Source organism: Lepidochelys olivacea (assembly GCF_965140295.1).
Source record: "Lepidochelys olivacea isolate rLepOli2 genome assembly, chromosome: 22".
Taxonomy (NCBI): domain Eukaryota; kingdom Metazoa; phylum Chordata; order Testudines; family Cheloniidae; genus Lepidochelys; species Lepidochelys olivacea.
In genome coordinates, this window is record NC_140432.1 from 16899274 (window position 1) to 17475989 (window position 576716).

Consider the following 576716-nt stretch of genomic DNA (forward strand, 5'->3'; position numbering starts at 1 on the left):
ACTCAACAGAAAGGGCTCAAGATGAAGCATTTTACATCATCAGTGACACTCCTATTTAAATAAATGCCGGTCATTGCTGCCCATGACTTATTATAGCTCTGAACTCTGGAGGGCATCAGCTGCCTATCCCACATGTGAAGAGGATTCCAGCCATTCCCATAAACACCAACCCCCTCCCTATCTAATCTAATCTATCTATCATTATACTGTGCCCACCATTAAGGTACCTGAGTACTGGATGTGTCCTATCCATTTGCAATGGGCTCCAAGATTCTCATGATCACTTCAGAATGTTGCTTTAAAAAAACGGATGGATGTTTAATTGCTTTGATTGTGTCTAGGATTCTTTAAAACAGGTTCAGCTCTCTCTTACCACAGGGTAAATCCAGAGTGACTCCAGTGGATTTACAGCTGTGCAAACTGAGAACAGGGTTTGATCTCCTGCCTCCCCCTGTGGCTGCAGACTCACTATGGCAGCAACTCCTGTCGCAGACTCACTATGATGCTGGGAACTTGGAGTAGCCGATGCCAAAGAATTGAGGGGCTTTTCCAAGGGCAGCTGGTTCAGTCAGTGGGGCCCATTTGACCCAGAACCTACCAGTACATTGCTCATGCAGCAGCTTTTGCAGCCAATAAGAAACCCAAGAAAACAGAATGGCCCCAGTTATTTCTTGTTTGGAGAGCGTTTAACTCACAAAGTCATAGGAGCCAAGATCTTGGAGACCATCCAGTCTACACACCTCCCCTCCCTGCCGCTCTTTCCCTGCCAGTCCCTCTCCTGAAGGCAGGATTATTTCTTATCATCCATCTAAACGTACTTTCACTGATCTCCAAGGTTCATTTAGTACCTGTCAGGGCAGCAGCTGGGGGAATTTGCAGAGCCATTCTTGACTTACGCTAAACTTCTCAAAGACAGCTGCACCGGAGGGGAGGCAGCAAGAAGCGGCTCTCTGACATTCTTCAGCGCTGCAGAGGCCCAGACGCCCCAACTCTGCCCCTAGCACAAACACATTGTTACAGGGAACTCTAAAGGCTGGAATTAGAGTTACGGGCACTTGTGCTGTGGCATCTTTTGCACTAAAGAAGCTGCTCAAGAGCTTGTTTTCAGGCCATTAGTGTATTCAGAGAGTTGGAACTTTTGGAATAATTATTTTAGGATAAAAATTAAGCTGTATAAACCATGTCCTCTTAAGTCCCTTTAATACAAATAAATAATAATTTCTTGGTAGATGAGTAGCACCAAGTGACCACAGTTGAGTTCAGGGTCTTTTGTGCTCGGTGTTGTATACAAAGAGTATGAGAAATTCCCTATCCCAAACAACTAACAATTTAAATAGACAAAAAAGGCTACAGGTGGGGAAGGGAAACTGAGGCACAAAGCAAGCCAATGACTTGCCTAAGGTCAGCCAGTTGCACAATCAGCAGTAGAACCCACATCTCCTGAGTCCCACCCAGCGCAGCATTTCCCGAATCAAAACACTTCACTTAGGTTTGTTGAACTGAATAACTATGCTTCATTTTGAGCCAGTTAAACATTGAACTGCATCTACTTATGGTGCTAGGGTGCTTCATTCCTCCCTATCGGCCAGGTTCCATGACCAGACTACATCTCCCATTATGCATAGCAGTCATCATGAGTCTCCCATGATGCACCACACAGCTTTGATACCCCTTTCCACCTCTGAGGTTGAAAATCCTGTACCATGCTGCGTAGTAGCAGCACATGTGCACCCTAGTTCTGGTCTGTTGTGCATGCAACATCTCATGCCATTAGACTGTTAACTCATCAGGGCAGGGACTTACTTTCATGCTGTATTTTGTTTGTTTGTTTTGGTTATGTATGTTTTACCAGCTGGGAAGCACTCTGCACAGCCCTGCTGTTGTGCTGATAATCTATAATAAATGACAATCAAATCATGAATACATTGCTGGTAACAACTATGCAGACCTGCTCAATCAGCTGTGATTTGAAGTTGCTTTGTGTGAGTGAGAGAGACCTAGGGGAAAGAATATTGGCAAAGGACCATTTCATTCAGATTTTCTATTTGGTCCCATTCGTACAAGCTTTTGCATTTCCCATTGGCACACATTTCTTTCCTATCAGCGTATGAGGAATGTAACAGCAAAAGGAACAATTTTCAGCTGCTCTGACTAATTATGTATACTGTAATTCTGTCAGACTCCAGGTAAACGCTCTCTATTCATTGACATGCTATTTTAACATGAAAGCACCTTTACCCTGTTCTCAACCAGTCAGGCTGATAAACATTTTGATTACAGGTTTTTAGAGTTACCTTGGAATTTATTTTTGTTCTATCTTCAGCAATAATATACATTTTAAAGATTAACTGTTCATCAGGAGCATAGAGAGGAAGGATGATTTTATGATTAAGGTGCTGGATGAATACTCCAGCAATCTGAGTTTCATTCTTGTATGACCTTGGGCAAGTCACTTAGGGCCAGACTTTGAAAAGAATTCAGCACCCACAACTGGGGACAGACTTTCAGAAGAGCTAAGTGCATTGGATGCCCTTAGTCTCTCTGGGTATGTCTATACTGGAGAGTTAACCTGGAGGCTCTTACTTGGGTGTTAGCCTAACCCTTGCCCATCCACACACAAAACCCTCATACCTGAGCTTAATGGTACTTTGAACCTGGACCAGCTGGCTCAGCTGGGGATGTGGGTTAGAGCCCAGGGGCCACTTTCTCTCAGACTGGTAACCCACCCACTTTGTAGTGAAGACGCAGGCTAAATCACTCAACAGCTGATAGTCCTCTAACGCCTTCCCACAATGCCTTCAGTGTCCCCAAAAGGACAAACAAGTTCTCCCCTAAGTCACTGGAAAAGAATCGCATGGGATGTGCCCCCAGAAGTCCTAGCGACACACATCGGGGAGCGGAGCTCCAGTGAAGACACGGTAACTTGGTCAGGGCTTTGCAGCATGACTACTCACACCCAGGGCTAGGCTAACCTGTGTGCCAGTCACCCGGGCTAACTGTGCAGTGAAGACGTGGTCTCAGTGTCTCAAGTTCCCACCTGTCTCATGGGGATAACCACACTTCCTTTGTTTGCCCTGTCCGTTTAGACTGCCACTGCTTTGGGGAAGGGACTGTCTCTCTCCATAGGTTTGCACAGTGCCTAGCAGAATGTGGCTTCATTCTCAGGCCACTAGGCATTTCTGGGATAGAAATAAATGGCATCAAATAGGAGAAGAGAAGATTTCCCACCAGATGTTGTGTATGTCCTCACAACTTGCTTCACAATTACCAGATGTTATAAAGAGAAAAGAAATTAGAACATCTAGGATGATATTCACCTGCTAACCTGGACATGCTCTGTTCATATCTGGAGCCAATGCCATGGTTTGTGCTCTATTCCATGTACTGCATTAAAAACATCCCTCCCTCCTGGCTCCGACTGAGTTATCAGATGACTGATCAGATACTTTGGGAATGTTTGCTGTTCAGTGATATGGGAATCACAACTGCCACCCACTCTGGGACTCCAACATGCTGGACTATATATGGGTCCAGGTGAGGAACTGCTCCTTCTCTGCGGAATGCCATGGGATTGCAAAAAGGGGGCCCTGCACAACCAAAGCCTGGAAGTTAATTGTGAGCGAGGAGCCAGTGGACACGAGAGAGAGACCACAGCAGAGCAGTTTTACCTCCCAGGGGTCTGACGAATGGCCAATAGCCCTGTCTCCTTCAAGCTCCACTTAGGAGAAGTGGTTGATGGATTTTGCTTGGTTGTTAAAAGTGAAACTGAAGACAAATCCCAAAGCATTGAACAGAAGTGACCCAGAAGGAGGCCCAGGTTCTCTCTAGCAAAGATCTGGCCGAAAGGCAAAGCCACTGATGTCCCAACATCAGTGCGACGTGGTTGGGTCCCATCTGTTGTTCTCCTTGGGCTATGTTACAAAAAGCATTGGACTCTGACCTCCACCAAGTGCAGAGCCAACTCCCAGGAACTGCTGTGCGAAATGGGCACATCCGAGTAATTTCAAAGTTGGACAGCTCGGGCTCTGGAGGCTCCCACGCCCCTTCCATCAGATCTCAGTCTCACGACAGCCTTCACTCCACGGGGGAAGGGGGAAGCCTCAGTGCTGTCTTTTAAACAGTTTAAACTACCTGCCCTTTTCCTTTCTAATAAGAGCTGCCATGTTGAACAGGGATCAAATTATTTTCCACCAGTCTCTTCTCTGATGCAGTCGGAGAATTTCAGTCTCTCTCTCTCTCTCTCACACACAGAGCCATTCCCAGACTGAGGATACCCACGCACGCACACACACACACACATGGGCCAATGATCCTGATGTGAAGGAGAATCAAAATTCCACCGGGGTGCAGCTAAATGGAATGGCAGAGTCACGGGTTTGTTCAGTCCTGACAGTGCAGCATGGCTGAGATGGGGAATTTCCCCCCAAGTCCATGAGCAGAAGGACATAACGGAGCAGGATGAACTGTGCTGTCTCCTTCTAGGGTTTATCCTAACTTCACAAGAGATGGGATGCTAAACTTGATGTCGCGGCCCCATTGCAACGTGCCTAATTCCATTCTGCCTCCCAACATTTTCCTGTCAGTACAGAACTCTTCTTCCCTTCCTGACTTACACCTGTGAATGGCGTTGCTGAGTGCTGTTGAACAGCTGTTAAAACACTCCAGAGCTGACTGCAAATTTGTGGTGGGCAAAGTGGAATTTGTTTATACAGTCTGTGAAGCCCTTTGAGATCCTGTAGACACGCATGCAAGTCATTAGCATTGGCATCCAGGAAAATACAGCCCACATTTGAGGGGAAAGTCCACGGGGAATTTTTTTTTGTAGACGTGTGTGTGTGTGTTGCTGAATAACAGCTTGGTGCTGATATTTTGTGTGGGCACAGTGGCCTCAGAACCAGTGAGTGACATTCTAGTGACGCTACTTCACCGGAGTCCATGGAGTCGCACACAGCTGCTTGTATTGGAAATTCCACACAGAGCAACTGAAAATCTCACCTCTCTTGTTAATGTGTCTGGCACTCTTACAATTGCGTACCCAAGGCCAGGGTTCTTACAGTGAGTACACACGTGAGCAGCCAGCCTGGCGCCCGTTTAATACCCACATGCCTTTGTCACTGTGTCTGTTCAGCGACTGAACATCGCAGAGACAACGATGGTTGCTCATGGCAGCAATTGCTGACAGTCTCCGAACTCTGCCAGCAAAACCCCACAAACCGTCTGGGATTGCTGATATTTGATGAACTCAAGCAGCATCCTGGTCTCTGTCGCTGAAACTCTCTGGAAAGGCAACGTTCAGAGCACAGCCCTTCCCACCTGCTGCCTCTTCACTGTGTGCCCCTAGAAAACTCAACCTGGGGCTATCGACTGTGCCACCTCCAGTAAGCTGCCAGCTCCTCGCTTTCCGTTCACCGCTGATCAGCAAAAGGAGACAAAGTCAAACATCCCCTTCCTGCATTACAGCTGTGGGCACCACGTGGATATTGTCCTGGCCTCCTAGCTCTCTGCATTTTTTATTCTTGGTGAGCCAGGAAGTGGCAATCAGCATGAGCCACTGCTACCATACATATCACTTAATGATGCTGCTTCCTGATGAAACATAAGACCCAGACCCCTGGTGGTCACTGAAGATCAGCCAGCACTCCTTGCAAGATCTGGGGTATTACCCCAGTCTCCTGGCCAAAGTCAGACTATATATCTCACTGAACTGCCCCATCATGTCAGCTGGATAAATTATTCCTCATGTCTCCCTGTGAAGCTATTGCAGTGTTGCTGGTCCATAATAACTTGTTTCGATAGGCAGGCACTCCATAACTCCCACACCCATAGCATCTGAGCACCTCATAAACAATCATGAGCTTATCCATACAACCCTTCTTGGTGGCAGAGAAGCATCAAGCATTATTTTTTACCTGAGATACCTGAGGCACAGGGAGATTAAGTGACTTGCCTGAGGTCACACAGGGAGTCTGTAGCAGAAACAAGAACTGAATGCAGACCTCCTGAATCCCTGTCCAGGGCCTTAATCTCCAAACCGTTCTACTGACAATGTGTGGCACCCCAGCGGTGGCTGCACTTCAGTGGTCTGAGATGTGATCCCATCCCAGAGGATTCCATAATTTACTGGGGGAAAGTGTTTTAAAAGTGTCAGAGTGTGTCCTTGTCCTGTACAGTTACTGCTGCATGAATCTACACACTAACTTCAGTGCCAGGCTGTTTGCAAACAGAGGGATGTATGGTCCCCTGACACTGGGCTGGGGATAATACACGCCTGCCAGGAAGGATAGAAAACAGTTCCCCTGATTGTGCCGGAGCCCAGTTTTTCAGGATCCAGAAGGGCCAACATTGTTCTTCTGCAGTTATGGTGGCTGATTGTACAGGGCATAAGTCACTGTGGCATTCTGAATCACTTGTACCTGGAGCAGCACAGTTTGTGCTTTCCCCAGGCTGGACAGCCAGCATTTGAGCCTTTTGTTTGCTTTTCAGCCAAACTTGTTGCTCACCCAGGACAGGCTGTGCTCCCTCTCTGGATATATTTGCAGAGCTTGATGTGAGGAAGGGTGGTGGGGGATCTCATTAAAAGCCAGTTAGGTGCTTTTTTTTTTGAAGCGACAGATTTAAACCCTATGCTATTACCAGGCATTGTGTGAGACTCATCAGAGCCTATTCGGAGAGAGAGAGGCTCTCATTTTCCTTCTGCGCGTAGAGATTAGCTCCCCAGATGCTGTGTCCTGATTTAGAAGAGCAGTTTTAAAATTTGTGAATTGCTCTTTGCAAGATCAAGAGCTTTCAGGAGATTAGTTCTGGAGGGAAGGGACCCAGGAATCCAGAAACACATCAGGCAGATAGAATCATAGAGTATCAGGGTTGGAAGGAACCTCAGGAGGTCATCTAGTCCAATCCCCTGCTCAGAGCAGGACCAATCCCCCATAGTTGCCCCAGATCCCTAAATGGCCCCCTCAAGGATTGAACTCACAACCCTGGGTTTAGCAGGCCAATGCTCAAACCACTGAGCTATCCCTCCCCCTATGCAATGGTATAGGAGCTTAGAATGACAGGAAGAGTGCCACAAGTGTGTGCCTAGGGGGAAGTTCACCACTCTCAAGTGTCACCAACTCTAGTGATTTCATCACAAGCGTAGTGATATGTGGTGTTTTCATAAAGCCCCTACTCCTGGAGTTAGGTGATTATCTGAGAATCTCAGCTTTTATTTAAAAAAAGGAAGGGAAGCTTCTAGTCCTCGTGGCTGTGGAGAAAAGCCGGAAAATGTGCCAAGACTCAGAAAGCAGAAGGCAGATTAACAGAGCCCCACACGGATTCCCTTTAAAAATCTCAGCAACGAGGAAACCACTGATGCTGAGATGCAGCAGTTCGGAAGCTGGAGGGGATGGAGGAACCTGCATCCCACTGCAGGGGAGAGAGAGGTGAAGGCCTTTCCCACCTGAGGATCTGAGATGTATTATGAGTCAGTGCCCCTCACTATGCCAGCTCCTCCCTGAGACCCCAGTGCTGTCTGCTTTCACTGCCCCCACCAGCTTTCAGCAAGGCCTCATCTCCCCCTTTCACGATCTTTGAGCTCCTCCCCTAACAATCTTCATTCTCTTCTTGCCCTTTGCCTCTGATACACCATCACCCAGCTCCCTTTGCAGCTACTGCACCGCCCCTGTTGGAGCTAACCTACCCGTGGGGTATTTTGCAAGCATTATGCTAATGCTGCACCTCCCATGAGACATCCATCTGCACAATGCTAATGCTGGGGACCAGGCATGGCTCCATGCATACATTATAATCTCCTTCTGGCTGGAGTTCTGCTGTTCTGTTCAGATTTTATTGGGGTGATTAGGTGGGGGTTATAATTAAACTTGGAGAAATTCAAACATGTGCTGCTTCGTTGAGGACACCACATGCTGGCGCATCTCGCCCTTGCAGAGAATGCACTGGAAACTAAAATATCTGGGAAACATGTTCGGCCTGATTTTTATTTCCTTCATTGTATTAGATAAATTAGGACTCAGACATTAAATAGCAAAAAGCAATTATGTGAATGGAAGTCTCCAGCCATCTTGTGACTTAACTGCCCTCAAATATGTTCCACTGAAGCTAAGGGTCTAATTAAATGCGTTAGAAGCCAGGAAACCACACACCAACTCCCACCTCTGCTCACCCCCTTGCCCTGGGGTCTGCAGCCCTTAGAGTATTTGGGGCTGCTCTCCTTCTGCAGACACTTGCAATAAAGGTCTCTTTTTGGATCTGATAGACCATCCCAATCCCACATTGCACCAGGGGTAGGTGGGTTGCTAGTGTGGTGTTCAGTAATCGTCCTCTTCATTTATATGACTTAAAAACAGCAATCTTAGACTTGCAAGTCTAGGCTAGTGATCCAATTGATTGCCTCTGGTGCAGAGGAGTGGATGGCAGAGAGACCACCAGGATATGATTGTTTGGGACACTGGTTCAGTGATTGCTCAGTGCTTAAGATGCTTGCATGAGATCTGCTTAATTTTCTCCAGTTCCAACTGGCTGCACCTAATGAGAGCTTCAAGCACCCAGTCCAGAAAGCTCTGCCCTTAAAGGCACAGTCCTCAATACCACCGCTAGGGGATGCATTGCACGGGAGGTGTAGCCTTTTGTCTAAACCAACAGGCGTTCTAATAAGACCTGCTCTATATTCAGGAATAGCTATGGTTCAACAATCAGTGTAGCTGTTCTGGAACTCAGATAAGGGCAAACTGGGGTTTGCACTGACTGAGTGAATCAGAATTAAATTGGTTGGTGTAAACCCTTGGTTCACCCTAGTCTATGCTCTCTCGGATCCTGCACTGAATTCCCTGCTTGCCCTCTCCTGTACCCACATGCAGACCCACTGAAATCAGTGGGGTCCAGCTCAGTGCAGGATTGAGGCCTGAAGGATCATCATCAGTGCAGCTTTGGGATGGTGGCTACTCCCCAAGTGTAGACAAGGCCTCTGCAGGTATGTCTACCCATCAGCTAGACACCAGTGGCTGGCCTGTGCCAGCTGACTTGGGGGTGCGGGGTTCAGGCCGTGGGGCTGTTTCATTGCAGTGTAGATGTCTGGGTTCAAGCTGGAGCCTGGGCTCTAGAACCCAGTGAGGTGGGAGGGTCCCAGAGCTCAGGCTGCAGCCTGAGCCTGGAAGTCTACACAGCAATGAAACAGCCTGGCAGCATGAGCCCTGTATTCCCAAATCAGCTGGCACAGGCCAGCCGCGAGTTTTTCTTTGCTGCTGAAACATACCCTGGTTGTCTCAGACAGGAGCAGCCACTTTCTAGTCATGTTTGCTGGAGCTTGCCTCCTTGTATCTGATGTTAATGGCACAGATACAGATGTTTAAATAAATAATGAAACCCAGAGAGTCCTTTTTATTAAAAAAAAAAAAAGAAAAAGAAAAGTAATAATGGAATTTGTGTCTGGATTCTGCTGCTTTCCCTGTCAATCTCTACACACAAGGCAGCTCAATTTAAACAAACACAATTGCTGGCGCTTTGCCCCTGCGGCAGGCAGGAGCCCTCTGGGATCCTGCGAAACAAGAAAGTTTGGAAAGAGCTAAATGGCAGTCTGCAGACAGCTCCTAAAGCCGTCAGCCTGTAAAAGCCTTGCCCGTTGCAATGGGAAATGGCCACAGCATTGCTACAAAGCCAGTGTGTACCACAACAGGAATGCTGCATTCTGGACTCCATTAGGTTAAAATGGAGTGAGAGAAATTAGTTGTTTCTCTTTGGGAGAGAAATTCTCCAGGCAATCAAGCTCTTGGAGTGAATCTCAGACAGACCTAGATGGGGACTGTGTGGGAAGAATGGCTGTTCTGAACCCCTGCAATGATTGGGCTTGTGGATCCTGCCAATTCCTAGGTAGAAAGTGTATGTGTCTTTGGGTGCATTCATGTGTATAGAATGTGGTTCTGTGTGTGAGCATGGGCACATGGGTGTGAATTTGCATAGGAAATCTGTGTGGTTCCCCTAATGAAACCAACATGATTAGAAAAGCATGATTATCCCCAACCACTTGTTCTTCTATCCCCAAAACCACAGACTCCCCTACTGAGGATGGCCTCATTGAGATGGTTCTGTTCAATCTCAGCTTACTTCTTCACGGAGGAAAGTGGAGAGTGATGTCTTAAAAAGAGTGCAAGATTGCATTGTCAGCTTCTCACTGGGTTAATTTTATAGGTCCAGATCCTCAGTGGATGTAAATCAGCATAGCAACAAATGGAGCTGGTCCACGGCATCATCGTTACTGTGAGTTTCACAAACCCCTCTGACTTTTAAATAGGAATTGGGGAAAATATTTGAAAACCCACCATTGAAGGTAACAACTTTTGGATTGTCCTGAAGGACTGAAGTTTTATTGCTTCCAAGATGACAGGACCTTCAAGCTACCACCATCATATTACTTTTCAAACAGCACAAACATTGGTTCATAAATTCGAAGAACCATCTGGGATGATCTCCTGCTGAGCACAGGCCAGAGAATTTCTCCCAGTGATTCCGCCATCTACTTGCCTGTCTCCTCACTGGTTCTCACTGAGTGAAATTTTCCATCCTTTAGTGTCATCCTTAGTTGACAATCATAGCTTTGCTTGTTCTTAATTACGGTACGTGCCATGTTACAGCCGGCTTGGCAGTGTTTAATCACAGTACACCTAACAGCTTTGCTCATGGTGCAAGGAGAAAGACAACACAAAGCAAGTACAAGAGATGAAGTGTCCAGTTACAGCGCACAGGGCATAGAAGCCAAGGGACAAGGCTTTTCTGACGCCATGTCACTTCCGCTGTGTAAATACCCACCTGCCATCACTGTGCCTGTTGCAATGTTGGAAAGATGCATGGAGAGGGCCAGTGTTGCTGAAGGGGCGGAGTGTGTCAGATTTCTGGTTCCATAAAGGAGCTCAATGGTTTCTTACAGCCATCTTAAATGAAGGGCAGCAGTTACACCCACCAGCTTCAGTGGTGTTTCCCTCAGCTCACAACAGTCTGCACAGCGCCTAGTGCAATGGGGCCCTGATCTTGGCTGGGGCCTCTAAGCACCACTATTGTTCAAATAACAATTGAGTCCTGCCCCTCAAACACTGCAGCCTTGCTCCTTGCAGTCTAGTTTCCAGCCCATTGCTTAATTCATGCTACTTCTTAACAGTCTCAGGAGACAGGGACTTCCATCACCTCCTTTCATCCAAGGGCACTTGCTGAAAAGAATAAGGGTGAGCCCGGCCAATATTCCTTTTGTTGTTAAAACAGGTTCCAGTGTCCCGAGCTCTTTGTGAGCTAAAGCTGAGCAGGAGGAGGCTGCAAGGTTTTCATACCAGTTGCTGCACAGGTGGCTCAGCCTCACTCCCTGTTCTGCAAAGTGCTTTGGGTGTGAAATGCTAGAGCAATGTATGTTCTGTCTCTCCCACTCTGTTTGTACTGGTAATCTGCAGGGACCAGAGTTATCTGTCTGCCTTAGGAATGTCTGACCCACCAGTTCCCATCAAGGGAACCTATGGGTAACACACTGGCTATTTTCAAAGCACTCATCCAGATAAATAATTGAAAAGCCTTATGGGCTGTATGGCACAGAGAGGTTTACTAGGGAAAACATCATCAGCTGTTGCCACTTGGGTTTCAGCAGCAAAGCTAACCTGACTTCATCACCAGTTGATTATAATATAGCTTCCTCCTCTGCCTTAGCATAGTTATTGATCACTGAAAGCCCCCCCCCCCCCCCCCGGCCCGAGAACGGTGACTCATTGTGCTAAGTGGTGTACACACACTTCGTAAGAGACAGTGCCTGACACAGAGATCTTGTGAGCTAAATAGAAAAGACGGACAAAGGGTGGGAGAAAGGAAGTATCATCAGCCCCTTTTACAGAAGGGTCACGGGGTCACATAGAGGTTAAGGCCGGGAATTTCAAGAGTTCAGCTCCCACAATTAGAACATGATTTCCCAGAGAGCTCCACTCCCAGTTAAGTGCCAGAATCAATGGCCAGTTTTTCGAAAAAGCATGTTTGTCCCAGGTGTTGCCGCTGAGCACTTTTGAAAGCTGGCTCCAGTCGCGGTGCTGAGGGCTTCATACTCCAGACCTGAAGCCTTTGGAAAATGTCTTGTGTCAGGACACGCAGGTCGTCTGTGTCAGAGGCAAGAATTGAACCTTCCTCTCCTGAGACCCAGGCCAGGGCTTGTCCTCGTGACCAACTTTCCCCTCCACAGGCTGCATAGACAGGGCTATGGAACATTTGACACCACAGATGCAGTGTCTAATTTATCTCCTTAAGGATGCTGGTTTCCTCAGTGCCTTCTGTGCTTTGTTCATTCCACCAGCAACTAGCCTCTGTTTCCTCCCTTGTGTCTTTGGCCCCTGAAGAAAACATTTTGCTTCAGTCTTAATGGTTAATGGTTCTGGGGACTAGAAGTAAATTAATGGGCTGGTCACTGCTTTTACAAGGGGAAGATTAAACAAGGTAAGATTTGCTTAGTGCTCAGAGACACTTCAGACCAGTCTAATAGCTTCTTCTTATCCCACACAGCCTGCTGGTGCTGCCTCTTAGTGACAATTACAGTCTCCTCGATGGAGTTAAAAATGATTCAGGGACCAGAGAAAGCACTTTTGAGGTGTCTGATGAAAATCAATGAAGTTGACCCACAGTACTGATTAAATTCATTGCGATTTTCCAGCAAGCTGTCTGGCTCGTGAATTACAATCAAGGATGGATCTTAAATCTCCCGCTCTGTTTGCTTTTTACTTAGGCCAGTTTGTTGCTTTGCTGTTTTCCTTCCTTCCCAGCCAGGGAAGGGGTGGAAGAGAGAATTTCCTCTAAAGCATGTCACAGCTTCAGACATTCTTTTCCTCCCCTTCCCCTCCTCCCCTGGCAGTAGAGCCACAGTCTCCTGCCATTTTTCCGGTGCCAGTATCCCCTGTGGAGAGACTATGTCTTACATTGCTCTCAAGCAGCACCCCATCTGTCCAGCTCAGAAGACATGAACTTGAAGATGGAGATGGGGTAAATTTGTCTATTAATATTTGTAAGAGGACTCAACTGAGATCAGGGCCCCATTGCGCTAGGTGCTCTACAGATACATAGTAAGAGATAGTCCTTGCTCCCCAAGAACTTACACTCTGAATAGACAAAGTAGCCAAGAAGGATTATTATCCCCATTTTACAGATGCAGGACCGAGTCATAGAAAGATTAAATAACTTGCCCAAGGTCACACAGGAAGTATGTGGCAGAACTAGGTACCAAACTGTAAAATGCCCGTACCACCAAACCAGCCATTTCTGACTTCATCTCTCTTTGCTTTGGGGTTTTTAATTGAATGTTGGTGCTTGTGAAAGGTTGTTAATTAGCTCCTTTCGGAGCCTGTCTCCACACTTATGGACTTTCCTATTTCAATGCTTTTTGCTTATTATTTCAGATTGAGCAGGGGAAAGCTGATGTAATTGTCATGCAGGTTAAGTATTGTGATGTCAACAGACTTTGCAATTACAGAATGTTAACGGGACAAGTGGGTCTAAATAGCCAATGTGGGAGATGACTTAGATGTAATTAATTGCTTCAGTGGAAGCCTCACTTCTAGAGTGAGTTTTTTGCTATCAAGGTGTGTTCATACAGGGCTCTTGTCATAATGAGTGCAATGCACATAGGTTCTGCCCTCCTAGGTTCCTCTGCTCTCATTGCAATGGGTTGAGAAGGCTCCAGCAGATAATAAAGTACAATGATTAACAATGACCTAGAGTGAAGGATGATGGAGGGAAACAGATGAGCTTCCCAATCACACTGAAGATAAAGCAGTCAGATGAAATCAAAGAAAACCAGAGGAGGAATACAATGAAAATACAGATCCCTGGTTCCAGAGACTGTGCCAGGAAACTTGGGAGGAGCTGACCTAGATTTGGTCATTGAGAAACTGTCGGGGCAATGGAACAAAAACATAGAAGGTAAAAACCAAAACAAACCAAAACCTCAGCAAAACTTTTTCAGTAGCAAAGGGGTTTTTTGCTAGTGATTAAGGTTTTCCTGGAGATAATTGTATTTTCAGGAAAATGGTTAATGAACTAGATAAGCAACAATGGGAGGAATCACAAAGCCATTAAGCATCCAGCTGTAATATGCAAATCTGCTTCATGGTCATGAAATGAAATGCTTTTATGAGGTCATTTTATCTCACCGCACCCCAGAGTGCTGTGTGACTAATACTTTGGGCTAGATCCACGGTATAGATCCATTGATGCCGATTGACCCCAGATGAGGATCTTAGCCTGTGAACTTAATTTCACTGGGAAAGAATTAGAAAAACTCAGCGTATGGTCCCATATTGTTTAAGGCATCCTCCATGCACAGCATCATGAAATGCTACCGAGAGAGTGAACGGTGAAGGAAGAGGAAAGGAAAGATATGAGGGGAATTTTAACAAGGGAGAAGGGAGTGAGGTACACAGAGATGGGGCAGCTGAAGTGCAGGCTTTGTGGAGAATTTTGGTGAGAGGACAGAGAGAGGTAGTGTGTGTTGTTGAATGGTGGACCTGGACTTCACTAGCAAATAGCAGCAAAATGTCTGTGTCCAGCTGGTGTGGAGTTATGAGGTTTAGTCTCTCACCAGTGAAGATTTACATGGATAATTGGCACAATGGGACCTGATCATCTTTTATTGGTGCCAGTAGGTGCTAATCCAACAATAATAACTTGGGATTCATTTACCTTGATGGAAGAAGACTTCCCTAAAGTAAGGGAACCTTACTTTTGGGCCTTAGGAACATGGGAGTTGCTAGTGTGGGTCAGACTTGGGTTACAGCTAGACCAGTATCCTGCCTCTAACTATGGCTGTAACCAGTTACTTCAGAGGAAGATGCAAGAAATCCTGCAGCAAAGGGATAACCTGCTTGCAGGGGAAGTTTCCTCCTGATTCCTATTAGTTAGGAGACTGACTTATGCCCTGAAGCAGGAAGGTCAATAGCCCTAAAACATCAGAGTCTTGCAAAAGATAGTTATGATATACACAGTGGGACACATGCAAGCTCTGGCAAATATGTTTTAGGCAGTGCAGAAGGAACATATTAAACTACGTGAATCACCATAAGAAGCCACCCTCTCTTCCCCATAATTTTCTCAGCACAGCTAAATATATACATCAGATAGAGAAAGATCTTGCTTCAGGCCAGAGCCCCTCCGATCCTTCACTTCACTTCATGAAAGAACTGGTGTTTCCTGTCACCAACAGTGAAACACAGAGCAAGCGGCATAAATTCTAAGACCCCCGAAACAAAACGCAGCAGATACAATCAATAAAGGCCTGGACTTTTTCATGAAAGCCACTTGCTTATTTCCATAAAGCCTTCCTCCCGAGGGAATATCATCCTTCAGAAATGCAGGATGGATGACTGCCTCATGTGAACCTGCTTCTCATTCTCAATCCACATCCCGCTGGAGAGGATGCAACAAGGTAACCCTGGGATTTCAGGGTATCATGTGCCTGGTACAGCGTGTAATTATAGTCAGTAATGGAGGACAAATGACCTGCTTTGGTACGTCCTGATGAAGCCGCTTTTTATCATTTGTTTCATGCACCCTGAGATTGTAGAACATGGCTTGTAACTAAGCAGCTAAAACGAGTGGAACCTTGGGGTCACTTCCGGGGGATCCCTGCAGGCAGCCCTGTTCACCGTTTATATGCTCAGATGCTATGGTTCTGGCAAGCCATATAGACAACCAGAGAGATGACTGATAGACAGACAGACAAACAGAAAAGTTTACATACAAAGGAATTTTCCCGTGGGATTCTTCTGGCAAAGGGCGACGGGTGAGCTGCCTTTTCTGAGCATCGGGGAAATTGCAGTAGAGGGATTTTCCCCTATGCAGAAATTGGCAAAGCCTGTCTGGGGGGGAGCTGCGCCACTGGAACTGAGCACCGCTGGGTAACATGCGACAGGAAACACCACCAAGATGACTCTCCTCTCTTGACTCAGCGCTAATCCATTGTTAATGATGGAGCCCTTTGTTTCCACTACACTCTCCTGTTGCTTCTACCTAGAGGGAGTCGGGAAGAGAAGGGGATTGGAGGAGAGCAGAGTTCCTTATCCTCTCCCCGACTTGGATAATTAGCAAGTGTTGTTGAAAAAAAGGACAATTTTGGGGAAAAAAATATTGGGGGGGGTGGATTTCTGATTTTAAAAACTTGCTAGTTTTCATGGGAAAAAAAAGACATTAAAACAAATTTGACCACCTCTATTGGGTGAATTTTACACGCCTGGAATGTAAGGCAGGGGGTGGTAGTGAGTGTGTTACAGGTCTCTCTCTGTGCCTGATCTGCAGAGGATGTGACGTATTAGAGCCCCAGCTGGGGGGAAGCGGGGTGGGGGTGGGGGTGGGGAAGAGGGCGCTTGGCTCTTTAGCTATAGCAGCTCATGCTTTCCCCTCTAGAGATGCCTGGTGTGTTGGCCAGGACGGCAGCCACCATATTTGCAGACATGTATTTGGTGGACACTGGGGACTAACCGCGAGCGTCCTTTCCCAGGTGAAATCCTGCCCATCTATGGCCTTTTTGTCACAAGGCCAGAGGCACTGGGCTGAACTGCTTTGTGCTTGGGTTACATGACAGGGAGAAAGCTTCTCACGTGGTCACAGTTTCCTGTAGCTGCCTGGCAAGAACATGCTCACAGGCCCTGAGGTTAGGGCCTGGCTTGCCAATGTGAATTTTCAGGTAATTCCTACATTTGGGAGTCGACGCTTCATCTTGGAAACACAAAAATGCCCTCTAACTCTGGGGCATCTACTGACCCCAGTTCTAATTAGACTCAAACAAGACAAACAACCTGATGTAGTTTTGAGATGCACATGTCACCACATGGCCTGGGTCTCAGAATCTTTCTGTTTGGAGCCTGAGGATATCCCCAGGAATAGACACAATGCTGTTTCTCTCTCCTTTTTCTCAAGGTGCATCTCACGCACAAAACACATTAAGATTCAGACTCTAGGTCTAATAACTGATCCATCAGTTTTGGAAGCTAAACTGTCAGACTGTATCTATATCTAAAGCAGGGCCTAGTACTCTGAAGTCTGGATTCACTATACCCAATAGACAGGCTTAACTCTAAGCAATCATTTCAATGCTGAGATTAGACGCTGCCCAGAAAAATCAGCATTCTGTGTGTAGCTAGGTATCACCTTTCTCAGAGACACTGTAACAAAGAGAAACTCACTGTGTCTCCTGGCACGGTCCATGGTCTGATTTATAGGATTCTAAATTGTCTTGTCAACTACAACAGGAACAAAGCACCTTATAAACTGCATGTAAGAGCCGCCTGCAAACTGATCCTCAGATGAAGCAGCTTTAATAAGCGGAGGTTATTTCTGGTTTGCTTTTGAAATAGAATCAGACTTTTCTGTAGGTTAATTCTTGGCTGTGCCAACAGTCTTGTATGTCTCCTCAGCCCTGCACATGCTTCACTCTCACACCCGCAATTTATGTTCAGTGGGAGTTGGGCACCTGAAATCCTTTGCAACCTTTTGTGAAGCTCAGCTGTATTATTATCAATGTGACAAAAGGGCCTAGAGGCCCCGACCAAGATCAGGGGCCCATTGTGCTAGGTGCTGTACAAAACATACAGAAAGAGACATCTGTTTGGATGGTAAGCTTTTCAGGACAAGGGCTAAGACAGACAAAGGGTGGGAGAGGAAATGACTTGTCCAAGGTCTCACAGGTGATCAGTGGCTTAGCTGGGAACAGAATCAGATTTCCTGAGGAAACTTGGGAGCCACTGAACCACACTGCCTGAAGTCTGTTTGTTTCACACAGCCTCTGAACAACTCTCAGATGGTAAGGACCCTTTGTTATTCCCCCAAAGTCAGCCAGATTCAGAAGGGGTGCCCTAGAGGTGAAAGGCTCTGTCTTCTATCCCCCACTCCCCAGAGCCAGCCAGTTCCCTGGATCAGGTGTTTTAACTGAGCTCCGGGCTCATTCCCATTAGCAGAGCATGAGGCAGGGTTGTTTCGTGCATCCACAGGAAAAAACAGGCGGTTTATTTCTCTGTGACTCATTTTTTAAACGTGCTTTGTTGTAGCTGTAGCAAAAGGTAGCAGGAGTACTGGGGAACCAACAATTAAGTAACAAACAGAAAGGAAAAGTGTATGCTGTGCATGTTTGTCCTTGCCTGCTGTATGGTTTGGAAATGGTGGGTCTTAGGGAGATGGGAGAAAAGACGATACAGATAGCAGCAAATAATATACTGAGGAGAATGGCAGTGGAGGGTAGACAGAGGGAGATGCAGCTATGTGGAGTGGGTAGAAGAAATTAGGGGGAAGATGAATTTGGGATTCTTAGTAATAGATAAGCTGGAGAGCACGTTTGAGATGGGCCGGATATGTGGTAAGAATGGGAGAATGATCAGCAAAGATACAGTTGATACATGCAAAGGGCAGGAGGGGAAACAAAGAGGGGAAGTGACTAGCCCAAGATCACACAGAGCCAAGATCTCTGGTATCGCAGTCCAGCGATCTGTCTACTAGACCGTACTGCCTCTGCAACAGAGCAGCTGGACAAACCTGTGTCATTTCTGCATCATGGCTATTTACATTCAAAGGCAGCAAACCAGTAGGAATGGACATGCCCTGGTGACACAGCCAATGCGCATCCTTCCTCAGGCTGTACATGCGAGCACTGTCATAGAATAATCCTTTAGGATTGGCTACCTGTGTGAATGTTGCTATTTACAGTATTCTCAAGCTGGTTTAGGATCAGCAGAATTTCACCAATGGATTCGCAGCCTGCAGGACTTACAGCATCCTTAGTCTCCCCCAAGGGCAGTGTTTATGGATCAATATCTGGGGGGAAAGCCAATAACCCAGAGAAAGAGTTGTGTTTTCAATAAGAATTTCATGTTTCTTTCAAAAAGAAAAGGAGGACTTGTGGCACCTTAGAGACTAACAAATTTATTTGAGCATAAGCTTTCGTGAGCTACAGCTCACTTCATCGGATGCATTCCTTACAGTTTTTGGTCAGGTTTCTCTGCCTCAGTGGGCTCTGATCATCCTTGCACTGTGAGCACCTAGCCAGCTAATCACAAGTAGGCAAAAGAGCCAGGCTAACAATACATCACGTGGGACAAGCAACAGCCTGCAGACCTGGATAGTAGGATTCTGCAGCACAGTCTAGGGATGGGCAAACCCACGTGGTTAAAATAAGCATATAATAGTAATATGCTGTGCATTAGCCAACACTCCCAGATGAATTCAGCCTCACAACCCACCTGGTGAGATTATTTCCCACATTTTACAGATTGGGAAACTAAGGCACAGAGAGGGGAAGTGACTTGGTGAGGGTCAGGAGTGAATCAATGGTGGATCTTGAAATAGAAGCCCTAGTCTACTGCTCATTCTATTAGACCATGGACATGAACTGTGGTCTCTTCCGCAAATCAAACCAGGAACCTTCTTTAAGATGCTCAAAGGTTTAATATAATATTTTCCCCTAAAGGAACAATTTTCATGCACTTCTGTACTCGCTTGCCGCAGTTGGGACTTGGAGTGGAAACAGCAAAATTAAATGACCAAGGCTATTTAGAAGCCAGTTGGAAGCAGGAATCACTGAGTATCTGATCTCAGTAGAGTCCAAGCGCATATCCGACCAAAAAAGTGCTCATAAGTGGCTGTGCTGTTCACCCCGTCCCACTCGCTGGATAAGCTGGGAGGAAAAGGCAGCTCTTGTGGGTATTTTGGAACCCACCCATTGTTAGCTACAACCTCTGCTACTTCTATTTACACCTAGTCCAAAGAGACAAAGAACCAAATTTTAGCAATAGTCTCCAGCCACTCTGTGCAAGCCAGTAGAGGGCAATTCCCCTTTCACAGAGCTCATCCAGACACTGGTGGATTTTCCATTTCTATTGGGTTGCTCACAGCAGCTGAATTAAGAACTGCAGGTTATGAGCCTCTGAGAGTGTGCTGAGTTCAATGGAGAAGCAGCTGACCCCAGTTAGCAGGGAGAGCTGCCTTCAAGGACAGACACAGAAAGACTTTGCTATAGTGTAGAAAAGGTTACATTAATTACCTTGAATGCTGGAGATAATTTAATACTGGCACACAAGACTGTTGTAACAGGCAGTGCAGCCTTTAATATGCTGTCTGGGCAGAGAGCTGTAGGATGTGGGACGCAAGTGATTACTAATGCAATGCTACAATCTTCCTTCTCCCAGGTTACATAATCACAGCTGAAAGTAGACTTAACATTCTTTCCACAGATGCTTCCCTCTCTCATGGCTTTCAGCTCTGCTTGAACTCTGCATTTCACTTGGTTTAGGAGCACACAGTAGCAGCCAGAGAAACCAATCCAGTTCAGAGCAGGACTCTGCAAGGCACCGTACAAACCCATAGGAAGTGTTTGTCCCCAAGATCTAGGAAAGCTGTCATCATAACACTGGGCTGTGTGTTACACAGGCGGTCAGGTGAGAAGATCACAGTGGTCCCTGCTGGCCTTGGATGCTATGAATCCCTTACATTGAATGGAACCTTCCTCCAGTAGACAGTCCTCTTGCGGAACCACTTGCGGCGTGAGAGACAGTAGACCCCATGTCGTAAGGGTATCAGAATCCGGGTGGGAATTCTGACCTATTGGAGTCAATGCAAGTTTTGCTGCTGACTTCAGTGGAGCCAGGATTTCACCTCTGGCCCCAGTGATTAGTTTTTTAGGAGCTAAACTAATGACACGGGATAATCAGGGAAAGAAACAGGAAACATGGCAGTATACTCATTGCAATAACTGGCTGTGATTCACTGCTCCCTGGCTCCAGCTTTACGCCGCTGTAACTCGATGAAATCGATGGCGTTACAGTGGCATGAAGGTGGAGAAGTGGGCCAGCTATTCTACCCTGAGAGGAGAAAGGTCAGGTGCTCTGTTCATTAAGCTCTTGGGCTTGGGTTTTTGTTTGATTCTCGGCTACATCCTAGCTCTGGAAAAGACTTTTTCTGTGCCTGGCGGAGAGGCCTCGAAGCAGTTGCGTATGTGTTATGCACTTCTGACATCCTTCGCTGGGAAATCAGAACATATTAACTACAAATCTGTGCTGCACAATGTTTGTTCGCTTTAATAAATGATGCCAGTGAATAAATAGATGCTAAATTACATCCTGGTCTGGCCAGAACTTTTATCTTGCCTTTCAGGACTGAGTAATATTAATGATAGCCTGCCTCAGATCCCCTAAGGGAGAGCTGGCAAATGGCTGCTTCAGCCAACTGTGACTCTCCTAGCTCTCTTTTGAGTTTTCATTTGATCAATGCCCAATAAATCTGTAATCTCCTGAATGTGTACATCTGTGTTTAATGTATCCAGGGAGTGCTCTAATTGGGTGCAGAGCTAGTTGATCCCATGGCAGCAGACGTGGTAACCTGCCTTTCCAACGCCACGCCGGTGGCAAATAGCATTTTTGTTCTTACAGCTTCTTGGTGCCATTATAAACAAAGGCCCCGATTCAGGAAAGTGCTTAAATCCCAGTGACTGCAGTGGGACATAGGCACATGCTGTCTTTAACAGGGATGTTTTCCTGCATCAGGGCCAACATTCCAAAGGTGCAGCAGGTGGGGCTGCTATAAAGTTAGGCTGGTGATTTCATTGTACACTGTAATTCTCAGGGGAGTATTTACTGCTTTGACAGTGCTGGACATATACCTGGTGCTACCCAACACGTGAACTGTGAGCAATCTCTTCCTGGCCAAGCCCCAGTGGAGCTAAGAGTCTAATGGCAGCGTGAATACAAAATGGGAGAAGACACAGAAAGCTGCCTGACTGTACTAGGTTTCAGTTTCCTGTTCATTATTGGTCCACAGGAAAGGAACATACTCAAGGTGCAATCTGGCCAGGATGCTGAATAGCCCAGTGGGCATTAAAGGTGTCCTGTAAAGGAAGACGTGAAATAAAATGGGGAAAACTTTGAAAGTGGTATATAGGCCTCGGGCTGTCCCCTCTGCACTAAAGGAGATTTCACTCCTGCAGCACACTCCAAAAAGCTGCCCTTTAAAAGAAAAGTGGTGCAAAGAACTTAAATAATCCTCTAAACAGAGCACGTCCTGGTCTTCCTATCTCACTGCTGGTTATGGATGATACTATGAGGTTTAATGAATCTTGATGATGATTGGCTACCCCATCTCCATTTCAAGGCTCTTTGCCTGCATCGGGTTTGGTGCTTATGAAATGATCATCCTCCATAGATCATCAGCAGGGTTTGAAGCCTGGCCCTTCAAGGTCGCTGCTGAGATCTGTACCACATGTGTAGGAGCAGTCACCTCAATTGGCGGTAGTAGTAGGCTTTTAACCTCTTTGTGGACCAACCACTAGGAAGGGGCATGGCACACATGCTGCTAGTGTGGGTAACACAAAGAAACCAGGCTGGTTAGCACAGTGTGAAGGAAGGAAGGAAGAAGATAGATCGATCAATCTGCTTTCCCTGGTTAATGTTCCGTCACTCTTGACCAAAATTATCTCAACCTTGGATGATGGATGAATCAAACCATTTTATCAGCAACTAATTTACTCCCTTCCACCTCTTAATTTGAAGCAATACTTGTTCTGGATAAAATGGATTAACTGGCCATAGTTTCAGATAAACAGGAGATAAACAGTTGCTCAAAGAAGTGAGATTTACTGTTTGTGTCTAGTTAATAATACAATTTACTCTCCTTGTGGATTATTTTCTGCAATGGGGCATTGCCTGCATTGAGAAGAATAGATTTTATTATTTTATAGATTTTAAAGGTGATTTATATGTTTGCTTTGTTACAATAAACTTGGTTTAATAAAATGAAAATTGTTCTTAATGCCTTACATTAATTACAGTCATTTTTGTTGCCCCTCTGTAACTCTGCTGCATTTCCATGGCAACCCATCTTACCAAAGTGAACATGTACAATCAGTGTTTCCTTGGGTCTTTTGAAACATTTACTTTCTTCAAGTCATCTGTTGCCCTCTTCTCCCAATGAAGGAGCTCAGAATGGCAACAGTGGCCCAGAGCTCACTAGGATGAAGGTCAAACTCCATCTGAATCTGGAGACAGAGTGAATGGGAGGAAGGATGGTCTTTAAGGTTAAGGCAGAGGCTGGCGAAGGCCTGAGTGCTAATCCTGACTTGCCACATGACCTTGAGTGAGTCACTTCCCTTCTCTGTGCCTCAGTTTCCCCAGTTGTAGAACAGGGGTAACAATATTGTTCTGCCTTACAGAGGTGGGGTTGGGAGGGTTCATTCATGTTTTCAAAGTGCTTTGAGATCCTCCAGTGAAAGGGAAAAAAACAGTTCAGCTCCACTCTTTTGATAAGGGTTTGATTCTGTCTGATATCGACTGCCCTCAATCTCCCTCGCCGAAGGCAACGGAATGCGGGGTTCTCAGCACCTGGGCAGCCCGAGCCCTAAAAAGAGGAGCGGTCACCAGTGACATCATTCTCCAAAGCCCCTCACTCACAGGGGCCTTGTGCTTCCAGTTGGGCTGGGGATGCTGTGAGAACAGCCCTGGCTGGACGGCAGCATTTCCACACCTGCTCCTGACTGGAGCCGAGACGTGCAGACACAGCTGCCAAAACGGGTGGGGGAGCCTCTAGTGTCTGAACTTCTCCAAGCCTAGGTGGAAAGGCTGGGTATAGGGGTCGGATGGGGATCAGCTCTTATTTGAGCGGGGCTGGGCTGCCCAGCCTTAAATCAAACCCAGAAGGATCCCACCAGCCCCATGAGGACAGGATGAACAGCAGCAATGGTCACATTTCTTCAGCATTCTGCACTAAGCAAACCAATGGCGACTCGAAGGTGGGCTTGGACTGAGAGACTCTGCTGGGTGTGTTTGTTCCTTGAATTGCAATCTGCGCCATTTCTGTTTGAATTACAACCTGGCTTGGCCAGATCTTTGATTTTTCCTCTCAGGAGTGTGTAATATTAATTGCTGCCTGCAACAATTCCCGTCAGGGAGAACGGGTAGCACAGTGCAAACAATAGCAGGACAGACTCACACCTGGTGTGAAACAGGGTCACTCCGCTGCCTTCAATGGAGCTCTGCAGATTGATACCAGCTAATAGGCTATAATATTATACTGCTGCAGTTGACTGTGGCTCATGTCTCTCATTTGACCAATACCCAAGAAACTTGCTATCTCCTGAACCTACAGATCTCTGTTTAGTGCATTGAAGGAGAGAGCTAATTAGACTGGGAGCTAGGTGGACCCCCTGCAGGTGACTTTGAATCCTGCATTTTCTTCATCATGCGGTGATGTGTTGCATCGCAGGAGGAGGATTCCAACTCATTCAGGGGCACACTGAGTGTTTATTTGTGTTTCCCTCATTTGTCACTTGAGAGGCAGTTTGCCTGGACTAAGGCAACAGGCGAAGGCAATGGGACAGACACGGAGTGCATGGAGCAAAATGGGTGCATTGCCATAAGGGGATGAGATATAAGGAGCAGTCACCCAGTACAGCTCCTGGTATAGGTCCTGGCAGCTTTGTGGACCATGGGAAATCCTCTGACTCTTGAGATACCCAGCGAGGAATCATACTATAACTCAGCTCTCAGCATTTCTGTATTCCATTCTCCTGGCAGCCTGGAGTTTTATTCTAGTGGCTCCCACACCTGCTTTTCTAGTTGTGGCTTCCAGAGAAGTCACACTTACCCTGAGAGAAGCAGCAGGCAAATGAGAAAGAATTTCCTGCTGTAAATAGAGGTGTGCATAATACTGGGAGATGGGGACAGGCATAGCAGGTGCTGAGATGTAGATTACTGTGCTTGGGAAAGGCATGTGCCAAGCAGGGCTCCCTGTGGCTGGGACAGGCTGATCATGCACTGCAATACCTATCACTAGTATGAGTATGTGGGCCAAGTAGTGCCATGCATGTGGGATTACCCTATGGCTGAGAGGGCCAGCCAGGTAGCAGCAGCTCACTTGTCATGTACTGGGATGCAGAAAGCCTGCAGCTGAGATGGGTAGGAAGCCAGGCACATCTTGCAACATACACCACCTGGCTAATGAAAGCTTGAAAATAAAGGTTACAGACTCTCTTAGTTCTGAGGAAGCCTTGTGGTCCGTGTTGTACCAGAGGTCAGACTAGATGATCACAACGGGCCCTTCCGGCCCTGGAATCTATGAATGTATGTCTGGATAACAGGCTCATCCCTCCCCTCCCCTGGAGACCAGTTCCCTTCCAGCTCATTTTGTAGGACAGGAGTGCAAAACACCGGGTGGCAATGCTAACTTCAGGGCCTTCCTTCAAATGCCAGCAGATGTCACTCTCCGACCGAACTGCACTCACAGCCCCAGCAGCTAATCCCTCAGTGGGAGGCAGCTTGCCTCTATCTCAGTGGGTGCCCAGACCTCAACCTCCTGGAACAGACAAGTGATGGGTGCCCTGGCTTAAAATAGGACAGGGGATGCTGAGTAATGAAAGAGACAGTAACAAGCAGAGGATGGTCTGCGGAGCCCCAGAGATCAAAGTTCTATGGTGACAATGGAACCAGCAAAGGATCTCTGATGAAGCCAGGGACACAGGGCATGTTTGCAGGTGCTGAGCCAGAAAATGCAGTGTCCAGACACATGGATGACAAACCCCACTCCGCCCTTCCCTCCAGTTCCCCAGGAGAACTGTGTTCTGTTCCCAGCTCTTCCGCACACTTCGTGTGTGACCCTGGGAAAATCCCTCAGGGCCAGGTTTTTCAAAAGTGTCTGGAGCTGCTAGGTGCTGGAAAAGCTGGTCCCAATTTTGGGTGTTGAGCACTTGAAAATCTAGCTCTTACTCTCTCTGTGCTTCAGTTCCCCACCTGTAAAAAGCAGACAATCAATCCTCCTTTATCCCATTCCATCTGCCTCATCTGTGTCAATTAAAAGATCTTCAAGGCAGGGAATTGTTTCTTACCCTGTGTTTGCAGCACCTCACACAATGGAGCCCACACCTTGGCTGGAGCATCTAGATATATTGGTAAAACCAACAAGAAGAATTTGGTGGATACCTTGGGAAGAGAGGACACTAGAGGTCTTCAAGAGACAGAACAGGATGGTTGTTGCTTGTGGCTGAGACTCGTGGGCATGACAGGATTTGCACTCACAAGCACGACAGTGAGAAGTGATGGCAAAGACCTCCTTGCCTCCATCTGCTCTGAGAGTCGAGTGGGCTGCGAGGTTTGTCTGACATGCGTAACTTACAGACTGGCTGCAGCAATGCCACCAACTCAGTTGGCTTTGAAAAGTTGATAAAGAAGGAAAGAAATGTTGTTGTTATTTTGGATGCTTCTCTAATGTTTTAGGCAGGAGCCTTAAAGAGATGGACCTTAAATTAATAAGCTGGAAAGAATTGAACAGAATAAAATGTTGTTTTCTGCATCTGCCTTATTGAACTTCTCTGCTCTCATTCAGCACTGGTGAGGGCAGCAGAGGAAGCTGTAATATAAGCTGCAGCAAAGGGGAGGAAGGCTGCTCTATTGATTCGGGTGCTAGCCTGAAACTTCAGAGACTTGAATTCATTTCCCTGCTCTGCCACATACTTCCCGGGTGACCTTGGGCAAATCACTTGGGGGAACTGAGGCACAGAGACACTATCTGTACAATGGGGATAACAGCATTGCTCTGGCTCACAGGAGTGTTGTGAGGCTAAATATGTTAAAGGGGGTGAGAGGCTCAGCTATTATGTTAATGGGGCCAGGTAAGAAACTAAGATAGACGGGGCTCAAGACATCAGTGTGTCATCTGTCCCAACTCATCTAAGTCTCCATTTCAGTGTGATTTTGACTCCTCTTAAGCTCATGGCATATGTGGTTTGCAAGGTGGGTGGGTAGGAACTGTGACCTTATGACCAAATGGCATTTTGGAGTGTCGACCTGCTAGCATAAACTCAGTGATCAGATCTCATTTGTTTCTATACTTTCACTTATTTACTCTGGATACACCGGGTTTCTCAAATCAGTAACTCCATTAGCTGGGAGAATATTTTTTGCTTCCCTTCCTGATTATTTGGTTCCTCTTCATGATACCCAGCACCTTGGCTACTGGGGAAACTAAATGAGAACACAGGACAGCAAACCAACGAGCAATTGCTTTGGTGGCTTGTGAGGAACTCTTTGCAGCAGAGTATATATTTTCCCAATGATTAGCCAGCGCATGCATTTTTCTGTAACGTTCCTAATTCCATTCGCCCTGGCACCGGTAATTATCTTTGCCTTCTCCAGAAAGTCCCCTACATCTGGTACAGTGACACCTCCCCTCACTAGCTGGGCTTCCCAAGCTCCCATTCTATATGGACGGCAAAGAGTCCTGTGGCACCTTATAGATGAACAGACGTACTGGAGCATGAGCTTTCATGGGTGAATACCCACTTCATCAGATGCATGTGCACGAAGTGGGTGTTCACCCACGAAAGCTTATGCTCCAATACGTCTGTTAGTCTATAAGGTGCCACAGGACTTTTTGCCGCTTTTACAGGTCCAGACTAACATGGCGACCCCTCTGAAGCATTCTATATGGAGTGGTTTATATTCCAGCAAATGGGCTTTCCCTTGGCTAGCTGCTCCCTGTGGGCTTTATAGGTACTCTGGTCCCAGGCCGTGGAGCACCTTGAAGATAAGGACCGAGACCTCGAACTTGACTCGATATTTTAGGGGAAGTCAGTGTAGAGCATAGAGGACAGGTTTAATGAGTTCGCGGTAGCCCGTGCACGGGAACTAAGCCTTTCATTGGCCAGCTCATATCCTAAGCTCCTTGTGCTGAGAAAAGGCACAGGCCGGCAATGCCCATGCCCTGGCGACTCCCCCCTGCTACCGGTTATTGCACTTCCATCCATTTGGGCTTCTTGAGCACAACAGAGTCTCTTAGAGCTTTGAGGATGGCAAATGTCTCAGCCCCTCTGTCATCCAATTGGGAATGGTATAGAGAAACTGGGCCCTGCGGCCTGATCCAGCGAGAAACTGGACTGCTTGGATGGGTTCTTCTGACTGTTTATAGACTGTGAGATTTGGAGACGGGTATGATATAAGCTAGAAGAAATCAAAGAAACAAGCGAAATAAATAAAGAACATCCCAGCTGTCGTCAGACGTCACTGGTGTGGTGCTCTGCACTGTCCAATGTTGATAACAGTCGGCTGCATGTGTGTGTTCCCTTTGTGTGGTGCCCCGGCTCTGCAGATCACTGACACAGCAGACCCCAAGCGAACCCCCAACAACCTCAGACTCCGATCAGGTACGAAGGCACCTGGCCAGGTTTATTGCCAAACGAAACACAGTCTCTAGCTCCCTGGATCAGATGTCTACAGTTCTGCTAGTACATATGTGCTCCCTGACAATGGACCAGCTCAGTCAGTGGAGGGACTTACCCCTGGCTCCTAGCCCAGACAAAGACAACCCTTCATGGGTACATTTTTATACACAGGTACAAACAAGTTACACATCAGTCCTGATGTATAGAGGTGCAACCCCTCTACGTGTTAGGGCTCCGCCTCTCACTCACATCTGACCTGCCAATGGCCTAGAGCTCAGCTGCTTTCTGTAAAGGTTTTGAAAGGCTCTTGCTACAAGTACAGCTGCTGCAAATGAATAGCTTTGGGAGCAAGACCACACAGGCAGAAGGTGGGGCTTTTTTGGGTCATTTGAAAGCAGGGTTGCAGAGTCAGTTGATTTGTGCATGTGTCACTGGGGCAGCAGGGCCAGTGCCTGAAATCAGTGCCATTTTCAGGCCTCCCTGGGTGGGGAAGATGGAATCAGTCAAAAAGACATTTGCTTTTCTTTTTTTTTAAATCCTTTGGCGGACCTGGCAGAGAGCTGAGGATTCCCTCTCGGTGGGAGGTATCTTGGCTCTGTTCTGACCCTAACAATGCACACTAACAAATTGGCACGTGCTTGGTTTGTCTTTTGGCTCTGCTCATCTCTGAAGATATTCATCGTTGCCTTGGAAACGGACTCATCAAAGAACCCTGTTGAGAATATTATTTCTTAAAGGGAGTTTCATACTAATGGAAGATGCTGGAGCGACAGCGTCAGAGCCGGGATTCCTGTGCATATCTAAAAGCTTTCCCCCGTATGCATATCACCCCGCTGCAGTGTGCACCACTCCTAAACTGCAGTGACCATCTCTGAGTCTTCATGACCCATTTAAGATCTAATTGCAGGCCAATGGCAAGACTCCCATAGGCTTCAGTGGGAGAAGATCAGGCCCTTAGTTCTTGGCTTCTTAGAGTGTCAATAGCACGAGCCAACTGAAAAAGGTCAGGAGAAAACTTCCCTTGGGGTAGGTTATTCCACCACTGCATGGTTTCTTGCACTTTCCTTTGAAGCAGTTGGCCACTGTCAGAGACAGAAGACTTGACTAGCTTGGCCACAGGTCTGATGTAGTCTGGCAAATCCTGTATTCCTAGCTGCATAAGAGAGGATGCATTACACTCTTTGTAATATGAATGTCTCTAGTTCTGGCTTATCAAGGCTTCTTCTTTTTTTTTTGAAATGAATAAAGAGCCACCCACTGGAAACTGAGTCCTCTTTGCAAAGCCCAGGCTGGAAAGGGTTTTGTTGCTGCAAAAGCAGGTTATTTTTAAAGCGACCGTAATACCATAGGATTTCAGCCTCAAATGCTCTGCAACTTGTGCCGTGGTAATATTCACAAGGCATAAATCATTTACACTAACATCCTGATAGGTTGCTTGCCTCGCTACATTTAGAAAAAGAAAAAGCTTGCAGAGAATGTAAAGACAGCAGATTCCCTGCAAAGAAGTCAACTGTTTCTGGCACCATTATAATTTAAAAACAAATGGATACAGCATAATTGCAAATGTCTGGATTGTTTCCCCTTGACAAGAATCATCTAAAAGGCCTGCCTGGCTGGGCTTGGCATAATAGGATGGGATGTTTCTTTTGCCAAGTTGCTTCTGCAAATATTCTGAGTGTTATTTTGCATCGTAAATCTTCTGCTTTTTATTGCTGGGTATAAATCTCACAGGGTGCTTTTATGATTCTGTCTCCAGACCTTTAAAGTCTAGATTTTATCACCATTAGAGAGGGGTTGGAGGCATCCCTAAGAGTTTGGCACTGACAGAGATACAGGCAGCATGAACTGCAGTCACCCTGTGTCCAGATTCCCTAGGGAGTTTCATGGGACTTTGGAATAGATGCTCCATTGGAGAAAAATTGGTTCTTTGCCCGTGGAATTTGAATGGACAAAGAGCAATTGCCAATGTTCATTTCCTGTTGGAACTGCTGATGCCTCCTCCTCTTCTTTCCTTCATGACACTCGGATTCAGTTTGCACGCCATACGGGTGCCAATTACAGGGTCAGTATTTTAAAAATGAGTCTGTCTACAGGGGGAAATTCACCCAGTTTGAAAACTGGTGTGGCTAAATCAATTGTAAAATCAATTTTAGAAGGCCGGGAGGTTACTAGATCATGGTCTGTAAGGAAAAACCTATCTGATACTGGTGTGTGTGTCTGTGTTTCCAGACATTTCTAGTTTCACCTTGGATCTTGTTCTGCCTCTCATGGACCAATGAATGAACCATGGGAATGGCTTACCTAGGGATGTGGCAAATTCTCTAGCACCTGGCGTTTTTTAATCACAATGGGATGTTTTTCTAGAAGATACCTTGCTGGCTCAGCCATAACGTATTGGGCTCAGTGACTGGCCTGTGCGACGCAGGGGGTCCTAGATCATTATGGACCTAAACTCTATGAAGACACAAAGTGTAGGCAGCTTATGGTGACCTGACTTCTTGTTACTGAACTGGTTTCAAGACCAAGCACACCTCCCCAGTGCAGAGGGGCCCTGTAAAAGCTGGAGAAGGTGATGCCCGCTGTCAGCTGGGCCCTCTTTAGAGGATGGCAGAAGGGTGACTGTGACAGGGTGCTAAGCAGAAAACTGCTTAGCCAACCCTCTGTCACTCCAAAGCTCCAATTAAGGGAGGTGAACTGGAGCTGGGTAAACCACCTGGCCCTGATTGGGGAAGCTGGAACAGCTGCTGCCTCATCAGGCTGGGGTTGGATAAGAGCCCCGGGGGGAAGCTGGAAAGAGGGAAGCTGCAGTAGAGGAAAGGCAGTGAGGGGAAGCAGAGAGAGGTAGCTTGCCCCCTCTTTCCTGCCAGTGGATTGCACGAAGGGGACTATGTGTATGGTGGAAAGGTGGTAGGAGCACAGCCTGTAAATAAAAGCACCAGGTGGACACTGCACCTAAAGGTCTCTGTGTGACTTTCTCAGCCCAGCGGGGGCAGGAGCCAAGGGGAGCCCTGCAGGAACGCTGTTACAGTGACCAAGGCAGCAAAGGCTTCGTCCAAACTATGTGGAAGAGGAAATGTCAGATAATCAGATGCCTGGATATCGCAGATCCGGGGTGGGGGTTCTCTGCTCAGTTTCCCCATCCAGGTTCCTCCTTTGGAACCTTTGACCTGCACTCCCAATCCTATTTCTCTCTCTTTATATTTTGGTTCCAAGTAGTCAGTTGCTCCCTGGTCCCGTGGCCAGTCCCTCATCTCAGGGAGAGGGTCTTTAGTTCTTCGTGTGCTCCGCTCACCATTCCAGGATATCAAATAGGCTGGTGACTTTCATTCCCTGAGTCCTTCCCAGAGAGGTGGGTGTTGCCAGAGATTCTCCTCTCAGTGTCCCCCCGCCCCGATGCCTTGTTTTGACCCTTTTGCCTGCAACCCCATCCCTGTTTTTTCATTTTTTCCAACTGTACTTAGTTGCTGTCTGGACTCCTGCATCCCTCCTTTTAACTGAGGAGGGCGGGCCTTTCTTTTAACCCACAACTCAGATAGGCTGGTGCCTTTCATCAGCACAAAATTCTGTTTCAAGAGGAAGGGGAGAAAAAATAATCAGAAAACCAAGATGGAAATGCCTTGAAGTAAGTGCATTTAAGATGTAAACTGAAAAGAAGCCATTTAATGATGCATGTATCTTGCTGCTTGAGACACATCTCCTTATAGGGATCGTCACATCTCCTTTAAAGCAGTTTAGAGTAACACTGATGACATGCCTGGCCCAATCACTGCCCTTTGGGGAGATTCCAATTTCAGTCCCACAGTCCAGCTCTCTCATTCTCGCTCCCTTTCCCTCGCTGTCAGCATTTCAGCTGTGGGGCCCCCTCTACTAATGCACGCTTAGATGCTTTCTGGTGATGTCATTCATCATTCATCACAAGTTGCCCACAGTAACAGGCTTGTTAATTTGATTATGCAAATTTCCTGTGAGTTACCAGAGCTACTGAAACAGCAAAAAATGCATCAGAATTTAATTCAAAAAATATTCTCGTCATAACATAAGATTCATTTGCTTGCAACTTTCTCCTTGATCTGAAAAACTTTGGAAGCCGTTTGTTTCCTCAACTTTACCAGACAATGTTCACTTCCACACCAGCTGGAGAGTGACCAGGAGAAGGAAACCTTTATGTTTAAGAGCCTTATTGTTTATTAATGGATGTAATTAAATGGATCTCACTGAAAAGAAAGTGGCATAAAGTCTGAGAGTATGTTCATGTGGCCCATTTACTTGTCTAAATACTGCACTCAAATTAATAAAGGGATTGATATAGACAATGGCTAATGTCTGGAAATTGCACTTGGGGTGATAACGAAGACATGACGGTTGTTGCTAATAACTGTAAATCTTAATCCTGCTTTTGTTATAGTATAGATGAAAATAACTAGCCCAGACATTTCTGATAGGCAGCCTCTGTGCAGGTGTGCTAGGAAGGCATATCGAGTGCCCTGTGCTAGAACTATGGTGATAGACATTTTGGAAATACCTAAGATAGACAGATAGAGAGACAGTGCAGGATTGTGCGTCCCAAGGAAAAGCTGAGACAGCCACAGACAGCCACAGGAACCAGCTGGATTCCTGTCCTCCTAGATTAAAATAAAAGCACTGTGCATGGGAGCAAAACCATTGAGTGTAATGAGTACATGTAGCATTACGTGGCTTTATAAGATTTAGAAATTAGAAGTAGAGAGCACTTGCTTAGGTCCCATACAGTCCATCCTTTGAATAGTGATGGGCTGTTGCCTACCTTATATTCTCTAGGACTCTGTCCTGTCTGGCTTTAAAACTCCAAAGGGATAGGATTTCAGCTTCATGTTGGGAGGTTATTTCACATTGTGATAGATCTTGCTTTCAGGAAGCTTTTCATTATATCCACTCTAAACTACCTCTCTCTCACTTCTATCCTGCTATTCCTAGGTTTCAGAGTAACTGTGACATCATAATAAAAAAGGCTGACAAAGGAGGTGCTCAGGCATTGGCTCCCTGACAGCAGGATTGTCTGGCTATGTAGACTCCCTCCTCAGGCCCTACGCTCCTGAGGAAACTCTATTACTAGCAGGAGAGTGGGGTGGGGGGAGAGAAAACCTTTTGTAGTGGTAAACACCCATTTTTTCATGCTTTGTGTGTATAAAAAGATCTTCTATACTTTCCACAGTATGCATCCGATGAAGTGAGCTGTAGCTCACGAAAGCTTATGCTCAAATAAATTGGTTAGTCTCTAAGGTGCCACAAGTACTCCTTTTCTTTCTGCTATTCCTAGTTATACAGAGGAATTGCCAGGTTAGATTAGACCATTCTTGTTTGGGATGGTGGCCAGCACCAGCTGCTTCAGAAGATGTAAGAAACCCTGCAGGAGAAACCTGCCAATAGAGGAAATTTTATTCTAGCCCAATCCATTAGAGACTGTTTAATGCTCTGTGGCCTAATGGACTGAGTCCTGGACTGGGGCTCAGGAGACTTGGATTCTATTCCTGGCTCTGCCATTGGTCTACTGGGTGTCCTTGGGGAAATCACGTCCCCTTTCTGTGCCTCAGTTTCCCCATCTGTAAAAATGGGATAATGGTACCATCCCCTCCTTTTAAAAATGTTTTGAGATGTGCTGATGAAAATGCTACAGAAGAGTGAGGTATTATTATTAATATTGTGGCCTGAAGCAGTGAGTTTATGCCCGTTATAACATTTTCCTGTCCTGTCTAATGGAATGGTGGATTTTCTCATTATCCATAAAAATCTCTTATTCTTTTTTGACTCCTACCACACGCTCAGCCTTAGTGGCATCCGGTGGAAATGTGTTCCACAGGCTAGCTTGGCACTGTATCAACAAGTATTTCTTTTTAGCAGTTTTAAATTGCCTGTCAATTTTATTGTATGCCCCCTAGTTCCTGCGTTAGGCGAAAGGGTAGAGGAAAGGTCCTGGTCCTTCATAATAGCTCTGTCATGTCTCCTTTACCTCTCTTCAACTCCTTGTGTCTAACACTCATTCCCAAGAGTCTCTTTTTGCCAGCTCACCTTCTGCTTTCAGGATCCTGTTGTATGGTCCAGCTGGTCTGGCCGCCTCCTTGCTGTGTATACCAGACTAGTAGGTTTGCACTATTCTATTGCATTATGCTCTGTGATATAGGAGGTCAGATGATTACAATGGTCCCTTCTAGCCTTACAATCTATGCATCTATTGAATGGCAACCCCAAAGGTAAGCAAACGGTGAAACCGAAGCTAAGGGATGAACACAGCGAAGGTGGGAGCAAAGGGTTAACGCCGAATGGGGAGTTAAGGCTGCAAATCACCTTACAAGTAGGAGCTGTGGAGGGCTCTGCTCTGGGGTTTTAGGAGCACTGGGCGTGGTTCCAGGAATTTGCTTAGCTCAGAAATGCTATGCAATTCACATAGCCTGTCTTTTCTGCACCATCTCCTCGGAAGGCAATTTCCTGCATCAAGCCTGAAAGACAATCACAGCATCTTTCTCTCTCTCTGTGATTCTGAGCATCGGAGAGGGAATTAAGCTTTAGAAATGGATGAGCCTTCAGAGCTGAGGCACCCAAGAGCTCAGGAAAAGAGGAAGAAATATATTCTGCGGCAAAAGATAAGAGAAGGTGGTAATCGCACAGCAGACTGAGGTGCAGTGGGGGCAGGCTTCAGCACCCAGAGCCTTGCTGACATGCCATAGGGGGCAATGAAAGGTCATTGAGCACTCCTAGGCATTCAGAAATCTGCTGCTGCCTGACTCTGCTGTTGCCCCCATGGGGGTTTCCAAATTGCTTTAAGATCCTGGGATAAAACAGTGCTATGGAAGGACAAAGCATGGTTGTAATGGGCCCAGCTGACCTGCTGGGGGACCGAAGGGAGGAAGCCCACCCTGGGAAGGGAAGGAGAGTTGCATGGAAGAGAGAGACGGGTTCTGTGGGGTGGGTTAAGAGCAGCATGATGCCCCTGGGTTGTGAGCCATTCATAGGGACAGGCTGGGAGACAGCTCCAAGGCCTGCAGGAAGCTGGATCTGTCCACCCCTCCCCAGGGATGGAAATTCTGCAGAGACTTGGCCCTCTGGGAGTGAGGCCTAGATATTTATCTGGCTTTCACAGAGCCAGGGCAGGTCTGAGACATGCCACATTGTCCCCATGGCAGCTGCAGCTCAGCAGCCATTAGGAGACTCTCTTTCTCCAAGTATCTCAAAGTAGCTGGTGTAACTGCTGGGTGTAGACAGGCCTGGCCACCGTTGGTGCTGGTTTTCAAAGCCCTAGTGCTCACAGCAGCTTTGCCTGTCTAGATGGGGCTTTGCACCGATGCAGCTGTCAGGATGGGGGCAAATCCTGGGATGGACAAGGCCTATGTGCCTTCAGCTAGAAAAATAAAGATATCACATGTGTGAAAGCAAAGCCAAACAGATCCCAAAGGACAGGCAAACCTAGACCATCCCTGACAGGTGTTTGCCCAACCCGCTCTTAAAAGCCTCCAGTAATGGGATTTCCTTAACCTTCCTTAGAAGTCTATTCCAGAACTTAACCACCCTTAGAGTTAGAATTTTTTTCCTAATATCTAACCTAAATTCCCCTTCCTGTAGATTAAGCTCATTACTACTTGTCCTCCTTTCAGCAGACACAGAGAACAATTGATCCTCATCTTCTTTCTAACAGCCCTTAACATATTTGAAGACTATCGTCAGGTTTCCCCTCAGTTTTCTTTCCTCAAGGCTAAACATGTCCAGTTTTTTAACCTTTCCTCATTGGTCAGGTTTGCTAAACTTTGATAATTTTTGTTGTTCTCCTTTGGACTCTGTCCAATCTGTTCACATCTTTCTTTAAATGTGGCCCCCCAAACTGAACACAATACTTCATCTGAGGCCACACCAATGCTAAGCAGAGCAGGACAATGACACTCCTTTTAATATGTCCCAGAATTATATTAGCCTTTTCTGCCACTGCATAACACTTTTGACTCTAGTTCAATTTGTGATCTATTAGAACTCCCGGATCCTTTCCAGCGGTATTACTGCCTAACCAGTTATTCCCCATTTTGTAGTTGTGTACTTGATTTTTTCCTCCTTAAGTGAAGCACTTTGCACTTGTCTTAACTGAATTTCATCTTGTTGAATTCAGACCAATTCTCCAATTTGTCCAGATCATTTTGAATTCTAGTCCTATCCTCCAAAGTACTTGCAACCCCTCCCAATTTAGGTCATCTGCAGATTTTATAAGCATAGTCTCCACTCCATTATCCACATCGTTAATGAAAATGTTGAATAGTACCAGAACCAGGATATACTCCTGTGGGGCCCCACTACATACATCCTCCCAGTTTGAGAGCAAACCTTTGATAACTACTCTTTGAATATGGGTTTTTAGTCAGTTGTGCACCCAGCTTATAGTAATTTCATCAAGACCACATTTCCCTAGTTTGCTTATGAGAATGTCAGGTGGGAGTGGGACTGTGTCAAAAGCCTTATTAAAATGAAGATATATCATGTCCACTGCTTCCCTGCTATCCACTAGGCGCGTAATCCTGTCGAAGGAAATTAGGTTGGTTTGGCATGATTTGTTCTTGGCAAATCCATGTTGGCTATTACTTATCACTTTAGTATCCTCTGCCTGGGTGCTTAAAAATTTATTGTTTAATAATTTGTTCCATTATATTTCCAAGTATCAAAGTTAACCTGACTGGTCTATAATTCCCTGGGTTCTCTTTGTTCCCCTTTATAAAGATAGGTACTGTATTTTCTCTTCTCCAGTCCTCTGGACTTCACAAGTTCTTGAAGATAATCGCCAGTGGTTCTGAGATTCCTTCAGCCAGTTTCTTAAGTTACTGTAGGGTAAATTTCATCAGGGTCTGCTGACTTGAACACATATAACTTATCTAAATATTCTTAAGCCTGTTCTTCCCCTGTTCTGGTTTGTGTTCCTTCCCCCCTTGTTGTTAATATTAATTGTGTTAAGCATCTGCTCACAATTAACCTTCCTAGTGAAGAGGGAAGCAAGATAGGCATTAAACACCTCAGCCTGCTTGGTATAATTTGTTATTAGTTTTCCTTCCCTGCTGAGTGGTCAACATGTGAATGGAACTACCTTGGAGATACAATGAAGGCCCAAGACTGTACCATTAACTTTTAATGGCAGCTGGACAAGTGGAGTTTTGGGTGTGATTGGACAATTACCTGTTTGGCCAGAACCCCTCTCCTACCTTTTTCTGTTTTGGATAGAATGTTAGAGGAATAGAAGAGAAGGTCTTTGCCCTGAGGCACTTATAGGCTACACTTGACATCTGTCTGTCCATCAATTCTTATCATGGAGGACATAACCAGTGATGACAAGAAGCAAGGGATGGGAGGGGAAGGACAATAGTTACATCTAATAAAGCTCAGGGGATTTGTTTTGCTCTGCTGTTTATTTAAGAGCATTTCCACAAGGGCAGCCCCCCAAAGAGCCCAGGAAAGAGATGGAAGTTCTGGTTGATAAAAGGAAGGGTCCAGCCAAGCACTCCAGGTTACAGAGGTAATTTCTAGCAAGGGCTTATGTAGCATTAACTTGTTTTACTCTGACAACCTGATTAATCCGTTGTATTGTGACAGTGTGCTGTGTGCCGCAATGCTGCCTCATGGGGGAAGCTGTCACCAAAAATACTTTATCGTTTTCCTATTTTCCGTCTACAAATCAACAGCAGGGAAAAAAAAATCCAGAGGACAGCTCAGCAACATGAGAAGTGGTGATAATTAAAATGCATTCCAGTGGAATTAGACAGCATTCAGTGCTGTCACGCTATTAGAAGGTATTGCACTCAGAGAAAGAAACAACCAGGCTGTGCTCTTTGTCAGTAATTATGCATCTTCCTTCAAGAAGCCCAGCTCTGCACCTGTGTAAAGTTCACTACAGGACCTAATGGTTATTGGCTCAGGCACTCTTTGTGGGCTGCCTGCACTTCTTCCCCGCTGGCTTGCAATGAATGGCACCTCTGCTGTGAGCTGATCATTGCTGGCAGCCCTATTAGGATTTGCCTCAGTAGTTTGCAGATAATAGAGGAAAGTAAAAGTTCCTGTTTTATAATGTTGGACCCAGCAGAATCTGTGTAAAAGGAGTTGATTCCATTTATGAGGTAGTTTCCATTGGGGTTCAGTGCCACATTCCGCTCCACTGAAATCAACGGGAGGGTTGCAATAGGGTAACCTGATGGTTGGGAGTCTGGGGGTGGGGGCGGTGGGGAGGGTGGAGGCAGGGCATTAAGAGGTTGTTTCAGAGAATCCTAAAAATGTAGGGCTGGAAGGGACCTCAAGAGATCATCCAGTTCAGCTCCTCCAACCCCCCTGCATGCAGCGGCAAGATTAAGCATACCCAGGCCATGGGGAAGTTTGTTTTCCTTTTCATGGGAATAATATATTTAACACTTTAAAAATAATATTTTGGTCCCCAAAACATGGTACAATATCCATTAAAATCCACTCACTAAAATCATAGAAACTGGTCAACATGAATCTATACAATAAAACCTTGAACCTGGCATGGACTCACTCATTGTGGGACCATGGGGAGTGGAGTGGGGAGTAGATGGCCAAAATGATAATGCTACTGGGACTGGTTATAACAAACTATAAAGTGACCATGACAACATGAGCACTAAGGTTGCTGAGGGAAGGGGAGTCAGTTGTATGGGAGAACATGAAAAATGATTGTAACCAGCCTTTTCCTGTATCACATTTGTATGTAATTGCATCTATGTTGCTTTCTCTTGCCCAGATTTGGAGCTGCTCTGTAATAAATGATGAATATGATACATCCTGTCTGTCTGATTGCTGTGAGGATGTATCCACTGCAGTAGGGAAAAGGATACATTTCAAAGGTTTACTGGTCTAGGAAGAGAGGGGGAGCGAACCCCTACATTATCCTTCACCTGAGGAGACAAGGAAAACCAGTGCCTTAGACTCTGGGGATCCTGACTAAAAGCTGGTCAGCATTGCTAGAAACAGAAGATTGGTGAGGAAATTACCTTGTACAAAGGCTGTAGCTTGTTAAGTCTTAGCTGTTAGAAAGCCTATTTTTACTTTTGTTTGTAACTCTTTCTACCTTTATTCCTTCTCCTTGGTATCACTTCACCTATGTCCTTTTCTTAATAAACTTGTTCTGTTTTTACTATAAACCAACTTGGTGCTGTGTTTGAAGAGATGGGTATATTTACCCCAGTAGAGTTAATAAACTGTAATGTAATGATTCTCTTTAAAAGAACAGCAAACTTATGATCTCCTCTGAATGCACAGTGGTAAGGGCTGTACACATTTCAGAGAAACATTTCCGAGGAGCGTGTGGGCTGGAGTTCACAGATTGCCTGGAAGCTAACAAGATCTCAGCTGTGAGAGCCTGGAGGAGGTTTCTGGTGAACAGGACAGGCTGTTGGGGCAGGGAGCTGACACACAGTCTAATCTCCAGCAAAGCTCACTCTTGCTGAGGCAGAGAGGTAACAGTGCCTCACAGCTCTGGGTATCCCCAGCAGAGTGTTACAGAGTCTTGATGAGAAATTCTATTTCACAACGACTTGCCAGTTGGAGCATCTGAATTGGCTGTGAACTCCCTAGTGAGCCTCTTCTCTCTGTCTGTGGGAGGCAAATGCATTCCTGTTCACTGACGGAGATCAGAGGGGAAGAATCTAAGAGCACAGGTCCTTGGGGATGTAATGAGGGGCTTGTGTGAGGACATTTGACTGGCATCATAGGCTTCCAAACTGTGAGTGAATGTCAAATAGGAGTGAAAGAAATTCACGTTTCCTTTGCATTTTGTTGCATTCTGTCAAAACATTTCCAGCATCCTGTCTTCTGACAGGTACTCTGCATCGTCAGACAGGATGTACATTGATTTATGAGTCAAGACCATTGGAAGGGACAGGAACTGGAATGGGAGCCAGTCATGAGGCTACAGGGAGTCAGTTATGAGTCTACCTGAGCACGACTGTGATGGATGTGAATGGGAGAACAGAAAGGACTAAGTTGCTCTGGATCTGATTGGGATGCCAGGCTGGAGCCAGTCAATCTGGATTCAATTCCTGACTCCGCTGCAAATGTCCAGTGGAACCTTGGGTAAATCACTTGGTCTCGCTGTGCCTCAGTTTCCCATTTGTAAAACAGGGTTAATAATCCTTATTTTGTCTATTTAGATTTTAAACTCTTGAGGGCCAGGACTGTCCCTTGCCATGTGTATGTACAGCACCGAGCACACTGGGGCCCTGATCTTGGTGGGGGCCTCTAGGCATTCCTATGATAAGAGAGTGATTTCTTAAGAAGTGCTTCCTTCTGGCCCATACATTTCTAGCTATGGGGCTTGATGATGATAAACCTAAGGACCTGTTTACAGGAGCTGTGAAGTTTTTGTGATCTTGAGAATGAAAGCACAAAGACTTCTAAGGCAGAGAGAGCCAGTTGGATGGGAGAAAAGGAAAAATAATTACAATAGTCATTTCCCTGTGTCACATTTATATCTAATCGCATCTGTATCGTTTCCTCCCGCACAGCGTGAATATTTGTGCCAGAGCTGACTGTGATCTCTGACAGTCTGAAAAGCGCCATCCTTAATTTACAGACGGGGGGGGGGGGGGGGGGAAATGAAAGAAAAACAAACAGAACAGTTTTGAGGGATTCCAGAGTGTGAATGCATGTGTCAGCGTCTGGTTTATTTGCTCATTTCCCCACAGCATTGGAGCATGTTTCATTATCTATCATCAAGTAGGGACAAGTCTCCTTCACCCCCCCGGGGACTCCATCACATGTCAAACCCAGGAGAGTTTTCCCCGGGTTCATTCTGCCTGAGCTTTGTTATTAGACAAGAAAATTGCAAAGAAGAAGAAAACCAGGAAGGGAAGCTGCTGTCGCTTGGACACACGATTATGTTGATCAAATACACTCGGTGCTGAATAGCCTTTAGTATATTAAACGTATTGATCTCTCCTGTCTCAAGGGAGAGGGAAATGCCAGCAGCAGTAGTTCCATTCTGTAATACTGAAGACAGGGGAATGCTTAAAGGCCTGGTTTTTCAGTTCTCCTTTGTTTAACTCAAAAGGAATGTTGCTTGGATTAAGATTATTAGATTGAGTCCCAGCTCTGCAAACATGTGGCATGCATGGCAGGGGAGTGATCAATATCTAGGTTTCCATCGGCTGTTTCTATTGGGTTTACTGTTTGCTCTAGAAAAGGCGGCTACATACTATGGGCTTGGGTTGTGATTTCCAGCTCTTGTAGACATACCTGGGCTAAACTGGATGAGAGTTAATGTGCTAAAAATATTAGTGTAGCCCTGGTAGCCTGGATCCCCGGGGTACATACTCAACATGGCTGGCCTATGCCACTGCTTGCCTTGCCCAGATGTTGATCACTCCCCCTGCTCAGGGCTGAGGGCCGGTCAGAACAAACCAGTGGGTGGAAGAAGTGGAGTTAAAAATAGAAAATGTGGAAGGAGAAGAGACTGAAGAAGGAAGGAAAGAATAGGCTGTATGTATGTTAGACGCACACTGAGGCAAACACAGTGAGAATGGATAATAAGGGTTTGTCTACCCTGCAGTTAACCCCCCCTCAGCTGGCCCCTGCCCAGCGGGCTGGGCTGTGGGGCTGTAAAATTGCTATGTAAGTGTTCAGGCTCAGGCTGGAGCATAGGCTCAGGGCTGAGGGTATGTCCCAGAGCCCAGGCTCCTGCTCGAGCATCTACACCACAAGTTTATAGGCCCTCACCCTGCCCTGCAAGCCTGAGTCAGCTGACGCAAGCCAACTGTGGGTGGTTAACTGTAGACATACCCACAGAGACATGTAGAGAGGGACAACTGGAAAGAGAGAAACTTAGCTAGATGAAAACACTGGAGATGGGCTTGAGGCAGGAAATTCAGCTCCAGAGCCCACGAGCCCTCCAAAGCCTGGGCTCATCTCTGAGGTCCTGATCCAGCAAAGCACTAGCCTGTGTTCATCCCATTCTCCCCCATTCCATACCTGCCTTGCTTTCCCAGTGCCAGCTGTCCATATCAGACACAAACTCACAGGCCAGACCCACAGCTGTTGTAAATTGGTGTTGCTCCACCCAAGTCAGTGCTGTGCTAATGTATCCCAGCTGAGATTCTGCCCCTGGGTGGCATATTTATTTCAGAGATGAAAGAGTGTGAATATTACACAAATAAAAACAAATTAGGCAAAACATGTCAGCTTCAGAGACAGAGCTAAACTGATTCTGCAGCCACAGAATATATTTACTCTTGCATTGGGGAAGCTGATTCTTCTGACAGTCTAAAGAGAATGTTTCTCCTTTCACGGTAGCTGCCTGTGTCTTTTGATGATTATTTCCAGGTATCTTGGCTGTGTGATCATAACAGCCTCCATTCCTGAAGTCACACTCGGTTTCAGTTTCACATTAGGTGTCAGTTTGGGATGATGAGAGATTTCCATACACTCCCTTCTTGGCATGAAAGCGTCACGGCTTAAAGTTTCAGCGGCATCAGGGATGTGTCAGTGCGAGGCCACAATGCAGGGAGATGATTGACATGTGGGTTTGGGAATATCCTTAAGGGGTCTTAGGCGTCCATATGTGGGGAATGAAAAGTAAAAGGAAATCCATCCCATCACCCCTCAGAGGTGCTGGAACTACGGGTGCTGCCACATCCCCTAGCTTGAAGTGGATTCCATCATGTACAGGGTTTACAGTTTGGTTCAATGGCTCTCAGCCCCCACCACTATGAAAATTGCTCCACCCCCTGTCACCCTGCCTCGTGGCTTTCCTGAGTGACACAGACATGCCACGCTCAGAAAAAAATTCTAGGTGCATGGGTGAAGTGAAATAAGGCATGTTGTGCCATCAAGCTGGCTAAGGCACCTGGACAGGGGGAGAGGGGGTGCAGAGGTGGAAGGAGAGGATCAGGGAAAAATTAAAGAGAGGTCGCATGATTCAATGGATAAGACACTGGATCTGGTTCTATCCCCCGTTTCTGCCACTAAATTACTGGATGACTTTCGACAAGTCCTTTGACCTCTGTAGACCTATGCTTCCCCTCCCACAGTGTGTCTGTCTTGGCTATTTAGAGTGTAAGCTGTTTGGTGCAGGGACTGATCTTTACTCTGTGTGTGTGTGTATACAGCTCCTAGCATAGTGTAGCCCTGATCTCGGTTGCAGCCTCTAAGTGCTATTCATAAAACTAAAATAAATAGATGAATAAGCCCCAAACTAATAAAACACTTATATCTGACAGTTCACCTATATGTTGTGCATGTCTCATCTATTTAGACTGAGTTCTTTGGGGCTGGGACTTCATATGTGCTTGGAACAAGAGGGTCCTAGCCATGACTGGGACCTTTGGAAGCTACTGTAATACAAATAATAAATAACGCACTATTGGTTTACAGTTATTTCCAGGTGGAACCCCTCAGCCATCCCACCAGCTCCATTCAGCAGTTTCCATTGGGTCGGTCAGTGATGGATACTGTAATTTGAACATAAAAAGTACCAGTGTCGGTGTGCGTTGGGTTAAACCTTGTTGGGATGGGTTGGCCATAACGGCAGGCTTTCATTTGGGATGGATGTAAAGACGTGAGTAAAATAATAGCCCAAAACATAGGCATATATCTCCATTCAAAACAAAGGCAAATGCAAGGCTGCCCCGAAATGTGAAAGGTCTGAGTGGAGGGGTTTGCTGGGCATTGTTGGTTCAGAGCTGTGTGCAGGTGGGGTGGGGTGGGTGTGGTAAGAGGCAGGAGACAGCACCGAGAGACACGCAGTCTGGACAAACAATGCGTGACCCTGAGAGAAGCCTAGAGAGGGGGTTGTTGGATCTGGTGCTGGCTAAAGAGGGTTGGGGCTGTGAGCAAGAAACTGGCTCACCCTGCGTTCAGGGAAACAGGACTTAGTAAATTCTCTGTCAAGAAGCAAGATTGCATGAAAGAAAATACCCGACTTGATCATCAACTTCTTCTCTTAACTGGAGCAACCTACAACACCTCAAATTTAGGTGGCTGCTCAGGACAGAAGGGGTAACAGTGCAGATAAACGGCCATAAAGAAAGGGGGATTTCCTCAACTCTACACCCTAGATTTTTCTGACCTTGGAGAATGTCACAAAATGCCTGACTCATTTTTTCTTCTGAGCTCTCAGGAAATTCAAGATGAAATTCAAGTCGAGGTTGACCAAAAAGGATTTTCATTAAAAGAAAGAAAGAAAAAAAAGGCCTCTGGGGGGGAAAAAAAAATCTGTCCTGATTGAGGTAAATACCCAGGCAGGATGTGGAGAATGAAAGATGACTCCCTCTTACTCTAGCTGTGTCTGATTTAACTGGAAATGAAACTTCAGCCTACATACCTCCTTCCCCCCCCCGCCCCAAACCACTAATGCGTCTAAAGCTGTGAGGTGGGGATAGAGTATGTGTTAAATCAATTCCTCCAAGCTGTATGCATGCCAAAAATCAGGAAGAAGATAAAAACAACTCACATTCTGGAGTCATTTTTGCTAAGCAGGTTACTGAGCACTTTTGCTTTGAGGGAGAGCCAGGAAATTACCAGATTTTCCCCAAATCTGGGGGAGGGGAGAGCACTGGCAATGGAAATAGACTCCCCCAAGGACAGGCAGGATCCTCTGTTCAGTTCCCCATTTTCCAGTGTCAGCCCCAAAGAATGGAAGCGCCCACCAGAAAGACAAAACTGAAGAGTTGGAGAGATTGGGGGAGGGAAAGTGCAATGAACAAGCAAAGCGATGATTGCAATCATAACGTTGGATTAGCAGGTTTAGGCCAACGAAGCCACATTTATTATTGTATTAATGTAGAAGCTCTTGAGAGCAGGACTCCATTATGTTAGATGCTGTACATAAAAATAGTAAGTTACAGCTTTTGGCCTCACGAGCTTGCAGTCTAAATAGACTAAGGCTGGAAGGGGAAACAGAGGCAGAGAGAGGCTAAGGTCACATGACAGGTCAGTGGCAGAGCTAGGGATAGGACCCAGGTCTCCTGACTCCCAGTCCAGTGCCCTGGTTGTGGGACCCCCACAGCCTATTACCCGAATCCTGGTTGCACCCATGGTGTGCTACGCTGCATGACATGACACAGCCCCTATCCCAAAGAACAGGGAAGGCCTGGAAGGAAGGTTAAGGAGTTCAGTTTCAGGGCGTAGGACTGGCCAAGATGCAGGAGTGGATTGAAGGAGTGAGGTGGGAGGGATTTGGGCATTATCAGCATAGAGATGGTGAGTGGGTGAGAACACCCAGGATAGGCAGATGTAGCGGGACAAGCGTGAGCCCCGGGGAAGAATGGAAACAGGAGGCCAAAGATGCAACAGAGCAACTAAAGTCACCAGTGCCGGTGTGGGACATTTAGGAAGTATTTGCTAATGGTTCATTCTCATGAATCAGTTATTGTTAGTTTGCTTTAATGTGTTAATTAGACACACACCCTGCACAGCACACAGAGTGCATCATTAAGGAGCTGGAGTTGTCACAGTGCATAAGTTTGCAAGACAACATTGCCAGATTCTTTTGCAGCCCTTTCTCCTGTTTGGTGCCTCCCTGACTCTGATACCAAAAGTCAGTACTCTGTCATTGGACCAGCCCCAGTGCCAACTGGTGCGTGCATATTCAGACCCACTTAATTGATTCAGGCTTGTGGGGAGAGTTATCAAAGAGGACGCTTCCAGCAGTAACCTTCGCAAAACTTTTGAAGAGAGCAGCTCTCACTCCCTTCTCTTCTAAAGGAAATTGTTCCAAAACTCAAGTATGAAAAAGTAATTACATTCTTTCTTTTCATGTCTCCCTGCTTAATCACATCTGGACAAGCTGGAGATTAGCCAGAGCTGAGACACTGGAATGATTTAAAAATGAAAGAGGCAATAACCACAACTTGAGCTAGCTGTTTTGATTACCCCTTATGAACAGCCCCCATGAAGCCCCTCTTGATCTGTAGACAGGAGACCAATGTTTTTAAAGGTTTCAGAGTAACAGCCATGTTAAAGAAATGGCTTTCACTATCTGAGAGCAGAACCACCATTAATTCAAAGGTTGGGTATGGTGATGGACTGGTCAAGGGAGAAAAATACAACTACGTGAGAAACAGGGGGATAGGGGCTTTGGGTTTCTTTTGTATAACAGTTTTGCTCTGTATTTATTTTATATTTATATATATGTTTTCCTCTTAACCCCAGCCTCCCTGCTGCTCCCAGCCTGCTAGAACTGCCTCAGACCACCCCCTTCCCAACTGCTTTCAGGCATCAGAGACAGAGAGAGAGAGATCACCTACATAACAAGCAAGGCTTCTACACTCACTCAGCTCTCATTTTGCAAGCTACTTCCTTAGCAGGAGCCTTCATTTATACAGGTAGAATAGGTGATGAGTTAATAAGCTTCAGCTGCTGAGTAAGGGGGAGTTGGAGTCATTATTTCCCTCTAGGCAAAGGAGGCAAATGACACTCTCTCTCTCTCAGGGGGTAAAGAGATGCATTAATTTGGTTTATAGGGAAGGCATGTAGCAGTGATGTGGGGATGATACTTTACCAGCCCCTCAGCTGATGTAAATTGGAGTAGCTCCCCTGATTTCAGTGGAACAACACTAATTTGCACCAGCTGAGAATCTGCTCTCTGTGTTCTGTTTTTCTCTTTAGAAAGGTAGGTTGCCTAAGCAGAGTTTTCCCCAGCACTAATGCCTGGTGTGTGCTACCTTGATGTTGCCTTGTCTCTGGAAAGTCTTTCAGTTTAAATATTTAATTAGAGAATAATGTGAAGGAAAGAGGAAGAGAAAACAGATGGAATACATAGCACAGAAGTAGGGCATGAAATCAAGTGATCTCTTGCTACAAGAGCACATAAGGATTTGCAGTAGTGTCAGGAATCTCAAAGGAAATTTATCTGCCATTGCGAGATTACAGAAATGATTTGAGCTTCCTGGAGTGATAACTGCAAAAAGAAAAAGGAGGACTTGTGGCACCTTAGAGACTAACAAATTTGAGTGTAAGCTTTTGTGAGCTATAGCTTACTTCATCGGATGCATGCAGTGGAAAATACAGTGGTGAGATTTTATACATACAGAGAACATGAAACAATGGGTGTTACCATACACACTGAATGAGAGTGATCAGGTAAGGTGACATTACCAGCAGAAGAGAAAAAACCTTTTGTTTTAATAGTGATAATCAAGGTAGACCATTTCCAGCAGTTGACAAGAACGTGTGAGGAACGGGGCGGGGGAAGGAGGAGAAAACATAGGGAAATAGATTTACTTTGTGTAATTACACATCCACTCCCAGTCTCTATTCAAACCTAATATAATGGTGTCCAGTTTGTAAATTAAATTCCAATTCAGCAGTCTCTCGGAGTCTGTTTTTGAAGTTTTTTTTGTTGAAGAATTGCAACTTTCAGGTCTGTAATTGAGTGACCAAAGAGAATGAAGTGTTCTCCAACTGGTTTTTGAATGTTATAATTCTTGATGTCTGATTTGTGTCCATTTATTCTTTTACGTAGAGACTGTCCGGTTTGACCCATGTACATGGCAGAGGGGCATTGCTGGCACATGATGGCATAGATCACATTGGTAGATGTGCAGGTGAATGAGCCTCTGATAGTGTGGCTGATGTGATTAGGCCCTATGATGGTGTCCCCTGAATAGATATGTGGACACAGTTGGCAAAATGGGCTTTGTTGCAAGGATAGGTTCCTGGGTTAGTGGTTCTGTTGTGTGGTTGCTGGCGAGTACTTGCTTCAGGTTGGGGGGCTGTCTGTAAGCAAGGACTGGCCTGTTTCCCAAGATCTGTGAGAGTGATGGGTTGTCCTTCAGGATAGGTTGTAGATCCTTGATGATGTGCCTGAGAAGTTTTAGGTGGGGGCGGAAGGTGATGGCTAGTGGCGTTCTGTTATTTTCTTTGTTGGGCCTGTCCTGTAGTAGGTAACTTCTGGGTACTCTTCTGGCTCTGTCAATCTGTTTCTTCACTTCAGCAGGTGGGTAGTGTAGTTGTAAGAACGCTTGATAGAGATCTTGTAGGTGTTTGTCTCTGTCTGAGGGGTTGGAGCAAATGCGGTTGTATCGTAGCAGCCACACGTGGTAATTAGGTGTCTTAGTTCTGTCAGGTTTACACATTGTGGGTACTTCTGCAGAGAGCAAGTGAAAGTCCATGCACCCAGTGACTTACGTCTCATGTAAGGTTTCAAAATAGGACTTAACTGGGGCATAGGCCCACTCTACCCTGCGTGGTAACAAAAGCAAACAAGTAGCTAGGCACATAGGCTGTGCAGGGTACCACATACGTTATACATCATTCTACTTAACCAGAAGGACTCTACAAATCTACCCCTCTAAACAGATCCCTGGATTAGTGGCAGTGACCCCTTTCCTTCCCCTGGGTAATGCCATAATTGGAGTGAGAGGTTAGTTAATCAGCTGTTACTATCTCCATCTTGGGGTCTAACACAGGAGAAGGTGGAAACTCAACAGCAAAACTCCCTTGTGTTCTCTCTTTGGGGGACACATGCAGATTTTTCTCAAACTAAGCCAGACATTTGGTTTTTGATGGGAAAAGCTGGTCAGAAACAGACCCAGTGGGCTCTGGTCAGCACCACTGACCAGGCCATTAAAAGTCCGGTTGGTGTGGGGCTGGCAGGCTTCCTCCCTGGCTCCTGGGAGCAGCAACATGTCCCTCAGATGTAGGTGCAGCCAGGGGGGCTCTGCATGCTGCCCCCATCCACAGGTGCTGCCCCTGCAGCTCCCATTGGCCAGCTGGCTGCCCCTATGCTTAGGAGCTGAGGGACATGTTGCCACTTCTGGGGAGCCTGCCCCCCCCAGGTAAGTGCTGCCCAGAGCCCACACCCCAAACCTCTCCTGCACGCCAACCCCCTACCCCAGCCCTGAGCCCCCCTCCCACACCCAGACTCCCTCCCAGAGCCTGCACCCCAACTCCCTGCCCCAGCCTGGAGCCCTCTTGTGCACCCTGAACCCCTCATTTCTAGCCCCACTCTGGAACCTGCACCCCCCAGCCCAGAGTCAGTACCCCCTTCCACACCCCTGCCTCACCCTAAAGCTCCCTCCCACACTCTGAACTCCTTGGCTCCAGCACCTAGCCCAGAGCTCCCTCCTGCACCCAAACCCCTCATCCCCAGCCCCACCCAAGAGCCCATTCCCCAACCCCAGCCTGGAGCCCCCTCCCACACTCTGAGCCCCTCATTTCTGGCCCCACCCTGGTGCCTGAATCCCCAGCTGGAGCCCTCACCCCCTCCTGTACCCCAACCACCTGCCCCAGCCCAGTGAAAATGAGTGAGGGTGGGGGAGAGTGAGTGGCAGAGGGAGGGGTGAAATGGAGTGAGTGGGGGCAGGGCCTCAGAGAAGGGTCAGGGTCTTGGAGAAGGGGCGGGACAAGGGTGTTCAGTTTTGTGTGATTTAGAAAGTTGGCAACTCTACAGACCATCGAAGGACAAGAGAGTGGAGATGCTCCTGCCCCATTTCGTGTCTGTAGCAAGAAACTTGGAACAGGTCCACTTCTCTGCATGAGTGGCAAAGAGCTGTGCCTTAGTTCTGTAATCACAGCAATCCCTTGCTTAGCCACAGAGTGTTAGGGTACCTAGTGAGGGGGCCTGTTGCGGTTATTTTGGTAACCTGGCTGAGCGGGTCTGTGCTAGTGCACTGAAATGGGAGTCAAAAGACCTGCGTTCTAGTCTTAGTCCCTTCCTGTGACTCAGTTTCCCCACGTGAAGATAATGCTACTTAGCCCTTTTCACCCATCCACCTGAAGACACTTGACGAAGGAGGGTAAGTAGCATTATTTACTACCTGGAACTGGAAGGAGAACACCAACTCATATTACACAGCCCAGTGAGCAGCATTCCCATTGTTCCCTTGTGCTTCCCCATCAACACGTATCTATCTGCTGTCTCGTCTTATACTTTGTCAGCTCTTTGAAGCAGGGACCACCTTTGTGTTCTGTGTTTGTACAGCACTTGCACAATGGGGTGCTGGGGAATCTAGGCATTACCACAATACAAATAGCAGGCAGATGGCAGCAAGTTTTTATTAATTACTGAGCTTAGCTGGATTTGAACCAGTGAACTAGATGGGAAAGACTATTGCCTATTCTTGATCCCTGGAGCCAGCTCAAACTCAACTAAACATTTGTTACAAGCATCTATAACCCAATACACAAGGCCATGAAAGCCTTCCCAATGGCCTTGTAGAAAAGCACTGCCCATTATGGCCATTAGTGTGCAGAACAGCAAAGAGAAAACTGCTTCTATTGAGATTGAAAGTTGTGTCTTTCTCCTCATAACTTTGCATTGTAATCCAGGGCTCTTTTTCAAGCCTCTCCAAGTGTCAGAGTCCCTGGTGCAGTGACTGATGAGACATCTGCTCTATGATGTGCCATAACAAACAATTCATTACTGCAAAATGGACTTACAATCATTAGCCCAGGAGCTCTAAGTTTAATGTTGCATTCTGCAGGCTCACAAATCCTGCTTGGCATCAGGGATTATACATCACATTTTATATCAATGGTGAAACCTGAACTTAAAAGACAATGGATATTTAACTTGTTTAGCAATTTAAGTGACATATTTACTCTTCATGAATAAGACAGTTTAGGAGACAAACACTAAAGCACCCAGGCTCATTAGACATTAGTGCACAGAGCCGCATTGCCCAAGGAAATCATTCTCCTCTGCAATGGATCTGCCCTTGTGCTCACATCTGAAATTTGAACATCACTAAGTAGGTGGTTGCTTTCTGTAGGCCTGGAGCTGAGAGGGTCCCCCTGGTAGGGCCACTAGTCTTCAGCCTTTATCAGCCTCTGGGAGCAGAGGCACCTAACTCAGCTTTGTGGATTGCAGTGCTGTGAGGCTCAGCATTGCAATGCTTAAGTCCTTTTGTGGATCCCACCCTCCATCACTCTCCCTCAGAAGCATGCCTAGGGAAGAGGAAACTAAGAACAGGAGAGATTCGTGTTTCCTCCTTGGTTTTACTGCTTCCTCACCTGGTATTCTAGAGGAAGAGGAGCAGCCCTACCCTGGTCACTGTGATGCTGAGGGTCACGGTGGGGCATGAGATGGAGGGATGTTTTGAAGTTCAAGTGAAAGATGGGGATTCTCTTGCCTCTGCTGTCAGGTTTTTTTTTTGGGGGGGGGAGGGTATATGGGGGTCAAAGGCTCTTGGTCCACTTACCTGTGTGAGCGGCTGGGTGAGGAAAACTCTAGGACAGCAGCTCTCAACCTTTTCAGTTGACTGTACTACTTTCAGGAGTCCTATTTGTCTTGCGTACCCCCAAGTTACACCTCACTTTGAAACTACTTGCTTATAAAGTCAGACATAAAATACAGATGTGTCCTAGCACATTACTGACAAGTTGCTTACGTTCTGATTTTTACCATATTATAAAATCAATTGGAATATAAATGTTGTACTTCCATTTCAGTGTATAGTACATAAAGCTGTGTAAACAAGTCATTGTCTGTATTAAATTTGCAAGTGCTTTTTCTGTAGCCTGTTGTAAACCTAGGCAAATATCTAGAGGAGTTGATGTACCCCCTGGAAGACCTCTGGGTACCCAGGGGTGCATGTACCCCCGGTTGAGAGCCACTGCTCTAGACACAGGGTAGGAGGGAGTCACTAATCAGCTGAGGGTTTGCTGCTCTCTCCACTGCTTCATATCATTCCTCTCAAGGTGATGGTCAGACTACACTGGGTGCTGTTGCCCCTGCTCCTTCCTCCCCCCCTCCCTGAGATGGGCCAGGCTTGGGAAAGACAAGCCGAGAAGCAGAATTCCTTGAATCCTCTGAAGCCTGTCACTCAGATGCCCTCTGTGGGCTTCACCCTTGTGAAACAAACAAAAACAAACCCACAAACAAAAACACAACCCAACAACGTTCCTCCCTGCATTATGGGAACATCCCCACCTGGCAGTAATTCAGCATGGGACGTATGTCTCTTGAATGCACAGGGAGGTGCCTTAAAGAGCTAATAAGATATAAACCATCATGCTTCAGGGCAAAAGTGAGAGGGTCAGGAGGAAATTTCCCCTAAGGCCAGGTTATCCCATAACTATAGGGATTCTAACTCTTTCCTCTGAAGCAGCTGCTACTGGACAGTGTCACAGAGAGGATACTCTGAGTTATTTCTATATCCCCCGTTACTGTAGTTTCCGAGCACCTCACAATCTTTAATGTATTTATCCTACCAATGCCCCTGTGTGAAAGGGAAGGACCATTATCCACACATTCAGAGGAGTCACTGAGGCACAGAGAGACCAAGTGACTTGTCCAAGGTCACACGGGAGTCTGAAGCTGACCTAGCAACTCAACTCTGGTCTGCTAATGCCCAGACTAGCGTCCTCACCAAGACCAGACTAGATGGGCCCTGCTCTGGCAACGTGCCTAAGGAAACGTCCCCAGTGACATGGGGGCGAGACCACTATCCCCAAAGAGGCAGAGCTTCTGCTGCAGGAGTTTCGCCCTGACTCAAAACCTTGAGCAGAAGGAAACCTATCAGAGGAACAGAACTGACGGCTGCTGGGCTTCCCAGCCGGAGCCTGTGCCTGAATCTGCTGTTCATGCCCGCGCGGCCTCTTCTGCTGCACCTACCCACTTGGTGTCTTCAAATGGCGGGAGGTCAGAGGGCTGCCTGTGGGGGAGGATTTCACAGTTCTGCCAGATGCCAGCTCCCTCCTTGAACGGAGCCTGCAGCCAGTGGGTGAGGCGGGAGCACGGGGGTAAGAACTTGCTTTGGGGCTGTGGAGAGAACCTCCCGCTGTCCGGCGGGAAAACGCCTCAGATTCCGAGAGCGCCTCGAAAGTTCCAAGGGAGCAGGCTGAGGTGAGTGAGGAGACAGAGAAACAAGAGCCCTGGAGACCAGCCCTCACAGCGGGAAACTGCCCCACGCCCTACAGGCAGGGAGATGGTCAGATTCAGCAATGCTCATGGAGGTGGCAACAGCAGACTGGCCACCCTGCCTAGTCCTGTCCTGAGCGGAGAGCAAACAGGAATGAAGTAAAGCTAGAGCTGCTCTCTTTGTGCTCCCAAGGCAGGGCTGGCCTTGGGCCTTTGATGAACAACTGCAGTTTCCTAGCTCTGTGTTCTGTAACTTTCCTGTTCACCTGTTTCACCTTCCTGTTCGGTTCGTCACCGGGGTAGGGTGTGAGGGGCCAGTGACACAATGAAATTACTCACTCCCACCCACCTGCTGTCTCCCTGTCCTTCCACTCATGTTAATGGAATCTCTCATCCCCTTTGTTGATTAACTAGTCACTGCTTCTCCTACTGCCAAGAGTCGGTATGTAGGGCACGTGCTCAAAGACTCCCCTTGTCCTTATCTTGAGAAGGACACTTGCAGAAACAGTGGCATGTGAAACTGAGCCACTGTACTCAAGTATTATATACCAGGAAAAGTAGTAGGAGTTATCTGGCTCCAGGACACACCCACACATGTGTGCTCTCTCAGGAAATCAGTCCATTATGGCTGACCTGTAAAACTCTGATGTGAAGAAGCATCTTTGAGCTGCATTAGTTATATAGAGCTTTATTTTGTGCCCATCATCAGGGCCTGTGAGTGTATAGCTACACACTTGAAACAACAAAACAAATTGCGCTGTTTAAAAAAGGCAGCTGTATCCACTAGCCATTCAGCTGCTCAGATCTTAAAATCCCCCCCAGTCTCCTGAAAGCGCTTTGGGTCTTGGGTGTGCTGTGTTATCTCTAAAGGTCAACATTAGAGCTGGTTGGGAAAGGTCTCCCCCATCCCCAAAGAACTATTACAGTGAAACTAAAAATAGGTTTGTTATGGTTTAACATTTTCTGACTTTTTTTTTTGGTCAGAAAACTAAACTGACTCTACCCCCCCAGTTTTTGGCTGAAATGTTTCAGTTTTGGTCACTGAAAATGGAAGAATATTTGGGTTTTATTTTTTTGGAACAAACCTGAATGTAGGTTCTGTGAAAGTTTCTGTTTTACCTCCTCTCCCCCCCCCCCCCAAAAAAAACCCAAAAAACCCAACAAATTTTCCATTTGAAAAAACCCAAAACATGTTGATGGCAATTTTTCCACCAGCTCTACTCATGAAACCCTTTGCCAACAAACAAGGATCGCTGAGAAGAGCTGATTTTTGAGGTGGTTTGTGTTAATTAGAAGGAAATTGCTTCCCCCCCCCCCGGTACCACCTAAGAAGTCTGGTGTTTGCAGAATTTCAAAGTGACAGGTGGATGTATTTACTGATCACATCTTGTTTTTTGAAATAAGGTGTAACAGGTTGCAGACTCACCACTGCCGGCACCTCCTGCTAGTTGCTCTGGGAATTAGCTCCATTCTAGCCATGGTGTCCTGCACGTTGCCTGCTCTGCTGTACTGTCTGGGACTCACATCGCTCCCTGGCTTGTGACATCCTCTTCTGGACACAACCCACCGGCTGAGCCCCACTCGGTTCTCTCTGCTTCCGGGGGCATCAACAGTCCTTGGTCTGCACCTGCCCTTGTGGCCAACTGCAGCTCCAAAAAGTCTAGCCCCTTGCCTCCAGGGCAAGGGGCAGTCTGTATCGGGACACACACCTCCACAGCCAGGTACAGTGTGACCAGGGAGGACCCAGGCCTGCCCACTACTCTGGGTCCCAGCCCAGGGACCCTCCAGCAGCAGCCATGTCTTGCCCTCCTTCTCTCCCCTCTACTGCTCACACTCCCTGGGCCACTTCCCCTTTGTCCCTTGCACCTTCTCAGCCCTTTCTTTCAGGGCCCTCAGCCTGGCAGATATCAGGCTAGAGCTTTCCCTCTGTTCCCCAGATCTGCCCAGCACTGCTCTAGCCTGGGTGCTCTATCTACAAGAAGCCAGTCCTTCTCCTTTGCTTGTCAGGAAGAGACTACTATCACTACTGCTTTGCAGCCTTTATATAGGGCCCTGATTGGCCGCCTTTCTGCCCTTCTCTGATTGGCCGGGAACTGCACAGCAGCTCCAAGGGCTGCTATTAACCCTTTGCCAGCCAGTGAGGAGCAGCTGCCCCGTCACAAAGGCCCTACTTGAATTGCGGGATGATTGTCAAAAAATTGCACCTGACTTGTGGAAAATTGTGGAAAAGTAATAATGGACCTTATTATTTGTGGTAAGAAAGTTGATTATTACTTTTCCGTGATTTTCCTCTGTCGACTGCCCAGGGCTGAGAATGGGGTCTGGGGCTCCCACTGTCAAAACTGTGGTGGAAGTCTAATATTGTGGAATCCATAATTTCCACAATTTAGCAAGTTAAGTAGGGTTTTATTTATACAATAATTGTTGGTTTCCGTGGCTGTGACCATTGTCCTCGCTTGACATGCAGGCAAGTAGCCTCACATTCTGGTTTTAGACTTTTCAGAATTAGATGAGTTCTGTGTAGAGCTGGGTGGAAAATGGTTTTCTCATCTCATGAAAATGTTCAAGATTTTGAAAATTTTTCCCTCTTTCGAAGTGGGATGAAAAAAATCAAAAATTTTTGCAAATCAAAAATCTGGAAAAAAATCAGTTTAGGCCAATCAAAAGGTTTTGTTTGGATAATTTCAAAATGTTTTGGTTTGATTTTGACCTTTTTTGATTTTTACATTTTTTTTTACCATATAGAGTTTAAATTTGAGAATGAAAAGTCCCATGGAATCCAAAAAATGGAACTTTTTCATTCTGAAAATGTTGAAACAAAATGTTTTGACAACTTCAGAACTTTTTTTCCCAAGTCTAGAAATTTGTCGATGGGGACCCTTTCCTATGAAATGTTTCAGTGTTGAGGAATCTTTATTTTCCAACGAATACATGTTTTGTTGAAAAATTCACAACCAGCTTTAGCTCTGTTCCCCAAAAGTCACTATTGCTGGCAAGTGGCACCTGCCACCTGTTCCCTGGGGTAACATGCAGAACGTCCCACTTAGACCCTTAATTGCAACCTACATAATGCCTAGATCTCATGCTGGGCCACTGCTCATGGTTGAGCTTCACTCTACATGAACAAAACTGCCACTATTCACATTAACAGGCAGCTCAGTGCTGCAGACCAGCTGTTTCTTATGGTCTCCTGCTTGGTGCATGTACATCCTGCTCTGAGTCAGTTGAAAAGCATCAGTTTGCTTGTGTCACTAGAATGGCTCTGCTTGGAAGGGGCCGCATGATATTTTCTGAACCCAAGCACATCGGAGTGCTCTAATATAATCACAGTCTTTGTGCGTTACTCTAAGATCTGAACTAATCTGTGTCATCATGAGATATAGTCACTCTTGAGCTTTAGCAGCTATGATTTAATGTTAAGATGGGAACTGGAGGCACTAAACAACAGGCTGTAACTCGGTGTTAATATGGCACATTCCTTGCAAGTATAGAAAATTATAGTTAAACTCCTCACGTCAGGCAAAATAAATATATTCCCATGGGACTTAGCTCCAAACTATGTAATGGAGGGTTGTTCCAGGCCATCTCTTAACATAGAATTAGCATGATCATAGTCTAGAGTTGCTCCTCTGTGAGATATCAAACTGATGTTCTCCAAAGCCACATTGATGGACCTCCAGATAAATGAGCAAGAGGGTAATTAACCACTGGAACAATGTACCAAGATTACTGGTGGATTCTCCATCACTGGCAATTTAAAAATCAGGTCTGGATGTCCCTTCTGACCTTAGAACCTATGAATAGGAGGATGAGACATTGCAATATTGCAGTGAAGCAACAACGGTGCCAGAGAAGGTCTAGGCCTTCGCATCCAATAGTAGGCTATGCTGTTAGGGAAGCAGGCTGGTTTTCTGGTTAGGGCACCGGAATGGAATTCAGGAGAGCTAGTGTCAATTTCCCTGCAACAAACTTGCTGTGTGACCATGGGCGAGTCACTTAAACCCTCTGTGCCTTAGTTTCTCCATCTGTAAAGTGATGATTTGATTTCCCTACCTTATAGAGCACGGAGATGTTGTGATGCTAAATTCATAAATGTTTGTGAGTGGCTCTGTGATGGGGGCTGAAAAATAGACCGGCCCTGTTTTAGGCACTCTGACTGCCATTGGAAGTCAAAGATCTGCACACTTCAAAAGTGAAATATGTACTTACAATCACTCTGTAGCTTCACTAGTGGGAAGGTCTGTACATATTCTGGTGACAACTGCTCTGAATGACCTAGTGTCTGAGGCAAAAGATCTTGCTGTTGAATTCATTAAGGTTTTAATATATAGCGCCGGTCACTGTTAATAAGAATGTCAAGTACAAGGAATTAACTTGGCATTAAACTAGTTACAGTGTGAATTAGCGATTCCACAGGAATGTTGGTAAATGTTTGACATTAATTATTGTGCGTATTTGTGATGAGTCCTGCTGCAAGTACTTTGCTTGTTGCAGAAAAGTGTGGGGAGCTTCCAGGACTCTGGAGCCCAGACCTGTCCTCAGCATGGAGAAACTCCAGCTGAAGTGAAAGGAAGTGCTGCTCTGAGACGGGAGAATCATATCCCTGAGATACAGTGTGTTTATGCGACTGTCGCACAGCAGCATGGTGCTAGCAAGGAAGAATGATCTTGTGGTTATGAGAGCGGATGGAACTTGGTGCATGTGGGTTTAATTCCCAGCCTGCGATGTATACGTTCTGGATAACCCTCGGCACGCTAGGCCCACATTTTCCAAAGCACACAGTTCTCATTTAGGCACCAAAATGCATGGGGAGCTTTTCAAAAAGGCTTGGCCTGATGGATGCCAAGAACTTTTGGAAAATCTGTCCAGAAGTGTAACAATGGAAGCTGAGCTCTTTTGAAAACCTGACCTCAAGTATGGGTGAAAATCAGGATATGACAATCCGCCCCTTAATCTCTATGTGTCAGGTCCCTCTCTGGTAAAGCAATGAGAATACTCCCCTTCTCTCACCCTTCTATTTAGATTGTGAGCCCTACAGGGTAGGGACCACCTCTTACTACATATATGTACAGTGCCTAGCACTGTGGGGCTCCAATGTTCTTTGGGCCACTAGATGCTGCTACTGCAGTAAAAACAAATATAATCTGTTGATTTATGTTCCTTATCTGGTCCCCGTCACTTTAGTGTCCAAGTATCTCACCATCCTTTGGTGCATTTATCCTAACAACACTGCTGGGAGGTAGGGATGTGCTATTATTCCTATTGTACAGATGGGGCACGGAGGCACAGACAGACTTGCTAAAGGTCATACAGGGAGTCTATAGTGGAGAATGGGCTGGAATGCAGGCCTCCTAAATCTAGATTAGAGCCCTAACCACTGGGCCATCCCTCATGCCCAACATAATGGTGTTTGGAGTGTAATGTGTTTGGTGCTTCGGAGCGTATTAGCACTGGGCCCTGGGTTTGGTAAATTCTCTTGCTAAGAGAGGAAGTAAGGAAATAAGTCTTGCCTTCCAGCAGGAGGTCTAGCTCTGCCTATCTTTTTCTTGTTGTTTAAACAATGTCAGAATTGTTAACACTGGAAACTCCTTGCTGTTGTTTAAATGAACCTGGCCAATGCCACTGGTAATTGAAAAGCAGCAGTATTTCTTCCAGTACTGTGTATTTCCTTCTGTACTCAGAGTCCCTCATGTCTGATCACTGCCCAAACACACAGCCCGTTGCTCAGGACTCTGATAAACTTTAATACCAGGGAGGAGGCAATAGCACTGCAGATGGCTTGTCTACGGATCAAGGTTTTGTTTATGAACATCGTCCAGCATCTCAGCTTGGGTTGATTAGTTTGGATTGTCCCTGCAATTTATCGGGAGTGTGCAGGTAGAGAGGAGATTATACAAATGAGTCTGTTACTTGCAGATATGCATCCCAATCATCTGCCAACATTTCTGATCCAGCCTACTCCAGGCAAGTGCGGGCCATGCTGACGTATTTCATCAGCAGCCGAAAGGAGCTGTGTTTTGAGCACCCCAGGCTTGTGATGCTGGGATAGGAGTGGGTCTCCTTAGCAGAGCCAGGAACCCTACCCTGACTTGGATCTCTTGTTGGGTGGTGTAAGTCTGTTACAGTAATTGCTAAGGAGAACAAAGGGGCTAGGGCAAACCCATCCTGTGATCTCCCTCCAGCGCGCTGTCTCTTTCCCAGCCCCTTTCATCTGAAGCGTGAGGTTGGTTGGTGCCGGGCTCCCCCTCTAGAAAGGAGGCTGCTGCACATTTCCAGTTCTCTCTCATCGCCATGTAGCACAGGCAGGGTGTGAAATCTGCTCTGAAGGGGCTGAACTAGGAGGCTGAGATAATTAAAGGCTAGAGGGTTCCTGCCTCTTGGATGGTACATGGCTGGCGAATGACGAAGTCATTACAGGCACCAGTGTCAATGCCACAGGCAACAGACTCTTGCCAGGAGAGGCTCTTGGGCTGGCTCCTCAGCTGGCAGGAATAGGGGGAGCTGTGTCGACATTGGGGGAGCTTTGCTGATTTACAGCAGCTGAGGCTCTGGCCCACTGTTCTGCACTATGGGGAAGCCTGGTGGAGCAAGGAAGAGTGGAGCAGGTCTCAACCTTTTCAGGCACCTAGACTCATTAGGAGGGCATTGGCTGTGCCAGCCAGCGGGCGCTGCCTTCCATGCAGCTATGTGCTGAAGCTGTGCCCACCTTCCCCCTTCCGTGCTCTGGAATGGGCTAGACCAGGCACACGTGGACGGCCGGTGGGCGGCTGTGCGGCACACTGCAGCCCGAGCCCGTCCCAGCACCGGGGAGCAAGCCCAGCCCCCGCTGCGAGGTTCTCCTCGGCAAAGGAATCAGGGAGGTTCCATCGCACAGGGATGGAGGCTGTGCGGGGTGTGTGGGCCTCAGGCATGGGGCGGAGCTCAGCTCTGGGGAAGGCGGTTGGGAGAGGAGCATGGCTGATGGGGCGTGATGGTGGGGGTGACTGCTGTCCAAATCAGGCCTCCTGCCCCGAGGCTGCTGCTGTCTTGCAACAGCTTACACAGGGGGATTCCTCAGGCTCTCTGCAGCCTGTCTGAGGACTCCTCAGCCCAGCCCCACAGACGGCATCCGCCCAGCGCGTGGCCCAGGTCCTTGGGATGAATGCTGGGCTCTGCATCTGGGTCTGAGGGAGGGGAAGTGTGGCGCAGAGAAGCCGTCGCAACGTTCAGTGCACACCCCTGTTGGAAAGCACGGCCACGGCTGCAGGACCAGAATGGCCCTGGGGCTGTTGAAGAATCCTCCACAATCTTCCTCTTGAAGAGCCCCTCCCCCCCCTTTCCAAACTCAAATGCCAGACACAGTCTGCGGTTCACTCTCCCACTTGGGCGCCAACTCCTTTCCCATCCCAACTGACTAAAGCTGGGCCAATGCTTCCATGCAGCATTCATCCAGTGCTGGTGGTGACAGAGTACATGAAGCAACAGGCAGGGTGATGGGCACTAACACACAACGCACAGGGACGCAGTCCTCCCGCAGCTGTTGCAGATCTGCTACATCTCACCCAGCCTATTCCCGTGAAAGCCCTCTGAATTACAAGGGAAAGCCATCAGCCAGTGCAAATCCCAGGAGCCATTGAGCTACTGCACCCCCCTGACAGACCCAGAGGCAAGTCCACTGCCGACTCTGTGATAACAGAATCCATCTGCTGACAACATGATCTCCCTGTATCTAACGTCGGAGCATCATGAGTGGCAGCTGCAGAGATGGAACATATATTGCAGATGTATAACTGACATCAATAGAGTCCTTTTGTATTAAATTCCCTTGCCATCAGATCTTGGACCAAAGAGAGAATTCAGAAATCCTGGCGATTCTGCACTAAAAGAGAGGGGCTCTAGTTCACCAGCTAACCAAATATTAGCTGCGCATTTGTATTCATCAGATTCTTTCTCCATCAGACTTCTAGTGAGAGGCTATTCCTCTCTCATCTGTTAGGGCATCTGTCAGGAGTTGTCATACAACAAATAGAAGTATGGAGGATACATATTAAAAATAGCAACACGGAGCTATCTACTGTGGGTCAAACATAATCATTTCCTGCTACCGCCTGCATTGTAATAATCGTATTTTACAGTTAGCGTGTGACAAGGAGCCTAAAGTGTTTGGCAAATAACATTTCCACGGTCCGCATACACACCTGTTGTGGATGCAGATGCGCCGGTGCGAACGCAGAGGCAGCAGATGTGCTGTAATCCTTGCTCATTCCATTGTTCAGAACTGTCTTGCTATGACCTTGCGCTCCCTCTATTTGTTGTAGCCACCTGTTGTCCTTTGACCTAAACTTAGATTGGAAGCTCTTTGGGGGCAGGGACCATCTTTTTGTTGTGTGCTTGTACAGCACCTTGCACAGTGGGGTCCTGGCCTCGAAGCACTACTGCTATACAAGTGAATAGAACACTAATAAACTGGTTTAGGTGCATGAAAGCCCACATGCATTTATGATGATCACTCTCTTACACTGGGGATTGAATTGGGGACTTCTGGAGCTACTACAGCTTGAGGTCAAGCTCTTTGCTTAGGAGCTATGACAACCCCCGTCCTCTGGGGATCAGCACACCCTCACTGGAGGGTTACACATGCAGGAGTCAGAGACTGTGGACATGCACTAGTGTTTGTGAGTGTGCAAGCTGAACCCAGTAGCTGAGTAACAGTATATGCAGAATTTTGTGGGCGTATTTATAAACATTTGGTCCAGTAGATATATATAAAACTTCTGAAATGCAGCTGGCTCTGGGGTGGAGGGCAGCAGCCCAGTGAGCAATCAGCATGCTGAGCTACAGTTATATGCAAGGTTTGGCCAAGGTGGGGCCTCTTTGAGGGTGAGGCCTCATGGTTTGTATTATTCTCATAAGCACTTAAACTTGTGGGTGTTTATCAAGACCAAACCCGGGTTCCAAGCTTCCCTCTTTTCTACTTGGGATCCCTCTGCCCTCATATTTTGGCATGTTTCAGAGTAGCAGCCATGTTAGTCTGTATCCGCAAAAAGAACAGGAGTACTTGTGGCACCTTAGAGACTAACAAATTTATTTGAGCATAAGCTTTCATGGGCTACAGCCCACTTCATCGGATGTTTGGCATGTTTCTCTTTGCTCCTGTTAAGCCAGATCTTCTCAAACCCCATGCTTTTTCATTGTCATCTTCTGTCAATTGAACCAGTGCCCTTAGGCCACGACCTCTCCGGTGCAAACACCAGGAATCTCAGACCAGCTGGAGTTTTATGTGTGTCCCAGGACCTCAAGCTTCTGTGTACTAGATTCCTTCAGAGCTCTAGCAAGGAATCTGAGCCATCAAAAGAACAAATTCTCCTTTAGGGACCTCTGTCCAGGCTCTTTGGTACAGCAGTTCTACATATTATTTGAAAAGTAAAGAGAAGAAAAAACAAATTCCTCTTTGAAGTCAAAAGAAAATCTGCAACAAGGCATTTTTTAAAGTGTCTTATTTTTCATGCTTGAATATTCAGAGACCTTCCAAGGTCAAGTGGTTTTGGCTCACATACACACAGCACCACAAGCAGCCACCTCCTTTGTGCACAAACACAGGCATTAGCAGCTCCTCTGTCAGACCCGTGGGGGGGGGGGGAGAGAATTCTCCTTCCAGCTGATGATAATGTAAAGAATGGGTAGCTCAGAACTTCAGCCCCAAAGTAGCCTTTCACATTGGCAGCATGCAAAAGAGGGAAGGAACAGAGGAAATTCTTCAAGCAAAGGAGGGCCAGGCCTTTGGAAGAAGAAAGGCTCTTCCCCTTTTTGTAGAACAGATGGATGGATGAAAGAAGCCGGCACAATGAAAACAATAGGGAACGATGAGCTTTAAAATGCGAGGAAGGCAGAGGAAGGGGGCTGGAGGCCAGCACATGTGAGATTTCATTTGGAGGAGGAGTGATATTAGGAGGAGTGATTTTTAGGTTGGATATTAGGAAAAACTTTTTCACTAGGAGGGTGGTGAAACACTGGAATGCGTTGCCTAGGGAGGTGGTGGAATCTCCTTCCTTAGAAGTTTTTAAGGTCAGGCTTGACAAAGCCCTGGCTGGGATGATTTAATTGGGGATTGGTCCTGCTTTTGAGCAGGGGGTTGGACTAGATGACCTCCTGATGTCCCTTCCAACCCTGATATTCTATGATTCTATGATTTCTATGCTGTTTGTTGTAGGACACACCTGTCATTCCTTAGCATACTCTGTGATGCACTTCACAGCTTGAATTGTTGCAGTGAAGCTGTAGCATAAGATGCATGGAACCAGTTTAGGTGCCAGCTCAGACTTTGTGTCCTTAGGAACTTTGCACAGGTCTAAAAAAAAGTCTGATTTTAAACCAAGATTGGAGTGATCGTTATAAGAAAGCTATATGAAAATCCTTCTCCGTTGGAACCTCCAGGATGTGACAGCAACTTACCATGGCAGAACGCATCTCTGTAATGAGGCCCCATGTGCTTCAGGTGCATGAATGTCCCCACAGCAGCGACAGGGAGTTGCAGAGAGTAGCAGCAGCTGGCATGTGGCTGGCCCCTTGCCGCCTCTGTGCTTATGTGGCCTGATGCTCAGCCTCAGTGTTAATGAAATGCAGGTTCGGGTCTGAATTACTTAAGATGGGAAAACAGCAAAGTCTGTAGATACAAGTATCAGCAAGAAAGATGGTAACTGCTGGGCAGGGGAAGTGTGGCATGGCAGCACAAGGAAACCAGCTCTGGGGGAATGGGGAGGGTCCATTAAATGTAGATCCTGCTCCCTCTCCCAGTGCAGTAGAGGTGCCTATTTGGTCTCTGGGAGCTGGGGTCTACATTCTGGCCTTCTCCCACCAGGTTCTTGGTTGCTGAACACAATTTAAAGCTCCCTTTTGCCTCTTGTGCATTTTTCAATAACCGTCCCTTGCAACGTGTTATTGGTAAGACTGTCACCACGGTGTACTTTGTAGACATTGAGCCATAGGAGAGGGGCGGGATCTGTGCTGTGTGTGTAGGGGTTGCAAGGTCAGATGCATTGCAGATGGAAAAGACCACCAGTCAGTATCCATGCAGTAGGAGGGTATAATGCCCCGAGAGATGGCATGCTCCCTGCAGAAGTCTGATGGTGAGGAGTGCCTTAGAAACAGCCTCGCCAGTTTTAAGATGAAGCTTAATAACTTTATGGATGGGATGATACGACAGGCTGCTTGCAATAGCAGGAGCCTGGACTCTATGATTCAGGAGCTCCCTTCCAGTCCTATGACCCTATGAAACGGCCACACATACAAACTAAATTGATCCTAAACTTGACCTTAGCCAGAGTGGAAACTCACGGAGCACCTGCCTCCATTCAAGGCTCTGGTATTATTGGTACGTACTGTTTGTATTCAGCTAAAGGCTAGGAGTCCCAGTCCCAGACCAGGATCCTATAGTAATAGGTGCTGTACACACACATCATAAAAAGGACATCTCTTCCCTGTAGACTTGGGCTCATGCTACAGCACTTAAATGAGCAGTGTAGGTGTTCTTGCTTGGGCTGGAGCCTGGGCTCTGAGATTATCCCTCCTCGCAGGGTCCCAGAGCCCATCTACCCTGCAATCTGATAGCCGCATAGCTCGAGCCCCAGGACCTGACATGGGCCAGCTGCTGGTGTTTTAGTGCAGTGTAGACATACCCTGCGTCTCACTGTGACTCGGGTTCAAGCCCTGGCATTCTGCAGTGTGTGGACACAGCTCAAGCCACAGTCTGGAGTCAGAAGGTCTGTGTAGTGCAGTATGGACACATGGGTGTGAGACTTGGGTCCAGCAGTTGCAAGTCTAGGTTTACAATGCAGTGTGGACGTGCAAGTGTGGACATGGAAACAGTCCACAAGCCCAGGTCCCATAGACCCGGTTTACCATGTAGGGCAGACATACCCATAGGGCCTGACCCAAAAGCCATGGAAGTCAATGGGAATCTTTCCAGCGACTTCAAAGGGCTTTGGATCTGGTCCCTAGTCCCCACCTCTTCCTTCCATGAGGAATTGCATTCTCTATGTGGCAGGGAGTTTGAAGTGTCTGACAGATAACAGTAACCTGCATTTCCTTATCTGTCCCCAAAGCCAACGGCTGCAACACTGTGTTAGATCACTTAGGTACATAGTATCAGTGAGTTTATGTGCATTAAAAGCAATCTGATAACATCAGCTGTGTGCAGAATAATTGTACATTGATCTTCCCTGCTAAGGATACACAGCTGTTTGAGGTGCATTCATCTACAGAGCATGTCTGCACAAGCATAGACAGGTTTGTTTGTTGGTGTGTGCGTGCACAGGTAGGTGCATGAATATGCACTGGTGTTCAGGGAGCAGCGTGTGTGTCAGAGGGAGGAAGGATGGTTCAGTGGTTAGAGCGCTTTAGGAAGAAAACTGATTGCTTTACTGGTCTCTCTAGCTCCTTCTCCCCCGATAACAAAGACAAACTGCTCCCCAGAGCATCAGCCACTAGTGGCAGTTGCCTCCTGGGCCATAAGGAGAAGGGATGGCTTATTTCCCAGAAATGATGCACAGAAAAATCCCCCAACCCTTAAATGTGAAGCAATTTATTCCTATGTCTAATGGGAAGGAGTGATTTGATAGCATCTAATGCCTCTTTCTGCACGAGTCATTAGTGTGGCAGAGGCTGCTGCTCTGGCTGATTGGAGACGGGGAGGCCCCCTGGGGGAACTCTTCACTGCAGGACTGCAGGGCTTTCCCTGGCATTCCCCGTACACCATCAGGTGTCAATGGCTGCATAGAAAAATCAGAGCTGTGAGCTCAGCAGGAAGTGGTTTCTAATATTTGTTTGTAGACGTACATGTTTTTGTAGTTCGTAAGCTGGCTCCTGGATTCAATTACCCACTTGGGATCTCAAACAGTGTTTCAAATAGGAACTTGCATGAAATTAACCCATCGCTGGGTCTATCTTCTCCATCTGTTGTCCCTCCTTGCTGGGGGCACTGGTACCTGTGTGAGTGCAACAGACAGTTCCTGCTGCCCTCTCCTGCCTTCCACGCCCAAACTGGCCATGCTACTGTCCTGCTTCCCCGAAGCACCTCGTTCTGCTGTGCTGCTTGCAGAGATCTTGCCCCCAAATCAAGAGGTAGATTCTCCCACCCCCCACCCCTGTGCATTTATACTGGGGACAGAGATAAATCAAATCCGCTTGGGTGAATAGATGGCTTAAAAATCATGCCTTGGAAACTTTCTGCTGCTGGAGCCCGTTGCTAAGCAATGTCATGCTGCAACCATGGCAACTCCATTCGAAGCATCTCTCACCAGACCTTTTCTTCTGACACAGTCTGGAACGTACATTGGATGGAAATGTCAGTCGCTTCTCCACACAGGGGTAAATGTGGCACTTGGTGCATTGGCAGCCCGAGGTCCTGAGCAGCAGGGGAAAGAGTGACAGCTGTAGCTGGGTGCCCAGCCCTTGTCTTCCCCTCAGGGGAAGCTCACATTGTGGAAGTTGGTTATTTTTGGCTACCTTTGTTGTTTCTCATGAATGGCTTCTTGAATTCCATTGCTTTTGCTCACAATAAAGTGCCCCTAGGAGACACCAGAGCCCTCCAACCTGCTTGCAGAGCCCCAAGCACGGCAGCAGGTAAAGTGCTAGGAAACAGATCCTAGCAAACAGCGGCTGCTGTGATGGCCCAGAGTGCTGCCAGGAATGGGCCGAGAAGGGCTCCATCTTAATGTATGTGTGTTATAAGATGGGAGGATTCTTATTCCGAGCCTCTCGCTTTTCCTCCTCCCGTAAGAATCCAGGGCAGGAAGTCCAAATCTTTCCCACCATCTATCACACTTATGGTGGGGCGTGCAAATAGGCGGGTGTGCACGTCCTTGCTTGAGACAGCCCAGAGATATTAATTACTCTGCCTACAGCATTAGAACAATTTAAAGGGCTTAAGAAATAAACACAGGTGCATGCTCTGATTGCTACCAAGGATTGCTAGGTGGGTGAAACTAACGCAGGCCTGCTGGTGACATGTGAAAGTGCGTGGGTAATGCAGATACATACATCCACCTTCAGAGCTTCTTTCCAATAGTAAGTGAAAATCCCCCTGGGCTCAAACCAGCTGTAACCACACCCAGTCTGCATCCCCCCAGGCACCCCCATTGCATGGCTGCGAATATCAAGGTAAGCCAGATGAGGATGGAAGAGACACGTGCTTGTATCCCTAGCACAGAGGACACAGAGTGCAGCATGATCCCCACAGAGCAGCTTTTGCACCATTGAGGCAAATGGAGACAGGCAGCGTTAGTAAGCTCAGGCTATGTGTGCAGAGGCTGCTGTAGTGCATGGCACTGAAATTAAAGCCACTGAAGATGACAGATGTCCATAATTAGGGAGCACGGGGCATGTGGTTAAGCATTGTGGGAATGACTTCCAGCTGAGACCAGCTCTTTGTTGGCTGGGGAAGGACCCTACTGGGGTCACCTGGTAGAATTCTTGCCTAGACTTCCAAGAATGTTAGCTCTGCTACTATTCAGACCCTCAGCCAGCCTGAGTCTCCACTGCCCTGCCCCGTGTAGGTGTAAAACACCCATTGAATCCGAATGGTAGCTTGTCAGACCCACTTTCTTTCTGTTTGGGTACTTCTGCAGCTCCCGTCACCATGTTGTGTAAACTTTGCACTCACACTGCCCAGGTTCACATGCTGCACAAGGTCCAAGGCAGTGGAGAAGTAGGCCTGTAAGTTAGCTGTTCCAGGCATGCGATGTGGGTATGATGGAATGAAATAGAAAAGCCCTTCACTTCCACTAATGACTTTCCGCCAGTCTACGGCCAGAGCTAAGCCTTCCAAACTACAATCCATCATGTCCCTTTGAAATACAGTGCCAATTAGAATGTCACATTGGGAATATTCTACTTTATATGGTGTTGCAATTGTTCCCTTGCACAACTCTTAAAGAGAGTGCTGCCCCAAAGAGCCCACATTCTTGCTCTGAGATGTATAATCCATACGACAACTGATCCGGAGAAGGTACCAGATGGAGACATCACTGGGGAAGAGATCAATGCAGGAAGGGTTCAGGGAAGAAGCAGATTTTAAAGCAGGATGCGCAGCAGGAGGAACAGGGGACTTGCAATGGAATATAATACTTGGCTGGAATTAAAAAAATAAACCCAGAAGGAGATAGTAATCTGGGTCACCACGGAAAAGCATGCCTGACTGTCTGTCTGTCTACCGTCCTGACCTGTTCTTGTAGGCGTGGGTGAAATGAACACGTTTTTGTCCGAACAATGGATGTGCTAATAAGATGCTGCCATAAAAGGCACATCATGAAATCACGACCTGTAAAGGGATCTCAGAATCCTATTGACGTTTATTGCCTGAAACTAGAATACTGGCAGACAAAGTGAGTTTAACTTCTCTGGCTAAGTTTACAGTGGCTCTTAGATTTTATTCTCCCTGCTGTAAAAACCCACATGGGATGTTGTAGGCTGCCTTTAGCTTGGTAGCTGAGTGCAGTGATTACTCTCTAGGGGAAAAATAGGGACATGGGCAGTGCTCCAGATGTCCAGCTGAATGGGATGCAGAGATTTATGGCCTTCTTGGAGCCCGGTGCCCAGGCTGTGCTGCAGAGACCCAGCACCCTGATTCGGCAAGGACTTTGAGGTCTGGCATCACCGCCTCAGACTGCTCACTGCCTAGCTTCACTTCCAGACTCTGACATTCTCAGGGCCTGGAGCTGCAAGGAAAGAGCTAATTCATGAGCACCCTGAATCCAAGTCAGCCCCTTCCTCTCCCCAGCAGGTTCCAGCTCTTGTGTACTCAGGCTGATCAGACGCTCAAAGGATCCTAATTAAACTGGTTTGCAGGTGTTCTGGTTGCTAAGCAACCTGCATTATTATGCAGCTGCAATCGAATGGTTCTTTCTTCCTTCTTTTTGCAAGTTAGCATATCCATCTTATCCATCCCTGCCAGTCTGCCCTGGGAAACGTGCGGGCTCTGAGCTTAAACCCAAGATGCTTGTTGCTTTGGCATAAGCAGAGCTGTCTCCTTAACCCCTGCCTCCTTATGAAGCCCTGAATTGGGGCTAATTGCTCCCCGGAGCTGGGAAGCTGGCTGCAGCCATTCCACCTCAAAGGGTGAACTTGTTGTCTCCTAAGAGCTCAGCAGGGTGGGGTTGGATAGCCTTCAGCTAGGAGACAACTGGGGGAAGCACAAGTCTTCCGGGCAGTGCTGCTGGTACTACAGGACGCGGTGCCCTGTTCTCTGAGTCAGCCCCCATGGAGCGCTAGGGTGGTGCTGTGCTGTTGCTATGTGGCCATTTTGATGTCGAGAGACAAGGTCGGTGAGGTAATAACGTGTACTGGACCAACTTCTGTTGGGGAGAGAGACCAGCTTTCAAGCTCCACACAGCTCTTCTCCTTTTTCATCTCAGTTCTGATGATGAGATGAACAACTGAGGTCCTGACCACCTGTGAACAGAACCCTGGCATCATCAGTGCCCACAAGAAGAGAGGGAAGCCTCATTGCTCTGGCCCCATTGCAACTTCTTTCCTTTACGTTCTGCTTCCCAATTTCCTTCTACTACTTTCCATTGGGCGCAAGATTCCTCTTGGCCTTCTGTCCAGAACTGGTTTGTAATGCTGCTGTTTTCATAGATTGCAAGGCCAGAAGGCATTGCTGTGATCATCCCGTCTGACTTCCTGTATTACACAGAGCATAGAATGTCCCCCAATTACTTCCTGATTGAGCTAGACTAGATCAGAAACAACTCCAATCAGGATTTAAATCTCACCCTGCTAAATAGCTGTTGCACTTCACTGATGGCCACAGTGACAGGCATGTGCCAGTCTACCTACCGCTGTAATAAAGCTAGCTCAGTAGTAAACATTATAGTTAAGATGCAAAAGTGTTTTGTTTCTAATCTCCCCTGCTCCATAGCTTTCTGAAAAATTCTCCTCTTCTGACCGTTTTTTCTTGCTCGGTCTCAGTCAAAAGTTGAGTGAATTTAGAAGGGTTTGAGCAAAAGTCATTCAGCCATTTCTGAGTTAGATTAAAAACAAATGCTTTTCCCACTGGAAAAATGGCCCTTCGGCTTCCCTCAATGGTTATCTGAACAACAAACAACAATAACCTGTTGATCTTGGCTGCCGGAACGTTAATATTTGCATATTCTGATTTCTAAGATGTTAATAGTGTGAACTTAACATTGTGCTTAAGAGAGCTTTTCATCATTATCGTTATACGTTGTATTGCAGAATCAAGGAAAACAGCCACGTTGTGCTAGGCAATGCAAAAAACAAAGAGTAAGATGACAATTCCTGCCCCAAACAGCTCACAGTCTAGGTTTATGACAAGATATGACAAGTGTATGAAACAGACAAATGAGGAGGAAGTGACAATAACATGAGCACCTTTTCCACAATAGACAGTAGTGCCAGCTTGCTACCTGCCTAGCAGTTATCATTAATGCACATCCATCCATCCAAATTGGTAGTATCGGCTGTAAGGCACTTTGTGACTCACTTCAATGAAAGGTGCTAGGCATCTATCAGACTGGCATTTCTGGGCTTCTGCGGGTGTCTTCCCCCTTTCTCCTTTATGCCTGAAGAAGGCTAAAGAAAGTTCTGGAAGCATTTGGAAAGCAATTTCCTTTGTTTTTCTCAATGAACTCAACTCCAGTTCGTTAAATGCCACTTGATCCATAAAATCCTTTAGTAGGACATTTTGTAATTCATCAGCAGAAATTACAATGTAGCCCTTGCAGAGAAGCTGGCTCTCTTTGGTATCTTTGTTACCCCTCCGGTGAATGGGGAGGTGCTTGTGCGATAAGATATACTGCCTTGCAACAGCACCAGCCAGCCATTGTAGTTCCGCCCTATTCTTCACTTTAATTGTCATCTGGAAGGCTTGAGTCAGCAGCAAATTACTTCTCCACACTAGATTTCTCCTCAGTGAGAGACACTGGAATGAAAGGCCTGAAAACTAAAGCTGTCTGTACACAGGGCAGGTACAGCCTGAGCAGCTGTCATGCAAGCTTATACCCGCTGCACAGACTGCTCCCCACCAGCTGTGCCTGGAGGCACTGCATGGAAGGCAAGGGGGAACTCCGTTTCCAAGGGCCATCCAGGCCAAGGTTTGTAGGTTTGGATTCAAAACCACAGCTGTCAGTTGTTGTGTTATAGAAATGGAGTTAAAGAAACAGCAATTTAGAGAAGCAGTGTGCTTTATGGGGCAGTGCACTGGACTGGAGTCCAGAGACCTGGGTTCAATCAAGATCTGATTTCTTCTCCCTCCCTGTGACTGTCTTGCCTGTTTAGTTCTTCTGTGCTGACGTCATCCCCCATCTCTATCCACTTCATCACACTCCCCTCTCAGAGCCAGCAAGAGAGGGTAAGAATACAGACTCTCTGTTTCCCACTGGACCACACTGACTTCCTAATACCATTAAGGATGTTTGATTTCTTTTGATTGATGTTATATTAGGGTAGGGCTGGAAGCACAGTTCAGGGCACCTTTGCCATAGGTAAGAAAATACAGCTACATTAAACAATCACCAAAGTAACAAGCCTCTCCCTCACCCCAGACCAGAAAATGGGTGGGAGGAACCCAGAAAACAGACCCCCAAACGGCCCTACCTCATCCACAACCCCTAGCCCTTGTGGTATCCATGGGTAAACACAGGAACACCACTGTGCCCTAAAGGTTAAAAGTTCTGGTTGTTTCAGGCCAAGCTTCCCAAGTGCAGGGCCACTTGCAAACAAAATCTCCCAGCAGCTCTGTCTCTTTTAAACAGAGGGGACTTGAATTTGAGCCTCTAAACTGACTTGTGCTGTGGCAAGGTGACTTGGCGAGACGTGGTCCTTTAGATATGCAGGTCATAGGCCAGAGGGCTGTATAGGTCAAACCAACACCTTTAGTTCCAGCCTGAAACCAGTAGGCACCTGCTAGGTGATCTTGGGTGAGTCACTTTGCCTCTCTGTGTCTGTTTACCCATCTGTGAAATTGGGATAATGAGACTGTAAAGTGCTTTGAGATCTATCAGAACACTATATACTAGCTGGGAATCAGACCCATTGCTGATACAGCACAATCGCTGCTATTGTTTGACAATTGGATCACTGCTCCATGGTGCGATGGTGACAGCCAGGTTAGTTCGGTCTTCTTCCCCAAAACAGAGTTCTCTGCTTTCCCTGCCATTTTTACAGCCAATGATATTTAGTAATTAACTTTTATTACAATCATAATTTTTTATTAACTTCGAGGAAAAATTGTTTCCCGGTTTATCATTCTTCCACAGAGTTCCAGATCAGCAACCTACAGCCATCCTTGCTAAATTGAACTTCCTCCTTCCAATATTTCACTGGCAGTAAATCCAGCCATGCTCCCTTGTCTTGCTTAAAAAGCCATGAAATTCCCTTGCATTATCAGCTAAATAACCACAGCCGAGAAATGCATTAAATGGAGATTGAAACTCCAGCTCCGACACATTTGTGTTGCCTGAATCAAGACAATCAGCTATTGACACCAAAGGAATTAGGAAATTGCAACACACAGTGAAACAGCCATTAACTTTCCTCTTATGGAAAATGAGTTAGACACAAATAGGCTATTTTTCCTTGTTGTTTGTCCACTATATTTCATATCTGCTCAGTCTCTTGGAAGCACTGGGGGTTTATTAGCCACAGTAAAAAAAATTCTACTGTCTTCACTAGCTCTGCAGACTTAAATGGGAAAGAGAGGCCACCAGCAGAGTCCATTCCACTTAGTGCTGCAATCCTGTCAAATGTTGCAAACTGCTGTTGCATCACACCCAGTTTTGTTATGCTCAGGTTCTTACCCCAGGCCCCTCACCATGGTATCAGGGCATCTTCCAGCAAAGTATTATGTGACATGACTAAGTTTGTTCATTCTTCCATCCTAACCCACAGAGTTGGGGAGAGAACAGCACGTTGCTTTGTGTTATGCATTGAAGTCTGCTGTGTTCTGTGCTTCATTATTAAAGGCAAGGTGAAAGGAAGTGCACTGCGCAGTGGACGGAGAGGTGCTGAGGGATGTGGCAGCTCTTTGATCTAACTGGTTGGAGCTGGCAGGAAAACGGGGTTTCTTTCACAGAAAATTTCAAGTTTTTCACTGGAAGTTTCCAGTTTTCGAGTGTTTGGTTGGTCTAGGAAAAGGCAGAGTTCTCTATGGAAAGCAGACACTTGTTTTAAAGTCAAAAATCCAATTTTCCATCCAAAAATAGTTTCAAAGGAAGTTTTTCGACTACCCCTCTTATTTGTAGTACATAGATGCCTAGAGGTCCCAGCTGAGCTCAGGACCCCATTAGGCTGGGTGCTGGCCATTGAAGACAATAAGACTCAGCCAGAGACCTGACAGTCTAGACACACATGGGGTGGGAGGGGAAACAGAGGTACAGAGATGGGCACTCATTTGCACAAAGACACTCAGGAAATCAGGGGCCAAGCTGAAAATCTAAGCCACGTTTCCTGCATCCGAAGTCAGCACCTTCACCACAAGCCCATCCTTTGTTTCCCTTCAGTCTTGTCACTGCACATCTGCCCTCTCTTACCATCTTCTCCCCTGCTCTGCCCCCCCCTTGCCCCTTTCCCTTACTCTCTCTAATCTTTCTATTGAGCTGATCGCTTCCTGACTAAACTCACCCAAAACAGCAACAAAAATAGTGGCAATAAGAAGCCATTTGACACAGTCATATTGTTCACTCTACTTGTGCATGTTACCCTTTCCCCCACTCTATGTCTGGCTGGTCTATTTAGATTGTAAGTGCTTTGGGGCAGGGAGCCTCACTGTTTGTTTAGTGCTTAATACAATGGGTCCCATTCTTGGTTGATCCTTAGGCGCTACCCTGATAAACACGATTAATAATAAATAAATACTACTACTACTGTGTTTCCAGTGGAAAATTCTGATGGTGTGGGTGGATTCTTGTTCATCACCAATTTTCAGAAGAGCTGTTCAATGTGCCTCTGTGCATTACCGGAACATCTTTACTTTCTGCTGTTGTTTGTGCTGCATAAATAATCTCTGGATATTTGCATCTCTCTTCTCTCTTTTTTTAAACACATTTATGATGACATTAAATTAAATTGCATTGTAATGTCTGATAAATGTGTTTTGGTAATTTTTTTTTACCCACAGAGATTGGAAGGAAAAAAAACCCCAGCAGCCATCAACTACAGAACATAAGAAAGTACTTGACAAAGTGCATTTTATCAACAGAATGAAATTAGATACCTGTCAAAATACATTGGTCCTCAAAATAACTATTCATACATTTCATATTTCTGCGTAAATAGGTATTCATCTGCTCTCTTCTGCCTGTCATTTGGCCCTCACATTCCAGCACCACCAGTGGGAGGGAATATCGAAAGACACTTTTAAAGCAATAAGCAGGCAACACTTATATCACTTCCTCTGGTTTCCTTAGCAGCACTCACTTTATTACCAAAGAGAAGGGAAACATCTATTTAAAATCAATCCAATAATATTGTGTTCCAAAACATTAATTCCTGGCTGCAGAACCCTGTTTGGTTTCAAGCAAGCTCTCCGTCAAATCAACGACTGCTGTGAGTTCACATTTCCAGGCACAGCAAACTGCTGCTCGCAATCTGGGTGTGTGGGAGGGGGCCGGGGGGAGTCTAAGATGCAGTCCCAGGAAGGAAGGACTGTTCGGGGAGTGAGGCAGCATTAGATGGAATATTTGGTAAGGGTTGGATGGAAGGTCAGTTGCACGCAATTTATTCCAAGGGCTGACCACATCCTAACAAAGGCAAAGGAGGAAGTGGATGATGATCACCCTTAATGCAGCAGTGCTTGCCTCTGATGCAACAAAGAGCTACAACGTGGGCCTGGCGTGGGGCAAGCGCCGTGCAAATGGGGAGAAGTACGGCTTGGGCCTGACTGTCACTAACGCTAAGGCCCTTTGTGTAGCAATAAGAGGGTGGAAATGTGCTCCTGAAAATAGCCCACTGGAAGTGGCCTCCCTGGAAGGCACTGAGCTTTAGTGGCCTGTGTCAGCCCTGTTCCCAGCCCTAGGGGTAGGCAGGGTGTTGGGGGAAGAAGGGGGTGGGTCAAAGGCAAGGAGGGGGTTTTGCCAGAGCATGCTACCCCTACAGCAGAGCGTAAGTTAGAGCAGCACCCAGGCTGCTCTAATTGACATTGGGGGCTGGGCAGTTCCCAGTTTGCTCCAGGACACCCATTTGGCGTAAAGCCGCCTTTGCCTTTCTGCTCCTGCAACAAGGGAGTAGCTGGGACCTGGGCCCAGTGTTCACAGCAAGTCAGCAGTGCAGCTGGAAATAGAACCCAGGAATCCTGGCTCTCAGTGCCCGAGCCTGCATCCTGATGTGCCCTGTACAGCCTTATTGCTCTTAAAACACTTGTGCAGTTTATAGGTCAAACCAAACACCAAAAACTCCACCCAGAAACCAGCCAGTGGGTATTGTGCCCCAGGGCAGCTGTGCACCAGCTGCTCTCAGATGAGATGGGAGGGGAGAAATTGCACGCAAAGCCGCTGTTTTCTGGATGTATTTTTAGCTTGAACAAACCCAGGAGAACGTGGGGCTCTCATAAGAAAAACACTTCCCAGCAAGGTTTTGGAGCCAGTGGGAGTTAGACATCATTAGACTTAGGATCCACCCCTAACTGATCACTGGTCTGGATACAAACTGGTTATACTTCCATTCCCAGCCTCTGTGCATCCTGAAGCTTTTCCCTTCACTACTTGGTATGATCCAAACAGCTAGTATCAGGCGCTGCTCAGAAGGAAAGGAACAGATCACTTGCACATGTTCCTAAGCAGTATTGACTGCATTTTAATTTGTTGATTACTACACAGCGTGAGTTATTGCAAATACAATGTCATCTCTTGTCAAATCTGCCTGTCTGTAATGAACGTTAATCTGAAAATTTTGCAGACAAAAGCACATTTTGACCAACAGGAAGCCCATGCATTTCAATCATCATGGAACCAATGGCATTAATTAGCATGTGAATTTTTCAAAGCCCTTGTTCCAGAAATGATGCAGATCGGTCCAGCGAAGTAAATACCAAAGCCATTTCTCACTGGGTGAAGGAAAATGTCACTCTTGTCTCAAAATCATGGTGTCAGAAATATCTTCTCTGTTCATATGAGAGATATTGTGTGTATGTAAGAGAGTATCCTGGATCCATACTGTCAATCTTCAGGCATTGCTTTGCTGCTGGACCTGACAAAGACTGAGGTTGAAAAGCCACTCAGTGGAGCCCGAGTCCTGTCCCTGGATGCCTGTGGCTATTCTTCTCCTAGGAGGCTGTTGGGAAGGCCTGTTCTCTCTGGGGCATGGACTGAGTATCTGCTTCTCCAATGCCTTGCGTAATCAGTACCTGTGCAAAGGAGGTGTAAAATTAACAAATGAGAATGGATGCATGTGCCCAAGGGGGCTTGGGCTGGGGAAGGACAGCTCCATCCCAGCGCAACACAGGACACGAAATACAGCTCCCTAATGCAGTTCGGAGATCCCTTTTTTTGGTAATGGCTCCAAGCTCCATCCAGTGGGCCTTTGGCCTGAGAGAGAGAGGTTTTATTCCAGTGCCTTTATGCCACTCAAGAGCAAACAGCCATCCATCACCCACCATGACGTCTCTCCTTAACGGTGTTTCATCCAGGACCTCTTAAAGGTAAACTAATTTGTTAGCCTCTTCCTAGGAGTCTCAGTGAGCTATTGAGATTCTGAACTGCTGGATTAATGAGCTAATTTAGGTAATGACTATTGCCCATTAAAATACCTTTACAATCCACTTCACATCCAAATTTAGGAACATACCAGGCTGCTGTAGTTTTAGCCTGGCTCCTTTGCATCCACAGCATTGGGTCACTTGGCCTGATTTAAGTGGCTCTCCAAAATTAAAGGGCCGGACAGCTAGTGGTAAGGAGAGTGTGGCATTTGGGAGGGTTTCTGTCTCCTGGGCTGAGTCATGACAACACTGTTCATATGAAAACATGAGTATGTCCAAAGACAATGAGGAGGTGCCACAACCATGTTTTCACCCAGTGGCTGCTTTCCATTCCTTGGCAGCACTGTCTGATTTAAAAGCGATCTTAAATAGCTGCAGCATGGATCATGATTGAAACCTGGTGGAACTGATCCTGAATGTAAAGGAGTCAGTATCACAGCGCTTGGGAGCTCTGAAGATGAAAAGCACTAGACTGATTTATTCATAGACATCCCTATGGCGCTCATTGCTCTAGTGTGAGTATATAGCTAATGACTATTACTGTTATTTTATTGTTATCTATGTATTATTATCACAGGGAACAGACGGCACCAGCAGAAGTGAGCAGCAGCTTTGATTCAGATGTGCTGCTGCAGGGGAATTGCAGCCAAACAATTGCAATGGGGAAAAGCGCAAACCAGCCCTGACTATTATGGGTAATGCATTTCTGCCTAGGCAGTCAGGGCCCGCTTCTCAAAGGGGTTCAGCCCTTGAGGAGAAGGGGATCCTGCTGGGTACGGAGTGTGTGGGAAATCTAGCCACTTTGTTTTGTTGCTGAACTGGGACCTGAGCTTCCTGGAAAATCCGAAGCCAGTTGCGGGTGCTGAGCGTTTCTGAAACTCTGGCTGTTGGTCATTACAGCAGGCCCTGGACTATTAACTAATTCAAGGCTTTTCTGCACACAAAAAACTACACTGTGATAACTACAGCAGTACAACCCCCCCTAGCATAGATGCATTATACGAGTATCAAGCTGTTTATACTAATATAGCTCCCTCCCCCTTACAGGAAACAGAAAAAGTTTTTCTGGTGTAAGGCACCTTTATACCAGTATATCCACCCTAGGGTCATCCGGTAAAGCTATATCAATAAAAAATCACACCCCTATCCACCATAGTTATATGGTTCCAAATCTGTGTGTAGATCATGCTCCCTTTCCTTCTTCCCAGAAAGGCATGATGTGAAAGAGAAGAATGTAAATGATCCCTGGTTTAGACCCTTCTAAGCATAATTTTAATCATGCAAAGCATTCCACGCACAGAACTGCATTTGCTTCTCTACCTGGCTGTGAAAGCAGCAGTAGCCTTCAGAGGTGCCATTGGGGAGGTGCTGGATCTAGTGCATGGCAAAGCAACACCTGGCCGATACAGCAGCCAGCTCCAGCCAGTGGCTTTGCGTCACAGACAGCAGATTCAGAATTGCCAAACAGCGAGTCGGAGAGACTGTGGTTGGAGGAGACGGAGCATCTCGATGCACTGAGTGCATCAGCTTCACACACAGGCCCCCCAGGTGCTGCTACTGCTGTAATTATTTTCTCAATAATTCAAAGAGCAACGAAGGAGGCCATCAATCACTTTTACATTAACACATTTCAGAGGGCCGCAAGGGGAGAATAAAATGGATTGCAGTGCCCTCCTCAGCCTTGCTCACATCCATGCAAATGGGTTAGGAGGAACCGTAGCAAGGCATCCAAAGGATGCAATGTGCACTGAGCCAGCTGGGGTTGGGGAAGTGAAAGAGCCAGCAAGCTCAGGGCCCAGAGAGACCTGGTCTAAGGCAAGCAAAGAGCTTGGTGCAACTGAGATACCCAGTTGCTGGAAAATATTAGAGAGAGAAAACTAGGGCTGGGGGAATTCTCTGAGTTTGGGTTCCGTTTGGAGAAGCAGCTATTGTTATAATTATTTATTATCTATATTTAACCCCCATCTAAGCTCAGGGACCCATTGTGCTAAGCACTTAGCAGAAACATAATGGAAGGCAAAGCCTGCTCCAAAGAGCTTACAATCTAACCAGACAAAGAGTGGAAGAACAATGGGGAATTGAGGTCACAGAGATTAAGTGACACGTCCAAGGTCACAAAGGAGTCTGTGGCAGAGCCGAGAGCTGAACCCGGGTCTCCTAAGTTGGTGCCCTAACCACAGGACCAAAAATTCAGCTGTTTGTCAGAGTTGCCCTAAGCCTCACATGTCTGGGGCTGTGTGCGCAGAATTTCTCAGGAGAATTCTAGTGTTTCTCTCTTGGGTGGAAACAATGCACCTATTTGTTATTTCCAGTTCCTTGGGGAACCTGGATGTGAAAAGTGCATCACAAATAAATAAAAAAAAATACCAAAAGCATCCAAACAACTCAGAATCTGTGTGTGTGTGTGAGTGACAGAGAGAGAGTTATTTTTCCCTGAATTGAGGCATCATCTCTTTAAGATGGAAGAAGTGACTTCCAAAAACCAAGATCAGCTGTGATCAAAGAGCTACTGCCTATCTCATCCTGCACTGGGGCTGGCAAAATGTCACAAGAATAATTAAATATCACTGATTATTCATCAGTCGGTTCCGGAGAGGTGACTGACTGACAGGCATGTCAGAGCAGAGGGATAAACTGGACTTAAAGGCTTGATTCTCCCTCTCACGTACACTAGTGAAAATTAATTGATTTCAATGGAGCTCCTCCTGATTTCCTACTGAAATCAATGGAAAGGCTCTTCTTGACTTACACATAGGATTGTTATTTGTGTTACGGTAGCACCTAGAGGCCTTAGCTGAGATCAGGGCTCCTCTGGGCTGAGTTCACTGGAAGACCTGCCCCAAAGACCTCACCATCTAAATAGACATGACAGACACAGGGTGAGAGGAGAAACAAATGGAAGGGAGTTGTCCAAGGTCACAGAGCAGGTCAGTGGCAGAGTTGGGAAGGGAATCCAGGTCTCCTGAGTCCCAGCCCAGTGCTCTATCCACTGGACCATGCTGCCTGTCATGCTGGATCTTGCTGACTTCAAAGAGCATTGGCTCCAGCCCCAAATGATAGATGACTCAGGCCGCAAATGCCGGAGTCTTTACTAACCAGGGCACACATTGTAAGTTAATGTCAAGAAGAACTGTGTTATTTCCAAACCTTATCTTTAGGCCTATTGATGTTTAAAATAAAATAATAATAATACATTATTTATTAGAGGGTAGGGACCAGGTCTTCTTATCTGGCTGTAAAGTGTCACCTACACTCATGGTGCTATATAAATAATAATAAAATACAGCAAACTGGAAAGGAAACCAGCCTCTTCCGTGCTCTTTTTATAGCAAAAGCTGCTGTTTTGGCCCTTGCTAGTGAATGCCTCTCACTCCTACAGCTGCAAGCCATTTTGGGTTTGAGTTAAACCTGACAGTGATGCTGGGCTGCCACAGCTCTTCTCTTGTTATCGTCTTCTCCAGCTTTGATAACTTGGCCATAAGCACATGCCCTAGATTGAAGTTGTGGTCAGCAGGAAATTGACAAGATTCTAGGTTTTCCAACAGGATCGGCTCAGCAGTTTAGTTTTTAAGCTAAAAGAATGCTGAGAGGTGGAACAGTTGGAATCTATCATTCAGAAATATAGCTCAAAGCAACGGATCAGGAGCCCTGTGCTCTCTGCACTGCTGCTGTTGCATTCAGCAGGGAAGACGCACCATCAGCTGCTGAAGGAACAAATCAACTATGGCTTGATCCAAAGCCCATTGAAGTCCATCGGGGTCTTTTCTAATGGGCTATGGATCAGGCCCTCCCCCCCCCATGGGGTCCCCCCTGCAAAAGAAACAGGCTGTGATCCAATGGGTGGGCCAGTGACTAGATGGAGACATGACACACAGTGCGTTACACATCCATCTCTCTGGCTCTTACCTTGGCCCCCTGCACTCAGCAGTGGAAGGTGGAACTGGCTCTATTTATGCTTGGTTTAACACCTCATTATATGACCTTCTGGCCCGCTCTTTTTAAGGGGCTCTGTCTCGGATCCGAGCGTCAGTGGTTGAGCTGCCCTCTCCTAGGTGAATGAGAAATCTCACTTCTATTCATTAGCTTTCGGGGTGGGGGAGAGAGAAAGGGGTGCGAGTTTTTAAATTCCATGTTTCAGAAATTGACCGTGCACTCAGGACACCTGGCCAGAAAGATATAGTTATACTTTTAAAACAAAAATAAACACAGGTCTGATGGTGGATTATTTTTACAGTTTGGGTACAAAAAGCAAAAGAAATCCACCCAGCGAGAGCTCTTTGAAGGCTCACAGATGTAAACCTGCTAGGAGAGAACTGGTCAGAGCTGCAAAGCTCCCCATTCCAGCTGTGCTGTTGCTTGTGTCAGTGCAGATCAGTGCAACAGGCGTCACGCCCGCATTGATACATGCCAGAGCGTGGGCTGCTCTGAATTCGCTGGCGTGACTGTAGGGAGAGGCCTCGAGCTCAGAAGCTCCCAGCCACTGGAAACAGGCAGCCTGGTTGAGACCACAGGAGCCCCAAAGAAACGGTGCTGATTATAGAGAGCTCCCAATAATTAATTTCACACGACTGAGGTCCGTGCACAAATGCCTTTATTCCTAAGACGACCCCAAGGATGTAGGCAGACAGGCACTGTCCATAGGAATCAGGGTGAAAAACCAGACTCTGCATCATATCTAAATACCCAATCACCCTGCAGCTGGGTCTTGAAGAGTCTCTCTAAACAGTGGGCGAGGTTCCATTTCATACTGTACATCAGCAGTTGACTTCCACCTTAACCAGAAGCAGCCTGCTATGAGCACTGGCTCTTGAATTCTCAGACAAAACGGGAGAAGCATTGTGGCTGCAGGGCAGTTTGAACTTTTGCTTTAGTTACCAGGTCTGTGAAATGAAACTCCCTCCTCCCAGTCCGTGGCCCAGCTGTCAGCCCCAAAGCATGCTCCAGATTCCTCCCTGCTGCCCATGTTTGTCACAACTGCTTCCATCTGGGCTGGAGCATAGAGACAGCACCTGAGAGGGGGAGATGAGGCAATATGCAGCAGCGGAAGCCCATGGAAACCTAGGGACAGATTTCAGCACTGGAGACTTGAGAGAGAAGAGGTTTCATCATGAGAAAGCTACTTTGTTCCTGAACCTCTTGGCCCTGCGGAGAACCTTTCCTCTTCCCCAGCAGCTTTGATCTTGCTCTGAGAACAGCACTGCCCTCCATCACAGACAGAAAAACTGGATGTTTCCAGTACAGTTCAGGAAATTTGGAAGAATTCAAGCGTCTATTGCTGGCTGCGTTGCCTTGGAAATCCCCCCTTGCAAATTGACCCTTAAGAAATCCACATTCAGGGCTGAGCTGGTGTCATTCAGCATAGCTCCATCTTCTACAATGGGGCAAAGCCAGTTTACACCAGCTGCAGACTGGTGTCTATGTAAACAGGAGCTCTGATCTAGGATGTTAACCAAATGTCACTTGCTGGAGGAGCTAGGGGCAGACGGCTCCGACAGCAGCCCAGCCCCGTACTGCGATGATTCTTTATTTAACATCTCGAGGAGCAAAGCACCGCTTTAGCCTCCTGGGGAAACATCTGAAATTCAGCCCCATTCCCAAGAAGCAACAGCCGTCTACACGGCCTACTTTGCAGGGCACAGTCTGGATTCTGCAGCTATACATTCCTCTGATGAGTACTTGGAGGTTATCAGCTGGTCCTCTGCCAGACTCTGCCTACAGCGCCCTCTCCTGCCTCCCCAACTTTGGCTTTGTTTTCTTCCTGAAGTGCCTGTTATGTCCCCAGACAAGTTCCTGGCACCTAAGGGGACAACTTGCCCGGAAATGAGTATCCAAGAAAAGACACCCATGTGTCCAATGGGGCTGGCTGCTGCACCCCCCTCTGCGTCCCTGCTCCTGGAGGGCCAGAACCACTTAGCAATCAAACTCTGTGTAGGGCCAATGAATAAGGTGCATCTAGGCCTCCTGCTCACACAGACTGAATGATGGAGCAGTAAGGGAAGCCACTGAAGCATGGCCCATGTAAAACCGATCTGCTCTGAATGGTGTTGGCGGAAGAGGGCTGGGTATTTTAGGAGGTTAGTTCATTAGCTTAATCATTTGTATTATGGTAGCATCTAGGAGACCCAGTCATGGACCAGGACCCCATTGTGCAAGGTGCTGTACACACAAACACACACAACAGAAAGGTGGTCCCTAAGATAGCTTTTAGAATGATAGAATCTGGGACCAAAGGTACAAACCCCTCCAGCTTGAGTTGAAGGGGTAACTCCCTTAGCTGGCAGCAGTAGCAAGCTCTTGTCCTCCACGTGCCACAGCCACTGGAGGAAGACACGATAATGCATACTTCCTGTCCGGTTCTCTTCCTGTCCTTGCACCACACCCCCACTCTTTTTATCCTGTGCTCTGATCTTGTTGTGTCTCATGAACTAATCAGGGTGGGGCCTAGTTATCGCTTGGGTGGGAGCACACCAGCACAAACCCCGGGGGTGCAGGAAGGGGTGCTGGCCAGTGTGTAGGTGGTACTCTTCTCTCTGAATCTGTATTGGTACAAGGGGCCAGGGAATTGTGTTCCCTTTTATTTGTGTTCCCTTTTATTTGCCTATCTGCTTAGCAGGGCACTTGTCGGGGTGAAGGCATTCTGTATATGGAACACAGTGTTGCTCCTGGCCCTTGGCAGGGCCTCTGGGGTGTGAAAAGGCCTGCTTGTTTAGATTATACATTGAGTGGGAGTACCAAGGGACACAGCCAAGACACTGACTGTCCTTGGGGGGGTTAAAGAAGGCATTAATTTTGGGGAGAGTCCAGGACCCTGCTGGGTGGCGATGGGGTTTGGGCCAGATTACCCCAGAGTTCTTTCTGGCCCCTCCATCTAGGGTTGGGTGAAGCCAGTGGGCTGTATCAGAGAAGAGCTGGTGGAATGTTAATAACAGTTTGTGAGGGAACAACAAAGATTGCTGGCAGCTCAGGCTGCAGGCAAGTCCCTTTGAAGAGCAAAACAATCTCACTCACCGGCTGCAGTGGAGGATTTGTGTCTCAGACAGCCGTGGTTGGAGGGAGTCAGTGCGGACACCGAGTGGGGGAAAAAGAGGATTGATTTGTTCAGGAAAACCGGTTTTCTGAGCTGACGCTTCTCCTCAACTCGACCCCTGCCCCATCGAACTGTACTCCCCTTTCTCTCCTCTCCCCCATAAGGCCGTGCTGACTGAAACACACGAAGGGAGAATTTGTCCCATCTCACCCGCTGTGCACTGCTCCAGTGACACACGGGGCAGGCACTGGGGCTGTGGGGCCGAGGGGAGAGTTCTCTCAGCGCAGGCAATGCATAGGGCTGTTCAAGCAGCCTCTCCACAAGCCCCCGACCCAGCCTTGCCCAGGGATGAGAGGTGGCATGGGGAGCAAGTCTCCTTCGTGTCTGCTGCTACAGAGATTCTGCCTGGGTCTGGACTGGACAGCACTGCACAGGGAGCCCTGAGGAGGCTGCTGTAAATTGCAGCACCCCTAGGGTTGCTCTGATTTATGGGGGAGACTATTTCAGCCCCTGGAAGCAGCCCAGAATCCTGAAGGAGTCCCTGCACCTGTTGGCCTCAGGCCCCCTAGACTGCACCTTCTGGAAGAACAGCTTAGAATTCCATCCAAAGCTTTTCCAGCACTAAACCTGTTCATTTACACCAGCAATCTTCAACCTGCACTGGTGGAGCCTGGCACAGGAGATGCAGGCAGGGTGGTTAGCCTTGCTCTAAGCCATGGCTGAAACACCTCTGCCCCACTGACAGCACTGTTATGTGGAGACACATAGTGAGGTACAGGCATGCTAAGGGGACTATATGCCAAGTGTCCGTAGTATAGACAAGGCCATGGAGATAAGATAAGGAGCTAGATGCTGAGCTGGTGTAAATCGGTGTAGCTCCACAGAAGGCAAAGGAGCCATGTCAGTTTACACCAGCTGAGGATCTGACCGTCGGCATTTGCTTGGATGAAAATGGAGAATCAGGCAGCTAAGCCGCTGTTAAATATGCAGCGTGGAACTGAGATCTCCCTGATCAGAAATTGATAACCCATTTTACATGAATTCACTTGGGGCTGAGCGAGGGCCCCCCGCCTGCTTGTGGGGAGATCACTCCCAAGGTTGATTTACAGGGCTGGACAGTTTTTATGCTGAGATTGTAAAGAAGAGTCTGTGCCAAAAAAAACCAAAAAACCAACTTTCTCTGCGTGCACAACCTGAGCATGTTTTACTGGTGACACTGGAGTTGTGCCAGACCATTAGCTCTGAAAAGGAGCTGGCATGGCTGGGTGAGGAGGGAAAACAGCAGCTACGGTGGAGGCTTCATAAATACAGACCGGTGAGCGGGCTCTGCGTGGCTGGAGAGGAACATAACCGTGCTGCTCAGCCGCTTCCCCAAAGTCCTGCACCCCCCCCCCCAGCCATTTCCACACCCTGCTGTAGAGAGTTAAGGATCTTAGTTGCTGAGCATCTCATGTTCTTCAATGGGGTTAGCCCCACAATGCCCAGGGGAGGCAGGAAAGGGCCTTTATCCTCCTTTTACAGGTGGGGAATTGAGGCACAGAGAGATTAAAGGAGGTGTCCAAGGTCACACTGGGAACTGAACCCAGGTCTATGGCAAGTATGCTAACCACTGTACCCTCCTTCTTTCTGTCTAGGAGCTCTGTTAGCCAAGAGGGCCATCACTCAGGCTTTGTCTGGAGTAGAAAATTGCACCAGTTTAACTCACCTACATCACTGTTCTAGTAAAACTGGTGCAAATCCATAATGTAGAAAGGCTTAAATCAGTTTAATCCTTGTTTATGTCTAGTCTCTGTTATCATATTGCCAGCTCCAAGCATTCAAATGTTATGAGTCAGGTCCCTCCCAAAATCATGAGATTTGAAGGAAAAAAAAAAAAAGATGAGTTGTTTTTATTTCCCTTCTGGTTTTTGAGCTGTTAGTGTTCAGATCTTTAAGCTTTTCTCTGCCGCCATGAGGGATACAAACTTAAGTTAAAAATAAAAATGAAGCCAAAATTGTCTCATAATCACATGACTCCAGGTGCTGGAGGTTTAGGAAATAACATCAATACTGTAAGGTTTCAGAGTAACAGCCGTGTTAGTCTGTCTTTGCAAAAAGAAAAGGAGTACTTGTGGCACCTTAGAGACTAACCAATTTATTTGAGCATGAGCTTTCGTGAGCTACAGCTCACTGCATCCGATGAAGTGAGCTGTAGCTCACGAAAGCTCATGCTCAAATAAATTGGTTAGTCTCTAAGGTGCCACAAGTACTCCTTTCCTTTTTATCAATACTGTAAGACTCACAATAGCAGCTTGAACACTGCAATTGCCCTGCTCCTCATCCAGTCAATGCAGAGTAAGTGCCAAGTAGGTGTAAATCATAACCACTCGGGTCTGATCCTATTTTATACCCACTTTGCAGTGAGCAATGGAGAAAGTGTCCCAAAATGCTTTCATGTGATTTCTGGCAACAGGCTGGGTGTTGTATTACTGAACCCAATAGTGGATCACCTGGATTGGTTATAGCCAAACAGACAATCAGCTGCAATGGAAATTAAACCCAGCACTGTCCAGGTGGTTTCTGAGCAGGAGACCTACTGCCAATGGTCAATGAAGGCCTGGTTTAACTGGGGCGGCTCATTTAACCTCCCAGTGCCTTGGGATGAGCCCAGAGACTGAGCTCAGCAAAGGTGGCTCCCATCTGTGGAACAGAATGAAGGAAAACAAGGGGGAGATTTGGTTTTGGTGTCTTGTGATAAAAGCTCCTCAGACTGAGATGGCTGCTTGTGTAATAAGCGCAGCTCTGTTGTGCGTGTGATTCTGGGTTAACAACAGCCCATCGCTAATGATAGTGGTTCAATTGTAATACAATTTCTTCTGCAAAAGTGTTATTGTTACAGGAATTGCTGAGGTTGGATTATTGCCGGGGAAATGTTGAATAACATCTTATAAGGGAAACAGCAGGACAGGAGCGAGAGCTGCCTGCCACACCAGAGGCTACTGTGCAAATGCACAGAATCCTAGGCTTAGAGACATGTCAGATGGGAAGGGATCTTGAGCAGTCAAGTCCAGCCCCTTCCGCTGAGGCAGGACCAAGTAAACCTACGACAACACTGCAGACAAGGCATCTGTCCTAGACCATCCCTTACAGGTGTTTGTCCAACCTGTTCTTAAAAACCTCTAGTGATGGGGATTCCACAGCCTCCCTTGGAAATAATAATTTAAATAATAATGCAATGGAGATACACCTGACATGCATTTGGCCTAATATCTGCTCAGCCCTCTCTCTTTTCCCCCGAGGAAAGCCATTTCCATGGGAATAGAAATGATGCCAAGCTTAAAATATCTTGGTCTAAAGCAGCTGCCATTCTAATTGCGACTGGGATTCCAGGTACATTTACAGCCCGAAGCAGGAGTTATAAGCTTGATGCTTGGTGAAAGCCTTTGACATCACAGGTATCAACCTTCCGAGCGTTGCCTTCTGTCAGGGAGAGCATCACGTGTGAACTGGACCTGACACAGGCTGTATTGGGTGGGAAATCCTGGGGCCTCAATCCCACTGCTGCAGCCATGATGGGTGGGGTAGAGGCTGAGAGGAAGCAGTCATTGGTGATGGAGCACCAGGTAGCAGCAACAAAACAAACAACACGTGTACTGCTGCTGGAAAAATGGAGCTGGAGTAAGAGGTTGCCAGAGCAGGGATCTTCCCCAGGGGTCTGCACCGTGCTGCTTATCACCAAGACTGGCTCGGAGAGCTGGGTAATCACCCCTCAGGGTGGGTGTGAAGGACAGAGTGATCAGGTTTAGTCCATGTGAAGGAGCAGTTGCTATCACAGGAACATAGCAGCTGACAACACAGATCAGACCAATGCTGTCCAGTCTCCTGCAGTGGCCAGCACTGGCTGCTCCAGAGGGAGATGCAAGGAAACCTGCACTGATGGAGAAGTTTCCTCATGACCCCATTCATCAGAGGCTGGCTTAAGCCCTGAAGGAGGAAGGTTTAGATTCTATCCAGAACTCATGGCTATTTGTTCAGTATTTACTTCCCTAACTCTGGGTGTTGTCATTATCCCCATCAGTGGCTAATCCTTCTCGGAGCCTAGCTGTTATTGCTAATTACCTACACTGGGAAGAAAGTGTGACTAGCATGGATGTCATTAAGCAAGAGGGTCCATTTAAAACACAGGATCCCCAGTTCTAAGAGCCACATCGTCCCTGCACTGCAGTGCTATAGATGAGCCCACATGCACTTGATGTTTTGCAAAGGGTCATACAATAGGCTTGTGAACCTAAGCGAAAAGTTCAATGAACCTGGCCTGAGTCTGCCACGCAGCCCAATCCAGGGGAGCTCCATCTGCCTGTGCATAGACTTCCTCCCCTGTTGCACGGCTCTAGTAAATATTTACACGTTTTCGTGCAAAGCCTTCCACTTTTGGCGAACAATAGCCCAGCCAGCCTTATGCTCCACAATATTACATATGACAGGTTCATGACCTCATGTGGGGCTCAGGTCTGGGGGGCTGCAACCTGATCGGGATTCTGTGGTAACCTGGGTAGCAGCCTGGAGAAGATTGTGAGCCACCAATCTATAGTGCTCACTGCCCATGTAAAGGCCTCCTGTTCCATTTGCTCACACCAAGAGTGAAATCCTGGCCACTGTGAAGTCAAAGGGAGTTTGCCATTGACCTCCATGGAGACAGGATTTCACCCAAGAGGAGTAAATGGTCTTAAGTGCTTAGCAGCTTCTCAAAGTTTTCATCTCCCTGTTTCCAGCCAATTTGTACCCACTATATAAGAGGCCTCAGAGGCTTAGCATCAAAATCATTTTCAGTAGATAAAGGAAATAGGTATGTTAACATTGTAAGAATCCAGGAGAATAGGTTATGGGGAATTTGTAATTCGACATACTGTTATGTAAAGGGATTTTTATTCATGCCATAGCCAGATACATCACTGCAAAAAAGAAGGATAAATGGAGGAATTTATCATTTATATGGAGAAAAAGAAGGTGATCAAATCAGAATGAATCCTCCCCTACCTTCCAGATAGGAGAGCAATTACAGGACAATACGGTCCATGGAGAAGTGAGATGAGGCTATTGTATCTGCACAATAAAGAGCAGAAAAGAAATTGCTGCTAAAAACGAAACAGAAGGAGCTATATTATCTATGACAAGGACACAATATAAACTTGCAACATCAAAGCGACAACAGAGGCTTTGCAGAGAGGGAATTTAAGCTGCAGCACCTGCTGATAAGAGAGAACAGAGCGGGGTGTGCTACAGAGAACACAGACGCCAGCACAGTGCGCCACCCCATCCCTGCGGAGCATGAATGAGAGGGATCCAGAAAGCAATTAAAGCAGGAAAAGAATCCAAACTGTTCAGCTAAGAGACTTGAAAAGGGGGCGGTGGGGTGGGGACTCCAGGCCCCTGCCCAGAGGAAGGAGCTGGTGGTAGGTGGGTTCTGGATCCCAGCAACACCAACCTTCAAGAGCATCCTGAAGGATGTTTCGGTAAAAGACTTTCTGGGCTCTGGAGATTGTTTGCATAGGATGGAATTCATTCACTGGGGGTGAAATTCCTTGTTTTGAAAGCCAGCACCAGTGACCCCTTGTTCTACTTATGCTTAACTGGGCCTTACACAGAAGGGATAAATGTGTGGGGTGTCCAGGGCACAGACTTAAGGTCTGGACACAGCATGAATCCCCAGGGAGCCTAACCAACCTGAGAAGGCCCATCTGCTACTTCACCCAACAGCTGGATGTGGTTTGGCTATGCAAGTGGCATGGCCTCACCCCAGGATTGGGTTCCTCTGTTGGAGGTTCAAGCCACCCCTCAGCCTTTCACCTGGGACATGCTTTACTTGCTTTGGATTGGAATAAGAGGGAAGGAGCTCTTAACCTGCCCCATGGAGGGGAAGAGAGTGTCTTCATGGTAACTGCTGACTCGGCTCGCTTTTCCCTATTATCCATGCCATACACGGATAAAAATTAACATTCAGATTGCAACAAAGTGCATGAAGCAGAAAAATCCCCCAACTTGTTTGGATCTTGAAAATGAAAAAAAAAAAAAATCGAGCCAGATCATTAGCTGGTGTAAATCAGTGTCATTCCATTGACGTCAATGGAGCTATGCTCATTTACACCAGTGGAGTTTCTGGCCTGTCATTCTTTGCCTATGTGGCTTTATGTCATAAGCAAAAGCCTGTTTTCACCATCCAACATCTGACATTTGTCTGGCAGAACTGAGAAAACTCATGGCACTGAATCATTCAGGAAATGCACATCTAATTGCAAATAAGCAGAATTGAAGGAAAGTTTTGCCCTTCAAAATGTGTGAGAAATTCAGAAATAATCCCATGTCTTGTCCCTACCCACTTTTCTTGCAAACCCCTGTTGTTTGTCCTAGTCTGTTGAACACAGAGAAATTGCCAGGGAAATTGATCTATTATCCTAGTAGGATTAGGAGCTGAAATGTAATGTGCTGTAACATTGCGTATTGCTTTGGAATCCATCCATCTCCCATCATCTACAGATACCATGGGACAAGCTAAGGAAGTAGGACTAGTGTAGTGAACCTCACTTTGGAACTGCACGAACCATCAAGCACAAAGTAAAACAAAAGAACACTCTTTATTCTTGCTACCCCAGTTGGTGCATGAAATCTGAGTTATGAGCTCAAAGCTCCACATCTGTGGCCAATGGGGAAATGCTAGCACCGTAATCATTCGTGCTAACAATATTCCCTGATTGCATTCAGACCTGTTGATACACCCTACTGACATGTAAAGAGAGCCATGCAGGGTTTGGTGTATCACTAAGAGATAGACCGCTGGGCTGAATTAATCTTCTCTGGTCTGGTAATGGGCCTTGGGAGAGTAACAAAGGAGTGAGCCCAGGATGATGTGCTGTGTTCCCAGCTGAACGCCGCTTGTTTCTCATCCCCCCATGTAACAGCACTGAATAATAAGGATACTGGAGAGAGCTCCACTATTTTTCTAACGCAGGGGAGAGAGGCCAAGAAGAGAAGAGAGTGGGGAAGAAAAGGGAGACACTGACAACTAGAGAAGTGCTCTAAAAATGCCTCTTACAAGATGCCAGTACAAAACCCTATCAGATAAATAGATAGATAGATAATGACTCTGGATCAGGGTTGAGGTCAGCTGGTTGCCATAGCCTAGGGTTAGGGTTGGAGCTAGTTAGTGGCCTGGGCTATTGTTAGGGTTAAGGCCAGGTGGTCCCTCCAAACTAGGGTTGAGGTTGGTTTCTGGTCCAGAGTTAGGGTTGGTACTAATTGGTGGTCCTGGACTAGGCTTATGGTTGGGGGCAGTTGGTTGCTCTGGGCTATGGATGGTTTGGGGTCGGTTGGTTGCTTCAGACTAGGGTTGGGTTTGGGGCCAGCTGGGGACTCCTGGCTGGGGTAAGGGTTGAATCCAGGTGGTGGTCCCACGCTAGGGTTAGGGTTGGGACTGATGTGTGGCCCCTGGTGCTAGTTAGGGCTGGCTTTCGCTTTCATCCCCATTTCTTCCCCCACAATTCTTTTCTCTCTGCTTTTCCTTTCCTACTTCCCACCCCATTTTTCCATTTCCCTTCTTTTAATGTCTTCAACTCCATGCCCTTTGGCTGCCCCACTGTTTCCACCTGTCCCTTGCTGGGATGGCGCTGAGCCCCAACATGGTCTCAGAGGAGCTGTTGCTTCCGTCCGCACTCAGGGAGAATTAGACCTGTCAGCAGCACTGCCTTATCGTCTCATACATACCGCCTGTCTTTCCAGTTTGGGACCCTGGATTCCATGCCAGATAAGTCAGTGCCATTGGCTGGCAGGGGACAGCCAGTTTGCTTCTAAAATGGGGGCTGTGCAAGGAACTGCGAGATGTTTCCTTGGAAATGGAAGAATGGTTTGCATGAGTTGGGAGTGAGCGGAGGCTGGAAAACACTGCAGTCTTCTAGCGATGTTTGGGGGCTGGTAACTCTGCAGCAAGAGTGATGAGGGGAAGGGAAGATGCAGCACCTTCTCTCTGGTACTTAAACACTGCCTTTTGCAATCAGGCCTTCACTTAATTCTGCCTCTTGGCCTCTTCTATCTGGATTGTGATGAATTAACAGTCACTGGAGCATGAAGGGACTAGACGGCTCCCTCTGCTTTTCAGTGAAGTTAAAAACTATCACTGATGAGCCAATCCTGGGTCTCTTTGCTGTGTAGCTCACTTAGCTCCAATTCCCTCTGGGCACTCAAACGGGCAGGAACTCACCCCCGCTGAACTCGGGGTGGCTCAGGAGCACCTGCCAGGCTGCCTAATGGTCCAGGTACCTGAAGGTAACATGCCCATACTGGGTGCTGAGAGCCTGGCTTGCCCAGGCAGTGCCTGCCTGCTGTGCGGTATCCCAGGCGTGGTTATGGGGACTGTGCCGCTAAGGATTCAGCTTCCCAGGCAGAGAATCTGGCTGTGGAGCTGTGAAGTTCTTGTTGTTAGGCACAGCCAGTCGGAACCAGGCTCAGGATAAAGCAGAACTCTTGCAAGTGGCTTAAGCCCAGAGCAATCCCTGAACACCACACCAGGTACCCCCTCCTCTCTCAGAGATTACTGGGCTTCCCGAGGGCCAGCGCAGACCACTCACATTTACCTGGGGTGAGATTTGTCCCCCTCTTGTGGCTGGACCACGTAAAGAGATTTATGAATCTGCTTCTGTGTCCAAGCAAATAGGCTTGGTCCCTTATCTCCGGCAGTAGAGGCTTGTGCTTCCGTGCACTAGGATCAGTCCTTGAGGGCGACCCAGCCAAGGGGAGAACTTCAGCACTTGTTGTCTTGTTCTTTCCTCCTTACAGTTTGTTTCCTCACCTCCTGCCTGAATATGAGGGACTTTCTGGGCAGATGTTTAGAAGCAATTAATAACCAATTACATGTGCCAGTGATGAGTAACCAATGGTATCTTCTCCCTGTTCACTAAGGATGCAGATGCACTTTGCATTCACAATACTCACATGGGGTTGGGTCCCCCTCACAGTGGTGCAGCCCTAATGATTTCAGAAGAGTTACTCCTGATTGATACCCATGGGAGCATCCGGGCACAGGTATCCCTCCCCTGTACTTATTTATCAGCACATGCTGCTTCATCTTTGGAGCCATCTCTTGTTCCATAAGGTATCTGCCCTTCAAGGGTCTGAGGCATGATGTATTTTCTGCTGTCAGGCCAAGAGTGGGCTGGGAGGAGAGAAGTTTACTTGCTCTGTTTGGCTTTTCCAATGCAGATTATCTTTATTTTTGTTTCAGAGGGATCTGGGGGTGAGCACCCACCCTGTCCATTTCTGTGCACCAGAGCTTCAGCTGGAGTCACCCGTCACAGCTCCATTGACTGGCTGGAGAAATATTGACAGGAGCTGAGTTTACCCCTGAGTGGAACGTTCCCTGAATTGCAGGGCAGTCACCGCTTTTCAGTAACGCGGATGATTCCTTAGGAAAGGGCTTGAAGAGAACTATCCATTCCAGCCGCTGAGGATCTGGCCTGGCAGCTTTGAAAATCAGCCCCAGTATTTTTAAAAAAGGAAACTGTGAGGAGATGAAAATGCATCTGTTCACGAGCATCCTCTCCCTTCCTGCGTCCGGTGCTGAGAAAGTCCCTTGAGGGAGCCTGCACCCAGGAAATATTTATCGTGGAGATGGGTTGGCAGAAGCTCCTCCTCAGAAAGTAACTTGGAGGAACAGGGAGTTCTACAGGAGCCAACAGGGCCAGCATGGGGCAACTGGGCCCTGTCAGTGTCTTCTTCATCCTGGAAGCTCATCCAATGCTTGGAAAGTTGTTGGTGATCTACACTAGTTACTGTCTCCTTCTGCACAGGGGATTGAGTTCAGAGCTGAGGTAGGCCAGGGATTTGCTTTCATCTCAATGCCTCTGAAATAAAATCAACTCCCCCCACTCCATTTTGCGCTCAGTTGGAGAAGCTGAGTGACTGTTCTGTTATTGGTTAGAGAGAGCCAGAAATGGAACTGTACAGCAGAACCCACAGGACATGGTGTGAAATTGTTAACTTTGGAAACTCCAGCAGAGCAAGTGCAATCCAGGTAAACAAATATTTAGCCAGCATATCTAGGGGATCATGGATTCTGAGTCCACTGCGGGTTTCTAAGAGATGCTGGAAGGTCCCAGCTCTGCCTGTCACAGTAACTTGCTAGGCTCCAATAACTTAGCTTCTGCCTATGCTAGGTGAGGATCCACCTGGGTACTGACTTGCTAATTACTACACACCAACAATCGTTCCCAAGTTTGAAATACATAGAACTGGGGAGGGGGGAAACCTTTTTCCTTAAGGACAAAATAGTGGAAAAACTCTATAAAATAGTGTGATTCCACGCTTAGCACATGGGTCTTCAGGGTCTGGATTTAACTTCTGCATAATTTCTGTATGCACAGGGCCTGATTCTCCTCTGTCTTTCCCTGGTGTAAATCAGAGTGACTCCACTGAACTCAGTGCAGTTACACAGGAGTAGGACCAGCATGAGAGGGGAATGAGTGAAGCATAAGTTGTTTAGAGTGTCATCCCTCCTCCCCACCAGCTGCTCTTTGCATCACAGCTGTTCCTTGCTTTGCTTCTCAGTCCTTATTCCCTTCTGAGCTGCCAGGCAAGACATGCTGAGGCTTGTGGTTAAAGGCATGGCACTGCAATATGCAAGGGAAATGGTGTTGGGAGATGAGATTTCCCTCCCTCATTGCACAGTGGCCAACCCTTTGCAAGAATGGGAAAGGAAAACTTACAGCATGCTATCTATGTCCACCACCGTAGTATCTGAGCAGCTTCCGCATAAGGTCACTAGCAATAGCAAAGTACCTAGTGGCAAGAGGAGCCCAGATCTCACATACACCCTGGGTAATGCAGCCTGGGGAACACTGCTTGCTAATTATTGACTTGCACTGAGCAGGGTCCCCTACCCTTGACTTGAGCTTGAATACCACCAGGGAAGCTTCAACAACCCCATGTCTCTGCTATTCCCCCTGTGCCCCTCCCCCACTACGGGAAAACAACCTTCTCATTTTTGGCTAGTGATATGAATCATGCTACTCTGATTCCTTACCGGAAAAATTCTATTACCAGCCCACGATGGCTCTCGCTAATGAGCATTTTTAATACATCGCCAAGCTGCGTGTATGTTGTAATGAACCTCCTGGAAAATGTGTTTTTCTAATTATCCCTTTATTAGAATGTAATATTGATTCATGTAACCTAATCATATTATAATACACTCCTCCCACAAGAGGGAGCGGGACAGCGCTGTTACTGGGGTTGGTTCCTCAGAAGAGGCTTTGCTGAATGGTGTCAAGGCTGGCACGAATGGCTCCGATTCAACATCTTTTCTGGGATACACATGACCTCGGCCTTTGTAATGAACACGTTGCTGTGGAACATTTCATTTTACTGTTCACGGTATTAAAGCCACAGAAATAATGGCAGCCTTATTAGTGTTCAGAGAACAGTAGTGCTTAGCTGAGATCAGGGTCCCACTGTACTCGGTGGTGTACAAACACAGGGCCAGGGACATTCCCTGCCCTGGAGAGCTTACACAACCTGTACAGACACAGAAAGAAAGGATTATTATCCCCAGCTTGCAGGTGGGGGAAACAAGGCCCAGTGAAGCTGAGCAACACACAGCATGTCTATGGCTGAGCTGGGTTTTATACCCAGACCTCCGGTGTCCCAGTCCAATCTCTTAACCACAGGACCATCCTTTCCTCCATAACTGGTGTTACAGCAGCAATGAGAGATTCCCTTACGGGGATCCAGGCCCGGTTATTCTAGGGGTTGTACAGACATGAAACAAGACTGTCCCTGCTCCACCAGGATTTAACATGTGCTGGTTTTGCCTACCCTTTGCCGGCAAATAAATAATGTTATAATGTCCTAGAGCAGAAGGCTAAACCCCCCTGCAATAGCGGTCAGCTGGATCATTACTGCAAAGCACCATGTAACAGCTGTATCAGAGCCAAGTGGTGTAGTTAGCAAGTGCAGCATTAAGAAAGCTACCTTCACTCAAACAGCCATGGCCTGGGTAGCTTCAGAGCTGCAGTGCTTGGAAGGAGAGGGGAGAGTCCGGTTTGCTTTGAATTTAGATGGAGAGAGAGGAAGCCATGTGCTTTGGGTAAACAGGACATTCACAGCTCACATTAGCTCTGTAGAAAACTGACAGCGTTGTTTTTGGTGTATGTGGGAAGCCAATCAATGTAGGACTGGCGCACAGAGTAGCTTTCTCTGGGAGACCTCCAATTACAGTGTCATTATTAATTGATGTTATTATTCAGCCTCTTCCCATTATCCTGCTCAATTACAGAGACTCCCGCTCAGCTTTTATGTCCTTTGCATTTGTTTACTGCCATTTGCTGAGTATTTTCAGGTGTGAAAAATATATGAAGCCCCAGAAGGGTAGATATTTTGTCTCCTAATTGAAGCCACGTGTAACTTCATTATTTTTCAGAACAAAATTGCAGGCAGGTCTGGAGAACGTTGATTATAAGAGAGATGTTACAAGAGCCAATTAAAAGGCTTGGGAGATGATTTTTATTAATGGCCCATGGTCCTAGAAACTCTAGCCTGTGCATAAGGGGTTCAGGCAGGTATTCCCATGATAGTTTTTTAAACACTAAGAATATAAGGAGGCTCTCCTCTTAAATAAGGGAGAAAGAATTGGCACCTCACCCTTTCCCCCCCAAAGCCACCAGGGTCTGATCCATCTCCCCTGATGTCAATACCAGAACACCTATTGATTATTATTTGTATTACTATAGCCAAAATCAGGGCCACCATTGTGCAAGGTGCTGTACAGACACAGAGCAAGGGGGAGTCCCTCCCCTAAGGAGCTTGCAATTTAAATAGACAAGACAGCCACAGGAAGGATTATTTCCTCCCTTTACAAATGCGGAACTGCAGCACAGAGAGATTAAAGAATGTGCCCAAGGTCACACAGGGCATCTGTGGCAGAGCTGAGACTTGGCATCAGGTCTCCTGAGTCCCTAAACTACCAGACCACCCCTTCCTCTCTCACTTCAGTGAGTGCAGAGTCAGGCCCCCTAGTTTACAGCTTTTCAGAAGAAGCATGAAACCCAAGGGAGAATATACAGCACAGACCAACTGACTCCCACCATCCTTCCTTCTGATACTGCAGTGTATCTGGAAATGTCCCCTGGAGGGAAGCCGGGTATAAACTAACCATCTGGAAAATGTGGCACCTTCCTTAACAAAATTCTCTGTGACCTACTGGTTTCCCCACTTAATGTACAGCCCATTGTGTACTAATGATGAGCAGGGACACATGGCCAGTCAATGTGCAGCTCAAAAACATGCTATTTGTTACCAAGTTCATTTTTATAACCAAAATCAATCTCCCATTGCTGAAGCACCAGGATCCCCGTAAAGCCAATTCGCAGCAACTGTATGAGAAATAACTTATGTCAATAGGATAAATATGGCATAAAATTACATTGAACGACAGAGACTAATGACACATTACATACATATTAAGAGAGTGTTTATATTTATATCTATCATTCGCTCTAAAGGTGCAAGGTTTAGGGCCATCATCAAACCAGACGAATGGGGCTTCAGCGTCTACTGTCAGATTTGCATGGTTCATGACCACTGATGACACGGATACTTTGGCTGTCTTGCATGCAGCATGAGTGAAACAACTCACTGCCGTCAGATCCAAAGCCACAAATTTCTACTCAGGGGCTGAAGGGAGGCCGGATAACAATCCGCAGGAGAAGGGGGACTTGTATGTGTGTCACTTACTCAGGCCATGCTTTGCAAGACAAGACATTTGCAAAGAGAAACCCTTGAGCACGTCTTGCACGTTACCGTTGAAAGCAGAAGTACATGGGCCCTCATATGTCCCCTCCCCCCCAGTCCCGCCAACAGGTAGGTTACATCTCCTTCAGCAGAGGGCCATGGCGTATATGTGAACTAATACATAGACATACCCCATACACATGCACATAATAGTAGATGTGCTGTATCACCTCCAGCAGACAACAGTGGCGTATATCTGCGGTGCACCAGAGTCATCACAACATGGGTTGTTATCCAGCTCCAGCTGGGAAGAGCAGAGGTGTATCTGCAGCACAGAGAGCTTAGCCCTATAGTCTTTAGAACAGTGAGTGGGAAATTGAAGGCTTTACCCCTTACGGTGATTCCCAGTTCAACCCCCTCAGCTATGCTGAACCTTCTCAGTGCACTCAGAACGTCAGAGCTGGGTCTTGTGTGTTCAAGGGCCTAACCTGGCCTTCAGTGCCCCCCTCCCCTCCCTTCCCCAGGGAATGGAGCAGCTGAATATTTTGACAAAGAGAAAGGAATCTTCATCAAAGGAATTGTAAGGAGAGTGATCACTTTAGATAAGCTATTACCAGCAGGAGAGTGGGGTGGGGGGAGAGAAAACCTTTTGTAGTGGTAAACACCCATTTTTTCATGCTTTGTGTGTATAAAAAGATCTTCTATACTTTCCACAGTATGCATCCGATGAAGTGAGCTGCAGCTCACGAAAGCTCACGCTCAAATAAATTGGTGAGTCTCTAAGGTGCCACAAGTACTCCTTTTCTTTTTGCGAATACAGACTAACACGGCTGCTACTCTGAAACCTGTCATCAAAGGAATGTTAACAGACAGTTCAGGCAGAGATTTGCAAATAACATCAGCCACACTATCAGAGGCTCGTTCACCTGCACATCCACCAATGTGATATATGCCATCATGTGCCAGCAATGCCCCTCTGCCATGTACATTGGTCAAACTGGACAGTCTCTACGTAAAAGAATAAATGGACACAAATCAGATGTCAAGAATTATAACATTCATAAACCAGTCGGAGAACACTTCAATCTCTCTGGTCACACAATCACAGACATGAAGGTCGCTATCTTAAAACAAAAAAACTTCAAATCCAGACTCCAGCGAGAAACTGCTGAATTGGAATTCATTTGCAAATTGGATACTATTAATTTAGGCTTAAATAGAGACTGGGAGTGGCTAAGTCATTATGCAAGGTAGCCTATTTCCCCTTGTATTTTCCTACCCCCCCTCCCCCAGATGTTCTGGTTTAACTTGGATTTAAACTTGGAGAGTGGTCAGTTTGGATGAGCTATTACCAGCAGGAGAGTGAGTTTGTGTGTGTATGGGGGTGGCGGGGGGGGGGGGGTGAGAAAACCTGGATTTGTGCTGGAAATGGCCCACCTTGATTATCATGCACATTGTAGGGAGAGTGGTCACTTTGGATGAGCTATTACCAGCAGGATAGTGAGTTTGTGTGTGTGGTTTTTGGGAGGGGGGTGAGGGGGTGAGAGAACCTGGATTTGTGCAGGAAATGGCCCAACTTGATTATCATGCACATTGTGTAGAGAGTTGTCACTTTGGATCGGCTATCACCAGCAGGAGAGTGAATTTGTGTGGGGGGTGGAGGGTGAGAAAACCTGGATTTGTGCTGGAAATGGCCCAACTTGATGATCACTTTAGATAAGCTATTACCAGCAGGACAGTGGGGTGGGAGGAGGTATTGTTTCATATTCTCTGTGTGTATATAAAGTCTGCTGCAGTTTCCACGGTATGCATCCGATGAAGTGAGCTGTAGCTCACGAAAGCTCATGCTCAAATAAATTGGTTAGTCTCTAAGGTGCCACAAGTACTCCTTTTCTTTTTGCGAATACAGACTAACACGGCTGTTACTCTGAAATATGTAAAGTAGGTATCCAGATCCTACCAAATTCAATGGGAGATCTAGCTTTCAGACTCAAACAAAAATATCTCGATTTCCAGAAAGACTGGCTCATTTTAATGAATAAAAAGAGGGTTTTCTTACACAAGATCAGTTTTTAAGGAAGAACACATCATTTTCAATATGACTTGTCCTTCTTTATAAGGCAAAAAGCTTTCCCCCTGAGGTCATTCTTTGTGCAGATTAAAGCTTCCAGGGGCTGCTGAGTGGACCTGTCAATTGGTCCTGTCAATAGACATTTCTCACTTTGAGTTTGGCTGGTTCCTGCTGCTATCTCATTAGCCATACCATGGCACTCTCACACGGGCAAATATTTAATTGTCCTCAGTTCCTTCAGTGGGTAGCAGGCCTGGAATTGTGCTAGCTTGCCAAAGACATATTGTTGGTGTAACTGAACACTTACTCTTTAGCCTTCTTAGGTATCCAGCCTTATTATAATAATTGAAAGAGCTTCCTATTTACCCAGGAAGGTCAAGTTAAAATATTGAATGGCTTTGTTAATTATAGCATTCTTGTAACAATGCCAGATTTAACCCTTGAAAGCATAAATTAGTAGGATTAAGAGGAGTTTCTTGGGAAGGCACCATGGTTTAGTGGTTAGCACATGGGGCTGAGCTTTTGGAGATGTGGGTTTTATTTCTGGCTCTGCCACTGATTGGGTGTATGACCTTTTTCATATTTTCATCCCTCTGGGCCTGTGTTTTTCCTCCAATCCATCACCTGACTTGTCTATTTAGATTGCAAACTCTTTAAGGCAGGCAATGTCTTATGTTATGTGTTCGCATTGGGCCTAGCACAATAGGATCTTATTTTAGCTTCTAGATGCTACTGTAATACAAACATTGACGATAGGCCCAGCTCTGCCTGTTGTGTGACCGTGGGCAAGTCTTTCAACCTCTCTGCTTCACTTTCTCCCAATTTGGGGATAACAATAACTATCTTGCTACCTCACAGGGGATTAATTAGCTAATGTTTGTAAAGTGCATTGAACAAATAAGGACTAACTCCACTTGCTCGGGTTTTTATGCTAGCTCATCATATTGGCTTCTTTCATCATCATAATTAGCTCTCCTTGTATGGCTAATATTATCTTTTCTGGATGTACTTGCACGGCATGCCGATCCAAGATCTTATACACGGGATGGAACCTAATCTTTCACTTAATTAATTCCATACGCCTATTTTGCAAATGATTTGATCATATTTGATCTCAGGAGATCAGATTAGACTGAGTTACACCTTCCAAAATGGGTTAAGGAGAAGATGGGGGAAAAATGTCTGACAATTCTCTATCTCTTGCATGAAAGTAAATGAACAATGTTCTAACCTCTCCCTGGCTCCAGTGTCTGATAGCACTTGCTCTGCTGGATTTCCAGTGTCGAATCAGTTTTCACTTTGCTCTTAGCCACATGATGTAATACATGGAACGTTGAGAGCAAAACAAAACAGGAGAACCGCTCCCCCCGAGGAGAGCAATGCATTTTCTTCAGCTAGAGTTACACCCATTCTAATTTCCACTTGGCAAAAACAAAGCCTACTTGGCTTCTAAATAGAACTTTCCACTTAGAGCTGCCTTACATAGATCTCCATTCAGTGTCTCAAAGCAGGCAGTTCCTTGGCATTCCTCTGCACTCGCTTCTTTACAACACATTAATTTGGCACCAGAACGCTTCATGCAAACAAGGTTCAGCACAGGTGTGTAGTGAGGCTCAGACAAAGAACACAAGAGCTATTTCTGTGTTGTCAGCATTGGTTCCTCAGGGTTTCATATTTATCTGCCCTCCCTGAGCCTGGAAATGTTCACACAAGCACCCAGGTGGAAGAGGGCTCCAAGACCTGCCTGAGAACAGGTGTTCGGACATTTTGTCATTTCCTGTGGCCTGTGAGGTTGGACACTGTGGCTACTGAATTGAGCTTTGAGAATGGAGTGTACTCCTCCGTCTTCCAGGAGGGCCCTTAGAAAGGAAGCTTGCCCTGCCTAAAAGGCAAAATTAGTGTGATTACATAAAACCAAGAGATCAAAGGAAAAGAGCCATGGGGACAGATATTCAGATTCTCCTTGCCAATGTTGATGTCCCAGCCACAATCTGATGAAACTCTTTGAAGCTCCGTTTGTGCTTCATTACCCACCAGTGAAACATTGTCATATCTGCACATGTGCTAAGGTGTTCCGGCAAAGGTGATTTGATTCCAGCGGGACTTTTGCCCCGCTCCATCTTTCAAGGTTCAAATAAACTCTCTTTGAATAGCAATCTTCTGCCTTTGAGTTTGCTCTAAGATGACTTAGCATTATAAGTTTTCCTTAGTATCTGCTGATAGGGAAAAGTTAAACCCTGGCTGAATTTATATGCCTTGGTTGGAGACAGCAGTAGCTTATGTATTACTAGTCAGAGTGGCCACTCCAGGCATGATCCTCAGCTGGCATACATCAGCACAGCTCCACTGAAGTCAGTAGAGCTATGTTGACTTAAAACAGCTGAGGAGATGGGGGACCTTGAACTCAATGGAGTGACGGCAAGGATTTGGCCCCGGTCCTCAGTACTGACTCTCAGATCTAGAGCTGAGTAAATATTCATTCAGATTCTTAAATGAACTCTCTTCAGCTGCACTTAGAATCATAGAATCACTTCTGTCCGTTTTGCTTTGATTTCAGGGAATATTTGATTGATTGAGTTTTACCAGCGTGGATGTTGCATGAATGAGTGGATGAAAAGAGCCTCTGGTCACGTTGGGAATGTCCAGCCAGAGAACAAGAATCCCACTTGGCTTACGTGACCAACTGCAAATAGCCAACACAGGCAGCAAGAGAAAGAAAAAAAAGAAAGAAAGAAAAAGTTAGTTTATGTATTCTTGGTAGTAAGTTGATGTTTCAGCCAATTGGAATGCCTCTTAGGGCTGTGATTTCCTGGAGAGATTCATACCCTACCTGAACTAATGGAATGTGCAGAGACAGGATCAATGCTTTAGAAACAGCCCTTCCAGTTTGCTCATGGGCTGTTCAAGGATAGGGGAGATTTCTTCCCCTTTCCCAATTTTGACTTGGTGAGAGCAGCATCGCCCCATGGTATTTGAACACTCGTCAGGAGAGCACGGACTCCTGTGAGTGCCATGAGTGAGAAGGGTTAGGATTCCTGTCCGTTTCTCACAGGAGAGGGTTTCCATTTTGTGCAGGCCGGTAGTTGGCAGGTTCACGTGGTGAGAGGCAACACGCATCTCACCAGAAACAAGCTCTAGACTGTATTGCAAAATAAATGTTATAATTATATTTGGCATTTCTGAGCCTCCTGCTGGTGGCAGCTGGCCATCTCGCTGACAAAGTGCTGTTATTTGCGACACTGGCTGTGTGGGAGATCAGAGGAAGAGATTTACAACCAGATGCACCCATTTATACAACATTAAACCAACTGTTAGCAACTCCCCCTGTTCTCATTTCCTTGCCCTTCCAACACAATGAGGATCGTTTCACGACGCTAATTTTGACTGAGAATGGGTAAACTGCCAGTTGCCATGTGATCTGGTGAGATGAAACAATGGGAGAATGTATCTTAGGACCTTTTGTTTTTCAAAGGTCTGTACGTCTCCAGCACTTTCTTAAAGAGGAACAGTGCCTGTGGTTAAGAAATTCCTTCGCTAGCCTGTCTTTGAAGGGGCTAATCAAGAAGCTCAGGGTGCCCGTAGCAAGGTGGAACTCTGAGGGAATGGGGGGACCTCAGGAAGGTTGAGGTCCTGGCTTTGGGGTCTAAGGTGAATAGGCTACAGAGCACCACATCCCAGGGAAGAGGGGCAGGCATGAGGTCTGCAGTTAGAGACCCAGATCCAGGAACAGTGACCCGGCTCTACCCAGACTTGATTGGCTTAGGAGCATATGTGGGATCCAGCTGTCGGGTCCACTAGCAACAGAGTGGTCTCCTTCCAGAGGGCCTGGACCAGGATGTGACACCTTCTGTGTTTTGTCATATTGCTGCAATGACATAGATCCAAGTCTTGGCCAAGGGCAAATGGAATGGACTGACCAAGGACACAAGAAATCAAACTGCTCTAATAGGCAGAGTCCTGGGGACAGGGCTATCCTCCCACTGCAATGATGGGATGGAAAATTTGGGCAGTGACAGCACCCCAAAGATGAGAACAAAGATGAGAACCTCACGGAATGAGCATGGCTGCCCTGATGCTTTCACCTGTATGAAGTCCCTGGCCGAATATTATTTGTAGAATTTGGTATTTGATGAATGATATGATATTTTTCCAATAAATAATTCTACAAAACCATGTTGACTACTCACCCGGATTACAGAGCTGGTAGAATGATTCATGACGATATTTTCTGAATAATTTATAAGAAGGATCACATGGCATTCGATGAATCATTTTTCCCATCACTCACTCCACTGCAGTGGTGAGCAAATGTGTGAAATTAAATGCCTAGATTCTATGGTGAGTGGGCACAGACAGCAGGAAGGACCAACTATTTGTGGAACAGCCTCTCCAAGTGAAGGGGTGGTAGAGTCCCTGTTGTCTAAGAGATCTAAGAAATACGTCGGACAAATCCCTGAAGAGCAGACTGTAGGGAACAACCCTGCATTGGCCCCATCCAGGAGTGGACCTATGGGGCCTCCCCCTTTCTTCTGGCTTTGCTTCAGCGTTAAAAGTGCCTGTCTGTATCCTCTTTATGGAATTCTCCTGCTGGGGGAGAGCTTCTAGAAGAGGAGGACAGCGTAGGCAAAGGAAAGCTTAATATGGGCAGCTTCTTCTCATTCTCCAATCCCTCTGGGTCAGTTAACTGGCCATTAGAATTCTTTTGGACAATGCACTGTGCAATTTCCAGATGTTCCTGGTGCAGTCAGTCTGGGGTAGGAGGATAAAAAGGGACAGGGACAGGATGGGAGGGATGCCCAAGTATTGCGCATTCCATACCTCCTGCTGGGGCTCCACAGGCCACTGCCCCAACTCCCTGGCGTGCAGCAGAACACGCACACAGCAATAGGGGTAGGACAACACAGCTTCCATTTGCACTGGCAGGAGGAATGCAGCGAGTGCAGAGTGGCCCAATCCCAGAAAGCTGAACCGCAGCGGACTTCTCACCTGGCTGTGCTGCAAAGACAATAGCCGAAGCTGTGCAGCTGAGACAGAGCCCCGGCTCAGGCAGCTTCTGTGCCAATGGGACGGCTCTCAGGTGGAGGCAATGGGATGGGTCTGACTCACCGGCTTGTTTACATCTAAAATTAGAAGTGAAGTGATGAGCTGTTATGCTCACAGTTTACGGACAATTACATTTAAATACAAGTTCTCTGCTGCATTCCTCTGGCTGCTTGGAAAAGCTCCGTTACACAAGCTAGAGCATCCGCCACTCCTGTCTAAGGGAAGGCAGCAGCCTTGGGGATTAATGACCCTATTCAGCGCAGAAAGCAAAATTGGATGGAGAGAGGAAAAAACAGTGGGTTTTTTTTTATTAGGCTCTAAATAATTAGGGTGAATCCTGCTCCATGGCTTAACGTTTTTCTGCAGTTGAAATGTTCAGGCCCTGAAGCAAATGAGATCCATGACATGTCACCCTCAGTTCCCTAGCAACAAGCTAAAGCATGGAAATGTGCTTGGCCTTCTCACAACAGGATGTTAAGGCAATTAATATTCATAACCAATGTCTTAATGTGCAGGAAATAAAACCGCTTTAGTCTAACCCAAGTTATTTGGCTCAGAACAGGGAGATCTAGGTGAAATTTAATGGCCTGTGATATAGAAGAGCTCAGACAGATGATCTATAGGTCTCTTCTAGCTTCAGAAGATGGGACAGAGTTTTTGAGGGTGTGGGCTGGTTTGAAGGGGTTGAGCTGGTGCACATGACAGGGAGGCATGCACATCAGTGTGTGCGTGCACACCCTTCTGAGAAAGTGCGTGATTGTGTGTGTGCACATGAGACCATGTATGCTGTGTTTGCGCATGTCAGAGCGTGAGTGACTGTGTGCAAGTCTGCATGTGTATTAGGGGACATGTGTGCATGACAATGCATTTGTGAGTGTGAGCAGATGAAGGCATGCACTCGAATGGGAAAGTATGTGTGTGAGGTGCGCCAGTGTGTGTGAGCATGTCAGAGAGGGTGCAGCTGGGAGGTGAGTGAGCAAGTGCAGATGTAGTATTTTAATGTGTGCATCTGCAGAGCCCAGAATACCCTTACTGGTCTTTATTTCACACAGGAAGAGCAGTAGCATTTAGTGGCACTGTTCATTGTTCCCACCCCACGCTGCTTATGAAGAGTGCTCCATCAATCAAGGCTTCACTCTTGTCCCAGAGATGCTGGCAACAGTAATATCAGGCTTTGTCCATTCTAGGTGAGGTCTAGTTGATTTTTATGGCAGCCTGATAAGTTTTATTTCAAAGAACTGATGGGCACCAGGGGTGCTTGCCGACAAAGACAATCCTACAAAGACTTGCTGGCAAGCAAGAGGAGTCAGAGCATTTCATTTTAATAATGATACATAGCCCCACAAGTTCGTGGGCCTACCTCTGTGAACTAGCAGAGAGTACAAAAAGTTCTCCTCCATAGGAAAGAGAATGACTCTTGATAATATAGATCCAAAAGAGCCAAACATCTTGGAGATGCAACAGGCTAACCCCAGGGGAATATTCCAGCTGACCTAACCCCCAGAGCCCAGGCTGTTTCTTGCTAAAGCTGGCAGAATCAATAGCATATGTCCCTGTAACTCAGCACATCTGCTTCCCTTGCCTCTCAGTCTTTCATCTCTTTTCTGGACCAGTAACTGGAAGACAAAAATATAATCTGGAAGGTTCCTGCATGGATAGAAGCAGGGCCTGGATCCTCAGCTGATGCAGATTGGGGGAGCTCTGCTGATATCAGTAGAATTCTACTGATTCTGGACTTCCTCAGCTGTGTGAGACACGGACAGCGGGTTTACCTGGAAAACACCATACGCTGTATCGAACACGAGGCTAGGGAAATATCCTGTATGAGGCAATGAGCAATCCGCCCACTAAACAATGGAATGGATAAAACCTAACAGGTCTTATCTAAAATATCTACAGGCCAGATCCTCTGCTGTTGCGACTGGCATCAAAAGGTGCTATGCTGATTTACACCAGCTGAGGATCTGGACCTATGATTTTGGGTGCAGTGCAGAATGATACATTCCAACAGGCTCGGTGACTTTTCCTCTTTAAAGTAGGCTGGGAAAGAGATTTCATGAGCTTGTTTAAAAATTACCATCCTCCTAAAAGCCCAGAGGTTAGTGGAGACCTGGCCCAATAATTGAGTTGCTCTATGTCAGCACGGCAGGAGATAGTGGTGGTGGAGAAGCAGAGCAGCCTGGATGCTGTGGGGAATGAAACCAGCCCCAGCAGCTCATCCCCACTCTGGGAAATAAAACCACCCTGGGGGAAGGGGGGGGAAAAACAACCCTGAAAATAAATAGAATAAAACTGCCTCTCTGAGCTGGAGTTCCCCCTTGAGCGATGCACTAACGTGACAGCTCCCAAGTGACAGGAGTCACTGCAGAGAAATCAGGCGGCCGGCAAAGTCCAGCCACGTGGGCTGACAGAGGCGAGAAGGTCAGAGGAGATCAGCTCACAGCACCAGAGTGGAGCAGGCATGGCAGCCTCAGCCTCTCCCATCCATGGGGGTCAACAAGCTGTTACGGAGTCTCGCAGGGTTTGGGGGCAGGGCTGGAATTCAGCTGCCTGAGTGAGGGGTGATTCCTTGCCCTGCACACATATACTTGCAGTGCGAGAGAGACAGACAGACAGACGGATGGATGGATAAGCTGGTAAAAATGTATTTTATTTTCCACCAAAACATTCAAAGAAAACAATGACTGTTTGTTTTCACTGAAAAATGTAACAGGAATTTTGGGTGGTTTTTGTTTTGTTTTGTCAAAAAACTGAAACACCCCTCCCCCCAAACCTGCAGGTTTCAACAACCAAATAATAATAATAATAATAATAATTAAAAAAAAATCAGTTTTTAACAGCCAGAAAATTTTGGTTATCAGCTGTTGGGAGAAAAAAATTGGGGTTTTATTTTTTCAATACATCCCTCTTTTATTTTATAAAAATGGAAAATTTCCATTTAATCAAAAAACCCTTTTCCTTGGAAAATAGTTATGATGCAATTTTTTCAACCAGCTCTAACGGACAGAGATTGCAGATGAGAAGGTAACTAGGTAGATGTAGATTAATCAGAAGGACTGGACTCCTTGAACCACAGCGTCCTGGAGCTCAACCATGGCTAATTCTAGATGGGATAAGGTCAAAATTAAGCGAGGAAGTAAAAATTTCCCGTAGGACTATCTATAGTCTGCCCATACACAGATTGTCCTCATGAGTTTGTGCCTCTAATTTTAGCTGCAATGTGGCCAGTCCAAAAAACGCTGAAAAAGAGCAAGTTCCCTGCCAAATGGCTTTAACTTCACAGTCCAGGAAATGTTTGTCTGTTTGTAGACCGATAACATGTCTCCCAGGCCCAGTCTAGTCTGCCGTAAATCCCTGGAACGCGGCAACAATGCTGCAGCCTGCCGGCCATCAGAAAAGATGCTGTAACACGCAGCGAGAGCTGGGCTGAAGGATGGGTTGCTGGAAGAGGGGGCTCCTGTAACCGTATGGTAGGCGAGTTATAGGGGAACTTAGCTTCCCGTCTAGTATCAAAACCGCCTCTCTGCACCTTGCCCTGATGTCTCCACTTGCCCCAGTTCAGAAAAATATCTGCCCTTGCCAATACATCTTACATCCCCACTGCCACTAATGTGGTTCTGGGGGAATTAATACATTGGTGGTGGGTTAAGAATAAGCAAGTGTCCTGATTTGAGAAATATTGTTCAAGTTAAAAGTTGACCTGAAAAGAACCCAGCATTAAAACTAGTCAGCTAACGCTCACTGGACTCAATCAAAAGGAGTTAGCCTATTAGATTCCATTCTCTATTGGCAATAACTCTTATCCAATTGGCAAACCTAGCTTGTTAGACTTCATCTTAAAATCTAACTGGCAGCCTGGAGAATTCATAAACTGACTCCCTTCCGTGCTTACAGCCAGAACCTGCCCACTTTGCAGTGAAGAGGCAGGCGGCATTGCCTGATGGCTGGTAGTCTTCTCACAATTCTCCCTGTGTGCTCAGAAGGACAGATAAGTTCTCCCACAATTTACTGGGAAAGATTCACAAAGCAGGTCATCTTACTGCACGTGACCCTGGGCAACCCTCAGTGCCAGCTGGCAGATGGCACACCATACCATAACTCATATCAAGTCTGAAACTGCCCCCACACACTGTTGTCATAATCTGTATCTAAAAAGTGCCATGTAAACTATTGTGAGGTAACACACTGGTCATAATATTATTGCGTGATATAAGTACAGGCAATGTATAAAGCATTATAGATTCATGCTGGAAATATGGTCTTAAAAGGTGTTTTGCAAGCAGACAAAGGAATATTGTTTTACCTGTTTTCCTGCACCCCCAATGTAAATTGAACTAGGTAACACCTCAGAGGGGAATGAAAAGTACATCTATATAGCAGATAAATGAAGCATCACATTGGTATAGTCAAATGGGATTTACATGCAGCTTGCTATAGGACTGAGGTTCACACTCCAAGCACTGGTATGCTACATTTTTAAATGATTTGTAAATGAGACGGCTGAGGACAGCCAAAGAAAAGTTACAGTTTGGCTATTTTGGGGGTTTTTTGGTTAGGGAAACAGAACAAAAGAAAGTATAAAAACATGTAGACAGACTAAAATAAAAGTAACGGAGGGCAAAGACACAGCTCCTACCGAGTCAGCCGTGCAATTCTAGACAGAGTTACAGAATCTGGAGACAGTAGAGTGGACCAAAAGATTGGAGATGGCTAAAATGGAGATGGACCAAGAGCACCAAAGATGGGAAGCAGATCAGTGGGCCAGAGAAGCTGACCTGAGAGCCAGGGAGAAGGACACAGAAAAGTAACAGCCGGATGAGGCACACCAATGAACCAGAGGGCAAAAGTCCAGAGGTCTAGTAGTTCAGAACTCAGAGTAGTCGGATTTGGAGAGACTTGGGACTGGAAGGGCTGTTGATGTCACCCAGCAAGAAGTAACTAGGCTGGTGGCACCTTTATGCTTTTAGGCTGGCTACCAGAGTCAGGGCTCAGAGCCATAGCAGTACCGTATTAAGACATCTGAGGTTACACAGCAGCAGTGACAGAACCCCAAAAGGTCACACTGCAGACCATGGGATGTGCCTCCAGAAGTCTTAGTGCCACACAGAGGGGAGCGCAGCTCCAGTGAGGATGCGGTAACTGGGGTTGAACTTTCCAGTGTGGCAACTGACATGTGGGCTGGGCAAAGCTGGGTGCTGATCACCCAAGTTAACTCAGCAGTGAAGGCAGACCCTTAGTTTGTATGCTCTTTGGGGCAGAGACAGTCACGTACTAAGTGTATGTACATCACCTAGCACATCGGGATCAGTAGGTGTTGCTATAACAATAATAATGTGAACAAGACACAGTTGTTTTAACCACCTTGTCTTGTAGACCTGCTCTGAGCCAGATTCAACAGTGGTTTAAAATGCCAGTGGCCAGTCACTGATAGCAACAAAGAGATATTTTAGGAAAAAATACAGTGACAAGGCCTTAAAAACTGCTGAGGTAGGTAGGTAGGTGGATGGATGGACAGATTGACTCACTAATGCATTGGAAGCTATTCCTGTCCCTCTGCTTCTGCCCGTTGCCTTCCAGTTGTCAGGTCTTTTCTCAAATGGTTAAAGCACTTGACACAATTAGGTCTTAATTGTTAGCAGCTGTATCCATTAACAGTTTAATGCCTAATTAATTATTACAATTAATGTTGCCTTGCCTACCCTGTCTTAAGGGGTGTTTGCTAGGAAGGGTGATGTTGTTTAAGTTACATGTTAATTAAATTTGCCACCAAATTTTAGTATTTAATTAAATATTCTAAATCTGCTGCTTTTTCCCCTCCGTAAGCAATTAAGAAGCCAGGGGTCAATTAAATCTATGTTAACCTCCATCCCATTCCACCAGCATGCCAAGCTCAGACACAGGCACAAGCCCCTTGTTAGCTGTACAGGAAATTCTGACTGCACTTTGAAGGCCCCGTTACCTCATCATGACACAGAAAGAGCATGGCTGTTACCAGCATGGGGCATGATTAATAACGGCTAAGCCTCCCTTCCCCACTCGATACGGAACGAACTTGGAATCCATCTCAAGTGAGTGTGAGGCCTCATCTGCCCTTGGAATAGTCCAGCAGAGCTGACCTCAGAGTGCAGGTAAGGGCCAGCCGGGTTTGCACTGATGGAGCTAATTGGAATTGACTCCTGCATGTGCTCATCTATACCTCGGAGTTAGCTCTGGTGCAGGCTACGGGGGGGTCATTTCTGAGTGTACACAAGACTCGAGAAGGTAACTGAACCTAATGGCTGGAGCTGAGTGAAGTATTTGCAATGAAACTCCATGCTACAGGGAGCCCATCTGGTGGCAGGTTCATGACCAGCCCTACTCCCAGGCCAGGTGCATGGAAGGGTTTGTAGCCTCAGGCTGGTTTGTGGCTTTGCATCTGAATCCCTCTAGAGAGTCACCGTTTGGATGTGGAGCTGGGTTTTTTCACGGAGTGCCTCTTCATAAAATAGAATTTGACGGCACATCCCCTCCCACCCCTGAATCTCCACTGCATATCGGAATGGAACGTTCCTACAAACCCTACTGGGATTCAGTATATTACACTGTCAGGAGCTGGATCCTGCAGGAAACAGGCCTGTGACAGAACATTCTTCCAGGTAAATACAAATCTCCACATAAACGAGCTGTTCTGAACAGCCCTCAGGACAAAAGTTCCTGGCTAAACCTCTAAGTTGCTCCTCGCTGGCCCTCACAACACTGTCACTCATCCTCTCCATTCCTGCTGCATTCAAACCCCCACGCCTCCCCTCGTGTGCATGGAGCAGGGACTAACGTAATGTCTCCCCAGAGCACGTGAGACGTCCAATAGGTAACCCCTGTTGCCATTCGTACCCAGAGACATTAGCATTTGGAGTGATAAGAGAGAGCAGAGCTCTGAAATTAAAGAGAAAGAATGGGCCAGTGAACTAACCAAGTACTTGTGAGATCTGTGTTCAATTTCTGCTCCACCACAGACTTCCTGGGTGACCTCGGGTATGTCACTTAGCCTGTCTGTGGCTCAGCCCCCAGCTGTAAAATGGGGATGAGAGCACTTCCCTGCCTCCCAGGAGTTTTGTGGGAATAAATTCATGAAAGATCATGTGCTCAGATGCTGCAATAGTGGGGGGCAGATAGCATACCTAAGATAGATAAAAAACGATTAAGAGGTAAATTGCAATCGCCTTCACATGGTGAGTAGCAAATTACCATTGAAAATAATCCCTCTGGTGTCAACAGGTGTGTATGGGAAAGGAGCTATGGGGGGAGAGGGATAGCTCAGTGGTTTGAGCATTGGCCTGCTAAACCCAGGGTTGTGAGCTCAATCCTTGAGGGGGCCATTTGGGATCTGGGGCAAAAATTGGGGATTGGTCCTGCTTTGAGCAGGGGGTTGGACTAGATTCTATTACTGAACATGAGTAGCGGGGTCAGAATGTGGTGCTCTTGGCCATGTGGCACATTGGAACCATTTTCAGTTCTAGAGACTCACCAATAGAGCATGCGAACAGCTGCCTCGTTCCTTACATGACATTTAACAAATTAAAACTAACCCCAACATCCCTCCCAATCTGCAAAGATCTCTCTCAACGCAGGATCCACCCACTGCATAGCTCTGTTCCCAGCAGGTGGATGGAGCCCAGAATTGTGGGGGAGTGCGGGGAAAGCTTTCAAAGAATTCAAAATATAAAACTGGAAGCAAAGCTTTACTTTGTAGTTTCAGTCCAAGCTGCAGTGATTTGGCAGCAGCTCTGGCTTCTTCTGTGGAGGAGTTGAGAACTGGGGAATATGATACCTTTTCTTGATCGGCGGTTTGGAAGGTTTTCAGGCTCTTGAGTTTTAGAGGAACATCTGCATTTGTATTTTATTGACAACAGATCCGACCTATAGGCGCCACTCTCTCCAAGGGCCCCCATCTTCCAGCATTCCACTCTCAGTACTAAAACACTCCTGATTTGGGAAAAACAACCAATCCATAGCAGGATTTAGCTCCTTCAGGGTCTTAGGGTCTCTCCATGTTGCTGAAGAGCCAGAAAATATGAACTCCTAGCAATTGCAAAGAATCTTGTCATTGCCAAGGCAGCTTGTGCTGTCATAGGCGCAGACACAAGGGGACGCATTTTCTAAAGAGCGATGGCTCAGCCTTGCTTTTATAGGTGCAATTGTTGACCTTCAAAATTTGTACCTGCAATGGAGCTGTGAATGCAACTATGGGTACATACCCCTCTAGCTACTTGGCTGCAGGAATAGTGAGAGGTGTCATCTACTCTGATTCACACCTGCCATTCATTTTGAGGGTACAAAAATGTGCTGGTGAATTGCACCTGCAAAAGGGCAGCCCAGATTCTCTTGCTGCCAAGAGGTAATTGTCTGCGACCTCTCTTTGACGCTGGCATTTCATCTGCCGCTGATCCTCCAGCCGGTGCCTTTCCAGGAAGCTAAGGAAATCTTCCCCTACAAAGTATTGTGTGCTTTTGAGTCTCAGAAGAACAGATGCTTTGAGCTGGGTGCCCGAGAGGTACGCCGGAACTTTGGGCTAGGTCTGCAAGGAATGAAAAGAGCTGTGGCAAAGGAAATACCACTGCAGGGCTTACTGCGTTATTAAGGGATGGTGTAAATTACAGTGTATCACTGAGACACAACACTAAGTAACAGATATAATACAGTGACAGCTTTATGAAGACAAACCGTCCCCGGAGCTATAAACAAAGCTGGTGCGTTGCATGCTGGCACCATACCAAGGAATGGCTGTGCGGCTCGTACGCAGAGCAGTGACATTATACCCATTACTCTAGGAAGTGGGAGCACTCAGCTGAGGAATATGCTTGGTCCAGGACAGGTTGATGGCATTGTGTGTGTTGGGGTGTGTGCGGGGGGTGATGAATACCAGCTGCTCCCAGGCTTTGGCATCACGTAACGCATCAGAGGCTGACCCCATTGCCCTGGAGGAAGGTATAGGACGGGGGGTGTGACGGTAAGGACGACGGGACGAGGGGGAGGGAAAGCTACTTGAAGAGGCCATCTGCTCCCTGACTGTAAAAACGCTGTTGTTGTTTCCCGATGAGGATGTTACAAGCTCGTAAACATGGTGCAACATGCCATTAATTTCCCCGGCTAAGCCCACGGCCACAGCCCCCGACCTGCTGAATGCTTCACAGCTGGAGAGAACAAAGCGAGGCTTTGCAGGGGACGTTAGAAGCAAGTCTCTTGCAGAGCACCTCCCTACAGCAGAAACACAGCCCCAGCCACAAGCGTGTCTGGGTCCCCACCTTCGGCTCCCACAGGGCAGCTCACTGTGAAGGCCAGTTTGAAACGCCAGCAACACTGTCCCTTGGGGAAGACACAAGACTGGGGCTCAGGACTGGCTTTGCCATGGACCCGCTGTGTGAGCTGGGGCATGTCACTTCCATTCTCTGTGCCCGTTTCCCCTACTGCCCTTTGTCTACCTTGCCCATTTGGCCAGTGAGCTCTTTGGGACAGGGGCTGTCCCTCAGCAGGTGTACATACAGCACCTACCACAACTGGGCCTGGCCGTGGGAGGAGCCACTAGACATTATTGCTACACTGCTGCTACTCATAGTGTGAATGCCCATTGTCTGATAATAAGTTAGTTCCTGGAATTAGACATATGCTATTGAGGGCCCCCGGAGGGCTCAGCACATGAGGACTGTGTTTTATGGTCCTCTGCAGACTCCGGTAATACTCGGGGGATGGAGAATGAGCTGCCCATAACGCTCATCTGAGTTCCCAAATCCCACCTGCTGCAGCTCTTCCCACCCCCAGTGTCTCTTCACCTTCCCGTCATCTCTGGCAGTCTGGCTGCTGCTCAGGACAGGGCCTAGCCTCACCGTTGGGTCAGAGCAGCTTGGAACACATGGTCAGAGTCTTAGCAATAAGTAAGGATTATTATAGTTAATAAGTGTTATTTCCTCAAAGTTCTCAGGGTTAAATCCATTGGCACAGGCCTCCGTCTCACAGATGATGAGACTCTTCTCTGCATTATTATTATTTATTTGTATTATCACAATGCCTAGGTGACCCCCGTGTGCTGGGCACTGTACAAAGGAAGAACACAAAGTGGGTACCTCCCCTAAAGATCTATAATTCTGTCCACCAGTTCTGTGCCCCATCAGGGCATCTGGGTGCAAGGAGAGGTTTGTTTTCACTACTAGTCATAAACTTGCCCTGAACTCGCCCATGATCTCCTTTTGACCCAAGCCCTGGGAATATGGCCCCTATGTGCCAAGCTGTTCTATGTTGTGCAGCTTTCTGTCATTCCCAGTGCCCATCCTTTGCTCCAGATCCAAATTCCACCTGCGTCCGGACATGCTGCTCTCCTGCTTTTCACCGCTGCCAGCCACTTACATCTCCAATGCTGAGTCAGCCAATGGAGTTTCTAAAGAAACTTATGCCACTGAAATGAGCCCCAAATTCTTGTCAGATTCTGGCCTTCTCTCTTATGCCCTCTGGTCACTGTCAAACAGTCGGTATTGTGTCAAAAACCCAACTTACTAAAGCAAGAGTTTGTTGCTGACTTGCAGCGGGTGGTGGTTTACTTAGGAATCTTTTTCAGTTCCAGTTATAACAGGTTCTTCCTTCTGGGCTTGGCCAGATTGTGGGGAGAGTGTCATGTGATCACTGGTTTAGGAGAAATCCACACTGGCTCCTAATTTGCCCACTCTCCTCCAAGCCCAGGACGTTACCATTTCTATAGTTGAAAATGCCTGACAGAGGCAAGTTTGACAACAACTGCAAATCCTGCATGGCCATGAGAAAGGGTCTCTCACATAGAATCATAGAATCATAGAATATCAGGGTTGGAAGGGACCCCAGAAGGTCATCTAGTCCAACCCCCTGCTCAAAGCAGGACCAATTCCCAGTTAAATAATCCCAGCCAGGGCTTTGTCAAGCCTGACCTTAAAAACCTCTAAGGAAGGAGATTCTACCACCTCCCTAGGTAACGCATTCCAGTGTTTCACCACCCTCTTAGTGAAAAAGTTTTTCCTAATATCCAATCTAAACCTCCCCCACTGCAACTTGAGACCATTACTCCACGTTCTGTCATCTGCTACCATTGAGAACAGTCTAGAGCCATCCTCTTTGGAACCCCCTTTCAGGTAGTTGAAAGCAGCTATCAAATCCCCCCTCATTCTTCTCTTCTGCAGGCTAAACAATCCCAGCTCCCTCAGCCTCTCCTCATAACTCATGTGTTCCAGTCCCCTAATCATTTTTGTTGCCCTTCGCTGGACTCTCTCCAATTTATCCACATCCTTCTTGAAGTGTGGGGCCCAAAACTGGACACAGTACTCCAGATGAGGCCTCACCAATGTCGAATAGAGGGGAACGATCACGTCCCTCGATCTGCTCGCTATGCCCCTACTTATACATCCCAAAATGCCATTGGCCTTCTTGGCAACAAGGGCACACTGCTGACTCATATCCAGCTTCTCGTCCACTGTCACCCCTAGGTCCTTTTCCGCAGAACTGCTGCCTAGCCATTCGGTCCCTAGTCTGTAGCTGTGCATTGGGTTCTTCCGTCCTAAGTGCAGGACCCTGCACTTATCCTTATTGAACCTCATCAGATTCCTTTTGGCCCAATCTTCCAATTGGTCTAGGTCCTTCTGTATCCTATCCCTCCCCTCCAGCGTATCTACCACTCCTCCCAGTTTAGTATCATCCGCAAATTTGCTGAGAGTGCAATCCACACCATCCTCCAGATCATTTATGAAGATATTGAATAAAACCGGCCCCAGGACCGACCCTTGGGGCACTCCACTTGATACCGGCTGCCAACTAGACATGGAGCCATTGATCACTACCCGTTGAGCCCGACAATCTAGCCAGCTTTCTACCCACCTTATAGTGCATTCATCCAGCCCATACTTCCTTAACTTGCTGACAAGAATACTATGGGAGACCGTGTCAAAAGCTTTGCTAAAGTCAAGAAACAATACATCCACTTGTTTCCCTTCATCCACAGAACCAGTAATCTCATCATAAAAGGCGATTAGATTAGTCAGGCATGACCTTCCCTTGGTGAATCCATGCTGGCTGTTCCTGATCACTTTCCTCTCATGCAAGTGCTTCAGGATTGATTCTTTGAGGACCTGCTCCATGATTTTTCCAGGGACTGAGGTGAGGCTGACTGGCCTGTAGTTCCCAGGATCTTCCTTCTTCCCTTTTTTAAAGATTGGCACTACATTAGCCTTTTTCCAGTCATCCGGGACTTCCCCGGTTCGCCACGAGTTTTCAAAGATAATGGCCAGTGGCTCTGCAATCACAGCCGCCAATTCCTTCAGCACTCTCGGATGCAACTCGTCCGGCCCCATGGACTTGTGCACGTCCAGCTTTTCTAAATAGTCCCTAACCGCCTCTATCTCCACAGAGGGCTGGCCATCTCTTCCGCATTTTGTGATGCCCAGCGCAGCAGTCTGAGAGCTGACCTTGTTAGTGAAAACAGAGGCAAAAAAAGCATTGAGTACATTAGCTTTTTCCACATCCTCCGTCACTAGGTTGCCTCCCTCATTCAGTAAGGGGCCCACACATTCCTTGGCTTTCTTCTTGTTGCCAACATACCTGAAGAAACCCTTCTTGTTACTCTTGACATCTCTGGCTAGCTGCAGCTCCAGGTGCGATTTGGCCCTCCTGATAACATTCCTACATGCCCGAGCAATATTTTTATACTCTTCCCTGGTCATATGTCCAACCTTCCACTTCTTGTAAGCTTCTTTTTTATGTTTAAGATCCGCTAGGATTTCACCATTAAGCCAAGCTGGTCGCCTGCCATATTTACTATTCTTTCGACTCATCGGGATGGTTTGTCCCTGTAACCTCAACAGGGATTCCTTGAAATACAGCCAGCTCTCCTGGACTCCTTTCCCCTTCAAGTTAGTCCCCCAGGGGATCCTGGCCATCCGTTCCCTGAGGGAGTCGAAGTCTGCTTTCCTGAAGTCCAGTGTCCTTATCCTGCTGCTTACCTTTCTTCCCTGCGTCAGGATCCTGAACTCAACCAACTCATGGTCACTGCCTCCCAGATTCCCATCCACTTTTGCTTCCCCCACTAATTCTACCCGGTTTGTGAGCAGCAGGTCAAGAAAAGCGCCCCCCCTAGTTGGCTCCTCTAGCACTTGCGCCAGGAAATTGTCCCCTACGCTTTCCAAAAACTTCCTGGATTGTCTATGCACCGCTGTATTGCTCTCCCAGCAGATATCAGGAAAATTAAAGTCACCCATGAGAATCAGGGCATGCGATCTAGTAGCTTCCGTGAGCTGCCGGAAGAAAGCCTCATCCACCTCATCCCCCTGGTCCGGTGGTCTATAGCAGACTCCCACCACTACATCACTCTTGTTGCACACACTTCTAAACTTAATCCAGAGACACTCAGGTTTTTCTGCAGTTTCGTACCGGAGCTCTGAGCAGTCATACTGCTCCCTTACATACAGTGCTACTCCCCAACCTTTTCTGCCCTGCCTGTCCTTCCTGAACAGTTTATAACCATCCATGACAGTACTCCAGTCATGTGAGTTATCCCACCAAGTCTCTGTTATTCCGATCACGTCATAGTTCCTTGACATCACCAGGACCTCCAGTTCTCCCTGCTTGTTTCCAAGGCTTTGTGCATTTGTATATAAGCACTTGAGATAACCTGTTGATCGCCCCTCATTCCCAGTATGAGGCAGGAGCCCTCCCCTCACAGACATTCCTGCCTGTGCTTCCTCCCGGTATCCCGCTTTCCCACTTACCTCAGGGCTTTGGTCTCCTTCCCCCGGTGAACCTAGTTTAAAGCCCTCCTCACTAGGTTAGCCAGCCTGCTGGCAAAGATGCTCTTCCCTCTCTTCGTAAGATGGAGCCCGTCTCTGCCCAGCACTCCTCCTTCATGGAACACCATCCCATGGTCAAAGAAACCAAAGCCTTCTCTCCGACACCACCTGCGTAGCCATTCGTTGACTTCCACGATTCGATGCTCCCTACCTAGGCCTTTTCCTTCCACGGGGAGGATGGACGAGAACACCACTTGCGCCTCCAACTCCTTTATCCTTTTATCCATGTGCATGTTGGGTTGTACCATGCACATGTCGGGTTGTACCATGCACATGTCACAGGGTCCTTGCTCTTCCTTTGCTGGCACACTGCAGTTGAATTCAGGAGCTGCCTTTGGTTTCAGGTGCCTTTCTCCTCTAGAAATTCTCACTTCTCTCTCCTGGCTACACACAGAGTCTTAGTGGTCCTGTGATGAGAATCACATTGGACAGAGCACTCAGATAATTCGGCCTCAAATTCACAGCTTTGCAAACACTTCTGCTTTCCTGGATGGGTTTGACAAAGTGATTTTTTATGCTAGTTGTTAAACAATCACAGCAAAGCTAGTGACCTGTAGTATTTAAATTCATTTAGACAGGGGTGGGTGATCAGCCCACTTCTAGGACACAGGCTCAGGACACAGGAACCAATTAATGTAGCCCTGTAGTCACCGAGCCTTCTCTCAGATGCTTCCTTATTCGTTGCGTCATGCCATAGCTCAGTCATACACCTCCAGTGGTGTGAAGCGCATTAAGTGAGAAAACAGCAGCCTAATATAGATCCATTAGCCTGGAGAGCTGAATACAGCAAGTCATGTTCTGATCTAATTGGGAAGTAAGTGCACAGCGCAGAGGGTGTTTAATAAAGGTGACATTAGTAGAGAGTAGCCAGGCTGTTGACCTAAGGAGGTGTGTGTGTGTACACACCAGAACCTTTCCAGATCTCATTGGGACAGACCATGGCACAAAGATCCTTTCAGGTCTATACCAGGTTTGGGGTCCTTGGTTATTAGTGGTATTACGGTACAGCCTAGGGGCACAAAGCAGTTGCGCTAGGTGCTGTACAGATGTATAGAGAAAGAAGGTCTCTGCCGCAAAGAGCTCACATTCTGAATAAACAAGACAAAAGGTGGGAGAAAGGAAGGGTGATTGTGCCCATGTTAGAGTCAGGGAACACAGAGGGGTTAAGTGACTTGCCCAGGGTCACAAAAGGAAGTTGAAGGCAGAGTTAGGAATCTTCTACAACCCAGTCAAGTGCCATACAGGCAGTGCAGCCTAAGGCCACCAGGGCTCTATTTCCACCTCTGCCACTGGCCTGCTGGATGACTTTGGGTCAGTCATGTGTCCCCTAAGAATCCCCCATAAGAAGGCCAGACTGGATCAGACCAATGGTCCATCTAGCCCAGCTTTCTGTCTTCTGACAGTCGCCCATGTCAGATGTTTCAGAGGGCAATTGTTGAGTCATCCATCCCCTGTAGTCCAGTCCCAGCTTCTGGTAGGCAGAGGCTTAGGGACACATGGGGTTGCATCCCTGACCATCTTGGCTATAGCCATTAGTGGACCTGTCCTCCACAAACTTATCCAATTCTTTTTTCAGTCGAGTTACACATCCTCAGGCAATGAGTTCCACGGGTCCAAGAGTTATAGCAATCCATTTAATAATGAATGTGAGGATATCTGCAGTCCTGGAACAATTGCACAGCACCTAGTACAACAGGGCTTCATGACTAGGGCTGCTAGGCACTACGGTAATACAAAACAACAAACTAACAACAACTTTCTCCTGGAAGTGGCAAAGGTGATACATGCAGAGGGCGTGATATATGAAGCTCTGCCAACTCTAAGCTCATAAAACGCATGTATTGCAAGCTCAGGACTGGCTGTGCCCACGGGATGATTCCATCTGGCTGCCAAACACACATGGACAATGCCATTTTGTTGATCAAAATGGAGCCCTCCACACAGTGTGATCTTGCACGCACCAGCTGTGTGAGGTCACATCACATGGAAGATGCCTCTTTGTAGAGCAAAATGGCATCCTGCACACCGCGTGACATCGCATGCACTCTATATGCAAGATCATGCCTTACATGCAAGTGTAGAATTGCATGCCTCACTAAAAACGTCTTGGCAAAGGAGGGAGATTACCTGGTAGCCTAACATTCCACTCGAATCTAGTGATATCTTGTTCTCTCTACTGCATCACGGGCATCCAAATGTCTAATCTGAGAGATGAAGGGATAGACCATGTCACTCGTAAATGTCTTAGGCTAAGGCCTGTTTCTGTATTACAGCAGCACTGTTGTCAGTTTCGGAAGTAGTTGAAATTTTTTCTTTGAACTGTTTTTATTTTTTGGATAAAAAAAATCACTTTTTGACCAATGTGAAAATTTGACCAAAATTTCATTTTTTTTCCAATGAGAAATCAGAAACAATTCGGAGGGGCATGGAAGCTTTAAATTTTTTTAAAACACGAAAATGGTTTGTGAAAACCAAACATTTTGGGTTGGTTGGGTTTTCATCAAAGTGGGGAAATTAAAAAAAAAAATTGTGAGAAAACAATTGGCATTTTTCAACCAGATCCAGATAATTAAAAAAAAAAATTATTCACCAAAGTGCCTCCATATTGCTATAAAGTGTCTCATTCCATGCTTGCCATGCCCTTCATGGTGACTCTTTGCCCCGCATTTGAGTCTTGGTAAGTTTGCGGCTATGGTAATGAAAAAGACAAAGCGCTTAGTTGTAGAACCTTCACTCACCTCCTTAACTGAAATTCACCCTTATGCAGCAGGAGCATTGAAGGGGAACTTCATAGTGCTTTCCTTTCATGTCCACACTGCCAGGTTCATCGCAGACAATTGGTCCAAATATCCCAGTTTAAAAGAATCAATAACAGTCTTTGTGTTGGCCTCCCTCTTGGCCAACACAGGACCTCCAGAGCTAAAAGCATGGGCTACTGCAGGTTAAGCTAAAAAGCCAAGACTGTCTAGCAAGGCCAGTCACAGACTCATATCTTCTGTGGATCAGGCACAGAGAAGGACTCTGTACCACACACTAACCATTGGGTTACATAGTCACACCTGGCAGCATCCATCTCCAGGAAAACTTGGTTTAAAAAAAAAAAAGTTGATTAGAACTTTCCTGCTGCCAGACTTGGACTATTTCAGGAGCGGTTGGAGGAGGTGGGCTGAGTTGGGAGTGTCTAACTCCTACATTGTGCATGTGGGATATAATGCAAATATTCTATTGTCATATTTCCTGACGTTTGTCCTTTGGAACTTTTTATAATTCAACTGCCTGCTGCAGTAATCTGATGGGTGTATTTTATATCTGTCTAAATAACAGTAATAATAATGGCTTAATTTCTTGGATCAAGTCCCCTAGTTATCCAGCAATATCTGACCTCTGATTCCTGCTGTAGTTGCAAGTGTGTAGCTCTTTGATCATTCCTCTCCTGGACTCTAGCTGATGCAGGAAATTCCTTTCTCCTCAAGTTAAAAAGACCACCCCCACCAAGACACTTCTAAATCCTCCAATTGTTTGTTTCAGGATTCCACAACACAGACATATGTCTGGACACATTCTGGGAGTTACTACTGCTGCTTTCAGTTTGAACTGATTTGCAGTGAGAGGATTAAACACACACACGCACACACATGTGCCCAAATATGCACATGGAATCTGCAAGATCTCTACCGGGACCTGTGCTGTTCAATTTATTCATAAAAGATCTGGAAAAGGGGGTGAACAGTGAGGTGGCAAAATTTGCAGATGATACAAAATTACTGAAGATAGTTAAGTCCAAAGTTGACTGTGAAGAGCTACAAAGGGATCTCACAAAACTAGGTGACTGGGCAACACAAGGGCATAATCCCAACGATACATAGAAAATGATGGGGTCTAAAGTACCTGATACCTACTCAAGAAAGAGATCCTGGAGTTATTGTGGATAGTTCTCTGATAACATCTGCTCAATGTGCAGCAATAGTTGAAAAAAAAAAGCGAACATAATGTTAGGAAGCATTAGGAAAGGGATAGATAAAACAGAAAATATCATAAATCTATAGTACACTCACACCTTGAATACTGCAGGCAGGTCCGGTCGCTCAGCTCACAAAAGATACATTAGAATTGGAAAAGGTACAGAGAAAGGCAGCAAAAATAAGGGCAACAGCTTCCTTATGAGGAGAGATTAAAAAGTCAGGGACTGTTCAGCTTGAGAAAGAGACAATTAAGGGGGATAGGACAGAGGTCTACACAGTCATGACTGGTGTGGAAAACATGAATGCAGAACTAGTATTTACCCTTTCACACAATACATGAATCAGGGGTCACCCAATGAAATTAACAGGCAGCAGGTTTAAAACAAACAGAAGGAAGTACTTGTTCCCACAATGTACAGTCAGCCTATGGAACTCGTTGCCAGAGGCTGTTGTGCAGTCCAGTAGTATAACTGGGTTCAAAAAAAGAATGATACACATTCATGGAGAATAGGTCCACCAATGATTATGTGCCAAGATGGACAGGGACACTGCCCCATGCTCTTGGAGTCCCTAAACCTCTGACAGCCAGAAGCTGGGACTGGACAACAGGGGATGGATCACTTGATAATTGCTCTGTTCTATTCACTCCCTCTAAGCATCTGACACCAGCCACTGTCAGAAGACAGGATATTGGGCTAAATGGACCATTGGTCTGATCCAGTTTGGCCATTCTTATGGTCTTAAAAACACAATAGAGTAGAGTTTCTAATTAACTTTCCTGCTGTCAGAACATTGTGGTCGAGAGAGACTCCATTTTTCCAGGAGCTAATTCTACTCTTCATTATACTGAGAATCTTCATTAAGAAGCAATTTCCATAATAGCATTTATATTCACTGGGATCCACAGTGAATGCTATAGGATAGAATACATTTCAAAGCAAAGCAGATAGAATGTGTTCCATTATATCTCTTCAGATAGCATGTAACATGATATATGTGTGTGGAGGTACCTTCAGCTTCCTTTCTGGCTACCTGTACCTATTTTGCCAACAAAGACAATGTCTGTCTCCAGGGTTGTCAGTCTTGGCCTTGTATATATAGATAAGATATATAGATTGATTTATATAGGGATTTTCTTTATAATAATTTTGTACAAAGTTGCGAAATTGGACAGATTTCCTGGCTCAGTTGCAGCAAATATTTATCTGACATTAATAATGTGTAATGTATTTCAATAGCAACAGTTATAACATTGAAATGGATCTAAAGCAAAACAAGGATGTTTAAGTGCCTTTTGTAATAAATATTTGTGATTTCTATGACTCTGGACTTATTCAGGAGTTTCAAGGGCCTTGTTTCCTTCATGTCATCAGGCCAAATTCTGTCCTCTGTTTCACGGGTGTCATTTAGAACAGAAGTGGGACCGTGACTTTCATTTGTGCATCCAGTCACTTGGGGAAGTAATAAGATGAGACAGAGGTTCTCATTTAATAGAATGACAATATACCTGTTTACTTAAAGGGATCGATCAATGCAGCTTTGCCCACTGATACCAGCTGAGGATCTGGCCCAAAATATTTATTAAGGAGAAAGGCATCTGAGAAAGCATGAACTAGTGGTCGATCGGGTTAGTGAGAAGACACTGAGCCTTTTGCCTATAAGTTACTGTTTTGAATCCAGCCAAGGTCCATATAATTAGCACAAGGCTGAAACTTGGACACAAACAAGAGCTTATAGTAAAAAATGCATGCAGTTGTTTAGAAGATTTCCTCAGACAGACCTTTCTTCCAATCCAAGTGACCAGAGAGGTTCACAGTTAGTGGTTCATGACACTTTTGCATATGTCATGCAGAAAGGTGTGTGGAGTTGAGTTCAACAATTAGAAATCTTGGTCCTCCAGTTATCAGACAGGACCAGGGTATGGCGTAGGAGGAACATAATAAAGAGACAGACCTCTGATTAAGAGGTTATTCTTTCGTTCTCTCTGCTAAAACACTTGGGATGATGTCCTGGCCTCACTGATGTCAATGGGAGTTTTACCATTGACTTCAATGGAGCCAGGATTTCACCCTTGGAGCCCCACCATAAAGTGCTTTTAGATTTATGTTATACAGAGTGATTCTCATTTGGTGCTTGTCACCAGAACTATAATATTTTACATAGCTCGTGTTCCCTGTGGGACTACAAAATAATAAGCTCTTTTGAGCAGGGACTGTCTTTGCTATATGTTTCTACAATGGAGCCCCAAGAGTGTGGGCTTCTAGATAAAAGTTAAATAATAAATGTTATTAATAAAGATGATTCAATGATCCCATTTAGTCTAGTCCTACTTAGTTTAGTGAGTTAGACCTGAGAGTAAGCGTCTTATATTCTCTGGTATGGGCGTTATGTCCCACTAGAAACAGTTGAGGTTTGCTGCTTTAGCATTTACTCTTCTGTGGGAGCTGCAGTACAAAATGATTCACGGCACCCATCAGGCCCAGAAATCTCACAACTGGCTTTTGAGACTAATCAGGTGCCTCACAAGAGCTGACAGCAGAAGTTGATGCAGATTTGGATATTTATTCATAAATCGGGTATGAGAAGTGTCACAGAACAGACGCAATCAGCAAAGGATGAGAGAGGCCTGATTGCTGCTTAATTTAGTGTTCAAGATGTAAAGCAGAATTTGCAGAAGGTCGTGGAGGGGAATATAGCACCGTGGATCGCAAAGAACCCCAAACTGGTGCCAAGTGTAGCAGGCAAAGAGATGCAAAAGGCAGCATAGTTATTTCAAACAGGCTGGGACTGCTCTGATTACAGAAACTGCAGAATTGTCTGAGACCAAGAAGAAAACACACCATTGTCAGGGGTGAACCATCCAGCCAAACTATAGGGCTTAGCTTCCAACAGCTCTGATTTACATCCTTTAAGAGGAGAGTGAAAAAAAAAAATCACATTGGCAAGATTACTAACTCTCAAAGTCATGACGAAGGTTGGATACAAATCCTGGCAGATTCAACCAACTTAAGAGATACTCCTTGAAATCATGTCAATATTTGCACAGAGGCCTTCCATCTCATTAAGGGTGGCTTTCTTGTAGCTCATCCAGGTACTGAATTATCCCTGGTTGGGAAGTATATGGCCAAATATATTAGTGAGATACTCTGTATCATAGTCCCCCTTCCAAATGCTGATCCCAACAGATTATAGCCTACTGCTGCTACTAGATAACAAAATTACTCCTTTAGGTCAAACGCTGAAGGTTCTGGATTCAAAGCATGCTAAAGATTCATGGAGGAATTGTTACAATAGCTGAAAATGAACAAACAACCTTTTTTGTGCTAACCCCCTCATTCACTCAGAAGAGAACAGTCAGACTTCACTGGACAGTCAAAAACTACAACCACAAGGGTCAGTCTGAGCCTTGAGGAGGGGCTTAAAAAAAAGTGCCTGGTTATAACTTCCATGTTCTGGTGACAGATCAGAGGTAACACCTCTGGACTGATGACTAAATTTTGCCAGCATGATACCAGTTCACATTGCATCTGATCACTATCATAGTTTATTTACATCTGTAAAACAAGACTCAAGATTTAAAGCCTGCTTCAAGAGGGTGAAGCAATAAAAATGGGATAAACTTTAAAATTGGCGGTATAGTTATATTCCTGCGGCACTATTACAGAGAGCAAAGGTAAGAGGCACCTGAAGGCCCCGTAGACAAACACATTAGGGTCTTGGATCGGCTTCCTAAAGAAAGAGCTTCACCCTCCTGTTTCCCCCCCCACCCATCATTTCAACAGAGACTGAACAAGGATAATGCTGTCCTCACCAATTCCTTGAGATATGGATTAGCTGAAACCATCCAATTCTGATTTAGATCTCATTGGGCAAAGAAGGGCCAAATTCAGATGTTTGGTTAAGCAGTCACTGTTCCCATGAAGAGCTTATTTGCTATTAATTAATGAACCAGCCACTAAACTTCTGTCTCTGCTGTGGTAGACACTTTCAAACATCTGGCTCACTGACCACCAACCCTGATGTTTATTGACTATTATCTGACAATCACTCTTAATTTAGTTTGACAATTCCAGACCCCGAAGCCTCTGTCTCTTTTCTACAGTGAAATGTTTTGTTTGAACAGAGAACAACCGTCCCAACGAGTAACTCCCCCCAAGTTACGCTGACAGCTGGCCAGACAAGATGTAAATGGGTTGATGATCTTCTAAATAAATCCTGAGCAGAATAAAATGTGTTCCAGACATGGGTGATCTTCCAGGATTTCTGTGTGTTCTCTGTGTTAACTATCGTCTAGTTTAAACACAAGATTAGAGAAGGCCCTTAATTCCCCTTGGTTTCTACTTATCACAGACAGCATCTTCTGACAAAGAGGCAAACTGATATTTCAACATAGAAATGGTGTGGTACGAAGAATGGCCAAGCCATGCATTTATATGGTATATTGCACCATCCAAAAAGGGAGAAGGTGCTTTTCAACATGTTACCCCTTTTCCTTTGCTACTTTAGAAAAGTCCCTCCTTATAAAAGGAACTAGCCAACTCCACTGACTCCCTCCTGGTTTGGACAGCCCAATTGACAGCATAGAGATGCTTGGGTCACACTGCAGAGCCCACAGGAAAATACAGTGGAAAGGCAGGCAGCAAGGAACGAGAATGTGACTGTACACGCTGCTAGCTCTAGGAATGGGTGCTCCATCTTGAACCCATAATAGCCCCCTGCTCTTAAAACACGGAGTCTAATAATTTCAGACTCAAACCTGCAATTCTTGGAGTCAATAGGGTTTTCATGGCTAGCTTAATGGGTGCATGACCAGGCATTTAGGGTAAAATGTACCCTCTATGCTACTTAAAACCCACTAATGCCCACAGAGTGTAAGTAACATTAGATCTTGTGTCCTCTCTGCACAGGGATGAATTTGCCATCAGAGAGCGTCTTCTCTCCACTCTGAGCTCAGCATCAGCTCCCCTCTTTCTGCTTCAGCCAGCAGCTGTCTTTCCCCTCATCCTTGTGGGGTCGCTCAAACACAGCACAGCTCCTGCTCGCCTGGACTCAGGCTCGCGCGGCTGCACACGGGTTTATTTTTAAAGCCATGGATGTTTGTAATTACCTTGAGTGTGAACACATGCTTTCTCCTTTTGAAAGGAAAGCACTAGCCTTTAATGAGATATTTATCCTTCCAAGTCTGAAATAAATTAAACATGGCAGTGCGAGCTTTCTCAGCAGCTATGCGGCAAGGCTGTTAATATTTCTAAAATGATCTAATTTTCTCTCTATTTCTTTTTTACCCTTTTCTCCAGGCTCCTAATGCTTCCCATGTGTTTCTCTCTTAATACGCCTTCCTTCTCCACCCCTCCCAAATTCATTCTTTGTGTGGTCACTGGTTTATCCAGGTCCTTGTTCTGCTGGCAAAACCAAGGTGTTTTCCCTTCTCCTGCCTTTTCAGCAAGAAAGGAGACTATAGCACAGAGCTGGGTAATAGTTGAAAACTGTGTGGGTGTGAACATGCGAGTTAATTCCAGTTTGGAATTGCTTTCACACCCCCACCCCCTTCTTAGTCCCATGAGTTTGCTAATCTGCAGGACATTAGTGCAAGGCCCCTCTTCTTTCTGACTTGTAAGGAGCTGGGAGGGGGGGAAGAACCTGGTGTGGACTCTCTAGCAGTGGCTTAGGTTTTTGTTATGGCTGGTGCATTGCCAACAAATGGAAGGACAAGCTTGTGGTCAAGAGAGAGAGCTGAGTTCAGTTTCCCCCCCTCTACCACTCACTCCCTTAGTGTCTTTATACTTCAGCTCTGTGTAAACTGTTGATACCAGCCTTTCCTTCTTCCCACCTTTGGGCTCAACATTGCAAACTCTTCAGCGAAGAAATTGGGCCTTGCCCCATTACCCATACTTACATCAGTTTCTCTTGTCACCTTCCCACCAAGTAAGTCGGCTAGAGAACTAATAAATCTAGCCTACATCCTTCCCTCTTACTCAGGCATGACACCAGGTGTTTTAAAAACTGTGGCCACATATAATGCTCTTTCTCACGCAAACGAGAACTGGAAAAAGATTTAAATGTATCTCCTTACCCTAGCAGAGTCAAGGACCCCAGTGGCGCAGCTCCTGTTTATAAAGGGTTAGGTCATCCAATGAGGGAACAGAAACCATTCCCTATGATTCAAATAACCACTCACCTTGACTGAATGCTTGCAGGTGCACATCCAATGCACTGTTTGGGAAAAGTCAGAGGCCCAGATAAATTTGCAGAAACTAGTAATTTTGAGGCACGATTATGAATAGGGAGCACACTTGTGAAGAATCACAGACAGTTTTTGGTCAATTAGAGAATGGAAAAAAACCCAGCCAAATCTGATGACTACACTGCTTGCAATGAATAAGTTTACCAGCTGTGGTCTAGGCTTACCCTGTTAACCCCTTCTCCACCTGGAGGAGGGAGCTATGACACTGAAAGTGCCACTCTAACCAGATTTAATGAATAATAAAGAGGAAATCACAAACCCAACAGTTTGCACTTTGGAAAATGGTTTGTCAACTTATTAGCTACTAATTATGTATCTGTAGGGGTGTTTTTTAAACATTCATTTTAAACATTCATTATGATCAGCATTAAAAAGGAAAGTAGTTTTCATGCCATTTCTTTATAGAGAGAGGCATAAACTAGTATTCTAGGTAATGTCTGGGAACCAGGAACTCCTGGGTTCTAATCCCATCTCCTACTTCCTATTGGTCCTTGGCAGCTGTCTAAATTCTCTGCTGCAGTTTGCCCATCTGTGAAACAGGGATAAAGATCCTTTACTTATCTACCTTGGGAGGGTTTAGGTGGAGAATTTCAAAGTCACAAATGGTGTTAACAGCTTAATTCCCATTGACTTGCAATGGGCATTGGGCTCCTAATTGTCCTTTGTGCTTTTGAAAATCTTCCCCTTAATGTCAGAAACAGGACTGCTCCAAAATTTTCTGTAGAAAATTGTTTTCGATGGAAACTTGGGTTTTTAACTAAGCAGGCTTTTTTTGTGTGCTTCCCATGGATAATTCTGACTTTTATTGAAAAATCAAAACCTGAAAACTTTCAAAATTTTTCATTTTTTTGATGCAAAGTTGAAATTTCCCATGGGACCCCCCCCCATTTTCCAACTAGCTCTATTTTAGCAGTATTTTGAATGGACATGTCCGATCATAATTAGCCATGTTCTTTGTGTTTCCTGCAATAGGAGGCCTGATTGAAAGTGCACAGTGCGAAAACTGTCATTGACTTCAGTGGGCTTTGGATTGGGTCCTATATGCCTCATGGCGATCACTGGATAGCCAGTGAAAGCTACAGATATTTAATACTTGGCCAGAATCCATGCCTCCTGCAGCTGCAGAAGAACTGCTCCCTTTTGAGAGCACATTCAATAGTTAATCAATCTGAGTGAATAATCAGCTTTGTGTCTGGCTCTTTTAACATCAAGGACCGCCCTCCTCCTTCACAGCCTCTCTGCTTCAGGTCTCCCAGCCTGTTCTGCCTTTTCGTTCCAAGGTACCATCGACTTGTCATGCGCTATTTCAGCATCCCCTACCCTTGCTTAAACGCAACACATTTCACTTAGCTGACCTCTAGCCCATCCTGCAGAGATGTTGATTTGTCCGGCTAAGCCTTCCTGATCCTTTTGGCTCTTTATCCTTTCTCTGACATGTACTGCTCTGAGTCTGCCTGTCCCTGTCCTCCAACCCCGCCGAGGTCCCATGGACAGATGCTACCCTCAGCAGTTGTTTTACGTTTGCCTGGGTGGACTGCCTTCTGTAACAAGCCCCTCCTCTGCAGCTGGGGAGACACCTTGAGCAGGCTCTGACTCCAGCTCCTGCTTACAGTCCGTCAGCCGCAGCCAGGGAGCATGCTGTGTACTGTACCGTACTGACAGCCTTTCTTTATCACTTAGTTCTTTCAAACAGTTGCTAATAATTTGGCTCTCAATTTCCATTTAAATGGAGGCATTAACCTCCGGAGCCCCCCGCCGACTGGCTGGAGTGTGAAGTTAAATATAGTCCTTATCACCACACTATTTTAACCTGCTGTGGGGCTCCAGGTAAATAAATCCAAACACCCTTCAATGAGTCATTCTTCTTCTTTGATTCCCCACAGGCATTTCAGGGTGGGCTTGGTGGTGCCCAGATTAAGGGCCTGTTATTTTTCTGTCCCTCATGATACCATCCTGGAAGCTAATACTCCAAGATGCAAGAAGTCATAGGGTTTTCACCTGGAACCATTTTTCTTACTAGCTGTCTTTTTGTCCCCACCCCTTTTAGCCGTACATTATTCCCCATGACAGCAAAAATGCTCTTCCTCTAACAGCTGCTGTGATGCCACTTGGCAGCCAAATGGCATCGGGGGTGGACGAGAAAATCCAGAGCAATTTGGGATCATTTGCTCCCTGCCCACCAGAACAGGAAGGCTCAAACCACCGTGGGAGGCAGTGTTGCCTAGTAGATAGCACACTGGACTGAGGCTCAGGGGAGCTGAATTCTACTCCCAGATCTGCCACTGGCCCGCTGGGCGACCTTGTGTAAGTCACGTCCCTGCTCCGTACCTCAGTTTCCCCTTCTGTACAATAGAGACTGATGCTGACTGCAAGCATTCAAGGTCTACTGATAAAACACCCTTTATTAAAGCTAGGCATTATTACTATTGGTTGCCGTGAAGAGGACTGGAGCATCCCAGAAGGTTTCAGGTGGGGAAGAAGCAACAAGAAAACGTGAGCATCTATGGAACAAATATTCTACCTGGGTGCTAACGTGGCCCTCCTCACCGTAGTATCTGAGCACCTCACAGTTACTGACAGCCCTTATCTTGACAATAGGCAGGCACTAGCCCCATTTTGCAGATGAGGAACGAGGCAGAGTAAGGGACTTGCCCCAGATCGCACAGGAAGTTTGGGGCTGAGCCAGGAAGTGAATCCAAGTCACTGTGTGGATGCCCCAACCACTACTAGTTTCCACATCATAATTGCATGAAGCTGCCTGCGAAGACACTCTGCTCAGGCTGTCCAAACGCCATGATGAAAACTACCCAAAATGCTTTTAAAATGAATAAATACTAGGCTGGCCTACCCCCAGCTGGAAGTGTGTGACATTGCAGATCCTCACCTGGCTCAGATGTATCACTACTTCCGTGCTGACGTATCACCTCTTGGAGAGGCTTCATAGCCAGCAATGTCATAGGAGGGCTGGCCAAAGAGAAATCTGCTGTTGCAATGTTCCTCCCTCCCCAATACTGCTCTTAGCCCCTGGCAGCAAGCTCTGCTGGGCTGTGGAATCTTCTCCCATAGGGAATATGGCACTCCCTCCCATCACTTGGGAGTCCATACTGCAAAAGCCAAAAAGTCTGCAGGGAACAATCCTGCACGGGCTCTGGGAGGATGTACTGAATGATCTGATAGGTTTCAGAGTAGCAGCCGTGTCAGTCTGTATCCGCAAAAAGAAAAGGAGGACTTGTGGCACCTTAGAGACTAACCAATTTATTTGAGCATAAGCTATCGTGAGCTACAGCTCACTTCATCCGATGAAGTGAGCTGTAGCTCACGAAAACTTATGCTCAAATAAATGTTAGTCTCTAAGGTGCAACAAGTCCTCCTTTTCTTTTTGAATGATCTGAGTGGCCTTTGCCATCTTGAATAGCTGTCTTTCTCCCTGCTGGCTGGTGGAGAATTGCAAACCATCCAGTTCACCTTCTATAATGCATGCTTAACTTAGATACTCAATGAATATAGCGATCCTAGAAGTCTGCCCTCTTCCCACTGCTTTCTCCCACGCCGCCCCACTTGGGAGGAGTTCCCCATAAACATTTGCAAAGCTACCTCATTGTTCTCCTTCACATTCTTCCAGTAAGCTCTCCTTTGCCAGGATGCCTACAAAAAACTTGACGACAATTAGGCAGCTGGTGTGCTGAGACCACGGACTGGCATGGTGACCAATATTATCTCTTTGTTGCCTTGCATGCCACCGTCTGGCTCCATCTGTCATCTCTTGCCTTATATCAGATTATCAGGTTTCTGGGGCAGGGACCATCTTACTGTGGTGTGTCTGTACAGCACCTAGCACAATGGGGTCCTATATCATGACTGGGCCCCCGGGTGCTATCAAAACAACAACCAGGACTGGCTAAAAAACAAAAATTCATTTCATGAAATTTCTCAGCACTTAGTTTCATTCCACGCTGGGACAAAGCTGAGCCCTTTCAAAACATTTCATGGAAAACCAGACAGGGAAAGAGCCAGACCCATGGCAGATTAGCCACTAGTTCAGCAATTAAGGCACTTACCTTAATGGGGATGCGAGAGATCCAGATTCAAGCTCCTGCTCTGAATCTGCCTCCTGAGAAGTGGGGTCTCTTTCTGTCACCTATGCGTGACTGAGTCACTGGGGTCTCTTTCTGTCACCTATGTTCTGACCAGGAACTTCATCCTGGCCCGAGAAACCTTTTGGCCCAAAGTCAAAACTGAGAATGTTTCCTGGAAAAGTTTTGGTTTAGAGGAATCAACATTTTCCATCAAAGAGATGTTTCATGGAAAAATCACACCCAGCTCTAGTAATAACAATAACTGCCAGCTCCCAGCTGCTCTGCTCTGCCTCCAGACATATTCATTCAACACAGGTGCATGCTGGGAGATCAGAGACAACCTTTTGTCACCTTTCCCTGTTCCCAGGCACTTCTAGCCAATGAGAGCACAGCATTTCACCTGGCGGCCACTTTAGCCCAGGTGCCTTGGCTGAGATCATTAATGCTTGAGTTACCAGATTAATGCACAGTGCAAAGCTCCTGTCTACACCATCCAGTGTGCATTGTTTGCCCTGAACCATGGAAAATGCAAGGGTGGGGATTTTGAGCCAGAGAAGCGTACAGCACTGTCCGCTCGGTCTCAAACAGCCCTGGGAGAGCAAGGGCTGGTGGACAGTAACACACCTGAGTGTTCCTGTTTTCCTGCTCAACTCTACTCAGCCTGCTGCTGCTACAGCCGGGCTTCTAGAGCCAAACCTTGACGGAAGCGGAAGGAATGGCAGGGTTTGGTTGGGCTGCAGAAGCTGCAGTCGTCTAAGTGGCGCTTCTCATCCTTTTCAGTTGCTCCTTTGCAGATACAAACTGGAGGGGACTGCCGCATAGCGCCTCCAACCCAGCATCCCCTGCTGCCATTAGGCTCATAAACAGAGCCAGCAATTAAGCATCTCACGCTGCTCAAATAAATGGCTGGGCGTGCATACAGCATTATGTGGCGAATCACATACTGCCTGGTGGGGGTCCTTTGTTCCGTTGTTAACCCCCCAGGATATTCAACGTTCTGGTCTGATGGTGACAAGGGAGGCTCAGCGCTAAAGCAATGAGCGGGAGGGGGGGACCTTGCTATCCCATAAAGGGCTCTAACAGACTCAGTCCTCTGGTTTTACAAAAGGTAGACCGTGCCGAACCAACCTGATCTCCTTTGAGAAAGTAACAGATTCTTTAGACAAAGGAAACGCAGTGGATCTAATTTACCTAGATTTCAGGAAGGCGTTTGATACCGTGCCACATGGGGAATTATTAGTTAAATTGGATAAGATGGGGATCAATAGGAAAATTGAAAAGTGGATAAGGAATTGGTTAAAAGGGAGACTACAACGGGCCCTACTGAAAGGTGAACTGTCAGGCTGGAGGGAGGTTACCAGTGGAGCTCCTCAAGGATCGGTTTTGGGACCAATCTTATTTAATCTTTTTATTACTGACCTCGGCACAAAAAGTGGGAGTGTGCTAATAAAGTTTGCGGATGATACAAAGCTGGGAGGTATTGCAAATTTAGAGAAGGACAGGGGTATCCTACAGCAGGATCTGGATGACCTTGTAAATTGGAGTAATAGTAACAGGATGAAATTTAATAGTGAGAAGTGTAAGGTCATGCATTTAGGGATTAATAACAAGAATTTTAGTTATAAGCTGGGGACGCATCAATTAGAAGTAACAGAGGAGGAGAAGGACTTTGGAGTATTGGTTGATCATAGGATGACTATGAGCCGCCAATGTGATATGGCTGTGAAAAAAGCTAATGCGGTCTTGGGATGCATCAGGAGAGGTATTTCCAGTAGGGATAAGGAGGTTTTAGTACCGTTATACAAGGCACCGGTGAGACCTCACCTGGAATACTGTGTGCAGTTCTGGTCTCCCATGTTTAAGAAGGATGAATTCAAACTGGAACAGGTACAGAGAAGGGCTACTAGGATGATCCGAGAAATGGAAAACTTGTCTTATGAAAGGAGACTCAAGAAGCTTGGCTTGTTTAGCCTAACTTAAAGAAGGTTGAGGGGAGATAGGCTTGCTCTCTATAAATATATCAGAGGGATAAATACCGGAGAGGGAGAGGAATTATTTAAGCTCAGTACCAATGTGGACACAAGAACAAATGGATATAAACTGGCCATAGGGAAGTTTAGACTTGAAATTAGACGAAGGTTTCTAACCATCAGAGGAGTGAAGTTTTGGAATAGCCTTCCAAGGGAAGCAATGGGGGCAAAAGATCTATCTGGCTTTAAGATTAAACTCGATAAGTTTATGGAGGAGATGATATGATGGGATAACATGGTTTTGGTAATTAAATATTCATGGTAAATAGGCCCAATGGCCTGTGATGGGATATTAGATGGGGTGGGATCTGAGTTACCCAGGAAAGAATTTTCTGTAGTATCTGGCTGGTGAATCTTGCCCATATGCTCAGGGTTTAGCTGATCGCCATATTTGGGGTTGGGAAGGAATTTTCCTCCAGGGCAGATTGGAAGAGGCCCTGGAGGTTTTTCGCCTTCCTCTGTAGCATGGGCCACGGGTCACTTGCTGGAGGATTCTCTGCTCCTTGAAGTCTTTAAACCACAATTTGGGGACTTCAATAGCACAGACACAGGTGAGAGGTTTTTCGCAGGAGTGGGTGGGTGAAATTCTGTGGCCTGCGTTGTGCAGGAGGTCAGACTAGATGATCATAATGGTCCCTTCTGACCTAAATATCTATGAATCTATGAATCTCTTTTAGGGCTCCCTTCCTCCTGCAGCAGATCTTGGCTGGTTTCTCTCTCTCTTCCAGCCCAGCACCGTTCTACCATAATGCATTGGACCCACGTGTGTGTCTGATGTGGCCTGTGCAGGCCACAGCCGTGCTCTGGGAGCGTCTGTGCCACCCTGGTGGCAACCCCACATCTCTGAATCATGCAAACCAGTGTCTCCATTTAGACTGTGCCATGCTCAGGGGAGCTTGCCATTCCCCTCTGTATCCTGGGCTGGTTGCCTTCTAAATATAGGAGCTAATTGGAGCCGGCTGCTTGCCTTTCCCTGCGGTTTCTTCATTTCAATCAAAATTGTTTTACTCTGGCAAAAGGCCCCATCCCATAATCACTGGCTTCGCTGCCATGGCTGCTGTGGAAGGAATTAACGGGCCTCAGATAAGAAATTGACTCCAAACCCTGTTATTACATCAGACATTTAAGTCAGCTTGAGGGGCTCTCCAGTCGGACTGGGAAGACATGCGTCTGTGTTACTTTTTCTGCTGTTTACTTGACCAGTGTGGGAAAAGACACACCCTTTCACCCCCTCTGGAGCCAGGTGTTCAAGTGCTCAGCACCGACAGTGTGAGGCCTGGTTTTCCAAAGATCTAAGCACCCCGTATGCACCCGAAGTGCTGAATGCTTTGGAAAAACCAGGCCTCTGTCCACACCCCTAATGCTGGAGCCAGCATACTGCACTCAGGACGCTTTGGCCAGATCCTCTGGCACAAATCCTGGTAACCTCCACTGGAGCGGTGCCAATTTATGCCACAGGTGACCTGGCTTCTTTGTGTCTTTTGCAAATGTATCAAAACTCTTTCTCCAGGGTGGAGGTGCTGATGGGTCTGCATGGGACTTGCCTCCTGAGCAGTGTAGCTGACTGGTGCCAGCCCTGGGGATAACCTGCCCTTAGGTCACAGACTTTAGTTAGAGCCATTGGCAGAGCAGAACATGGGGAGGAGGGAGCAGGGCCCCTGTGAGCAATCCCTGCCTTGGTCCAACTGGACGAAACACCCTAAGAAAGAAAGGAGGCTGAGCATTTGGACTAAGAAACTGAAGCGCTGGAGTTTGAACCTTCTTTATATCCCAACATCCTTTGTGAGCCTCTCCCTTGCGCTTTCTTGGGCTTTGAGGCTCCTAAGCTGCAGCCTTGCTCATCTCCTGATTGCAGATTCTTGGTCTTGTCAGACTTCCCACGCTGGTTTTAGGCCCTAACCGGTTGCACAAGCTACATTGCTGAAACAGTAAGACAGCCAAGCCCATGGGGCTGTGTGCCAGACCCCAAGGTGCCCTGCCAGTTGGCCCATTTCAATCTGAGACTGTTATAGAAACACTCTCAGAAATCACCCTCTCCCGGCAGTTACATGGGACGAGCCTATGGGGTCTCAGTTCAGTTCCCTACTGCCCAGTGTCCACATCACAAAAACCACCCTTCCCCTTGGCATGAGCTAGGAATTGTGTTGGGAGTGGTGGACTGAAGGTATTTCTGATGCAACATTGGAGCATCCCTGACACTGAGAACTGGACTTGTTTGGGGCACCAAATTAATGAATAAATCAGTAAAGCTCAGGACTGTCTCTGATTAAAGACCAACCCTTTCACATCGCTGGGAGAATCCCTGAGATCAGTTTCCACTTGCATCCCCGCCAAGATCTGTTTGTACAGCTCAGCCCAACATGGCTTAATTAAGGCCATTTGTGTGGACTGACGCTCTGTTGTGAGATGATTTCCCCCCGACGGCAACCTGGTTTTGTTTTTTCTCTTTCTTTCTTGTTAATCTTAGCAGCAGAGGGGGTTAATGCAAAAGGGGCTGGGCTGACAGCCTGGCAGGCCAAATTCCTCTCTGTGGCCCCAAATCAGAAAACTGCATCTCACTAGGGTGACCAGATGTCCTGATTTTATAGGGACAGTCCCGATATTCAGGGCTTTGTCTTATATAGGCCCCTAATACCTCCCACCCTCTGTCCCGATTTTTCACACTTGCTGTCTGGTCACCCTACATCTCACTGACCTCAAATGCCTTCCTGGACTGGGGCCTTCCTCGCCTATTCATGTGCTTAAATGCTTGGCTGCATCAGGGTCTCCATCCCCAGAACAGCTAAAGATGGGTGTGTCAGCCCTTTTCTGGAAGCTGAGAGAGGTTACATGAACCTCTATGCGATTCCCTTCCTGTCCTCTCTGCTGAGGTTGCTGAAAAGAACTCAGCCTGCTCTTACAGACATGTGGGAACACACAGGACCAGATTCTCAGCAGCTGTAAATCAGTGTGCACTTCCATGGAGCTTTGCAGCTGCTGAGAATCTGCCCCCCTCACCCTTCTCCCACCAGAACTTTGCTGTTTGTTCCCTTTGCAACTGTGCTTCCCTTCTGACCCTTGCAAAGTAGCACAACTGGTGGACCAAGTAGTTTTGCTTTCTGTAAAACCAGAGCATTCATTAACTACCAGCGTGGTAGGGTGCACGCAAAGCCCCCCACTGCAAGGCTTCTGTGACTGGTGTACAACATAGAGACTCATGTTAGCTGGCTGGTGGCCAGCTATCAGCACTCCCCCCATCTGGCTGCCAGACCTGCTGACTAATATGCATTCCAACCCAGAGTCAAACAGGAGACCCCTGGCAGACACTGTGCCTGCTGATCCCCAGGGGATCCTGCCTTCCCACCCCGGCTCCCAGCTGAGCCAGTAGCAGCTGCACTGAGCTGCCTCCCCTGGATGTTACTCTTTGCAGTTGTCCGACCCTGTCACTGCAGGGAGGCACAGTTGCTTTTGTCCCTCCCATCTATATTTAGGGAACCTTTTGGGTTACTGTTCTGATGGGTTGGCTTACAGAACCCCCCTTGGGAACTGCCACCTGATGTGCCAAGACTACCTCTGAGCCCGTTTTCCCTGGCAGCTTGGGACTTCAGTGCCCTGCCTGGTCTGAGCCAGACTCGCTGGCCTGCTGCAAACACAGACCCAGGTCTGAACTACGTCCCCTAAAAGCTGCAGACTTAACTGAAAACAGCTTAAGAAGTGTTCCTGTCTCCAGCACTCAGATATCCAGCTCCCAATGGGGTCCAAACCACAAATAAATTCATTTTACCCTGAATAAAGCTTATACAGTGTAAACTCATAAATTTTTTGCCCTCTATAACACTGATGGAGAGATATGCACAGCTGTTTGCCCACCCCCAGATATTAAAACGTACTCTGGGTTAATTAATAAGTAAAAAGTGATTTTATTAAATACAAAAAGTAGGATTTAAGTGGTTCCAGGTAATAACAGACAGAACAAAGTGAATTACCAAGCAAAATAAAATAAAACACGCAAGTCTAAGCCTAATACATTAAGAAAGTGATTATAGATGAAATCTCACCCTCAGAGATGTTCCAATAAGCTTCTTTTACAGACTAGGCTCCTTCTAGTCTGGGTCCAGCAATCACTCACACCCCTGTGGTTACTGTCCTTTGTTCCAGTTTTTTTCAGGTATCCTTTGGGGGTGGAGAAGCTATCTCTTGAGCCAGCTGAAGACAAAATGGAGGGGTCTCCCAGGACTTTATATAGTTCCTCTCTTGTGCGTGGACACCCTTCCCTCCCCCTGTGTAGAATTCCAGCTACAAGATGGAGTTTTGGAGTCACATGGGCAAGTCACATGTCTATGCATGACTCAGAACTTTACAGGTAGAAGCCATTGTTTATATGCTACCTTGAATGTCCCCAGGTAGACTTCTTATGTGAATTGGAGACTTCCAAGGTATATTGTCCATTAAGAGTTTCTTAACTGGGCACTTAACTTGCAAATTCCTTTCTTAAGAAGCTGACCAAATGCCTTACTAAGGCTATGTAAAATCAAACAAGTACACAGCCAATATTCATAACTTAGAATACAAAAATGATACATTCATACAAATAGGATGAATATATTCAGTAGATCATAACCTTTGCAGAGATATGTTACATGGCATATGTAGCATAAAACATATTCCAGTTATGTCATTATACATTCATAAGCATATCTCCATAAAGCATTATGGGGTGCAATGTCACGACTGTGTTTGCAGGTTCCAAAGGGGTCGCTGTTTTGTGATGCACATTCCCATGTTCAATGCAGAAGTGGTGTCTTTTGGGGGTATCTTGGACCACTGGGCCTAATGGTGTTGAACATGTCTGGCTAGCGAGAAACACCGCTTGTTGGGCCTTCCCAATGCTCTTGTTGGGGGCACTCAGTTTATGAGTTTCAAAGCACATTTTCTTTGGTGCTTTCAATCCCCTGGGATCAAAGAAGCCAGAGAGAGCCAAGCTGCCCTCTATCTGCTTCTAAGATATCAGCTTCTGTTCTACGTCCCCTGCCAGGGGACCATTGGCCTGGGTTCAACATCATTATCAGGCACTGGTAATCAGGCAGAAAGCAGGAGGAAATGTTAAGGGGGAGCCTGGAGGACCAGCCCTCTTTGAAATCCTCAGATCCTCCGACTGCGAGGGACGGGGTGTGGGGAGGGCAGATGGATGTAGTTGGGTACCAGAAGGATACTGTGCATGGCTTATCGTCCATCTCTGCAAAACCGCAGCTCCTTTTCACAGAGAACAACATTCTCCCTTCAGCTAATGGAGCCAGAAACCTTCTGACCCGGATGGAGTTGAGTCAGGAATGAGGGCGCCTCCCCAAATCAATGCAGGGATGGCACTGGCCCAGCATGGGCAGCTGTGCATCTAGTCCCTGTTTTGTGCTTGGAACCCAACTGGGCATCATTTATTTTTCCTCCAAGTGAGAGTGCAATAGTTATGCTGATCAAAGGGCTCATTCCTTAGGCAGGGAACTCTGTGGCCCAGTGTTCATTATCCTTCACCTTTCAGTGCTGGCTGGAGTGTTTACTGCAGTCCATCGCTCAGACCCTATGGACCAGTGATCCATCTTGGTTGCTTTTGGTGCCATCTCCCCTCCTGGGTGAAGCATCTCTAGCCTGTCCATGTATATCGGCTGCCTGTGCCCCCACTGCAATGGAGAGCACAGAGGCCTTCCCATGATCGCTGCTGGTGTCCCTGCATAATAACAGTCTAAGTCACTGACTTTCAAGTCAGCTGAGCAGATGGGCACTTCCAGAACTGTCTGATCTTGTAGCCAGACATCAACTTAAGGTCTGTGCTCTACATTTCTGCCCCCCCCCCCAGCCCCTCGCTGTGTCGTTTGCCCTTGTTTGATGTCTGGCAGCCAGTTACCATGGCTTTCCTCGCAGTCACTGTTCTCAGATCAAACACAGTTTAGTTTTGAGGCCAAGATAAGTGGACTCCCAAACCTTTTATGCAAGTTCTGCTACTGCTGGGTTTGCCTTGCAATGCTGGGCTCCTGGGTCAGCCCCTAGGGTCTGCATCCATTAGGGAACCCTCATTCCTAGCTAAGCTGAAAGTGCGGCCAAGCAACTGCCCTGGCAGCAGGTGGCAGTTGAGGTGGGTGAGGTGGAATGGGGCATATTCTCTGGCAGGAATTTGTGCAATAAGCCCACCAGGTGGAGTGCTGTGACTGAGACTAGAAGAACCAGGCTTCTGGCTGACTGGCCTCCAGGCCTGTGAATCAGCCGTGATTGACTCTAATCCAGAGTGTCAACGCTGAGGCAGAATATTACGTTATGGGACAGGCAGGTGGCTGGTCCTTCTAGCAAAGAACAGAGTCCCATGATATCTAATTGGCTAAGGGCATCTGTGTTTAACCAGCGATGCTGGTTACTCTACTGGGCTTAGCTCATCAGCTGGGCTACTCAGCACTGCACTAAAGAAGTGCTTATCTGAGTGCAGCAGAGACAGGGAAAACTGAATTTCCCAGGCAGATACAGACACCTCGCCCATGCACAAACATCACACACAGGTTCTATCTGCATGCGTGGCATTCACAGTCAGACCTCCACCTTTGGATGGGGTATAACCCCTCATACATGAGGGCATGAGCCCTCTGACTAACAGAAATCAGTCCCCTGGGGCCAGGTTATCCCAAAACTGTAGGGTTTCTTTCACATTTCTCTCAAGCAATTAGCTCTGGCCACAGGCTGATTCAAAATTTTCTGTTCAAACTTTTTTTGATAAAAAATTGGGTTTTCAACTCAAGGAAATGCTGTGCAAAAAGTATCTGCTATCCTTGAAAACTTCCAACTTTTCACTGGGAAACCAAAAACTGAAAATGTTTTGGATGAAATTGTTCGTTGTCAGCTGAAAATATTTGGATCTCAGCCACAAAGTCAAAATTTGCTAAAGACCTATTTTCTAGCCACCGCTAATCTCCCTCTCTCTCTCACTATCTACAGATCTCTATAGATACACACATACATCTCTGTTCGGGCTGGGTTCCTGTCTGCTTTTTCAAAGGGATAAACCTCTTCATCTCAAAATTCAAGAAGACTAATGGTCAAGGTGAGAAAATGTTCATTCTAAATCTATGTGCCTGCTGCCCCGCCTCCTCCTCCTGGATTGGATCTCCGCTCACTCGCCGCCGCAGTGCCTTGCTTTTTCCTTTTCATGGCTCTGCCATTTAAAGGGTGAATATGAAGAGGTAACAGAGAGGGCAGCCACTATTGTGGCTTTGTATACAAAAAATAGATAGAGCATTTTGTTCAAATGTTTGTCTCGAAGGAACCGCATTTGTGGTTGCAACAGTTAACAAAAAAGATTCTCTCGTCTCCCCAGTAGCTAGCTGCGTCTTGGCTGCGTGCCGCCTCACTGGAAGACAGGATTAGGGACTGAAGTTGCAGACACATAAGAGAAGATTTGTTCTTGTGTTAGCTGGACTGGAAGATATTGTTTGTGGGGATTATGTTGCTTGTACATAGAACAGTCCTGCTTCCAAATTCTGTTGGCGACGTAGAAGAAAAACAATGTCGTGTCCCTCTTGAGATCTGACAGCAATGCCAGAACAATGCTTTGCAATACCAGGGGGATATTGTTTTAGGATGGTTTTATATGGAGTTGCAGTGTCTGGCATTTCCTTTGCTGCAAATAGGCTAGAGCCTGAGCTATAATAGATTCAGCGGGCTCTATAGTTAGTTAGTTAAAATGATTCATTTAACTGGGAAATTAAAATGATTATTATTTATATTACAGGAGGTACTTTGAGGTCCCATTGTGCTAAGTGTTGTACTAAGGCATAAGAGACAGACTGCATCTCAGAGAGACTCCAAAATAGACAAGACACACACACACACTGAGAAAGCTGGAAAACTAAATAGTACAGGCCGGATCCTCAGCTGTGCTCCTTTGACTATACTGATTTACGCCAGCCACCAACCTGAGCTAATACATCTATCCCAGTACATTCTCTTTTCCAGCCTGGGGCGGCTGGAAGCCTGCAGAATGTGAAGCAATGCAGAGGGCTGCCTGAGGGGGAAAATATACGTAGTAAATCTCCTGCAGCATAAAACAGGTGCACTCCATGCGAGGTCCTGGGGGAAAGATGAACTCTGCCGGTGGGTGTTTACTTAAGGGCGAGTTGTAAGTTGTAGTCGCTGGTCTGTCTCTACTTGTTAACTCTTGTCTTATACGTAGATTATGAGCATTTTTGCAGCAGGGACTGTCTTTTTGTTCGGTCTTTGTACAGCACCTAGAACAATGGGGTCCTGGTCCATGACTGAGGGGTCCCCATGTGCTCCCACCAATAGAAAATGCTGAACACCAGCCCCAGAATAATACAGAATCCCCCCACCCCAATTCCCTTTCACTATCGGAGTCTGTTTGTTACAGGTCCTGGCACTTCATTTTGTAGTATGTGCCTTCTCACTTCCTGGACTAGGGATGCCCAGATGGCAGGTGGCCCTGTGCTCTCCCCTAAGTTCACAGCTCTCCACAAATAGGTAGACTCAGCCAGTGCTACCCAGAGGATTCAGGGGGCCTGGGGCAAAGCAATTTCAGGGACCCCTTCCTTAAAAAAAGTTCCAATACTATAGTACAGTATATTGCCCCGGGGCCTGGGACAGATTGCCCCACTATTCCCCCCCTCTCTGGGCGGCTCTGGACTCGGCTGCAGTCATCCCTGAAATGTGACTGGTGGTTCGAATCCATTTTGTAGCCCGGGGCTGTATGGCAAATGCAGTTGCTGTGAAGTGAAGGAGGAAGGGTGGCATCAGTTACCTGCCTGCAGGCCTGACACACAGAACCCTTCATGCTTGGGAATGGGGAGGTGTTGGGACAGCTGGGGCTGATACCCATCTTCCAGCAGAAAGCAACTAATCCTGGATGGAATTCTCTTGCCGAGTACAATGCCTACCATCACCCAGCTTGTTTATACTTGCCTCTGGTAAGAACATATTCTAGCAAGTCGGGGCCTCCCTCCCCCCAGGCAGGTGTGTTCAGCACAGGCTTCTCCTGTACTCTGGTACAATGACACTGGGAAAGCTGCACACACGCATCCATCCACCATCCTCCTTCCCCTTGATGCATCCGATGAAGTGAGCTGTAGCTCACGAAAGCTCATGCTCAAATAAATTGGTTAGTCTCTAAGGTGCCACAAGTACTCCTCTTCTTTTTGCGAATACAGACTAACACGGCTGTTACTCTGAAACCTTCCCCACTGGGTTTCCCGCATGACTGTTGTCTTCTCCATCCTGATCCAGCCTCATGTGGCTTTGGGGTTTCTAAGATGCTATCGAAACAAAGGGGCACTTACAACTTCCTCTGATTATATGCACCCAGTGTAAGATCTGCAAGGAAAGTCAGCCAGCAGAGGTCAGCTGAATATGAACTCACCCAGGGGAGGTGACTCCCCAGCAGAGACCAGCTCAGCACAAATCCTGCAGGGACATAGGGAGCCCCCCTTTTAGCTCATCTGGGAGATCTGCTGCTTATAGGCTATAAGAACATAGGAATCGCCAGACTGGATCAGACCCAAGGTCTATCTAATCTAGTATCACGTCCCTGACAGTGGACAGCAACAGATGCTTTAGAGGAAGATGCAAGAAATCCTGCAGCAGGCAGTTTTGGGATAACCTGTCCCCAGGAAAATTTTTTTTCATCAAGTTAGAGTTGGTTTGTGCCTTAAAACATGGGGGTTTATATCCCAATCAGAACTCTTGGGTTTTTTTTATTCCCTTACTATTGTAAATAATAAATGACCACTCCTTTAAAAACAACTCTTTATACAGGCAAAGTTACAATAAAACATTAACATACTACATTGTACATTATGTATTCCTTGTTCTGGATCAGGTTAATATTCAAAGAATCTGGCTAAAGGTTTTGGCTTGCTGGTTGGGAAGCCGTCCTCTGAGTGCACTAAAAGAGGTGACCACATTTCTAAATAGCTATCTTCTTTTTGGTGTTTCTCTTGTGTACGTATTTGGTCTGAAAGCTTTTCCATTACAAGAACAGTCCATATTTTACTATACACAATTCCATAGGAGCAGAAGTCACATTTTCCCAGTGCAATACAAAGTCTAGCTGCTAACAAATACAATATAAAATGATTAGTCATTCTGTTTAAAATGTAGACCCTTCATTGGCGTGGTATTGAAGCCTACTAAAATCTTAGCATCAATGGTATCTTGTGGCAATGAGTTCCACATTCTAATTTTGTGTGTGTGTGTGTGAGAGTGTGTATGTGACAGAGAGAGAAGATTCTAAACCAAGTTTCAGCTACAGCAAGTTCAGACAGTGGGCAGGTTGCTTACACTAATGAACTAAGACCGCTCTAGTATCTTGGTACCAGCCAGCAAACACAGCATCCAATTCATGAAACAGATGCATTTTGATAATGTTAGAATTGCAAGGTTTGTTAATAAGAAAATGACATTCCCCTCGGCTTCCCCGAAAGTGACATATCGGATGATGCTTTTTGGTCTGTCCGGATGAGAGCCGGTTGAAAATTTTTGACTGAAACTTTTTTCCGGTGAAAAATGCAGATTTGGAGATGCTAAAATGTTTTGCCAATTTGTGTCAGTGTCCCAAAATTGTTTCAGTTAAAAAACCAAACAAATCAAAAACCAAACCTAAAGAAGGAAAAGTGGCCCCGAAACTAAAATGGTTGATTTTTCAGTTGAAAATGACTTTTTGTTTAAAAAAAATCCTTTAATTTTATTTAAACAATTGAAAACATTTAAAAATGGTCAAACCTGACATAAAACACTTTTTTCAACCCAAAACAATGTTTTTTCAACTTTTCAGTTCTCCAGAAATTCTGAAAAAATGTTGTTGGGTTTGACCAGAAATGAATTTTTTCAACTATTTTTTGGAATTTCCCGTGAGCCAAACAAATGCGTATTCTCCCAGCTCTACACACAAAGCACTGGGGATGAAGGAACAACAGTGTTTTATTGTCACTACAAAAACCACTCTGCAGAGTCATCTCAACAGACCCAGGCCCTCTGAAACGTAGCTTGCAATGTCACATACGCACAACAGCACTGCCTACAGGTGAGGGAAGTTTGCTAGAAGTTTTTGATCAAGGCAGCAATTTTTCCACTGCAGTTCAATTAAATATAAAATCAAGCACATTAGGCTGAGGCTCTCAGGAGCTATTAATTCTCGAGAAAAGGATAATGAATCTAATAAAATTAGATTTTCCTGCTCCCAGAGGGCCCATGTGAATTATACACAAGGTATAGACAGCCATGGCCCCATTTAAATGCATCATGTAGGCCTGAGGCTGACAGTAGTGCATAGTATGTCATAGGGATTGGTAGTGGAAAATCTCTGATGCTTTCGTATAGAACCTTGTTTGAGTGAGCAGTGTAACAGACATTCTTAATGCCTAGGAGACTAGAGATCAGAAGGGAATATAAGGTAGTATACATCAGCTTGGGGTCTCTGCTACTGTTTTAAGCAGCCAGAACCCACTATGAACCCCAGGGGCAACCTCAGCCAGTTATTGAATCTATCTATCTACTGACATGGCCAGCCAGAGCACTACAGGATCTGAGCATTTGGAAATAAAGTGTTTAACTACAGTCACTAATTCGGAGCTGCAAACACACTCTGTGTTGAATAAGATATTTGTGACAAAGGCAGTGTGGGAGGAGCTCCAGCATCAGAGATTGTAAAGCAGCCACTGCCCAGCAGCACTAAGGGGCTGACACTTAGAAGCAATACTAGAAGTGAGTATCATTTAAGGAGCTGGGAGACAAGGCTCTTGAATCCTATCCTCAGCTTTGACACTGTGGGACCTGTAGTATGTCACTTCACTTTTCTGTGCCTCAGTTTCCCCAGCTGTAAAATAGGGGAAATGATTCCGGCCTCTATCACAGGAGTGCCTGAAAGCTGTAATACTGTGTGTAATGTGCATTGGGATCCTCAGATGGAAGGGGCAGGATCTAATTTTTGATGCACAATAACCTTCTTGTTATGCTGCAGGGACCTGATCCAGTGCACATGACAGCCAAGACAAGGATCCTATCAGTTTCTATGTCGGTTGGATGAGACCCCTAGAGGCTCAGCCACAACTGGGCAGAAAAGACCATTTCTGGTTCCTTGGGTTGGGGGGAAGAGACAGTAAGTTCACCTGAGCTACTCAAAGGGCTTGATTGTAATCATTGCAAGCTTATGCTCTGGAGAAGCCAGAAACACCTGCTATCAGGCAGAGTCAGCTCCTGCTCACGGGAGTATCTTTGGTGCCAGCCATCATCACCATATGTAGGAATGTGAATTGCATTGCCGTTACAAAACCGCTCTCTCTTTCCTCTTTTTCTCTCACGCTGAATCTTTGGATTTGGCCGGATGCGCAGAAGCTGCTGAGAAGCCAGCTTCGCTCCCTGGCCCTGGCTCTTCACGTACTCCTGGGTCCTGACTGGTTTGCGAGAATGAAGATTAATGACTGCTGCTCGGTGCCTTCTGATCCACTTCATAGCACCATCTGTTGCATGTGCTGGGGAAGGGATTAAAAACCAAGAGGAGTGGAGAGAAGACACTAGCTTAGAAAGGGAGAGTGGAATAAAACAAGCCTTCCCCTAACCATCAGACCTTACCCATACTATGAAAATAGAAAGCATTCCCCAGGCAAAAAGTGTTGTCAAGACAGAGATAAGGCTGAGACTTTGCCCCTAAAATCTCCACTGGGCAAAATGGTGCAGCCTCTGCTCAGACCCCATCCCCTCGCCCCCAGTGGCTATCAGAAAAATGGAGGTTGCCTCCTTGGTAATAGAATCAGAGAGCTGACGTTTACACAAGACAAGGAGGACATCCGGACAGCCTCTGGGCGGTTCTAACTTGAGCCGATCCAAACAATTTTTGGAGACAAAATTGGGTTTTTGATTAAATTAACATTTTTGGCCAGGAAACATTCGTTTTGGTCAACATTTTTCAGGCTTTCCTTGAAAAACAAAACACTGGAGAAAACAATTCCAGTTTTCAACTGGAAACCAGCACTTTTGGCAGAAACCTGAAAAATTGTCTGAGAGATTTTCATTTGCTTTGAAATTTTATAAGACAAATAAAACACAGGTCCCAACGAGTTCTAGCTCTTCCACCCGCCTCCTCTTCCTGGCACATCCCAGACTGACCCATGTAAACTTTAATCATGTAGGGTAGCCTATGGAAATTCAAGAATTATCTTAGGCAAGATACTTGTCACAATGATAGCTACCTGCTGCTGTGGCCTCTAAATGCCCCCATACAAATCAGACCCACCCAACTATTCTATGTTCTGTGGGTGGAGAAGATATGAGTTATGACCTATTGTGGGAGGGTGGTTGGGGCATGGTAGAACCTGGAGCTCCTATGTGTAGGGTGGGACACACATGAGGTTCTGTTCCAGATCAGAATCTATAAAGATGGTGATCATCAATTATCTGCAGAGGGCTGAGCATTGTGTCCTGGTCTCAATATAAATACATGGTAGGGGATATGCAGTAATTGTTCTAGTCGGTCCAATGTAATGGGCAGACAATGTTCCAGTGGGCCCAATATAAATGTAGGCAGAGTTGCAGACAGTCCAGTATACAGGGAGGCAGCAGTCCAGTCAGTCCAATATACAGATAGGTTGAGCTCCATTCAGTCCAATATCTATATAGGCAGCACTGCAGGGTTCGGGAATCGTAGTTAACAAGTAACCTACTGGAAATGTAGAATGAGAAGGAAAGTGGGTTATTTCCCTCCTGCAATAACCAGTTCTGGGGGGTCTGGGCATAAGCAAACAGAATGCAGCATGCATATGAGCAAGAGGTATATAAAACAGAGAATTCTTTGATCCTGAAGCACTGAATCTCTGTGATATAGGATATATCAGCACAGAGGCTAATAAAACAGTGAGAGATCAGAGGGCCAATTTCAGGAATTCCTGCCTTAGGAATAGAAGAATTCTGATCTAAATCAGACATGAGGGAGGGGTGTGTGTGTGTGTGTGTGGGGGGGAGCATCCTTCCAGCAAACAATTAAAAACTGGAGATTAGTGCCTGCCAGGTCCCAGCTGGAGAGCTAGGTAACCTCCATATCAATATATCTTTATGAGAGCATTTACCTCCTGGTGCTTCAGATGCTCTCCAGACACTCTGAGAAATATATATTAAGTAGTAAATAATTTGTGCTATTCCAAACAAATGAGCCCCCAACCCCCATCCTGAGATCAGAGCTGTGGGCATTTTAACTGGAAAAGCATTGTGTTTTGTGATATTCATGGCGGAATTGCCTGTAAATATCATCACAAGCCTTGGGGAGATTGGCTGACGGGACGGTGGCCATGCCAGCATTTGGTGGAGCTGGCTAAGACTGGAGCAAACGTATCCGTGTGGATCTTTTTGGGTGGGAAACCTGATTTTTCCTGGTGCGATCCAATTGGTTATTGACACACACGCAGCCTCCTGTTTGTTCTTGTGGGTGAACTGTGCAACAGATGAGCTGCAGAAAGCCTAGAAGGAGACCAGAGGTTCTCAGTGAGCTATGCAATGGACGGGAGGTGGGGGGGGGGGGAGAGAGGGAAAGGGGGTAGGAAAGAGCAGAATTAGGGGACTAATTGCCTGCGACACTGAGCAAACTGTTTGGACGATTGAAACATGCAGTGAAAATTTAGCCCTGCCACGTTAATATCTATGGAGAGAGAGCACATTGCATTGTCCCTTTATGTTCATGTTTCCCCAATGAAAAACTCACGCTGTAACTTTAGTGATACTAAGCAGGCAACAATAGACGCTTGGGGTGGGGGGAACGGGGGATCTTGGCATTATCTCTTCTACAGCTGTGAACATCTGTATTAATGCCCAATGACTGGTACACTGAGCCCTACAGGAAACGGACAATCACTTGGAACCTGACTCCTTAGAAGACAAGTGGAAGGGATCTACCTGGGGAAATGCCAGGGGGACAATGCCTTGGGCTCAATCCCTCTAGCCACTGGGTGGCACTGTTGGTTCAGAAGAATCTGGCAGGAGCAGTATTGATCTGGGAGTTAAAAAGGTGATCAGCTTCCAGTGACAGAGGTTCTGAAATGACACTTTTGCCAGCTTAATAAGTCACTTCTGCTGACTCTGTCACTGATAAAAGGCACATTCTATGCAACTGTATGGAGTAAAGAATGGCATACGAAGCTTCAGTTTAGTGTTGCCGCCTAAGAATCGTATGGTACCGGATCATCACTAATTTAGAGACAACGCCCCCACAAACCAAATTCATTTGGGAGGGATTATGCTCCTGATAGTCACTCCAGTCTATGCGCAGAAACTAAGTGCTGAAGCTGAATTGCCTTCCTTTCTCTTGGATATTTCATACCACACCAGGACTCCTTATTCAGTTCTTCTGAGATGCTCTCCAGATAAAGATGTGTGTCAGGGCATATGTCACATGGTTTGGACAAGATAACGTAAGAATAGCCGGACTGGGTCAGACCTACGGTCCATCTACCCCAGTATCCTGTCTTCCAACAGTGGTCAGTGCCAGATGCTTCAAAGGAAATGAACAGAACAGGGCAATTATCAAGTGATCCATCTTGTCATCCAGTCCCAGATTCCAGTCAGAGGTTTAGGAACACCCAGAGCATGGGGCTGTGTTCCTGACCATTTTGGCTAATAGCTATTGATGCACCAATCCTTCAGGAACTTACCTAATTCTTTTTTGAACCCAGTTATACTTTTGGAGTTCACAGCGTCCCCTGACAATGAGGTTCACAGGCTGACTGTGTGTTGTGGGAAGAAGTACTTCCTTATGTTTGTTTTAAACCTGCTGCCTATTAATTTCAGAGGGCAACCCCTGGTTCTTGTGTTATGAGAAGGGGTAAATTACACTTCTTATTTATCTGAGTTCCGTCAGAACTCTTGGGTGAATACCATCTGGCCCTGATGACTTCTTACTGTGTAATTTATCAGTTTGTTCCAAAACCTCTTCTACTGACACCTCCATTTGGGACAGATCCTCAGATTTGTCACATAAAAAAAATGGCTCAGGTGTGGGAATCTCCCTCATATCCTCATATCCTCTGCAGTAAAGACTGATGCAAAGAATTCATTTAACTTCTCCACAACAGCCTTGTCTTCCTTGAGTGACAATCACTTTAAAGCCCTCAGCAAACTGCCAGTCCACCTCAGGCGTTCAAAGGAGTCTTTCTGCAGTCCATAATAGGGACAATCTGGGCTCTGTCAGGTTGCTGGCAGGAGAAAAGCAGATCACACCCAGGACCAGCTCATACATCAACCCTTCATTTCTACAATCACTAGAGGATCCCATGCGCACCAGCTGGGAGTTCTTCTGCAAGGTTCCTCCGCTGGCTTTACTAGCGGGAGGTGCTCTAAGTGCCTTACAATCATCAGTGAATGGCATACACAAAAGAGAGTGCATGATGGGTGCATTTTTTGGACAACCTTGCAGTGTGTACCCCAGAAGCAGTCATTTTCAGACACTCCCAGCCCTTGCTGGCTGGTGGTATGGGGATAGGTGTTTTGTTTTGGAGCTCTGTTTTTGCAGACTCCGGAGTCTCCGCTGTGGGTTACTGCATGGGCTTTATGTTTGCACTGACTGAGATACTAAGGAATCCTGTGTTTTCAAAAGACAGAATCCACGTTTTTGAAGCATGTTACATCTGGCAAGCCAGCAGGAGGGGTTGTGAGTTGCTGGTCCCTGAAGTGGGAAAACAACCCTCCCCAGTGAGCAGAACCTAGAGTCCAATATAGCCAGCAAATGGAACTGGGAGCATGGCAGGGGATATACAGAGCACAGGAAGCAGAGATGGTTGAGGCGAAGCTGGAAAGTCTATGTTGACAGCTAGAGGGGCAGTTTTACCAGCTATGGGGTGAAGATCTCCTTATTTGTGACCACTTTAAACATTTCAGGAGAGAATCAAAGTAGAGTTATAAGACAGACCCAGTAAACTCTAATTAGGTGCATTAATCAGAACTTAGACAGTGAGGATGTTGCTAGTTTGGAAGATCAGGTCATGCCTCCGTTGCTGGACCCGAGGGACGGGATAGAGCAGATAGGGAACAAAATAGTAGAGAATCCAACCCCAGTGGGAGAAATGACAGCAGCATGAGCTCTGCACTATGCTCCTGCTAAAGAAAGATTGCACAGTGACAGGACAGACTGGAGGTTTGAACTGGAAGGATGGATTGAGTTTGTCAAGTCTAGCCCATCAAATAGAAACAGGACTATGAAGGGGCTAAGGAAGGCAGTGGTCACAGCAATTTTAGCTGGAACAAGTCTTTGGAGCTACATGGAAGGAAATAGTACCATGACATTACTAAATTTTGAGATCCTACTGTCAAGAGAAGGGTCAACGGAACTCTATTGTAATCTTGCCAATGCAGCCCAGAGTCCCCTAGACGCAGTCCCCAGTTTTCGAGGAGCAGGACTGTTCTGACAGTTCAGCAGATGATATACAGATTCAATTCCTTAATCCTCAAGGCCAGAATAAAATTGTGCCTGTTAACATTGGTGAACAACATCTGGAGGGCAGCCAGACTATAATCAGCTCAATAAATCCGGATGCTGATGCCTATTGTCCAGCACTGCAAATGACTCCCAGATTGCTGGTGATTCTGCTGAAAGTGCCAAGGTATCACACGGCTATGGGTCAAAGGAATCAGTGCCAGCAACACTGACAGTCAGTGGCCCATCAGGATGAGTAAAGAATGGGGGATATTCATGTATGATCAGCTTGGTATACCACGTTACCAATATAGGAACCCACAGACCAACTTGGTGAATCTCTCTGAGTTTGTCTCTCCAGTGAACCAGCCACTAGAATAGTTAGCGCCAGTACATTTAGTTCCAACAGTAAATACCCCAAGATTAATTGCTTAAGAGATCCTGTCATATTTAAATGGTTAATCTGAAGTATAGGCATATCTGAGTCATTACACAATACATTTATGATGCAAAATTGAACTCATGACCCTAGAAGTCTTGGTCCTTGGGCAGTGAAGGATTTGTTCATGCTGGAACCAAGTAAAAGTTTTATAACCAAGAAAGACTTACCTTTAATGCTGAAATGTCGGGATGACATTTAAAGTTGCAGGTGGCGGGGGTATGAAAGGCCTACGCAAAAGGGAGTGCCCAGACACACAAAAGGGAGTGCCCAGGAGTTAAACCTGTTGGTCAACCCTCCCAGCATGTTCCCCAGAGGGGGTCATTTTTAACACTCAACCCCCTTGTTGGCTGGGGTTGCAGTGGTTCGTGAGGGACATTTTGTTTGGGGCTCTGTTTTCGCACAGAACTCCAGGTCTGCTCCATGTTACAGGCGTGTCCTGTTTATACGGACTGAGATAATATGGAAGCCTGTGTTTCCATGTTTTGAAGTGTGTTACAATTTCACACAGCCCAGTGAATAGCCATCAGATGAGTAGCAACTTTCAGACACGACTGACCTAGTTCAGAGGCATGGCGGTGAACCAGCTGTGCTATAAAGGCTGATGTTCCAGCAAGCATAAAGCTGCCCCACATCCCATAGGGCACTATGTCAGGCCACAGTTGTTGCTGACTCCCAGACAGAGACAGGGACCAGCTGTAGTGTCTGAGACAGAGACTGTAGCCAGGCTGGGCTACAGCAGCCCTAAGGCTGTGCTTACATCATAACATATTTATTTAGCAACAAGGAATAATGTATCTGGAAACCTGCCTCAGTCATCCCTGAAACACTACATTGGAGGAGGCAGGCTCCCCACCCCAGGCCTCTCCAATACCCAGACATCTCACACTCCCCTGCTCTCCCACAGTGCTTAAAGCACCTGATAATGGGCATGTCTACTCCGCAATTAGACACCAGTGGCTGTCCCAAGCCAGCTGACTTGAGCTAAAGGGCTTAGGTGAAAGGGCAGTAGATGGTGGGGCCCAAGAGCTCTGGGACTGTCCCACCTTGCAAGGTCCTAGAGCCTGAGCATCTGTACGGCAATTCAACAGCTCCTTAGCCCGAATCCGCTGGCAAAGGCCAGCCGCGGTTGTCTAAATGCAGTGTAGACATACCCAATAATTCATAGCCAGTAGGGATCTTCATGGTCATCCAGTTGTCTGATCTTCAGCATAGCACAGGCTGGTGATTGCTGCATATAACCCCATAGCTTGTGACTGATTTTAAGCCTCCAGTTGACGGTGGATGCAGCACATCCCTTGATAAGCTGTGCCAGTGGATAATTACCCTCACTTAAAAATTGGCACCTTATTTTCACTTTGAACTTTTATGACTCCAGTTCCCAAGCCCCTGGATCTTGAAATGACTCACTTGATTTATTTCTCGGTTACATCTTTCCTGGGTCCTCCGCAAATATCTGATGCATCTAAACATGTGAACACCATCAGCAAAAACAATCCCCTGAATTCACAAGAGGGCCAAAGTCATTCCTGTCCTGCAGCTCTGCTCTGCTAGTGTGTCCAGGAGTGAATTTTGACAGTGCAGATCTCCCTGGGGTGAGAAGGTGCTGACAGACTCTTTGGGAGTAGCAGTGCTGTGGAACAGAAAGCATCACTGTAATTACTGTAATTTGAATGCCATCATGGCTAGGTAGGGACATGCCAGCAATTTAAGAAAGGTCAACGCTGAGTGGGACTGATTACACCTGCAGAGAAGAGAGCGTGGGGTGAGGGAGAGGAACAAGCGTGAAGCCTCAGCTGCTCTTCCACTGGGTTTCAGGCCTAGCAAGTTGGGTTGCTAGCAGTAACGGCGCTGATGTAAGACATGGCTGTCTGGCATTTGACTTGGCATCCCGGGAGATTTCGGTTAAGAAGTTAGGACAATACAAGTTCAGCCTGGCATGCACAGGTGAATGGGGCAGTCTGAAAGAAGGCATGGATTTGGGCACAGGCGAAGGAAACCACGGGAGAACAGTCAGGGGTGAGACTTGCATGGAGCCCAGGAAGGTGGAAAGTGTGGTGGAGAGGGGAGGGAACTCAGATGGCAGACACCCGTCTGCACCAGCTGCCCCTTCCCAGCATCTGGCATGCCTCTCTGGCTGGGGGAAAGTCCCATTGCAAGACGATTTGCTGCAGACGGGAAAGGGAGCATTTTGGATCTGATGGGTGCAGGAAGGAGTTTGGCTTCATGGATTTTCAAGTCAGGGCCCTTTATGAGGCAGGATTATTCCTTGGGGGTCACTCAGTCATTATTCCCTTTGAACCCAGCATCTGGATTCTTAGTCATCTTTATTTTATTTTTCTTCTCAGTTCACTTGCCCTTGGAACAGTTGGAGCATGGCTGTGCGTCCACCAGCATTATGGGTATGTAAATGCCATACGGAAGTTATCATTACTTGCTGCTACCATGACTGCTACACGCTGTCATACAACCGTCTGCATCCTCCCAGACAATAAGCCAGACAATAACCTCTGGCTGCTAAGACTGCACTGCCAGCCCTGAAATTCTCTGGTGCATTGTAGGGGCTTCGGACCCTCAGGCTCCGAGGTCCTTCTCTGACTCGTTGCATGGCTGCTCTGTTCAGGAGTGAAATGCAGCTGTGGGACAGGGAGCTATGGAAAATATCAACAAGGGTCGGGCTTTGCTTTTCACTCTTCTTGCAGGTCTGAGCTGATTAATGCAAAAGGGAAATGCCTGAGAAACACCAAGCAGATGATGAACTGCAAAGAGAATGGGAAATGACATCTCCTTGAATTGTGCTCTGTAGGCTTGCTGTTTGCCATCCCTTAGAGTCGATCTGAGGGTCCCTTTGAAGGTGGATGGAAGGAGGGGGAATTTTGCATGGGACCTGACTAACAGAATGATGCTGACAGAGTCCGAGCAAGAGATGGCTCCCTGGAACAGAAGGAGGGAGAGAGAGATGGATGGAAAGACTTTGTGTGAGATCAGCAAATGAAAAGTCAACCACTTGACCCACTCTGAACTTATTTCAGATCCATCAGGCATCGAGAAAATTGAGATCATAACTCAGACTGCTTCTACTGGTCGCATTACCATTTCCATTATATTGGGCTGTTTATCTTAATTGGGCCTCCACCTGTCCTGGGACTAATTGCCAGGTCATGCTGACCCTAAATTAAGGAACCAGAGATTTTTTTTTTTCTTTTCAACCACCTGAAAATCCAACTCTAGGCCACATTTTTCCAAGGGCTGCCTATCCTCCAAGGCAAGTTATGTACTGAACGCCACGCCCACACCAACCCATCTTGTTTTTAGTGTGATTATTTGTATTACAGACTGTCTAGAGGCTCTATGACGCCAAATAATGGGCTCCTCCCTGAGGAGCTCACTCTACAAAGACAAAGGAAGGGTTTTTATCCCCACTTCACAGAACTGAGGCACTCAGGGATTCAGTGTCTCACCCCAGGTACCCCAGGAGGGGGTAGCAGAGCCAGGAACTAAACCCAGATCTTTCCTGAATCCCAGTCCAGTGCTTCAACCATGAGACCATCCTGCCTAACAACAATGGGTAAAAATTTCCACGATGCCTAAGTGGTTTAGGGGGCCTCCTCTGTCAGTCTGCTTAAATTTCATGCAGCTGTGCCGCATCACCTTCCATGTACATAGATATCTTTTTAAATATAAGCATCCATCTTGTAGGTGACACAGGAAAAGGTGGGTTTGCAGGAGGGGTTTGCCAGAGAGGGGAGCGGTTTGAGGAACGAAAGGTTGCGGGTTATTCTAGCCAGAAGTGGTTAGGCACAACTGTGACTAAAACACAACAAAAAGTTATTTCTCTCCTCTCCTTGGACTCGCTTTTAATTCCTTTCTCCCCAGCAGAGAACACAACAGCAGGCATAACTGGCTGGCAACGTGTGTGCTGTAGCCCCCTCTAGTGGCTGCTCTACTAGATGCTAATAGCCTACTCTAGCTGCCTGCTAACGATGACCCAAGCAGTGGATTTGTTTAAAAAAAAAATCATCTTATGGGAGGATGCTACCTAAGGATGCAGCCAGGACAGTGTGGAATGAGGGACTTAGTCCCACCCACTTCCCCTCCCCACAAGGGACCCTCTCCATCCCTGGCTCTAAACCCACATCCTGCAAAGCTGCCTGATACTTGGTTCATGGTATTTTTTTGTAAGCCTACATTGCTTCCTGAAGCTCCTTTTGCCAGAGGATTCTCTGAGGATTTTCTGCCCATTTCTTACACTGTGTATAGATAGGCTGACTGTTAAATCAATACCTGGCAGTTTAATACAGCTGATATTTACTAGCTGAAATCCAAATGCCGCAGGTAGGAGAGTCGATATCCAAAGACAGAAGATCCATCTCTGCCTGCCATGCCATGGACCCTGGCAAGGTAAAGGGAACTCTAGAACCTAGAAGAACACAATGGAATTTGTGGCCAGCTCAGCGGGTCTTATTCATGTTGCTAAACAATAAAGATAGATACGGCCCCATTTATTTGTTTGCATGTTTCCGGACCTTTGCTAAATGGTGGCGCATCAGTTGAATGCAGTGTCAGGGCTTTCTGCCTGCACTACACTTCAATCTGCAGCCTCCTGCAGAATAAAACAAAGCACAGGAAGAGATTGAGCATTGGCCTGCTAAACCCAGGGTTGTGAGTTCAATCCTTGAGGGGGCCATTTGGGATCTGGGGCAAAAATTGGGGATTGGTCCTGCTTTGAGCAGGGGGTTGGACTAGATGACCTCCTGAGGTCCCTTCCAACCCTGATATTCTATGATTCTAAAGGGGATGGCTACACAGAGGATTTTTTTTTTTTTTTTTTTTTTAAACCGTGAGTTAATTTATTGCCAGTTAACTCCAGGTAATTAACACCCCTATAACAGCTCATCTGAACACTCCCCAGATTTTTGTTTTAGGCCACACACATTGGTAGCATCAGTCAAGGATTTGTCTACACATAAAAATTAATTTGGAATAAGATGGAGTGTGAATTTAAAACGGATTAACTACTGATTAACTCCATGTGTGGTCACTCTGAATTGGCTTAATACACCAGTAACTAAACGAAATTAAGACCACTTTAAATTCTGAGTGAGAGGGTCCATGCAGGGGTTTACTATAGTTTAACTGATCTGGACAACCCCTGTAGACAAGCCTCTAGACTCAGATGCCCTGCCTATTACATGAGCTGCAGTGCCTAGACCCTGCCTGAGATGAACTGAGTCACTTCCACACAATTTATAGCTCATATCATTAATCAAGTGCCTCCCCTCGGTCTCAGAATGTCAGCGGGGCCTGTTAGACAGCCGTGCCAAGCAGGATGCTATAATGACTTGTGTCACGTCTAGACACCTAATAAAAAGCCATTCTGCTCACTGAGCCAGCAGCACCAGTCAGGCTTGGACACACACAGAACCCTGGGTACTAAGAGGTCGCTTGGAAGGGAGTACATATGTAAACAAGCCAATGAGATCAATGCAGTTCGCAATTGCAAGCATTCTGCTGCCGATGGGATGTCGTTATCTCCCAGCAGTCAGATTCCTGGCCAGGGCAAGATTCTTAGGCACAGATCACATGCAAATCCAGTTCCAAGAGGTATCTTTCTTCATCAGATAGCGTCCCACTCAGGGCTAATAGAGAGTCTCCCATCGGCTGGTTTTCAACCGCACGCGTGTCCAGACGGGAGCATGGAGGGGGATTCATCACACACTTCTCTCTGCCTCCCTCTGCCCAATCAGCAGGCATTAAGACTGTGTGCGTGCAGAATACACCAGCATAGAGGGGCCAGAAATGGCTCCATTGTTAATGGCAGTCAAACTCCTTCAAGCAGAAGTAGCTGGATGGGGCCCACCCCTCCCAGGGCTTTCGGTATTGTGTTTGAGCCGCAGAATGGCATGTTCATCGGGCCCCGTGCAGTGGTTAAAGCGATGCATGGGACTCCATGTTTCTTGCACACTGAGCGGGCTCTGAAATGGTTAGAATCATAGAATATTAGGGTTGGAAGAGACCTCAGGAGGTCATCTAGTCCAACCCCCTGCTCAAAGCAGGACCGATCCCCAATTAAATCATCCCAGCCAGGGCTTTGTCAAGCTTGACCTTGAAAACCTCTAAGGAAGGAGATTCCACCACCTCCCTAGGTAACCCATTCCAGTGCTTTACCACCCTCCTAGTGAAATAGTGTTTCCTAATATCCAACCTAGACCGCCCCTGCTGCAACTTGAGACCATTATTCCTTGTTCGGTCATCAGCCACCACTGAGAACAGCCTAGCTTCATCCTCTTTGGAACCCCCCTTCAGGTAGTTGAAGGCTGCTGTCAAATCCCCCCTCACTCTTCCCTTCTGCAAACTAAACAATCCCAGTTCCCTCAGCCTCTTCTCATAAGTCACGTGCCCCAGCCCCCAATCATTTTCGTTGTCCTCTGCTGAATTCTCCAATTTGTCCACGTTCTTCTGTAGTGTGGGGCCCCAAACTGGACACAATCCTCCAGTTGTGGCCTCACCAGTGCCGAATAGAGGGGAATAATCACTTCCCTCAATCTGCTGGCAACGCTCCTACTAATGCAGCCCAATATGCCGTTAGCCTTCTTGGCAACAAGGGCACACTGCTGACTCATCCAGCTTCTCATCCACTGTAACCCCTCGGTCCTTTTCTGCAGAACTGTCACTTAGCTATTTGGTCCCCAGCCTGTAGCAGTGCATGGGATTCTTTCTTCCTTCCTAAGTGCAGAACTCTGCACTTGTCCTTGTTGAACCTTCCATGTAAATCTGCTGAGGAAAAATCTCCCCTTATGTTCAGCATTCGTAAACCTGACTTGAATGTTCTGCTAACATCAAAGGCCAGGATGAGGTCTGAAGGCCGCTTCCAGTCAGAGCAAGCTCAGCCTGGAAAGGCTGCCTTTGGGCTCACTTGTTACAGCTGCTGCCCGTGGACCACGAGGGCCCTGCCTGGGGTCTTGAGGGAGGTTTTTCCATGCATTCAGCGATTTCAAGGCCAGAAGGGACCACTGTGATCATCTAATCTGACCTCCTGGGTAACACAGGCCAGAGACCTGCCCCAAAACAATTCCTAGAGCAGAGGTTTCAGAGAATTCACCATGACCCTGGGTAAATTGTTCCCATGGCTAATTACTCTCACTGTTAAAAATCTGCACCTTATTTCCAGTCTGAATTTGTGTAGCTTCAACTTCCAGTCATTGGCTCATGTTAAACCTTTGTCTGCTAGAACTTAGCAAGGTTAGCCTCCAGATGGGGATTCCACTGGGTTAACCCTCTTTCTAGTATCTGACCGTCATACATCCAGTAAAACACCACTGCCTTGTATCACCCTAGTCAGTGCAGAGCCCGAGCCGGTTTCATTACGCCCAGGTGGGCATGTGGAGACAGTTCAGGCCTCTAGCAAGGAGGCGTGGGCTGAACTCCAAGTGTGACTCATCTGCTTCACAGCATCATCGCCGCTAAATCCTCCTCCAACATGGAGCAAGGGAGGGATGCACAAAGCTGGTTCCCTGCATCTCAGCCATCCCAGGGGGGATTCTGAAACATCTCCTTCTACTCTGGAAAGGAGGGGGGGAAGTCTGCTCCTGATGCGAGAGCAGAGTAAACCCCCATCCTTGTCTTCTGGGAGGAGAGTGCTTTGTCCAGCAGAAACACTGCCCACAGAACCTGTGCTGACCTGTTCCCTAAGTGTGAACTCGTCCCGTGCAGAGGCCAACATAAGATTTAGGCAAAATAGGGCATGAGTGGCAGCTGAGTAGTGTATAGGTTGTGTACTGGCTTTTCCAAATCACCAAAACTCCTGAGTCCAACCTGGCAACCTCCCCTACTGAGATGGTGTGATCATCAGGATGTACTCTGCAAACCCCAGGAGCGGTGACACAACCCCGCCCCTGTGTGACCTTGGGCTAATCACTTCATCTACCTATCTTAGCTTCCCCATCAGCAAAAGGGAGTAATAAATGCTTACTCACCACACTCAAGGGTAAGGTTTACGTTGTTAGCATCTGCATAGTGCTCTCAACACACAAAAGTGCTGGATAAATACGAAGGAGGCGTATTAAAGAAGATAAGAGGCAGGAGGACAGGGTGTCCTCACTGATTCCCTCCTGCTTTCCTCATGGTGACAGCTGATTTTACACTCTCAAAACTGCCTGCGCTCTCCCCCTAGCGCAGGCAGAATATTGCCTTTTGTAACCTTGCCCAGGCTTGTGTACGTGAAAGGGCTCATTTTGGAGCTGCCACTGGACTGCAGGGGAATAGCATGATTGCCATATGAATTTCTATCTCCTACCAGGCCCCTCTGTCACCTCTGCTTGAACATCCTTTTCAATCAGAAGGAAACTGAATTTCTCTGAGGTCTTCGTGTCTATTTGATTTCCTCCTAAAGTACATCTATCTATTTATCTCCGTTGTGGATTTAGGGAGGAATAACAACATCAAATGCACTAAGGACCGCTAACGTCTTTAGACCTCAAGGGGGTTGGAGACCATTTCATCAGGCTGTGGCAGGAAGGGCAGCTGTAGAATTGAGGAAACCTGTAACAGTGGAATAAGGGGCAAAAATGCATCCGATCTAATGCCAGCCAGGAAAGGAAGGTAGAAACGCAGCAAGAACCACTGAAACCCCTAGCAACACTAAATGTTCCTGTAAATCTCTTACGTGGGTTCGCATGCTAAGAAGCCTTTAAAGGGAAAGCAAACAAGCAAATGGCTCATGGCTCTGTATGTAAACTAAATACCTGCTTTGCCCCGTACCTTTATAAACGGCACACAGAGTGAAATGAGAAAACCCTGGCACCGGCAGAGAGGGGAGAAAGGTTAAAAATGGAAAGGGATCTTGCAATTCGAGTGACACTACAGATTACACAGCCCAACAAACAAACATAAGGGCTGCTCAGTTCCATCGGAGGCAGTTGCCTGTTCCCAGCGGTCAGAGTTCTCATGACACATTCACCAGATCACCCATGAGAAAACGCAGGCAGGGTTTAGAAATGGGTGTTCTGCAGCCCACGGGGTGTGGGCCAAAGTGTATAGGAAAATGAAAGCAACTTCCTCCAGCCTTTATTTTCTTTTACGGGCAGGTGCTTTTGGGTGGACAAATACAGCAATATTTTAGCTACTCTAAATCTGCAACCGAAAGGGACTGCTGTAATTAATTAGTCCTTCATTACAGAGCATTCAGATAATCCATGGGTGGCAATGTGGCTCCTGCAGTCAGGATTCCGCAGGTTTGTGGACATTCAGATGCCGCATGCCAGCTTTTGTGCTTCTTGGACAATGGAGAAAGGTGGCAGGAACTTAAATGTGTTTACATGGAATTGCATGTAAAGAACTGCATTTTAAATAGCTGATTAGATCCAGGGATTTTGGATCACTTGTGTAGTGACCTCTCTGAAGAGCATAGGATGTGCTCAGAACATTTCAGACCCGTGTTCTGACTGGGGGTGTGTGTGCGCGCAATTTTGCACCTGCAACTAATGCCAGCAAAGATTTAAGGTTGTGGAGAAAGCAAGAGATCTGGAGGTTCAATTAAATATTTCTGTTTAACAGTCACATCAGCACTGTAATAGATTTAGTAGCAGCTCAGCTCTGTGACTGAGAATAGCAAAGGGGAATTCTGAGAATTGAAGCAAGTCAGAGTAGGGCTTCAAGCCTTCTCCACCTGCTTTTGCCTGACCCAGGTCCGAAATCCTTCGCGATGGTCCAGTTCCTTTCGTGCCCCACTGACAGCACCTGGAATAGCAACACAACAATCTCCTTTCTTGCTGGTAAGCATAGAGAGAAGTGCAGCTTGTGAAGCAGGCCAGGTACTTGCATGCTGTGCCACTTCCTTTGTTCCTCTGTGCTGCTGGCATGGTGAGCGACCTGGGTGAAGGAATCTCCCTGCAGAAAGGTCATGGCTGGAGAGTGTGCAGTGCGCAGCTGGGAATGTTTTCCAGCACTCATTTCCCAGGTGTGATACATTCCCTGTGCCTTGATGAAAAGTATTTCCCTAAGTGTGGCAGAATGGCAGGAGTTCAGCAGGTCTGACCTTTTTAGTGTCAGCCTTAGAACAAGGCATTAGAGAGGCACTAACACCTACGTCTCACCAGTTAGAGCTCTAGGAACCGGGTCAGTACAAACACCTTCCCTAATCGCTACCTGCCACTCAGAACAATGTGAGTCGAGCTCATTCTATTGTTCCGAGGCATCCACCCACGCAGGACCACTCTAAACAATGACTATCTGTTCTTGATGCTAAGTGACCCTTCTAGGTGTTTAAAGGACAGAGGGATACAATTTTCAAAAGTGTCTAGGTGATTTAGGAGCCCAAGTCCCTTTGATTTTCAGTGGGACTCGGGTGCTTCTGAAAATTTGACCCAGAGGCTCCATTCCTGGATTCTTAAGGGTTAGGGCCCAAATTTCAGATATCCAGTCATTGAAATCTACACTGATTACCACGCCTGCATATGCTGGGTCAGATGGCAGCTGGTGTAGGTTGGCATTGCTCCACTGAAGTCATGATATCCTGTGGTTTTGAAGCCAATGGAGCAATGCACCAGCTGAGGATCTGGCCCACAAATTAGGCACTCAGATACCTTAGTGACTGGCATAAGAACCTGAATAGAATGGAATTAATCAGGAACCTGCATGTGCAAATGGACAGCTAAATGCAGAGCTAGCTATTTTCAATGAAAATGTCTAATTTGCATGAGCAATCACAGCCACTTCAGGGAGCAGATCTAGTGAGTGATTGTACCCATTGGGAGTATCTGCAAGTCTGGAAGCTGGCTTTGCTGGGGCCGGGACAAGGGCTATGTCCACACTGCCATTCAAGTGCTCTGGGAAGCAGGGACCAGCAGCCTCAGGTGCCCTTGGACTCAAGCGTCACTGGCTGCCCCAGCCACAGAAGCCCAGATTGGCAGAGACTGCTGTGTGCCCTGATTGGCTCAGGTGCACTATTTAAGGGCTGGTTTCAGAGTAGCAGCCGTGTTAGTCTGTATCTACAAAAAGAAAAGGAGTTCTAGTGGCACCTTAGAGACTAACCAATTTATTTGAGCATAAGCTTTTGTGAGCTACAGCTCACTTCATCAGATGCATTCAGTGGAAAACACAGTGGGGAGGACTGGACATTGTATAGAAAGGAGGATCCGGGACTCACTACTACAGACGCTGCTGCATTCCTGATATCTCACTCCTGGCTTCTTAGCCCCAAGGTCCAGATCCCCCTGCCCTGCTGCTGCTCCCCTACCCCGACCTCAGCTGATCCTTTCACCTTCTGACCGGGCATGGCTCATTGACTCCAACCCTGACCTGACCCTTTGGCATGACTCCCGCGCATAGAATCATAGAATATCAGGGTTGGAAGGGACCCCAGAAGGTCATCTAGTCCAACCCCCTGCTCGAAGCAGGACCAATTCCCAGTTAAATCATCCTAGCCAGGGCTTTGTCAAGCCTGACCTTAAAAATCTCTAAGGAAGGAGATTCTACCACCTCCCTAGGTAACGCATTCCAGTGTTTCACCACCCTCTTAGTGAAAAAGTTTTTCCTAATATCCAATCTAAACCTCCCCCACTGCAACTTGAGACCATTACTCCTTGTTCTGTCATCTGCTACCATTGAGAACAGTCTAAAGCCATCCTCTTTGGAACCCCCTTTCAGGTAGTTGAAAGCAGCTATCAAATCCCCCCTCATTCTTCTCTTCTGCAGGCTAAACAATCCCAGTTCCCTCAGCCTCTCCTCATAAGTCATGTGTTCTAGACCCCTAATCATTTTTGTTGCCCTTCGCTGGACTCTCTCCAATTTATCCACATCCTTCTTGTAGTGTGGGGCCCAAAACTGGACACAGTACTCCAGATGAGGCCTCACCAATGTCGAATAGAGGGGAACGATCACGTCCCTCGATCTGCTCGCTATGCCCCTACTTATACATCCCAAAATGCCATTGGCCTTCTTGGCAACAAGGGCACACTGCTGACTCATATCCAGCTTCTCGTCCACTGTCACCCCTAGGTCCTTTTCCGCAGAACTGCTGTCTAGCCATTCGGTCCCTAGTCTGTAGCGGTGCATTGGATTCTTCCATCCTAAGTGCAGGACCCTGCACTTATCCTTATTGAACATCATCAGATTTCTTTTGGCCCAATCCTCCAATTTGTCTAGGTCCTTCTGTATCCTATCCCTCTCCTCCAGCGTATCTACCACTCCTCCCAGTTTAGTATCATCCGCAAATTTGCTGAGGGTGCAATCCACACCATCCTCCAGATCATTTATGAAGATATTGAACAAAACCGGCCCCAGGACCGACCCTTGGGGCACTCCACTTGACACCGGCTGCCAACTAGACAGATTGCGCAGATTGTGGCATCCAGAGTTGACCCATGCCCCATAGCCGGGATCCCAACGTCTCTACAGTTCTGGCCTTTCCTCCGTGACTTCCACTTTACACTGCCAGCTTCACAGCCATATGCCAGCCAGCGTGGCAGATACAGAGCATGGTCCGGAAAGGCCTCTGAGTGAAAAGTCCTGCCTCCAGTTTTGATGGAGACCTCGCCGGTGAACTTCAGGCCTTGGCACTAAAATTAACAAATGATACTGTCAGATCTGGGGTCTGAGCTTGATGAGGAAACAAATATTATGGTGCTATCTCCACTAATAAAATCACTCATGCTGAGCCTCGGAATGATAACAGCAGCCTGATAAGTGGCTTGATGCGTTTAGCCTGATGCATCAGTATCAGCACTTGTTAGCATGATGAAAGCTAAGCTACTGCAGTTGCTCAACGTCTTTGAGAGCTTAGGGGGCTTTCAAGAGTCTTGGAACAAATGAATCCAGTACTTGGAGAGCTGTTCTGCTCAGCGGAGGAGTTTCATGCGTCGTACATGAAGGAGAAGTCTGACCTTTGCTAGAATAGTAATTAACTGTACCACAGGGCAGGATCTGTGAGAGAACACAGGCAGTGGCAATGCAAACTCCGACCCACGGCCACACCCTAGCACTGACCTGGGGAGACGAGTGGAAGCTCCACTAGCAGGAATCAGTTCTGGGACCAATGAGATCCCGTTATGCAGGAGCTGGCAACGCTGGTTTGCAGAGTTATTGCAACTCAGCTAAGTGGCGCCTGACCCAGTGTTTTGCCTGACGCCTTTTTGCTGAGCTGCTCCCTGCTGCTATGAGCCTTAGCAAGCCCATTCCTTATTTCGGCACCAATTATTGGGTTTGGGCTCAGCCCTGCCAGCCTCCACCCATCCTTAGGGAACAGAATAAACCAAAGGAAGGAAAATGTGCAACTCAGGAAACCAAAAAGCAACTTGCCTGGCATATTATTTATAGAGGGTCCCCTCTGCTTTCCAATTCCAGCTCACATTCACTCCTGGGAATTACTGCACTATGGAACTGCAGCAGCCACCTCATTCTCTAGTCTAGCAAAGCTGTGAATCAGCTCATCATTACCTGGTTTCACAGAAAGAACTTTACTGGTGGAATGGGAAGTTGAGGCTGAGGTTTCTCTTTTGGGAGATGCCATGCAGGGGTAGAACACCTGCAATAGGTTAGAAACTCACCTGCATCCTGGCTCGCATGCTGCATCGTGATGCCGCTGCACCAGACAAAGAGAAACCCAATTCCTAATTCCACCTGCTCCACTAGATTTCATTAGGCAGTCTCCCCCTGGGATGTGGTTTGAAGCAAGAGCTTTTGCTGCACCTGGAGAAGTTGCCCTAGCTGACTGTCATTACAAGCTATTGAGATTGCATATGGACAGAAAATGGCATGCTAGGACTCAGTGCAAGGGAAGGTTTTTTGTTTTTTAAAGGCTGCTGCAGATAGGGTGTAGCTGCTCGTGGGCCCCATCTCCCTTCTCTTCTCTAAACACCGCTGTTTTCAAATGCCCAGGATCTTCCCTTTTATCTTATGTGTCTGGCCCCATCACCACAGTATCTGAGCACCTCAAAATCTTCAGTGTACATACCCTCCCAACAGCCATGTGCGATGTTATTAGATTATGAGATATTATATTATCCCCATTTTACAAAGGAGAACTGAGGCACATTGGGCCAGATTTTTAAAGGTATTGAAGTACTTAACTCCCATTGATTTCAATGGCATCTATACACCTTTGAGGATCAAGGCCTAAGTGATTTGCTCAAGCCCTGTGGTGGAGCAGGCAGGGAGACATCCTGACCACTCAGCCATCCTTCCGCCCTTTAAAATAGGGAACTCTCCTTTGATTGGCTGGTGAGTTTTTCAGGCCTCCTTGCTGCACATCAAGGAAACTGTCTCAGGGCTTGCCTACACAAATGTTTAGTTCATGGCAAGCTGGGGTGCGAGTCTACCCTACACCAGCCTGCTGTGCATAAACTGCCCATGGGGAGTCTGTGGGACTAATCGAAGAGCATGAACGAACTGTTAAGGTGCATGAGAAGGATCTACAGTTAGCCCACAGCAGGCTAGTGTAGGGCAGATTCACACACTAGCTTGCCATGGACTAATTGTTCCTGTAGGCAAGCCCTTTGTTCCCAGATGGAAGGGAGAACTGAGCAGGGCTTTCTCCAGCTCATGTTCCACATGGACAGCTTTGGCTGTGTGCATGTGATATTGCTCACAGGGTGTGAACTGGAACTGGCAACCTCATGTGTTCAAAAATCATGAGTCAGGCACCCCACAATCATGAGATTACGTATGACTTTTAAGCCAAAGAAAACATTTTGAGTGCTGCTTCTTTTAGCCTCCGGGATTCTGAGCCTTGAGGGTGCACTCGTTTCCTGTTTCCAAGCTTTTCTCCCCTACCACAAGGGCTAGAAACACTTTCCCCGCCCCCTTTAAATGAAAGCAGAGAGTCTCACAATCTCTTGATTCCAGCCTCTGGGGATTTCACACAACTAGCCACGTATTGTGAGTCGCAGCATAAAATTCTGAAAATTGGCAATGCTGGCTGAACTCTCACCCTAACCCGAACCCTGTATCTGAGTTTGGAGCTCAAAGCTCCTGTCTGTTCGAGACCTGGGTCGGTCCTTGAAGATTTTACTGGTGGCCAGTCATCTAGTCTGGCACTCGGGCTGTAACATTTCCATGGATCAGAGAGTATACATGTGTAATGCCAGCAAACCCCGATCATCGGAGGGCGGGATCGAACCTGGGATCTCTGGAGCTTAGTGCAGGAGCCAAAAGCCAGCTGGCCCTGCTCAAATGAGTAGGGCAGACTCATTAATCTCTAAGTGGTCCCAGTGCCACTGGAGGGGACAGAACACCACATTCAGGAGGTGTGTGGGTTACATGTATGCATGGGGGAGTCAAGATATTGCTATTAGCATTCATTGGACCCAGGCAGGGAGTGATTTTCTACCTTCCCGGCCTTGCCCCGTCTGCCCCATTGCATTTATTTTCTCGCACTGGAAGGTCTGATGTTGGGAGAAAACAGCAGGCTCCCTGGGCATGGCTGCAGGAGCTTTCATTATCTGGACACATTCATTACTGTTAAGGGCCCTGTCTCAGAAGAAGTCTCTCTATAAATTGTGTTCATTTAAAATTATTATTACAAGATGTCGGGCTAATGAGTCTTTCTTCCCCTTTGATTATTTATAAGGCATTTACTTTGCATTAGCTGTGGCTGTTGGGATGGGATCCAGGTCCCAGTAACTCAGTTGGCTGTGGAACAGGGACCGAGTAACCCTTTTCGATTGTCTTCGATTGAGGAAGGCATTAAAGTCCGTCTGATGGGCACTTGGTGAGGTGGCAGGATGTGTCCAGTAAACAGGGACAGAAGCACCCTTGCACTCCTGCTTTATTGCTACATGGACTGAAGAAGCCGGCTAGGTCATTAACAAGGCTTTGTTGTCACCACTGTCTAGTCCTAAGGGTAGTAGAGAACTCTGGTGGCTCAATGCACCTGCCTGCAGGAGACTGGCTTTGGTTTCAGACCTTCTGTTCCTGTAACCAAAGTTTAATGAGGCAATGTTGAATTCAGGGTTCCAAAGCAGAGCAGCCATAGACTTCAGTGGGGATATCCTAGTGCCCCGGCTGCTAGACTCAATGGCAAAGCTCCCTTTGACTTCAATAGAGGCAGGATTTCACCCCATGTATGTAAGGGGAAGTGAGCAGATGTGAAAGAACCAGGTGCACGGACAAATGCAAAGAAGAACCAGCCTAGCAAGGTGTTGCTACTGGCTGTTCCTGGCTTCCCGAGGGTGAGACATGGGGAACCAGCCAGTTCTAATCCAATTATTGCACAACATGACCGAATGCCAAAGCGAAGGAGGAGCTCTGCAGAGATTAGCCAGAGATAGGAAGAGTAGTGTTGCAGAGGAGACAGCCGCTACAAATATGGTGCCCCACGTACCCATATCTGCCACCCATGTCAATGTCGAACTGTGCTAATCCAAGCCAGCAGGAGGATGCTCTTGGGGTGAAGGCACTGGACTGGGAGTTAGGAGATCTGTGTTTGATTTCCAGCTCTGGCACAAGCTCCCTGTGTGACTCTTGGCACATGACTTAATCTCTCTGCACCTCAGTTTCCAATCTGCAAAATGGAGGGGGGTAATACCTAGCTCTACATAGGCCTGTTCATCAGTAGCTCTCTAAGTGCTTTACAAATGGAGGTAAGCATCATTGCCCCGTTTTATGGATGGGGAAACTGAGGCACAGAGCAAGGAACTGTCTGGCTCAAGGTCACCCAGGAGGCCAGTGTAAAAGCAAGGAATAGACCCTGAGTGTCAATCTGGTACTCTAGCCCCTAGGTAGCACTGCCTCTACACGAGCCTTGCCCTGCTGCGGAGGGGCATTGCGACTATGTCATTAATACAGACGTGGTGCTTCAGGACCGTAATGGTGGGGTCCCGTGTGCGTACGGAGGCTAATAGAACATCTGCCGTCTCCCACGCTGCAAAGATAACAGTGGTGTAAAGACTGTTTACATTAGACTGAGACACTAATGCAGACCCAGAGACTTGTGTAACTATCTACCTATCCGCACCAAAGAAATTAACGCCCGCTGTGTGAAGTGTCATTCTTACAACCCAATCCTCTTCATACTGGATATTGCTGATAGATACTGACGCTTTCACAAAACCATTAATCGTGAGTTAAGCTCACTGAACCAAAACTAACAGCAACAAATTGAAATTAGAAGTAGCACACAGCCAGCCTCAGGCAAGGTATGGGCTTTATATTTCAACCACTTCCAGGATTTGTTGGGACAAAAAAGCTCCCGATTCCCTCTGAAGTTCTTGGAACAGCAAATAAATTAACAGTGACAACCTTAGATTCAGCTTCCCAAGCACCTACTCCTGTGCTTCCTCTTTCGCTATTGGTGGCTAATGCTCAGCACAAGTTATGGATTCAGAGGAGAAGAGAACAGGCACTGGATGGATAGCACCAGCCTGCAAAGCTAGCATGCAGTATCTGACATGCACCTTTGCTTTTTTGCAGTGTGGTTGTTCCAGAGAAGAGTCTAGCAGGGAAGGGAGGGGATTTGTCATTTCCTCTTTGCTTTCCTTTAACTGGATCCCTCCCAGTCTATCCCCTTCCCCCCACTCCTTTGTTCTCTTTCATTTTGTGGGGCTGGCATGACTCAAACTCCAGGAAAGCTTTCGTTACTCCATGGATGTGATTTGTGCAACCATTGCCACCCAGATGCAAGGTGTGCACAGTGTGTGAACAGCGAGTCACAGACAGGCAGGCGCTGGGGTGACTTTGGCATGGGAGAACCTGGTCTAAGATTTTAGCCACCTGGACGTTAGCCATTTCCATGAGTCCCTTTTAGCACTAAACACCCTGGACTCTGAGTGAAATACCAAGGAGCTGTAGAGACAGTCATTCTCACGCCATTATGTTTGGAACCACCAGTCCCATAAGGCTTTGATCCTACCCCAACAGGACTGTGGAAAAGGACTTCCAGAAGGCGATTTTCACTTTGCTCAGTGCAACATCTCGACAACAAAGGAGCACTGCCTCAAAGTGCTCCCTCTCTCTCATTGCTCCCTTCACTTTGGAACAAACTCGTTCCCAGCCTGGCCACGCTGTGTGCAAGATAAATGGGATGTGTCTGGTAGGTGTCAATGGTAGTAGCAACCTCAGCCCTAAGGACTGATGGGATAATACCCAAACATTCCTCAGCCCATTCTGTCTCCCACTGATATGTCATCTGTCTCACTAGCAAGTCCTTCTGCTCTGGAATGTATGGTTCCATCTACACCTGTCAGGGCTGCCTTCTTATTGTTTCCTTGCTGCTTCTCCAGGAGGTTGACTTCCCCTGAACCACAGAAACCTGTGAGAATTGGATCCATGGGAAGAACCTCGCCCCTGCTCAGTTGTTTGAGAAAGCACAGATCAGCCTAGGGGCACCCAGATCCTCAGCAAGAACTTGTATCCTTTTCTGATTACAGCTGCTAGTGTGACGAGCTACAGCAGTACAGCTATGCAGATTAACACTGGCTGAGGAACTTGTCTGTTGTAGTAGAGAACTGCTGAGCCAGGATCAGTCAGCGTGAGCACAGCTCACGAGATTCCCAGTTTTCACTCCTCGTCTTAATTATTTGTCTTACAGCGAAGCCCGAAGACCAATGACAGGTCTCCATTGTGCTACTGAAGGGAGACCTTAAAAAAGACAAGAACCTTGTAAGAACATAATGGCCATACTAGCCCAGTATCCTGTCTTCTGACAGTGGCCCATGCCAGATGTTTCAAAGGAAATGAACATTGTCCAGTACCGATAGAAGTAAACTCCTCTGAAAGAAAAGGTCAAGAAGTTATCAATAGAAAGGTTGCAAGGTGGCGGCTTCATTAGATGTGATTTCTATGAATATGTCTTGTCCAATTAGCCTTACATTTTCCATCTATTACAGAAGTGTATTGTGTCAGAAACTATGCTCCACGCTGAGAAAACTCCTTATTAATTCTCAGGCCCTCTGGGAGAGCAAGGGAGTGGGACTGTATTGTGTGAGGGATGAATCAGACTCCTGTTCTGTCCCTGTTGCCCAGAAGACATTGTTCCCTGATCTGGACACACTTCTCAACTGACTTTAACAATCTATTTTTCTTCCCGTCCAAGGGGTCCTTTGTGCCCATTCTTTCCTTGTCCTTTTCTAGCATTAAAGATCGCTCTGAAGAGAACACGTTCATTTGTCATCTTTTTGAAACGTGTATATGAATTCTTGGTCAATGTTCCTAGTCAGTATAGCTTGCACCTGCACTCAACTGGACACATTAATAGAGCCAGGGAAGCAGACTGAAGGATCACTGAGCAGAAAGAGGAGTTAGAAAGCAGATCAGATTCCCAGAGGACTTAAAGTTTCAGCTTTTCCATCCCTTTGTTGGGAGTACGAGCAAGACATTTTGAGTAGGCGCAAAAGACTGCGCTGCAGTTGATTTGGAGCACTGCAGTAAGACAGTGACAGAGAATGGATTAGCGATATAGGCAGACGCTTTAAATGTTTTTCAACTCTTTTACCAACTTCTTTCACCTTCCCTTGTTTCTTTTTGGTGCTAAATGACATCTGAAGCATTTTCAGTTCACATTTGTGGCCAGTAAGCATTAGTTTGGTTAATATGCCCTGTACCAGTGGCTCTTACCCTTTCCAGACTACTGTATCCCTTTCAGGAGACTGATTCCTCTTCCATACTCCCAAGTTACACCTTACTTAAAAACTATGTGCTTACAAAATCAGACATAAAAATACAAAAGTGTCCCAGCACAGTATTACTGACAAATTGCTTGCGTTCTCATTTTTACCATACAATTATAAAATAAATCAATTGAAATATATATCTTGTACTTACATCTCAGTGTATAGTCTATAGAGCAGTATAAACAAGTCAATGTCTGTAGGAAATTTTAGTTTATACTGACTTTACTAGTGCTTTTTCTGTAGCCTGTGTAAAATGAGGCAAATAGCTAGAGGAGTTGATGTACCCCCAGGGGTTCATGTGCCCCTGGCTGAGAACCACTGCCCTGTACTGTCTCTTCACTTCACACTACAGTAAAGAAGCTCTTGGGAAGATGGGCAGGTCATGAAATAGAGATTCAAAATAAATTAAACCCATTTTTTGCACAGGTTTGGATAGATCACATTCCTATCCATATACTGTGATTCCAGGTGCCGCAAGATCATTGGACTCATTCATCCCAGACCTCCATATGTTCTCTCTCATTGTCACTAACTGGCTAGAACCTCTGCAACTAAGTACTAATAAGCTCACATTCTTGGTTACCTGGCTGTTGGAATATCAGCACTCTCTGTTACAGCCACTCATCTCTCTTGAGTTGCTCCAACATGGTCAAACCTCACACCCGTTGAAGTCCGTGAAAATATTCCCATTAACTTCAAAGGCAGTTGGATTAGGGCCCCAGCTCTTTGCCAAAGGGAAAGAAACTTGGGGCTTAATCATATGAGATGCTGAGTAACCCATTATCCCATTGACTTCAGAACTCATTACAGTGATATTGAAGGCAGGGGTAGCATTTTCAAAAGCACTTAAGTGGCTGAGGGCAGGTCCACCCTACAAACTTTTGCCATGCTAAGAATGTCAGTTAGGAGTATTATATTTTGCAACATTTCTAACACCAGCAAAAGCCCCAGTTTATGCTGCAATAAAAATGCTTTTACCCATATAGCTTTTCACACTCAGGAACTGGTATAAGCAAAAGCAATTTTTTGCTGGTTATAAGCTGCGTCTACATTAGGAGTTATACCAGTAAATCCTTTTCTAATGTAGATCGTGACTTAGAAGCCTAAATCCCATTGACTTTCACTTTTGAAAATAGGACTTAGGCTCCTCAATCATTTAGGCACTTTTGAAAATTTTGCCCAGGGCCTTCTCTCCTTATGGACTAGACCTGTAGAACTTCCTAGAAAATTATCTATGTGCAGAATTTTGGAACCAACCTATCAAATTTTATAGCCAGGATCTCATTCTCCATTGAATTGTTTGGAGTTTTTAAAAGTAATTTTTATAGACTCCTATTTAATTTCAACAAAAACATACCAGTTTATTTCCTTTTGAGGACTTCTTAAACTTTAAGTGGAGGAAGACTGACAACTAGAGTTTGTCATAAATTAAATGTTCTTATTAATATTGTTTTAGCACCTGCAGTTCTCAGCCAGATTGGGGTTTCACTGTGATAGGCATAGTATAAACATACAGGAAATGACAGTCACTCCCTCAAGACTGAATTGTTCTATTTACCTCTGATCTTGCTCCCCATCTCTGTACTAGCTGGGGCCCAGATCATAGAATATCAGGGTTGGAAGGGACCTCAGGAGGTTATCTAGTCTAACCCCCTGCTCAAAGCAGGACCAATCCCCAACCCTCCAGATCCCAAAATGGCCCCCTCAAGGATTGAACTCAACCCTGGGTTTAGCAGGCCAATGCTCAAACCACTGAGCTATCCCTCTCCCCCCAGATATTAAGGATATGGGCATAAGCACCTCAAAGTCCCAGTGAGATAGGGAAGTATTGTTCAAGGAAATTTATGCTAGAACCGGGAATCAAACTTAGATCTCCCCAATGGCTTCCTCACAAGACCTTCCTTCCTCCCCAGACAGACCAGCCTGGAGCTGATACTGTAAAGAAGGGAGTCTCAAACTTCATTGCATCATGACCCCCTTCTGACAACACAAATTACTACACGACCCCAGGAGGGGGGACTGAAGGCTGAGCCCCGCTGCCCCGGGCTAGAGGGCCAAAGCTGAAGCCCAAGGGCTTCAGCCCTAGGCAGGGGGCCTGTAACTTGAGCCTCGCCACCAGGGCTGAAGCCATCGGGCTTGGACTTCAGCTCCAGGTGGTAAGGCTCAGGTTCAGCTTCAGCCCTGGGCCCCAGCAAGTCTAACGCCAGCCCTGGTGACCCCATTAAAATGGGGTTGTGACCCACTTTGGGTCCAGACCCACAGTTTGAGAACTGCTGTTGTAAACATTTCCATCCAAACTTTTTCCCCCAGAAAACTGGGTTTTCAACAAAACAGGACTCTCCATGGAGAGTGTCTGCTTTCCTTGAAAAATTTCAATTTTGTTGTCAGAAATGTTTCCGTAGCTTCTGGCCAATTTTTTCCCCCCTGGATTTCAGTAGTTTTCAGCTGAACATTTTTCAGGCTTTGGTGACCAAAAATCAAACTTGTTTTGGTTTTTAGTTTTAGTTTTTGGTTTTTTTTTTTTTTTGACAAAGGGCTCTTCAAACTAGCAGAGAAAAGTAGAACGTAATCCAGTAGCTGGACACTGAAGTCAGACCATTCAGCCTGGAAAGAAGGCGTACAGTTTTAACAATGAGAATCAATAGCCACTAGAACAGTTTACGCAGAGTCGCGGTGGATTTTCCATCACTGACAATTTTTGAATGAAGAATGGAGGTTTTTCTGAAAGATCTGCTCTGGGAATTATTTTGGGGCAGGTCTCTGGTCTGTGCTATACAGGAGGTCAGACTAGATGATCACAGTGGTCCCTTCTGGCCTTGGAATCTGAATCTACAAAAAATGTCTGTGGGAAAAGACTCCTTTTTCTGACCTGCTCTACATCAACCCCTCAGGGAATCAAACTCCATCTGTGCCTGAGCTACAGGGGACATTTTCCCAGAGGTAGTTATTATTCATGCAGTTAATTTGCATTATAGCAGCATCTGCAGGCTCCATCCCTGATTAGGGCCACATATTAGTAGGTACTGCATTAAAACACCACATGTGACACTCTTTGCCCCAAGGAACTTGCAATGAAAATAGACATGACAAAGGAGGTGACACCGCCCCCATTTTACAGATGGGGAACTGAAGCATGTGGATGACATGACTTGGTTAAGGGCCCATGGGAAGTCTGTGACAAAGCTGAGACTTGAACTCAGCTCTCCTAAGTGCATTGACCACAAGATCACCCATTCTCTCTAAAACATGGGCAGCTAGATGACTGAGCTAAGACTTTTTGCTCCCAATGACACAGAGAACTGTAACTGTAACTTAACAGCAGATAAGCTTCTGCATTGTACCGGAGTTCTGAGTGTGACATTTTAGCAATGCCAACAAAGACTGTGTGCGCGCGTGTTTGTAATAAGTGGTGACTGGCACATTAATCAGATGCAAACGAGGTCTAAGTATTTAAAATAAAACAAAACTGAGCCTCCCCACTCCTCCCCCTGCAATTCAGAGCTCCCAGCCCTAACCGTGCCATAGCAAACACGGTTTTAAAGGGAGAAAACATTACTTTCAACATGACCTTTAAAGATTAAAAACATTTGTTCAGCACATTATTTGGATTTACAAAGCAGTTTTGACAGCTCCATTATTGAATTTTACAAACCGTTGCTCAATATTGAAATCCCATCATCATTTTTTTTTTGTTTTTTGGCTGTTGTCATTTGGGTGGTGGGTGGAATTAAGAAAGAAGGAATCAAAGAGGGAAGCTGTTGAATGAACTTGACAGGCCTATGTTTGTCTGCCCCATTTGTGTGCATGTTCAGGAGAGATATGCTAACTACACATACTAGTCAGATCACAGGCTCAGACGTGTGTCGATAACTCGCTTCCTTCAAGCCAGGGTTTTACATTATCCCCAGGGAAGGGATTTATTTTTCAAAAATAAATAAATAAAATGTTTTTTAAATAAAAAGCTAACACACACAAAGTTATAATAAAATGTTGTTCTCTCTGATATTCCTACATTTAAATAAATAAAGAGATGGTGCAGAATAGGCCACTTCCTGCTTTATGTCGGGTAGGAGTTTTTAAATCAACATGGCCCTCTCTGCAAGAATACAAGTGAAGGAAGCTTAGTTGCTGGAGGTGAATTTGGCACAGACGTTGATTTGATTTTGAGGAACTCTTATCCCCCCCTCCCTTTGTCACTTGAGCTTTCAGGCAGTTGTAATGGGCTAGGGGCTTTGCCTTGCTAGTTTTTTCTGTATTTAGCTAGCTGTTTTATTGTATTGTGATTTGAGAAACACAGCACTTACAATCTCCATCCAAGACTGGGAACCCCTTGTACAAGGTGCTGCACTTGTAGGAAGAACTGGTCCGTACCCTGAAGACCTTACAAACAAAATAGACAAGTGGTGGGGAAAGGAAGTCTGATAGTTCCTCTTCTATAAAACGGAGACTAAGCCACAGAGAGCTTCACTTGTCCAGGAGGTTGGTGACAGAGAGATACTGACCCCACATCTCCCGAGTTCCAGCCCAGTGCATTAACCACAAGATCTTTCCTTTGGCGGCCTCACATCTTCTGTTATCAGGTTAAGCTTATCTAAGTTTAACTGCACAGCTCCTAACATTCCTCTGCTAGCACAGATAAGGGGAAATTCTTCTCCAGGCCAGAAGCTCCGATTGAACAAAGCCCAAGGTTCCAGATCTCCCCAGTGCTGTGCTACCATTATCTCAATGGAGATATTGAATTGTTTCAGCTGTAAATTAATCTCCTTTCCTCATGATTGTCTCCTCTTAGCATCATTTAAATTAGATCCACTTATTAGGAACGTTCCCTAATCTCCTCTGCAACGCATCAGATTTTGCACCCTGGCACATCCAACTTAGATCTAAACAATGTTGACTGGGTTTAAAATGCTGCTTCTAACATATTCCCTCACCAATTGACGCATTAGTTGGCAACATTAAAGGGGAGGGGGAAGAGACTGAATTCGCACAACTTGTGTTAACTTTTAGCAAAAAATAAACGCTTCCCTCAGGCAAAGTCTGTATAATTAAAAGTCCCCAAAGCTCAGGGTCAATGGACTGACTTCTAGCAACTCAACATCAGGACTGGGCAGCCATTAAGGAGCACATTTCCTGTGATCCTACATAAAAAACCCCACAAGCTCTTTCCTTCTCTCTTTATGGAGCCCTATCCTTCAGGGGATTCTATTGCCTGCTTGCATTTTAAACTGATGCAACCTAGTCTCTGTTTGCCAGACGCAGGGAATGGGTGACAGGGAATGGATCACTTGATGATTACCTGTTCTGTTCATTCCCTCTGGGGCACCTGGCATTGGCCACTGTCAGAAGACAGGATACGGGGCTAGATGGACTTTTGGTCTGACCCAGTATGGCCGCTCTTATGTTCTTATATTCTTATGATTAAGCAGCAGGAGTTTCTGATAAAGCTGACAGGCCTAATTGCTAACAGCTTGAAGGCTTCTGGCTACCTGAGAGAGTTTTAAACCCTGATTTGCTAAGCCCAGTGTCCAGCCCCAGCAAATCTCAGAGGTAAAAGGTTTAATTTTGCCCTCCATTTCTATGCCTATGGTTTTACACACGTGGTGTCAATGCCATATGTCCACTTCATACTCTGCACAAAACGATTCTAGCCCTTTTTCTCACACCCCTTTAGTGCCTGAAGATGCCTTCTTTATCTATTTAGAATGCAGCAACATCTGGAGGCCCACAGTGCTAGGGGTGGTATGAACACATACTAAAATCTTGCAATCCTAATAGATGAGGCAGAGAAAGGAAACATCTTCATTAGCCCCATTTTAACAGGCAACAAATCACAAAGACATTGAATAATCTACTCACAGTCATGCAGGAAGTTGGCAGCAACCTTTGGAATTGACCAGGGCCCGTCCAGACCATCCATCCCAGGTCTCCATCCTTCCTCCCACCTCATCTTTCTCATGCATAACAAAGGACACTGCCACAGTTACCCAGTGTCACCGTCCAGGGCAACTGCACCTGTGTCCCCTCCTCGTGGCCCAACAAGGGCATCCAACTCTAGGCTCCTCAGCAATCGCCTCTCTTAGGTAGAGCCCCATGTATCTCTCCCTCCTGACTGGGGTTTTTCCAGGCTGCACAGTTCCTTGCCTGCACTGTGATAGCCCCAGCAAGCCAGACTGCCTAAGCAGGTGAGTGTCTACACTTTGCTTTTTTTCCAGAGGTTATGAACAGCTGTAATTACCCTCAGTTGCAAGTCCCCACACAGCTTTTTCTTATCAAGCACATATATTCTTAAGTTGAAAGTGTTAGAGTGAAAATGTATTCTAAACAATAGAAGAACTTGCATGCATGCTAAGAAGCTTACCAGAGGTCACCCCAACTCCAACCTTGGGGTCTGGTAGGTGTCAGTCTTTCAAATCCCACAAATCAGTTTTCCCCGTAGTTACATGTTCAAAACTAGCTCAGATTCAGAACCAGAACAATCAGCAGTGCAGAACATCCATTGCTTTACGCAGTTTTGGCCTTTGACATCTAGCCTCTGGGAACAGGTTATCAGCAGACAAAGACTCTCTCCTCAGGGCATAGCTTCAGAAGGCTGAGTTGTTGTATAACCAGAATTGGGGAATTCACCTTCCTCTAGGTATTTTCCAGGAAATCCACTTCAGATGTATTTACCTAAAAGTCCATTCTTGTCTGGCACAGTGTTCAATATAGTCCTTTGATTATCCAGTCCTCACATCCCATCTCCCACCTAGAGAGGTTTCATGAAATCCCAGCCCACAACAATACAGAACATTGGAGTCCATTGTGCTAAATGCAAGAGATACTTAAACATAATTCAGTAAGGTTTTTCAAGAATAATGAAGGAAATTACCATATCTGTCGTCACCCCCAGACACAGGCAAAATTCTCATTTCTGTCAAGCTGCTAGATCAGTTTCTGCAGATGATTTTCCTATCTGAAGTTACTTTCTGATTTGAACACAATAAAAGTCAAAATATTTAATCTCCTTTCCCTTATTTTTGAAAGGGAGGGGAGGACAGCTTTGATTAATGAATGAGGAGGACAGCAACGTTAAATTTTCCTGTAGAGCAAGAATGGTTGATGCAACGTACCTCACCTATACAGAGAGGAAGCAACAGCAGCTTTCATTTATTCAGCAGGATGACTCAAATTTAATTGAATTTTGAACTACAGTTACTGTGTAGACTGTATCAATTTATCTGCAATTAACTCAAGGCTCTCATAGAGCTAATGGTTTTTCTTTAAAAATGCCAAACCAAAAAACAAACAAAAAACCGTCCCTCCACCCCCCAGAAAACAACCACAGGTCATGGAATCCTGGTAATTTCAAATCCAAATCCCAACCCAGCTCTGGTTAGTTTTCCCAGTATCTGGGCTGAGTGGAGGATATTTTTCTTCTTTGTTGCTTGGGTTTTTATTAAAAATGCATTTAGATAAAATTATACATAACTAGAGAAAGTAACTAAGGGTGTGTGTGTTTAGCTAACAGAGCTCCATTAGGACTTGAGCATCCCATTGTCTTTCGTCCTTTTGAAAATTTTCCAGTTAGGTCCCAATCCTGCAACGACCTCTTGCCCAAGAGGAGGCTGGTACTTGCCTGGAGCCCTAACAAAGCCACAAGGATCCACCCGCACACACTCATTGTGGGATCAGAGGCTAATTTTTGTCCCTCTACAAAAATAAGTTTCCAGGTAAGGTCACCCTATTGCACACAATTCATGCAGATGGAAATAAGATGTATTAATGAACTGGGTGACTGAGTTTTAATTAATTGCCCCGTATAAGGAAGAAAAGAGAACAAATCCCTCCCCCAGTTTGCAGATTCTTGAAACAGCCAGAGCTACACAATGCAGCCTATTCTCCTGTCTGCACAGGCTCCTGCTCACCATCTGCAGCTTTGGTAATATTATTTGTGTGTGGTGTGGTATGGTACCACCAGGATTAAGGTCCTGTGGTATTAGAAGCCCTGTGTGCATGTAAGAGAGAGAGGAAAGGTCTTGTCTCATGTGGCCAAGGAAGAGTAGGGGGGCAGATTTCCAATGGTTCAGCACTCAACATGCGTAGATCTTTTGAAACACTGGCCCCAGTTAGGGCTGCTGGCCCCTCCTGATAATTCCATGCTCAATGCTTCAAGCTTCCCCTTCCTTCCAAGCTGCTTCCTCTAGGGTACAGCATTGTGATAAGCAATTAGCAACTTCTCCCTCTATGTGGCTGTTCTGCAACAGCCGCTGATGGCAAAGCCCCAGAAAGCACACATTTGGGGCAGCAGCAGGATCCTACAAGAAAAGTGCTACTTGGGCTATGGCTCTGTGGTTAAAGTGTCCCCCACATGAAAAGAATCCCCCACATTAAGGGTGGTGAAGCAGTGGAATGGGTTACCTAGGGAGGTGGTGGAATCTCCTTCCTTAGAGGTTTTTAAGGCCTGGCTTGACAAAGCCCTGGCTGGGATGATTTAGTGGTGGCTGGTCCTACTTTGAGCAGGGAATTGGACTAGATGACCTCCTGAGGTCTCTTCCAACCCTAATCTATGATTACGTGCTGTCACAACGCAGAGCGGTGGCTGCCATTCTGGAATTGCCATGCAGCAGAATTTTACTTCGTGTGCGATGTGGGATCCACAGGGCCTAGTCTGTTTGGTAATGACTCTGATGAAGAATGGGTTGGAACTGCCATCTGCTGTATTTCTTCTTCTTTGTGTTCCAGTGCACACCTAGATCGGGACCCTATTGTTCCAAGAACTGTAGAAACAGAGAGAGAGAGAATCTCTGACCTGCAAGGATTGTAATCTAAGTAGGCAGAAGCAGCATTATTACCCTCATTTTACAAATGAGGCACAGAGAGATTAAGTAGCTTGACCAAGGTCCCACAGGAAATAGATGGAAGAGACAGAAACTGAACCCAGCTCTCTCAAGTCACAGTCCAATGCCCTACCCATGACACCATCCTTCTCTACCCTCCCTCCCCCTTCTTTCTACTAAGATTCTTGCCTCAGGATGAGATAAAGAGCTGATATGGCAGATTTGGGATGGTTGAATCAGGCCACCTTTAACATTATTTATCTTTTAAATAGGTTTTTGTATTTAATTTTCCTGTGTTGAGTCAAAAAGCTGGAGGCCATTTTATCAGGATGTTCAGATCTTGTTATGTGCGCTTCCTCTAATCCCCTTAAGCCTTAATTATATTTAAAACTATAATTAACGTTTAACTCAGTCATGATCTTTCTGTTACTACTTTTGCTGAGACATAATGGAGATTCACCACCAAGCTCTGATGCTCACGGACAAAGTCAATCATCTTCTGCTGTGACCTTGACATAAACTAACCCCTTGTTCTCCCTCTCATGGGAGAAAGTAGAGGGAAACTTAGTTATAGGAATTTGCATTGAAAAGAGCCACTCCCAAGTGAGATCAGCTAAATCCAGGTCTTGCCAGACTTGTGACAGACAGGGCTGAAGCAGACACACTGACGGCGTCAGCATGAGCCTTGGTTGGGGAACTGTGCAAGATACATGTACACTGTGGGGTCCTGTTCCTGGAAGGGCATGCTCTGCTGGTTGGTTAATCCCCCCTACCCCCATATGGGCTCTATCAGCTGAGAATGATAGCAATGCTCTGCTTGGAATCAAATGGGCAGGAAGCCAAGGACCCCTCCAGTCTAAATAGAGCACCTAAAATACTGCAGCAGGCAGCTGCCTCGAAGGACTCTCTCTCTCGGTGATGGAAGGCATCTTTGAGTGCTGGTTATTTGATGGGCCTACTGACCTCTCCGCCCAGCCTTCCAACAATGAACCATCCTTTCTCTGGGTGTGGTGGAAAGCCTGGAGTGCCTGCATGCCAGCAGCATCACACCAATGGCTTTTTGTATGGTTCTCTCCAGAAGCTGCTGAACCCTAGAAACAGAGTTGCTGTGACCCTTCTCAGAGTCCGACACAAATTTATACTGCAAAGAGTCTGTTATCCTAAAATCAGCCCTGCTCTGCAGACAGCAAATGAGTGCAGTGCCCCTCTTAGCTCCACATTTCCCAGAACAATTTAGTTCCATCCTGCCTTGGTTTTAGCCAATTGCCATTACTTATGCCTTTTGAATGAGTTGCCCATCAAGATAATCTTCAGAGCTGAATGCCATGCTCCTCAACGACTATTTGATGGGAAATTGCTAAAAACCAGCAATTTCTCCTTCAGGTCGCAGAGCAGGTGCTGGGAGTAAGATCACAACCTGGGAAATAACCTGCCCCCCTCCCAAAACCCCCCAGGGGTTAAATAAATAATATGCTAGGAAGAGAAAGTGTTGCTCATCAAGAGAGCTCTCTAGAAAATTAACCTCCCATGCTCATGCCCTTGTGAATATCCTTTTGCCTTCACTTCCTCCCTCTCAATGCTGGTAACACACCATTCCACATGAGCTAGCAGGCCCACATGTGTGTGTCTCTGTGCCAGTGTAACAACCCAATGTCCTCCAAAATTGGGTCTTTGGTAAAGTCTGCATGCTGGACCTTCAGCTCTCAAAGAATGAGTGTCTACCACTCTAGGCCTTTAGTTGGTAGCTACAGTAGGTTCTTATCCTCTTATGTGTACCAGCCACTAGATGGCAGGACAAAGACCCATCTGCTCCTAGTATGGGCTGTGTACACATCCTACACTTCATTTAGGGTCCAATCCTGCCAGGTGGACTTTTGAAGGCCATTTTCTTGAGTTAAAACATTATTCCATGAAAGTGTGAGTGAGACAGGTATCCTTCTGGTTCATACAATGTGAGGAACCAGTCAACCTTTCCCATAAGACTTGCTTTGAAAAGCCGATGATTGGCACCTATTCTTTGGGACACAGTAGCATTTCCCAAGGATTTCACCCCATTTAGCAGCTTCAGGTCTTGCCGTTCTGACAATTTGGCAGATCTTGTTATGTGCCCCTGGGATAAATTCTCATGCGCCCAAAGTCTAGATTTATCTCCATGGCCCCTTGGCTTGTGCTACATTGACGGAAGAATTCTTCCTTTGACCAGGCACTCGCTACCTCGGGGGTTAGGTTGGCTTAACTCTGTCTCACGGGGGTGTGGATTTTTCATATCCCTGACAGCACAGGTACTGGAACTAGGGGAGCTGGACGTGCTACCGCACCCCGGCTTGAAGTGGTTTCCTTCATATGCAGGGTTTTCAGTTTGGCCCAATGGCTCCAGCACCCCCGCCACACAAGTTGTTCCAGCCCCCCTGCCTGAGAGATGTAGTTAGGTCTGGTCTACACTGAAAAGTTACATCAGCCTAAGAGAGTGAGGAGCTGAGCCCCATTTATTTCTCTTGGGCTGGTGATTTGCCCTGTATTTAATGTCATAGAACCAGATATTTTTTCAGCACTAATGACTCAACCCCAAATATAATAATAATGAACAGGAAGCTTTTACCACTTGGCTTTAACACTGCAGAGCTCCCTGCGACTGTAGCCTCGGCAAACCCTCGGGAAAGTCTTCGATGCTTCACTCCCCTCTATATCTCCATCCAGCATCTCCACATTTCATCCACTCTAAGGCTACGTCTACACGATTCCCCTGCTTGTGTCCACACACTCCTGCCAGCTCTCATCAAGCTAGCGTAAGTGTAAACAGCAGCATAGCTGCGGTCACACAGATAGCAGCCGCCGCCGCACAGCTTAGCACGTACCCACCGGTTTCAGGCAGCTTTGTATTCAGCACAGCTGAACCATGCCACTGCATGCATACTGCTGTTTGTGCGGGCACCAGCTTGATGAGAGCTCACACACGCGTGTGTACACGAGCAGGGGAATCGCAGTGTACGTAGCCTAAGATGGAGGCATCAGGGGAATCGCAGTGTACGTAGCCTAAGATGGAGGCATCACCATTACCATGGTTTTGGCCTCATCTAGGCTAGAAACGTGACTGAGGCTAGATGATGTTAGCTAAGCCCCACCTAAACTTGACCCATTCCCGAGTCTAGGCAAAGTCTGAGAGACCCTGACCTCTGGGGTGATCATGTTATATGAATGATAAACAGGTGACCCAACTGTGACTTTGCCTTCCATCAAAGGATCCCAAGGTATTTTGCTGATATCAGCTACTTTCGCCACATCTCACCTCTAAGAGGTACGTAAGGACAGAGGCAGTATTCCAGATGGGTAAAATGAGGCACAGAGAAATTAAAGCTTTCCCAAAGCCATAAAATGAGTTAGTGGCAGAGCCAGGAGCAGAGCAAAAAAGTTCTGTCTACTGTCCCACCCCTTCTTTTACCACTAGGTCACAGACCCTTTTAAAGCTAAGAGGAGCCCGGACTGCCAGTCCAGCGCTGTAACCGCTAGGACACATTGCTTCCCACTCATTTCAATAAACAAATGACATTTTAGCCAATGCATTAAGAGACTTCAAAACCCTTTATAGAATGAGGCCAAATCTATTTCAGGCCACACAGTTATTTTGCATGGGAATATTTTATTCAAGTTGCTATCTCACTCTGCCTTGCTGCCAGCCATCTCGACTAACCAAAAATCTGGAATTCCTTCCTACCGACAATCTCTCTGTTACCTGTATTCCACAACAGTTCAAGTGCCACTTTGTAAGCAAACAGATACCAACCTGAGAGCAGATGAGGTTCTTTTCGGTCCGATTACCATCTGCTTTGCTCCCCTCACTCTTCCCTGCGCTATGCCCCATCCCTGTGAACTGCAGAGACACAACTTTGATCAATATTTTATAAGCGCTAAATGTGAAGGCGAAAAAAATAAAACCATGCAATTTACAAACTACAGCATTCAGAAGAGCAAAGGCAAATGAGATTCAGCCCTACAAAAATTCTGCTTTGCAACTCCCGTATCTTATGAGATCTATGGAGGAGATTTTATATATGCAGACAGAGAGAGAGCGCGAGCGAGCATCTTCAGTGAAAGGTTCTGGCTGGCTTTGACTGAGAGTGAGAATGGTGGTCTGCTATTGACATAGATTTTAATGTATATCAGTTAAGCCAGCTGTAGCCCGTGGGCGTAATCTGAAATATCTGACAATTAGTATAGGCTATGTCTGACGCCTACCATATGGATTGGACCACGAGCTGCTGTATTTACCATAAAACGTAACTTTTCAACAGTATTATTTATGCAATTAAACAGGTGAGATACCAGACAGAGGCTACATCCTCGACAAAGTGATTGCTGCCCCAGACAACATGTTTGGAAATGTCAAATCTGATCAGGACACTTAATTCCGATTGGCCATCCGCCACGGCTGGATCTGTCCATCGCTCCATAGGATGCATTAGGGATCTCTCTGCAGCTATTAAATAGACGGCTCTTTAACTGATGTGCATTTGCTCTCCTGGATTAAAACATTTTATCTTTTACAGAACAATTAGCACAGTGCTCTCCTTGGTGTCTAACGGCTGCAGAATAAAAGGATTGCTGGGGATGGAAGGGGCCAAGGAGGGGTAGCTAGTCTAGCCTGCCGTTTTCATCTGGAACTCACTTCTGTCCTGGATTCTCTGCTCCAAGAGCACGGGGAAAAGACAGAATGGCAAGGAAAGTGGTTGTGGCTTCCTAAACCCCAGGCTGGCTCTATGCAGGACAGCTAATAACTGGTGACCAAGGGGATATTCACCATCGGAGACTAGTGGGAGCACTCCAGATATTCTCTTCCCCGACATGACATGCCTCCAACATGGGACCAAAAGGGCAGTGTGGGACCTGGATAACTCCCCCAGTGCTGGGGGGGATTCTTAGCTGGCTGGCTGAGCCAATTTCTGTCTCCTCTCATAGTGGCTACATGGGGAAATTGACTGAAATAGCTATTCCGGAATGAAAGTCACTTTATTCTGGAATAATTAGTGCACTTCCAAAGCAGAGTAATTATTCCAGAATAAAATCACTTTTATTCCAGAACTGAGTGCCCACACAGGATGGTATTCTGGAATAGCTATTCCAGTCCACTGCCCCATGTAGACAAGTCTTTAGGGCCTGATTTTCAAAGACTCTGAGCAGCTTTGCTTCCCACTGTGCTTCCCACAGTCAATGGGAGCTGCAGTGCTGAGACCCAAAGAGAATTCAAAACCTTTAACGCATTTGCCACATTCTTATTTACACACTGAAAGGGACAAAATCCACAGTACATTAAAAGGAATGATCCCCCCCATGTTGTAATAAGGAGCATTAGGTAATTAGGGTGTAAATGAGGGGCCTTGCGCTGATGGTCACTGATCTTACCTAAAATCCCATGTTTTGCATGCAAAAGCTGTTAACGATGCAGAGAGGAGGCGTTGCTAATGTATCCAAGTGTGCTTTAATTGTGGATCACATCACAGTGGCTTAAAGTCAAAGAATTCCATTGGACTATTACAGGTTATAATGGCTTTGCAGACAGCCTAATGGCAAATTATAAACAAAGTGCAAATGTAACCAAGGAAGAAATGCTCTGTACAGGTGGTGTCTGCCATGTTGTCTTCAAGGAAAAAGTACAATTGAAAGATAGCTGGTGTATTTGAAATACAGTCTCTTTGCCCACCAAGGCAGCTTTGCTACCTGGTCCCTCTACTGTACCTGTGGTTAGACGATGACCACACAAACATAGAACACTTCATGGGCAACATACAAAGGCTGAGATAGATACATAGATCCTCAGCTAGTGTAGCTCAGAAAAGCCCCATTGACTTGGCTTTTGCCAATGTACACCAACTGAGGACCAGGCCAAAGGATTAATATTCCCACAGCATCTTGGTGATGCTTCACCCCCACTTCAGATCTACATTGAGGACTTCAGTGGTGCACAGGCCCTGTGCAGAGAACTTTCCCTCTAGGAATGTATTAAAAGCAATCAAGTCAAACAGAGGTGAGCTAAGCTGAAGGGCACTGCACTGCTGTGGACTAAGGACCCCGATGCAGACTGAAAACAAACCACCCAAAGCAGGATCCCACAGCGAGGACAGCCCTTGGCTGGCTTGAGACTAGGGCATTAGCCCTGGTAGCCAAGGTTAACCCTCACCTCCATCCTTAACAGGGGTCAGATTCCAAGGCCAGAAGGGACCATCGTGATCATTCAAGCTGACCTCCTGCAGAACACAGGCCACAGTGCTTCCCTGAGTTAATTCCTGCTTCAAGTCCAATAGCCGTGGCTGAACTAGACTGAAGAGCCCTCTATTATCAGATTTCTGCTCCCCATGTGGGAATTTGTAGGCTGTGATCAAGCCACTCCTCAACCTTCTCTTTATTAAGCTAAATAGATTGAGTTCCTGGAGTGTCTTGCTGTATGGAATGTTTTCCAATCCTTTCACTGGTCTCGTGGTTCTTCTTGAGAAACTCTCTGTGGAGACTCAGAAGAGCTTCCTGGAAACGTAGATAGAGGCACAAAGATGCTCTGAACTTGGACTGCACACTCCCAGGCAGATGCCAAGACTTCTACTTACACATGTTCCTTGGGACAGGAATGCCAAGAACTGACAAAGGAGACATTCCAGAATTATCAAAACTGATTTGCAATAAAACACACTCCCTCTCTCATTTTAATGGAGAGATTTACAAAGGGCTCCTCTGCAAAGTCTGTTTACTTCATGGAGTGTTTTATAGCAAAGATATTTAAAGCCACCTTAGAGTTTAATACCCAATTTCCATTAATTTTTATGGGAATGGGGCATCCAAACCCACAGTGAAAATCTCATAGGTGCGGAGAATTTACCACTCTTACCAATTTCAGCTGGAGTTCTGAGTGCTCAATACTTCTGAAAATCAGCCCCAAGTTTTGCTTGCAGGGCACTATCCAAGCTTCTGCTCTCTAGATAATTTGTTAGAGTCTGATCCTGATCAGTGGCAAAGACTTCTACTGATTTCATTGGGCTTTGGACTGGCCCTTAATGGGCAAAGCTTTTGAGCTTTTCTTATGATAAAGAGTTGAGAAGAGCTGTGGAGAGAGAAAGACAGGTCACGTGCTCAAGAATGAAAAGAAACACGGGGCCTCTCTCTCCCCTCACTGCCGTATTGCCTGGAGAATACGGAGCTAAACAAACGGATTTGGGAAGCCGGAAAAATTTTCAAACTCATGAAAAGAATATTTGGGGAAAAGTCAGACCATTTATACACAGAATGAGACTGCATTCCCTGCCATCTTCAAAGTAAAACAGAAGAACAATACAGGCTCGTGTCTCCAAACAGCTTGTGTATTTAACCATAGACACGACCAATCTTTCGTGGCTTTGGGCTTTTTGGATGGAATGTGTCTGTTTTCCAAGCAAGATGGTTTCAAAGCATTCTTGGGAGATAAAGGACAGTGGGCTTTGAAGTTGATACTGCAATTAGGACTATATTTATAGGAAAGTAAACATTAAGGATGAAAACTCAGAGGGCTCCTCTATCCACCCTTTGCATATCTGGCTGCTATGGCGCAATAAGGATTTTGCTTTCCAGTCCAGAATTCATTGATCAAAAGGCTTGTCTTTAGTGACAAACCCCAAGGTTAATATAGGTCACTCCGGTTTTCAAGAAACAGCTGTTAACATAGTTGTTTATATGGCTCTAGTCATCACCCCTACCAAACTCCATGACCCAATTTGAAGGTCACTTTGTAAGTTCAACCTCGCAGAGTTTTCCTTTATCATTATGATCTGTATTGCAGTTGCACCTAGAGGCTCCAAACAAGAAGCAAAGAACCCTAAAGATGCAGCGTATGAGGCAGCCCCTGCTCCAAACAAGCAATGGAAGAGGAAGAGAAGCAGAAGCACAAAGAGGTGAAGTGACCAAGGTCACACAGGAGGTCAGGGGCAGAGAGCTGGGAGTAGAACTCTGGTTTTATGAATCTCAGTCTAATGTTCTAGCGACTGGATGACACTGCCCCTCTGGCCTCCTGGAGAAAGGCTGTCTGGCAAACACCTCTTAAACTAGACAAAAATCTCCCCCTGCCCGAGTCCTGGGAATCCCTAGTAACTGATGGAGTCCCGGCTGCATGCATCATAGCATTTTCTGCTCCTCACAGAACACTTGAAATGTATGGCCTTTTGCTCCAATCAGAAAGTGGTGTACCATGCTAATAAGCTCTTTCTGCAAGCACCATTTGTTTGCCTTCAGTTTTAAGTGGTTATGTATTTTCCAGGTCACAGCTCAGCTTTATCTGTCATGTTGAGAAGTGAGAGAGAAACAGTTAGAGAAGTGGTTTGATTCTACTTGGTGTGGGGGGCGGGAAATAGACAATTTACCTGTAAGTGGCACTAGAGTATACAAGCCTCAGTACCAAGGGAAGCACAATGCAAATTATTTAAACTAGCTGTAGGAGAAAGGGCTTTGGAAGGATGGGAGAAGTTCGTGTCTCTGCAAGTCCAACCCTGCACTCTTCTGGGGGTGCTACATTCACACATACGGGAACAAGTGCACCACCACTTCCATGTGGAAGCCAACGGATACCCAGATCTGAGCTGGCAGGATCTACTCTTCTACGCCAGCACCGACAACAAACTTGGGAACAGTCCATTGCCCTTTGCTCTTTTCTTCAGCCTCCCTAGCAGATGGCAGTTTCCCCCACTTTGCAAAAATGCAAAGGCTGATTGAGGCAAAGTGGTCTTTATTCCATCAGGCTAATTAAAGCTGTGAGCATGAACCTGAGGAGGGCTGTTTGGTGATTCAACCCATACATATGGTTCCGAAGATGTACCTCGGAACCCTGTGGCTGGGGTTTTCAAAAAGCCAAAGGGTTTAGCTATCCACATTCCACTGGAATTCAATGGAAGTTAGGCAACTAACTACTGTAGGCCTCCCTAGAAACCCCGGCCTCTGAATCGCCATACTGTGCATGGCTCCATCACTGACACCATGACAATGATCTTACATTGAATTTCACCTGTCTGCACAAGGTCACAAGCCCCATGGATAGGTCCGAGTTGGACACAAGTGATCCAGGAGGCCCCGGGGAGTGAAGTTTGTCCTCATTCAATGGGTGACTCTCGATAGGGATGAAGGTAGCTAAGCGTTCTGCATGATCTGAGCCTGATGAGTCATCTGAGGTAATTCCCTAAGCATCCTAAGGGTCCAGCCAATTCACAAGGAAGGCTTTGACCAGGTGACCCCTAACAGGTATATAGGCTCCTCATGAAAGCAGCCACTCCAGTCTGCTCAATGTCTCTACCTTGCTGCCTGGTAGTTCTGACAAGCTGCTCCAGCTGGTTCCAGTTCCGCAGCCAGTCGCCCAGCTGTGCTAGCACTGGGAACTCAGAGGCCTGTGTTCCAGGAGAGTACTGAGCCCGGGCGGTCCCATGGCAGTGCACGGACGCTGCCCTCTTGACTTATTCTGGTTTTGAACTAGAACAAAAAGGTCTTACGACGTGACTCAGGTGCCATGCCCCAATGGAGGGGCCCATTCCCCTCTCCCTCACAACCCTGTCGCAGTTGTGTCACTCCACTGACTTCCACAAGAGGGAGGGAGGGCAAGAACAGGAGCCTCAGCAGCTACCCTGGAAAGTCACCCGGTACTGGGATGGAATCTCTCAGATATAGGCCAGCCGCAGCAGAACTAACATGGCCAGGGAAATGCAGCCAACTATACAATTCTGACATTTTTCATACAACATCTACTGCTCAATAGGGTAAAACTGTGTAGTGCTTCCCCCCACCCCAAAGCATTTAGCAGGATGTTTTCAACGTCAACAGCAGGCAGCATCATGGTGTCCATTACTGATTTTATAGGGTTTTTTTATCTAGGGCCAGGAGAATTCAATTACAGCTGGAAAAGACCCACAGAAATGGACATGAATGTCTTAATTTGAATACTCAGTTAATAAAACATTTTAATGGGCCAATAAATAATCCAGTGCACTGCCAGCAGAGCACAGCTCTGTCCAGAGTGCTGCCAGGCAGGCGGGGCTTGGACTATGATTGAGGGACTGGAGAGACTGACTTGCAAGGAGAGATTAACAGGAACTAAACGGCCCAGATCCTAGGCTCAGTCCCAGGCTTGGCACAGCTCAGGATGGCGGTGCAAAGGTAGGAATCGCTGGAAAGTAGAGGTACTCCAGCCATATCCCCTTCCCCCCATCCACCCCTCTGATGCTGGAGGCCAGGAAACAAGTTGGGTAGGAGCAATTGAAGGGGCTTTATGCAACCAGAGGATTTCCTTATTCAGGGGGAATCCTCCATTAACCATATCTGATGCCATTACAGCCACTTTCCACTGGTGGGTTGAAGCAAAGCAGCCATGGTATGGCCGAGAATCTGAGCCAACAGGCATAGCTTGGCTGAACAACGAGACTTGGACATGATAAGCATCCACAAAGCTGCGAAGGGTGTCAGCATTAAGGAGGGAGAAGAACAGTGTCGGGGGTCTGAAGAATTATGGGATAAAAGTGAGCATAGAAATATACAGCAGGAACAAAGTCAGGACACTGGAGAGCAGGATAGTCTCCCAAGGGAAGGGATGGAAAGCTCATTGCTTGGGGTATTTAAAGTCAGCCTAAACAATGTTCTTGATAATACAGTAGACCGTACAGAACAATGAGCATTAATGATCATTTGTGTTAGGGCAGTGCTTAGTGGCCTCAGCTAAATCAGCTCCCCATGGCTCTAGGTGTTGTAAGGACTCAGAGTAGTTCACGTTCCAAACAGCTTGCAACTTTGGGCACCAGTTGGGTAAATGGATCAAGGAGTGCAGATCCTTGTACCCCTGCAGGTCAGCCCTGCAGTCAGGCCATTTCCATTTCTGATTTCTATGATTCCATGGCTCAGGACTGGCCCATTTCTATAGCCCAAGTTTGGCAACAAAGCTGCTGCCTTCCTATCTCCTGCGCTGAATCTCTGAAGAATGAAATTCTTGGTTTCTGTGGTTGTGACCTTCAAGTAAAGTGAATGCTCCAGAACAAGCAGGAATCAAACTTCACTTTTGCATCTCATTTAATGAAAGAAACAAGAAAAGGGAAACCAAACAATGTAAAGTTCCCTAAGGGAACAGAATTTAATTATAGCAAACAACTGCCAAAAAAAATCTTAAAATAATTTCTACCAGTACTTGAGTTTTGGGGTTTTTTTTCTAAAAGTTCCGTGAAAGATACAAAGGGAGAGAATTTATAACCCAGAGGATCGGAGTAGAATTCAGGAGGCTGTGTGGGTTTTTCTCAAGGTATTGAACGGGCTGATTCCAACTGCACATATTTTACTGTTGCAATTAGAACAGTACCTCCCTCACAAGCCCACTTTCTAGGCAACCCGGCAGTAATTATTCCTTGTGATGAGAAAGCTTTGCAGGTTTCCCAATTTGCACTGTGCACACCGACTGAAATACAACAATAAACTACCATGAAATGAAGGCAGAATATTTAAGAGCCCAGCCTCTCAGTATGGATGCGTGGCTCAAAAATATATGGTTAGAAATTAATGGCCTGCACGTATCAAATGTATCATAAGGTAAATTAACAAAGCATTTACAACCACATAGCAGGAAGCGATGTTTTTTAAAATAACTTACTAGGGGAGAGGGAATTGTGCGATCAGTGCTATGGTGTATTTGTGTGTGACATACTGTCCTGGCTAGGATGGGCTTCAAAGAGGGATTTGCACATGACAGCAAAATTTGGGGATGAGAGGTTTCATTTGAGAAGGGTGAGCTTGCTGTTAAGACACTGAGCTGGGACTCAGGAGATCTGGATTTGGTTCCTGCTCTACCACAGACTGTGTCCTCGGGCACGTAATTTAGGCCGTGATTTTCAGAGGGGCTCAGCACCCATAATTGGGACCAGATTTTCTAAGGAGCTCACTTCTTATTTAGGCACCTCAATAAGTAGCTAGAGTTTAAAAGTGCTCATCTGCCACTGAGAAAAATAGAATCTTTGTGCTTTCTCCCATGCTGCCCTTCACGTTTGGTAGAAATCCCCCATAAACATCCACAAAACTAACTCATCTGCCTTCAAAACTCTCCGTTGCTGTGATGCCTACAAAAAACTTGACAATGGTTAGGCCACTGGTGTACTGTGACAACTGCCAGTATTGTCTCATTGGTTCCTTGTGCTCCCCCATCTGTTGTCTCTTGTCTTATACCTAGGTTGTAATGTCTTTGGGGGCAGGGAAAGCTTTGTGTTCTGTTTGTACAGCACCTAGCACAATATGGCCCTGATCCATGACTAAGGTTCCAAGGAACTACTGCAATACAAATAAAAGAATTCCCCTCCCTGTGTGACAACAATGGGAGCCTTTGGATACCAGGTCCTTTCAAAATGTGACCTAACACCTCTGTGTGCCTCAGCTCCTCATCTCTAAAACAGAGACAACAACACTGCCTTTCTCCGTGTCTGGATAGATGGTGTCAGCTAGTCCATGCTCACCAGCACCACGGAGCTCTGAAGACTACCAATAAGGTGTGACTTGACCCTCTGACTAAGCCCCAAATGTCACCAAGCATTGCCTGGTGGGCCAGCATGTCCTGACCCTCAAAGAACGGGTGGGGAGAAAGGACGCAGGGGTACTTAATAAAGGGGTGTGTCAATATTTAGTTTAGCATCATCTACATCCGAAGTCTTTTGTCCCATTTCCCCATAAGTTCTCCTACCCCTCAGGCAAGTCCAAAGTTTCCTGGGGAGGCAGGCCCCAGCTCTCCCCAAACTCAGTACCTTTTCTTCAAGGTGATTGCCTCTCCTCCTGCCCTTTTCTCCTCTTGCCACTGAGTCTTCCTCTTGTTTCTTCTCCCTCTCTGGTATGAGCTGGGTCTGGCTTATATAGGCCCCAGGCTCCTCCCACTCCCAGCAGCCTCTGAGAGGAGTGATTAATTGGATCAGCTGCTTGGGATTCTCCCCTCCCAGCCCTATGACAGTTCACACTATCACTCATGAGCCCTTTGAGGCAGGCTCTCTAAATATTATTGTTTATTTGTATTGCAATAATCCTCAGGAGCCCCACTCATGGAGCAGGACTCCATTGTGCCAGGTGCTGTGCGAACGGAGTGAAAAGACTGCCCCACAGAGCTTACGATCCAAGTGTTTGTATAGCCTCTAGCATGATCCCAGTTGTGGCTTTTAGGTGCTACTGTAATACAAATATTAATAAATAATATATATTATATATATAATATATATAATCAACTGGTCAATAATTTTCTATGCAGCCTGGTCTATCATCGGATCTATTTCTGTTCTGATAAGATCAGAGAAAGCTGAACCAAAACCATGGATCTATACGCCCACAAACTTCGGAAGAGTCGACTTATCTTGGGACAGGCAGGGCCGGATTTCCAATTAAGCACAGTTACAGCACATGCCTAGGGGCGTCTTACCTCTCTAACTGTGTGCAGCATGAAGGTCAGTTGTAGGGGGTGAGGGGCACATAAGATGTAAATCTGGCCTTGGGGACATAGAAGGCTCGTTGTGATGCTGGTACATGACATGAAGATGCACCTCGTTACAAATGACAGAGGCTGCTGGGATGTGGCCAGCTAAGTTCTCTGGTGCTAACCCTTTCTGTTGGAGTCATCCTCAGCACAAAGCTGGCAGAAGCTTTTAAAGATTAATCTAATTTAGAACCCATTTCCCTCAGTCTTTTAGGCCAGGCAGAAGGTTTTTCAATGCGACCTGGAGAGGAGAGTGACTCTTTCTCCTCTTGAACCGTGTCAGCTAAACTGAGAGAAAAGGCTCCATTTGCCCACCAGACATGCTGCCTCAAGGCACTTAAAGAAAATTTATCAGCCAGCAATTATCAATTATAATAATAATTACCACCATAGCCATGTGTGTGTGTCTCAGTTGAGATTAGTATCCTATTGTTCTAGGTGCTGTACAAAACACAAAGTGAAAGACAGTCCCTGCCCCAAAGAGTTAACTAATGAAAGAAGACAGGGATGATTATTCTCCCTATTTCATGGATGTGGGATCTGAGGCAGAGAGATTAAATGACTTGTCCAAGGTCATGTAGCGAGTCTGTGGCAAAGCCAGGAATGAAGCCTAGATCTCCAACATGCCAGCCCAACATCTTAACCTCAAAACTATCCTTCCACGCAACCAACTAAAAAAGGCATGAGAACTGTTCTCAATCTATGGCTTATAACAAATAATGCAACAATCTTGTTCATTTTGCCCCTGCTTTTGGAATGGCGCAGATGAAGTATCCTGCTATTTGTGCCATCTCTCTTGAAAGCTCTTGTCTTTTCTCTGAGGAGTCGGTGAGACACAATTTTCTGCTGTTGATAGGGACTGGAGGTCAGTTGAGACCTCTTGGCATCTGTCAGTCAAGTTAGAACTTTTTCTCCTGACAAGTAGATTCTAGAGGGCCAGACTCTGCTCTAGTTACAACTGTGTGAACTCAGGTTTCAGAGTAGCAGCCGTGTTAGTCTGTATTCGCAAAAAGAAAAGGAGGACTTGTGGCACCTTAGAGACTAACCAATTTATTAGAGCATAAGCTTTCGTGAGCTACAGCTCACTTCCTCAGATGCATATCGTGGAAACTGCAGCAGGCTTTATATATACACAGAGAATATGAAACAATACCTATTCCCACCCCACTGTCCTGCTGGTAATAGCTTATCTAAAGTGATTTCCAGCACAAATCCAGGTTCTCTCACCCTCCACCCCCCCACACAAATTCACTCTCCTGCTGGTGATAGCCCATCCAAAGTGACAACTCTTTACACAATGTGCATGACAATCAAGCTGGGCTATTTCCTGCATAAATCCAGGTTCTCACATCCCCCCCACCCCCATACACACACAAACTCACTCTCCTGCTGGTAATAGCTCATCCAAACTGACCACTCTTCAAGTTAAAATCCAAGTTAAACCAGAACATCTGGGGGGGGGGTAGGAAAAAACAAGAGGAAACAGGCTACCTTGCATAATGACTTAGCCACTCCAAGTCTCTATTTAAGCCTAAATTAATAGTATCCAATTTGCAAATGAATTCCAATTCAGCAGTTTCTTGCTGGAGTCTGGATTTGAAGTTTTTTTGTTTTAAGATAGCGACCTTCATGTCTGTGATCGCGTGACCAGAGAGATTGAAGTGTTCTCCGACTGGTTTATGAATGTTACAATTCTTGACATCTGATTTGTGTCCATTTATTCTTTTACGTAGAGACTGTCCAGTTTGACCAATGTACCTCTGCCATGTACATTGGTCAAACTGGACAGTCTCTACGTAAAAGAATAAATGGACACAAATCAGATGTCAAGAATTGTAACATTCATAAACCAGTCGGAGAACACTTCAATCTCTCTGGTCACGCGATCACAGACATGAAGGTCGCTATCTTAAAACAAAAAAACTTCAAATCCAGACTCCAGCGAGAAACTGCTGAATTGGAATTCATTTGCAAATTGGATACTATTAATTTAGGCTTAAATAGAGACTTGGAGTGGCTAAGTCATTATGCAAGGTAGCCTGTTTCCTCTTGTTTTTTCCTACCCCCCCCCCCCCCAGATGTTCTGGTTTAACTTGGATTTTAACTTGAAGAGTGGTCAGTTTGGATGAGCTATTACCAGCAGGAGAGTGAGTTTGTGTGTGTATGGGGGTGGGGGGGATGTGAGAACCTGGATTTATGCAGGAAATAGCCCAGCTTGATTGTCATGCACATTGTGTAAAGAGTTGTCACTTTGGATGGGCTATCACCAGCAGGAGAGTGAATTTGTGTGGGGGGGTGGAGGGTGAGAAAACCTGGATTTGTGCTGGAAATCACTTTAGATAAGCTATTACCAGCAGGACAGTGGGGTGGGAATAGGTATTGTTTCATATTCTCTGTGTATATATAAAGCCTGCTGCAGTTTCCACGATATGCATCTGAGGAAGTGAGCTGTAGCTCACGAAAGCTTATGCTCTAATAAATTGGTTAGTCTCTAAGGTGCCACAAGTCCTCCTTTTCTTTGTGTGAACTCAGTAACTCCATCCTGGTATAACTATCAGCACAATTTGGATCTATCAATATATTTCCTCCCCTAGTGAGGGACAAGGGCAAAAGGAGGCCTATGTGACCCTTTCAGAGTTGAAAAACCAGCTGAGCAATGAAAACTTGTGGCGTTCATGAGAGAGAAAAGGCTCCACCTTCTAAACAGTTGTGAGTCCACCCTGAAACAGAGGCTATGCAATAGGAAAGCGATTCCCCAGGAGACAGGCCACAGAATCCGCAGCCACATCTACTGCAACTTCTGGCAGACATGAGAGAACACAAGCAAGTACCGATGGAAGCACCAGCCTTTATTTATAACAAAGACTATCAGTTTGGTATCCGACCTCTAGAATCTTGCTTGGCAGCAGGAAAACAAGAGACAAATCGATCAAGGGGCTTGCCTTCCCTGTTGATATTTTCATAATCGTGCCTTGCAGTACTGTGGCTGACAAGCAGGGCTAAAAGCTATAAATTCTGGTCCACCAGTCAAATTGACATTTAATATGATGACACAGCAGAAGCCTTCCTCTTTTTTTTTTTAAATCCGTTCTGTTTTGCATTGCAGCTGAAGGACTCCAGAGATGAAGGGCAGAACCAAGACAAGTCCACAGCCTTCTGGGGGCATGCATGATGGCATTAATCTACAGAGAAGTGATGTAGGCTCAATGGCTCAAAAATGCCATTGTGGGGGAGATTTGGGTTTGATCATCCCATTCTACTGGATTGTTCCTTGGGGGTGATTTTGTTGATTCCTCTGGGATCTCCCCATCTTCCCTGAAGAGTCCCATATCACCAGGAATTAGGAGAGCTGGCTAGGGCTCCCCCCCGGAGTCTGCCAATGATATTTGTTCTCTGGGTGGCTAAAGGTAGCAGTAGAGAGAGCGAGTCCATACACTTTCCCCCAAGGAGTTGAGCTTTGCTTGCTCTGCTGCATTCCCAGATGCAAGAGGAGGGACCCTCTGTCCCCATTGCCCCAGCCTTGAATTCTCTGGGTGGCAGCTCAGAGCTGTGCCCCTATTCAACCAGACTAGCTCCTTCATATGAACCTAATGCACTCCAGTTACCAATGCATGCAATGCAGCCCAGGAAGTAAACGCCAGTTGACATGCACTAGGCAGGCTAAGCGCTGCAGCTCCAGATCTTGCAAAGCCCAAGAGACTTGTCGGGTCCTGACACCCCACAGATTAGGCAGCCATTAGCTTCATGTGCCACCACAGCCCAATGGAGCTTTCTGGTGCATTTTCTGTCACAGCGTGACCATGGAAAATGACGACCAGAGGCATCCATAGAGCGCGCCAGTACCTACTAGACTCCTGCCTCCCACGCCAACAGAGTGCCTTAATCTAGTTTGCTTTCATATTAAAAGGCAAGCCCGGAAACATCAGCGGGATTGGGAAAGAAAGAGCCAGGGCCTGGTCTGTGACATTTCCTTAAGAGCTGGGAAATCAGGATAAAATCTGCTGAGCATTTTTAAAAGGTCCGCCAGGCGTCCCAGCTTCCTTTGAGAAGGGAAGAAATCAATAAATTAAAGGGTAAACAGATAGACGGGAACACACTCGTATTTTTGGTTGTGTGTATAGGCATGGGTGCGTCTGTATAGTCCTGGGTAAGGCTTTTATCTTTTAAATAAACCTGATTGTTCTTTCCACTAGTACAATTGTGACTTATTGAGTTCAGTGGGCTCCTGCTATGACATTGTAACCAAACTGACAATGCCACGTGTTCCAGGGCGGAATCTGTGGGGTTAATTAATAATGATACTTAGGCCTTGTCTAATCCAAGGGTTCCAGCCACCATTAGCCAGCAATTGGGGTCGGCTGCCCCATTGTAACCCTCGCTACAGAGAGGTACTATCTTTTTGCCTTAGGGGAGCTAACACCCATTTAAAACCTGGCAAGAAGGGGATGAGGGAGGGGCGAGGGTTCATACATTCATCTCTACCAAGTATGTTGAGCTCCTTAAATGGCAGGAACTATGGAAACATTTTCTCATCAATGAGGGTGATTTACCAATGGAACAAGCCACCAACGGAAGTGATGGATTTGCCATCACCTGAAGCTTTCGTATCATGCCTGGATGCCTTTCCGAAAGACGACTTTAGACAAAGACCAGTTGTTAAGCTCAGTACAGGGGTAATTGGATGAGATTCTCAGGTCTGTATTGCACAAGAGGTCAGACTAGATGGATCTAATTGCCCCTTCTGGCCTTAAAATCTTTGAATTCAGAGCATAAAATCCAGGGCAGCAGCCGCCACCACATACGGGAAAATAGCTGAGGTTGGAGAGCAATATTTGCCGCTGCTTACAGCAAAATGGACCAAATTCTGCTCCCTGTTTCAACAGGGTGACTTCATTATTTGAATGGGGTCATGCTGAACTTGCACAAGAGCAGAATCGGACTCTGTCCCCAGGGGTGCTGGAACGATTTGTATAGCGGGGGTGCTGAGAGCTATTGAATCAAACTGTAAACCCTGTACATAATGGAAACCACTTCAAGCCAGGGGGTGCAGGAGCACCCCAACACCCCTAGTTCCAGCACCTATGCCTGTCCCAGGACAAGTAAAAGGGACTCTCTTGCTGTTTGTTTCAGGGTCATTCACAATGCAGCATTTCTGTGATGAAAGGAGATGTGTCTAACTACCAGGGAGATCTATAACTCACTGATTTGCTCTTCCATGAGAAAAACAATGTGGCTGGAAATGACAAGTATAAATAGTTTTAACTATAACTGCGCCCCTTCTTCCAGCCTTCCTAATGGACTGTAGGAAATAACTCTCAGCAGTGGGAAAATATAGAGATAAAAATACAGCCTGGCAACCGAACCAAGAAAGCACAGAAATTGGGGACCGAATGGCTGTCCATCACCTCAACCACAATAGATAGCCAAATAAATAAAGGCAAGTGACATCTTTAGAACCCTGTTGGTGAATGATTTCGTCTAGAGAGCGTATGCATTTATCCAGCTTTCTTAGCCCTACTTCATGCTTTTACAAACCCGGATAATGTATTTTCACTTGGAACTGTGGGAACAGCTGAAAGGTTGAGGCCTCATGGTCACATTTATCATCTTATTGGGTTGGAATCTCCTAATCTTTCATTGGGAAGTGTTCTGATCAGGGCTATAGTATTTGTTGGATCACACATCTCTGTTCCTTCCCACAGTTATAAGGTCTTCTGAGATTATGAATATTATTTGTGATAGTATTTGGGGGGAGGGATAGCTCAGTGGTTTGAGCATTGGCCTGCTAAACCCAGGGTTATGAGTTCAATCCTTGACGGGGCCATTTAGGGATCTGGGGCAAAAATTGGGGATTGGTCCTGCTTTGAGCAGGGGGTTGGACTAGATGACCTCCTGAGGTCCCTTCCAACCCTGACCTTCTAGGATTCTATGTCCTAGATGCTTGCCTAGCACTCAAGGATGATCTGTGCTTATAATCTAAGGTCCCGATTCAGCATGGTACTTGAGTATGCCTCTAACTTCAAGCACTTTTTTTCCATTTTGTTTGACATTGTCTTTGCATCTTTGTTTTTCAGTGAAATATTTCATTTTGTTTCCATGCGCAAAACCCCATTCTCTCACTTTACTTTTTTTCCATTGAAGAAAAAATGAAGACAGAGTGGATTTTCCTCCCACACCCTCCAACATCCAAAAATCAACATTTCAAGATGAAATGAACATTGTTTTCTTTTGTTCCAAGTGGCGTTTTTCACTTCAGTTTGGTTTTCGAAAACTAACGTTTCAGCTTTTGAGAAACTAAGCTGAAACTTAATTTCATTTGGTTTCATAGAAAATGTTTTAGATTCAAATTTTAAAGTGTCTTTTTCTTTCCAAAATTTTCTACCAAAAAATGTGAAAATTTTCAAATGAAAAATTTACAGGAAAACCGACCAACCAGCTGTGTTACAGCCAGCTCCAGCAGGGACTGTGTCTAAAGTATCTGACAACCATTTCCCCTTCAGAAATGGATCCACATAACCTCCCCAGTGTCTGCCCTCTTCACTATCTTTTTGCCCAACTACAATTGCAGTTCAAAAATGTCTTCCTTCTTAAAAAACAAAAAAGAAACAAACCTCAATGGACCCTCTCTGCCCCATCTCTGACTTCCTATTTATCTCTTTCTACATTCACCAGCTTTTGTCTTGTCTCCGCTCTTGGCCCCCCGTCCCCATTTCAGATTCCTCCTCTATCGTTAGATGTGAGATGGAGAAATTGCTCTTTCAGTTGTGTGCCTCCTAAGCCACCAAATTGCTTCTCCCTTTAAGCCTCATGGAAAATGCTCTCTTTTCTTTCAGAGTAACAGCCGTGTTAGTCTGTATTCGCAAAAAGAAAAGGAGTACTTGTGGCACCTTAGAGACTAACCAATTTATTAGAGCATAAGCTTTCGTGAGCTACAGCTCACTTCATCAGATGCATATCGTGGAAACTGCAGCAGGCTTTATATATACACAGAGAATATGAAACAATACCTCCTCCCACCCCACTGTCCTGCTGGTAATAGCTTATCTAAAGTGATCATCAGGTGGGCCATTTCCAGCACAAATCCAGGTTCTCTCACCCTCCACCCCCCCACACAAATTCACTCTCCTGCTGGTGATAGCCCATCCAAAGTGACAACTCTCTACACAATGTGCATGACAATCAAGTTGGGCTATTTCCTGCACAAATCCAGGTTTTCTCACATCCCCCCCACCCCCATACACACACACAAACTCACTCTCCTGCTGGTAATAGCTCATCCAAACTGACCACTCTTCAAGTTTAAATTCAAGTTAAACCAGAACATCTGGGGGGGGGGGGTAGGAAAAAACAAGAGGAAACAGGCTACCTTGCATAATGACTTAGCCACTCCCAGTCTCTATTTAAGCCTGAATTAATAGTATCCAATTTGCAAATGAATTCCAATTCAGCAGTTTCTCGCTGGAGTCTGGATTTGAAGTTTTTTTTGTTTTAAGATAGTGACCTTCATGTCTGTGATTGCGTGACCAGAGAGATTGAAGTGTTCTCCAACTGGTTTATGAATGTTATAATTCTTGACATCTGATTTGTGTCCATTTATTCTTTTACGTAGAGACTGTCCAGTTTGACCAATGTACATGGCAGAGGGGCATTGCTGGCACATGATGGCATATGTCACATTGGTGGATGTGCAGGTGAACGAGCCTCTGATAGTGTGGCTGATGTTATTAGGCCCTGTGATGGTGTCCCCTGAATAGATATGTGGGCACAATTGGCAACGGGCTTTGTTGCAAGGATAAGTTCCTGGGTTAGTGGTTCTGTTGTGTGGTATGTGGTTGTTGGTGAGTATTTGCTTCAGGTTGCAGGGCTGTCTGTAGGCAAGGACTGGCCTGTCTCCCAAGATTTGTGAGAGTGTTGGGTCATCCTTTAGGATAGGTTGTAGATCCTTAATAATGCGTTGGAGGGGTTTTAGTTGGGGGCTGAAGGTGACGGCTAGTGGCGTTCTGTTATTTTCTTTGTTAGGCCTGTCCTGTAGTAGGTAACTTCTGGGAACTCTTCTGGCTCTATCAATCTGTTTCTTTACTTCTGCAGGTGGGTATTGTAGTTGTAAGAAAGCTTGACAGAGATCTTGTAGGTGTTTGTCTCTGTCTGAGGGGTTGGAGCAAATGCGGTTGTATCGCAGAGCTTGGCTGTAGACGATGGATCGTGTGGTGTGGTCAGGGTGAAAGCTGGAGGCATGCAGGTAGGAATAGCGGTCAGTAGGTTTCCGGTATAGGGTGGTGTTTATGTGACCATTGTTTATTAGCACTGTAGTGTCCAGGAAGTGGATCTCTTGTGTGGACTGGACCAGGCTGAGGTTGGTGGTGGGATGGAAATTGTTGAAATCATGGTGGAATTCCTCAAGGGCTTCTTTTCCATGGGTCCAGATGATGAAGATGTCATCAATATAGCGCAAGTAGAGTAGGGGCTTTAGGGGACGAGAGCTGAGGAAGCGTTGTTCTAAATCAGCCATAAAAATGTTGGCATACTGTGGGGCCATGCGGGTACCCATAGCAGTGCCGCTGATCTGAAGGTATACATTGTCCCCAAATGTGAAGTAGTTATGGGTAAGGACAAAGTCACAAAGTTCAGCTACCAGGTTAGCCGTGACAGTATCGGGGATAGTGTTCTTGACGGCTTGTAGTCCATCTTTGTGTGGAATGTTGGTGTAGAGGGCTTCTACATCCATAGTGGCCAGGATGGTGTTATCAGGACAGACCCCACATACTGCTCAATAAGTGCGCTTTGTATTTGTATCACTGCATTCGGTTATATTTGTACTGAACGGTGAGAGGTTTGCAGGAATGAAATGCAGGCTGGCTTGAATATGGGAAATGACAGACTTGTTTTCCTCACACGTTTCCAGAAGCTTTTGCTAAGACATGCCTAGAATCAGAACAGTAGCTCAGTTCTGAGAGCTTGTCAGCCACATTAACAAGAAGCACTTATGCGTCCCTAGCCAAGGCTGTGTCTAAATCTATCTTTCTACAGCATCTAGCACAAGAGTGTTCCCGATTTCAGTTGAGGCCTCTAGACACGACTGTAATACAAATAATTAGAGCTGGCTGGAAAATGGAATTTCCATTCCCTGGGAAAGACTGACATTTTGAAACTTCTCATCCTCCCGCTTTGGGGTGCAAGGGTGAAAATTTACCACAAACAAAAATTCCAAATCTTTAGTTCCAGAAAGATCTAAACAACCCTATCAAAACATTTAGATAATGTTGAAACATTTATACATATACATACACACGAAATATTAAATTATATTAAAAGTAAAAGTCAGAACAAAACGGAACTGAAATGAAATGAGAAAATCATAATTAAATACTCCATTTTTTTTCAAAAAAATTACAAAATTTTACTGTTGAACTCACCAAAATCAACACAATCCCGCACAACATTTTGATTTCCACCAAAGAATTTTCTGATGGAAAAACTACCATTGAAAATTTTCCCATCAGCTCCTCAAATAATTATAGGAGAAAACAGGCCCTTCCAGGCCTCATAGGGTTATTGTGCTCCCACAGAACAGAGTGTTTATCTATATAAGTGCAGTTAAGGCTCCCAGCTTCTGCACACCTATTCAGCAGATCTGCCTGCTGTAAAAATGGATCTGTGTGTTTAGTTGCTGCCCATTGTTTCCCGTCAAACAGATCCATTGCCTGACATCATGAGAACATGCACGCATATGCCGGACAAACACTCCAGACACCTGAGAGAAATTTATTGGCCCTTTGTTGAGGGAGAGAAGGCAACTGGAACAATTCTATCTCTTCTGGTGGTATCTCATGGTTGCCTGGTGTTTTGACGGGCTGCCATTCTTCTCCAAATAAATGTGATAGCTCTGATGTGAGCGCTAATAACAAAGGGCTCCGAATAACAAAGGGCTCTGATTCTACATGGCAATTGTGCAAGACCCTTATCAGCCTCTTTGCAGTGATTATTCTCCCAGCTCGAGATGTCACTGCTTTATAGTCAAGAAAATCCTGTGTGGAACTCCTCTTTCTTGGCAGCCTCCCTGTCAGTCATAAGACTACACAGGTGTGGTACAAAGAACAAGTAAAGAGCCTCAGCTGGTGTACATCAGAGTACCACCGCTTTCTTCAATGGAGCTATGTCGAGTTACACCAGCGATGGGGATTGTCTCTTTGCAGCCAAACACCCCTGGGAAATTGAGAGCTAAAGCAATAAATATTTGACTTTCTCGTGGTGAAAACATCACTTTGATGGCCAGGCCAAATGATATGAATCTTTGCCTGCTGCCGTGATTGTCACTTCAGCAAGCCCTCATAGGAAAGGAGCTGGGCAGACACTAGGTCTGCGATTTTGTGCTCCCGGCCATCTGTCTGTCACTCCTTTCTTGTTTTATACTCTCACTGTGAACTCTTTGGGGGCCCAGATCACCTTTGTGTTCTGTGTTTGTACAGCACCTGACACAGCAGGTCCCTGCTCCATGACTGAGGCGCCTAGTCACTGCCACAGTATAAATAATAAAGTGACAACTGAGTGACATAAGGGCGCCTTGTCAAAACTGCCCTGGGGAGCTGGGCTAATGAAGGTGTCTGCACAATGCTAGTAGCAGGGAGCAGAGAATCTACCCCGATCATTATTCTGCTGTGCAGTTGGCTACAGTAGCTTCAGCGGAGCAGGGAAAAAAGACTTCCCATGTTTGTCCAGGGACACAAAAGGTTGGCAGAAATAGGTTTCTGCCTCCTGCCTCTCTAGGGCCAAGGAAGCTGATGGCCGATTGCCTTGGCTGTGGTTTACCCAGGGAGCAATGGCTTAGGACAATACTGTATCTCAAAAAATAGAGCTTAATCTTCTTTTTCCCCAGTTCCTTATGGCAGAGAGACCTGGTTAATCTGGGGATGGGTTAGCTGCAGATCTGGGTGGCTGGAAGGTTTAAGCAGTAATCAGACAGAGCACAGTGTGTGCTATTTCCTGACTCGCCCAGGATGTGGAGAATACAGGAGACAGTTGGAATGCCTCAGCTGAGGCCCCGACTTTGCTTTCCTCAGCTTGGGGGTAACTGCTCTAATTTTATCCCTTTGCAATGCTGCTGCCCTGTAATTAAGGCCCCGGCTTGCTGTTTCTTCACTTTTCTTTTTGCTCTAAGCTGACGTTTGCCAGGAAGGGAAGAAGAAACGCCTGCTTTAAAAAGGTGCCGATTTAGAAGATGTAGGTTTTAAATGTTTGCGGCCTGTGAACCACTCCTGACCCCTTCCAGTCTCTGGCTCTTGGCATCATTGTCAGGTGTGGGGCAAGTTAGGGATGAGGAAGAAATTGGGATGTTGGCAGGACCCAAGAGATTTGGGCTCAATTCCTGTCATGTGTAACCTTGGGCAAAAAAAAAAATCTGTGCCTCAGGGGGGATTATAATCCTTCCTCTCTATCCTTCTTCTCTTTCAGTATATTTAGATTGTAAAATCGTCAGATTCCAAAGCCAGAAAGGACCATTGTGACCATCTAGCCTGACCTCCTGTGTAACAAAGGCCAGAGACCTGCCCCACAATAATCCTTAGAGCAGAGCTTTTATCACAACAGCAACTCTTGATTTCAAAATGGCGAGTGATGGTGAATCCACCATGACCCTTGGTAAATTGTTCCAGCGGTTAATTATTCTGACCAGTAAAAATTTGCGCCTTATTTCCTATCTGAATGTCTTGCTTCAACTTCCAGCCATTGGACTGTTAGACCTTTCTCTGCTAGATTGAAGAGCCTGTTATTAAATCTCTGTTCCCCATGTAGATACTTCTCGATGGTAATCAAATCACCCCTTAACCTTTTCTTTGTTAAGTTAAAACCATGGAGCTCTTTGAGGCAATCACGACAAGGCATGCTTACTAATTGTTCTCATTGCTCTTCTCTGAGCTGTCTCCAATTTATCTGGATTTTCAGGGCAGGCACGGTCCCTTATTGTGTTTGTACAGTGCTGAGCACAATAGGGCTCTGATTTCAGCTGAGGCCTTTAACTATTACTGTAACACAAATAAATACTATTATAATCTCCAGTCACATGGCTCTAGAGGAGCACAAAGATGGATGAGGAGGATAGGACCTGCGTTTCAAAACCCCTCTCACCCACTGAACTAAAATCCTGGAAGCCCCTCCCAGGATATCAATGGGTCTCAGGTCCTTCACCGGATGTTAACTACTTGTTTCCTACCAATACTGAATCCACTAAGGAATTATTTCATTCAGTGACCTGCCTGTCACATCACCTCACTTTCCCTGGGGTATAATGATACTTATTTTCCTTTGCAAAAAGTGCTTTGGGATGAAAAGGGCTAGAGTACATAACAGCTGAGCTAAGTATTAAGATTGCGGGACACTGGTTTAATCTACAAGAGCACATTGGGATGCACTGCTTTTGTGTCATCATGACTGATGATTTACTGCTGTGAATTACCAAAATAGATGATTAATTGCCTTGCATTAGCGCCGCATTCTCCAGTGAAATTAGCACGTCAGCCATGGAGTAAAAACATATTTCATCTCTTCCTCAAAAAGGGAAAACAGGGGCACCTTATCTATTAATCAAGCCTTACATTAATCAGGATCCCACACCATAATTGTGATTACAGTTAGAAATCAATTAATGCTCACCTTAAAATAAAGTGTGGAGAGGGAAGCAATTAAGGTAATGGAACCGGAGCATCAGGAAGACATGAAGTGTATTGACAATTATGAAATGCATATTGAACTTTTGTGTTTCCCTAAAATCTTGCAGAGGCTAGGGAGGGAAAGGGTTAGATCACATCTGTCCTGACAAGGCCAGATACGTCCACCTACTATATTCTGGGCTAAATAGTGGCTTTGCCACAAATGCTGAACAAAGCCCAGCTATGGGCTGCCCTAGGAGCAGGCTAGGAACCAAGCTGTGATTCAGAGTCAATATCTGGTTCCTTATGTCCCCCTGTCTTAGGAGGCCAGGGCACTAATCTGGACCAGCACGATACCGGTGGCAGTTGGCTTCCCCTTGGCACGTTGGGGGGAAGGAACCAAGCCTCCAACTGTTCTCAGCCCTGCCCGCCTTCTCCACACACACCTACATAGGAAAGGGAGCGGAGGTTCTGCGGCAGCTGCTCTCTGCACTATGATGCAGGCAATGAGTGCAAGGATGGGCTACAACCTGGCCTCTGTTAGGGCTGCGGTCTTATCCATAGCCTGCTTTAGCCTGTATGGATTTTGGCTCCTTCAGATCTTGGATGCTTCTGTCAATTAAAAGAGTAACTAGAAAATGGAAAATGCCCCAGCCAATCAGAATGGAGCAATCACAGCTGCCTTAAGCAACTAGACGAAAGCACCCCAGCTGGCTGTGGCCGCACAGTCTGGGTTATATCCATGGGAAATCAAGTCCTGACTGATAAGGACCAGCGATGGTCCTGGATTTAAATCAGGAATTTGGCGATTAGTGTACGATCCTTCCCAAACTCCCCACCCCTAGGAGCTGAAAGGCTAATTCCACAGATGGGATGTACAGGAGGTCTGGGTATCTTATACATGCCTGGGTATCTATCCCCTTTGCAAGAGCCAATTTTCAATGACTGGTAGGTCAGGGTATGAAGACCTCTGGATCGCCTAGATGGCAATATTCAACTGACCATAGCTGGATGGGAGAGGCAGCCCTCCTCTGACAGCAAGAGCATCCCACCACTGCTGAGTCATTAAACCAAGTGTACGGAAGTGAAAAGGGTCTCTGCCCTACCCCACTCACTAAGGAGTGGGGGTAAATGCTAGGGTCTGTTTCTAACACTTCACTCACAGCCCCAGGATGAACCAAATGGGTATGTTGTGACAAGGAATGATGATCATGCAGTTAAGGCACTGGATTGGCACTCGACAAGTGTGGCAAATCTGGGAACTCAAGCCAGAGCCTCTCTGTCTCTCTTGGGAGAATACCACAGCTCTCCTCACTGCAGAGTTCACTCCAGCTTGCCCAGCTTGCGTGAGAGCAGCCCAACCACCAAACAACACTCAGGCTGCTGTGCTCACACTGACTCTGCTCTCAATTGTGCGTGGTGCTGGGACTTCTAAGGGCACATCCCCTGGGTCTTCACATGGCAGTGAGCTGAGCTGCTCTATGAGTTCTTTCCCAGTGGATTGTGAGAACTTTTCTGTCCTTTAAGGCCACATGGGGGAACCGTGGGGAGGCACTGGAGGATTGGCAGCACTCGAATGGCATTAGCCTGCATCCACAGAACAATCTGGGTGTGTTAGCAGCTGATGAGGTGTGCTAACTTGAAACTCAGCCTATACCCCCCTCTCAGGCCAATCACCATGAGTTAAAAATACCACCAAACTCACGTTAAGGGTTTTTGTATGTGAACACGGATTGAGTTACGAGCAACATTCCTGTTAACTTTGCAGTAAAGGCGAGTCCTTAGTTTCCCTGGGCCTCAGATCCCCTTCTGTCAAATAAGGAAAATAAACCTTTTTGATGCTCTAGCTCGACTGTTTAGATTATACATTTTTTGGTGCAGGGAGTGTCTCTTGCAATACATATGTACAGCATACACCAACTGGTCTGAATCTGGGATCTGTAAAACAAATAATCTGAGCTAGTCAGTGTCTTTGTCCCTAAGGCAGAAGCAGGCATCTCTCATCCTCTGGCTTCCCCTGCCTTTCCCTAAATCCGTTCTCTGTGTTGCCTTCTTTTATTTATTTTTTTTTTGTTCATTTCCCTTTTCAAAACACTTTGGCCCCATTTCCAGCACAAACATTTCCATAATGCAGACATATAAACACTCCTCAGTTGCAGTGAGATTAACTTTTCATTCTAATAGCTGTAGAAGCTAAATGTGGGTTGTGTCTCCCTGGTCTCTGGAACTAATTCCTTATTTGGCATTTTGGTTAGTGCTTTCCCTCTTCCTGGTTTCTGTAGCCTGATTAATAGTCTCATCATCTGGGTTCACAATTCCGTGGAATCCTTGGGTTTAATGTAAACATTTACAGTCAGACAAAGGAGAGGGGTTGGCCTTGAGTTTGGTGTCTTAAGCCAGGCTGAGGGGACATTTATACATGTCACAAAACCAGTACATAATCTGGCACTGTTGGCTCATTCTGTTCAGAGAAGGCCCCAGCTACACAGCAGCAAAGGGGGTTGCAAATCAGGATTGAGGGGCATGGTGGCAGAGATGCTTGTATGGTCTGGTACTGGAATATTGGGGCTGCTGCAAGGCAGGATCAAGCTACAGTGACAAGAGGCATTCGCAATTAGGACTGGAATAGAAGGTTTTTCAGTTCAGCATTGACTGACTTACTGGGCTAGATCCTCTATTGGTGTAAATCAGCATAGCTCCTTTGAGCTAACAGACTTCCCCCAGCTGATGACCTAGCCCTTTAGTTATTTTAGGTGAGTGTCTGAGAACCTTCCTTTCCTCCCCCCTCCGACACACGGAAAGGTTCGGGAGACATCCCAGAATGCACAGAGCCTAGCCCCGAAACATTGCACCACAGGGTATCTGCCAAGAATGCGGTGAGGTTATTTTGAAAAGTGAAGATCTGTGTGGATTGCATGATCATTGCAATGTAGGGCTGGGAGGGATTTTGAGAAGTCATCAAGTCCAGCCCTGTGCTGAGGCAGAACCAAGTAAACCGAGGCCATCCCTGACAGGTGTTTGTCCAACGTGTTCTTAAAAACTGCCAGTGATGGGGATTCCACAACCTCCCTTGGAAGCCTGTTCCAGAGCTTAACGAGCCTGAGAGTTAGAAAGATTTTCTGAACATTTAACCTAAATCTCCCTTGCCGCATGTAACAGAAGGGTGCTCTTACTGCTCTGGCAACTCCTAGTAACCCATCTGTGGATTAGCTCGCCACACGGTCTGACACCACTTCCTGCAGTTGCTCAGCCTGTAGCTTCCCTCACTCGCTCCATGGCCTCTCTCATGCTTCGAGCTGCAGCGCTTTCCTTTCCAGGGCTTAGCCCTCCAGCCCAGTCACAGCAAAGTTCCCCCCTTCTGGGGTTCCAGCATAGAATTGAAGGACTAGAGGGTACCTCGAGAGGTCATCTGGTCCAGTCCCCTGCACTCAGGGCAGGACTAAGTATTATCTAGACCATCCCTGACAGATGTTTGTCTAACCTGCTCTTAAAAGCTTCCAATGATGGAGATTCCACAACCTCCTTGGGCAATTTATTCCAGTGCTTCACCACCCTGATAGTTAGGAAGTTTTTCCTAATGTCCAACCTAAACCTCCCTTGCTGCAATTTAAGCCCATTGCTTCTTGTCCTATCCTCGGCAGTTAAGGAGAACAGTTTTTCCCCCCTCCTCCTTGTGACAACCTTTTATGTACTTGAAAACTGTTATGTCCCCTCTCAGTCTTCTCTTCTCCAGACTAAACAAACCCAATTTTTTCAATCTTCCCTGAAAAAGTCACATTTCCTAGACCTTTTATCATTTTTGTTGCTCTTCTCTGGACTCTCTCCATTTTGTCCACAGCTTTTCTGAACTGTGGCACTCAGAACTGGACACAATACTCCAGTTGAGGCCTAATCAGGGTGGAGTAGAGCGGAAGAATTACTTCTCGTGTCTTGCTTACAACGCTCCTGCTAATACATCCCAGAATGTTTGCTTCTCCCCTCGTAAGTGTTACACAGTTGACTCATTTAATTTGTGATCCACAATGACCCGCAGATCCCTTTCTGCGGTACTCCTTCCTAGGCAGTCATTTCCCATTTTGTGTGTGCAACTGATTGTTCCTTCCTAAGTGGAGTACTTTGCATTTGTCCCTATTGAATTTCATCTTATTTACTTCAGACCATTTCTCTAGTTTGTCCAGATCATTTTGAATTTTAATCCTATCCTCTAAAACACTTGCAAACCCTCCCAGCTTGGTATCGTCCGCAAACTTTGTAAGTGTACTCTCTATGCCATTATCTAAATCACTGATTAAGATACTGAACAGAATCGGACCCAGAAATGATCCCTGAGGGACCCTACTTGATACACCCTTCCAGCTTGATTGTGAACCATTAACAACTCCTCTTTGGGAATGATTTTCCAAACAGTTATGCACTCACCTTATAGTAGCTCCATCTACGTTGTATTTAACTAGTTTGTTTATGAGCAGGTCATATAAGACAATATCAAAAGCGTCATTAAACTCAGGCTATACCACACTGAGCGCTTCCCCCAATCCACAAGGCTTGTTACCTTGTCAAAGAAAGCTACTAGGTTGGTTTGACAAGATTTGTTCTTATCAAAGTCTCCTTCTGAACTGTCCCAGGCAGTCCCCAGATAGGCTGCCCCTAGCCTGCCACTCCCGCAGTGGCTTGTAGGGGAACCCAGGCCTGCCCTCTACAATGGGTTTCAAGCCCAAAACCCTCAACCCAGCCACTCAGGGCTTTATTCTCCCAGCCCTCACAGCTCCCTCCCTGGACTGCTTCCTACAGTGCCTACCATAGGCTCCTACTCCCTCCCCGCAGTACCAGGGAGTGTGACTGCAGACACCCCCCTTTGTTACCAGCTCCCTGACTTTATAGATGCTCCACCTGTTCTCCCCAGGTGAGCACCTCCCATTAAGCCTTGGTGCTCCCCTCCAGCCGCAGCCTATGGCTAATTAGCTGATCTTGCCTATATTAACCCCTACAGGGCTAGTTTGGGGTGAACACCCCATCGAACTGCAGATTAAGCCCTTTTCTTCCTGTCCCACCACGAGTGGGCACAGAAAACAATATCACCAAGGAAATACCTTAAACCAAGCTGTGCAGACACACTGACTATAGTTTCACTATAGTTATACTGGTATAGTTCTAGTGGTGAACCAGACACTAGAAAAACGTACACGTTTAGACAAGGTCCGAGTCAAGACGACCACCCCATTGGCCCATTTGTGCCAATAGGAGCATGGAGTTAGGGGACAATGCTCATTCTGAGGAGCCTGACCACCCTGGAGCATGAGGGAGGAACACGTTCCCCCTCACGTTATAAAGCTGCGGTGTTCTCAGCTAGTGCCAGGGGATCAAGGTTCTACTATTTATTGGAAAAGAAATTAAAAAGGATGACTGTGTTCAGCAGAGATGGAGACTAGATGCAGACAACTAGAGGGTGAGAGAGAGCTTCTAGAGAAAGGAGCACTGGTATGTTCAAATAGCTTTGTTGAAGTGGCTGCTGTCTGGGTAATTTCATACACATGTTCCCAAAGGAAAGAGAATGCGGTAGCCTCTAGGAAGAGGTGATGAAGGGTAAAAACACTGCTATGTAGGACCTCCACCCCCACCTCAATCTCAGTCAAGAGGCATGGGCAGCCTCCCAATGAGTTGTGTTATCAGGCTACAGCAGGCAGAAGACCAAGGGGTAGAGCGGAGGTGGAAGGAGAGTTGGGCACCAACTGGTTGTGCTTAAAGAAAAAGATTAATTTGGCTAACATGGATTTTTTGGTGTATACAAGAAAAATCAAATTTTATTTTAAAGCATAAAGGCCCTTGTGATCTTCTCTACACTTTGCATCATCATTTCTCTCGCTGCAACGTGCGAGTGCATCTGCATTGGGCTTAATCTCTCTCAAACAAACATTTCCTTGCACAGGGTTTTGTTCAGAGTAAAATGGAAGGGCACAAAGTTCCTAGGTACCACCGAGACAAAATGTAATGCAGCAGCTAGTGTGACTGATTGGCAGAGACAAAAGTTATGTCACATTGCAAAGAGTTTTGCTGACTTGCTCTAAAAATCAGCACTACATTATTACAGCAGCCTAGAATAAAAAAATCCATGTCATTTGACAAGGTCTGAAACGACTGATGTTGCTTTACTAAAAGCCCTGGGATAAGACTGATACTGTGCAGCATGTTGCCTGACATGCAACTTGGCCAGAAAGAATGCTTTGCAAAGGTTTTCAACAGTGCTTCAAAAGATTCATCCCTCAAGACATTGTGGACCAGATCCTTAGCTGGTGCAAAGCAGGATAGTTGCATTGAAGTCAGTGAAATAGGAGCGAGTGTTGCAGGTCAAGAGTGAGGTGCACTGGCAGAATTCTGCATGGGGGTAGAGGGAGGAGGACTGGAATAGCAGGGGTTGTGGTGTGTGGTGGGCCAAAATTGAGTGCATTGACAGAACTGCATGTACTGTACTGTACTTGCTATTCCAGCCCAGTACTGGAATAGCAGAAGGAGCTGCTGGTCAGGAATGAGGTGCATCATCGGAGCTGTGCGTGGAGTTCTCTTTGCTATCTGGCAGGTTCCCTGCATTGGTGCTTTGGGATTTATTTGCAGCAGCTACTTCTGATTCCTTGTCATCACCAGTCAAATCCACCCCCTTCTCTGTCCACCAGCAAGAACAGAGTAATTGTATAGCGAACTGTGCATGAAAGTTTGTTTTTTAAATTAAAACCCACCCAAAAGCAAAACCAGATTGTTTTTATATAAAAAGCATGTAAAGATGTGGGGGTGGTGAGAGCAACACTTTAAGGGAGAGAGAAAGCAATTAACATTTGGCAAGGACTATGCAGTTATCATGGCAACAACTGGGGTTTGCAGAGGTTGTCTGAGAACATCAGCTTCTCCAGAGACCTGTTCTACTTGTACGTGAGTAGCAAATAGGGGAAGCCCAGTTTGAATGGCTTATTTAAAAGGAGATGATTGAACAGCAAGATGTGTGACGCTTACCAGGCTGGCTTGGGGTTGAGGTTTGGCCTGTGTTTTGGGACAGACTCACGGTCAGAGACAGCCCATTTCTCTACAACACTGGGGTATCAGTAGGAAAGCTCTCAGATCCCAAAATGATAATGACAAATAAGTCATCTCAAAAATGTGAGAATGAAGACCCCAGGGACGAGGAAAACAAGGAAGGTGGGAGCTGATGTGCACAGGAGGAAACAGAGGACTTGGTGGAAGGAAGAGAACAGGAATCTGCCAGATGGGTTAAAGGAATGAAGTCTGGGCCCCATTGACATTGATGGCAAAACTCCCATGGGAGAGGCTTATAAAAAGGGAGAAAACATGGGTTGACATTTTGCTGATTTTCCTTTCCCCCCTTTGTATTTTTCTTGAAATATGATTTTTTTTTCATGGCGGGAAGGGGAGTTGCTGAAATCCCCCCCCTTTTTTTAAAAAACAGTCCTACAGCTGGTATAACCCCAAATTTGTGAACATTAACTCTTACAGAGGAAAAAAAATTAATGTTCTATTTTTGTTGAATCATTCCCCCCCAAAAATCAAGAAAATTTTGGACCAATTCCACCTGAATGAAAATCAGGAGTCAAACGGTAAAGGAATGGAAGGGCCTGATGGCATGTGGCAGGTGGCATTCACAACATGGCTAGAGCACCTCTTTCTCCACCAACTATGCTAGACAGAGCATCAGGAGTCTGAACTCTAGACCCCCATGAAGTTCCAGAAGGTTCTAAATGCATTCTGGATTTTCCCAGGCTCCCATCTCCCACTTGTTAAAGTTTTAAAACAAGCCCATCCATTCTCTCCCATGTGCCCCTCATGCTTGGGAGAGGATCCCCATAAAGATCAGTAAAGCTATCTCACTATCTACCTTCAAATCCCTCCTCAAAACTCTCCTGTGCTGTGATGCCTACAAAACCTAATAATTCAGCTGCTGGCATGCTGTGACCATGGCCTGTCACCAAATTGTCTCATTTCCTTGTACCCCTCCCTCAGTCTGTGTCTCGTGGTTGTCTCTTGTTTTATACTTAGACTGTAAGCTCCTTGGGGCAGGGATCATCTTTGTTCTGTTTGTGTACAGTGCCTAGCACCATGAGTCTTGGTTCACGACTGGGGCTCTAGGTGCTACAGAAATACAAATAAATAATAATGCAACTAGAAGATTGGGGTTGATTCAAATAATAGCTCAGCTTTGCTACCTGGAAATATTGAGGCTGCTAAAGCCACGCTATGGAATCCATGGTGGAATATATGTTGAGGACCAAAAATAAGGGTCACATCTTCAGCTGTGTAAATCAGCAAAGCTGCACTGGATTTATATCTGCTGAGAATCTGGATCAGAAACCAAACCTGGCAAAGACAGACTTTGGGGAGGACTCATTTTGTCATCATAAATACCATGTGACATGATCTCAGCTCCACCTTTCAGCTATTCTGTTGTCACCACATTGCAGCATTAGGGAGGAGGGCAAGTCTGGGGGCAAATTTAGAGCCACCCTTGTCATAATAGGGAATAGCTGAGATCATGCAGCATCGGGTGCTCATTGTTCAGCTATCATTCTCCTACAGTGACTATTTTACTGCTCTGACAAGGGTTAATGGAGCTGTGCCTAGTGACAAAATGCTGAATCAAGGGAACCTGCTAAAACAGAAGCTGGAGTATTGTAGTGAGAGGAGAGTAGGGGCATGTTCAGAAAGCACCTCCAGGAAGCAGACTTCTTGCTCATCAGTTTATCAAACGGAACTTGGCAGCCCCTCATATTGTTGGGAGAAACACGTTCATCTTGACATGAATACAGTAAATGAAGTGAAAACGGGCTGAAATAGCTTTATAAGGAGAGGCAGAGCCTTGTCATGGAAATGACTCAAAGCAGCACTTCTCCTGGAACAGCGAGAGAGGAGACAATAGCACAGAAGGCTATTGAACTAACCTCTCATCTCTGGTATTTAAGTTTAGCTCACCCTCTGACCAAAGTGACTGCAAATCAATTAGATCTGATGGGTCCTGCTTTAAGTGCATCAGCAGGGCAAATGGTAATGTCTCGCTATTAAAAAAATCCCCAGCATGTTTGACCTTGGATGAAGTAAAAAGCCCACATCAGCTAGTCAGCCTTCAAGACTCTTTCTCTGGGAGGACAGAAGAATAGTGCTGGCGTGCAAGACCCACCGATTATGGAGCACAGACAGAAAGAAAATATTTTTCTATTAATAGATAGGGGAGTTGGAGGAGACTCTCCCAAAAGCCCTTTGAAACAGCAGCCGGCTCACTTCGGCTCAAACGTGGCCACTTACTCGATTAGTCATTTGGAGAGAGAAACTCCATTCACAGCGTCTCTCGTTCCCATCTGCTCTCCAGAAAGGCCTGGAGAATGTGCCTCACACACACAGCCCGCTCCGCCTCAGGGAAAGGATCAGTGTTCAAAATGCCAAATCACAAGAAATTAGGAGAAGTGGAAAGTAAGAATAAGCCCTAGCATGTGCCTCTCTGGAAAGCAAGAGCAGCAGGGCTAGAAAGGGAAATTCAATTCTAGTTTTCCTGCTTTGGAGCTTCTATGACGCTGGAACTAATAGAGGAGAGTTCATATAGCTCCTTCTCCAGGAGCCCTGGGCAGCATTGTTGCTGTCCGTGCAGTCCCCTTGTCCAGTCTAGCTGTCAGTAGCTCAAGCAAAGAGCTTCCCAACCCCTCCCCCAAGAAGATTGTGCCATAGTCTGATAGATTTTACTGTCCAAAATATTTTCCTGCTGTTCAAATTTAGGGCCAGTGGGTGTAACCCTTACTGAGCTCTGAGAAAACTGACTAGCACGGTCATTGGTATCAATGAAACTTAGGAGCGCAAGTATGCCACCCTTAGTCACATGGGTGAGCAATCTTCCTTATGCACATAAGTGCTCACCACTATATAAACTGCACATTAATCTAGTCCAGACATTTTTCCTTGGCTTCATTTCATCCTATGACCCCTATTTCCATCCCCTTCAACCAACCTAAGCTCTCTGGGTGCTGGGAGCAACTGATGATCTCCTCCCAATTTTTTCTACTTTCTGGTACTGAGGTGCCCAGAACAGGCCCTGGATTTGATCCCCTTGTGCTACAAAACTTCACGAGGTCAATACCCATGCCTCATGGCACCATGGCAATTCATAGAATAACAGAGTTGGAAGGGACCTCTGGAGGCCATCTAGTCCAACCCCCTGACCAAAGCAGGACCAATCCCAACTAAATCATCCCAGCCAGGGCTTTGTCAAGCCTGACTTTAAAAACTTCTAAGGAAGGAGATTCCACCACCTCCCTAGGCAACGCATTCCAGTGTTTCACCACCCTCCTAGTGAAAGTTTTTCCTAATATCCAACCTAAACCTCCCCCACTGCAACTTGAGACCATTACTCCTTGTCCCGTCATCTGCTATCACTGAGAATAGTCTAGATCCATCCTCTTTGGATCCACCTTTCAGGTAGTTAAAAGCAGCTATCAAATCCCCCCTCATTCTTCTCTTCCGTAGACTAAACGGTCCCAGTTCCCTCAGCCTCTCCTCATAACTCATGTGTTCCAGTCCCCTAATCATTTTTGTTGCCCTTTGCTGGACTCTCTCCAATTTTTCCTCATCCTTCTTGTAGTGTGGGGCCCAAAACTGGACACAGTACTCCAGATGAGGCCTCACCAATGTTGAATAGAGGGGAACGATCACATCCCTTGATCTGCTGGCAATGCCCCTATTTATACACCCCAAATGCCATTGGCCTTCTTGGCAACAAGGGCACACTGTCGACTCATATCCAGCTTCTTGTCCAATTCAGGCAGGGGGAACTAAGAGGAATGCTTTTTCCTTCGGGGCAGCTCTGACTTTCCTCCCTGAACCAAACAGACCATTCGAGTCTCCAATTCCCTTTATGTTTACATGCTGTTTCAAAGTGTTTGCTCATTTATGGACTAGACAATTGATTTTGACTCTCCAGCTATGACGAATTGCTGCTTCTTTGTATCACTCTGATGAAATAAGTAAAGCCTCAAACAGGGAAAGCTTGTATTACTTTTTAATAAGATTTCTTTAACAGAAAGACGTAAATGTCTCTATTGCTTGTGGCTCAGCACTTCTGGGGTCATAAATTCTTCTCCCACCAGTCTGCTATTACTGACATATCAATCCTGTCTATGTCTGTGAACACTAAAATTGGGGGCAGTGGACACAAGGTTGTGGCTTTATGCATTTTTAATTTAATGAAATTCAGCTTGAGGTTGTGGAAAAACAATACTTGGTCTGGAAGAGCAGAGCCCTTGGAAATCCCTCACTAAATCGGAGCAGTTGGAATGACAGTCAGTATGGCTCCTTCTCCAGAAATATGCAGGGTTTTCCTTGCTGGCTTTGTCATTGCGTGGCTTCCTCTCTAATTCCAAACAGTCCTTTTACACGTTAATTTTGGTTGCTCAAATCTTCTGCTATCTGAGTACCCCACACAGAGGCAGGAAGTGTGGGGAATCCCAGTTTCATTCAGGAGCTAGGTTAGAATCAGAGATATGGGGCCCATTCTATCTAGGCACGTCTATGGGCCCATCACAGCAGTAGCCACCACCATGGTGTATTTAGGCTCACAAACACCTGAGAGACAGAATGATTAAAGTGGAGTGAATAATTGATTTCTCAGTTTGGTGGCTGAAGCAATCTTAAAAACTTGTTTCATTTAACTCAAAAGAATATTATTTCATTTCATTTGTGAGGGTTTTCAACCTTGGGATTTTTTCCCCATCTAGCTAAATTTTCTAAAATGACATGTTGAAATATTACATTTCAAAAATGTCAAAATTACAAAGAGGTTTTCCAATGATTAAACCATATTACAGTGATGGTCTGACGCGAGATCCAGGCTAGGAGATTGCCCTAGCATGGTTGGGAAAGTGAGTCTGTCCTATTGAATCCTTTTATTACCACACATCTGCTATGTAAGATCAGCCACTGTTCAGTGACTCTTTCACAGACAGCTCTGATACCACAATCTTCTACTTCTCCTGCTTATAATTAATTTTATTCATACAAGATGAAGTGCTTATATCAAGAGGAACTAAAGGCAGGTACATGAAAAGAGAAGGAGAGTGGCAAAGAACGATTGGAAAACAAACGAGATAAAGGAAGGAAAAAAACAGAGCAAGATGAGATTTCTGAAGGAGCGATATTCTGTTTGTGATAGAATGCAATGAAGAGATAAAGATTACACTTGCTATTGCAAACTGTAGGCCAGTCCCAGAGAGAAAAAGTGAGGAGGAAAGGAGTGGTACGAATGCTATTGTGTACATGTTCTAAAAGCTCATACAGCCACAAACCAGGTGGAGTGCAGTGGAAATGATCTCACATGGAAAGAAGCCTTATCAAAATACCATGGAAAAATTCATTATGTCCGATCTAGTCCCTTTCCCTGATGTCCAATGGGAGGTTCCCCCCCGCAGAATTTCCATTCTGCAGAACTTTGTCCAAGTGAGCTTTGCAACTCTGAGCAATATGGCTTCTGCCACTTCTGTTGGAAGACAAAAGTGGAAAAACCAAGAACTGGGGGAGCTCTAAGACGAAGATTCAAATATATATATAAAAATTCCTTATTACTCCCACTGCTAATGCACAGTATGCTGGTACAACTGCATAGCTACATTCACATTGTTTTCTGGAGTTTTCACAACATCCACATAGTATCAACGTATTACTGGAAAGCTGGATAAAAGTTTGTACCATAGCAAGGGGGAAAATGTCCTGATCAGATCCTTTCCCGCTGTCTGACCCAAGCTTTGGAAGATCCAAAGTAGAGAAAACATCTCCAAAACCTCCACTGACTGCTGAAGCTGGGATTTGGGAATTTAACAAGTGTAGCGTGGAACCTAAACCAACCAGACGGTAGAAAATCAGTGTTCAAAAAACGTGATTTAATTACCCTAATGCCGGTTCATTTGCCATATTAATTCAAGCAGCACTCAGTTAACAAAGGACAGTGGGTTTCAGAGGCAAAGCTAGTGAGCTGCAGGGGCCCCTGGAGAGAGATGCAAATCAGGAGTTTTTAAAGAAAAAATTACAGGAGTAAGAGATAAACGGGGGGCACCTGTTAGGTTGGTCAAATCTGTCAACCTGTTGGCCAGTTAGTCCCTTCACAACAACCACCAACCAAGGATTTTGCTTAGATGGTGAAAATGGGCCAGATGCAGCCCTAACTTCAGTGACTATCTAATGAAATACATTATAGTCAGAAAAACGTGGGCTGAAGAACCATATGCCCTTGGAAAATTACAGCTGTGAAGTCACCTCATGAACTTCAGCTATGATGGAACCCACAGTTGGCAGGCCAGCCAAGCTGCCTAGCCACCCAAACAACACGTCTTCAATTAGTTGGTCATTACTGACTAAATTGCCCTGTGCTCTCATCCAAAAGCCAAGTTAGGGGGAGAGCTAAAACTGCCACAATAATCACAGGGACCGACAGGCTAAGCAGCAGTTCTGCAGAAAAGGACCTGGGGATTACAGTGGACGAGAAGCTGGATCTGAGTCAGCAGTATGCCCTTGTTGCCAAGAAGGCCAATGGCATATTGGGCTGCATTAGTAGGAGCACTGCCAGCAGATTGAGGGAAGCGATTATTCCCCTCTATTTGGCACTGGTGAGGCCACATCTGGAGTATTGCGTCCAGTCCACTACAGAAAGGATGTGGACAAATTGGAGAGAGTCCAGCAGAGGGCAATGAAATGATTAGGGGGCTGGGGCACATGGCTTATGAGGAGAGGCTGAGGGAAACTAGGCTTATTTAGTCTGCAGAAGAGAAGAGTGAGCAGGGATTTGATAGTAGCCTTCAACTACCTGAAGGAGGGTTCCAAAGAGGATGGAGCTCAGCTGTTCTCAGTGGTGGCAGATGACAGAAGAAGCAATGGACTCAAGTTGCAGTGGGGGAGGTCTAGGTTGGATATTAGGAAACGCTTTCACTAGGAGAGTGGTGAAGCACTGGAATGGGTTACCTAGGGAGGTGGAGGGGTCTCCTTCCTTAGAGGATTTTAAGGCCTGGCTTGTCAAAGCCCTGGCTGGGATGATTAATTGGGGATTGGTCCTGCTTTGAGCAGGGGGTTGGACTAGATGACCTCCTGAGGTCTCTTCCAACTGTAATCTTCTGATTCACTTCTTTCCAGTATGGGATGGGGGAAGGGGCGTGCAGGGGCAAGCCGGAAGCTAGGTGCTTATTTGCACTGGAATTGAAATGCATGTCTTACTGCAAAAGAGTCTAACAATCTCTATGGCTAACCCCAGGAATAAAGTAACTGCAACTGTAAACACCACTGCCAAAGGGCTAAGCATTCATATTTCTTCCTTCCAGGATTTGCAGATGACCCAGCTGGTTGCATTAGATTTCAGGTTGGAAGGGGCTATGGACCACCGACTGCCAGCTGAGTACTAGCATTAGAACTTGCACCAAAAAAAACCCAACAAAAACCCACCTTTCTGCAAATACTCTATTTTTAGTATTAACGCATTTGTAACGCTCAGGAGGGGTAAATGTATTGCTGCTACGAAGCCCTGTCCCCTATAGAACAACAGGCTTCATACGCTGTGGGTGGGCCCAGTGGGTGCCAGCTGGTTGTTTATCTTGAAATACAAAAGGAAATCAGCATGCCCGTGCATTCCTTTCCACCCCTCCTTCAAGACCACCATTTTGTTTACTCCTAGCTGAGTTGCACACACCAACCCTTCTTCAAAGTTGTATTTCAGAAGAGAATATCAGATCCTCAGCTCATGTTGCTCCTTTGACTTCAGAGCCACACTGATTTACACCAGGTGAGGAGCTGCCCTGATTGAGAAAGTCTATGTAATACATGTATTTTAACAGCCTGTTATGGAGCAGGACACTGGGTTTTCAGACAGTGCCAACTGAGCAAAGACGACGAAATGAGCAGGGGTCAGCAAGGCTGTCATTGATGGTAGAGCAAAGCAGACAAGGTGAAAACAAAACTGGAGATGCATGGTGCCTGTCTCTCTGCAGCAAGATGAGGGCCAGGCAGGGAGGAGAACGGGGGCTTTGTAACAGCGACATGTTTTTGTGGAGCATAATGCAAGAAGCAGCGGCAGCAAAAAAGAATCTGGAATTAGTGTGGTCCTGTTAGTATAGGGATCAGCAGCCTCAATAGGCAACAGAGCCATTTCCATCCAGAGCAAGACTGGCAGGGCAGGGTTCTGTTTCTGAATTTCTGTTTGCATCCTGCATAGCACAGAAAGGAATCCAGGAGGAAGCAGAAACAGAAGGGAAGAAAGTGCCCTCAGTCACGCTTTATAGAGGATTGTAATTACATTGCAATTACAGGTTTCAGAGTAGCAGCCATGTTAGTCTGTATTCGCAAAAAGAAAAGGAGTACTTGTGGCACCGTCGAGACTAACACATTTATTTGAGCATGAGCTTTCGTGAGCTACAGCTCACTTCATCGGATGCTGTAGCTCACGAAAGCTTATGCTCAAGTAAATTGGTTAGTCTCTAAGGTGCCACAAGAACTCCTTTTCTTATTGCAATTACAGTGTGATCACACCAGGCTTATACTTTTCATTATGCAATTACCACTGATTCCTATAACCAGAAAGTGAACTATATGAGCAATTTCCTTATTACCCGTCAACACATTTGAAAATCTTAGCCTATGAGTATCCGTATTACTAGAGCCATCAAATTAATCATTCATAGAGTTTGTGGCCAGAAGCTACCCCCAGATCTAGTCGGACCTCCTGCGTACAACAGGCCACCACTAACACCCAGCCACCCACACACTAAACCCAACAACCAAAATGAGACCAAGTATTACAGCCCACAATGGCAGGGAAGTGACAAAATGAGATAGAGCCAGATAATCCTGGGAAGTGACCTGCTCCCATATGTTGGGGAGGAAGGTGAAAACCACCCAAAGTCACTACCATTCTGACCTGGTTGGAAATTCCTTCCTGACTTCACCTCTTGTGATCAGTTAGGCCTTGAGCACAAGCAAGGACCAGCCAGTCAAGCCCCCGAGAGAGCGAATGCTTGGTACCACCTTAGAGCCCTGGCCCCCTGTATCCAATGTCTCATCTCCTGCAGTGACCATCCCTGATGGACAGAGATAAAAATACCCTCCTTGAAGACATGGTGGTGGGGAAGATTGAGTATCCCTTCCTGACCCCTGCTGGTGACCAGCTGAAATGCTGCAGCATTAACTGTTGGAACATAAGACATAAACCCGAAGTGTGCTGCAAGGCTGTTGAGCCCTGTCCCCTACCATCACAAACAACCCATTATACAACTGCATTCATAAATTTGTCCAACCCAATCTTAATTTCAGAATTGGTTGTCCAAATCTGTTAAGTGGCTATGAAAATTTCAACTGTTGTGTCTGGGTGTATCAAGGACCTTGTATTTACACTGCAGTTATTTCCCACCAGTAGTTAACTTTCTGATATATGAATTAGTGGTCATTATAGATAACCAGAACCACCAGATAATTGCACTGAAATTACAATGTAACTACACTAATTAGGTTACCTTTATTACAAAGTATGATCGCTACATCTATGCAATAAGTAATACAGCATTAAAAACTTTCTCAGGAAATATATGGTTACAAATATATGTGTTATTACATTTACTATCCCCCAGTGACTATAGGGTTAAACACAAATACATTGGCAACCGCCTTACCAGCTAGGAGGTGATTACCTGATGTCCCACTGGTTTGGGACAAGTCATTTTGAAATAACCAATTTTCATTGACTTTCAATGGGATCTCCCCTTGGCAATCTTTCTATGTAGCCCTTGGCTGGGGATGGGGCCCTTGTGGAGCATTTAGAATCTGACTGTTTCACTCAGAATCGCAAAGGTCATTGTTTGCATAGTGGTTGGACCAAGAGGCAGCACAAAAGGGGATTCAGACCGAGCTGCTGAAGATTGAAGGAACCTCCTTTAGATACGTGTTTGATTGCTTTGAGGTAGGCAAGACAGCCTCCCAGGGGGCCCCAATTTGGAAACAATTAGAAGTTATTTTTAGTTGCCATAAAAAGAAAAATCAAAGCATCAGATACAATAATTCTAGCTGTTTACATAATTCCCTGAGAGTTTGTTCAGTTGGTCTTCACAGCTGTGGCTTGTTACAATTGTTCCAAAGGCCAGGAGATAAATGTATATTTTAATAAAAATGTTTCTAAAGAGAATTTGGGCCCTTGTGCTAGATCTAAATAAACAGTTGCATTATATTGCTGCCAAGGCAGAAAGATCCTATCACACAGCAGTCTTTCAGGCTCTTCCCCTGCAACAAATGACCAGAAATGATACAAAGCGTGAGGAGCAAACAGTTTGCTTTCATGAAGAGGCACTAAGCAAAGTCATGTGGTTTCAAAGCCAACATGCACATTTCTGCATGGTGTGTTGTCCAGGTGTCGGGGGACCATTCCCATCTCTGAGCCAAAGGAGATTCTGCTCAAGTTTCATCTCACCCAGGAGAAAGTGCAAAAATGGAAAACTGAAGTGAGGGCAGAAAAGGTTTCACTTTTCCCCCAAACCTTTAAAAACATTTGTGAAGGTGTGAGGTATGAGTGTGTGTTTAGATGCGCACGCGCAACTGTTTCGGGGTGAATTTGTACATGTGTGTCTGAGGGAGTACCGGCGAGTGTGTGTAGGTTTGCAAGAGCAGGGGGTGTTGGTGTGGTTTTCAGTATATACACTATATATATGTACATAGTGAGCTTGTCCAAGCAGTAAGAATGCTAATTACAGTAGCACTTAGGAGCCCTATATAAGGAACAGGGCCCCACAGGGCTAGGTGCTGCAAATACAAAGCATAAGAAAGTCCCCAGAGAGCTCAGTCTAGGTTTTAATGATACACAACTGGTGGATGAAACAAATGGGGGACGGGACAGAAGGAGGACAAAACAGCAGAAAAGAGCATACTTCAGACAATTCTTGCGGCTGCTGCTCAGGCAGCAGAGACCACCGAGCACGCGCGCTCTTCCCACTAGCATTGTTTCTGGTTTTCATTGCTCCCCCCGTGCCCCAGTTGATTTTTGTAAAACAGCGCCTTTGGCCCATGGGTGAGCATCCGACATGCATGTTTCCTTGTAGAAACATACTTCCCAATGGTTTATTTAGGGAAATGGAGTTACATCTATCCTCACCCATGCAGCGGGGGAGTTTAGGATTAGTTATAATTCACATCAATCAGCTTCCATCTACTAACGCCGGCTCACGGCGTGAACGTTCCAGCACTGGGCAGGCAATCCTCTCCTGGCAGACTTGTGTTCCCACAGGAGTCACGCTGCTGGTTGTGTAAGAGCTGGGGAGAGAGTCACTGGCTTAATGCAGAAAAACACCCAGCAAGCAATAACGTGTTTCACAAATGAAAGGGACCTAACCTCACCCCTCAAGGAGGATCCTGGAAAGAGTGAAGGTATCTCAGGAAGCCTCTGCACTGTGGTGACCGCGCAGCTAAGCAGGGTATCAGTCTCTCAGCAGAAAGCATTTGGGAGCATTGATTGCCTGGGTGCATTTTGCACAGCCATAGCCAAGCAACTCTGCCGCAATGTGAGATAAAGGGACCTTTCTAGTTCCGTTGTGGGACAACCTTCACCTCAGAGAAACCGGATGCTAAAATAAACTGCTCCAATGCTCAGCGCCAGGGTGCCGTGTATATTCCACTGGCTGGGGCATGGCTGTGACGAGAGCCTGGATTAGCATCTCTGCTGGAGTTTGAAATGTAGTGGGCTGTCCCTCCAGCTGCCTTGAAATACAATAACCCATGGCACCTGTGCCACTGCTCAGCAATTCACCTCGGTCTGCCTCTATGCCAGTTTGCTAAATGCAGCCCTAGCATTGGCTGGGGAAGAGATTCCCCCGCCCCCAAAAGGATTTTTTAAAAGATGGCTTAGAAAATGAAGCGGGGGGGGGGGGGGGAGAGAGGGAGAAGAGAATTAGTTATTTTTAACAGTCAGGAGCTGAGCTGAGGAAAGCTCCCTGAACATCTGCCATACGAGCTGCTATCAGCCAAAGCAATGGACTCCATGCTGCTCTGCAGAAGGGGATATTACTTATGCTTGCAAGGAGGAATGGCTGCGGCCTGTCTGGTTTGGCAGGATTAGGGCCATGTAGAAGGTTAGCGAGGGCCCCAAAGTACATGGAAAACTGCTACAATGTCACCCCCCAAACTTCTGTCTCATGTCACAGAGGGAAGAGCTTAGAAGTTTCTTCCTCAAGGCTGGAATTTTAAGAACAGAACAAACACCCACAACTGGGGACAGATTTTTAACAGTGCTCAGCTCCCATTTCTGGTCCTTACCCCCCCATAATTAGGCCAGATTTTCACAAATGAGGGGTTGAGAGCTTTTGCAAGTTTGACCATACGTAAATGTCACAATTGGAGCTGCCTAAGCGCTTTTGAAAAATCTGTTCCAATTATGGGGTGTGAAGACTGGAAAAACTTCAGCTAGTTTGAAAGTCTGGTTCTATATGTTTTCCAACCACTGATCACATATGCACTCAATGTGTCCAGTCAGAAAATGCCGTCTGCTTCCAAAGCTCTGCAGAGCCGTTAAAGAAATTTATACCAATACACACATGTTAACAAGTATAGTACAGGAAAAATTCTGCATCCAAATAAAATCAGCATGGAAGTAGCTTACAGCAGGCTTGTTGATGACAGCAGCTTTCTTTCTAAATGATGCGGGAGCCCCAAGATCAGCATTCCTGTGGAGTATCCATAAAGGACACCCAAAGGTTAATTAGCACATGCAATGGCATCATTACCAGTTTAGCCACAGCACCACATGCATCATGGTCCTAGCTGGCTGCCCATTAGGGGCAATAATTGAGCGAATTGAACCATCATGAGGATATTGTACTATCAGATAATGAAGGATGCAAACTGAATCTTAGCAATAACCATCTGGAGACAGGGAACCAGGACAGAGAATTTATATAGCAAATGGGAGGGAAGGCAAGAGGCCAGAGATGGCTATTCACACATTCATGTTGGCGCTCACGCTCTTCTTGTGCAGCCCTAAACATGCAAACTTTTGACCAGTCACTAACAATAGCATCTATTCATTTGCACCCTGGTCTAGCTGTCTGAGCCAGGATTGTCTGTGTTTGGCTCACACTTGCTGCAGGCTCCTCTCTGCTCTCTGGACCTCTGTCAAACAGGAACAATACTGACCTGCTGCCCTATGGGGCTGTGAAGAGAGGGTAATGTTTGCAGAGTGCTCCCTAAATGTTACCAAGTTTTAGAAGGAATATAAATCCTCCAGCTTCAGGGTATAAGCCAGCTTCCAGTTGACAGGGATCAGGATGGGACTTTCCCTGGGAACAGGTTATCCCATCACTGCAGAGTTTTACGCCTTTCTGTGAACCAGCTGGTGCTGTCCCTTGCTGGTAAAAGGATACTGGGTTTGATGGACCCCTAGTCTGATCCAATCTGGCAATGCCAGAGTAGGATTGTGGGTTATGGATACTGGCAGAGTTTGGGGTGAGATTCTAAGTCTCACTCCAGCCTCTGTCCTGGGAGGGGCCTCTAAAGGCTCCACATAAAGGGGCCTCTAAAGGCTCCACATTCAACAGGGAAAAATTCCCTTGGCACAGAGACGGAAGATGACAGGCCATCTCTGGCATAGGGGGTTTGCAAGGGGCAGGAGGGGTGTATTGGGGTGGGGCCAGAGCACATAACACTGCAGAGATTTGGAGCACTGCTACTGTCTGTAAGGAGCTGGGGAAGACTGCTGTAACTTAGGCAGCCCCCCAGCACTGTCTGGGTTGTGCTGGGGAGTCTTTGGAGTCTTGAGGCAGCCCAGAAGCCTGGAGACAAATGGGGCTTGAAAGCACCTAAAGCGCTTTCTCCTCAGCTGCACCTCTAGAGACTCAGCACAGACTTCCACCCCAGAGGACCTTGATCAGACCCTCTGAAGTTCCTGCTCCAGACTATTAGCCCACTGTCCCAGCTGAACTTAAATGTTCCTTAAATTCTCATTTCCTCCAGCACTAAAATGTTGCATTCAACACAGGCCACATCCCCTCCATGCTCCAGAACTGCTGCTGCTCTAAAAGAAAGAGGAAACTTAAGACATTCGTGCTTGAGCATCTGTGAGCGAGTCTCCACCCTTTTAAGAGGACATCTCCTTTAAACTGGGAGCCAACCACTCAGCATCCCCCCATGCTGGCGTGATGCAAATCTACTGGCTCAATCAAATTATGGAAGCTCAGTGTAAAAATTACTGCCACTTTGAAGCCAGCATGACCCAGGATGCATCAAACTTGGGCAGTGCGCCAAACTACCACTTAACACAACAGCGTTGAAAAAGGTGGCTAAATGACAAGTGTGTATATATATATATATAATCTTACACACACACACACGTCGTCCCATCCCGCGCCACAGGTCAAACTCAGCACTGCTGAAAAGTATTCCAGGCCTCTTGCTACGGCCAATTTCTAGTTGTGTTTTGGAATGGGGGCAAAAAATGAATCATGTCCAAATGAATCCAGACAACTACATTAAGTCTCAGTGTTATCTAAGACTTTATAGAGGGGATGAAGAGTTATTTCAATAATCCTCATGACATCAAGTTCCTTCTCCCCACCACACAGTGGGTGTGGAAAGAGGGGTGGGAGAACAAACAAATCAGCAAGTCAAATGCATTCACTTGATTAGAGTATGAGGAACTAATACCATTCATATCCAAATATAGTGTGAATAGTACAGCCTGTGCACGACTAATTTCTGCCAGTGCACCTCACTCCTTACCTACAGAACCCCATTCTATACGACCTTCCCACTCTCCCAGTCGAATTCACTCCTAGCTTACAGCACCCCCTGTTGTTCAAGTGCTGAGCTCCACAAAATTCTGCTAATGTAAGCTATTCCCCACCTGCAGCACCACCTGCTATTCCAATCCTGGGCTGCCGTAGAACAGAAACTGCCAAATGGCTGAATTGTGTGCTGTTTTTAGGATACGCACAACAGGAAACCGGTATGAAAACCCAAAGTCAAAAGAAAAACTCCTTCCTCCCCCAAAAAGAATGCCGATACCTTTAAAGTCGGCAAATTCCTTCCCCCTGCAGATAGGATTAAAGAGCATCCAAATAGCAACACTATATTAAAAGATCAGAATGTCTGCATCTTGAAGACAATGAGACAGCATTTCACTCATCTTAATTGCTTCCAGTTTAAATCACTAGTGAGATGTGTGTTCATAAACAAACACCACTTTCCTGAAACAGCAGGGATTGAGGTGTTTGGGAACAATTATAGCAGCAGCCCTGGAATTTCCAAGCCCATGTTTCCAATGGCTTCCTGTAGTCCCACACTTAACACCATTTAATTTTAAAGCTCTATTTACTGTTTATTGCAATTTAGAGTTTATATTCCACATCACCACTTCTGTGTTATTAGCATCACTTTCATTTTTATTTTGACATGGATGTGGTGCTAAACATTGGATTAGAACAGGAATACACTTAAAAATCAGAGGGTGAATAGGCTTGCAAAATTAGCATAACTGCTTTAATGTAGGTGAATTGTTTCATATATGGAACAAGTTAAATTCTAGACCAAGGGCATGAGTGGGCATCATACAGAACAGAGAAAGGTGTTAAAATTATACAAAGGACTGATCCTGATTGACACCAGCTGAGGATCTGGTTCAAAAAGTTAACCACCTGGCTTCCGGCTTCAGAAATGATGGGACTGGGTTTCCCAATGCTGGTCCAGTGAATCAAGATACAAGATCAGCTTATTGATTCATCATGTCCAGTGATTTATGCTGAACAGTAGTCGGGGAAGCAAAACCATCCATGCAAGGTAGCTAGGCTGTGTTGTGCAGGGGTTTGGCGAGTAATTTCATGTTATGGAGAAAGAGATGACAGTTGTGTATGTACAGTGAATCCTGTGCCTTGCATCAGTGTTGCATGGGTGTATTAAAATAGTCTGTGGTTATTCTTTCTGGTAGCTGGAAATTTTTCAGTGAATTATTAGAGTACAGTGCTGACCATGCACCCTTCTAGTCTATTATCCTGCAGCATTTCTCTGAGTCTTATTTGAGCTGGAGTGAATTCCCAGTATTGCTATAATTCTGTCTCAAGGAACAGAGTCCAAACGTACATCTGAACAGTCTAACATCTCTCTGCTGCTCCCATCTACTGTTAGAACTAGTGTCGCTGCGTTTCCCGCATTCCCTGAACATAAATATTTAATGGCCATAATGATGCTATGGTAAGAATTCATTTAATTAATCCAAACGCCACCAGACAGCATGCAGGTGGATTTGAAGGCTAAGTGGTGCTTTGTATGTGCATAGCTGTGACAACTAGGGGCTGGAATCATATCAAATCTCACATGGCTAAGCCCAGGCTGGCTTTGTGGGTATTCGGGTGGGGGAATTTTGAGCATCCCATAAGGAAGCAGTGTAGGTAATGCTCTTCCCACTATCATGTAAACAGTGCCCCTGCTTCATGGTAGGGGGTGCTGTGCTACCCAGGGCTCTGGGTTTCCCTGTTGTATAAAACTCTTAAAAATCTCTTGGACCTAAAGGCAGAGTCCATCCAGAGGTAGCTGCATTTCAACGATGGGTACAGTGATGCACTAAGCCCTAAGAGAGAATTTCCAGAAGGGCTTAGCAACCAGAATTGGGGCCAGATATTTTCATAGGAGCTCAGTCCCCAGCAGCTTCCCAGAGAACATACAGATTCATGTATTTACTTGACTGATCTACAGGCATACTTATGGTGCTTGTCACCATATCACCAGAGTTCCTAGCGGAGTGATTTGATGATGCATCTCCCAGGGTTTGCCATCATCTTTGGTTTGGGTGGAATCCATGCCCTCCCCCTCGAGCCCTGCACTGTAACATATGCATTCATAGTCTACATGGTGGTGATGCCCCACTTATGGATTTTCATTGGTCATCTTCACTGATCACCACCTGCTTCTTCAAGTTTCATTTCATGCACCTTGCCTGGTCTCCCCATTGGGTCTTCATGATTAGCTGGCATAAGGAAAGCAACCTCTTCCCTTTGCTGAAAACCCCAGCTGTCAGCTCTGTCCCCAGGATCTTGTGTGGTGGCTGGCACAGCTCCGTAATGGCAGGTTGAGGTTGCTTGTGAATGTGAAATGACTAGTCAATTTGAAATGCTTCATTAAAGGCCTTTGGGGTGGGTCTGCTGCACACACACAGCCCATTACTGTCAGCTTCCAATGCTTGATAGGGCGACGTGACAACAGCCTGCGCTGGTAGTCTCTTTTCAAACCTTTGCTAGCTTTAATGCTGTTTTTGGGAAGCCTCTCTACTGCAGCATTGAGTTGGGCAGTTGCTGCAAATGGTGCAGAATCCCTCCCTCAGGCAGTCTGGCTCTTCACGGATCAGTTCCATTTTCCTTTCCAATTATGCCTTTGACCCGAATCCCAGCAGAATTCCTCACATTTGCACGTAGAGGTAAGGTTACACCAGTAGCTTGTTTTGCTTTTGTGATCCAGTCTGTTAGCAGTTACCAAGATATCAGCACTCAGGCCAACTGCAATAGGATTCCAAGCCAGGACACTCATCTAGCCACAGAACAACGTCCATTAATGCTTCCCATGAAGACAGAAAGAAAGAAGCAATTTGAGCAAGGGTATTTTCCACTGAACCTACCAATAATCTCTCTGCAGGCTCGGATGCAAGCAAGATCACCCTTCATACCCTGTCACAGAGGTGCCATCTCGCTTATGTCAGCATGGGCAGCTAGACATCAAGTAGTCTCCCAAGGGAGCTGCAGGGAGGCAACATCACTTGACTTATTCAGAGGTAGGTTGGACAAAGCACTTTGGAATGTCTTTCAGGGAGCCCTCCTATATCCTCTGAGAATGCACTAATACAGCTACATGGCCAGTCTTTTGAGACTTCACTGTCATTGGTTTGTGTCACTCAGGCCTCCCTCAGCAATGCCTCTGAAACTTGGTTGGTTATAATGAAGAAGACATTCACTTGAATCAGTCTGAGTAGCCTGCTGTAGTTCCTATGGCAACCAGATGGCATTCTCCATTACCACAGGAACTTGCTGCCGTTTCTAACACCTTAACATCACAACAAAAATTAGGTTTGTTGTCATAGAGATAAGTTTATTTCCCTTTATTGCAGAGATGCTTACGAAGTAGGGCAAAAAGCTACCGAATGGCACAACAGCCAACAAACTGCACAGGTACCAAGTAACATGACTTTTCTAGAGGCAAGAGACAGATTCCTCAAGCCAGAATGCTGACCTACAGCACCATGAGGGACCTTTGGGATCCCATTGGGGTTCCATGCATGCAGGCAGACCCAGAAACAGGTCAGTAAAGCAAAGGTTCAGATTTTTATGGGGAAGCCTTGTTCTGCTACTGGGACAGATGCCGGTTTCTTTATGAATTGCATTATATATGAGCAGTGCACAATGCATCCATATTCAAACATCCCAAACAAAGCCAAGAAGCAAAGATCTGTGCCTTGGTGGGATATTTACATCCTAAGCACTGGATCTTCCCTATATACTCGTGTGAACTGGTTGTAGCTGAATGGACTTATTGTGCAACCTGGCTTGATTTCAGAATCAATTAAATATGCCACTGCGTCTGCTTCCTGGAAATTGGTGACTGTGCATCTTATTGTAGCATCTAAGAGACACGGGCCAGGACCCATCGTGCTAAGCACTGTACAAACAGAACAAATACTGTTCCTGCCCCCAAAAGTTTACAGTCTAAGTATAATGCATTGTTTCAGACCAGGGGAAAGCAGGCATCCATCCCTATGACACAGAGCCATGGGTCCACAGGGAACAAATGTGATGGCAATGTTCTGCTGGCTAGCCCACCAAGAGAGCTATTCAAAGGCACAAATGGGAATGAGGGATTCAGACCCCCTTTGGCTATCAGTGGGAGCTGTGAAATCTCCCTGACTGCTACACTGTTACCATTAGAGCCGGTTGAGAAATTAGTTTCCCCCCACCCCCCCACAAGAAGTTTAGATACTGAATTTTTCTCCCCCCCATCTAAAAAAATGTTCAGCTTTTGAATCCCCCCCCCCACCGTTTGACAAAACCAGATTTTTTTCCCCAGTGAAAATTTCCATTTTTACCAAACAATCATTATCCATTGAGAAAATGCTTTCATGGATTTTTTTTGGACCAGCTCCTAGTACCCACAGCTCTGTGCTTCAGTAAGGGTTAGCACAGGAGGGGGAACATAAGGCACTAGGGAAACAGATGAGAAATTATGCTAATGCATCTGGCAGTGAATCCGAGCTGTGCACATGAGAAGAGCGGTCACAGAGTATGATAACATGGAGCTGGCTGGAAGGGAGAGTCAGGGTGGTCTATGCTGGAAAGTTAGGTAGACCCAGGTATGGGTCAGAAATTCACACCCCTGAGAGATGTCATTAAACACACTTAAGCCCTCAGTGTAGACCGTGCTAGGTCAATGGAAGACTTCTTCTGACCAAGCTACTGCCTCACGGAGAGATGGATTTACTACAGGGATGGAAGAGCCCCTCTCGTTGCTGTTGAAAGTGTCTGCATGACAGTGCCACAATGGTGCCACTGTAGCATTTCTAGCTTAGACGAAGCCTTCAGCGGAGATACTTGTGGTGATGCAGCCCAGCAGAGAAAAGCACCAGATAGGCACAGCTCCTTTGAAGTACCCCTGCTGGTAAGCTGGCAGGCATCTGACATGAGGACGGGGGCAGATCCAGGGCAAGCCCAGCACCTGCTGACTTCAGTGCACATCTGGATGTGGCAAGGCAATAAACCTCCTGACCGTTTGAGGAGTGTGCGCAAAAGTGGACATAGGAGTACGGATTGCTTCTGCTGCCGCTGCTTCTCCTCCTCCTAACATAATGACAAATCCCTAAGCAGTTTAAACAACTGGGGTTTATGCAAAGGGCGAGCCACAGAACGGGCTGGCAGAAGGGCTATGGCAGACCTGTGCGTGAAGGTAGGAAGCACTAAACTGACAGTCTAAGATGGTTTCACTCGCTGGAACTCTCTGCTTTCCATCACTGTGCAATAAGAAAGGATACTCTAGGTAAATATCGCATCCATCACTTTTATGTTACATTTTGAAGATAGGATAGGAGCCCAAATTGTATTGGCTTTATACATACGGTTAAGTTACAGGCAATAGGATCAGAGAGAGAAATTGCCCCCACCATAGTCAGATGTTGTTACACCACTAGGTCAGCAATGGCAAGGTCACTTGATGATGGGGTTCAGGGAAGTCGGCAGGGTGGATAGGTATCAGAAAGAACAGAATTAGACCCGGTGCACTTTGCCAGGCACATGGATGGGAATGCTTGCGTGACAGCCATCCTCTTGGCTGGCACACTGAGAACTGAACCAGGGAACTCCGGAGCAAAAAGCAGGAGCGGTGATGGCTTCAACTAAAGTTCTGTAGCTAGGGGCTGTGTCAGACTCATCGCCTGCAGAGCAGCACAGAGGGAACCTGTAACGCTCACTCACCAGTGAGTTACACTTGTTACAACATGCTGTGTGGATCATTAGGAGATGAGAAGAGCCCTCATCACTGAAATAGAGCTCGATGGGAGTCATTCATAAGGGTTCAGGCTGTGATATGGGAACACCCTAATGCTTTCCCTGCAGGCAGGGCATGACGTACCCCATGTGCCCCATGTGAATGCAGCACTGTCTATCCAGGGACTTGGGGCCTGGTGTAAAAATAATAGGCAGTGCTGCTCAAGGGATGGGCCCCTTTGGCCAAGCTTCTTCACCGCTCTCTTCCTCCATACCCCCATCTGTAAAATGGGGATAATGACCATCACCCACCTCTGTAAAGTACCACTTATCGTGGGGGCGAGACAGCAGCAGAGCGAGTTGAGAAAGCTACCAGGAGAAATGGGGAGTGGCTGCCAGGCAGTTTAAGATGTAAGCACCCAAATGAGATCAGAGCACTGTGATGCACGAAGATGCATATAGGCTGTAGACAAAGCTACCTCAGTCTGCAGAGCTCTCAGAATAAATGATTTGCTAAGGATACAAAGGATAATGTAGTGGCTGGAATGTGACTCCAGCCCAATGAGTGCGAATGTGATTTGCAAGTAGAAAGAAGCAACCTGGTTTACATTAGATGAATGAAGTGATTGGCTTTCTGCTTTTTCGCTTTGTTTAAATGACACAAAGAACAAGAGATGAGGCTGATTTCAAATTGTATGGGTTTTGTTTCATTTACAGCAGCTGGCCCTGGTCTTCTAGAACAGAAGCTCTGAAAATCCGCATTTGAAATTCCAGCCTTGGGAATGATTATTGCCCTCCTTGCATTTCACCTTGTTCTTGGGAAAACATTTGCTTTATAGCAAAACAACTAACCATAAAAGCCCCATTACTTGCTTAGGAGATGTTGGGATAAATCCCCAGCTCACAGAAATAGAGGAAGCTCCATTGACTTTAATGGATCTACACCCATTTACACCAGCTGAAGATCTGTCCCTTTAGGTACCATTATATATGTTTTAATCTCTCCCAAATGTGCTGTGAAAACGAGTAACTCTTTAGAGCTCATTTGTTCAAAGGAAGCTTCAACTCTCCCTAAACTCCATAATACCAGAGACCGACTGGATTTTTATTTCCTGCTATATTTATATTCCAGCATGTTTAGAGCATTGATACTCTTGGTACTTAACTGGTTATGATTCCTTTCAAAAGCATTAAAACCCAACTGTGTAAATGTGCCCAGCTCCCTGGTTGCTCTGGATAAATGAGCTGGAGACAGCAAAAATGCAGACATTTTCCTGGGCTATTTAACAACTTGCCTGAGCTGCATCATCCTGATTTTGAACTGTGACACTTGGCTGCTAGCAGGGGCCTTATGTCAGCACAGGCAAGGAGGATATGCCTAGCTTATTCCCAAAGGAATTCTGCTGGCTCATACTTCATAGCATTAGAACACCATTTTGAGCACCAGACCCATCTCCCTGAATTGTAATGCCAGGAACGCTTTTGTTATATTGGCCCCCAGGCATCACTCATGCAGTTCAGCTCACGCTATTCCTAGAGTGCTTTTCACAGAAGCCATTGCTAGACATTATGAGAGGCTGCAGAGAGCTCTTCTGAGCTGCATTAACACTCTTGATCACGGGCACTTGATATTAAACACTCACTTTGAAAACCTCAGGAGAAGTTGGGCTCAAAAATATAGGCCAGCTCTGCACAAGTGTCCCTTTGCTATATATTTTCCAGACAAACGTCTGCCTCCCGTGATCCACCAGCCTTTGCAGACGGGTTCCCTACCCCCACCAGAACCCAGCCAGTAGTATTTTGGCAAAATGGAGTTATCTACCACACATCAGCAGCACTGTAGTTATAATGGTAGCGCCTCGGAAAACGAACCAAGATCAGGGCCCCACTGTGCTAGGAGCCCTATAGATATGCAATAAGAGAATGCCTGCACCAGAGAATCTATAGTTTAAGTATGCAAGACAAAGGGTGGGAGAAAGGAAGGCTTCTTATCCCCCCCTTTACTTGCCCAAGGTCACACAAAGCCTGTGGCAGAGCCAGAGAAACTGTACCCAGTCTCTCAACTCCCCGTTCAGTGCCTTAACTCCAAAGCCAGCCTCTCCCTCTCAGTGCTGTGCACAGCCACACGACCAGCTTCCAGCTCAATCGCTCACAACTTTTCTATCTGGAAACTGAGTTTCTACAGACATTGTGACAGGTTGACAATATTCTGTAGTTTCCTGAACAAACCTTCTGGCATCAGATAAGCCTTACTGAATGAAGGCAGACCCCTCTGGGGTACATTGTATTAGAAATGCAATTGGGTGTGTGTTGTGGCATTGTATGCACCTTCTCTAGTAGGGAGAGGTGGATGCTAATAAACTTCCTCCATTACCAACCTTCGAAGCTACCCCCAGGAGATATGCATATACCAGTAGTCCCAACTGGATTCTCCAGAGACCCACAGGCAAAGAGACTTTTGGATTAAAAGCCTGAGTTTAGGCTGACTCAGGACCCTCATCCTGATCCAGCAAACAGCCAGGACTTCTGGTTTAACAAGGGACCCACTCCTTAGAGTAGGGTTGGAAGGACTTGGCCTACTGAGGCCTCATCCGATTGTGTGCTTGTTCTGCGCTGAAGCGGTGATCAACTTGTAACCACAAGGAAAACCCTAGGGCAGGTGTGGTCTCTGGTACGCTTATTAGCATGCATGTAGGCTCTTCTATTGTTTGTAATATGTTCCCTCTATAGTGCTTTGTACCTTCAGAAGCAAGTAGGCTTGCTTAGAAAACTCTGGAGTAACTTATAGTTGCAGCAATCGCTCTGCTCAGGCGCTGAAGAGAAAGCAAGCAGGTCTGTTTAGGCAGACTGTCTTGGCTGGGAGATGCACAGCACAGGCAGGGAACAGCACAGCCCAGAAATACCCTGGTCAGAAGGGACAGAGAGCTGTCTCTCTGCCCAAGAGAGGCAACAGCTGGGGAGAACTGGAAGTATGAGAGCAGGTGCCCTTGCTGAACCGTCAAGGGGAACATCAGGTGTGGTTGCCCTATACTGAGAGAGATGTGTCAGAGCAACTGGTCTTTCTGTGGAAAGGCGGGGTTCCAGTCCTACCTACACGTTTGCTCTTGAACCCTCACTTCCATTTTCCTCCTCACCCCTGGCATTGGGAACGTAGGTTGACAGAATTACCTTGAGACCTGGAGTTCTCAGAATGATGAGTCCTTCACGGGTTCTGAACTGAACCGGTGCCTTAACATGGGAGCATATTACATCGCCGAGCCAGAAGGGCTAGTGGAGCCAAGGACACATTCAACCTTGGTTATTAGGATGCTGGCAGCTTGTAGGGGGTTGGGAGAGGATTCTTCAGCTTTCCCAGGTTTTCCAAAAGGAGAGCAACAATATTCTACACTTAATGACACCTCTTACTGGGGGGTTATTAATTTTTATTACATATTTGTGTTCAGTAGTACCTGCAAGGTGCTAGCCCCTTTCCAAAGGGCTGTCCGCAATGGTGTTCCAGCCAGGAGACAGGACGTTCAAGGGAAAGGCATCAGAACCCTGATTCTGGGCCCCACTAGGAGCTTGTCTACACTTGCAAGTTTACCAAAATGGCTATTCTGGAATAGCTCGCCATGTGAAATAAGAGTGCACACCTGGGAGCTTATACCACAATACATATTCCAAAGAGCGACATCTAGTGTAGACAAGCACTTACATTCCTGTAAATCTGGAGTAACTCCACTGAAATCAAGGCAGTTACACGAATCTAAAACCTGGGTGAGTGACAGCTGAATCAGGCTTTCAGATTAAAGGGAGGGGGCTTGCTCTACCACCGCATCTTAATGCCGCACTGTTTTCAGTTAAGTTATGCCATCAGAACACTGGAGCAACGCAGCGGGGAATTAAGTAAAAAAAAATGCAGCTCTTGCTTTGGGCTTTTGAGATACTGCATCCCTACTGAGCCTTGCTTAGCTCAAGTATAGAGACTCTCTCTCTCTGAAGCACAGGCTTTGAACTCAGCCTGAAAGAGCGCCTACCACGAACGCTGCTCTAAGGATAGAACGGTGCTGCTCTGCCTGAAATTACACCATGAGCTCAAGCAGGTGGAGTTGGAGGCAACTCACACTCTCCTCTCCATCTCTTAGCTCAGCCTGAATACAGACATTGTGTCACTCATCAGTAGACAAAGGCTCTTGCCTTGCAAGAGGCAGGGAAGTAGTTTTCCCAGTGAAAGGCAATCTAGACACTTGCAGTCTCGCTGATTAGCGTAAGGAGGACACTACCTTTATGTAGCACCTTCCATTATGAAGGATCCCAAAGCTCTTTGCAAACCAGGGGCCTGAATCTCAGCCCGCTGAAGACAGCGGTAAGATTCCCATGGACTTCAAAGGCTTTCGATCCAGCACCTTAGACAAATACAGCATTAGGAAACGTGACCACCTTGGGCTGGAGGGTAGCAGCCAGCTGGTGCACAATGCATGACCGCGGGATGGAGGGGAGACTTTGGCCAGGGACATGTCTACTCCACATGAAAGCACAGTTCATTAGCTCTCAAAGCACTGGTACCTGAGAAGCCCCCTTCCATCACTGATACACAAACCAAACACATGAACTGAAAGCGCAGCACTTATTTTATATGCAATTTAAAAAAGCATGCAAGGCTAGGAAATCACATGCCATAGACAAACTATGGAAACCCAGCTTGAGTATTACTTCCCACCTTGGAGTGTAGTGCCTACTGCTGCCTTCTCTAGAAGCGAACTGCTAGATATTATACCCTTAATGATGCACTGAGGAACCCTTAATCGCCTTTAAATGGATCTATCTGAATTGATCTAATTTTGTTGGCTGGGTTCATGTCTGAGTGTCACAGCAAGACATTTGGCTGCCTACTGGCAGCAGAGAGAGGAAAGAAGGAGAGCTGCGGGGAGCCATGCATTTGGGGCTGATTTTCCTTAGGGGACTGTAGAGCTGGGTAGGAATGGTCAGAAAACGCCAATTCATCGAAAACAAAACCGTTAGCGGAAGAGGATCTGTGTCAACAAGTCTCCCAATTAAAAAAAACCAAAAAACACGTGAAAGAAAAGGTTTGAAATTATTGCAACCTCCCATTTTGATGTTTTCTAAATGAAAAGCTTCATTTTCTGTTAATTTATATGAAAAAAGTTTAAGATTAAAAATGGTCACAATCAAAGCAAAATGTTTCAAAATTATCCATACAAATAATTTCTATTACCCATTTGAAATTCTTCTTTGATTATTGGTTTAAGAAGTTTGAGATTTCGACTTTGCACCCCATTGGCGTGGGAAAAAGTGCCAATCTTGAAAGCTCATGGGATTGGCAATCCATTTCTGGCCCTGCTGTAGCTGACTGTTTGCAGGCAAAGGCTGGAGCTAGAGAGACAAACAGCAGATTTAAGCTGTGAGGTTTGGGGAAGAGCAGGAGACTCAGGGGCGTTGGGAGCCCTTTAGGATGGGTAGGATTCCCCTGCATTCAACACACCCTCAGCAGTCTCTGCATGTCTCCAGTTGCTCCTCTGGCATTTGATTTCTCTCTGCACCCCAGGCAGTGGCCTGGATAGCAGCCATCTCTTGTTCATCTCTGATTGTGAATCTAATTCACCTGTTTTTGCCAGGGCTGCATTTGATCTGGGACTAAAGGGTCAGCTCATCATCCCTTTAGCTTCTTCATTACCTGCTCATTCCCTCTGAAGCACCTGACATCAGCCACTGTTGGAAGGCAGATACTGGGCTAGATGGACCTTTGGTCTGACTCAGTATGGCCGTTCTTATTGCCAGCTTCCATTGTACCTTTCCTTGGGCTTGTTCTCTTCCCCCCTTTGTTCGTCTATCATTCCCTTTGATATAAGGAACAAGTCAGGCCAGACCCACTGTACAGAGGAGTCGTCCTCTATCATTTTGGCTCCTGTCACCTCTATTCCATGATTTTGGAGAATATCCCCCAGTTCTGCCACTTCTCTGCCATACTGGGGAGTCCCCTATCACTCATTCATCCCTGGAGAGATGCCATCACTGTCAACAAATTTGGCCCACGATATCAGCTTAAGAAGCTCAATCTATTTAGGTTGTCAAACAAGTTTAAGAGGCAATGTGATCACAGTGCGCAAACACCCACAGCGGGAGCCGATTTCTGGTAGTGGGAGAGCTCTACAACCTAGCTGACAAAGGCACATCAGGATCCAGTGGCTGGGACCAATTCAAACCAGAAATAAGGCACATCCTTTTAATGGAATACCTTCCTAAGGACCCTTTAACGGGAGTCTGGGTTTGTTTCTAAGATGTGAGGTAGTTCAAACAGAAGTTATGGGCTTGAGGCAGGAGTCACTGGGGTGAAATTAAATGGCTTGAGTTATAAAGGGTCAGACTAGATGACCCTTTAAGGCCCTTTTGGCCTTAAAAAAATATCCATAATCAATGTCAATGCTGAAATCACCAGCATTGACTCTTCTCACTCAGAGGTAGCTCTCTGTTCAGTTTCCCAAGTGTTCCTTTCTGCTTTGATTCCTCTATTCATCCAAATTTCCCCTTTTGGAACAGCACCTGGAATAGCAACATTCTCTTGTGCCATTCAAAGGCTGGGCCATTCGCTCTTTCCCAGGAGTTTCTATGACATTATCTCAGTACAGGCAGGGAGATACTTTTTCAATGGCTTCACCCCTCTTCTCTCAACCAGTCAATCTAATCTGTCCTGAGTATTTTTAATCTTTTGTTAGAAAGAAATTAAATTCTCTCCATTTTCTGTCCCCTTTAACAGAGGGAAATGGTTATTATCACAGAATTGTAATAACCAGTCTGTTCTTGTTCCCTTTGTGCTAGGTATTATTATTAATACTTATCAGTTTATTGTGCTTGGGAAATTAAAAGGACTAAACTAGCCCAATGGGACAGAATATGTTATTTGAGTGAGAAATTCAGCATAGGGAAATTTTCTTCGTTGTTAGCATGAGAAATTGGAAGTGATTACGTTCAAGTTTGAGAACTAAATTACATATGGATTTTTTCCCCCTCAGAAATAAACACTTAGGTCCCCTATAGAGAACAACAAAAAATTGCTAATCGTGCCTAAAATGCCATTTTCACATGCATAACAATGGGGCTAGATTTGTGGAAAATGATTCATCTGCAATATTCAGCCTTGAAATCAACTTAAAAGTGAGGCAAATATTTAATTTGAGATCTACCCCTGGGTTCCATGTAAAAATCAGGAGATGGGCTTTGGTCAGTGACTCATGCGTTTCTAGACCGTGATCCCATGTCATCATGATCCACTGGTGAGTGTATGTTAGTGTCCCCTCCGAGTCCTGCTGCTACCAACTCCGCTATGGAGCTTTAGCAGCTCATGGTTTTAACTCCAGATGCCCCCAGCATATCAACCCATAGCAGCTGTTATATTACAACATAAAGAAGTTCCAGGACCCCTCTTCCTTCTAGGCGTGAAGAAAAGAAGTGTGGTCATGACCCCACGATACCTGTTCATGACCTCCAAGTTGAGGTAATTGCCATGCAAGTGACCAAAAGGAGTTATATTTGTCCTGTGACATGTGGGCAGAAAAAGGGGCAATGGAAAACATGTTACTGGCTCAACTTAGTGATTTTGGGGACCTAATTTGAGACACCTTAAAGGGGTCTAATTTTCAGACTTCAGGTGCTCAGGACTCAAGAATCAGGCCCCTTTAAGGTGTCCCCAAAGTTGACCCTCCCCAAACTAATCCATACAAAAGTCACTAGTGATATATGGAAGTCCTCAGATTTGCCTCTTGCTTGTATCCAAAACTATCCTAAGGCACCAGCTCTCAAAGATCCCCATCTTATTTACTCCAGTTATCAGATCACTTCGGTGTCACTCCCAAGCCTAGGAACTGATTCTGTCTCCATTTCTCCACAGCTTCCAGTTGAGAGAGATTTGTTCAGCAGAATCGTTTCTGAAATCTTCCTTTTCCTCACACTTGGCAAACCCAGTGTTGGCCCAGCTTTTGCTTAAAGGGGGTGGTTTGCTTCCTAGGGGCAGTTTTTTCTTACGTTTGTATATTGTTTGCGATAAGTTGCCTCTGACTAAACCCAGAGACAGAATTCCTTTGAAACACTGAATGGAGCGGGGAATGCAACAGTGTGATAGATGGTCCCATCATCCCCACAAAAACGAGAAAAGAAATGCAACTTACTTTTGTCTCCTAGAAACGGCATAAAGCCTAAGGGGTTGGGGGGAAGAGACACTGTAGGCAGTTATTCATGTGAGAGGGATAAGATGATTTACCATAAAGGTAATGAAGCTATAGGCTGGTGGTTAATTTCAACATGACCCCCTAGGGGGGCAACTGAGGACAGGGAAGCTGTCACAAGGGAGCAATGGCTTCTTTGCCATGGTTTTGTTTTCCCTCAAGACACACACATCCCTGCGCACGCACACATACACGCTCACCCCTGCAGCTCTCTTTTCTCAACATCAGTAACTAAACTCCCTGCCACAAACACCATTGTGGCACATTTGATTGTTCTGTTTCCTGTTCACAGACAAAAGGACAAACACTTCAATTCAGCCCTATGCAAATAGAGCAAGCACACTAAAAATTATCGTCCAAATGCAAAAAAAAAAAGCTCTCAATGTAGTCCCAAGACTGAACAGGTCCCCGATGACTGACTGCCTGACCCAGGTCGTGGTTTCTAATAAAATTAAATATATCAAATCAACAATATGCTATGTTTTGACTGAAAGGTTAATATTAGCCAAACTGCCCAATTAATACCAGCCCTTGAGGTGGAAGCTATTGGCACTCAAATAGAAGCCAATATGATAGATTTCATGATTCTTAGGAAAGAAGTGAAGACAATGGACTTAAAAAAATATCAACATCATTTGACAAACTGAGAACTGGTAGGTAAGGTTCTATGGAAAGAAAATCTAGGGGGAAAGAGTTCAAGAAAGCTTGCAGTTTCTCAACAATATCAAAAGGTAATTTGAGTGCCACAAACCCAGGACAGAGAAGGCCTCAGCCCTTAACCATAGGGAATGGTTAAAGAGGCTTTAATTTTTCAGTGCTTAAATGAGATGTCTCCTAGCCATACCATCTGACTGTCAGAGCTGGCACAGTTTAACAACACTTTTGTGTTTTCCAGGAAAGCAGGAAATAGAAAACATTTTAAGTGTAAAAATATTAAGCTAAAAGATACTGTACATTTAAAGTAAAAATCTGATAATCCCAAACAGATTTCAAAGCATAGTTCCCCCCCCCCCAATCTTGCAAAATATTCAGGGCTCTGTGCATCTCTTGGTTATTAAAACATTTTTAAGCCCTTTAATGTGGTTCAGGCTTTGTTGGTATTTGGAGAAGAGAAATGTTTGCTAACAGCTGTGGGATGGTCTTTGGCACCTAGTGATGTGAAGCAGCCACATGGTGCACAGCAACTGCAGTCTATGGGCTAGATTTTCACTTCCCTTGTGATGTTCTGAAGAGTGCACTCAGATGCTCCCTACAAAATCAGCCTGCTCATACCTTCCATGGGCATTCAGATTTCCCACTGGGAGATGTGAATGTGCGAAGAACACAGGCTCAGATCGATTAGAATAACTGCAGTTAATTCCTCTGGCCCTCCTCTGAGGATCACAAAGTGCTTTACAAGCATTAAGCAACTTCACGGGGCACTAGTGACAAACAAGTATTGGACTCTGTGTAAGGGACTTGGACTGAGATTTCATGGGTCTCTCCCCTGCTCTAGCTATCCGGGACAACATTTTGCTCATTTATACAGGTGGAATTACTCCAGATTTGTGCCGGAGCAGCCGAGGGGAGAATTTAGTCCTGGATCCCACTAATACCCACAGGGGTATTTTGACAGCATAACATTCCTCTGGATACCTATTAGCTATTACAAACACAGCAACGACAATTTGTTCTACTCTAGGGCCAGCACCCTGTGACATTCCTATTGCTAATAAATTCAGCAGAGGGGAGGGATCCATTTAAATTATGCTGTGCTTTTGAAAGGGCTACAGATGACCCATAGTGGGACTTAATCCAGAGCCCACTGAAGTCAATGTGAGTCTTTCCATTGACTACACTGGGCTTTGGGATCAGAACAACGGTGAACAGTGGGTGGAAACTCTTTTCTCCAAAGGTAGCTGACGGAGATCTGGGTCATTGCAAAGTTAAGAGGTTCCATGGCATTCATCAAAATGGCTTGTTGCTTCAGGAGCAAATAAGCAGAGTCTGGTTATTTTATATTTAGCCTTCACTGTTTTATAACTATTTCCTCAACAGAAATACCCCTTACAGTGAAGGGAGATCTGGTGTTGCACTCAAAAGGCTCAACTCAAGGCTGCATAAGAACCTCCTCCTGGTTTCAAGTGGCAGTCCCGAGACCCATTTCCAGTGCCATTATGATAGTGTTAAATTATGACAGCAATACCAACTTATTGCAGATCTGCAGAGATCCTAGTGGCATGAAGAAAACAGGTCTGAGCTAGTAAGTTAGACAGATGCCATCAAAGAGAACAAAAGGGAAAAGAGATTTAATTGAGCAAACAGTTAAAACATCCTTTGTCTCCTATTCTACTGGTCTCTGCTTGACTAAGTGCCTAGGTAGATGAATACTGGAACCAGCTAGGAAACTAATAGGTGGGGATAAGACCACTTGAGCCAACCACATAAAACCTGCTCAATGCTCCCTGACGGGGAAACCTGCCCAAATAAGGAACCTGGGTTCCATGAGTCACGTGCATGGTGCTGAGACACTTGTCCAACTCCTAACTCATTTGTTTTGCCCACCAGTTGTGATCTGTCATATACATACTCCAGGTTGGATCAGGGAACTGTACGCCAACATAACTAGCCATACACCCTGGTGCAAACCTTAAATGCCGACACACTACAATGGTGCAAAATGGATCTTGTATCACCACAAATAACTCTGGTACATTTCCCTGACATATGCACAACCCCTAAATTGTTGCCTCTTTGCGGGCCCTGATCTCTTCAGAACTTTTAGGAGCCACAATATATGAATATCTTAATATTCAATCATAATAAAAATAATCCCTTCATATTTTTATCCTTCTGAACAGCAGCTGGAAGGATACTGTGAAATATGTAGAAGATTTAAAGTATATGTATGCCACCTGCAAAACCCAGCACACCTGCAAAACCCTTTGATATTAACTTTTGATAGACATGCCAGATCTGTTAAATGTGTAATCAGTTCACTCAGTTCAATAAAACAATTAGAAATCATATGTCATAGGTGTAGACACACTAGTGCGGTCATATAACACCCTCTTAAATAGATAGTTCTGATGATTACATTACTGTATATTTCTTAAACAAACGCTGGCTGTTGATTGTTTTGTCTGATATTTCCCTGGCAAGGATTTGTAAACCTGTTAGAACTTCTTAAATAAATAAATAAATAAATAGTGTTTTTGAAAGTACATGTATTTAATTAAGCTCTTAAGATTCTACGTGTCAGTTTTAGAGTGCTTTACACTGGTTTCACACCAGTGTAACTCAACTGATCCAATGGAAAAATCCACCCTCACCTGTAAATTGCAAGGGTCAAAGAGAATCTTTCCATTGGATTTGCAGTTAGGTTAATTTTGTCAAAATTCCTTTAATTTCTTTCCCCTGCCAAAGCAATAAATACTGACCAGAGAGAAGAGTCTGTCATGTGGTCTATAAACACAGTCTTCAAATCACCAGCTCCAGTACTGACCCTAATTATTCAAAGAAACACTCCCCCCCAGCAATCTTCTGAATTAAACCAACAGGACCAACGGTTTTGTTTTTAGCATCTGCCAAATTTCGCTAGGACTCGGGTAACAGCCTAATTGCAAATATGTGCATTTATTAACATACATTCGACTCCAAGAGGAGTTTGTTTCCTGCGTAGCTGTGAATGCTCATGGAACTTAAATCAGACCTTGATACATTGGTACAAAGCAGCAGCACTATTAGGGACCCCCATTAGGCGGACGCCATCCATCAGAGCTGCTTGGCTTAGATCAATTGAGCTCTGAGAAATCTCTCCAGGAATAATATGGCCCAGGGATGGTCAGCAGACATGCCATTGGTATGGAAACCCTCAGGGGGCAGGCAGGAGAGAGGAACGTAGGGAGTTATCTGGCCCGGAGAAGAGGAGGATGAGGAACATGAAGGCACAAGCAGCAGCCCAGCGGTATCACACGAGCAATGGCATTCTGCCCTTCTCTAGGGAATATGCAGTGTAGGGATTTGAGTTTATTCCTGTTGCAGTCACTGGGCATTTTGCTATTCAGAGCCTTAACTGTGAAGTGAAGCCTGGCCTTGGGCTAGTTCTTGAGAGAGCTCCTTAGGGGTGATCTGGGTATCCCCCCCTCTCCTCAGGGAAGCTCACGCTCCAATTATGCAAGAGGGAGAAGGCGGCTCCGAGGACGAGGGTGAGACATACACCACAGCTGGCCTGCCAAGCAGCGTACAAAGCAGGAGTGTGAAATGTTAGTGAATAAGCTTCTACATCAGCCTGTGATAAATGCCCAGCTGAGAGCGAGTGCCTCACTTGGGGACTGGTGATGCAGCAACACCCATGATACAAAAGGGATTCTCCAGGGAGACCCAGTCCCTGCTCCAGGAAGTTGAGTTTCTACACTGATCCCAGACAGACCAGGCTACAGCCAAACAAGCATCAATCCTTTGCAGCTTTTCTGCCTGCATTAAAGCAGCTCCCGAAGGCACAGCTGAGCCCTGGGGCCAGCCACCCCTTAGGTTGTCCCAGAGCACAGCCTGCTTCATTCTCTACTGGCCACCCACTGTGGGCTAGTGTGGAGTGGCTGGTCCCAGGGCCAAGGTCCCACCACTGTCCAACTTGGGATGGGAGGAGGGAGAGGTGCCCTGAGCACAGGGGCTGCAATTGTTAAGAGCTGCTGTAAAAAGCTGCCAAAGGAACTCATTTGTAACTGGCCCTTGTGTAAGGAGGGCATGCTCGTGCACACTGCCCTCCATATCACTGTGCAAGATCGCCTGGCAATTTTGCCTCCAATATGTGCAGGAGGTTCAAGCCCTTCGCTCAGGATTAACGTAAGTCTACTGCCTGCCACATGGCCTGCTTGTTATAGCCTTATCTCTAAGCCATACAGTAGCTCCAGTACGCCCTGCTACATCTCTGTTTCTAGAGACCCTCCCATGCAACAAGGAAGCTGTTCATGACACTTCCAGCTATCCAGCTGCCCACAGCTGTGCTACCCTCCTTTGTTCCTCCGCCCACCTCTATGCCAGGGCTCATGTTTTGTAATGTTGATGCCAGACACTAAACAACCCCGTGATAAATCCTTGTGACTCCTGCCGTTAAACATTTCTCTATTAATATAAAATCATCCTTATAAACAGATTAGAGGCACATTAAACACCATAGCTAGGAAGACAAGGAGAAGGGTAATCCAAGTCCCCATGGACATGTGTTTGATCAGAGTGTTTCTAAAAAGAAAACAAAATCTTAAAAATAGAGACCCTGACTCTCTTCCTCAGCTTTATCTGGCTTAACTGCAGCTGCTCTGTATTCTAAGCATCATAACTCACTATCACTGCAACTTGTAAATTGTTACCTATTATTCTTGATTAGGTTCCGGAGCAGGAGATTTTTGCACATTTAAAGAGATTGCTGTTCTAAGTGTGCTGATGTATGCTGGAAATAGAATAAGTCAATGTCCATTACGATAACAACCAAATTTGGAGAAGATTACACTGCAGCTCAAGGAAAAGATTAGGGGCTAATAAAAATATGAGACTGGCAAATAGAAAGGAGCACCAAGGACTCAAAGGGGGAGGAGGAGAAATGGTGAAGTCGGAAGTAGCATGCCTTCTGCATCAGGGGTCTTGCAGCCTCTGAGTTTGCAATGTGTGCATGTTTGCATGTGCGAGCACATGCGTGTGTATTGCTGCCCTGTACCGTCTGGAATGTGTTAGATCCATTCATTGACCTATCCATCCCCTGGCCAGGCACCTTCAGGATGAAATTTGGCCATGCAGAAAAAATGCTATCCACCATATAAGTCCTCTGACACACGATTGAGGCCCTACGTGAGTGGCAGGTGATGCGCAGTCCTAGTGGTGACTCTCTTCCCAAGGGTGTATTTCACCCTTTGAGAGCGGTGCTTTTGGTGCAGCAGTTGTGAGCGTGTCCCCCTGCAGGAATACACGCTGTTAGCGGGTGACTGTAGCGGTCACCAACTGATATCAGAATTCAGCTGGAAGACACCGAGTGCACAAGGCCACATTCTGATTGGCCAGCGAGGCCCTTTTGATCATGTCACACCCATGCACCAACCATGGTGCAAAGACAAAACCTCTCTGTGGATTATCAGCTCACTGGAAGAAAACATGGAAGGATGGATATATTTCTTAGCTTTAATGTAGTCTTGAGCTGCCAAACCTGAAAACCTCCACCCACTCCTCACTGGCACTTCTAGAGCACATCCAAGGAGCTCAAAGCACTTTGCAACCATACATTCACTCAACTTCACAACATACACACAGGACAGGTATGGTTATCCCCATTTACAAGTGGGGAAACTGAGGCACAGAACAGGGACATGACTTGACTGGAAGACAGACAATGGCAGAGCTGAGATTAACTCTCAGATCTCCTACCTTTCAGTCCTGTGCTCTAACCATGGGTCCCCCAAAGGGGGCATGTATGCTAGCTGATCTGCAGGAGATGTAGCAATACGTGAACAGGATTATGTCCCCAATGATCTTTAGGGAAGGGGATTATATTACAATTGATAGCCACTCAGTAAAAGCCTGGAAACGTTCGCAGTGATCTATTCCAGTTCACCCACAGCAAAGAGGGAGCTTTCCCCATTCCCTCATCTGAAGACTTGCAGGTGCTACTGCTGTTTCTGTGCTGGAGCAAAGAGAAACAATTTATCCTCTCTTCCTTTCAGATAATTTCCCCAGCTAGCTATGCCCCTACTCCAAGACTACTCCAGCCACCAGGTACAGAGGCAACACTGCCCCTCAATACCACGCACAACAGGGAGCAAAGCTGCCCAAGCAGCAGCTGCTGGAGACATTCAGAATGCAAGAGAAACAGGCTCATTGGGGTACCTGGTTTAAAAATGCAGGAGACACATTCAATTTACAACTATCTCCACACAAATAACCTTTTTTTTTTCCTTGTTGTTCCCTGTCTATGCAGATGAAAATGGATGTGGATCCTAGGTGCTCCTTAAAGAAAAAGCTGTTATTTCCTAGGTCTCATCTGTGCACTAAATGGAACTGAAAGCTCTGCGCTATAATTTAATGTCCCATTTTAGAGGTTTCCACAGATGCCGGATGAATATATATCTATGTTTCATAAAGCCTGCTCCATAAAGAAACAAACAATCGACTAAAAACCACCAAAGACCCAACACACTTTTATTTAGGGAGAGGACAGGCAGAGGAAAGGCATTAGGAGAGAGAGTGGAGACGCACTGAGGGGTGACAGTAAGTCTGACATTGGACTAGAATTTGGGAGATTCCAAGTTCAGTTCTTAGCTCTGCTGTGTGACCTGGTACAAGTCACCTAATCCCTCTGCACAATGGGGTTAGTGATACTTCCCTCCCTTCTGGGGATAAATTCATTAATGCTTGGGTTTTAGGGCCTGATTTAAAGCCTGTTCAGTCCATAGGAGTTTTGGCACAGACTCTAATGGGCTTTGGATCAGGACCATAGCCTCTCAGTGCTTCAGTTCCCCCCATCAATGCAACAGGGGTAAGAGAAACACCTATCATGAGGATAAACACATTAATCATAGAATATCTGGGTTGGAAGGGACCTCAGGAGGTCATCTAGTCCAACCCCCAAGCAGGACCAATCCCCCATTTTTGCCCCAGATCCCTAGATGCCCCCTCAAGGATTGAACTCACAACCCTGGGTTTAGCAGGCTAATGCTCAAAACACTGAGCTATCCTGCCCCCATAAGTACGGTCATTATGTGCCGGGGGCCTGTAATCTACCCTAGCTTCGCCTGTGGACACAAGTCTCTTGTAAACTCTCTCCGATTTTAAAAACCACATGTGGGTTTTTTTACAGTGTTCCCCGACCACCTTGACCATGTTATGCAACACAGTGTTTATAACAGCAGAGACCACCCTTGGCTTCCTAAGTCAAGGATAGAAGAGGTAGGAGACCTCTTCCTCCAAGATCTGTTTTGGGACTTTAGAGTCTGGTACTCTCCCCTGCAGCACCCTGCCCTTGGTACTTCCTTGTGCCTTTACCACTTCCTGGAATGGGTTAATTAGCATTGTAGCTCTCTCCAGCCATCCCCACTCTAGCAGTTAGGTTTGGCTGCCATCATCAGGTTTATTCCCAAGCAACTAATTGGAGTTGCAGTGACCAGGGTGGTGGCTCAGCTCAGGTCTTGCCCTGCATTCTTTCACAGGCCCTACAAACATGTAGGCAGATAGGTAAATAGAGTGGGGAGTTTTTATTGCCTAGTGGAGCTCCTGTAGTACCCCACGTTTCCACCAAGGTTTATGATCCAGGGAAGGTTACCCTGGATATGTAAAGCCTTCAAAAATAATGGCTGGGCAGTCTAGAGATAGATTGCATGCTGTAAACTCATATCTGGTGCATGAACTCAATTGCAATGCATAGAAACTAGAGCATGATTCTTTGCAGGCTCTTGGGACTCCCAGCCCCACGTACAACAGGGCATTTTCCCAAACACTTTCCAGCCTTGTTATAGCTGAATTCACATTCACTGGTGCTAGCTATGTTGCTTGACTTAGTGTATGTGTGTCAGATGGTGGGGGAGGGGGGAGAAGAGAGGTTTGGCTATCTTTGTCCTCTTCAATGCAATGCTCTGTAATTTCGTTCAGAAATATTTAATCAGCATGGCTCAAAAACCCCAGGGGAGCCACTGAGTTCCCAACTTTTCAAAAAGGGGGGCATCAGACCCAGCTGTTAGCAGCCCTAGGACCCCTAGTGTAGATGGGGCCAAGGAGAGCCCCAGCAGGGCTACACGCAATTCAGTACTGGGGATTGTCATGGTGTGCACTTACCGCTAGGGACACCTCCTCCTGGCTGCTCTGGGGAGTAGCTTCTTCCAGGCCCTTTTCTTCTGCTTACTGCACACCTGCTCCTGGTCTCACTCTGTGGTGACTCTGGGGGTTCTTCATGCCTTGGCCCTCCAGCCACCTCACTAGACAAGTTTCACCCACTGCAGGGGATCAAAGCCTTTTCTAACAACCAGCCTCAGGCAATTTTCCCATTCACAGCCCAACCAGTGCCACTTCTCCAGGGGCTGGTATAGGAACCCAGACCCACATGGTGCTCTGGGTTCCACCTCAGGGACCCTCTAGTCAGCACTCAAGGTCTTCCCCCTCTAAATCTTGCTGCCTTTTCCTTGAGCCTTTCCTAACCTTCTGGCCCTCCCTCCTTCTCTGAGTTTGCCACCCCACAACTCCCTCCCCAACAGGGAGTAACTGTAGGCTACTTGCCTCAGTAATCTGAAACACACCTCCCTTCTCCTCCTAGGCAGTGACTGCAGCCTGTTTCCCAGCTGCCCCCTCTGCTATCAGCTTCCTGCCTTTATAAACTCAGCCCAGCTCCTTCTTCCTCAGCTGGGCTCCCTCATTATTCAGTCAGGGGATTAGGTAATCCACCTGATTCCCCTCAGATGTGGCCTGTCCAGTTAATTGACCACCTTCTTAGCTTAGATTAACCCTTTCAGGGCAAGTATGGGGTAAACACCCACCAAGGGATGAAAATGAATGACTCAAACCCTCCTTAATATACAAGCATCACACCCAGTTGTTTCCATTCTCCATAAAGAAATGCACAGAGAGACGGGCACTGCTTACTTGTCTCCAGTGGACCCAGGACCTGAGGGATCCATCTTTAATCCAAGCTCTTTTGCTCCAAGCTAAGAATGTCTTCGGGTTTGGAGAACTTTACCCGCAGCACAAGGATCCAACTGTTCTGCTCTTGCTATCCTGGCATTGCTCTCTTCCAGTTGCCTGGATGCACTGGTACCATCATTCTAACACTGGCCGCTTTCCGCTGAGCTTTGGGATCAAAAGGAACAAGATGGTTTATTTGTAGACACTCATTCAGTTGGAACATTTCAATAGAACATGAATAAATGCAGATAATAACAGCCCCAGTGAAGAGTCAGACTGATGCATTTGTCTGAGTGAAGAACTCTCCTAGTTAGTATGGAAATCTATAGAAGAGATCTGAAGGGGAAATTAAGGTTATTATAATTAGAGATGAGTCAACAGCCTTGCTCAGATTTGGGCAACCATGCAAGTAGATTGCCTGCCTGGTGGAAGGCTGAGAAATAGCTCCCCCTATGTGTGTTATGCACTGTCTATCTGGTACGCTGGTATTGCCAACAACCATCTATCAGGCTGTGTCTAGCAGGGAAACAGGCAACAGCAAATCTGGCAGACAAAGAACGGCCTCTACTTTAGAAACAAAAAACATCCCACGTGCTGAGAGTTTAGAAACTTCTCAACGTCTACAGCCCAGGGGCCAAGGATTGGTAAAAAAGAATCACACAATCATTAGTCTCTTAATGTTCCACATCATGGGTGACTTACCAAGAAAAAATAGACATCCCCTTCCTGAAGGAATTTGAAGGCCCCAGGACTATGTGGAGGGAGACTGGATATTGTTTAATGGCTACAGAGCCTTTCTAATATGCCCCAGTTTGGTCACAGTGGTTGGAATGTTACCAGGTGGTAACACATAGCTCCTGGGTGGGGTGTGTTAAAGGGCAAGGTGATGGCACTCTAGTTCCCAGCAGACACATGTCCCCGTCACCGCTGACGCTAACTGGCCTGCTTGTTGGCAGTGGCAGTAGACAGCCATGGATTGAACAGAAGGGCCACGCTTTGCCTCTTGCCTTCCTGGAGGCATTCACACTGTCTTGGGCTCTGTCTCCTGTTCACTCTCTCAGTGGTGAGAAGCTGCCTTATTATAATCCTGAGTCTCCTTCAGCTTCTCAGGCTATAGGTTTGCAAAGGCACTTGTGTTTGCTGAGTGTGCTCGTATTCTCCTTTTGCTGAGCTGCTTCACTCTAATTTATTGGCAGGGACATGGATACCTGACACCTTGCGGCTCCACCTGGCCCTTTTGGGAGATGTTCCCCAGCCACTGTGCCCAGGCTCCGAGGAACTAACCATAACTGTCTGTTGGCATCAAGAATGTCCCAACTTGGACCCTTGTCCCAAAGGTTTAAACAATCACTTAGCAGCCCCAAAAGTGTCTGAACGAATCCCTACCCCTGAGGGATGGAGTGACTTTAATTTGAACGAGACCATAAAGAACAGAGAGAGGTGCCTCAGCAGGAGTCTGAGTCTCTGTTTGACTCTGTGGGAGCCTCTGGTTATAGTTAGACATCTATAGGGGCTGGATGGCGAATACCAGACCTGTGCTTGGAGGGGAATCTCTCTGACTACATGGCAGGGATGTAAGACACCTTCACAGCACCATGCCCAGTCAGGAACCAGGTGAGGGCTTGGGTTGTGAGGGCTGGGGGTGGGGAGTAAGGGAATGGGTTCATAGCATGCAGATCACCCCCTCTGGCCCTGTGGAAATTCCCTCGGATGGATAACGCATCCTGCAGCTCTGTTACCTGTTCCACTAAGTTCTCTCCACAACAGGGACCCCCCTTTAGGTGCTCAGACCCTACGGGGTGCAGGTGATGTAAGTATCTACATAGATGCTTAAATGAGAGGGGTGCAGGGGGTCCCTGGGCAGCCTCATCCAGGGAACTCGCTGGTAGCACAGCTGCCCTAGAGCCACGCTGCCAGGGAGCTGAGGGAGGGAAGCCTTGGACTGCACACAGCTGGCTCTAGCTTGATAGATATCCTGGTCCTGATTCTGCCCAGTGATCCTTTCCCATCAAAAATACACCCTCCCTCCACTAGTATCGCGCATGCAAAGGTCCAATCTTGGAAGATCAGGACATTCAGAGAGATTACTTTGGCTTTTGGAAAGATGGCAATGAAAAAAGTCAGGAATAGTAATTCCTCTCCTCCATCCACAATGATTTCTAATAGTCCCATACCCTTATCTGTCCAGCGGCATGAGAATAACAGTGCTTCATTCCACCACAGTAATATAAACCAAACCGTACTCAGTGAATGAATATTCGATTTTTTTTCTGTATTTCATTGCCTGTTATCTGTGAGCTCTCATCAGATGGATTAGACTGCATCATTCTGTGATATAACTTGTCATGCTTGGGGGTTTTGTCAAGGAGCTAATCAACGGGCCAGAAATGGAATCACTTCTCCTGGTCAGATGCAGCATATCCAATGAGATTCTTGGGGGATTTACAAAGCAGAAGGGGAAGTTTGCTGAGATGGAGGCCTTTCTGTTTAACCCAGAGGATAGTTTCCAAATAAAAATAACTTAATGGTCACATCATTTTCATTCTTTTTTTGGGAGCATTCTAGGCACATTTTAAAGAACATACCGCAGCGCACGTTACTAAAGCATGCCTCAAAATAACATCAGGCTCATTTAAATGGTATCACTTCAGAGACTTTGGGAATTCTGGAGCATCTTGAAGGCTATTCAATTGTGATCTGGAATTTGAAGATGTGAGAGGTCTCTGGATCAAATGCATTTGCCCTTTAGATAGCTTCCTTGTTTAAAACACCAAGGAGGTTCTAATGTGGAAAATAAGGACCTTTAAATCCTTAGATTCAACATGGAGGCTACCTAAACCACCACAGTGGAGTCCCAGATGTTATGTATTCCCCCAAAGGAAGAAAAAAATCTGTATGGTTGAATGGTAAGGTTCAAAAAGTTATTCAGGCCAAACAGGTGTATCCTTTCCAAACAGGTGTATCCTTTGCAATTGGAAATCCAGTCCAAGTGAAGCCAATAGGAAGAAGTAGGCAAGATGTAAGATGGAAATTAGGAGAGTAAGAGGGAGCAGGAAGAACAAATAAAAACAAATCTCAAGACATTTTTATGTGTAAAGGAAGCAGGAAGTTTGCCAGAGAACTGGTGAGTCCACTGGATCAGCAGAGGCTAACGGGAACAATTAAGTAGGATAAGGACATTATGGGGAAGATAAACGTTTTCTTTGTATCAGTTTCCACAACGGAGGTGCTAAAATTAGGTGATTGTTTGTATCTTCTCTTCCTACACACCACAAGACAGAGAGCAGAGAGAGACGGAGAGAGGTTCCGTGATTGTTAGTATCCGTTGGAGAGGATGACTTCAAGGGCCAAAGCAAACAAAGGATGCTGAGAACAGAACAGGCTTCAGTGACAATGACGGAGTAGCAGTCTCTTCTGGTCAGAGGCTAGGGCCTGCAAGACCTCACAGGTTAGCTGTAGAACATTTCCAGAGCAAACCTCAGAGACTGAGACCTGGTTTTCACAAGAGAGTTACTGGTGCAAATTCAGCTTGGATGGAAGTGGCCCCAGCTTCCCTTGTATTCAATGAGACTCAAGGGCACTTGCACCTATGGGGTTGTATGTGCTGTGGTCTCATTTATCTCATTTCATTAAAAGTGGACAAGTGATGGCACCAATCTACTTATTAAATTGTTGCTTTTTAAAAAATGAATGGAAAGAATGACTCACAAATCTGAAAAGGTTCCAAACAACGACCATCGCCCTGGGTTTCTTGAAATTAATTTTCCTGAAGCATCTGTAAGCTGCAAGTTGTCCATTTTGTCTTTGTGTTACTTGTAAAATCTGACACCAGTTGAACTGTGATTGTCCTCTTGTGGATCCAAGCCATGTTTTAATACAATACAGAGCACTGAAACTACGCTCACCTACACATTGGTTGCTGGTTTCACCAAAATCGTTTTATCAACTTTGCCACTTCAGAGAACAGTTTGTCTGAGTGAACTGAGATATTTCTGAACTGACTTCAGTGATCTTTCTCTGAGCTGACAGTTGGCTTGCAGCAGATGAAGCTGACTAATCAGTCGATCCTGGTTGAAATAGGAACCATACACGAGAAGCATATCTTGAACCTGAGTTTCTGTTATGTTTGGCATTATGAGTGTTTCAAGTTTTTGAATAATTTTTTAGCCTTTCTGTTCATATCTTGATTGAATAAAGGAATACTTGACCTATGTAAAATCAATTACTTCAAAGTTAATGTACTTATAAAATTCCTTTGCTGAATTTGAGTAGCTGGGTTCATCTGTCCCTATTTGCATTTTCTTGGGAACTTTTCTCTTCCTTGGAAGGTTAGGCATTCCAACTGTCTCCGACTTTAAACTTTTCTGTAGATTTGCTCCCAGAGTAAGTTGTAGTGTTCATCCGATTGGATGGACTGATGTGAATTCAGTGTCATTGCCATTCGAGACTGGCTTTCTGACTTTTGCAGAGTTTTGGACAGATTTTCTAACACACTGAGGACTTTTTTACCTTGTTCAACACCAAAGAAGAAGTTAAACTTTTCCATATGAGCTACTATGCCACCAGTTCGGGTCTTTCATTACATTCTTCCCAACCTCCCAAGTTGCACACCACACAAGGTAGTTCTCAGAAACTGAAACCAAAGCTTCTGCACAAAGAGGCCATGTTGGGTAGAGGACACAGGTGCCTGGTGATGTACTTAACACTTCAGATTTTATATCTTGAAATAGAACATCTTGTTTGGGTATTTTTAATTAATTTTTTATTTAGTAAGCCGTTTTAGGAGTATCTCTGAGGATAGTTGGATTTTTAATAGTGTCGTTGGCATGCCAAATTCAAAGCATGACTACAGCAATGAGTATATGTTGCTTGTAGTTCCTTCGGTTGAGTCTGATTGCTACACCTGAAATTAAGCCTACCATATTGGCTGCATCATTACAGCATTGTCTGTGACAGCTGTTGATCCTCAGATGTAGACGCAATAATATTTCTTTAATTACTGATGCCATTATCTCCACTGATGTACAAGCTACATTGCACAATCTAGTAAACACCTCATAAACATTTGTGTCATCATCCACATGATGCAGGTATAAAACCACTTGCTCTTTGTTGGAGAAGTCTGTTGTTTCATGTACCATAAATGTATACCACTGTCCAGAAATTTTCTCAGCAATATCCCTCCAAATTTTAAGAGACATGATTTTCTTTATCTCCTCTTGAATAGCTTGATTTGGGAAGTAGTCTCTGTAAACGGTCTGAATCATATTCTGCCTGCAAACAAAGCAATTGAATAAAGTTACAGTTAACATCTCCACTTAACAACATATGTTTAGCTTGTTCAGTATAATGGCCATCCAAGTCCTTGTCTGGTAAAATAACATGTGCTACTTAGTATTTTCATTCATATCTTCCTGTTTCCTTCTTTCTCCTGAGAGTACTGGAAACTTGGTTTGTCACCAACATTCTCTGTGGCCTTTGGCAGGATATCAAGTGCTTTGTGATGACATGAAGAAGCTTGGTGCCTCTCATATTAATCTGGAGCCTTTTTCCACTTAGGGAATCCAGACTGTGTGAAAGCTTAATCGGTGTACTTTGTCAAAAGTAGTTTGCACCTAAAAGCTGTACAATAGCAGAAACAATATGCGCTGTCACTAGCTTCAGAATAATGGAACCAATGGAAATAATCAGATCACGACGAGGAGAAAGAATGGCCTTCATTTCCAAAGTTACGCATGGGGAAAGACGTAAGTTGTAGTTGATGAGGTGTCTCAGAAATGCTAACAGAATCTGGCGACTGGCCTTTGGTTCCAATTGCAGGTGATGGAAGAGACAGCTCGTCACTACAAGCAGCAGGAGTTGATCCATTTGTTGTTGGAAGGGTAGTTTCCTCCCTTTCGAGTAGCCACGTTTTAAGCAATTTCATGTTAGCACCTTGAAAATATATACTTGGTTTTTGTACTTCGCTTGGTCACTACTCAGGAAGAATGGTGCAGGATTGCAAAACACACGCACACACACATAAATTCCCTCTGGCAAACTGAAACATTTAGCTGGCCTCTTGGTTTTATACAGTCACTACATTCTTTGTAGAACAATCTTGAATGTGGCAGAATGAGGCAAGGGAAAACCTAAACCCGATCTGTGGATTACCCTGGAAAACAATTGCTTTTATGTTTTGCTTAGGTAATGCTGTAGGGTTCCTCTCTCACCCAGAGATCACGACAAGGGAAATACTACAAATAAGATGATAGCTGAAGGCATGATGGGACCCCCAGGCATGATGGGACTGGAGTCAGAAGCAAAAGGACAGCCAAAAAAATCACAGGCTCCATCATATCTCACCTCCCAGCCCCCCTTGCGGAAAAAGCACATGGAACATGTGCAGAGGAAGTGCTGGGAGGTGGGGGAGGAGAAGAGCCAATCAGAAAGCTCTGGGATTCAGTCCAAGAGAAGTGGCCTCTGGTGGGACCTATCCCAGGATCAGAAGTCCTCACGCACAAAAAAGAGAGAAAGGGGGAAACAGCCAGCCTGGCTGCAGGTAGAGTGGGAGAAGCACAGACAACTGAGCTTCATCCAGTCACGCCGATGCCCCTTCATAAAAAGAGAAGACCTTGCTTGCTGAACCATTTTCCAAGCAGGGAAGAACAGACTCAGAGCCTGCTGCAGGAGATACCTCCAGCCTGGTCCTGCTACGAAGAGCCAGCTGATTCCCTGGGGGCAAGAGAGGGATTTTAAACAGCTGAGACCATCAGAGGATGAACTGAATTATCGGATCGTGCCAAACCAATTATCGGACAAACTGAATGATCGGATCGTGCCAAACCAATAGTTAGCAGCTAGCTTTATTTTTTAACTCTAGGCACCCCCCTAAAAAAATAAAAAAAGTTGTCTATGCCCCTAGGGAGGGGCTAAGGTCCACCTTTACTCCTCTACAATGAATACCGACACACCTTGAATCCGAGAGGGAAGGAGTAAGTGTGGCTATGTGTTGCTGCCCCCCACCAGAGCAAGTGGTAGAGCATGGAGTAGGAGCAGCCTTGGTGCCACTCACTGACCAGTGCAGCTGAATCAGCGTGGACGGAAGGAGGGGTAGCAATTGACTGCCGGAATAGGAAAACAGTCAACTTAAGTACTACCCCCTGGGAAAAGAAAGAGAGAGGAAAGAGAGAGGCTCCCTGAGCTCCAGTTCCTTACCTGGTGTGTTCCTAGGTCTAGCAGCTATGGGCTGTCTCCTAAGGACGTCTAGCCCAATGCAAATGGGAAGAATGTAATATACACGCCCAAGCAGTTAGATCTCAGTATCTCTTGACATGCTCCATTTCCCTACTGAGGGGTTGTCCCCCCGCTGGTGGTCTGCTCGCCCGATTGCACAGACACTCTGTCTACACTGCAGGGGAAAGTCTTGTACCATGGCATGTGTGACACAAGCTTGTCCTTTCCTGCTCAAACTGTCGGCTTGGACCCTGCCATGCTACAGGCGCGCTGGGCTCTGATCCTCTGCAGCCAGGGAAACACAAATCCGAACTCGGAACTTGACTACAAGCTGGGGGAGGAACCTATTTTGCCAGTGTTTTGTTGTCGGCTGTAAATGCCCAGAGATGCGGCTAATGACTCAGGATCCTAAACAACAATTTTTATTTTAAAAAAATTATCAAAGCTTTGCTGTTCTGCTTGAAAGTGCCAACAACAGCCGCCGTTACGAGCTTTATCTCACTGCACTAAAGGCTGTTTTTAAAGTGGCGCATTGTTGGCACCGGCATTGAGGTGGGAATTAACAAACACCCCCATTGACAAGGTACCACTGTATATTGCATCTTCATAATGAGATTTAATGAAACGGCCAACAACTCAGAATTAATGCAAATGACTGCAACTTCACGTATTCCGAGAGGATTAAAATATCATTAATGTGGGCATTAAATATTTAAACAATATCTATATTTAAGAATTATGAAGCTTCAAAGCTAGTCTCTGTTTTATGGCCATATTAAAGCAGTCACAGTGACATTTTATGTGCTGAGACTGAGCAATAAATAAATAAAGTCTATTATCCAAACCATCATTGTACTGGATGGACAGGTTTTGCATCCCCATACTCTTTTCAGGTTACCCAAGGGCCAAAGCCATGTGGTAGGGCAGATTATGGGTGCTGCGGTTGGATATTTGAACATGCCCATTCAAAAGGAAAACATAATAAAAGCAAAGAGATGGGACATTTGCTGAGGATTCTCAATCCATTTGTATATGGGGAGGGGGACTTTCAGATTCCTTGACATCTAGGCACACACTCCAGGTATTCAGGGTTCACTCTGCTGATGTGCGAGTCCCATGGGACTACAACATACCCATCCCGGGAAGTATGGCTGCAGAGCATTTCGGTCTCAACCGTGTATGGTTTGAAGACTTATAGCACCTGATCCAGCTCCCATTGACTTCAATGGCCATTGGATCAGGCCCATGGAGTGTAAATGCAACCCACTGGTTAGTGTAGGTTACAAGTCCCCATCTGTGCCAAATTCACAGAGACTGTGAGGCTGTTACAGCAGTGGTTAAGAAGGCTGGGGTCTTTAACTCAAGCTGTAGCAGCTCTTGCTTTCATCTGTGGAGGTCCCCGGTTTATATATATGTGCCATACTGTATATACACTGGGTTAAATCTGATCCGGCCGTGTCTGGGGCTGCAAGTTAATGAATTATACAGTACCCAAGGCTGATTTTTTCCAAGTGAGAGGAGGGATCTAGATGCTTGATTTCCATTAGCTGTAATGGGAAATGGGTGTCCACATCCCTTAGACATCTTTGAAAAGCTCAGGCCAGAAATGTGCTAGGTGCTTCCATCTCCCTGAGCCAGCATGGCTCTCTGCTGGCAGTGCGGCATTCACCCCTACAGAAGGGTTGGTCTCCCACTGCTCTTCCTTGGATGGGATATGCCAGGACAGTGCAGGTTTAGTTTGGTGTAGATCCTGTAAAGGCTGCAGCTGGACTGTGCTGAATGGTGACATCCCTCTGCCAACTTTTCAGGACGTGGTGCCCCTCTGTGGTCCCTCTCTTGCCACAGAGGTTGCAGCCATCGGGCACTGCCATGACCTCCGCTCTGGCAGCCTTTCCGCTCCTGCAACTCTTGTGCCATTTAGTTCCATCAGAAGCTGGTACAGCCATGCCAGACACTATCCATTCAGTGCCAGCCTTGTCTCAGACTCAGTGTACAGGAGTAACTGGGTGAAATTCTCCGGCAGGTGCTATGCAGCAGGTCTGGCTGGATGATCACAGGGTTCCTTCGGGCCTTAAAAATCTATGAATCCGTGAAAGTATCTGCTCTAACACTGCCTCACGTAAGGCCCCAGTTCTTGGCAGCGACTGCAAACCTATCACATGCCACCTTCTCCTTCTTTGTCTACATTATAACAGAATCTGTCTATACCCAGGCATGCAGAAGGGCTTATTATTAAAAGGGCTTTAATGGAAGCACCCAATTAGCCTGGAAAGTAGATAGAAAAAGGCACCGGGGAGGAAGGAGCTTGTTTACATGCACTGGATTACACAACATGAGCAATTTGTTCTAATAAGTGATGCTGCTTCTGATTCACTTTAAAATGTGAAGCTTGGAACTGCTTGGGATCAGGACAACAATTTATTTAAAATAGACCTTTGGGTGCTTCTAACAACAGTGATGATTTTTAATATTAGCTAGTGGGGCCAGATTGTGAACCACTCGCTCAGAGTGGTGGGATCTTTTTTTCACATGAGTAGCCCCCATCTGCTTCAATGGAACTACCTTGGTGAGTAACAGCTCATTACTCTGAGCAAGGGATTGACACTCTAGCCCAAGTTAGTTAAAATAAAGAGCCAGATCCTGAAAACATGTGTGGATGAAAGTCATAGATCCAGCACACGGCCTAGCAAGAGGAGCTTATGAACACGGTGGGGGCAGAAGGGGTTTTCCAGGGAGTGCGAAAGGCAAATACACTCAACAAACAGACTCTAAGCTTTAGACCAACAGTCCCCGCAGAAAATAAACAAAAGTCCTTCAGAAGTAAAAATAATGCAGGCAGAAGTCCAGCAGCAGAGTGGGGCTCTCCAGTTTATTGCACTGAATGCGGCATGTAGAATTACCTGCATTGTGGTCCGGTGGCGTATGTGTGCATTCATACATTCAAACAAAAAAACACATTAGAAAGGTTCTGGAAAGGTTACAACTGATGAAAAAGACTGCAGAGAAGAGCTACCCAAGTTCAATACTCAAAACAGCTGGAGATGTGAGCCAGTGATTTAAATAGCGTATGCAAAACTTACACCCTTTGAAGATATTTTTAGCCTGAGAAATTCATTTTAAATACACCCCCCTCCAGGCCAGAGCTTGTAACTGAGGAAACCAAAACACCTGGTTGTATATATTTTACTCAATTAAAACTCATTACTTTTTTTTTAAAGTCCTCACAGCAGTATAAATATTTTGGCTTGTTTAAACCATGGTCACGAAGGCCCCAAAATGCTGACTGAGCCGACCTGGGCTGAACTCTGTAAGACAGCCTCACAGTACAGAGGACCAAGGTCGGGGCTGAATCCAACTACAGACTGTGATAGAATGTCACAACAGCAGCGCAGCCTACCTGGAGCATGTCAAAGCTGTGGTCTGCTCTCTGAGCTGGCTTTCTGTAGAGTACCAGGTCCAACTCAAGGCCTAGGTTCTTCTCATCAATGAACTCAATGCTTTGGACCCAGGATATCTAAAATATCATGTACAAATCTGGGTGAGGACTGTGGTCCACAGCTTCAGTACTCAGGCCCAGTAGAGTTAACAAGCAGGAGACAGGCCTTTCTCAGGGGCTAGCCCCAAGCTCTGGAACCATCGCTCAAATGCATATAGAATAAATAGGTATAAATTGATGCGGAATAAATTTAGGATGGAAATTAGAAGAGGGTTTCTAACCATCAGAGAAGTGAGACTCTGGAAAATCCTTCCCACAGGAGTAGTTCAGGGAAAACAATTCACCTAGTTTTAAGATGGAGCTCGAAACATTTATGAACAGGATTTTATGATGGAGTTGTCTGTGATAGCAGGCAATTGGACTCAGTGACTCAGGAGATCCATTCTAGTCCTATGTTCCTAACCACCACAAACCTCCCCACTAGCGCTGATAAATGGGAATGTTTTCCATCAATTTTGTGTGTGTGTGTGTGTGAAAAGTGTGTCCCTTTTTCTTGTGGGAAAATTGTCACATGTGAAATGTTCTGATCAGCCACGTTCTCCACCTTCCACTTCATGTGCACAGCACACTTCTTCCACCTTGCCTTTGCTAACGGAAACAGCACAGTGCTCATATCAATATATTAAGCAAAAATAAAATAAAGTAGAAATGAAAATATCACCCCACAGTTTCCCCTGGGAAGAGGGGGAGAGCTACATGTGACAGATACTGCTCACAACACTTAATGCATTTCTGAAGGTGCTCACATACTACAGTGAGTATAAGAACGTATATCAAATAGAACAGAATTGCAATATGATCCTGATTCTCATCCCACTGAGTCAACAGAAAGATTCCCCTTGACTTTAGTGGGTTTTGGATGAGGCCCTTGATCCATTTCTGGTGTCTTCTTATTTTACTAGGCACTGATTATTCCTTACTAGCGTGCTGCAGATAAAATCCCCTTGGGATGGGATTATTTCAAAAGCAACTGAATCAATGCTAGCCCCTGTTCCCCAAGATCTTGGATGCTATCAGGGCTTGTCAAATAAACTGTAGCCAAGTTTTGCTAAGTGAATTTCCATTGAGTAATGCAGATAAATAAGTTAATAAGAGTTCCCTCAAGATCTGTTCATCCATGTTTTTCAGTAAGATGATGCAAGCTAGCTAAGGGTTTAGCAGATGTTGCATTATCACATGATTACTGCTTTTCAGGAAGGATCCCTTACTGTACTGAGCAACGGTAAACAAAGGGAGGCTGTATGACTGCAAGCCACTGACACTGAACAACTTTCAGGGCCAGATCCTCAGCAGTTGTAAGTTAATGTCATTCCATGGAAGCCAATGGATCTCTGCTGCTTTATACAAGTTAAAAATTTAGCACTCCCGCATGTAGCATCCTGCATGGAACTTGGAGAAGCTCAGGTTGCAGGAAGGATGAGTTTGGAGGAGACACAAGGAAGTCAGTCTGTGCACACATGGCTGGAATGCTAGCATCTCTGTAAATAGTTCTCTTAAAAGACAGCTGGTTTAGTTTTACAAGCATAGAGTCCTTTTGTGTCATAACCCAGCACATCGTACATAAAAACACCACATCACACATAAAATAAAAGACAGTGAGCTATGCTCAGACAACACAGAGCACAAAATCAAGCCGCACCAGAAACATACGGCCTGAATTTCTGCTGCTTTGAACTTAGAGTAGTCATTTAAACCTGTGCAATGCAGGTGCAAAAGACTTCCACTGGGGTGAAGGGAGAGTTCTAGTTTGTAGTATTGTACATCCAGTTTCCATTGACATTGGTGCAAACTGACTCAGACCTGTGGGGAAACAGCAAGTCTAATATTTAAGCGCCTGGATGTTTCCATTTCTTTACAGAGGGACACACGCCATAGTAAAATGCTACAAAAATCAATTAATCACAAATCTAATAATTTTCTAAATCTATTTCCCTTCTCCAGCAGTGGGTTTTCTGTAACTTCAGCAGCTGTTAATTGACTAGGGCATGATGCAATTACATGCAACGTATGAATGACCCCTACATTCATTCATGATCTTTTAATGAGTGACAGAGCCGATCACAGCTCTCTTAGAATTGGTTGGGTTTCAGGGTTGAGAATTATTGCCTTATCTTTAGTGGCTAATTGATTAATGATGAATTAGTGCTTGACACTCATGTTACTTCCTAATAAAAATTGCTGACAGGCGACATCTGAGCAACTCTGCTAAGGTGTGGGAAGTGATAGCTCTGCCAACTCCTGGAGTAACAGTTGTTAAGGAGCGAAGTCCCCTAGTGCTCACATTCCCAGCTGGGGGACTGATGAGGTCATCAGCAGCTCCACGCTAATAAGGGGAATGCTCCTGGAGCCGGAGAGACATCAGTAGTGGGTTTCTAAAAGCTAAAGTCTGTTGTTTACTATAGTTCCAGCCCTGAGGCTTTGTGTGGGCTAGTCTAACCCACATGTTGGATACAAGTAGTTTAAAGATTAGAGACAGAATTTACAGTAACTGAGACACATCACAAATATTTATTTATGTACATCTGCTCTGCATGTGTGGCTCACAGATTCCTCCAGCTGAGACCATTCCCCTTCCTCACTCCTTGGTGATCACATACAGGCAACTCCAAAGCCCCTCAAAAACTTCAGTCTGCACTGATTAGGCACAGGGGGTTCTCAAAGGTTGTTGGTGTGATGACCACATCATAAGAGAGAGACAGTCCCAGGGAGACCTCCCCTCCCATTCACTCCTGTACAATACCCCCCGCTGTAACCACAGCAATTGCTGATGTGGAACTGTGAGACTAGGAAAGTATTTAGGGTGAAATGCTGGCCTCATTGAAATGAATGGGAGTTTTGCCATGGGCTGCAATGAGACCAGGATTGTATCCCTCCTGTATTTTCAGTGGCATTCTGCGTGGTAAGTGATCTGTGGGCAAGTTGGTGCAGTCTGCTAGTGCTCTCCATTTCATCTCCCCCCTCCCAGCTATTCTTTTTCTCTTAGGTGGAAACGAGGAAGCTAGCCCTCACCAAATGACCTGCCAGCTCGCTGCTGACCACTGGCAAATGCTCCACACACCACATGTTGATTCCCCAACAGCCTGGGGAGATCCCTCTGGGAGGGATGGCTGCAAAACCTGCTTGACAAGTGTTTGATTGGTTTAAGCAGGACGATGCTGAACCTCATGAGACTGTGGGATCTAGTGGATAAGGCACTACACTGGGACACGGATTCTAGTCCTGGTTCTGCTGCTGACCTGCTGGGTGGCCCAGCCACTTCATCTCTCTGTGGCTGTCTTTCCTTTGCTGGTCTTGTCTAACCTGGCTCACTGGGACCTCAGATCTTGGGAGGGTTGGAGCTACCATAATAATAATGGACCTCATCTCTATCCATGGGGATGGTATGTTTAGACTGTTCTGAGACACGTAACACATTCAGGCAGAGTCCTTTCCCCACATGCCCCTTTAGGAAAGCTGATGATTGTCCTGGTTAAACTCCTTAGTTCTCTAGGTGGTTCATCCCACTGCAACTGGATTTAAAAACTTACTGCAAAACACACCCGGGTTTTTGCCTCCTGAAGTTTTGAGCCCCAAATTTCTGAGTTTCGTTAGCAGCACCCTGCATGAGTTAATCTAGGTGCTTGGCAGTGACTGCTAATGCCTGTTTTGGAAAAATAAAATACAATAGCAATCAGCAAAATGCTGCCAAGGAACTTTTTCTTTACTTGTAGAAATGGAAGCTGCTCAGAGGTCTCCTCTGAATGAACATCTCTCAAGTCCCACTGGAACAATGCTGTTCAGTTCATTTCCAGGTTTCCTTGCCTGATGGAAGAATGAGCTCAGACAATTAGATTGATTTCCACTCTTCAGAAGAGTGGCTGCATTCCCATCCAACAGATTTTCTGGCATGTCTGCAGAGAACTTATATTAAAGGACTGAATGTCTCAAGGAAGTGAACTCCTGTCCCAGTAAAGCTCATTGCACAGTCTGATGTTCTCGTCAGCCTTGGGGGGGAAAGCCTGAATAGGGATTGCTCTATGCAATGGGAGCTGGCCTCTTATTTGATCCTTTGTGGGGAAGAATCTTAGTCATTAAGGGAAAGCATTCCTTGTGCATTTGTGTAATGAAGCGCTCTCTGGTTTACTATGGGATTAGAAGATTCAGAGTGACAGATGCTCTGCCCTGAGTCTTCTCAGTTTTAATGTTCTAAGGTGCTCTCTGTTATGCAGAGGGGAGATGCGATGGTTCCAGCTGAGAGTGCAGCTTTACTGCCAAGCTGGAGGATCAATGAAATTGTCCCCCAAATACAAACACCCTGGTTTTGCTCAGGGTCTTCTCTGCTGCATCGTCTTGAATCTTATCTCCAGAATCTTGCTCAGCAAATGCTTCTTCCTTTTCCTACTGCCTTTGATGGAATCCTGTTTAGTGTGGTGTATTGAGGACTGCACTGGAATTGCAAGCTATCACTATAAGAAGGGGTTAGGTGGTTCCAGGTCTTCCTTGCAGGCTATGGGGCTCTGTAGCAAAGTGTGTGGGCACCAGGTGGTGTCAATCAGAAAGAGCCAATTTAAAGCAAGGTAGGATGAATGATGCCTTGCTGCCTCAGGAAGTAGCCTGTTTCCTCTCTCTCTGTTTTTGCTTCTTGTGTTATCGTTCTGAATTCTAAAGAAATAAAGTCACGTTACCCGGCGACCTTCCAGCAAGATTATTTATGTTTGTATCTAACTTCTTTCTGTGTGCTGTGAATATAGCATTTAGTAGACAATGGGCCATATTCTCCTCTCAGTTACATACATTACTGCTCATTAGCCGGTGGGGTTATGGTGGGACAAAATAGATTTTACTGTAGAATCTTCGTTTCTGTATTTTTTTCTCCCACCTTCGTCCTAGTGTCCTCTATTATTACTGTATTTCCCTTGTTTCTCTTACCATTTCCTGAGAGATGTTCACTGCCATGTCTCACCTGTGACAGTCCCATCTTCTGAGATTCTCAGATTTATGTCTGACAATTATGGACGATTTGAAATTTTTCTTAGCTCTCTTTGCAATGCTCAGCAGAGGAACCTATCATGATTCTTCCTATAATTTAGTTTCTTCTTTAGCTGTTTTGTCTTGTCGTAGATCAGTTAATTAAAATGTTCATTCCAGAACCACAATGCTTTGGGAGATGCATTCAGTGAAGTAAGTTCTTCCAAACTTTAAAAACCCTTCAGTCTTTGTTTGCTGGGCACAGATGTGCTAATATATTGTGTATAAAATGAGGCAGAACCATCACTGGGAGGGAAAAGTTTTGAAAGAGTTCCTCACAATAGAGCCCATAGTAATCTCCCAACTGTTCATAGCAAGGGCAACTGGTTGGGGAACCTTTGATGCCAAGAGATTCATCTTCATTATTTTAATCGTCTTTAAAGTGCTACTGATGTTCATAGAAATATATGAAAAGCTCTATATAGGGAAAGGTTTGCTTTTATATCACATTTTGCACTTATATCACAGTTTTCTACATGATGGTGCTCTTTATTACTGCGGATGTTGCATAAAAACAAGAGCATTGCTCTTGTTGCATCACCCTCAGTTGAACTCACAACCTTTAGCGTGTGACACGTTGCATGACCACACATATAGCGATGTCACAGGCAAACAGTCCCTCTCAGGCTTGGTTTGTAGATGATCCAAGAGCAATCAAGTTGAATTAAATAGGTTAATACAGTTGTCAAGGTTCCTTCCCCACTCTGAACTCTAGGGTACAGATGTGGGGACCTGCATGAAAACCTCCTAAGCTTATTTTTACCAGCTTAGGTTAAAACTTCCCCAATGTACAAACTATTTTACCTTTTGCCCTTGGACTTTCGCTGCCACCACCAAACGTCTAACAGGGATATAATTGGGAAAGAGCCCATTTGGAAACGTCTTTCCCCCCAAAAATCCTCCCAAACCCTACACCTCCTTTCCTGGGGAAGGCTTGATAAAAATCCTCACCAATTTGCACAGGTGAACACAGACCCGAACCCTTGGATCTCAAGAACAATGAAAAAAGCAATCAGATTCTTAAAAAGAATTTTAATAGAAGAAAAAGTAAAAGAATCACCTCTGTAAAACCAGGACGGTAAATACCTTACAGGGTAATTCTCAAAACATAGAGAATCCCTCTAGGCAAAACCTTAAGTTACAAAAAGACACAAAAACAAGAATCTACATTTCATTCAGCACAGCGTATTTTCTCAGCCATTTAAAGGAATCAGAATCTAACACATATCTAGCTAGATTACTTACTAACTTCTAAGACTCCATTCTTGTTCTGTCCCCGAAAAAAGCATCACACAGACCAAGAGAGAGAGGCTTTGTTTCTCCCTCCCCCCAGCTTTTGAAAGTATCTTGTCTCCTCATTGGTCATTTTGGTCAGGTGTCAGCGAGGTTATCCTAGCTTCTTAACCCTTTACAGGTGAAAGGGTTTTTCCTCTGGCCAGGAGGGATTTTAAAGGTGTTTACCCTTCCCTTTATATTTATGACAACAGTCACCAGACTCATTCCAGCTGGGTCAGAAAGGCAGCAGCTCACCTACATATGTCTTTGGCCTTCCCCCTTCCCGACACTTGGACTCCTTTTCTCCAGCTCAGGAAGCAAGCGACTGTGGATACGAATGCCCTGTAAATAGCCAGCTGTCTGCAATGCTGGATGGTGTTGGAATCCCATCCTCTCCTCAAACTGGAGCTCTCTAGAGACTTTCCCAAGTTAATCTCCCTTCAGTGAAGCCTGTTGAAGAGGCCACTCTGTTTGCTGAAGGACTATTTTGATATGTTAATGAAGATATCAGACCTGATTCTCCTCTCTTTCTCACCAGTGTGAATCAGGGGCAGCTCTGTTGAAGACAGTGGAATTACAGTGATGTAAAAGTGAGGGGACTCAAGTCCTTTACTCTGCTACTCCAACCTCAGAATTACCATATACCTTTGAGCATATGCCACAAAACATATGAACATTTAAGCTCCCCCTTATGTGGTTTATATATGAACAAGTTATGAAATGTTCTCTGACCAGGTGTTACAATGAGATGGCAGAAGCATGAATCCAGTACAGTCTTCTTCCAGCTAACAGTTACCCAGAAGGAAAAGAGAAGCCAAGGGGATGGATGTGATAGCCCCGTCGCTGAGTGCTCAGTCATACACGGCTAGTGTAGGACAGACACTTTCCAAGTAGCGAGCAAAATGTTGCGTACCTCCCATGCAATATGAGGGAAGCTCTTCTACTGGTGATGGGATGTTGGAATCCTAGTGATTGTGCAGCTGATTGGTTCAGCTTTTGACCCCAAGGAAAGAAAAATGTATTCACCCTAAGAGGCAAGGCAGAAATGACAGAGGTTTACATGGTAACTTCTTACTTTCCATTTTGGGAACCTTGTGAAATGAGGCTCCATGAACAAGTGGGTCAGACAAGGGCATGTGACACAGTGAATGTGGGGTCTAGTCCCACCACAGCCTCTCACCTGCTGTGTGATGTCTCACTGTGCCATTTATTCTTTGTTTTGTCTATTTAGATTGCAAGCTCTTTGAGGCAGAGACTGCCTCTTACTCTATGTATGTACGGTGGCTAGCGCAGTCTCAGGTAGGTCTTCTACCTGATACTGTAATATAAATAACGCTAATAACAACAACTGAGATGAAATTTATATGTCATGCAATATGGTCACGCAGGTCACTTTAAATAGCTATAAGAGGAGCGGAGGCAAATGCAGATTTTGGTGCTTTGAAAAGTAAGACATAAAAGGCTGTTTTTCCTCTGGGGCTAGCACTGCAATTTCACACCAAATTTACTGTAGCACATATAATTCTTTTCGTGCACACTGTTTCTTCCAGAAGGGTTGTCTTTCCCATTTGCCTTTTCAAAAATACAGGCGGTACCATAAAAGTTCATGAATTTGGAGGCAGGGGGAGGGGAGTGGAAGAGATTAGATAAGTGTGATTCCCACTGGGGTATAAGCTCCTATGACTATACGTTGCCTATAAAGATGCCTCCCAGAAATCACCTCAGTGTTACAGTAATTCTGTCAGTTTGGGAGGCTAAATAATCTTTAATAAGCCTTTGGTGAAGGCATTTGCATAAGCAGCATGCCATTACCCACGATGCATCAGTGCGGCTGACAGCTTTAAAAGCATCTGATGAGAAGCCAGGGATTGGGTGGATTTAGCAACGTCAGGTAATGTCCTTTCAGTTCTCCTTAGGCCCTCCACGTGGGGCCATTCTTTGACAGTGCAGAGACATATGAAGGTTGCATTCTTGCCTGGCTCCAACCTGCAGATCTTCCCCCTACTACAGACCACCACAAACCTCACTGTATTCTGGTCTAAATGCACGCTGCATCACATTGCCTTCCCCCGGAACGACACGTAGCATATTGATATACTCCAACATTTCTGCACATGTACGCAATAAATGTGGAGAGGAGAATGGGGAAGAACCGTGTTTGATAGACATTCATCTCCTTGTTTAATGGGAGTCCTGCATGAGAACAGAATAGAATAAAATCCTAAAACCAGTGAATTCTGATACCTGTAGGAGGATAGAATTGAAACCTGAGGATCATGTGCCTAATGACACCACTGGTAAATCGATGTAATTGCCACCCCTCAGGCCTGCCCCTTCTGGTGAGGAACAAAGCAAGGGAAGCTGTAGTCTTAGCTGAGTGTGGGAAAGCCTGTGAAATCTGAGCGGAAGAGCTACCTCTAATGCTGCAGGTGCCGCCTAGCCCCCATTGGCAGAAGACATGACAGTCACATACATTTCCGAGGCACCTTTTGGTTCTGCTAACCCCTTTCTAATGCACAAGAGACTGCTGGGGGCAGGAATGGCATTGTTCAGAGCCCCGTGTTTAATGCTTTTCTCTTTTATTTCTCATTTTGTTTTACTGCCCTTGATGCACATTTGTTTTGCTTTGCCTCAGAATAAAACGAGGACACTCCACCTTTCCTTTTTTTCGCTTTGATCGGAACACAGTTTCTCCAAACAGCGCTGCTCTGATTAAATCAAGCCGAAGACAAATTGAAAGGGCTTGTGTCTGATTTGTAAAGCTCATGTAGGCATTAAAAAAAGGGAGACAGAAACATCCAATTCCATTTTCAGACTAACGAATGCATCTGATGCAAAAAACAAATGTCATTAGCTTGTTCTTTGAATAGAATGAGGATTTCTCTCATTTACTCACACAAGTTTTGATTAACACCGCATCAAAAGAGCTCAGTGAACCTGCGAACCAAGCGGCTGTGGCTTAGTGTCTAATTATCAGACAATACTGTCTGCAGCTAAAGCAGATAGGCTGTTATCTCTGGGGACAGGCACTGTTTCTCCATGTTTTCTGCAGAGCTGGTTGGAAAGTGCTGAGAGTAATGCAGTACTTGTCAAGCGAGGCTCTGTTGGACACGGGGTGCAGCTGCTTGTGTTACTTCCTGGGATACACCCTGGAAAAATAGCATCTCCAAGAGCCATCAGCAATGCAGTGCTCTCCCTCTGTGGGTGTTCGTGTGACTTACTTTCTTTGGCAGTGATTGAGTCTTGTGGATTTGTTCTTTCCCAGCCCCCAGTAAGCTGCACTTTAAGTCCAAAATCCCAAAGCAAAACAAAACACCTATTTGGAGAGGTTGATCTTGTGATTGAGCCAATGAACTGGAACTAGGAGATTTGGGTCCAGTTCTTCCTGGCTCTGCCACAGACTCACTGTGTTACCTTGGGCGAGTCACATAATCTCCCTGTGCCAGATCCTTATCTGTTAAATGGGGATACTAATCCTTCTTTTGCAGTCTATTTCAATTGCCTACTAAGTGTTTGTACAGCACCTCGCACAATGGGGCCCAGATCTCATTTGAGGCTGCTATTGCAATACACATGATACTAAAACCAGGGTCACTGCACCCAGGCACATTCAGAAAGTTCTAGTGAAAACTGACCATAGACTGATGACCCCAGAGACTGCTGGCTTAGAGAGGACAGGTGCCACATGGACATTGCAGTTTCCTCCCCCACCCTACACCAGCCAATGGGGTTACCCCTTTGTAGGAGAAGGCAGTTCTCTTTCCAAGGCCCATTCAATCCTTGACCTCTCTGGTTCCTCTAAGCCAGTCTGTGGAGGGCGTTTTTGACATGAGCACTTGGAAGGCTGGACTCAGCAGTCTCACAGTGATTTAACTCCTTCAGTTGTTGAAATGTTTCTGTGCTTTTTACACAATCCTCTATTGAGGTCCCCCTCCTGTTCCAAGAGTGGTTTGTGCCAGTTCTAGGGAATATTCAAGACGGAGATATTTCTGTATCAATTCTGGGAGGCAAATGAGTGGGAGGAGATTCTGAGGGCTTAAACTAGTGCTAAAAATGAGCTAAAGGCAGAGGCATAATTTCTACAACAGCTGCCCCCAGAGCCCCTCAACTGTTCCTATTAATAACTCACAGCATCTGCGGAAGGAGGAAAATAAATTTGATGCCACAGAGGTTTTTGATTGTGTAAACATGAGATTTTTGTTCTCTCCAATGTCTGTATTCTAAGCCACAACCCTTGGCAGCAGAACCCCTGTGCTTTTTGCTTTCCTACAGCCTCATAAATCCATCACTTATCTGGCTTTTTCTTCTGAGCTCCTGTAGTGGAAGGCAGTGAGTTGCAATGGCTAGAGTCCCACCGTAAGAGTCGTCAGACCTGGGTTCTGTTCCCACCATTGCCACTAATCTGCTATGTGACCTTCAGCAAGTCATTGCATCTCAATCCCTTTGCTCTAACCACAGCCCCTGGAAATATTTCTGCCCCAAACTGCAAACGCTTTATGGAGCACTGACTGGAGGCTGCCTTGATCCACAAGATCAGAATGCCCATCCTGAGAAAGGAACCCCTTGTGTGGCTGAGACACTGACTGCTCAGAAGTGTTCCTGAACCCTGGAACAAACTGGTCAATGGCACCCCTTCTTGGACCCTGCTCACTGTAGTTCATCTCATTAAAAAAAAACCATGTGTCTGAGTGGGCACAGCCTGTGAGATCAAGCCAAACCCTCCCAAAATGCAAGAGGCACTTTTCTCTTTTTGCTCATGGGGCTGGTTTTTGGCTCCTAAGTTGCATGCATTTTGGAACAATTCTGTATTATTTATTCGGAGATTAACCTCCCACGTTTACCAGTTCCCTCTGAATGGCTCCAGTTAATTTCCTCCTGGAAAGTGCAGCATTATGGAGATGGCATTCATACAAATGGAAGTTCTTCTTCACACAACACACAGTCAACCTGCAGAACTCGCTCTCATGGGATATTGTGAAGGCCAAAAGTATAACTGGGTGCAAAAGAGAACTAGATAAGTTCATGGAGGATAGGTCCATCAATGGATATTAGCTAGGATGGTCAGGGCTCCAATCCCATGCTCTGGGTATCCCTAAACCTGCTAGAAGCTAGGACATGATGACAGAAAATGGATGACTTGATAAGTTGCCCTGTTGTGTTCATTCTCTCCGAAGCATCAGGCACTGGCCAATGTCAGATATTGGGCTTGATGGAGCACTGGCCTGATCCAGTATGGCCATTCTTATTCCAGATGAAATGACAATGTCAGAGCTTTTCTTTTCCAAAGACAACTTTGTCTAATGATTTCACAGATGCAGTCCAGTGATAATCAAAAGGCAACTGTTGCTTTGATGGGCAGTGGCAGAAACCAGGCTGGGGTAACTCAGGTAGCTCGCCATTCTGATCTGAACATCACTCATCTCATCCCCTCCCCTTCCCTCGGAGCCTGGAGACATATGCCTGTCGGGAGCCTTTGGCACATGTTATTAAGCATGCGCTCGCATTTCATGGGATGCCTGCACAGGGCCCTGAGTGACTTTCCTTTGGGGCATGTCTCCTGTTGGGGAATGCATGGGGAACCTGTTTGTCAGTGGTGGAGTGCAGGAATGGGGTTGTGAGCACTTTTCTACAGGTAGTTCTGCTTGGTGCACCTACTCACCGGCTCCTTAGCAAAGGTGGATTTGCACAGGCTTGTTGGGCGATGCAAGGCAGCAAATCCTGTCTAAGGGAAAGGGTCTATGCTAAAAGCCACAGCCTCCCAGGAACACAGTAAGGATTATACACTGACATATGTTCTGGATGGACACGTGGGGTAAGATCTTCAGTCAATATGAGTCGATGCAGCTCCTTTGCCTTGTACTAGCTGAAGATCTGGCCCTAGGTGGACTGCGCTAAAAGGCAACCTCTGTGTGTGATTTATACAAGGGAAAGCTGTTCCCTAAGCCAAGAGTTAAACAACATGGACATAAGATGCTGGTGCAGCAGCAGCTAGAGGGTCCCCAGTGCAAACAAGATGCACTGTTACTAATCACATACTGGTACCAAACGAAGACCTTTGCCTTGTACAGCAGCCGAGGGCTGGAACTACTGCTTTATCAACCTATGCCATAATCTGACTGATGCTGTTTTAAGCTGCTCATTGATCTAAGTGATCGCAGGACCAACAGCAGCATCACTAGGGTAGGAACACCAGACAGCACCCTCTGACAGCTTTCTTCTTTGAAATGGAGAGATTTCAAAATCCTCTATACATTCAAATGAACAACAGTCCTTAGCTTTTTACTGGTTTCAGAGTAACAGCCGTGTTAGTCTGTATTCGCAAAAAGAAAAGGAGTACTTGTGGCACCTAAGAGACTAACCAAAGAGACTGCTCAAATAAATTGGTTAGTCTCTAAGGTGCCACAAGTACTCCTTAGCTTTTTACTGCATGTCATGCTATACGGTGAGCCAATGTCTCCTTCTAGCTACGCTGCTACAGTTCCGCTAAAGTCAAGGCACCAGTGTAAATGGACACAACTCTATCCTCACAGCCCCCGTGTCCAGGAGATAAGATTATAGTCCCCATTTTACAGATGGGTAAATGGAGGCATGGAGCAGGGAAGTGATTTGCCCAAGGCCATGCAGTGAGTCAGTGGCTGACTGGAATAGAAGCCAGGAGTACTGATGCCCAGTCACATGCCTCATGAGATGATGGTCCACTCCTCCTGACGAAATTAAAGGGAAAAGGGGGAGCCGGCCCAAAATGTGCGGCTCTGCTGGGGGGATCCTGATCCCTGGGCCAGTGCAGGAAGCACCCTGAAGGATGGAAGGAAGTATACCATGACTCAGGCTAGCTGACTGTACCAGGTATTATCACTGGGACCTGGGGTGCAATTATGGTGGCCTGGGCTGATGGGGTGGTGGGAAGGGCATAAAGGAAAGAGAGGCAACGAAGAGATTCTGGAGGAGAGAAATCAGTATTAGTCAGTGCAAGAGCATGTCGGCATTGGATTAGTTACCCAGCTAAAAACAGGGCCTCACTGTTTTCTCACTTACCCTGGTTTTATGTCTGGTGTGACCCCCCCTCACTCCATTGCATTTGTTCCCAATTTACAGCAGGGTGAGTGTGATCACAGTCAAAGGCAGGAAAGAAAAGCACCAACATTTGTTTCTCATCAGAAGATGGATTGTAAAAAAACCTGTCACAGTTCATTGCACCTGGAATTCTGTGTCTGTTGATTTCAAATGAACTTTGCCTCTTTAGGTGCAGAGGGCACTTCAAGCAGCGACACACTCCATGTCAGATCTGCCCTGGGACGGCTCCTTTTCTACTTGACCCAGGGTCAGTTCCACATATATTATGCAACTGAGACCCATGAGTTGCTGTCTGGGGCAATAATTTGGCCCAGAGCCCTAGTATCTTTATGTAAACCCTAAGGTTCATTAAAATCATGTCTGTAAATATTTGCAGTTTTGAATCTTATCCAGAATAAATCTACCAAGACAAGTAAAATTCCCCCAAACCAACACTCCATAAACTGTAACTTTAGACACCGTTGAAGCAAGCTAGGGTCAGACTCTGCTTTACGGATGCACAGTTGCAGTATCTGCTTGTAGTATCTGCTCTATTGTCAATGAAAATATACAGAGGTCAGCTCCGATGATCATTTTTAAATCAATAGCACAACGGATGTCCACCAAACCTTAGCACCCTGCGCAATCATTCCATCTGGGTACCTGCACCAACAAAATATACTCCATGAGTGAAATTCAAACACTTTGTTCATGTTCACCATCAATATGAGCTGGAAGAATATCCTCAATTTCAGCATATTTTATGGGACACCCTTTTTCATACCTGACAGAGCGTCCGAGGAATGGGTACACTCAGTGTAAGTGAGTTGGTTATGAAACTAACAAGAACTTTTAATTAATGTTAGCTTTGTAAATTAGCAGAAACTCTATTAAATAAAATCAAGAGGTATATTTCACAGTATATTACCTGCAAAGAGAACATCAGCCCAGCATGATATCAAGGACATGGGTATTGTATCTGAACAGAACTGAAAGTCTCAACCTGGAAACTTATGCACGTGAATAACTCTATGCTAGTGATTACGGGACTATGCCTATCAGTAAAGGTAGTCACATATCTCCGGGCCTGCGTGATGGGGACCATGTTACCGCCAATATCTGCACATCAGTACATTTATCTACGGCACATTATAAATAAATATATAAATTACAGCAAACATATCCAAGTGCTTCTTGCAGATCTGCAGAGAAAGTCCCCTCTCCCACGAACGTTTGAATTACAACCTTTGACTCGGCACAATCTGTGTGGAGCTCATGCCTTGACCACTGACACAGCCAGAGAGCTCACATTCTATAAAGACAATGATTACGCAGGACGTATGATTAACACTCTTGGCACCACCCTCAGCTGCTACATGTGCCCAGCGTTATCGCAGTTCGGCTCTGATTTAGTTCATTCTTCTTCAAGTGACATTTTGGTTGTCTTCCCTAATACCAGCAAAGCTGGTTGCAAACAGCGATTTCCAGGTTGCCATGGATAAGGAATGAAATAGTAAAAGGGCCTTGTGCGGTAATAAGCTCTAGCAGGTGATTTTTAATTAAGTTGCACCTACCAAAGAGAGTGCCAGGGGTTTCATCCCCTTCTCGGAGGTATTTTCCCCAATCCAGTGCAAATCACCTCTTCACGTGGATTATCTTCCACGCTGGTGACAGCCCTGGAGCATGAACTGTGCTCTGGACCCAGAACATCAACAAGCAGGATGCAGGCTCCACCCCCACTTCCCCCACAGAATTCCTTCCTCTGCCAGTGTGCATCACCCTCGACTAGAAGAGGCCACCAGAAGAAGAGGGTTGATGTCCTGTTCCTAATCCCTTAAATTAGCTATTTAAGGATGGTCTACTGGGTAGGGCATAGCCTGTGAGTTGGGTGACCTGGGTTCTATTACGTGTTCCACCACACACTTTCTGTGTGACCTCCCACAAGTCTCTCTGTGCCTAAGCTCCCTATCTGTGCAATGGGGATAACAACACGGCTCTACCTTGCAAGGTACATTTAAATATTAGGGGGTGCTCTGATACTGTGGTAATGGGGAACCGAGACACGTTCCCTCCAGTGCTGTAGACTATGAAAGGCCCATAGAGGGGCGAGCCACTGTCTTTGCCTCTTGCCAAGTTTACAGTTCAGACTAATGGCAACTTTGGGGAATATACTGAAGGTGGACTGAGCACAATTGAGGTGATCTTGGTTTGCAGCAGAGAGGAGTTCAACGAGCCTGTGGGAAAGACATTTAGCCCGTGGGGAAGAGGGGGCATCCCTGCTTGTTCTCAAGCAACTCTTGTTAGCTGAGCAAACCCGCACTGAGCTCAGGAGGGGACCCTCAGTCATAAGGATGGATCAGGCCAGGACAAGGCCCTTCTGGGACACATGGGTCTATTGTATGGCTCTCCTCCCCTACTATAAAAACACTGTCTAGCAGTGGCAATATTTTATAAATGGCGATACTCAACAGGTAGCCTTTGCCACAAGGACCTCATGCTTCTGCCAAGGGAGACCTGTTTCCTTCACCCGTGGTTTGTTCTTTAAAAATTGGCCTCAGTTTGCACACGGTCCTTACCAGAGATGAGCCATGAAATTCAGATCTGGATCCAAATGTCCCCTGAGTTTCTGGGCCCATCTCTCGTCACTGCTGATCGAACACCTGACTGAGCAGAAACACAAAAGTGTCGTCCCCACTTGGCCCCATCGGAATTCACCCTCTAGAGCTGTTGTCGCTCAGCCAGATGTTTGCACTGCAGGTAGCTGGCAAATATTCTCTCGTGGGAGTTTTGGGTAGCAAAGTTGCTTTCCCTTCCTGCTCTTCACTCATCCATTGTAGCTCTTTTAATAACAGCCTGCCTTCTGCGTACCTGCCTATTAGGCGATTAGAGAGATAGTAACTGGGATTGCTTGTTGAATGGAAATACTCAGCCCCACTTGACACCACTGTCTAATGAGCATGCCTCCCGGCGCCACTCAAACATGGAGATAGAGACAGAGATGTACAAATTGTAGTTACAACACTTACTCACTAATCTTAATTCTGATACCAGCCATGGCTCTAGGCAGGTAATTACAGTATTTGTGTTATCTCTGTCTGAAACGGTTGTCGTTTGCAACAGGGTATGTTCTCAAAGGAAGCCAATCATAGAATCATAGAATATCAGGGTTGGAAGGGACCTCAGGAGGCCATCTAGTCCAACCCCCTGCTCAAAGCAGGACCAATCCCCAATTTTTGCCCCAGATCCCTAAATGGCCCCCTCAAGGGCTGAACTCACAACCCTGGGTTTAGCAGGCCAATGCTCAAAACACTGAGCTATCCCTTAATTCCTTTTACCTATTCCACATTTGTGTGATTGATCTGACATGGAGCAGGAGGAAACCCATCGGTGTTTGCTACATTCCATGACTTCCCCAAGGAAATGGATTTACCTGGAGCAGTATCCACAATTTAGCCTTATTTTTAGAGTTCACTGGGAAAAAAACAACATTTTTCCTACAAGGAATATCAAACAAAAAAATGTTTGAAATGTTTTGGTCAAAAATGTCTGTTTTCTCAGAGGAAGTTTTGAAATGATTTGAAACATAAAAGGTTCTTCAAATGCAAATGTGGAGATGAAACATTTTATTATTAATTATTCTTATTATCGTAGCACCAAGGAGCTCTAGTCATTGATCAGGACCCCACTGTGCTAGGCATTGTACATACACAGAATATTAAGATTTGGTCCAAGCTGCAATGCACTTACACTATCACTACAAGGCAAGAGACAACAGATGGATACAGACTGATGGGGGAATGCAAAGGGACGATGAGACAATATAAGCGACAGGCAGTTGTTAAGTTTCTTTAGTTTCTTTTTTGGTTTAAAAAAAGAAATGACAGTTTAACTTAAAACAAAATGATTTTTTCCATTATTTTTTGAAAGATCCATCCAAAATCAAAATGATTGTGCTGACAATTTCAGCAGGAAAAAAAGAATTTTTTGGTCAGTATAGATATTTTCCCATGAAAACTTTCGGCTTGAACAAAACCGTATTTTCTGATGGGAAATATTTTTGCACTAAAAATGTCAAGCCCCTCTACAAGTTTCCCTTTCTGATTTACTGACTTGTGCCCATTTGGACTCTAGTTTGTAGCTGATCTGGAAGTGATTCTCTTGCCTCTTCATTGTCCCATTTTAAGGTCAGGAAGGCTGCCTCTTCTAGTTTCCTCGCGTGCCATGGCATCGGCCTGAATTGACATTCCATTACCTGGCTCTGTTGAGTTAGCAGTCGCTACCCCTGTTTGGTGTAATGAACTGTCACTTTTAGCTGCTGATTGCTATATCATCTCACCACAATACCTTGTTCCAGATGGAATGCACTTTTCCTGTTAGAGATGGAGCCGGGCCCATTTGAATGCAGCATAGATGGGGCAAAGGGAGGCGTTAAGCTTCTGACAGTGTGGTAAAGATGTCAGGTGCTTTTCTACAGGTGATGGCTGGAAGATGATTATCCCACTAAAGAAAACGGGTGGTGTGGCAAGGAGCCTTGAACTTTGCCCTGGGACATTTTCCTCACACTGGAAATGTATCTACATTGGGCAGATCATTGCTTCTTTACTATGTAATGGACCTATTTTTCCATCTTCCCACCCAGCTGGCTCTTTGTCCTTCCCATCCCCAGTTGCAACCCCATGGAATCTCTGCCATGTCAGGAGATGGAAAGGGAGGGCGTGTAATTCCTGACAGCTCCCTACGAGGTTGCTGGGTACCAGCCAGCCACGTACACTTCTACAATGATCTTACTTCCATCCACAGAGGACAATGCTAAAGATGTGTGTTACAGTTTTCCTCTGTGCCCGATCCATGGGGGATGTGAGTCTATTATGGCCCCAGCTGCTATGCTTTTAGCTTTGGGAGTCCCTGGGGTGTCAGCCAAGGGGGCAGCTGTCACTGCAGCCTGACCAGAGGAGAATATACAGGGCTAGGCATTGGTGGGCACAACCCACATTACTTAGCACAACTGCCACTAAAAAAGCCCCTAGCTGCTGGGCTGTACAGAGAGGCCCAGAGAGGCTGAGGGTTGCGTTCACACAGCAGCATTTAAGACCAGGTAAAATCTGGTCTTGATGGGGGTAGGGAAAAGAGGCAGAGTCCAGGGATCAGGTAATTAATGAGCAGGTTATGATGGTACCTGCCGGCAGAAGGTGACTCGGACCTGTGGGGACCAGCAGCTCTAACAACACCTCAGCTCTCTCAGCTGGGTGGCTTGCAATGTGCATGTGACCATGGGAATGGAGCTGTAGGAAGAGTCCTCCCATGTCTAATCCTGGGAGCAATGGCTGCCCTTTCCTATGGCGAGCAGCAGCCTGCAGCTCATCCGCTCCCCACCGTTCTGACTCATGTCTCACTGCACAGCTCTCTGGTTTTGTCCTCCCAGGTCTCTTCTGCCAGACTAACTCAGTAGCCTTTGCTTCCTGTCTCCACACTGCAGGGCTTAGCTCCCGCTTCCCCATTGCCTGCAGCATGCTTGCCTGAGACTTGGTGGCTGAGGCTGTCACCAGTACACTGAGTGTGGCTGTAGTTTTGTATCATAGAGAATCCCCCTTGTGGGAGGGAACAAGGGAGGGGTGTGGGTGGGCATATGCAGATCACAAATGCTGCTTTCTCCCCACTCTGAGTCTTTGATGTCCATTTGTTCAGCTGAATCAGTCTCTTTCTGCAATGCATTGCCACGCTGCTCACAGTGCCTTCGCTACTCCCCTGGCAGGAGTTCTGCAGCGTGCCCTTTTCCACAACTTTCACTATGCTGCTCCCAACATCACTTTCCCCAGTGCAAAAACTAAGCTTGGACATGCTTCTAACTATTTCAGCATGGTACTAAAGAGATTCCTAGCAAATGTAGGACCTGCAATAGGCCAGACTCCTGGCTAAACATCTCCTTAACTTGCTAGGATTTGTGCAAGCTGGGAATTACAACCCCAGCTCACAGTGTAGATGTAACCTTAAGGAGCTATTCATTATCATAACTTTTATTTCAGTTTGGAATAAATAAAAGCACCTGCTCACAAGCTGTGTGAGCCCTGGCACATTATTTAAAACCAGCAATGGGAGGAAAAGTGACTTGCCCAAGGTCACCTAGCTGAGCTGGGAATACAATGCAGGTCTCCTGACTTCCAGTCCAGTGCTCTAGCCACTGGACCATCTCCCACTAACTACTCCCAGTCCTTCAATGTAAATAAACAAAATACAGGCCCGATGCTTTTCATGTGCAAATAGACATGATGCAAGCCCTGCCAGCAAGCCCCAAGCCAACACAGCTTTTCTGCCAGCGAGAGACCAACCTCTGTGCCTGCTTAAGTGAAGAGAGTTCTTGCGAATTGCAACTGTAAGCTGCCCTGTGATTCCCTTTAATTCCAGCTGTTGCCAGCTGCAGGGAGACTTGATGGAATGGGCTGAGATCCAAAGGGCCCAAAGGAGAGGAGGCTTTCACGCATCTTTATTTTTACTTGTTACCCAAACCTTGTAATTGTGCCAAGCAAGACTTGGTTACATGTTTTGTTTAGTGAAGAACTGAAGGAGGCAAAGCAGTATACTGCAGTGCTGCAGGCACAGGCCTTGTATAATAACCAAGAGGTGACAGGCTAGAACTATCCTGTTAGACGGGTTGTCTGAACACTCTAGCTTGGTGATTTTTACAGCTCCAGGTTGCAATCTCACAACCCCCTGGATGCCCGCGGCATTACTCACAGGAGTACAGGTTTGTAGAACTAGCCTCTGGATTGTACTGTAACATTTGCTGTTCCCAAATGCTTTTAATGAGCTTTAATAGCATCCCTTTTCAATAAATAGCTGCTCTTGTTCAATAAATTAGATGACTGTCAGCTCTCAACAGCAGCAATCGCTAGGTACTAAAACATCCTTGGAATTTCTAAATATTATAGATAACAATTTCCTAACTCAAAAACAGTTGCATCCAACATGGGGGAATTCTGTATTAGACCTTCTCTTGACAGATAAGGAGGAATTGTTCACAGAACTAAAAGTTAACAGTAACTTAGGTATAAGTGATCAAGACCTGATCACATTTCTAATGTGCAAACCAGAATAAAGTCCAGACCAGTAATATATATACCTGGTGCTTTAAAAGGGCTAGTTTCACAAAGCTGAAAACAGATATGAGCCAACTCAGCTAGGAAGAAGAATTTAATCCAAAACTATGAATGATAATTGGGAATTGTTTAAGCACACTTTACTAGATTCCCAAAAGGCCAAAATCAAGGAAGGAGGCTGTACTGTTTAAAAAATTGGCCTGATTTAGATGGGAAGTAAAGGTAGCTGTAAAAAAATAAAAGACTAATATATAACAAAGGGAATAAAGTTGAAGATGATAGTAATTAATATAATTATAAGAAGCAAAGAATTATAGAAAACTGATGTGGAAAACAAAGGGACAAAAGGAGAACTCTATGTCCAGCAGAGTTAAGGACAATAAGGAGGAGCTTTTAAAGTATATTACCAATAAAAAGAATCCTGACAATGGCATTAGTCCACTACTAGATGGAAAGGGTAGAATTATCAATAATAATGCAGAAAAAGGAGAAGTGTTCAATAAATATTTCTGTACTGTAATTGGAAAAAAACCAGACGATGTAGTCATATCATATGATAACATGCTTTCCATTCCACTAATATCTCAAGAGGATGTTAAACAGCAGCTAGTGAAGTTTGACATTTTTAAATCAGCAGGTCTGGTAACTTGTAGCCAAGAGTTTAAAAGAGCTGAATAGGAGCTTGCTGGACCATTATTGGAAGTTCCAGAAGACTGGAAGAAAGCTAATATTCAAAAAGGTAAATGAGATGACCTCTATAATTACAGGCCTCTGTCTGACATTGATCCTGGGCTAGATAGTGGAGCAGTTGATACAGGACTTGATTCATAAAAAGTTAAAGGAGAACAATACAATTAATGCCAATCAACATGGGTTTATGGAAAATAGATCCTGTCAAACTAACTTGATACCTTTTTCTGACGAGAAAGCACGTTTAGTCAATAAAGGTAACAGGGTTGATGTAATATACTTCGATTTCTGTAAGGTATTTGATTTGGTACCACATGATATTTAGATTAAAAAACTAGAAAAATAACGTTAACATGGTACACATTAAATGGACTAAAAGCTGGCTAAATAAATAGGTCTCAATATGTAATTGTAATGGGGAATCGTCATAGAACATGTCTGTTTCCAGCAGGGATTCGTTCTTGGCTCTACACTATTTAACATTTTTATTAATGACCATTTTATGAAAACATAAAATCTAGGGCTGTCAATAAATCAGAGTTAACTCACACAATTAACTCAAAAAATTAATTGCAATTAAAAATTAATCTTGATTAATTGCACTGTTAAACAATAGAATACCAATTGAAATTTATTAAATATTTTTGGATGTTTTTCTACATTTTCAAATATATCGATTTCAGTTACAACACAGAATACAAAGTGTACAATGCTCACTTTATATTATTATTTTTTATTACAAATATTTGCACTGTAAAAATGATAAAAGAAATAGTATTTTTCAATTCACCTCATACAAGTACTGTAGTGCAATCTCTTTATTGTGAAAATGTAGCTTACAAATGTAGATTATTTTGTTACATAAATGCACGCAAAAGCAAAACCATGTAAAACTCTTGAGCCTACAAGTCCACTCAGTCCTACTTTTTGTTCAGCCAATCGCTAAGACAAACAAGTTTTTTACATTTACAGAAGATACTGCTGCCTGCTTCTTATTTACAATGTCACTTGAAAGTGAGAACAGACGTCCGCATGGCACTTTTGTAGCTGGCATTGCAAGGTATTTACATGCCAGATATGCTAAACATTCATATGCCCCTTCATGCTTCGGCCATCATTCCAGAGGACATGCTTTCAATACTGTTGATGCTCGTTAAAAAAAAAGTGTTAATTACATTTGAACTCCTTGGGGAAGAACTGTATGTCTCCTGTTCTATTTTACCTGCATTCTGCCATATATTTCATGTTATAGCAGTCTTGGGTGATGACCCAGCACATGTTCATTTTCAGAACACTTTCACTGCAGATTTGAGAAAACGCAAAGAAGGTTCCAATGTGAGATTTCTAAAAATAGCTACAGCACTTAACCCAAGGTTTAAGAATCTGAAGTGCCTTCCAAAATCTGAGCAGGATGAAGTGTGGAGCATGCTTTCAGAAGCCTTAAAAGAGCAACAGTCCTCAGATGCGGAAACTCCTAAAGAACCCAAACCACCAAAAAATAAAATCAACCCTCTGCTGGTGGCATCTGACTCAGATGATGAAAATGAACACACGTCGGTCTGCTCTGCTTCGGATTGCTATCAAGCAGAACCCGTCACCATCATGGTCACACGTCCTCTGGAATGGTGGTTGAAGCATGAAGGGACATATGAATCTTTAGCGCATCTGGCACATAAATATATTGCAACTCCAGCTACAACAGTGTCATGCGAATGCCTGTTCTCACTTTCAGGTGACATTGTAAACAAGAAGTGGGCAGCATTATCTCCTGAAAATTGTAACCAAACTTGTTTGTCTGAGTGAGTGGACGTGTAGGCTCTAAAGTTTTACATTGTTTTATTTTTGAATGCGGTTATTTTTGTACCTAATTCTACATTTGTAAGTTCAACTTTCATGATAAATAGATTGCACTACAGTACTTGCATTAGATTAACTGAAAAATACTATTTCTTTTGTTTTTTACAGTGCAAATATTTGTAATAAAAATAAATATAAAGTGAGCACTGTACACTTTGTATTCTGTGTTGTAATTGAAATCAATATATTTTAAAATGTAGAAAACATTCAAAATATTTAAATAAATGGTATTCTATTATTGTTTAACAGTGCGATTAATCACGCTTAATTTTTTTTTATCACTTGACAGTCCTAATAAAATCATCACTGACAGGTTTGTAGAAGAAACAAACATTGAGGGATTGGTAAATAATGAAGAGGACAAGGCACTGATACAGAGTAATCAGGATCACTTGGTAAACTGGCCCCAACCAAACAATATGTTTTAATATGACTAAATGTAAATGTATACATCTAGGAACAAAGAACATAGGCCATATGTACAGGATGGGGGACTCTATCCTGGGAAGCAGTGACTCTGAAAAAGATATGGGGGTTGTGATGGAAAATCAGCTGAACTTGAGCTCCCACTGTGACGCTGTTGCCAGTAGGGCTAAAGCAATCCTTGGAGGCATAACAGGGGAAGCTCGAATAGGAGCAGAGAGGTTATTTTACCTCTGTATTTGGCCCTGGTGTGACCCCTGCTGGAATGCTGTGTCCAGTTCTGGTGTCCACAATTCAAGAAGAACATTGATAAATTAGAGAGGGGTCAGAGAAGAGCCACAAGAATGAAGGGTTAAAAAATGTTCCTTATATTGGTAGACTCAAGGAGCTCAATCTATTTAGTTTAACAAACCAAAAATTATGGGGTGACTTGATCACAGTCTATAAGTACCTACATGGGGAACAAATATTTAATAATGGGCTCTTCAATCTAGCAGCGAAAGATAGAACATGGTCCAATGGCTGGAAATTGAAGCTAGACAAATTCAGACTGGAAATAAAGCATAAATTTTTTTAACAGTGAGGGTAATTAACCATTGGAACAATTTACCAAGGGCTGCGGTGGATTCTCTATCACTAACAATTTTTAAATCACGACTGGATGTTTTTCCTAGAAGATCTGCTCTAGGAATTACTTTGGAGAAGTTCTGTGGCCGGTGCTATGCAGGAGGTCAGACTAGGTGAACACAATGGTCCCTTCTGGCCTTGGAATCTACAAATCTAGGATTCATTCTCTTCCTGCATCTCAACATCTTGGCTATTAGTGGAATACATGAACAGGCTGTGCAGTTCTGAGTATTCCTGTCCCCTAAAATAAATTCTAGAAGCTTTGACAAATTTAATTAAGGGTTGGAGGTGGGTGTTATTTTTACTGTCCTTATGTTGTACTGTGGTACTGAGCTGCTGGATAGTGTTACGTATGTTTGTACAGCACCCAGCACAATGGGGCCCTAGGCCATGACTGGGACTCCTCGGTGCTACTGCAGTACAAATAAATAATACAAATAATAATTATTATAATAAATGGTTAAAGTAATACGGGTAAGATTTAATTTAGCGGCTAAATTTTTTTACTTCAAAAATCTATCAGCGTGGAGACATATGACAAGTTAGAAATACTGTTCTGTGGCATTAGAGTAGGACCAAAGCTGTATAGATAGAATGGAAGGAGAGTTTTATTCACTGATGCCTGGAGGGTCAGCAATGACAGGAACGGAAGTACCAAGAAATTGAAAGGGGGTCAGCTATGACTGTGATGATCAGCATAGACAGACATGGAGAAAGGACAGCAGTTTTTATATAAGAATACATGATCCAACCAGTGGACCAAATTCGGTGATGACCTCTGGCAATGTGCCACCTGAGGAATGTTGCACATACGATAGGAAGATTTTTAAAGTTCACCTGAGCTTAACTGTAGTTCTTTAAAATGATGGAAGTCCTAACACAACAGTGTTTTGCATAAATGTGCACACTTTTATTGTCCAGATTCAGTAGCAACTTAACTCTGTAAGGTAATTCCAACAGGACTATTTATGGACTAACATGCTACACCGGTTGATTCAAAACTGGCACTTAAAGCCTTTCTGCTCCAGGAATGGAGATGTGAAGCTTTGCAGGCAGGTGTTCGTGTTTTTCCACTTTGTTCTGTAGCTGTTATGTGAAGAGAGGAAAGGTGTGGGTGTAAAGAGGAAGAGGCCAATATCACAGTATCAACTGCTGCGCTGATCCCAGCAAATGGAACTTCAGTGCCTCTTGTTAAACAAGGCTGCAGCCTAAGAGCAAAGTTAAAAGCATTCGATCTGCAAGTCGATATTCCACCTGGAGAGGGGTAAATAAACCCAGCCCCTCCCACAGATTCAGCCAGCTTCTCAAGCTGTTGGTGGAGTCCATTAGTGATGTTGCAGTTTGATATTGTAGGTCATTCCATCAGCATTAGCACATTTAGCCACAACTTGAATATTGAAATCATTGGGGCCACTCTCAGTCATTAATCTCACTTCCCCTGCAGACAAAAGACATTCACATCCCAGCAACAAAAAGGCCTGTGGGGATGATTGAGTTACCAGAGTCGCTTAAAAGCTGCCTGTGTCAGTGAAAGCAGACTGGGGGTCAGAGGTTGAGTTTGTCACCTCTCTAACAGAATTAATCAAGGGGAGAAAATCAAAACATGGTTGCTATTGAGCACTGAGTCAAAGCCTATGGTGTAGTGCGTCTTGGTGTGGTCCCAATTTAGATTCAGATTAAGACCAGGAGGATTTGGGAAAAGTCGACAAGGAGAGCAAAATTCTTTTGTCTTGGGGAGGGGAAAAGCCGGGGGGTTATTATTAAAGAGCCACTGAAAGCAAAATTGTCACCAAGTCGCTCTGCCAGTGGGACCTTTCATGAAGTCACTAGAGAATTTCAAATCCAAGGGGCTGAAAAACAAGGGAAACTAGAAAAACATAAGGTGCCATACACACCCACCTTGCCAGCTGGAGTGGATGAGTGAAGTGCTACCCTGGAAGAAGCCAGATGGCAGGCAACACTGCAGGGGTGCGTCCCTCCCCTTCCAGCTGCACAGAGGAATAATCAGATGTAAAGGAGGCTGCAGGGGTGTCAGTCTTTTGTGCTGCTTAGTGGGATAGGAGGCAAGAGTGCCAATGATACTGGAGTGGGAGCTGGTCTTGCCCCTTGAGTTAAGGTACCCAAAGAGTTTGTCTTGTCCATGATGCACCTTTCTCTGAAGCATCAGATGCCTGTCCTGGTTCCTGCTGGAGAGAAAACACTGGACCAGCTGTAAATTGTTAACTTGCCCCACTTTCCCTGTGCTGGCTCAGCTACTCTGGCCAGTGTGTGGGTGCCAGGACAGCTCTGCCCCGTTCCACTCACATGGCATCACATATTCCTATGTACTGTGGCTCTTGGGCTGGGTAGGGCTATCTTTGGGCTTCTTCTCCTGTGCGTGGGTCCATAGTTCAAGTCAGAATCTAGCCCAAGTTAGACAGCCCCTGGTCCACAGGGCTTGCCGTCCTTTCTACTCCCTGGGTTGGCAGTTACTAAATGATCTGGCTTGAGGGAACCTCAGAAGAGAGGGCTGTGCACTGGGCCAGATGGAGTTTTGGCCCAGCCTACAGGGGACTCTCTTGCTCGCTGCTGTGCTTCAGCTTTGTAATTTCTTTAGTGCAAACTCTAAAGAAGAGTTCCCTGGCGAAGATCCCCCTTGGAATCAGCTGTTAGCAACATTAGCCCAGTCTGCAAAAGCATTTGCAGCCTGTGATTCTCCTTATCAAAAGCAGACCGTTAACAACAGGTAACAGCTAGTGCCATGAGGAGGACATTACCTATTAAAAAAAAAAAGAGCAAGAGTCTTGTGTATAGGTGTCTTTCTGCAGCTGCACAGACTTTAACATGTACTTTGTGGCCTAGATGGGCTTAGGGCACTTAGCTCTAATGGAACCAGTTGCCCATTCTGTTCTACTGTTAATATGCAAGCGGCTGAAATTGCAAAGCCTCGTGGTTTACTTTCCAGTAGCAGCCTCATCCAGCTCCTAATTGTCATTTTTTACACATTATTCCTCCATGGATTACAAAGGACACCTGAGATGCTGCATGCTTTTGTGCAATAGCATCCCTGACAGCTAATAGAAAATGTCGCACAAATGAGGTGCTGAGCTGAAGTGCGAAGCTCCTTTCATTGCAAAGACTTGGTTCATGAGATGAATTCGTTTTTGCCCCCAAAAGAGCTATAGACAGAGAAACGAAGACAACACTTCAATCCTGCATGGCTGAATTATAGCCACCAGGGCCTCCATCCTGTAACTGGATCCACGCAGGCAAGCTCCTGTGACATCAAAGGAGCTCCATATGGGTGCCAGGCCCTTCCTGCATGGATCCAATTGCAGGATCAGGGTCCAGGAGCATAACTCTGGAATAAAGTCATGCACCACATGGAAATCTGGAATGCAAAAATAATGGGATTTTTGTGCAAACTTGCTCAAGATCAATAATCCACCGTTCGAAAGAAATGGTGATGTAGCAAGATAGGGTGAGATTCCTGCCTGGAACAGTCTACGGCTTTTCACCCATTCCACAAAGATCCTTTTAGTTGCCAAAATCCATTTTACCCTTTAAGGATGAGCAAGCTTCACTTTGATACCCGGGCACTGGGTAAAACAAGTCAGATCTGTGCCAATGGTGTGGAGATTTCTTGAGCCATTTGCAAGCCAGCACTTCAGATTCCTACCAGGTGTGATAAAGTTCCTCCTCTACTTTGGTGGGTCCTGCGCTTATTGGCGGATTTTGCTCGCCTCAGAGATTCACAGTAGCCCTCAGTTTGGCCCTTTCGTGGCTCTAATCTGCCATTTACTCAGATAACCTCATCACTGGCCAGCATGGGGAAAAAAAGAGTAAGAACAATCCCCGCAGTCTCTGCTGATCCACCATGTGGGTCAGGGAACAGCCTAGAGACCTTCCCCTTGGTGGAACCTCCTGTGTTGGATCAGGAGTTGGGAGGTTTGGGGGGAACCCAGGCCCACCCTCTACCCCTGGTTCGGGCCCAGGGCCCTGTGGACTGCAGCTGAGTAGAGTGCCTTCTGGAACAGCTGTGTGACAGCTACAATTCCCTGGGCTACTTCCCCATGGCCTCCTCTCAACACCTTTGTACTCACCACACAGGACCTTCCTCCTGGTGTCTGTTAACGCTTGTACACCTCAATCCTCCAGCAGCATGTCCTCTCACTCCAGCTACTTACACACCCCACAAACTGAAGTGAGCTCCTTTTTAAAACCCAGGTGTCCTGATTAGCCTGCCTTAATTGATTCTAGCAGCTTCTTGATTGGCTGCAGGTGTTCTAATCAGCCTGTCTGCCTTAATTGTTTCCAGAAAGTTCCTGATTGTTCTGGAACCTTCCCTATTACCTTATCCAGGGAAAAGGTACCTAGTCAACCTGGGGCTAATATATCTGCCTTCTATCACTCTCCTGTAGCCATCTGGCCCGACCCTGTCACACAGGATACTGCTGAGAAGTGTTAGACCTAAACTGTCTCAAAGTCCTTAGATCAGGTTCTCCTTCAACTTCCATTGTGTCAAACACGGCAGGATGAAGAGTACAGCCATTCCAGTTATTTATGTGAACCACATTCACTATATGAAAATGACTTATAGATTCCAATTGCTAAACTGCCTTCTAATTAATGACTCACAGAAAATGATTAATTACCAGCCACAGAACGAGATGCAAACTGAAAATAAAGCTCATCCCGAAGAGACGATGCTATTTTTAACTCCACAAAATGATCGCAGGGACCAGGTGCCATTGCCCAGAGGAAGGGACAAAACATTAAGACAAAAGGTCTTATCCCATAATGGAGAGGAGGGTATCACAGGATTCTGAGACCCTGCCCAGAGTTTTCAGTCAGAGCATATGGGAAGTAGGTCATTCGCACGTGACAGACAAATTCTCCCTTCCTCTTATTTTGAACACCCTTAGAACATTTCTTTTAACTCCCATTTAATTCATTACAATGAGGTATGACTGGGGGTAGTAGCAGGCCAATGATGGATTTAAAATCACTTCCCAGGATAGATTTAAAAAAATCATTACAACCAGGAGCAAATGCCTTTGGCTTTTTAAACTCTTGACTTGCAGTGCCAGCAACATGAGCTACTGACAAAGCTGGGTGAATAATGGATTTTCTGGTTTGCTGTCAATTTCAAAGAGTTGGGGGAAGACGTATTTCAAGTTGAGCCAAAAACAAGGTGGTTTTTTCCCGAAAACTTTTCAGCAAAAAGCCAAAAAAACACAAAACTTCTTTTTTGATTGTGAGCATTTTTAACATTATTTATGTACTTCTTTATTTTTAAATAAATTTCAGAAAAAAATTCCAACAAAAAGCCATTTTGAATCAAAACGTTTCATTTAGAAAATGCTGAAATGGAACTTGGATTTTTTCTGATTTTTTTGAAAGGTTCCTTCCCCCTATGCATCCCTGATGAAACAGTTAGGTGAAATCAACACAAATGTTTTGATGTCATTGAATCGGAATTCTCTCTCCCCCCGCTTCCCCCCCCCCAAAAAAAGTTTGTCAACAAATTTCACCCTTTGGTGTTGACTGTCTGATCCTGAGCTTTTCTGCTGTCTGTTTCCCAATCCAGTGCTGTCAAAACTGTCCAGACGAGGCAACAGGGCAGGTTCTGACGAATATTACCACTGTAGCATTGACAGCTGCAGTGAAGATTTTTAAAATTCGGATGGACGAGCGTCTCACCCCTGAGTTTGAGACATGTATGGAGATGGGAAAACAAGTGAACTTTCACTCAACTCATTGGCTTTCCTTTGGAAACAGAACAAATGCAAGACAGCCCGTTTTAATTTTGCTTATGGAGTATGCTGTAAAATGGACTTGAAGAAGAGCAAACAGCAAAGGAATAGCATAAAAACAGCAGCTTTCATTTCCTGAACCTGCCCATGAAAGCTGCCCTTGAAGTGAAGCCACATCAGTTGCTGTACCCACGAGCTGAGGCCTGGCCAAAGCTCATTTTGGGAGCTGTTCAACTCTGATTTTCAGGCACACTTCATGCTGCTTGAGTTTCTCCCCCCTGGCCTTGCCTATCCCCACCATGAAACGTGACAACCCTGTTTAGGAGACAAGTAAAGAATGCAACGTACAGCTTGAAAAAAACCCTGGAGTTGCTAGTTGGACAAATCAAAGTTTATTTGTGCAGAAGGGGAATAGCAGAGCCTTCCGTTCTTGAAAATACTTTACAGCTGGAGTTCATTTAAACCACCACCACAATAATATTTATTTGTACTGTCAAAGCACCCAGAAGTCCAAATGAAATCAGGGCCCCATCATGCTAGGCACTCCACATGCATATAGTGACAGCATTTGGTAGAGGTCATTGATCCAAGCTGGATCCAGGCATTGCTGCCAGTGGGAATGGAAACTGCAGACAGAACTCTGGAGTGTGCTCACCCAGAACTGGTTTGATTTACTAAGGGCACATCTCCACGATGCGTTGGTCTGCGCCAACAGGGTATAAATTCGAGTGTGTTGTGCACCAACTGGCCCATGTAGATGCTGCTGGCACACTCTTTCAGTTCCCTAGTAAATGTTAATATAGTACTGTTTGAACTGGGACTATGTCAGTGTGCACGAGGGAACTTTTAGTGCCTGCCAGCAAGGTCCATGTGGGCCAGTTAGTGAGTAACATGCTGGGGTGAGCTAGAATTTACACCCCGGGGTGAAGACAAGCTCCTACCATTTCCACCCAGTCTCCAGAAGGGCCAGACAAGGGCTCCCGCAATACAGCACAAAAGCACTCACAGAAGGGCATAGTTTGCTGTAGTGCTACAAATCACGGGGTGTGCCCGCAGGTGTCTTAGTGCTGCAAATGACTGAGTAGAGAAGAGCCAGTGTGGATGCAGGGTGTTACAGCAACAGGTTTCCTCACCTTGAATTAAGCGATGGCGCATGGTGGCTATCTGAGCCACTCTGCTTTCCCCTGAATGTGCCTGGCTGCTTCATAACACAGCAGGCTGGAGAAGGTGTAAATCTCCATTGATTTCAGTGGAGTGATGATGATTTACACTTGTGAGGAAAAGGCGACAAATCAGGCAGAAACCCAAGCAGCCATGGCTTTGCTGGCTGGACAGAGGATCAGGGCCACATACGGTAGCCTTGCAAGATCACTTAAACTCCCCAGTGGAACCACAACATGGGGGGATACAGGTGAGATTTCCTTTTGTCCGTTGAGATCCTTTCTCTGCCGTATGACAAGCTGCCACCCTTGCATTGCCTGTCCCCGAAAAGCCCAACTCTGCACTTTTCCCATTGCAAAGCGTCCAATTTAGCAGTTTCGGTTAGTTCATCCTTGACAATGCAATCAGGGACTGCGGGGGAGGTGGTGAAAAACTAAAACATGTTTTTCAGACTTTGAAGTGAAAGGCTTACAATGTCATGTTATACCAGCTCATGCAAATATTTCTCTTACATGTGTGAAATTAAACCTCTGTTGAACAAACCGTCCGTGTGCGCGCGTTGTGTTATTAATGGTTCACAGCACATTGAGGCGGCAGCCGTAGCATGAGCAAGTCCCTGTGGCCAGGAGCTGATCAATGGCCTGGGTGTTAATATCAGACTGGTGCTGCTGGTACCCAATCGACCAACAGCCCTTCTTAAAGTCTGAGAGTAAAATTACATAACAACTTATTACCATGGGGCACCAGCCACGGTTGAACCCTGGGCCTTCAGTGCTAGAAAGCACAGGATTCTACAGGGTTAAAGGAGTAACACCATTAGCTGGTAGCAAGTAATGGGGGATTCTGATCTTCTAAAGCGAACCAGCCACTAGAGCGGGGACACGCCACACCCTGAACTTTCCCCAGGCGAGGGCTAGTATGTTTGCTTCATCTTAAAGAGCCTCTGTACCACTGAGTCTTGTTTTGGCATTTAGGACCAGTGACCGTGATGGGAGTTTTGTCACAAGGACTGGCCCTTAGCAGTAATAATGTTCTGTGCGGCGGCACAACACAAATATACCATTTAATAACGTAATAAGTGAGAGTCCAGAGAAATCTGTTTACCAGACACACAATGCACAAGACATTTGCTCCTCTTGTTGCCATGGTTACTTTGTGATACGTTACATTTGCGTGACAACTTTAGGAGCAGAATATTCCCATAGGGGTTTTTCCATTAATTATGGCAAAAAGAGCCAAGTTCACCCTAGTGTAACTGCTTGGTGATCCCTGGAGTTACACCACGGATGAATTTGTCTTCATGTGTCTTTTCTCAGAGGATTTACCCAGCCCACGAAGGCTACTGCTGTTGCTTTTTTCCTTTAATTCCTTAACTGTTGCTCTATATTCCTGGGCCCATCCAGGCACAGCATGTCTGCAATGAGGAGCTGGATCCATACGAGAGCACTTCTCAGTGTCCGGCCTTATCTACACAAGGAAGTTGCAACAGTTTATCTAGAGGGATGATTTAAAACTAATTTAGTTATACTGGTGAAAAAGGCTATGTGAATGCTCTCATGTCAGTTTAAACCAGGCTTATTTTGGTTGGTTCAGAGCTTAAGTCTATGAGAAACCAGTGTAAAGTAAACCAGTGTAAGGCATTCATACAAAACATGAGGGTTCACACAGCAGTTTTCACCAGTTTAACTCAGTCAAGATAAAAACCTAATTTAAGTTAAACCCTGCAAACTTTCTCAGATAGACACAGCCTCTGTCTGTCCATCCCTCTCTAAGGAGTGGTGGAGAGGGATTGCTCCCCTCACCAAAACATCATGAAGAACATGAGCCACAAACAGACTTCGGGACTCCAGAAAGAAAATCCCCTGCAGTTACAGGTAGGTAGCGAATATTTCCACATGACAGGTGTTTCCTCTTCAATCTCTTCTTCTTATCTCCTCTCCTTCTGTAGTGTGTGTTTCTCTCTCTTCCTGCTTCTCCCCTCCCAACACCACCACCCATTCATTTCTTCATTGCCTGAAACTCTTTCCAAAAACCAGAGCCTCCACTCCCCAGAGAAGCTCCCTTTTAGCGCAGTTTCTATGGCAAGGTCCAGGGGCCCCATCTGATTCTCAGCTAGCAGGGAGTTCAACTCCTGTTCAGACTTTACTCGAGTTGTCAGAGGGGGCAGCAATGAAGCAGGCGGCGGTGCTAACAGCCCACACAGACACCAGGGGGAAATACAGAAATTGCTGTAGGTACAACCTATTGCCACACAGAAGGGAGGCTGCTGTAGTCAGTTGTTGCGTTTTTTGGCTGTAACTGCAGCTGAGGGAGTTCTTTGTTTTCTCAAGTTGTAAAACCAATTTTCTTGTCCCTATGGGAATCCAATGCTCCCTAAGGCCTCAAGAATCGAACGTCAGGGAGGAACGCTCACTGACGGCAAGAGACTGCTATTTCTGATCTGTTCCACCACCTGCCACTTTCAAACACCATTTTGAAATGGGCTACAGAGTAAGAAATTAGCATTTAAGTTTCCTTGATCCTCTCTCCTCAATAAAGAAGAAGCGGTACTTGAAGCTTACTTCTGAACTGGGGCTAAAATGAAATTATTAAGTGAGATAGCCAAGGCCAAGGTTGCTTAGTGATCTCTTTGATTCACTACTCAGCCCCGGCACTTCAACTCAGATTAACCTAAAATTACTGCCTCAAATTGGCAATCTAAATCTTAAAAATATCACTTTAATGTAACATTTCAATGTTAAACATTTAGATATAAGCACCTCATAGTTAAAATGACCCTTTAAAGAAAATCTTTGTCCTTCAATGGTAAGAGACCTGATTCCACAATTTACATGTCCATGCACATTAAAGAGCTGGCACCTATTGCCACGAGCCTATAGCAAAGATTACAGATTTGTCAGAGTCATTTTCACCTTTGCTGCCTACTGCAGCGTATTAAAATCGCTGCTCAATAATAATTCCCCTCCCCAAACCAAGGGCTTAAAGGTGCCGTGAACTCTGCACTCAGAGTTCTTGGTTTTATAGCCAATTACCACTGCTACCATGGATTCAGAAATATGATGTCACAGGAAGATGAGATAAAGAATATTAAACAAATCTCTCCTTTGCCCCTTCCCATCAGCTTTGAGTCATTGTCTGCTTCTGCCCTCAAAATCAGACTATTAAAGTTGATGACAATTGAGATAGACATCAGCTTATGTATATTGGGAAGGAAGGGATGTGACTCAGAGGTGGTATTATAAGGAATATAGAGCCACTTTCCTCTGCACCACTAGTCTGAAACCAGGAGCTGGTAATCACCAAGGTCCAGTCCCACACCTGGTGTAACTCAGTGTTGGTCCATTGAGATCAGCCATCACAACTGGTCCTTTTGTTGACAGTTGCAGGAGAAGCCCCAGGACTGAATGAGCCATGGAATCTGAGTTGTATAGAGATTTTTTTAAAAACAATAAAAATTGTTTTAGAAAAAACTAAAATCTGGGGATGACAGGCTAAGCCACTGGATCGAAAGTCCTCAGTTTGCTGCATTTCTGCCATGGTTAATAAAACTGCTCTTTCGTGCAGATCACACCTGCTGTCCCCAAAGGATCCCAACACACTGACACTGATATGCAAACAACACAGAGGGGCCAAAGAATCCCAAAGTGGAATGCAGCCACCTCTGGTCAGCAACACACTGCGGTATAGGACAGGAAGCAATGAACACCTTTCTAATGGAAACACCAGGAGGATTTGGGACAGCAGAATGTAGTTACCTAAATCAGAATTAGACTAAAGTTCTGGAAATAACATCTTTAGTGTTATGAAAAGAGCCATGGGGTCTTTAATGACCACACATGCTCAATACCTTGGTTTTATGCATCATCCAAAAGACAGCACCTCTGTTGTTATATTATAGCTGCAATTATAGGCCCCAAACGAGATCAAAGTCCCTTGCACCAGGTAGTGTACACTGTCACTGAAGCGTTTATAATCTAAATAGGCAAGACAAAGGATAGGAGAAAAAAAAGTACCCTTAGTCTTTACCAGCCCCGAGATCTGTGGCAGAGGTAGAAACTGAAACCAGATCTCCAGTCCAGCGCCTAGCCACAAGACCAAACTTTCATCCTCTCTCTAGCAACACAGCACTACTCCGGAGAAGCGCTTTAATACTGAGACAGCAGGTGGAGTGCCACCTAGGTCCCTTACTACACGACCACCATACACCCAACCAACACCTGGGTATTCCTGAGAAATCTTTCACCCAGGCAGCAATCTAGAGCTGGGTATCACTTAGCTTGTGACATGATGGGAGCACAACACGTGACAGTATGGCTATTTCCAACAGCTTTGAATGAGAAGATTTGAGAAAACCAGGTTCCTTCCTCATAGATATCAGTATCTCATTCCTGGGAGGGAACTACAATGCTATGTAGGATGTGTCTCATCCTTCTTGTCCAACTGATGTCATGTGACCAATAAAAGCCAGCACAGAGGGAGGATTTTCCTAGTCATAGAGTCAGCATTTAAGGCAGAAGGGACAACCAGATCACTTAGCTTGACTTCCTCTATATCCCAGGTCACCAGCAGCACCCAGCGCCCACACATTAAGCCTGTCCTGTGGGATGGGCAGGTTTCATACTGAACTCCAGATGCTTCTTCCGCTGTCTCAGGGGCTCCAGTACTTTATTTTTACTTTAATTTACATTCAATCATTTAACCATTACTGCTGTCCCTTCAGGCTATTTAGATTAGTAAAACCTGTGTGTTTGAGACTTGGTGGCTCACTGAGCCTCCCGACTGTTCTCACAACAGTGGAGCAAAGTGAAAGACCTTCTGCCTTTTCCGTCTCATTTTTCTCAGCCGCCCTGTGGTGTACCAGTCAGGGAGGGAGGCAGGCAGCGTGGGGCAGTGCACAGGGCACTCACATAAGCATCAAGAGACCTGGAGGGTTGTATTCCCCCATGCATCACAGGCCTTAGGAAAGTTGCTTCACGTCTCTGTGCGTCTGGTTCCACACCCTTCATTAATCTATCTTGTCAATATCCTGTTCTGTGTAAGGAGTATATCTTTACTGTGTGTCTCTACAATACCTAACACAGTCCCGAATGCATTTTGGTTCCTGTCGTAATAATGACGATAAGCCCTGTGAACATGGCATATCTCAGACTCATCATTCTTTGGTATCCTATAGTCATCCTGCACGTTAAAGCCACGCAGAGCTCAGCAGGTTTGGCTCACAGGACACAGACCTTTAGTGGGTTTACTTGGGTCACATCTTCAGACTTTTGCTTCAAGTTCTGGGCGCTGAGTCCCTTGGGAAATGGTGCTGACCCATCCCCAGCATCACTTCCTGCAGCATGTGGGTCCTCCTTCGAGATTTCCCATCCTCATATCACCCAGACCAAGCCCTGCTTAACACATAATATCTAACTAGAACATGGCTGCCTGGATACAGAGAGGCTGTTAGCAATTCCACCTATTCAGATGCATGTGAGAAGCACTAACATAAAAATCTGTTATGCTTTCTTCTCCCTCCACACCCCAATATTAAAGCTAATAATATTTCTTGAAGCAAAGAGAAGGGTGATTTTAAATAGAACATGCTTAACAGATGGGATTTGACTAGCTCTAGCTGATCTAATTACTCTCTGTCTCTGCCATGGTTCTATGGCAAACTTCATTGCCTTACACATTTCTTGTAAATGTTGTGCTTTTATGGACCTAAGAAATGAAACAATAATATTAATTGATTTGGAAAGTTGCCCACCAACTGCACTAATAAAGGCAGCGAGAGGCCAGTTGTGTCGGTAAGTGAATACCAATAGAAAAAGCCAAATTAAAGCCTATAACTCCAGTGACAGCTGCTCAACCCTTACAGTGCCAGCATTATCGAACCTGCTGAAGGTCAAAGTTAATAGGTAGCAGGTCCATGGAACCTAGAGAGTTAATCCTTATAGATGGTCAACTTTGGGGGGGGGAATCCATTAAATATTAACAAACCATAAAAAGCCCCTCAAACACTGAAGAATAGAGAATAAGAGGGGCAAAGTCATGGAATTAAGGTATTGGACAGGGATTTAGAAGATTTGGGCTCAATTCCCAACTTTGTCACTTGTCCACGTCACTTAATCTCTCCTTGCCTCAGTTCCCCATTGGTGAAATGAGGCTAATACTATTTCCTTCCTCCCATCCTGTCTCTGTCTTATCTACTTAAATTGTAAGCTCTTTAGGGCAGGGACTGTCTCTTACAATATGTACGTACAGCACCTAGCGCAATGACACCCTGGTCTCAGGTGCAGCTTCCAGATGCTGCTGTAATATAAATAATATCAAACATGTATGTAGAGATGATGAGATGAGGGACCCAAATGCCAGCCTTGCTAAGAGAATACACAGCATGCGGTTGGGAATGAGCAATTGGCCCTCTCTAAGATCAGTCCATTCGGAACCTTCATACTCAGAAGATGAATGAAACCAAACTCCCTAACGTGTCTGAAGTTGGTTGTTTCACAGGACACGATGGGGCGGCATTCCATGGCTCGGCCCATTAGCGGCAATGAGGTCCCTTTCCTTACACCACTACTATCCTGTTTCATTTTTGTAAGACTGAGTTCAGCACAGCAGGAGGGAGGAAGCTGTCACCACAGTGATGTCAGGAGTGGTTTGTCCAATAGCTGATGGATGACCCAATTGTCCTTCCTAAGTATCGGCAGAGGAGCAGTTAATCAATGCTCCCTTCCCTTACCCTTTCCTCTCATATCTGTGCCATCCGCACCTTGGAGCCGGCTCAGTTGGGAAGACTTACGGCAGCTGTGCTGGGTTAGAGGAATGAGTAAAATCCTACAACAGGACATCCTCGGTGAGGGTGGCCTGGCAGCACTTCTCTGTGGATAGCAGATCCTGCTCTCATGCCTATTGGGACCAGCCTGTATTCTTGACCCAGAGCCTGCATTCTGCTGATGGCCTGGATTCTTCTGAAACCAATTTCCACCAAGAATAAATGTCTCCCTTGGGAGCATGGCTGCGGGTGGCTGGAAAGCTTCTCTATCCGATGGACTGTTTGCAATGACTTGTGGCAAGTGCTGGTAACAGGAGTCACAGACTGGTTCCTTCTGGGGTCCAGTTTATGTCATTATCGCAAAATCTATCATTGCAGTCGGCACTAACTGGCCTGATTGTTCCCAGTCTCAGCAGAGGGAGCAAGGTCCTGGATGGGTCATGGTGATCAAACTCCCCTCTCACCTTGCGAAGAGAGTATCCGAATAGGACAGTGGAGTACACTGGGGGTATGCGATGTGTGTGTTTTGGGGAAAACTCTACAACTTCTGCCAGGGCTGTTCCTGCTCTATATGGATAAACAGACTCCGCTTGCCAGGGCTGTCAGCAGGGCACTTCCGTCAGTGCTGTGTTTTCCTTTAAAATTAAACATGAATATACATTGGAGCCTTAAAATGACAGGGAAGCAGGAGATAAGGCCTCAGAGAAGCTATTGACTTTGACAGCCAACAGCTAGTAGGGTGCACATTTTGTTCGGCAACCCAGTTGAAGAGACGCCTCCATCATCTGGCAGGGGAGGAAGGCACGCCAGGGAGTCAATGCCATTTACTGTCGGAGTGACACCATCGCATTGTTCAGCCATGCATCACTGAGGAGTTTTATTCCAGGGCAGGCTGTCGACGCCAAAGTGTTAATGCTGCATTGTCATTGCCCAGCGTCACCCTGACCTGCCCCTTGCATGAAGCTCGCCGCATCGATTGGAGCCTATTCACCGTTTTGTGCAGCCCGCTCTGGAGTGGATCACAGGTGCTGCCTTCTAATTGGTTTATTTCTCTGCCACACCTCTGCAGACTTGCAGTGAAGTCCTGGGCTGCAAGGGAAATCTGCTGGCCCCCTTGACAACTGACATGATGGAGAAAATTGCCATGTCACTGCTTATTAGAGGAGATATATTTCACCACCTAATAGAGACGATAGAGATTGAATTAGTCCTGGGAGGTCCTGAGCGAACAGCCAGGATTCAGCTGGAACTGGTCGCCACAGGACAAGCAGTGAGCGTTCCGTCAGCTGCACTCTGCAGTTGGAGGCTGACTGTGGGAGAACTCTCCTTTGCAGCCGTGTGTGGGATATTACAGCCGCTCCTCGTGCCTGACCTCCCTCTCACCTCTCTCTTTGCCAAGACATTCCATTCCATGTGAGGATCCTTTGAAATCTCACTCTAATTTGTTAGGAGTGGGGTCATGGAAGGAACATGCTGAAAACAATTCCCTGGCCTCTAATTATATTTTATTCCCATATCTCACCCAGAGCTGGTTCATGAATGGCTGGTGGTCCCTGAAAAGACAATTGGGCAGGCTCTGTGGTTAAAGGCAGTTGGGCTGGGACTCAGAAGGTTTGGGTTCAATTCCCAGCTATGCCACAATTCCCTGTGTGACCTTGGGCAAGTTGCTTAACTCCTGTGTATCAGTATCTTCCAGTGCACTCAGTATAACACTTCCTTTCTCTGGCGTGTTGTTTATTTTCTCTGTTTAGACCGCAAGCTCCATGGGGCAGGGACCATTTCTTACTAGGTGTCTGTACAGCACCCAGCACAAAGCCTGGTTCTTGGACAGGTCCTCTCCACAGCACCCTAATGCAAACTACAATAAGAGGTCCCCTGACTTTGGTGTGCAATAGGTATCTGCAAGGCTGGCTCCATATGGATGGAAATGCATTGTGACAGCTTCAGACTTCCATATTGTCTCCACAATGGATTCTGCCTTCTTCAAGCAACCCAGGAGCCTGTACCCAAGTTACTGTCTGGCCCGGGGAGGAACCCGCTGAACAGAAAACATCTCCTGTCAAAGCTGCTTTAGAACCTCACCGCCCTTACCTAACTAATGAGTGACTTCACCCTGCTTCCAGGCTGGGGGAAGGGTTTAATCTGCGGGGCTGCTACACGTTACCTGATCGACTCACTTGTCTTCAAAATTAAAGTATCTCTCTGGCTTTTCCACACGCACCATCCCCAACAACTGCTCGCAGCATGGGCTGAAGGGGAACTCACGGGGCACACGCTGGGGAGGGAGGATTGGAAGGAGTTTTCCACTCTTGGCTCCCACCGTCTTTCATGCATCTGAGCACCCATTCAGTTTGGCTGGAACTGAGCATGCTCAGGACTGCTGGAAAGCAGGCCTTACATTTTTATTGAGCAGATGAAAACACCATTGATCTCATTGGGAAATCTCCCAAGCTTTCCAGGGGTAACTTCCCATAAGCCCTTGTGGAAGTCAGTCTCACACACATGCAAGGTGCAAATTATCAGGTTGTTCCCCGCAACCTTGTGCAAGGATTCCCCTCTCCCCTTCTCCAACTTTAACAAGGAGAAATAAGTTAAATACAGCAGCATGCCATGCACTGTATGTCCCCGGTGGAGGAGTAAAGACACTGTTGCTGTTATCCGTAATGGGAAATGCACAATGAAGTGCTCAGGAAAATTCACTCCTCTGTATTCTGAGTTTGTAGACGAAATAATGATCATCAGGACCTAAGAAGGCTGAAGGAGCCTCAGCAAGAGAATGACTTAAAACTGTTAGATTCCAGCTCGCCTCCCCTAACCCTGAATTTTTCTCTCATATTGCCAGAGATATGAGAAGCCTTCAAGGGTAATGTTATGATGATCACAACCAATTTCCATGCTCCTGGGGATCTGGCTTACAAAAACCACCACCAACAGTTTAAACACTTCAGAAATTAACAAATCCTTAGTATGCGTAAGCGACAACTAAGGATTTTATGCATTAGCAAATGATAGCTCCTCCGAGCAGTACAGTCTTGGAGTGATAAGTGTCTGACATCCAGCTGTCAGAGTTTCAGGAAATGAGAGTTTTAGAAATACACGTTGCCCACTGAACAATATTTGCATAAATATTTTAACTTCTAGCTGATATCACAGCTCCCGATTCCAACCCAGCTTGGGAAATGAAATGAGGTTACTGGAGGTTTTCTGCTCTAGATGGTTCATTCTGGAGATGGTGTCTACTAGAAATACCTCACCTGATACATCCTAGGACTGCATTATCCCTTTTCACAGCTGCATCATATTGGTGGCTCATAGTCAACCTGTGATCAACCAGTATACCCAATGTTTTCTTCTCCTCTGTCACTTTCAGCTGATAAGTGTTATTCCAGATTTATATTGCTGGAGCTGAAATCGGAATCAGGATCTAAAGTTTCTCCCCCGGTTATTAAAGTAGCTAGATGGAAACTGACACTGTGTTCATCCCACAGGACCTCCATCCCCAATGACTCATCCACAAGATGGGTGTTGCCTCATGCAGGAGGCTCCCAAATGTGATTACCATTCTGCACTTTACTTTCCCAGCATAGTTTACAGTTTAGTCCATGCCTCTCACAGTGCAGATGTCCAAACCAATGAGCAAAACAGGTGGCATTTGCATTTAGACTGTTACCCATGAGGCCCCCCACATGTTATTCAAACAAGGGTCCATACATGGGCATCTTGTATCGATCCCAATGATCCCATCTAACTGGATCTGGTAGCTGGCTGTACCTTTGTATTAAAGATGTGGGTGGATGTAGAGATGAGAGAATCTAGTTTATAATGCCCTACATTGGTAGGAGTGGCTGCACTTTCCCCCTCACCTTCTTATCTATGCACTCCCTATCTGTGGCCCCACAAAGTCATGGAACCTCCTGGTCAGCCTCCTCCTAGCCCTGGCTAGAATGGCCATCTATACAACCAGGGAGAGGAGGTTGGCCGATGGGGTCTCCTGTGGCTGTGGTGTCTATTTCCGATCCTCCGTCCGCTCACGCATCTGGGTAGAGTTCTGCTGGGCGACGTCTGCCTGGCTCCCTTGACACCTTCAAGGAGCAGTGGGCGCTGTCCGGGGTTCTCTGCTCAGTATCCCCATCAGGTTCCCTTCGTTTGACCCTTTGCCCGCACTCCTGTCCCTGTTATCTAATTAGTTGCCCCCCCTGGAATCATTTGGCTTCCAGGTCCTGTGGATCCTCCCCTTAGGCTGGGGGGAGGTCCTTTAGCAGTGGGCGGGCTTCCACCCGCCCACTTCCTGGATCCCAATAGGATCGGTAGGAGTGCCCTTTGCTTAGATCAAGACAGAGCATTCCACCATGGTAGAGACCTGTATTCTCAATGGACAGCTCTCTAGAACTAGAAAACATCTGCTCTTTGTTCACAGCTGTGTTCCATGATATAGGAGCATGTCATAAATATAATGCAGGAAACATAGGAAAGTTGCACTGAATATGCTAATATCTTCCTGCTTTCTAGTGTCTTTAGAGGTCATTCAAATGGGGTTCTGCCTTGTATTGCGATGGCCCCTGCCTAATTGCTCTCTAAGTGCAAGAATTTAATCATGTAGCAGCAACAACGTATGAATATATTCCTGTGTACAAAGCTGCTATTAATTATCCCAAACCTTTATTTACTTGGATTTGATTACAGTGGCAGCTCATTGACATTGTTAAGGCTAATAACTCAGTGATTCGTAAGACAGGACACATTACCAATTAAATTGATTATAATAGTATGTTGCATTGAACCATGAGAACAACATTTAGTGTATTGTTTAGCAACACTCTCAAACAACATTCTTCTGTGGTATTCAAGTCCTTTCGAAAACTTGCACATTCTGATAGTCTATCGTGCAATACCAGTGTAATGAGGTATTATTTATAGATGATCAAAATACCCCAGAACATTGGTTTAGTTCCTACTCAGAGAGAAAGTTCACATCTGGCCCCTGTCTCTGTACCGGGCCAAACCAAATCCCCAGATCTCAGCAGCCTCACATGGAGAAGTTTGATTCTTGGTCCAATGACTCTGACTCAAGATCCCTCTCTGTTCAGCTCACTGTGATATAAGTATGAACTCTCAAATAGAAACACAGAAGATTAGATTCTGAGTCATTATCCTCAGCCAGTGCCAGGTATTTCCAAACGTTTCTGTGAGCACATGCAGATATCGAAGTGGTCTAGGACAGATATGACATATGACGGAAGCTGTTCTTGGTGTGAGAATTCTGCAGTCCTTATTCCATTGCCCCTTGCGCTATGGAGAGCCATCTCAAGAGAAATGTTCATGTTCATCTCAAGAGAAAGCCACTCTTTTAGACCAATGATCCACTTGCATAAACCAATCCTGCCACTGGAAAACTGAGCAAAGACTCCGAAAGACTGGACCAGAGTGGCTGAATGGAACAAAGCAGTGGGGAAAGTTTGAGTGGAGAGGAGACTCTACAGCATGGATTTATGCTGAAAATAATCAATTTTGCACTCTCCAGAACAGATGGTGATTTCATTTCCAGCTCACTACCTATCCTTAGCTCATGATAAACAGAGACTCTTTTCTATTCCACTGTCCATACTCTATGTAAACTAGGCTAATGTCCTTGCTGAGGTAACTCCTTTGATTCAACTGCATTACTCTAGCAGAGAATCTGGCCCTTAGCTCTGAGCAGAGGTGATGCATGGCGGGGACAAGCTGGGTCACATGCCCCCGCCCCCCAGATTTCCTGCTTGACTTGTTCTGAGCATGCTCAGTTACATCTGCTGAAGCCGCTGCCCTCACTCTGCCCTTAATTGTGCCCCCCCACCATCGACAGGTACAGGTTATCTCTGGCTCTGAGGCTGCCCACCTTTAACATTTACCTGCTTCCCCATAGCCTTGCTGGAGCCATGTAGGTACCCCTCCTGCTCTTCTCCATCACCCAGCAAAGCAGTGACACTGTTGTTTGTGTGTTGAAGTGACTTCTCAAATGAATCTTAATCAGATGGGCTAATTAGAGTCTGTATTTGTTAACCAGATGTGAATAGCAGGCTGATTTCTCTATTTATACAAATGTCGGCAGGAAAACCTCTTGGCAGATGGGAGAACGTTTGCTATCCTGCGATCTAAGTGGGCAGTTTAGCAGGTTGCTGATGTAATTTCACAGCCACTTATGAACAAAGAGCCTTCCCCTGGTGCCCATTCTGGGAACCCAGACATCTTTATTCAGGTACTGGGGCATGCAGATGACATAGTGAGGCCTCGTAAACTAGGGTCTACTTTGTCCGTTCTTTAGCTGTCTCCTTATGTTCACAACTATGGGCTATTCGGGGGGACAGGGCTCACTGCCTGGCTTGGCTGACATTAGTGCATGTTTCCTAATTGGAAACATTACCCCTCCTGAGACCTGGCCCAAGCTTATTTGGCAGTACGCACCCCCTAAGCCAAAGGCAAGCTTTCTGCCCATGCTCAGCCATGACGTGCAGGGGTAATTGGGTCTCACCTGGAAGTTCCCAGTTGCAGATCTCACATACCATACAGCACCTCGGAGAGGGCTCAAGTCCAAATGCGGATCCGTACACATCGGAAGTGTATGTGCAGCACCTATTGCAATGGACCCTTCAACCCTGAACCTCTAGCAAACCTCTCAGTTTCCCCAGTGGTGCAGTCGAGTGCTAAATACCCTGATCTTATGGTGCACACCTGTGGACTAGGAATAGGTCTTATTAACTGCCTCAAACTGACAACACCCATTTGAATAATGGGGCTTATTTCTTTGCAGGCAGTAGAATAATCTTCCCACTATACTAATAAATGAATACATTTATGTAAGTGCATATAAATGATGAGTCTAAACAGATGCATTTCTAGTCCTGCAATATGCATTCTATACCTAGCTCTTGGGTAGTTGAAAAATCTGCCTTCCCCATGAGCTTTTTGGAGCCTGGTATCGTACAGGAAATAGTGACCCCCAAATGCAAGAAGCGGAGATTGACTAAGAAAGTGAGATGATAGAGCCGCCACTTCATAGAGTGTCATGCTCAGAGATCTCATCGCACTCTGAACAGAGTCTCACGGTCACATTGTATTCGCAATAAGCCTAAAAGGGAATTCTCTTGTTTTGTGTGAGGTGGAGCTCCTACAGTGCCAGACTCTCCTCTCAATGAATAATTTACTGGGTCACATTACAGCTTGGTGCACTTGCAAAATATGCAAATGCAACACCCTAGATAACACGGTGTCTTATGCAGGCACACGTCAGTGCAATAAGTGTTCATGAGAAACGGGAGCAGGAAGGCTCCAAGCTTTACAGTACTGCTTTTGTCGTGGTGATGAAGAGCCAGGCTCCCTTCAAGCATCATTCTCAGATAGATTGGTCAAAACTTTCTAAGTGTTTGGCTAAAGAAACCAAATTTGTAGATAAGGCCAGAAGGGACCATTATGATCATCTAGTCTGCCTTCCTGCATACCACAGGCCAGAGAATTTCACCCAGTGATACCTGCTTCTTCCATAGCTTCTCATTGAACTAAAGAGTGTCTTTCAGAAAGACAAAAAGAAAAGGAGGACTTGTGGCACCTTAGAGACTAACCAGTTTATTTGAGCATGAGCTTTCATGAGCTACAGCTCACTTCATCGGATGCAGAAAGACAGTCATTTAAAGACTGAGTGATGGAGAATCCACCACATCCTTTGGTAAGCTGGGCCAGTGGTTTATTGCCTCTCTGCTAAACATTTTATGTTTGCGAACTTCAGCCTCTCTAGCTAGGTTCTGCCACTAGTGCCCATCCCCTCAGTATCTGAATTCCTGCTCCCCATAGGTTGCACTATGCCCTTTGCTTTTTTCACTGTTGCTGGTGCTTCAATGAGCAAAAAGACGCTGTGTTTCCTTTCTAGCACACACACAAATGGTATACGGATCCCAGCACACACTATGGGAAGTTTTGCTTTGCTACAGGGCCACAGCTGAATCTACTAGGCCCTCTGCTTTACACTAGGAAAGTCTCATTCTGTCTGGGATATGCATATAGTTGGCTAATTATAGAGCATGTGGAAGCCAGGTGTAAGATCAGTGCAGAAATAGGTGCACCTGTCATGAGAGATGAACCACAAATTTTGCCCCTCCACATCCCCAAGCACTGACTTGATACCTCCTTTGGCCTCAGATTCTACCTGGACCCACAGCCCAATGCATGTGGTGATCTTTCCTTTCCATGCCTCTATCCCTCCTTTACTGTCATAGGAGGGGCTGGGAATGCAGGAATATGAAAATGAGGGCTTATGCAAAGTGTATTCATCTCTTCAGGCAAAACAGTCCAAGTGTTGTTATTTATTCATTTGAACAACACTTTTCGCACATTTCTAAGTGCTTTTAGAAGCAAAAAGCAGCATTGCAGATTCACAAGGGCTCTGCCAAGGGACTCCTCATGCATTTTCAAATAATTTTTCTCACTACTGTTTATAAAGTTCTCCTGGAAGCTAAAAAATTGAAATCTGGTTCCCCTCTGATTAGCTTTACCCTCTGTTATGCAAATAATTGCTGGTTTATTATTGTAGGGTTGCTCACAAAGTCTGAACCAATGGAATTGATTGTTTCTCTTCAAATAAAGTAAGCCGTTATTATGCTCTGTTAACATTTGCCAGGCTTGTTAAAACACAAGAAAATTTACATTAAAATCTGCTAATTCTTTTGTTACATTAGCACCTAAAGGTCCCAACCAAGATCACGTGCCATTGTGCTAGGGGCTGTACATACACATACTAATAGACAGTCTCTGTCTCAAAGACCTTATCAAAATAGCCAAGAAATAGGAGAAAAGAAGGCTTGTTACCCACACTTTACAGATGGGGAACTGAGATACAAAGAATTAATAGATTCCAAGGCCAGAAGGGACCATTATGATCATCTAGTCTGACCTTCTATATAGCACAGGGCAGAGACCTGCCCCAAAATAATTCTTAGAGCAGATCTTTTAGAAAAACATCCCATCTTGATTGAAAAATTGTCTTTGATGGAGAATCCACTGCAACCCTTTCAAAATTGTTCTAATGGCTAATTACCCTTACTGTTAAAAATGTATGCTTTATTTCCAGTTTGAATTTGTCTAACTTCAACTCCCAGCCACTGGCTTGTGTTAGACCTTTCTCTGCTAGATAGACGAGCCCATTATTAAATATTTGTTCCCCATATAGATAATTATAGACTGTGATCAAGTCACCCCTTAACCTTCTCTTTGTTAAGCTAAATAGATTGGACTCCTTGAGTATCACTATAAGGCAGGTTTTCTAATCCTTTGATCATTCTCATGGCTCTTCTCTGAACCCTCCCCAAGTTATCAACCTCCTTCTTGAATGGTGGACACCAGAACTGGACACAGGATTCCAGTAGGAATAGCACCAGTTCCAAATACAAAGGTAAAATAACCTCTCTGCTCCTACTTGAGATTCTCCTGTTTACGCACCATCCTGGGATCGTATTTGCTTTTGTGGCCACAGCGTCACCCTGGGAGCTCATGTTCAGCTGATTAGCAACCACAACCCCTAATTTTTTTTTCAGAGTCACTACTCAGGTGAATCTGTATTTGAGAGAAGACAGAAGCAGGGACAGACAAAGACTGAGTGCCATTCGTATCACTAGGAGAGGATAGGTATTCAAAGCCGTTTATATCAATATCCACAGCAAAGCACTGAGACATTATTTATCCTCGCTCTCTCCTTGCAGGCGCACTACTGCTGCTACCTAAGATCCCCCCACCCTTGCTCTCCACCCTAGCAACTTCTTGCTCTCTCTCTAAGATACAGGGAGCTTTTCTAATTAATGTATTTCTTGGTGCCCTACTATTCTGCCCTGTTACTAGCTTTCCATTTATTCCCACCTCCTCGCTTTGGGGTTTTTTCTGAGAACATCAGGCTTTGCAGCTCACCTAGCAGGCTTCCCCCTTTGAGGTTCTTTCATAGCTTAGCTCCTTTAGATGCTGGGCTCTGATCTAGCTGTCTCACTACCTACCGCAACAATGCAATTCAGAGGAACATTCCCAGGTCCCGCTGGCTGCTGCTAGAAAACCTCTGGCTTTAGAGCGAACAGCCAGCATCCTCTTAGAGGGCTTTGGCTTTTGACCTTGTTTATTGTCTCTGAAGGTACCTTTGCCTGCCTGATGGATTACCTTCAGTTCCCCAGCTCCATTTAAAACAAGCCCTCAGTCTACTTTATTTCCAGAGAGTCTGGAATAGAAGCAGGTCTCTGCACTTGACATGAGCAAGCTAAGTGGCTGGCTGCTAGAAGCCTGGCTCAGGGTAAGTAGGAAGCATGGCGAGCTTGCTGTTGTTACCTCTGTTTTTTATGGGTTGTTCAGCCTCGTGCCGGTGGAAGCTGCCATTCCTGGATAGCTGAGCTGCTTTAAGCAGCTTTCACTGGCGCTGTTAATGCTGCCCTACTGCTAAGGAACTGGGGGATCTGGGAGTGGGTCAGGCTCTACACATTGTAACGAGGACAGTCTTATCCAGCAGGATTTTATGCGGCTCTTAATGGCTTATAGGTAGGTGTGGTAGATAGTGGGAAGAGCTAATTAGTTAATGATATAGAAATGGAGAAAACAACAGGGGAAGGAGAGTGATACAGAAGAGAAAAGGCATAGGCTATGGCCTCCTGTCCCCAGAGGCTGAGGGGGAAGCCATCAGACCACATGCTGGGCCAGAGAAAGAGTAACTGGGAGGAAAAGGCTGGCTGCTGTGGGCAAATACCAGGGAACCCCACCCAACCAACATGCCAGGCAATGCAACTGACTTAATAGCTGGTGAATGGGAGAGCGAGTAACAGGATGTGCATGTGACAAAATGCTCATCGCAGGGGAGAGGCACCAGGGTGATCTCGGCTTGTTTTGTAACTGTGCTTATTGCCTAACTCTGATTACATGCTGGGCTAGAGACGACAGCTGGGGGAAAACTAGGGTTGGTCCTGATGCTCTTGTAATGAAAGATAGCCACTTACAGACACTAGGAGCAGGGAAGGGGACAGAACCTGTTATATTTGTCGGTTTGTTTTACAGTCTCTCAAAGGTCCTTTCAAGGCTGAGATGGTCCCTGCTTAGTTTTGAGCTACTGTTAAGAATCAGGAGGCTATCAGCAGAGTCGTCCCTCGTGTAGGGTGAACTGGGGTGACCGCACTAGGCCCCATGCTTTGGGGGGCCCCGCGGGCTGGAATGATTGGCCGGCCCAGTCAGTCCTGGAAGAGACGACGAATCTGTCACTTCCGCCCCAGACCCCGCATCCCCCCAGTAGGGACAGCCCTGGCTGTCAGTCACCTGTCAGTGACTCCTCCCAAAATGGGAGCATATGCCTTTAAGACAGGTTTCAGAGTAGCAGCCGTGTTAGTCTGTATTCGCAAAAAGAAAAACTTAATAAATTGGTTAGTCTCTAAGGTGCCACAAGTACTCCTTTTCTTTATGCCTTTAAGGTGGCTACAGCCTGAGTTTGCTGCTCCATGAATATACAACAGCTCCCTTCTCTCCTGCTAGAGGGGACAGGCCTAAGCCAAATCAATGGATGTTAGGAGCCTAAATACCGTTGTGTACCCGGCCCATATTGCACAGTTTGCAGAAGGGTTTTGCCCTTGGTTCTCAAGCAGGAATAACCTCCAGGCCTATCCTTTGCTGGCAAAGTCACAAGAAGACAAAATCTTTGCCAACTTCCTGCTACAATGTTGTGAGTGTGCTGCAAATCTCCCCTTCTCCACATGCTGCGCCCTGGTGGCGGGACAAGGTCTGTTTTCTGTCACTTCAGTGCAACTTTGTCCTATTCCATGTCATTGGCAGTGAATAGCTTTGTGTATTTCTCCTTGGGGTTTCTGCTGCAATTGCTGTAGGACAAGACTAGTGTGATTCTGCAAAGGGGAGCTTGATTAGGTGTGTTTTGTGCTGGTTCCATTAGGTGGTGCTAAAGAAAAGAGACAAATATTCACTCCAGTAGGGTTATGTAACACAGATACTTGGACGGTTTGGCTCTGATCCAGCAAAGTGCTTAAGCCTGTGCTGACCTTTAAGCAGGTGAGTAATCCCATTTCTGCTCAGCTAAACACGTGCTTAAGTCCCATGTGGTTTGGATGGGGTTTAAGGTCACCCAGCTTTTAAGCTAATGAGGACCATAGCAAGTGGAGAGAACTTTTCCTGTTGTTCCCACCACTTAGCATTGTTAGAAATAATTAATTTTCCCTTCAGGATTCTCCACATGCTTCCCACCTGGTTCCCATCTCTGGCCAGAACTACAAAATCTTGATGCTTGTGCCCTGGGGAGAATTTGTTCTAAAGTTGCATCAGAAATAAAATTGAAAGTGATTCCCCAACAAAATGACTCAAAGTTTGAGACACTGACGAAAACAAACAAACAAACCCAAACTGCTCTACGCACCCACAGAATCATGACAGACTTGACTGATTTTTGCTTTCACGGGAGGCAGTGATCTTTTGGCAAATTGACAGTTTAGTCCATCCTCCACCACCTTTAGGATCACCCTGTTTGGCGAGGGGGTATGTGGGCATGTCTGACAACAAAGGAGAGAGGTGGGTTTACTCATCGGCTCTGATCCATGCAATTTCTCACATTGCAGGGGCTGGATGGCAGGAGTTGCCCCACTGTAGAATTAGCCAGACGTTGGCCAAGTAAGCATCATGTGCTCCTCTAAGTTAGTAGCTGTAATTCAACTTTTTCCCCACTGAGAACCTGGGAGCTTTAGATGAACACTTTTTGCAAGCTGAGGTAGAGGTGAAGCCTGTAATATCTCATTCTTATAGACCATAGATCTCTAAGCACCTTACAAACGAGGTCAGCTGCATTTAACAAAGGGGAAAACTGAGGCACGGGACCAGGATCCTTTCAAGGGCCCAAAGGCATCCAGCAAACCCCTGACAAAGTAGGGCATTGAACCCAGAGTGACAGTCTAGGGCTCTAAGCACTAGGCCATTCTGCCTCCCTGTAACAGCTCCAGAATCCTCAGTATAAGCAACGTGACAGAATTTTACCTCCTGACTATGTGAGCTCTTCTACCCCATCTACCAAAGAGACAGAGTTAGGAGTGTAGTGTGGATTCAGAGGTGTGCCAAGAAAGGCAGAAGGACAGGAACACAAAGGCTTGTGCTTTTGCTTTGAAAGACTCCGGCTATATTTATTTCAGAGTGATAACGGCCTGGAGGCCTTGTACTTGTGGGGGGACACTGCAGTTTTTCTGCTGAGTAATAGATGTGTGTGGAGGGGGTGTTCCTCCACCCATCCCTCTGAGCTGTTTGGCATGTTACCATAAAAAACAAAAGAAAATTGCCAAGTAAAACCGAAGCCCATGGTCTGACTGGACAGCATCCTGCCCGCGAGGCGAAGCGGAATCTCTCAGCCTCTGGCCTGCATAGGCAACTCCTGCGGACAAGAGTTGAAATGTGTCATGGAGCAGAGCTGAGGCGGCTGTGCTTGGCTGTCAACTCCCAAATCCCCCATCGATCTCCATCGCTAAATAGATGGCTGCAGAGATCCAGCAGGGGATTTAATGTACTCGAGCTAGTGCAGAAAAATCATGCTCTTTTGCGGGGGGGGAGGAGTGTGGAGGGGTATGGTGTGTGTAACACATCACCAGAGTCCGCTGTTTAAATACTGCCAATCCATGTAGTATCTATCTGCTGAAATACAGTAAATTCTACCAGTCCGACGGCCAGGCAAATATTTCTCGGGAAACCACATCACAAGGACTTGGCGCTAAACTCAGCCGAGACTGCGCATTAACGAAGAGGGCAGGGGCAATCCCTGAAACAGTGAATCCTGCCGTATTCCACAGGGGAAGCCAACTAGCTCTGGATTTGACAAGAGCAGCCTGACAGATTTTTTTCCTTTGTCAGTGCCGATTATTGTCTGTCTCAGGATATTACTTCCAGGAAGGGTCCATGCAGCCAACCTATTGCTACTCCTGTAGACTATCCTTTGATAGGAAAAAAGAGGTTAAGAGCAAAGCCAAGCTGCTATATAAAGAGACCCTTCCATTCTTGGAAGAAATGCCTAAACGGCTGTTGCAGCAAGGAGATTCTCTATGCCCCTCAACACCAAATCCAGAGCAACTCTCGGCCTGATTTCCAGAGAGGTTGAGCATCCACCAAGCCTACTGAAAATCAATGGGTGGAGCTAGCGCTTTCAGCACCTTTTGAAAATCTCAAGGCACTGGAGGGACAAATGGGACTCTCAATCTCCAGCGTGTCCTGGGGAATTGCTGGGCCTGCGAGAAACCAGCTTATCTCAGAACTATGCGGCTTCGAAAAATGTTCACAACAACATCGTCTCTGAAAATACACAGCTGAATATCTGGTTGGAAAACGTTGTCGTGTCTGTGGTTGTTGGCTGAACCTCGGACCTTCAAAGCCTTTAGTTCCCCATCATTCCCCACAACAAGTCTGCCTGTAGCAGTTACAAGCCAAACAATAAGTGAGGCATTAACACATGTGAAATAAAAACCATCCTGGTCCCATTGTCCCTACAGAATTAATTTAATACCAAACCTGAGGAAGATGTAATTTATCTTAGAAACGATGACTTAATGTTTGGCCATTTGGCAAAGGTCCAAGCGGCACACAGTACATTTGGCTTGAAATGAATGCAGGAAAGGACTTTCAGACATTTTAACAGGGGCAGAACACTTGGAGGAACTGGAAAGTATTCTTGAGAACATTCAATGTCGCCCTAAATTAGACCATAAAAAGTAAGTGCTTTTTAAAAGCAATTTTGCACAGCAGGGTCTGCATTGTCAGAGCTTCCCAGTGATTTAGAGGTTCCCCTTCCTTGAGACTCCTGCAAATATATAAGAAATGGGAGTCTGGCTGAGGTGAAAAACACCCTTGTCTTTAAATTTGGAGGAAATGCTATATATAAAAATGTGATAAATATCTATAACCCCAAGCCCATAAAACTGGGAGCCTGACAATAGAGGAGCAGTCTCTGAAGTACAGCCAGGTAATGAGAAAACCTTGAATTTTAACCCCTTGGGCTTCCTAGCGGACTCTGAATGCAAAGCGGTACAAACCTCTGCTCTTTCTGTTTGGGCTTGGTGCCTTTTTCATTTTGAGTGATAACACTGACTTTCCATCAGACATGAGGATGGAAGACCCAGCAACCACCCACACAGCTCTGCTATTGCTGTTTTGGTTAATCATTTAAATCACAGTCAAAACTGGGGCCCCGTTGTTCGACATGCTGTATGTCCACTGAGTCCTGCCCCAGAGAGCTTTCAATTGCAATAGGAAAGAATGAGGGTGGGAGAGAGGAAGTATCGTTATATTGATGGAGAACCAAGGCACAGAGAGATTAAAAGATTTGCTTGCGGTCACACAGGGTATCTGTGGCAGAGAACAGAACCTATGTCTCCTGAGTCCCACTTGGGTGCTGTATCACAAGACTCTTCTTCCTTTACTGCTGCTGCAGATACTTTTAAAAACTTATTACCTTTCACCCCAGAGGTTTGTCAACTTTGCCATTTTGGTGATTCCAAGGACGTGTTATGTTTCTGAGATACAGTTCCATTTGGGTTTAAAAACTTCCAGTCACCAGCGGACGGGGGCTTGTCTGAGGCAGGGACATGAGGGTAGCAAATGATACTGCAGTGAAATGGGGCAAGTAGAGAGAGGCGCCCCTAGAGTTATCCAGCCTGGCCCTTCTGTGTTTTGGACTGACTCCTCCCAGAGTCATTCCTGTGAACTTTTTACCCAGCCAGAGCTTCATTCCTGGGCACCCTGTGAAGACTGAGATGTCTTTGGGCATCTGGATGAAAATGGCTAAATTCAAGTCTCTGCATTGCTACAGGAAATGAGCTGAGCTGGCCCTTCGTGGAAGGGCAGCATGATACAAAGACTAGAGAGATGATAAATCAGATCTCCTGGCTCAAGAAATGCTTCTTGATGGGGGATTGTCAGCCCAGCCTGACACACTGCAATACAAACACCTAACGCCCATGCACCTGGAAAGCCCCTTGCTTCAGTGCTCAGCTTGGCAAACAGCACATGCTGTCTAGCATCATCTTGTGGAAAGTCCTTGAAGTAGAGTCAAAGTCTTGGGCTTCTGCCTGGGGGAGAGGCAGCTGGGAATTTTTGCAGCCTGATTACAGAAACAAAAACAACCCTAAAAAAATATGAGCCCTGTGTGTGTCCAACTGAATCCAGGTAACAGAGCTGATGAACCCCCTCGAATGTGCATTGACCCTGCTCCTGAACATTCAGAAGGAAGAGCTGGCAGGGGATGGGACAAAGCTAACATTTTTTGTGCCCGTGAAGTTGCTACTGATGGAAGTGAAAGGTCCACGATGCAAGCAAGTGCTGCACAAGCTGATCCTGCACTCCTCTGCCAATGCACTCTGGACATGACCTGCAGCCTCCCCTGCTATTCCAGCTCCAGGCTCCCCACACACAGCTCAGCCAATGTAATTCAGATTGGATCTGCAGCACACAGGCTAGTCCAGTGTCTGTCTCATCCCCTCCTTCCCCGACAACTCTGCCATGCTATTCACAGCCTCATAGGCAAGGACAGGAACAAGACAGCTATCAGCAAAGACTTAGTCTGGAAATGATCTCTCAAATGGCAGTGTTTACTAAAGCCAAAGCTGGACCCAAGATATGATATCTGGATCTGATCCAAACTTCCCAGGATCTGAAACACGGACTCTACTTCTGATCTCTCCTGTATAGAGGCTTGCAGCTAAGAAACTTGGATCTGGTCTGGAAGTGAAGCTCCCCAGAATTCAACATGGTTTGGACCCTGCGTTTCTAGCTCAGACCCCTCTCCACTTGATGCTTGTTCAGTTAACAAAGAGGAAATGCCAGCTGGTGCTAGAAATTCCATGAGTCACCCCAGCCCCATGCCCTGCATGGGGGTATGGTAGGCCTGACATGTGTGCAGAGCAGAGGTAAGGATCACAGAAGTCCATCACTGCTCTCACTGCAGGATCCGAGCATGCAGGGCCAAGCAGGGGAGCTGACAAGAACCACTCCTAGACTGCACAGTGCAGGAGAACAGATAAAACGGGGCAACTGAGTGGATCTGATGAAAGTGCATAAAACTCAATGAAGTGACAGCCGTCCAACTGCAATATTGTTTTTGCTCCATAAACTCCACACAAGCCACAATCGCTTGCAAAAAGAATGAACAACCTCCTGCCTGTCTAGCCTAGAGGACTAGAGTAGCGCATTAGACGTGCATCCCAGCAGCACGTTTCGTGGGGCAGCAGACATGTCAGCTCTGCCTTCCACCACATTACTGTTGTCACTGAGCATCAGGAAATGAGAGAAGCTCTCCCGGGAAGGATGGATACCACGTGATTATATTTTAAAATCTTCTTGCTCATGCAGCCTCACTATCCCCAAGCACCACCACATCATGAGATATTTAAAAATTTAATCAGTTCTTTTCCTCTTTTTTTTTTTTTAAGAGTGTAGGGTTCATGTTTTATGGCTTTTCCCTCCCAGTCATGAGGACTAGAAACTATAACTTTGTTTTAAAGGAAAGCTGAGGGTCTCCCATAATCACCTGACTCCAGGAGCTGGGGATTTAAGAACACTATCACCAGACTTATGGGGGAAATCAGCAGAGTTGTGAACACCACTCATGGGCGCAGCTGGGCCTCAACTGTGGAACTTACTGGTGCAAGAGACAAGGATGAGTATGGGGTCTCACTGCCTGCAGAGCTGAATGCAAAGCCACGCCTCTCAAAGCATCATTCATTTTAGTCCCAAGGTGCCCTATGTTCCACACATCACTTTTATAGCTGAAAAGAGAGAATATCCTGAAACCAATGTTACACAGGCTTTACTTACACAGAAACCCCACAGCCATGGCTTGTTTCCTGCATGAATCATTTTTGTGTGGCCTCTATTCTGGGTCTTCAATGCACATTGTGGTCTTCATGTGGGCCTTGGCAGGCTGAGAAGTACATGCAAAGCCCATCTCATTGGCTTAGTTTCCCCTTGTCAGCTCTTATTGCAGCTCACACACAGAGGTCAGAAGGAAGAAGGGAAAAAATCAATTACATTTCAAGCCATTTCTTAAAGAGGGAGAAGGGAGAGAGAGGGGTTTTTTTTTTTGTCAGTCTTTTTAATAATCGGGAAGTGCTTTGTGAAGCTGTGAGGATCCCAGCTTTCAGTGACAAGGGTCATGAGTACCTAGGCAGACACTTCAGGGATAGGTGCTGGGAAAGCCATAGCTAGATAGGATGGAGAAAGGGCTCAACTATTTATTTCTCTGAGTTAGACCGCAAGTTCTCTGGGCCAGGGGCCTGTCTTTTCATAGGTTCTCTATAGCTCTGTGTACACTTTGCAATGCTAGATAAATAAATGACCCTTCCGACGCACACTAGTGGGAGTAATAACAATTCCCAGCTTGTATATGCCACTTTCCAGAAATAGATCTCAAAGCACTTTACAAAGGAGATCAGTATCATTCCCCACCTGTAAAATGGAGGCAAACTGAGGCACAAGGCAGTGACAGTGTATTGCCCAAGGCCACCCAGCAGGCCAGTAGCAGAGCCAGGAATAGAACCCTGATCTCCCGAGTACCAGTGCACTACCCTCTAGGAAGCACTGCCTGGGGTAAGGGCTTTTGGCAGCCCCTATATCTCCCTCTTTCCACTGGCCTCTTTTCATTAGCGCCCCAGTTTCCCTCTTGAGGTTTTTAGCCATTCTGGCCCCATAGCTCCTTCACGAATACTTACCAGTCTGTTTGATCAGATTTACACACTGAGAGTGATCAAAATGTTTCCCTGACAGCCCGAGAAACTATGTCACCTTTATCCATCGATAACGTATTCAAACAATTCGAACGCACACATTGGATATAATACTCCAGCTAAGAGTCGCTGGCAAGAATAAATAGAAGCCTTTCCCAAATCCATCATCTCTGCAGTTGGGTTCCTCTGATGGGATCTTCCATATGGCCAGTCCCTGAACTGCTCCTAGATTCTTTGGCTGGAATGTTGATCCAGCTGCTGTCTCTGGGGCAGCTCCTCAATGGAGCCAGGCCAGTTTACTCCAGCTGGGGATCTGGTCCACTGTGCTCATTCATCAACACCTCCCCAGCAATGTTTCTAGCACCCCCATCCCTTCCTTTCACAAAGATTCCTGTGCAGGGTGGACTGAGGGATGGACGTCCTAATTTGTTTAATTCCCTGGTGCCTTGTCAACTTCTAATAGTCCGGTTCACCTTCGACTGTGTGCTCTGCTGTGACTTCAAAGCTCTTCGACATTTCATTTTCCTCTGCGGGATAACTCAGGATTCAACCTTCTGTTTGTCATCATGCTAACCTCCCCCGAACAGCCTCTGGTAATCTCTCTAACCCGAGGCTTGACGCTAGTACTCATTTCCTCACAGCAGGCCTGCTCTGCGTCTATTTCCTTTTCATTTAATTTTCTGTTTCAGCTGTCTTTAAAACCAAGGATGCATTGAACTGTTTATTATTTTAGGGCTGCTTGACAGTTTTTCTTCCCAAACTTATTTCCCCCTTCAGAGAAAAGTGGCCTTTTAAAAAAAAATAAAACATTTCACAACAAGGTGGCTGGGTTTTTTAAAAAAGATTTTTCCAGTAGAAAAACCCTCCTCCCCAAAAAAGAAAAATAGAAATAGAAAATAGAAAGCTCATGCTCAAATAAATTGGTTAGTCTCTAAGGTGCCACAAGTACTCCTTTTCTTTTTAATAGAAATTTTTGTTTCCCAAACAGGTGGGCTTTTTGTTTCCTCCATTTTGCCCTGGGAAAAAGAGAAAAGGGAAACATGTTGTGTGTGTGGGGGGGAATCACCAAAGAATGAAAATGTTTAAATGTTGTGTGTGTGTTTTTTACATCCCCAAATCAGAAAGTGCTGGAAATTGTATGTGAAAAATCACTGTTTTTCAGTTAGCTCTATTCATCTTCCTGTCTATTCATCCCTCCTGGCCGATGATCAGGTACATGCTTTCAGGCCCAGAGTCTGACCCTTCTAGTTTTAACCCCCAAACTCCCTGGTCCAAACTATTGTGACACATCACCACCACCCCTCATCCCCCCAAAAATATTTGGAAATAAAGCTTCCGCGAACAACCTTACTTTTGTTCAGATGATCCTTTGGCCAATTTCTCCCTGTTTTTCCCCATTATGCTGTTCAGTAGCTGGCCAGAAACCTCCTCCAGCATGCCTGCTGGGGACCCATCTTCTTGGCCACTTCACTCTCTCAAGTCTGGCACCTTCAGTGTGATGGTGGCAAAACAATGCAGGAGGTGCCAGGAGCTTTCAAAGGAGGTTATTTTGGGAGAGGAGGGTTATTCTGTGATGCCTTGGCTTTCCTGGAACTCAGGGGCTCAAGGGGAGGCTTGTGGATGCTGGAGAGGACTAAGGGCCATGCTTGATGCCCTATATGGAGATGTAAATACACTGGGAGGAGAAGGGGTTAGAGAAATGTGGGGCCTGGAGTCATTTTCAGATAACGGATAGTCATCGGCCCCCACAGCCCGCACCCTTTCATCTGAAGTGTGTCTGCAAACAAGCTTCTCTTTACAATCCTGCTGATTATGGTTGAGTTCAGGATTCTGACACAGGGAAGAAAGGAGAGCAGCAGAATACGGACCCTGGACTTCAGAAAAGCAGACTTTGACTTCCTCAGGGAACTGATGGGCAGGATACCCTGGGAGAATAACATGACGGGGAAAGGAGTCCAGGAGAGCTGGCTGTATTTTAAAGAATCCTTATTTAGGTTACAGGGACAAACCATCCCGATGTGTAGGGAGAATAGTAAATATGGCAGGTGACCAGCTTGGCTTAACAGTGAAATTCTTGCTGATCTTAAACACAAAAAGAAGCTTACAAGAAGTGGAAGATTGGACAAATGACCAGGGAAGAGTATAAAAATATTGCTCGGGCATGCAGGAGTGAAATCAGGGAGGCCAAATCACACCTGGAGTTGCAGCTAGCAAGAGATGTTAAGAGTAACAAGAAGGGTTCCTTTGGGTACGTTAGCAACAAGAAGAAAGTCAAGGAAAGTGTGGGCCCCTTACTGAATGAGGGAGGCAACCTAGTGACAGAGGATGTGGAAAAAGCTAATGTACTCAGTGCTTTTTTTGCCTCTGTCTTCATGAACAAGGTCAGCTCCCTGACTACTGCACTGGGCAGCACAGCATGGGGAGGAGGTGACCAGCCCTCTGTGGAGAAAGAAGTGGTTCGGGACTATTTAGAAAAGCTGGACGAGCACAAGTCCATGGGCCCGGATGCGTTGCATCCGAGAGTGCTAAAGGGAGTTGGCGGATGTGATTGCTGAGCCATTGGCCATTATCTTTGAAAACTCATGGCAATCGGGGGAAGTCCCAGACGACTGGAAAAAGGCTAATGTAGTGCCCATCTTTAAAAAAGGGAAGAAGGAGGATCCTGGGAACTACAGGCCGGTCAGCCTCAAGGAATCAGTTCTGAAGCACTTAGAGGAGAGGAAAGTGATCAGGAACAGTCAGCATGGATTCACCAAGGGCAAGTCATGCCTGACTAATCTAATTGCCTTCTATGACGAGATAACTGGCTCTGTGGATGAGGGGAAAGCGGTGGACGTGTTGTTCCTTGACTTTAGCAAAGCTTTTGACATGGTCTCCCACAGTATTCTTGCCAGCAAGTTAAAGAAGTATGGGCTGGATGAATGGACTATAAGGTTCAACAGGGTAGTGATCAATGGCTCCATGTCTAGTTGGCAGCCAGTATCAAGTGGAGTGCCCTAAGGGTCGGTCCTCGGGCCGGTTTTGTTTAATATCTTCATAAATGATCTGGAGGATGGTGTGGATTGCACCCTCAGCAAGTTTGCAGATGATACTAAACTGGGAGGAGAGGTAGATATGCTGGAGGGTAGGAATAGGATACAGAGGGCCCTAGACAAATTAGAGGATTGGGCCAAAGGAAATCTGATGAGATTCAACAAGGGCAAGTGCAGAGTCCTGCACTTAGGATGGAAGAATCCCATGCACCGCTACAGACTAGGGACCAAATGGCTCGGCAGCAGTTCTGCAGAAAAGGACCTAGGGGTTACAGTGGACGAGAAGCTGGATATGAGTCAACAGTGTGCCCTTGTTGCCAAGAAGGCCAATGGCATTTTGGGATGTATACGTAGGGGCATTGCCAGCACATCGAGGAACGTGATCGTTCCCCTCTATTAGACATTGGTGAGGCCTCATCTGGAGTACTGTGTCCAGTTTTGGGCCTCACACTACAAGAAGGATGTGGATAAATTGGAAAGCATCCGGCAGAGGGCAACAAAAATGATTAGGGGACTGGAACACATGACTTATGAGGAGAGGCTGAAGGAACTGGGATTGTTTAGTCTGCGGAAGAGAAGATGAGGGGAGGATTTGATAGCTGCTTTCAACTACCTGAAAGGGGGTTCCAAAGAGGATGGATCTAGACTGTTCTCAGTGGTAGCAGATGACAGAACGAGGAGTAATGGTCTCAAGTTGCAGTGGGGGAGGTTTAGGTTGGATATTAGGAAAAACTTTTTCACTAGGAGGGTGGTGAAACACTGGAATGCGTTACCTAGGGAGGTGGTGGAATCTCCTTCCTTAGAAGGTTTTAAGGTCAGGCTTGACAAAGCCCTGGCTGGGATGATTTAGTTGGGGATTGGTCCTGCTTTGAGCAGGGGGTTGGACTAGATGACCTCCTGAGGTCCCATCCAACCCTGATATTCTATGATTCTATGATTATGGGGGAAATCCAGGCCCCACTGACTTCAGTGGGACTAGGATTTTGCCCATAATGCATATATTGCTACAAATGTCACTCTTGCCCCACCAGGTTTATGGAAATCACTGCTGCTAAGACCATCCACAAGGCCGGTTGCTCTGACTCGCTTTTCCCACTGTATCAAACACAAATCGCTTCTCTTTACCGTTTAGGGCTCTCCATGGCTCAGCCCCAGTCTGCCTGTCAACTTTAGTACAGTCAGCTCCCAGCTCCGCTGGCCAGCCAAGACAGCCTTTATCACCCATTGATCCCATCCCTCCCTCTAGCTTTCCACTTTGCTCTTCTTGCCTGGGGTTCACTCACCATTGTGGCATCTCCTTGCAGCTACTTCTGGGGATTTGTGCCATTCAGGTCAGACATCCCCCCTTCCAATGCTACTCACACTACGTCCCCACCTCGCTCTCCAGGAGTCTTCATGAGTCAGCCCTCCAGCCAGGGTACAATATAGTCCTCCCCTTTCAGGGATCAGCTGTCTGCATGTCGGTCCAGACAATCTTCAACTCCAAGGCCAGGCCCTGTGCCACTTCCCCTGCAGCTGGTAAGGGAACCCAGGCCTGCCCACTACTCTAGGTTGCAGCCCAGGGACCCTATGCCCAGCAACAACAGCCTGCTTGCTCCCAGACCCTTTCACTATTGCCCTGGACTCCTTCTTACTTCTCTTCTCTATTTTCTGGCCCTCACCTCCCTCTGGATTTACAGTCCAAACTCCATGCCCCTAGGGAGTGACTGCAGCCTGCCTCCCCTTTTTGACTTCTTGCCAGACTGCAGCCCCAAACAAACCTCCAGTCTCCCAGGAAGCAACTGCAGACTGCTTCCCCTACAGCCCTCCTCTGCTGCCCCTTTATACAGACCCCATCTACTGCTTCCCAGCTGAACTTCATCTTCCATTCAGCTTTACAGAGCCTAGGTTCTCCTTCAGGTGCAGCATACGAGGTTAATTGACTTAATTTAAGCTGCTAGCCTTGTGTGGGGTGGACATGGCCTCACACTACCCCTTACACACAGAAGGCGTTTCCTATAAAAATCCCCAAAGCCACTGCAATGTCCCGCTTCCAGTCATTTCCGCTGTGATGGCTCCAAAGTAACAATGAACTAGGTGGCAGACATGCCATTGCGTGCAGCAGTTATGATTGTTTAAAGTTATCTATTGTGTTTGGAAACCACTGTTAAAATTACATGCTATCACTTAAATTTGTCAGAGGCTTCCTGGTCCTGCTTGCAAGCTAGGTGGCTCTTTAGGAAAGCATGCAAAAAAAAAAAAAAAAAGTCCGCAGCCAGCCAGCTTTAGGGTAAGGTGGGGTAATCTGAGCTGCTTTGCTTTAGGAAGCAGCCTGCTTTGTCTCTTTTTATTTTGGGTTCTGGCATGTTATTGTTCTGAATTCTAAGAAATAAAGTCACCTGTTGCCACTTACTGGAGTATTTTATGTTTTTATCTAATTTCTTCATGTGTGCGCCATGAACATAACCTCTCCTTCTCCCCAGGTCTTCACTTTTCGCCAGCTGTTGTGTTTTAGCATAGGGTCAGACTATAAACTCTTGGGGCAGTTAGTCTCTTATTTTACTCAAGTGCCTAGCACAACTGGTGCCCAGTCTCTGATTAGAGTCTCTCTAGGCTGCCCCAATACAAATAAATACCAGCAGTGTTTTCCTTAGCCCATCCCTCCTCCCACGTCCCGCTCCCTTGCTGTCCCAACTCCCAGCATGCTAAAACAAATAGAAATTGTTTCACATGCCATCAGAACCTTGTGCCTAATTTTACCATGAAGGTTCCAATGGGTTAAGAAAACAATGGAGAAAGGAATTAGTGCAGGGCAGTCAGGCATTGGCGTTTCCCAGGGTCACAATGAAAAGCCCTTTTCATAGCCATTTAATTGCCTGTGGGAGTGGGAAGACTGGATGACCCAGGGACAAGAGATTTTGATGTGAACTCCCCGTTCCAGTGCATACTCCATGGCTTCAGGTTGGCTTCTGGTTTTAAAAACTTTTCTGAAAATGTGCACATGGACAAAAACACAAATCGACCCAGTAAATAACATTCCCTTCCCCATCAGGTGCCAAACAGAGAAGAAAGATACAAGCACAGCTCAAGTAGCCTTATTCTAATCTCAAATGACACATCAAGTCAGGAACAAACGTAGTATGAGGTTGGGGAGGGATGCTTAGATACCACAGCTATGAGTAAGACATTTGGTAGAGAGATCACTTTGTCTAGGTACTTGTATGGCTCTTATCACTGTAGTATCTGAGCACATTATTATAGATATTGCAGTACTGCCTAGGAGCCTCAGTCACGGATCAGGATCCCTTTGTGCTAGGTGCTGTACAAATGTATTTGGCCCTGCAACAGCCCAGGAGGTAGGGAAGTATCAGCTGCATGTTACAAATGGGGAACCAAGGCCCAGCAATATGGAATGACTTGGCCAGAGTCACACACACAGCCTGTAGCAGGGAATCAAACCCAGATCTCTCACTCCATTGCCATACCCACTAGACAATTTTTCCTGTTGTAACGGGTGCATAGGTATTCTCCTGTACAATGTAAGAGGCTGGGGCTAATTCCTTCTGCTGCAGAAATAACTGGGTGAGATTGTGTGTATTGTGCAGGAGAGGCAGGCTAGAATATAATTGTACTGGTATAACCACATCGGTTAGGGGGGTGATTTTTTTTTAACCGATATAATTGTCCCAGTACAACCCCTGGTGTGGACAAATGTAGGATGTCTGTCTCCAGGGCACCTTGCACAAATGCTAAATTAACTTAAAAAACTAAAGCCCTGGAAACACAAGCCTATGCACAGGAGGCCTTTGAGGAACGTTGTCAGACAGGGAAAACATGGTGGCTACTATCGTAACCAGTAATATAAACATTGTGTGTGTCTAGCATCTGAATGCAGGAGTAATCGCATGCTCTAGTTGTTAAGTGCAAAGCAGGAATCACTGGATGAAATTCTCTGACCTATGTTATGCAGGCAATCAGACCCGATGATCAGAATGGTCCGTTCTGCTCAACGTCTATGAAAAATTTCAAGAAAACCCCCAAACCAGGCTAGGGTAATATCTGTGCAACAGAGATTTTAAAAGAGGCAGAGTGAGCTGTGCAAATGCACGTGGAGCCAGCTGCTGCCAACCTCCTCTGCTCCTGCCAGGCACACAGGAGAACTGTGCAACTGATAAGTTACTTTAACAAGGAGGTGAAGGGTAGGCCCAGATTTGCATACAAAACACCGAGATCATGAAAAAAGTCAAATTAAAAGCATAAATCAGGTCCTTCATGGTTTAATCATGAGAGCTGGCAGAGCTACAATATCCCTTACAATGGCAGCTGTCTCTGCAATGGTAAAGCCTTGAAGAAACCTTAGCCACAAGAATCTAGATGAACTCTGACATCCGAGACAAATCTTCGCAGGGATTTGGTTTTTTTCCCCTTTTCTTATTGGCTTTTGCCTACATCTTAAATTAAAATCTACACTGGTCTCCAGATCAGGAGAAAGTCCAAGGACGACGTCAGAGTTGTTTGTTTTTTGTGCCAGCATTTCAATGTCTCAAATGTAACAGCAGCTCAATCCCAAAGCAACCTTCCAGGGTCTCATACTCTGGAGATTTTAAAAGGAGATGAGCAGAAAATCCTCAGCATAAGCCATGCAAACCTTCCAGCTCATCTTACTGAAAGAGTAAAATCCACATCAAAAATGGAGGAATGGGGCTACATTTGAGGGGGTGGCCTTTTATTGCCCCCTCACATCATACTGGCAAAGGATGGACACAAGACTTCATCATCCTTTCCGCTTCTGTTCTCCTGGGCAACAGCAGTAGGAGCCGGGAATAAGCCTTCTGAGCAGTGGGAGGGAACTAAACCCCACCCCAAAGTCTCTGTGTGTGTTTCCTGGGAATGTACTCTACCAAGCCTGGGCACTTTTAACTTTCTAATGAGTCTTAAAGATATACGTGCCCAAGTGGTAAGCCTGATGTGTTTATTAAATTAGTTTATTGAGTTAAAATTACAGGCAAAGTGAGTATAGAGACACAGGGAAGCCTCAGCAGTGTTAGACATGCAAGGGCACAGCTGGGGCGGTAGGAGAGGAGGTTCCAGGAGTCAGTGACTCATCAGTCCATTTAATGGGCATGGCCGGCAAGAAAGCAGGAAAAATAAATAAGAATGTCGTCTTCACTCGGGTCCCTTACTGGCAACAGACGCCAATCGCAGTGCCCAGGTCCCAGGAGTTGCAGGCTGGAGAGCAGACAGGTTGGTCATGTCTCTCCCTAGATTTATTGTCACCTCGCCGGGTTTCAGAGCCCAGGCTCTAGCCTGAACTGGAATATCTACACAGCTATTTTCAGCCCTGTAGCGTAAGCCCCAAAAGCCTGAGGCAGTTGACCCTGGCTCTGAGTCGTGCTGCCTGAGGATTTTTTTTGGCTGTGTAGCCATAGCCTTGGGCTCCTCATCTTAAACCCTGTGGGATTGGGGGAGTGGAGCTGCAGGTGACCTGTGGTGGCATTAGAAGGGTCCAAGTTAGCACCTGCTGTTGTTTCTTTGGGTCTTGTTACCTAGAACCATTCAGGCTGAGCAGGAGAGATCAGGAGACGTTCCTGCTCTATTCAGTGGTTTAAAACACAGGACAATATCCTCTGCTGGTGTTGTTTGCAAAGGATTTGGCCCACAGTCTCCTGAGAGGGGGAATCAGACCAAAGTCAGCTCTTCCCCCTGGAGTCAGTGGCCCGATGAGCAATAGCCAACACCTATGTAGCATGTTGCAGCAGCCCTCTGGTAGGGACAGAGGTTCAACGATCCTGCCCTGTGAGGCCACACAGTGGGGAGGAGTGAGGGAGGCAATGGGCCACAAACGCTGTGTAGAGTTTGTGCTTGTTGTGAGGCTGGCTGGGTTTTGCAATTCCCCCTTCCACCTGTAGCTGTCTCTGCATGTCTCTCTCTCTCAATCTGGGCCTGGAGCTGCTGCTGATGGCATGGCTGAGACACAAATTGTGGGTCGGCAGTGCTCTCAGAGCAATGCAGGACATGGATACTGGGAAAGGAGGAAGTAATCAGGGGAACTGAGCCCCTGTGCACAAAAGTGGCTGGAGCCGAAGTGTTTTTCCTCACATCTGGAATAATGCAAACCTCATCCACCCTCTCAGGCCTCTGTACTTAACCTTCGGCCTTGAGCTGACCCGCCCATGTGGGATCCAACATTAACACGCGGCCAGAGTCTTCTGAATGTGCTGAAGCTCATGGACTGTAAGAGGATATTAACTAGCCTAGGAACACAGCTGTGCAGGAGATAGGGCCTCTGTTTGCTCACTTGGACAAGGGAAGGGATGATGCACTGGTATTCAGGCCAAGGAAAGGGGGCTAACTGGAAAGTTAGGTGTAATGCACTGGTGAGCGTATGTCTAGCTCCCTTTCAATGCCTGATCCTCAGAGAATATGAGTCTGTCACAGCCACAGCTGGGGAGCATTGGCTTTTTAGCTTGAGCCAGTGCAGCTCACACGTTCAGCTCTGGAGGTCTCCACTTCACTCCTGGGTGTGGCAGCCATCACACATGCAGTACGGTCTGGAAGCAGGCCCAAACAAGGGCAATAAGGATAGATACCCATGCGAAGGGTAGGGAAGGGTAACAGCAGAACGGTAGCATTGGGACAGAAGGAAGACTGCAGCTGTGGGGGGCTTTGGAAGTTAAGTGGATAGTGTTTGTGGCTCATTGTAAGACTTCTTCTCTTAAGTGACAAAGAGATTAACGCTGTGCCTCCCACTCTACCCTTCACTAGGCTGGTTTCTGTGCTCTCCAGCTCAGCGTGCATGCTGCACCTCTGGCTCTCTCTTGCAGTTCGGTTTCAAGATGTCTCTCTTTCTTCCCCCTGTTGCTCACACATAGAGCTGGATGAGAGCTATTTCCCCAGTTATTTGTAGGGTTTTTTTCCCCTTTGGAAGCCCAAATCTCATTTCTGTGTCTCCATACATGAGCTCACAACAAAAGGAGACTCTTATCGGGGGGAAATGTATTCTGCATGAGATCAGCTTCTTCTCAAAGCAGCAATAAGTGTCCTGCAATCAGAACCTGTGAAGGCTAAATATTTCCAGTTAACAGACTTGGGTCAGCCTGACAAAAACTGTCATCGTAAACCACTCCAGATGAGAGCTCTTTAAACAAATGCCTCACTGCGGAAAGCCTGAGATTAGGCGCATGCATGGTATACGTAGTGCAGGAGGGGAAGGGCTATTGAGTATGTTCTGCATGAAGAGACGGAGTACAAAACAAAACAAGTGCTGTTTATGGCCAAGTTTTCCAAAGAGCTCAGCTTCCATTTAGGCTGAGTGCAGAACTTCAGGAAAACTCAACATGTGGAGCGATGGAAAGCGCATTGGCCGGGATCTTCACACCTAACAACCAACTGCTACGAGGAATGAGATTTTCCCCCCACTTGTCTGTAGGGGAGCAGAGCAAAGGCCCCTGAGGTGGAGAACAAGGGGGAAAGGAGTCACAAGGCTGTGTTAAGGCTGAGCTCCCAGGGACTGACAGGCAAAGAGACAGAGAGAGAAAGGGAGCCAAGACAGATTCCACAGCAGCTTGGCTGGGTGGAGCTCTGGCACTGGCTGGTCTGAATTCTGTCTTAAACTTTGCCTCTCTATGCTACCCTGTGGACTTCCCAATGCTGTGTTCCAGTTGACTACTGAACCCAACTCTTCTGAAAAGGTAGTCAGCTGTCACTGTAAATACTCACTGAGGTGCATTGATGGCTGAAGAGGGTGAAAGTCATCTCTAACCGGGAGTCTCTCTCAGTTGGACTGGTTGGGGAGAGCTCACAGTGTGAAACAGGAGTGCTGGAGCCTGGAGACTCAGTCTCAGCAGTGTTGAGGCTGCATGGCCTACTCAAGCAGAAGAGTTGGACCCCTTGGGAGTCTGGCACTTTCAAGTGGTTCTGCCTACAGACTGTTAAAATGCTGGAGCATCACACAGATGTGGTGGATCCATGACAGGGGCACTATTGAAAAATCAGGCCCCTCAATTTGGAAAAATCTGGCCCTTAGGGACACCGGGTATAATTTTCAAAAGCACTTAATTGCTGTATGAGCCTAAGTCCCATAGAAAGTCAGTGGGATTTGGGCTTCTAAGTCACTTAGGTGCATTTAAAAATATTACTCATGAACTTCTTTCTTTTGTTTAATTATGAGCCTTGTACTGAACTGGGGTCTCCTCCAGTGCTATGTGAAGCTGGATTAATGTAAAGCCTCACAAGGTGACTGTAAGACAATCAGAAGTGGAGATGCGCACGAATAGAAAACCCTTCAGTTTGGCTTTCCAAAGCAGCTTCTCCCACTCAGCTGATCAATTACATGGGGCCATGGCCCTTCCAGCCGCCAAAGCCTGACAGGGAAGGTTATTGATTTATGATGCAGTGGCAGCAGGAGTGCCAGAAACAGAAGAATCTAAGAATTACAGGCCTCTGAATGGAGGGGGGAGAGCTCGTTGCGGAGACACTGGGCCTAGTTCACTATTGTCCCGTGCAGTGCATAGTCATTTACACCAGTCTAGAGTGGATACTGCTCTGATTTGGCCTTGGCACTCACTATGCACTAGTGCAAACCCGCCACACAAGAAGCCGGGCAATCCTTTGACGTGTGTTTCACAGAAGGTCGGACAAGATGATCCAAACAGTCTTTCTGGTGGCCTCCAAATCTCTGAGGTAACTTGAGATTTGTGAGTTAGACGGGCAAGGATCGGTGAATGTATGGTGCAACCTGGAACTTTAGGAGTTCTCACCCCATGTCTCCTGCATGGCGGGTTCATTACACTGAATGAAATAATCAATGTGACTGTGTCAGGATAAGTGAGTGGTCCACCGCACTAACCTCAAGGCTCTGTCTTCTCTTGCTTAGCTAGTCTGGTCTCCATCTTGAAATGTGGGTTTGAATCCCACTTCTTACCTATCAATATTCGATGCAGTAACCACACAATGAAGTTCTCTGGCTGTAGAGATGATTCTAATGGTCCCTTCTGGCATTAAAGTTGATGAAGCAGCCATGCCTGTTGTGCAAGGAACCCTTGAAGCTTGTGGCTTGAGATTTCTCAGCCAGGTGAAGGGCAGCAGCCCGAGGAACGAAGCGCTAGTTCATTTCTCACACACACCAAAAATCCAGAACGAAAGGTTCCCAGTAAACTGTAACCTCCAATTTCAGAACATGACTGAGACGTGCTGGTTTTAAACCTCTTGGTCATTCAATTAAGAGAAGTCACATTTTCTATATTAAAAGTATCAAGCTTCCTATTTTGCATGTAATTGGATATCATTTTGTTCAGAATATTGAACTCTTCTCTCTTGCAAACCTGGGCTTAATTGAAGCTTCGCACGGCGAGTTGTTTCCATTTTAATTTCAGTTTGACCTTGACATTCCAGGGACGCTGTGTTTCCTCTGGAGTTCAATGCATGTGCGGCGAGCAGCACCTCTGGGATCACCTGGTCTTGCAAAACAGCTCTGCCTCAGCGTCAAGCACCTTTGTTTCGATTCTTCCCCTCGTTCTTTAATGTGCAGATTCTTTGCCCGCTGCACATGTGTGACACTTCCTAGGGGTAGCCAGGTTTGTGTGGCACCTTTAGGGTGACCCGATAGCAACTGTGAAAAAACGGGACTGGAGTGGGGGGTAATAGGCGCCTGTATAAGAAAAGAAGTGAGCTGTAGCTCACGAAAGCTTATGCTCTAATAAATTGGTTAGTCTCTAAGGTGCCACAAGTACTCCTTTTCTTTTTGCGAATACAGACTAACACGGCTGTTACTCTGAAACCTGTACAAGAAAAAGTCCCCAAAAACGGGACTGTCCCTTTAAAAACAGGACATCTAGTCACCGTAGGCACCTTGCTACCCTCTGCCCTTAGCACAAGGAAGCCTTATCTGGGCCTGATGGGGTTCCCAACTCCACCAGCCTCTGGCAACACAAGCATTGCCTTTCCAGGCCTCCGCAGGCCTTGCTCTCTCCTTACAGGTAATAGTGTAACTCCCAAGCCCTCGGAGTGTCCAGCCCCTATTTCACTAGACACTCAGACAATTCACAGAGCTGCTGCTCCCAGAGGAATAGTGCACAACGGCCCAGCAGTCACACCTCAGATCACCATTCTGCTCAATGCACTTACAGATATTGCTCCTTAAAAACAAGATGTTTTTAAACAGAGAACAGATTTGAGAAGCACATCGAATTCATGGAAACAAATGGTTACATATAAAATAAAACATGCTTTCTAGAGCCTAAACTTAACTAACACCATGTTCCCCTGTCTCATAAAGGTTAGCTCACCCAAAGCTCACGTTCACAAGACAAGCCTGTTGGCAGCTTGTCCCCTTGGTGAAAGATAACTGGGTGTACCTTTGCACCCCACCTATCATTCCAACCATTGTCTTCACCCATGTCAAGCTGTCCCAGGTGCCACAGGAGCATATGTTCAACCTCAGGGCAGACGGTTGGCAAACAGGGCACACACCCCAGATTAGTTGCAAGTTCTAGGCATCGATTTCGCCAACTAGACTGATTCCAGCTATGTGTTTGTCAGTATCCAAGCAAGGCTCAGGGACCTTGGCATAAGCTGGCATCTGGTTTGCCAGCATCACAACTTGTAGAAAGCGTAACCCAGGCTGCTTGTTTGCTCCTGTCTAGAATCTCCCCTGGAGATTTTAAATCTCTTGATTAGCATGTTGCTCAGACTGTAAATAAGTGCTCCTTGTGAACTATAAAATAATCCATTTACAGATAGTCAGACAACGTGTCCCCTGCCTGAAATAAATCCGTGTATCCCCTTCTGGTGGCCAGCCCCAACTCATAGACCTAAATAGCATAATTTTCAGTATATAAACAGAACTCTTTAGATATTATCCGTACATCCATTTTGTAATGATTAGGATGATCCATGTGACACACTTTCAGGAGACACCTCACATGACACCCTTTGGCGAACTAGTACGAACTTAGTACATTCTCCCCATGCCCTCTGTCAGCTGGCAGGCAGAGGTCCCTGAGCCACAACCAGCCCTTTATGCCATTGTAACCATCTCCACAGCAACCAACTGTGATGTTAGCAACAGAGGATGATGGTTTCTGGGGAGAGAGGGGGTAGGAGCAGCGGGAGCAGATGAGCGCATTGCTATCCTCTATTTAGATGGGTACCCATCACCATGGAATCTGAACCCTCTGGTTGCTGGGGTAACAGGAGTTAAAGACTTTTTTTTTCAAGGAAATCTTTCATTGTTTTGCAGGTGGTGGCAGCAGGTTTTTGTCCCCCCTCCTCCATTTGGATACAAATCCTGAATGCGGTTTGAGCCACCAAACCTGCCATCCTCTGGATTTCAGTGCTGGTGCTAATCAGAGGGCAGGGCATCCAGCCCCCTGGCTGACTTTTGGTGTATGTATGTACAGAACATGGCTCCACAAATGGCCCATCACGCGCCCCCCCGCCTCTGCTCAATAACTAGCCCCGCTACTGCTGGATTGTTTAACAGCCAGGTGTACGCCCCTGGCATTAGCACAGCTAAGCAGTGAGAGAGAAAGATATTGGATGAGTTCCCTCCCTACCCATCAGAGCCTCATAAAACAACTCAGAACAATACCAGAGTAATGCATCATGCCTTGCCGTGCAAGGTACATTTAAGAGCTTTCTCAAACTCCATTAGGCTATTTGGCTGTGAAAGGAGAGTGCTGTAGGCCCCCCTGCCCCAGGCATCCATGGACTTTATTTCTAACAAAAACAGAGAGGGGAACGGGATCTCCATATAACATAGAGATGACCCCAAGATTGAGGAAGAGCAGCATATGGGGAGGGAGGGTCGGGCATCCCTACATATCTAATGCAGCTAACGCTGGTGTCAGAACAAGGGGGAAAGTAAATACAAAATTTCAATCCCCGCTCGTCTCCAGGGTGCAGAAAATCTCTCCCATCTCACGGCAGGCTGTCTGCCTGCATGGGGGCTGCAGACAGAGCAGATAGAATTCCACCCCAGGGAGAGAGTGATTTCACACTAAGGAGGGGCTCTCTCTTAAAGCTGACCTTTAGCAGATCTTTTATCTGTATTATTCATGAATATATTATTTAATGCAGAAGGCTACGTCGGCTCTGGGCGCTGGCAATTAGCTGTAACAGATGATTACACAGCAGAGGCAGTACATAACATCATTCGCTATTCACAGGAGCTGCGCGCCGGTAAGATTTACCCACTGTCTGCCAAGCTGCAGTTATTGACAAGCCGCCGCCAGCTCTGTGAGCCTCCTTGCTCACACTCAGCTCTTTGGGGCAAGCCGGCAAAGCCTAGAACCTGGCGAAAACACTGTTGGGTCTTTTGCTCTTTGCACAACAAAAACAACGTGAAGAAACCCTACAGGCTCAGTGGGTCCCAAATAAAAATTTTTACTAAATAGATGCAAACACAGAATACCGCACTGGATTCTGGCCAGTTCTAACACACACAATGCAACAAGCACCACTAGAAGGCTCACAAAATATTTAAAGGGATACCACCCCATGACTATCCACTATAAAACAGGCTGTAACTCTCCTGGAAAATGGTGGTGATGCTCAGCTGGATGCACACAGAGGGCTTATGCACAGCAGTTTGTCCTTCTCAGAGATTTAAGGATTTAAGGAAAGAAGAAACAGCTACACATCTCCCAAGGCTTCCCTGCTTTGCCTTCTTCACTCCTGAATTCTCACATTGGCTTCTCCCACACATACTCTTGTCTACTGGCCTCTCGCAGCCCCACACTCAAGCTACTTGGTGTCTCTGTTAAGTTAAAATGTTCCACTGAAGTATCAGGGAAGACCTGAGACACAGTAGAAGCATTGCTCTGAGGTTTAATGCTGAGACATCTCCCCCAGCGTCGGGGCTGGTGAAAGGTAGAGAAGAATGATCTACATAGAGTGACCAGGTTCCAGCAGCTGGGCGAGCAAGGATTGCACAAAGCATGCCCTGTAGGACAAATATGGCCTGCCAAGTCCTACAAGGGGTCAGCGGCTGCCCTTCCCCATTATAAACACAGACGTGAAGCCTGCTCCATTTTCTCTCAAGTAGCCTGGCTACATGCTGGGAACTGCATCTGGATTAATGATAAGGGCTGCTGCAGCCTTCTGCTGCTTTCATACGATTTTAGGGCCAACCCTCGGGCTCCTGGGAACTTGCCAATGAAGATTCTCCTTTGAGTAAAACCTGAGCCTTCCCCTCGAGGCCGTACAGCTCTGAGCACAGTGCTACATCCCATGGCCCTGACCCATAGCAGGGTTAGCCCCTTCCAAAGAGCTGACCCCTCCAGCTCCTTTGATTTCAGGAGGATTCAGCGGTGCTCAGCACTCTTGAAAGTCAGGCCATAAATGCCCCCCCAGCAAGGAGCAGTTCCCATCACCCACGGCTGAAGGGGAAACTGGGCAAACATTCCTTGCTGTGCTGGATGGAGGGCTGCTAGTGGTTTATTGGAGGACCCTGAATGTGCTGAAAATGAGGTAGACTGATCTGCTCCAACAGCAAGGCCATGCCCACTGCAGAAGCTTAGCCTGTTTCCACCGGGACCAGAGGCAGACAGAGCTGCCAGCAACTGGAAGCTCCGCTCGCTGAGTTTTCCAATTTATTCAGTGCCTGACAAAGTCGCTGCAAAAAGTGCCAAAGCCTCCATCCGTTCAGTGGCTGAATCTCGTTAGGAAAAGCCCTCCCCAGAGCCTCACAAAGCCCTGAGCAGAAAGTTAATAGCCGCGGGGCTGCAGTGTTTACAGTAACTGCTGAAAAAGGCCTGTTCCCAGCTTTATTTTGACCTACTTGGTGGTCTCCGTCCAGTGAGAAATTCCTGTTGTGGAACAATAAACAGGGTGTAAAGCAAAGAGAAGGCTACTAACCCCTCCTCCCCTGAGAGGCATAGTGCCAGGTTTCTCCTCCTCTCCCACACCCATCTCCCTTTCTCAATGTAGGGGTGGGCAACATGGAGGTCGTTTGCACGGCTGTGAAGATAGAGGATGTTGTTCTCCAGGTGATGTCAATCAAGCACGCGTTGGCAGCATGGAATTAACAGCAATTAAGAAACAAACCAAACAAACCCTAATTAGGAAGCTGTTTGCAGGGCAGGTGAGTTGCAAATTGGCTGCAGGTTGCTGAGGATTTTTTTTTCCTGCTAAAACACTGAGCTGGGTTTTTTTGTTTATTTTTTTCCCTTTGGGGCAAAGCCCTTTGGTGCATCTGATGAAGATCTGAATTGCTTCCCATCAAGCATCTCTGGAGATCACAGAATTACCCACTGAGGTTTCAATCCGGAGAAGGGTGGAGCACCTCCCTGGATTGGGTCCTGCTAAATTGTAGAGTCGGATGTCTATGGGCTATTGTTAGGTTAGGAGTCCAGACCGAGAGTCTAGAACGCCCCTGGGTCTTTCTTCTCTCCCCGCTAGCTCAGTATCTCAGAACACTGCAGACAGCTGGACGCAATGGAACCAAACACCCCTCCTTGTCCATCTCCACAGGACCTATGCACCTAGGAAGCCAGAGGAAGCCCTTCTTTTTATTCTACTTTTGCCTTAATCTCTGCTCCCACAGACTGCACTTCATACAGCCCTGGGGGAAGCAGCCCATGCTAATAACTGGCCAAGCTTTTTCCGCATTCCATGGCTAAGGCTGTCACATCAAAGGTGATACAATACGGTGGCGAGGAATATGGCATAAGGGTCAAATTCTCAGAGGCTGTTTGGCTGGCTCAAGGTGGTGGATAGGCCTTATACCAGCCCTTTACACAAGGTATGAATTCCACACTCAGATCCTCAGCCAGTTCCGTTGATTTCCATTGATCAATGCCCTTTTACATCTGCTGAGGACCTGGCCTTCAATGTACCGTACATTGATACATCCCTTTAGGAAACTAAAACATCTGGATTAAGATTCCTACTCCGTTTCCTTTTATGCCCAAATTAAGCCTGTTTGATTCCAGAGCTTAGTTCAGCGGGCCTCAGCAATAACAGCTGTCACATTTTATCCAGTTCAGCCAGGTTCAAACCCAAACAAGACTATTCCTTGTTTTAACCACACCTCCAGCCATTATTTACTCCTCTCTTATCAGGTGTTTTAGTAACTGTCGGGATAACCCAGCACTGTCTTATCAAACCCACACTCCAGCATTTAAACCGCGCTGCAGTTGCAACGCCCTCTTTCTAAGCGGAAGAGATAGCAGAGTGCATTTCGTCTTTGCAGCCATTCATGAGGACATAAAGGCAGTGCCTCCTCTGGCTTTCTGAAGATAACATTGGTTTCCTTTTTAGAGGGAGTCATTTGGGAATTACACAGATCATTTAATTTTCTCTTTCTTGGTGTTTTGTCTGGACATCTGCTTCCCCTGCGCACACACCTCTCTGTACAAACGCCGAGCATAATGGACTTCATATAAGGGTAGCAGAATATTAAGTAGCTCAGAAATCCTCCAGGGAATATCTCTGCTTTAACTTCATAGTCATCACCAGCAAAATTTGTAAATCATTTATTCTACCTCTTCCTCTCAATGCCTTTCTATTTAAAAAAAAATGTGATTAGAGCTGTATGTTCCATGTTTTTAATTTTACTTTTAATTAGGTGTCTGGAACTGCATAGTTAAGGTCGTTCGATGTCAGTTCCTGATGAAAATAGCTCTGTTATAGCCTGAGCGCCACCATGGTTTATGCTGTTTTAGTTCATGGAAGTATATTTTAAAAGAACATATTTGAAGACATTTAAGACAACTTTACCCTCAAATTGGGTTTTGTACCTAGGCTAAAACCCAACTTCTATTATTGGTGAGCGAGCTGAAACAGTGTTCTTGGACAGAGAAGTGTGTACTTGGACTTTCAGAAAGCCTTTGACAAGGTCCCACACCAAAGGCTCTCAAACAAAGTAAGCTGTATTGGATAAGAGGGAAGGTTCTCTCATGGACTGGTAGCTGGTTATAAGATAAAGAACAAAAGGGTAAGAATAAAGAGTCAGTTCTCAGAATGTAGAGAGGTAAATAGCAAGGTCCCCCAAGGATCTGTATTAGAGCTAGTGCTGTTCAACCTGTAAATGATATGGAGAAAGGCATAAGCAGTGAGGTGGAAGAGTTTGCAGGTGATACAAAATTAGTTCAAGATTGTAGTCAGTGCTGGACTGAACTAAGAGTCACAAAGGGATCCCACAAAACTGGGTGACTGGGCCACAAAATGGCAGATGAAATTCAATGCACATTGGAAAACATCATCCCAACTATACATACAAAGTGATGGGCTCTAAATTAGCTCTTACCACTCAAGAAAGACTCTGAAAATATCCGCGTAATGTACAGCAGCAGTCAAAAAAGCAAACAGAAGTTTAGGAAGCATTAGGAAAGGGATAGATAATGAGACAAAATATCGTAATTTCACTACATAAATCCACGGTATACCCACACCTTGAATACTGTGTGCAGATCTAGTCTCCCCACCTCAAAAATATATTACAATTGGGCATGGGCAACAAAAATGTTTAGGGGCACCAAACAACTTTCAAGTGAGGGGAGATTAAATAGACTGGGACTGATCAGTTTAGAAAAAAGGTGGATCTGATAAGTCTATAAAATCCTAAATGGTGTGGAGAAAGTGAATAAGGCAGTGTTATTTACCCCTTCACATAACACAAGAATCAGGGGTCACCCAGCAAAATTTACATACAGAAGGAAGAACTTCTTCACACAACGCACAGTCAACCTGTGGAATTCATTGCCAGGGGATGCTGTGAAGTTCAAAAGTATAAGTGGGTTCAAAAAAGAATTAGCTAAGTTTATGGAAGATAAGTCCATTAATGGCTGTTAGCCAAAATGGGTCAGGGACACAACCCTATGCTCTGCGTGTCCCTAACTCCTGATTGCCAGAAGCTGGGACTGGATGATAGGGGATGATAGGGCACTGTTGGAATACGGCAGTGGTTCTCAACCTTTCCAGACTACTGTACCCCTTTCAGGAATCTGATTTGTCTTGTATACCCCCAAATTTCACCTAATTTAAAAACTACTTGCTTACAAAAATCAGACAAAAACACAAAAGTGTCACAGCAAACTATTACTGAAAAATGGCTTACATTCTCATTTTTACCATGTAATTATAAAATAAATCAATTGGAATATAAATATTGTACTTACATTTCAGTGTATAGTATATAGAGCAGTTTAACAAATCATTGTCTGTATGAAATTTTAGATGGTACTGACTTTGCTAGTGCTTTTTTTGTAGTCTGTTATAAAACTAGACAGATATCTAGAGGAGTTGATGTACCCCCTGGAAGACCTCTGCATACCCCCAGGGGTATGTCTACCCTAGTTGAGAACCACTGGAATGCAGAATACTGGACTACATGAACCATTGGTCTTACCCAGTACGGCCATTCTTATGATCAGGGACTAGATATTACTTTCCTGCTGGACTGCAGCAAAGAGTAAATCCTCTTGCTAAAATGTTCAATAGTTTCCACTACTTTAAGGTTGCTAACTTCTGGGGACTCCCACCTGAGGGAGCTTGGGGTTTTCACAGGTTGCAAATATTTCGAGCACCTGTTGAAGTAACTGGACTTGTGGGTACTCAGCACCTCTTAATCTTGGTCTACATGTGCTTCCATAAAGTGAGGTGCTCGAAATTAGCAGACACTTATGAAAACATGGGGCTCTGTGCTTGACTAGGGATCACACTGACTGGGTACCTGCAGGAGTTTTTTTGGGTAAAAGGTCCTATAACAATACCAACCAAACTGATACCATTCCTCTTGGAGAGACCATCCAGTGTCCAGGGCCCTGCCCATGGAAAACTAATAATTTAGCTTTGTTTTCAGCCTTCTTAATCACCCTTCTGAATCAGGACACTCTTGCTTAGGGTGACCAGACAGCAAATGTGAAAAATCGGGACGGGGTGGGGGGGTAATAGGAGCTATATATGAAAAAGACCTCAAAATTGGGACTGTCCCTATAAAATCAGGAGATCTGGTCACCCTACTCTTGTTGTCTGCAGTGTATGTATCTTTGCTAGGAAAGATGCTCATCTCGAATGAACGCCTTGCGAGGTGTTTAAGCACTCTCTCTCACATACAGGTTTCTACAGGGAGTTTCCCCTCTTATTGTTCAACTGGAAGTGTATCTCCAGCCCACTCTGAGCTGCAGACAGACAGATGCTGCCTCCTGGCTTCTTAACTCAATATTAAACAGATAAACTACAAGGAAACCGAAAGGCGAAAGTGACATCAGAAATATGCCAGTAAAACCTATTATCAAATGCAAATATCCTTGGACTGATTTTCCCTTGTCCATACTTCTTTCCTACCCTCCACCCCCATTCCCACAACATGTAGGACTCTCTTACATGGCACTTTTCCAACATATCATCAATGCCAGAACTGGAAGGATACTAACCATGTGTAGATCAACTGGACACCTTCAAACTCAGCCATCCTCCGCTTCTCAAAGTGATCTGCTGTGACCCTTGAATCCAAACAGGTCCCATGAACTGCAAGTTTGAGTCCTATCCTGGGCAGCTTGCTGAGAATGTTTTTGGTGTCCATTAGTTGTCTAGTGGCCAGAGCCCAAGACTAGGCCTCAGGAGAACTGCATCCAATTCCCAGCTCTGAGTGATCTCGAGCAAATCACTTCCCTGCTCTGTGCCTCAGTTTCTCCATCTGTACAATGGGTATAACGACAATGGCCTCCTTTGTAAAGTCCGTTGAGAGCAACTGATGAACAGCGTTATATAAGAACAGGGATTATTATTATAACTTCTACAAACAAACACACTCATTCCAGATGGGATGAAAAATAGTTATTTGTATTATAGTAGCAACTAGGGGTACTAAGCAAGGACAATTGTGTTTGACATGGTAAAAACATGTAGTGAAAAGACCATCCCTCCCCAGAGGGCTTAGGCAAAAAGGTTTAAATGAGTTGGGAACCCATTTCCCACTGAAAGGCAATGAGAGTTGGGAGATTAATTTATTTTTACCGTAGGCTCCTTGGAAAATCTTAGCATCTCAATCTACACCTATGTTTCTTTCTGTGCATACATTCTGGAATGCAGTGTCCGTCTGAAGCACATTCAACTCCAACTGCAGTGAGCGGAGTATTAAGAAATGGCTTTTAAATTAATTAGACTGATTAATCAAATGGGCAAACCTGCTGGATACACACAGCATCCATACACAAGAGACTTGACCTATCTGATTCCATTCTAGCCAGCGATTTCACAAGCCCTTGTGGCAAATCTAACCCAGCATGTTATGCAGCTGGTATGTCTATCCTGTTAGCTACAGTGGGGTTTTTACTCCTTTGAATGAAAGCTGCTGATCATCTAGAAGAGCTTCCCTCTGAAGCACCCACAGGGTTTTCAGGGAGACGCCACTTTGCAGCTATTCATTTAACCAGCTTATTTCAGTATTATTCAAGCCAGGTGAAATTTACATCACTTGCTTTATGAAAATCTAAGAAACCTGCAATGATTAAGGGCCCCATTCAGTAAGCTCCATAAGCACATGCCCCACTTCAAGTGGGTGAGTAATCCCAGCAGGACTGCTGAAAGGAAGGCATGTCCTAAGTACCTGTAAGTGATTTGCATCATGGGTGTGAGGATCTCTTCTTGCTCTCCGCTGCATGGAACAGTGTGACATCTTCAGTTTATTCTGCTGAAGCAAAAAGAACCTTTTAAGCAAATGGAATAATGCACATGGGAAGTTTACTATGTGAAGTGTTCCTATAGGGCCCCTAGAATATTTCCATCTGTAACATTACTGGAGACAATGATTTAAAAAAACCTCCCCCGAAATATAATACAATCTCTCCCCTCTCATTTGGTCTCTTCTCTTGCCTTTTTATTTCTGGATGTCACTGCCAGGAAGGAAAAAAAATTGGGACAGAGATGTGTGGTCTTCTGCGGTCTCCACTGGCATTTCCATCATGATGCACCATAGCTGCTGCAACAAGCAAGAGGCTATAAGCCTCCAACTTCCTTCTCAGGGGTATCTTGACACTTCAGATGCCACAGAGTTTTTTTAGAGCAGCTTTCATACCCCAGGTATCCCAAACGCTTCACACACCAACGCCTAGCTCTTTGGAGTGTCCACAGAGGCAAACAGTAGCAGCAATTCATTAGTAATTGCTAAGGTGGTGGGAAAAAAGTTTTTTGTGTCTGGATTTAAAAAAAAAATCTTTTGCAGTAAATATTCACATAATCACACACTGCTTCTGACCTACATCAAGCTGCTGTGGTGTGACTGTCTCTTTAAAATGGTGAAAGTAAGCTGAAGCAAAAACCAGGTCAGCAAAGCAGCAGCTTGGGTTTCTCTTTAGCTGCAGCAGGCAGCAAGGTGTATGATCCAGCCTTCAGTGAACTGCTTGCTGCCCCATGCCACCCCCCACTCCAAGATTGCAAGAGCCCAGTGAATGCTGCAGAGGCACCTGCCCAGCATTCCTGGGTAAGGTACAGGCTTTGCCAAGGGGCAGGGACAGGACCCTGGAGCAAAGGCTCCGTGTGCTCAGCCTCCATTGCAGTTGCAACAGAGGAGGATTGGGATATGAAAAGGCAAAATGAGGATGGATATGCAGGGAAAAGCACACTGAGCCAGTTTACAAGGAGGTGCCAGTCTCAGCAACGAGAAAAAAGGGAGGCAGAGAAGTGGGGGGCTGGGGCATATAAACACTCCTGTATAATCAAAGTGCCCAAGCAGCCGGAAGTTAATGGCTCTGAGCATTTGCCTTTGGAGCACCTACTTGGCTGCAGAGAGATGGTAACTTTCACACTCTCATTTAGCTCTGAATGGATTTTAGTTCACATTAGAAACTCTGCCATCCATCAACAGGAAAAGTCATATCAGTCTCTGCTTAGGGGATACAGTGCTTTCTGACAGATCGGATTCTTCTCCCAGCTCTGGCTGGGGCAGGGAGCAGCAGTGATTTCAATCTACATGTTATTTACTTGTTAAGCTTGTGGGGAAATGGAGTGCTGATGAGCATGAGAAATATAAAGGGCTGGCTTCATCCAGCTACACTGTGTTCTAATTTATCACACACAGTTCTGCCAGTGCACCTCCATCCTGACCCATGGCAACCCCTGCTATCCCAGTCCTGGGCCCTACACAGTTCTGCCAATGCAGCTCTGTCCTGGGACCCTAACACACAGTGCTCATGCTGCTGATGAATTTTGTAATGCCCACAAATGAGAATTAGGAGCATGAGACGCTCCCTTTCAACTTTTGCCATAAATCTGGTGTTGATCAAACATCTCCAGAGCTGAGGGGTACATCCCTTCCTTCCCGGACCACGCAAACCCCTCAATCTTCGTTTGAAATATGACAAAAACCTCACGCCCAACATGAACGAATGATCCAGGTCAGAGCCTCTCTCTCTCTGATTTCAAGAAGCTGAAGAGTCAACTTCTGACTGAAAAGAAGTACTTGTGGCACCTTAGAGACTAACCAATTTATTTGAGCATGAGCTTTCATGAGCTACAGCTCCCTTCATCGTTGCATCCGATGAAGTGAGCTGTAGCTCACGAAAGCTCATGCTCAAATAAATTGGTTAGTCTCTAAGGTGCCACAAGTCCTCCTTTTCTTTTTGTGAATACAGACTAACACGGCTGCTACTCTGAAACTTCTGACTGGTAGAACAACTGAGATGCCCAGCTCCATGGTCCACTCATAGCTGATTAGGTCACAACTAGTAGTTCTTTCCCCAGGTTAGGACAGAATCTGTCCTTTTCTTCAAACCATGATGAGACATGAAATACTAGATAAGTCCCCTCCGGCCTTAGAATTGATTAGATCATCTAATCTGACCTCCAGTAAAACAGGCCACTGAACAAAGCAGTGCTCTTTCTGCCCAGCTTCAAGCCAGGGACTAGTCATGTCAGGCAAATATAACAGCTATAGCTGCAGAAACTGAGCAGTTGTGCACTCTGGTGTGGCCAGAGTAAAGTTGGTTCATCTTACTGGCATCCTCCATTCCCCTTACGTCCTCAGCTCAGTCTGTTCTCATTGTCATTCCCAGCTCCAATGCTGTTCCCAAATCCCCTCTTTGCCCTGTGCATTAATCTGCCTTTGGCTTTTTTTTTTCCCTCTCCCAAACTGTCTTGGACAAATACATCTTAATGTTTCCTTCTGTGTGACTCCTGTTGTCTTGGTTTTTTTCCTCTCCTTGTAATGCATGCAGTATGCAAAGGGCTTTCTTAATCCTCTGGAGCTTTCACAGCCTTGTGAGTTTTCTAGATTTATCTGTAGGTTATCAAATTAAGGCCTCTCCCCTCATTTCCTTCTCATGGCAAAACAACATCTATGAGAAGCATCATGAGCTACAATAGGTACACTTGGAGGCAGAGCTCAAATGACAAGACAACACCCTGGCAGCTCACTACCACGCCGCTCGGGGGCCTCTAGTCACTGCAAGGGATGCAGGGGAGAACAGAATTCCCCTTTATCTCACTAAGTACTTCATCTCAGCCCCTCCATGGTGACTGGAAACAGCAGAGTAGCGAGATGCTGCAGCTGGGCTTTAAACGGAACGGAGCTCTAGGACTGCATCTCTGACTCTGAATGCTGGCTCCGGGGACTGCATTAGAGCAGCTGCTTCTTTGGGGCTGGCTGGGACTTGGACTGGGTGTCTGTGGGATGGAGGAAGGAAAGGGGATTCACAATCCCTCCTTAAACCGTTACATGGACTACCCAGCCCATGGGTCTGAGTGTGCAGGAATAAATGGGACTAAGCACTGTTTAGTGACTAGTGATAGGCAGGGTGGTTTAATAGCTAGGGCACTGGACTGGAAGTCAGGAAACCTGGGTTCTATTTGCTGCTCTCCTATGTGACCTTGGGCAAGTCACTTCCCCTCTCTGTGCTGGTATTACCTCACCCGCCTTTGTCTATTTGGACTCTTAGCTCTTCCCTCTCCCTGTATGTCTGCACAGCACCTTGCTGATCTTGTTCAGAGCCTCTAGGTGCTCCCACAATAATAACACATTTATTCCTTCCCCAGAGCAAGTGGGTGGGGAATTGGTGATTTTAGAAATCTGCATGGAACTTGGAAAGAGAAGCTCAGGCTGCAGGAGGGAGAGTTTGGAGGCATCACCAGCAAGTCAGTCTGTGTGAACATGGCTGGAATGCTAGCGACAGATGCAGCACCCTCTAAACTCTTCTCTTAATAAAGAGCCACTTTAGTTTTACAAGCATGGAGTCCTTTCATGTTACTATCCAACATATGGTACATGAAACAGGTGGGAGCCTTGGTCCACCTTCTAAGCCCCAGTCATTGCAGAGTGTATCATAATTTGCTGCAGTCAATTACTATCATCCTCCTGGGGCAAGAGGGAAGCAGGGGAGGTTGCAGCTTTTGCCTCTGAAGGCTACTCCCAGGTTGGTGCAGATTTTACACAGTGCCTTCCTCAGGGCTGGGCCAAAAGGCATAATCTAAACACAGAGGTGTGTGTTGCTGGAGCTAATGGCCAGGCATCCTCTCTATGGCTTATCACCACTTATAGATTGGTTAGCTGGCAAGCATGAAGTGAGCTGTAGCTCACGAAAGCTCATGCTCAAATAAATTGGTTAGTCTCTAAGGTGCCACAAGTACTCCTTTTCTTTTTTTTTTGAGAGAGGAGAGACATGGATCATTACAACCCAATTTGGAAATGAGGCCAAAGGTCTGGAGTAACACCAGGTACCAGAGCAGACGAATGCTGTGGAATAAATGGGAACTCCCTCAAATTACTCACAGCTACTTTTGAAAATGAAGCTGTTGGATTTGACCCTTCAGGTAACTCTCTCAGGTAACTTTCCTTTCTGTCATAGTTTTTGTCTCCGGGTTTTGGGATTTTTTTTTTTAAACATTTGTCTGCCAGAGTCTTCGTAACAGATATCCAGCCTCAGAGATATCCTTCCCCATTTTCTTCCAGGTCATAAAAGAGAAAATTACTTACTCTAATCTTTTTGCATTGAAGTCAAAGACCACGGTTCTGTTTTCTCCCTCTTCTAGGGTTCAGCTTGTGTGTCAATCACTCTCTCTCTCTGAAAGAACCTAAGAAAACATGAAATGAAAGGTGTCTGTGGGGTTGGGTTTCCCAGCCTGGCTTTGATTGAAAGCATTGTGTGAGCCTGTGTGTGTGTCACTCTGCATAAGAAACGACTGCAAGCCTTACATAAACTGTCAATTAGGAAAACTTCTTCATCCACTCTTGCATGAAACTGGCACGGCCTCCCCCCACACCATAATGTAACAATGACTGAATAATTTATCACGTCCTTTGTAAATGTAATGCTGTGTTCTCTGCTAGGTCTCAGTGTCCCAGAGTTTAAAGTGACTTCTCATCCTTTATGTGATTGAAAAATATTGAGAGAGGAAAAAAAATCTGTAAGATCTTTTTACAGATGAATTTGCTCGTCTCCAGAGTCATCTATAGCCACAGTAACCTCATCAGGTCCATGAGGAAATTGGAGACCCCAGGTCAGTCATGCTGTCCTCTCCTATTCCTAGGAAGAACAAAAAGCAACACATAGCCACACTTCTGTAATGCAATCCTCTCAGACTAGGTACCACAGTAGCTGAGCACCTCACAATCAGTAGTTAATTTAGCTTCATAATATCGACCTGTTTTACAGAGATGTTTCTGGCCCCATTTTACAGCCAGGTGGACTGAAAGGCGAAGGGACTTGCCCACAGTCACTCAGGGAGTCAGCAGCAGAGCAAGTAACTGAATGCAGACCTGTCCAGTCTTAGTCTAGGGACTTAGCCACAAGGCCGTTCTTCCACATCAAAGACACTGCTCCCATGCTATAGGCATCTGTCATAGATTGTCTTATTGAATCCAACAGACCCAATTACAGCTATTCCATACTTTTTTCCTTCCCTGTTTGCCAGTAAACTCCTCCTGCTTTGCCTCTAGCATGAAGTCATCAGGATAGGTTTATTACATTACAGTAATTTCTGTGGTAGTAGGCCTATATCATACTCAGGGAATTCTGATGGGCAGAAAGAGAGAGAACAAGTTGAGAGCAAATACCTTCCCTGTGAAGGTCGGTCTTTGCTCATGCAAGGCCCAGTCCTGCAAGGTCCTGAGTGCCTTCAACTCCCAGGATTCGGAATGGATAAAACCTCTCATTGACTGCTGCAGGATTGAGCTCACAGAGAATATAATGGCCAGATACAGGTAAATAGTTCTCCATTATTCCCATTCTGCTGACGCTAACATCTGAACATGTTCTTCTCTGTCTAAATTTCCCCAGGGCCAGGGGAGGGCAGGAGAGAGAACTGCTTTCTGTGGGCAAAGAGCTTTCACTCCTGCTGCTCAGTTTTCGACTTTGCAACAAGCAAAACCACGACATATGGGTATCTGTGACAGCCCTGCTGCTTTGCATTATCCAGTGTGTCTGGGAGTCATTAAGCGTATGGCAGAGAGACACGAGGGGTGAGTCCTGGGGTGAGGGGTAACAGTCCTGAAGAAGAGCTCTGTGGAAGCTCAAAAGCTTGTCTCTTTCACCAACAGAAATTGGTCCAATAAATATTACCTCATCCACCTAGTCTCTCTAATATCGTGGGACCAACACAGCTAAACCACACAGCAGACATTAAGTGTGTATGACAAATCTATTCACGGCCTGGACCCTGCTGGCAAACTATTGTACCTCTCCTGTTATAAGGAATGCACATTTGCACCATGTCTTGTGTTACAGAATTAAGTCCCTTTCCTTTGCTCTCCCATGATCTGACCGATCCCCACCTCGACTGAGCATTTCAGGACTCAGCAAAGCTGCCCATACTAGAAGACAGCTTTAGAAAGGTGGATAGTTGTTCTGAGTGCTACCGATGGTGGGCGCTTCAGAATTCTCCCACATTGCTGTGTGATTACAGTGCAATGCTTGGTTTATCTAGCGACTCCATATGGTCTTACAACGTGCCAGCATATTAGACATAGGATGCCGTAGTGGTTAAAAAGAGGCTTTGTCACACACAGCGTCCGGAGCTTGTTCTCCATTCAGTGCCCATCACTCTTCTAAACACTAATGAGAGATGCATGAGGACATCTGGGCAGAAGAGAAAGACCCCCAAGTACTGTTCACTAGCCAGGGACCAAAGGTCATTCTAGAAAGAAACCCATTTTAAGAGAACATTTCCTTAGTGAATCCAAACCAAATCTCTCTGACCCTGGTAAGAATGCAAGATTCCTTCTCAGCCTCACTCACCCTAGTGATGTGCTAACCTCCAAGAATGCAGCTCAGTCCATCCATCAGCCACCTATCCAACCTTTGCTGAAAATCTCCAGTAGCAAAACCTTCTTATCGCCCCCGCAGCTGGCACTTCTGCCAATTGAACCCAGCTGGAATAAATGTCTCATTGGGGTATTTGGAGGATTAATAACCAGTCAATGTCCATCCAGAACTTTGAATATGTAAATATATAAATGCCAATTACTGTTGTACAGGGGTGATGCAACAGCTGAACTCCTCCAGGGCTGAGTGTTTCTTCCTCCAGGGCTTTGATCATACTGCATTATTCAGCTTCCCACTGTGACATCATAGTTTATACCTTAGCCAGGAATCAGGCAGCTCATTATGGACCCCAGAGGGGTCCTAGAAAGCTGACCCTTCCCTTCCGAGGTGCACAGCATGCAGATGGGGAAAAGCTGCAGGGTTCTAGGCCTTTTAAGGAGGATCATATGCCCATTCTATTAGCTAGAGAACATAAATAGGGGTACTGTGTGAACAGGGATGAAGGGGGAAATATTTCTCTGAACACCCTGGGCATGGTATCACCAGTGCAATTGCAGGACTTGTGCATTCCCAATCCCCACCTCCCTTGCAACTTCTCTTACGTGATCGCATCATGGCTAAAGAATCACTGCTATTTACCCACTAAGTACAAAACAAGCGTGTCCCTGAAATAAAACTTCTCCACCTGGTTAGTGTGGGCTCCAGTTAGATAATCACATCGTCAGCTGCCTTGTCTGCACTACTTCGCATTCACCTGAGTTGAGTTAGCATTTAATTACAAGCTGGCACTGTACATTTCTGCAGGGATAGTTTGCCGAATTGATACCTTCCACTTGCGCTCAGAGTGTTGTAAAAGGCTCCCACCAGTGAGGGCAGAATTTTGAGTTAGTGGCAATTTACACCCACCTTTGCTCACGTGTAAATGGTGACACAAGGGCACAGGAGAAAGAGACCCAAAATCTTCATGCCCATCCACACAATGATTATTGGCTTCTTTATTGACCTACTTAGATCACAATTTCATTCTATTTGAGCAGATATTGCTCTGGGGTTTGATTTATCAGCCCCATCAGCCATGAAGGGAGCTGGCACAGGGCTTATCATTTAATTTTGCTAGCATCTCTCATTTCTAATTTATACACCAAGCACTATGACAAATTGAATTTGTGTAACATAGTCAACAAAAGCGCTCCTAACCCAAGCTCCCTGCAATGGAATAACGTTATTGGAAACACACATTAAGTGGAACCGGCAAACCTGGGGAAAGTGTTGGCTTCCAGAGCTATAATTCACTTAGGCCTGAAACTGGTTATTCTTCAGTAGGCCTCATAGCTAATAGAAATTTGCACCTTTGTAATTACACCTAATGATATCAGCTCCTTTCCAATCTCTCTCAAGCACCCTGGGAAGGAAAAGGAGAAAAATGAGCAATACAGAACTTAACCAAGAATGTCAAAGCCTGGACTGAACTGAGCTGAATCCAGAGGGGATGTAAGAAACAGGAGTTTTTATTGCAAACGTACTACCATATCTGTATAGTCCCTGCCCTGGCCATCCCTTTCAGCAGGGCTGTTAATCATCACAGCTTGAAAACTTGCTTAATACAGCTGTTCTGCAATGAAGATGCAGCATTAGCCAATGGCACATGGTCTTTGAATGAATATATTGCTGCGTCCATTACATTTACTGATGACACAGCCCACGCTGGGCTGCAGTGAGAGGTTAGTGCAGATCAGGCCAATTCATGATCATTGGGATAAGCCAGTGGTTGTCTAGGTACAAAAAAAAACCCATTAGAGGAAATTCCCATCTTCAATGCCTAGTTCCTACCTGAAAAACTGCCATGAAGAATAAGTATTTGCCTCTGAATTGACAAAGAATAAGCTTTGCGTTAGCATGGCTTAGTGTGAAGGGCTGGTACAAAGTTTCAAAGTCTTCAGCACGCTTGCTCCAGAGTCTGAACTCCTTCTGATTTCCAGACTAAGTTAGACACACACACAACCACCCCCATCCCTAAACACAAACAAACACACTCCTAAAACACTTGGTGTCTCTCTCAGGAAACAATTTGCCTTATTAAGCTGTTGAACTTTTTATACTAAGGATCGCATTTGCCTTGAGGGAGTTAGGCACTTCCTCTTGTCTTCAGACTTTTTACATCGTACATGGTTTTAAAATTCTCAGCCTGTGACACAGAGGACAAGGGTCTGCTCTCCATTTTCAATGTGTAAATCTGGAGTAAACTCTGTTGACTTTGGTGGAGTTATTCCTGATTTACATCCACGTGACCCAGAGCAAGATCTGGCTCAGAGTCTGAGTCAATGACAATCCAGCCCAGCTCAGCTCTGCTAGTCCCAATTCCTGAAGCAGCAACTGCTGCTACCGCTGGGTTAGCAACTGTGACCCACAAAGGCATTTTTCATACTCACTCACTTCTGTCAAAAACATGTTTCCGTAGTCCCTAACCTGAGCAGCTTCCACCTTGCACGTACAGGAGAGAGAGAGAGAGAGAGACTTGTCATTTCTTCACATCCAAATCCAGAATCCAGAGAGACAAAGTCTAAAATTAGAGCGCACCACAGACTGCAGCATCTGAGTAAATTAAATTAATGTCGCTCCAGCAATGGCCCTGAGGAGGCTGCAGATATACCTGGAAGAAACTGATAACATATGAAGGTGGAAGCAAAAACTGAAGCAACTGCTTCTTTTCTATTTCTGCCCCGGGCTGCTTTTTCCTGAGTTTGATTTTTTATTTTTGGGGTTGGGGAAGGGGCACGGCTTATGATCTTGAAACACAATTTAAACAAACACATACATATGCTCCCTGAGAGAGGAAAGAATATGCCTTCCATGACGCATTTCCAGACCAGCTCCTGCAGGACACACCCACCTGCCCCAGCCATTCTAGATTTTGCCTCTTTTTCTCTGACGAGCTGATTTCAAGCAGCAAAACCGATCTGCACAATGGGCAGGAAATACTGCTAACCTTCCCAGTGAGACAGGGGTCTATGTCTAGGATTAATGTCCCTATGTTTTACCCAAGCATTTTCTTTCTGGTTGGCAAAATAGAGATGCTTCCTTTTGGTATTAACTCTTTCACTCAGCACAGCCACTGTGGAGGATGGGACTTTGTTGTAATCAGTGCTTGGGGGTCCTTGCCTGTGGATTGACTGAACCCTGATGGAGTAGTGTTGAGCCTACCACAAGACCTGCAAGTAAGTGCCTCTGAGGACTCATCACACTCTCTGGTCAGGGATGACTTGTCAGGCATAAGCAGGCTCCGGCTCAGAGGTAACTCCGGCTTAGTCAGGCTCGGAAGTACCACAGCGTGGGGCTTTACAGTATGGTACAAATAATAATAACTGCTGCATACAGGCCAACATCTACAGACCATAGTCATAGAGAGGGCAGGGGAAGGAGGAAAAGTCCAGAGGGAAAAGAAAATGTAGTGAGTGATCAGAGAAGAAAAGGGAATCAAGGACCTGATGCAAAGTCCACTGAAATCAACAGGAGTCTTGTTTAACAAAAGTGAGTTTTGGATCAGGTCCAAAGGGAACAGGATTGGAAAAAGCTGTTTATTGAATCATTTTGGCTTCTACTTTAAAGCAGATGATGATTATTGTTTGGTAGAAAATTACATCGACAAGAAAGCTGGTTGCACTTGGAAGGTAGGTAGGAGACTAATTGGCTATTTAGGAAACTAATTAGTTTTTTTTTTTTAAAGCCCCCTAAAATCTTGTGAAGTGTCAAACAATTTCAAAGCAAGCAACAGCAAAGAGAGCTTTGCAGAACTTTTTGTTTTGTATCTTGCGCTCAGTTTATCTAGGAGGCTGGGTACACAGGCTGGGAAGTACAATGCACTCCAGCACTGGGACAAAATGAGACTATGTATACAGTCATGTTTTAGTCCAGTGAGATAAAGCAAGTTGGAATGGGGCATGTTGTTAAAACACTAGGTCCTGGAATGTGGACTGGAATGATAGAACTGGTCAAAAAAATGCGGAAAAATTTTTGCAAGACATTTTGATGTTTCAATTTCAAAATTGATTTTAAAAATAATAATTTTAATCTCCTTCATACTCCCTTTTCTCATGGAATGCAACAGAATGAATGAATGTGTGAGGCCTGGGGTTTTTTCCTTCACTTTTTCTATCTTCTTCTCCCCAGGCCACTCCCCAGCAATTCTGTAACTATTCAGAACTTCGCCAACCTTGCAAGTCACCGTGTGGTAGAGTAACAGAGTTTTATTTTTCATTTTGTCTAAATACCTTGCCCAAAGCTGGAGATATTTTGAAGAGTTACAGAATTGCAAAAAGAATAAAGGAAAAAGTGAAAAACCCTTCATTTATTTGACTGCATTCAGCAGCCAAAAAAAGAATAAAAGGACAAGGGAGGTGAGGGGTAGGAGAAAGACCAACAAAAAGAAAAATCACAAAATTCAAAATTTCAAATTTTTTGGTTTTGGCAAAAAAACAGAAATCTCTGAAAAAACAAAAAAGTGTTGTGCAGGGTTTCAATATTGGGGGGGAAATATAATTTTTTGCCATCAAAGTTTCAAAAGAAAAATCTCAACCAGCTCTGTGGGACAGCCGGAGGTGCCGCAGGTCAGGATTGAGGCGCAGGCCAGAGCTTCCGGAATTGCAATCAGTAGCTGGGCTGTGTAAGGGAAGCTCGCACGTACCCCAGGCCTGTATTCTGCCCGGCATGAACTGGTGCTACTTTTGGTACAATTTCCCGAGTACCAAAATGACCACACGCACAGCTAAAATGTAGAACGTGCAATAAATTCTGCCCCTTTCTCACGCTACGCCAAAGATCCTCTTGTCATGAGCTCAAATTAAATGGTTTTGTAGCTGTCACAAAGTAGTGTCTCACTTGTCCCATGCATGCAGGACAGAGTTCTACGTGTCACCGGTGCAGTTCAGTTCTGAAACACTCATCTGCTTCAACTCTTGCATTCTCAATAGCACAATTTCCTTTGCTCACCATACCAATACCCTCCATTTCCTCCGCGAAGGGGAGGATTGTTCCAGTGTGACAATGTTAACAGTCCTTGAAAGCTCTGAAATATGTCTGGATTCCTGATTTCCGAGAGAATGCTCAGGAAGAAGCGAACAGAGGGAGATCCACTGGGATGAAAACTTACTGTATCTACCTGTAGCAAGCAACACAACATGGATTGAAAGCAAGGAGGGTCAAGGCTTCCATAGCATTATCAAACCACCTTAACTGGGATTGGCAGTGCCGCTCTGCCTGGTGGGATCATCCTCACACCTCGCCCTAGCCTGAGCTCTGGAAACACGATACTCTGATTCACCACCCCCCAGACTGAGAGGCAACATGTGGGGTTTGATTCTCAGTTACTCCATTCCTGTGCTTGGGGCCGAGATGGAGGGGACACGGGAGCAAAGGGGACTTAAAGCCACCTATGGGCTCCTAGTAGTTTGGTCTTATGCAAGAGTTTGCCGAGCCCCCCAACAGAGCAAGTTAGATCAGCTTCAGGGTTAGGCCTGGTCTACAGTAAAATTAGCTTGACCCAGCTAATAGCTCATCGGTGTGACAAATCCATACTCCCGAGCAACGTAGTTAAGCTGACCTCACACCATGGTGTAGACAACGCTAGGTCAACAAAAGAATTCTTCTACCGACTTAGCTACCGCCTCTCAGGGAGATGGATTTTCCTATGCCTTGGGGTTCCCCCATCAGTGCAGGTAGTGTCTACACTGACGTGGAACAACAGTGCAGCTGCAGCTGCACCCCTGTAGCTTTCCAAGTGTGAACAAGCCCTTAGATGCCCCTCTGGTAGCCTTGTCCATCTGAGAATGACTTGGCTTCAGTACTTTACAGTGGCATGGTAATATTTATCTTTGTTTGGCTCCCTCAAGAATACAGAGCTATTGTTTTGATTCTAAGTTGTTTGCTTAAGGGAAATCCAGGCTCTGGTTTATGAACTTTGACAATCCATCACTCAGGTTCGCTGCCCAGCATTGCAACAGGAAAGTCTGCTGGTAGCTTCAGACAACTCAATTAAAACAAACTTGAAAAAAAATTCTGGTTGGATTCACTGATGTCAGTCAAGGGCTGCTGATTTCAATCAAATGAAATAGAAATAGAAAGGAAGAAGATGGGGAGGATTGAAACTATTCATATTATTTACCCACAATAATTAGAACAAATCACAGTTTAATAATCAAGTTAGACAAGAATCACATCTACCAAGATCTAGCATGCAGATTCTCAAACTGCTGCACTATTATATCTCCTGTTGATAGGAAAGATGGGTCACATATTCCCATCCCACTGCTTTTTCAATATCCCATCACTCTTTTTCCAGTCAGGGTCCTGAGACAGGTTGTTAAATCAGAGTGACTGTTCTGTAAGAGAGAAATGTTGGGGTTTTTTACAGGACCATCTTGGCCAAGTGGAGAAGACGGGGCAGAACTATCAGTGGTTGACATGACCCCATTGCTAATACGTGTTTCTCAGCATCATTACCTGTCTCATCTGTCTGATTCCAGAATGCTGGTTTTCTTGTACCTATCACATTTCGGGCCTTTTTGTGCTGAATAATTGTATCTCTGGCCAGGAAGAGAAGTGACAGGCCGTATTACTAGAGCTGGTCAGAAAACCATTATTTTTCCTGCAAGAAGTTTTGAAATAAATATTTTGTTTCTCCCATAGGAAGTTTAAAACTTAAAAAACAAACAAATTTCAAGTAAAAAAATAAGCTGGAGTCTGGAATCAGCATTTGGACGTAAAGTTCTCTCATTTAGTTTTCTTTTTAAATGAAAAGCTGAAACAAAGTGGCATTTTAAGTAGAAAATGAATATAATTTTGAAATGATTATCCAAAACAGAAGTTTTAATTTTGACATTCAATTTTTTTTTTTGGCAGCGGGGTGGGGGGTGGGGTGTCAGATTTGGCATTTTCATATGAAAAATGTTGGTTTTGATTAAGCCATATTTTTCAATCGTGGAATCTTTCCACACAAAAATTGCCAACCAGTTCTGTTGATCCAGACGCCTGTTCTCCCTTTCCCCCCTAGAATCTTTTAGTTCTTACAAGCTTTCCTTTTGGTATCCCATAATTTAGCATAATCAATAGCATGCAAACACTGATTCATTAATATTGACCACTGTATGAAATAGGATTATCTGGTCCATAATAAATACAAGGTCAGGCTATTTTATGGGCCTCTTGGAATCTGCAGGAAGAATATCATTTATCAAACATTTGGCTTGCAAGGCAATAATGAGGATATTTCCTACTTTTATTTATGAAGCATACTCAGTGATTAAATGAGAGAAGAGAGAAAGAATATTGAAAACTAGCCTTTTAATAACACTGTACAAAAGTTCCCTGGTGGGGTTTCCTTGTTAGATCTTTTTTATATACACTCAGACTACAGTCTATCCACAGAATCTTGGCAGTCATCAGAGACAGATGGCAAAATAGAGAAAAACTACATGAAACTTTACTACTGGCATTGGGGGTGGGTTCCTTTTGAAAACCCGCATGTCGTCTTTCACTAGCTAGCTTGAGTGCAAGAAGGATGGGGTGAGTTTCAAATGTTTGCCAGCTAAGCCTTCATATTGCAGCAGGTATCACGCCTGCCTATGTCAAGTCATCTTGAGCTAATCTATAAAACCCAGAACAACTGCCCCTTCTGCCAAACACTGGCAAAGAGGGCTGGTGGACTCATCAACCCGTGGGAGCCGATCCACGGTCAATCTGCTGAAGGTTTCTTCAGCCTTATACCTCCTCCTCTTTGTTCTACATCTACCCTGGGTTTATTTAGTTGATAAAACAACTATATGCATGTCATCAAGGAGTAAAGGTGCTGAGCCTCTGCAAACAAAGTCCATCCCAACCCCAAGATTTTCAGAAAGTTAACAGGAACAACAAGGAAAGCAGAGAGCCTGCAGCCAGCATCCCATTAGGAAATAGCATTAAGACAGAAGCTATCTCTTCCCATTACACCACTTCTCACCATTTCATCATCTTCGGTTATCTGGAGTAATGGAAATATCAGACAGATGAAGCTGCCAGGTTTTCACACCTATTTGGATTCCAGTGAGCAATTACAATAGAGTGAGTGGGTTGTCGGGGGGTGGAGTTACACTATGATGGGGCAAGGAGAGAGGGTTAAACTTCGATCTGACTTACAGTGGTCTCACTTACAGCAGATTTCATGCGACTGCATCATTTCAGCAGTTGTGCTTTGTACCATAGATGTGACACCTGAACTGAGCTTTGAGACGGTACAAGTATATCTTTAAGACTTAAAGAAGACATTACTGCAAAATTCTATTTTATGCTTTTCATACGCCACTAAGCTTCCATTACATGGGCAAATGAATTATACACAAAATTTTATGGCTTCAGTAGGAAAACAGTAGCTAGGTTTTGACTTCTCATTAATCTGGTGTCAGTGCACAAAAGGGGATATTTAACGCTGGCACTAGCAGATTAACAAATTGGCTTTGCTAATATGACACGGAGTGTCACAAAACTGCCAGAGAAATGCTAAAACAATCATCTTTAATGGAAGCCAGGAATGACCTTCCCTCTGCACTTTTGGGACTCAATTTTCTATGAAATTTAGAGCTAATGTTTTGTTTTTATGTCATGCAATAAAGCGCTTCTTGAAAGGGGCAGTAAAGCTTGTAGAGATGGCGCCACTTTGGGAGCTGCCAGCATGGGGCCTGGTTCACTTCTCACATTGGTTTTACCCCTGTGTAACTCCACTGCCTTCAATAGAATTACTCCTGGTTTATGCCAGCCTAGGTGAAAGGAGAATCACATCTGCTGTCTTTTGTTTCTTCCAGTGGGATTTCAATCAGCAAGTCCCTATTGATTTTCCTCTGGTGAGTCATCTGCTTAAGGGGCTGTACAATAAGCCTCTTGTTTTCAGGGGAGATTAGTACAACACACCCAGGTTTAGCTGTAGAGCAAGTTCCTTTTCCCTATGCCTCCCAAAAAGGTTTGCTGAGGCCTTTTGTAGGCTAGAAAAGTTCTGAAGGTCTCTCAGCTCTGGCTGTTATTCTTTGACAGTGTGCACTGCTTGGATGTTGGGCAATCGATCACCATCCCACGTAACCGCCCATGGGCTCGGAGAGATTGAGTGACGTGGCCCAGGTCACACAGGGAGGCTGGGGCAGAGTTGGGAAATGAACCCATATTGCTTCCTTCCTGCCACCATTTGTCTGTCTTGTGTGTTTACACTGTATGTTTTTTGGTGCGGGGCAGTAGGTACAGCACCTCATCTCACTTGTGGTATGTAGCTCTACCTTAACACAAACGAATCTTCATGAAAGTAGCATGGCCTCCAGCAGTAACTATGGGGTTTGGGAACAGACACACTAGACTGGCCATGTTGTTGGGCATAAGGAGAATGTTGTTTAAAAATAACTCTTCCCTCATTATACCTGCAACACTAAAGATAAATCAAATCCCTGATTAAGAGAAATAGAGAAGGTGATTGGATCATGATGCTGTACAGATGCCCGGAGATATGACCTCCATTACAGGGAAAAGGATTTTTGTTTATTCCCTGTTCCGGAGAATAGCATTTCCTTACAGCATAGTGCAGGGTAAGCAAATTCTACTGCCTGATTATATTTCAGTCTTAAAAAAAAATAAAAAAGCCCTCCCACATTTTCTTTAATTAAATGTATTCTGAGGGTAGACACTCACAAAGGCCATATACAGCATCTTCTGTAATTTATATTTCTTCCAGTGGATCATTTTCCCCTTGAGTTATGTTTTTACTGAACAGTAATCCCCAAGAAATTTATTGCTTGGAGCTATGGTTTGTTAGTAAATTGCTGGGGAGCAAACCTAGGAACAGTTCCCATTCTTCTTGGCTGTTGAATGGGACTGGTTTGTTCAACTGATTTTCAAGGAGATTATTTCACTTAAAAACTGTAATCAGTGGTTTAGAGCAGCCGTGATGGTTGAGATTGGGTTTTTTTGTTTTGTTTTGGTTGTGGTTTTTTAAAGAAAAGAATAGCAGCTATAAGGAAATTGAACAACTGCATTGGAAAAGTATTTATCCTCTGCATGCAGCCAGTTTCTTTTAACTAATCTAAACAAGTAGGGCAAGATGTAAGAAGGTGTATGATTGAATAAGGAACATTACATCTGGGCTGTAAGCTTCAGCTCACATCCTACCTGCAAGTGTGGGGCTTAAGGATGATCACACAGTGCTCACCATCCTACAAAATAATAAATCATTCCAAACGCCTCTATTATTATTTGTATTGCAGAAGTCCCAAACAATATGGGATTACCACTGTGCTAGGAGCTGTACAAACACACAGTGAGACAGTCCGTGCCCCAAAGAGTCTAAACAAACAAGTCATAGTGAGGAGTGCTCATTTTGCAGATGGAGAACTGAGGCACAGAGAGATTAAGTGACTTGCCCATGGTCACACAGGGAGACGGTGGCAGAGCTAGGGATTGACCGCATGGCTGCTGAGTCCCAGTCTAGTGCTTCAACAAGACAACTGCATATAAGACTTAAGCCATGTTCTGAGCTCCTTATGTGTAGCCCTCATCAAAAATCACTTTGATCACAGTACACTTGAAGCTAAGGTGAAGGCTCACCTGGCTGGATTGGCCATCCCTTACTGGAGGGCAAATTGTCCCCTCAGGTATGTGTGGGCAACTCCCATTAAAGGCAATAGGAATTGGTGTGTGAGGCTTCAATGGCTGAATTCAGCCGCCATATCCACTTGGGCAAACCCCTTGAAATCAATGGGAGCTTTGACCGAGTAAGGGCTGAGTGCAGCTTGAATCAGCGAGCCTTGTGGCTTGGATCTTACCATGGTTTGTAACTCATAGCTGTGTCCTGGGAAAAACAGCAGCTACTTTCTCATGCTAAAATGCAGTGCTTTGCTTCCCTCAACAGCTTCAAGAAAAGTTGTCTCTCGTGTTGTGTGAGGTATGATATTGCTGTCCCACCCTGCTGTCACGGAGAGCATTTCCCTGAATAAAGCACGATTTGCACAAGCAGGAGCCCTGACTTCTGATCGCTGATAAATTAAGCTCTGGAAGGGACAGAACATTTCACATCAGGGCTCCCCCAGCCTCCTGTGGTGCAGGAAGCATCCCTGCTTATTGCAATTTATTTTTGCAATTAGCAGGTGAGCAAAGACTCAGTCACTTCCCCTGCAGTCACACTATATCCTGTACAAAAATCACCAGTGCACAGCTCTGTCTGGTGTCCCTCCAATTATCAAAGCCCACGGACTGCCTGATGATCATGTACCACCACCACAGAGTCTGTTTTTGTGCTAAGCAGAATTAAAAGCATCACAGTAACAGCCGTGTAGTGGGGCTAATTTTGCACTACATGTCTGTACAGCATCTAGCACACTGGGGCCCTGATCCCAGATTGGGGCTACTGGAATACAAATAATTAGAGCCAGGACAAAATTTTCTGTTGAAATGTTTTTCCTCAGTGGAAAGTGGGTTCTCAATAAAATGGAGAGTTCTGTGAAAAAATTCTATTTTTGTCAAAAAATAGGGTTTCATTAAAAAAAGAAAAAAAGAAGAAAATCCAAAACCTGAGATTTTTGGAGTTTTAAATTGAAAATGCTTACTTTTAGTACTCAAATACAATAGGGCTAACACCCTTATCCTTGGGGCAGAAATGCCCTGGGCTTTTTAATGCCCGAGTGGGCAGCTCCTTGATGTTTGCCCTCAACATCTCCTGGCTGGAACCCTGCTGGGGGGGGCTCCTTCAGTGCTGAATTGCTTACCATCGAACCCAAATTCAAAGCTCTCCTTTACCCCTTTTTGAACTTCCATCTGCTGCTGGAAGAAACTGTAAAACAGCAGCAACTCAGGGAGGGGGGTAGTGGAAGTAAAGAGCAATTTACTGAAAGCACAGTTGGATCGAGACACAAACGCAATCATGTTGTGGCAAATCTAATTCAGACTTCAGAGCACAGGTGGTCTAAAGCCTCCTGTCTGCACCCCAACTCCACATTATCCCTGGTAAATGGTCTGAGGTCACCTCCTAATCGAATCACGGTACAAGGCAGTCTGTTACAGTAGTCATTATATAGAAGATAAGGTTCTAATCGAGTTACATTTAAAAGCTACAGGATGTAACTCCTAATGTAACAATGCTGCTTCAACTAGAGGCAAGATATCATTTTCCCCATCTCCTCCTGTGTTTTGCAACAGACAATTTCCTTCAGTCAATTGTGTTGGCTTTATATCACCAAAGCTACCTGGGATCCGGTTGCACTAAGCTGATGCTTGCATCCCATAAGCCCCTTCTCCAAGACAGATCACAGTGGACAATAGGAAGAGCGGAGCTCCGGCCTAAGTTTCTTCTCTCATAATAGTGGAGTGACTCCCCATGAGGTTACACTTGCATTGAACATGTACGAGAGCAAAAAAATCAGGCCTTTCATTTCCTTTTGCAGCTAACCTGGTCCAGAATTGCCACTACAACACAGCCTTTGCTGTCTCGGACAGCCCCAGCCACAATACAAGCAACTAGTTCCTAAGTCGCTGTCTAAACGCAACACTGAGGTCAAGCTGTGCCCTTACAGTTTGAATTATGAAGGGTATAAACAAGAGTCCATCACTTCTCTTTATTACATATATTCTGGTTTGCTTCAGCATGGCTGATAGGCATGGTTTACAAGAGCCAATTAACAGATGACACATCTCCGGATCTGATCCCTTTAGTACATCTCTCTTTCTCTGTGCTTCTGGTCTCGGTGGTATCTCATCTTCAGATACCCTTTATGCGTGTTTTATTAGGGCAACATTTCTACAAAATTACTGGCTTTGGAAAGCTTGATTATAGCACAATGTTGGGTGCATGGTTTGGAACCATCTTTCCACCACCCAAGGTACATTGAGAGAGCAAGCCAGATCCTCCACTGGTGTAAGTCAGGGGAGCAATTCTGATTTACACCAGCCAAGGATGTGGCCCAGCATTTTTACTTAGAGATACTTTATCCTCTAAAACTTTGCTGCTAGGAACAACTTGTTTTCTCTGAAATAAGAATCAAATCAACCTGAACCTTCCCAGAGGTTAGAGTGTTATTAAAAAACCCACAACATTGTGTGCACCTGGGTAATACCAGATGCCTCAGAGCAAAGTGTAGGAAACCCTAAAATAGGCAATTATGGAAGAAGCTATCCATAGGGAAAGTTTCTTAATCCCTATTAGTCCCGGGTTTATGTGCTGAAGCAGGAAGGTTTATATCCTTTCCAAACTTTAGATTTGGTTTGTTTTCCCCAGTCCAGTATAACCAACTATGGAGAGTCTCATTATACCTAATGCTTTTTTAAAAACCCGCTCAACTCCAAGTTTTGGACATTAGAAGCAGACAAGTGCTTCTTAGACTGCTGTCCAAGTGGCCCAACTCAGAAAGTACAGGAAGTCTCATGAAGTCCATTGTCACCAGATTTCCAGACCCAGAAGGAGGAAAGAATGGTCTAATCATTAAAGTCACTGGACTAGGACTCGGGACAGCTGGGTTCAATCATTGGCTATTGCACAAACCACTGACATGACATCAGGCAAGAAACAAGGCACCCTGTGCCTCAGTTTCACATCTGTGAATGGGAGCTATCCTCCTCTACCTCATGTAGTGTGAAGCTAAAATCCATTAAGCGCAAGATACTATAGGAGTGAGGGACACTTAAATACCTAGAAAGAACAAAGTCTGACTGTAACATATGGTGCTTCTCTGAACAGTCTGATTTTCTTACTTATCCCTGGTCGTTGCCGGCCACTCAGCTCCAATAGCCGCCTTTTCCCTTAGCAGTCAGCAATCTCTGAAGGAGACTCACAACAATATTGGTTAACCATCTAAAAAAGTCCCGATCCAAAGCGCAGACTTAGGCTTTAGATCAAGCCAATAGTGGGAAGGCAAGTGTGTTGTGAACCAGAGAAGGCTGTCAAGTTAAAATATGCACATACAAATAAATGGCGAGTTGCACAGATGTGGGCTTGTGAGCACTGATACATTCGTGACTCATTTGTGAGCGTCTGAGTGCTTGCAAACTTAGATTCATTGAACCAGAAATACAACCAACAATGACAAGTGGCGCATTCCAATCAGAATGGATCCTCCTGCAGAAGTAGCATCGCCGCCCAGGAATGACTGGTTTTTAGGGCATTGACATCACTGGGCATAACATTTTCTATTCAGTTAAACAGTGCTTGAAGGGTGCATAATTTTGTGCAAGTTTGAAATGGATGTCTCTTCCTTTTAAACAAAAAAAATCAAATAATATTTAAAGCATTTAAAGCATGGAATAAAATATTTCTCAGCAGACTTGCACAGTGTGGAAAATTTGCAGTTTTGTAAATATTTTGTTTTAAAAAAATGCTATTTTAAGAAACTATTTCCATTAGCATAAGATCAGGGTAAAAATTGTGGGCCAGATCCTCAGCTGTCACCAATCGGTCTGACTCAATTGAAATCAATGGAACACATTCGCCCTGGCTGAAAATCTCACCCTGTATCTTTCGAAGTAGAATTTCTGTGACTAAAAATACCCTAAGAGGTTGCAACAGTATTAATGTGAGTTAGCACCAGGCACACAATGTCCGATACCCATGCGCCAGACAGAAAGCATGAGTTCCAGCTATACCTTGTGCAAGGTAACCTAGCTCATTACCAGTGGAGTATGATCTATAGCCAATGCAGTAGCTCCAACTCAGCATCTCCTCCCTTTCTCATATCAAGTCAGTATTCCATTGAACATGATATACTAGGGCCATTAGAACCAATACGCAGTAAATTGCAATGAGTCGCTGCCATGATGCCCGGACCTGCGTGAAAGACAGTTATAGCCAAATTCAAATGTCAAGCCAAATGTTAGCTTCAGAATAAGCTTGAACAGGAGCATTAGGTATAATGGGTGATTTAAAATAGGGGTGAGAGTTATTCAGATGACTAGCCGTGTGGATGAAGCTTAAGGGGGGGTAAGAGGAGAACTTTTCTCCTTTGCTAAGGATGAGATCTTGCTGTTAGGGTTAAGGTAGGTAAAGGAACACACAAAGAAATCTGATACAGACTGTTAGCAGGCCAGGATGGGCTCAGAAGCACCCCAACAATGCAGTTGCTTCCCCTTCTCTCTACAGCGTAGAATGCTGGGACTTTTAATAAACCGTTTGGAATGTGCTTTATTATTGTTGTCAGTTGTTCATGGAAAGTCTTCAGTGTTAATAACTTCCGTGCTCGCTGCAGATGTGCAGCACTTGGAAGCTTCACCTCGCACAGGGATTTCCTGAGTCTAAATAAACAAACAATACTTTTATAGTACACGCAGAACTCCTCGACACACAATTAATGTTCTCAGTGTGACTGCTTTCTGTTGACAACCCACTTTCCAAGCTAAATCAAACAGCAGAGCTCCAAGAAATTGGAGACTAACAAAGTTAATTTCCCCCTTATTTCATCTAAAGTGTGCTCTGGGGTTCCTCAGGCTTTCGCATCTCTGTGTAAGGGTTTCCTGTGATGTGGGCCAAAAGAACTATTAGATTTATGGCCAGCCACCAGAACTTGGAAACAAAGCCAATTGGAGGTATTGTTTTAAGAATGTGTGTGGGGAGGGGGTCGGACAGGGTTAGGCTGAGATCTGCAGAAAGAAACCCCAGTGCTGTCAAATCCCTGCCTCCTTTTGGCTGCGTATCAACTACACTGAGGCCAAAGGGAAAGGCTTTAAACCTGCGTCTGGGACATATCTTGTCTGTTATAGAAATAATCATAAGACTAATGGGCCCCTCAGAAGTGTTTGCATTTTATATTGTTTCTACCAAAGGATAGTCTTGGGTTACAGCACTAGAGCATGGGTTCAAATCCCAGCTCTGCCACGGATTCCCTTTGTGGCCATGGGCAAGTCACTCACTCTGCCTCAGTTTCCCATTTGTAAAACAAGCATGATAAGACAAAGGATGGGAGAAAAAAATATTCTCTGTTTGGATTGCAAGCTCAATGGGTCTCAGGCCATTTTTACAACATGTCTGTATAGCTCCTACCACCCTTAATTTGGGCCTAAGGATGCTACTGTAATACAAGAAATAAATAATAAAATAATAATAATTACTATTGCAGGTAAGTAGAATCCTAACATTAAATTGCAGGGCTAGGCTCATGCAGGAGCTGGGCTCCTCACATTAACTACTACAGGAAGGAACCAAGTAGCATGCCATCCTCTGAGAGAGGCGTAAACCCAAGTCACCTGCCTGCTGCCTCTGACTGTTGTTGCAGGTGGAAGTTGCTCCCACTAGGGCACTTTTGGGAAAGGTTGGAGGAGAACCCCAGGGTCCTGGCCAGCACTTCCTCCAGGAAGGAACACTTTGGAATGTCCCTGGTGTTGTGGGAAGCGTTGTGGCCCATGGAATTGATGATCAGCATTGTCACAGGGTGGACCACTCACTGCTAATCATACCCCTTCCTGGCCCCCCATTGTGTGACTCAGTCCTCAGCATTTTCCCTCTTTCTGGGGGTACATCAAAGTCTTTCCATCAACAGTCCTAGACAGTCTTCCCATTCACTGCCTCAGGTGCCATTCCTGGTCTGGGAGCCCAGGCCTGCCCTCTTCTCCAGGTTCCAGCCCGGGTACCCTCAGACCAGCAGTTCTGGGATTTTCTCTCCCAGCCCTCACTGCTCCTTCCCTGGACTGCTTCCTACAACTCCTGGTTCCCCTCTTTACTCTGGGGGTACCAGCTCCAACCCCACCTCCCTCTCCCTTAGGAAATGACTACCCTTTCCCAGCAGCAGCCCATCTGGTGCTAGCTTTGTGACTTTATTCCTGCTCAGCTGAACCTGCTTGCAATCAATTCCCTGCTCCCTGGCTCTTCCTCCAGGTGCAACCTGTGAAGTTAATAGGCCTGCCTGGCCACCTTAACCCCTTCCAGTCCTTTGTAGGGTGAACATCCCATCACAAGCAGCTATTGCAATCTTGGTGTCTGACCATTGCTTTGCTAAGCGCTTTGGGGCAACATGGGTATGGAAGGTGCTGACGTGAACCCAGCTCTCTTCTTTTCCTACAACTCCTCTGGTTTCAGTGAGGGTTTCACTGCAAATAGATTTTGCTCTACTTAGACTGTGAACTTCTTTATTACATATTTGTACAAAGCCTACCACAGTGGGACCCTTATTGTACTGAAATGCAATCAACATCAGAAACATCTTCCCCAGCAGCCAGCACCTTCTCCAACAAGCATCAGGCTCAGGGAGATTTTGCACTGTGTATCAAGTCCTTTCTTACATTTCTCAGGAAACACAGCCCCTTTTAATGATGCTTTGCATGAGGTCAGAGGCCCACAGGCTGAATGCCAGATGCTGCAATTATACACAGTGGTTTTGTTTGCAACTGTGCATTGAACATCTCAGTGCACCCCTTGTTTTGACTCTTCCATAATCACCAGCCACCCTACTGTCCTTCCTCCTGCAGCTTCCATGGTGAAGCCTCCGGCCCAGCCCACTTTTCCATTTCAGTCTTAAATAAGGAGCGGATGGATTATGCCACTATGTTTCTGTTGGAGGCATCACTAAAACAGGCGGCTTGTGTTTAAAATGTGATGATGTTTCTGCCTGGTCACGCATTAGATTCCATGCCCCACGAAAGCTTCTGAGGCAACTTTCTACAGCACCTCTCATCCGACGCTTCTGGCAGCAGAGTTCAGCATTTGAAAGCGTGCACTGAGCCAAGCTGAGCCAAGTGCCATCTCTGGGATACACAAGGAATCCTGATGTGCTGCTTAGTCTGCTGAGTGGAGTTGTTTTGCTTGGCAATGAAAGCTTAGAGGAACATGAGCTGAATTTATTGGCGTTGTTTATTTAGGAAGAGACGTTTAAAAGCTAGCGCGGCTCAGTATGTACTGGAGGATTTTTATTCCTTCTATTTACATCTTCACCAGTGGCCACTTTCAAACCCCAATGCTGCAATAACTCTCTTCTCAAGGAGAGTGCAGATATTCAAGTGCTGCCATCAACTAACAAGCAAGTGTTCTGGGCTGCTGGCTGCTTTGGTCTCAGACACTGTCCCTCTGCCTTTCCCATTGTCCAGAGAGAGCTCTCCTCCACACTCAACAGAGCCAAGGGGTTAGTGGCGAGAGCAGAGTGCTGCTAATCAGAAACAGAGTGGGACAAACCCTTTATTTTTCTGCGCAAGAACCTGTTAACATAGGTCTGTGCAGGCCCTGAGTTCAAATGAACCCAGTTTTCCCAAGGCTGATTTTCCCAAGGCCAACGGGAAGGATGGGCAGGAATGGTGTCCCGAGCCTTTGTTTGCCAGAAGCTGGGAATGGGCGACAGGGGATGGATCACTTGATGATTTCCTGTTCTGTTCATTCCCTCTGGGGCACCTGGCATTGGCCACTGTCGGCAGACAGGATACTGGGCTAGATGGACCTTTGGTCTGACCCCATATGGCCACGCTTATGTTCATATGTTCTTAGGTATGACATGGACACTAACTCTTATCCTAAGGCCCTATACTTCTCCTCCACCTTCAAATCAGTTTATAATTATGGGAGCCAAACTCTCAAATAGCCATAAGACCATCGCCAGTATGTGCAGAGGATACAGGTGAGAAAATTCAAGGCCACTGCTTGCTGAAGTCAGACACACATCGAGGTCAGCAGAGAATGGTTTCTCAAAGATCAAGGACGCTCTCTAATCTAGGTGGAAAAAGAAATCAAATGCAAGTGACTTCTCTTCAGCTGGGCTGACCCACCTCACACATTGGATATAGTCCTGGTTGGCTGAGGCTAAGATAAATGTCCTGTGACTGGCCATCTGGGCACCACTGCATCGAAGGAGGCTGCAACTCAAATAGCAACCTGGTAATATTTGCTGATCTCCAAGTAGAGCAAAAAGAGCTCACATGTATTTTCTATGGATAGTTCATGAATACACACAAAAATGCAAGAATATGAATAGCCCTGCAGGAGTTAAACACATGCTTAATTGTTTTTCAGTACTGGGGCCTTGTAAGACTGACTCCTACTCTAGCCACACACAGAGAGTTAATTATCTGCAGCCTTCTGAATCAGAGCAATCCAGATCAGACGCCACTGCGCCAAACATTTCAGAGATTTCCTCCAAGTTTTGACTGTTCTCACTGCAGTCCTGAGCCTTTTCAGTACTGCAACCCGGTTAAATACAGTCTGTAAGAATTACGACAGGTGGGACTACAGAGATGTTCCAGAACTCCCACCACGAAAAGCAGAATTCTGTTTCATCATTCATGCGTGTCAGACTGGATGTGTTAGAGAAAAGAATTCCAGCAGTTTATATGGTTTTATGAACTACTGCTCAGAAACCAGTGAGCACCAATTTCAGGGCAGAGGGAGGTAAGGACTTTTCCTGGCCCTGACTGGTGAGCCATGCCTGTTGCATTAAAGGTGGGTGTATGAACTGTGCCATAGCAATCTGATCATGCCTTTTTAGTTGTGGCTACATCAGCCCAACAGGGACAGATTCTCAGCGACAAACTCCACCTGCTTTGCCTTTAGTAGTGTCTCTCATCTGGGAGTGCTAATAAATTGTCCTTCTCAACATGAAAGTTTATTAGATGTAGCTAACTGTCCTTGGAGGACTAGCCTGCTGTGATCAACAAAGCTGCTGTCCCGCCTCATGACATGAACCCAGGACCTTCTGAACTGACAGCTGAATTCCTGCTGTGGTTGTATTTGGGGCAGCTTGTAAGAGTCTACAGGTTCAAGGAAGCTGTTCGAAGACTCTCTCTCCCTTGTTCCTATTCATTGTACTAAGCAATAAGTGTTTTTGAAAGCTCCAAACACATGAGCCACTGAAAGGATGTTATGCACTATCCAAAAAATAAATAAACCTGATGATATTCACAAAGCTTGCCTTCAGGAAGCTAATGCCCAACTACATTACTGGTACTTGGAATACATTACTGACACATTCAATTTTTCATTATCTGCAATTACAGGAAGACAGAGCTAGGGATAGCTCATGCGTTCTCCTGCAGTAATACATTATCCATTTCTACGTCAGCAAACCCCAGTCGGAAAACAGAAACTACAGGGAGGATCTTGCATGGATTTGGAGTTTCATCGCTTTTAAAGGCGAGAAGGGACTGTAATGATTATCTACTCCAACCTTTGCATAGCATAGGCCATTGAATTCCACCCCCGGATTCCTGAATGTAGCCCAGCGACTTTTGGTTGAACTAGAGCATATCTTTTAGGAAAACATCCCATCTTGATTTAAAAACTCCCAGAGATGTAGAATTTACCACATCCCTTGGTAATCTGTTCCAGTTGTTTAATTATGCTCACAGTTAAAAATTGCGTTACCTTTGTCTGTTAGATTAAAAAGCCCTTTCGTATCAAATCTTCTCCCTGTATAGGTACTGCTAGACTGTAATTCAACTGCCTCTTAATGTTTTCTTTGAAAAGTCTGAGTTCCTTTAGCCTCTTATTGTAAAGGGTGTTTTACAGCGCTTTGAAGTTTCCAGTGTAGCCATGCCCTTAGTCAAGTCAGGCCTTAAAAACCTCTAAGGATGGAGATTCCATCACCTCCCTAGGTAACCCATTCCAGTGCTTCACCACCCTCCTAGTGAAAAAATTCCTTATTTTAGGGAAATCCCTGAGAAGGATGGGGTTTGTGGAGGAGGGGAGGTCTATTGGGGGCTCCATATGAGTTTCTCCTGCACCGTTCGTCCTGCACTACAGTGGCTGTCAATGTAACCTGTCTTTTCTGCAAAGACCTCTTTGGTCGTTGTCCATGCTAAACTATAAGCTGTCCAGGGCAACATGATAAGGAGGTGATATGGTCCCTCCGCCTCCACAGATCTGCTATAGTTGGGAGCTTTGATCCTGTTACATGTTCCATTTCCAAAAGTACCATCTTTTATCCAACCATGTGCTGTAACCCCTAAATTAAGGAAGTATTCCTCCCCCTGCAGTTTTGTATGGTCATTGGGCACTTCATAAAGGAAAATTACCATACGGGCAACTTCAGGAAAGTTCCGCTGCATTTCATGGCAAGAACAAAAGGAGAAACAAAAACTAGTGCGTTATAGCTCCTTTGATATGTATCACACAGGGGGACTAAAGGTTACCGGGACGTAGTTCTAATTGCAGTTTTCAAAGGGTATGATTACAATTTGTCTCTATTGTGAAAGCTCAAGTTTGGAAATAATTGTTATGTTCAGCTCAATTCTCTGCATTTACTCTGTGTTTTTTTTCTTTTCTTTTTTTTAAAAAAAACAATGAGTTTGGGAATCTTTTGCAAGTTGCATTTTCATTAGCAATTGGCAAAATGATTCAGACAACTTAAAAACCACCAAGTAGTCTGAACCCAGAAGTTTCCTCTGAACCAGACACCACCCAACCCTTTATTATCATTAATTATTTTTATTACAGTAGCACTCAAAGGCCCCAAAAGGCCCATTGGACTAGGTGCTGTACAGCCTCTACCCCAAAGAAATTATAATCTAAATAGACAAAACATACATAGGATGGGAGAAAGAAAGGATTGCTAATTCACAGATAGAGAACGGAAACACAGAGAGATCAAGTGATTCACCCAAGGGTACACAGGCAGCCGGTGCCAGAGCCAGGAATTGAACCCAGGTGTCCCAGTCCAGTGCCTTAACTGCTCAGTCTAGCTACCTTCCAGTCATGGGGCCTATACACCCATGCTGGTTTGGGAACTAAAGGGTTCACCCCAGAGCTGATTGGTAGCTGTGAGAATAAGAGGGCTACAAAGTAGGTGGCTGGGTGGCTGTCAGAGACAGAGGATATGCCTACACTATGATAAAAGACCCACGGCACAGCTGGGGTTGGCACATGTCAGCTGACTTGGGCTCGCGGAGCTCCGGGCAGGCGGCTGTAAAATTGCAGTGTAGATGTTCAGAATCCGGCTGGAACCTGGGCTCTGAGACCTCAGGACAAGGTGGATCTCAGAGCCTGAACCTCAGCCCTAACCCAAATGTCTACACTGCAATTTTTAGTGCCATGAGCCCAAGGAAGCTAACCTGGGCGGGCTGTGAAACACGGTGCTGTGAGTGTTTTAACACAGTGCAGTTGTATCCACAGTGACCACGGAGAGAAGCTCCTGCCAGCAAACCGGGGAGAAGCCACCAGAGAAGCCGAGGCTCCAGCGAGAGAGAAGCAGAACAAGGACTCCTTTGCACACCCATTCATTGCCTGTGGTTCTCTGGAAGCCTGACGCCTTGATTTAAAAGCTCTGCATGAGTGGAACATGGAGCCCTTCTAATAACCCTTATTCTCCATCCCCCAGCCTCTCCTCCCGGTGCTGGGAGTCCAGATTTTGTTATTCTGATTTGCAGTATGTCAGCATCTTCTGATTCCTCACTGCATCAGACCTTTCCCGATCTGGCTACCTTCAGCTCTACCCAAAGTTATTGCCTGAGGCCACAGCACTGCAGCCAGGTGTCAATGACTTTGGTTCCAGCAGCTGGCTCAGTGGATTTATCTGTGTTTTCTTTGCTGATGGGCTTATTCCCATCACCACAGAGTCTTCAGTGCTCAGACCACAACACTTGCTTTTTCCCAATTTAAATCCTATTCTCCAGTCGAGTTTCCCAGAGCCATAGGCATCGAAAACGATTAAACACCATTCTGCAGATTGGACTCAAGTAAGGCAGCAACAGCAGGACCATGCACTGTGAAAGTCTGCAAGCTACAGATTCAACCCCCGTCAGCCCTCTGGCTTCAATGGGTTTTACAGATTTTGGCCCACAGAGCTTTATGCAGCAGCAAATAAGCTGGTGTATGACTGATGATGGGGTCAGCACCAAATGGCTTGCTCCTTGCGTCCAGTGCCCTGAATGGCTTGGCTAGGATTCTTAGCACTTTTGCAGCACTTCAAAGCACTTTGCAAATATTACTGAAGGCCCAAAACAGCCCTCATTACTCAGTTTCACAGAAAGGCATGGTAAACTGAGTCACCAGAAGCTTTAAGTGACTTACTCAATGTTGCCCAGAGAGTCAGTGACATAACGGGGAACAGCACCCAGGAATCCTGGCCCTCATTCCTGTGCTTTAAAAACAATAAACCACACTGCTCTCCCAGAGCTAAAAATAGAACCCAGAAGGCCTTCGCTGTTAACGCCTTGTTCTAACCACTGGACACCGATGCTTACCTAATACAATAGTAGTTTAATAAATGCTATCATTTAGCCTCAAATGTCTACTCTTTTTCTCCTGGGTGTTTGTGCTTCTGAAAGGGGGCATGTATGCAGAGACTTGTCTCCACTACAGCATTTGTTACAGCCTCTGTCTCTGCAGCTGGATTGAAAATGGGATTCCTGATGTTGTCTGTAGTTTGCTTCCACTCCTATCGTCCACACCAAGGAAGCTTTAACACTTCATCATTTTGAGGTCAAAATTTCTCTCTGTCTCCTTTGTGTTCAGAAAAATGTGGCTTCAGGGACTGTGAAAAACAAATGGATACACAGCACAACTCCACAATTACACATGAGCACGCGGCCCCAGTCCAGGCTCTGTGGTTCAGATGCTGGCACCCCCAAGCACTCTCAGGCCACTTCATCTACCCCATTTCAGAGCAGTGACTTAGAGACAGGGAAAAGAGGCTTTGATGCTCACACATCCCAGCTGCCTGTTTCAGGCCACTCCATAGTTATTTTTCTTTTCATTAGCTTAGGGCTACCAGGGAAATGCAATTGCTTTAAATCTTACCCTGTCAATGGCCTGATTGCACGTAGGAATTTGTGTGTCGGAGGATGTATTTAAAGTACAGATACTTGAGACAAACTAAATCAAATTTCCAGGGGTAGGGGGTCAGAGACTCATGTTGCAAAGTTAATGTCATTGTGGCTGTGAGAGCAAGTTGCAATATGGCCTGAAGCTATACCATTCCTCTCCACCCATCCCAGGACTGTCTGCTGTCACTCCTTCCACGGTACCTTCTCATGCCCTCTCCAAAGTGCGGCCACTGTCCGTGTGCTGCAGTCACTTTCTAAATCGTAAGCCCTTGATGTTACAGAATCATTTTTTTTAAATCCTCTCAACCTTTACAATGCCATCCCACCTCAGGTTGGGGGTTAGTTAGATCCCACACACTAGCTGGGCTGAGCTTGAAACAAAACAAACAAACAAAGAGTATTCCTATTGAAACACAACACACACAATCCCCATTGAAACACACACACTCTCTCTTGCTATCAGAAAGATTACATTAAAAAAGAAATCAACCTGCCAAAGAAAAGCATTTACTCCTTCCTCCCTGAAAGGTAGATTCTCCTCCCTAAAAGTTCTTCTGCCAACAGCTGGGGCAAGTAAGATTCAGACCTGAGTCACTGCTGTCAGGTCATCACTCTCAAGCCCTGTGCCTTGCAATCCTGCAGCAGAGTTAGAAACAGGAGCCTTATGCCACTGGGAAAAAGAAATTCCTAGCTTCCCAGCACTATCTTCTGGCCCTGGAATGGCCCCAAGATACCAGCCAGTGAGTTCATTGTTAGGTATATAATGAAGCTCTCCACCCAACAGAGTTGTCAGTGAGGAGCCTAGAGTGAATGCCCTTGGTGGACCACAGAGGGGGAATACTGGTCTGGCTGCCCTGGCCTGTGACAGTACACAGTGGGAGTCTATAACTTATTTCTGCTCTTTTTTGTTAAACATTCATACAGTGCCTAGCATGAGGCCTTGACCTCTGACTGGTGCCTCGTGGCACTATCACATATAAATAATAATAATACGATTTAATGCTGTTTTACTATTATTTATTATGGCCTATTGTATCCCACTCATCCTAGCGTTGACCCTGCCCTTTAGACCCCACTGAACTTACTCTGGTGGCTTTGCCCAGACTAGACTGTTGGCTGTCCAATTGCTTTAGGGTTAATGTATGTTTATAGGCTATGAGCTATGTAATATCTTCTGCTCCATTAGGAACTAGCTGCAAAACTGCAGTCCACCTTATCAGAATGTATCCGTGTAGAGCACTCTCTCCAAACGTTCAATTAAGCTAATATTTCCTAGTGTGTTCCAGTTGTTTTGCCCTCTTAAGCCGTCTTGGGGCTTAATACAGCAGCACGGTGAGCAAAACGACACACAATGTGAGCACTGCTCTTTTAGAGCTATTTGTGAGTGGGAAAGAACCACTGTACTGCAGTAGCCATATCATAAGCCACAAGGGAATTAGAGAGAGAGAAGATGCAAAGTTGCTTTGAAGAGTAAATGCACCATTGATTTTAAAACACATTTCTAGAGACCACCTGTTGCATGCACTTGAACTGGTAACATGCACAGCTCTCTATTACTGCCAATGGGCATTCCATTCCCAGAACGATGAGCGAATTAGGCCCCCTGAGTTCTTCCTGCTGAATGATGCTTTTTAGTGCTTAATAAGGAAGGGAGCACAGGCCTTCTTCACCTGATGCAATTGTGGCTGCATGAAAATGGGGTTTGACACGTCAGATTAGCTGCATAAATTGCCCGCAAGATGCTAGGTGCTCAGACAACCACACCTTCACTTAGTGATCAAGAATATGCAAGTGGGTAACAAAGAGACTGTCCCTGGCATCTAGCTAATGGAATTCCTTAGCAAAAGTTAGGGTTGGTTCACTCTGATGATGATGCCCAAGCCTGTGTGTCACGAAGATAAATATTCCAATTAATTATCTTGCTATTGGTTTCCTAATGCAAACTCTGGGGGAATAAAGATGCCTTAAACTACACCTCAAAGGGGCCAACAGAAGGACAAATTGGGTAAGACTGAGGGCCTTACACTGTAAGCTCTTCAAGGCAGTGACTGTACCTTCCTATATGTCTGTACAATGCTTAGCACACCAGGACTCCAATCTTGCTTCAGGCCTCTAAATGCTACTGTAATGCAAATAATAATAATATTCTTCCGATTAGTGCAGATAATGGATCCTTGTTAAGCTGCTAATTTGGTTAATTATCTAACATAGGAACTCAGAGCTTAGTCTCACTCAGACTCCCTGGCTTTTTTTAACATCAGAGAACTTGCCCAGTATCATACCAGAGTCAGGTGCTTTAAATGTGGTATTTCTCAGTGCAGGAAAGTTCTTTCCAAGTCATTTGCTGGCCCCTTTATTTGAGTATCCTGAATAAATGGATTTGGGATCATCCTGCATTAAATCTATCAAGTTGACAGCTACTGACCCCAAAGTTCCAGCGAGGGACATCATTGTTACCATGTGACATCTATTCAGTGACCTTTGGGCACTCAGTTTGTTGGTTGCATTCCTGTGTCTATAAGTGACTGGTCTCTATCTACATTATAGTTAACACCATAAATGATGCTTGCTGGACCCTCTAGTGGCAGTCTCAGCAGAAACACAAGGGGAAAAAAGGCACAAAAATGGAAATCCTTTACCTAGAGGCAATGGCTCCAGGACACAGCCGATATGCGGTGGTAGGGTTAGTGGGATATGCTCCTATGGGAAGCTTGCACTGGTATTTTGCACTGTTCTAGAGTCAAGCAGAGATCTTCACTCTGCAGGGCCCATTAAGCCAGCACCTTTCACCAGCACAAAACTTACCTAAAAGAAACTAATAAGGGAAACTCTCAGAAGCAAGTAAACAGCAGGAATGGCACTGCAGACAGGTGCAAAACCAGTGAATACCTTTGATATACAAATCAAATTATGAGGCATGAGTCTGCGTTTGAGCTCAGCAGAATAAATACTCTTCACCTAGAAACACTTCGAGGAAAAAAATGCCAAGACTCATAAAACCCATATCTGCAGTATTTGCATTGATAATTTTAAGCAGCACTTTACGGTTTGGCATTTCATCCATGCTCTGAAGGCAAAAATCTATCCCTGAGTCAGAAACATTAAAGTAAAAAATGGATTTCAATAAAACATGATATAAAAACAAGAAATAACTGTAAATGGCATTGAAAGTAAACTGTATAAAACTCCAGCATGAACCTCTCATTTTTATTCCAGAAACTTTACCTCTTGCAGCTGGAATTATGATCAGTATTCAGACCTACTTTCCTATTAATTTACCGCTTATGGTAACATGCAATGGTCCTTCAATCACAAGCATTTGTCTGCTCATTTCCATATCTCCTGAAAATTAAGAGCAAGTAGGTATTAAGCCTTCCTCTTCTCGCTGTCAGCTCTACTGACAGTAGAACAACTAGGAGGACAATCGGCACAGGTAAATGAGTCATGGGAAAGTGGTGCTGGAGACAAGAGCCTTGGACATGGGGAGGGGGAATTCATACCTAAGTAAAAAAGAAAATAAAGTAAAATAATTTTCATGCAGGCCCTGAGTGTTTCCACCTACCCAAGTGGTGGGGTTTGCATTAGTGGCATACTGATATTGCCGTAAAAAGCTGCCTTTGCTATGCATAATGGCAAATGTTCATCCAGGGCAAATTCACAGTCGGACCCAGCGGAAAAATGTCACTAGTTTGGTTGCACCAAGCTGAGAAATAAATAAAGCAAAATTTCACCTATTAAATTGGTGGAAACATCAGTTTTTGCACATTAATTTTCACAAGTCTACCTAACACTGGTGGTAGAGTCACACTCTTCCAGGCTACATCCACAAGTCAAGCTAGGGCTAGAATCATGGAACCGTAGGGTCAGAAGGGACCGCCAGGGTCATCTAGTCTTACCCCCTGCGAAGATGCAGGGTTGTGATTCCTCAGCTTGCATCAACATACCCAGGCCAGCTCGAGGTGAGTTACCATGAGTATAAATAGCAGCGTAGATCTGGTTTGCCTGGGCAGCAGCCGTGGTAAATACAAACCCACCTGCAACCAGTGAGTACGTTCTCTGCACGGCTAAGACATGCTGTGCTGTCCCTGCTTTTGCTACCACTGCCAGTGTGCCATGAGCAGGGAGTCACACTCCTCACGCACTCCAGACATAGCCACAGAACGAGATTTGCCAGAAAGGGAGTCTCAGACAGGCAATCAGCAGCATGGAAAATGACCTTCTTCCTTCGGGCCAGAGCAATTGCCAGTCTGGGTCAGCCCAGGGGTCCATCTTGCCCAGCATTCTGTGTCCTATAGTGGCCAACACCAGCTGTTTTAGAGGAAGGTGCAAAGCACTATACAATAGACAGGGATGCAATAACCTGCCCACAAAGAATGTTTCTTCCCATGCCCCAACTGCTGGAGTTTACTAGTCCAGAGAGGACCTGGTGGCCTTGTTTGAGTCTTCTAAGAGTATTTTATGTGTCTGGGTCACTTTCTTTCTCCCAGATGCTGATACTTCAGGAAAACCACAAATCCATGTCTCTTCTGTAGCAGTGTGCTGGAAATGTGTCCATTTTTCCTTCTTCCCTCCGTCCACTTTTGATCAAGGTGCAGTCTGGTCTCAGTTACACTGCACAGCTTTCTGACGAAAGTTCATGCTAATGGAGAAATCTTTTCTACAGGGGCCCGTGTGCTCTGCAGCACACAGAATCTAATCCGGTACATGGTCCACCCTGGCGTCTGTCTCGGACCAGCACTGAATTCTGCTGCACATTGCATATTCTCTGGCAGCGCAGCACATAGTGCACGACCTCTGTCATTGAAATGCATTTGGAGAGATGCAGCTGTCAAAGCTAGGAAGTCCAAAATGCAACGTAGCTTTCCCCTCCCTAGCTCTGCTGGTCTGTGCAGGCCTTATCCTTTGCACATTGTACTTCTCAGAGTACGCTGCATTCCGCATTCTTCAGACTTCCTCTTAGCAGCCCGACAGGCTGAGAGTGCTTCTTCAAGGGGCATCATAGGTAAGCAGGGAGAAAGATTTCAGTGTCATGATTCCTCGATGTTTATTATTACTGTAAATAACAGTAAATGGGGAGGAGGGAGATTTGAAGCTTCAACCAAAATAACTGGACAGTTTCCTTTTAATGATTCCCTGTAATTAACACCAAGACTGAAACAGATGTGAGCACACAGAGCTGTTAGCCCTTTTGTGCTACTTAACTATCAGAGCCAGCTTCTCTGCCTTCTTCTGGCCTCTTGGAGCTGCACTCTCTGTAATGGGACTAGAATCTGGCCATGCCTAACCAACTGGAAATCCACCCAGCATGGGGGTGTTCTCAGCTGGTATAAAACCAGAGAAGCCTGCTTTGTCAGCCGTCCCATCCCAACCTCTGCTGAGGGGGCAGGGCCAAATTTCTGCTGCACTCTGCTATTCTCAGATGACAGCTGGGATCTCTGTCAGATGACATAGGTGTCTCTATTCTTAGCTGGGCAGAGAAAGGGTGAATTGTAACCAGCTCCTGTTCTCTGCTGCACTGAGTAGATCGCAACCACAGCAGAGAGTCTGTCACATTTTGACTATAGCTGTGGGGCACTGGTCACCATAATATCTAGGTGCTGGCACAGTATCAATCACAGGGAAGCTAGCCCATGGAGAGGTGATGAATGCAGATTCTCACAGGCTCAGCAACCCAGCTACTTCCATTTCTACAGTTCCCTCCACAGGACAATTCCATCTTCACCATTTAGAGAATCTTAAGCGGCCTTGTTACCACATCTGCTGCTGAATGGTTCCCTTAATTTCTTAGTCTGAATATAAATCCATTTCCAGATGAAGCTAGCATATAATGAGCCTTAATATGAGTGATTGCCTAGCGTAAGAGAGGGGAGTGAGTTCCATGTAAGTAGGGGTGTCATAAATATAAAGGGAAGGGTAAACCCCTTGGAAATCCCTCCTGGCCAGGGGAAAGCTCCTCTCACCTGTAAAGGGTTAAGAAGCTAAAGGTAACCTCGCTGGCACCTGACCAAAATGACCAATGAGGAGACAAGATACTTTCAAAAGCTGGGAGGAGGGAGAGAAACAAAGGGTCTGTGTCTGTCTGTAGTCGTCTTGGCCGGGGACAGAACAGGAATGGAGTCTTAGAACTTTTAGTAAGTAATCTAGCTAGGTATGTGTTAGATTATGATTTCTTTAAATGGCTGAGAAAAGAATTGTGCTGAATAGAATAACTATTTCTGTCTGTGTATCTTTTTTGTAACTTAAGGTTTTGCCTAGAGGGGTTCTCTATGTTTTTTGAATCTAATTACCCTGTAAGATATCTACCATCCTGATTTTACAGGGGGGATTTCTTTATTTCTATTTACTTCTATTTTTTTATTAAAAATCTTCTTGTAAAACACTGAATGCTTTTTCATTGTTCTCAGATCCAAGGGTTTGGGTCTGTGGTCACCTCTGCAAATTGGTGAGGCTTTTTATCCAACATTTCCCAGGAAAGGGGGGGTGCAAGTGTTGGGAGGATTGTTCATTGTTCTTAAGATCCAAGGGTCTGGGTCTGTAGTCACCTAGGCAAATTGGTGAGGCTTTTTACCAAACCTTGTCCAGGAAGTGGGGTGCAAGGTTTTGGGAAGTATTTTGGGGGGAAGGACGCGTCCAAACAGCTCTTCCCCAGTAACCAGTATTAGTTTGGTGGTGGTAGCGGCCAGTCCAAGGATAACGGGGGTAATATTTTGTACCTTGGGGAAGTTTTGACCTAAGCTGGTAAAGATAAGCTTAGGAGGTTTTTCATGCAGGTCCCCACATCTGTACCCTAGAGTTCAGAGTGGGGGAGGAACCGTGACATGGTGTCAGCGGTGGGATTAACCTGAAATCATTTTGAGATCCAGTTGAGATTTTTTGAACTAGAAATACAGATTTTAAAAAGGAATTTTTAGGAAGTCCAGAAAGCAGCTTTGAAACTGAAAGCAGCTTGGTTTCTCTCTGCTTTGTGGCCAAGCAGAGACAAAAGGGGATTATCTTGTGAATTGCAGGTTTTCTTTGCCTGGAGGCAGGGTACTTAACTCCTGCAGGGAAATTCACAGTCTTCCAACCCAGAGGTTTTTTTTTTCTTTTCTTCCTAAAAGTAAATAGGGTGTGTGTGCTCTACCCATTTGCCTGGAGACAAAAGTGGCAGGGTTTTTTTTAGGATTTTGATTTTTTTTTTTGTTTTACAAGGAGCACAGGTTTGAAAAGAATTTTTTTTTTCTTTGGGCTGGGTAAGCAGGTTTCCAAGTAGTTGGAGGTTTTTTGCTTTAATTTGGGCCCAGAGCAGAGACAAGGGAATTGTCTTTTTCTGTAGGCTGACAATCACTATCAGAGAATAGGTATTCTATTCCAGCACAGCAAAATTTTACAGCCAAGTTTTGTTTGTTTATTTCTAAACCTCGGGTGTAAAGTTAGTTAAAAACAGAGAGGTTAGAATGGCCAAATCCTCGGCTCGACTACAGCTGGAATTAGCCAAATTTCAGGCTGAGGAAAAACAAAGGGAACATGAAAGACAGATAGAACTCATGCGGCTGGAGAAGGAGGTACAGGAGGCTGCCCACAAGAGGGAAATGGAGGCAAGGAAGCATGTGGAGGAGATGGAGAGGATAAAGGCCCAGCAGAATATACCAACAAACCCTAGCAATCCTTCTCCAGGTACCACTTCCCATCCCAGAAAGTTCCCCACCTACAAGGCAGGTGATGATACTGAAGCCTTCTTAGAAAACTTCGAAAGGGCCTGCCTTGGGTACAACATCTCTACTGACCAATACATGGTAGAGCTGAGGCCGCAGCTCAGTGGACCCTTAGCTGAGGTGGCAGCTGAAATGCCTAAAGAACATATGAACAAGTATGAACTGTTTAAATCCAAGGCGAGAGTCAGAATGGGGATAACACCCGAGCAGTCTCGTCGGAGGTTCCGAGCCCTAAGGTGGAAAGCAGACATGTCATTTACCCGACATGCCTACCACATTGTGAAACATTGGGATGCCTGGATATCAGGAACAAGTGTTGAATCTCCAGTAAATTTGCCCTTCCTAATGCAAATGGAACAATTCTTAGAGGGTGTTCCTGAGGAAATAGAAAGATACATCCTAGATGGGAAACCCAAAACTGTAATCGAGGCAGGAGAGATTGGAGCCAGATGGGTGGAGGTGGCAGAAAAGAAGAAAACTGGTCGCAGTTGGAGCGGAGACCAGAAGGGACCACCCCAGACCACACCCTATTACCGGGGGCCGCCCAAAGCCCCACCTACCTCCCAAAGAACCCTCCAGACCCCTTATCGTCCCACCACCCCGTTCTCCAGCAACCCACCTCGCCCCGGTGACCCGTCAGCTGGACGATGTTTTAAATGTAACGAGCTGGGGCATGTAAAGGCCAACTGCCCCAAGAACCCCAACAGATTACAGTTCATTGCACCGGAATCACACCAGAGGTCCACAGGCCCAGATACCTCCCAGATACCCTTGGAGCGGAGGGAAACTGTGAGTGTGGGCGGGAAGAAGGTCACCGCGTGGAGGGACACCGGAGCACAAGTGTCAGCTATCCATGCTTCCTTAGTGGACCCCAATTTAATCAACCCAGAGATCCAAGTGACGATTCAACCCTTCAAGTCCAACTCTTTCAATTTGCCTACAGCCAAGTTGCCTGTCCAGTACAAGGGCTGGTCAGGAATGTGGACTTTTGCAGTCTATGATGATTATCCCATCCCCATGCTGTTGGGGGAAGACTTGGCCAATCACGTGAAGCAGGCCAAGAGGGTGGGAACGGTCACCCGCAGCCAGGCTAAACAAGCCGTGAGGCCTAGCTCTGTTCCGGAAACTTCTATCAGGGCCCGGTCAGAAGTGATGGACCCGGACCCCAGGCCAATGTCTGCAACAGCAGTAGTGGATCCAGTCCCAGAGACCCAGACGGAACCAGTCCCAGAACCGGAACCAGCCAAACAACCAACACCAGACCCCGTGCCAGCACTGAATCCAGTACTTGCAACCTCAACACCAGAGGGCCCCACCGAACCTGAACTGGCAGCAGCCGATAACCCTACACAAGAGGCTCAGCCGGAGCCTGAATCCCAACATAGTGCACCAGCGGAGAGCGGTTCACAGTCAACAGAAACAGCTCCATCCCCTATATCGCTTCCAGAGGGACCAAGCCTATGTCCCCAATCCAATGAGGAACTGATGTCTCCAGCATCAAGGGAACAGTTCCAGACCGAACAGGAAGCAGATGAAAGCCTCCAGAGAGTGTGGACGGCGGCATGGAGCAACCCACCGCCTCTCAGCTCTTCTAATCGATCCAGGTTTGTTGTAGAAAGAGGACTTTTATACAAGGAAACTCTTTCTGGGGGACACCAGGAAGACTGGCATCCTCAGAGACAGTTGGTAGTTCCAACTAAATACCGGGCCAAGCTCTTGAGCTTAGCCCATGATCACCCTAGTGGCCATGCTGGGGTGAACAGGACCAAAGACCGTTTGGGGGGGGTCATTCCACTGGGAGGGAATGGGCAAGGATGTTTCTACCTATGTCCAGTCTTGTGAGGTGTGCCAAAGAGTGGGAAAACCCCAAGACCAGGTCAAAGCTCCTCTCCAGCCACTCCCCATCATTGAAGTTCCATTTCAGCGAGTAGCTGTGGATATTCTGGGTCCTTTTCCGAAAAAGACACCCAGAGGAAAGCAGTACATACTGACTTTCATGGATTTTGCCACCCGATGGCCGGAAGCAGTAGCTCTAAGCAACACCAGGGCTAAAAGTGTGTGCCAGGCACTAGCAGACATTTTGCCAGGGTAGGTTGGCCCTCCGACATCCTCACAGATGCAGGGACTAATTTCCTGGCAGGAACTATGAAAAACCTTTGGGAAGCTCAGGGGGTAAATCACTTGGTTGCCACTCCTTACCATCATCAAACAAATGGCATGGTGGAGAAGTTTAATGGAACTTTGGGGGCCATGATACGTAAATTCGTAAATGAGCACTCCAATGATTGGGACCTAGTATTGCAGCAGTTGCTCTTTGCCTACAGAGCTGTACCACATCCCAGTTTAGGGTTTTCCCCATTTGAACTTGTATATGGCTGTGAGGTTAAGGGGCCATTGCAGTTGGTGAAGCAGCAATGGGAGGGATTTACACCTTCTCCAGGAACTAACATTCTGGACTTTGTAACCAACCTACAAAACACCCTCCGAACCTCTTTAGCCCTTGCTAGAGAAAACTTACAGGATGCTCAAAAAGAGCAAAAAGCCTGGTATGATAAACATGCCAGAGAGCGTTCCTTCAAAGTAGGAGACCAGGTCATGGTCTTAAAGGCGCTCCAGGCCCATAAAATGGAAGCATCGTGGGAAGGGCCATTCGTGGTCCAGGAGCGCCTGGGAGCTGTTAATTATCTCATAGCATTCCCCACCTCCAACCGAAAGCCTAAGGTGTATCATATTAATTCTCTAAAGCCCTTTTATTCCAGAGAATTAAAGGTTTGTCAGTTTACAGCCCAGGGAGGAGACGACGCTGAGTGGCCTGAAGGTGTCTATTACGAAGGGAAATGTGCTGGTGGTGTGGAAGAGGTGAACCTCTCCATGACCCTTGGGCGTATGCAGCGACAGCAGATCCAGGAGCTGTGCACTAGCTACGCGCCAACGTTCTCAGCCACCCCAGGACTGACTGAATGGGCATACCACTCCATTGACACAGGTAATGCTCACCCAATTAGGGTCCAACCTTACCGGGTGTCTCCTCAAGCTAAAACTGCTATAGAACGGGAGATCCAGGATATGTTACAGATGGGTGTAATCCGCCCCTCTGAAAGTGCATGGGCATCTCCAGTGGTTCTAGTTCCCAAACCAGATGGGGAAATACGTTTTTGCGTGGACTACCGTAAGCTAAATGCTGTAACTCGCCCAGACAACTATCCAATGCCACGCACTGATGAACTATTAGAGAAATTGGGACGGGCCCAGTTCATCTCTACCTTGGACTTAACCAAGGGGTACTGGCAGGTACCGCTAGATGAATCTGCCAAGGAAAGGTCAGCCTTCATCACACATCTCGGGCTGTATGAATTTAATGTACTCCCTTTCGGGCTGCGAAATGCACCCGCCACTTTCCAAAGACTTGTAGATGGTCTCCTAGCGGGATTAGGAGAATATGCAGTCGCCTACCTTGACGATGTGGCCATATTTTCGGATTCCTGGGCAGACCACCTGGAACATCTACAAAAAGTCCTTGAGCGCATAAGGGAGGCAGGACTAACTGTTAAGGCTAAGAAGTGTCAAATAGGCCTAAACAGAGTGACTTACCTTGGACACCAGGTGGGTCAAGGAACTATCAGCCCCCTACAGGCCAAAGTGGATGCTATCCAAAAGTGGCCTGTCCCAAAGTCAAAGAAACAGGTTCAATCCTTCTTAGGCTTGGCCGGTTATTACAGACGATTTGTACCGCACTACAGCCAAATCGCTGCCCCACTGACAGACCTAACCAAAAAGAAACAGCCAAATGCTGTTCAGTGGACCGGAAAGTGTCAGAAGGCCTTTAACAAGCTTAAAGCGACACTCATGTCTGACCCTGTACTAAGGGCCCCAGACTTTGACAAACCGTTCCTAGTAACCACAGATGCATCCGAGCGTGGTGTGGGAGCAGTTTTAATGCAGAAAGGACCTGATCAAGAATTCCACCCTGTAGTGTTTCTCAGCAAAAAACTGTCTGAGAGGGAAAGCAACTGGTCAGTCACTGAAAAAGAATGTTATGCCATTGTCTACGCTCTGGAAAAGCTACGCCCATATGTTTGGGGACGGCGTTTCCACCTGCAAACCGACCATGCTGCACTAAAGTGGCTTCACACCGTCAAAGAAACTAACAAAAAACTTCTTCGGTGGAGTTTAGCTCTCCAAGATTTTGATTTCGACATCCAACACATCTCAGGAGCTTCTAACAAAGTGGCTGATGCACTCTCCCGTGAAAGTTTCCCAGAATCAACTGGTTAAAATCGTCCTTGAGATGTGGAAAATATTGTTAGTCTTTATGTACTTGGTAGTATATTTAGAGATGCATGTGTCTTATTAACTCTGTTTTCCTAGAGCTCCAGGAAGAAATCCCAGCCAGTGTTTCACCCTAGCTGAGATTTGGGGGGCGTGTCATAAATATAAAGGGAAGGGTAAACCCCTTGGAAATCCCTCCTGGCCAAGGGAAAGCTCCTCTCACCTGTAAAGGGTTAAGAAGCTAAAGGTAACCTCGCTGGCACCTGACCAAAATGACCAATGAGGAGACAAGATACTTTCAAAAGCTGGGAGGAGGGAGAGAAACAAAGGGTCTGTGTCTGTCTGTAGTCGTCTTGGCCGGGGACAGAACAGGAATGGAGTCTTAGAACTTTTAGTAAGTAATCTAGCTAGGTATGTGTTAGATTATGATTTCTTTAAATGGCTGAGAAAAGAATTGTGCTGAATAGAATAACTATTTCTGTCTGTGTATCTTTTTTGTAACTTAAGGTTTTGCCTAGAGGGGTTCTCTATGTTTTTTGAATCTAATTACCCTGTAAGATATCTACCATCCTGATTTTACAGGGGGGATTTCTTTATTTCTATTTACTTCTATTTTTTTATTAAAAGTCTTCTTGTAAAACACTGAATGCTTTTTCATTGTTCTCAGATCCAAGGGTTTGGGTCTGTGGTCACCTATGCAAATTGGTGAGGCTTTTTATCCAACATTTCCCAGGAAAGGGGGGGTGCAAGTGTTGGGAGGATTGTTCATTGTTCTTAAGATCCAAGGGTCTGGGTCTGTAGTCACCTAGGCAAATTGGTGAGGCTTTTTACCAAACCTTGTCCAGGAAGTGGGGTGCAAGGTTTTGGGAAGTATTTTGGGGGGAAGGACGCGTCCAAACAGCTCTTCCCCAGTAACCAGTATTAGTTTGGTGGTGGTAGCGGCCAGTCCAAGGATAACGGGGGTAATATTTTGTACCTTGGGGAAGTTTTGACCTAAGCTGGTAAAGATAAGCTTAGGAGGTTTTTCATGCAGGTCCCCACATCTGTACCCTAGAGTTCAGAGTGGGGGAGGAACCGTGACAAGGGGAGACAGGCATAAGTGGATACTGACACATGGGGAGACACAGGCTCTGATTTCTATTACCCCAGTAATGAATGACTGCTTGACATTCCTCAATGTTTCTATATATGGCTTGATATTACAGTACTAACCGTACAACTCAGTTACTCAAAGCATGAGGCTGTGGCGTGCTTCCAAAGTGTAATATATGTGGAAGGCTAATTTCCACAAGGAGCTGATCTCTGTCACTGTCAGTGGTTTACTGGAGACATTGACTGACAAGTGGTAATCAGGGAAAAATGAGTATACATTAATATATATCATCATTTTGCATGGATAAAATAGCATGTTGAACACAAAGACTCTACTGTTGTTAGCCTGTGAACAGGAGCAGAATTTACCACGGGACCATGGTAGATTTCGAATGAGTAGACGTGGCTGTTTTGCCAAAAAGAAATTCCTTTTGAAGTTGCCTTTTCTCATGTGAAGGTATCCCAAAAAACCAGAAGTGACAGGTAAGAATAAAATGCAATTTATTTAACAGATGTGCGAGAGCTCATATATTTCTAAATATAACGATAGCTCAAGCTTAGAGTAGCAGCATTCAACTGCAGTAGAAGACGCTGTGCAAAGTGGGGAGGGGGGGTATATAAGGGTGGAAAGCTTCAGAAAGTAACAAATCAAGGAATTTTTCAACAACCCGCTCCAGCAGTTTGTCTCTGGTTCACTGAGTGACTCTGTGGGGATTTTCAGAACAAATTTACCATCAGCACATATGGACATATTGCAGGATTTGCCCTTGGGAACCCAAGGACATTGTCTCAGCTGGAGCTGTGCAAATAAGTGACTGTTTGATTTGCTGGCCTTTCTGAAAATATTTTTTAAAAAAATTGAGACGAATAAAACAAACCCGAAACAAAACATGTTTCATTTTTGAGCTTTTAAAAATGTTTTTTACTTTTTTTTTAAACGGCATTGTAAGCTTCAAAACATAGTCATTTCAAGTTGAAAAAGCAAAAAAGGTTTCATTTAAAAAAATGTTAAAACCTAACATTTGGATTTGTTTGGATTTGTTGTTATTTTTTACCAACTGAAATAATTTGGCGAATGAGACACAAATTTGCAAAATGTTCGGTTGGGCCTGAATCTGCATCTTTTGTGATTCCTCCCACCCCCCGGCAACTCCCACCCAGCTCTAATTGCTGCCTTCCACCATGAAAGAAATGAACCTGGTACTGTGTTGCATTGCTCAGGAATCTCAGTCATTTTTTACCACCCCATCTCCTGGCCTATATGCCTCCTCTTTCTCCCTAATTATGGGCTGCTCTGGGGGCTGATGTGTCCTATGTATAAGTCAGAGCAGCCTGGGAGCTGCTCTAATTTCACAGTTGCCTATGGACTGCTCCACTGCCTGGAACAGCAAGACCCCTTTATACTCCTGAGACATTCCCTTGCAACTCCATCCTGTGCCTACACCAGAGGCTGTACGGAAAAGCAGGATAGAGCTTCCTACACTGGACCTACACATCACCCTTGTACTGGGGGAACCAAACAAGGCCATTCTATAGGAGCAGCAGTAAGGGGTAGCAGGGGGACAGAATCCGGCTCTATCATTCTTCCCAAGCAAATTGGCCTTTGGCCAAAGTCGGCAATACACACAGCTCTGAGTGGGCTTGAACCATGGTCTGCACGGGATTCAAAAGTCCCAGGTTAAAGTCACCTTGCTATCCCGTGCCTGCTCCATAGACTGGCCCAGCTCCCCCTGCACTGTGCTATATTTAACTTCCCAAGGCTCATTAACCACAAGCCTCTACCTTGCCTCCACGCCAATTCCGGGGAGTTATTTTTCGGCTGCAGTTATGCTTCACTTTGAGTATTAATTTCCTTTAACACTTACCCTATTAATCACTTTAACAATCAAATTAAGACAATTATTTTAATGAGTTAATGGATTATAAAGAGCAGATGATACACATTTATTACCACTTATGCCAGAACACTTTTATAAAAGTCAGCCTTGTCAATAATATATTAGCCCATAAATGTACTGCTGTCGGGTCGTGGGAGGGGGTGAAAAGTGTTCTGTGTGACTGATTTAAATATACCAGTCTCTGTCTCCGGGGCCACAAAACCAAATGCCAGTCATTGAGACTGATTGGCATTGGTGTCCCAGAAGAAAACAATAGCCTGAGTTTAGGGCATTATTCTCTGGTAGCACCAAGTCCAGCTACTTCACGTACAGCACTGGAAGAAAGCTTTTTTCCCTTAGCTCCAGCGGAGGAAGAACTTGGATTGCCAAGTGGGTTGTCTGTTTGTTCTCAGCCTTAGCCATTTACACCACAGCTTACAGAGTCTGACCTTTGGAAGAGTCCAAGAATTGGGCCTTGACACCTCCCCTGACCTGCATGTGATTTCAGTGATTTGCACCCTGGGCTCTTGTGATACTCAATCATTTCCAAGTTCACCCGGTCAAAACTTTATAATAAGAGATGGAAGGAGGGCAGGATGAAGAGCAACGAGCCAGATCCTCAGCTGGCGTAAGAAGTCATAGCTCTGTTGACTCCCATTAGATAGAGATGATTTACAAAGAGCTTGACAATCTATGTCATTGGGACTCAGCCTTCTTCACAAGCTGGAGAGCTCCAGGCCTGAGATGTGCTCCTGCCACACATTGAAAAAGCCTCATCTCAGAATGATTTCTGTGAGAGCTAAGCTGCTTCCACACTTAGGATGAGCGAGAAGGGGGAAGCGGCCATCATCTTAGGGTTCCTTTTCTCCTCTTGACCGGCAATTAATAATAGTCTCTTTCATCCCATATATCCCAAAGCAACTTTACAACTCCATCAGACTGACACACACATGTATCCACTCCCTAGTGAGGTGATCACTAGGGTCTTAACTCACAGGGCCTAGTTCCAAAGGACTGGCCTCTACCACTGAGCTACAGGACTACACCCATTAGCTGGAGGCCATCGCAGGTGGATTCCCTGTTCTCTACTCCAGCCAATAGAGGATGACAAACATATTCCTCGCCAATGTGTAAATTATCCACCGGGCTGCCTTCCGCCTCAGCACTGAAAACAGAGCTACTTCTGGAGGGAGCTAGCCCCTAATGCAGTGGTTCTCAAACTTTTGGTATGTGAAAGGGGTCACCAGTACAAGACTCTGAGTGCGACCCCCCTTATAAATAGAAAACACATTTCAATATAAACACTATTATAAATGCTGGAGGCAAAGCGGGGTTTGGGGTGGAGGCTGACAGATCGTCACCCCCCATGTAATAGCCTCACGACCCCCTCAGGGGTCCCGACTCCCCGTTTGAGAACCCCTGCCCTAATGGGTCTGGAAAGCCATTTACAGCAGGAGTTCCAAACCCACCACCTTTTAGCTCGAAGGTAATTGCTTAAAAAGCCTTTCTAATAATGGACCAACAAGGCTCCGCTTTCTGTGACTAAATCATGTTTGATCATACAATTTTACAGTGCAGAAATCCATCTATGTTCTCAGAGCAGTTTCTACTAAAATAAGATTTCATTTATGTGGTTGTCTACACCAATAATCCCATGGGTTTACAAATCTATTGGAATCGTTACAAGGAATACGTTGGCAATGCTCCTTAGATAAATGGCATATGTTTATTTCCCACCCAAAGCATTGATCTCCAGAAGTGGGTGGGAAGGGAGAATAGCAATGGAGAAACTGAAGAGGAGGAGACCTGAGAGAAGGTGAAGAGTATATTGTTGCCAGAACAGATGCAGGGGCTTTTGAGCTGCATGCTATTTTTAGGGATATGTGTGACTGTCTGCACTCATTTAGCTGACAGCCCTTCAGTTTGGAACAGCCGACAGCCACCAACCACCTCACTGCAGAAAATAACAAGAGGATTGTGGGCAAGGGAACATCTGCTCCCAGGGAGTCATCTTCACTGATCAGTAATGTCTTGGGAACCACTTGATCAGTAATGTCTTGGGAACCACTGAAGCAGATGTGAGCATCTGTGTCCAAAAGAACACGAGCTAAGGTGGATCTCTGAGGTGGGAAGACAAAAAGAGGGCAACTCACCACACCTGCAAGCGAGAAGGGTTCAAAGAGGCTTTCATGTCCTGTACTTCCTTGGCAGCAAAGCACACTGGGATTTGTAATCCAAAAGAATGCCGGGGAGTTGTAGGCTATGATAGGGCATGCTGGGAAAGAGGCCAGGATACATGTCAACTTCCCGAAGAGAGAGAAAACCGAGACAACTGCTGTTACCACAGCACATGGTTAAATCACCGTTACAGAGATCTATGCTATAAAGGAGCCCGTGGGAACTGTGTGGGCAGTATGTGTTTGTAACTGACCAGCTGAAGAACCTGTCTGATTCTCTACCAGCCTGACAGCATCACCATTCCCTACATAGCAGCCGGGTGCAATTCCAGGTCTTCACCTGCATGTCACATTTTGTACCTTGCAAACCGTAAAAGGCTGGGTTTTTCCCCCCTTGCACGTTAGGAAAGTCTTGGGGTTTCTCTGTGCCTCCCCTGCTCTTGGGATCACCTACCCACTTCTCTCACCCTTTGTGCAGCACACCAGCATGCTGGATGTGGCCAGGCACCCATGCAAGTGACATGCAGAGACTGAGCAGAGGACGAAAGGAAACACTTAAGGTTCCCATCCGACCTTACTGGAGAAGCAGATCCTGGTCCTAAATACAAGAGCATAATCAGGAAGCAGGAAGTGCAGTGGCATGGCACAAGAGACAAGGGAATTCAGGAGAGAAACCTGCCACCCCTGGGGGAGCTAAAGCCACAGCAGTCTAGATAGTGTACTGGACATGTTAGAAAACACCCTGATTTCCAAACCCAAGCCAGAGACCTATGAGACAGACCATACCTCGCAGGGTTTGCCTATTGCCATCTTATCCCTGTATTCATCACTACTCTGAGAAAAGATGATGTCTGCAAAGGCTTTGATATCCTTGGAGGAAAGGTGACACAGAAATGCAAAATTGATTAACTTCCCCACCCTTGCTGTGCTCCTGCCTTCCCAGCCTCATCTCCAGGCCTTCTGCCATGCTGCCCACAGGCCTGGAACTTCCAACCTGACAGGGCCATCCATGCCTCTGCCTGCCATGGCAAAAAGACGACCGTGCACCCATTGTCTGCCTTTGGGAAAGAGGAGATGGGAGCTCCTGATGCAGAAAAGCTTTACGGAGTCCACAAGAAGATCATGATGTTCAAAACCCAGGATCTAACCACAGAGAAGAAGATGGAGTCGAGGAAAGAGAAACAAGCAAAGGGTCTTCTCCTAGGACAAAATGGCACTTGCTAGGCCAGTGGACTTTGCAAACACAACAAACTGACCAGGCTTGTCCCATCCTTGCTCAGGAGCTGAGATTCTGATGCCAGTACAGTTGCTGAAGGGAACGAGACAGAAATATCTCAGAAACGTTCATCAAAAATGAATACAATGTTATTTTTTCTATGTACAGAATTAAGGTGCTTTTGTTTGGATGAATAACTGTTCAGCAGAGTGGTAATTTTTTTATCCTTATGGTGTTTGATTCCAGGCTGATCTAGCAGTGCTGGTTTGTTGGCATTAATTCCAAGCTGTATCTTCCCGTATGGGGAAATGAGGCTTCCTGGAGGTTGGTCACTGTATCAGATTTGATGCCTCATCCTGTGTCACAGTAACTGCACAGACTTAACTTCCACAGCCTCCCCGGGGACATATTATTTCACGCTCACTCGTGCCCACACGCTGGAGTTTGAAGGGATATAAAGCAGACAGTAGAATGAATGCTGGTATTGAAATCACTTGGCTCAGAGTAATATGCATCCCCCTACTCCCTGGCACCAAAGGCAAGGCAAGGCATTGCAGGCTACCCAGGCAGGGCATTGGACACAGACCCAGTGCTACAGGGAGGAGGGCTGCATGGGTGGCAAATGAGTAGGGGACTGATTGTTTAAGGGTACAATAATGATATGTGATTGAACTACAGGTATTTACTATAGTACCATGGAGTGCCCACGCCCAGACACTGACAGGAAGAACATCACTAATATGAGCAGAAAAAGACCAGCTCACAAGATGGGATGATCTTGGGGTTAAGATCATAAACTGGGACTCCAGAGATTGGGGTTCAGTTCCGGTCTCTGCCACAGATCTGTCGCATGACCGTGGGCAAGTCAATCTGCCCTGTTCCTCAGTTCTCGATGGGGATAATTCCTATCTCACAGAGGATGCCTTCAAGGTGCTCAAATGCTACAGTGATGAGAACATATCAAAACTTCAACAGCTACCTTACAGATTCTTTTTCCTGTCTCTCCCAGGACAGCCGGTTCCTAAGCATGTGGCATTGAAATCTATTGAGTTGTTTTGTTAACAAACTTTGGGAGAATTTTTTTCTTTTTATCCCTCTGCTGTTTTTTAAATCCTGTAAGGAATTAATTTCTGGATGCTGCCAGGTGATTCACATATGGCATGGTCTGTGGACTGGGTTTGTTTTGTGAATGAGAGCACAGGAACTCTTCCCCCACAGGCACATGTGATTGTTCCTTTGTGAGCTTTGAATCCTCAGGAGTTTTATTAACATTCATTTAAAATTAATACTTGGAAGATGCTGGGTCTAAGATTTTATGTGTCAGCTTATGAACACAGAAGTTCCAAGCCATTAAAGCAGTTCATTAAATATCATGCTTCGACACAATGGTCCTTTTCAGTTCAAGGATTGGGAACTACATCCTTCAAAAGCACTTTATTTACCGTATAATTTAAGTTCTAATAGAAAGCCATAATATGATTACATTCAGATACATTTTATTTTCTGCTTTGGTCTTTCACACCCATTACAGTTCCAAATCCTGGTCACTTTTTAATAGCCAAAATTCATTTTCCCAAAGCAAAATTTCATTATCACAGAATTCTCATGAAAGACGTATCCAATATAAAAGCAGAGGATGGGAAAGAATTAAATGCAAATTATTATTGTATTTTTCTTCCAGGATGCTTTGCACTGTGCTGAGGGTGTCTTGTACTCATCGTGCTGCATTAAAGAGTCACCAGAACTTTATGGAAAACTTTGAGGAACTGTTTAATTTGCAGGCAGTTCTTCCCTCATGTCCCAGGTGTCCCTAAATCTCCAACTGCCAGATGCATCTGGCACTGGCCATTGTTAGAGATGGGACACTAGGCTAGATGGACCATTGGTCTGACTCAGTATGGCCATTCTTATGTTCGTGCATTTTCTGTTCACTTCCTTCATTGCTTAGGACTGTGGCATATTTTCATGAAACAAGGAGCCTGACTCCCTGCTGGGCTGCTGTCGTGTGACAGTGGTCTTACTCCACTGGCTTCAGAGTAATGCAGTGATGAATCCCATCCACTATCTTTGTTTCTTTGCAGGCTCTCTCTCGTCTTGGTCCTTGATCCAACTCCTATTAATGTAGGTGGGAGTATTGCTGGTGACTCTAATGAGATATGGATCAAGTCCCTGTGGTGTCTTTTGTAAACTACTATTTGTGACCTCACAAGCATTGCCATAGCAACCAATGATGACACCACAATGTGCTCAGGTGAGTTTTTTAACCTTGTGAGAGATGCTAAAGAATTGTTCCAGCTAGAAGTGGGTGTGAGGTTCTAGCACCAAAACTCAGATACTCCCCACCTAACCGCTGCCCACGCTAGACTTGAATAATGTTCTTCAGGAAGCAAAACTCAGTCAGGCTCCTCTTGCCTTAGCAGTATGCTCCAATATCATATTCATCTGTATAGAAGTTCTGTGGGAGCCGGCTATTGGGACACATGGATATTCCAGAAACAATATAGCAGCATTAAAAAGCAAAAGGGGCTGGATTAATCTCTCAGCCCCAACAGTGCACGGGGTTCAGACTATGAGGCCAGGCTATTATATTTTAAAATGGAGACAAACAATGTCATAAGAGAAAAACATCTTTTGCAAATCTAAGAGACAATGTTAAGTTTGCACTGCAATTGCTCTGGTTAGTTTAGCGCTAGCATTGGTTTGTTTCCAGTGCCAACAGTAAGAAAGATATTTAAATGCATTTTTAAACCATCATTTATTGCATTCATAGAATTAAGGCTGTAGGGGAAGAGCTATACACATTTGACCTCTACATCATATTTGTTACCTACTTCAGTTGCCCAACAGCTGCAGAGAATAGTTTTTGTTGCCCTTTTGCAGGGAAGTCAGCATCATTTCAGCATTTCCTTCTCCCTTTAACTCTTTGGATTGGCTTGCGGGCGTGAGGACTGCAAAGGCTCCTGTTCTTGCTGACTTTCAAATAAGGTCGCATTCTAGTATGCTACTCAGTTAGAAGAGGCATTAGTCTTGCAGCAAGACACTGGACTTGCTGGTGGTGGCTAAGGTGCTAGGCTGGGACTCAGGAGTACAGAATTTTTTGGTTCATTGGTAATTCCAGATGGGAGAAAATCATTTTGGGTCAAGCCAAAAATTTTGGTGAATCAAAAAGTTGAAAAAAAAAATCAGTTTCTGATAGAACAAAATATTTCATTTTGGCAAAATAAAAATGGCTTGTTCCAGTTCTGATTGTCCCTCTGGGGCTCAGTTCCCCGTGTGTAAAATGGGGATAGTACTTCCCTCACAGAGACATATTGAGCATAAATTAATTCATGCATGAGAGACGCTCAGATACTATGGTGGAGACCGCTAAGATTTCAATACATAGAAGGGCATGATACCAAATTAAAGGAGCCTGTAGAAGTTATGTGCTAGAAATCCACTAATACTTCTGAAACCACAAGCATTAAATCATCTCTCCACTACTGACTCCCCCAAACCCTCCCCCATGTTCCTTGCTGTCAGTTACATCTGCTCTGAGACATTATCTTCCATGATTAATAGCATCTATTTTTATTGACAATTGTACACGGCTCCCAACCGAAATAAAGCAGAAAGTAAAAATTATTACCATGTTTATTATGGGTGGAAGGATAAAACCTCAGCCAGTTTATCTCCAGCTACCCAAGAAAGTCAAGTACATATTTCCTTTCTTATCCTTATTGCTTATTTGCAAGGTGATAGCAATATGCTGGGTGCTCTAAAGACAAATAAAAAGGCACAGATCCTATCCCAAAGAGTTTATGCTCTAGACAAACAGGACATTATAGACACAGGTCCCAGCTCCTGTGAAGACATGCTGGATTTTACGTATATGAGTAAAGTTAAGGACATGTGTAAAATGCATCCAATGAAGTGAGCTGTAGCTCACGAAAGCTTATGCTCAAATAAATTTGTTAGTCTCTAAGGTGCCACAAGTCCTCCTTTTCTTTTTGAGAATACAGACTAACACGGCTGCTACTCTGCAACCAGCAAACTGTGTAACTGAGCAGTGAGATAGGCCATGTTTCCCGGTCAGTACGAGGTGGCTGCTTTAAATTTATTTACTTTCTTGTTTCAATTTATTCTGTTATAAATGAGAATCATAGGCATTTCCCTGAGGGACACTAGGATCCGTAATTTATTTGTATTGCACGACTCTCAGCTGAGATCAGGGCCCTGCTGTACATGCACATGGTAAGAGACAGCTCCTGAATCACACAACGTACACAGTAGAAAAGAAGGGTGGGAGACAGTTAGTAACATTATCTCCATTATTCAGAGGGAGAACTGAGGCACAGAGACATTAAGGCTTCCATCTTGCTTACATGTTTGCAGGACTGAGACGTTAAGTGACTTGGCCCAGGTCACACTGGGAGTCTCTGTCAAAGCTGGAAATTGTACCCAGATCACCTGAATCCCAAGCCACTGCTTTAAACAGTGCCCTGGTTTCAGGGATACCTGAACCTTAGTCTCCTTCGTGGTTTCTCGGAGTGCACCTCACTCAGGGGTCAAGATTCTTGCCTTTATCTCTCCTGAGGTAAAACCAAATGTGTCTCCCACTTGTAGACAGGGCCCTGGGTCCATCTACCATGCTTACCCAGCAGGTCCAACTGTGACCTGTGGTAAATAGAGCGTGACTGCTTTCTTAAACCAAAATATAGTTTAATCACACCAATAGGAATAAAGCATTTAGAGAAAAGGATTTTTAAAAGAAACATTTTACACGCGTCTATCTTGCCTAAAGCCCTACCATGCTGCGATGGGGAGCCAGGCAGGCCTAGCTTCTTCAAACAACAACCAGTTTGGGGGGGCTCAGCGGGAGGCCAAGCCAGGGCCACTGGCTCTCCCGCTGTCCTTTAACAACCCCCAAGTGTCTTATCTCAAGACATTGTTTCACTTTCCTGCTTGTTTTCTAACAACACTGTTGATTTAAGCCAATTTAGTCACATTAAACTTCCCAGCTGTTTCATGTACCTTGTCCTGGGTAATAATGTGAGAAGACTCCACATTTCTAGAATGAAACTGGCTCTTTATGAAGCAAACTATTTATAGAGGTGTTGCAACTGCAGCTACCCTTCCAGCCATGAGCACACAGACTGACTTCCCAGTGCCTTGTCCAAAATTGTGCCTCCTGTAACTTGTGCTCCTCCCACAAGGTTCCATTCAGGCTGCTCTACACCAATAACCAGATCAACATACAATATTGATCATTACAGAGCCGCTCCCTGTTTGTCACATACTGCACCATCCTCCCTCTCAGGATATGGAGGCTTGCTGAAAAATGTGTGTTTGAAGGAGGAGATGATGGAGGACCAAAGAGAGGATGGGGAGGGGGATTCTGGGTAGAGGAGACTGTATGGAAGAAGGGTCAAAGGAGAGAGTGGGAATAGGATATAAGGACTGTAGCAAGTCAATCATCTTTGGCAGAGCCCATCATACGCCCATCTCCTATTTCACACTATGGAGGTAATTTACTCTAATGTTTATTTTTTTCTCGGGTGAACATTATAATGAGCTGCTCCCTTCTCCGTCAGTACAGAATAATTGAAGCTTAGTGATATAAGCTTCATATTGAATAGCACTTTTAATACCAGACATTTTCTCTTGGGAAACACAACATAAAATCATTACACTGAGTAGCACTAATATACTCTTCACTTTGAATTTGACACCATTAGCTACATGCAGAGACAGTATTGCGGTTACCAGTGCCTGTATGCTCACTATATAGGCACGGCTGCTATTCTGCCTATATCTGTGGATGCCCATGGGGAAAATGATGCAGTAGTTACTTTAACTTTTATATACCTGAAGCTTTGTTACTTTCATCTCCTCTTTCTAATTTGTTATCCCATTCTGCTTCAGTTTCTAATTATGCACCCATCACCACGGTATATGGGTGCCTGTTTTGTTCCTTCCCAGCTGCCTGCAATTCCTCCCAACAATCAGCTTGTTTGAGTTTCCTTCTAAGCAGCAGCCAGTTTGCAGATGGGTAACCTATTTAAGCCAGTGACATCTTAGAAACAGCCCACTGGCAGACCAAATTTACATCCAGCATTAATACTGACAGGATGGTAACAACACACAATTCAACATGGAGTTAAAATACTTAATGTTAATTTTGTCTTTTGAGCCATCCAGTTGGTATGGTAAGCTGGAGAGACTCTTGTTTACAGCCTCTGATGCTGGATTCCTCCCCTCTCCACCTGCTGCCCAGGTTTGGAACTGGAATGACTTAGGCCCAGCAACAAAAAATAACTTTAGCTGTTGCCAAAGACAGTGGGGTGGGAGGAGGTATTGTTTCATATTCTCTGTGTATATATAAAGTCTGCTGCAGTTTCCACGATATGCATCTGATGAAGTGAGCTGTAGCTCACGAAAGCTTATGCTCTAATAAATTGGTTAGTCTCTAAGGTGCCACAAGTACTCCTTTTCTTTTTGCGAATACAGACTAACACGGCTGTTACTCTGAAACCAAAGAAAGCAGGGGAAAATGAGACTGAAGTGTGCCAAAGCGAACCGAGCTTGGCTGTCTCAGCTCACTTCTTTATGGAGGGAAAATGAGAACCTCATGGACTGAGTCGCTAACACCAGGGAATTTGTATCCTTCACAGGGTTTGCACCATAGAAGCCTCCCTAGGACAGTTATTCCAGAACTACCCCTTGCAGGTTTCTTACACTTGTCTCAGAAGCGTCTGTTGCTGGCCATTGTCAGAGAGGGGATAGTGGATTAGATGGACCCCTGTTGTGATCCAATCTGCAAATTCCTTAGTTGGTAAGCACAAGAAAGAACCATTTCAATAGTGATACATGGCTGTTTGGAGCCATCAAAGGTTAACCTGTGAAGGATCAGTATAATTTATCTCAGTGTGCAAAGAGTGAGCCCAGATATCAGGGCTCTAAAATGTCTATGGGAATAAATGATCCTTTTGCTGGCATAGATACTCTCCCTGCATCCTGGTAATGAGCTATGAGGTGCAGATCCCTGCTGCATTTCCCCCTTTCCAAACTTGATTTAAGTTAAAAGAACAAAAAAGGAAGTCAGGGCATGTTTTTCAAAATAGGCAGAGGGTACTGTCAATAAATCAGCATTCAACAAAAGTAGCAGGTTCGTCCAAATTCTCTCTGGCTTATGTTTGCCTGGAATCTCTCCATCTTAGCCACCAGCTGGGCTGCCTTTTGCACTTCCCTAACCAGGAGTAATCCCTGGGGCCCAAACACTAAGAACGTATTACAGAACATGTAACTGATTCAGGAAAACAATTGATATTACAGGACATATTTTTGACTGAGAAAAAATATGGAGGAGAGTACAAACAGGCTCTTGCACAAGTTTAGAAAGTTAGACGGATCACAAGAAACAAGCTGCTGTCAAGAATTAGAAGCAGATGTCAAATGCTTCTTCATAAAGAGATAATGAGCAGCATGTACAAACTTTGAAGTTGCCGCTGGAAGCTTTCACTTTCTGCAGAGGAAAGAAGAAGGAAATAGTTCCTAATCCCCCTGTGCAGAGTTGGAATGGGATTTCCGGGATACCTGCTCCTGCTAAACTATGGCACTATGGATTTATATTTATTAGGAACTGAGGAAAACTTTTGGGAAACAGGGAGCTTACACAGGAAGGATGGGCTCCACCTAAACCAAAATGGAACCAGGTTGCTGGCGCTTAAATTAAAAAGGTCGTAGAGCAGTTTTTAAACTAAGGGCTGGGGGAAAGCCGACAGGTGCACAGGAGCATGTGGTTTGGACATCCCTTAGGGAAGGATCTATAAATGGAGATTCCCCATGTCCTAAAAAGGAGGAGAGGATGGAAGATGATAAAATATGGGATCTGATGAGAAACAGTCAAATGAATAAAAGTCCCATTCAATTACATCATGTAATGACAGACAGCTAAAAAGTGACAAGTTTTTAAAGTGCTTATATACCAATGCTAGAAGTCTAAATAATAAGATGGGTGAACTAGATTGCCTCATATTAAATGAGGATATTGATATAAGAGGCATCACAGAAACTTGGTGGAATGAGGATAATCAATGGGATACAGTAATACCTGGGACATTCAAGAAGTGGGCTCAGAGCAGAATCGACTGGTAAATGCTGCAGTCCACTTTCCTTGGAGGTGCAGAATGTGTGTCAGGACCTACCGTCTCGATCAGCAAAAACTGTTTAATCAAAGGTGTAGTTAAAAAAAGAACCTATTACTTTATAAACTTCCCTCCCAAAGTTTTAAAGGGTTTGGACAATCTAATTAAAGAAAAGAGATAAAAAATAAAGATAAAAGAAAAGCTGGTTAGAAAGGACAGAGATTCCAGATATCAAAAAACATGGTCTCTCTCTCTCCCTGTTTTTTAAGGGTTAGAAGAAACACCACATTTCGCTCCATCTCCTCTCTGTTTTTATATATCTCCATTCTGAGTAGGCCAGAAACAATGGAAACCTCTCCAGAATCACCCTAAAATCATAGGCCAAATCATTATTGTTATTTGTATTACAATAGCACCTAGAGGTCTTGATTCAACATTAGGGCCTGATCACGCTGGGTAGAGCTATGCGTATAAATGGCTTTTGGTTCAAGACCATCAGGGCTATGTAAGTATGCAAGATGGCTATGAGTTGTGTCCATTAAGAAGTAGACACAGCATCTGTCATGCTATTCCTTTTTCTGTTCATATTTAGCGAAAGGAAAGATTAAAACATTTCAGCGTAACATTCCTTGGTGACATTGTCAGAAACCGTCAAACATAACTCAGATTGCTAAAATAAATGATTAGCAAACGCTTTCTCTTCCACTCTGAGCGCTCCATTAAGCAAATGAAACAGGGGCATTCTGGCTCTCTCCCTTTTTATTCTTCCTTGTGATTAACCATGTAATAAAAATGATATTAAGTGGGTATAAATTTTATACAGTCCCATCTAAGTGACAAACCATTAGAACTACAACAACAAACAAGGTCCATATTTTTGTAAACTGTTTAAATGTACCATGCATTTAAGATGCTGGGTCTTCTGGACCCACCCACACCCTGTGAGCTGCCAGAAAAACTGAACGTCTCCTTGAGCCCCTTGTGTGTGCATTAAAACGGGCAGCTCCCTGCTGCTATGTGTCCAGTCTTCTGCCTTTTCATTTGCAGACAGCAATGTTCCCAGGGATTGAAATGAGAAGCAGCAATGAGCCTATGCACTCGGGGATAGCTTTGGCTGGGGATGTTTGCCTCCTAGATTTGCTGCAAAGTAGGAGATGTTTTTATTGCTGCTGCTGCTCCTCCTGTGGTTGAGTTCACTTTTCCAGCTAAAGAAAGGAAGGCAATTCAGCAAGCTCTGGTTTTAACATTCTCAGCTAAGCCAGCAAGTGAGGCTGCTGGGAAAACCTAGTGAATTAATGCACAGAGGATTACAAGTGTCAGGTTAGAATGAGCATCTGTCACAATGTGTCTGTCAACAAACTTGGCCTACTGGGGAGCTGGAAGGACTTAGTGAGGCTCAGGGGAAAGTTATTAAAGCAAGAAAAGAAAAAACCCAAGGGGACTGACTGCAGGGAAATGATCCATCAACTTGTGTCCTATTTATAAGGTGCATCTTTGTACCAGTTCCTTTTGTTAGTCTCCTCTTAGACTTTTGGGGTGGACTTTCTTTTGTCCAATGCCCCTATGTGAGGCTTAGACATTAGATTTCACCTCCTCTTTCTGTAGCGTTAGCTTTGGTCCATCACAGAGGGATGAACCAAGACCAGATTCTTCAGCACTGCTCCTGGACTGGCCAAAAACTGCCAAAGAGGAGCCAGAATTCTCTCACTCCTTCCAAAATTGTGTTGTCTCAATGCCACATGTTCATATTCTTCTTGCGGCCATAGATCACAACTTTGCCTGAAACCTAAGGACATGTGCAAGTACATGAAGCATCTGCCCATTAGGAAGCAGTATCACTCTGTAGAAATGTACTTATTGGTCTCCCTAAGGTGTTTGCTCAAGGTATAGCTGGGCAAGAGGTTTGCAATGGAACCCAAATATCACAGGAAATTCCACTATTTTCAGGTTTTGTTATAACGTTAAACTCCAGGCCAGGTTTGTGAAGAAGTTCACGGAGGTTCACCAGCCTTTAGAGTTCTCTTGGCCAAGTGATTTTACTGCAAGAACGTGTCAAAAAAATAGTTTTACTTTGAGAGTTTGACATTCTTTGAACCTGAGAGTAAAACTCAACAGGCACAAACTTCGCAAAGGTAGGCCCGAAAGGAAATACGGTCATGCGCAAGGCAAAACTGCCATTCTCTAGTTTAGCAATAGGTGGAATCAAATCAAAGCCACAGAAAGAGACTTTTCTTGTTTGAAAATTGAGTCATCATTGGACTGTAACCACTTCTGTTTGTATCCATTTGTTCAAGGCATGAAAAACTAGGGATCAGTGAAATTTTTAATACTACAGAAATTGTAAATTTTCATAAGAAAGTTGTAGAATGATAGTCCAAGAGCACACAACAGAGAACAGATCCTGGGGACCAAGTGAACAGATGAAGGTGTAACTCTTAGGCATTTGCTCTGGTGACTGATGCACTATAAATACTGCAGGTAGGCAGAAGGAAGAGATGAGCTGGTTTCTGATTTAAGCCCTTTGCCAAAGCTTCCAAGAATATTCAAAAGGTTTGAACCAGGTAGGTTTGAACCAGTTATGCAAAGAGATGCCTGGAAAATTGCACCTAAAATGCATAACCCCAAGGAAACCATCCAAGTGCCCTTTGGTTCATGTACTTTTATTAAAGGCAAAAATCATAACAACCATTCTAGAATCATTTCTGAGAATTAATAATAAATAGTTTTCAATTCTTCCATGTGCAAGCTCCCTTTGCCCACTAGGTGAATAAGTAGCCCAGCATTGCAGAATGCTGGGGCCAGAATATGGGGTCACTAACTAAAAAGATTTAAATTTATTAGGGTCAGCATTGCTCAAGTTCCTTCTATATAAATATAATTCTTTTTTCAACATAAGTAATAAACCATATCATCATCAGACTCCCAGCACATGGGGGTCAAGTTCTTTGGAAATGCATTTCCTATAGGTTCTTTATGATGGGAGCTGCTCTCCAAAAAGACATCCTGGTAAACAAGAGTGATGCTCAGTTTGAGAACTAAAAGCCCTGTGCTTCTGGAATGCTGTATAAAATTCTGATCGCTCATGTTTGAGAAAGATGAATTCAAACTGAACCAGGTGCAGAGATGGGCTATAGGGTTGATCAGGAAATGCAGAGCCTATGTTATGAAAGGCAGCTGGGGAACTTGGCTTGTTTAGCCTAACAAATTGAAGGCTGAGAGGGGATCTGATTGCTCTCTATAAATACAGTGGGCCATAGGGGGAAAATGAATACCAAGCAGGGAGAAGGTCTATTAATTTTAAATTCAATAAATTAAAGCTAAAGGACAATGTTCGCAAAAGAACAAATGGACAGAAACTAGCCATGAATGAATTTAGACTGGAAATTAAAAGAAGCTTTCCCATTACCACAGGAAGGAGTTTTTGGAACAGCCCCAGGGGAAAACAACCTCACTAGTTTTAAGATGAAGCTTGACATATTTATGACTGGGATTCTATGACAGGATGAACTATGACAGCACGAGAAGGACTTGATGACCCAGGAAATACCTTCCTGTCCTATGTTCTCCCTCCAACTCTGCTGACTCTCTGTCACTAGCAGCATAAGGGCTGGTTCTGAAAGTTGCTGAGGATCGATAGCTCCCATTGAAACTTTAGCTATCAGGATCAAGCCCATCACATAAACACCTGGCTGTATCTTATGGTCAAGGCAACAAAGCCAAAAAACTACTCTGGCCAGCACACTGAACATTGGCTTTTTTCTCTTATCTCTTTTCATTAAGTATGTTCCTTCTACGCTGCTGCAAAACAACTGAAAAATAAAAATGTGTCTGCCTTCAGAGCGAGCTGATGGGAAGTTAGCAAAATGGGAACGTTTTATTGAACTGATAAGCACTGAGTGCTTTGGAAGTGCTGGTTGTAGTACCATGTTGTGTATAAGGATCAGTGTGCATTAAGGAACAGGAGAAATCAGGAGGAGTTCATCCAGAATTTCTGCCTCAAACTGAAGGGCACTGGGTTTTTTCCTCTTATGAATGTAGCCCGCCTATTACTGACCTGTGCTAAACACCTCAGAAAAACAAACATGTGGGCTGGAAATATGCAAAGTAATTTTCTAATCCTGTTTGGGAGAAGACCTTGACTGTTTGGAAGCACCCACAGATCCCTCATTATAATGTTGTTGATGTCACAGGGTTTCCCCATGAATTCCTCATTGTGGTAAAATTTACCAAAAACTTCAGCTGGTCTGTAAGTGTGAAGTAAAACATTTCTCTGCTCTTTGTATTGGTCATTTTCCAATGCAAGTTCATAGTTCAGCTCAAGCTATTTAACTGAGTGCTTAGCAGTCTGTTAGCACATGCCAATCTGTTCTGTGTGCATCCATTGGGGTAGATTTTCTCCAGCAGGGCCTTGCTGAGAAGGGGTCAGTTATGAAGGATTAGAAAAAGATAATTTAGCTAAATACCTCCTAATAGGCTGGACATAAACTGAACTGAGATCATGCCCCACTACTCCCAGACACAGTGTAAAGTGCCTGACCCGAAGCCCATTGAAGTCAGGGGGCATCTTTCCATTGACTGGTATGGGAGCCTTATGTAGTGAGTTTGTTATCTAATAACTTCAGATAGTTGAAGAAAGGAGCTACACAGAGTTTATCCTGAAAGTGTAGAAGACTGACAAGGGCAGAGGAAAATCCAAATGGCTCCAATTAGATCTATTAAAGTTTCCCCCGGCCCCCAAACTCCTGCAGGTAATGATCTACTATGGAAGAAAGGAAAAATATTTTTTAGCTAAAGTATAAAATACAACTTTGCTCCAATGAACTACCAAAAAGCTCCAGATTATTTCAGATTCAGACAGTTTCATCATGTTTTCCTCAAGAATATGACAGACGCTTTATTATTTGTCATCACTGTTTTAGTCTTGCCTTTGATAAGATAATCTACCTGTGAATGGCAGTTGGTATCTTTGGAGTATTTCACACACACACAAAGTTGCTTTTCACCCACTTCTCTGCATGCTAGAGAAGAATCATCCTGCCCCCCCCCCCCAAGTTCACCACAGGTTGAAGCTAAGGCTCTGAGAAATTAAATAGTTTTTCCTGGGCCAACAATCAGCATCATAGCTGAGACTGGAAGGCAGGAAGCTCCCAGGCCTGTCCCTCATACAATCCATTTTAGGAAGAAGAGCCCTAAAGTGCACATGAACCTGATGCAAGCTCCAACTCCAGCACAAGAGCCAAAAGTCACCCCCCTTTCAGATGCCTGGGCAAACCAAAAATAAAACTATACCAGTCCTAGGTTTAGCTGCTCTCTTCCCTTAGCTTCACTTTGTCTCTATATACCCCACCTAGTTTCCTCACTCTACAGCCTCCGCACACCCTGCTTATATTCAATCTAATCACCACCACCTGCCCATGTGAATCAGCAGTAATTACGCTGCAGGGTTCCAGCATCTGGAGAATCTTGCCACCACATTGCAAAGGAGCTCTCTGGAACTGTATAAAAGACACAATTCCATTTCAAACACTGTCAGCAGTTACCAACAGAGGTACCACTGCCTTTTTCCCCAGGATCTTTTCTTTTCTATGCAAGAAGCTAATCAGCATGAGATTGTGCATGGTGTTCCATTTGAATTGCCATGTGTTTATAGCTGATGGTTTGGAAGAAACATTTATTGGAGTTCTACACTGTACAAACCCCCACCAGGCTGGGGTCAGGCTACCACACATTTAATTGTAACAATGGGAAAAGAAGCCATCTCCAATGTGTTACTCAACTGAGATTCCCTAACACATTCATTTCTCTATGATCAAAACTATAGTAATTTGCAACCAAACTCTGAAGCTCTTGGGGGAGAAGAACAACGAGAAAGCAGTTCCCTTGTATGACCTACACACGGTTCATCTTTCATGCTCTGGAAAAAGTCCCTCTGACGGATCGACAAAGAGGTCTCGGCTTCACACCACTGGTAGGTACTATGTATACTGAAGTGAAGAATTATTCAACTCTGGAGAAACCATCTCCTATGCCTCTTTGATCTTGTGTCTTATATGCCTGTGCCTACAGAGGAGACTATTCACTAAGTGGCGCATTTCTGGATTTTCCCAGGTGGCTGAATAGGGACATTAAAAGATTAATAGAATGGGGACCAACTCAGTGCACTTAGAAATAAGTTGACAACCCATTTAAGGGCACTCTGAAGCTTCTAAACATATTTTAAACCCCACCCCCACCCCCACTGAATGTATGAATGAAGAGCAGCAAACGTGCTCCATGACAGTTTTTCAGGCAAGGAAGGCAGGGGCTACAATTCCTGTCTGCAGTTTCCAGAAAAGTGGAGGGTGGGGGGAGACCATGACACACCATCAGAGGCAGGGAAGTCACCCCACCTTGTCCTTCTGTTTTGGGAGAAGGAAGATCTTAACTGAGGTAGCACCCCTGCACCTCACCCCACCTTCCCCAATGGATCTCTTTCTTGGTTCAATGCATGTTTTCCACAGCTCCTTGGAGAAATGTGGAATTATTTTGTATGTTTAGTGAAAAAGGAAATAAAGCCCCGAGCTGTGCATGAGGCCAAGAGATCCCTGGATTGCAGCCAGCAGAGCTCAGTTGAAAACGAACCTTGGCCAGAAGCCAGAGGATCTGGGTTAAATTCCCCTGATAAGCCGTTTCTTTCTTTCTGGACAACTTCTCGGTTTAGATGCCAACAGATAGGCTAACAATGGTTGCAATACCGCAATACCACATTACACAGTCATGTAACATTCACTTTTTTAAAAAGGCATCGATTCTTCTCCTTGGGGAGGGGAGTGCAGAGTTCCATGGTAGGTTGCTCAGCTGAGTGTGCTTGGAGAGCAGCCAGCAATCTGGAATTCTGAGGGAAAGGAAGGCAGTGTATATACCCCTGAATGCACTGGGACCTGACGCTGGTCTCTGAAGTAACACACTCTACCTGTGTACTTTGCTGTTGTGAACAGATGAGTTGGTCCAACCAGAAAAACAGAACAGCTAAAGTAAAGAGAGCCCTGAAGCTTGGGCAGTTTTCTTTCTTTCAGCTAATCAGTGTGTGAGCCAGGATCCTGATTTTGCTATCCTGAGCCCATGGTAGTGCCCAGATATCACACACCCTATTCACCATTGCCCTGCACTTCTGTTGGTAAAGGTCATCAGTGCAAAGTGGATATAAGACTCTGCCAAATTGCAATGTCCTACCTGTGCTCTGCACAAGTGAAAATGATGACACAAGGAGCAGAGCAATGGTGTATCAGTCCCTGTGAGAACTGAGGCTCTGTACTTTTCAGCGATAGATAGGACCCAGGTCAGGCCTCCCTCTGTGCTCTGATTCCCCATTGTCCTGCCCCTTGTTCAGCCATTCTGATCCAATAGCATTTCACACTCACCGTCCACTGGTGTAAGGGACTGCACTTTGCACAGAGCAGTGGGAGAATCAGGCCCTTTGGGCTTGCGAAACAAAATTAAGCAATATTTTTAAAACTAAAGAGCAGCTATTTTTCTTTTTTAATGCAAATAAGTGTTATCGCTGCACCCTGAATCAGCCTTTATGTTTCAGTCCTTCATCCCCCTCCTCACGCACCACCATGATTTCTTCCATTTCCTGCAATTTCGCTGAATTGCTGCTCTGGAAAAATACCCTCCAAGAATCTCCTCTTTCGAGTGTGATGGCTGCATCTCTAGCAAAATCTTCTCAAAAATATTCACTAGCAAGGAAAACTTCATAATCTTCATAAAAACTGTTTTCTAATAAAATACCTATCTGCTCAGGAAAGGAATTCACACACTTAATTGGTTCTGAGAAACTGTCTTCAGTGATCCCATTAGGACTTTGCCCTAATCTTTTTTTATTATCCTTTGCTTGCTTGATAAGACCTGGAGAATTTTCTGCACACGTGGGAACTCTGTGCAATAGTATTTGTCTCTCTTTTGGATCAAATGGACAGCGCTTCAAAGGTGACCTATAGGTTATACACAGAGGTGTGTCTCCATGCCAAGAATTGACCACAACGAACTAACTCCCCAGCAACATGGGAAGAATGGAAGTGTGGTTACAGCAGAGGACTTTGAGACAGGATGCCCAAGTTCCATTTGCAGCTCTGCCACTGACCGGTTGTGAGATAATCATCGATTCCAAGATGAGAAAGGAACATAGGACATGGCATTTCTGCCAAACAATTCCTGTTTGAACTAACGCTTTATTTAAAAAAAAATCCAGTCAATTTAAATATCACAGACAGGTCGCAATATCTCCATTTCCACATCTGTTCAGAAGAGAGAATGCTGCGTGAAATTCACCTCCATGCAGAGGGCACAGGACAAACCCCGCTGAACCCCTCAGAATAGTCTTAGTGCTGTCCCTCTGCAAAGGGGTGAATTTTATCTACCAAGCCTCCCTCCCCAGGGTTTTGTGAGACTGCGGACTTGTCAGGACGCAGACATTGCACAGTTTAACTAAAGGTGCAAGCAGTGCTTAATTTGTAATGAAAGAGGTGCCGGTGTTCAAGCAATTTTTTACACTGATGCAGCGTTCAGCCTTGGCAAGCCCTGGCACAAATTAAGCACTGGGTGCAATGCTGTGCCAGTTTAATTAAATGAGTGGACACTGATGCCAATTTAAACCTGTCTTACTGCAGTTTAGATTGAGCTCGTTCAATAAATTAAACTCATGTAAGTCAAGTTTAAATCTATGCTGTGTCCACACACAAAGTTGCACCTGTTTAAACCAGAGCACCATTACATCTTTACTTAAACTGGTGCAATTTCAGAGATACACCAGGCCTCTGTTAGTCTTTGCAAAGTGCTTTGAGATCCTCCAGTATAAGACCCCCTAGAAACGTTAAGCATTATACACATTGCACCACAGAATTTTTATTTTATTGAGGTTCATAATTGTATTTATTTATTTTGCAATATCTTATTCCTTGGCAGCTCAAGGAAATAAAAGGCTAAATTCCCCAAAGAGAATTAAAATTCAGAAAGCTGATAACAGGAATGGACCTGCATTGTCAAAGGCAACTTTAAAAATGTTTCATTCTCCGGGTGATGATATGGAAATTAAAACATTACTCATGCTCTTTTTTAACCAAACCAGTAATCAACACACAAGGCATGTAGCCCACCACTCGCTTCTTATGTTTCCAAAAACGCTTCTGTAATAATTTGTTTAAAATTGTTTTTTGGCATTTGCATACATAAAGGTGCTTCACTTTATCTTCACATGTTTAATAAAATCCAGCTGCAGAGCATGTTACGTGGAATTTCAAGTAAAGTAATGTCAAACGAGACTGGATTCCATACCCCCTGACCCTGCTGAATAGTGCATGAAGTATGGAATCAGCTCAGCCATTTATTGTTATTATTTATTATTTGCATTGCAGCAGAACCCAGAGGTCCCAATTATGGATGGGGGTTTCATTGTGATTGGCGCTGCACAAAGGAAAAGACAACAAGCAGAAGATAACTGGCTTATCAACCAGTGTCAGTTACATACCAACAAGTACAGGCTTATCATCCTCATCAGTAGTAGTATGTATCTTATTTTATAATTATTTATTACTGAAATGCTTAGGACCCCAATGTCGCAGGTGTTATACAAACACAGAGGCAGTCCCTGCGCTAAAGAGCTGACTAAGTAGATAAGTGGCAGCAGTGAGTTTATTTATGATTCTCCGTCCACCAAGAGCCAAATGTGGGATGCAATGTTTGATGAAGACCAAAAAATGAGAGACAAAACATTAACCGTGCAGGAAACTTCACACAAACTCAGTAGCATGATTCTTCTCTTTCAGAGATAAGTAATTTTCAACAATAAAGGGTAGGGTGAAACACCAGGTTGGTGCAGAACGTAGGTAACTTTAGGCCCACATTCTCAAAGATATTTAGTTGTCTAAATATCTTGATTTCAATGGGAGTTTGGCATCTAAATATCTTTGAGGATCTAGGTCTTTGGGACTAACATGAGTAATTTCCTTTGAAATACAGAACATTTGAGACGCACACGACTATTATAGAGGATGAGTACTTCTCATCAGGAGTCCAGGATTGCAGAATCCAGCCCCTTGCATTTCTCTGCCAGTAAAAGTCTCCCCTCCACCTTTGCTTTAAAATGTGCTATGTGATGTACGTGCAAACTAGTGAATTTCACTTCAAAGTTTGTATGCATTTTATGAGATGGACCCTGGCACGGGTCTGCATTCTGCAAATACTTTCCTTTTTAAAGAGTGCTTTGAAAACCAGCTGACAGTAATTTGCAAAAATTAAAATGGTGCTCAGAGAGGATCTGATAGAAGCAATTGTGTTTCTCAAATGACGAGCGGACAACTCAGGGCAGAGTGATTCTATTCACTAGCATGTCCCTGTCAAGGCAAAACAAAAATACCCCCTTGTTTTCTCAGATACTCTATGTTCCCTTTCAGAACTGGCAGGCATTCAGCTCTCTCTTGTGGGTCCGGCGTAGGTTTTTCAGAGCAGCTGAGGGACCAAAAAGCTCCATATTCTCCATATTGGCAGAAAGTTGCCAAGCTGTTGTCCCTTTTTTTCTTCTTCACCAGAATAACTTCAAAGTGGAGCCAGGACTGAAAATTTATAACAAAGGCCTGAAACTGGTTTCTGCCTAGTTCAGTTTTCATTTCAACTTGCATTCATTGGCAATTTCAGCATTTGGGGCTTTTGTTCCAAATCATCACAAAACCAAACATCAAAATCCTCTACCTTTCTCTGCACCACTTTTGTAGATTGCTCATAACCATTTCTACTGATGTGCATGCAGCCATCTGTAACACATAGAATCATAGGACAGGAAGGGACCTTGAGAGGTCATCTAGTCCAGTCCCCTGCAGTCATGGCAGGACTAAGTATTATCTAGACTATCCCTGACAGGTGTTTGTCTAACCTGCTCTTTAAAATCTCCAATGATGGAGATTCCACCACCTCCCAAGGCAATTTATTCCAGTGCTTAAGCACCCTTATGTCCAACCTAAACCTCCCTTGCTGCAATTTAAGCCCATTGCTTCTTGTCCTATCCTCAGAGGTTAACAAGAACAATTTTTCTCCCTCTTCCTTGTAACAACCTTTTATGTACTTGAAAACTGTTATGTCCCCTCTCAGTCTTCTCTTCTCCAGACTAAACAAACCCAATTTTTTCCAATCTTCCCTCATACGTCATGTTTTCTAGACTTTTAATCATTTTTGTTGCTCTTCTCTGGACTTTCTCCAGTTTGTCCTCATCTTTCCTGAAATGTGGTGCCCAGAACTGGGCACAATACTACAGCTGAAGCCTAATCAGCATGGAGGAGAGCGGAGGAATTACTTCTCATGTCTTGTTCACAATAATCCTGCTAATACATCCCAGAATGATGTTCACTTTTTTTGCAGCAGTCTTACAGTTACATGTGTGCAACTGATTGTTCCTTCCTAAGTGGAGTACTTTGCGTTTGTCCTTATTGAATTTCATCCTATTTACTTCAGACCATTTTTCCAGTTTGTACAGATCCTTTTGAAATTTTAATCCTACCCTCCAAGGCACCTGCAACCCATCCCAGCTTGGTATTGTCCACAAACTTTATAAGTGTACTGTCTATGCCATTATCTAAATCATGGGCGGGCAAACTTTTTGGCCTGAGAGCCACATTGGGTTTCTGAATTTGTATGGAGGGCCGGTTAGGGGAGGCTGTGCCTCCCCAAAAAGCCAGGCATGGCCCAGACCTTGCCCACTATCTGACCCGCCCTGCTTCTCACCCCCCGACAGCCCCGCCGATACTCCTGCCCCATCCAACCCTCCACCCCCATTCCCTGACTGCCTCCCAGGGACCCCTGCCCTATCCACTCCCCCTGCTCTTGGTCCTCTGACTGCCCCTGGACCCCCCCCGCCCCTAACTGCCCCCCATTGCCCCATCCAACCACCCCCATCTCCTTTCTGACTGCCCTCCCCCCCAGGAGCCCTGCCCCATGACCACCCCCGGGACCCACACCCCTGACTGTCCCCTGCTACCCCATCCAACCCCTCCTCTCCTTCCTGACTGCCCCCCTGGGACCCTGCCCCCATTCAACCCCCCCATTCCCTGCTCTCTGACCACCCCGACCCCTATCCACACCCCTGACCACCCCCAAAACTCTCCTGCCCTCTATCCAACCAGGACAGGCAGCTGCGCAGCACAGAGCATTGTGCCAGCGGCACGGCAAGGTAAGGCTGCAGGGGAGGGGCCAGGGGCAAGCCTCCTGAGCCAGGAGCTCAGGGGCCGGGCAGGACAGTCCCATGGGCTGGATGTGGCCTGCAAGTCATAGTTTGCCTACCTCTGATCTAAATCAAATGGCACCATGCAATGCTAGTGACTGGACTATTCCCAGAACAGCGAAGCTCTCCTCCGTGAGCTTTGAAGAAGGTATATTGGCTAAGCCACGTTTGTTCCCACCGAACCCGGGGGTAGGGTGTTTGCTCAGCTTTTGCAAATGAAAACCGCTGTTTATCTGCTGAACCTAATGGCTCCATGCATTGGTTATGTAAGCAGCAGCCCAGAAGTCACAAATACTTTGGGAACTGGGCTTAAGTTGCATTGGTTTGTTCTCCAATAGCTAATTCTTTCCCCAGAAAAGGAGCAAACCCCTGAAGAAGAATGGCCTTCCCCCTTTTCCTGGCACCTCTTCTGTATCGCTTGCCTCTCTGTTGCTTTAATACCCTGGGTTTTAATTTCTAATTGTAGCTAATTATATTCTCATAGAGGTTAATTGCTCCAGTGAGTTGAAGGAGAGTCAGCAAAAACCCATGGGAGAGCAAGTGCTGAATACATGACTCTTTGGAGAGCTGCTCAGACATAAAGCTGAGAGCTCTCTACAGTGATGTGCACAAAGACCTTGCTTCTGTGCTATCTCCACGACCCTGGGCCCACGCTTCTCTCTTCCCTAGACTTCTTCTCTCTTTGCCCTCTCTGCTCCATGTTCTGCACACCCTCTTCTGCATTTGTTTCTCTCTGCTCCAATTTTCACTGGATTTTTCTCTGCCCCTGCTGCTCCTTTTCTCACCCTGTCCTGTTGGCAGCTCACAAACTCTCTCTAAGCTGGCCAGTCACTTGTCAAGCTTCCCACCACCCACACACCTCCATCCATTTGTCTGTCTCATATGCAGCTGCATTCATACATTCTACATAGCCCCTTATGCACGGACATAATTACCCTGGCGTAAATTAGCCAACTCAGTAGCAGCCTACAATAACCAAATGCAAGAAGCCAGTTTCTTGACTCTTTATTAATTGTGTTATGGTAATGCACAGAGGCACCAATTGAGATCAGGGCCCCATTAGCTAGGCGCTATAATACATTCAGGAAGAGATAGTCCCGGCCCCAAAGAGCTTCCAATCTGACTAGGCAAGAAAGACAGAGGGTGGGAGAGAAGAAGGATTGTGAACCCCATTTTATAGCTAGGGACCCGAGACACAGAGGGTATGTCTCCACTGCAGTTAAACACCCACAGCTGGCCTGTGTCAGCAGACCTGGGGCTGTAAAAGTGTGGTGTAGACATTCTGGTTCAGACCTGAGCTTTCTGGACCCTCCAGGTGAGCTGCAGAGGTCCCACAGCTTAGGTTCTTGCCTGAGCCCGAACAGCTACAATGCAATTTTACAGCTCTCCAGCGCAAGTGCCAGTCAGCTAGTGCAGCCCAGCCACGGGTGTTTCATTGCAGTGCGACATACCCAGAGAGACTAAGTCACTCACCAAAGGGCACACAGGGCATCTGTGACCGCCAGGAATTGAACCCAGCCCTACCCCACCTCATGGTAATGCCTGGTCAACAAGACTAACCTCCCGCTAGACCGATGTTTATCACAAGGAGAACGTCGCATAACTCAGGTGGAGAAAATGATCCCTCTTCCTATCCATTGGCTTTTGCCCCATGACACATGAAGGAAAAGCTATGGTAAAAACAAGAGCATCTTTCTGAGACTTCTCAGTGATATGTACCTGATGGAGATGGAAGGCATCTGCTTTAAGTGTGTGAACAACCAAGATATGTACATGGAGCGCTGGTGTTTATTTTTAAAGTATTTATACTGAACTTTTAAAAATTATCTAAAAACATAGCTTTCAGCTGTGTGGGATGGGCAGTTAAAGACACCGCTATGAAGGGGAGAGGAAAAAAAAAGAACTCCATAGTGAAAAATGCCAGCAAATGTCTCTAAGATTTATTAGAATTACCAGCCTGATGTAAACAAGAAATTATAGATTCATAGATTCATAGATATTAAGGTCAGAAGGGACCATTATGATCATCTAGTCTGACCTCCTGCACAACGCAGGCCACAGAATCTCACCCACCCACTCCTGCGATAAACCTCTCACCTATGGCTGCACTACTGAAGTCCTCATATCATGGTTCAAAGACTTCAAGGAGCAGAGAATCCTCCAGCAAGTGACCCGGGCCCCATGCTACAGAGGAAGGCAAAAAACCTCCAGGGCCTCTTCCAATCTGCCCTGGAGGAAAATTCCCTCCCGACCCCAAATCTGGCGATCAGCTAAACGCTAAGCATATGGGCAAGATTCACCAATCAGATACCCAGGAAAGAATTCTCTGTAGTAACTCAGATCCCACCCCATCTAATATCCCATCACAGGCTATTGGGCCTATTTACCATGAATATTTAATTACCAAAACCATGTTATCCCATCATACCATCTGCTTCATAAACTTATCGAGTTTAATCTTAAAGCCAGATAGATCTTTTGCCCCCACTGCTTCCCTTGGAAGGCTTTTCCAAAACTTCACTCCTCTGATGGTTAGAAACCTTCGTCTAATTTCAAGTCTCAACTTCCTGGTGGCCAGTTTATATCCATTTGTTCTTGTGTCCACATTGGTACTGAGCTTAAATAATTCCTCTCCCTCTCCGGTATTTATCCCTCTGATATATTTATAGAGAGCACTCATATCTCCCCTCAACCTTCTTTTGGTTAGGCTAAACAAGCCAAGCTCCTTGAGTCTCCTTTCATAAGACAGGTTTTTCATTCCTCGGATCATCCTAGTAGCCCTTCTCTGTACCTGTTCCTGTTTGAATTCATCCTTCTTAAACATGGGAGACCAGAACTGCACACAGTATTCCAGATGAGATCTCACCAGTGCCTTGTACAACAGTACTAAAACCTCCTTATCTCTACTGGAAATACCTCGCCTCATGCATCCCAAGACCGCATTAGCTTTTTTCACAGCCATATCACATTGGCGGCTCATAGTCATCCTGTGATCAACCAATACTTCAAGGTCCTTCTCCTCCTCTGTTACTTCTAATTGATGCGTCCCCAGCTTATAACTAACATTCTTGTTATTAATCCCTAAATGCATGACCTTACACTTCTCACTATTAAATTTCATCCTATTACTCCAGTTTACAAGGTCATCCAGATCCTCCTGTATGATATCCCGGTCCTTCTCTAAATTGGCAATACCTCCCAGCTTTGTATCATCCGCAAACTTTATTAGCACACTCCCACTTTTTGTGCCGAGGTCAGTAATAAAAAGATTAAATAAGATTGGTCCAAAAATTACTTTGAAAAGTTAGATTTCCTCAGAATGTTTTAAAGAAATTTTCACAACAATTCCTTTAAAGATTGGAAATGAAATTGCCTGAACGTGGCAGGCTAAGGCGAGCCTTTGCTACGTCCATAGGCGCTGAAGCCGGCCACCTGGACTCACTGAAAGGTAGGTGGGTGGGTGGGTGTGTTTTTGCCAAGCTGATCACAACAGCAATGGTGAGATCTCTGGAGACTGGGGTCCTCTCTTGCCCCCGAGTCCTCTCTCCACAGAATGCCACAGCATGGACAGCAGCAGCCGAAACGTCACCAAACCCCGTCACCGTACATCAGACCAAACCAGCAGAGACCACCTCCCTGAGTCTGTTCCCTGTTCCCTTGGGGCCTGATCCACAGCCTACTGAAGCCCGAGGGAGTCTTTCCCATTACCTAAGGCGGGCTTTGAATTCAGGCCCTTGGTATAGACTCCACCATTAAGGAAGCCAGTTTGTGACAGCTCTGATGGTTCCATTAAGTAGCCCTTATATAATTGCTGCCAAGATGGAGTCCCATCAGAGACCTAATGGAGAGTGGCTCGCTACCCTGGAGGTGTGCACAAATACCAATCCCTGGGGTCTAAGCACTGCAGTGAGTATGGCCTGGAAAAATCACCAACTGCAAAGCCTATACATGACAGGATTAGTTAAAAACAGTGGGCCTGGTTCTGCTTCTATCCATACCAATGCCACACTGACACTAGGGCCATGTGAAAGCAGCATGAGGCACAAGAGATTCATGCCCAAGGATACATCCATAAATCCTGGATTTCTATAGGCATCGCCAGACTGGATCAGACCTGGGGTCCATCTCGCCCAGCATCCTGTCACCAACAGTGGCCAGCACCAGCTGCCTCAGAGAAAGGTGGAAGAAATGCTGCAGTTCTGGGATGTCCCCCAGGTGACGTTTCTTCCTGAACCCCAAAATTTAGAGGTTGGCTCATGCCCTGAAGCATCTCAGCTTCACAACCCACTTCTGTTGGTTTCAGCCAGATCCTTTAAAATGTTCTGGCTAATCCACTACTAAACAGCAGCTGAGGAGACAGGTCTCTCGTTTGATTATTGAAGACTCTCAGTCAATAGTCAAGAGACAGACCTTATTACAAGGAATATCAAGGAAGAGTCCTGGAATGAGTATCATTTTAGCAGCCCAGTCCATTGTAATTCTTTACCTTGCTAGCCTTCTGACGTGCATTAGCAAGCCATACTTATTCCATTCTTCTCTTTGCTACTAATAATAGCTCTTTCTTCCCAATTAAAAAATAATCAAGCCAAACACACAGCTCATCAGGGTAGCACATTTCAAAAGAAATGCATCCCAAGGAGTCATATTACATCAAAGGTAAGGCAGATTTCATTTGCAGATGGCCCTAGCCTGATTCCACAAAGGAGAATTCAATGCCAGATATGTTTTAATAAGCTCTTAGGCACAATTAGCTAAAAGTTCCCACCAGTGGCAGAAGAATTAAACAAGTATGCAGGCTTCACTTCTCTCCTGCCACCTCGCTCCCTGTCCTTTGAAAGACAAATCAATTCTTCTAGACTCACCCCTTTTCCTGGCACTCCTGGAGAAGCCCAGCTGATGTTTTCCCAACATGTTCATACCTCAACAAAAGCATAAACGTAGTCCAGGTTCCCCAACCAACTGAAAAGCTGACTGGGGAATCAGCAGATGTAAACAAACACACACATTGAAATTGTAAGATAGCCCTAATGCCCAATGCCCGCTACATAGAAATGTATCATTGTGTGGTTGGCAACAAGCAGCAAGGAATGGTATGTCACAGTTGCACAGTAAACGGACAGGATGCTCTCCAGTGATATGGGGCCAGGAGTAAGAATCCTGAATTCTATTCCCCGTTCTGCCACTGACTCACAGTGTGATCTTCGGCAAGTCACCTCTCCATGCTTCAGTTTCTCCATCTGGAAAAGCTCTTTGGAGCAGGGTGTGATGCTGGTAGACCAGGTGCCAGCTCTTGCCAAGGTTGTAGGTGTCAGCTGACCACTGACAAATTCAGAGCTGAAACCAGACAGGCTCACCTATTTGTTAGTATTGTTCACGATAGGTGTTAGACTTGAAAGCCTATGTTTAGATTCTACAAAATGCTTGTAAATTGCTGCATGCATTCATCTTACTTGTAATGTCTATATCCCATGCTATAAGGTAAAATGTAAGATTTGCTTTATAACTGTAAAAATGCCTGCTCTGAACTTGTGAACCCAGGCAGGAGGAATGGTTCCCCAGCCCTTCAAGAAGGACTATCAAAACTAATGACAGGTTTCAGAGTAACAGCCGTGTTAGTCTGTATTCGCAAAAAGAAAAGGAGTACTTGTGGCACCTTAGAGACTAACCAATTTATTTGAGCATGAGCTTTCGTGAGCTACAGCTCACTTCATCAGATGCATGCCGTGGAAACTGCAGCAGACTTTATATATACACAGAGAATATGAAAAAATACCTCCTCCCACCCCATTGTCCAGCTGGTAATAGCTTATCTAAAGTGATCATCAGGTGGGCCATTTCCAGCACAAATCCAGGTTCTCTCACCCTCCACCCCCCCACACACAAATTCACTCTCCTGCTGGTGATAGCCCATCCAAAGTGACAACTCTTTACACAATGTGCATGATAATAAAGTTGGGCCATTTTCTGCACAAATCCAGGTTCTCTCACCCCCTCACCCCCCTCCCAAAAACCACACACACAAACTCACTATCCTGCTGGTAATAGCTCATCCAAAGTGACCATTCTCCCTACAATGTGCATAATTAAGGTGGGCCATTTCCAGCACAAATCCAGGTTCTCTCACATCCCCCCCACCCCAATACACACACAAACTCACTCTCCTGCTGGTAATAGCTCATCCAAACTGACCACTCTCCAAGTTTAAATCCAAGTTAAACCAGAACATCTGGGGGTGGGGGTAGGATTGTCAGCAGGATTGTCTGGCTATGTAGACTCCCTCCTCAGGCCCTACGCTACCAGCACTCCCAGCTACCTTCGAGACACCACTGACTTCCTAAGGAAACTTCAATCCATCGGTGATCTTCCTGATAACACCATCCTGGCCACTATGGATGTAGAAGCCCTCTACACCAACATTCCACACAAAGATGGACTACAAGCCGTCAAGAACACTATCCCCGATAATGTCACGGCTAACCTGGTGGCTGAACTTTGTGACTTTGTCCTTACCCATAACTATTTCACATTTGGGGACAATGCATACCTTCAGATCAGCGGCACTGCTATGGGTACCCGCATGGCCCCACAGTATGCCAACATTTTTATGGCTGATTTAGAACAACGCTTCCTCAGCTCTCGTCCCCTAAAGCCCCTACTCTACTTGCGCTATATTGATGACATCTTCATCATCTGGACCCATGGAAAAGAAGCCCTTGAGGAATTCCACCATGATTTCAACAATTTCCATCCCACCACCAACCTCAGCCTGGTCCAGTCCACACAAGAGATCCACTTCCTGGACACTACAGTGCTAATAAACAATGGTCACATAAACACCACCCTATACCGGAAACCTACTGACCGCTATTCCTACCTGCATGCCTCCAGCTTTCACCCTGACCACACCACACGATCCATCGTCTACAGCCAAGCTCTGCGATACAACCGCATTTGCTCCAACCCCTCAGACAGAGACAAACACCTACAAGATCTCTGTCAAGCTTTCTTACAACTACAATACCCACCTGCAGAAGTAAAGAAACAGATTGATAGAGCCAGAAGAGTTCCCAGAAGTTACCTACTACAGGACAGGCCTAACAAAGAAAATAACAGAACGCCACTAGCCGTCACCTTCAGCCCCCAACTAAAACCCCTCCAACGCATTATTAAGGATCTACAACCTATCCTAAAGGATGACCCAACACTCTCACAAATCTTGGGAGACAGGCCAGTCCTTGCCTACAGACAGCCCCGCAACCTGAAGCAAATACTCACCAACAACCACATACCACACAACAGAACCACTAACCCAGGAACTTATCCTTGCAACAAAGCCCGTTGCCAATTGTGCCCACATGTCTATTCAGGGGACACCATCACAGGGCCTAATAACATCAGCCACACTATCAGAGGCTCGTATACCTGCACATCCACCAATGTGATATATGCCATCATGTGCCAGCAATGCCCCTCTGCCATGTACATTGGTCAAACTGGACAGTCTCTACGTAAAAGAATAAATGGACACAAATCAGATGTCAAGAATTATAACATTCATAAACCAGTCGGAGAACACTTCAATCTCTCTGGTCACGCAATCACAGACATGAAGGTCGCTATCTTAAAACAAAAAAACTTCAAATCCAGACTCCAGCGAGAAACTGCTGAATTGGAATTCATTTGCAAATTGGATACTATTAATTTAGGCTTAAATAGAGACTGGGAGTGGCTAAGTCATTATGCAAGGTAGCCTATTTCCTCTTGTTTTTTCCTACCCCCCACCCCCCCAGATGTTCTGGTTTAACTTGGATTTAAACTTGGAGAGTGGTCAGTTTGGATGAGCTATTACCAGCAGGAGAGCGAGTTTGTGTGTGTATGGGGGTGGGGGGGATGTGAGAAAACCTGGATTTGTGCTGGAAATGGCCCACCTTAATTATGCACATTGTAGGGAGAATGGTCACTTTGGATGAGCTATTACCAGCAGGATAGTGAGTTTGTGTGTGTGGTTTTTGGGAGGGGGGTGAGGGGGTGAGAGAACCTGGATTTGTGCAGGAAATGGCCCAACTTTATTATCATTCACATTGTGTAAAGAGTTGTCACTTTGGATGGGCTATCACCAGCAGGAGAGTGAATTTGTGTGTGGGGGGGTGGAGGGTGAGAGAACCTGGATTTGTGCTGGAAATGGCCCACCTGATGATCACTTTAGATAAGCTATTACCAGCTGGACAATGGGGTGGGAGGAGGTATTTTTTCATATTCTCTGTGTATATATAAAGTCTGCTGCAGTTTCCACGGCATGCATCTGATGAAGTGAGCTGTAGCTCACGAAAGCTCATGCTCAAATAAATTGGTTAGTCTCTAAGATGCCACAAGTACTCCTTTTCTGTTTAATCAAATCTAAGTGGCCCATCATGAAACATCACGATATAAAGACTGGGTTGATAGTCCTACTACCCATGAAGGTGCAACATGCAAGAAAGCTCATCCCTTCAGCTTGAATTCTGGAAGAAAGAAATAAAGATCTTGGACAAGAAAATTCTTCATTTCTTTGCTGTTTGGGCTCTCACGGGGCTGGAGTTAGGAAACAAAAGCAGAGACCCTAGGGTCAAGGCATTCAGTGTGGACAGATTTCTACATCTTTGTCACCTTTTGGAACCATAGTCTGTAACTCATTTGCGTATATGTTGCCTGCTTTAACCTGTAAAATATTTATTTTTCCTAGTTATAAATCCTCAGTTAGTTTATTACAGAATTAGCCACAAGTGTTGTTTTTGATGTGAGAGCTAAGATTCAAATTGACCTGGGATAAGTGAGAGGTCTCTTTGGATTGGGAGCAATGTGAATATTCTGTGATCTTTGGTGTAGGAGACATTGATCCCTAAATCCAGCTTGTCGGGATGGCAAGATAGACTAGAGTGCCCAAGGTGACTGACTGTGACTCTATGGTAAGATTGTTACAGTGCTTCAGGGGTTCACATTTGGTACTGGGTTGGTGAAATCTAATTATTGATCGTAACATCGGTCTGGGGTGTCTGCCCTGCTTTTTGATAGTCTGCCCTGAGGTTGGCAGTCATGGTCGTGAACCACTCTAGACAGCATGTTCTGTGTTTGTTCAGCACATGGGAGTCCTGGCCCATGACAAGGGCTCCGAGGCACCATGACAATACAAATAATAAATAATAATGAGTCCTCCTCATCAGGTTTGTTATCAAGCTTAATTAATAAGCATAAAGCACTTTGTGATCTTGGCATCAAAGGTGCTGTAAAAGTGCAAGTTATTATATTTTTAAAAAGAAAAGGAGGACTTGTGGCACCTTAGAGACTAACCAATTTGAGCATGAGCTTTCGTGAGCTACAGCTCACTTCATCGGATGCAACGATGAAGGGAGCTGTAGCTCATGAAAGCTCATGCTCAAATAAATTGGTAAGTCTCTAAGGTGCCACAAGTACTCCTTTTCTTTTTGCGAATACAGACTAACACGGCTGTTACTCTGAAACCTATATTTTTAAAGATGCACCTATTAAACAGTGTCCCTAAATAAAAAGAGCCAGATTAAGCTAAGAATGGGACAGTTCCATACAGTCTGCTCATACCTGGGCCTGGTTGCATCTGCAGTCAGAAGGAGAGGTGCAGACATAGAGGGATTATGTTTCATCGCCCCAGGAACGAACGCTCGGCATGCTCAAGATTCATCCATTGTAAAGCAAACCCTGCTCACAATGATCCAAGGATCAATGGGAAAGATAACTTGGACCAGCTGCAACCCTCCCAGGCTTGGGTTGCTATGGTGAGCTAAACCCAGAGATCCTAGACACGTGTGATTTCGATCACAAACCTTGCGCTGAGCATTGCAATTATGATTGATTCATAACCTCCAGGGTTACAGCACTTCTTCTCACAGCAAGACTGCCTTTGTAAGCAGCCAGCAGTGTGAGCTCCCATTTTTCCCCCACACGATTTTTATCATGTATTTATTTCTTGGTGTCTAACAAGTCTCCAGTCTGACAGTGGGCCGTTATTCTGTTATTTCTATAGCGCCACAGGTTTGCTAATGTGCTTTGAAAATAAATAAGAGGACTGGCTATGAATTCTTCAGCCCTTAGGAAACTCCAATTGGTACAGAGCACCTCCTCAGCTACACAGGTACCAGCAGCATATTCCACCTGTCCTGTTCAAATCAAGTTCAAGGCACTCCATGGCCTGGCTCCATGGTATCTAAAAGACCACCTAAAGAGCCGAGATTTGGGGGATCTGTTATTGTATCACCAGCACTCCCTTTTAAAAAGAAAGCATTTGGGGAATAAATATTCTTCTGCCTCCCTCTCCCTCAAACTGACTTTTAGAAATCCCCAATACTCCAGCCCCATACACACAAAGCCCAAGACCAAATTGCTTTGTAGTTCCTGTGTCAGCCATATGATGCATTAGTCATCTTATGCCAAACAGGTGGAGAATTGCCAGGACAAAGCCCTGGCTGGGATGATTTAATTGGGGATTGGTCCTGCTTTGAGCAGGGGGTTGGACTAGATGACCTTCTGAGGTCCCTTCCAACCCTGATATTCTATGATTCTATGACTCCAGGGGATGATTTGCCACAACTTAGTTTCCATATATACACTCTGTAGGCAGTTTCTTTACTCAAGGGCTTTTCTCATCCATTCTCCACAACTGGTGCAAATGCTCACTACAGCCCAGAGCTGCCAGAACAGACTAGCGATAAGAAAACGTTAGCCACCCACTGTCTTCTTTTTCTTAGTCCAAATCAACTAAAAGCTTCATAAACACAGAGGACATTTAAGGCATGTGTTAGGAGAGCCGTACACCAGCAGATACCTTTGGAGCTGTAGGATAGAAGATCCATGCAACCCGGTACCTCATCTAGAGTGCACACACTGGAATACCTTTGGCAGTGACACCTGTTGAGTAGTGAAATGCAAGACAGCTGCTGGGACATGAAGACACAAAGGAAAAGTGACAAGGTGCATTCGAACATCAGTTCTGATTTCAATCTAAGCTTGCGGAAGACCCTAGTAGTCAGCTTGCCTCACATCTTTCTGCTAGGTGAGAGAAGTTCATATCCCATCTGGAAGTTGCCTCTAAACCTCTTTTGTGCACTATGGAGGGGGTCAGAGCAAATGGACATGATGGTCCCTTATGGCCTTGAAATCCAGGAATCTTTTCCTTTTGGTTTCTCTAAGTTCTTCTTGTGGCCAAGTTTCTGTTGCATGGACTGTAGCAGGCTAAACTGGCACCTACTAAAGGAGAAAGCAAGAGCCTTCTGCAAAAGACCATAGGCCAGATTCTTGGCTGCATTACACTGGTTTTAAACCATTTTTACTCCACTGAAATCAATGGTGTAATGAGCCCAACAATCATCTCAAGGAAATACCCTTCACAGTTTGCCCAGTCACAGCCAGTGTAATTTTTACATTATTACTTAATGCTTATAATCAACAAACAAATACCATCCTGAAGTCCCAGTCATAGTCCTACTGCTGTCTTCCCAGGCTCCGATTCCTTAGTCTGAGCACCGGCGGCTTCCTTTTGACAATAACTAAAGTACTTGTCTGTTAGCAGCAGCTCTTTCATCTCCTCTGTAGATTCCTGCCACATGAAGCAGTTTAACAAGGAAGCAGAGTTTGCAGTATTTCCAGATGCAGGAATATAGGAGTAAAGTGCTGCTCTCCAGTCTCATGAGTGTTGGGAAAAAGAAAAGGAGGACTTGTGGCACCTTAGAGACGAACCAATTTATTTGAGCATAAGCTTTCGTGAGCTACAGATGAAGTGAGCTGTAGCTCATGAAAGCTTATGCTCAAATAAATTGGTTCGTCTCTAAGGTGCCACAAGTCCTCCTTTTCTTTTTGCGAATACAGACTAACACGGCTGCTACTCTGAAATGAGCGTTGGGGAATCAAATCAGGTTTGAATTCTCACACACGTTGCTCTGTAAATTCTCTTCATGAGCCATGTGCCTGGCATAGCGAAAGCCATAGCGTACAGTCAGAAATCCACACAGAACACTCAGTCTCCCGCATCTCCTTTGTTGTTCCAGTTTTGTGAGTGAAAGGTGCTGGATTAACAGCTCTCTACCCTGAAGCCCTCTATTCATCCAGCAAAGGATAGCAATAGTGCAAGCTTCTCTTCCTGTCAGCCGACGTTTGTCAGTGCACCTTGACCCTAACATACAACCACCACCGCTAGGGATACAGCTATTCAGTAGCTGGGTTATGTGTCAAGGGCACTGCCATGCTCCCCATTATTTCCAGCAGTGATGGTATTTTTGTTATGTGGACACCAGGAAACACCATAAACCACCAAATACACAACAGACAGTCACCACCGTTGCCCTGGGAAGGATTTGAACAGGCGATCTAATGGTGAAAAGACACCTCTCCAATTTCTATCCAGCTCACTTGTCCTTGACAGTGAGGAAACTCTTGCCACTTACCATGACCAGAGACACAACAGTGGATTATACTCCGTGGATTAGATCCTCAGCTGGTGTAGATCTCCGACTTCAAATGAGCTACAGTGATTGACACTAGGTGAGAATCTGGCCCAACTTCTCCACAAATATGAAGGCAGGCTCCTGATCTAGTAAAGTCTAGAAATAATATGTTAGGTACTGAAAACGTGTACACTACTGCACAGCAATCTGAAATATTTATATCGCCTCGAAATTCTCCTGTTCTGCACGGCAAGCTCCTCTGTGTTGCACAGTATAACAAAGTACATTTAGTATATCCTAACCTCCTTATTGTATGCTATAAGCATGGATGTACTGTATGGTTCATGAACACCCCCCTTCCACACACACACACCCCTTTACTGACATGCACGCAATATATTATTGTAGGGACTGAATCATCAGTCGCTTGTCACTTCAATCCAGCTCAAGTGCTGGAATTTATCAGCCAGAAATGGGGGTGTTCAGTCTGAGCTCTCATCTTGAAACTTACCCTCCTAGTACACAGTCCTGTTCAAATTCTGCCTGTCTCCTGGGCCTTCCAGGAAAAGCAATTGCTAACACCAGCGCCTCGGCGTCTGTTGAGAACTTGACAATGCTGCAAAAAAATAAAGTTGAGTTTTCGTCTCAAAAATAAATTCTGTATAATCAAAATAATTTTTAAAACCATCAACTGACAGCTTAAAATGTTCTCTTTGCAGCCATCTATCAACATGAAGGTTTGTTATTCCAGAGGAAACCGCAGCAAAATGTGTGTAGCGTTGAATGTGTCTACTACACACCCCAAGCCTTTGCCCCCAGTGAAAAAGGTGGAGGCAGGCAGAGCGGTTGTTGTTTTTTTCCATTTTGAAATGCTGTCATAGTTGAATGCCACTTTCTTAATATTACCCCATAATCGCAGTTGGATCGACAATTTCTTTGGGATTTTCAGTCAGACTGGAAACAAAAAAACAGCCCTGCACTGTTTTGTATTTCCAGCTCTAACTGGAGAGCCCAGGTCTGCCCTTGGGAGTTGATGTTCTATTACAAAATGCGTCTGTTTGACTGCTTTATTTATACATTACAAAGATGCAAAGAAAATAGCCTAACAGAGCTCAACACCTGGGGTTGAGCTGATGTGACATAAAAACAGCCCATTTTTAAAAAGGAGCTGGCAGTTTGGAAAGCAGATTTTGCTTATATTATGGACATTTATGAAATCCTCGAGGTCATTCAGCTTTTGACCTCATGCTTTAGGCTGGGCTATAATCCCTTAGTATATTCCGCCCTTCAAGCCTTATATTCCTACCTGAGGCTGGGCTGTGACTGCTCATCACTCCTAATTGCTTAACCATTTCCTGCCATGCAGGTGTGAAATGATCCACACACAGAGATGGTCAGCAGGGTTTGAACCTGGGACCATCAGCTCAAATCTCAACCCCTTGTGCTTAAGGTGAAACTCCTATAACTGTTTGCAGTAGTAGGTTTTTATGCCACTACCTTTGGATACCACACTGGAAAGGACTACCAGTGCAATGGCACTCAGGTGGCAATGGGTGGGATTTACCACATGGCAAGGATCTACCTCTCTTGCTGTACCGTTCTCTCTCTCTCTCTCTCTCTCTCCAGTCTTTTGTCTCCTATTTAAATGATCTACTTGTTTGATTTGCAACCAAAAAGAGCATGCATTTTATGGCAAGATGAATCCTAGTGAGGTCCTGATTGCTGGGCTAGATTTTTCAGCACGAATGAAAAATCCTGCCTCTCTGAATGCTCTGCTGTCTTCAGCACCCAAATGAGACTCCTTGGGATGAGGGTGGATTTATCCTGGTGAATGCTGGGGTGTTTCCTTCTTTACGTTTAATGTGTGTCTAACCATTACTGTAAGAGCTGCTTCCACCCTCCACCCCGCCCCGCCCCACCCAAGTGCATTGCCCATGGCTGACTTCGAGATGTTTCACCAGTCGACAGAAAGAGGTTGATAGTGTCAGTGGGACTTCACAGTCAGGAAGTTTTCCAAGTGAGTTTTCTGTCCCACCACTCCTGGCAACAGCATCAACACGGATCTCTAGTCACAAAGGCAGCAGTCCAATCCTAATGTATGTTTGGAAAGTGATGGGCAATGTCTGTGAAGTTCTTGTTATTCCCAAACCCAGCAGGAGACACGTATTTGGGCAAATCTATTGGTGAAGAAGAGGGTACAAAACCTGTGCTGAAATGACAGTTAGGGTTGCTGCGCTCAGAGGCAAGGAGACTGCAGGCATGGGAGCATATCCCTATACAGGCAGGGCCAGATTGAGGTTTACATGCTATAGGCCCATGTCTAGAGTCTGAGCTACTGGAGTCATGTGATTAAATCAGAATGTAAGTTTTCATTTTTAGAAAAATAGGGAGTTTCTAACTTTCATGGTTGTGAAGAAAAGCTTTAAAAATATGACTGCGGAGTAATAAATAAAATGATGCCTCTGCCAGTCTGCAGCCAGCCTGAAAAAAAAATAGCCCTGAGAGGTATGAACTGCCCCATTCACCTCAATGGGGTGTTAACTCCAATCCCACTGCTCCTGTGGGGGGAGGAGGGGTCTGCCACCACCACCCCAGCAGGAGGCTGTGCGCATTGCAGGAGGAGAGAGTGCACCTGGCCCAGTTCATGCATCCAAATAGATACAGCTTGGCTTTCACCCTGGCCTCACCAGGGAAGAGGTGGCCCATGATGCTGCCTTTGCTTCTCTAGGAGGGGAGGGTTCCCCGCTGCCATCACCACTCTAAATGCAATGGGAGCCACAGAGGATCTCATGTCACTATGTGCCTGGAACATCACAGCACCTTAACCTAGCCTTGCATGTACAATCAAATCCAAAGCCCTTTAAAAGTCACTGGAAAGTATCCCACTGACTCCAGTGGATTTTGGATCAGGCCCACAGAGCACATTTGGCTTAACTAAAGGTGTCCATCCACTTCTGCAATTCCTGTGGAATAAGGGAATGCACAGCACACCCCATTCAAAGCAGGACACTGTTGCTCTGTTTGGAGGATGTATAATGCTGTATGTGAGCCACTAAGTCACTGCTATTGTTCCCTGGGCCCATTCCTGATGCAACCCTGTTGGTCCTGTGATGCCCATGGGAGAACATTACACTGTTTGCTGAGGGAGAGTAAATGAGCTAATTTACTTCAAGAGAGTTCTTAGATGGAGGTAGCACCCATTTCATCCGCATTACAGCTACTGCCTCCTCCCTATTAAGAGGCCATGAATGGTCATATTTGAATCCTGGAGCTGAGACATTGCCAAGGGAGGCTCAAAAATCTGAGACAGGAACTTGTTATTTCATTTGAAAAACTTGAAATTTCACTAGCACCTAAACTTAAATCTGACCCAAAGAGTGTGAAGGAGTGGGTGCAGATGTTAGGAAATGAAGTAGAAACAGATAAGGGTTTAGCACAAACTTTTAGAAAGACTTACAGCAGTTATGGCCATTTACAGAAGAGAAAGGGCCTAGAGGTTGACAGCTTAACATCTGGGTCCTTAGATTGTCAGCTCTTCGGGTCAAAGGACCCTATCTCCTTGTATAGCACCTAGCACAATGAGATGTGATTGGGGTCTCTGGACTTTACCATAACAGTGAGAAGCCATTATTTAAAAATATTGGAATAGGAATAAGGGAATCCTGGATGAATGATTTTAGGTCATTAGAGTTGGGCCAACGCTTTGAATTTTATGAAAAGTCTGTAATGTGAACTGTCAGTCATGCATATAGGGTTCACGTTTGGTTTAAAATTAAAAAGAACAGGCAGTTTCATGGACAGTTGGAGAAATTAACAATTTTATATGAAGAGAAACAGATTACGCTTTCTAAACCGCCCATATTTCCTCCCCCACACAAATGCAGACTCTTAGGCTTGGTCTACACTTAAAAGTTAGGTCTATATAGAACATAAGACTGGCCATACTGGGTCAGACCAAAGTTCCATCTAGCCCAGTATCCTGTCTTCCAACAGTGGCCAATGCCAGATGCTTCAGAGGGAATAAACAGAACAGGTAATCACCAAGTGTTCCATCCCGTCACCTATTCCTAGCTTCTGGCAAACAGAGGCGTTAGGTCACGTGGAATGATGGGATAAAGTGGAGGGGTGACTTCAGTGAGTACAAAAGTCCATATGCTCTGACTGCCTAATAATATCTACCAGTCAGTACATGGATTTGTATGGTGTGGTATTGAAAAATGGCGATAGCAGCTATGTAAAGAGACACACACACACACCCCTCACCGCCTTTGGTCAGTTATATTGAAAAGAATAAAAGCTGGGAAATGTGTGGTCAAAAGCGGTAACACATCTGAGATCTGATTTGCTGAGAATTCTGTTTTAGCAATCTTTAACCCTTCAGTTTAAAATCTGCCTAGAAAATCTTGCCTTTGATAGTAGAAGAGTGTGGTTCTAGACCAGGTGCTGGCTGGACGGTGTTCCCTTATTAAATTGGAATCACTGATGCAGGTTACAATTTCAGTATCTCTTTAGAATAGCAAGCTGTCACCCTACTGCAGAAGAAAAGCAAAATCACGTTGGGCCACATGAAAGAAATTAGTGGTGGTGTCACGTTCTATTTTCTCAACATCCCGTAATACATTTGATGTTCTAATATTAGTTTGGCCAGGAAAACGTGCGCACAAGTTCTGTGTATGCTTTTGCAAGGGCAAGGAATCCCTGCTACAGAGAAGCAGCTTCTATGCTATGTCAATGGAAGAATGCTTCCATCAACAGAGATAACATTGTCCAGGGAGGTGGAAAAGCCCCTTCTGTCGGTGCAGGCTGCATGTACGCATTGGGGTTATGCCCACACAGCTACACCAACAGAGCTATGCCGATACAGCCTCCGTAGCGTAGATACAACCTCAGATGCTTGGGGAGGGTGACTAAAAGCAATGAACAAAAATACCAGATTTCCAAGAGCGGATGCGGATCAGGCATGATTGATGGTGCATTTGGATGAGGAGTCCGAAATAACAGAACTGCCCACCGTGAGACATCTATGGAGAAAAGGGTGAAGCCCAAATGGATGGGAACATCAATCTATAGATTCCAAAATTCAAAAGGCCAGAAGGGACCATTATGCTCATCTAGTCCGACTCCTGAATAACACAGGCCATTGAACCTCCTCACAATAATTCCTAAAGCAGAGCTTTTAGAAAAACATCCAGTCTTGATTTAAAAATGCTCAGTGACGGAAAACCCACCACAGCCATTGGTAAATTATTCCAATGATTAATTATTCTCATTGTTAGAAATTGATGCCTTACTTCCAGTCTGAATTTGTCTAGCTTCAACTCCCAGCCACTGGATCACGTTAGACCTTTCACTACTAGACTGAAGAGACCATTATTAAATATTTGTTCCCCATGTAGATACCTATAGATTGTGATCAAGTCACCCCTTAACCTTTGCTTTGTTAAACTAGATAGATGGAGCTCTGTGAGTCTATCACTCTAAAGCAGGTTTTCTAATCCTTTGATCATTCTTGGGGCTCTTTTCTGCCCCCCCTTCCAATTTATCAACATCTTTCTTGAATTGTTGACACCAGAGCAAGACACAGTATTTCAGCAGCATTCACACCAGAGCTAAATATAGAGGTAAAATAAACTCTCTTGTCCTGCTCGAAATTCTCTGGGTTGTTTATCCAAGGATTGCATTAGCCCTCTTGGCCACAGGATCAAGGTGAAAGGTCATATTTAGCTGATTATCCACCCCTACCCCCAAATCCTTTTCAGAATCACAGCTTCCCAGGATAGAGTGCCCCATCCCATAAGTGCAACCAGCATTGTGTGTTCCAAACACATACATTTACATGTAGCTGTATTAAAACACACATTATTGTTTGTGCCCAGATTGTTTTGTATCAGTGATCTCTCCTCTCCATTATTCACCACTTCCCCAATCTGTGTGTCATATGAAAACTTTATCAATGATGATTTTATGTTTTCTTCCAGGTCATTGACAAACATTTTACATAGCGTAGTGCCAAAAACCAATCCCTGCAGGACTAGAAACACACCCACTCAGTGATGATTCCTCATTGATAGTTTTTAATCCATTTAATGTATTCCATGTTGATTTTATACTGTTCTAGATTTTTAATCAAAACGTCATTTGATACCCCATTTTACCGAAGTCCAAGTGTATTATATCAACACTATTACCTACATCAACCAGACTTGTAATCTCATTAGGGGAAATGTAGATATCCAAAGGGAACGAGAAGGTTCTTAGGAGAGAGACCAAAGCTTATACATTCACTGCTCATGAGAGAGACAATTGCAAGGGCTGGCTTGTGACTTTGATGACACACAGGGGAATGAGAACTCCCTGTATGACCCTTTGTGTGCTACCCAGACCTTGGAAGCAGGCATGTTGGAATGAGCCGGTGTCGTAGGACCACTTACCACATCCCCCGAATGCTCTGGTGAGGAATGGGTGGTGCCTGGGCTCTACCCCTTCTATTCACTCGCCAGTACAGGATAGCCGGTGTGAGGAGTGTTGTGATTTGCTGCTGGTATAAACCATTAGCCCACCCCGGAGCAAAGAGAAAGCAGGAGAGGAATTTTACTTTAGGGTGGTGTCCGAGTCACAGCACTTCTCCACAGCTACTTCTGGAGTGATGCAATTATGCACTGCCTCTGGCTCTAAAAGCACAATCCAGCCCCAAATTCCAGGTATCTGTTTGCCTGACCCACGTCCCATTTCTCTTCCCATTTGCCTGTGCTCTCTGCATTCATGTGAGCTTTAAGGATGAGCAGCCCATGCGGAAGGGTCCAGGGTGAGAGACTAAGATAAATGGACTTTCCTGATCACGATATGTTAGGACCTGGAGTCTGGAGGTTTTAAACCTTGCACCAAAGGCAAGAAAATGACGAATGTACTGTAATATGTTCCGTTTTGTCCCATTTCCCCCAGTTGATTTCCTCTGGCCATGAACACTCTGCTTCAGGAGTGTCGTTAATTACAGACTGCTTGGTTTGTAAAACCCGCCCGGGGCATCTGCCAGCTGCCATGGTGCAAAAAAGTGTTGTCTCTGAAATAACAGGCCTACTCCTATCACGAGTGCTAAGCACAGGAAAGGGGATTGCCTCTCTTTCCTGTCAGGGGTGAAGTGGAGGGACTAAGTAACAGTGCCGTGAGCATGACATGGTTCTCTTTAGTCCACTTAGAGCGGCTCAGGGGGGCACAGGTTGATCGACTGCCTCACATGGAGCTGCTAAATGGAATCAGCACAGCCTCGGTTAACTCCATTTGCTCAGAGATGCTGACATAATGGGGTTAACAGGAAGGAGGGGCTAGACGGAGTCTGGGAAGCGTCAGAACTTCGGTAGTGATCTCCTCCTGCCCACACTGACACCCCCATCACTGCCAGTCACTAGCCACTCAAGTGTGTGCCCAGTGTCCTGGGCAGGGTTGTAATGCTCCAGCTACCCTGCTATTGTTACTGGAGCTAGCTTTGATCTAGCTGGCTCAGAGCTAGCTCGGGTCTGTTCACACAAGCTGCAATCTGCAGTGTAGAGAGACCCTTAGAAGGAGGCGAGGCTCATTGCTGAGGGCTTGTCTACACTTCAAATGCTGCAGCGGCACAGCTGTGATGGTGTACCGCTTCCGTGTAGACGCTACCTATGCCACTGGGAGGCGTTCTCCTGTAGGCGTAGGTAATCCACCCCCGACAGGCGGTAGCGAAGAACTCTTCCACTGACCTTGTGCTGTCCACATGGGGACTTAGGTTGGCTTAACAATGCTGCTCAGGGGGTGTGAATTTTTCACACCCCTGAGCAATGTAGTTATGCCAATCTAATTTTTTGGTGTAGACCACACCCCAGCCCATCAGTAATGCCCCTGTGGCTCAGACAGCACAGGTCATTCCCTTCACCCAGATTTTTTCTCTCACTTTCCCAACTGCACAGATACAAGGGGTCTTTCCCTGGCCACATTTTCACCTTTAGTCCATTCCTGCATCCACAACCATCCTAAGAAGCTGCATTTGTCTTTATTATTTTTGTTGTCTCTAAAGTAATTTGGGGGGAGGGATAGCTCAGTGGTTTGAGCATTGGCCTGCTAAACCCAGGGTTGTGAGTTCAATCCTTGAGGGGGCCATTTAGGGATCTGGGGCAAAAACTGGGGATTGGTCCTGCTTTGAGCAGGGGGGTTGGACTAGATGATCTCCTGAGGTCCCTTCCAACCCTGATATTCTATGATTCTATGATTCTATGAAAGTTACTGGGGGATTCCCCAGGCGTCCTGTGCACACTAATGAAGTCATGGGGCCGTTAACAAAAAGTAAATGCTGGGGAGGGAAGATAGAGAGACTTTTGAATGATCTTCCCAGCCACCAGAGTTCCATGTCTCTGCTTCCTTGAAGGTTCCTCACTTATGTATGGTCAGGGCTGGCGAGATGGGGGGCAAAGGAGAATGAGCTCAGGGCCCCCCAAAATATCTGAAATAGGGTGAAGTGGGAGGGGGTGGGGTCCCAGTGAACGTGACGTAACAGGGCCCCAAATTTCTCTAGACAGACCTGCACGAGAAGGCACTTCTTGTATCTCCTAACCCATGAGTAACTTGGTATTATCCCTCATTTGTTGTCTAACACTGTCTGAAAAGAGCCATAACCCCCTCAGCTACTGAACACATCACATCTATTAACAGTTTGGCCTCACAAGCCTCCATGAGGTAGAGAAATATTTTACAGGTGGGAAGACTGAGGCACAGAGAAATTAAAGGCCTGATTTTTTTTTTAAGTTATTTTGGTGCCTCACAATGCAGATAGGCACCTAATGGAATTTAGAAGAGTACTAGGCCAATGGGAGTGCCTACATATCTTTACAAATATAGCCCCAAACAACTTCCCCATAGTCACCTCAGAAATCTAGACCAGAGCCAAGAATTGAACATAGATCATCTGGATCCTAGTACAGTATCGTAACCACAAGACTCCTTCATCCCTGGTTTGCATGTGTCATGGTCTCTAGAGCTACAGGATTAAAGCGTAGCCCTATATAGCACTCCAGACCAATCACGAGTGCTAAGTGAAGTTGAGCCGATTGTCTCAGTCTAGCCAAGTCTGCTGTGGGAACCATAGCATAGGGAGGGGTTCCTTTCCATTCCTTCTTGCCAGCAGCCTGGTTTACAGAAACCCCACAATGTGCCCATGTAGAAAGCACAGCTTCTTCGGAGCTCATTGCTGCCTTTCATCCACAACAAAGCTTGTGTGAGATGTTTAGAGGGAGGCGCAACGGGCCAGATCCTTAGTTGGTGTAAATTGACGTCGCTCCAGCAAAAGGAAGGAGCTCTGGCAATTCACAGCAGCTGAGAATCTGGCCTCAGTGTCTTCTGGAGATGTGCAGACATGGGATCACATTGTAAGTGCCTGCACCCTAGCTGCTATATAGCTGTAATTATTCTTTATGTCAGTGGAAGTCTCCTGGCCCCCCTGAGCTGCACTGATAGGGATTTGGCTTTAAAACAAAGTATTAAAAAAAAAAACAGAGCTGAAATAGCATCTCCTCTTCTGTAGCTGTATATAATGGTCCATTAAATACAAACTCACAGCTGGGTTAGTTTTAATCATGCCAACCTGTGCTAGACTAGAAGGGCTGAGGAACAAAACAGGACATCTGGTTTCTCTTTTACAAGGCTGCAAACACCCAGTTACTCGGTACGCATTGTCAAAAGCATTTCATGTGATAGATAAATATTTGCAATATAAAACCACAGCTCGAGACCTTAATTTGCTTTATCACCAAAGCCAGGGGATTGACACGTTTAATAAAAATCTACTTAAGCCCAATGACCTTTACATGGCTAACAAGACATTCTCTATTAGGTGATGCCTAACAGACAACTGGAGACCTTCATTTGTCCCCAGAACACATACAGCCTAGGACAGTAAGTCCCCAGACTGCCTGGGCCTATGACGATTACATCTTTTCTGGAAGAGCCCCCTCTAAGGGTTAGAAAGGGGTTTGGTCCCCAGGCACGTTCCCTTTTTGTTTTCCCTGCTGAGCCTACCAAAACATCAATCTAGGCCAGTTTTAAAGATGGAGGACAAGTGCCTAGCAGGCAATCAAGCTGAGGGTCCAGCTCTTTTCACAGAGGCCACCGTTCAGTCACTAAATGCAACAGTTTCCACTTGCTGTTTTTCTAGATCAGCTTTGAACTAGTGTGACCTAGCAGGGAAAGGCTGCATTGCCCCGTCCCAATCCCCCAAACTACCCAGTCACCCACCCAGCTTTGATTTCTCAGATGCACTTGAAGAGTATGCAGGAAACTCATGAAGTGCCAGGTTATAGGAACGTTGCTGATGAGGCTAATCCTTCTTAATACCGTAGGCTGGATCCTGCCTCCCTCCCATTGCATAGTGCCTTACATCTCACATAGCCTCATTGACTTTAGAGTCTGGGCCTATGGATTTCCTGTAGAGTCTAAATTGATGAATTGTGCGGGACTGCAAGCTGATAGAAGGCTTCTCAATAGAAACTTAGGTGACAGGGATAAAAGAATTAAGAGAAATGGAGAGACTTGCTGACTGTATCACACTGGCAGCAGAGCTGTCTGAGGAAAGATGGACCAAGTAGGATGAACTGATGAAAAACAATGGAAGTAAGGTTGATAACAATAGCTGTTATTGATGTTCAGTATTTGGATTGTGGTAGTGTAATGTTGACAGACCCCGGTCATCAGCGGGCGGGATCGAATCTGGGACCTCTGGAGCTTCGTGCATGAGACTACCTCATGAGCTAAAAGCCAGATGACCCTTAGCTAAGGCTGTAGAGCAGACTCATTAATCTCTGTCTTCTCTCTAAGTGGTCTCAGTGCCATTAGATGAGAGAGAATCACACCCAGAAAGCGTGTGGGTTACAGTAGCACTTATGATTCCCCAGTCACAGACCAGGACCCCATTGTGCCAGACACTGTACAAACACAGAACACAGTCCCTACTGTTGGGTTCATTTTGATGGCATAAATGGGCCCAGATTGTCAAAGGGGTTAACATGTCCCGGTCACGGTACAACACTGAAAAGTCCAGCCTGGGATGGGGTACTGAGTACAGAGACCTCAGCCTGCTTAGGCCCATGGCAAAAACTAGAAAGTTCATGCAAAGTTTAAAACTGTATTCATTAAGTTAGGATACACAAGAGATAGAATCAACAGACATGAGACATAAAACATTTCAAAATTATGTTAGCTCCACATAACTAGCTCATCAAAACTCATTGAAGTCCCATTAGTGCGCTGAGTGTTACAATGCTACAATACCTTGGACGCTCACAAATATAGGACAGGGTCTCCGGAGCAAATTAGAAGCCCCTCGACCTTTCCCTCAGGAGTGTCACCAGAGTCCATTCCCCATCGGATTCCCTCCAAAGTCTCTTTTTAAAGGCCTCAAAAGAGGGCAGGACAGGCAGAATATTCCACCCTCATTATTTTTTCAACCAAGGACGCCCAGTTTCTGGTCTCATTCTCCTCTTGAAGCCAGAATTGATCAACAGACTGGATAAGTTCAAACACAAGTCTATCTCCCTTTTGCAGCTCTCCTCAGCAACATTTGTGACAAGTGATTGGAACAGGTCTAAACTTCCACCCACTTTCCAGCAGTTCAGCTCACAACTGAGGTAGGCCTGAATTATTCATATAACATTGCCCAAAGAAGCTTACAAATCTAAGACAAGAGACAATAGCGGAAGACAGACCTTCATCCAAAAGGGAGCCGAACATTTTTTTTCCCCAAGTTTGAAAAAGTTTGGTGAGAGTAATTTCGAAATTGGTTTTTCATTGCTGCCCACCCGTACGCTTACAGAACCGGAAGCTCTGCACTCAATAAATGTCACATAGAAATAACTTATGATGATTTATACAGCATATGTCACAGTTTCCTGTTAATTTTAACATGAAAAATAGCAGAAAGCGAATTATTAACTATTCGTAGTATTCCTGTAGTGCGTAGGCATCTTTATCATAAACCAGGACACCACTGTGCTAAGGCCCCCCCCAAAACATGCACACGGCCCCACACTCTTTTTAAACCGTTATTGGCCTCTACAACAACTCAGGGCAGGGAATTCCACAGGCCAACTGTATGTTGTCTGAGAAACTACATCCTAATATTGGGTTTCAGTCTGGTCCTTTCAAAACAGAGCACACATGTTAGAACTGGTCCAAGTTCTGAATTTTGGTCAGAACCAAGAGCTTGCCATTTGTGTATGAAGACACAGGAAGAGGTCTAATAAGGCAGAAATCTTTGAGGAAAAGGACATTAAGAGAAGGGTTCTGGAGAAGCAGACTGTAAAAAAGAAAAGAAATCCCATTAAGTTTCAGTATTTTTAGTATTATAGCAATTTTAAAAAGCAATTGACCACTTGTAAATTCAAAAACCATTAATCTATCATTTAAAGCAAGAAATACAGTCTAGATAACATTGCCCCACACACCCTTGCATTGGGCAGAAGGAGATTATTAATTTTCGTGACACAAGACAGATAAGTAATAGTTCAAGTCATGTGTGATGAAATCTAATGCTGTGGTATACTTTTCTCCCCCATCGATTAGATCCCAGCTTATCGGGTGTGATTTATAGGAATAACTAGGAATGGGAACTTGATGCAGTACTGCAAGGGCCAGTTAAGTTTATGTGCCATACCGGTGTTCAGAGTTAATAGATTTTAAATTACAGTCTATATAGCACTTCTGCTGAGGCACGCTTTCCCTTGAGACACTGAACAGAAGAGGAGGTACCAGAAGGTTAGTGAGCTCAGCTGGTAATCTTCTCCGGGCTTCCATTTGGATTGCCCAGAAATTACCAGCTGTGGGAAGGAAAAGGTAGTAGTTTCCTTTGATCATAGAAAAAAAAAAAGACCAGACCCCCCTCTGGTGTAAACCACTGTTGATTAGTTGAAAACAACAAAACTATGCTGGTTTACTCCACTGGATGATCTGGCCCAACAATATGAAGTAGGAGAGGTTAATATTCTCTTTCCTTGCTGCAGAGATAAGATAGAGCACCATGTTCTCTGTCTGCCAGGACAACTGGAAAACCTGGATTTGAAAATTCAAGGCAAGCGTATTTTGGGGATCGCTTCATTCCCCTGGACTAAGGCTGCTGCTTCCTTCATGTCTTTCTACTGTGGTGGGTTTGGTCCGCAAAACACATTCAGGTCCCCTGTTCAGGAGATGGCCGGGGGAATCTGAGGTGTCCTTTCCCTCCCTCCAGTGTGCATACCGCCCAAAGGAGACATTGACATGAGCTCTCTGCCTAGGAACATACATGGGGCTCTCTCAAATCCTGAGGGACTGAAGTCAGAAGGGGGCTGAGGGGACAACAAGCCACTCAAGAAAAGGATTGCTATGATCAAACAATAAGGCGTTATATAGAATTCTTAGCCATGTCTCCACCTGGAGGAAGCAGGGTTCAGCAGTTAAAGCACAGAGCTAGGCAATAGCAGGGTCAAGGCTCTCTTCCTGGCTCTGCCACTGGCTTAGGTGAATCTCTTGTCCGCTCTTTGCCTTAGTTTCCCCATACATAAAACAGTAATAATCCTGACCTTCCCGTAGTGGGGAGACTGCATGTCAACCTATTTATGTCAGAAAAGCTGGGATCCTCAGACGGAAGGCACTAGATAAGGGGAAAGTATTCCTATTGCTATTAAGTGTGACCTAGAGGTGACCACCCTGTGAGTCAGCATATGACCTTTCGAGCAGATCATTGCAGTAAAGTCAGCCTGGCTTAGAAAAGCTTTGTTAATTTTAGTGATCCCATCTGGAGATCAGCAGAGTGGCCTTATATTCCACAGATGAAGCAAGCAGCCACATAGCTAACGTATGGCTTCTTTGTAAGGAGTTAGAAGGGAGGATAGTACCTGGGCAGGATTTCTCTTTACTGTCAAGCAGCACGTTTAAGTCTCTAGTTCTTGGGGTGGGTGGATAAAAACGTACTAATGGGAACGCAGAGGAGGGAAGACCAAAGCCAATGCATCTTCCACTACTATCCTGTAAATGTCTTCCATAAGTGTAGCCCCTTTCACCCAGGAAGCTGTGCGCTGGGCATGCAGCATCTCTGAAACACAGCCACCTTTATTATTAATTACTATTATGATGTAATATTTGTATGGCAGTTTGGTGGGTCTACAAGGTCCAGTCAAGGCCCAGGACCCCACTGGGCTAGTGTTGTACCAGCACAGAACAAAAAGATGGTCCCTACCCCCAAAAGAGCTGATAAACCATATGGCAGAAGACCTCAACCAGTTTCACTAGTCTAGATGCGATAAATCAGCTGCCGAACATTCTCCTGTCAACTCTGGGACTCCACCAGGGTGAGTATGCACAGGCAGAGTTGACAGGTGAGTGTCAGCCGTCGACTTACCGCAGTGAAGACACCATGGTAAGTACGTTTAACGTAGCTGAAGTTGCATAACTTAGATCAACCCCCCTCCCCCCCGAGTGTAGACCAGGCCTGAGCCAAATAACTTGTACTTCACTAAATATGTCTTCCAGAAAGGCATATTGTCTGATCTGAATACAGCAAGAGATAAAGAATCTACCACTTCCCTTGGGAATTTGTTCCAATGATTAATCACCCTTGCTGTTAAAAATCTGCACAGAATATTGGTAAAGCCCTCAGCAACCCGCCTCATCAAATAATGTTATTTTAGAAACAAACCTACCCCCTCTGCACTTTCTGCTCTCAGCACTACAATACTCAGATCCTAGGGTGAGGAGGGCCATAAGCACCTTCAGAAAGACAGCTATGCCCCAAAGGGATTAGAAGAGAAGGGAATCACTTTTCTGGGAATCATTGAAAAGTAACAGGTTCTGCATGCTGCATTTACAGTAAACTTTGAAATGACAGAGTCATGACAGAAGAGCCTGGTATAGGCAATTTGCATTTCCAGGGTAAGAAATATAGAGATTATACCCCAGGGACAATAGAGCACTTTCAGCTTGTTGGATTCATTATTTGAAATATTAGCTGCAGCATGATCTTTGGCTTTTATCTGACATGGAATGGAAAGATTTAGCAGCCTGTGATCATCTGCATTCTCTCCTGATGCGTTATCACAAAGGCAGCAGTAATGCATTAAACAAACTGTGCTATATAGCACAGGCACAACTGTGCAATAAATAGGAATAACTCATTAGCCAGCACATTCGGGGCTCAGTGAAAGCAGATCTATAACTCATTATACAATATTTTTCAACTCATTGCATCTGAAATTAAATGCTGGCTGCACAGTATTTACCCATATACCCTGCCTTCTTTGGCCAGCCATTCAAAATATATAGAAATGAGAGACTAAAAGATTTTCTACTAAACCGGGGTGGGTTGATTTTGGGGGGGAAAAAGAGTGGAGGAGTGGTTTGTTGTTCAAAACACTTGTTAAATTTAGAATAGAGAAAGGAGACCAGTAACTCTGCCACTGCCCTTCTGTGCGACCTTGGGCAAATCACTTCCGCTCTGTGCCTCTGTTTCTCCTCCTGCCCTTTGTCGGTCTTGTCTATTTAGATTGCAAGCTCTTCCATCTTTTACTGTGTGTTTGTGCAGCACCTAGCACGATGGAGCTCTGATTTTGGCTGAGGCCTTCAGGCGCAACTGTAATACAAATAACTAACAACAACAACAGATAAATCTTCAGGGGGACACCCATACTAGCTTTTCACACTCACCTTGCCCTCCTGTAAATGACTGTACTTGGTGCAGGGCAAAGGTCAGCCAGGCTCTCTGGATCCAGCTGGCTTCTGCTCCTGGTTCATTCACCCATGCGTAAGTCTGCCCTGTCTTCGGCAAGAGGATGTGCTCCAAATGAGAGCTACCTTCAGTACCTTTGCTGCATTGTTTAGGCAATGCAAGAGGATTAGTCTGAGAGCTGGCAGGTGCTCTTGCTTCTTTCGGGGGCGGGAGTCCTTTCTGACAAAGCTCAGGGTCTAGCTCTTCTGCTGCTAGGCTGTCCTCCCTGCAGAGCCAGGTCCAGACATAAGCCTTTAGGATAAGTATGCTCTTGCAACAGGTCACATGCACGCACTAGAGCATGGAAAAAATATGATTTTGTGGTTAGGGCACAGGAGTCAAGGCACTAAGGTTCAATCCATGGCTCTGAGACAGATTACCTGCAGGACTTTGGGCAAGTTACTTAAATCTCACTGTGTTCAGTTTCTCCATTTGTAAAATGGGGATCATACTCCTGCCTTTGTCTGCCTTGCATATTGGAGATTGTACGCTCTCCAGGTCAGGGCCTGGCTCTCCTGGCATCTCTGAAGAGCACCCAGCTGGGGTACTAATCTTTTAACAGCAACAACAAGTGTATACGGTAGGTGTGAATTCTTGCCTACTACAGGTGCTGTTCCCAACCAAAAGGCTAACAGTATCATGGAGATAAATGTAACATCAGCTTTTGTTTATTCTTCTATTTTCTCTCCCTCATTTTCTCTTTGTCCCCATTTTAGCACCGCTTTTATCTTGATATTTTCTTTGATGCCAGCGCCAGCATTTTCAATTACTTTTGCTTTCCCTCTGTTTTGCTACATGTAGCTATGGAAACAGACAATAAATGTCCATTCAGATACACAATGAAAATGATGTTTAGAAACAAAAGAGAATACTTTTTCATTAGCCCCCCGTCCTCTTTTCCTCTTGTACTTGTTTCTAGGCTCTACCTTTTGTACCTTGTACATATGAATAGATGATTTCTATGAGTGCCAAGCTGGGGAGCATGCCAAGAGGTCACTTGGGGACTTGCAACAACCAGGGTGTTTTTTTATTATGATTTTTATTTTTGAGGCGGGATATTTTTCCTCCAGGGAAACACTGGAAGTGAAATTCACAGGCGCAGCCTAGAGCAGGCTTAACACTCTTGTGTTAAGTCCCAGAAAGGTCTGCAAACCAAGGCTATGAGAAAAGGAAACAGGACAGAAATATGAAAAGGCCCCTTCATGAACAGTTTAGAAAGAGTTAATAAATTGAATAATAGATGCTTTAACAAACGGTTAATTGTTGTTCTAGAATCTGGTGATCTAGCCCATGACCTATAACTGGCTATAAGCAGCGTCTGTAACATGCTTATAACAGTTATTCATCATTTATTGACCCTTTAAGAGCCACTTATTAACAGACCCTAAATAGAAAGTATGGCCAACCAGGGGTTCTGGCAAAAACATTATGTTCCAAAAATGGAAGTCCAGCTGCATAGGACATGACTAAATGTCACAGGAGCGTCACCTTGCCAGGTGGAGGGGAGAAGATAGGGCGTGGAGATCTGGTACACATCTATATGAAGAATTTCTGAGAAAGGGCCTCAGAAGTAGGGAGCTGCCTACATCAAGGTGCAGAGAGAGCCATTAGAGAGAATAAGGCCAGTAAAGCTAAAAGGCTTCTTTGCAGTGGTTGGTCTTACTCTCCACCACAGGGAGCGATGGGGCAAGGGCCCCAGGTTGCTTCTGGCTTTACAGATAGTGAAGGCGAAGTGTTGTCAGAGACACAGGTCCTGAAAAAGCAGCAGTCATTTCATCTTCAATGAGAGGAGCAAAAGATTGACATGGCTGAGCTGCTAACATAACCCCTGCCCTCCCATCATGCTTTCTGCTGAAGGAATTTCCATCACATCCATCCATCCCCTATGAGGCAAGGATTTACATATGCAGAGCTCAAATCAGACCTACACAGCCAGAAGCATCCCAGGAGGGGTAACCCATAGCGGAATCCTGGCTGACTTAGCGAGAATCCCTACCTGGGGACTCTTGTAAAGGCAGGGAAGGCCAAGGCCCTACCCTCACCCGATCATTCCCTGTCAGTAGCTAACATCTGCAGTGGTGCTAGCAGGAAATAGGGCCCACACTCTCCAGGAAATATACCCAGGCCCTGCTTTAGGAAACACATTGTGGGGAAAAGGGATCCTTGCACATGCCTACAGGGCAGGGCTCAGACTTTACTGTTAAAAGAAAAGCATCTCTTACAGGACCTGAAATATAGAGCCGAGTGAGGGGGTGCCACAAGGCAGATTCATAGGTGCATAAACAGATCATCTAATCGGACCTCCTGCATAGCACACACCAGAGAACCCCACCCAGTAATTCTTGCACCATGCCCATAACTTCTGTTTGAGCTACACCACCCAGTTTTGTCTTAGACACTCCAAGTGATGGGCAACCTACCACATCCATTGTTCTAACAGTTAATTACAGTCAAATACAAAAAAATTGTACCGTATCTCTAGTCTGAATTTGTGTTTCGTCAGCTTCAGACCATTGAATCTCCTTGTCTTTCTCCGCTAGACAAAAGAGCTATCTACTACTAGAAATCTTTTTACCCCTGTAGGTACTTTTGGACTGTGATTATGTCACCTCTTACCTTCCTCTTGGATAAACTAAATAGATTGAGTTTCTTAGCTCTAAGGCATGTTTTCTAGACCTCAAATCCTCCTTTTAGCCCTTCTCTGAAACCTCACCAATTTTTCAAAATCCTTTTCAAAACGTGGATATCAGCACTGGACAGAGTATTCCAGTAATGGTCTCACTAATGCCATAGAAAGAAGCAATACCACTTCCCTGCTCCTACTTGATATCCCTTGGCTTATACAGCCAAGGATCACACTCACCCTGTTCGCTAAAGCACCACATTGGGAGCGCATGTTCAGTTGGTTATATACCACACTTACTAAGTCCTTTTCAGTGCCCCTGCATTCCCAGGGGCAGTTCCCATCTTGTAAGCATGAATTGCATTTTTGGTTCCTAGATGTATAACCTTGCATTTGACCATGTTAAAATGTATTTTGTCTAAATGAACCCGTCTCAGCAAGTGATCCAGGTTGCTCTGTATAACTGACCTGACCCCACCGTTACTAACCACTCTATCAATTTCTGTGTCATCTGCACATTTTACCAGAATTTATATTTTCTTCCAGACCATTGATAAAGATATTGAATGGCGCTGGGCCAAGAACAGAGCCCTGTGGTTGAGATATAGGAGTCTTCTGGGCACTGGGGACGCATCTCAGTTGATCTAGTAGTGATGTAGAATCACCCTGGCAAGACTGATCCAAAGATACCCCCAGCTCAGTGCCCTTCCCAACAACAAGGCAGGGGGCCAGGAGTGAGTGCAACCACTAGAGTTCTCTGCTCCAAGACAACTGGAAGTATCGGGTAGAGTATCCGTAAAGAACAAGTCCAGCACCCACCCACCCAGTTTCAGCACCTCCAACACCAGCCTGGCCCTGTGGATGCAGCACGTGGACCTGGGTTGCCGTTTTTCACAAACCTTCCTCAGAACTCATGCTGCCACTGATTCCTGTGGCTGCCCATCCAATTGGCCGTTCTGCTTCCCGACTGTTCAGAGCCTCGTCAGGCTGTGTGGCAAAGGAGTCACCACCTTAGAGAAGATGAGGGGTGTGGCTGGCACATCATCATGGTAACGTGGGCCTGCAATGAGCAGGAGAGTAAAGGTCTTCCACTTGTGCCATAAACATCAAGCAACCAGCCAGCCAGCTTTGCCTAGCAAAGCCTATGAAGTTGTCTCTCTCTCAGGTACCTGTATGATCCACAATACTGTAGTAACTGAGTGCCTTATGATCTTTAATGTGTGCCAGGGTAGTACTATTACCCCTATTTAGCAATGGGGAACTGAGGCACAGAAAAACAAAGTGACTTGCCCATGGATACACAGGAAGTCTGTGCCGGAGCAGGGAATTGAACTTGAATCTCCCAAGCTGCAGGCCAGTACCACTGGATTATCCTTCCTCTCCCTGCGGTTTCTTGAAATCCATCCAGGGCATAACCAGCATGTTCACCCCCTCCTGAGTCCCTGTTGCAGGAAGAGGCTGTAATCACTTCTCATGGATGCGGAGCTGAAGCCGGTAACCCGCATGCCCACTGGAGAGTCCTGCACTGAAAACACAGTGACGATATGCACACTGTTTGTGATTCATCTCTGACACACAGTGCTTGACATCCCTTCACCTGGCAGGGTTCTCTCACTTCCTTTGGTGACCGCATGAGCCCCATGGTTAGCAGCCAAGTCTACGTCTGAAAGGTCTCTCTCTTCTGGGTACAGTGATGCTCTTGTTACTGCTCTCATCTGTAATACTCTATATTACTGCACAGAAGCAAGCCATTCCAGGCCAGTGCTGGCATTTTAATTCCTGCTCTCCCCACTTGTCAGGTATAAACCTCCCACTCCCTTCCAGCTCTTTATCATCCAAATCCACTTCCTTGAGTCACTTTGTGCTGTTCCATACACAGCTGGGCTTTATGTAGCAGATGTTTAATTCGCACACAAACATCTTTTATAATGATTTGTATTGGGGTAATGCCTAGGAGCGCCAGGCCTGGATCAGGATCCCATTGTACTACGTGCTGTACAAACACAGAGAAACACCTCCTTCCCTCCCCCTCCTGCACATACACTATTTATACACCCAACCCCTCCCTTCACATGTTGTCCGCCACACTCTCATTCCACACACACACACACCTCTTGGGCCTGATACACAAGGTGCAAGGCAACAGAGAAACCATTTACACCAGTGCAGAGTGAGTATAAAATGCTCCTCAGTCAGAATCAGTTGCATCTGATGAAGTGAGCTGTAGCTCACGAAAGCTTATGCTCTAATAAATTGGTTAGTCTCTAAGGTGCCACAAGTCCTCCTTTTCTAGTCAGAATAGTAGCATTCTACCCTCACTGTGCACTGGTAGAAATGACTGGTCTAAAGGTGCAAAGCAATGGAGAATCAGGCCCCCAGGTGAAGACTGAGACAGTATAGCAACACCACCTGCATATTCAAATGTCCCTGTCTCAGCACCCTGTTTACACTTTCATGCTCTGTCTCTGCAGTGCCTCTAATTTACATTTTGTTGAACATGCAATGCTCTCTGGGAGTGATCAGCAAAGTGAGGGATAAGCTACAGTCTACTCTGCTTCCTGTTTTCCTTTTGCCTTCAGCCTTTGTCTCCCCCTAGGTTTCTGCTAATCCCCAAGGCATGTCTATGAAGATCTGGCGATTCCCACATCCCAGCTGTCCAGTGTCAGCCTGCAAAGTTCCAGCCCAGTAACCTCCATGCCAGCTTCCAGCTCTTTCTGTGTCACTGCAGTCACCTGTACTCATGGCCATCAATATTGCTTCACACTGTCCTGTTGTCCCTAAGCAGAGGTACGAGACATAATGGAGGGGCATTGTGGGCTTTTATCCCATTGTGCCGCTTTACTTGGATGGAGAACAACAAAGAGAAAGGGGCCCCTTTATTGGTTGCTCTTTTTTACCTCTGAAAATGCCAGCTTTGCTACATGGCCATATTTACCCTCATGCATCACGTTATTCCCACTTTACAGCTGGGGAAGCTAACACTTACCTATCTCACATGCTCATCTGGAGACTTGAATCAGTTCATCTTTGTATCATGTTTTGCACGATACTAAGATGATCGGTTACTGGCAGCTCTGTGGGTGGGATGACGTGGCATTTCCAGGTTCTCACCGTATTTAAGCTTCTGAAAGTTACAGCTGCTTCTTGGTACCAAAAGGTACCAACAGGTACCAAATCATCCATCACTCTGAGTTAAAATGAAGGGAGGCAGGACAGTCTGCAGCAAGCAAGTTTATTTCATCTCCTTCTGACAACTTCTATACATTAGGCAGCTGCCAGAAAGTTACGACAGGCAGCTTCATCAGGAGTTCCATTCTGAACGCATTGAAAATCCGTAGACGGCTGGAAGCTCCATGCTTAGGGATCGACACAACCTGGCTTTGGTTCCAGGCTCCGCTCCCTGGCAAGGGTGGCACACTCAGTGGAGAAGAGTCACAGCACCACTAATGCAGGAACAAAACTTAATCTGCTCCCTGGATCACTGGCAAGGATCCAAACACGAGGTGAACCCACTCCCCACTGAGGTTCCAACCTGTGAAAGGTGATAATGTCCAGTGGACACCACCATCCCCCATTACAGTCAGGCCTCATGTCAGGGATGAAAGTAGGCCAGTATGGGACAGTACGGCGCAGGCCAGGCAGTGTGGATAGGCTGGCTGGGGGAGGCTGACCCCAGACCCGCCCCTTCCGCCCAAGGCTCCACCCCTTCCGCTCGAGGCCCGGAGTCGGGCCCCTGTAACAGTAAGAATTTAATATTACTTTCACCCCTGCCTTATGTTCAAGGAAGCAACCATAGATCTGGATGAATGAGCCAGATTTAGCACCACGATAGCAGTGTCTGTTTGACTCAGGCCACCAAAATACCGGTCATGGGTTCTGCTTCTGTGTTATGAAAAGGAGAACATAGGATCCCAAAGGATGTCCTAGGCAAAAATTCATCTTCTTAGAACCTTAGGATCTTCCCAGTCACCTCCACCCCAGGGCACTGTTTTATGGTGACAATTACACTCTTAGTGCAAAGCTAAGACCTTTCTGCTGCTCTACTTTAAGAGCCGAGCACACATTTTTCTATCTACAGGATGAATGCCTAGCAGAGATCTGTGTTTATCGCCCTCAGTAGGTAGCATAGGAAATTCTTCTTCCACAGGTATGTATTGGTAGAGGCAACAGGAGCTCCCAGCAACCTTGACATCCATGATTAGAAATCAGGTCACACAACCTGGCTGCGTTGCCAGGTGAGAAAACTCTTTGACATTAGAATATGAATCATGACACTAAGAAAGTGCAGAAGTTTCTCTTGCTACTCATATTTCTGTGCCATCAAACTGCTAATCAGGCTGTGTTAACCCTGTCGGTCACAGCAGGGAAGGGAATATGCATAGGTGGGAGTGAAGCATCTTCTTTCAGCAGCACTGAGTAAAATGCCCCCTTGGAATTGCACACAAACAAGAAGTGATCTCCTAATCTCTTTTCGGATACTGGTCCTGATTCTTCCCTGTGGCTCCTTTATGTCACTACAGCAGCATGAAGAGGCCAGGACATGCCCCCTGGAGGAGACCTCCATTGTAAAGTGGTAAAATGGGATTGGCACAGCCTGCAGCATAGGTAGCAGGAGGCACTGGCATGGCTAGAGTTCACTGAACGTAGCTGTTGTCAGCCAGCGCCATGATGCACAGAGTGTAGGCTCTACATTGCACCAGAACTGGGGAGACACAAAGGCACTTTTATACCACTCCTGCATCCAGCAAAGGGAAAGAGAATATGGCCCACCCACTCTATTACTGGGTCATTCCAAAGAGAAATGACCAGCGCATGCTCCCAGGATCTCTGTGCGGGGTTTGGGGCCTGAGCCAAACCCCACTGTCTTCCACAGGCTTTGGATCAGGACCTTAGCAAGCAATAGGTTCCTGGTGGTTTATAATCCAGCTGCATCTAAACAGATCCAAGCATGGTCATCTCACTATCTCGGACCTAGATCCCCTACGAGCAAAAGAAATTGCTTCAAATTTTACCTGGTCAAATGTTGCCAAAAGCATATTCCCTACGGGCTTGATCCAAATCCCTTTGAAAGGCTCTGTAACAGCCTCTCCCAAAACTCACCATCAGGCCTTGCCTCTGCCTCAGTTTCCCCACTCATGTAAGCCAGCAGGCCAAATCACTAGCCAGCACATTGGTGAAACTCCCCCTGCATTTCAGTCTCTTTTTCCAGGGATGCATTCATTATTCAAACACAATTCAAAGCCAATCAAACCAGGTAACCTACGGCCTCAGCCAGCTTCCTCTGCTACCACCTCCACAGTAGGCATCCCGAGTCAGGATTCTCACCCAGCTGATATGGCAAACCCCCTTCCAGGTCTGTCCCTTTCCACCTTACAGCTCTTTACATTAAGCTGCATATTGGCCTTTTATCTCACCATCAGGGAGGCAGCTAATTAGTCAGGGGGGATGGGCATGAACCCCAATGACAGCAATGGGAGTTAGGTACCTTGGTGGTTTTGAACATCCCACTAAGCACCTATCTGCATCTTTAGGCACCTAAATTCCTTTAAAAATCTGGTCCTAAATCCGCAACCTTCTGCGGGCTGGGTGAACCCATGGTACTAGTTTATAAACCCTGTTTTCTTTCCTAACAATGGGATTATGGGAGGGCTTTTTGCAGCTGTCTGGAGAAAAGTCAATCCTAAATTTCTATATTTTAATCTCCTCAATTTGGGGAGTAGACAAAAGAAATCCATCCAGTGAATATAAAGAAAACTTTTTGTGTCAGGAAGCAAAATCAATATTAATTACCCTCCCGTGTCTAAAACAAACATGACAAAGGAATTCATACAATGAAGTAGCATTCAGTCGATATTGATTAGTCTGACATTCTGCAGATTTCAGAGTAACAGCCGTGTTAGTCTGTATTCGCAAAAAGAAAAGGAGTACTTGTGGCACCTTAGAGACTAATAAATTGGTTAGTCTCTAAGGTGCCACAAGTACTCCTTTTCATTCTGCAGATTGCAAAGCAATTTCAAGTGCTGTGTTTTTCTTTGCCCTAGTTTAACGGAAATTTTAGGTAACCTTGTTCCTGCTAGGATTGTTTCTCATCTCAAATGGCTACAACACCTGTTGGTGGCCTAATCCAATAAATCCAATAGCTGCCCGAAAACATTGCTTAATGTACCATTCAGCCAGGGCACACAGCTCCATTGAGAAGAAACAATGTTCACCCGGGGGGGAGGGATGGGGAGGAAGGGAAATCACACTGCAGCTTGCTAAGGAAGTTGCAGAACAGCTTGGGGAAAACTCTTTTAGAGAGATGTGCAATAGGGTTGGCTTTTACATGAGGAAGCTGAAGTGATGGACTCAGATGAATGCTTACAAATCTAAGATATGTCCAATGTACCAGCAGGACTGTCAGCAAAAGGGCTTCAGTATTCGCCTAGACGACAGCTTCTGGGGCTGGATGCAGTTTGGGGTGCAGCATTCCATAGCGCACCAGAGAGTCAGATCCAGGCAATGGCTGGCTGAGCTGCTAACAGAGCCATGAAATGCTACGTATGCTACATGCCCAGGACATCTTGTTTTTCTGCAGTGACCCCTGTGGCTGACTGACAGTGAAGACGGCACTACCATGGGAGATTTAGGGTTCACTAAAACTGTTTGATCCCTGAGTAATCGGTTCTTCTGAGCCACCTCCAACTGAAAAGGGGAATGGAGTGACTGTTAACCCAGCTCCCTAGCATTTGCGGCCCCCTCCATTCATTTTCTGCCCTTCTCAGCCCCAGGAAGGTCACGGTGACATGAGATCTTGGAGGAAACAAGTGCGTAAAGCAGGGAAAGGTGGGATAGGGGTCCCCCAGAACTAGAGGATGTCGATCCCAGGGAAACACCAACACTCATAGAGCCCCGACTGGTCTCTAGTGACCCATCTGGCACATACATTCCAATGTCTCCACCGTGAAACGAGACCATGTGGCCAGCACATGCTCACACGGATCTGGCACAGCAGGCTCTCAGATTAATGGACACTTCCCTTAACCATGTTTCTGGCAAGCAGATTTCCCTGACCGCCACTGTTCGAAAGCTTCACAGATTAAGAAGGCAGCATGCCTCACCACTGGGTGCTGAGGGACAAGCAAGTTGCATTCGGGGGGTGGGGGGGAAAGAGGTGGAGAAAGAGGGGAAGTTTGAAAATGGATTGCATTTCAGCTTTCTGCAAGCACACGCAGTGAAATATTTACAGTGTTCCTCTATCACAGTGTCACGTGCAGCACCTTAGATTGGGCCTCGGCTACTTTAAGCAAAAAGGCGGGTTGTTTGTTTTTTTTTTGACACCCCGCTCACTCTCCAGGGCCGCTCCCACTGAAAAACAGAGCAAAACCGTGTCTTCGCTTCTCCCTAACATTTTGCTCACCTTGTTCCCTATTCAGACAAGGTACTGACACTTATCCAACATCTGTGTCTTTGTCAGAGCTGTCATTAGGGAGTCCCCTGCCTCCCATAGGCCTGTGACATTTGGATGGCAAGCCGGTCATGTGTTACCTCCTAAGCAAGAGGGAACCTGAAATGAAAGTGCAGCTAATTATCAGAGACCTTAATGAAAGCTCTGCATTTTCAGCCCTTGCTTAGGGCAAGACATGCATCTGCTTCCACGTACCCCCTTTCAGGGTTGTAGGTGCAGATCTCTGTGCGTTTGAATATTTCTAGGTTTCAGAGTAACAGCCGTGTTAGTCTGTATCCACAAAAAGAAAAAGAGTACTTGTGGCACCTTAGAGACTAACCAATTTATTAGAGCATAAGCTTTCTTATGGCATCTGAGGAAGTGAGCTGTAGCTCACGAAAGCTTATGCTCTAATAAATTGGTTAGTCTCTAAGGTGCCACAAGTAGTATTTTTTTTTTTGAATATTTCTAAATTGCCATGTTTATAAAAGAACGACATGGGTCACCGCAGTGCACTTGGGAATGGATAAATCACAGGCATGGAACTGTCAGCCCCAACTGCACACCCAGCCATGCTGCCAGGCCTCACCAGGCTTTTGCTCTGTTTTTCAGTGGGAGCGGCCCTGGAGAGTGAGCGGGGTGTCAAAAACCCCGGAGAGGCTTGTGCACAATTTTGCTGCTTTCTCGCTCTCTGGTTCTCCCTGAGGCACCAGAGTGATGGAGCAGTGTTGAATGTGCTGCGGTATGCAGAATACATTTGAATTGCCAAGCACCAATGGCTCCCTCATTCTTTAGCAGGGCGACACGTTTGCTGCTCACAGGCAAGTGGGAGACATTTTCCAGACTGCTCTAACACCCAAGTAAGGGTGAGCCTATTACTTCCCTGAGCCAGGCCATGTTGCCTTCCTCCACCAGCTGCCACCCCGTCAGCAACACAGACGCAGGAGCCAGCTTCAGCCTTGGAGGCAGGCAGAACGTGAGAAGAGGAAGTTGTGCAGTAGGCTTTTAGGGCATGTCTACATTTCCATTATCCTTCCCTTGTTTCCTTCTCAGACCTCCTCGTTGCCTTTCATCCCCCTGAAACAAAACTCTGTCCTGCCCGGATGTCTAGAATCTGCAGACACTTTGTGCTCAGGTCGACTGGAATAGGAAATAGGTGGCAACACCTGTAGACCCAGACACCTCTGTAAGCTGCATGCGGGCAGCCTGCTCACCTCGCAACAGGTATATGAAGTACCGCCCCATGACGAGCTTCGCTTTCATTGTAAACCCTTGTCCTTGGGGACTTTTCTGTGGAGGAAATGTATAAAATGAATGCTATGGTTGTAGGCTGGCTGCAAATTGTATTAAACCTCCATCTGATCTGTGTAGGTGGTTAGCACCAGGATGTAAAATTGACTAACAAGCCACCCTAATAGTAGGCATTAGCTTTCCTAACAGGTTATTATTGGACATGGGGTGCTGTGTGTGAACACCCACAGCTTTCTCAGGAATTAGGAGCGTTTTAGGGTCTACAGCTGCATCTCAGATAAAGGCTCCTTTTGCTTTAGAGCAGGGATAGTCAACTAACATCCCAGCTGAGAGATGCAAAGCTGCAGAGGAGAAATGGAGGCCTGTGCATTTGAATGGGAATTGTGTGTCCAAATCCCAAAGGCAGCTCGGATTATCTCAGTCCCCATGGGACATAAGTGGTTACAAAGTCATTGTCAGCAGCCCGTGCAGGGCTCTACAATCAGCAAGCTGCTGCAGCAAACATCTACCCTCCTGCCTATGGGAGCCGACTTCAGCAGTGCTGATCCCTAGAGCAGCCTTCTGCTTTTGGGCAGTCAGGGGCTCTGAGAAAAGAGCCCAGATCTCCTGAGTCCTCGTCCCCCACCCAAAAGAAAAGATCATCCCCAGGACCGTGGTCCCCCTGCTGGCATGCTGTAGCTGCTTTTAGTTTCCCACCCTCACTGCATGGAGAACTGCAGGGATACTGTCTCTTCATGCTTCACGCTTTGCGCCTCCAGGTCCTGGTACATACGATCGTCACAAGGAGCCTGGTATCTCACATAGGTCTCTATTTCAGAGGAATGGAGCAGGGAATCAAAAGATTAAGGCTGAGGTTTTTTTCAAAGGGTTTTAGGGGCGTTAGGTATCCCATGGGATTTGGGCACCTAACTCCCTTTGAGAATCCCAGCTCACCATTTTGTGTATGCAATGAAAGCCATTACTAGTGATGCTCCAAGGGACGGAGGGTGAGGGGAATGGTGAAATCACCTCGTTAGCTGTCGTGGCCTGTAACTCTGTGTCTGGGCAGCACCAAGCAGAGCCACCTTTTAATGTTCTAACGAGCCGGAAAGTGTCTCATTAGAGTCAACATAAGGAGTTGGACAAAACCCCAGCTTCTAAACATGATTTTTAAGACATAGGGCCAGATACTCAGCTGGTGCAAATCGGTGACCTGTCTGAAGTCTCAGTCTGGTTCTTAACAGACAAGCGTCCAGGGCACGAAAATCGCCACCAGCAGCCGCTCTGCTCCCTTGAGTGGCAGTGAGGACATGAATGGAGGCTGAGCTCCCACTCTTGCCCGACAGGAGGCCTCTGTGTCTGGCTGATGCGGGCTGGCACTGAGAGAGGCTTGCACTGCCTCTGCTTGTGCTGTGGAGACAGGGCTCCAATCTCCAGGGCTGTTGCCTTTCACAGGCATCCAGTCCGCTATACAAGTCTTGCTCATAATGCAACCTTCCCCCTGGCAGGAACTCCAGCTCAGCCCTCACTCCAGGGAGCCTCTGTCCTTCCCGCTGTGGAGAGCAGATCAGGAATACACAGCAAGGAATTAAACCAGGTGCCAAGGAAGACAGGGCGGGCGAGGTGTGCAGAGCTCATAGCTTACTCTAAATGCCCTCACCAAATCCTGTATGCAGCCCAAGGAAGCTCCTGGGAGATGCAAGGGTGGTGCAGTCCCAAAGGGGGAGGAGTACACTCACAAAATGTCTGTCAGGGTGGGCTCTGGAGAGGATGCTGCAGAGAAGCCATCTGTTCAGAGCGGCACTTGAACTTAGGGCATGCCAGTTTTACTGCCCGTCTCCTCTCTGATAGGAAACCACCTCGCAGCAGCTGCTGGTGACTGGGGGCAGGAGGTCAGAGAATCGCCTTCCCTGTCCAGTGTCAATGCTGAGTTATCAATGTCAGCTTCCTCCCACACCACTGTCACCTGCAGGAATTGTGCGCCTGGGGATGGTACACCTGGGAACAGACAACCTGCTTACTTGGGGTCTTGGAGTTGGGATAACCCGGCACGCCAAGGACAGCAACAAACCAAGTTGCTTCTGAGTGGCTGGGAACGTATGCAGCGGGAGACACCACGGGTGGGGACGCTGTGCTTGGAGACATAGGCCCAGAGGGTCAAACCTGGGGCTGAAAAACATTAAGCGCCTATGTCTATAGTTAGGCTGAGCTGGCACACAGAGGCTGGGGAAGGAGAATTCTGGTTCTATCAGGACCCACAGACAAAATGCCACCTGCCAGCCTTTCCCAGCAGGTGCAAACATAGCATCATCACACCCTACTTCCATTGCTTAGTCATATCCTGAGGGCTGGACTCTGCCCTCAGCCGTCAGTGGGAGCAGATGACTTTTAAATATGGACCTGTTTGGCGGGGGGTCTCCCTCTGTTTTATGAGTATGTCCACTGTGGTGGGAGCAGAGAGGTTCTTTTGGTTCTAGGGGGGCTGTGTGCTAAATGAGGACAGCCTGTAACCATAGGCCAGAGACTCTTCCTTCTGTGGGTCATCTGCAATTGTTAGGCAGGCCCCCTGCAAAGAACCCCTCAGACCTGGAACCTCCCTCCTCCAAAGCCCCTAGGTACTAAATAAACCCTGTAATATCCGATCCTCCCCTCGCTCACACTGGTGTAAACCAAAAATAGTTCCATTGATGTCAGTGGCTTCACCCTCGTGTAAAGCGGAATCACCCCCTGTGCACGGACCATCTCAGCTCAGTCTTCTGGCCTGCACCCACACAGATCAGATGTCTAAGAGCCAAGATGTGAGCTGAGAATAGCGCTCTGGCTAATGATTGGCAAATGACCAGCAGGCAGGATCCCCCTTTGCTTTGGAATCCCGCTTTCCCGGCAGTGTCAGGAGGAGGAGCTTTGAACTGGTTCCAGGGTTTCACCTCAGCTAGATGGACAGGGTTCAGAACCAGTATCTCACCTTGACAGACCTCAGTAGCCTATGCTACATTCTCTACAATGAGCCAAGAGGGGGGCTTGTTCCCTCTTCCCTGTGATGAGAAATGCAGAGATCCCAGGGGAAAGCAGAATGCTAGTGCCCCTCCTGGCCCATTCTTACTCAGCAATGTGTGCTAACCCATGACCTTTTACACGGAAGACAAGAATACTGATTGCTTGGAAACACTACAGTAAATGGACACTAAGTGGACTAATGCTGAACAGCAATAGGAATTACAGAGCGGGCACCACCCGAATCCACCACGATTAATGCAATTACTGTGGCTACCAAAGGAATGAATAAATGATTTATCCTGTACGGTGAAGTTTTTGCCAGTTGCATCTGGGTCACGCTTTTCACCTCTGCTGCCTGCAGAGTGCACATTTTATAGGGCAAAGCAAGTGAAATCAGCTGGAGGGGGGTTTTGTCCCATCCCCCACACCCTCCGCCCTGGTTTACAATCATGAGTGAGCAAAGACAAGAGAGTTAGCAATGGCTTCACAAAGCATGATCCTAATTAATCAATCACCTGGATTCCGGGACCAGGGTAGCACCACTTCCCTTTCGGTCATCCCCGTAAATCACGGTCATGAAAGCTGCACTAGTGGATGCATCTCTAGTGCCGAGGCTATTCAGCACTAATGAACATGCGCAAAGTGCCACGGTTCTAAGGCCCGGACTCTGCTCTATGTCCTTTGCGAACATGTTTTCAGCCCACTGGTTCCTGACTCGTGAACAAAGACATGCCTCCCGCCGGAGTCACGGAGTGCAGCGCCACACAAGAGAATGAGTAGAGATGCTCCAAGTAACTGCTGTGTGGTAAAAAGAGAGCCTTGGGAGCAAAGCTGTGTCCATGAGGGGTCCCTGCATTTGTAGGTTCCCGTTAGGCATTGAAACTATTGATTTTCTTCTAATTACTTTCTTTGTTAGATGATCTTGTGTATTACTAAAAACATTAATCAATTCAAGCTGCACAGAGAGTCATTAGGAAAATCAGCACTGAATCTGTCCAGTGCAAGAAGAAAAAGAAGGTCACACCTAGCCTGGCAAAAGCAAAGAAACACTTTCTCTCCCCAGCCCATGTATTTTCATGAATGATGCCCAGTCTCACTGCTATAACACAATGGATGGAAGGAAAATAGCCCTTTCTTTGACAAGACTCAGGACTCCTAATGCTGTGCATTGACATGAAGTAATTAATTGGCTTACATGGACCATGCTACTAAGATATGTTATTGGGCCTATTTCTCTGCTAGCAACAAAAACAGTAGAATTATACCAGCTGTGAATTTGGCTGAATGTGTGGATTGTGTTAGAAGAGTGAGCTAGGAGTTTGGTTTCTGAAAGGACTAGAGACAAATATGTTATTAGCAGTAAAAATATCCCCAGTATTCCCAGGTGTGTGTCCCAAACACTATTCCCACACTGTACGTCTCCATGCAGTTGGATGCAGTAAAGCACCATGGTAAAGACAGAAATATCAGCTGAAGGAAAGTACTGACTCTCAGGGGACATAAATGCATTTGGAAACAGAATCCTTGAAAACATAACTTACCTTTCATCCTTGCCACTTTTTCTTATGCTCCTTGCACTGCCTTAGGTGCTCAGAAAGTCATCAGCTGCAGCGGGGGCAAGGGGACAAAGCCCAGGACTGGGAACTGGGTAACAAGTCATGGAGAAAGAGTTTCATGAAGGACTAATCTATCTTCTCTTTCATTGCCTCCCCTGGGGTTGCATTTCTAATGTAACCGTGAGATGAACTTGGTGCATGATGCTTTGTGGGATAGAGAAAGGCTCTCTAGATCTCTCACTGGTTGGGGGTCTGAAGCACCCTTTCAAAATTCTCTTTAGAAATACTATAGATACAGATAGATAGATAAGATTTGCTGTAAACAAGATGCACCTGTCCTCAGTAAGGACTAAGGGCTAAATATTCAGCCTGAGCACTGCAGAGGGAATTAACCACACAGACAGGTCCCATTAATGCTAATGGACTCTGTGTGGCTAATTAGCAGCAACTCACACTCAATATTTACCCCTATGTGATACAGAGTTTTCTTCCTGTCCCTTTGAAGCAATCTATTTTCTTTGATAAAGCATAAAAGGGAAAAAAGCATCTAAAAGCAGAGAAGAAACAACCTTTCCAGCTGCACTTTTAACTCAGACAGGCACACTAGTGCACATGAAAGAGTGATTGAGGAGAAGGAAGGCCGGGATGGGCTCAGGGGGCTGCAAATTGAATATTGGGAGTCTTTCATCTCTAGGCTACCAGCTGTAATCCAGCCCTGGTTGTGGGCAGGACTGGAGGTCCCAGGAGATAGGGAATGGGATATAAAACCTTAAGCTGTATGCAGCATGGTCAAACCGGCCTTAGGCAGTAGCATCCTCATTCTGTAGTAATCTGATGGCTGCTTGTTAGTCAATGTGGAGTGACTTGGCAGGCCACAGTTCACTTCCTAGAGGCTGGATGACCAAGTATATCTTTGCAATTATCACTCATGGGTCCTGCTGCTGGAAATTTCATTAAAGAAGCCAATGACTGAATGCACCATAGGACTGGACAGGCCTTTTACCACTAGATTTTGTCTCTATGGGTCAGGGCTGGTATATATTTGGTGAGGGGAGTTTGCCCTTGTCATAAATATAAAGGGAAGGGTAACCACCTTTCTGTATACAGAACTATAAAATCTCTCCTGGCCAAAGGCAAAACCCTTTCACCTGTAAAGGGTTAAGAAGCTAAGATAACCTCGCTGGCATCTGACCAAAATGACCAATGAGGAGACAAGTTACTTTCAAAGCTGGGGGGGGGGGGGACAAAGGGTCTGTCTGTGTGATGCTTTTGCTGGGAACAGATCAGGAATGCTCCACAGAACGTCTGTTAAGTTAGTAAGTAATCAAGCTAGAAATGCAGTAGATTTCCTTTTGTTAAATGGCTGATAAAATAAGTTGTGCTGAATGGAATGTATATTCCTGTTTTTGTGTCTTTTTGTAACTTAAGGTTTTGTCTAGAGGGATTCTCTATGTTTTAAATCTGATTACCCTGTAAGGTATTTATCATCCTGATTTTACAGAGGTGATTCTTTTACTTTTTTTTTAATTAAAATTCTTCTTTTAAGAACCTGATTGCTTTTTCATTGTTCTTAAGGTCCAAGGGTTTGGGTCTGTGTCTGTCTATGCAAATTGGTGAGGATTTTTATCAAGCCTTCCCCAGGAAAGGGGGTGTAGGGCTTGGGGGGGATATTTTGGGGGGGGAAGTCTCTAAGTGGGCTCTTTCCCTGTTCTTTGTTTAACACGCTTAGTGGTGGCAGCATAGGGTTCAAGGACAAGGCAAAGTTTGTACCTTGAGGAAGTTTTTATCCTAAGCTGGTAAGAATAAGCTTAGGGGGTCTTTCATGCAGGTCCTACATCTGTACCCTAGAGTTCAGAGTGGGGAAGGAACCTTGACAGCCCTGCTGCTACTTATGAAGTAACTCTTCATTATTAGCAAGACCATAAGCTCTCTGGTGCAGGGACCCTCTTTTTCTTCTGTAGCTGTACAGCACCTCACACGCTGGGGTCCTGATCTCTGACTGAGGCTCCTAAGCATTACAGAAATACTAATAATTATTAGGATGATGACACTCTGTCACCTTCCACCACTTTCAAATTCACTCTATTCCCCTTCTCAGCCCTGAAACAAACAAAACCCATGCCCAGCCAGACCAAGGGACAAACCTTACTCCTCTTGATAAAGGGGCTTTGAATGGAGACTCTGACAGGAGCAGACACAGCTGGGTCACAGGAGATTTTTGCAATTTGAAAAAGTTTTAAACCTTCCAGTGGAAGGTGTCTGGGTCTAATTCTGAGTTGCAATTAAGAAGTTGGTGTATAAAGAGTTCAGTGTTCATGGACTCACTTACACTGTTCACATGATAGCTGGAGAGTTGCTGAAGTTTTCTATCATCAGCAAATAAATCGTCAAGAAGAGCAACAAGTATCAATTAGAATTCATTACCTGGGACCTGAGGACCGACCAGGGTCTTTCATAAAATCGCAGACTACCCAAAGAGGGGAAGGGCCAGAGTCTCAACTCTGGCGCCCTGACCCTGCCTAGCAAGAGAGAGGCAAATTCCCAGTCCTGGCACACTGAGGAAGTGTAATGGTATCATGGTTAGGGTACTGGTTAGAATTTAAGAGAACTAAGTCCGCTTCCCAAGTCTGCCACAGACTCACTGTATGACCTTGGGATAGACACTTCATCTTTCCATGCCTCAGGTTCTCCAGCCATCAAATGGGGATCGAATCCTTCCTTTCTTCCACCATTTGTTTGTGAGTGAGGGTGTGAACTTAAAGTGCACTAGCTACTCCACACTAACTCCCTGCATGGACACACTTACTGTGCACAAGAATGCCCTCCGGCAGCTTAGCTTAATGCACTTCTGTGACCAAATGCACCCTGTATTCACACCCTACACACCACTGTAATAATCTTTGTACACAATATGCCTTGTGAGGTAGCATTTGAAAACTAATAACCTGCTGGTCAGCAATATCATGGTGAAATGTGTGTAGCAACATTACAGGTAAGATTACAGACATAAAGTGAAATTATGACTGAAGTGTGTTTTCCAGACAAGTCTGAGGAAGGAGTGACCCTATTCCTCAGAGACAAAGGACAAGCTAAGGCCTCTAGTCAGGCGTCATCAAAGTTGATTGGCAGTCACCTGTCAAATGGCAGTTCTTTGGCAGTGATAGGGGGCAGGAACAGATCAATCTGCATTGCAACAAACAACAACATGGACCCTCTTTCACCACTATACTCCATGTCTCTGTCCTTACAGTGGGAAGGTAACCCGCAGGAAAATGCATGTCAAAGGGTGACTGGACTATAAAAGTGAGGGTCAAAACCACCCCAGGGATTCTATCTTTCTTTCTCTATCTATCTATCTTTCTCTCCCTCTCCCCAAAGGAAAAAAAGGGAAACCAGTCTTTGGACTTGGGGTGGGGTTCTGACCTGAGAATTTGGCCAGCCCTGTTGCTGGGATCACGTGGGTAAGGATTTTACCTTGAACTAAGTCTACTTTGTTAAGTGTTTGTTTTATCTTTATTTCTCTGGTACCCATTTCTGACTTTAATGCCTTATAATTGTACTCACTTACAATCTATCTCTTGTCATTAAAAAAACCCTTGTTTTATTCTTTAATGAAAACTAATCCAGGGTTGTGGTTAAACTGAATTGTTTGGTAACTCCAGTTAAGTAGCAGACAGATTCAGCTTCACCCATTACAGGGGCAACAGACTTATAATATCTGAACTGTCCAGAAGAGGGCTGGACAGTGCAGAACACACATTTTTGGGAAAATTCAGGACTGGGAGTGTTTTGGGGTTACCCTGCAAGTAGTAACTAAAGCTGCTGGAAGTCAGAGTCTGGCTGGTGTGCAACTGACAGGCTGCTGGGGTCAGAATTGCTGGACCAGGGCTGTGGCTCTAGACAGACACTCAGGGTCTGACTTGCATGCTGGCAGGCTGACTGTGAGCGACCCAAGTTAGGAGCTACACCAGCAAAGCATTGTGAGGCACTCCAGTTTGCATGGCACATGGTGGCAAAACCCCTCACTGGTCTGGATTGCATACAGGAACAAGATAACTTCCAAACTGCCTTAAGCTAATACACACAAAGGGACTCAAACAGCGTCCACATGGAGAGTTAGTAAGGCATAGCCACTGCAGGCTATTCTCCTTATAGTCAAGCCTATGTGCATGTCCAGTCATAGCACCACAGGGCCTCCAGATGCTACTGGGCTATATATAATAAGAATAAGTGCTCCTTGTTAAAGGATTTCTACGTCAAGCTCTAGCCCTTTTGAAAATGATGTTATTTTTGCACAAGAGAAAGTCAACATTGGAAAATGTTATTTATTTCCCAGAGTAAATGCAATAAATTAAAGCCAACAGCCTGTAAAGACTCCTGGATGTGAATTCATTGTCAATGCACTCGGTGATAAAATGGGATTTATTGGTTCTTCTTTGCATAAGAAAGCAGCATAAAGCCTGGAAACGAAGGCAGAGACGCTACAGTATAAACTCATAGGATTATTAGGTGAGAGCTATAGGCGAAATAGCAGATACATTTATCCTAAAGAGGTAGTGACACAAAAAACACCTGCTGCTTTTTAGAACAATAAAATCAGAAAAAGGCAATTCCTCCCCATTCAGAAAAAAGAAAGGGATTCACCAACATGCTAGCTGGAAACCACAGATCAATACATTGTAAGCATTGGCCAGGGCAGTCCCCTAAAGGGGCAGCCTCATATCCTGCACAGAAATTGGCAGGGATGTTTAAATCTTGAGCATGCCAATGGAGCTACTGGAAAACACAGAGCAGATCTGAGAGGAGCATAAATGCCATTTAATCTTCCTTTGCACTGGAAAAGGCTGCTGGTGTGGAGAACAGGGCCCTGTTACTCCGCACTCTGCATGTTGTTTGCTTGATTGAACTGGCAGAAACGTTAATTAAAGTTCTAAACAGGCCCCCTAATAGCTCAGTTCGCAGTACCTGGAAAGAAACATTTGTCTGGTCAAAGTAAATAGTATCTGATCAATTCCCATAGAGGAATCAGTGCGTGAAACACAACACAAAGGAGACTCTGAGTCCAGCAGGACTTGGCTGGTTTACTCTTCTGACTCCCTTTATATGTTCTGCACCATCTGCCCAGACAGCAGACAGCTTTGTAGCTTGCAAGTAAAAACAAAAGTGTGTGTGTGTGTGTCTATGTATGTGTGTATATATATATATATAGAATCATAGAATCATAGAATATCAGGGTTGGAAGGGACCCCAGAAGGTCATCTAGTCCAACCCCCTGCTCAAAGCAGGACCAATTCCCAGTTAAATCATCCCAGCCAGGGCTTTGTCAAGCCTGACCTTAAAAACCTCTAAGGAAGGAGATTCTACCACCTCCCTAGGTAACGCATTCCAGTGTTTCACCACCCTCTTAGTGAAAAAGTTTTTCCTAATATCCAATCTAAACCTCCCCCACTGCAACTTGAGACCATTACTCCTCGTTCTGTCATCTGCTACCATTGAGAACAGTCTAGAGCCATCCTCTTTGGAACCCCCTTTCAGGTAGTTGAAAGCAGCTATCAAATCCCCCCTCATTCTTCTCTTCTGCAGGCTAAACAATCCCAGCTCCCTCAGCCTCTCCTCATAAGTCATGTGTTCCAGTCCCCTAATCATTTTTGTTGCCCTTTGCTGGACTCTCTCCAATTTATCCACATCCTTCTTGAAGTGTGGGGCCCAAAACTGGACACAGTACTCCAGATGAGGCCTCACCAATGTCGAATAGAGGGGGACGATCACGTCCCTCGATCTGCTCGCTATGCCCCTACTTATACATCCCAAAATGCCATTGGCCTTCTTGGCAACAAGGGCACACTGCTGACTCATATCCAGCTTCTCGTCCACTGTCACCCCTAGGTCCTTTTCCGCAGAACTGCTGCCTAGCCATTCGGTCCCTAGTCTGTAGCTGTGCATTGGGTTCTTCCGTCCTAAGTGCAGGACCCTGCACTTATCCTTATTGAACCTCATCAGATTCCTTTTGGCCCAATCCTCCAATATGTCTAGGTCCTTCTGTATCCTATCCCTCCCCTCCAGCGTATCTACCACTCCTCCCAGTTTAGTATCATCCGCAAATTTGCTGAGAGTGCAATCCACACCATCCTCCAGATCATTTATGAAGATATTGAATAAAACCGGCCCCAGGACCGACCCCTGGGGCACTCCACTTGATACCGGCTGCCAACTAGACATGGAGCCATTGATCACTACCCGTTGAGCCCGACAATTTAGCCAGCTTTCTACCCACCTTATAGTGCATTCATCCAGCCCATACTTCCTTAACTTGCTGACAAGAATACTATGGGAGACCGTGTCAAAAGCTTTGCTAAAGTCAAGAAACAATACATCCACTGCTTTCCCTTCATCCACAGAACCAGTAATCTCATCATAAAAGGCGATTAGATTAGTCAGGCATGACCTTCCCTTGGTGAATCCATGCTGGCTGTTCCTGATCACTTTCCTCTCATGCAAGTGCTTCAGGATTGATTCTTTGAGGACCTGCTCCATGATTTTTCCAGGGACTGAGGTGAGGCTGACTGGCCTGTAGTTCCCAGGATCTTCCTTCTTCCCTTTTTTAAAGATTGGCACTACATTAGCCTTTTTCCAGTCATCCGGGACTTCCCCGGTTCGCCACGAGTTTTCAAAGATAATGGCCAGTGGCTCTGCAATCACAGCCGCCAATTCCTTCAGCACTCTCGGATGCAACTCGTCCGGCCCCATGGACTTGTGCACGTCCAGCTTTTCTAAATAGTCCCTAACCGCCTCTATCTCCACAGAGGGCTGGCCATCTCTTCCGCATTTTGTGATGCCCAGCGCAGCAGTCTGGGAGCTGACCTTGTTAGTGAAAACAGAGGCAAAAAAAGCATTGAGTACATTAGCTTTTTCCACATCCTCTGTCACTAGGTTGCCTCCCTCATTCAGTAAGGGGCCCACACATTCCTTGGCTTTCTTCTTGTTGCCAACATACCTGAAGAAACCCTTCTTGTTACTCTTGACATCTCTGGCTAGCTGCAGCTCCAGGTGCGATTTGGCCCTCCTGATAACATTCCTACATGCCCGAGCAATATTTTTATACTCTTCCCTGGTCATATGTCCAACCTTCCACTTCTTGTAAGCTTCTTTTTTATGTTTAAGATCCGCTAGGATTTCACCATTAAGCCAAGTTGGTCGCCTGCCATATTTACTATTCTTTTGACTCATCGGGATGGTTTGTCCCGATGATATATTTGCAAGTGAAATCAGTAGAAGAAATTAAAATCTGGGGCCTGATTCTCCTCTGACCCCAGATCTACACCAATATACGTCCACTGGCTTCAGTTGGGTTACTCCAGATTCACACTGGTGTTAGAGAGCTCAGATGGAGATGCCCTGAGCAAAATATTTCTGATCAATGGGTATTTGTGGAGGCAAATGAAAAAATATTACCAGCAGGAGAGTGGGGTGGGAGGAAGTATTTTTTCATGCTTTGTGTGTATATAAAAAGATCTTCTACACTTTCCACAGTATGCATCCGATGAAGTGAGCTGTAGCTCACGAAAGCTTATGCTCAAATAAATTGGTGAGTCTCTAAGGTGCCACAAGTACTCCTTTTCTTTTTGCGAATACAGACTAACACGGCTGTTACTCTGAAACCTGTCATTATAAAGAATGGTACCCAGATGGTGAAAACCAGCCATCTGAGGTGAAACCAGGCTAGATGGAGGTAACGGTGGTGGGAAAAGAGAAGCATTTTGAAGATTTTGTCTCCTGTGTAACATCCTCTTCTACTGAGGGAAACTGTTACAGTTTTATTTTGAATTATTTGTATTAAAGCTGAGTTTAGAGGCAACAGCTGAGATCAAAGCCTCCTTGTGCTAGGTGCTGTACAAACACTTAGTGAAAGCTCATAATCTAAATAATGAAAGGCTGTGACAATATTTAGAAGCTGGTGGAACCCAGGAATCACCAGATTGGATCAGAACCAAGGTCCATCTAGTCCAGTATCCAGTGCCAGCAATAGATGCTTCAGAGGAAGGTGTAAAAACCCCGCAGTTGCAGATGTGGGATAAGTTTCCCTGATTTCTAGTAGTTAGAGGTTGGTTTAAGACCTGAAGCATGAGTTTCGCTATGGACACAGCTTATCCTAGTAACCCAAGCTGTCTCACTATAACCTTGTGCTCCCCTGCCTGTTTGTTGCATCCACCTGTTGTCCCTTGTCTTCCACTTAGACTGTCAGCTCTTTGGGCAAGGTACCTTCTCTTCATTAGATGTTTTCACAACTGGAACTAGGGGTCCTTCTGGACTCCTCATGGCTCAGATAACCACAGCTGGATTACGGAAACCGATTGCAGGGATAAAAGGGAAGGAGTAATGAGGCTGTGTGAGCCAGAGGGGAATCTTGATCTGAGATGAAATTGAGCTCAGAGCCATGTAGGAGTCAGCACAGAAATGGAGAGAGATTGGTCTAGTGTTTAGAGGTCTATCCTCCTAGGACCCAGGAAACCTGGCCTTGCTATAGGATTCCTGGGTGACCTTGGGCAAGTCCCTTAGCATGGTCAATCCAGGTGATTGCCTCCTAGGTTAGCCTAGCCCAGGGTGTGAGCATGCCCACGGCAAAGCCATACCCCCGTGAGCATGTCCTCGCTGTTTCTGCACTTGCCTGTGTGTGTCTGGCGGCATGTCCCGGTTCTTTGTGCTGAGACGCTCTAGGATTCTTTCCCTGTCAATGGTAGGAGAACTTGTTTGCCCTTCCCAACAGATGGAGCAAAGTTTTGAAGGATTTTGCTTGCGTCCTTGCTGAGAAGTGGGACAGTTCCAGCCTCAGCAGAAGTGGAGCCTGGGCTCTCACCCACACCCCAGCCAAGTAAACTAGATGGCCTGAAAACACCTCCAAACCCAGGTCAGAGATTTTCTGTGTGGATGGTAGGGGGCTCGAGCAAAAACCCAGGTAAGAGCCTAGTATAGTGATGAGTTATGCTTAGCCTTTGTGAAATGGGACTAAGCTGACTTCCCTACCTGACAAGAGTGCCGTGAGATTAAATACAGTAAAGATTGTGAGGGGTTCAGATGCCATGGTGATGGGGTGCCTGGAACAGATAGATTTATTCCGCTGGCCTGGAATCCTCCAGCACCCACTGTTACCTGCAAATGTTCTGGGTAAGCACTCTCTTATCCACCAAGGGGTATTCCTATAACAAATGTCTTGGGTGCACAGTTCACATAGGGACTTAACAAGCCCAGCTGAGTGCAAGAAATAAAATCTGGCATCTCCTTCTCTACAAGCAATGCAGCTACTTTGCATTTATCTCTCATATCAGCTGACCTCTCACATATGCGCGTCTTCATTTAAATCAAGCTTTGAGATGGGGAGCTAGGCTTTTAAAGCCAATTATTTTCCTCTCCTGAAAAGTTTTTCATGATCTTGATTGGTCAGGATAAAAACAAATAAAAAAGGCAAACAATGTATCTGATTTACTTGGAGTCTGTTACTGTTACCAACGGTCTGGCGACCAAGGCAAACAGGCCTGTTTATTTTACAAATGTCTGTATACAGAATATTAAACTCAAATATTGATTCTGGAGAATGGACTCATAATGGGATAGCCATCCCCTTGATAAATAGCTGGATTTGCATGTGGATTCAGATCAGGTTCCATACAAATAAACCTAAATCAATATTAGCATCGCTCACTTCCCACTTTGACTGCTTCTGTGGCACACCTTAAAATGAGACAAATCTGTGCATCACGCTGTCATCTTCACCTTGAGGGTTCATGTCCTTACGCAGGGGTGGGGACTGGAATAAAGGCTTTATGCCGGTTTATGACTGCAGTGCATTTCTGGCCTGCATCAAGACGATGAATCAAAGTATAAAAATAGAAAAGAGAAGAGACGGAAATAACCAGCCTGGCTGTTTCAGTGCCACTGAAATTCAGATAACCTCCAAACACCCTATTTACCCCCAGCACTGGGGTGACATCACCTGCCCCTCACAACTCCTTCACAGGGAGTAAGTGGGATTTCAGTGGCACAACTGTCTTGTGCTTGCTCAGTGCACGGGGCTGAACGTCACCCTGCCTGAGTCCAAGAGCCAGCAACATAACAATTGTATAATTGACTTAGCACAACAATTCATTAATATGCTTAGAGCATCGGGTAGTTGAAAACTTCATGGCTCAGAAGCCACCAGTCCTGGTTGTGAATGTCACTGCATTACTGGCTGTGGATTCAATTCAATTCCACTGGTGATCTGGATTGTACACCTGAGATTTGCAAAGGAGGGGAATTTTGCCAGGCATCTGCCCTTTAAAACTGAGGGAACATATAAGGCTACATCCCCTGCATTGCTTTGAAAATATCAATCATTGTCTTTTATCTCCCATTTCATGCATCTGCCACTGGAAAATGTGTACAAGGAGTGTCTTCAAGTGGCAGTGAAGAAATGTAATAATAATGGGATGACAAGAGAATATAAACTCAGAGGGGGGAGGAAATCCTACAGCACCTGAAAGAACTATACTGCCCATTAACAGCAAAAAGAAAACCATGGGTAAATTACAGTTTAAAAGAAAGTTCTAAGACTCAGCAGGGAATGCCAGGTTCCTTTTCCCATTGAATTTGTTCATAATTTATGCAGTTAAAACAATATATTGTTCCATGATATCTCGCATGAGCAGACCTATGTATTAACAGCACCCTGATGTATCTGTTGGAGGCTTTGCTTCCACTGTTTTTCTTTGCAAGAGGTTTAATGAAAGCTCAGTAGACATTAACGTCAAATGTTGTCAGCATCAATGGTTGCTGCAATAACCACAGACAATAACACACTGGGTGAAATCCTGGCCCCTTTGAAATCAATGAGGAGTTTTGCCATTCGCTTCAGCAGAACCCGGATTTCACCCAATAGCTGCATTCACTTCACACCTAGGGATGAAAGCTTCCATTATTAAATATTATCATTACGACTGGAGTAGTATCTGGAGTCTCCCACCAGGCTAAACTTCCTGTACAGATATTTAGAGCCTGATTTTCAGAGGTACTGAGTGCTCAGTACAATGATTCAGGAAAGCACTTAAACACACCCTCAACTTTAAGCACATGCTTCAATCCTATTGTTGTCAATGGGACTTAAACTCATGAGCTTACGTGCTTTCTGGCATCAAAGCCCCATTGATATCTGCAGCACCCTGGAAAGTCAGGCCCATAGGAAATGACAGGCCTTGCCCCAAAGAGTTTGCAGTCTAGCAGACAAAGGGGCTAACAAATGGATGGACTAAAGAGACACACTGGAGGGGAGTCAGGAGGGAAGTTGGAAAAACAGAAATAACAGGAAATTTTAGCATAGACTCGCAGTGTACACGGTTCCCTTTGTCCATCTTTCTGTTTAGATTGTAAGCCTCCTGGGACAGTGACTGCCTCTTGGCTGCGTACAGTGTCTTTGTGTTTGGGAATAACAGGGGAAGGACTGTTGAAGAGGTGACAGCAAGTCCCGAATTAAAGCTCCTAACAACCAGCTCTTCAGAAACGTCTGAGTGAAATAAATTAATAAATGGAGTTTTACCTTTCAAAGAAGGAAACCTGACCTGCTCTACTGTGAATAGAAACAGCTTTCCTTGCCTTCAGTACACTTCTGAGTAGGACCAGGAGGGTCCGATTTATTATTGGCCTTTCTTGACATCGGGTCATTATGTAGTGGTGAGAAGCTGGGTCTGGCCAGGATTTTTATAGCGCGTACAAATTATTTGAGTGCCTGAATGGAGCTGTTATCAGCTGGCATGAGGCAAGGCACAGTCCGGGCAGGAGGGCATTTTCCTGCTGTTTCCAGAATCAGAGCTATGAATAGCAGGTGTGGAATTTATGGGACAGTCTCAAATCATTGCCGAAATGTATTAGAAGAACAGCAGGAATTTCTCTCTTTTAGCTGCAACAAGATTAGCGACAGTAAGTGAGTGGGAGGCAGAGTCTTAAAACAATGACCCTGCTGCAGACTCAAAGCACCATTTATCCAAGGATCTCAGAACTCTTTACAAACATTAATTAAACCCTATGAGACCCCCTAGGAGGTAGGGATTATCCTCATTTTATGGACAGATGTGGAAATTGAGGCACTGAGCGGTTAAATGACTTGCTCAAGGTCCATAGAGCAAATGAGTGGGAGAGCTGGGAACAGAATGAAGGTTTTGTGACTCCCAGTCACCCAGACAGCCCTCGCTTCCTCATGCAGCATTATTCAGAGGCCTGCACTCCGTGCTGTTTTTATTCTAAGTGCTCAGGTTTACAATACATCCCCATATAGCATAAGCCATGTATGTTGTATAAACAACATTACTCAGTTGAGCCCTGGTTCTTAGACATCAGTGAAGTGGCCAGCAGAATCCCTGGGGTTTGCATTTGAGTTAGGATGTCACTTACACAGAGAAAGCCTCAGGCCCTCACCTGCAAGCTGACATGGACTTGCAACGACTTGCAAGGCAAGAAGCAAAGCAGCAGCCACAAGTCTAAGCCTCAGTTTCATTAGAGAGTTTATCTCTAAAGGAGAAAGCCAGTCTGGGACCAGTCACCCCATGGAAAAGGCAAAGAGCGAACTGTGGAGGCATATGCAAGAATTAGACTCTCGTTCAGGGTGAAATTCAACCCCATGCAGAGGGCCAACACCAGGAATATGGAGCACTCAGCTCCTACTTCAGCCCTACTTAAGTGATGCATAAAGCTTTGTCCACAGTGGTGAATTTCCTGCTCAGGGGAAAGGAGACAGGAGAAGCCAGTGGTCTTCCAGTGGAGGGAGTGAGCAGCATGGTTCAGTCATCCCCGATCATGATTTGGGGGCATAAGTAGGAGGGAACATCCCGTGCAAACATTTTCAGGTACTGCAACTTCATGTGAGGGTCTGGTTGAAATGAAAGGCCACTATCGTAATCACTGCATGGGCCTCAGAAGAAAGAAGAGCTAATCAACAAAGTGCCAACTCAATCACAATGTCATCTTTGTACATGGGTTTTGTTAGTTTAAATTTCCAAAGGTTAATTCTATGGAAATTGAAACTTACTCCAGAGGAAATACCCTGCACTGTCAAATAATCACTCGCATTAGGCTGGGAGGGAGAACAGCTTTTCAGATGAGCCCTTTGATCTACAAAATGGATGTGACTCTGGAATGAGAGTTGAGGAAGGGGACCTGTCTTGACTTTAATTTTTTGTTTTCGGGAGAGCTCTCTGAGCTGCTTTGATCAGTTTCTTTACTCACCAAGGCCCATTTTCAAAGCCAAGTTCAAACGACTCATTCTAGCCAGAACTTTGCCCATGAAGGGTTTTCTGCACTGCAGCTGGGAACGAGTCTCCTAACCTAGATAGACAGACTTGAACAAGCTCGGCTTGAGAGGAATATCCACGCTGCTATTGTTAATACGCTAGTTCAAGCCCCACTAGCACAGTGGATGTGAATAGCTTCTTTAACAATGAACATAATTAACCGTTGGGACAAGTTACCTAGGGAGGTTGCAGATTCTCCATCCCTGGCAGTCTTTCTAAAAGAGATGCTATCACTCAAACAGAAGTTATGAGCTTGATGCAGGAATTAGGGGTAAGGAACTTTGGTCTGTGTCATTCAGGATTCAGACTAGATCATCATAACGGTCCGTCTCCTGGCCTTAAAAATCTATTAATCTTGTACTCTGCACAACCCTGGAAGCTTTTATCACCACTGCCAACTGGTTAATATTTCTTGATCTTTATCTAGTTGGCCATTGGATAACAGTCTGTAAGAGGGTTTATGATAGAAGAGATAAGAATAGTTATGCCACAATTAACCAATATAACGGCCAACTACTGAGATGCTTTCTCACACTGAGTAGCACTTTAGCCCATGCCTGACCCCACTGGTGTCAGTCGGATTTCTCGTGGTGGAAAGTGCTGTCACCACCTGGCTGTAAGCTTGTTCTCTCCATCCAGGAATTTACATGGCCCATTGTATCAGAGCTCTTCACAATCATTAATGGGTATTTATCCAAACAGCAGTCCCATGCAGTAGGGAAGTACCCTGTCCATTTTACAGAGGAGGAACCAATGCATGGGTCAGCCTGTTGCTGAGCCAGAAATTGAGTCCAAGGTTCACAAGTCCCAATCCACTGCCCCATCCATTAGATCGTCCTTCTTACCCTTCCCATTCTGCACCTGCCTTTCCACACAGGAACAATATAAAGAAGCTTAATTTTTAAAAGTGCATCTTTAATGCAAATGTTGCTAATTAACTAATGTTTGCTTAGAAAATACAAAGCTAAGCATTACTCCGAATTATCAGAGGGCCAGAGCCTTAGCTCATGTAAATGTGCATAGCGTTGATTTCAGCAGAGCTGTGCTATTTTACATCACTTAAGGCTCTGGCCTGTAGAATCCAATTTAGAACCACTGCAGTCAATTGAAAGATTCTTCTTGGCTTCGCTGAGAGCTGGATTAGGCCCATCGCCATCACAAACACAGTTTGAAATCCAGATTCTTTTAGATGCTGGGATTGTAGCTCTGGTCAATTATCCTCTGCTGGAATATTTTTATACAACCTCCAGCCCAGCATAATAGAGAAGTGAAAGTCCTCTCCCCCTCCTCTCATTTATGCAGGGACCAATAATGCTAATTTTCAATTTTGATTTAACATATGTCTGAATGCCCCAGCCAAAACATATTTGGCAGCCCCTCTTTCTGGCATGGCTGAATTCAGAGTGGACTATCTATTCATAACAAGCTATCAAACAGTAACATAGGCCAGTCTGGGGATCCCAGCTACTCCCCATCATGTGACTGCCTCTTTGATGCTTAATCACAGTGCAGATCAGCAGAGGTGGAGGAAGCAGACTCTTCTACATGCTCATTAGGAGATACAGAATTGCCCTCAGATGCCTGAGAATATGGAAGCGTTTAAAGACAGGATATGAACCCCTTAATTTTGAATGGTACAGTGAGGGGTGCATAGCAGCCTAAAAGGTAACATTTACTAGCTAATGTGCAGAGAATTTACAAAAGATCCAATCTTCGGAGGTGAGGATGTAAATCTAACAAACCACAGAATGGCTGAACACTGCAAATACCGTGTATCCTTCCCAAAAAGAATCCTGCCAAAGCAGCCTGATTTGAACAGAGTACGTTACTGGACCGTGAAGTGGAAGCAGTCATGTCTTGCTTTAAATGGAGATTTTGCTATTCTGGTCATACACAATGAAACCGAACATTAGCTAAACTTCCAAAGGACATTTAAAAATCAAGAGGGGGAAAGACATCAGACCAAGGCACAAATGGCAGTCACTCCAAACAAGCATGAATGGCAACATGATGGCAGGTGCTGTTCTGCAAACACACTGGCTGACTTTGAACAACTGAGCAGGCAATCTGTGTCCAGAAATTACACAGTGGAGAAATTAACCTTAAAAAGAGTGAGAGGCAGGGGCCAAACTGAGCAGGGTCTGTCCCCCGGCCTGTAAGAAGTGCTCTCGCTGAAGGATCAGTTTTGAGAAGCTGCTGCACAGCTCTGGGAGTGGCTTGGCTCTGGCTCTGAGGGGTAGAAGAAATGCAGATGAGTTTCCTAAACACTGTCAAAGTGGTGGCCATGTCGTTTAGCAAGTCAGGCTTATCACTTAATTGCTTACGTGAAATAAAAGCAATTGAGGGGCCTCATCTCATTCGTTTTGCTGAATTCAGGTTCTGGAAATATCTATGATTGGGTGGTCTTTTCCCTCCTGCTCTGTCTCTAGGGCCTGTGTGTCTGTCCCCACCTAGGGTGACAGTCACTGCTGTGCAGAGGGCCAGCCCAAGCCTATGCATTACTTCTGTCCCCAGGAGTGACCGTCACCTTAGAGCGTTTGTGTGGCACGAGCCCCCTGATACAGAAAATGAAATCGCATAAGAACAAAGCCAATAGCCAAGCAAGCCACTCTGATTGGGCTGTAAAGACACTGTCTTGCTCTCTAGCTACTTACATGTCCCCATTATGGTAGTATCTGAGCATTTCACAGCCTTTCTCCTCACAATGTACCTGTGAGTTATCTCCATGTCCTAGGTGGGGAATGGAGGCACAGAGTGATTAAGTAACTAACATAAAATGCAGAGCCGGAATTGAATGTTGGAGTCCCAAACCAGCACCATAAACCCTGGCCCATCCTTCCTCTCCACGGAGTACCTGATTTTGCCTTTAACCCACATCAGTGACTCCTGATTCACACTGGCGTAGGTGAGAAGGATGATCTTTGTCACTACTTTAGCTTAAACCCAGCAGATCTCGACAGGTGGGGAAGAGACCTTGACAGTAGTGTCCTAGGGATCTCCCTGGCCTCACACCTATGACCTGGCAAACAAGCTTGGGAACTTCCTTATAAATAGTCTCGGCGATGCCATCTACCCGCTGAAGTACATACTACCTTTACTGCATTATCCATACAAATTTGCCTTAGCTGGCAGAGTTGTGATGGCAGCTGAGGGCACACAGTTTGAGCATGTCCAGAAAGCCAATTATTTGGGGAAACTGGCTGCCTCTGGCATGGCTGGTGGCTTGCAACAAGATTCTTTTACTCTAGCTTTTTGTCACGGCGAATCACAGAGGGCAAACCTGTGTGGCCTACTCACGCTATTGAAAGCACCTCTGCAATTCAAGGAGAGCTTCCCTTTTTGCAGAGCTGAGCATGGTGCATCTCTGCTCAGGGCAGCTTTGGCTATGGTCCTACAGTTCAGTGATGTGTATGGAAAGGTGAAGAGGCATAAAAAAAGAACACAGATTTTTCTTCCAAACTTAGGGCCAGATCCTCAGCTGGCATAAATCAGCATAGCTCCACTGATGTCAATGGAGCCATGCTGATTTACACCAACTGAGGATCTGACTCTAAGTTCCTTCTGCACCTGAATGCACTATTTGAAATCAACAAGTGAAACCCCATTTAAATAAGCATCTCATTCATATGAAGGGAGAACATATGAGCCATTGAAAACTTGTTTTCTATGAAGTTCCAATCTCCTTTCTGTGGAAGGCACAAGAATGAACGCACTGCACCATTTATTAAAACAATTGTTACTGACAAATGCAATTTGGTTTCAATGACAATAATGTTGGGAAAAAGAAGTACTTTTTAGCAACTTGCAGGAGGACAGAATGCGCAGAGACAATGAGTTTGGGCCATCTCAATTTTTGTCAGAAGGAGCCTGCGTGGGTGTGTGCACCATGTTTCCTCTAGTGGTTGACCGCTGCATGATAACAACCTACTACTCCTATCAGCTAATGGGTTTTTTCCGTTAATTCAGGTGGCAGAGGTTTGTGCTATGGTGCTCACAGTTCTGGGTTCAAACCCTGATGACAATCTGTGTAGATGGTTGTTACACACATACTATTTAGAGCTCGTCAGGAACTTTCCAATAAAACATTTTAAATTAAAATGCCAGTTTATCAAAACTGAAACTTGTGGGAAAGATGTGGTTTCGACAAATTTCTAGTTAGGAAAAATGCTTGCAACAAATGTTTTTAAAATGTTGAAATATCCTGTTTTGACATTTTCTAAACAAAACGTTTTAGTTTTTCCGGCTCAAAACAACTTTTCATCGAGAAATGTAAGCTAATTAGAGTACAAATTTTTAAAAAGTGGTCAAAACAAAACATTTAGAAATTATCCAAATGAAACATTTTAATTGATCTAAACCCCAAAAAATATTCAAAATTTCTGTTCACAGAATATGGCAAAATTTCAACTTTTCACCCTGGTTCATGATGGGAAAAATGTCTGAAATCTTGAAAATGTTCCCATGACACAAACACCGTTTCCTGCCCAGCTCTAATACTATTATTACCGAAAGAATTGCACAACTATCTGGTCACAGGCACCTGAGACACAAATGTTTTCCATACAGTGTTATATGTAGGACCACATCTCACAAGAATGACCGTAAACAGCTCTTTGCTTAGACAGAACAGAGGTAAGAATTTCACAAACAAAACCAAAGAATCCCACTGATCATTTTTAACACTGCAGCTTTAGGGCCAAGTTTTGAAAAATGGATCCCTAAATTACACTGCAAAATATGCGCATATGTTGTGCGAATAAGGCTCTCAGCATCTTTGCACATGCATATTTATTATGGTTTATGATTTATTATTTATATGGCACTAGGAATGTGCATGGCACTTTACAGACAAATAAGGGAAAATTCCCCTGCTGTGAAGAGCTTCCAGCCTAAGTGTTTTGTGGAGCACTTTAAGCAGCTAATTTGGAAACCCAGGCTTCAGTGTCACTTTGTAAAGACAGGTTTCAGAGTAGCAGCCATGTTAGTCTGTCTTTGCAAAAAGAAAAGGAGTACTTGTGGCACCTTAGAGACTAACAAATTTATTTGAGCATAAGCTTTCATGAGCTACAGCTCACTTCATCGGATGCATGGTTGGGGGGGCTGCCTGGGAGACAGGCCAGTCCTTGCTTACAGACAGCCCCCCAACCTGAAGCAAATACTCACCAGCAGACACACACCACACAACAGAACCACTAACCCAGGAACCTATCCTTGCAACAAAGCCCGTTGCCAACTGTGCCATCATATCTATTCAGGGGACACCATCACAGGGCCTAATCACATCAGCCACATTATCAGAGGCTCGTTCACCTGCACATCTACCAATGTGATATATGCCATCCTGTGCCAGCAATGCCCCTCTGCCATGTACATTGGCCAAACTGGACAGTCTCTACGTAAAAGAATAAATGGACACAAATCAGACGTCAAGAATTATAACATTCAAAAACCAGTCGGAGAACACTTCAATCTCTCTGGTCACTCGACTACATACCTAAAAGTGGCAATTCTTCAACAAAAAAACTTCAAACACAGACTCCAACAAGAAAAGGAGTACTTGTGGCACCTTAGAGACTAACCAATTTATTTGAGCATAAGCTTTCGTGAGCTACAGCTCACTTCATCGGATGAAAGCTTATGCTCAAATAAATTGGTTAGTCTCTAAGGTGCCACAAGTACTCCTTTTCTTTTTGCGAATACAGACTAACACGGCTGTTACTCTGAAGACTCCAACAAGAGACTGCTGAATTGGAACTAATTTGCAAACCGGATACAATTAACTTAGGTTTCAATAAAGACTGGGAGTGGATGTGTCATTACACAAAGTAAAACTATTTCCCCATGTTTATTCCCCCCTCTCACCCCCCACTGTTCCTCAGATGTTCTTGTCAACTGCTGGAAATGGCCCACCTTGATTATCACTACAAAAGGTCTCCCCCCACCCCCGCCCACTGCTCTCCTGCTGGTAATAGCTCACTTTACCTGATCACTCTCCTTACAGTGTGTATGGTAACACCCATTGTTTCATGTTCTCTGTGTATATAAATCTCCCCACTCTATTTTCCACTGCATGCATCCGATGCAGTGAGCTGTAGCTCACGAAAGCTTATGCTCAAAGAAATTGTTTAGTCTCTAAGGTGCCACAAGTCCTCCTTTTCTTTTACTCTGAAACCTCCAAAAGTTGCGCATAGTCCGACATGCCCCCCCTGCATTGCGGGCTGCAGTGAGGGTGATACAGAAGCTGGCCATGTCATCTCCATGCCAGCTGGGCAATCCAGCGGGATCCCTAGTGGGAGAGGAGGGAACAGAACCAGGGCTCAGAATATTTCAGACATGATGTGTATTTCTCCTACTGAGAGCATCATTTCCTGCAACATAGCTCTGGGGATGGGGCTTATTGGGCTACCAGACAAAATATATAGGGGTGTCCCATGGCAAGCAGGCAGGAGGACCCAGGATAAGATATTTACCCCCACCTGGATCTCTCATAAGCTGCTTGGCTCATCTCTTCTGGCCATAGTGGATATCGCCCCCTTCCTAAGTGACAGCAGTGTAAACAGCTAATTTTCCATATTTTCCCTCGCACTTGGGCTCTGTGGAGAGTCTCATGCCGTGCCCCTGATAACTGTCCAGCCCATCAGACTGCCACTGAGCCTGACAGCACGCTCCATGCCTGCAGCCCACTGAGGCTGCCATCTTTCAGTGGATACTGACAAGATCCCCATCTGTCATAGGTGTGAGGGCAGCAGACAATCAACAAGCAACCAGGTTCTGCAAGGCACCCTGACTCAGCAGAAGCGCATCGAGCTGATGTTGCCAGATGTTGTTACTATTATCGTCCACCCTCATGCAGGTTTGCAAGGAGTGCCTTTCACCGCATGTACCCCAATGCGCTAAATAAAAGAGATCTCAGAGCTCAGACATGTGGAAAGGAGACTGGCAGCTTTCCCAGGAGACAGTGAGATCAACTGGTTGAAAAAACCCTGCTCCCTCTACTCCCCAGTGAGTGCAATACAGCCCTGAGCAGAGGGACCAACACAAGGCCCAGCTGCTACTTAACTCCCACTTAAATCCCCACAATAGGGCTTAAATAGGATTTTAGTAGTGCCTGGGTCTTGTGCTGGAATCGCTGCATAAGGTGGCATTTCAACCACTGTTTCTAGCCATATGACCCTAAATAGCTCCTGCCTCTCTCTTGTTTTCATTCATTATCCTACTGCACATTTCCCTAAGTGTCTCGATATTGACCCCAATGCTGGAGAAATGCCAACTCTGTTAATGGTACATTCTGCCTCCCTAAATGTCCCCCTTATAATTTCACACATACTGGCTATGGAATTATGCCTCATTTCCTGCTCATAAGTGTTGTGTGGTGTTGCTGTGCCACCATCCACCCCAGAAATGGCTGCATTGTGGTAGGTAAAGATACCCCAGTGCCACTTGCCTATACAGCGATGCTGCAGGTCTTAATGAATTCATATTTGCAATAACTCTTTAAACTCTCCCTCCTTACTCTGCTTGCTGGAAATGAAGCCTAATAGCCCCTAAAATGTCTATATTCAGGAAGGAGCAGTAGACTGGACAGAGACGCTTGCTTTGTAGAGTCTGAAGCACCAGCTGTGATGGAAACATCAGTCCACTGCAGCAACAATGACTCAGTGTGCTCTTGCTTTCACGAGAGAACCCTGCTATGCTCCAAAGGACCGTAGTGTAAGTCAGTGCACAGCCAATCATTTTAGCCGACACCTGCTAGCCTCAAAGCGGTGTTTGTTTGTTTTTACCCAATGCACCAGCAAATAAGAGAGAAAAGGCCTAGGGAGAATATCAGACCGGCTCTGAGTTATAAGCAACTTGTTAGCTGGGTTCAGGGGAAGGGAATCCTTGCCCTGAACGTTCAGTCCCTGATGCCTCGGAAGGGGTCCTGCATTAAACTCCTATTGGCGTCATCTGCACAGGATTTTAAGGCCCTCAGAATAATCAAATCATTTAAAAAATTGGTGTTTTTCCTGGCTGATCACTTTAGCACAGCTTGTCAAGCTCTCACTCATCTTCTGTGACTCTCCACTGATTCACTGTACAGGTATTACTTCTGGCCCCTTGTATCGTAGTGATGAACGGAATGTAGCAATAAGGAAAGGGTGAAGCTCTGATGTTACAGGAGACACTAAAACAAAGTACTGTCTTCTTCTCTGTGGGGACAGCCTAGGGAAAAATTAAAGATCCCACCGAGTGCAAAGAACCCCAGTGTCCAAGGCCGTATTTGAAGAAAGAACTCATATAGGGATAGGCTTGTCATAGTTCAGGGCAACTGCGCTTGTATTCCTCCTGTATAGTCCAGCAAAAGCACTTGCTATTAGGCTTCCAGTCATCACCCTTTATTGCATATCTCTCCTTCCTGACCAGGGCTTTTTCAGGCTGTACAGTTCCCTGCCTTCACTGTGTTATCTCCAGCAGGCCAGACTGCCTCTGTGCTTTGCCTTCTCCTCTGAGGCTATGAACAGTTGGAATTGCCTATGGTTTTAAATTACCACACAACTCATTCTAAGCAAGCACCATTATTCTTAAGGTAAACGCATTACACAGAAAACATATTACCAATAATAAAAACCTACCCACATGCTAGACAGCAAAGACCCCGCCCCACTCCATCTCCATAAAGGGCCTATTCAGTGTTAGTACTTCCAACCCTTCCCTAAGGAGTGGGGCTTTGCCCTTGGACAGAAGGTCCTGTCCATTTGCTGGATCAGAACAAAAGTCCGGAGTCAATTTACACTCAGGTTATTCATCCAAAAACCCTTTATTTGTCTGTCAGTCCCTGGAGAATCCAGTTTGAACCTGTAGGTCTGAGCTTCTCCAGGTGTTGCTAGCTTTCTAGAGGTATTATTTCTTGAATGAATTTGCCTACTCACCTGCCACTGTTCTCAGTTTCTGGAGGGCTATGATCCCCCTCCCACACTGAATTACATACAATCCCTGGCTCACAATTATACATCTCCACAGCCCCAAGGAAGCAGAGTGAAATGGAGGGCCAATCAGCCATGAAAGACCACGACAAAAACACCAAGGCCGCCTGGTGCAACACCATCAACTGTGGTAGCTCTGGCTGGTGCAACTGTTCTCAGTAGACATGGTTTTGATGACGATGCCTGGCCTGACCCACAATGATACATAAAATGAAGTTCATCTTAATTCAGCAAGGTTTGGCCAGGATATTGCAGGAATTGCCATCTCTATCCCTGGGCTTTTCAAAGCTGAAGGGGTTGCTCAAGGTGGAAGACCTGCAAATAGTGATCCTCAGCACAGCATTCAGGCGATGTTCACTCCCTACAGGCCACCGGGGTCCCGGTTTGTCACAGCAAGAGGCCCAGCGTGCTGGGCGCATTCTGCACTTTTACTGTGCCTAAAGTCTGCTCCTGTGCAACTGCCATTGGCAGCCCCACAAACTGGTGGGTCCGTGGGACACCAGCGCATTGTGCTGTGCGAGTTATTGTGGAGGCGTCTGGTTTCCTATCTGGACAGCGCTGCCAATTCAGGATCCTTGGCATTCGGCATCTGTGGGATGGCTCTGCTGCTTTAACCCAGCTCACCCTTATGTTTCTCTGCAAAGGTGTGGGTGGGTGGGGAAAGGAGGCGGGTAGTGGTAAAAAGAGCCCTTTTAAGTTATGCTTCTCCCTCTGGCATGCCAGGATCAAACTCTGGGAATTCAGACTAGCTGCTGGGCCCTTTGGAGCCATCCCTATCACCATTAGCAAATCCCCTGTTGCAAAGTTTGCTTTTCAGAATTTAAAGCTAATGGTGCGATCAAAACCAGAGAGAGATTTCCCTGGGAGATTGCACTATTTACTCTGACAGGATTCAGTCAAGGAGGAGAATGGGGATGAACTGGCAGGAGTCTGCTGCTTTGAGACTGACCCTGCTCGCTACTAAAAGGCTGGTCTGGAGTCATCCATGGTCAGCAACACTGCTTTGGACTTTGCTGATCTTCAAGAGAAAGAGGAGGGTAGGTGAGTGTCTTTTCTTTTCCCCCTTTACACTCACGATGCAGGAGACACCGTCTGCCTTTATGTGACTTTTCTGAGCAGACACAAAAATTATGCCCTTTAATGAATTCAATAATATAAAGACACGTCTCCGTGTCCCACCCAGGAGGAGCAACAGGGCGCCCGCCCAGTGAAGGAGGCCGAGATAAAGAGCTTGTAAAGGGAGGGGGAAAGAAGAATAAAATGACATTGTCTGAGATTTAATTTAAACAGTAGATCACAAGCTATTGGCTAGAACAAGACACCCCTGTGTGTGACCAGACATTGCAGTGTCTGAGACCTGAGAAAGCATCTGAGAAAGCACCCTGCATACTGTGTTTCTCCTCCTAAATAATCAGAGAAGAGTTCCTAACTGGGAGCAGTTTATCCCACCACTTCTCACTGCAGGGATTTCCCCCCAAAGTCGCTGGGACAGGCCACTCTCAGAGCCTAATTTCTGGACTGGTTTGTGGACTGGCAGCTGCACCTCAGGGGCACACGCAGTCTGTAAAAGTTAGGTCTCTCTCTGCCAGTAAAGTTGCTGCAGGATGTTTTAGATGGACAAAGTAGAGCTGGTTGACAATTTTGGGGGGGGAGGGTTGGGGGGTGAGGGGAGAAAGAAAAAAATCTGTTGTTTTTTTTTAAAACTGTGAAATGTTTTTTGTGTTCAAAAATGATTTCTGGTGAATATTTTCAATGTTGGATAAAACATCTTTGGCGGGGAAAGTCATTTTTCAATGAAAAAGTGTTTTGACGAAAAATGTTATGCAAACTATGTCCTGTATTTCCAGTGGGCGAAACGAAGGTCAATTCTCATGGAAGTTGTTGGATTGACAGTCCTGAAGACCAACATCCTCCATCTCAGACCAGGTACAGAACCTGAAGTAGCAACATCTGGTTCCCACACACCTCCCTCTTCCAATATACCTGGCGTGACCATTGCTGTATTAGGCAGAAGGATGTACTGGGCCATTGCTGCTCTAAATACACTACCTATCTCCAACTCACCACTGAAATCACTAACTGGAATAACACTGCAGTGAACCCACTATACACTGATATCACTGGGTCAGTAACTGAAAGATGAAGGACCGTGGACAATTCTGCATCCACAAGAAACACAACTTCCTGCCCTGGGAGAGCTGGGCCCTTGGAATCCCACAGGAAGCAAGACCCACATGCACCTGTCTCTGACATAGGTTTATTATTATTTATTTGTCCTGCGGTAGCACCTAGCAGCCCCAGTCAGAGATCAGGGCTCCATTGTGCTATGCACTGTACACACACAAAAAAGGCAGCCCTTGGCCCAAGCACCTTTCAGTATAAGTATGTCTGATGGGTTCTTTACCCTAGTGCTGCTTGTGTGACCCCCAGGGATGATCCTGCCCCTCTGGAATAATCTTAAACATACATCAGTGAACTACAAACAAGAGCAGTGTGATTCGCAGACTAAATGGGGAAAGAACAGCCCCATGCACAGGTCTCCTAAAGGGTCTATCAGGGACTTTCAGCCACAAGATTCCCAGGAGAATAACTTTCATAAATCACACGACCAGACAACGTGCAAAGGGTGGAACCACTTCAAAGAGTCTTCTCTCCCAAGCACCTCTTGAGAACCCTGGCTGGACGCCAAACAGACAGAGGGCCTGCAAAGCAGCACATTCAGTCTCTAGCTCCAAGTGCGCCCTAGAGAGTGGTGTCAGCACAGGGAGGGAGAGAGCTCTGATGCAGCACGGGCCTGGGAAGCTGTCACCATTGGGAGAAAGGAGAAATAGTCCCCCTAGTGTACCGTTGCTGTAGGAGACGGAGGAAGAGCTAGCTGGTGCAATTCCTTTAGCAGCATTGCTGGAGGAGTTACAATGCAGTGTTCCCAAGGAAGTTCCAGAAGCTCCGCTAGCCACGACAGCAAAAGGAGTGGAACTTCCAATACCTTTATCAAAGCGCCAGCGGTTCCCATGTTGAGGCAAGAGAAACAATAGCAGATGCTGAGCCAAGGAAGCTAATCTGCAGCCAGAACATCTGATTAAATACAAAGGACTGGATTCTCCTCTCCCTGGCTTTACACCAACCTACCACAATTGACATCAATGCATTTACTCCTGGTTTATAGGGGGCTAAGTGTGTGGAGAATCAGGCTCAATGCTTTCAATAGATCAGCACAGTCTAACCGATTCTCATTAACTTGGTTTAGCATCTCCAGTGAGCGCACACAGCTGCTGGTTTAGGAAGAAGGTACTGAGCCAAATTCTACCCATACTTTGCCTTGGAGAGCAGGGTTTGGTGCTGTACCTTTCATGAGAGAGCAAGCAGAAGTCAAAGGATCCCCGACCTCACAGAATAACAGTTTCTCCCAGAACCTTTGCATCTGGTTAACGAATAAATGCTGTGATCATTCTGGATTCTTGCTATGTATTGGCAACAGATGGACAGTCCCAGCCTGTCACAGTCAGGGCTGGCTGGAGGATGGGAAGGATATTCTGCCAAGCAATTGGAAAGAAATGAACAAATCGCATCTTTTTCAAAAATTTCATGGAAAATCTCCAGTTTTTCAGTGAAAAAACCCCATGAGATATAATGGGACAGGGGAGTCATTTTTCATCTAAAAACCTGGAAATTTTTGAAAGCAGCAAAAATGGTCATATCAAAACAAAGTCCCATTTTCCCCCTGAAAAAAATTTAAACATGAAAAATTGCTCTAATTGCAATCCAATGTTTATGAGTATGTCAGTTCCAAAATGCAAAGGCTCCAGTCTTGTAAAGGGAAGTGTTAATTTGTTATCTGCTTTCAAAGTGGGAGGGATTTTGGAGTTTGGCAACATTCAGTGAAGATTTTCCACCCCCACCTATAGCTCTTTCCGAGTCTGGGGATCAGTCTGAAATGTCCCTGCTTTTGAAAGAGACAAACAGGGAGTACCATGTTTCTAGTGATTCAGACCGAAAGGCAATGGTGAAGTAATTTCTCAGGCATATCTTACACAGTTCCCCTCCCTCCGTCTCCACCTGCAGGGCAGGGGTTTAAACTGGGATCACTTGGCACCAATATCTCAGCTGCTATGGCCACATATGCTGCACAATCCAGCCCTGCAGTGGGACCACTGGGGGTTACGAGGTGCTCAGCATCCTACCACCCCTCCTGAAGTCCACGAGAGCTGCAGGTGGGATGGTAAGATCTAACAGGGACGACTGAGAGCTAGTGTCTCTCCTCTGAGACAGGAGGCTAACAGTGGAAAGTCACTCTGCTAAAGGTCTCCTCTGTGGCCTGTAGGTACGAGCAGCTACCTTCAGTCAGACTCAGAGATTCCAGCCGGTCTCTTCCCCTCGTCTCGTTTCTATAGCAATGCTGGGGCCTGACAGCTCTGGGCTGCACGCCGACTCTGACAGAGAATGGAGACAAAGCCCCATGCAAACATGCAGCATCCAAGCTTCTGCCACCCCCCTTCTTGGCGAGGGAGGAAGTGAAAGGGCCTAGGGAAGCCTAGTGTGCTCTGTGCTAATGCTTCCCGCAGTGGGCAGCATGGAGTCCAGACATACTGTCCAATCCCCTCCAGCTGCCGTCTGGAAACACCCTGCTACAGAACTGTATCGGGAGGAAACCAGCAGGGCTCTGTAGTAGCTAAGTATATCCCTACATAGAATTTGATAGGTTTTTAGCCCTATAGCAAGTGTCTCATTCTCTATCGTTAAATTCTATAGGCTTTCAAAAGCCTCTTCTAAGGATAGTCCAAATAAACCTATAGAAAAATCACCATTTTCTCTGACATTCTACATTCTCTCTCTCGCTTGCTCTTTTTTGCATTGTATACTGGCACCAAGCTGCCGTTCAGGAGACTCAACTGAGCTGAAGTAGCGTTAAAAGAAACTATGGATGGTTTGCCCCCTTTCCCAGAGACATGTCCATGTCAGACATTCAGACAGGTGAAATTATTTCAGCTCCTAGGGATCTAGCTGAGAACAAGGCCCATTTGCACGGGGCACTGTACCTACATGCAGTAAGTGAAGGTCCCTACCCCAAACAACGTCCAATCCAAGACATAGAGAAGCTAGGCAAAAGGAGGTGCTATTATCCCCATAACACAGATGAGGAACTGAAACAGAAAGATTAAGTGACTCGCCAAGGTCACGTGGGGAGCCTATGACAGTGGCAGGAACTGAATGCAGATCTCCTGAGTCCCAGACCAGTGACTAGCCCACAACAAGGCTACCCCTCCTCCCATAAATCCTGCCTGTTTGTAAGATGACATGTGGGGCACATTCTGAATAACCCTCCCCAAAGTGAAAGGAGTTGCCATGTGACAGACTAAGCACCAGATTAGCCAAAAGGCCCTTAAGGACTGAGTGAAGGCTAAGCAGGCTCAGTGACCAGGCATTGCGCAGCATTGAGATGTGCCGTCATTGCATGAGCTGGCTGGTGTATTCTTGTAAAGAGAACTACATGGAGCTAAGGAGCCCCCTGGCCTGTAGAGCCGAGATGCCCAAAGTGCAGCCCATGAAGCCTGGGAATCCAGCCTGTGGCTGCCAGTATAGTCAGTCCTGTCTCGTCTCCATGTCCCAGCATGCACAGACAGACTGCTTGGCTCAATGCAGTGCATTACACCTGGGACCTGTACTGTCCATGCGCAGTACCGCTTTATAAAAAGTGGATGGCAGCTGCAATCCGCACCTTTAAACCTGGGCAAAGTCTGAGCCCCCAGAAACAGAGTCAGATCCTGCGCCCAGGTGCCTCTGTTGTGCACCCCTAGACCAAAAACTGTGCTAGAGGGGGCACGGAGGATTCCTCTTCACCAGGTTTGCAGCCAGCACAGCCAGCTCTTGACCACCCCACTCCTTGCCCAGATATTCTGGGGCAGGATTGGAATGGGCTGTACTCCATCAGTCCTGAGCCAATGGACTGGTCTCTAGGGGCCGGTGCCAGCTGATGTCAGAACAGCCCTGTGGCTGCACTAACTGACGCCAGGAGCCGTAAGAAAGACGGCTTCTTTAGCAATACACCAGCCAAGTGAAACTTCAGAGCCACCTGCTAAAACTGCACCAACTGTGAGCTCCCTGCGACCCACAGAGTTTACTTGGTGCACACACAGGGAGCTTTATTCATGCATCTCTTCTCCCTCCAGCCCTGCCCTTTATTTTCTGTTGACTATAGAACCTGCTACTGTTTTCCTAGCTTGAAAATACCGCAAACTCCATTCCCCCTTGGATGTTTTCATCTGCCTTATTAAGGTTTATCCTGAGGAGTTTCTGCAGCTCCTGAAATTTCAGCAGATTAAGTAAAACCCGCAGTGATTGTGTCACTAGTTCTGACAGATGAGTGAGACTAAAGGCAGACACTTTCCTCCCTCCCGATGGCTCAGGCGCGTTGCAGCTAAGAGCAGAAGCTTTCTGTTTTCAGGGACTTGCTGTAGATAAAAGGGGAAGCATTAGATGTAGCTGATGTGGTTTTAAGTTATATGTTCTGCCCCAGAACTGCTGTGGAGAACATACTGGGGCCAGCTATACAAGCCACATGGACCCAATGGAAAGTACATATCAGCCTGACACATTGGCACCAATTCTGCTTTCTCTGTAGTATGCACTTTCTGGTACTCAGCTGAGTTTTGGAAGAGCCAAAGTTAAGGCTCTCAGCTCCTGCCAAATGTCTTAGGTTGGGCGCGCCCTGCATGAGTTTAGATCTCCAGCTGTTGAGAGTCACAGGTAAAACGTACCTGCCGAGCAGCCACATTCCCTAGGTATAATGAGCCCAGAAGAACGTCTCAGGTGTGACTCTGAACATTCACAGAGCATCCTATGTGCTGGGGACATCGCACCTGCGTCCCTGCCTTTGTCTGCCTGACGGAAGCTGCCCAAGGATGGCCAGCAGTGCAAGGATTAATTAACATGTCTAACCAGTCAGGTAGCTGGTAAGACAGTGCCACGTGCAATTCCTCCAGCTGTTACCGAGCAACTATTTTATTCACAGAAAGCGTTAATGATGCTGACCTTCATTTCATATGCAACAAAAATCCCACTCTCTAGTACAGGTGACACTGGACCTTTGCAATAAAAAGACGCCGCATTGCCATGCAATTGACAAATATTGCTGTATAACAGAAGGGATGCAGTCAAGGTTATGTCTAGGCCAAAAAAAATAAAATCCCTGAGGTACATGTAACACTAGGGAGAGGAGGGAGAACTAGGAGGATTAGGCAGACCCAGAAAAGCTTGCATAGGAAGCTGAATGGGACTCTACTGCAACAAGATTCAAACCATCCCTGACGGTCACTTTTCCTGGTGACTCACGGGGGGCAGGTTCGCCTTTCTGCACAGAGCTGTTGCTAACTTCAGTTGCCCTGCGCTTCCTTCAGTTGAGGCTTTACTGATCTCCAGCAGTGTAGCCAATAAAGCAGGGAGTCCTCTCAGCAGCCTAGAGGAGCAGCGTCTCAGAGCTTTTGCACCCAAGCTTTTCTCCATGCTGCTGCTTGAAGCATCCTTCAGGGCACCAGCATTCCACTTGAATGCCAATACTTTGATGCACATGGCAGTCAGGGCAGTGTTGGAGGACCGCAGTGGTACTGCAGGCAAGAGACAGCAGTCAAAGACTGAACAATGACGGCCATGGTCAGAGCCTTCTTTCAGATTTTAACCGGTAAAACACTAAGTAGAGTGACTTGGCAGAAATTCTCACTACCCCAGAGATCTGTCTGTCCAGCAGATGACATAGAAATATGATCTCGATTTTCTTTCCTTCCTTCTTTCTCCTGGCAGGTGCAGTTTCATTATGTTTTACAGCTTCTCAGCATTGCAGGGAAAACTAGTCTTCAAACTGAAACCCATTTAGAGCAGCTTTTTAAAGGTGCTGAAAGGCACTCATCATTGCCATCGAAGTCAATGGGACAGCTCCTCTGCAAATCTGGATATCATACAATTTTTTCTCAACAATTAGATTGATGTTTCCAGTTCTGAGCTAGTTGCTGCTGGAATTCCCATCTCCCTGGGGCCACATATTAAATAAGCATCTGCAATTAAGATCATTCTATAGGAGACTGATATGTCCAGTTCCAAACTAACCATGGCTGCAATTCCCAGCTCGCACCTCCCTGACTGCTGCAGTCACTCACTGGAATCAGAAGAGATTCTTAGAGAGAGGCCTTAACTGCTGATGCTTGTTAATTCTGTGGCCCCTATTAAGCCCTTCAGGCTTGAAATAAACATTTTTTTTCAGTGCCTAACAAAGCTAAACACAGTATTAAGCCTCTGTTCCCAACTGATTCCCATTTTAATTTCCCCTCCAACATTGCTTTTTTGTTTAGTTTGCTTGCAAACACCAGGCACTTTACTTGATTGAATGAGGGAAGTGTGCCGATTCTGGAAGAACCGGTCTTCCTTCTGGCTTCATTTCCCCCATGGTCACAAGCATCATTTCAAGGCAGTTGCTAGTCAGGCTGGTGAATACAGGCTACAGGGCTTTATGCTGGAGATTTGTAACAGCTGTGAAAGGCAAAGGCAAGTTATACACAGTCTGCTTCTTTGGAGTCACATTGGCAAATGCTTCCAGTAGAGCTTGTGACAATGCAGGCAATTTCCACACAGGTGAGAACAACAAACCCTGCTGGGCAGCATGGAAAGCAGCTTCTGTTCCTCACCTCCATTGAGAGCTTCCGAGCCTGACACTGGCCACTGGATGAATAGTTTTCTGTTCCCTGAATGACTAGAGCAGGGGCTACCCTAGAGCAATCAGGAACCTGCTAGAACCAATTAAGACAGGCAAGCTAATTAAGACACCTGGAGCCAATTAAGAACTTACTAGAATCAATTATGGCAGACAGGCTAATTAGGACACCTGGTTTAAAAAGGACCTCCCATCAGTTAGTGGAAGGTATGTAAGGAGTGAGAAGGGTATGCTGCTGAAGGACTGAAGAATACAAGGTTTCAGAGTAACAGCTGTGTTAGTCTGTATTCCCAAAAAGAAAAGGAGTACTTGTGGTCCCTTAGAGACTAACCAATTTATTTGAGCATCTGATGAAGTGAGCTGTAGCTCATGAAAGCTTATGAAGAAGACAAGTGTGATCAGGCTTCAGGAGGAAGATCCTGCTGTGAGGGTAAAGAAGGTGCTGGGGGAAGACTATGGGGAAGTTGCCCAGGGAGTTGTAGCTGTCATGCAGCTGATACAGGGGACGTTGTAGACAGTTGCTATCCACAGGGCCATGGGCTGGAACCTGGTGTAGAGGGTGGGCCTGGGTTTCCCCCCCCATCCCCTGCAAATCCTGATTCAACACAGGAGGAGTTGACCTGGCCTGTGAGCAACACCAAAAGGGAAGGCCTAATTTGGAAAGGGAGCTGAACTAGGTGGGACACAGAGACTGTGGGGATTGTTCTTCATTTCCCCCATGCTGGCCAGTGATGAGGTTAGCTGAGTGAATGGCAGGTTTGAGCCTCTAGCAGAAGCGGCCAAACTGAGGGCTGCCGTGAACCTCTGAGCGAGCAAATCTGCCAAAAAGCACAGGACCCACCAAGGCAGAGGAGGAATTTTGTCACAGTCCCACAGTCTCTAAGTGACTGTCCTGGGTTAGCTGTTGTGCACTGATGACTGCAGATGTCGCTGTATCTGCCAGCAGCTTCAGCTAATTAAGATGCCGTTGTGACTCTGGTTTCACTGTGGGTATTTATTTAATGATATGTTCCACTGTCCAGAAATTTATGTTGAATTTTAATTTAGGAAAACAACCAAACCCACAAGGCATCCACTTGGGGCAAAACTTGAAAAAAAAAAAAAACTTCTTCCTCTGACATTCTTCCCAGCTCAGCCACAGGCTTCTTGTACATGTCACAATCTCTCACTCTGCCTGAGATCCCCATGTGTAAAATGGGGCTAATGGAGTGTTATGAGGATAAAATCCATTAATGATTGCAAGGCTCAGATACTATGGTGAGGAAGCCATACGATGCACCAAAATAATATGGCTGGGAGTTTCAAATGAGCCTACAGGAGTTTGGGGACTCAAACGTAATTGATTTTTCAGTGGGCATTGTTAAGGGCCCTATTTTCCCATCCTTCCTCATGTTGCATAGGACATTGCTTTGGAAATACGATAGCACCATTGATTTCAAGACTGGGTGTGGATACAATCCAGTCAGTAAGTACAAACCATTCTTGAGGGAGGAGAATTCACATAACAGACATTTGCACAGGGAAGAGAGGTAATGAAGGAGGTACGTCTTTATCAGGTCCCCAGCACAGCCTGCTGGTGGCACTCATTTTATACACCCCCCTGGCTCCACTCTCTACCTAAACTTCTTCATCACTAATTCCCAACAATATATTTGTCATATAAGAAAGTATATTGGAAGCTAAAATCTGATGCTGTGCAGAAGCTAACCACCCGTACAGCTCCCGCTTGTTTTTTAATTAACAAGGAGAAAGGATGGTCTTGTTGTTCAGACACTAGGCTAGAAGCCAGGACATCTGAGGTCAAGTCACATATCTGCCACAGACTCCCTGAGTGACCTTGAGCTAGTCACTTGAGCTGAGTACCTCTCGAGCCTGTTGCATGCAGTGGGATTTGTGCATGCTCAGCGATGCTGAAAATCGGGTCATTTATCTCTTTGTGCCTCAGTTCCCCATCTGTGAAATGGAGATGATAATTGTTCCCTACCCCATGCAGGAGAAATTCATTAATGTTTGGGTCATGCTTATATACTATAATGATGGGGCCAATATAAAAGGGACTATTTTGATCATGTCAACCCACTTCCTGCATAGCACAGGCCACGGAACCTCCCCAAGTAATCCCCGCCTCAAGCCCAGAACGTCTGTTTGAGCTGTTTTAGAAAGCTATCCCATTCTTATCTTCTGCAGGCCTGACTCTTGCCCTTTCAGAACCATGCTCCAGTAGGCTGCAGTTGTTTGCTCACTGCCTATGTTAGACCCTCTGTCCTCATGTCTGAGATATTTCCCTGCCTGTGTTTTTAACTTCTCAATTATTCCATCTTTCATCCATCTTAACCCTCCAGCATATTAAAAAATTAGCCCTCCAGCATATTAGCTACAATACCGGCTACTCTAATCTAGGCAGGATTCCTATTAATCCTCTCTCCGTACCATTAACCCACAGCCCAAGCCCTCAAACTCCCTAATAGCATGTTACCATAGTTGATCAAGACAGACCAGGCTACTGCTGCTTCTTTTTAAGATCAGGAAAGGTTTGCATGTGGAGGGGACGAAATAATATCCTTCAGGTCCAGTCCCATTCTACCTTCTTCTCCCTTAAAACAGACAGCAAAGATAGCTAAGAAAGTGGAGGTCTGAGGTTTGGGGTTTGTTTTGGTGGTGGTGGGTTGTGTGTTTTTTTGTAAATACACAACCCAGTCGTGATTAGGAGACAATCTAATTAGATAAGATCAGCTATCAGAGCTAATAAACCGATACAAAAATGAGCTCTCACCAGCCGTGGACAAAGCCAGATGAGGCAGCTTCCATCCAGTTAATTAGTTTAAGTGAATGTGCATCTGTGCATCCCTAGTGTGAAATCAAAAGCGGGCAGCCCCTCCCCAAGCCAGGTGTCACTCTGACAATCCCCCGAAGGCCCCCCCAGCTGTGCAGCCATTGGCCAAATGCAGCCACATCTGCCCCTCTGACTACCCCGTCACTCAACCCTGTCTGGGCAGCTCCTGCAGGCCTCGCAGGGCTCTTTGTTCTACTAGTAAGCAGTTTTTATTTATGGCGGGTGCTAAAGCGGTATTCAGTCCCTGCAGGGGCCCATCTCCAGCTCGGGGAAGGAGTGATGCAGACAGTCTCTGGAGAGGGAGAGAGAAAGAGACTCTCCCATCTGCCACCAACGGATGCACTTGAGGTGGACAAAAACAAGTGTGGCCTTTGCAAAACCACATCATCTGGAGTTTGGTTTTGCAAAATAAACCTAGGGATGAGTCTATTTCAAACCACCAAAGTTTGGGCTAGGAGGGAGAGATGGTAGAAAAACACTTCTGCTTTTGACCTATGTTTTCTCTTTGTTTAACATCCCTGTAGCATTTTACAAATATCCATCTGTCGGGGTTTTAATAAGGTCACCCACCACCATCCTGGCATCTGAGCATGGTCCACTCAGGGGGCGGGCACAAAAAGATCTCTCCCAGCTGCTGGAAAAAACAAACAAAGTTAGTGTTAGGATTTTGATGACAATGAGTTTATTTTGAAAATCTATACAGAAAGTGTGAGGATGTTTGGGAAGAAGAAAAGGAGTACTTGTGGCACCTTAGAGACTAACCAATTTATTAGCATAAGCTTTCGTGAGCATAAAGCTTATGCTCTAATAAATTGGTTAGTCTCTAAGGTGCCACAAGTATTCCTTTTCTTTTTGCGAATACAGACTAACACGGCTGTTACTCTGAAACCTGTCATGATGTTTGGGAAGGTTATTGCAGAAAAACTAAATTGAAGAGATGGGCTTTACAGTTTGTTCTGAATACAGCAAGGCTGTTAGTCATAGCTGTGAACTAGCTGACCCTCCCAACACTCCTGTAGGGATGGTACAGCTGATGCCCTTCGGAAAATAGACCTCTACCCCCACCCAATATCTAGCTTTACTCCTCAACAGCGTTCTTGGCAATCCCTCTGCTTAGAATGGAAAATACCACACGCATAGCTGTAACTGTAAATGCCCAGTTTCATTGCTGCCCATTGTGAACACTATTAACCTCAGCCTCCCCAGCTATAAAATGGAAATGGACTTGCCCAAAGCTAAAGTCATGCTTTAGCCATGACTATCATTATTATTTACATTATGATAGCACAAAGGGGCATCAATCGAGGACCCATTGTGCAAAACCCTGGACAAACAAAGAAGACCAAGGCAATCCCTGCCCCAGGCAGCTCACAATCTGGGATTAGGCTAAAATGCAGCAAGTGTATAAAAAAATTAAACAGAAGCAGGTCAGGAGATAACAGTAAAGATAGGTGCATTGGCATAAATTAGTAGTCTCAAGGTGTAGTACTCACAGCCAGTTCTGAATGGCATTGATTAGTAGGTAACACAGCAGAGGTAGGTTTTTACCAAAACTCAAGAGTCCTCTGCTCAAACAAACAGAAGTGAGCATGGTCTTGAGTGCTCTGGATGGAACTAATAGGTTATGGAAATAATCAGGACACATTACTGGGTGCTTATTTCAATGGGACACTCTTAAGCCATTTGTGTGACTCAACTGACTGTGCAGCCCTGACTATAGGTAGCTGATTTTCCTGGAGCTCTCAGAGATAAGGATCAGTTTGTCATGAGCTTCGTGACCAAACAGGTCTTTTCTGCCTCTATATATGCCTGAAATTTCAAAGTTTGTTCCCCGTTGTACACGTTGTCTGTTTAGTTTGAAGGATCCCAAGAAATGAGACTTTCAGCCTTCCCCTAAGACAGATGCTCCCATAGCTTTATAGATCGCGCCGTCAGGAAACTTTGCTTAACATTCGTCTTATGTTTTCCTCTCCTAAAATTCACCCTACTGCTCTTTGTCCCACCCGAAGTCACTTCTCTTTGTCGTTGGAGTTGACAGTCCGATATTTGAAGAATGGAGTCAAGATTTCCCCCTTTCCTTAGTCAAGGGTTACATATTTAGCTCTGCTTAATGCTTCTTCATACACTCTCATTACTATTCTGATCATTGCTGGTTCTCTTCTTTGAGCCCCTGGAGCTTGCCAATATCCTGTCAACATAGTGTCCAAGAAGAAATGCAACGGTTCAGGTGCACTTCCTCCAGGTGAGCTATCACCTGTCCACCCTAGGACATGATCCCCCTGTAGGTGTAACCCAGAGGTGCACTGGGCAGTCACATTATATCCTAAGGTTCAATTTATATGTGGTTTATAAAGAGTTAATAAATAGATGGTATAAGCAGGTCACAGAGATCTGTTAGAGATGGTTAGAAGACATCAGTAGATAATTTTAACCCATAGTTATAAGCAAGCTGTTGGGCTCTCTTACAATTGATTAAAATATCTATTAATTTATTAACCCTTTATATCTTATTTATAAATGGAACCTTAATACAAAGTGGAACCTGCTGGCTGGTATGGATGGTGGGCATCTCCTCTCTGTCTCTGCAAATGGCATCAAAGGTTGAAAGGTGAGCTAGACAAAGAACCCAAAAATAAGACCTAGGAGCACATGTTTTCCTCCCAGTTTCCTTCAGCAACTTGCGTAAAGCAGATTCAAAGTGACCGCTTGTGAGTGCCATAAAAAACTGGCACAAACTCAGCCTGTTGGTTTTGGTTCTCTCTCTCTGCTTTGTTTTGATTGAAAATGTCATCAGGGAGACTTGTCCTGTCCTGAATTCCTCTCTCACCCTCTCTCAACCCGATAGAAGGGAAGACAGCCAAATCAAAGCCCAAGAAAACTGCCCACCCACACAAAGTTGCTATTTGGTTAGAACAGGTCTCCAGTACTCCAGCATGAAGCTTCAGTTCTTGCATTTCCTGCTACTTCTCTCAGAGCTTCTGTTTAATCTATTGACAGTGAATATTCCTCACGAGCCCAAAAGTCTCTCCTTGGCATCCATGGACATGTATGTCAGTTGTGGTAGGCCCCATTCCTTCTCTCATACCCTATCCAGTAGCCCTGCCTGTCACCTGTCCTACATGCCAGAGGTTGTTGTCTTACTATTGTGGACCAATGGGGAAATGTTCCCCCCACACACAGTCCAATTTTATGGTTGCAATTTTTCAAGATGTAGGTGCTGTCCATGTGATTGACTTTTTCTGAATGATGGGCAAGCCCCTTGCCCATTGCAGGGTCTTAGGTAATGCTCGCCCAGAGTAAGGACCACTGCTAAAACCAAACACAAAGCAGAGAATCTAGAAAACATTTGTGAACAGAATGTTCAACTATCAAGGTTTGTTAAATAAGATCATTTAATGGTGAGCAAAAGAAGCATCCTTTTTGCATTGCATGAGCCAATGCAAAAGCCACATGGGATCATAATGTTCACCAGAGGCAAGAGAATGGGAACTGGGTACTATTGAAAAATGTCTAGTGATTTCTTGACCTCTAAATCGCTTTCTGAGGTTGCTTCCATGCCATCCATACTTAATACATTTTAGTTTTAAATGCTGGGGTTAGGATGAAAGGACTGAGGTGAGATGGGAAGATGCGTTCAAGCAGATTTAATGCGATGTTTGACTTTGTAAAACAGAAGATGAGGAGTGAGTCCTAAAAGGTGTGTCAAAATCTCCTCCGCTTTCATTTAAAGTGTTTCTGAGACTTCAGATAATCTCCCAACTCTGCTCTCTCCTTGCGTGCAGTTTGAGGGTAAGTTCTTTAGTGCAGGAACTGTCTATTTACTGTGTGTGTGCTTTTCCCTACACAATGGGGGCCCCTGACTGGAATCTCTAGGCACTACGGTAATTAATTATTTAATAATAATTATAACAGCCACCGACCTGACAATGGCAAACTAGGTGGCAAGTTGCAATCGCTACTCCTGATTAGCTAAGAATTGCATACCTTCTATTTCTTGTCTTCCCTGCCCCTCGCCCTGGTCTGTCACTTGTCTCCTCCATCTGTCATGTCTTTTGGACTGTAAGTTCTTTGGGACAGGGGGTGTCACTGTCTCTACGTTGGTCTATGAGGCCCCAGTTGGGTTGGCCTCTTGGAACTAATGCAATATAAATGTTCAACAACATTGCTTCCCCCCCCCCCAGTATCTCCTATTTCTCTATCCAAAACAGAACCCAGCTTTCTGCAAGGTTTAGAAATCTAGAACCTCATGACATTCCAGTGGGTTCTAAATCATGGGTTTCAGACACTCCTACTTCTGGTCTAATAGTTCAGGTGTATGTCGAACCCTTCTGATGGCAGTTCTCACATTGAGAAGGGTGAGGAAGTCTTTGGTCTGGGAGCACCTGTGACAATGATTTGATGTGCCGTACTGTTCATGGAATGTTGTCCTTTATCTAATTGACCTATTAGGTTGTGAAAATATCAGTTAGGCCACGCAGGGCCACAGAAGCTAGAGGGCTGGTTTTTCAAACATGCATAATGGATTTAGGAGTACAAGTCCCACAGAAGGTCAGTGCCGTTTCTGCTCTTGAGTGCCTTAGGCCTCCAAAAGCTCCTACTAGATCTCTCCCATCTCTGTTAGATCACCACATCCATTCCCCAGTAAGGGCTGGGGTATCATCACCCAGTGGAGGATGCATCAGATATTAAACTACAGCACACCTGATCCCTTGGACTGACTCTGCCCTGTGGCAGAATTTCTTTTTCCTACCTTCTGGCTGTCATGTTCAGTGATGCCAGTGTCAGATGCTCTCCTCAGGAACCATTTGGGACTGACTGAAAATCACCAGGAGTGTGACAGGTAGTCATAATGCAGTCATGGGTGATCCCAGTGTAAACACTAGTGACTGTCATTAGTCCTTGGAAATAAAGTCTTTCAGTTTAATGAAACCTGGCACCTCTAAAGCAGAGGAGTGAAAATAAAACAATGCTGGATTTTAAGCTATCACTGGAGATCTAGAGTGGTGCACCTACCACCAACTCTACTGGCTAATGGTCTCAAGGACCACGGCACAACTCGATGCTGGTCGTTTGAGCCTTGACAATAACAGGTGTTGTCATAAATATAAAGGGAAGGGTAAACCCCTTTAAAATCCCTCCTGGCCAGAGGAAAACTCCTCTCACCTGTAAAGGGTTAAGAAGCTAAAGGTAACCTCACTGGCACCTGACCAAAATGACCAATGAGGAGACAAGATACTTTCAAAAGCTGGGAGGAGGGAGAGAAACAAAGGGTCTGTGGGTCTGTCTTTATGCTGCCTTTGCCGGGGATAGACCAGGAATGGAGTCTTTTAGAACTTTTAGTAAGTAATCTAGCTAGGTACGTGTTAGTTTATGATTTCTTTAAATGGCTGAGAAAAGAATTGTGCTGAATAGAATAACTATTTCTGTCTGTATCTTTTTTGTAACTTAAGTTTTTGCCTAGAGGGATTCTCTATGTTTTGAATCTAATTACCCTGTAAGGTATCTACTATCCTGATTTTACAGAGGGAATTTCTTTACTTCTATTTACTCCTATTTCTATTAAAAGTCTTCTTGTAAGAAAACTGAATGTTTTTTCATTGTTCTCAGATCCAAGGGTTTGGGTCTGTGGTCACCTATGCAAATTGGTGAGGCTTTTTATCCAACATTTCCCAGGAAAGGGAGGGGTGCAAGTGTTGGGAGGATTGTTCATTGTTCTTAAGATCCAAGGGTCTGGGTCTGTAGTCACCTAGGCAAATTGGTGAGGCTTTTTACCAAACCTTGTCCAGGAAGTGGGGTGCAAGGTTTTGGGAAGTATTTGGGGGGAAAGACGTTTCCAAACAGCTCTTCCCCAGTAACCAGTATTTGTTTGGTGGTGGTAGTGGCCAATCCAAGGACAAAGGGTAGAATATTTTGTACCTTGGGGAACTTTTTGACCTAAGCTGGTAAAGATAAGCTTAGGCGGTTTTCATGCAGGTCCCCACATCTGTACCCTAGCGTTCAGAGTGGGGGAGGAACCTTGACAGGTGTCTTGGCTTCCTATCGATTCAGAAAACCAGGCTCCACCACCAGGCAGCGTCAGCAACAGTTCCACTTGTGTCTTTGTTATCCTTCAGCCTCGTGCTGAGATTTACAAATCTCAGCTTCAGAAACACCCGCATGCAGCCACTGAGGCTAGTACAGAAGTTGTTCTGGGCACCGCCTCCTGCAGTTGGCACTTGGGTGTGTTGGGGCAATCCCAAGGAATATGCATGCACACACTGCTAGCCCAGAGGAACTGGAAATGTTAAGCATTGGCATTAAATAATTAAGCCAAAGTGTTAGTTTCATATAAGCACTGCAAAAAGAAAATATTGACCCCATCACATCCCTACTCTCAAAGGATTATTTTCCAGTAAACTTCCCTTCCACTGAATCTGCCAATATCATTCTGAGTACTGGCCAGTCATGCAAGCAGGGGAGTCATTGGGTGCTACATAAGGCGTTCCCCTCCCTATGGGCTGAGCACACAGCCTGAGCAGCCAATGACTTCTTTATCCTCTTGCCCGCGAGACATGCTGCAGCAGCCCTGCTGTGACTCCAGATTGCTACTGTCAAGATGCTTCTTTTGCAGAGCAAGTGAAGGAATTAGATAGGCAGGGAGTACACAGGCTGCAGCTTGCAATGGGTCTGTCTTGCAGGCAGCACTGTGTTCACCTGTGCTGTCCAGTCTGACAAGGAAGACAGGGACAGTGAGTGCAAGCACTGAAGACCCAGAACCTCACTGTCATCTCCAGTCTGAGACTCTCATCCAACCACTGAGCAGCTCTAAACAGTGTGGAAGTGTCTAGGAATCATTCCAGGGAGCTTTACAGCCATGAAGTGAGTTTCAAGGAGGGATTTGGCGTTGGACGGAAAGCCACTTGCACCACCAACTAATCTCAGCTTTTGGCCTGAGATGCAAGTTGTTATCGGATTTCTCAGGCTTTCAGTCCTGCCTCCAAAACCTTGGAACTCTCAAAGCTGACACTGTGAAAGAGACACTGAGCAGAACAGAGCAGGAATGGAGTGAGAAGTCCTGCTTAGGCAGGCTGGGAGAAAGACTACTCTTGGGTTCCTGTGACTCACTCATGTCCGTAGTCATTTAAACTAAGGATCCAAATTAAAAATAAAAACCTATACAAAGGACCAGAGTTTCAGCTCTGGACCAGAGTTTCAGCTCTGGACCAACGCAGCACCCTCAAATTTGATGGAGCTTACGTTGATTTACACCAGCTGAGACTCTGCCCAGTAAAAAGGTCAGGCATATAAGAAATGCCAGGGGCAAAGATATAGGGAGGAACCAAGAGGATAACCTCAGGCTCTGCAATTGCCCCCTTTGGCACTCAGTTCATGAGAAAGGGGAGGCCGTACTGTTGCTAAGGGACACTACAAAAGAGAGTGTGAGGATATCGGATATGTCCACCTCTTCTTAGGAAGACTACTCCACAATAGAATAGAGCTCACTGCCAGGAAGCTCTGACCTGATATTTAGCTGGCATTTGCCTTTCCTTCATTTCATCCTGGTATTTCCAGTAGGAGTAATGGCAGCTCCCGAGGCCAATGCTCACAGAGGTTTGATCATGCACAACACCCAGGAGAGTCAACCGCAGGGCCGTCTCTATGTTAGAAACAGCTTTTTTTTTTTTAAAAGGCTTACTGTACCTTGAGAGGCTGTTCCACTGTGAACTGCAAAGCCAAAATGAAAACCCAGAAATTCCTACTACATGTCCCCAACAAAAGAGTCTGCAGGGGCATTCAGTACAGAAATCACATTGTAGCTAAACTTTCTAAAATTATCCCCCCCACACACACTTACACACACCCCTTTTGGATAATAAATACAAACATCAATAATAATCATTAGAGCTGGTCAACAAACACACCAATTTTTTTTCCAAACTATCATCAACATTTCTCTCAAGTTTGTGTTTTAATCAAAAATAGAAAATTTCATGGAAAAAAATATCAAATTTCAGAAAACGTCATCCCCTTTTAATAACAAGACTCCTTCCAAGTTAGCAGAACACATCCCAGAAGGCAGCATTCCAAATGCTATGCAAGGGTTGGTATGTCACAGAACGAACTGGGAAATAAATAACAGAGTGGGAGGAAAAGAACAATTTCAAATCACCTCTGTAAAACTTATTTGTGGTCTGAGTCTTCTTAACAGCTGGTTTGTGGAAGAGTTCATATGTTCCTGGTCATTACTTAGGCATTAGCTACATGGGGCATGACTGGAATAGCTGTACCAGAATAAGCTATTCTGGAATTGCTTCCATTTTATTCTGGAATAGTGTGTTTATATAGGGAGCTACCCCAGAATAGTTTATTCCATTATATCTATTCCAGTCAATTTCTTCACATAAACAAGACCTCTGTTTTCATTTTTTCTTTGCACTTCACCTTTAGCTGGATACTTAACACCTCATATTTCCAGGCGTTATTATCAGCAGCATCACGTATCACCTTATCTGGAGCAGATAATACCATTGAACAAGCTCGCAGTGCCTTTCTGTCCCCAGGCTTCTGTCAAGGTTATTCTCCCTGGCTTAGCTTCTTTTCTGTGGATATAAATATGCAAATCTGCCACTTTTAAAATACCTACTCTTAACAAATGCATGAAGCTCTGTGACCACAGGTACTTGACCTGCTTGTAAGAAGCAGTGATTGTGAGCTACTGAGTGTTTAGCATTTGCATTGTAAGTAAAAGAATACCAGCCTAATATCTGCAATCATCTCGCCGTCTAGTGGTTAGCCTCAGCAGCTATATCACCACCTACTTTCTTATTAGTAAAAGATGAAAGGGGGATTAGCAGCTCACATGGTTAGAGGCCTGTAAGGTGGTGCTGACGGTCCTAGGTTTAATCCCAGTGACAGCTGTGGGGTCAGAACTAGTAGCTGCTATTTGTCTTGCAATGGCACCTTGAACCACCAGTTATGGACCAGGACTTCCTAGTGCTAGGAGCTGTACAGACACAGAAGAAAAAGACAATCCCTTCTCTAAAGTGTTCACCGTGCATGTGGCCACAATTTGTTGCCCCTATATCCCACTGACACATCTAACACCAGGGGTCATATACTCAAGACTAGCCAGGACATTGCCCTCATGGGCTTAAAGGGCGGTGAGGATGTGCAGAGTGACATGAAACAAGCGTCCGTGACGAACACGAGCAAGGAGTTCTGTGTTGGCAGCAGGGAGGTGAGAAAGGGGAACAGGGCATGGGACTGGTATCAGGTCTCCAAGGCTTTTGCTCCTGGCTGTGCCCCAGCCTGCCTGTGAAAATTCGGGTAAAATTTTCAAATCCACCTAAATGACTTAGGTGCCTAAGTCCCATTTTTGAAAGTAAAAAGAAAAGGAGTACTTGTGGCACCTTAGAGACTAACCAATTTGAAAGCTCATGCTCAAATAAATTGGTTAGTCTCTAAGGTGCCACAAGTACTCCTTTTCTTTTTGCGAAGACAGACTAACACGGCTGTTACTCTGAAACCTGTCATTTTTGAAAGTGACATGGACACTTAGCCCCAGATTTTTAAAGCTATTTGGCCATTGCTTCACTCAGCATTGAATTTTCTATTCACTCCTCAGTCAGTTAGGAGCCTAAATCTCATTTTCAAAAGGGATTTAGACACTTAGGAGTCTAAATCTCATCAACTGTCAATGGAATTTACCTTAAGTGCCTAAATCCCTCCTGAAAATGTGAGGTAAGCACCTCAATCTATTAGAGACAGTGATGCTGAGTACAGCAACGCCTAAGGTTCTAAACACTTAAGTCCCATTGACTTCCTCTGAGACGTGGGCTCCAAAGGCCCATCTTGTTAAAGGTATTTAGGTGCCAAAAGATTTAGTGAGCATCTAGGAGGATTTTGGGTCCATCATTCACATGTTAAATTTCCCAACCTTTGTGCTTTCTCTTGTGCTGCCCCTCATGCTTGGGAGACGCTTCCCAAAACCATCTGCAAAGTTCCCTCAAATCCCTCCTTAGATTTGGCTTGCCATGAGGCCTACCGAAACCTGCACAATGGTCAGACTGTTGGTGGGCTGAGATCACTGCCCATCTTGTTGACTTGTGGTGTTTTCTTGTGGCACAAGGAGGTCCTGGTCTGGGGCTTTTAGATGCTACCCTAATACAAATAATAAATAGTAAGACTGATGATAATAGGCTTTGGAAAAGGAAGCTAAACTCATTCTTCCCTCTGTACTTATGTCAGGATTATTCTCTCTCGTCTTCTCTGGTGGAATCTGAGCTCATAATTGTTTGGGAAACTTCTCCATAGAAACGTGCCATTGCTTGGCTTTGCCTCCTGTACTCCAGCCATGGGACGGGACATATGCAGTTTGGGTTTCCCTCCACAGAGCAGAATGGAATAGGAGAAGAATTAGGAGCTGCCACATAAAACCCACCACCAAGAAACCAAGAAATGAAAGAGAGACTTCCTAAGGGGGGAGGTAATGGGAACCAGAGCAGAATCTCTTCGTATCTTCCATGCCTCCATTCATAGCCATGGAGAGAGCTGGGCAGCCCAGATTCACATTCTCCCTGAGCAGGGAGGCACTGAGGGTGGAAGGAAGATAGGCAGCAGCTGGGAAATGGAAATCTCCCAAACCCATCACCAGGAAGGCTGTGATTCTGGCCCTACAGCATCAGCCATAAAACCAGAAACTTCTCTGTGCTTGTGAGGGAATCTCAGATACGCACCAGAAAGGGGCTGCCCTGGGGAATAGGAAGTCTGCCCAACTCACAGAGCCAGGCATTCTGAAGTCCAGTTGTAGCTGGCAGAAGAAGAGAGCATCCAGCTGTTTTTCCTTCCTGTTAGCAAAACCCAATGGTTCAGTCCTTACATATTTAACAATGCTTACGGTTATAATATCACTTGATCTCATCGGTACCAGTGCGAATCCCAAAGTATTTCTCTTGTTTTGCTTAGAAATGAGTCAAAGGGCAGCAGCTTTACCCTGAGTTCTGTCTCCTATGCTAGCTGCCTTCTGTCTCAGAGAAGAACAGTAGGCATCGTGAGAACTCTCTGCAATCCAGCCTACTCCAAAGTATGGAGAGATGAACTCTAAAAGACTGAGTTTGGGTTCAGCTCAGATAAGCGGCAGAAAGTAGAGATGCTCAACTGAGCCTCTAAAATCAGCAATACCAGAGAGAGAACCTCATAAGACAACAGGTCATTTCATAAAATGTCTGTCACTTCCAAACCCAGCTGGAAGAATTCAAGAACAGCTTCCCACTTGGAATCTCAGTGCTGTGGATACCGGGTGTAAAAATATCCCATACTAAACTACCAGCTTGATTGTTGTTGAAAAGGATCAGAACAAGTGAGGGCCATCTCAAAAGGAAATGCAACTCCCCTGTCTTTTCTGTGTGAATGCTACCATTTCACAAGCAGCTGTTTTGACACAATGCAGATACATCCGGGGCTGGTAAACAAGGGCCACCACTAAAACATTTCAACTGAAAGAAAAATGTCATTATCAAGTTGGCTGTTCTTCAGACACAGGCAGGGGAAATTGACTATGTTGATTCATTTAGCTCGGGCACATTCAGGTCAAAAATCAATCTTGTCAAAAATACATTCAATAAGAGGGGTTTTTACGTTATTTTTTACTTGTAAAGGGATACAGAATAAAGGAGAATAAAGCATGGCAATCTGGGGCTTTTCTATCTATCTATCATTTGCTTTGAAGGGGGTAAATATGTTGTTCACTTTCCACATTTCCTCAATATTTAACAACCCACTTGGCAAAGCACTAAGCTTGGCTTCAAAAACCCCCCATCCCAAGGTCACAGGAGAGCAACGAGGAGCAAGCAGCGATGGGAAAACAGCAAGATCAAAATGTGCCCTTGTCAGATGCATTTTTAACACCCCCTGGAAAGCCCTCAAGATAACCACTGGGACTGGCAAGATATAAGAACCTGAAGAGAAGACTGCAGCCACATAAAATAGTCACTTTTGTATTTAAAAGTAAGGACTCCATGTTTCCATTTAATTAGTAAGGCCCAAATCCGACAGCCCCCTGCACCCAGGCAAAGCCCATTGTCTTCAATGGGTGCAAAAGTTTATCAGCATGGATGTGTTTTCAGGATTGGAACCTAAAATTCTATTGAAGGCAAAGGGCCTGATTCACCATTTTCTTATTCCAATGTGACAGAGGTGCAATGCCTTTCAACCAGCTGGGGGAACGCTATCGAGACTCGGTCCCAAACACACCTAACTAAACAACAAGATTATTTCCTTACAAAACCACTACAATGAGGTGACGGGTATAAAAGATGAGGGAACACTGCAGAGGTGAGGAGGTATAGGTCTGGAGTTACAGTCAGTGTGCACGTTGGGACACATCCTCGGCCAGTGTAAACTGGCATCACTCCATTGACTTTGATAGAGCTGCGCCAATTTATACCAGCTGAAGATCTGTGCCATTGTCATACAGTATTGTCACACCCACATATTCACAAATCATGATCCAGGCCATCAAAAATGATGAGACTGTCAAATAATAAATTTGAGAGGGTTTATATTTGCCTTCTGGTAGGTGAGTTTTTGGATGCACTCTGCTCACATTTTCAAGCTTTTCTCCACAATCCTGAGGTTGTAGAAACTTGCATACCTCTAAAAATGATATTGTCCCCTAATTGCTTGACTCCAGGAGCTGGGGGCTTTAAGTAAAGCAAATATCATACCACTTGTGACTATTGGAAACACTGATTATATCAATGACAACTTTAATCTGTATATCCCATTTGGCCTGCCTGTCCTCTAACAGCTCAGCTGATAACCTGATGAAATTGGCATCCAACAAAGCACTTAAATATGTGCTTAACTTTAAGCATCTGCGTAATGATACTTATTTCTTAAACAGCACTTTTCATCCACAGATCTCAAAGCACTTTACAAAGGACATCAACATTATCCCTATTTTTACTAATGGGGAAACTGAGGCATGGGGCGGCCAAGTGACTTGCCCAAGATCACCCAGCAAGTCAGTAACAGAGCTGGGACTAGAACGTAAGTCCTTCTTACTCCTAGTTCAGTGCATTATCCATTAGACTACACTACCGGCCTAATAACCCACTGATGTTCTCCCATGAAAGCAATGACAAGGTGTGTGTCTAACAATTATATTATTTTTCATTGATACATTATAAAATATAGCAACTGGAGGCTGCAGTAAGTGGCTGCCTGCCCACTGTCTGTTCTGCGCAGACCTTGTCATGCAAAACCCTGCCTTCCAAGATGCAGGATGACCTTTGGTTAATCATAGAAACATAGAGGGACAGCTTAACGTAGGGAGGGATAACTCAGTGGTTTGAACATTGGCCTGCTAAACCCAGGGTTGTGAGTTCAATCTTTGAGGGGGCTATTTAGGGAACTGGGGAAAAAATTGGGGATTGGCCCTGCTTTGAGCAGGGGGTTGGACAAGATGATCTCCTAAGGTCCCTTCCAACCCTGATATTCTATGGTCTCTGCAACCACATCCAGAATCTTACAACACAATGCCTTTATTGCTTACAAGTTAAGCATATGCTTGAGTGTTTTGCTGGATCTAGGCCTGTGTTGTTTCAGTTCTCTAAATTCATTAATTCAGGTCAACCACATTTCTACAGATTGGGTTTGGTTTCGCAACTATGGGGATGCAATATAATGGTCTGAATAATGTAGGTCCCTAGTGTGCCAAATCCTCTTCTCTTTATTTTTCAGAGTCATCCCATTGACTTCAAGGGGATTATTCACACAGAGGAGGCTAGCAGTGTTTGGCGCTATATTTTCAATTTTTAGTAGACTTAAAATCTTTTTGCAATGAACTCCCATGGAGAAAAGTCTGTCTTGAAACCAAGAGCAAAGAGAAATGGTACCAGAATTTCCATTATGCAAATCCGAGCATGTGCAAGAATATCACTGAAACAACAGGAACTGTATCTCTGGGGTTTAGCTTTGGCAAGGTATTGTTTTAAACAAATACATTGCAGAGAAAATGTCAGTGCACACAGGGGCTCAGAAATAGCTTATTATTCTTCACCAGACATCATATTGCATGTCACTGAGATGTTGATTCAATATTCCAGCTCAGCTGCCACATTGGCCCTCCAGAAAAAGGCATCAGAAATCTCCATGAAAATAAGGTGACTTGCTGGTTTATTGCTGGGTAGCAGATTTTCAGCAACTCAGAGAAACTCCAGCAGCAGAAATGCTGGAAGAGTGCTGGTGTCTGAGAGAGGAAGCCACTCGGCAGTTTCACAACCGTGCACATCTGGTGACCAAAGGACTCAAAGAGGCTCCTAAAAGGTGGATAAGGCACCCTTGCCGTGGAGGTAAGGGGCAAGAACAAAGCTGATCCACTGCAGGCAATTACTGCTGCAGTTTCTGTTCATCTCTCAAGGAAGACCCAAGCACATCTAAGGAGTGGACCTAGTTAGGTCTTGATCCTGGATGAGCACGGCATGGACAGATATTTTCACCCACCACATTAGCTCATTGCAGGACTGAGGCCATAGTTTGGAATGATAAGTGTACCCACCAATCAGGAGTAGCCTTCAGGCTGCTGCCAGAGCGGCCCTCAGCATCACCAAGGTGGGGATTCCATGAATATTTAAACCTATGTTCTTTATAAAGAGCTTTATTGCATCCATGCTGTGGACAGATGGGCGGGATCCCCCTGCATTAGCAAATTAACTCAGGTTCATAGAGAGCACTTTAAGGTCCTCCAGCAAAAGGCCCAATAGAAGTGCAGAGTATAATTATAATGTCCCTTCACACCATTCCTTAGATTTGAGATTTGACCTCAAGTATTAGCATATTTCCAGAGGCCAGCATCAGAGGCTAGCTCTGCCCCTTGGACAGGAAGGGTTTGCCATGTAGGATGGGGAATAAGTAGTGACACGTTATTAAGTTGGACTGATGCTCTGTATCCTTCCTAGGAGACAACTGGATGCTACTCAGACACCAGGACCCAGTTCTTGGAGATGCTCCAGCAACAGAACGTAGCCAGAAAGCCGGCTTAACCAGCTTCTCAACTCTGTCCTGGATGGATGGGACATCCCGGAGAGCACGGGGACATAGGCAGGGTGTCCCTATGCTCCAGCAATCCCCAGCTGCTAGAATGGTCCCGTAGGGCCATGGGGAGGCAGAACTTATATCACCCCCAAAATCCGGGAGGCATAAAGGTGCGTGTCGTTGTTCTTTAAAAGTGCTTTGACATGCTGAAATGGAAGGTCTTAAAGAAGCGCACCCACGAGTGAAGCCCCAACACAGTGGCGTAGCTAGGAGTGTAAATGTGGATGGGCCCTGACTTTCGGGTGGCCGGGCAATGCCAGACTGTGCTCAGCTTTGCCAAGCCCTCTTCCCAGCCCAGGTGCCCCCAGACACAGGGCTGCACCTGCCGAGTGGGCACGCGCCTGCCTCACCTGGGGCAATCTCCGCCAGCCGCTCCTTCTCCGCCGGGCGCAGCTCCCCTCTCCCGGGGGGCGCCCTGGCCCCTCCTCCACGCCCGCTGTGGAACTCGCAGGGACCCGGCGCAGCCCCCCCCGCCTCCCCCCTTAGAGCAGCTGCAGGGCGGGGCCCAACCATTCCCCCTTCAGCCGCGGGGGGCGGGGGGGGCAGGGGGAGCTAACGCAGCGGCCACCCTTCACCACGCGCAGGGTGGATTTCCCAGCACAAACGGCCCAGGCTGCGTTCTGCATGGGGGGAGGGCCCAGGCCCCGCGCTCCGTCTGTGGGGGGTGGTTCCCGTCGCCTCCTTTCCAATCCTTCCGCCCCACCCCCGTGTTAGCAACCTGATGGTACGGCCGGGCGGAGCGGCAGCCCGGCCCGGGCGCTAACGTGTCTCTGCAGCACTGTCCTTCGCCGCCGCGTTGTGTGTGGCGGCTGCTTAGCCCTGCTCAGATTTGGGCGCGACAGGATGCTAAGGGGGTGGGCTGCGGCCTGCCCAGGCCCCAACGCCACCTCCATGAGTGTGCCCTCCTGGATCCCCATTTTACAGAGGTGGAAAACCGAGGCACAGCACCGTCACAATCCTACTCCGCTCCCTGGCCTGCTCCTGCGCCACGACCGGGAAGTGCTACCTCTTACACAGGGCTATGGCAGAGTCATGACCATCTGATTAACTCTGGCTCTCATGGCACATCAGAGCCAGAGGCCTCCCACGCTTTATATCAACTCACTGTCCCCACCTATCGAAGGTGCTTATACACAACACCTCTGTGAGGTAGGGAAGAGCTACGATCCCCATCTATCAAATGGGAATTGAGGCACAGAGATACTAAGTGACTTGGCCAGGGTCACCCAGGGAGAGTGTGTCAGAGCAAGGAATTGAAACCAGGTCTCTGGCTAGCACCCTAACCCCTGGACCATCCTTCCACCACGCTGGTGGCTTGCCGTTCTGAATGCCAGTAGGCACCTTTTGTTCTTGATCAGCAACATCTTCCTGAGCTGGGATTGGAGCCATAGCCCAGGGCCTACAAATGATGATGAGTGGAAAAACTCCCACCCAGTCATCACGAGGAGCGTCCTATCTGTGAAAAGAAGGCTGCACTTTGTGTGTTCGCCTGGGGATTTGTGATTTACAGTTGTATTCCTGTGAAGTTTTTCTACCTCTGTGCATGAGGCTAAGACACTTTGATCTCCCAAAGATTGCTGACATTTATCTCCCGGCTGCCCAATATTTTGGGGGTGGTTTTTTGTTTAAGTAAAATCTCTTCCCTTCATCACAGAATAATTTTGGATCTTCTGGTACATTCATCTCACTCCCCAGTGCAGCATCAAATTTCCTCCTTGCCTCAAACAGGCACTTATTCGTTTTATTTTGGTATCGCCTGGGTACTTGGGCGGCCTGGCCTTTGTTCAGAGGGCCATCAAAGTGCAAATTACCTGCAGTTCAAACATCTCTCTTTAATCTGAAGGATGAGTGGGGTTGAAGTGCTCTCACTTACCCAGCCACAACTGCAGCACTGTGAAGTGTGTGAGGTGGTGGAGAAGGAGGAAGGGGGAGTTACATCTGTAGCTGTGTTAGCAAGGTGGAGAATAGCTACAGTGAAGTGGCAAGAGACAATGCTAACATCTTGGCTTCAGGTTCGAGATCAGACAGTAGAGCTCTCCGCTAGCCAGTTCTGGCCGTTAGTGTCTGGCAATGGAAGGCATCTAGTCTGACCTGCAGAACCCAGGTTGAAGATTTTCACCCCGGTAGCACTAACCCCACCTGACACAGCAGGAAACTGAGGCACCGTGAGGGGAAAGCAACTTGTTCAAGGTCGCACAGTGAGTCAGCAGCAGAACCCAGGGCTCCTGACTCTTACCCGGGACCCTACCCACCGGGCCATGCTGCCTTCCCAGTTGGAGATGTGACAAATGGCTAGCTGGTGAGAAGTGTCCTCGTAGCTGTGTCGGCCCCAGGGTATTAGAGAGGCAAGGTGGGTGAGGTAATATCTTTTACTGGACCTTGTCTCTCTGAAGGGTGAGGACTGTGAGGATGACAGACACTGATTCCCTTACCACTCAGAAAACTTCTCCTGGAGAACCGATGCACCAGCCGTCAGGGTGACGCCAGTAAGGGATAACCAGCAAGGTAACTGCATTTGCGCAGGAGAGAGGTGGCGGTGGGGCGCAGGTGATCGGGGTAAGGGGAGAACAGGCATAGCTTCTACATCACCAGTGGATTCAGATCAGCCCTTTGCTTCTCCATATGTCAGAACCCAGGCCAGCTGTGAGCCCTGGAGGGAGGTAGAGGGGAGGATGCTGTTAGACAGAAGGCTGGAAGTCCCAGCAACCAGTCTGTGTCAACCGTTAATTTCCACTCAGTCTCTGAAGTCAGGAGGAGATGAAGGTGTTCTGCCCTTTGGGCCTGATCCTGTGGGGGGTTCAGAGACATTCTGGAGAAAAGTCTTTTAAGCTCCTCTGCTCCTGCCCTTTCCTTCTCAGGCTGCACAGTCTTCAGCCTTGGGCAACAAACCGTAGGGCCAGGGGTGCCAGTCAGCAGCAGAACATCACAAAGGCTGCTTGGCTACGCAGTGCAGAGCGGGAGGAATAGGGAACTTTACTGACACGTGGCTACATTCTGGTCACCAGCTGAGACTCGGTGCTGCCTCCCGCTTCCTTACCATGCTGTCAACCCTTTGCTTGAATGTCCCTCTCTAGTGGTTGGTTCAAATACACGGTTAATAAGTCCACTACAGCTGCTAATTGTGGAACTCAGCCCTTTAGCTCAAGTAGCAGAGGTTGACGTATTTAGTCTGAGAGCTCCCAATACCTGCTGATGACTCATAGCAGGTGCTTGTCCCACCAGCCCTTGTCTCTCTTCTCCCATGTTCCATTTTAGGGTGAAATATTCCACTGTTTACTTTTGTCCTGGGCCTGTCTCCTTCCTCCCCTAGTGCCAGTGACTATTTGGCCCAAACCCATCTATTACACATGAGCTTCAGTGCAACAGAGGCAAAGATACCAAGGGATAAACCAGGTTGTATGTGGTCTGCACATCTTGTCATGTTTTGTCCACCTCTGTATCATACCCAGCCCATTAACACCTAGGACTGGTAAATTGGAGCATGAAACCTTCTTTTGTGGAGGAAACAGTAATGCTGCCCGATTGGCAGTTAAAATGGAGTCTTTACTTCAAGACCAGCTAGTTATTTTATCAAGAGTATTTGGAACCAGGGTGCCACCTAGACAGTGCTGAGCAGTCTCCTGCAAGGGTTATATTTTAGCGCAGCATCTCACTAAAGCAAAGAGCTATAACCTGATTCATGCATGTGAGCCTAATTGTCAGGTAGGGACTTAAGGATGGATTCAATCAATGGACTCTGGGAAGGAGCGTTCCACAGCTCAGCACTCCCCTTAGCCAGGGAAGAGTGAGACCGCTCCAATGAGAATGCCGCTAATGGTCTCAATTTCACAGCTGGCCGGGTGAGTGTTGCACTGGGAGAGAATGTTTCTGGGGCACAATTTTTCTGGAAGAACTTGTCCTTTTTCTATCTAGTTCATCTGCAGTGAGATTATATTCTTATGAGGTGCTTGGAATGAAGCATGCAAGCAATTGCAGATGAGAGACTCTGTCTTTTTAACTAACTCTCTGCGAGGATTCTGATGCTTTTCTCTCCTATCTACGGGCTGTTTCCTTGGCAGTTCACCATGGCCAGTTTCTGCATTCTGTTGAGTTTTTCCCCACTTCATATAAAACTAAATCACCACAGGGCCTCAGCAGGCACTGGCAAATAGTTGGATCAACAAAGAGTGACTCCCAGAGGAGAACCACTCAGTTCGGATCCTGCTGGCTGAGTTATTCTGAACTCTGTTTTTATCTAATAGAGCTGGTTGGCAGGGCCGCCCAGAGTGCGGGGCAAGTGGGGCAATTTGCCCTGAGCCCTGCAGAGGCCCCCATGAGAGTTTTCAGGGGCCCCCACAAGAGTGTTTTCGGCGGCACTTCAGCGGCAGGTCCTTCAGTGCTGCCGAACACACCCGGAGTGAAGGACCCCCCGCTGAAGACCCGCCACCGCTTCTTCTGCTCCGGGTCTTCGGTGGCAATTCAGTGGCTGGGGTCCTTCAGCTCCATGTCTTCAGCGAAGTGCCCCAAAGACCCGGAGCGGAAGGACCCCTGCCACCAAAGACCCCCTGAATGCTCTGGGCGGCCCTGCTGGTCGGGAAGTGAATTTTTTTCCCATAAAAATTCACTGCAAATACTTTTGGTTTTGCTGTTTTATTCAAAATGTTTCTTTGACCCTATTTTTCTGTTTTTGTTTAAAAACCAAAAGCCCCAATTTTTTTAAAATGGCAGTTTTTCCACAAAAAAACTATTTTCAAAAAAGGCCATTTTCCATTGAAATATTTTTTCCCCTGAATGGAAATTTTTTAACTGGCCAACAACTCTTCACAACTGGGATTTAACCCTCTTTTGCCTGGCCCACACAGACCTGGCAAGGCATCTTAACCCTGTGTCTGGATGAACCTTTTACATAAACATGCCCATCTTGCACAACATAGATGGGGCTAAAGTTCTTGCTTCCTCAAGGTGCTCATGGCTGATACACTGATGCCAAGAAGCACAAGCATTGCAACCAGGCAATAAACTTACAGCTGCTTCCATCTTAGTGGAAACTTTCAGGAAAGAGATGAGTTACTCAGCTCAATGTTGCATATAAGAACAAATAAGAGAGGAACCAAAAGTGATTCCTGAGGAGTTAATCTTGCCAACAACCTGACAAGGAGTTGACTTTTGGTGCTATAATTGATCCGACAGAACTGCACAAGTATGCAGGAGAAACAGCCCTGCCAATGTGCTACCTTCATGTCCCCCTCAGAGGCATGGTGGGATTGGTGACATTTGTGGGAATTTTCCCTACTTCTAATTCACAGAAGAGAATTGACTCGTCTCTTTGTTTCGCAGTAATTGCTCGTGAATCAGCTGATGTTTCTGGCAATGAGTGGCCGAGTTGGCAAAGATGCTTCATCTCAAGATAAAGGGGAGTTTTGTTGTGTGAGAGCAATTCCTGGGTTTCACCAAGTTAGCAAGCCAGGCCAGCAGAAACAAATGCACAAGCGATTGGCAATGCACTAATTCAGATGGGCATGGTTAGAATCGAGCTCACGGAAAAGGAGGTGGTAGTGACAAATTCCCAGTGGTCTAAGGTTATGTAGGTGCAGCAAGCACCCCCAAGTCCTATTTGGGATGCACTTGATGTTGAACTTTTGACTGAGGGCCTGATCCAAAGTCCATGGAATGACTCCCATTGACATCAGTGAGTTTGGCACAGGCCCTGAATGAGCAAAGATTCATAATAGTCACATTTGTGGTTATAATGATCCCATTCTCCGCGTAAGTTTGCAAAGGAAAGAGTTAAGGGACACAGGGCATTTTGGACTTGATTTGGACATCGTCAGTAACATGGCATAGCGAGAAGAGTTGAGGAGAAAAGTCTGCTACCCTCCAAAACACCAACAATCCCTGACAATTGCTTTCTTTGATGGAAGGATAATTGACTGGCACATCTGAGTTGTGAGCTGGGCTAGCAATGCATAGCACTGGCAGAGAAACCCTGCATTGTTAGGATTCCACACAAACCACTGAAAGCTGCAGCCAGTACAAGATCACCTCCAAAGAAAGTAAAACCACTCAGCTCATCCTTTGTGCAGACCTCAAGCTGTGAACCAGAGAGCCCAGAGCTCCAAACAACTTTTGTCCATTGTTGACGGATGCCTGCACTCGAGCGACAGAGCTGGCATCTGTGATGAACTGACCAATATCACCGGGGAATTCAACAGTGTAGACACTAGGTGTAGGTGTAAACATTAGGATATCATTTCCAGACAAAGCAAAAACTGAAACTGATGGACCAGAAAAAAGTGATGATTTCAGGATGTTCAACTCTGGGATGGAGTTTATCCCAGACATTAAAATATATATATATATATATATATATATATATATATAAATATATATATATATATATATATATATATATATATATATCCGTTGCTTTGGGGGCATGAAAGAGAGATCAAGAAGATACAGTATAAGCAGTAAGTGGTTTGGTGTACCAGCTATCAAAGGACCAGTAGCATAGGTTACCTAGGCCCAGTGAATGTAAACTGAGCTAATGTGCTATAAATACCATGGTGAGTGTACCTTCCAGTCAGGGTCAGAAGAACAGCCTTTGAATAGACAATCATGGGGAGTTAGGCCCTGCCTGGTTCTACTCTGGGGGTCTTTCATTGCAGGGTTTTCTGTCTGGACTGTAGAGTTTCCAATGAAGCAATGAGAACTCTGGATACAGGTCTTGCTGGTACTCCATAAATATAGCCATGTGGCCTTTAGCAGGAGGTAGAAAGATGCAAGGAAACTGTAATGTTGTGCTGGAAAAGCAGGAATGGGTGGGAAGATGGGAGGTGATGAGGTGAAAAATCTCAGTCTTTGTGTGACTTTTACCACCTGTTAATCCTCAGCCCTTCACTTTCATAAATGCTGGTGATACGTGGAATGATCATGACGGCCATAACCAGGGATCAGGACCCCATTGTGCTGAAAGCTGTACAAACATAATGAAAAGATGGTCCCTGCCCAAAGCGTGGTTCTTCCTTCTCCATCCCTTTATGCTTTTGTGGTTACAGATTTGATGTAGGGAGGCTATTTCTGTGGGAATATGACCCAGGCGCTCTCTACATGGTACAGAATCTGCCTTTGGTTTTCAAAAGAGATTGAAAAAAAATTTGTGCCTCTATTGAACCTGCGTAGGCAAGGTTTTTCTCTCTCTTTAGTGGTGGGGAGAATTTATTGGACTCCTCACCCCCAGACCCATCTCTGCGTTCCCATCCCTCTTCATCTTTCTCCCTCCAGAAAACCAGCTCTCAATTTCTCTCTCTCGCTCTGCTGCCAGCCAGGCTTGTTACGGCCGGCAGCCCCAACTGACAAAGATGGAATGTCTTTACTTGAACAATTGGTCTTGCTGCATAACAACATCGGTCGCCACCAATCCCTCAGACATCTTTGGGCGCTGCATTCCTGTGCAGCAGCAACAGCCCTTTTCCCTCCACAAATAGCAGGCAGCGCTAACATAGCCAGCTGCCTCGTTGGAATTAGATGTCATGATATTTGCCTTTGGCAATGCCGTTTTGTGGCATTTCAGAAATGTTTCAGATTTCCACGTGTGCTGGTCTGGTATGCCCTGGCTATGCTGATTTACACCACATGAGGATCTGGCTGTTATATTTCTCAAGACAAGTTTTACACTCCCTAGAACTTTAGGCCCTCAGGAACGCCATTCTAACTCCATGTGGGAGGAGCCTACCCTAAATACTCTACAGCTGCCATAAAACAAGATCTTCTCTTTCCTTTAGCCAGTTGTTTTAATAAACACAACTGATAAAAGACAAGTATTTAATAAAATGCTTCGCCATTTGAGGATAGTAAAATTGTCTGTTTAAAACAAAGCCTTTTAAAACAGTCATAAATTTGGAGGCTGTTTGAGAAGCACATGCACTGTCTAACTATAGAGAGTTCTTCCTTAATGTCTTTGCCTAGGAAAGCAAGGGTGGAGATGGGATCAGAGCTGGAAAGTTTTCTGCATCTAATGATGGCTGAGAATGCAGCATACTTTTGCATCTTGCAGGGAGGATGACAGGCTTGTTTCCCTCAGGGCATTTGATGATTTCCATTAGCAATGGAAACGGGTGGCCTGAACTGGCTTTTACCAGCCAGGAGAGGGAGGGACCTGATTTGCTAAGAATGGGGTTTGATCACTCTCTATTATCCAAACCAATAGGAAGAATTCATTTTCCAGGGGGTAGGCTACCCAAGTTATTTACACAAATGGCTGCACTGAAGCAATCTTGCATCCCTGGAACTGTTGTCACACAAAGTTTTAACTTTAAGTAACTGCCACGCCGGTGAGCATCTGATCCCAGGAGAAGAATGGCAAAGTCTCACCAATGATTAGCACTAGATAGCTCCTAAAATCCAAAGACACAGTTGCAGAAATTGTCACCTGGTGCAAACACCTGATCCCCACTGGGAGAAAATATCCCCTGTGGTTTGCAAGAATCCACAAGTCCCTTTAATCTTATTGGACAAGGCTTTGGAGAATAGTGTTGCTGTAAAGGCTGCTGGTTACCCGGGTTAGCCTTTTAAGTGACAGGGCTTGTAATGACATACAGACATTTCCTGGCACAGACTTTAGGCCACAGTCCTGAGCTGAAAGATTGAATTTCAGAGTAAGGATGACAGGTTTCAGAGTAGCAGCCGTGTTAGTCTGTATTCGCAAAAAGAAAAGGAGGACTTGTGGCACCTTAGAGACTAACCAATTTATTAGAGCATAAGCTTTCGTGAGCTACAGCTCACTTCCTCAGATGCATATCGTGGAAACTGCAGCAGGCTTTATATATACACAGAGAATATGAAACAATACCTATTCCCACCCCACTGTCCTGCTGGTAATAGCTTATCTAAAGTGATTTCCAGCACAAATCCAGGGGGTGGGGGGGTGGAGGGTGAGAAAACCTGGATTTGTGCTGGAAATCACTTTAGATAAGCTATTACCAGCAGGACAGTGGGGTGGGAATAGGTATTGTTTCATATTCTCTGTGTATATATAAAGCCTGCTGCAGTGTCCACGATATGCATCTGAGGAAGTGAGCTGTAGCTCACGAAAGCTTATGCTCTAATAAATTGGTTAGTCTCTAAGGTGCCACAAGTCCTCCTTTTCTTTTAGAGTAAGGATGAAATAAGCAAGGGGCTTCACTGATAGAAAAAATTACCACCAGTGTCCTGGGATTCCCAATGCCCCTAGAGGGCATCTGAGATGCAAGCAGGCAGTCTTGGAATTCTATTAGGGATGGGGTGGGGGTTCAAGTGTGATATGAGGGATCTGAGGGTGATGAACACTTTCAACTCAAGATCCATGCAGTTCAGTGCCCGAGTCAAAAAAAGTCTCCTAAATGCAGGAGCATTTGTAGCTCATATATCAGCCTGGGCACGTCTTTCCTTTCAGTATTAAATAGAAATGCGTTTCCCTCCCCGATCAATTGGGCAGATTGATTTTTCCACATATGCACTGCTTCTTTGCACAGATACACAGCCATCTTCCTCATGCAAACATTTGCAGAAACCCCCCATAGGCAAATCCTTGCCCCTAGTAGACACAGGTTCAGAATTATTTCTTTCCTGTGACTGGTTTATGTCATCAACTTGGCTGAACAAAGTTTTAATATCATCCCCAATCAAAAGATCCTTAGGCAATAACTTCCTTACACCAGCTATAACTTGGCTGTAGCTCACGAAAGCTTATGCTCAAATAAATTGGTTAGTCTCTAAGGTGCCACAAGTCCTCCTTTCTTTTTGCGAATACAGATTAACACGGCCGTTACTCTGAAACTTAACACCATTCCATTCAAGATGGATTCTGGCTAAAGCCACACTTACAGTAAACTCATAGAGGATTACAATATTCACACTCTGATGTGGTAAATAATCTTCCTCTTTGACAAAATCTGTTACAAACTGGATAGATTCCATCCCCATCTTTGTTGTTGAGAGAAACTGTTTTTTCAGGATGATACAGTTCCTGTTGTTCCTTTATTCTCTTGAGTTGGAGCTTAAGTCTGTCCACTTTTGCCTTAGCTTCTAGTTCCTGCAAACGAATATATGCCATTCTTTGTTCATGTTCAAAACACAGGCGTTCTCTTTCAGTAGCTTCTCCTTCCATAACTGCTATTTTTTTGCTTTTGTTCAAGTTCTAGCTGTTGGTTTCTCACTGGAAGCATTTTCTCTGGGTCTGCTCCCTTATCACTGGCGATTAACAGATTTTTCAGGGCCTTTTGCTTAAAATACAACCCTCTCTGTAAGCCCAATTCTTCAGGCTTTTTCTGTCAGGATCTTGATCATGGGTCACTCACTGTAACTGATTTTTAACCCTTAAAGTCTCCAGTATCAAAATTAAATATTGACAAGCATGTGGTTCTGATCTAAAACCCCATTAGCCTATGGCAATGTGTATCCAAGAACGACTACACCACTGTGACCAGGATCCTAGTGGGAGCCATCTGTGGTCACTCAATTAGGGCAAACTGCAAAGAATAGGACGGCCAAACCCCCAAAAGCTGGTGGATATTCCAATACTTAGATTCCCCAAGCCAGCATAAAACAGCTTCTTATTTACCTTACTGGTTACTCAAAAGTCCAAACAACAGAGTTCCCTTAAAGTGATCCAGCCTCAGGCCTCCATCCAGGTACGCACGTCAAATATGATGAACATTTTTGTGAATCTTATTTCATCATATAAAAGAAAAGGTTCTACCAATCCCAAAGGATCGGACACGTTACCTCCCAGGTGAACAAATGTTTCAGATCTTACCCAAATACATGCTAAAGCCAATTCTTATTAACTAAATTAAAATTTATTAAAAAACAAAAGAAAGAGAGTATGGTTAAAAGATCAATATTCATACAGACATGAGCTCAATTCATTGAGGTTCAGATTCACAGCAGAGATGGGGAGCTTTGTAGTTGCAAAGAGTTCCTCTAGAATTCAGTTCATAGGTCATAGTTCAATGTCCAAATCTCATATTCAGGGCGTACCAGCATACCTGAGATCTCAGTCTTGCAACTCAAACTTCCCCTGATGAAGTCTAAGCAGATCTGAGATGACAAAATCAGGATCCAAGGATCTTTTATACAATTTCATGTCTTTTGACAAGTTGGGATTCCCTCAGGGAACAAAAAATAATTAGGATGACTTTAAAGGAGGTCCATCACTGGTACTTAGCTATACAAACTAACATAAGGCCATTTGCTTGTTCCTCCACTATTCACAGGACATTTCAAAGACAGATGAATACCAAGATATCATTTAAATGAATTGTAAACACAGGATATCAGAATACAGCATCGACAGGGACTGTTGATTACATTGTGGACACAACTCATACATATGTAAATACACAGAAACACAAACATTATCTCCCCACATGTCTTTCGAGGGTTATTTATTTTGCAGGATGTTTAACCCTTTCTAGCCATGCGTCACAAGAGAACACTGCAAAGTCCTCACAGTATCTAAGCCTGTTAGGTGGTCAATGGAGTGATATCAGGTCTGCCTGACACCTCACTAGCCATCAGTGAGGAAGAGAGGGTACCTCATCTTTTCTGAGCTCCTGCTCGGCTCACATAGGTTGACTAAACCCAGTTTGTCTCGTGCTTCCCAGCAGAATCTAACCATCTGTACAGTATGAGAGAGCTACTGCACTTTTTCAAGCAGTCACAAACATAAAATAACAGACCCACTAATGCAATCAAATAGGCTAATTATGAGGCATTAATTATTGCATTATTGAGCTGCTGCTGCATAAAAAATACATCTGTTGTGAGGGAGGCCATCATCTTAATCAGCAATTTGCATTGTTGATGATAGCTCCACTCTGCAGAAAGAGAAACATCATAAAACCAGCTGTGCAAATGACAGCAGTCTCCACTGGTGGAATCAATTCACTGATCTTGAGAATTAAATCACTATTAGTGTCTGATCTGTGCAAACTCTGGGAACAAGTGGTTACCACATGGGCAGAACAAGTACGAGGTAGGGGTCTGAAGTGAAGTGATATCATTGCGATGGAAGTGAAACAAAACAGGAGGTGACTTAAAGCTCCATGTCAGAGAACTAGCCCAGGTTGATTTAAAATGTGTGAGGAGTTCTCTTCATTCTGAACTGAAGGGTCCATGCGTGTGCCAGAAATTTTCACAGCTGCCAAAACCAACCCATAAATATGATATTTTTCTTGTGGTTTAACAAAAACCATGAAACACTGTTTTCACTTAATTTTGAATTATCACCAGCTTTAGGGAAACCTGATGAAGGGTTCTGCAGAGGGGAAGCTGCCATGTCGTCACTACATACCTCCAGTAAATGGAGGGAAAATGCCAACCTGCAGCAAAATGTATTGTTTTACCCTTTGCTGACTTTTGTCACCTTCTCAGGACAAAGGTGCATAAACAATTTGCTGGTTGTTACAGTGATGGGCGCATTAAAAATATGTAAGCATAGTCCTTCTCCCTGAGCAGAGCTGTGCTGGGCACAGGTTAAGGATCAGAAGGGGGTCGACAGTATCTTTAAAAGTCACCATCATGACACCAGGATTAGGGAAGCAAATGGCAAACAACTTGGGACCTGGGGAAAGTTAGAGCAGTCTCAAGGCTTTACTAGGTTCTGCCCAGGAGCACCCAGCACCAACGGTCCATGTCTGCCCCTTGAAGGTGAAGATGTAGGGATGTCCTGGCCAGGTCCCTCATTTTTTCCAGGTGTGCCCCAGGGGCTGGGATGCAGGGAACTGTAAGAGATGATGTGCTGGGCAGGTAAGGAAGCTTTAGAATGGAGCTATAGAATGGAGATTACTCATGCAATCAAAATCTACAAATGCCCAGTCAAACTCAGAGGTTTCCCTCAAGATGTTAGGTTTCAGAGTAGCAGCCATGTTAGTCTGTATCCGCAAAAAGAAAAGGAGGACTTGTGGCACCTTAGAGACTAACAGATTTATTTGAGCATAAGCTGAATCCAGCTGTTGTTCCTTCAAGTGGCTCCTGGCTGCTTGGAAATAGGCACACAGCCAGAGTAAATATTATTCAGCTGGGTTTCTATGTTGTGACATTCTCGGGGTATCTGGGACTGAGACACCTTGTTATCCTTGTGCCACCAGTGAGAGGAAGGCTTGCTTGTGCTGAACTAGATGTCAGCTTCTTTGTGCCACTAGCCTGACAGCCACCCAAATAATCACCTCTGGGCTAGATCCGCCCTTCCTTGGCCTTGCAGAGTAACAATAGGTGCACCCCAGTCCCTGAACCCCTTTGAAGCGTTCCCTTGTAGTGCCCAGCTCCTTACCCACTAATACAGAAATGCCAGATCTGCTGTCCCTAAGGGAACAGCGTATACAACCAGCTTGTTTGATTCAACTCAGGGTCAGCACCTAGCTTAATACCGCAGCACTGAAATAGAATTATAGTGAAAACAATCATACGTTTCTTATCAAAGATTCAGGATTGTCTGACCAAAATGCTGTTTGTCAACTCTACTCCTGACATAGGATCTGTACATACAGTTCACAATGATATTAATGACCAGTGTGACCCCAGCTTTCATTTAACACCTCACCTGACATTCTTAGGTAATCAGAACATACATACCAGAATCAGGACATTCTTTCAACCCCCTTGCCTGTTGGCACTGAGGGGTTCATGAGTCAAACCTCCCCTATTGCAATGGGCAGCAGGGTCAACCACTGGCTGATTTGTAGACAGTGGACCATGACCTCTTTCCTGTCTGCCACTACATTTTCTCTTCTCTTAATATGCGGTTCCCATGTCATAGCCTTGGACAGTGATGCTCCAACATAGCAGTTTGGAAAGGGTATCTTTGTTCTGATGTAGCCACACCAGTGGAGAATGGTCTGTCAGGACGCTAAATTTTCAGTTAAATTGGACCTTAACTGCTTGATTGCCTACGCAACAGCATAACACTCTTTTCCCATGACAGGATAATTCTGTTCCGTGGGTGTTAGGGTTTTTTACTTATGAAAGCAATGGGACGCTTCTTGTTACTTTCCCCTGTTTGCATCAGCACAGTGGGCTTTACTAATCCTGCTCTGCCGGCACCAGCAACCCTTAGAGAAACCCAATGCTGTTTCTTGCTACCGACCTCGGGATGATGTATCATTAGATTAGGAAAAAGAAAAGGAGGACTTGTGGCACCTTAGAGACTAACCAATTTATTTGAGCATAAGCTTTCATGAGCTACAGCTCACTACATCGGATGCATGAGCTGAAGTTCACGAAAGCTTATGCTCAGATAAATTGGTTAGTCTCTAAGGTGCCACAAGTACTCCTTTTCCTTTTGCGAATACAGACTAACACGGCTGCTACTCTGAAACCTGTCATTAGATTAGGAAAGCTGATTCTTAAATGGGGAAAGCAATCTCAAAGTGAGTCACACACTGACCCTTTTACTTAGTGGGTCAAACATTTCTTTCCCACCGTAGCTTCCAGTGAGTTTTCTGAGCCAGTAGTTCAGAAAGAAAATTCAGTCATGCATTTCAAAAACAGCACGTCACTCATATTAAAATGTATGCCTCACACTTCTGAACCGAGAAGTTTTGTATAATAGAGCAAGATATTTCTACTGGAGCTTTGAATGTTATTTATTGTTTGATAAGTAACCATAACTGGCTGTACAATCACACTCAAGCAGTCAGGCCCTATCCTGCACGCCTTCCACTCCAGAAGACAGATACACAGGAGATGGGGTGCAGGAAAAGATGCTAAGATTGTTTGAAATGTTGGGGAGAGGACAGCAAGAAGAAGAACCAGTGAATTATCTTAGTACCTTCCCTTAGAGACATCCCTTCAAACCACCATCCCCACTGAGCTCCTGTGTTACCCAGCGGGATGGGCTAGATCAGCCCATTGCCAGGCACAAAATGAGCAATCACAGCTCTACTCCCAGGCACTCCCTCCCCTTTCCCACCCACCTGGTAACAGGGGATGATAATGTCCTCTCCCCGCTGCCCACAGATCTCGCTTTGTGTCTCCACTTCGTGCCTTCACTTGGGATCTGGCAGGACGTAGGTAGCTATGTTCTTCTGCCCCATTCCATCCTCCCCCACATGGCCCCTTAGAACTAAGTTACAATCTCTCAGACTGTGAGCTCTTTGAGGCAGGGACTGTGCTATACTGCCAACATTTGTGATTTTATTGCAAGTCTTGCAACATTTGATGTTTTTTCTATAAGCCCCAGCTCCTGGAGTCAGGTGAATAGCTGAGAATCTCAGCTTTTGTTCTTTTTAAAAAGTGCCTAGCCCTCGTGGTTGCAGAGAAAAGCTTGAAAACATGAATCCTAAAGGCTCCAACAGCAGAAGGCAAATAAAAGGCCCCAACATTTATTATTTTATAAAATCTCATGCTTTTAAAGCCAATCTCGTGGTTTTGGGGGACATGCCATGATGTTTGAACACTTGGGGCTAGAAATAGAACATGTGTTTGTACAGCATCCAGACCCTCTGAGTTCTATTGTCCCCTGAACATGAAAGGAGCCGTCTGGTTCATGGAGTACTGCAGTTCTGTAACTGGGCACATCACTTCCAAGGTAAAGACAGAACACTGGAGCTGCGTGACAGGATCAGAGCCTCCTTTCACAAGCAGCCACATGCAAAGGATGATCTGTGCATGAACACTGGTGAATCTGCCCATGGAAAGAGCCTGAATGCTTTGGCAAATGCAGCTTCTCTCTCTCTCTCTCTCTCTCTCCCCCCTCCTCCCCCCGCCCAATCAATTTTTTTTCCAGGATTTTTTTCCCTGGGGAAAGTCTCAATTTTTATGAACATTTTCTCTCTTTTTTTTCCAACAAAAAATTAAGAGGCAAATGTTTGGGTTTTGTTCAAATATGCATTTCCTTACCACCACAAGGGAGAATTTTAGGACCTGAGTCAAAGCCCAGTGAAGTCAATGGAAATATTCACAATGCATTTGGATCCAGTCCCTAATGAATATCTTAAAACAGCTGCTTACAGGACTTATGCGTGTCGAGAGGGCATTTAACCCACTGGGTGAGGTGGCTTGTAAAGTGAATGAGCCAGCTCCAGTGCCCCAGACAGAAAGTAAACTAGCCCAGCTCAGAACACTGAGTAGATGTCGAAGTGCTTTATAAAGGAGGTGAGTATGATTATCCCGTTTTACAGATGGGGAAACTGAGGTACAGGGTGAGGCTGCAACTTGCCCAAGTGAAAGCTCAGCATGGGCTGGACTTCTGAGGGCGCCCAGTGCATGTGGCGTGTCAGCAGAAAGCTGATCGTGTCTATTTACAGTAGATAAGTCTTGTGTTTATACACGAGGCAGCAGAGTTAAAACAACAGAAACAATGTGCCTTAATTTGGGCATAAATTAAGCTTCTGATTTCCACAGCTTGAATTTATTAACAGTAATTAGCCACAGGTAGTGTTGACACAGAATGCTGATAATTCACCCCGTCTCAGCTAGTGCATGATACTCACCGGCTCCTGCTCGTGATTCCCGTACTGAGGCATGACAAGCCAGCTCAGAGTGACAGTGGGTGCTTTTTAAGGGTCTTCCTCTATCCCCCTCACCTTCCCCTGGCACTGCCCCCATTCCGAGATTCTGCCTCACGACAACCCTCTATCCCTGCCCCACCTCCGAACAGACAGAATTGCACTGGGCATGACTCCTTCCGGGTCTGGAGCCTTCTGATGCCAGTCCTTCAGCTGGACACAGCAAGTCGTTCCCGCTCCTTAGGGCTCAGCATGCTACATTCACAGAACTCTCACCCTCTGGTTGCTCAGGGACTCCAGGACAAAGAGTCTAACATCTGCCATGAGATCCATCACTCGCCTGTCCTACCAGCCCATTGCTGCGTCAGAGGAGGGCACATTATTCTGTTTCGCTTTAAATCGCAGAACGTCACTCTGGGAAATAGATTTAAGTAACGGCCTTCTGCTTACAGCCCAGGCTGTAATTTGCTGAATGTTACTGTAGCCGGGTTGGAAGTTTCGTGTTTACTCCTGAGGACAGTGTTAGTTTAAAAATGATATCAAACTGAAGGGACAGCGTATACAGATTCAGCTCAGTGTGCTGGGCTTTATGCCATTTGCCTCCCACTCGGGTAAATGGGAGCTGCCCGGCTGAGTCGCTGCAGAGACCCTATGTGCTCAGCCTTTGAGTCTGTAAAATGAAACCGGACATTCCTCCCTGCCGGAGACCCACTGTTTTATCGTACTGACCGGGAGGGTGTAGAGCACTGAGCTAGTGACTGGACATGTTTCACGGGAGCTAGCTTTACAGTGGCAAATTCCATTTCATCTTGACCGCCGGCAATTTTACAAGACCTGATTTCAGCCTTGTTTACACCAGTCCAAACTAACAGCTATTCTGCTAACATCACGAGAGATGAGCTGGGGTAAGCACTAAAAGAATCAGGCCCTAAATCTGCAAACCCGTAGGCCAGAAAGAGATTTGATAATGTCCTTTAGAATTTTCCATTTCATCAGCATACAATTCTTCTTCTTACTGATCTGGGACACTGCAGGGCTTCCAGTTTCCTCCTGATACTTTTATTCTCTGTGTCTGAGCGGCATCCATCTCTTGTGGCTGACAGGGTCTGAAGGGAGAGACACACTGCAGTCACCATCAAGACACGGGCCCTCATGACAGAACTGTTATCCTTTTGATTTCCCCTGGGAGCACGAAATGGACAATCCATTGTAGATTTTTCACAGAACTGTATTGAATGATTATGGGGGTGGCTGAACTGAATGTACTAAAAGGGATAGCCACACATTGCACTTCTGTAGCAACTTTCATCTGAGGATCTCAAAGCATTGCACGGAACTTTAACAAGAGGCATCTAGGAATTGAGCCACCCACCCCGAAAGGCAGCAAGTCACAGCAGCAGCGCTACAGAAAGTGAAGGAAAGTATGGACCCAACTAAAACCACAGGAGGAATTTCAGGAAGTGGAAAGTAATTTCCCAAGTTAGAATTTGCACAAGACAACAGTGCTCATGCCCAGACTCCCCCCAAAAGGCTGCAGTAGCATCTTTAATGTCCACAGATATTTTGGACTTCGTTTTTGCATGTCATCTGAAAAGTGGTGCCTCCAACAGCAGAGCATCATCTAGCACCAGGCTGGGGCCTTCGGTTTGATAGCAATTCAGAGGAAAGGATGCCACCCACCCAGCGTTACCAGTATGACCCCTAGCTGGTGAATAGTCTCCTCACAAAGCAGAGGGACTAAGCTGGGTGAATGTAAACCACAGGGTTATAAAGAGTCAACCTTACAAACCAGGGGTTCTCAAACTCTCCTAGAGTGTGCGCCATGGAGATTGTGTATTAGAGGCCTCTGCTCCCATTTGTAACAACTTGACTCTATCTCCCTTTCCACTCATGGTCACCTGTCCTCACCTCCCTTCCCATTCACCATCTTGCAACATCCTTGTGGCAGCCAATGCAGTTACGTCAAGGGGAAGGTAACATTATAGAAGTATTTAGTGTTCTTTCAATGCAATCTAGGAGCCGAAGGAGGAGGCAGATCCACCAGTGCTCTGCAGACCGCAGTTTGGGAACTTCTCACTTCAGACTCCTTCTATGCAACCACAAGACCACATTATGGTTGTGCTTAAGGTAGTAGGTGCCAAACTAGTGAGCTAGCGAAGAGAAATAGAAGGCAGAGCTGTGTACGCATCGCAAAGTATTAACATAGGCTCCTCTAAGCATTTAGGGAAACATTTCTGAGACTGAAACGATACTGGTGTATCAGTTGTAAGTTAAGATAATAGGGGGAAATGGAAGCCTGCTGCACGGCAAGCATAAATGTAATAGAAGCCAGTTTGTGGTGGCCCCACATCTGAGGGTTCAGGAAAATCTGACCTTGGAGGAGAAAAGAAAGGCATCCCTGGAGACAAAACCAACATGCACATTTCCTTAGAGTTTCCAGGAAAAATCCTGCCCTTTAACCACATGCCTTGGGGAGAGGCCAATCATCTCTCAGTGTCTTAAATTGTGGCTTGGGCAAACAACACAAGATCTATCACACAGGCATCGCTGTGAATGCCATGCTGTCAAGCGGGTTCTGATCATCAAAACTTAACCGTGCAAATATTGAAAAAGAGCTCAAATACCTGCATGGTCGAAACACATATCCACAGAGGCCGGGGCATGGAAATCCTAAGGCAGCTAATACAATCCATTGCCAACTGACGGAGCACAAGAGCCAGTAGCATAGAGGGTATGTCATGCCATCACCTCCTAAGCAGATCTTCCCGCTGGCTTCCAAGGAAGAGTTCTTTAGTATTATTATTTATTTGAATTACAGTAGCATCTTGTGCATCCAGCTGAAATCGCCCCATTGTGCTAGGGGCTGTACAAATTCAACGTAAGAGAGAATTCCCTGCTCCCAAGAGCTTACAATGTCTAACCTAGACACAGAACGGGATATTTCCTTTGAACACCACAGCCTTTAAATAGCTAAGGAACCTTTTGAGCTAAGGAACCTTCTGAGGCTGCGACTGATTCCTCATGCCCCACCTCTGTCCAAATTCCCAATTAAGCTGCAACTTGTCTCATAAGTTTTAGCCTGACATGCTCTGAAATGGCAGTGATGTTGAACAGCAAACACACTGCAGAAAAGCCCAAGCAGCCTTCTCTCTAGTGGTGTTGCTGGCGCCATTCTAATAGTCCACACACACAGGTGTATTACCCACTTCGTCTCTAGGGGCTGCTTTAGTTTTCAGTTTCCTTTCAAGAAAGCCCATGCTGTGGGAAGTGAAGTGTCCTAACTGTTTTGATGACATTGTTTGTCTGATGCAACCTACTTTGCTACCCATCTCTCCCTTCTCCAGGGACCAATTTGTTTGGCTCCAGCTTCAATGAGCTGCTTCATTTACAAAGGCAAGGGCATTAATTAGCAGAGTGACTCACCTGAACCACTTATAGCTGAATCACAGGCAGTTATAGGCAAGGTCATCACAAGGTTCCTGAGCCGCTGGGGAGTAGCAGCTGGATTATAGTTGCACTCTAACACTGCTTTGGAAATGTTCAGTCCTTCAGAAAAAGGCAAAGGGAATAAGGCGCTAGGGATCCCGGCTTTATCTGATACCTCCCTACACCCTCTTGCTGCAATCTCCCCTCGATGATCAAGTTACAAACACTTTCACCAATATGCAACCCATAGCACCATTTGCATCAGCTCCACATTGCTGATGGGGAGGAGTGGTCAGGGAGGAGGAAAAGGAATCTGAGTTCTTTGTGTCAAGTTTGCTTATCACAATACAATCTTGCTCCTCTATAGTGCCTTTCATTTCAGGATCTCAGACCAATTTCCCTACATTAATGAATTAAGCATCCCAGCCTCCTTGCAGAGTAGGTGTCATTCTCCCTGGTTGACACAGGGGTAACCTGTTATACATGGAGGTCTAGTGACTTGCCAAAGGTCACACACAACCAAGAATAAAACCCAGCATGCTGGTCCCCAGTTTTAATCACTAGGCCCTCCCTCCTTTACAGCTCAATGTACCATAGACTGCCAGTGTCTGTTACTAAGTATCCGTAACTTTAAAGATGGGTCCAGTCTGCTGTTTCAGACTGAGGGGTCTTGCTAGCATCTTTCATGAGTGTCTACCTTTAATTATTATTGTTACAATACAGCCAGGGAACAGGGCCCCATTGTGCTAGACACTGTCCACACATAACAAAAAGATGGTCCCTTTCTCCTTCTGCTTCCAAACCCTACCCACTTGAAAGTCAGGAGAGACTTCTTCTTCCACTAACCCCTGCTCAGGCAGACATGTGGTCAGCTTGTATCCATGCACCTTTGACATTCCAATGGGCCATGGCATAACCCTTAATGGTTTATGAGCCTCATTTGAAGCTGGCCCTTTTCCATAGTTAAGGCTTGAACTCCGGGCACTAGCTACACTTGTTCACACTGGGACCCAAATACCTTTTAATCTTACTGAAGCGGCTCCTTAAATGAGCCCAGTTGGCTGACTGAGTTTGTAAGTGGAGCGTGTCTGGAGGCCTCAAGCAAACTGGAATGGAATAAGGAATAGGAACCAGTGTCCCTAAAGGTTTCAGAGTAGCAGCCGTGTTAGTCTGTATTCGCAAAAAGAAAAGGAGTACTTGTGGCACCTTAGAGACTAACAAATTTGTTTGAGCATAAGCTTTCTTGAGCTACATCATTGAGATGCATCCGATGAAGTGAGCTGTAGCTCATGAAAGCTTATGCTCAAATAAATTGATTAGTCTCTAAGGTGCCACTAGTACTCCTTTTCTTTTAGTGTTCCTAAACACACACACACACTTACCAGCTCAGATCATTCCCCTGTGTGAAGTATCCTGGCCAAGTACAGCATCCACATCCCCCACAGAGAGCTCTTTCCTCTGCACCACAGGGAAACGCTGCACCACACAAGTGCACAAAAAAGTTACATCATGTGTAGAAACCTTGTTATCAGACACCAGGTAATTAACCTATTACCAGAGTCCCCTGACTCACTGGGACAGGGAATGTGGAGCTAAGCAAAGCAGTATGCTGTCTGACAGGTCTTTGCCTTGGGTTCAGCTTCTACAAGCCAAGCAAGTATAAAGGAATTTGGTGGGAGTCACTCAGGTCCCTACTGATCGTTTGCCATCCAAGTGCCACAATAAAATAGGGACCATAACAATTGCCGGATTAGTGCAATCTGCACGTGCCATGATAACAAAAGGTGCATTCTCCCAGGGAAAAGAAAGAGTTCTCTTGGCCCTGAAAGCAGTAACCTGGGCTTCAAGACGCAGTCACTGCCACCCTGCTAGTCAGAGGACACAAAACAGAGAGCTGGTGAGAGTATCAGAGGATTGGAAAAAGCAACCTTACAGCATATCCCACAGATGACTCTTGCAAATGCACACTGGTAACTGCTTTTTTTCACATCCATATGAGATTGCATTACTGTATAGCCCAATTCCGAGGCCAGAACCCTAGAGTCTTGAGAAAGAGACATTAGGCAAATATCTACAAGGTCGTAGAGTGTATGCCACGTGAGGTATTGTTTTCCAGCCCCCAAGGGTTAGTAAACAAAATGGTTGGATTGTCTGGCTCTCTGCGCTGCTGTAACAGGCCCGGTGGGTAAGGCATAAGTTGATGCTGCTTTTTGGTATCTGCCAACTGGCAGGCAAACAACACTGCCTTCAAGGCACTGACAGGCTCCTTCGTCCTGCACCCAGCTTGCTGTGTATCCCTCCTGACTCAAACCAGGCCAGAGGTACAAGGGGAGCACAAAAGGGAGCCTCTTCTCCCTGTATGAGCAGGGAGGAGTCCTGCCAAGCTGGACCTGAGGGGTGTCATCTCCCTTTATCTGAGCTGGCATAAACCCTGCTGAGCTGGTCTCAGAAAGTAGCTTTTTACCCATGGTTGAGCTAGCATGAACTGTGCTGAGCTTCTGCTCTCAGGTGGGAGCTATTGCAGATCTGAGAGACTGGTTAAAGTCAGTGGAAGAATTAAAAAGAAAGGAAACGAAAGCCACAGCCACTGATCCGGGGCCCATACAGTGATATACATTGTAGTGTGTGTGTAGAGATGTCTATAGATTGTAAGGTCTGGGGTAGGGACTGTCTTTTGATCTGTGTTTGTACAATGCCTAGCACAATGAGATTCTGGTCCATGACTACGGCCCTTAGAACCTATAGTAATACAAATAAATAATAATAATAATAACAATAAAATATGTCTACACACATCTCTCTCTATATACACACACACACACACACACACACAACATATGCACAGATGCAGATACGTGTTTTGATTTTACAAATCACCTCCAGGATCTAGACACCATCTCATCCGACAGACTCTGGCTGCATTTCCATTTGAATGCCTTAAGATTCATTTTAGTATCAAGGCTGTGTTTGGATAAACGGCCAGGGCTAGTTTTCATCTCCTTTCTGTACTGGAGGGTAATATCAGCACTTTGAGAAACAGCCCTAAATAATCCCCACTAATCAACCTGATCAGAGATTTTCAAACATGGAAGTGCTGCTGCTGAAGCAACCCAAAAGGTGAATGAACATTTGGGCTAAAAGACTCTTGAACTGCAGAGAGTGAAGCCTGGATTCCCACTGGCAGGACTTAGGTTGGAAGTAGCAGCCCCAACAACAGGCACCAGCTTCAAAGACTGAAAGTAAGTGGCAAGTGGGCAGGTCCTTGCAACATGTTATCCCATGGCTGAATGGAGGATTGGAGCAAACAGCTGCCTCTCACCGAACAACCGACGCCAGAGTGACTGACACGCGTAAGGCACACGCTTAAGGAATCGTATTCCATAGAGATATAGGGTCCAGTCCTCTGCGGGTAGAAATGGGCACAGATCCACTGACTTGAGCGGAGCTATGCCATTTTACACATGTCTGGCTCATATGATCGATGTCGTTTTGTGTCACACCAATGGAATTTGAAAAGACAGCATCAAAACCAGAATTTAATGAACGAGTTCGAGAGACGATCACACAGAGAGACAAAGGGACAGGTGCAATTTCGACAAGTCTGTGGCCCCTTGCAGAATCATTCAGTTGTTGCCCACAGTTCCGCATACAACCTTTCCCTAATATCTGCTTGTCCTCCGTGAAGGAATGGTGCCTTCACTTCCCTTTTAACAGTGACAGTCAAAATGAGACCTTTCCTGTCCAATTCACTAAAGCAGATCAGATCTTTGATTGGGGGAAAGTCAGCATAGCCCATTGACTTCAGTGGAGCTTGGCTGATTTATACCAGCAGGGGCTCTGGCCTGATATATCCAGTTCAATATTATTGTTTTTCCTATTGTTTGTGGCATTTACTACGAGATTAGGGCTCAGAAAATTATTTTCTAGCGGGAGAGACCTCCTGCTGCTTCCTGATTCACTCTCTATCTTGTGTTTTTATTCATGTGTTTATCATTCAGCTGCCGCTGAGAGATTATCAGCTCATTTTAGATTGTTTAACAAATTCACTTAAATTAAATGGGTGCCAAGAAGATTGGTGTCTGAGTGCCAGAGTAGTGGAAACGTCTGCTCTTCTTGCCTCTGGTGTATGGCTGTTCGGGAGAAGATTCATTTTCTCTTTACTTGCCCTGAGACTTAAAACTGCACAACAAAACAATTGGCCTTGCTGCAGTTAACAGCACCATGAAGGACCCAGAGGAGCAATTCACCCGCTTCATGTGTGCACGTGAAATGGATCTGAATTGGTATTTGGTCCCATGAAGGAGGCAGTTCAAACTTTCAGCTCTCCAGCTTCCCTCTTAGGGGAGCCTCCAGCACGGTGCATTTACACAAAGCTGTTTTACTCTCAAGATGTGCTGAAAAAGAGACTCCTTATCTGCCAAGACCCAAGTCCAGGGTTTAATTCCCCCCCATGGCTTTAGATCACACGCCAACATTTCCAGGCCCTTCTCTCCTTTATTCTACTGTACGTGTTAGCAACATCAACGGCCGTTGCAGGAAAAGCACAGAACTGTCATTTCAGGTCTGAAGAGAGTGAACAGCATCCATCCATTCTCCATGGCCCATTCGTACCTTGGCCAACGGAAGAGTTCAGCCTGCTTGGTCAACGTTGCTCAGATGGCCAACAAGGTGCTGATTTTTGTCAATGGTTCTGGGGAATTTTGTGACGGGGACACCTACGTTTTTCAGGCCAGGACCAGCCAATAGTTTCATTTCACAGGCCACCAACCAGCTGTCAGATGACAGTGACTGTTGGTTGCTCCCACCTGGCAGCATATTCCAGCTGATGACATTGTTGTGACATCACATTCCCAGGCTCCCTGTTTATGCAGTGACCGAGCATTGTCATAGTGTTTAATTCCCTTCTGGTCTTGGCAATAACTTTAGGGCCCCTGTTCTTCAGAGATCAGTTTCTGATCTAGTTCCTGGCTTCCCTCTCTCACACGCAGCTCATTTACAACCTGCAGTAAAGCCTGTCTCATCTCTAAGCCTGAAATAACCATACAAGTGCAGACTTTGTCCTTATTTTGTACATTCCTTCTTCCTTTGCTTTCCTTTTATGTAGTCATTTTGATCATTATAGAAATGGGAGAAATGAACAGACATTGGCACCTCCCTGGGACACTGGTTCTAGACAGGAGATGAGTCCTCATTCTCCATAAACTATTAGCCTTTACAAGAGCAAGAGACTCCTTGAAAAGGAGCCTACTTTTGCCACATTTCCAAAGCAGATCCCAAACTGGCCTTCCTCAGTTGTGAGGAGAACCGGCCTCTAAGACTCAAGATGAAGAGGCAACAAAAAGCAGCTAATCCCAGGCTTTGCCAACTTCCTTCACCAAGGAAAAGGGCAAGCCTTCCCCCACCCCCACTTTTTAAAATGACTCTGCCACAGTCGAATACTGGGGATTTCCAACAGCTGCAGGATCCTCTCTGCCTTGTGTTTTCTGGTAATGAATACTAACGATGCTTCACTTTTATTCTAATTGTCCGCCTATCAAGCTTTGTTACTCTTCCCCATTTTCCTCAATCTGTTATCAGATGTCACTTTTTTTTGTTCCTTCTGTGTTGACAAGGCATTTAAAACATTTCACCAAATAAAAAAAGAAGAAAAAACCCTTCTCTCTGCATCTGGAATGTGCATTTCTCACATGAGAAACTAAGTGGTTGAGGTATGTAATTAAAACTAATAGGTTAATTACAGAATATTTAGACCCCCATCCCTCCAAACCAGCCATCATTAACTGCTTCACAGTCAGACAGCATTTATAATCCATATAATACTTACAACTAAAACAGAGTTCTGACTGGAAAATACAAGGAATATGGTGAGATGCCCCAGAATTTACCCTGGGCACGAACAGTATCATGAGGTATGTGCCCGGTTTTTAGTAGCAGGAAGTCAGAGCCACTGCTGTGGTGAATGTTGCCTGCTTTCTCGCTGCTCCTTAAACCTCTGCTCTGTCTCTCTGCAGCTGCTAGGAAGCTGAACACTTTACTGGTGCCAAGTAATCAGTCTTTGACAGCAAGATCTCGGGGCGTGTCTCCAACTTCTGGCAGTCCTGCTACAGGGCTACTCTGTCTGGCAAAAATGAGGCTGCTAACCTTGAGAGGAGGAGCAGGGTGGAAACACAAATTAATTCATCCCAGCTAAGCTCATGAAGATGCATGCGAGTGACTGAGGAAGAGTAATAAGGAGGAGTGGCCTCCAATAGAACTGTTAAATAAATCCCAGGATTCATGCAATGTGAGAGCCAAGGGCACCTTGCGATGGGCCTAAGTTGAAACAGGGGCAATGTGGTTATAATTTTTAATCAGCCAAAATGTGTACAGTATAGTATTTGTCCTGTGACTGCAGCTAAAGCAGTTAGAGATAGCGCACTAAGGCAGACAATGCAATCTGCCAAGAGGAGAGCCTACTGCAGAGGATTTGTATGGAGATGGGCTATCGGTTTTTAAACAGAACTTGGTGGCAAGGTATGGCCCCCAGAATTTAAGTCACCGAAATCAGTGCTGGAAAAGACCTCCTGGGCCACATCTAGTCCATCTTCCCAGCCAATCCTGGATTGTTCTTTAGAATACGTTTTCCAAGTGAGTTTTAAATGACAAGTGACAGGGCTTCCACCAATTCCCTGGGAAACAGTTCCACAGTCTGAGACTATCAACCAGTTTCTCCTGATAATTCAGCTTAAATTTCCTTAGCTCATACAACTCACCTTGGAAATCTCCTCTCCAGGCTTTAGCTCATATGGAAATGCTGTGGGATAACTCCCTGTGCAAACAGACCTCCATTTTTCCACGACAATCTACAAGACCCGATCTTGTCTATTCCTGTCCCTTCTAATGATAAATCCCCATGACTAGATCTCTTCCACATGGCTCTTGGTCACCTACTCCTTGAGACTCTGCTTTTCAGGGATGCTGAGTTTATACCTCTCCCACTGACTCCAGTACGTGTTGTGTGTGTGTACTCAGTAGCTCTGCAACTCAAGCCCTGAGTGTTTTGCTTTCTTTTGGGACCTCTGCTAGGAGTGCAACACCTCATTCCCTCCCCAGAATGATCCAGGAGTGGATTTCCAGCAGTGCTGAGCGCTGGCAGCTCCCCTCCATTCCAAAACCCCAAGCCTTCATCTTCAATTCACTAACCATAATCATCGGGATTTTCATATCGGTGCAATAGACTTAACCGCTAATTTTAAAAAGAAGGGGGCCTGGCTAAACTTTGTGCCCTGCTTCGAAAATCTCAATCACTGGATCCACCACAACTTTTTTCATGTACCTGTGGCCCTGGCAATGGGTGGTAGGGCTCAGTCTGGAGAGAGGGGGCTTTCCATGGTTGATGTGCTATCCCATGTGTATACTCTTGGGTTTATCGTGTAGCCAGAGGTGGTCAACTTTTACACAAACTTAGTAAAGAATAAACGACTAGAGAAAAAGCCCATGATGCTGAATTAGCCTGGATGTTTTCATGTCATTATTATTGCGTTTCTCCCCACTTAGAAGGGAGGTGGAGAAAGTCACATTTATGTAAGACCTTGCTATTGGCCTTGAGCATATTTTCCCATAAGCAGTTTTATCAATGAGATGTTTTCCATTGCCCTGCTGAGGCTTTAGCTCATTGTTTACAAGAACACATTTAAACTGTGAAAATGCATTTCTTTCAGGGGTGCTTCTGGTGTGTTTTGTGCTGCCCTGACATCAACAGCAACAAATAAGACAAGGAGAGAGAGAAAGAAACACTCTGGTTAAGAAAGAAAAACAGCGTTATGATAACTGCTGCTCTCTAATTGCAGAAAATTGTTTGCAGTGTATACTTTTTGTGATCCCATTGTTCCAGAAGCAAACATGTCCTCCTCCTTTCATGACCTTTCATGACATCTTTAACTATTGAGCCATGGGGATTGCTTAACAAGTTTGTGTCACTTGCATTTGCTTTGACCGAGGAAGCTATCAGCTGTAGCAAAAGCTGTGCCAAGCTTGGGGGAGGCTTGCATCACCTCCTTAGAGCCCCAAAGATTCCCCCCTCCTCTTTACAAAGCCACCTGCTTCCTGATCGCAGATTTTTAAAAGCCCTAGACTTTCACATGGAACCAGGGTGGAACTGACAGGCTGTTCCAAGCAAGCTAGAGATGCGAATTGGTTATTGTGGGCTGGATTGCAAGGGACTTGAGGCTCACAATTTCAATTGCTCAGCTCCTGTAATTAGGGCCCGACTTTCAAAGAGCTCAGTTCCTATTTAGTCACCTAATTGACAGAGGGATATTCAAAAGTGCTCAGCACCCAATGTGCACACGACAGGCTGAGTTCTTTGGAAAAATCTGGCCACTGAGAGTGATTGAGTTTGCTCCCCATGAAAAGTGCAATGTGCCTGCCCAGGTCCAAATCCTGTTTGTTCATATCAGCTTGTTGCAAAGCCAGTCACAAGAGCGATAGCAAGTGGATGAGTGGCCCTGGGAGCTTTGTATCTCGAAAGCAATTATAACGTCCCACACCCTTGAGATCTCATTGTAACATAACACCTTCCTCCAGTCACCAAAGGAGACATGGTTAGCCAGCTGAAGACATGCCCTACCCATCTCCGCAAGGGCTATGGCCCTTCCACTGAAACCAGGACTAGGCAAAGAAGGCCTGATTCTTCGCCCACACCAGTGTAACTGTAACTGTACTGAAAACTAAGGAGTTACTGGTATAAGTGACAGGCTATTCAGTGCCTGAACCTGAGGCTCCCACATGGCTATGCAGAGCTATCACCACTGATCTCTCAGGCTGGGGAGATATGGGATAATCTACCACTCATACAGGTCTCAGTCTCCTCCTAATCCTTAAAAACTAGAGATTGGTTTAAATCCTGAAGCATTAGGGTTAATATCCCTTCCAAAATGTTCACATTAACTATCATACCTGTCCAATCCCTCTTGATATCCATATAAATGTCCAATCATTCTTTGAAGCTTTCCAAGTTTCTAGCCTCAACAATATCCTGAGGCAATGAGTTCCACAGTCTAATCACACATTGGGTGAAAGACCTTTTCCTTCTATGGGCTCTGCATTTGAATTTCTTTGCTGCACTCTCTGAAAGGAAACCTCCCTGAACGCCTGATTCTGCTTTGAAATACAAAGCAACAGATTGATTCCCAGCTGTACAGAAACCACTGTTACATTTACAAAATAAAGGCCAGAGCTAAACAGACACCCACAGGGTTTGAAGGTACAAACCCCATCTTCCCCCTTGCAGAGAGCTGCCAGTACACCTTTGAGGGGAAGCAGCAGGTAGTGATGGGCTGTGAAACCTCCCTGTATGCTACCATTCTCCAATAATGGCCTGGAAAGCAAAGCACAGCCTTCCTCCCCACCTCCCTCTGCCTCCTCCATGCTTGCAGGTTAGTTTGCTACAGCAGCCATTGCAACTAATGAATCAAATTTCAGTTGGAACTGAACGACTTGCCTTGCTGAGCCACCAAGTCATCTGCTGTTTCACTGTTTACATTATGCTCAGAGATATGTTGCATCAACAATCAATCTCTGTCAATGTCATGTACACACACACACGGCACACGTGCTCTTACACACACATACACTCTCTCACACACACACATCCACACACTTTGCTTTCCACTGTTTGTGAAATGTTGGCAACTTTTCCCTGACAAATAATCGAGGGGGGGAGAGAGCTCTGTTCTGCAGAGGAATTGGGTCAGGTCAGCAGGCTCTGCACTGGCAGTGGCTGGGAGGGTGGTGGATGGGCACAGTGAGTAATCATGGGCCAATGCTGTGAAGCGCTCCCCTAGGAAGAATTCACAGAATGCTATTTGCAGCAATTCCAGGGAGAGTTGTTCTCTCCCTTCTCTGTGTTGGAGGCAGAGACATGCAGCAGCTGGGTGGGGGAGCTTGGTGAAAAAGGAAGACAGAAATACCGGATATACAAATCCCTCAGTCAGTCTTTTAGGCTGAGATATTCAAAGAAGCGAAAAGGAATTAGATACCGAAATTGAACCGAATGCACCGAACTCCCTATTGCACTCCAAGCTGAATTCAAGGGGATTTGGGCACATGAACTCCCTTAGACTCCGAAAATCATATCATCTTAGTTTAGTCTGAGTGGATATTGATAAAGCACTGACCACCTCTGTGGGGTGGTGCTGCTGTGCCAAGGAGTCCACAGTATAAAGCATGAACTACAAAGGAAAATAAAATGGAAACTCTGGGCCCCTATGATCTACATCGAAAAGGCCCAGAGGGAGTCCTGCTTGATTATGCAAATCTCATCTACCCTGAAAGATGAGAAGGCCCAGTCAAATAGTAGGGACATTTTCTAAAAAATTCACACTGGCATTAGCAACATTGGGATCCCTAGTGTAGACAGGTGTCAGTCATATTCAGCAACTTGCTGATTAGGCCTGCCTTGAGCAGAATTAGAAGACAAGGTGGTGGGAATATCAGCTTCTACTCTAGCTCACTTGCCATTGCTACTCCTGGTGGGAGTTCAATGGTGCGAGATTGATTTATTTACAAAAATGCTAGTGTAGGCAGAGCCACAGGGGGGTGAGGGGAGAATCAGGGGAAGAGTGAAGAGAGCAGGTGCAGGAGTATGCAAGGACAACAATGGCAGAGTTAAGATCAGCTTTGAATAGAGCCTTTAGCTTGGAATGCAATATGCTGGTAACTATGGTCCAGATACTCAGTGTCAATTGACACAACCCTTCAGCTGCTGTAAATCATCATAGCCCCAGGTGGCCCAAAAGAATGAAGCTAAATTAATAATCTGTGAAAACCTGCATTTTTAAGAAGTTCATAAATGATAACGATCTGGGAGGAGGGAAGGCTGTGTAATTTATTTAAAGTTAACATAAGAACATAAGAATGGCCATAATGGATCAGACCAATGGTCCATCTAGTCCAGAATCCTGTCTTCCAGCAGTGGCCAGATGTTTCAGAGGGAATGAACAGAACGGCAATTTCAAGTGATTCATCCGTAGTCATCCAGTCCGAGCTTCTGGCAGTTAGAGGTTTAGGGATGCACAGAACATAGTGTTGCATCCCTGACCATCTTGGCTAATAGCTATTGATGGAACTATCCTCCACAAACTTATTTGATTCTTTTTCAACCCACTTATACTTTTGGCCTTCACAAAATCCTGTGGCAATGAGTTCCATGGGTTGACAGTGCACTGTGTGAAGAAGTATTTCCTTACGTTAGTTTTAAACCTGCTGCCTATTAATTTGACTGGATGACCCTGAGTTCTTGTGTTATGAGAAGGAGTAAATAACACTTGCTTATTTACTTTCTCCTCACCATTCATAATTTTATAAACTTCTTTCATATCCCCCCTTAGTCATCTCTTTTCTAAGCTGAACAGTCCCAGTCTTTTTAAATCTCTCCTCGTATGGAAGCCTTTGCATACCTCTAGTCATTTTTGTTGCCCTTCTTTGTACCCTTTCCAATTCTAATAGATCTTTTTTGAGAAAGGGCACCCAGAACTACACAACATATCCAAGGCATGGACATACCACAGATTTATACAGTGGCATTATGATATTTTCTGTCTTATTATCTTTCCCTTTCCCTATCTTTCCCTTTCCTAACATTCAGAGAGCTTTTTTGACTGTCACTGCACATTGAGTGGATGTTTTCAGAGAGCTATCCCTGATGACTCCAAGATCTCTTTCTTGAGTGGTAACAACTAATTTAGACCTCATCATTTTATATCTATGTTTTCCAGTGGGCATTGCATTGCACTGATCAACACTGAATTTCATCTGCCATTTTGTTGCCCAGTCACCCAGTTTTGTGACATCCCCTTGTGACTCTTCGCAGACAGCTTTGGACTTAATTATCTTGAATAATTGTGTATCATCTGCAAACTTTTCCAGCTCACTGTTTACCCTTTTTCCAGATCATTTATGAATAGGTTGAACAGCACGTGTCCTAGTACAGATCCTTGGAGGACCCTGCTATTTACCTCTTTCCACTGTGAAAACTAACCATTTATTCCTATCCTTTATTTCCTATCTTTTAACCAGTTACTGATCCATGAGAGGACCTTCCCTCTTAACCCATGACAGCTTACTTTGCTTAAGAGCCTTTGATGTGGGACCTTATCAGAGGCTTTCTGAAAGTCCAAGCACACTATATAAATTTGTCCACATGTTTGTTGGCACCCTCAGTGAAATCTAATAGATTGGTGAGGCATGATTTCCCTTTACAAAAGCCATGTTGATTCTTCCAGAACAAATCGTGTTCATATATGTGGCTGCTAATTCTGTTCTTTACTACAGTTTCAGTCAATTTGGCTGGTACTGAAATTAAGCTCATCAGCCTGTAATTGCCAGGATCACCTCTGGAGCCTTTTTAAAAAAAATAACATTAAATTTGCTATCTTCCAGTCATCTGGTACAGAGGCTGATTTAAGTGCTAGGTTACATACCACAGTTAGTAGTTCTGAACTTTCATATTTGAGTTACTTCAGAACTCTTGGGTGAATACCATCCCGTCCTTGTGACTTACCGCTGTTTAACTTATCAAATTGTTCCAAAACCTCCTCTATTTATACCCCAGTTAGAGACAGTTCCTTGATTTGTCACCTAAAAAAACCAGCTTAAGTGGGGAAATCTCCCTCATATCCTCTGCACTGAAGACCGATGCAAAAAGTTCATTTAGCTTCTCCACAATGGCCTTATCTTCCTTTAGTGCTCCTTTAGCATCACGACTTTAGCATCAGTGGCCCCACTAATTGTCTGGCAGGCTTTCTGCTTCTGATGTACTTAAAAAATGTTCAGGAGTACTTGGGTTTGCTGTTAGTTTTTGTGCCTTTTGCTAGTTTCTCTTCAAATTCTCTTTTGGCCTGCCTAATTATACTTTTACACTTGACTTGCCAGAGTTTATGTGCCTTTCTCTTTTCCTCAGTAGGATTTGACTTCCAGTTTTTAAAGGATGTTTGTTGCCTCTAACTGCCTCTTTTACTCTGCTATTAAGTCATGGTGGCATTTTTTGAGATTTGCTCTACATAACCATCTCTCTTCCTAACCTGCTAGGCTGAATTTCTTGTCTGCACCAGTCATCCTATTAAATAACTGTGAATACAAAAATCCAACACAAAACATTAGCAAAACTGTTGCATTGTCCCGTGGATAATGAATGGTGACAGGTGGGAGGTTGTCGGAGGTTGTAAAGGCAGGAAGAACTTTGTGCTGTACGAATTGTCCTCAGGTCTGAAAAACACAGAGATGAGTTCATCTGTTGAAGCCCAGACAAACACAATACTTTCTGAGAAAATGACCTGTTTCGGAGCTGTCAGCAGATGTGACACTGTCCAAGAGAAACTCGTTAGATTTCAAAAGAAGGGGAAAGAGAATTTGCTTTGCCTTTAATGCTCTCCCTGCAATACATGGAGTGTGTTAATAGAAGAGGAGTAGCAAGGGAAAGCAAAATAGAAGATACAAAGTAAGCTTGAAAAGCAAGAGACTTGAGTGAAGGTACAGTAACGAGTATCTGTAGCCCTGGTTCAACATGCTTCTTTAGCATTTATCCAGCATTTGAACCAGACTGCAATGACTGCTGACTGGATTTAAGCCCAGTTCCTCCCCTGTACTATGAAGCCATGTCAGAATCACTACAGGCAGGCCTCCCCACATGGAGATACCAACCCTTCCCCTAATAACTGCATAAGGCAGGGAAGAGTACATACAATTTCATCAGATAATCTATGTAGAAAATATAGGACTCGGTCCAGTCCTCAGGGAATAACCAACAAAAGAGTGGCTTTGCATCTTTTCAAACGGTCAGGAGCTTTGCATTATCTGTGAATTTTATTCCCTGGTCCCCCAGTAAAAGAAATCAGGAGAAATACACTAGGAAGCCAGTAAGATAATTACTGGATAGGCAAATGGTTTATCACCTGGGACTCGATTATCAACTGATTCCTAACCCGGAATTGTGATTCTCCCTGCTGTTTGAGCCCTGGGCTCCTCCTGATCATGAAGACCCATTCTCCCAGGTTTTGTGCTATGAGCCTCATCCAGTTCATTTTCAGTTGTTGTTTGCATTTATTCACTGTATTTCTGATCTTCCACTCCCTGATGGAAAGTTTCAGCAATTTATAACCACTTGGCCTGTACTCACCATGTTTCACCAGATTGCCATAGAAATGGTACTAAGGACTTACCTGCCATAGAATTTAGTAGGCTGTAATAAACTTGCCTGGCTCAGGTAGGCTTCTGGGTGTGCACTAATTGAGATAGATGTTTATTGCACTAAAACCAGTGGTGGCAAACCTTGATTTCCACAGCGTTAGGAAAGAACATTCTGTCTCCCATGTGCTCCTAGGACACAGGCCACGACTAAGCAAAGCATTTAAGCACATGCTTATCTTGAAGCGCAAGCTTAAGTCTCATTGACTTCAGTGGGCTTTGGCTCAGATCTTTTATCACCTTGCAGAGCATGGGATTTGGGAAGACAAACAGTGTTTTTGTTTTGTTTTTTAAAATATCCCGCATAATATTTGAAAGTGTTTTTTTATCTCAGACCATCCATCATAAATCACCATTAGACCGTCCCCAGCCAGATGATGGGGCTAGCTGTATCTCACTGAGATAGGCATCACCTGGAGATACCTGAAGTATTTCAATAACTATAATTGCTCAGTGGTTACTAATCTATAAGCACAGCCATTCTTCCAAATGTGTCCTCCTAAAAGCCAAGACAATATAATATGCAACAGACTAAGGAGCGTTGGTTCCTGATGCATATGCTGGTAGAAATTCACTGTGGTTAGTTGAATTCATTCTGCTTTTAGAAAATTGGACAACGCCCAAAGTGTGATTATAGTAACATTCAAAATCGCAGCCCCACCCTGATATTTCTGCCCTGGACAGGTTGCTAAAATCTTTTTATCTTTGCTGGCTATAAAAATAAAAACAAACATTTGTGGAGCAGTAATTGCTGTTTTGTTTTATTTTATTGCATTTTAATGGAGAAGGGCCCTCAAATAAAAAGAAATGTAAAGCTAGTTCATATAAAACCTAACTTGTGGGTCTCCATGGTGCACATGCTGATAAATGAGAAAAAGTTGATGGTCCTATATCAAGTAACCCTGTCCAAAAAAACTTTATCTAATAATCTAAAAGGGAAAACATATGATATACCATACACATGCATGCTTTCCTATTTTCAGTCTAGTATGAGAGCCAAGACCCTGCCTAGAGATAAGATAAGGATCATGAGGCCACTTCCAATACAATTTTAGAATCCGACGGCATGTCTCAAAGGTTTTCTCTATTTCAAGGCTGACTCTGCTATTTCTGTTTAGCCGAAATGCATAAAACAAATGCTTTTTAAAAAAGCACGCACACAGTCTAAAAAAAATGTATATAACACAAAGCAATTACCTAATAATATACAGAACTCTATGAGAATGAACTTACATGCATTGGCAACTCTTCCATTGATTTCAATAGCTGCAGGATCAAGCCCAATGGCTATATTGTCCCATAAGCAAACACCGGGACAATTCCTGCTGCAAGTGATGGATGTAATATGATCATACTGGGCCCATTTCTACCTACCCTTCTTAGGCTTGACAGAATTCCATTTTTCTTTTTTTATAATTGTGACAAATAATATCTGTTTATTTTTAAAGATATTTTTATCAATTTAAATTGTCACAGTTACACAAAATTATGGGTTTTAAGCATTGTTTTCAATTTTTATCTATTTAACTTTTCACAGTAGTGGGAAGTTATGGGGGGCATCAGATAATTATTTAATGACAGTAGATGTTGATTTTCAAAAAGTTAAAAGCTTTATAACCATTAAAACACAAATTGTCAACATCATAGGTCAACATAGACAGAGTAAATATCTGTAAATCAGACGCTAATAAGTTCTCAAGCAGCATTTTTTCTTACTTTGCCGATCCGTAAATTTTGATGATCATTGATGGAAATTTTTGTTGTTGTTGTTGTTTGGGTATACAATGCAATCAACATTTACTGACATTTACCAATAAACATCTAATCCTTCCAAGCCTACTCATGTTAATTAGAGCACCAGGCCCTAATCCAGCAGACCACTTAATAACCACATATGCTTAATTTCAAGCATATGAGCAGTCTCATCAGTGTCCATTATACAGTGACTCACATTTATGTTCTCCAAGGGTCTCAAAGCTTAGAGGTTTCCTCCCCAGGTATGTGTTTAATATCCTTTCTCCGCACTGTATTTAGCTAACATCACATCCCCACAAGCAGTAGTTTTACACCACAGTGATAATAAGCATCGTTTACTCTTATTCATTACATAAAAATGGCCATAGTGGATCAGACCAATCCATCTACCCCAGTATTCTGTCTTCTGACAGCAGCCAATGCAACATGCTTCAGAGGGAATGAACATAACAAGGCAATTTCAAGGGATCCATCCCCTGTCAACCAGTGCCAGCTTCTGGCAGTTGGAGGTTTAGGAACACTAGGAGCATGTTGTCACATCCCGGACCATCTTGGCTAATAGCTATTGATGAGCCTATCCTCTATGAATTTTTCTAATACTTTTTTGCTCAGTTACACTTTTGGCCTTCACAACGTCTCCCGGCAACAAGTTTCACAGGTTGACTGTGTGTTGTGTGAAGAAGTACTTTCTTATGTTTTTTTAAACCTGACACCTATTAATTTCGTTGGGTGACCCTGTCTCTTTCTGGGGTGCCATGCAGGCGAGTTCTTGTGTTATGTGAAGGAATAATTAACACTTCCCTATTCACTTTCTCCATACCATTCTTGATTTTATAGACCTATATCATAATTCTCCCTTTAGTCATTTCTTTTCCAAGATGAACAGTTCATCTTTTTAATCTATCCTCACATAGAAGCTGTTCCCTATCCCTAAATTTTTTTTAAATGGGGTGACCAGAGCTGCATACAGGACTCAAGGTGTGATGTGGATTTATATAATGGTATTATGATATTTTCTGTTTTACTATCAACACCTTTCCTAATGGCTCCTAATATCCTGTTAGCTTTTTTGACTGACTGTTGCACATTGAGAAGATGTTTTCAGAGAACTATCCACAATGACTCCAAGATCTATTTCTTGACTTGTAACAGCTAATTTAGATACCATCATTTTGTATGTATGCTTGGATTCTATTTTCCAGTGTGCATTACTTTGTATTTATCAATACCAAATTTCACCTGCCATTTTATTGCCCAGTCACCCAGTTTTGTGAGATCTCTTTGAAACTTTTTGCAGTCCATTTTGGAATTAACTATCTTTAGTAATTTTATATCTTCTGCACATTTTGCCACCTCAGTGTTTACCCCTCTTTCCAAATAATTTACGAATAGGTAGAACAGTACTGGTCCCAGTACAGCTCCTTAGGGCACACTGCTGTTTACCTCTCTCCACTGTGAAAACTGACCATTTATTCCAACCCTTTGTTTCCTATAATTTCCCTGATCCATTCATTCCCTCTGATGCATCTGGCATTGGCCACTGTTGGAAGACAAGACACTGGAACAGATGGACCATTGGTCTGACCCAGCATGGACATTTAAAATATTAGTGACACTTAAGAGTGATTCTCAGGTTGAACATGAAAGTCAACCGTCAGGCATAAAAGGGTCATACAAAGGGCCAGCTCTTTTGCTGGTGTGAATCAGCACTGCTCCATCAGTTTCACTGGAGTTTACACCAGCTGAGGATTTAACCCTAAACTTTGTCTTGGGTTACAATGAGATGAGTCCCATATGCCCCAGCAAACAAACTACAGAACCTGATTGCCGCTGTTGGGAGGAAGAACAGTTTAAAAGCTCTGGTTTGGGACACCAGACTCTGAGTCCAATTCCCACCTCTGCCTTAGACTCCATATGCGACCTTGGCCAAGTCTCTGAATCCTTGTGCATCTCAGTTCCCCCATCTACAAAATGGGGCTAATGCTTCTGTTTCTTCCAGGATGTCAGACTAGATGATCACGATGGTTCCTTCTGACCTTAAAGTCTATGAGTATTATAAGGATGAGTCCATAAATATTTGGGAGATGCTCAGCTGCTACAGTGAATCTACCTCGTAAGTAGGTAGATTTGTTCTGAAAAGGAAGGGATACTGATCAAAGCTGCCATCCCTAGTTAAACCTCCCCTGCTATTGTCACCACTACCCTCCTGTATAAGGCTCTTTCTTAAGACTGTTGACTGTGTTTAGGCAATAAAACATGAAGATTTATAATTGCAACCGTAACGTACAGCAATTAAATTGCATCCACCTCTTGTTAAGAACCGCGATGACACACATTAGGCAAAATGCTAATCTGTTGCCCTTTTGTTTGAGTTGTCCTTGTATGTCTCTGATGAGCTCTTTCTTTCTCAGTGCCATGCCCATGTTAGACATGGAACATCACTTTCTAGAAACGTGATGAATTCCATACTGCTGTTCTGCCCCCTGCCTAAGCAGGCCTTAGAGAAATGTGATGTTGTCTAGTGGATAGATCACTGGAGTAAGGCTTAGGCGAGCTGGGTTCTATTCCTAGCACTGGTCTGGTGGCTGACCTGGGGCAAGTCACTTCTCTCTGTGCCTCAGTTTCCCTAACCCGTAAAATAGGGATAATGAGACTGACCTCCTTTGTGAGTGTGCTCTGAAATATATTGATAAGAAGTATTACGTATGCATTATAGGGTGCATCACCTCCCTGCCTCCTACAGCCACAAAAAGTAAAGCAATTAACCATGTGTCTGGCATGGTTTTAGTTGACTAAGATGTCATTAACTCCTTCCAACCTGCCTCTGCTGTGCTGCCTGCAAATCCCTGCTGTCCAGCACTGATTAGATAATAAGGTGAGCTGAAATTTCTTGTGTTTCTGCTAAGCCCTTTTTGTTTTATTGTTACCTCATCCCCTCCAAAGCCTACCTCCAGCAGTCTGTCTTGTCATCCTGTCTGATGCCTACACTGCAAGCTCTTTGGGACTGTCTTCTCTGTTGCTTCTCTGTGCTGCGCCTCACATGGTGGAACCTTGAACTATGATTGGGGCAACTATGATGTTACCATACTAGAAACAGCAACATTTCAGGGGGCACATCATCCTCAATTTAGGGCTTAGCAGGTAGGTAAAGAAGGGACCTGAATTTCAAATACACTTATTCTCATTCTCAGATTAATTCCTACAGCCTAACACTGATCGTGGCTTTTTCCTTGTAAGAACAAGAAAGGAAAAGAGATAAAGACAAAGAAAGAGCGCGAGAAGGAAACCTCCCAACCCTTGCTTTTTCTATGTAGCAGCAGTAAAGCCAGGCACCAGTCTGCATTACAATCTCATTGCTATTCGCCTCAGTTCTTAGGTGCTGCACATGAGGAAGAGTGTGATGTGCTTGTGAAAAGAGAAAGAGACACTAATCCAATCTTGGCTGGCCATTGTCAGGCACCAGAAGGAAAGCACTGTAGGATTGCTCTGCTGGGGATGGAAGAGATACCTGCCTTATGTACACTCATCTCATAGAATATCAGGGTGAGAAGGGACCTCAGGAAGTCATCTAGTCTAACCCCCTGCTCAAATCAGGACCAATCCCCCATTTTTTCTCCCCACATGCCTAAATGGCCCCCTCAAGGATTGAACTCACAACCCTGGGTTTAACAGGCCAATGCTTAAATCACTAAGCTATCCCTTCCGCTCATTCACTTCTATCCCATAGAAATCATAAGGCTGGAAAATCAGCTGACCACTGCAGGAGTCAGGAAGGAAATCCCCTCCTTTCAATTAGTCTGGCAGCATAATGGGCATTTTCACCCAGCATTTGAAGAATCACATATTGCCTTTCTGGATCAAGCCATTGGTTAGTCTAATCCAGCCATCTCTTATCTGGGAAGTGTCTCTGTTTACCAGCAGCGGTAGATCGCAGGAGAGTAGCACACAGCACATTCAGCCATCTCAGTGCTCATTTGCTGTTTGGCTAGACAGGTATTTTGGTGGAACAGGAAAGCAGACAGCAGCCACAGAACTTGTGAATTGCAGGTAAGTTTCCTACCAGCCAGGTCATAGCTAAAACTTATGAAGGCCAGAAACAACCCATGGAATACTAACTGGTTTGAAGCTGGCAGAGAACTTTCATTATGAGTTGGGACCCTGAACCAGGGAGCCAGCATTTCAGTGGAGAGCCATGAAAAACATTGCGAGTCCGATTAACCACTCCATGACTCCAGTTTTCCACCAATGTAACTCTGCTGCAGTTCCAGCCGAGAGAAGCATGGAGAATACCCTGTTTTATGGTGCAAGGGGAATATACTGCTATATGGGCAGTTTAGAACAGGAGCAGCACCAAAGCCAGTTTACACCACCTCTGACATGGGACTGGAACTTCCCAGATCACAGAGTTTTGCAAGTACCACACAGCATCTCCTCAGTGGAGACCTGCCTTCCTCATTTACAGTGTGTTCTCATGTTTCAAAACACTTAAATGCCTGGCAACATCCATTGTGTGAAGGTAGTATAGGCTTTTGCTTCCCCGGGGTGCTTCTGCAGAAATCTCTGTGTTCTCCCAACCTTTCCCTTTTCACTCTCAGCCTGGTTTTAATTATGAATCTCCGCCTCCTCCCAAACCGTGGCACATCTTTGCCAGGTTCATTGTTAAATGCAGCACGTATCAGCGGAACTATTGTACGCCCCAATTCACTATGTGTGGTGGGTTTTTTTTTTTAATTTTCCACCTGAAAAATGAACTGCTTCCACCCCATTCTTTCCAATAGCTGAGGCAGGCCTAATATGAGCATGGGGGAAAGATTTGAACCAATAGCCTAATCTGCACCCATTGACATTTTAATGGAATTTTAATGGGAACTGAATGAGACCCTAAGTTCTACCTGGTCCTGCCTCAGAGGAGGGGGATGGTTTACAAGACCTCTTGAGGTCCCTTCCAGCCTTACATTTCTATCATTCACCAGCACAGTGCAGAGAAACCAGCCAGGTGCTGGGTGCATAGCACTCACAGAAGCCTGCTTCTCTGTGAATGCTGGGCCCATATGTACTGTTGTCTATGTACCATTCTCTGCTCCCTCGACAGTTTGGAAGAGGGGCGGGCATTCCCTCAACAGCTATTGGAAATCAGCATGTTATATAGGTAGGACCCCAACTAGACACTGCTGTCTGGTTGGAAGAGTATTCGTCCAGCCAATATCCTCCAAGGTGCAGCACTGCAGATCTGACATTGCCCCAATGGGTTACTTCTCCTGCTCTCAGTAGAGTGCATTAGATATGTCACTTGGACTTAACATAACATCCCTTTTCACATCCATAACTGTATCCTAATTGCAGCCTTTGAAATCCTCAGTAAAGTGTCCCGCCGTGTATCTTCCTAGCCAGTGTTTTCAAGGCTTGATGTGTTTGTGTCGAGGATTCAGACTATGGGTATATTCAGTGTTACCCCCAGGAGAGACTGGCTTGAGGTCACTGGAGCTGCTCTCCAGGCCTTCGTCTATGAAGCAAGCTGACCTAGTTAAAACGATCCTCTGGTCTCACACATTGTGATTAAAAGTTTGCAGTTCATTTCCTTGCACTGTACATGTTCCAGTCACTTGGCAGTACTGCAGGTTCATCTCCACTCCAGCACATGCAAAATACCACATTCCTGCGTAACGTTCGGGTCATTAATATCCAATTTTTAAGGCCAGACTTGTCCTGAACCTAATGTTCTCACACAGGGAGATAAGGGGCAGCAAGAATTACATCACTTTACCTGGCATCCTCACATCTTGTGCGGTGGGGGAGGGAGCAGGGACTATGCATCCTGGTCTGACCTTCCCAAGCGTGTGGATAGGGAGTGACCAGAGTCTTGGATCAATTTTCCATCTTACAAGCCAGCAGAGCTGCACCTGCATGATGGCGCACGGAGCATGCTGCGCCTTGTAAAGCGCTGTAGCAAATCATTACCCGACCCCGAGAGCAAGACGGGAGCAAGGGAGGCATTATGACACCTCCCAGGATTTGGGCCTTTCCTGTAGGGGTGCTGCAACATGGCACCCCTTGCACAGAGAAATGAACAACGGGCTCAATCCAGTGCTAGAGCATAGTCAGTGTGGCTGAAAATAATGGTGACATCTCAGTGTTGCTAACTCTCGTCATTTTATCCAGTCGCAAGATATTTGAATTTTTCTCAAAGCCCCAGCTCCTGGATTCACATGATTTCACAAGAATCTCAGCTTGGATTTTTTTTTAAACGTAAGTTTCTAGCCCTCATGGTTGTAGGGAAAAACTTTAAAATGTGCCCCAGAGCACCCTAAAAGCTCGGAAACCAGAAAACAAATAAAATGAGCCTCAAATCTATAATTTTTTTTTAAATCTCATGATTTTATGAGGCCCAACTCTTGATGGTTAAATGCTTGAGGATGGCAATACTGAAGTCACACCGTATACCACAAATAAAAGCTGAATCCAAAAAAAGAACATTTGGAGAGTGGGGGTGAGGTGGATCTTTCCCTTCTCTGTCTGAGGTATATCCAGCAAATGCCCCACTGATCTTGCATTATGATTTTAAACAAAGCAGAATGTTGGAGTATTAACTTGGACCACAATTTTAAAGACTGCCATGTGACATGAGTTAAAGATGCTGCATCTCTGCAACAAAGCAACTTAGGGGATCATTCCCTGTAGACACGGAGTTGCTGGCAACATGGAATTCATTTTAGGCATGGCTGTCATTGCATCTGATAGAAAAACAGAGCTCTCAGGGTCTCTTCATGCCCTAGTTAGATTTAAATATGCAGAGTGTCATTGAATCCACTACCACTACTGGTACTTTGAGGTTAAAACTCTCACACAAATTTCAGTGGCCTAAAAAAGATGGCAGCGATGCTTAGCCCCGAAAGGCAGAGAGTCACTTTTCAGTTTTGCAAATATCTTCACAACAGTTGAATGTCGGGAAAGGTCCTGTGACAGTTTGATATCCCCACTGCTAATATGGTCCACTTGCTAGTTTCAGCTTCAGCTCCAAAAGTTCTCCATCAGATAAATTACTTAGTGTCACAATTAAATATCTACCCGCCCCACTGGGGCCTGCATTACAGCCACTTTAGAGAGAAGGAAGGTTACTCTCAGCTCTTCTTTAAAAGCTAAATTACATTGGGAAATAGTTGCAAATGATTATTATTATTTATTACTTGCATAGCACCACGGACGGGCATGATCTGAATTCACTCAGGTCTTAAATGCACAGCAATATTGTTTTATGCAGGTCAGTTTATATGATGCATCACAGGAGGCCTATGAGAGTTAGAAGGCATTAGAAAAATATCATCTCTTTTGGCCAGTCATTTTTTAAAGAAGATTCTTTGGAGTGTACGTTTCTCATACGTCTGTAGAGACAATTGCACCAATTAAAAACACAGATAGAAAGTATTAGGACATAGGCAAGTAAAACACATTGAACATAAGGCAAGGACAATGTTTGCCTTATGTCTACATGCTGGGGAGCAAATGGACATAAAGGTCACTGTATTTCCCTGCCTGCACTATGCACCATGGCTTGAATCACAGCATAGGTGGGGAAGGGCAGCCACTGAAGCAGGTGGGTGAGAGTGAAGCAGAGCGTGAAGAGGACAAGGGCTTCCCCCTGTCAGCCACCATGGACAGAAAAGTCATCTACTGTTAGTAAGGACCAGTAATAAAGTGAGGGCCGGTGAGAAAGAACAGTCCTCAGTGGACTGTGAGTGTTTGATGATGATGATGATGATGGGGGTGAAGGAAATGAATGGCAATGAAATACTTGGGTCCCCATTACCTACACAATGTCATGGCCAATCAAACATTTTCCAAGCTGCCTTATTTTAGGTTTTAAAACACTGAGAATGGAGCCAGCTGAAATCTTTCAAATAGTTAATTATTATGGGTTCGATTGTGACTAGAGAAGTACAACCATTCAGTTGAAACACACCATTCAGAGGAAGGGGCTGTGCACAGTGGTGCTGCCCTGGACCAAGCAATGAACTGTGACAGGGTCAGAATCCATTTTCTCCCTCCCCCAATGATGAAGACAGTTTTGGGGGCCAGGAGCCCACTGAGGACAACGGAAAGCCTCCCAAAAACTTCAGAGGGACCAAGCCTATGTTAACCAACAGTAGAGCTTTGAAAATCTCCAGTATAACATCAGCACCTTAACTTCCCATTTTATTGGTGGGGTGGGAGAAGGTGATTCCCCATCCCCCCAGGCACTATATGGAAGAATGGTGTGTATTTAATCTTTAAAATCATGGCAAGTTTCTTGGCCCAGTGACCTAGAAGCAACACATGTTCCCATGGGGGGTATCTGAGTTTCAACTCAAGCTTGTAAAAAGCCAGGCTCATTTCTGATGCCTTACACAGCTCACTGTTCTCAGGCTCCCGAACTCTGGTGCCAGTGGCTTTTAAACTGCGCTTCTGATGGATTTATTCCCCTGTAATATTGTTATACCTTAATTTCTCCTTGATAGATTCCTTTTGCCTTGCCCTACGTAAGAGCCTAGCAACAAACCCCAGGAGCTGGGGGGCTGCCAGTCAGCGCCTCTCGGCTGCCAGTCAGTGCCTCTCAACTAGATTTTGCCACTGTAGCTAGTAGCAATTGCTCAGGCAATCAATACTAAATATCATACTACATTCCTCTGGTATTTACCGCTCCCTCCCCCTGCCTTTCTCCAATGCCAGACTGCATTGCTGATGGGACTGTTGTTCATTTCGTCCCTTTTTGGAGCAATCAAGATTCTGCTGTTTGATTGCTTTAATGCAACACATTGCACCAGCCAGGCAGAGACCATCCCAGCAGGACCGCTCACGCTTACTAACTCGGCAGATTTTATTCCACTTGAAAAATCTCTCATCAGCTGAATGACAAGAACCATGTGACAGTTCCAAAGAGTGGCATGTGAGTTAGCCCCACAACTGCAGTGACAGGTAGGTGACCAGATAGCAAGTGTGAAAAATCAGGATGGGGCTGGAGGGTAATAGGTGCCTATATAAGGGGAAAAAAAATTGGGACTGTCCCTATAAAATCGGGACATCTGGTCACCCTAGTGACAGGGCAAGATTGTAAGGTGGACTACATGCCTGCTTCAGAGAATAATAAATCCCCGTCTGCAGCACCTGCGTTCTCCCCAGCCTAGAGCAGGTGGGCAGGGACTGGGTGAAAGGTGGGTGGAATCTTCGCCCCTTCCGTGCTACTCAATGGGCTGCGCAGTTGAGCCAGCATCGAAGGTGGTGGTATGGCCAAGAGCAAATTACTGCCCACCAGAGCAAAGGGAAGAATTGCGACTTATGGGTGCACTGGAGGCTGGGATAGTGCAGCTTATTTGCCACCCCAGAGCTGGGCCTAAAGGCAGAAGCTAGCCCCATGGACACTGGGAGTGGTGTTGCTAAACTCCATGGAAGTCTTTACAAAGTGACGGGGATACTGTGAGCAGTAACCGAGCCGTCTCTTCACACATGTCCACTGCCAAACACTTCACAGAGTAGCATCATTAAGGCTCTACAGTGGGATGTTGCAGAACTGTAGGTTCAACCCACCCTGTGATCTAGTCTCCTGTTGATCTCCTCACCCAATGGGAGTTTATGCACATATTAAAGGGGAGAAAAGACCCCTGAGCAGTGATTTGTGACATTCCTGGACTGGGGGACATTCAAAAGATCCCACACCTGACATCTGAGGTGAAGAGCATTTCCTAATATAATTAGTGAACAATTCAAACCACCGCAATACAGAGATAGTACACCCCTGAGATGGGACGCTATGGCAATGTTACAGCCAAGAGACAAATGACGGGGTCTCGGAATAGGATTTTCCAGTACAAATAAATCCTGGGCCTCAAAATGAAGTCTCATCACTCACTTACTCATGGGAAAGAGCTTATGAAACCCCATAAGAAATGCAAGCTCAACACGGTATTATTTGCATTACAATAGCCCATCGAGGCCTCAGCTGAGATTAGGGCCCCATTGTGCTAGGTACTACTGAACCTACAAATAAAAAGAGAGTCCCTGTCCCAAAAGGCTTACAGTCTAAACAAATAAAGGATAAGAGAGGGGGAAGAAGGCAAGTGACAGCCAATGTCACATAGCAGAGCTAGGAATAGAATGCAGGTCTCCCAGGTCCCACTCCAGAGCCCTGACAGTGGGCCATTGCAGCAATTCCAACCCAATACTTGCTACCCTCCACCTATTTGTCCATGAGGAACAATCTATGTTTGTGTATGAACGCTATGTGAACGGCATCAATGTCACACATTGAAAAATTAGATCATATGCTAATTTTATGTATAAACTAATATGAAGAGATTCCCCTTCATATAATCCACATGCATAGTTCATATATTAAAAGGCAATTATTTGTGGAGATCACATGCACCTTCCCCTGTGGGGAATCCTGCTCCAGCACATATTTTCAGCACAGAATAGACAGCAGGAGAAATAACAACCATTCCCAATAATATACAAGGGAATATTTGGGAGGAAAGCTCCGCATTCACTGCCCCCCATCCAGAAACCTCATGCTGTGAGATTTTATTTGTTCATCTTAGAAACAATAGGGCATGCCACAAAATAACTAAAGAAACCACAATAAGACATCAGCCCAGAGTCCCCTCCTGCTCTCGATTTATATTATAGAGATAAATGAATGCAGCGTGGGGTCCACTTTGTCTGCCTATAGCATGTGTGCAGCATATATAAAGAGATATAGGGCTGCAAATGACTTGTGTAGCTGCATTCGCTTCATGAATCTACGCTAGAAGCTGGATTACGGAAGATTTCTAATTGCACAAGCCACCGAGAGACACGGGCACTTCACTGTGTAGGTAAATGACACCCCCCACCCCCCGTTACATTCTGAGAGCTGTTTGGTTGCCATGACCGTAATTCCCAGATGCCACTGGGTAAAGGGCCCTACTGTGTCTAGTTAGAGCAGTGTCATCCACTCTATTATTTTCCTCTGAGTAACAAGCCATCTCAATGTTTAATTTTTCTTCCAAAGACACTTCCAGGTAACGAGTGAAGCAGAGTTACCTGATATCAGAGCAATCTCCATCTGACCTTACTGCTCCAAAGACCAAGCTGTGGAATTGCTGCCTATCCCAGCCTGGTGTGGGGCTGGTTTGACTGTTCATGTGCGTTTAGCTGCTGTTGCTTTTCCATGCTCTGGAAGAGCAGAGGGGGCGGGGGATAGAGCGGGGGCTGATATGACAGAGAATCACAGCCCAGGCAGCAGTGAGGTGAGATATCTTCACCCTGTCCCCAAACACCAGGCTTCATCTCTGCCCTGGAGGGTCATAAGGTGGGCAGGGCGATCAGTCCCTGTGACCTCTTTGCTGAGATTACTAACAAAGTGGGCAAATCAGCATCAGAGGCAGTGGTTTCTCTGGACACACGGGTCTGTGTGGAGCTAGGCTGAGTACCACCAAACACGCTAGACACAAATCGCTATATTTTATTGGAGCACAACAACTTGTACCAGCTTGATTCCTAACCTGGTGTTACTCATTTATATGTGTTCAACATGCATTCCTATTACAACGGGCTTTGGAGAGGTGTCGCGCAGTCCCTGTAATGCATGCTTCAGTTACTAAGCAATGATTACTATATATATTTGCTCAGGGAATCAGCATGGACCATACGGTACAGGGCAGAAAAAGAAATGGCTTCTGCCCCATCTGGTCAGGATGATCCAAGTTATTTTGCCTTATTCTGAGTCCTTTGGGACACCTTAGCACTGAAATATCAACTTGGTTGCTAATGTGTCTGTATTCAGAGTGGGAGAGACTAAGGACAGAGTGAGAGACAACTTCTCAGCCCAGGATACAAAAGGGCCATCTGCCTAAAAAATACTGGACTCCTAGATCAGCTCCTCTCAAGCAGGTTGCAGCTCACTCCAACAACTCTTTGTGCCAGTCAAAAGGTAGCAAGTCGAGGTTCGATTTTCCCACATCATCAGACAAAATAATTCAGGGCTCAGCTCTGCAGCTTTCCCATCTACAGAGGTGAGTCCCATGCACAGAGGACTCAGGGGATCAGTCCCACTCTCTACCTTATTTATTTAGTATAATTAAAAAATGGGTCATTGACACAAGATCAGCGTCTCGCATCTCTCAACTTTGCCTGTTGATTTTTCTCCCCTTTGGTCACAGGGTTCGCTCGTTGCTGGTAGCACCTCCTTTTAGCTGCCCTGGGGATTAGCTCTGGCCAGGCACTGTGGTCTCTCTCCTGTTTTCCTCTCGCCCTGTGGACTCCTCTCACTCCAGGAACCACAGCCTCCTCTTGATGACTCAGGCCCTCCAGTTGGGTCACCATATGTGTTCCCCCCTTCTGGGGTATCAATGTTCTTCTTGACTAATGGACTCAGGCAGTCTTCCTACTCACTGCCCCACTGGTACCACTTCTTCAACAGCTGGTAAAGGGACCGTTGGCTCACCCGCTACTCTGGGTCCGGGCTCAGGGGCCCTATCATTGGCAGCCAAGTTTTGACGTACCCCATGCCTTGCTGCTTTTCCTCTGAGCCTTGCCTACCTCTCTGACTCTCCCCCTTCTCTGGATTTGTCAGCCGAGGGAGTAGTCATAGGCTACTTGCCACTAGCCCCAGATGCACCTCCTTTCTCCCAGGAAGTGACTGAAAACCCCTTCCCTCCAACCCCCTTAGCTTCCTGGCTTATACAGACCCCCCCTGTTCCTGCCCAGCTGAACCTCTTCTAATTAAATCCCTGCTCCCTGTCTCCTTTCCCAGGTGTAGCCTGGGTGGTTAATTGGCCCATTTAGCCATGTTAACCCTTCCAGGCCTTGTGTGGGGTGGCCTGCCCATCCCACCTTCCCATATGTATTTCTCATGAAGGTGGATACCAACAAGGATCCTCTCAGTTTCTTAGTACACACACCTGCATCCACAGCCCCAGCAATACTGTCTGAGAAGTAATTAACTGATGAAGCATTAAAGGGATGCACATTTTGGTAGGTCCTACATAAACCCTGTGAGTGTTGCTAATACTTTTTGTTTACTCCGGGACAAACTGTTGGGGTTTTTGTTTCCCTGAGGTGATGTACACATTCTAACAACATTCAGACATGTTTGGAGCCTAAACTCTCCAACAGCCTCCCTCTCACCGCTGTAAAACTCCCAGACATCTCACCACCTGGCAGCTGTTACAGATCTTGGAATGGCATTTGGGCTCTGCCTCAGGCAGGACCACATGCCAGAGGATTTTGGCAGAGGGACTAATCCCTGCGGTAACCACAGTTCAGAAGCCAGGGTTTGGCATGGCAATGAGGAACTGAGCCCCAGGCCAGAGCAGGGAATGACCCTCCACCCCAGGACTGGACAGGAGGGTAGGCTGTACTGACAGCATATCCGCAGATACAGTGATGACCTGCTGGAACAGCTCACCAGATGCCAATGCCAGGCTGCATTACTTTACTCATATGCTGTCATTTCTGTTGCTCCAAATGGATGATTCATGCTACTTCCTCCTCCTATTTGTCAATGTTTAGTTTAAAAAAAAAAAAACATCCAGGCCTCCTCGCTGCCGTGGCTGCATCGCTTTACAAGGCAGCTGGCTGCCTCTGATCCCCTGTCAGTGACAACGGCCCTGCGCTGAGAGACAGAGACACTTTCATACAAGCTGACGCTTTCCCGATAGCAGCTCCAGATGTCTGGCTCCAAAGAGAGGCTTTGACAAGCCTGTCATGTGCGTGTGCATTGCCGTGAAAGCCTCTTGAAACGGGGCGGGGGGGAATAGGGGCAGCCTCGTACAAAGAGGAGCGGTGTCTCACTCGCCTTCACGCTAAGATCAAGTCATTCAATTTGTTCTGTCAGGTGATGATGGTTCCATTCCCCATCTCTGCCACAGACTCCCTGTTTGACCTTTGGCAAGTCACTTCATTTCCCTGGGCCTCGGTTCTCCATCTATTAAATGTGGGGGAGTGCTCTTTTCTTTGTCTAGATAATCTATTTACACTGCAAACTCTTCAGGGCAAGGGCTGCCTGTCTGCCACTTACTACGTGCAGCACCTAGCAAGGAGTTGGACCTGCTCTCACCTAGGACCGCTACGCACTACTATGATGAACAAAGAATTATGCCCTCATCCAGCTCCTTCCACCCCAGGTCCCCCCAAGGGCGTTACAAATGCTAATGACAAGCATCCCAATACTGCCCGGGAAGTAGGTACATCCTATCATCCTCATGTGACAGATTGAAAAACAAACCCAGGGGCACAAAGAGGGAATATGACTTGTCTAAGGTCACAGAACAGATCATTGGCCAGGAATAAAACCCAGGCCTCTCTTGTCTTAAACCACTAGTCCATGTTTACTCAAATTGTTCTGCATTTCTCCCCCCTCGATACAGGCTCTGCTGTGTCTGAGAGTTCAACTGGAGAGGTTTATGGATATTAAGAAGAGGCTCTCTTAGTCCTTGAGCCATTTCCAAGTTAGGAATTCTTCTTGTCTCTGGTTCTGTGCAATTCTAGGTTTTTCTAAACAGTCTGACTCCTTGTCTCAATAATGCCCCCTCGCCCGTAGGGAAAGGAAACATGCAGAGTGCTTTAAACCTGATCTAGAAGACAGGAAATTCACTGACCTAGCTGATGGAGACTCAGAATGATAAGGAGTTGAAACATCCAGAACACTGAAGGGGGAAAAAAACCCTCCTTACAGGATGAACATGCCTCTATATTTCACGCTAATTCATCAGGATGCATGCTGGAAAGGCCCCAGTGCGGTCCCTTGGCTGTCCCATATTTGAACTCTAATGAAAAATTAGTTGACAACCTCCCTGAAACTCTTGCTGGACTCTGAATACCACTTTTTATGTGGAAATATACCACTACATACAACAGGCATTCCTTTACTTTTAGAGTGAGGGGATCATGTATTATTTTGACACAGCAGCATGGGGTGCCAAAAGGCGGGAGAGCAGAGACTATCAAAAACAAAGACTACAACCAAAAAGAAAAAAAAAGATTAAAGAAAAGAAGAAAAAGCACAGGGTTTGCAGGGAGCTCTGCTTTGAGCCATAAGGGAACAATGGCAGTAACAGCAGCATGGTCCCCAACATGAGAGGTACTGCAGCTTTTGTTCGTAGGAAGGATGCACACACAATAGAACTGGTACAGGTAGCAGACTGCAATGCTCTCCTGGAAAGAGTAGCGAGGACAAACTGGCCAATGCTACCCCGGAAACAATGGTGCTATAATACAGTATTGCCAACTCCAAGCATTCAAAAAATCAAATCATGACTGAGGCCCCCAAAATAATCATGATAGTTTTACAAAAATAAACGTTGGGCCCTTTTCCTTTGCCCTTTGGATTTTGAGCCTTTAGGGTGCAACTTGTTTCACATTTTCAGGTTTTCTCTGCAACCTTTTTGTGTTTTGTAAATGAAAGCTGAGTTTCTCATGCACCCTTGTGATTCCAGAGGTTGGAGATCTAAGAAAAACTCCAAACATTGTGAGACTCGCAAGCGGACGATGAGAGCTGGCCCCACGGAATAGAACTATAGTGTCTTTGTTGTGACTCCACCAGCAACAACCCCATCCGTATCATTGCAGGGCTCCCAAAACTGGGGTCATTTCCACCCAGTGTATTTGTAAGGGGGCACTTAGCTGAAGAAAAGCTCATGGAGTCTGCAATTGCTCCCTGAGCAGCATTTCCTAAGACCTGTAAGGCCATGTCTACACTAGTGCACTTCAAGCTGAGTTGCTGTAAGATCTCTCATGTAGCCGCTCTGTTCCAACAGGAGAGAGCGCTCCCATTGACATAATTAAACCGCTGAGGACATTGTATGTCCTTGGCCCAGTTACTTCGGCCATACTGTCTATCTCTCAGTTTCTCCATCTGTAAAATTGAGATAGTTATGCTGACTACCTACCCACCTACAAAGAGTCAAGGGGAGGGTAAATGGCTGGGATTTCAAAGGAGCATAGTGTAATAGTTAGGTCAGTATTTCAATGGATTTGGCTCCACCTCCCATTTGTAGGTAGGCTGATATTTCAATGGATTTGGTTTTTGAAGATCTCAGCATATATCTGTGAAGTGCTTTGAGGATGTCATATGTTTTTGCTATTATTTATTATTTAACACAAAGCACAGGCTTTCCTTGGGTGCCGCTGGGAGTGAAGTGCAACTCACAGAGACCACTGCCCAGTGAAACCCAGCACTGGGCAAGACGTATGAGCCAGGCTAACTCACTCCACTTGAGCTGTCTACACTCTCCAAAGGGAGGCATATCCCAGCAAACGTTTACTAAAGTATCAGTCTCGCATGCAAATACAATTCAGCAACAAAACAGGGAGAGAATTGGTGTGGCAGTGAGAAATGCTGGCTGGGCTCATGTGCTGCCTTAAACTGAGTGTTTCAGTTCGTTAGTCTCCAAGGTGCCACAAGTCCTCCTTTTCTTTTTGCAGATACAGACTAACACGGCTGTGACTCTGAAACCAGTAATAGCCGTATGTATGAAAAGAGAAGAATACACAACTGAATTGGTAGAACTGGTGGAGACCCAGGTAAGAGGCTCCTTACAAACAGCTAAGATTAAGTATCAGGGCGTAGCTGTGTTAGTCTGTATCCACAAAAACAACAAGGAGTCCGGTGGCACCTTAAATAATAAATCTGTGAGTCTTTAAGGTGCCACTGGACTCCTTGCTGTTTTAGCTAAGATTAAAAAGATCAGTGTGATAACTACACACTAAATGTTTCCGTCATTCCAGAGAGAGAAGGTATCCAAACATAATTGTTGATGCCTACATAAAATGGACAGGTGGATTGCATTCCAGTTACTCCTGGACAAGGGTCCATCTGACTCAAACAGCCACCATGAGTGGAATTAACTGGCCTTCTTGGTAGCCACCTCTATAGAGAAACCAAAGACTAAAGGGACTGCAGACTGAGCTCCCCCACTTTCATCCCTAGGCTGCTCTCTGTACTACAAGGATAAGGCACCTTTTGCCATGGTGAGGGGGAGGGAAGAGGAAAGTGGGGGCACTGCTGCTGCCCTATTTTGGAGATAAACAGAGAGCTTCCATTTCCAGAGCTGTCAAACCAACACTTTTCATCTGAGCCAAAATTCACTTAAAAACAGACGGGGATTTTTTTTAATGTTATTCTGATAAAGATGCCCTGTCAACCTGCAAAGCAAGGAGAACCACAGAGTCAGGCTCCAGCCGCATGGTACTGTGGTGTACTGAGGACTGGCTGGAATTGAAAGCTGTCACAATAAGCGGGGATGGTTCTGATCCTACATGCAGGCAGACAGCAGTTGTGCCTCTCTGCCTTAGGGAGCAGCCTGCTTTCTCTCTCTCTGGCTTTGGGTTCTCATATGTTGTTATTCTGAATTCTAAGCAATAAAGTCATGTTACATTGTGCCCTTCCAACAATAGTATTTATGCTTTTATTTAACTCCTGCATGTGCATGCTGTGAATATAACTGGTACCACTAACGGAATCCAAACTAGCCGTGACCCATTCCTGATGCACATGCAATAGGGAGCAGCCTGCTAAAGAGAAACCCCCTCCATGTGCATTTCCACCCTCCAACTCTGCATTCTCCCAATGACCCCCTTTTCACATTGGATTTCTTCCATATGCTGCATGGCAAGTTTTCAATTTTCCTTTACAAACACCTCTTGTAACATACACTGCAACTCATTTTAAAGGTCTGATGGGAACCAAAACTCATGTTATCCTTGGGTAAGCACTTTGCTCATGAACTGAAACATATGGTAATCAGGGTTAGCAGGAACTGAAGCTCACATTCACTTTGGCTGGGGTTCAAATTCACCAGTGATGAGTTCATAAAGGTGAGATTCCTTGTTCCAGCAGCCAGCACTTCCACTTAATACACTGAACCAAAACTAACAGAAGAGGAATATTTCACACCACTCACTTTTTAAATTGCTTCATTGGCTGATCTGAACTTGGTTTTGTCAGTCAGAAGGCTGCTCCTGTACAGCCTTTAAATAACTCATAGGCAATAGTTACAGCTTTCTTGTACTTTGTCTGCAAGCAGCACGCAAATGATTATAACATCAAACCTAAGTGTGCTAGATTTGTTTCCTGGATGTTAGTGCCAGCAACTCACTGAAGTAATTGCAAGGTGAGTGTTACTTGCAGACAGTAAAAGGTGAAATATCGCTATTACAGAGAGCTCTGATGTAGGCCAATGTGTAAATATTTATGCTTTTTCTATGGAGGAATGTTTTGTAATCAGACAACACACACAAAGGCAAACAAATTAGTCAAAAGAAACCACATCTGAAATGTTAACACATGCACAAATTCAGACACGAAAGCTTCCTTTACTAGCAAAATCCAAGTTCCAATTAATGTCTGGAGGTTTGCCGTGCAGAAGAATCAGTTTCCATTTTGCAGATGCTTCTGGATTATTAACGAGGAGGGAAATCTAATCCTCCCTATCATGAATCTCAGCAACTTCATTTTCAGGCAAGTACAATATATTGTCATGCAAGAACAAGAAAAAGAAATATCCTTACTTGAATGGTTGTTACAAAGAAGTCCAAGGATTCTGATCCCACTAGCCATCCACCATTAACATGTAAATATTGGTCATCGTTTATAGGACTCAAAGCTATTTCTCACCCAAATGAGTTGTCTGGGGGCTGGAAGGTTAATGTCTTGTTACCTAAATATTCAGGAGAGGTTGCCACTTTGTCATCTGATTCCTTTATGCTTGTCTCTTTCTTTAGCAATATCAAATATTCCCAGCATCAAAACAACACTAAAATCTTGCAATAAGTGCAGCATCGCTACCAGAAAACATAATTACATCAGTTTATCTTGTAATGCTGCATTTTAATGGGATTTCTATTATCCATACCATATACACACTGTGCCATGGATATACTCATAGTTGGCAATTTAACTGTTGCATCTGTCAGTGCACTATAGATCCAATCATCAATCCACTAAAATCCTTGTTGAAATCCCATTGGCTTAAAAAGCACAGGATTGGGCCCAGTCCAAGCAGTGAAATCTAGCTCTCTTTTTAATTGCACTCTAAAAAGGAAATACAGTTAGACAACAATGATGTGTCTGTGTCTCGGAGTTTTCCATAGCACCTCTCACCTTAGTATCTATGGCCATTTTATTCACAAGGAATTGGCACCCATAACTAAAGCCAGGACTTTAAAAAGTGCTCACAGCACCCGGCAGATGCCACTGAACAACCAGGTTTCAGAGTAACAGCCGTGTTAGTCTGTATTCGCAAAAAGAAAAGGAGGACTTGTGGCACCTTAGAGACTAACAAATTTATTTGAGCATAAGCTTTCATGAGCTACATGCATCCGATGAAGGGAGCTGTAGCTCACGAAAGCTTATGCTCAAATAAATTTGTTAGTCTCTAAGGTGCCACAAGTCCTCTTTTTCTTTTTACTGAACAACCAGTCACTTCATTCAGATGGGTGCCTAAAGTGAAACTGACCTCTGCCAAAAAGCATGTGCTTATCCCATGGCATGATGACTGGTTAGTCATTTTGCCATAAGGATCTTTTCTCATGTGTTACTAACAGTGGGAGGGGAAGGTGCCTATTTAAGGGTGCTCAGAAAGGGTGTGAGGGTATGTCAGGCATTCCTGGGTGAGAGACAATGTTCCTGTGGACAAAGGGAAACAGGAGCGTTTGTCTACTACGTCAGGATAGAGCATTCACAAAGCAGGTCTATCCCTGAGCTTCTTACTTAGACAAAGCTCCTGTTGACATCACATTAATACATATACACTTAGAGATTGTGCTGGGGAGCATTTGTCTGCACAAAACCAAAATGGGTTGTAGATAGCACCTCTGCAATCTACCAAGCAGTCCTGGGCTTAATTTCTTTCTTCCCTGCCCCATGCTTATTTTGACAGGCTGGAAGAAGTATGGCAGGGGCAGGAAAGGGGAGGAGGTTGCTGTGTTTTATTTCTCAGTACAAAACAAAGCTTTGCTAGTAACTCAGGATGTGGGTGGGTATTTTTGGTTGGGTGGGTTTTTGTTTTGTTTGTTTTCTTTCCCCAGAAATCTCTCTGAAACTCCAACAACTGTTTAGATGGACTCCAGTGGGACTCTGGCTGTTTGCAGAGGGTGAAACTCACCCTATGTCAATGCAATGGGCACCATTTAACTCCCAGCTTCCAAGGATAGTGGTAGTTGTCTGCATGTAGGGTGAATTTCACTCTGAGGGAACAGAGAATACAATATGCAAGAGATCCTCAGGTTTTAGCCCTTTGTGATCCTAGAAGGGGCAGGGTCTCTTTCAAAATGTGACTGGCCTGTTTTCTTGTGTGCATGTGTTTATTTACACCACACACTCTGGCTAAACTAACAAACATGGAGCCAGTTCTGCATTCCCAAAACAGCATAAGCTCTGGATAGCAACTCGGGATCCTAGTCATGGTTTAAACCCACAGTGATTTGATAGAGAGAAACTGCTCAACACACACACATGCATGCAAGCACACAGACTTACTAGCAAATGTTGCTTCAAGAAAAAGGAAAAATCTTGCAGTTTCTCCAAAATAAGAAAATCTGCTTCCCCCATGAGTCCCTGTCACTTATTAATACCACAAGCAAGGCAAGAGAGAGGGGGTGGATAACAGTTGGGTAAAGGCAGAGCAGAACCAGAGCTGTGGACTGCTTTCTACCCTGCAGAGATACGGACAGACACCCACTCCCTCTGCTTTTTGTGCAGCCAATGCTCCCAGCCACAAGTCTAAGTATACATGAATGTGACACGAGTACACACGTGACAACAATAGGGATGGGCTGCCTGCCAAGCAAAGCATTACCCAGTGAGTTTGCTCGATGGCTGCGACAGAACCCATCAGTCCTAGTGATCAATATCCTGCAGGTCAGTGGAACTGACCCATAGTACTCAATGCAGAAGTCCACCTCATGGTATTTGGTTTGGCAGAACTCCATACCATAGAAACCTAATGAATAGAAGGCGATATTAACCACTGAAAGCCGCTGAGATAGAGCTGACCAGCCAGCATGGATATCTATGCCTATGCTGTTGGTTTGCTATGGTATCAGGAAACAAGCTTGCCAACCCCCTGCATCCTTCAACTGAGGCTCTCACCGTACTTTACAAGGCTTGAGCCTCACAACACCCCGGGAAGTAGGTAATTATCATAACTTTTCTTTCAAAAGGAGGCAAACTGAGGCGTAGCTCAGCCAGATTTTCAAGGGTAGCCCTGAATATTAAGTGTTTCCATTTTTTTTTAAGGTGCTTAACTCTTTTGGCCTGATTTTCTGTGGTGCTGAGAACTCACTGGGACACAGAGAACTTTTGCAACCTTTTAGCTCCAATGTGTCTCCACTCAGGAAGCCAAAATTACAGGTCGTATTAGAAAGACTTTGGCTTAAGTGACTCATCCATGGTTGTACACGTCAGTGGCAGAGACAAAGTAAAACCCAAGAGCCCTCACTCCTCTTTGCTTTGTTCTTGCTACTCCACTGATATTGTCTTGGACTGTTAGGCAAGGCCTCTGAGAATCTATTCCAGACCTGGGGGATTTTTACTTGTATGTAATGCAGGCGACCCAGGGTTGGAGTAACGAGAGAGGGAATTCATTGCAGACTCAGCTTTAAACACTAATCTCTCTCTCAAGGTTATTGCAGGAGATCTGGTTTAACCAAAATGATACAGTTCTGCGAGGTCTGTAGCTACCTCACTCCTACAGTGCGGCTTAGGAAGCTGCTAAACTACCAAAACAAAATAAATAGGCTACTGCTATGAGACAGTTCCCTAGAGCTTCATGGTGTGGCTTCTACGCAGTACAAACAGGCTGCGGCTGCTGCTGATGATGATGACCACGACCACCATCCCCCGTCAGAGCAAATTCAGCCCCCTTTTAAGGGGATGGTCCTAAGTAGGTTCAGCTGCACCTAATTAGCTCCCAGCTGGGCCTACCTCCCTAAATTTCCACAGAAACCTGTCTCGGAATTAACCCTCTATCTGTTTTCTCTCCCATCTGCAGAAAGCATTTTGTAGACACACACATGTAAATATAAATAACTAGGTAAGTTCCTATTTATCAGACACAGGTGGGAGACAAAGGCTGAATTCCTGGGAGAATTATTAGGGGAACACAGGGCTGGGTGAGCAGAGCTGATGGTTTTCACACAGAGAGGATTTGGAGTCATGGGATAAGAGGGTTCAAGCAGCATGGCAAGAAGCAGCAAGGAGGGGTGACAAGTAAAAACTGGTGCTGAAACTCCCAAGGAAGCAATCAGTCCTTCAAAAATCGCAAAATCACAGAGCAGCATTTCCATATTTGGCAGCATTAAAACAAAAATGTCACAGTCTTGCCAAATAGTAGAAGAGAGGCATGATGTGTGATTAAAATAATTAGCTTTGGACAACATGAAATGAGTCGTTGACACAATCTGGGAAGGAAGCAAATGCCGATCCACCATCAAAAGCCCCTAATGTTGTCTATCACTAAAGGAAGGCTGCCGATTCTCAGTGTTCAGTGTTTAAGAAATTCCATGGCTGTCACATGCACCCCGCCCCCAGACACGAACAAGGCAAAGACCCCAGAGACTAAATGGGGTCAAGGAACTATGTGTAGTCATTGGAATGACCTAAAAATAGAGGTAAATCCACTGACTGGCTGAAGAAGAGACTTTGTGATACGTGGACCTGTCTGTCTGTATCCACCTCAAGATACGTTTCGTAACAGGCAACAAATGAGGCAGGCAGTCACCGGCTGCACTAAAACAACCCAGAGCGTCTGCAGAAAGCCTGAGATACCTGGTGCACAGACAAGTGTAATAACCTCTCTCATGGGCAGCGGGCAGGGAGGAAGCACAAGAGGAAATGGCAAAGGAAGCCCAGCAAGAAGATGTGACTGCAATATGCAGGGTGCATCTCGGCAGTGCCATAGCTAACAAGCACGGCTGACCAAAGAAAAGGCCAGAATCCAAGTCTCCTGAGAGAAGTTCCGGTCTAACGCCAGCTTTCTGCATGTTTCAGGAATAGATAACAGAACGGAGTAGAAAATGGCAACTTGGCTGGGTGCAAAGGCCAAAAGCTGGTTACATCTCAGCATTCTCAGCAGTGGCCTCTTCCTGCAGTGATTGTGGACTGGAATAACTAACTCAATCCTCAATCAGGAGGGTCCCTCAACCCACTCAGTGCTTGTGGCTAAAGTCTACTGTCAGGCCTCTTTCTGTTGACTTTCAAAACACTGTGGAAAGGGCTTTAGCATTGACTTTCCTGGAGTTGCATCTTAAATTGTGTGTGCTGAGACAAACCCCCCATCCCCCACCCCTTTGCCCCAGTGCCCATGGCTATTCCATGTCATGCGCAGGATCACTGAGAGGGAATGAGTCATGTTTTCAGTTCTGGGAAGTAAGAGATGTGGGGGCGGAGGGGATACCAGTGAAGGTACAAACAGCAGGCAAATGGAGAACTGAAATGGAACATAATGGTCACAGGAGAAGGTGAAGGCCTTCCAACAATAATGATCCACCATCCAAACAGATCGCACTAAAAACCAACAGCAAAATCCATGCCACGATTGTGTTTGACCCTGTGTCTGTACTTTATTATGTATTTTGTCAAAAATAAGCCCCCTACTCCTGCAAACTCACCCCCATGGACAAACCCCTGCTGAGACCCACTGATCCATGGAACCCCACACAGGCCCTGGGCTCTATCCACATGGATGGGCCTGCAGGCTCAAAGCGTTTAACTGCAAGTCAGTTTGGGCAGAGACTTCATCTCTTCTGTGTGTTGCACAGTGCATAGCATGCTGCTGGCACTTAGTAACAGCTGGCAGAGGCAGAAGTTGGTGATACTCAGGTGGAATAGGCTGTCACGAGATGCCCTGACCAATCCACTGCCAAGACTAAGAGTAATTGTATATTTATAGAGCCATTCATTCCAAAGGATTTCAAAATATTTTACATTACATAATATACAGGCATCACTTCAGACCCCACACTGAAATTCAGCTGCCTCAGGAGTAGAAGATGGAAGCTGTACAAGAGCGCATAGAAATGCCGGGCTGAAGTTTAGGAGAGGCAGTAAAACAAATGCAGAATGTAACTACCCAGAGAGGAATTGGACCAGAATATGAAGCATAGACAGATGTCCAAATTCCTCCAAAACAAAATGCGTCACAAACAAGATGCCTCACAAACATTAGGCATTAAATGAAATGAACTTAAAACAAATGCCAAGATTCATCAGAGAGTTCAGCAGTACCCTGTCTCCAGAGTCATCCAGAAAAGAAGATGGAACTATCTGAGACATAAGAAGAGCATCTTATGGCAGGCATGGCATTGGGCAGCTGGAGGAAAGCATAAAAAGACCGCTCTCCCTGGAGAGAATCCTTCCATTGAATGGTACTCAGAGAGGGAAGAGTAACGGGATTTAAGAATGCGGAGGACTTGCACAGAGCAGTCCAGAATAGACAGGGATGGTGGAACATCGTTCATACCGTGTGCAACGTTCGATGGTGTGGGAAGGTTCAAGATTTAGAATTTCCCCCTACTCTTCCGCAACATAACTTGGGAATTTTAGAGCCTGACACAAAGCCCACTGAAGTCAAAGGGAAACTTTACATTCACTACAGGGGGCTTTGGAACAGCCCCTTACTGGCCAGGACCTCAGTGTCATGTCTTCTCCTGAAGCTGGGTGTGTACATGGATTCAATTGTCAGTGGCCAGCAAAGCTCATGGGCTCACTCAATGTTACATTGTAATGGCAAAAAAGCCAAAGTCAGCCAGCTCCAGTAACCCTTTGTAGTCCATAGTCAATTTACTGCACACTATGCTCAGAAGCTCCCCAAGATTAACCTAGCAGCCTCTCACTCAGGCAGAAATAGTGTAGAAATGTAACTGGAAGTAGTGTGGGAGTGCAGTTTCCTGGGATGCCAGGGTGCAATTTGGCCTGCAATAAATGATTAACTTTTCCAGGTGGGTCTGTTCCACTTTCTGCAGAGAAAGCGGGGAGAAAATAGCTCACGAAAGCTTATGCTCAAATAAATTTGTTAGTCTCTAAGGTGCCACAAGTCCTCCTTTTCTTTTTCTAAAACTGGATTGTTCTTTCCATTGTGGGATTGGTCATGGCCAAGCTGGCTCCCCCTGATCATCTTTAGAAGCACTGTCTTAAGTGTAATTTTATTTTCATTTCTCTGGTGTTTTTACTGGATTTTATTTACTTTTCTGAAAGGTCCACCCGCTTAGTCAAGATATATCTTAATGAAATGCAAAAGACTACTTTCAGGTTTACAAGAGGCTCAAGTAATGAAAATAAGACACCATTATCTTTTCTAAAGACAGCAAATTTGTTGTCTGAATTAAGAGCTGATTTCGGTGATATATTCTATAATGGAATACATCACTAATGAAGTGCTCAATTACTAGAAACATTCCTGTTATTTATTAAACACTTTGGCTAATTAGAAGGGGAAAAAATTCACAAGTAGAAGCACACTGATACAGTGCATAGGAGATCAGGGCAGAAGAATTCAGCAGATGTGTTAGTCAGCACAAGAGCTCAGCAAGTCAGCTCAGCTCAGGTGGAAGGAGCATGTTGCCTGATACCTCCTGGAGAAGAGGAGCTGCAGGGTCCTAATGCTTTCTTGTTACTTCTATCCGCTTAAAAATAAAATAATAATAATAATGAATAATTTGTATTCCGATAGTACCCAGGAGCCCCGGGCATGGATCAGGGTCCTATTGTGTTAGGTGCTGTACACAGAGAGAATAAAAAGTACTCTGGAAATGCATCTGGAGAATTTTAAACTTCAGGAGTGCAGATAGGAAACCCAGGGGCTGATTATCCCTGTATCTTGCACCTTATGTGATCATTTACATCTTTGCAAAGTGGATATAAAATGCTACATTTCTGGTTTAGCAGCATATGATCTTCACTTTTCACAGGCATAAATGATTACACAAGGCTCAGAGAGACAGCAAATCAGACCCCTAGTTTGCAGGGTTTGGGTGTATTCTGTCCCTTGTGCCATTTAGGCCTTGCTTACCCTTTCAATTTGCCACAATTTCAACCATCAGTGGCCACAGTGCAAACTACTGGAGTAGAAAGAGTGATGTGCACTAATGCCATTTACCCTGGTTTCATGCAGACATAGGCTCCACAGGGGGCAAATAGCAGCTTTGCCTGCTTACACTAGGAATAGCACTTTGCAGGTACTCCAATTGCAGGCCACCGAAGGCTGTATCTGGGGCATATCTACGGCGTAGACAAGGCCTTCAGCAGTTTCATTGTTTAAAAAAAAAAAAGCGTACAAAATAATTCTGCTTTTCAAAACATTGCCCTGAATGCAGGGAATGTTTCTAGTCTGTTAATCCATTGAAAAGACCCTAACTTCTCTTTCAGAATAAGTTACCTTGGCGAGCTTTATTGAATGCTATGAACAATATGTCGAAGAGGCCTTGTGGTGACAGAAGTGCACTGCTGGCAGTCTCATGCCCCAGAATGTGCTTTGCAGAGGTGGGAGGTGCGCCTCATGCTGCAACGACAGGGCTGGCTTCATTACGTTCCCCACCCTACAGTCACATGGACTTCAGGTGCTTTCGTTCTGAAGGAACAAAGAAGCTTTCCCGCCCCCCAATGGCACGTATATTAAGATCCATGCTCTGTGAGCTCGGAATGCCTGCTCTGCAGAACAGAACATCCAGTACTATTTGCTTCAAGGGCCCACATTGCTATTCATGGTGCGTTCTGTTTGATTTAACTTCATATAATAGACTGAATGCAGGAAACGAATGCCACAGCTAGACCACTGGAAGGGCTCAGTCTTCTCCCAACCTGAATGCCATAGGTTCAAAGAGGAATTTACATGGTTCAGCCACTGAAGCACTAAATGCCACTGGCAACATCCTAGATGAGCTGTGAGACAAGCAAGCAGCCCGCACAGCAGTCTCCTTCCTTCAGCAAACTGGGAATGGATGATATTTTAATCAGCTTTGAAGTCAAGCTACATTTCATGTGAGCAGCATGATCTAACTACTCTGTTGTCCAAAGTGAACCTTCCTGTGCTGTAATCCTGTCAAATCTCACAAACTAAGCAGGGGCCAGGTGAAGCCAGTATTTGAATGGGAGAGCTCCAAGGCAGAATTGAGGCAAGGCAGGCTATTAGCAATCCAGGAAATGACACATGTGGCCTTGGAGTGTGTACTGAATCAGTGCCCCAGTGTGGTGCTAGGAGGTGCTGTCTTTGGGATGAGATACAAAACGTGGGTGCTGACTTTAATGAACAGGTGATGATTAAAGATCCCATAATATTTATAACAAGAGATAGGGTATTCATTCAGTATCCTGGCCAGATTCCAAGCCAGGTAATTACATTCTACCTCCCTAACTTCTCTCTGCAAAAACTGTCAGTTGGATGCAGTACTCTCTACTTCCTGTCTTAAACTGCAGCGTAACATTGCTATGAGCTGTCACCCAGGTGCTGCATTGCATTCCGCCCCAGAGAGGAACAGTGGGATCCCATGTATCTTTACTATTTCTTCTCTTTCTTTATGAAAAGATATTTGTTTTACAATTAGCATTTAATATATTTATGGACTGTTCGTTCCACCTCTTTCTGGAATTAAAAATAATAGAAATAAAGTCACATTTTCACGAGGGGTGGGTCATACCCTCAGGGTTAAATCTGAAGGTGTTCAAATTCAAATCCCCAGAGCCAGATTTGCCCTCATAGTTTTGTTTCCGAGTCAAACCCAAAAGTGGAAGGGACATATTTTCCAGTTCTTATTTGGATGCTGATCTTTTACTGTTCCAGATTATGGAAACTACATGAGAACAGTTTATGAGATTTCAGCATCTTTGAATCCAAACCTGAACTCCAAACTCCAGCCTTTAACTACTCCTCATCTAGATCTGAATGCTGTGGGCCAGACTCTCCATTCCCCTACACCTTGTGCTATTATTTACACCATAGGGTAGCTACTCCCTGGGAGTAGACCAGGCCCCTCACCCTTGTGTTAGAGTGGTTGAACCATTAAAGGGGGCAGGGCTACACCTGAGGTTATAAAGACCTCTCAGTGGGCAGGAAGGGGAAGAGTGATTGGGATAAGCTGTGTCTGTGCAGAGCAGAGGTAACTTCTGTGGTGGGGCTAAGTGCCTAGGAAAGTCATCCTGGACTTGCTGTTCCTGAAAACTAAGTGAGGTAGCAGTGAACAGAACTGGTTAAATGAGAACTGGCTGAGAAGGGTGAGCTGAGGAACTGCTTGTGTTTGCTTTGCTTATGTTTGGTCAATAAACCCATTTAAAGGTGGGGTAGTGTGTGTGGGTGAGCTGGGGAGAAGCCCTGCCCCGGGGACAGGGTGTTAAATACTTCCTGAGCCAGAATGAGGACTTTTTACAGGCACTTTGTAGTGGAATAAATGTCTTCATAACAGACAGGGCAATAGTGGCTCAGGCTGTGTCTCTTTAGCCTGTCTCTATCTCTTGTTGCTTATGTAGTCTGGTATTATTGGGGGAAATTTTGGGAAGAAATGGCCTATGATTTTGATCAATACCTGGTATCACAACAGGTGAGGAGTTCCCTTTGTAACTTTATAAATAGATGAGGAGGCAAAGAGGGGTCTGTATTTACATATAATAACCAGTTTGGGGGGATTATTGCTCAAATATCACCTTTCATGAGTGTGAAAATCTCAGCCAGTCCTGAGTCTTCTTATAAACTTAAGACTCAGCCCAGTTTCACTGAAGACTGCAAACCATTTAAATAGACCTGGGGCCGAGGCTTATGGTGGTGTCTCAGAAAACCTATGAAATTAAAGATCTAGCCTAGCTTTCATGTGAAACTCATTCCAAGTCAGGGGCAAACCCCACATGAATTGCCAAATGAAGAAAACTTTCGTGTGAAGCCCTGAAAAAGGAAATGGCTGAGTTCCTCACAGCCTGATTTATTAAACACCTGTAAAAACATGACCAGGGTTGATGATTGTCCTACAAACCCTAGCTCACAAGAAAGATGGTGTTTCTTATTTTGGAGTATTTAAATCCCAATTTGTATTACACCCCTTCCTTACCCCCAAAAAATATATTTGGAAGATGGGAAAAATCTCCTGTTCAAGTGATCTAACTAGCAACTCTGTCACTTAGCTAATTGTAAATTTGGTGACTCTCCAAATCTTTAAACAACATTCAAATATCAAGTTATGTTCAGTTCACCAAATTTAAATATTTGGGTTCACGTCAAGACTTCTTAATGCTAAATTAATCTTAAATATTATTATTGCAGTGAGGTGGTATCTAGAAGTTCTAATCAGGGCTTGATTGTGCTAGACACCATACAAACATACAACCAACAGCTGGTCCCAACCCCAAAGAGTTTATAGTCTAAGTATATGACGAGAACAGGTGAATCCTACAAAGGAAGCACAATGCAACAATGACATGATTAAGTAGCATAATTGTGGTCACAGCACACCAGCTACCTAACTATTAACTCTTGATTGCCTGGTAAACATTGCTTTATATCATACCCTTAATATTGCTTAACAGAGTTTATTGTAGCTTAATACTCTCAGGGAAGACATGGGGAGTGGAGAAGCAGAACGTACACAGCTGAAGACTTAGGTACTCTATCAATCTTTTTAGCAACATCTTTCCAAAAATAATGTTTAGAGGACATCTTAACTTTGAGGTAGAAATATTTTTATCTTCTATGAATTACTATTTACTGAGGTTTTAATAAATGTTCATCGCACAGGCTAGATGAGCCTTTGCACAAACAGAAAGTAAAGCTTATCTTGAAGCAAAAGTCTGTTTATCTCGGGCTGTTCATCCTCAATAGATTTGTTGAAAATACTGAGTAAGAATTTCTGCATGATCAACTTTAATTTCATCATAGGAGTTAACTTGGAAAGCTAATGTCACTTTTGATGAGGATTGTAGCACAAAGGTCACCTGTAAATAGAGTCCAAGGAGTTTTTGGTGTGAAATAACAAATAGCAAGAGCTGGGCTACATGCAAAGGATTCATTTGCTAGGCTAGCAGTGTGGCCTTAGTCTTGTTTGTGGGTTGAAGAGCTGTGAGCTGGAAACAGACCACTGGGATGCAGAAATGAGTGAGACACTTCTGATTGCTTGTTTCTTTTATTTGCTCAATTTTTCTTGTGGTTCATGTGGGAAGTGTAACTAGGAAGACTTTGTTCCAGTTATAAGACCGTTCTTTTGTCTCTTTTGCATTGCAATGCATTATATTGTGTCTTTTCGTGTTATTTAATTGTCAATTCTTTGAGACAGGGAGCCCATTATTTGATTCAATTTACTTATGGTATTTATTAATAATCTTTGAATTTACATAGCATTTGGCTTTCAAAAATCTTAAAGCTTTATAAAAAAGTTAGGTGTCAGGACAGGTTACATGTTACAGGTGTAGAATGACTATGCTAACACCTAGTTTAGTGGTAAGCCTCTGTGTGTGCCCAACATGAACTATGGGTATGATTCCCCTAGCTGATAGTGTAGGCAGCCATAGATAACCAATGTAGCTAGAAAGAGGGTGTGATTACTTGGACACTTTTCTCTAATATCAGGCCACTTACAGCTCCTTTACCACAATACAGCTAAGCCCAAGCAAGAAAACAAGCCCCAACCCTCTGCATGCATCCATGATAGGAAACACAAAGTCAGAGCACTCATAGCAGGAGGAGGTTAGTTATCAAAATAATCTGAAAAATAGAATCTCTGTCCTCTCTTCACTCTAATAACCTGCTTGGTTATTTGAAAGGCGAAGTTGATAAGACTCTGCGGATTAAAATGCGACACAACTTTGTGCATATATTGTTAAAAACCTAATGTACATGTTGCCAGAGGAAGCAGCATTTGGTGCTTATAGTTCGAGCACACCAATGGGATTCAGGAAACCTGGGTTCTGTTTCTGCTATTGATTCACTGTGATTTGGCAAAGGTCACGTCACCTTTTTCTTCCTCAGTATTTCCATCTGTAAATCAGTAAAGGCTGATTCTGCACCCTTTTAGTTGATGGAAAGCCCCCATTGACTTGTGGGGATTGGATCAGAGTCATAATCGTGTTCTGGCTGGAGCTACCAGATGGTGCTGTTACACATAGTCTTAAGAATTTTTCCTAGGGTTTGAGTCTTTGAAGAAATGCTCTATTGTTTGATAATTTTGATGTAATGACATTAGGGGAAGCTCTGTCAAGCAGCAAGAGAGGTTACTTTCTGCCTTCATCAATCTAGCTAGAGAGAATTCTTGAGGCAGAATTAATTTCAGGAACCAGAGCAGACTTGGACTGAGTTGGATGACAGTGAAGTTAATAAAATTGCTATGCTTTTTCTCCTAATAAACCTGCCTCCGAAGTGCATGACCAACTCCTACAGCAAGTAGGCATTGTCACCTCTCTGAGTGGTAACAGAATTTTGGAGCCTTACAGGTTGACTTTCCATTGGAGGAGAAATCGGTGACATGGAGTCGGAGTCTGGGTATCCTCTTAATGACAATTGTTTTTGTTTACATTCTACACACCAGACCTTGAACAGAGGTGGTCACAAACAGTACACAGGTAACTTCAGACATCTTAGCCTATATTCCAGTAGCACACACAGGCTTTTATGGCAATATTCCCCATTGTGCTAGGTGCTGCACGAATGCACAGTAAGACAGTACCTGTCCCAGTGAGCATACAGTGTAAATCAACTAGTCAGGAAGGAGCACTGTTGTGATCTCTATCTGTAAAATGGGGAAACTGAGGCATAGATATGCCATTACTTCCCTAAGGTCACACAGGGAGTTTGGCAAAGCCAGGATCTAAAGCTGGCTCTTCTGAGTCCTAATCTAGAATGTGAACCAGAATCTAGCTATTGAGAAAGCATCCAGTTTCTCTAAATGCCTCTTCCTTTGATTGGGGATGGGGGAGCATCAAATGAGAAGGATGCTTGGAAAAAAAATCCAGGGAATGCTGAGTCTCTGGGTAACAAATCAAAATTAATTCAGGGACTTTCTTTGTGGGGGAATCCCACCCTATGCCTTTTAACTACAACATCAGCTTGACAAAAGCCAAGTTATACTTTGCACCTTGGTTTGTTAGGTGACTTTTTTAATGGGCGGGGAAACATCTGTTTGTTTGTCTCTAAAGTTTCCTTTTCTCCCCTCAGGTTAGTAGTGGCTGCTAATGAGAAGCCTTTGAGAAGCAGTCTGATTGCCTCAGTCCAGTTCCACCATCTTGACATCTGTGCTATCATTGCTGATCTCCCCAGCAGGACCATCGATGGAATGGGTCATTGACAGGAAACAAAATGAATGTCTAAAGATGGCGCCCACCCAGACAAAAGTGGGGCACGTCTGTGAGACGTGATTCCGAAGGTGAGCTGCAGCCCACGCTGTACATTCCTCTGTGGATAATCATAGAGGACTTCAGTCTCTTGGGCTTTCACTCCAGCCCCTTGCGGGGCTCGGGACACATAGACTTTCCTTCTGCCTCAGAATATGTAAAAATGCCGGTGAAAAAGTAATACAGCCCAGGCAGTAACATTGTCCCAATGCAACTGCACTGGCCCTCTGAGCCATAGACTGATGATATATTTTCCTGCAGCCCCAAAAGAAGGAACCACCTGTAGGTCCAGTGATATAATGGTCTGTTACTCCTTCCCTTCTCAGCAACAGCTTGTGGACTAGCAGTAAGTGCTTATATGTAAGCCATGCAGGATTTTAAATCCATTTTGCGTCTGAATCTTCCAGGATCGTTGGCTACAGCTAAGGCCAAAAGATGTTACACTCCTTGGCTTCGGCTGTTAAACTGATGTAGGTTACACGTTTCTTAGTAACAACTTTTGGAGGCACCATCCGAATCTCTGATCTGTTTATTGTCAACTACATTAAATTAACGAGCAACTCTAGTGGGAAGATAGAATGGAGAGGCAGACTGGGATAAGAATCAGCAGGGCCCTCTCCAGCTCTGTAGGGCACGTGCAGAAATTATGGCAAGAGCCTGTCTACCGCTTGATAACCAGTGTGGTACCTCAGAGGCTGTAGTCTTGAAAAGCAGCTGATGCCAAGGAATACAACATATCATGTTACATATCAGAGCTCTACACAAAGTCGAAAGAGACATTGGCTGATTGAAGTTTTTCTCCTGATGAGTAAGGCTACAGCATCCTGGAGCTCGGCTGCCAATCAAAAAAGATGTATGGGCTATAGTGTGACAAAAGCTAGTTGATCTGGAATCCATGAGGGCTGGGTTGGAAGGGGAAGTTTGCCTCTTTTTTGTTCTGCTTATTGATGGGTTTTGTCTCTCCGGATTTTCTCTTGAGGTCATCATGGCCAGAATAATGCTGTGAACTATTCCAAATGTACTTTCAACATGGGGGAGGGGGAGAAGTCCAATATGGAAGACATATAGCTTAAATAAGCAACACATGTTCCTGTGGAATAGGCATGTTTCATATAGAACGCTATAAATAAAACCATTCTGTTTCCCCTGCTGAATGCTCTGACTCTTACTTCGCAGCAAAAACAGGAGCTACTGCTTGAAACAGACCCACCATGTTGCTTAGCAATGCACGTGGGGAAGGGTCAGCTTTTCACCTTCGCATTGCTTTTCAGCCCAGAACGGTAAATTGAAGCCCTTTGTGCTCTTTTCTAATGTCTCAGGAAATAAGGAAGGCCCATTTGGGTTGTAAGTTGTCTTTTGCTTGTATTCAAAGCAAAAGGATCATGGCAGAAACAGAGAAGTATGTGTGAGCATGAGGGGCTGTAAGTGAAATCCGGGTCCAATTAAAGTCAGTGGGAGTTGCCCCATTGATTTGAATGGGGCAAAGTTGTCGTCCCATAGGTACATCCATGATGTATGAAGTCTGCCGCAGGCCCTCTCCTGAAGTGTGGAACAGAGGCAGCTTGGCTTTTTCCTTTGGGTGAGGCATTTTGTCCTGCAGCTATTCAGCAAATTTCCACATCTGGTAATATTTGGATAGCTATGACATGTTAGCAAGCCAAAGACAGCCAAAAAAGTAGAGACCCTAACAGTGAGCAAAGCCTGAGACAAAACTGAAGTAGCTTGGACAGTACTGGCCATCACAGTAAGCCTATCGGAGAGTAATTTGGTTCCTGATTCCCTTCCAGGCTGGAGTCATCTGTTACATACTGGTGGGATATCTCATGGTACATTGAAATCTACAAGAGGAGTTTGTGTCTGACCAACCTGATACAAGGTACCCAGCTTTTGAAAAGTTCTCTGCACAATGATTGCTACATACTATGCTGGATGGACTGTAGTACCTACTGTGGGTGCAATCTAGAAAAGGTTAGCAAGAAGATGCATTTAGTTTTGAACTACCTTATTTTTCTTGGACTAAGCCAGTGATTCCTAACCTTTTTGGGCAACTGCATAAGTTTAAGGTACAGACTTGAAACTCCGATGTATGCATTGCTTTACAAATGCAAATACGCAAGTTTGGATATCCATTGTTTGCATGCCTAATTTAAGGAAAGGCAATTACAAACACCTATGTTTAAAAATTTGTACCTAGCAGACTCAGCTGTATCAGTGCTCTCCCATTTCTTTGTGTAGGTTGTAACCTGCCAGGCAGATAGGCTGTTGTCACAGACAGAAGACTGGGGCCTGGGCAGTTTGAGTTCCTTGCCAAGTGCAAGGATTTTTATAACCTTTCTACTGGGTTTATAAAGTAAATGACAAACTCGAGTACTTGGCGCACCCAGCCATATTTAATTACTAATTCTGTGGACATATCTGAATCTCATCATAATTCTTTGAAAGAAATGCATTGCAGATATTGATTGCTAACTTAATTATGAGCCACTTCCTCCTGTGAGATGACACTTGCAACCTGTGAAATTCAGGATGTCCTAGTTGCAGATTAAAGAAGAGAAATAGAGAAGTGATGTGCTTCGCAGGATGGGCGTGGTGGTTTCATTTGGAGAATGTTGCCTTATTCCATAGTCTAGCACTGGCTTTCTCTGCAAGGAGAGAGTCTCCACTTTCTAGTATGGAAGTGAAGTACTAGAGGGATGGAGAATTCAAAAAGCCCACAGACAAGATCAAGATGCCATTATTTAAACACTTTTTAACTCTCTCATAGAGTTGAACAAACTGTATTTAGCTTTGGCATGAAGTCTTACACTTAATACGTTTTTAATACCTAGGACTGGCAAGACGGAAACTTCATTATGTGCTTGCTTTATATTCAGGACGTTATTTCTGCAGATAAATATGTAATGTAGTTTATATTACACATACAGTGTTTCACACATCTGTTTTATGTTTCACTAATGGCACAACAAGTGAAACCATCATCTATCCTGCTTCTCTATATTAATTCAACATGTAAGGAAAAAGGGGATGATTGTCTTCCATCTCACAGATCACTGTCAGGGAAATCGACTCCTTTTTTATAGTTCATGCAAACGATGCCAAAAACACAAATCAAAGAACTTGAAAATGGCGATCCAAGGCACAATGTAATTTAAGAGCAAATACCACTCTTTAATCCACAGAGGAGCAGTTCAGAACACATTATGCACTAGCTTAACTTAATCCCTGCTGCAAAAAGTCACCATGGCGAGCCAACAGGAATAGGAAAATGTAATGGGAGTGAGAAACTGCCAAGTTGATATTCATTCATGAGATCGTGAGGCTGCATGTGTCACTTTCATCCTCTGCATCCAGGGCTACTGTACTAAAGCCATGTTATAAAATAGATTTTAAAGTTTACTTTCAACAAAGAAAAGTTCTCTAGAATAGAATGATAGGTTGGCCGTACAGTTAAGGCACTAGAGACTGGGACACAGGAGATCAGTCTTCAATTCCCAGGTCTGCCATAACCATCCTGTGTGGAAGCACAAGATAAGAAGTCGCTAAATCTCAGTTCCTGACAGCTAAAATGGAGTTAACAGTACTTTGTCTGACTTGTTTAGTTACACTGTAAACTCTTCTAGGCAGGCACTGTCTCTTATTATGTAATTGTAAGTTTCTTAGCATGAGCCCCCTACCATAGCACAAAAAGGACTTTGGGATATCCTCTATTTCCATGCATTATTACTGTTCTTAACTATAATCACTGAAATGACGTGCAATCAAAAGTAAAATTTCAATCACTTGTCCACCAACAGCATTTATGTAGTGTAGTGAAATCTCCTACACAAAGATGTTGTATTACTTCAACTGTAAGGAAATTGTAAGGACATTTTTATCCCCTTAATGGTATTTATCAAAATACCTTACGTGTCCCCTGATGTCTGAACAATATTAACAGAGCATACCAGGTTCTGATTTGGGAAACACGCATTTTTATCTTAAAACAAAGCACACAAAACAAACCCTGTAATTATAACTTGATGAGGCCCCTAGACAAACAGCACACTTGGTGCATTCCACACATAGATCATAGCTGGGTTTAGACAGCAGGTCAGCTTGCAATCAGGTCCATGTCACTTGGATGGGCTATTTTAAATAGATATGGCTTGATGCAAGGGTGAAGTTTAGCAAGGAAAGAATATATATCCTGTGACATTTCCATGAGCGAGTGATCCTATGAGCATTTCCTTATCCTCTTTTTAAATGGGTGAGTCATAAAGTGGCACTTCTATTCCAGTTGTAGGAAAAGTACAACTTTTGTTTAATGACTTCAGAAAAGTCTCAACAAAATAAGTCTGCCTCCTTTGTCATGAGAACAAAATTACTTTAACTTTCTATTGTACCCTTTCATACAAATATTGAAAAGTACTTAACGTCAGTTAA